Here is a 534,394-nt window from a genome sequence, read left to right as displayed (position 1 = left end):
ACTGCTAGTGAGGAGATTATCAACCTGGACACGTATCAACAAGGTTAACTCCAGCCTGTATGGATGGGACGAATAAACATGAACTAAACCTTGTTTACACTCTAAACTTCTTCCTGCTCTCAACTGTTTCCTTAACTAACTTTCAACAAAGCAGCTAAGGCCTCTGAATAAAAAGTCAGAGCTTCAGAGCAAAAGATACAGGAAGTAGCTGGTTGAAATATCCACAAGTCGAACTTTAGCTAGCTTAAGTTAGGCTAATTAGCTTCGATTAACTTCGCTGTTGCGGTCATTGCTTACCTTTGGACAAACCGCGGATTAACAGTCTCAGACAGTCTGCAGTCTTTAGGACAAAACAGTCACCTGCCTGTTGTGTTGGCTGACTTTCGTATTTATTCATTTATTTGAGTTTCGCCGCCATTAACGCTATCTTTAATAAGCCACTACATATTCTGTCCGCGTGCGTTGCTCTGTGTCAGGGGCACGGAGTTGAATCAAATCATGTGACCTCAGAATGTCTTAATTGACCAATAGGTGACATTGTTTCTTGCTAGTGTTGATGATGTTTTGTTTTACTCTATATTTCCAACACTGCATCACTGTGTATTTATAAGGCAATGCCAGTTTGAAATCGCATATTCCTCACAGTAATCCTGCCCTTAGGTGAATGTGGTTTTAATGTATTTTATTCTCCTATGGTTGACATTGTTCGGGGACTGGTTACGGTTTGGCTGTTCTGATCTTGATCTCACACTAAAAAGGAGGAATTAGAGAAAAAAAAATGTAGAGGACGGACAAATAGGCTCCTGTCTAAAACCGAAACATGATTCTGTCTATTATTGTCTATAATCAAATCGGCCAACAGATGCTGAGAGTCTGAGGGATTGATTACAAACCGGAGAACAGTGTACTGCTGTCAGTAGCAGCACACTCTGCTCCACCTAGGAAGCAAAATGTCAATAAATGTATTCAGAGCAGTTCTTTCATGGAGGACAGCTGACCTGGGTATGCAAAGGACAAGCAAATCTGAGAAATAATCATTGTACTGTACTTTGGCAAAAATGACACCATCTAGTTTAAATTTATGAAACTAAGAAAGGGCTTAAGACTCTGAAGTGCAAATTATCATAACCCCTCATCCCGGAGTGCAATCAAACCTCATCCTGCACAGATTTGTGCTCATAAACAGCTTTGTCCTATCCTAAACCACTCGTCTATGGGCATGGAATGATGGGTTCCACCCATCTGTCCATGCAGGTGTCGGCAATGTGTTTCCAGATGTAAACACACATGTCGTCTGTGGCCTGAGTATCAGTGAGAATCATTGAGCTTGTGGTGAGAACACATACTGACTGCCAAACACCTGGACAACAAGCAGCTGGCTTAAAGTCCCGTTTTCACTTGATACTGAGGCCACTGCAGGAAGTTTGTATTTCTGTTTACAAAGGATGATGTTTTTCAGCCAGTAGCAGGATAAATCCATTCTCTACTGAAACAAGTTCCTCAGTGTTACACAATCTGTCTCTCTACATAGTGTTTCAGCTCCTGACCACTGAGATCCAGCTGTTCGTAAACCACTGTGGTCTTTCCACTGAGGAATTTGACAGAATGTTTCCAGCATCTCAATAAAAGGGGTCGAGGGCTTGATGAAGAGGTTATCCAACCCCTGTAGCTGACATCATCATCCTGCTCTCCACCCTTTCTCTCGCATGTGGCCAAAAATCAGAAAACTTGTTTTTGTTTGGTCTCCATCATGGCTAAGCAACGCGACACAGAGTCGGTTGCTCTGGTGAGAGGGCCTCAGAGCGAGCAGAAAGCTGCATTTTTTTATTAGCTAGACTGACTGAGCAGAGGAGAAAATGCAGAGTGAGGGCAACATCTGGCACAGATCAAATGAAGAAAACGAAGGACAGAGTTTTGATTTTCTGGAATGAAAGTTCGCAAAACAACCCCGCTTGAAATGATATTGCAAAATCATTTGCTCTGAGAGTTTTGGGAGAGTGGATTGCAAAACATTACCTCACTTAGGGAAAGTACACCCAGATGAGCAACACGAATTCCTGGCCAGCTTGGGAACTTTACATAACATACCTACAACAGCTGCCACATTCTTAAGAAAACAGTATATGGTGGCTTCCACGTCCTGCATCGCCAGCTGCTATTTTTTAAGAGCCCTCCCTTTTGTATCTCCAGCTGATTGATTATGTAAATTGCAAAGGTACATGCTGTATGGCAATGTAGAGGAAACCTCGGTCTGTAATTATTCATCTTAGCTAACGGTGGACCACAAACAGCACAGGGCCTTGCAGCCTTCCAGCACAGGCGTAACCATGAATCATGAGTGAACTGGAGAGTCCTTAGTGGCAGCAGAGTCTTGCTTAGGGAAACAAACCACTCAGGTTTGTCCTGTCAATACTTTCGATCTTAGTCATAATCTGCAAATTCTTGTAGTTCCAAATCAAGTTCGAATCCAACTTATTCATGTATTATCATTCATGTTGGCCTTTCTCACATCTGTTGTAATTTTAGGGCATGCATATGTCACAGCTGAAGGAATTTCCCTTAAAGAAAATACTGTGGTTTTCCACCATACCACCATACATACATACATAAATTAATGCACATTGCTTTTGTTATTCCCAAAGGAGCAAGTCCCACAGCACCACCCTCCCATAACCACACTAGATCTTGAGTTTGGAAAAAGAAAAAACAAGAAACTTTTTTTGCATTAATGTCATGCTGCATCACATTTCACATCTTTTAGGTTTGTCACACTAACTGGGATGATAGCGATGTTCTGCTTAGGACATCTGTTTTTCCTAAACCCAGAGTTTGATGTACAGATATATAAGTCTTATCCTATACTTTGTATCAGAAAAGCATTTCATTTCTTACAAAGTGTCCGTACTGCCAGCTTCTGTCACTCCCAACAAGTTTTCATGAAAAGTTCCACAAACACTTAAAACAAATAGAGATCTTAATGTCATCTGAACACAGTCAAAAACTGTTGCCTCTCTCACATTAGCAACACCTGTGATTATTATCATGAGCTTAAATATCCTGGGGCAGGCTTTGGCCTTCAAAAACTGATTTCATTCAAATCAATTCTTCTTCACAGCATCCACATTTTTAGACATACTATATAGTAAGTACAGTAGTATTGTGTGCTCTTGTGGGTTGTATGCATTGGAAACTGAGCTGTACTGACCATCCTCTACCATAAGTAAATTCCAGTCGTGGCTGTGTGGTCATTAAACTTGGACTTGACTTCTTTCCACATAACTGACCAATAACTGGGTTGACCGTCTGAGCGCTCCTCAGGTTGATCATACCACTTGTTCCTGTCTGGTGCACTCGAGAAGCAACTCAAATAAAGCAGCAATGCTCGAAAAACCTCCAATATGATCCTGTTCGGTTAAATGAAAATGAACAGATGTAAACCTGAAAATAGTTATGTTGACAGTCTGATAAGATGAATTTAGGGGACTCTTGAAGAACATCAAGAGGTAAGAGAACTGTCTTCTCTTGCGGTTTAATTTCATCTGAGAGGTCTCTCACTGGCAGATTCAAGCGTTGTCTGTGTCTGGCCTCAGTACGTTGGCTAAGTTACAATTAAGTTACCATAACAACCGTGACCTCCAGTCTCCGGCTTCTCAGCCAGAGAAACAGACCAGCCACAAGATTGTAATTTTTCCCAAACCCCAAAACCTTTCCTTTACCTAAAATAATTTTTCTTTTTTCAGCTGCCCCATACATGAATTCTAGCTCTATTGCATGTAAGATCTAACACACCCAAATGAATGAATGAAGTACAATACACTGTATTATATCTATTTCCTTTGTATGTAATATGAGATTCAGACATAATTCAATGAAAAACATATGTTAAATGTCAATTAGTAAAGAGAGAAAACTAAATAAAAGCCCTTTTAATGTGTCTTTTTAATTTTATTATGACAGTGAATCCATACATACAACAATGTGTCTTACATTTCACTTTATTTATGCATTTAAAATCTTCCATATGCTTGTACAGTAATACTGACAACAAATGAGATGTTCAACAGTGGCAGCAGTTAGATGGCACTACAAGTCTACGGAACTAGAGGCATATCTCAACGTTTTGTCTTGTTATTCTCACATTACATTCCTGGACTGTTGCAGTGTGTCTGCTGAGGAAAGAAGCATCTCCTGCATACAATATGTTTGACATTTATTGCAGGCAGAGAGAAAACATTATCTCTTTGTGAAGAGCCAGCTGCTCAGACATTAGTGGAAAGGGCATTTCCACGGCTGGCGTAAGTGGCAACAGAGAGATGAGAAGAGGAGAGCGAGGAGAGGATGGATGGTTGGACTGAGGAGGAGGGAAGGAGTGAGGTAGTGCTCCTAAATCTGCATAATCCCCCTGACAACAAGGGCGGACAGGGCGGGATGAGTGCGGTGGTACGGACCACCCTGGATCTGGCAACAAACAGAAAGCAAGTGACCAGACAGGCCAAGCTGCTGCTGTGCTGCTGACAAGATCTGACAGTGACAGAGAAGCTATGGAGCCAAAGTGGTTGGGTTTGTGTGGACTGCTGTCTGTTTGACAAACACACACAGTCACACACACACACACACACATACAGACGCCAAAAGTCGCTCAAAATACATCCATATAAACGTCCACATACTGAGAAAAGGAGACATTAGTGCAAATGAATGTCACGAACACACACACATGCACGCACGCACGCACGCACATGCACATGCGCACACACACACACACACACCTGAGCCAATCAGAGGCTTGATGCAGCTTTACAGGTGCTTCCAAATTGGCTTACAGGAAGGATGCTAGTCACGCACTGTACCTCCACATTCTATGAGTATAGGCGTAGTCCTCTACGAGCTGTCGCTATTGGGTTTATCCCTGCAAGTATGCACAGTCATGAAGACTTTCTTTCCCACCACAGTACACTGTACAGTTGCCTCTCTCAGGTACTCATGTATAATATATATAACACTGGCAGGCCCTGGGCTCTGCTCTCAAAGTTTTTAGAGGGCTACGCCGGTACTCATAGAACCTGGAGGTACAGTGCATAACTAACACTCTATTTTGTATAGGCTTTGCCCTCTAAGAGCTGTCTCTAATGGATCAGGGGTGAAGCTGGTGTAATCAATACCCACTGTCAAAACAACTTCACAAGCAGATAACATACACTGGTTCACAACCCTGCAAGAGCGAAGTGTCATAAGACAAGGAGGGATCAGCCTTAGTAAATCGACATACATGGAGGCTAATAATCAACAAGATATTGCAGTAAAGAAATGCCACAGATACATTTGAGTAAACATTGTTTTTGGAAACAGTAAAACAATGAGACAATCCACGCTGACATATTATGGTAAACATGTTAACAAACAGCTGACTGAGCGATATCAGCATACATTTGGAGTTGTGTCTCAAGCCACCTGATGATTGCAGTCCAATATTCACTCTCCTTTAAGCTCTGTTTTGGTCCCCACTAACAGATGATGGAAAGTTTGACTCTTTAGCTGCTACATGATCACCTATATTGACTATGACAGTAGTGTATAATGCGTACAGTGCTGGGCAGGTAGTGTAGTATTTATAGCTATTTTGCTCAATGGAAATGGGATTGATGAGAGCCGTGAGACTGTAAGAAAATAGTAAAGTCTGTAAAACAAAACAATTAGATGAAAGATGCTAAAACACTGTAGCGCTGAAGGTTATTGCAGAGTTCAGTAATAATTCATCACTATGAGCAACACCTTACACGTTTGAAATAAACTATTTTTTTTCTACTATTAAGACAAAAAAATGGATTAGTGCAGCTTTAATTTCCCTGCCTCTTCCACGCTGTCACTGCAATGACTGAAAATGATGTCAGCATCAGGAAGACACGCTGATGATTTGATTAAAGCAAAATAGCACCCTTCCCCGACAGAAAGCGGCTCAGATGAATGTTGGAATGTCAGACAGAATAGCGAAAACAGCAAGTCAGTGTGATTATTCAGTCTATTACACACCCACTTGCAGGGGAGCATTGCTGTATTTGTGAGGAGTTTTTCTTTGACAGTCATAGTTAACCCTACGCACTGTAACATTAACCCTCACTAATACTGCACAAGCCCAAACTCCACCTTTACCCTTTGAAAAGGTTAGAAGAGAGCAAAAAGGCCTCACGTTTAATCTGTGTAATCTCAGGTTTGGTCCTCCCAATTGTAGAAATAACAGTAAACACACACACACACACACACAGTTTTTGATCGTCAGCTCACACAGCCACCTCTCACTTGTGTCTTCTCCCCACTTCTCCTGTTTTCATCTTGTTATCCCCCCGATTCTTTCATGTTTTCTCTTGTCGTGTCTCTCTCGCGTGCAAAGCCTTCCATCAACTCAAGTCTGACATGTGAGCAACAAGCAGATTGTTTTCTGTTTCTCTGTAATCTGCACAGCCTGCTGAGCCGATGCATTATTTATGTTTGTCATTATCCTTCCTTTGAACCGCAGAGGCACATGCTTTCCCAAATATTGTTCACTTTTCCATGTGACTTTACTTTTGCTTGGGAGGAACACGAGGTGTGGTCAGATAGACATTGATGCACCATGGCATGTCTGCAGGGTCTGAAAGGCTGAAAAGGTTGAGAATGATGCAGAAATGGCACAGTTAATTAATGCCATACTGTCATTTGCATTAGATCAGATGGAAAGTATATCCAGCTGCGTCACATTAAAGACAAAAAGCAGCTCAGTTTTTTTTCCTGTAACTTCTGATGGAGCCAAAGTTTATCGTTTTCCTCCACCCTGCTTTATTTGTGAATATGCTTAATATTAAACTGTATTAACAGTTGAAAGGTATGAGTAGGTTTTCTGCCATAATCACTGCTCAAAAGTCTATGATTATCCACGAACCATGACCTTATTAAAAATTACTGTGTGTTATATCACTCGCGCTGGCCTGCAGCCAAGCCGTCTCATAGAATTTGTTGTTACTTCACAATAATCACTTGCAGATGTGAATATCTCATTGGTTGGCCTAGGTAATCTTAGAAAAACAGAGCCTAGAAAAAAAAAAAATCTCTCTGACATACAGCTTCCCTAATTCAATAACACACAGTTTTTACACCTGTTTTTCATTTCTACTTCCACTCAAGGATGACTGTACAACAAAACCACGTCACATGGTGAGGTCGCGTGGTGCTGCTCGTGACATTGCTGTCAAACTTCAAGTATTTCTCAAGTCACAATATGAACAGAATATGAATGAAATGCACTGATGGCTTTCAGTATAGCCAAAAAACATGTATACTCCACGTCCACATCTAAAAACATTAGTATATTGATACCACATGTCTTTTTACAGTCTACATTAAATAGCTTACTGAAAACACATCAAAGATAAACACTGCTGAAGTGCAGCATTGAGTTTGAACTTATTCTCTGTATTTGCTAATATTTGATATATTATGACATAAATTGCCTCTCCAGTTTAATTTTATTATTCAGTGTTATATGACTCAAAAGAAAACAGTGATGAGTACCATGGAAACAAGTCAAATAATCCTGCTTGTTAACTGCCATGCCTGCTTCCCATTGGATACACATTGGATATATTGTATGTGTATATGTTGTGAGTATATGTTTATTATTAGAATTATTGTTCTGACTGGAAATACAGTTTATGGCCTTTATTCAGATGTCTCTGTTGAATTAAACTAGCTCGCACTATCTGTGTTTTCACTGTGGACTGAACGTCTGAAAGAGCTAGCTCTGTTTCTGTTAATTTGGTGTACACCCTCTACTGATGATCCACTACACTTGTTTTGAGTCGTGTAACATTGCGAGTGACACTAGCCTCTTAAGAGCTTTGCATGTTTTGTTAAGTCATTTTGATGCTTCACTTCAGCCCGTGTCTGGCGAGCTTGGTTTCAGCAGGTGCAGTCACACTACAAGAATCGGCTACTGCCGACTACAAGCCACCGACCGCAGCAGAGACAAGTGCAGCCGCCACCGTGCCATCTCTTCTCCACCACTGCCGGGGCCTGGGTTGCCTTGTCCACCACCAGCAGCTACCTCAGAACCAGAGGGCAGACTCATAACCCTCATCTTGGAGAATCAAGCAGGGTAATTCCACGTGTCCACAGGGTGCAGAAAGTCAAACAGGTACTCTCTAAGAAGAAGAGCTTTTGCCATGAATGGTGCCCAAATCACATTAGCCATATCATTTTTGTTTAAGTTGTCCTGAATTGTCTTCTGGCTTTTAGGTACTTAAATATATTGAATCTTTTTCAATGTAGACCATGTGCCAATATTGAGTAATAGATATAAATAGTACAGAATAAAATGTCCCCTGAGCTACACTCTGTCATAGTCTTGCTTGTTTGATGTGTCGTGCTTTCCATGGTGCTGATGCAACTGTCATCTTGCTGCTGTTTTATAGACTTTATTTTGCCTTAATAACAGACTTAGGCCTTGGACTAAATTTCAAGTTTAATAATGAAATGAGACTGCAAGACTTTAGCATACATTGCAATTCCCATAAATAACAGGCTGCACTATCAGGTCACAATTCATTCATATCGACTGAACTGAATTTCAAAGCGTCATCAAAATATACAGTAAATTATCACATCATTTCATAGCAGTCGTTTAACATACACATAATATTGAACTATTCAACATGAACCTGTTGTTGCATCAAAAAGCCTGAAAAAAGTGCCTTTGATTGTCCGGGCCAGCCCATAAAAACCAAGTGCCCGGCCAGTGACTCTGCTCTGGCAGCTGGACTGGGCCGTTTCCACAGGCCACTTCAAGCATGCACATGTAATTAGCAAGGATTTAATATGTAGAGGAAATTTATGGGGTCAGACAGGAATTAAATTGAACCATCCACGATCACATCCATCCTGGAATAGGTCATCCCCCACCCTGACATGCACACACACACACACACACACACACACACACACACACACACACACACACACAGATTGTTATACTGTTGGCCTGTTTCTATCTTTTTCCTCCGGTTAGCATTCCAAGACATGGCCATTAAAAGCATCACAGTGAAGGATACGCATTTGCAGAATACAGCAGATTGGCAATATGTATGTTTGTTTTCTTACAGAGCATTAGATGAGAAGATTGATGATGATACAGAGTACTGAGCTTGAGCTAGGAGCCGATTAGCGTAGCTACACATAAAGACTTAAAGTCTGCTGCCTGTGTCCAAAGTTCAGAAAATGTGCAATGTCGACCAGCACCTCCAAAGTTTATCACCCTGTTCCAGTTTTTTTGCTTAATCCAAAAAAATCCAAAATAAAACACAAACCGAAATGTAAAAATAAAAATTTGTGTTTTACTGAGATTTTTCTTCTGTAAAAATTTCTTGGAAAACTGAAGCCAGGCCCCAAATTCTGATGTTTGCGTTTCCATTTGTGTTCAATGTAAGCAAATGACTTACATGTTAATCAGTAAGCTTTACAGCTGTTGGTAGGTTTCTTCTTTATCACTGGACTGAGTCTGGCTAGCTGTTTCCAGTCTTTATGGTAAACTAAGATAGCTGCCTACTCCCTCAAGCTGAATACTTATCGGTCTTTTCATCCAATTCTTGCCAAGAAACAAGCATATTTCCCAAAATGTGAAAAAATACCTTTGAATAATCGATCTTTCATTCTTTTTACAGGGGGGCAAATTTGAGCTACTAGTAGTCAGGGGGATATTTGTACTGTATCTGACAGCAGCTTAGAACTGCTAAAACAGGAGTTCTTTACAAACCTTTACACACATTTAACTCAAACTATGATTTCAACTCCCTTCACTGAAACAAAACTCACACCACACACACACACACACACACACACACACACACACACACACACACACAAACGATGACCTGACACTTCAAGTTTTCATGTCTAAATACGTGCGTGGTAAGATGCCTTTGGAACATGTTTTTATACTTTAAAACCCTTTTTAACTGCTCGTGGTATGAATCAAAGTGAGGCAAAGGTCTCCTGGCTGAGTGTTTGTCCAGGGTTACAGGACACTGCTCACATCCAGCAGCTTCTCTCAGAGGTGTGCGAGCCCTGGTGAGAGAATGCTATATGATTGCTGTGGGAAACCAACCTCTTGAAAAGGGAGCTTTCTACCTCTTCTTAAACATAAAGATCCTCAGCTGGCCTTCACCACAGCGAGGAGGACGTTCAAATCCGGGCAATGTGCTGTAAAATCGAAGCCTTTCTGGCGTCCAGAATTATACCAATTAGAGCACCTTGTTGGCCTTGGATAACATCTCATTTAGCTCTCTTGGGCACCCACTGTAATTAAAATTCAAGATATAGATTGCAGTGGGTGAGGATTCTCTCACAGTTCAATGGAGCATCGTTGACAACTCTGTAATTTCCAGCAGGCGAGTTTGTCTCGCAGGTCATTTCCTGCTCCGAGGTTGATGGACTCCATCACCATCATTAGGCGCGCAGATGATGAAGAATGTTTTTCCACAGCCTTCTTCTCCTGTCTGTTTCTCTCACATGGTCATTATGAGCAGTTGCTGGCATGCACTGCGTCTTTCTCGTGAACTCAAACAAAAGACAGTGGTACTCATAATCAATACTGGTAACACAAAACGCAATTAAAAGTAATGACAGGGAGAGATCTGAAATATCAGCTCTGCAGAGGCAAACATGGTTACAAGGAAAACAGCCTCAGAGTCCAGTTCAGTCTTTGCAGAGATATAAAGAACAATGGAATAAAAGAGGGCTTGTTAGTGTTTCCAGAGCTGCCAGAGTACACTGCAAGTTTGACCTCATTACTGGGCTTATGCTAGTCACAGAGTTGACGAGGGGCGGAGCGGCACAGTTAAATTCCCTCTGCAGACAAGACAACCCCGGTCCAAGAATGCACACTCATTTGCCATGCAGCAATGAGACAGACCCACACAAACTCAGCTCGCCGATTGCTCTGAATCCTCGCAAACATTGGCATGTTCATGAAAGAAATGAAATCTTGCTGAATATTTTGCAAGACTGGAACCAAAGTAGTAACCAGGGCATGCAGGGGGAGTATTTGCATGTCAAATATGTACAACTTCCTTGCAATAACCTTTTGCTTAACAATATTCTTTGCCCTCTTTGATTTGTACATGTGAAATAGAGCCATTCCGAAAACCAAAAACAGAGCATCAGGGAGACACAGAGGTTGCTGAAACCTCTGCAACAGGTGATAATAGTTTCTGGGTAACAAAATAATTGTCCAGAAAAAAAGTGGTAAAAAGTGATGTCATAGCTTTATGTAAAAGTTATGAAATTATTGCTATTTCTCTCCAGCATTTTTGTGAAATGTCAAATGAGCTTGATAGAAAAACAACCCGCTTAGAGTGAGAGATGTTGGATGATGTTGGATGGAAAAAAGAAACTTTGTAACTAAGACTCACTGTGAATTTTTTATATGCCAGCGAACGGCCTGGATGTTGACAGCATGTTTCTTGGAAGACATTCAGTCCACCTTATATAAGTGCTCGGTGAATAAAATGGCTCATGTAACTAAAATGATCTATGATGAAGTTCCACCTTCTAGCTTACAACTGCATCTCTTGGTCTACATTCAGCAAAGAGTGTTGGCTCCGCTGTCACTGTGTGACCTCAGTGTGGACCACTGGTCACATAATAACAGGAAATCAGAAAAATATGCATGAATTAACTCCATAATGGACAATGACATGAACTCACCTTACACTGTATGTCCAGTGCTAATGCTCAGTGCCAGTGCAGGAAGTAGTGAGGCATTAAGTACGGGTGTAGACTGCTGAGGTTGGCATGCTGCATGGGCATGTAGTATGTCTGTCTTTTATGCAGGATTTAATCAACGTGGACCATGATCTGTCACCCTACTCAAGTGTTTTAATTGCCTAACCATATCTTAACTGCAGTTTACTTCCATAACCATAAACCTAATCTTAACTATACCACGTTCCCATTGGCAGATACTTCAGTGAGCAAGGATTTTTAAAATGTTGGCTTTGATTGTAATCTGGAATCTTTCAGAACTGCCCTTTGAGCTTAAATTGTTGTGTTTATATATACAGTTCCCAAAGCACACTGACATACTTTGTTGATCAAATAAAATCATTTGTCATTGAATGAAAAATAGAACATTGAGCAATTAATCAGTAGTAATGGTTACATAAAGTGGCGGATGGATAAAATTAAAGTATTGCAGTTATAAGTCTGTGGGTGGAGTGCCATTATTACACGTGATGGATGGACCATCTGATAAAACTGTAATGTAGGCTACTTCCCCTGCTAGCTGTGGGGACTGAGCATGGGTCTGTCCAACTATTGCATGGATTGCTATGACATTTGGTCAAGATATCGATGGTGCCCAGAGGATGAATCTTTTTTTTCTTGTCCAGTAAACTAATTCAACTGTTTGAGGGGGTTGCCATAAAATGTTACATAGAAATTTAATTACTCCAGAGGGTAGAACCTAATGACTTTGGTGATCCCTACACTTTTCATCTAGTGTAGCCATCATCAGGTCAATATTTCCCTTTGGTTTATGACTAAATATACACTGATGAAACTTAAATAAAACTGACATTTCCATCAGCTTTTGCTATTCCTGTTTTTAGGGGTAATTAGCACATGTTAGCACGCTAAACATAACCACATTGATGCTGTAAGCATGCTAGCATGTGAACATGTGTACTATGCCAAAGTACATATCCGGTTCTAGCGTAGCTGGATGCTCTTCGTCTTGTTTTCACCTTTTTACCTAAAGGCCACAATTTCCACTTACACGTGAGAAATATCAAAATATATTGTAGGTTGCCAAGAAATGTAGTGAATATGTCTTTGGAAAATGAACCTTGTCTGTTTTGGACTCTCCGTGTGCGTTTCTCTTGTGCCACCTTCAGGCCACAACAACACACAGTATGATCACATAATAGCATTGCTAGGTTGCCTTGAAATCTGCTGAGCAGATTCATGCTGTAAGGTTGACAAATCCTTTTGACATTTATGACCCAATGGTATTTCCTCTAGAGACACCCTCAGGAAAAATGTTATATTTTTAGCCACGCTGCTGATAAAGTATGTAAAAATCATTGTTCACTGCATCCGTTCATAACCCCGCATCCCATTGTCCCATTGTGGGGTGTAATAAAACGGCAGCCTGTAGGGGCCACTAGATGGGCTTTAGATTTTCAGTATATTTGAATATTTATCAGCCCCCTAACTAATTGGCTAATAACCCTGAATAATAAAGGTTAAACTGATATGTCATATGGAAATCTTCAGTGGAGACATTAGCACCCCAGACGGACTCATAATTCTTATACTTTGACACGACTGCGCACTTCGATGATGATGTTTTTCAGATGGCTTTCGCTCAGCCTGTCTCTGTTCTCTGTGATGTTTGAAAACCTCATCCCTGCCGTTGCTGTTCAGTATATGCCAAACCCATGTGTGCAACGTCACAACCTCAAAGGCCTGCCGGAGCCACATGTGTTTCTCGTGCATCGAGTGTCTAATGGAATTGCCATCAAACCGCTCCTGAAGTGCTGGAGGACCTGGTCCTGTTTAGAGAGCATAACACGCTGTATTTCTGTCAGCAACAACGTGGATCTTCTCATACACATGATCCCACAGTCAAGAAAGTGAAATTACTATTACTGGCCTTCATCGTACTCCAAGAAACCATTATGGGATATCTGAACAAATGCTGACCTTGGAGTCATGCAAGCGTAAAATGTGTTGGATTGAAATGTGCCACAAGGGGAATGTGAAATGAACCCCATACGACCTTCTGTGATAATATTTTGTTAAAACTGCTTCCTGTTGTAAACCTACTGGTAAAGTTAGTTTTGCTCATACAGGTCAATATTACAAATCACAAATTTGTTTCAGAAGGCATTACAAGCTATACGACACACAACATGCTCCATCTATAGACGCGTTTAAAAGAAAGAATGAGAAACTTAAAGCTGCTAAAATGAATATTTTTATATTAATAATGGTTCAAATGACTACATGTGGAGGTGTGACGTATCCACTGCATTGTCGCTAACTATCAGATTCACTTCACAGGAGCTGGAAACCAACTGGCACAAAGCTCTGTGTAAAGGAAGGGGAAAAAGGGAGAGAGGTGAACAGAGAGGAAAAAGAAGCAGACAGATTCCAGAATGGTTGATGGACCTCAGAACGGGAATCTGGTTGGACACAAGCTGGTCGACTCACTCAGGATTTCCAGGGACAGAGATGAAGTCAGCTTGCGGCTTCAGGAGGATGTGGTTCCTCACTGTGGTTTTTGTCCGAGTGCTCAATGCTCTGTGGACGGAAGACCTAATACAAATTTGTTGTTTTAAAAACTGCATGTTTCTGTAATTATTTTCGAATCAGACATTTATATGAAATTCTCCTGTAAGAGAATGCAGCTCCTCTTCCTCCTCCTATTCTGACTGGGGAGCATTCATGCAAGTAGCCATCCCCTCTGCCAACCTTACAGTCACATCAGATATATTCTCTAAATTAGATCTTTTTGTTGCGTTAAATATTTGTTGTGATTCATTAACAAGTGTCTGATTTACTACTTTCATATAGTAGCTGATGGCTTATGGAATTATTTATGGAATGCACTATTCAACAACATCACTGTCATCCTTTTCAGCATTGTTAAAGGTATTTGGTAGCAGCTCAGCAGCAACAAAGCATTGTGTATGAGATTCCTCTTTGTGAACAAAGAGTCCTTTATCTTTCATGGTTAACACATGATTGCGATACCAGGATAAGGAATACATTTGCAACCACAATGCTGCATAACTTAAAATATCATCACACTGGAGAATGAGTAGACTGAGATGTGTGGGCCTTGTTACCAACCTACAGGTCCAGCCCCTTCTCCTCCCAATTAACTACTCCTCTTTGTTTTCCATATGGCTGCTGGTGAGTTTCATGTTCACTACAGGCTCATCAGCTATTCTGACTGCGGTCGGGGATCATTTGTTTGCCATTGGCTTGTTTCCCTTGGCAACATGTCTTGAAAGTCACCACCGTGAAGACTACTCAAAGGAGGTGAAGTGAACAAAGAGCAGAGGTGACAAGTCAGTCCGGCAAAGTCACATGGTTACACGTCCTCCTCAGTGGCTCACATGTGATAGAAGACTCGGCCCTAAACCTCCAAATGATGCATCCACTCTTTTCACAGGGGTTGGCAGCGACAGTGCGATCTATTCACCTCCAGCATTTTGCATTTTACAAGCGCTGCAGTCACAGAGATAGGAGCAGCTCGAGCTGTGGTCAAATTGAATGTTTATCCGGGCTTGTTTTTAATGGACAGGAAATGTGGACTGTTAACTCTGCCATTAGAGCAGACTGAGAATTGATTGTCTATTGCACTGAGGATGACCCCATAAGTCACAGCAGGAAAAACACTTTGTGTTTGTGTGTGCGCATGTGTATAAGGGAGATGACTGTCAGGTTCGAGAATGTTTTACAGACAGAAAGTGAAAACGCTGTGCTGATGAAAGCACGTTCGAATATACACCTGTAGCAGAGGACCTGCAGTACACATGGCTGACTTATTGTAAAGAGACAAGTACAAATTGAAGAGAGATATGACTCAGGTTTGTCTGACCACAGGTGAACACAACGTGGCTGAAAAGAGACGATTCAGTTTCTTTAACAGGAAAGAGCTGAGTCAAGCCAGACCAGAGGGCAACCAGAGTATCGAGATCAATACTAATGGGATCATGCCTTCAAAATAAAAGCCTGGATTGAATTACTGAAAATAGAGGCAACCTTTGTATACAGAATTGGAATCAGTAAGTAGGTAAGTAAGTAACTGAGACTGAAAGTAAAAGATTGTAACTTTGATGAGGGAAGTTTCAGTGCTATGACATGCATGGAAACATGATTAAGAGTTTTTTTTTTTGTTGGATAAAAACTGTAATTTAGAAATGGGCAATCTAAGATTTCCCCAGGTCGCGGCTGGATTTTTTTTTTTAATAAGGATGGGTACACTACTGCATGCTTGAGGCGTGTGTGAACACAGCCAGTGGACAGAGAGCTGTTCACAATAGATAAGATCATGAGACCAAGAGTGTCAAAAACCGCCTTCACAAATCTGACAGGCATCACATCTAAAGGACTCGATGAAAGCTTTATATTGGCAGTTCTGTCCCTTACAGTGCACAGTGAAAGGGCTTCGATAGGACTGAGGAAGGCAAAGGGGTCACAGCGTGGAAAATGGCTACCAGTAACATGACCAATCTGGAGTTTGATTTCATGTATTATGTTTGAAGAGAAGGACAAATTGCATTGTATTTAATACATATTTTTCAATGCTTTGTCTGTTTTTGTTTACACGTGCGAGATAAGGCAGTGTGTAGCTTCTATTGCATACACTGTATAAGCTATGCCTTCAGGCTACACCTCCGTTGCTCTGATCTCGTTAGACATTGATTATTTTTTGGTTGTGGAAGCACTTGGTAGCATCTCTGTTTTCAGTTTTTGTTCTATTTGTGAACTTCAAGACTGCAATAATGATCAATCGATCAATCAATCAATAAGATAAGATGAAATGGGATGCTGGGAGTTAACGGGAAAAAGAAGAAATATATAGATAAAAGAACTGGTATAGTATTACATATGAATCAGCATATAATCTACACTGTGCTAAAACACAAAAAGTCTGTTTCAGTCAGGGTTCAGATGTTCATGAAGGAAGTCTGTGCTCCGCCTAATTCAAGTAAGCTTTTATTTTGAAAATTCTAGCCGGCAGCTCCTTGTGTTCTTCTAGTCGAGCTTGACAGAAGTGAAGAAGTTTACAGCGGTCGGCGGATCTCTGTGAATGACAGAGGAGCGTACGAGCTCGTGTGTGTCCGCGGGCTATTACAAGAGTTTGTGTTCGGTGGTGGGTTCACAGCTATCAGAGGTTGTTTCCTGCAGGACAGCGGTGGTGAGTTTATTTGCCTGCCTGTTTGTGCATGAAAATTCAGGTTCCACGTTGTTTTCTAACGTGAGGAAGGACCTAAAACATTTAGTCAACTTAGTGGGTTTTCTCACACGGACAGAAAAAGAGGAGAAAAGTGTGAATAACCTGCAGCAAAACATGTTGGTAGTGTTTCACCTCACTGTACAGCGTTAGAGTGGTGCTTTTAAGGACGGGTTGTGTTGTATGTAATTCTTAAAATATTAAGAAGTAGAACGCTGTCACGTGAACATGGAGTTCAGCAGTGTCCATCCAGGTGAGCCCAGCCTCCCGACAGGTGGACACGATTCATATTAGGCAACAGCATGCACACCCGCTGACATCACCTCAACCAGAAAAGTAAAAGGTGGAGTAATGGGTCCGCGTTTAGACAAGCTGGGAAACAGGAGACGCAGGCCGAAGGCCACAATGCACTGTTTATTGTCTCTGAACGCAGGCCACAGCGCAAGATATATATTATGTTACACTGTACATGACATCCAATACTACAGTAGAGAGGAGAGGACATTGGTCTGCATCGGTGCGTGCGTAGTTGAGGAGAGAACGCTCCGCCAAACTGCATTGAAAAATCTGTTAATTGAAAGTTACCATGCTCCTCGGCAAAAGTACATTGCAAATAGTATACGACTGACAGTTCTTGTTAAACTCAATACAATTTGTCTTCATTTCGGCATGTATTTTACACACAATGCAACGTCCATTGAAGAGAAATTTAGACTTTTTGAATTGGCACGCAGGTTTCCCCACAGTGTTTTGTCTACTAAGCAACTCAGGGATGGGCTCTCATCAGCGGCTCTCCAAATGCTAAAACTGTGAATATTCTGAAGTGAAATGTTTGAGGAGGATTATCTGACCACTGAACCTACCATAGGATTCTAGTGATGCCTTAAAGGTCTTAAGTCATCTGTCATTACCACCAGATAGTGATGATGAGCAAAGCAGCTTAAAAGTGCCGTTGTTCAAATGGTGTTTGGCACTTTATACCCTGTCACAACGTGTGGATGTTTTACTGTTACTTTTTTCTTTATATTTAATGCAAACTGCACATTGCCATAATTTGCAGTGTGTATGGCAAACACATCATTACACTGCAAGTGCGTACAGTAAATCAATGTATCTATTACAGCTAGCGTAGAATATGCCTGCAGCTGAAAAGTTAAGTAAATGCACATTTTGTGAAATTATATCACACACTTTATACAAACACAGCCACATGCATATACAGAGCACTGTCCAAGTGTTTTTCCTATCCTTCTTATTTGGCAGGTAGTCTGCTGCTTAGAATCTGCCAAAATAAATAACCTGTGGATAAATAAGAAGGCTGCTTCTGTGTTTTCCTCCACACTTGGAAATGCATAAGGAAGCTAATTAGCAGCCAGTCCCCTCCAACCAAACCTTCAAGATGTGAGGTCAGTGAACCCAGACGGACTGTGACGCCACTGGAGTACCTTGTGTTTGATCATTCTCTGGCTTAGAGAGTGAAATGACTTTATATTGATCAAGCCTTTTCTCTTGCTTGCTTCTCTTACTATGTATTTGCTTTCCCATGGTGGATCTGGTACAACTCTCAGACGTTCTCACAGGGACCAACAAGAAACTTTTCCCTGTGTTCATGCTCCTCTTCTTTGAGGCCGTTGCCTTAGTCAAGTTATATCCACATCCAATCAGAACTTGGCGCAATTTTTGACACTTGCTTGGAATTTGTAATCTCATGAGTTGTGCATTCAGCTTTTGTCCTTTCTTACATGTAACATGGCTGCTCATTCTGATTGAAAACACACATTTCCTTTTCCAAGTTGAAGGTTGACTTATCAGCCTGACCTTTAGGCCAACATAGCCTGCAGAAGAAGGAATAACATTCTGTTTTCAACATTTTTCAGTGCAGGACAAAGGACAAAACATTAACAGAACAACGCAAGGAAGGCTGGAACAGTTAATACAAGCCAGTTAATGGAATTTTGTCAGGGGATAATGAACCTTGGTTGATAGTTTGTGTGTGTGTGTGTGTGTGTGTGTGTGTGTTTGTGTGTGGGCTACCCCCAGACCCCTTTAGAAAGAGATGGGATCACTGTGGTCTTTATCCCTTAAAAAAAAAAAAAAAACTGCTCCCAGACCCTGAGGAGGGACTGTGTTTGTTAGCAATGGACAGTCAGTTGAGTCGATGTGGTGTTGGCTGAAAAGGGGAAGAAGCTGACCCAGTCTTCCTTCCTCATGATTCCCGTTCCAGACAGAACCGTCAGAGTGCTCTGAATGAGCCACCAGGGACAGAGTGGAGCATAGCTCCAGCAGTTCTTATATACACCTTCATAATGTGGTGGTGGAACAGTAGACCAGCATTCTAAAACATTCCTCTTAGAGGAAAGATACTATCCATTGTCCTTTTGATTGCAGTATCCGGTGATATGCTGATGGAGGTGGTGATTAGTGTCTGCACATTTTTGGACAATGAAATAATAATGGATGATCCCAGCAGAGAGATGATTAAATCCTCAGCCTTTCTGCTTCTTTCAAAATTGTCTGTGGCGATTCGCTGTGTAGTGATGGCGTTAAGCTGTGGCGACACATTATATCCACTCCAGCAAACTGCCTGTGTATGAAGCTTGTCTCGCAATAAGGCGTCCCATCTTCACTGTAGGAGCCTTATTATAGTGTGTGTGCATACATGCATGTGTGATGGTGGTGGTGTTACACTCAAAATGTTGGTCAGCTGCTCTTTATTAAATACGCTTTCAGCTGAGAAATGTTCAAAGGTGACATGCCATGTTTGTAGCTCCACCAGCAACACATTAAGTGTCCCTTCCAAAGGCATGAACCATATCAGCCAAACAGTTAAATTATTATGAAGAGTTAGACGTTACCTTGTAAAAATCCCCATTAAGGACTGGAACATCCACTGTGCCAGAGCCAAGATGCTTGTTTATCAGTTTAGAGCAGGGGTGCTCCAACTTTTCCCCTCGGAGGGCCAGAACTGAAGCTTAATGGTGGGCCTTTGGCCAAAAGCAAAGCATTTATTGTATTGTATCATTAAATGCAAAAGTGTCCTTGGGCTCAGTGATTAAATTATAATTTTTTAGAATTACTTTTTCATTTTCTTCTTATTTTTTTTCACTAGTAAAACCACTTTGGCCCGCGGGCCCCACTCTGGGCAGCCCTGGTTTAGTGTAACAATAGCGGCTCTGTGCAGCTCTTTGTTTTGAAGAAATTTACACTTAAGCAACCTCTACCATAGTATAATACTGTGGCGAACTTGCTCTATCTGCACTACAAGAACAATGCTGTTGTTGTTTTCAGCATTACCTTACTAGCACACAAGTAAGCTACTACACTAGCTAGCTACAGCTGATGGAGGAAACAACAGACACGTCCATTCTGAATGAATGGAGCCCCGCCTCCAACGCTGTACCCGCTTCTACTAATACATCCATGACCTCCTCTCAAACACTGTGTAATGTTTGCCGTTGACAGTCTTTAGAGAAACACTGTGAAATGTTTGCTTGTCAATCCTAAATGATGGTCTTTGATGGCACAGTGAGCTTTTGGTGACATCTACAAACCAATCAATCAGTATACGTCAGAATAAACTGTTTAGTTTTCCATAGCTATCGGCACACAGATAACATTGGCCTGTATACAGGTTATCTAGTGTTAGTTGGAAAAACCACAAACATGTCTTTTTTGATAATATAAAATTCCCTTAGAGTCATATTGTACAATCTATAGTCTGCATAGGTGTTAAGTGGAAAATGACATTTTATAATCAGTTTGTATCAACTCTTAGACATGATCCAACCACTGTGTCACTCTACGTGTGTGCAAGTGCAGTCTAAGTGCATGTTTGCACACTCTGAATCACAGTCCAGTGTAGTTTTTTTGTTGTGTGTTCCCAGGGTCTCCACCTTCTTTGTTTCATGGTGAGAAACTGCCAGCAGAGGTTAGTTACATAAGCCTGTTGGGTGTTACATCATTGTTTTGGGGGTCCCGGTCCAGAGCGCTGTGGGTCCGATGGGTCCGCTGCCTCCCACAGACCCCCTCTGAGGAGGAGGAGGAGTGTGGAGGCAGGGAAGCTATTGGAAGCAGATGCTCAGAGAGTCTCTCCTGCTGGGAGTCGTGGCTCAGCACCGGTGATGAGACTAGGTCCCACCTGTAACACAGTCTGTGCATGCGTTGTGTGGTTTTTGTCTGTTAGTGTTTACTGATCAGCTGACGTACGTTGGAGGTATGGTTTGGGTGGGCTTGGTTGCCATGACATCAAAGGGAAAACATGCAAAACAGGAATGATTTATAGGTCTGAAGTCCTCAAAACAACCCCACCTCTTAGCTCTAGCCTCAAGAAAAGTCATGAATATTCCTAAAAGCACTGTGTGAAAGAGCTGATTTGTATTAAAGGCAGAATTGTTTACACAGAAAAACAAAAGCAGATTCTCCTAAATGTCACATTGAAAGAATTCTGTAGATTTTGTTTTGCACTTTGGTTCTTCTGTGGTCTGGGTCAACAGAGAGACCGTGATGATATAAAGCCCATCAGCCTGGAACAGCATGCTTTTTAGTGGCTGTGTGGCCGTGTAGATCTGACTGCACTCATATCGAGTTCCACATCACTAGATTGTGAAAACAAGCTCTTGCGTTGCCCTCGAGTTCCCCTCTCTACCCATAAAGGTCCCCCAAATTGCTATTTTAAGAGCGTATGTGAGGTTCAGTGGTCTAAGGTGTGTACCATGTAAAATCAACAGTCTGGGCCTGAATCTGATGCAGGATCTGTCTTAGAGGGCCTCTAATTTAGCTCTCAGTCTTGTTGGATTCTTTTCTTTGAACTGTGTAATAATAAAGGCAAAAGGCATTTTTGAGTTTAAAACCTATTATCAGCCTCTATTGGCAGATAGAAGGAACTGCACCATTTTCAAGTTCAGTGTTTGAATAAGTGAAAATGTGAAGGATTTGAGGATGAAGATGCTCATTTTGTGTCACCAACACAGGGGTGGAGCCCCCTTACCACAGTTTCAAGGTCGTTAGTTGTCTAATTTGCGTTTTTGGTGGGATTACTGAACAGGCCTACTGGGTAAAAGACATGAAATGCCTACAAAGAGAGGCGTAAAGAAATAGTTTAGTGTCTCTTTCAGTCTGGGTCTTGTTCCTTTTACATGTCTTTGTCCAGGGGCTCGATGTCTCATAATCTGTCCTTGGCTGTTAAGAATAAGAAATAGAGTTTGACATTTTTAATTTTAGAATATTCAATGTTGTATATTTGGCCTTCATTTCAAACCAGGGCTTTAATGTCAAAACACTGTCATAGTCATGATGGGCTGATAAACCCTTTATAGTAAGTATAGTAACACTTAATAGTAAGTGTATCATAGATTGTACTTAAGAGTACTTTTTAAACGTGTACTTATTTTTTTTAATAGTAATAAATTGTGTTCAAAGTCTACTTATTTTTAAGTCCTTTGTAATACATTATTAACATGCTTGATTAAAGTGCACTTTAATTTCACTTCACTTGAAATTAAAGTGTATTTCCAATGCATTGGTGATATAATATAATTGTACTGCAAGTGTGTTTTGAATGCTCAGGAATGCTGATTTTCACCGGTGTACTGGTATTTACACTTCAAGTTAAGTATTACCCAAGAGGTACTCAAGGTCTACTTGAGTACACTTAAGTATACTTGAAGGGGACAAAAATGGCTTGTATTTGCTAATTTAACCTGGAGCCGATAAGCTCAAGCAGAGCTGAGGTGTGGGCTACAGACCCCCAGATTATTTACATTTGTTAAATTGCAGCCTTCAGCTCCAACTGACGCTGACTCAGCTGACATCACTTGACGACCTTTATCAGATTTTGAGCAGCTCCATCTGGAGCGGAAAAACCAAAACAGACCTACTGTCATATTTCCCACCTGTAATTCCTGAGGTGACTTCACTGCAACAGGGCCACGGGGCCCCTGGGTTCGTGGACCTTACATAGTCTGTCATCTGTCATGTGTATGGTGACTGTAGGCTCATATAGGTCACAGAGACAATGCTGTCTCTGTGTTGCCCGGTAATTGACAGGCATTTTGCATGTGACTAGCATTTGTGAAGGTTCGGCTCACTCGTTCATATTCAGTTTTTTGATGTGAAGATAATTTGTAGTAGTTGTTGACCTAATTGGAATGTAACGACCATCCATTTATTTGTTAATGAACAGTTAACGGAGGTATGCAGACTGTTGTCCAACACCTTTTCACCTGTCTGCACGCAGTCAAACGTTCCGATGGTTTTGTTGGTTTATTCCTTTAAGAAACTATCCCAGGGGACTGGTCTACATGTTGGATTTCTCTGCATGATATGCTCACTTTCCAAGGTGTTGTTCTATCTTATGGGAAAAGGAGAATCTGTCACAGCTTTAATATTAAGTTGAAATCTCCAACACACTGTGGTGACTTAGTGCAGTGTTTCTCAATTCCGGTCCAGGGGCCCCCCTGCCCTGCATGTTTTAGATGTTTCCCTCCTCCACCACAGCCGATTCAAATGATCGGCTCGTCATCAAGCTCTGCAGTGGCTTGATAACGAGCCACTCATTTGAATTGGAGCAGGAAATATCTAAAACATGCAGGGCAGGGGGGCCCGAGGACCGGAATTGAGAAACACTGACTTAGTGAATTTGTTGTCAGGAACGACCAGGTGGCGTTCAAGGACCCGGACACTGGAGGAAGACAGCTGAACTGTTCTGTCTCAGTGGCCATGTTGTAAGTCAGTCCATTTGTTCCCCTAATAAAAGCAGATTATTCTGTCATTGTTTCTGAATGTTTCACGGGACACATCGCCTGCAGCCAGGAGGACTTAGTGTGCATTGACGTGCGGCGCGGCCCATTGGTCACAGTAGGAAGGTGGATGTGAGCGTTTCCTTTTCCCGGGGTCCGCTGGGCATGAGCTGACCTTTACAAGGCCTCTCTCCATCCTGCTGGTTCACGTACAGAGGCAACCATTTGTCAGTGACATCATCTGTAGCTCTGATGAGGTGAATCAACAACAGACCTCAGCTGTGCAGACAGTGTCTGTCTTTCCCTCATCGCCATGGTAACAGCTTCTTGTTTAGTTTGCGTGTTGGTGTCTTTTGTGTTTATAGTTATGACAGTTTTTGCATTAGTTGTTATTTTTAAGTACTTTTGGTCTCTCCTCTTGGTGTTTTATGTCCAGTGTGGTTTTGCAAGCATTACTTTCACAATTGTTTATTTAAAGTAATGACTCCATTCTAGTTTTAGTGTTTTTTGTAGGGGTCATATATTTTTATGATTATAATGAAAGAACCCCAGATCATTAAGTGTTTTAAAAATACTTTTATCCACACAAATTCCACATTCATCCCTATATCCAGACATCGTTTTCTAGTTTTGTCCCACTCACGCAAAAAGTAAAAAAAAAAAAAAAATCGACATTTTTATTTTACAGTTAGTCTACAAGGTGTTTTTTTTCCTGCATCTTATTTGTTTGGAACAGCTTTTGAAACTGTCCAGGTTTATTTACTCCTTCAGCATGCCAGTTTGTGCATTTAATAACAAAGCCAGCTGCGGTCCTAACGAGCTCCAGTATGGTTGGCAAAGAGTTAATTTATCTATTTCAAAGCACTTTGGGCCAAATTGGGGAAGTAAGATGCTCAAAATACCATTTAGTGCTGTCTTCAAAGGAACAGTCTGACATGTTTTAATATAGACTTACAGTCAAGAGTTACGTAAGATTTAGATGAGAAGATTAATGCCATTCTCATATCTGTGTGTTAGGTGGTAAAGAAAGTACTCAAATCCTTTCAGTGAAAGCATCAGTACATCAATGTTTCTGCAGGAAAAAATGTGCCAGTGCCTGATTTGACAGCATACAGTATATTACAGTGTTAATGCTGATGCATCAGTGTGGTTCTGAAGGGACACAAGTTAAATTTAAGAGGTCTTCAAATGATTAATGGGACGAAAAAGATGGAAAAATAAAAATTTCACATTCATTTTCTTGATTCTTGGTTTTTTGTAAAATGTTGGATTTGTTTATGTCTTTGACCTTAAATATAGCCATAGAAGAAACATGTCAGGGTGACATACTGACAAAAGACAAAACGGTTGGAAACCACCGGTTTTATCTTTAACTGTGTGTTTTTTAAACATAGGGGGTTTTTTTTATATGAAATCTTTATCTGAAAGGTAACAAGTAACTGTAGTTGTCAGATAAATGTACACAATAAACAGTACAATATTTCTGATTATAAACTTTAAAGTATCATAAAATGGGAAAAACTCAAGTAGAAGTACCTCAAAATTGTACTTAAGCACAGTACTTTAGTATGTGTACTTTTCCACCACTAGTCCACAAGAGAGCAACAGCTGAGAGTTGATTGGCATAGCTTAGCTTAGCATAAAGACTTCAAACAGGGGCAAACAGCTAGCATGGCTTTTTGTATAAAATACACCTATGCATCTCCAGTGTTTATCCAAAAAACAAAAAGTTGTCCTTCCAGTATTTAACTTTCAGTAAAACCACAAAGCTTTCAACAGAGCCAGGCTAGTTTCCTCCTCCTTCCAGTCTTTATGCTAAGCTAAGCTAAGCTAATCGACTCTAGCTCCCCAGTTAAAGCTTCAATATGAGAGTGGTATTAATGTTCTCATCTAACTATCAACAAGAAAGGGAATAAGTCCATCTCCAAAAGGCCAAGCGTGTGGTCGTATATCAGTATTTCCTCGTAAGGTCCCTGTCAGTTGTTTTTACTGTAGTTCCTTCGCCTGTTTGCTAAAGGTCTGGTAGTCTTTAACAGTCAGGGGTAACTGGAACCAGCAGCCTGTTTGTTTTCTATTGTTGGCCATTGGCCGGTCTACTCCGTCAGTTTGTTCTGAGGACAGCTTGGCATACACACACACACAAACACAGAGAACCCCTCCCACCGCAGAGCTGGCATTCTTTCTTGTCTACATGGATACCTGGGTCATGCAAACCACATCAGCCAGTTAACATTTATTGCGCATTACCTCACACAGCTGCTAGCACTGTGGATGGTAGTGTGTCAGGTTTGCCGTGGCTATATTGAGCGTCTGTGCAACTATATGAGCGATTTGTGATCGTATCTGCTGCTCCAACACAGAAATGAAGTCGGCAGTTCACACTGATAACATGGTCTTCTAATATTAATACACCAACACCCTCACAGGCACTGATGGACACACTTTCCGCTGTTTCTAGATGCTACAAAGATTAGACCTCAGCTGCTGTTGTGTTGACACAATAGGCAGTGTGTTGCCAAGCACACACACACACACACACGCACACACACACACACACACACACACACACACACACACAGGATTGAGTGGCCTAATTGTGTCAGTGAGTGCTTTAGCGGAGGCCCTGATGGACTTTGAACCGCTCACCAACATATTTATTTCTACTTCACTAACTCTGATATTCTCACACCAAGAAGCTTTACCAGATTCTGTCAGATCTGTGCTTCTCATAGATTTTGCGCTCAGCTGAGTATCCACAGGTCAAGCAGGTCTGCCAGTGTTTTTTCAGTGTTTATACTCAAAACGAGAAGAATACTGACATTAATGAAATGAAGAGGTGGTGGGTGAAAGGCCCTGGACGCACATGGTAAATCCACACAGGTTATTTCACTTATTTTGACTGATTAGTGCTCTTCTGTGGATTGTGTGTGCTTGCGTCCAGCTGCCCCTTGTAGTTTTGGTCGTCCTTCCTATCTGCAATAATAACACTGTACTCTCACTCTGGTAACGTCACTAAAGAGAATTCAGAAGGGCCAAAAAACACAAGCGGTCAGATGATCAGTTTGAAACCGTCCCGTTATCTCTGTGTTGGATGGTTCTAGAGCCAGGCAACCAGGTTAGCCAAACTTGTTTGGGAGAAAAGACAAAGGAGATGTTATTTCTTCAACTACTGTATTTCCTGTAATTGTGTGCACGCAGTTTTTTAAAAATGAGCCATTATTACTGTTATTTCTGATGTGCTCATTTTATGTTTTATCTCCAAATAAAATAGTTAACAGTTAAATCTGTGACCTCTTAAACCAAAGTTATGTCTCATGGACATGAGTGTCGAGCAGTTCCACCAAAGAGTGATTTTTTTTTTTTTTTTTTTCTCCCTTTCTTGGATTCTTTCATGTGACACATTTTATAAGGCCACAGAAATGTTTCCTGTGTTTCACAAGAACCAAAACTTGGAGATTAGTCAGAAAAACAGTTTTGTGTACCAGAAATTAAGGCTTTTCACTTCCCTTCAATCGTCTTGTGACCACTTGTGGGGTCCTGACCCCCAAGTTGGGAACCACTGCTTTAGTCTAGCTAAACTGATTTACAACCTGGCTGATCGTTTCTTCCTCATGGACTCCTTTTTTTTTTTTTTTTTGGTTCCCAGATCTCAGCAAGGGTGTCATTTCAGCTGGCAAGCCTATTTTTGTGCCCACCACTTTTACAGTTGCAGTTGGATTTCTGCAGTAAAATGTCTGTAAACAGTACCCTTATACTGTCTAACCACCACAAAAGCTTGAGTTTATGAAGAAAATGTTAGCAATAAGCTTTATGAGCAACATGCACCATTTAATCTATATATTGATTTACTGCAAACGTTCCCATCAGAAATTGCTTGAGATCAGTCAAATATAAAGGACAATGCCCTTTTTAGTATAGATACAAAAACATAATCTAACAATTAAATTTGATTTGGTTTTAAGTACAGCAGGGATAGTAAATCGAAATTCAGTCATTTAACCAATTTCATACTTATTATGCTTGATTTGTGTACATTTACATCATTATAAGAAAATCCAGTCCCATATTTTTTCTTATTTTTGTCTACTTCACAGTGTGCAGTCCTCCTCCTCACATCTGAAATGAAACTCAATAGGTTCTGAGTGAGCGAGTACAATTTTATCAGAGCCGACAGGAATGATGACCAAAAGTCCAAAAATAAGTCTAACTCGATGCACATTTGAGCAGAGTAACATCTGCTGACGAGTTTCTTACAGCATCCTGCTGTTTGCCCAAACTGTAATTAATCGTCATCCCTCTGAGCTCCACACGACACTCTGTACATACTCTGACACACCTCCAACACAAATAAACACTCCATCACCAAATCCACCCGCTTTCTTCCCTCTATAAATTAGGATCATGTGTGTGCTGTGTTTCTGCTCTACATTCTTGTAACCTAGCAATTTCTGGCATTTACCCATCAATCTTACACTGAACTGTGTTTTTCCTTCATCTTGTCTTGTACATGTCGGTGAAGGCTTCATCTTTGACTCCTGGTGAAGCTCGTTGCACCCAGAACGAGATAGACGTGACTCATGCTGAAACAGGATATGTCCAATGACAGCAGGACTCAATCAAATCCGGGGCTGCATATCGGTTGTGCCTGTTGTTTCAGTCCAGTTATTTGAAATTCACTTTACTGAGTCACGTCTGATTGACAGCCTGCTGCTATTAGTCCTGTGCTGGGAAGGGAAACCCCACCCTTCTGGTACTCCACATGGGTTTACTCATCCAATAAAAAAGTAACAGCAACATACTGTTGAACCCATGTCTAATTCAAGTAACACACCCTGATGCAGCCGAGTGTGTGAGGTCACAGTGTTGGATGTTATCAGGTGGTTCCAGGTGCTGTTAATCCCCCCTCATGTCTAGCCAGTTAGTACTTATCAGAGGTGGGACGATGACTTAAAGGGGAGTCATCGTGAAGTCTGACTGGGTTTCAACTGTTTCGAGTTGACAGACATGCATGAACACACACCTACACCTGGTGCTGCTCATCATTGCCCCTGGGCTGATGCCATGCGCGAGCTAAGAGCTTGCCTTTTATAGGAAAGTATTCGCACAGAATGCCAGGGATGGTCGGAGTGTGTGGCTGTGGGTGTTTATACGTACGTGTACATGATGTACACACCTCCAGCCCTGCACTCCTATGTGCAGTAACCTTGATGCACACTCACATAGTTGCTGGATACTTCTCAATACATCATCAATGCCAATGTATCTATTCTTAACCTGATTAGCTAAAAGCATATCCTGCGGCAGGGACTCATGTCAAAGCCTGATTAGGCTGCAACGTCTATAAACGTGACAGTATAACTCAACCAAAGTGCTGAGAAAGCTCAATATTGTATGTAATTATATAGTTTTTTTTTTAAATACTTACTAACCAGTCTTTGGCCCTTTTTTTTGGCTGCCACTCACTCTACTCTTGAATGGTTAACCTGAGGCCTCTCTCCACCTGAGGCCGTTGGTCGTCTTAATTTGACTGAGATGATAAAGTGCTCTGCTTCCATGTTTTCCACCTCAGTCGTCACTCGTGCTCTTAAAAGTGTTGGACTCATTTTGGTTCTCTGCTGCTGCATCTGATCGATATTTCTCATTTAAGCATCAGATATCACCTGGGCACTGCTCTCCAATTCCTCTACATTGGAGGCTCCTTCCTGACCACAGCTATTGACATTTCAGCTAAAAGGAAGTGCTCAGATTTATTTTGTCTGTTAACCTCATGTCTACGCCGGTGGGATATGTTGCATTGTTTCGGTTGACATCTGCTGCTTGTGATCACCTTTACCTGTATTTTAGCAAATATCGGAGTCCCTTTTTAGCTCATAGTTTTGTTTGTTTTCAGTAGCTTGCAGCTCCTGTAAACCTACTTTACACCACCTGAGAGTTTTGTGTCAATATTTGCCTTTGCACATCAACTGTATATTACTTGCAGGTATTTCAAAACAAATAGTCTTCAGTTGCCTTTAGTCAGCCTTCCAGTCTGATTTACATCACTGCACCAGCTCAGTCTAGTTAACCTCTGACCTGGGGCAAACTGTCAGAGGCAGTGATGCAGCACACTCGCGTATCTCTTGCAGGAACTGAAATACGGTTCGTGTCTGTGTTTGTCAGTTATGGCCGTTGCTCTTCAGCCATGTGGGAAAGTTGTTCCCTCTGCCTCGAAGTTGTTGCTTTTTCTGGTTTACTGTCCCTCTGTTTGACTCATCAGGGCCGCTGGAAGGAATAAAAAGGAATTCCTCTCCTTCCTATCTCTGCTGGCTGACTCGCTCCAACCCCCTCCCATCTCTTCGCCCTCATTCCTCGTTGAAGCTCATTAGGACAAGTTCCCATGTCTGTTCATTGCTGTCATAATGTCCGTTAGTGCTGTTAAACACACTCCAGGTCTCTCAGAGATAAATTGTTGCCTGGGTTCCTGGTGACCCACTCCCAGATGCCAACTTGATTCCCTGACTGCGCCTGTCGCTGCCTAAACGGGCCAACGCTCTTGTCACCGCCAAACCCACCCTGTGGTTTTGTGGGCCGTGGTTAGTGTTGAGCCGCCAGTCGCTTCCATGTGACTCCTAGTCCCTGCAGTCCTACCCTCGGGCGGTCTCACTCTTCCTCTGTCCTGTTCTTCTCTGCTTTGTCCTTGCTATCTCTTTCTGCCTTCTTGCTGATTCTCATGTGTTCTGACTGTGGAGACTGACTTTTTGGAGAGAATCTATTCTACAAATAACAACAGCAGAAGCAGAGGAGCTATGAAAGGTACAGTCCCTTGTTCATCCATCATCTAGTCTCCACCTCTGTTTTTCTCGTTTTGCCTGCGTGTTCGCTCTCATGGCTCTCCGAGGTGGATGTATCCGCTCATTGATGTGCTTTGAAAGCCTATTTATCTGCTGGGAGTCTGGCTGGCAGGCTTTGGTAGGAAAGGAGGTCTGGTTTGTGTAACCGCAATTTTGCTGCTGTTGAGTACACATGTAGGTCATGGCAGTGTAGGATGAAGACTGGAAAGGCTGGATAGCTCCAGCCCCTACGCTCCCTCCAACCATCCCCTGGTGCTGTCATCGATGAGTGCTGTCAAGATAATGTGCTCAGAACATGAACAGAGCCTCCATGTCCGAAAAGAAAACCCTTTTATTGTCTTCTCTTTCTCTCTCTTCACTCTCTTGATTTCTGGCGCTGTGCTTTTATGACACTAATGTGACCTCTTCTACTCCCTGTTTCTTTTTTTCCTCTCTGCTTCACCCATTAACCTCTCCATCTGCCATCTCTGAAGCTCTTATCTGCTCTCGTGCTCTCTATTTGTGGCTGCAGAATGACACCTTGAAATCTCGCGCTGATGGGAAAACTTTCCCCTGAGGCCTTGTCTTGTGTGTCGGCCTGGTGTGTGCTGCATCAGAGGTGGAAAGAGCAGTTTGCAGAATGTTTAGTAAGAGGAAGATGCTTTGATCAAAACCACTGCAATACATCTTGAAGCTTACGATGCAGTCTGGAAGAGCACAGCTTAGTTGAATTGACTTTGTTGGGGTACTAATGGGAGGGAAAGAGCTGCAGGTTTTTACCTTTGGCTGTCAATCGCTGCTCAAGATGTGATTAACAGAACAAACTTGCTTATTTCATGTTTATAGAGAGGCTTTTACACTTGGACACTTGGAGCCACTCAAAAATTTAACTGACTATAAAAACTACAAAGTTTTGAAATGAATTTAAACTTGAGGATTATTATATCTGATACTAGGGCTGCCACAAACATTTATCGATTCATTTGTCATTTATTTTCTCAGTAAATCGTCGCATCTGCACAGAAACCTTCAGACATCAGAAAACAGTGAAAATGTCACAATTTCCCGTAGCCATAAGTGACGTCTTCAAATGTTTTCTTTAGATAGATAAGATTTTAAATGGACAGTGAGGTAAGACAAGGAAAGGAAGCATGAAACCAACCAGGAAGTGAAATGCACGAGTTTCTATTGGTTCTTGCCAACCAATGCTATGGCAACAACATTTGGATTGTTGTTTCATCTAAAATGAGCATTTGCTGCACATACAGCTTGGGCCACGGTACTGAGTTTAGACTGGTAGCTGGAGAGATACTAGTTCACCTCCTGGGCATGACGAGGTGCCCTTGAGCAAGGCACTGAACCTCTAAGTACTTGGAGCGCTGACTATTTGGCAGCTGCATTAGTCTGACATCTTTGCACTGTTGCATGTCTATAGGTCTTGTTTTCATTGGTGTGTATTTCCAGCCAGTGTGTGCATGATGAAAAAAATTATTTAAGAATTCAATTTCCACAAGAGACATTAATAAAGTATGCCTTCTTCATTTCTGTATGAAATGACAATTGGAAACAATATGACTGTGTGAAAGGGGTGACTCAAAGTGATGAACCTACAGACAAACATCACCTGAATCTGTAGCTCCCCTTGACTTAATTGAGCTTTAAAGTGAGTTTTAGCTCACTGTTTAGCTGTCCACTTGCTATTTTTACTCTCTTGGTTCGCTCTCATCGATCTCAAAGTGTTGTTTTCTGTTGAAACAGGAATCTGTTGACAGAGAAGAAAGCTCTAAAAACCACTGCACACTACCCGTTCAGCAGCAAACAGACCGGCTGGTGAACATACTGAAGCATTTAGCAGCTAAAGAGACAGATATGCCCCTCAGAAGTTGGTGGAGACTAAAAACGGAGATAAAAGAGTGAACAGAGTGTGTACGAGTTTTAGCCTGAAATGTTGCTATAGTGTAAAACTGTGTAAAAATCAACAGAAAATTTGTCTGCAGCTAAATTGCTAAGTGATCCCTCGTTTGATTTTTTTTTTTTTTTTAAGGAAAGGATTCACTTGATCATCCAGCCTGTCAAATGTCAGAATTTGCTGCTTTTTCTTGTCTTACATTATCGTAAATTGAACACTGAATGTGTTGTCTGACGTTTCCTAGACCAAATGATTCATCAATAAATCAAGAAAATAATCATTTGATGAATCAGTATGAAAATATTAGTTGCGGCCTTTGTATTAGTAGTAGTATTTTTGGATGACATCATCACCACAAACAGTGAACAGCTGTTGAAAAAAGGCGTTATGAATAAACCATGTAACTAATAAAGACCTTTTATTACAAATTCAACACTGCTGCTGCTTTATATGGATGAATGCCATGAAGTTTGCTTCTGTGTAGGTATGACGAGAGTGTTTTTACATTCAAGATGTGCATTCTAAAGTCTCCCCAGCATTTGAACATAAATCTACTACTGATCCTGAATATACAGTAGTTATATAATGTAAAACGTAATGTTAATGATGACATGGATTTGTTTTAGGTAACCAAATCGTTTTCTTTTGACTTTCTCTCTCTAACCTGTTATTGTGTCGTTGTTCTCTTTCCCCATCTGTTGTTTCTTTCCACAACACTTTAACCACTCTTTTATTGTGTGTGTTTAATTGGCGCTGGTGTTTCATGCTCAGTGCTCAGTGTGAATGGTGTCTCATGCTGCTGGATGGTTTCAGGGCTGAACAATCCCAGTCTTGTCTGTTCTGTTCAGTTCTGTCTCAGGGGTCGTCCATCATTCCCACGTTCATGGGTGTCAGGGCTCTGCATGTGCTACAGAATATTCTTTTTAACCAAAGCTGCTGAGTGTGAGTTTGCCTGCATGGCTGACCCTCTTCAAAGACAACTGAAGGAGGGGAGAGGGTTTAATGGTACACATATTTCCAGTTTTTCTGCATCCCAGGACATTGTTGTGGTCTATCTGCAACTGTTTATGGAAAAACAGGAGGCAAGTTCTTTTGCCCTCAGTTTTCTGTGTTGTGCTGACAGTTCAGTGTGGTCTGGGCATGTTAGCAATCAACATTCAGCTCTGGCCTAACAAGGGGCTAAATTGAAATCACATTTGCTCCGACATTTCTCTGCTGGCTTTGGAAGAACTAATGTTTCTGCCCTGCTAATTAGCTCTGGAGTGGCTGAACCCCGTTGCTTTCAAAGCTTATTCAAAGTACAAAGGCGCTGCTGAGGAACCTCAAAGCTTGGCGCCGTGCCCAGCCCTGCTTTCTCTACCAGATGAAAAATCGTGAATCAGTTTTAGGGTTTACCTTTTCACACAGCCATAAACAAATCAGTTGGTGTGATATCTTGAAGAAAGAAGTGGTGTTAAGCCTTAACAAAGCCAACAATGCAGACCAGAAGCCACTGAGGCCTGAGTGAACGTTGTGGTTGTACCTTGTTGTCAACACTAGATGGTGCTCTCTGCTGTGAAGCTCCAAACCAAAGTGGAAGTCAGTGTTTGTCCCGAATAATTGCAAGTACATGCCAGTTCAAGGGATTCTGTAGCCTATTTGTTTAATAGACTACTCTCCACAAAAAAACACATGTAATGAAAAATCTCTCCCTCGCCCTTTCATGTTTTATGCTTTCCCTTTTCCCTCAGACTGGCAGTGTCCCAGTGTCCTCTCCTTGGCCCGGTGTGTCCTTTGTTCGGTGGCCAGCTGAAACAGAGCCCTGTCCTTATCATTGGGTCTTTGTGTGTGTTCGATTCCCTTCCTTCCTCTCCATCTGTCCGGTGTTGTCCTTCATTGTGCTTTTGAACCTCAAATGTGTAATCAGCATGATGAATGAGGCGTTTGTCTGCCTGTTGAAATGACTGTTCAAGTATTTTATGTGACTTTTTAGCATTTGTGAACTTTGATGTCTTTGTATGATGCCCACTGTAAGAAAGGATTATACCCCGCATGCCACAAATCAGACTGAGCTAGTGTTTTGTTTTTTACAAGGACGTGCTAGTGTCTATGCTAATCTTTGGTACTACTTCCTGTTGGTAGACCGTGGCCCATGAGATATGTGTCATGGTGGAATAAAAGACCTGATATATCTGTTAATGCCAACCTGTGATGGGAGCAAAGTAAACTGTTAATAATGTCTTGGGGGTCCATTAAGATGACCTGAGCTTTCTGGATGGCTGTGACTTCATACAAGTGGCAAAGATCACTTTCATTTACACCAGTGACTTCATGTTTTATAGACTGATGTTTCCAAACCAGTAGATGAGAGCAAATATTAGACCTGACTCAATGAAAGAAATGTAGAACATTACCTAGTACTGATGGTTTTTACCGACTGGGGAACCATACCATTATTGGTACTGCTGGACTGCAGTCACGTGATAGTAGGAACAAGATAAGGAAACCTCCTACAAATGTCAGTGAGCATCTCTCGTCTTAGACACATTCAGTTGTAAAAACGCCTGGTAACACAAACCCATTCTTCTACCACTGGATCATGACTGTTTCCTATCATGCGAAAGGAACACAGTCACAGTCATCCTCATTATTGTGCTGTATATCAAGCATCAATTACAGCTTTCTGTCTGTAATTGGCACACAGCTTGTTAGTGTGTGTCCAGGTTGTGTGTATTTTGGAGAGATTGAGTGCTATCAAACTTTAATGTCTAAGTCCTTGAAAGGACTTTGGCAATTTGGATTCAATTTGGGACACCTTTCATGAGAAGCAAGTTAATTTCAGGACCCCAGGTACACCTTAAGCATACAAGTGGCCCTCCACCTATTTTACATAATATACTCATCATGGGGAGTTCTGTACAGCCTGTGACAAGAGTTATATAATTTCTCTGTTGCTCAGGGGGAACTTTCTTAACAAAGGGCTTTCTGAAGTCTGATAAAAGAACCCCTGTGATGTCATCAGGGTTATTTCAGTTTGGGTTTGAGTACTGCTACAAACTTGGCTTGGCCCATACTAGGGACTAAGAGTAAGAATCTTGGCCTTAGCTGAAAGGATTTTGGCCATTTGTTTTTAATCTGAAGTATTGCAATATTACAGTGCTGTAGTGCCTCTTACTGTTTTGGGTAAATTTACAGTGCATTAAATACACTTATTATAGCATATAATTAGGGCTAATGTATTGTAGCTAATGTGGACTTCCACTCATTGTTGCTGTTTATTTGAGGATTTGCTCCGTAGTCTTGATTTTTAACCAAAACTTCAAATAAAGTATTAATTTCATTCTGCTATATAGATAATCAAATTTATTGAGACATATGAGAAGCTGTAATGAACAAATAACTGTCGTAATAGGATGGAAAACAGTAATCAATTATCACATTTTTAATTGACTACATTTGGATGATAGACTTATCGTTTCAGCGCTTATCTAAAGTGTGTTGTGACTGCAGCACTCTAAATTGGATAGATTAATAAGATATCCATGGTTCTCTGTGCATAAATGCCAAAATACTCAGGAGCATTAAAGTAGCTTTTTATGGATAGACTGCTGTCATTTAGAGCTTTTGAATGTAACTGAATTTTGAGGCCATCTTCCTTCATCTTGGCTTCCCACTGCCCCCGGCTTGATTGACCTCATGACTGCCACTTGTCACATTCGTCATTGGATTGATCTGGCCCGGCGCTCAGAGTGGGAAAGCACCGTTCTAAATTTATCACTCAACTGCCCACCCCTCTGGTTCATGCTCGCCGTGGATCTTGCCACAACACATGCGCCTCTAAAGGAAGGTTGTAGATAGAAAGTGGGTGGGGGGTGGCGTGTGTTGGTTGGCAGGGCCTGAGGACCTGTCAGTCTGTCTTTACGTCCCAGTAGTCCTGTCCCACAAGCCTCCAGAGCTCTGACCTTCTCAGGGAAGGTGGAACCAGTAAACTGAACAAAACTGGAAAGTCTTTCAGCTCACTTCTTCCAGTAACCACCTGAAACACTTCAGTTCTAAGACTCAGTGGCTCTATGAGAAGATACCCTACATTAAGAAGGTATGTGGATTTCATTTGGTGACTGTCTGTGAAGAGTTGTTGGATGACTTTGGTGGTTAAACATTGTTGCTTCAATTGACCTTTTTTATGATTTTATCTATTAGATTACAAGTTTGATGGTTTTTGGATTGATGCCAATACAGGTCGTAAAAGTGTGTGAATTGACTTTTTAATGATGTGTTTTCAGGAGATTCCACTCTGGATCATGTTAATGATTTATGTAATTACAGTCTGGTTCATTTAACTGTTTCTGATCAGACTTTCTGATCCATGCTGGATTCTGCATTGACCCAGAAGCAGCTCAGCAGCAACTTACAGCAAACTCTTCTTGTATCAGTGGCTCATTACACCTTCAGATATTTATGTTAAAATCTGGAGTATGTTCCAATCTCTCGCCTGGAAGTGATTCACTGGATATCTGTACCTCCGTAAGTGCATTTATCTGTGTGTATGTGAGTTGAGGAAATGAAGAGTCTAAGTGAGATTTGGATTTTGGGGCTGCTGAGCTCCACCATCTGTGATTCATTCAACAGTGAGTGACTGGCTGGGGAGACTACAGTTGTTCATTGTGCTGCACCTGCTCCCACTCTGTCAGGACACACAGACATAAATAGAGTGCTGCCTAACAGGGCAACACACACACACACACACACACCCCAAACACAAATTTTTCCACTGATGCAAGCCCTGTCTTTAATCATTACTCATATAAACTTAAGTTTTAACACCATACTTGACACATGACAATCTAAATACATGTTAGAATTACTCCACTTAATGTGCAACAACTTTTTATTTGTAATTTAAGGACCTGTAATTGATTGTTAACAGGAAACAAACACTAAAACATGTGGTGCTGCTGTTGAAGTGTCTATAATACATCAAGATTTATTCACATGCTCTAGTATGCATCATTTAATCATGATGCCCTGAGCGATAGGTTTATTTTTACCATCTGCTCCGAATATAAATGAGCCCTAGTTCACAGTTACTTAATTGGCTGAGGTCTGATCTGATTTCCGGCTCTGGAGGAGTGGAAGCAGAGCGGTGATGTTGTGACTGTCTTCTGTTACACATCGGCGGTGGTTGACTTGACTCTCTGACTGTGTGACTGTCACTTTTCTTAGCTGCTTGTCATGGTGACAGACTGTTGTGGGGGGAATTGCTGTTATTTGACTGGCTCAGATCCAGAGGAACCGATCACTTACTGGGGCTGAGAGAAAGTGCACTGTGTTCACGTGTCATGTGTATTGATGCGTCTGTGTTGTGTCTGGGGTCCAGGTAATCATTTGGAGAGCTACAGTTAGTGCTTTATGTTCCTCTCAGGGGCTGAGCTCAGCCTCTGATGGCTTATTCACCTGTCAAGGTGGAGAGTTAGTCCTTGTTAGTTTACCGGGAGCTGCTCCATCAAAGGACACATTACTATGATGAAGGCCTGCAGCTGTGTCTTTGCAGCGTCCACAGAACACAGACAACAGAGAGAAGTGGTTGAGCCTATGTGTGGATTAATGTCCCACTGTTAGAAGCACCATGACTGAACATGTCTCATACTGCTGTTCAAAGCCTTATTTTAGCCTGAACGCCCTCTTCTCTTGACCAAACACAGGGTGGACAAGTTAAATAGGGCTTAGACTGACCTAAGGCTTTGTTTTGTTTACTGTTCTGTCGCCATAGCTGGACATGCACAGCGTGTCTCTGCTCTGTAGTAGACCTCACATCCTGTTCATGGAATCCTTTTTGTCAGACTTTTGTTTGTACCAGCTGGCTGCATTTCATGTGAACTGAAGGAGCTCAACTAAGAAATACTTTCATTATTGGTCAATCTGTCGATGAATTTTTTTTATTCATTTGGATGACCAAATGCCCATCACACCTTCACAGAAACAGAGGGGACCTCTTCAGATTCCATCAATTGAATTCCACATTTCATTCCAGATTATAGAATGAGTAAAATAAATTAATAAATACATAAGCTGTCGTGTGTAGGATGCAGTGTTACAAAGTTAAAACATTACTGGAATTCTGTCTGTAACATCTTAACTTCCCCAGTGTGGGATCAATAAAGTTATAGCTTATCATCTAATAAAATGTTTTAGAAGCCTCTGTAGCAAAGCTTGGTTAACATGTACATCTAGCACCATGTGGTTTTTCTTCTACCAAATCCTACTGTCTAACCAAGACAATGCAAGAGAGCTTACAGGTTGCTGCCCTCTGGCTGGGGGCATTAAGAAGTCCTATCACTAACATGGATACTGTATAAAACAGAAAGTGTTCGCTTTTTTTTGTTTAGTGAATGACAGAAACAGTTAATTGATTATCACAATTATACCGCGTTGGTGGAGTGACTAAACAAGCATAGAACAGTAATGACTTGTCTGTCTACTGGAAATGTGTCCTTGTCCATCAGTCTGTTTGAAAGACAGATGAGGCCAAAGTGTACCCGTCTACAGACCCACATGGACCCGCTCCCGGCTTTATGCAGGGGCTTAGCCCTGGTGGGCTCACGTGGTAGGTCTTAAGAGCATATTTGCTCCTCCATGACAGCTTTTCTTTATTTTAAACCCACCCGCCTCGGTTTAAAGTCTAATGAGGGGTGATTTATAATGAACTGCTAATAGCAAGTAGTACTTTGAGCTGGGGTCTGTGCCCTTGGCGTTGACCTCAGGCTTCAGCTCTGACACAAGCTGCTGTGACTGAGATGCATCACAGACTGTGGATGGGCATTCATGATTTTGTTACCCCCAAAAATACAAAGAAATTGAGAGACATGAGTGACGCAAGTACACTATAAGCAAAGCCACAAGCCTTTTTCAAACTAAGCTCTGGTATTGGAAACAGCCACAGCAAAGTGACATGTTTTATGTTGGCTGTTGTTTGGGCCTTCTTGTAGAATTGTCTGTATTTGGCCTGGACTGTCCTGTCATTTTCTGTTCAGATGTTGGATTTTATCTGCAGCACTGAGCTTCAGCATTGGTTTCAGTAGATGAAAAGTAGCTGGAACGAAAGGACAAAAATGAGAGAGACCAGACCAGCTCATGTGATGCTGTGGGACCATAGAGCCAGCTGTGTGTTGACAGTCTGTTAACAAGTTTTTGTAGACTCTAGAGCAATTTATACACCCTCTGATAGGATGTACAGTAACTTCAGAAAGGAGGAATCAGCCTGGTTTGTATTGTTCTGTGAAAAAATATCTCAGGAAATTGTGTACATTTGAGGAGAAAAAAGTGCCATAGATGATTTTATGTACCATAGTTTTTGGAACAGTGGGATCTTGATTTGAGGTAGACAAAAGCAGCTTCTCAATTCTGGCAACAGCCATCGATTTCATGGCTGAAATTACGACAACCGTTGCAGGGAAACTTATTAAATTAATTAAGCTATCGTTAGCTCAGCAGTATTCGGCCCAAAAGGTTTGGGGACTGAAGGCTGGCTTTTTTTTTTTAATCTCTCCACATCAACTGAATGCTGTCTCGTCTGACTTTTTATTGCTTCAAGCTGACTTGAACAACAATCCTGTAAATTGGAAGGATAGAGCTAGTTAGTCCTATGAGTATGACGAAAGAAAACATAATCCTGTTTGGCTGCTCTGTTTACATACTTTTAATGTTAACGTTACAAGAGAGAAGGCTTCGAGGGTGTGGAGTAAAGAGCATGTGTTGGTCGTGATTCAGGCTTTTTCAATGTAACCTGTAGCCTCACAAACTAATGTAGTTTGTTTATGACACACCCTTTGGCTTTGGAGGTAATGCTCGTTTACTTGCAGGTAGTAAGCTAGTTAGTAGGATATGCTAAAGATTGCAGCTTAAGTAAATACATTATCAATGGCATTGGCATTCATCCATGGTTGATCAGTTAAGAATATATTATTAGCCTTATATATAAATTTCACTCAACCTCTCCCCTGAACAGCGATTGTCAGAGCAACAGTAACTAGGCACAACAGGCAAATTGCTTAAGAGTGATACTATGCATTTAAAGAGTATGGATGATCGTGTATCCTTTCAACACTGAAAACACAGGCAACAGTGTTTGTTTGCTCTAACATCATAGCAGACCTGTACTGCGGAGCTCATAGTTCACTGAGTTCCCGACTCTTACTCTGGAAATAGGTGCATCCTGCCAGGCACCGATCACTGCAGCTACATTTGGTACAGCTTACCAATGGCGGCCTGTGCTCTGCTGGCTCACCTCACGCTCTATCGACTCTGGAGGGAAATGAGAGACACAAGCTTTCCACCACTGTCTCTCCAACCTGTTAAGCGTTCCCGTCCTCCAGCATGACAGTTCTTGGGAAGGTGTCCGCGGCGCCCGGGGATGGAAACAAATTCCCTGGCAAGTGGGATTGATGAAGAATTCTGATGCTGCAGCTCTCTCTCCTGACCAGATGTGCAGTGTGTATCACGCTGAAGCATGCACACGTGTGTTTATTTAATAGCTGAAGACTCTCTATGTGTGTGCGCCGTCTTGGGTGTATATCTTTCCCCAGGGCTCCGTTTGCATCAAGTATTGTAGACGAGTGTTTCAGGACTTCAAGGTGCATCACATGCCTCAGGGGTCGCATCATCATTGAGCAGCAGATGGTGCTGTATTGGTTTATACAATTACAAATTAGTCATGATTGTTATTATGGGTATGGCAAGTGTGCAGTCCACCCACTGTTGGTATTTTGTTACTTGTTCAGTGGCAGGAAAAGGAAGAGTCTTTAAAAATCAGAGTGAAAAATGTTTTTGGCATTCTTAAATCTTTTGGTCTGCTTTTATTGTTTGGTGTATTTTTATTCCCGTAAAGAATTGGCCTGATGTAGACAACGTGACTTCAAATGATCTTACCACAGTAACTGTGGTGAAGTTTAAAGGACCAGTGTGTAAGATTTGGGTCAATCTATTGGCAGAGTAATGCAGATATTGATTATTATAATTAGGTTTTCATTAAAATCTCAGTAGAATCTCCTGGAAATAAGAATCAGCCTTATCACCTACACTCTTGGAAAGTGGGATACAGCAAGGGGAATTGAGTTTGTTGCAGTCTGCAACCTCACCACTAGACACCACTTAATCCTACATGCTGGTCCTTGAATAGCAGAAAGAAAACGGTAATGGCAAATTTTTGGAGTCACCATGGGATCACAAAGATTCTTCCTAGAGTTTGAAAGGTGCTGTAAGAAATTCATGGTAGGATTAAACATCAGACTGGTGATGCTTAACTGACACTACAGTTTAGGAATATATGTAGGTGGAACTTTTCATGAATTTCCTTTGTAAAGACACAAAATTAAGTTTTTGGACAAGCGAGCTCGATCAAACCTTCCATTGGGCAAACTGAGGTAGAGCTAATGTCCAGGACCAAACTTGAGGCACACAACACTGTACCTCGAGGAGTTTTCCACTTGGAGTCATTGAGTCACCTACTTAAGACCTCTTATCTGTTATATTTTGGGAAAGTCATGCTTAGGTGTGTGAGTGTTTCTGGGTGTTAATACACTGTACAGTGGCCAGAGAAGGTCAGTTGTTCCAGTGTAGCTATTTGCAGTACGACTGTAAAGTTTCAAAGACTGGAGGCAGTTGTGAAAGGAAGTCGATTACGAGGTTTGAAGCTGTTGTCCAGGAGAATCTCTTGAAGTTTAAGGTGTGTCATGTCTGACCCTAGAGGCCCTGCAGGGTTTCCGGGTGCCACTGAAGGCACATATGTGCAATAGCATTTAAGCTTGCTAGCCAACATTTACAATTTACGATTGGCAGATGTACCGGCTCACAGATCGTTCGGATCAACAGTTCTATTTTGAATGTGGTTGCAAGTTTGTAAAATATCTGGATTTGCTGTATCAAATCACAGATTGGATTTTTCAAATGATCACTGTTATACATATTTTTCACAATTTGATACAACAAATCCAGATATTTCATTAACTTGGAACTGTTCCAAAATGGAACTGTTTTGAACTAAACTTACATTTAACTGAAATAAAACCTTGAATTTTAGATCTTTCACTTTCACACCTGGAGTTCACTTCATTTGATTCAGACCCGTGGCCATGAAGTCATATAGACTCAGTGGCAACTCATTCAGTTTTGATTACCGTTATCCTGCATCATCAATACTACATGGACCCATGTGGGGAAATCAAATATCTGACTGATAGCGGGTCATACAGCACTTCACTGTGCCTCTTGTATTAATTTATCCTCTGTGGTGGTCAGCATTCATAGTCAGTGGGGAGAGTAGGACACACTCTCAATTGCTTTCATCTGTATCTCTTAAAATGACAGTTCAGCTGCTTTCATACTTCGTCAGTTCCTCACTTTTTAATGAGGAACCACCAAAATACATGGAGCAGAGCACAAACTCAGCCTTCTTTTGTTTTAACCACTTGGCAAATAAACATTAAACTGCTCACATACCAAAGTCTAAATGAAACTTACCCAAACACGCCACAGTTCTTTTAACTTTTACTACCCAAAATAGTCAAAAGTTGGACCTAAATAGATTCGATAAGGAATCCTAAAGACCTTCCGTTCAGTAAGTGATACTGGATTCAAACTCAATGCTCAAGTTTGACATCAAACCTCAGCCATAGCAGGAACTCCACATGCATATCCACAGTTGTCACTGACATGTTGTAAAGAACTTTTTTTTTCTTAACACTTCATTTTTATTCCTTGAAGGTCAAAGGGCACATTGAAGAATCTGTTTGCTTCATACTGAAATCCCATCATGTCTAGTAAGAGACATCAAACAACATTGCAAATGGAGTTTTAGCCTCAGTTTTCCTCCCTCTGACTCCCTTTATGTGTGCATATGAATATCTTTACCTTTCATTCTCTACCCCCCCATCTGGATTTATGGCCATGGTGCAGAGGCTCAGACTCTGTTATGTGTCTGCAGAGACGGCACGGCCGTGTGCACTGGATCCCTCCGCCACTTTCTCGCCAGACAAGACGGATATCTTTCCTAGGGGACGCCATAAATCTGGGCTTTATTTCTAAGATGGCTGTGAAAGAGCCCAGAGCCGGAGACGAGCCCTGCAAATGCTTATTTCTCTCTCTCTTTCTCAATGCTCTCTCTTCTGAAAGATTTTCCGACCGTGAAGGTGATGCGGCCATTAAGCACTTCTCTCCTAGCAGAGCTGTCGCGATGCCTCTGCGTGCTAGAGGTCATTTTAAGTGCAAACATGGACTGTCTGGAAGTGTTTATCTAATAATGACCCACTGACTGGCTGCACATGTGAGCTTGTCCAGGCTGAAATAGCATCCCCCCTGCATGTGTAGCTAACTGAACATCTGGGGGGATGATTAGTGGAGAGGTGTGGCTCCGTTGTCATGATATTAAACATAACCTGCCTTGCTGTTGGCGCTGTTTAATTTCAAGAACCTGAAGTGCCTTTATTGTAGTGTTTTACATGCTAGCTTACCAATGCTGTATATCAACCCAATACTGACTTTGTTACTGTAATTAACATTCATTGAACAAGTTGAAATTTCAACTGATGTGACTGCTTACGACTTTAATAGCTTTGTCATTTTCAGTTCAACTGCTTGGAATTCTTTAAATGACAATTCTGCTTTCATCTGTCACACATATCCTTGGTTTTGTTTTTGGGTTTTTCGTGTCACATGGGACTGTATGTGTCATTAAATGGTATTTCAGAGGCTGACAAGAACAAAAGCTTGGGGCTAACCCTAAATGCTTGTATGTTTTGGCATGAAAATGTCACCACTAAAGCCTTTGAACATCAGCAGGAATTATTGTCAGTTGTCAACTTTAATCCAAAAATACTGGCACTGTAATGGTCTTGTTAACCTGTATGTATCTCAGTGTAGTTTCCTGGAATGCTCCCCTCAAATGGCTGTAGATTTCCTGGGACATATCCCTTTCACCACTTTGTCAAGTTTTGCAGTGTGGCGGCAGAGATGGCTTCAATTTTCATTCTTATTGACCTTTGATCCAGTTTCTGGTCTCCCTGCTGTCATTCCTCTAACCATTTTAGGCTGGTTTATGGTCAGTGTGTAAGCGTTTACAGAAGCAAACTTAAATCAGTTCCCACAGAGTTTCAGAACAAAGTCGATGGTCCCCTTGCAGGAAGGTTTGTCTGCGTCTAATAAGATTTATCGGATTTAAAGGATTATGAGTGGTTAAGAATTGGAGTTGGAAAACTCTTCTTCACAGCCAAATTAGATGTAAACTTACAGCATTTAAGGACTTAACTGCATAATTAATATCAGGCCTAACTCTTAAAGTAAACGCTCAGCTTGTTTTCCTCAGTTTGTTTGAAGTGCGGCTTCCCATTCAGCGCTGTGATGTGTAGCAAAAGTAATCCCTCTTAATGCAGCACTACACATGCTCACATTCCTCATACCTGCTGCAGCATACTCACTAATTATCACTCAATATGTGAGCACAGGACTGAACACCAAGTAAGTACCATTTCTTTTAAGTCTATCTGTGCATTTTTTGTTTCTGCACATGCTATTTACATGCCTCTTCTCAGTGGCCTGCACTACTGTTTGAATGAATCCTACAATCCACCACAAAGATTAAAGAACAAGAGCAGTGTTGCATCACTGCAGCGACCTGTAAGGTCTTGCCCATCCTTGGCAGTTAAGACTCCTCATTGCTAATAACAGGGTAGATACCGTCGGGTGGTTTTGTTGGTCTGATGTCATCCCTGTAGCAGATGAGTCAAAGAAACAAACACTACATACAATCAGACAGCCAGATGGTAGATGGTAGGTGGAACAGGCAGAGGTGATGATGACAGCTTGGATAGTCTGACCTGTTTTGCTTGACGTTTGATTAACATACGCAGTGATCGTATTTTATGCCATTAAAGGTGCTTCACAGAGCATTTTGGCATTGGTAAACAGTTACCACACTCATTTAGAAATACTGCTTGTGTATTTAGAAGAGATGTCAGATGTTGAAAGATGGGCTGAAATGAGCTCTGCTTTCTTTTGCAAAACCACAAAATGACAGCTGCTGGAAAGGCAGACAATTAAAAAAGCTCATTACATGATGTATGTGCCAAAAATAATAACTGGAATTACTGTACTGTCTCCAAACTGTCGGAACAAAGGCAGAGTTCCTGTTAGCTTTTGCAAAGCCAACATCAGAACACTGAGAACTAAACAGTGCTCAGACTACCCTGTTATGCCTTCATATCCACGTTACATGGCGGCTTCTTGAGTCTCACACAGCTCAGTCTTCACCTTGGCACTACAGAGACACACGTGAATGTCAAGTGATCAAGAGAGCACTTTAAGTTTAGCACTTTCATTTTGTCATTCCCACCCAAGGGATCTGAGATGAGATTAAGACGCGATGAAATAATAATAGAAGACGAAATAACACTGTAGAAGTGTTACGTGCAGGTAGCGCTCTTTCCGTCCACTCACCCCTCGTGTGAATTGACAGGTTTGTGATGTGTGCGTGTGTGTATGTGTGCAGTTCACATGCTGAGCCAGATGAGCTCATCTCCGTGAAGGATCCAAACATACAGCTTCTGAAGTTTAACACACCCCTGTCAGTCAGTCAGGCAGGCAGTTGACACACCTGTGTAGCTCTTGATGGTGAGACTGGACAGATTTATGTGATTTGAGAAATGCTATAATGTGACTCCTGCTCCATATTAGTGTTTTTGAAACTGTGCATCAGCCTGGCTTACATTTACACGAGGATTGGAAGAAGTGCACTGAGAACTGTGTATCCTGAAACTCACAGCAAGAAAATAGCCTTGTCAGACTTCTTTTAGTTGCTGTTCTTGCCATTCTGAACTAAGAAACTGATGCTTGCGACCATTTCTGTCCACTAGATCTGCTTTATGTTGAAGCCAGGGTGTTCGGCGGTGACAGCTTTTGCTCTGTATGCTGCAGGAAGATAAGATACCGCTCACTGTTTTCCCAACAGAGTCTGAAAAGCAGCGTTGGGCTCCGTGCCAGCCTCTCCTGCATTGCCCTCTCAGTACAATGATAAGCGTGTCACCGTCACGTTGATGCATAGGTGAGGTGTGTGTATGTGTGCAGTTGCTTTTGTGCAGTTCTTGGCGCCCACTTAGAGCATAATCATACTAGGAAATAGGTTTATACGCACCATGACTCACAGGGAATATGGCTTTATGTGTGCTTTGGGACACACAAACACGTTTGATGAGTGTGTTAAAAGGAGAATTGTGGGGCAGTCAATAAATCAACCTGTTTTTCTGCCATTTGTGCCTCTTAGCTATTCTAGGAAAGTGTAAGCATAATGTAACCATTACTCGCAAGTAATTCTCCAGTTTTCTGTCTGCCTCATTACCATTTGCACGTCCTGCCTGTCTTTCTCTTCCTCACTTTGTTTCACTATGCTCTCTCTCTTTGTCCCCCCCCCCCACCTCTGCATGCTGTTCCTTTTATTTTGTCCCTGCTGAGAGATGACTGGAATTTCTCATCTGGCTGAGAGGGTCATTGTAACTTTCTCCTCTTCCCCTGCTCACTTGATTTCCACTCCCATCCACCCTGCCTGTGCACTCTCTCTCCCCTCCTTTTCTGACGCTACGCACCGGTTTCTTTGGCATCCTGCTCCAGTGTGTGAGCCAAGGGAAGGCAGCACTCTCCTGGGACACTCCTAACTATCTCTGCCTCTCGCTCACACACACACACACACACTCCGCTTTTCTCTTCTCTGCCGATCAGGCTCATTCTGTACTGTGGCACGCAGGATACTTTTCTCACATCGGTAGTAAGGATGGGGCCTAATTTCCTTGCCTTGGATAATGAGCTTAGCCCGTGCTGAGCAGCTTTTAGCCCTGCAGGTTGTTGTAGTGGGCAGTGTTTAGCCCTTAGCTGTTCGCGAGAGGAACCAGAATAGAGAAGAGCTGCAGCCACAGCTTCAGCTCTCCTCTGTTTGCCTACCAGGACCACCTCTACTTGTACCGGCACTGCGGCTGGGACGACTCTCTGCTCTCTCTCCTCCCTCCCTCCCTCCTCTGCCTCTCTCTAACGCTACCTGACTCCCTCTGTGCCTGTCCCGGAGCACTGACAAACTGCTTTTTCTAGCTGCATCACCTCTTAGGCAGCTGCCCCTCTCTTTACCCCATCTTTTCCATCTCTTTCACCCTTTTTCTGTCTGACCCTCTCCCCTGACTTTGTTGCCAAAATGTATCGGAACCCGTGGATCTCCAATTACCTGACTCACGTCAAGTTTTGCAGCCAAGGTAAGAGCAGAGACTTGGGGCTGTGCGGCTTGAGGCAGAGCTGAGATTTGAAGCTCAGGCTGAGAGCTTTGGAACAGGTTACTCTGGTTGAGGAGTTTGGAATCGGAGATCTTAGAAGTTGGCAGGCAACGAACTGCAGGCTCCCTTCCTCAATGCTCACTGTCCTGCTTTCTAGCCAGCTGTCCTTGCACTGCAGCTGTAGCCTCCAAGGACACTACGCAGTAGAGATAAGAGACTTTTAACAGTGCAGGAGGCTGTTTTAGGGAAGAAGCTATTTCTAGGCTAGCTACTTAGACTCAGATTTAGGAAATTGTAGTTGCATGTATGGATGTGCTCTTAGACTTCAGAGTTGTCCCACTGACATGGTATGTGTGTGTGCACTGGGGCTGGATAACACGGCAAAATCAGTTTGTTTAAGTGGCATTGTCTCAATCAGTGCAGTCCATTGTGAGGCCAAAGTAAATCTGCACAATTGTTTTATTTTTATTTTCATTTTTGCATTAATACTGCATATTGCACATTTGCTCTGTTGACCAATAACAAACCATCTTGACAGTGCTAACCTTTGAGGGATGAGAATGACGGACAGTCCAAAATAGACAAAGTTATTGTAGTTTATAAGGTGCGCTACTCCGTCCACTTTTAACTGCTCTACAAAAGAGCTGTTGGCTAACTGACAGTTAGCAGGCTAGCTAGATCATAGAGTGTGCCCCCCCACCATATTCCTGGATTGCTAGTTTGCAGTTTGCTGCATCACTGTGTGGAGTCGCTACGTCACCAAGCTTCTAGAACCACATATGCTCGTTAATTTTGCCGTGACCTGTCATACTGTAATTAATGAGAAGAAGCATGAGTCAGCATGAGAGACAAAATGCTATAAAAGACATTTACACATATTTATATTTTATCATGGCGAAGGTTATGGATCATATCCGCCTGTTGTGAACGACCTTTGTGTTTAATAGATGCTGATGCACCGCCGCTTGGCCACAGGTCTATGTCTGCGACTCAGCATGCTTCTCATTCCCATCCTTCTCTGTAATATTTCCTGAGTGAGAGCAGAGTGTTGAGATCTGGGCTCTTCATGCTAAACTGGCTGGGAATCCACAACAGGTGGCCCACGGTTTCAGGGTTTTACACGAGCAGTTTTGGAAAAAGGAGGGTGTGCATTGACATTTGTCTGAGGTCAAGATATGTTGCTGTAGCTGTCCTTTGCACTCTGTTTTCTTCCCAGAATTTGGGACTGTGCTGCTTGGCTGCTTGAATACACATATATAATTGGCTTATTGTCACACAAGTCGACTGTTTGTAGCCTTGGTCTCACCTAACTTCTGATTCCCCATCTGTTTTTTAATGCTTTAGGTTCTTAAGCCTCTCTGAATGAGGTTTTAGTCTAACTCCAGTCTCCCAGCATGCAGGGTGAAGGCAGAGTAGGTGGGCAACTGTTGGGGGGGGGGGTAAGACTTACACACACACGCACATGAAGCGTGATGTAATGCAGACAGTTAAAGAGTGACACATTTCCTTTTGGGCCTGCTGTAATCCCAGGAATTGAAGTTAATCCTGTATCTCAACTCGGACATATGCTCAGCCCCTGACGCCTCTTTGGTTACCACACTGGGTGTTTTGGTGTGTTAAGACATGGAGGAAGTATTGCGGTTTGATTGACATCCACTTCAGTCTGCTTGTGGATGGTCTCCCATTTATTTGTCATGTCTTATAACTGTGGGGTTTGACCTTAGCCTCAGGTTAAACTCGGATTTGTCAGAGCAGAGCATTCCCATTGACAACTTAGCTTCTTTGTGTAGACAGTGTTATACAGTCTTTGTGCTTCACACCTTTGATTCCTTCACATAAAAGGCTTTCCTCACTTCAGAGCCTGAATGATACTCCACTGAATCATGAAATCATTTTATCCTCATGTTTTATCAGTGTCAAGCTTTTAAAGCCTCGTCAACACACACGGGGCACGGTGCTGAGGAATTCCTGCTGCATTCCCTCCCGGCTATAGCAACCATAGTGTGTCTGTAGATTACAGCCAGCATCAAAGGCTCTGCCACATCTGTGATCATTGTGGAGGTTTTTATGCCTGTGTCTGGAATGACGAATGTATTGAGGCACTTGGGCTTTCCAATGGGGTCACCCCTGATGGCCCACATGCCACTACATATAGGTTGTATGAGGTGTAAAAGGAATACAGATCTGGGTTGTGGAGAACTCTATATGTTAGACTTGACAATAGCCTCGGAGGGCTGCCCCGAAGGAGTGATGCTTTTGTTATTTTCACACTAGCAGCTAATTAACCTGTACTGTCGCATCTGGTTTTGTTTCACACTCTGTCTTAAAGGGACATTCTGGTATTTGTCAACTTGGGTGTTATTCTGAAGTGTTTGACCTTTATGAGTTTTGGTCACGATAACATTTTGCTTGCCACCTACATCGGAGGGATCAGGGAAACACAGGCTTAAAAAAAAAAAAAAAAAAAAAGAGTGCGAACCTCTTACAGCTTTCCAAAGATCATCAGTTTCTCCTGTAACTGCTATAGCAAACTGCATAACAATTGTAGTGCTGATGCTGTAGCTACCGGATTCTTCATTTATCATATAGTGGCATTGAATAAAAACTGCACCTTGTGTGCTTTTTATTTTTGCAAGTTGTAAAACAAGAACCATCTCAATAATTCAAAGGTGAACTACAGCCTCACAGTAGTATGAACAAACCATTGTACACACATGAATACAGCAGGTAAACCAGCTGGCAAGAAGACAAAGAAGTGAATCCACATGCTGTGTAGTTAGCTGAAGCATATTTGGGGCCTTTGTACCTATGGGAGCCTGCATTTGCAAATTTCTACAATGGAGAGAATGAGGAAAATGTCATCAGAATTAATGGTCATACTGGCCTAAAATCTGAGAATTAGAAATAAATTGACCCATTGCTCATGCAGGTCTGGTTTTGGTCCTTGTTAAAATTTTGCACCATTTCCTCACAGGCATCATAAATGCACCGCCAGAATCAGGATGACTTACTCTCTCCAGTGGTAGTTTCTAATATGTCAGTTTTGGGGTAGATGCTACTTGTAACTTCAGATCTTGCTTAGTCATCATCTGATTGACCTCTGATCACCTTTTTGATTGCGGACTGTACATCCATCGTTAGTGCAAAAAAAGAACTTGAAAGAACTAGAAAGAGCTAATATAACATGTTTTTTAATGATGTTGATCTGCCTTCTTGAGACATGTAGTGACTATACCGAACGACAAATAAAAAGGCAGTGAAAAGGAGCAAAAAAGGAAAGGGTTCAAAAGGTTAGATGTGAAATTTAAATGGTAATTTGTGTATTGAGTAAGTTCTGTTAGCCCAGAGCTCATGAGGCTCACTCGGTTTTCTAGTTCTAGAAACTGTATGTGTAGATGTTAGTGGGAGAACCAGCTGCTTTTCTTCAGTCCTTAGAGAGAGTCTTCACAGAGCTTCACCTCAGATTTTCATGTGCTCTGGACACATGGTTAGTTATTAGAGATCCCTGCATAATAATATGTTGCTGTTTCAGTTAGTCGAGGGTATGTGTGCGCAGGATTTATCTAACCATTGTTTTATAGTTTGGAATATCTGCTAGAATGGTGTCAACCTAATCTTTGGATCGTTGTCAAACGAAAACACAATCTGCTCAGATAAACAGGATTATCGGTCAGGGCTCTCAAGGAATGAGCCGTGTTTTCAACAACCGTATTCCACCCAGCTGAAACAATACACGACTATCCCCAAACACATCCAGGCAAGCCGCCCTCTCCAAATAAGCCGTCTTTCTTCTCAAATGATGTTTTGCTTAAGTAGGAGGGATTTAAAGCATCAACCCAAACATCCTTAATAAGGACTAACAGATCTGGAATGGGTGGTTAGGGGTGGGCGACCTCCGGGGAGAGGTTAGGGGTTTGGGTGGAGCGGTGGGGGAGTCAGGGGTGTCACGCGGCCCTGAGGTGAACTCGGAGAGGATGGAAGTGGGACCACATGTTTGTCCCAAAATTGCAAGGCTCTGGCCACTCTGAGGTCCGAGGGCAGCCAAAACTGCACGTTTGAGGTTTGGAGTCAATAACTGGGGCAGACGCAGACATTCTTTAAAGGGATGTTCCACAGAACGTGCATTCCTCACAAGACTGTTTATGATGCTTAATGACCACTTAATGCCCCTTTTCTTGGTAATGAGGCTGTATTTCTCTCTGGGCAGGTGTTTATGTCACGTTTTGCCCTCGTTTACTGACTTTGGCCATTCTCCTAATAGACACCAGATTTTATTAGGTTAGATTGTTAACTCTTGATTGAGTTTAATCACAGCTGCATAACAGTGTGTTTGCGAGGTTGGGGGAATTTGACAGTATGGTTTCTCCGTCTCTTCATGCTGTCGCCTATCTGTATTCATGGCGGTGCTGCGCAGCGACAGCGACGCGCTTGGCTGGCAGCGTCCCAGCTGCACTGCACTGCAACCTTGACTCACATGCAGTCAGTCCTCTGTCAAACCTTTTAAGAAATGACCTCATGCACGGCACATAGACATGATGCTTAACACATGACACTTAAGATGGAGACAGTCACCGTCTCTGGATGTGAGGGCAGCAATGATTTGTGTGCTGGTGTTTGTGGGGCTGGGTTTTAACTGTACAGATCACTTATTATTTGATGTGATTCAGCCGGGCAGGCAGATTATTGTTTTCCACATCATTTGTTTTCTCTGTGGAAGTCCACTTAATTAATGTGGGTCTGTGCCAAGGACCTGCACACAGACTGGTTCATCGTAAGGTGCCTGGCCGCAGTGTGTGTCTGTGTGTCATAAATGCTAAAATGGAGGGTTAGGCTGTTCACATTGAAATTGGTGAATGAGCATTGTAATGTGACTAAATGTTACATTCTTTTTTTCTGTTCACAGGACTTGCGAGTGAGACCCCCATTAAACTAAGTAACCCAAGATTGCTACAGAAGAGAGCTTTGAGGTAAGATATGCTGAGCATCTAGGTATATTAACCAGGTTCAGCAGGGTTTTATTTCTATTGTTTCTGGTGAATTTATCAAATCCTGGGTCCCAATTAAAGATCATTTAAATATAAATGATCCCATGTGTAAATTTTGACCTCAATGAATCATCACATTAAAGCCCCCATGTGCAGCATTTGAAAATGTCTCTGGTCACTCCTTGTGATAGTGCTGGGAAAAGAGACTGCAGTTGGCAATGCATAGACTGCAGCAGTTTCCAGTGGGCTTGGCTTATTTTTCTTTAAACAAAGACTGTCGCAATGAGAACGAAATAAAGATTAAAGATGCTAAAATCACAGAAATATTCTGCACATGTAGTCTTTAATTTTGAGACATTAATGAAAGTAAAATGAACAAATGAGATCATCATTTAGACAGATTTTGCTACCTTCTCTGTATTGAGCATCAGGAATTATGTGGGAGTAGCTAGGCTGCTATTTGGAAGTTCTGCAGTCTGTCATGCCTCTTTAATGGTCAATGCTTTAACATAATATGAGAACAGCATGAGTAAAGAAGTCCGCAAAGGTCAGGAAGCTGGCTGAGTAATGTCAGTTCCTCACCAAAATCTGTAATATCTAGTTTGCTAACATTAGCTAACATTAGCCACCATAAGCTATTGGTCATCGCAGCTCACAGACTGTATAAAACATGGACGTCGTCTCTGTGATGTCACCCATATGTTTCTGAAGAGCCATTGTGAAGCTCAGTGACGGTGACATCTTGCCAAACTCTCAGTGTGAGAATGAAACCTGGTTGCTGAAGCCTAGCTCAGAGTGGCCATGCCCACAATAATGCATGACTTTAAGCCCTCATATGATTAAAGTAATGAGTTATATAAAAAGGAATCCTCTGTATGTTTGTCATAAAGGAGGAAATTAACAAAAGAGACTCAAACAGTTTTTTGCACTAGGCTTTAAACATGTTAATGCTGTAAAGTTCTGCATTTGAATATGGAGGTCTATGGGGATTGACTCGCTTTTGCAGCCAGCCTCAAGTGGCCATCCGAGGAACTGCATATTTTGTCATTTCCACGTCGGCTTCATTTTTCAGCCCCAGACCTTAACCTAGACCCAAATGGAGATATCCACTGAACACATCCTCATTGTTTGTGCATACTTTGATTGTGGAAACAAACAGCAGGGTATCGGATAAAGCTGGTGTGCTTTGACAGGGCTAGTGTCCAAACTCAGTGAGAAACTGAAAGATAAGCTCACTTCGCTGCTTGGTAGTGTCAGATCTCTCTGCTGCAGCATTAGTAGGATTGCTCAGCATCGTGTTGTTGGCCGGTTGACAAATACACCAACAGCTCTACATATCAGCCTCCATATAGAAAATGTCCATTACAGCAGTGAGGACGTTGGACACAGTGACACCAACTTGGTTCCAAAGAGTGTGTGGGTGTGGTTTTGACTTTACAACATTGTGCAAGTAGGAATTAGATGTTGGAGGCTTTCAGTCATGAAAACAGATGCTGCTATGATAGAAAACGATCCACAATGTCTATGTATATCAGTGTGTTCACAACTCTGTGGTTGCTGGAATGGGCTGAACCGCAAAGTCATGTTTTCCCAATTCTTGACTGTTTCCCCACATGAATAATAATCTGGCAGTTCTTTTATAGCTGTATTGTAACTCTGTGGTTTTGAGTCAAATCCAGAAATGACTTCAGTATGTTTCTGAGAGACATTCGCTGTGTATATGTGTGAGGCAGAGGGTGTGACGAGGGCAAAACCATCTCATAATTTCTACATAAATATTTGGGAATTCAAGACTTGATGAAATTTACAGGTTGAAATCTAAATGTATTTGTTTAGATGATTAATTGCTTGTTTTTTTGGAGCCACATCCCCAATCCATTGGCTGATTGACCAGATTTTTGTACATCTTTCAAACCGATGCTGCTCCCAGCAACATTTTTTAATGATTCGGACAACTTTTTTGATCAAATCACATTCATTCACCGAGCCCCTTACAACTGCTTACACTGTCGGTCTATAAACAATCTGTGTTTCCCACAGCTCAGCCCTGTTTCAATAACAGTTGGTATTTTTCCTGCACCCCTCAGCTTCCAGAAAGAATTCTCCTTTGACGAAAAAGACGACTCAGCCAAAAGCACCAAGGATATAGATGTTAGTCTTTTGGCCAGTCTTCCCAAAGGTGAGTAAGGGGTTTTTTTTTCTGCCTGCTTGCAAATGGCCCTCCAATGTCAACTTTCTCAGGGTTTTTGAAAGTCACTGTTGTGCAACAGCAGTCTCTGTGCCAGGTGGATTCATGTCAAAATTTCTCTAAAACCAGTTTTTCGACTAGCACAGTCCTCAAATATTGTTTGCCGCTGCACCCTCTATGTTCTTGACAGGCTCCATTTCCTCCAAAATGTTGGTCCAATAAAGAGACATGGCCCTATAGAGGTTTGTGGGTCTGTCAAGTCCCACTGGATGGAGAATATAATAGTTTTATGAGCTTGTCCATAACTTTGTCTGCTGTTTGTTGCTGGGCAGTTCATGTGCAGTAGGTTTTTAGAGCTTTTTTGCTGGAAACAGCTTCCTGACACAGCGGAAAGCCATGCTATTAGAGCACTGAAAGTGAATCAGAACAGTAAAGTTGTGAGCTTGAAAACCAAACAATGAGTAAAAAGATGCAACACAACTATGGAGCCAGATGATAATTCTCTGTGGGTTCATCACTACAAGTAACACCTTTCACAACATGTCTTCAAAAATTTTGTCAAATGCATTTCATTTAAAAACATTTAGAGCAAAACCTAATGCGATTTGAAGATGTATTCAAAAGAATTCAATTAATTCATAAGCAATACTCAGTAAAATGCAACTGAACCCCATAAATAATTGCCAATACAGTCTTGATTAAGAACATTGCAAACAATAACTCTGCCGTCCATGTCAAACCAAAATAGATGTCTGTGACTGGTTTGGTTGAAATGCACTGCTGAGACAGGTGGTTTCCTTTCACTGAGCTTTAATGGTATTCTGTTTTTTATTCTTACTTTAGTATCTGAATTAAGGAAACGATTTGAGGGCATTACCACAAGCGCAAGTGACTGGGAAATGAACAGGTGAGAGGGTGATGATATGTGGAAAAAGCTGCAAGCGTTTTTGATAATGATAATGTTGGGGCGAGTAATAACATGTCTGAGGTTGACTACTTCTTTTTCCCTGGTTGTGTGTAGAAAGGAACGAATCGCTCGGCGGTTGGAGGGCATAGAGGGTGAGGTGCATCCATCTCTGCTGCCTAGCTTGGTGGCTAACCGGCTTCTGGAGGAGGACACGCCACGATACACCAGGGCCTCTGATCCCTGTGAGCCCTGCGGTGGTGAGACAGATACATGACCAAGACAAATGTTTGGCTCTTCCTTTGTGTGTGCTTCAATGAGAATGACTGACTTGTGTCCTCTCTGTGGCCTCTAGTTACAGTCCAGCGGTATGGCACGGAGGGATTTGAAAGCCCAGAAATGCAGCTTACAGCTCCAGAGCGCCCGTCCAGAGCACGATGCAGACCTGACCCTCAGTCCTCCATCCACACAGAGCCTGTCTACGGTTCATCCTCCACCACCGGTGCCCCAGAAGGGGAGTCCAAGGCCGAACGCATCGCCCGCTACAAGGCAGAGCGGCGCAGGCAGCTGGCTGAGCGCTACGGCATCTCTTTGGATCAGGAGCCGGACTTGGACTGTCCCTCCCGCTACAATCGCACCCGGAAAGAGTCAGAAGGCTCAGAGAGGCGAAACAGAGCGGAGTCAGTAGGGGAGGAAGGGAGGGATATCACCCTGACTTCTTACAGCAGTACCTCTGTCACTAGCCCAAGAGCAGGACGCACAGCCCCGCAGCACAGCCACCCCGACTCTGGTTATGAGATGGGTCGAAGCAGAGTGGACTCGTTCTCAGAGAGGGAGAGGCTGATGAACCTGGAGAATCAACGCCGAGCTGCTCCTCCTGAGCCACCATCCTCTTCTTCATACATGGATGTGACATCATTGTCCTCAGTTGCCAGGGTGCCTGCCAAGGACCACTCAGTCACAAGCATGCCGCCCAGTTCCCCCAAGCTGAGCAGGCACCCGTCCCTCTCATCACCCAAACATGGGGTGTCTCCTGGGGACCTATTCATTGAGCAGCAGGCCCACAACATCCTCAGCAGACAGGGGTGAGCTGTCTTGATCACTCTTCCTCTTTGCCTTCATCTTTTTGATCCCTGTTTATCCCCCACATAGTTTCTTTCCATTGTTTTACAAAATGTAAGAAATAGAGTATATATGAAGCCTCCTCTGCTCTGTATTTGATACCTCATTGGCAGAGCATTCCCTGTCTAAGGTCCAGACTCCAACTTCAAATCCATACACACAAGTTTTGAGCAGGGTTTCCATGTGGCCAGAACACTGCTGCATCACTCTTTAATAGATGGACTTGCTGTAACAGCGTTATTCGTCAGATTGGCTCTGCTCTTCTATCTCTGTTCCTCATATCCACACATGTCCAGGCCTGTCCTGTTGGCAGGAGTGTGGTTTCATACCAGGTCAGGTATCCTGAGCTTTGAGCGCAGACCAAGCCCCACTGAGAGCTGCAGTTGGACTACAGTACGTGTGTGTGTGTGTGTGTGTGTGTGTGTGTGTGTGTGTGTGTGTGTGTGTGTTGTTTCTATTCCTGGGATCTCAGGTGCATCTGTTGAGAATAGCACATTGCTGTACTTTTAAATTCCCAGAGGAACTCTTACTGGCCAAGCTGTTGCTGTTTTGTTAGTAGGCACTATAAACAAGCCTATTTGGATGCTGCAAACCTCTGGCTTCTACATTAGAGGAACACACAGTTCAGTTTTTTGGTTCTAGGCTACATGAATTGTGGGAACATGTCAGGGGCATGGTGCCCTGTGGCACTCAACACCTGCCACTCACTGTACAAAGAGAGATTAAGTACAAATTATACTTTCCACATCTGCATGGCCACCTGTATTAAGGTGCCCATTGTCTGCTTGCAGCCCAAAAGTTTTGATTGTATGAACAGCACATGTGGACTTTACACACTGAACTGTGCGAACATGCTTATGTGTCTAGACACCAATTGCAGTACATTGTTAGCTGAGTACGTCCCTCTGTTCATTACCTCCATTCATTCCTTTGTTGTGGTGATGTTGTTCTGCTCCCAGATCTCAGCTATTACTTTGGTTTTTGTAATGTTATCATAACTTAAAAGAAAGACAAAACTACACAAATGAGATCCAGGTTGTAATAAACTAGGATTTTACTTTAATTAGGTCAACCAATAGCCTGATTAGCTGTTCCATTGTTCACTACATTCGGAATTCGTTAAATTCTTCTGAGCATGAAGTGTGTTTATTCTTATGGTCAGCATTTCCCAAACGCTTTGCACTCAGATAGCCATAAGTATTGTTTCAAAAACTTACCTTTTGTGTTTTTATCATCTGATTTTGCTCTCTTTATAGTGCTTTTTGTGAACCAGCAGTCATTTCTGCTGCACATGCTAAGTTCTAAGGAGTGCACAGTACAGACTGTAACAGCTCGCACACTTCTATATATCTATCTTCCTCAATTCTGATGTAACAAACAGCTGGTCCTGTTCAGGTCCTGATCAGGCTTCAGCTCTGAAGTCCATGTTTCTACTGAACAGATGAGGATGATTCTACGACCATGCTGTCATTCTCTATCCTATGTTCTTGCCTGCAGCCTCCACTCTCACTGCTCCTCAATCCCTCTCAGGTTGCAAAACTTGGCCGGTGTGTGTGTCTGTGGTGCAGGGAGGGTGTTGTGTTACTGGGCAGCTCAGTGTGACTCCACGGTCAGATCTCTGACCCACAGCTGGGCTTGATCAAGACCAGAAAGGCCTGATGGGAAAGAAGCACACAGGAGAGTGTCTCCTCACTCTCCTCTCAGGCTGTCTGTGGGCCCCTCCAAATTCTTTGACAGGCCTGACACGAATAGCTACATTTTAGGACTTAGTCATAAAATGTCATGAACAAAGGCCGTCCTTTTTTAACCATTTAATGACCTTGGCTTCATTATTGACCTTGGAAACTGTCTGTTTCAATAGGCATAGTTTCACATAATGTTTGTTAAAATGATTTTTGAAGATGCTGTCATCAATGTTGGCCATCCTCTTTACATTGCTGCTGATGGTGTCTGTACAGTGTAATTACAGATCCTTCCTTGTAGCATTGAAAAATATTATTATGACATTATCTCTTTTTTTATTGGGAGTCATTTTGTTAGACAGCAGTTGAGTTGAAGTGAAATTGGTTGTTGCCATGAACCCATTTAAAAGCAAAAACACATTTTATGCCTTTATTAGAGAGGTAGACCAGAAAAAGGTGTGAAGCGCTACATGGGTCCATAGCTGGGATTGAAACAGGAACATTGCAGAATGTAGAATGCATCCTGTTTACTTGCCACTAGGACGCCCTGTCCTGTAGTGATAATGACTTGTCATGTGATCAGATCTGATGCTGAATGTGCTCGAATCCATGCCGTTCCACTAAAGTGTTAGACATATTGACACATCTGTGGCAGTTAAACCCCTACCTGACCTGATTAGGCTGAGTATAATTTGGAACTGGTCCAACTTGGATCCGCTCTTTCTGTATTCATGACTGCAGGACGTTCTCCCTGATTTTGTTGGACTCAGGCTTCTGCTTAATTAAAGTAATTTGTCTTCATGTAGCATCAGAGGGCCAGCAGGGCTCATCTGCCTTTTGGCTGTGGTGGAGTGAGATGGCACTTCCTCTGAATATCTGCTTCAGTCGACAAGACCTCAGACAGGTCTGACTTTACCGAGTCCTCTCTCTTGATACAGGAAAGCACTGATAACATGTTTTATTCCACATAATGTAGTTTCTCTGTGGCCAGATCTGATATAAGTCAGAAGACACATTCTGTTTTTCTAGTTGCTCTTAATCTAACAAACAATAAAAAAGAAACATATAGTTCATATTTTATTGAGTGTGATGTCAGAAACCACAGTAACAATGAAATGTCTCACTGGGGAGTCGAACTTGTGTTCTTAGCAGGATCCTGCTGGTGGCCAAGCCCATTCTCATTCTGGTCAAGCTCAATGTGAAGTCAGTGATGTGTGTAATGTAGAGCTGTGTGCTCCAAAAAAAAAAGGCTGAGTGCTGAATCTAGGCTTTGACCCACCCACCCACTCACATGTCTCCCATTGGGTTTCCATTGGTACAGTGCAAGGGGGACCCTGAGCAATGATTGGTTCCTCCAGACTGATGCTGAGGGCGACACCCATTCCCTCATCAACTGGCCCTCGAGGTACACCCAGGCTGGTTGTGGCTCACCCCTGTATCACCCGCCATGTTTCATTCAGCTGGACTTACCAAAGCCCATCAAGCCTCATGAGCAGTGCTTCATTGGTCAGAACAGAACCCAATACTTCCCTACATTAGTATCATGTCTTTTCTCATCTCATAGGGTTAAATCTTATTTACAATTTGGGTCCTGGGCTGATTAGAAGACACAAATGTTGCCTGAGGGTCAGCTGACATCACATCATGATCATCCTCATTGCCACAAGCTGTTCCCTTTGCTTTGGTCCATAACTTCATTTCCCATGCACATGTTGCTGTGTTCAGTTTAACCCCAATGTGAAAATAAATGTTTGAAAGAGCATATTATGTTGAACATACTGAGGTAAAATATTGGGTGCTGATGTTGCCATATTGCTTCTTTTCCACAAGTTATGCTGATTTTTATCAGTGACTTGAGGTTTGGGGACAATTAGCACCTTCTACTCCGATTTTACCTCACTGTTGGTCCTTTTTTTATTTGTCACGGTCTACTTGTCTGTCAAAAACTAGGTTAGGTAGGTGCTATATCAAATAAGGCTAGATATCATTTAGGGTTTTTCAGTTGCCTCCTAATCAGCAGGTTTGGAAGTTTTCTTCAGTATCAGAGTAACCCAGTGTTGGTTGTCTGTTCATCCATGGGTTCAGTGCAAATAGAAATAGCTAATAGCTATTCCGGCATGACTATTCATAGTATAAATGTGCCCATTACAAGCTCACTCAGTCCATGGCGACATTATATTTCCTGCTTGCACCCCCCTATGGGAAACTGAGAACATGATTATCCTAAATAGAAGCAAGAAAAAGGGGGCCCATAGACCACATGCAGATATTTCCCCTGTGTTCACAACCTGTGGACGTACTGGCCAAAAACTGTCCCAGAACATGCAAAGTACAACTCACATACAAATATATGGCATTTCTAAGTAGGCCAGCCTACTCTGAAAATATCAATATATGGCATGACTAATGTCATGTAGTGGCTCCTCTTAAAGCCTGTAAGGAAATAAAGGGAATAAAAACTTAGCCAAACGTCAAAGGGTTGATTGACAAGTAAGATAGGTAGCTGTAGCCATAGTTTTAATACCTTACTTTGAGAAACACAAACATGTTTTTCTTCTAATCCACACAAACATGCCAACTTTCTCAGTGGATCAGGATTTAATGTCTTAACACCAGTAGCCAGAACAAAGGAAAGTTGATAGAAGAACAAGGAAAAAAAAAAAAAATAGGATTTAGGAAATGTTTGATCAAACAAGATCAAGTTCAACTTTCAACATTTGACAAGAATCATCAGAGTTCAAGTTGAGTGCTGCGTGTGTTTGCTCCTTTAATCAAACCAAGTACAACATTCATCTTTATGAGTGTGAGAGACATGTGCTTTGTCTATTCATGTAGCACAAATGCTAACCAGCCCTTTGTTTCCCTGAAGAATCCGAGTTAGGGAGAGGCTTGCCAAGGAGGAGGGCCGCCAGCGAAGCCCAGAGCTGGGAAATGTTGCAGAAACGCCGGCGTACCGCAGACAATTTCAACACCAGCCCCAAACGTCTACACACTACCACACAGACCTACCAGGCCCACAGCAGGCTTACTCCCATCCCCACCATCACCCCCAGGCTCAGCTATCTCGACATGGACCATTGGGAGGACAAGAGGTTGGCGGGTACCCCAGTTACCTGTCCATGGCATCTGGTCCCACATCCAGAGCCGGGCAGCAGCAGCAACCCCAGGAGGAAGAGACTGACGAGTCAGAGGACGTGAAGACAGCGGGCCTTTTGAGGAGTAGGAAAGCAGTGTTGCCCTCTGAGATCCGCCGCAGGGAGAGGAGCACTGAGGACCCATGGAGAGGAAGAGGGGAAGAGGAGCTAGGGATGTCCAGGGTGCTGAGTCTCAGCCAGGCAAGGGAGGCTGAGGCAGTGCACCCTGCAAGAGGAGGACATAAAGGCAGAGCCAGATGGGACGAAACAGAGCACACACTGCAAGCATCAGATAGCAGGCCCAGAGAGTGTGAAAACGCCATTTATATCCACAAAGGGTTGGCTGCCACCCACATCCAGCCCAGAGTGGCACATGCAGGCCCAGGAAACTCCACCACCAACACAGCCGTGAGGCGCTCAATGTCAGATACAGGAGATCCACAAGTGCCCAGTCAGAGGAACCTGCAGCACCAGGCCCACGATCCCCGAGAGGTCAGGGAGGGTGAGGCTTTCAGTAACCGAGAGAGTCAGCATGACTCCCGGGTGTCTGTGGCCCAGCTCAGACATTCCTACATGGAGAGCACCACCACCCCACCAACCAGCCGCAGGAATGAGCTGTAGGTGCAAAGTGAAATGCTACTCACTAGCTGGCTTCTCAGGAACTCATACTGGTGCTTGTTACCTCACATCCGCTGGCTTGTGAATGACTAACAAGCAACTAAGCCTGGAGTGAAGCTAACGCCAAAGCATAGTTCTGTTGCAGAGTTTCTAATCTGTAGAGATGGCATTCATGCGTTAATCACCCTAGCTTCCTATGATTTCCTATGATCTGGTTTTTGGCGCTGTGACTTGCTTAGTTACTACCTGGAGCCTGTGAATGTGTGCATGCTTTAACCGCTAATAAATCTGCATGGTCTTCCTCATGTAATTCAAAACCAGGGGTGTGACTGAGTATTCAAACCTCCACCTCTGCTTTTAAATGTCTACATTTTTGCTACCAGCCCCTCTCTGTCTCTCCCTCACCATGCTGTATTTTCTCTTTCCTTTGGGTATTCTATCTGTTGGACCCTCTCCTTGGGTGGCCCCTCCAGTGAGCTTGAGGAGGACAGGGCACTCATGGGCTATAAGGCCCCATGGAGAGGGGAGAGGGACAGGGGGCGCAGGCCCCGGCAGTATATCTGTCCCGGGGAGAGTAGAAAGACCTCAGAGAGGTTTAGGACGCAGCCCATCACGTCTGCTGAGCGCCAGGAGACTGATAGGTACTGCTTTGGACTCAAGAATGCATGGCTGAGAGTGAAGAATGCTGGGAAATATCCATATGATCGTGCATGCCAAAGAAATCATAACATGATGTTTGTTTTGTAATATTTGATGCACAAAATTGTTGATCCCAATCAGGTTTCGATGCACTATACTGATTAATCATGAAGCATAATGTGTTTAGTGTACAGTAAATAATCCTGCAGTATATAGCAAATCCATAATCAGATTAATGTCATGAGCTGGATCATGTACACACACACAAACATGTACACTTTCTCCTTGATTTAGCCCCTCACTCTAACAACGTTAGCGAACAGGGAAGCTTAAAGGCCAAAGGTCTCTCTGATTTGGCCTTGGCAATGGTCATCACATGTGACCATACCAGAGAGGAATGAATTGCTCTTTGTTGGTAATCACTCCCTGAGACCCTGGAGCTGAACAGACTTCTGTAATGCTGTCTAATTCTCGAGCTTAGTCTGCTTTACTAGACCGTGTTTCCCCCTTTTCATTTCTTCTCCTAACACTGGCTGTCACATTTCCAGCGTAACAGAAACAACAGCATCTCGTCACCTCCTCTGATGAGCTTTCTCTCTCCTGTCTCTAACGACTCACCACCCCTTGATATTACTGAATTTATGCATTGTTGCATGGATACTTGTAGCTCTTGGTAATTTTCTTTTTCTTTTTTCTCTGTGAAGGTCCTGTGTGAGTTCAGAGTTTGCTTCCACTGAAGGTAAGTCATTTTTCACCTTAGAAGTAATGAATACACCGATTTTGTCGTAAATGGTCAGAATGCGAGTGTATTTGTTGCTAAACATAGAATCATTTGGATGAATTGCACTCAACTTTTTTTTTATTTCTTTACAAATGTGTGCTGTATGAGCACATAAAGTAAACATAAAGTTCATGAACTATTGTAACCCCTGTACACAACTGCTGGTGGAGTAATTGAATTACGCATGGCCAGCTTTAGTGGAATTATCGACATGTCTGTAGTATGTGTTTGACCAATGAGATTGCTTTTCAAGCGCTTCCTGTTGCATAATATGTGATGGCACATTTACAGCAGTAAAAGTGGTGCAGTTTTGTTTGTGGCTGATGCGTCATGTGGGGACTATGTTTTAAGTTTCATGGTGTCATTTTGACTTATGAGTTAATGCTACCAAAAGCAGACATTCACACTATATTTAGGTTCTTTTAAACAGTAAGAATGTTAACAAAAGCTGACTGGGGGACAGATAGCAGCACAGTTCTGAGTGAAATTAAATTTCATCAGTCTTGTCTTTGGAGGGGCTGAGTTGATGTCAAAAGCAGAGTTTCAGTGTGGGGCACACATTGTTATCTGAAGCTAGTCAACACTTCACCACTGAAGTGCTAAATACCTAGCTGCTACAAAAACAACATCTGGTCCAGTTGCCAATGAAAACAACATGATTGACATGATTATCTGGAGCTTTGCAGCTGCAGCCAGCCTCAAATGAATAAAATGTGGCTTTCTATCAGAGCGTCGAGAATAGACACGAGGGTGGAGGCGAAATGACTCAAATCTGCCTTCTTAATGTCTTGTGTTTTTAACAGGAAAGCACAACATTTTGAAATGGAGTTTATAGAGTCGTTACTTGCGCTCACAGTAGCATAGCAGCACAGCAGCTGAGGGCAGAACAGGCTCATCTGCTTCTTATGAGCGCACGCACTCTGCCGGGACGCTTTTTCTACAGACAGAATTAGAGGGAGCAGAGCTCTGCACAGCGGCGTCAGTCAAAGTGAATAGCTGTTTGGTGATGTCATGTCATATGCCTTGCAGAGAGTGTGTGAGTGTGTATGCAGCCATGCCTCTCACACCTGTCTGGCGCTACATAGTCTCCCCTGTGACGCCATTCGCAGGTTTTGTGGTTTATCTTTGCTCCCAGCTATAAAGCCAGATGGTTCCGGTGGTGTGTAATGATGAACATAAACATCATGATAGTGATGAATGGATTTGAAATACATTACAAATTTGTTGCTTAGAAAAAACTCCTTTTATCACAGTAGAGGGGTATTTCCGAGACGTGACAAATGTAAATCAGTTGAATCTCTGAAGAGTTGTGAATGTGCTGTCGTATATATTCCTAAAAAGTTACTGCATAGCACGATTATGCAGTGAAAAGTAAAGTAAAAACTAAAGTAAGGGTAACTGGAAGGCTGATGTTCCACCATTTAGAGTGTTTTGAAAATCAGGATTTCCCATAAAATGTTTTTTGTGGCGCGAGGATCAATAATGGGCAGCTCACAAAGACCCACCCCCCTTATTTACTGATGCTACACCTGGTTTAGGAATTGGATAAAATAAATTCTTTTAAGTTGGAACAACGTGTAAGTCGGTCAGGTCAGCACTAGTTGGACACTTGTTAATGGAGGTTGTTCTGACCATCACGTGTCTAAAGTCTTCAGTCTTCTTCCCTCTCTGCCTCGCTCTCCACAGCTGACGAAGAGAAGCTAGATGAACGAGCCAAGCTGAGCGTAGCGGCCAAACGCTCTCTCTTCAGGGTGAGCTTCAACTCTCGCCTGTTTGCCCTCTCCTTTCTGCACAGTGCATGCTGCTTTCAGACACCAAGCGTGGAGAAATGTGCTTCCAATCAAGGACACAAACATTGACACGGCCTGCTTTTTTTTTTTTTTCCTTTCTGTCTTCTCATTCCTGTGAGGATTTAGAGATGAAAACTTGGAAATACTCGTAATTTGGTTTCAGTGCAGGCATTCCAGTGGAACAAGCATTTTAATGGAGCACATTTCACTCCACATCTGTGAAAGTGACCTCAAACATGTCCTGTTGTCTCAGTTGCTTAAGCTCACTTCAGTAAATACTTTAATTTCCAAACAGCTGTGACAATTGATCTTAATGTAATCAAACCATCTGCCTTTAATAACTGTTATGCTAATGTCTTCAGCCATATGGTCATCTGCTCCAGCGGCCAATTCACTCATCAAACCCACTGTCACTCAATGCAGATATTAGCTGGTTAAAGCCTGTGCAGCCCATGTTTCATCAGTCTTTCACTTGTAACCCAGCCTCACATCAACTGAGGGAATTTATCCCAGTGGAGTTAAAGTGAGGTGAAATATTGATTTAGAATGGTTTTCCATGTTTGTCCCAATGTTTCCATTCAGGAACTAGAGAGGAGCATTGACGGCGCAGCCCCTAAAGTCCGGTCCAGGAATGCAGCGGTGGACAGGAGACTAAGACGGACACAAGACCGGTCCAGAACTCAGCCGGTCACCACTGAGGAAGTAGTCATCGCTGCCAGGTAAATCTTTGCAAGTTCCTTTGTTTTTTTCTTTTTACTTACAAATTAAATAACGATACAGTGTGTGATCTTTTATAGATGTATTTATGAGCGTCAGAGAGAACCAGGCGAGCTGTTTCCTCTTGCTTTCAGGCTTCATGCTAAGCTAAGGCGGTGTAAAGACTGCAGGCACATGTGGCCCAAAACAAAATTTTTTTGCTCATATGTGACTCAGATCTGTTTTTTTTATGACAGTGTGAACAGCACAAATCTCATGGGATCTGATCTTTTCCATCCTGATTTGATCCACTTCCATATGTGGTCCCAAATCAGATCCAGGTCTGATGCTTTCAGTCTGAACAGTCATATTGGAGCTCGTGCGACATGAACGTCACGCTCATGCCTGGACTCGTCTCTTTCTGTCTTGCTGCAAGACCGTTGGAGAATCACTGACAGATGTAGTTAAAAGTAGACCTTGACATCCTGAAATTTTGGATGAAATCTGTTGCTGTTAAGGCTTCCATGTCACGATCCCACCATCCCAGACTTCACATCCACATACATTTCTGTATATTATTATCTGTCGTTCATTGTGTTCACAGTATTGAAAATCACAGAAAATTTAGAAAATTCAACAGCAGCAACTCTTTGAGGAGACAGTATACCCAATGCTCTCTCTCTATTTATAGATATACAGTATACATATATATATATATATGTATAATCTTGTGCTTTTTGTCATTTGGGTGAATTTACCCTTTCAGTATTTGAAACTTCTACCCTTAAGCGTTATGATGCAACAACATTTTCTTATGTTGTCAACCTGACAGCTAACCCATTACATTTTCTCTCACTCTGGACGTGATTCAAAATTTCACTGTCTGTGAAAGTCTCCATGAATTCTGAAATGTTACTTTAAGCCTGCGAACATCTCTCTGAACACCTTTCTGAGCCTCCTCTTGGTTTATATTCCTCTCCCTTAGGCTGAGTTGACTGTTTTCTTCCTGGAAATCATGTGGTTTATTTCCTTCTGTCACCTGTGTGTCTTCTCTGTCACCTCTGTCTCTCTTTGTGGGACTTTGTCCCCCGTCCTTGGCTACTGTAGCGTCCCCACTCACGTTCCACGAACAGTGACCGTTCACACTGCTGTAGCACGCGTCCCCAGCCCCACCCTAGTTTGCAGCACTGTCCCGCCACACAGGTACATGGCACGGATAAGAATGCTCACGCCGAGCTGCAGTGTGTGACTAACATGATTGACATTATTGGCATAGAGTTCTTTTTCAGACTGATATTCTCACAAGTGAGTTTTTCTCTACAGGATGTGAATGGATGTCAGTTCTTAGTAGTGTGATGTCCTCATGCACAATGCCTTTTTGAGTTTTGGTGCCCTCCTGTGTGACTGCAGGAAACTACATGAATGAATTATTAAAGGCCTAAAAAGACTAGAGGGATTTTACTTAATGGCGTAGTTTGGTTTTTGATAGGCATGACTCCCTGTGAGTGTGTGTGTCTGTGTGTGTAACAACCTGTTTTTAGCGCTATATTAAACCTCGTATCGGATGTCACTGCCACATGCAGCACCACAATACTGCCTGCCATGTAGCATGCCACTTGCTAGCTTGCATGAGCTCCTCCCCTGCTCACCAGAGGTCTCCTTTTCTTCTACCTCTTTTTCTCTTGGGTGTTGTTCCCCCAGCCTGCAGGTATCCTCGCAGCACAGCGCCACCACCCAGGAGCCGGCGTGGGAGGCCAGGCAGGTGCAGGATATCCAGGAGAGCCCAGGCGTTAAGCCGGTGTCCACAATGGAGGGAAAACGCCAGAGCCAGAGCCAGAGCCAGGGCCAGGGCCAAGGACAAGGCCAGAGCCAGGGTCAGTGTCAGGGCCAGGAGGAACCTGACCTCTGCACCCTCAGCTTGGCAGAGAAGATGGCGCTGTTCAACAGACTGGCTCAGCCTCCCACCAGGGTTACCCGCACCAGAGGGGACACTCGCCATCGCAGGGCCAACGCTCGCTACCAGACACAGCCCATAACACTGGGAGATTTGGAACAGGTAGGGAAGGAGCAGGAGAATGTGCAGTTTATCCTGTAGAATAACTCAATCTTGCTGCTCGAATTTCACTAAAAGCCTGTATGTAAACTAAAATGATTCCAACCCTTTACCTTTTATTCTAATGAGAACATATTCTTGTGTCCCGAGTTTGTAAGGTTTTGGAAAGCAGAGGGATTGAACAAAGCTGTAAAGTGTCACACATATATCATTTTAAAGGAATAGCTAAATGATGCGCTCACGTGTATCATGGCCATCATGATATCTGTCTGGAGTTTTGTGACTGTGAGAATGCCAAGCAAACAGCAGACCTCAGGACCTAACTGCACCCTAAAAGCAAAGACCATGGCATATAACATTAAGAAAATATTAAGTGTATAAGAGTTTTGGGCAGGTACAGTATGAACCAATCCTGCTTTCAAAATAGACTACATGAACCATGCATTGTAGCATGTGCGTGTCTCTGCTCCAGGAGTCTTCAGACATAGACTTCAGTGATGACCAGGAGCTGTGTGACAGCCCAGTAGAGCGCCTGCAAGTAAGGTTCCTCTAAACTATCACCATGCATTTGCCTGAGACATGGAGGCTGACACACTCTTCTCAGAAATGAGCACACATTTCTGTGAACAGCACGTGCTGTATGGCATCTCGTTTCGGGCCTGTGTCCATGTTGTGTGATTTCATTCTGAATGCACAGCGCATGGCCCGGCTTCTGAGTAAGCTCTGACTCAGTTCTCATCATTCCGTTGTGTCAATAAGGAGGCTGTGGTGTGTGGATGGGTGATGCTGCAGGCCATATTTCAGCGAGGCTGTGGGCTTGAAAGATGCCTCTGGGGTGAACGAGAGGAGAACAAAAGCACTTCAGCTCCCGTTCACCACCACATGGACTGAAAGCGGCTATTTGTAATCTGCTCGTTTGAAACTGGCAACTGTTTGAGGGAGGGGAGGCATGAGAAAGAAGAGTGAGGCTGGAAGAAAAAGGAGTTGAAGGACTCTGTTTACAGAAAAGATTTTTCTCAGCACTTTTGTGGTTTCCATGGATGTTTACTGTTGCTGCTCATTTGTTACTCAGCAGAAACTCCAGGTTAGTTCCCACGCTTTTGATGTGAAGTAATGGTTATAAATTTGAAAAGTGTCTTCTGGCTACAGCTGGATGCATTGTGCGTAGGGGGGGGTTCGCTGGCATGGCTTTGTGATGTGGGCTGCAACGGACCGGCGAGATAGGCTGCCCTTTGATGCTCAGGAAGTGCAGTGAGTCAGGCAGGCAGTGATTAGTCAGCGTGATTCTCTTCATTTTGTGTGTGCGTGCGGTTTGCCCGTTCTGTTTCTCAGCCTCTTTGGCAAACTGACCCACTTCTTTCTTTGTCCGTGACTCTTTCTGCCTCCTTGTTACACAGCTTCAGAACGGCACGGGCTCTCGGTTCGAACACCTCCCGGCTTCATCCTCCTCCTCTGCTCTGAGAGCAGGAGGCACAGTCTCCACTGACCATGCCGGAGACATCCACATAACCAGAGCAGCGCCGCGGCTTGAACCCCTCCCTCCCCCCAGCTCTGACATGTCTCTGCCCCCTCGCCATCCAGACGGTCCAGCCTGCAGGTCCCAGGACTCTGTGGACCACCAGAGGCACCGAATCTTTCCCGAGGAAGAAGACAGAGCTGATCTGGGAGGAGGGAAGAGGAAACTGCCCTCTCCTCAGGGAGCGGTCAGACAGGCCGCTCTGCCCCAGCCACAGACTGGAAGAGAGAGGAGGGGGGAGGACGAGGAGGATGAGGAGGAGCAACAGTGGCTGACCAGACAGGGGGGGGCCGTGCAGAGCTCAAAGAGCCACATGCTCCAGGAGTGGCAGGAGGCGTTTCTGAGGGAGGAAGTACAGTACCCAGACCGTCAGAGGAGCAAGGCCACCAGTGGAGGTAAGACAGAAAAGAAAAGGACCTGTTTGAACCTTTATATTGGAGAACTGCTTCTTTGTTGCTCTGGATGTGAACTTTGAACATCTCTTTGACAATTTTAACAAATGACATCACTTAGAAGTGATATTCTGCTCGTTCATTCCACAGTTTGTACAATATCAAGCTTTGAGCAGATGTAAAACAACACTGGTCGCATTTTTTTTTTTCATGTAGGCTATATGAATGCACTGACAAGATCTTGTGATAAGAGAGTGTTGGATGTTAGTTTTCTTAAAGACAAAAAATGGATAGAGCTGACTAATACTGAAATGAACACCACTGTCAATTTCAGGCTGTGTGCTATTTAGCAAATTTTAGAACATTCACATACAAAATTAAGATGGTAAACATTACCATTACCTTAATGTTACCATGTTATGATGGTCATAATGTTATCATGTTAGCATTTTGCATCACATTTTCCATGTATATTATCCACAAAGAGTACAAAGCTTCTTTTTTGTGCAGTGTGCAAATTAGCAAATGCTAGCATGCTAAAAAAAATTACACCTGGTAAGTTTCACCATGTTAGCATTGTCATTACGAGCATGTGAGCGTGCTGATATTAGCATTTAGCATTTAAAGCTCTGTGTTTTGTATGTACTTTATACTCGATAGGGAGCATGGTTTTTTGGGTGGTTCTGGGTTAAACAGAAGGTCTAAATTTCAGTAAAGTGGGCTTTAAATATTTAAAGAGCAAACTGCAAGACTGACTAAACACCAGAATCAGTTCCAGTTCACAGTCAACAAGCGTTTCTCATTGAACCACACTTCCTGCGTCTGTCACAGTGTTACATACAGATTGTGGTTTCAGGCTTCCTTTATGTCTGAGCAGCAGTAACACTGATTGGCTCTGTATCAGCGTAAAGCCTGTCAGAGAGCACAGACACCAGCCAGACGATTGTTGTCGATTAGAGGGGACAGAGCAGAGCAGCTCGGACGCACAGACGCAGACAGGCAGCGGTGCCTGGACGAGCGAGCTTCAGCGTGGGTGATTTGATTACAGCTGTGGCAGGGAGGTTTGAAGCTGTGAGAGGCATCTGCGCTGCTTCTCACTGGCAGATCAGAGCCTCTTGGTGAGCATGAAAGATGTTTGCTCCCACGCCGTTTTCTTTTGCACCGTGAGAGTGATGACTGTGCTTAAATATAAAACCCTGTAGTCGCTGAATTATTGGAATATTGTGTTATTTAGAGGGGTGTATCCTAAACAGGGAATATCAGGGAGTTTCATAAATGGATCCATTCGTGCAATGTGTTTGAAATCCTTTTTCACACCTCTTTTTATTCACATAAGCCCTTCCCAAGCAGAAAAATGGTGCCATCTTAATCGTAATCCACCGTGGGAACCATGTTAACATTTCTCTAGTTGCTGTCATGCTATTGATTTTTACTCACTCCTTTGTGTGTGTTTGTCTGCTCATGCTCACAGAGCTGCCGGAGTCCACTGTGCAGGCGTCCAGAGCAGCATCTGGTTTGCCCAGGAGTGTGTGTCAGCCTCCAGCGGCAGACACACACACAGACGGCAGCGGACACACACCAGGCCCGGTTCAGCTCGAGCAGGGAGATGAGCTGAGCGATATGATGACGGCCAGACACATGTCCATCAAAGAGAGGTGAGCCCAGTGGCGTGGTCAACTCTTCATTTTAAGCTATATCAGGGCTTCATTTAATCTGAAGGACAGTTATATCAGCTTGACTTAAAATATCCTCCTTTTGCATCAGTTGGTCAGTTAGTAAAGCCAGCAGAGTTAAAGAGGAGGTAAGATGAAATTCCAGTTCATTCTTGCTTGAGTTTTAGGTTAAAGGGAGACAAGAATTGAGATAATGAGGACAAAACAGAGCAAGTTAGTGGGTTGTTAGAGTTTTTTAGCCACTGCATGGATAAGATAAAGATGGAATATTAACAGCAGAAACAGAGTAGATAGAGTGGACATTGTCCTTCATCCTGGAGTCTGAATGGTACTAAACTTAATACACGAGGCTACAAAAGTTAATTTGTTGGGCTATAGATAATAAATGTCTTTTATAATCAGAATTTCGTCAGCAATCCAGTTCTCCTGGAGGTCTCTCCCATGCTTCTGGAGTCTGGCTGGGCCTCTCCCAAAGCCACTCCTGTGATTTCTTGGCAGCGTGGTTTGGGTCGTTGTTGAAATGTAAAGCTCGAGCCCAGCCTGAGACCTGGAGCAGTCCGGAAAAGGTTTTCTCTCAGGATTACTCCTTGTTCCTTGTAGTGAGGAATGGCTTCCGTCTGGTCACTCTATCATAAAGGCCTGATTGGTGGAGTGCTGCACTGATGGTTGTGCTCCTGTGAGGTTCATCCATCTCCACAAAGTTACCTGTCTGACCGAGGCCCTTCACTCCTGATTGCTCAGTTTGGCTGGGTGACCAGATTTAGGACAGTGATCCCAAACTTCTTCCATTTGAGATCGATGGATGCTATCGTGCTGTTGTGCACTTTTTCTTGTACCCTTCCCACATCTGCATTGACGCTCTCAGATCTACAGACAGTTCTCTTGACCTCATGGCTTTTCACTCTGACATACACCATCAGCTGTGAGACCTGATATAAACAGGCCTGTACCTTTCCTAATTCAGCACAGGTGGACTCCAGTCAAGTTCTAGAAGCATCTCAGATGGATCCCTGAAAGAAATACATCTTTTTTTCATTTGCTCACATACTGTCGGTTAAGCACACTCCGTGCTTACATGTTGTCCATTATGTTTATGGTATAAAATCAGTGCAGTGCATTTTAAAAGTTAGCTTAGCTTAGCTTTAACTTCACCTTTAATTGAAGCTCAGCGTAGGATTCCCCGACAAATGAAATGATTACATAAGTGTAGTTATGTCACATTGTGTCAACAAGCTCAGTCTGCTGGTAGATTGATTGATGACATAATGGAAGTGCATGTTAACTAGGGTTAAACGGCGTACGTTGCCTGTTCTAGTCCGCTTGTACTTTCCATCACATGTCATTCTTTCACCGTGTCTGCGCGTCTGTGAGTCTTTTCAAAGGATTTTCCTGCAGGCAGGATCTGCATCCCAGCTGCAGCTGGTGACATCTATTCAGTGTTACTTTCATCCTGTTATTTGGAGCCCCCGGGGCAAAACAGGGCTTCCCCTCACTGGGTCACAGAGGGCTGGTTGTGAGAGGGGCGGAGGGCACTGCCAACACCCTGACCCCTCTATTATGGGTTTTGCTGCTCCCTACTCACACATGAGAGCTCAATAATTGAATCTCTGTTCTTGTCACACTACACTTCAGTTTGTGATGTTATCATCCTCCATGTGCTTCATGTGTCATCCTAGCTTCTCTCATTTAAAAGCTGCTACATCCAACCAGTGATTTAAAGATAGTATTTGTCACATAGACCACTTCCCTCAGTGTTGGGCCGACGTTTGCTGTAGCCAAATGGTACCGTTTTTTATTGCTGTGTGTCAAATACTCCCTCAGCCTGGTTACACTGACTGACATCTCTAAGTGATCTTTATGTCTAATTGTACTTCAGCTGTCAGCAGCCTGTTTATCCATGAACCAGAGCTTCACAGTATTTCTGACTGCGGCTGCTAAGCGGCACGCTGTCTGCCTCTGCTTAGTGTCCGCTGCCTTCAGTGTAAACAGTCCCGTAGATGAAACTAAAGACAGATGTAGATGAGACAGGGAAGACGGTGTCTGCTATCGTCACTGTAAACAGTCCTGTAGATGAGACGTGGCAACGTCCCTGTTTCTTGTTGGCCTCAGTGTTGTGACAAGTTGAGTTAAATTTATTTTAACAAGTGCTAACCTTGCGGTAACCTCGTGCAAAAGGGCTGTCTGTCATCTTTCATGTGCTCTTGTATGTGTCCCCTGTTTCTCAGTGACACTATGTAATTGGAAAATAAATGAATGAATAAATAACAAGTCAACACGTTTGTTTTTCAGACATCTTTTTGGTTTTGAGCCATGACAGTTAACGTTTGAGTCAGATCCAGCGTTATCTGAGCTGTGTTTTCTCATTTAACGCCTCAGTCTTTCCCTCCCTCTTGCTCTGTCTCACCCCTTAGGGTTGCTTTGTTAAAGAAGAGCGGCGAGCAGGACTGGAGGAACAGGATCAATAGGAAGCAGGATGTGGTGAAGGCTGTCGCGGCTGAACAGCAGGCTCAGCTCTGGGAGGTGGAGCAGAGCCTCATGACGAAGGTAACAACCTGACCTGCACACTCACTGCTCAGGCGGTCTGTGGCTGCTCTGTCTATCATGTGTGTTACATTATGCTTTTCACGCCGCTCTGACTGTATGCTCCGTTCATGTCATGTTTCAAAGATGTGTCCCGTTTGATGTACTTCCTACAAAACTTCAAAACAAGTTCAAACACACAAACACCTTCAGGGAACTGCTTTTAACCGTCACTCCGTCGCTTTGTGCCCTTGAGCCTTGAAGGCAGCGCTCATGCAGTGCTGTGACATGCCACCGAGGCTCCAGTCATTCCATTCTTTTTATCCACATTTTGACAGCAGGCATTTCCTGTATCAGCCGCCGAAGTCGGGCTGTTTAGTAAACAGATTCTGGAGATGTTTTTGATCATTTGCTGATATGTAATTCTAGAGTCAGGAATGTCAGAGGGATGACAGCCAGTGAATCAGTTTTGCAGCAGAAACCTGCACATGGTAACAGTTTTGGATATCTCTAAACAGAGAGGTTGTATTTTGTCCATGTGTGTGTCTTTTGATCTCTTTGTCTCTGTCCTCTGTTCTGTCTCATAAACAGCTGTTGTGTGTTTTTGTGCTTGGACTGTAAGAGTTAATCTGTTTTTATTTGATTGATGGCAGTAAAATAGATACCATTGTGTCTGGATCAGTTGCACATTATTGCATGGTGAATGTTCTCACTCCATGGATAAAGAAGTGTATCGCTGCTGATATGAAAATGAAATCATTTCATTCAATTAAAAAGTCATTTTTAACTTTTGCAGGACATCATCTGTATACAAATGGAAAATGAAATTTCAATTTGATGGAATGATTTCATTTTGAACATTTTCAGCCATTCATAGTTTCATTTCAATCTAGAATATCTGTTGCATATTTGTTCCAGTCGTTTTGGTTAGAGATCAGAGCACATTAAGATGAATTTGAAAGCCTGATTTTGTGTAAAGTACACACACATTGAGATGTAAAGTTTTCTCCTCAGTGAAATGTGAATTAGTTTGGCAGAGTCAGTGACAGGAATGACTAACTGTCCTCTGTAATGTAGCCTCTGTGTTTCGTCTTGCCTGGCTCCAGCTTTTCTCTCCTCTGACATGCATGTTAATGTAACCTTTCATTCTTCTCTTTGCCTTTGTCTCTGTCTGCATGTCCTTTACCTTTAACATAAAATAAACCTCATTTCATCCTCTGCATGTGGACTGGGTTTCTGTGTTGGCATCCTCTGTTTGTTTTTGAAGGGAGGGTAAGGGCGGGACTGTACCTCTCTGTTTAGACATATTCACAAAAGCTACCATCCTCATCAGCTGAGGCTGTTTGTGTTTCCAGCTGCTTATCAGGGTTTGTTCAGCTCGGCTCGACAGCTCTGCCCGTGCATATTCTCACTTCAGGTTTTTAGTTTATTTCATGTCAGGAAGAGTTTTGTTTTTAATGATCTGATGCTGTCGGGAATAATCTGCCATGCTGTGTTGAACTGCCTTTTCTCAGCGTTTTCCACAAAAAGCATGATATTTTAATCATGTCAGGAGAAAAGACTTTTGAATCAAGTTCAAGTGATAGCTAAGTAGCAGTCAAGAGGAAGGGCAGTTGATGTTGTTCATCTTGTTTTCACCCTCCTATTCACCAGTCAGTGAACACAACTCAGCCAATTTCCTATCTTAGATCAAAGAAGAGCAGCACTTAAGATCAGGCAGATAGAAAACTCAGAGCAGAGCAAACAAAGACTCCCACTGTGTTCCAACCCTGGATGAAAGTTTTTATTGCACCATATGCATACACACTGTAGTCCTGACATTTCCACAGAAGTACATAGGTAGCTACTCAAAGTTCCTTAAAAGAGCAGGGCTTCAGAAAATGTTGCATCACACAAGTCCCTTCAGGATTTATGGATGATCATGTGATTTGGCCATGATCTGGATTTCGGGACAACAGACCTTTCAGAAAACATGTCCCTTCTCTCCTGCGGCCGCATGTCTGTAGGACGATGAAGCACTGATGATGATCGATGAGTTTGCTGTGTCCGACCAGCTGTGGGTAAGGCCAGCGTTCAGGGCCAAAATCACACACACACACACACACTGCAGGGGTATTTATCAAGTGTACTTAAATTGGATTGGATTAATGATCTAAATTCTACGCCCTTATCTGCATTTCCTGGCTGCTAACACACTCTCTTGGTAAATACATCCTGGGTGTAAGACATCCACACTTCTGTGTGTGTGTCTGTGTGTGTATTTGGTGGTGGTACTCTCTGTGAGTGTTTCCCTTTGCAGTCATGGTGATGGTGTTGTACTCACGGTGTGTGCTTCTCTAATTCATCCCACGTCTGGCTTCAGAATTTTGGAATTCTCTTCCAGTCTCTCTCACTGTGGATGTGTTTTCTGCGTGTCCGCTGTGTGTTTAAAGTTTGACATTTGGTCTTTATTTGTCTCAACAAAGCTTTTCTACATATATTTATTGGTAACATGAGGTATGTATGAAAGCTGGAGTAGGGCTCTCGTCCTTGCTCCATCCTGCTCCAAAAGACCGAAACTGTTGTTGACATTAAATTGAAACAGTTTGGCTTCTCCTCTGCTTTACCTCCTGTTTCCTCTGCATTCCAGCTGCTCAGGACTGTATTCACCACTTAGGTCATGTCCTTGGCAATAGTAATGTGAAGAAGAGTTTACATTCTAATAACATAAATATTATGCATGTTTTTTTTTAAGGCTGATTGAAATCCAAACTAAAAATCCTAAAATTTGAATTTTTAGGCAAAAAAAACTATTGAATTAAAGCTGCGCTAATTAATATTTTTCTATTAAAAATTGATCAAATGACTATGTATCATGTGATTGGGGTCACTCGCACTGACAAACACAGAGAAAATTTTCAACCAACAATTTTCAACAGCATTAAACAACAGGCAAAGTTAGCAACTAGCTGGTGATCATAGAGAAGAAGCTAAAGAGCGACGTACAGTGATTTCACTCAGGAGTTACAGAAGAGTGAATACTGGACTCCAAACAGATACTAATGTTTCTGGATATTCAATAGACATTGCTTGCTTTGTTACCATAACCACTAAATAAACTGGTAGTATGTCAACGTTGTGTTTGCTGCTTGTTCACTGCATACCGGACATGACAATTTAATTAATACTGGGGTTAAGTAAAAGGGATTTTTTACTTTCCAGCCAGATTACACACCTGGCAGGATAAAGAACGCTTTAAAGCAACATAAGGACCATAATAAAAACCCTAATGTAGGGTAATAATGTTTGAAGTAAATGTAATGAAAAGGCTGAATTGTGATTTTTGAAGGTCAGTGATTTGGTATTTCACCCTCATAAAATCGGGGGATTTGCAAAAGAGAGGTTAAAAACAGAAAATTCAAAGTTGCAGCATCAGAGAGTGAGACACCTGACTTTTGGTTCCTAGCAAGGGTAAAGCTCCAAAAACACTGGATCCTACACTGCCCAGAATGCATTGCCCCCCCCCCCCCCCCCCCCCCCCCCCCGTCTGTTGCACAGGCTTTCTGTTGTATATTTTTAATCTCCAAACCCAAGCTGAGGTACCCTGATGATCACTATCACATCATCAGGGTTACTGACAGTTTTCACAGGCTGCCCAGTGTTATCTTTTCTAATAAAGTGATCTTCTTGAGTGTATCTCATGCCCCTTTAATACTAGCACAGTTTTTTGAGTAAGTGGGGTTCTGCAGGGAATTCAGACCCCATGAGCTCAGTATTTCTAAAAACCTGGCTAAGGTCCTGCAGCTGCTGCATACTTGATGATGCCGTGTGTGTGTCTCTATAGGAGCCGGTCTTTGCCTCTACTCTCTCTCTTCCTCCTGAGCCTCCTTTCTTTACTTCTTCCCCTGATGAGTCAGCCGGCCAGGTAGGAGGTTGCATCTCCCCTTGCTGCATGCATTGCTTGCCCTTTTTATTTGCTTCCCTGCCTACTTCACTGAGCTCTGTAATCCATACCAAATCACACACCCCATAGTTTTAACATGCAACTTAACATGCAAATCAATGATGGAGCAGATCTGTGAAATACCCTGTGCAGGGAGTGAAGCTTTTCAGAATGCTTGTCGGCCATACCCGTGTGGTTATTTGGCACTGCATTGTGTGACATTACAAGTCCTTTCATCCTAAACCTGCATCACAGCAATCGTCCATAATGATCAGTGGTGCTCTGCAGTCCTTCACAGCCACCCTGCTCCTGCTTCATGCCACCCAGTGTTCATGGCCGTCCCAAAGCTTTGTCACTTTACCAAGGAAGTCAGCATGGCAGTCCCTGTAGCTTCGAATGCCTGTGCAGAGCTTGGGAGATTTTCAATCATCTTTTCATCCTTATCTCTAAATCCTCATCCTTTCTTACCTTCCTCATCCATCCCTCTGGTTGTGAAGGCCACCAGATCCCCCAGACCCATGCAGGTGGATGAGAGACACCCCTGGAGACGGAAGGTGACCTTGTCAATACTGTATGCCGTGCTCTGGCAAATCCCCAAAATCCCTAGTTGGCCGCCTTTGCGTGTACACACACATAAAATAGAAGTAACATTGCTGGAGTTATGTTATAGTCAGTCGTGTTCTTTGTCTTCACTTTGTTAATGGACATTTCTTTCATTTTAACTTTGTCAGTGATGTTGAAACTTCTTTAAAGGCGTGTGCATCCAGCAGATAAGAAAGAAAATCGACCATTTTCCTTGGTCCTTTGTTGGTGAACAGCTTGTTTTCACTGTGAGGCAGAGATTCATGTATGTCTTGTACATTAGTTACCCCCCTTTGGTGTACTTGCTTTGCTCTGCTACTTTGTCTGTTTGATGTTATCCTTGCTGTTTAATAAAAAAAAGCACGTGGCAGTGTAAGATGCAGTCTTTTTGGTGGTGTAGGTTTCCTTTTGCTGTAGTGTGACCACATACTTCCAAAGAAGCTATAATGAAGCCTGATAGCTATAAAGTTTTTTTTTTTGTTCCTTCTGTCCAAGTCCAAGTGCCCAAGTCATTCCAGGAAAATTCTAACAAAAGTTTTATTAAAACTGGTTCCTGGAATGCATCGAACATCACAACCTGGTGATATATTACAGTGCACAAGTACCCTGAAGTGGGTTATTCTGTTAACTTTCAGTCCATCAGCAGTGTTCATTCGAACTGACAGTAACTTCTCTCTCTTTTCTTAGAGAATAGCTGAGGCTGAGATGGAGTGTCAGAGCATCGATGCTCACATGTCCATTCAGGAGAGGAAACAGCTGATCGTGGCCCAAGAGGAGGCCTGGAAGACCAAAGGCCATGGAGCCGCCAATGACTCCACCCAGTTCACTGTGGCTGCACGCATGGTGAAGAAAGGTCAGAGGGCATCATTGTGATGAGAAACTGAACACAAACACTTTCTCTACAATCCTCTTTCTCTCTCAGAAGTTTTGCACACATGCTGAATAGTATTGAGTCATTAAACCACAGAGAGCTACATCCTCAGCTCAGTCTCAGCTCTCTGCCCTGAGTCCTCCAAAGCCCTCGTCTCAGTGAGTAATTGGAGGGAAAATTACTCTGCTTTTCCTTCCGTCAGGTCCAGACTCACCAGGCCAGAGTAGCTGCTGAGAGGCTCAGGCAGAAAGTGATTTTAAGGTTGGAGATATTCCCCGTTAGCTCCAGACTCCCACTGCCAGTGGGGGCAGCTTCTGGAAGGTTTCGTTTGGGTTTTGGCCAAATTGTAGCTAATGGAGATTGGCATAAAAAAGATTAGCATCAGAAATTTTTTCCCTCAACCAGCTCTGAAGGCATTTGAGACAGTTCCTCTGTAGCTTTGGCCACCTTTGAGACGAGTGATTGTTTAATACGTCAAGACTGCATCGCTCCAACAGAAGGGGATCTTTACTACTGCTACACATCATTCCTCAGTCGCATTTTGTTTTGACGGACACAATGCTAGCCTATTTCCCAGCACTCATACACTGGAAAAGGTCATGATGCAGCAAAAATGAATAAAACTCTCTATAGCAAAGGGGGAAACAAGGTACCTCTTGTTAGTCAACCTGCTGTGTGTCATTGTTCTTTCACCTCTATTCAGTTTTGACAAATTGTGATTCAAACAAAGAACGTTTTCCCATGTGAAGATGAGAGAAACAAACTTAGCTAGCGAGACAGCTTCCCTCCAAAATATGACATTATGTCATTGACGAATATTCATGAAAACATAACTTATATTTAATCCGATTATTAAATGGCAGAGTAGAAGATGAGCTAATCTCCAAAAGTCATGAAGTTAAAGCTGAAACATTCTTTTCAAAACTTCTGAGTGAATAAAGGGGAAGGAGGACCACAGAAAAGTTTGGGCACCCCAAGAGATTTGAGCTCTCAGATAAGTTTTACCAACATCTTTGACCTTAATTAACTTATTAGGTTTATTCACAGTCATCATGGAAAGGCCAAGTGATACAAAATTCAAAGCTTTGTAAATACTGTGACTCTTCAAACCTTGTTCCAAGAAGCCGCAGCCATGAGCTCTTCTAAGCACGCTAGCAGTCTGAAAATTAAATACTGATGCCCAGAAAGCAGTAGCAGGCTATAAGAAGTAAGCAAAGTTTTTTTTCAAGTAGCTGTTTCTTCAGTTAGTAATTTAATTAAGGAATGGCAGTTAACAGGAACAGTGGAAGTCAAGTTCGAGGTCTGGAGAACTGCTCAAAGGATCTCTAGAAAGGCAAATCAAATCCTCCTGTTTCACTGCAAGAGACTTGCATGAAGCTTTAGTTGACTCTGGAGTGGTGGTGCACTGTTCTACTGTCAGGCGACACCTGCACAAATATAACCTTCATGGAAGAGTCATCAGAAGAAAGCCTGTCCTGTGTCCTCACCTCCAAATTCAGTGTCAAAGGTTTGCACAGGAACATTTATCAAGTCTGGTGCATTTTGGAAATAAGTCCTGTTCACTGATGAAGTGAGAATAGAACTTTTTGGCTGCAATGAGAAAAGACATGTTTAGGGGGAAAAAAAGGGTGCAGAATTTCACCTCTTCAGCTGTTAAGTGTTGGATGGCATCGATCATGGTTTGGGCTTTTGTTGGAGCCAGTGGACAAAGAACATTTAACAGACAGTAGGAAGAATGGATTCAATTAAATACTAGCAAATTTTGGAAGCAAACATCACACCGTCTGTAAAAGATCTGAAGATGAAAAGAGTATGGCCTCTATAGCAGGATAATGATCCTAAACACACCTCAAAATCCACAATGGACTGCCTCAGCAAGGTGCAAGATAAAGGTTTTGCCACGGCCCTCACAGTCCCCTGACGTAAACATCACCGAAAATGTGTGGACAGACCTCACAACAGCAGTGCATGCAAGACAGCCCAAGAATCTCAAAGAACTAGAAACATTTTTCTGGAGGAATCTCCCAAATAAGAACTGAAAGACCCTTAGCTGACGACAAAAAGCCTTTACCAGCTGTGATCCTTGCCAAAGGGGGTGTTACTGACTGACGGCTACTGACTGACTGTAGTACTGACAATGAAGGGTGCCCAAACTGTGATTCTGAAACCATAAAAGAGGGAACTAAAAAAGAAACCAGTCTAAAATATGAGAAAAGTGTGGCATCTTTAACTTGATGCCTTTTGGAAATCATGTCATATTTTGCTCATTTTAACTGTTCACAGTGCTTCATGATACATAGTATATGGAAACGCCTACATTTTGATTATATCTCACTGTATATGCTCCTCAACATTAGCTGGCAGTGAGCAAAGTGTTTTCAAGTATGCCTTTTAACAGTAAATGACCCGGTCTGTGGTGTAAAGTGAACCAGTGTTCTGGTAAATTCATATGGTTTTTCACAAATTGTACTGTACATGCCATACCAGGTGTAGAGCACAATAAACATGTGATGTTTTGTGGGTCATAGAAGCTCATGCCTGTCTGTGTTCGTACAACAGGGCTGGCCACCCCCTCAGCTCTCCAATCTCAAGCGTCATCCAAACCCAAGAGCAGCAGCCCTGCCATCTCCAAACCACTGGAAGGTCAGTTTTACCTTTGTGTTCCTCTCTGTCCACATTTCATGCTTCTTCTCTGCGTCCTACACTGTGGTATCCTCTGGTCAGCTGTTACGTCACACTCCTGTCATGTGGAGTCAGTTTAATTCATTTAGAAAGGTTAATGAAGACTGGAGGCCTCAGCTGCTACTCCAATCTGATTTAGGCTTAATGACAGGACCTACATCCTGATCTGTCACCTGACACACATTTTCCAAGACGGTTTCATGCATACAGTTAATGAACTGAAATGTCTTTAACTTAAATGGGTGGATACCTGTATAATATGATGATCTGAGCTTGTCCACTCGTGCTAAATGTAGACATTTTGAAATGACTCTGGGTCTGATCTCATTTGAACACAGTGTGATTCATTGTCTTTGCTTCTTTTTCAAAAGACATGGAGGAGATGTCTGATAACGAAGGTGTATTCTCTTTATTTTTGATGTTGTACTGAATGCAATGCCCATCATCATCACCAAAACCACAAATGTCATCGATACAAATGTGGCTGGTGTTGCCGTGAGACTTCTATTATGCTTTGAAAGCCTAATAGAAAATGCTGTTTCCATTTGTGCATGAGTCTGACATGCAGAAGAATTCATATTAAGTGGCTGTTGAAGATGGGGTGAGTCATGCTGGAGGAAGATGTCTCCTCATGGTCCGCTGGCTGTCTGCTCTGTGTGTACTCTGCAAAAATAAAAATCAGTTTTTTGAACTGAGCTCTGGTTCTGTAAATTAGAAAGAAAGTAGGCCGGACCAAGCTACACAGCATTATTCTAGCCAATCAGCAACAGGTGGCACAAGATGAGACATGGGGAGCGGGGGGGTAAATCTGGCATGCTAACATGTAAATGTGAAGAAGGAGAGATGGAAACATCAGTCTTTCTACAGAACGACTCGTCCCACCTTCAACTGTTGGTAAAATGCTTGTGACTGACATCTGTGGCAGTGAATAAACATGTTCAGATGAACTTCATTGAGTCTGTATGCAACTGTTCATACTCAGTCATTGCTCAGAGTCAACAGTAAGCATCAATGGTGACGAATGTGACTGAACAACAGAACCTCAGACTGCCTGCCTCTTCAGAGATGGATCTTTGCTTAGATCATACACAGTAAATTTAAGGCTCTAACAGCTGTGTGTGTGTGTGTGTGTGTGTGTGTGTGTGTGTGTGTGTGTGTGTGTGTGTGTGTGTGTGTGTGTGCGCGCAGAGATCAAGGCCGTCCCAGACCTGAACCTGGAGTCGGACATGAAGCTGGATAAACTGGAGTCATTCCTTGGCAAGCTGAACAGCAAAGGTCAGTCTTGTTCGGCACTGGGTGTAGAGTCAGGCCTGTCACACTGTTGGAAAAATACAGTCAATTATCCATTCACAAAAAGTTCTTCATCTCATTCCTCATCTCATATGATGTAGAACTGAGGCCAAACTTCATGCATAAAATGCAGCATTCTCTGTCTGTTTCTCTGTAAGTCATCTGGGGTGAGAGAATCTATTAGTGTTTTTTCCAGATACATATTACATTAATTTCATAGCTAAATTAATGTTTAATGTTATTCAACGTGAGACCAACATTTTAAATTGCAAGTGTCAGAGTCACTAAAAAGTCACAACAGCAGTCTTACCAGGACAGACATTGAATTAAAGGCACTCGCATTAATGTAAAGTCTGCCACAGCACAAGGTTAAATATGCACAGAGAGATTAAATGTCTTGTTCAGCCTTCTTTAGAGCACTGTCATGAAAAGATTAATTATCATCTCTTATGCACAAAGAAAGTAAATCAGCTTAATAAACCATGAAACACTGTGAATGAACCAGATTTAAGTTGTTGAGGAGATTGCTTTCATCTCACTAAAATAGTTTTCCCCTTGTGCTGTGAGGCAAAAAAGATGTTTTTTTAAAATCCCAACAACCTTCTGACAACTTTTCCATACACTTTGTGAGCACACAGGGATGAAACTAGAGTCCCAACTTAATATTTTGAAGTTTAATGATGGAATATCAACTCTCAGATTCCAAAAATCATGCAGTCATCGCAGCACTTTCTTTAATAGTCTTCTCAGGTCTGAATAAAGCCTGTATAGAACATTTATGGAAAAGACTCCTCTGTCTGAATGACTAGAAGGGATGGCAATAAGTCCAGTCATGTGTAATGATTGCTGGGCATAGTAAACATGCATTGAGTGGCTTTCCTGTCAGAAATTGCACCACAAGTGGGGCGTCATGGTGAAGCTGGTTAGCAAACACTATGATCACAACATGCCCGGTTCAGTCTCTCTTTCTCTCGCTCTCTCTCTCCATAGTCACATCTCTACTGTCCACTTTTTAAAAAGGCATATAATGCTCCCCCCAAAAAATGTACATAAATAAATAGAAAAGTAGGCCAAACACACTGAAAAGAAGAACTACAACAAACTATCAACTCATGTATGTGTTTACAGCGCAGCCAAACAAAATGTGGACCGAGAGGATTCATCATGTCACTTTGTTTAGTAACAACAGTCAATGAACGGCGAAGCTTCCACAAGTCCAGTGCGTGCATATGTCATTTCCCGGGACTCCTTTGTGCATTTGTAGGCAATTTCAGTTGTGTGCAAGAGAAGATGCAGCTTGCCATTAACACAGAAATCTCCCATTTAGAGAGGCCAGAAATGCTACTAGATAGTATCAAAAATGGTGTTCGATATCATGAAAGTCTGCGTGATTGTAATGTAAAAGAGCCTTAATGCGCGCATAGAAGTGTGTCTTTTGATAGATTTATGTAATGTTTTCTTCATGAAAAAAAGCTGCTATGTAAATTTGATGTTTATTTCTAAATATATAAATAAAAAAAGCACATCATACAGCATTCATTAGCAAAACATGAGCACAGCAATGCATGCACAGGCTCTTGTCTCAAGCAGAATAAATGAATTCTGGATGTTGTATGACTCAGCCTTTTTTTGTCCCTCATCAGTGTCTGGACTGCCAGAAGCCACCATCACAGTTACAGAGAAGAAAGTAAAGGAAGTGATGACCCTTGAAGATGAAACATTTTCCAAGTTCTACCGCCAAGTGGAGGAGCTCCCCGCCCTTACTAACAAGGTGGAGATAGACGACGACTTTGATGCCATCTTCGGCCCCCAGGTGCCAAAGTAAGTGCTTACTGCCAGAGATCATTTTGAAGGAACAACCCAAACTAAATCATCACTGTCAGACCTCATTTTTCCCTGCTGACCTCTGACCTCTCCTCAGGCTGACCTCGGAGATGGTGCAGCACAAGCGAGCGGTGCGCCCCGCTCGTAACGTCCGGGCGTCTAGGAACCCTCTGAAGATGCTGGCTGCCAGGGAGGACATCAGACACGAGTACACAGAGCAGAGACTGAACATCGGCCTGCTGGAGAGCAAGAGGATGAAGGCTGAGAAGAGTGAGTGAGGATGGATGAGGAGCTGGAAAGATGCATGAGACCAAAACACTCAGGGATACAACATGTGACAGCTTTAAATTTGCACAATAAAGCCAAATATAATACTTAAATACATTTAATGAATCTTGTTTTCAAGAGAAATCTGTACACTATTGAATTTGGTCCAGTTTGTATAGTAGTAGGCATCAAATTGTTCTCAGTAATGAGTGTCCAGTCTTGGACAGTCACATAGGAATGTCATATTCTAAATAAAATGCAGTGCATGCTCGTGTGTGATCTTGTCCTCCCCCTCATGTCAGACTGTGCTGTGTTGTGAAAAGTCGCTGCATGAGCTTTTATAGATACGTCCCTGCTGAAATGCAGTGTCAAAACACATCTTGTAATTGTTGTAATCAGCATGTGCAATAAATGTCTGCTTCTGTCATGTCTCTATAATATTGGCAAAAAGATGCATTCACCTAATCACAATCAGTGTTTGAAACAAAGGCTCCCGCTTCCAATGCAACATTAGACAGAGCAACACGTCTCAATGTCAGATAGAAAACCAATCATCACTGTGTTATAGTGTGGAAATGATCTCTCCATACTGTGAGTTAACCCAGTCAAGCTATGGGACACATGCTGACCTATATCTGGGACTGGGGTCAGTTTCCTGTCATTGTACAGGTCAGTCCTGAAAAGCTCAGTGTTGTTTTGGAGCTGGATGCAAAGCTGATGTCATGTTCCTCCCATAACTCCCTGCTTCATCTTCTCCGCCAGCAATAAAAACACTTAAACTGTCTGGAGTGCTTTATGTTTGTTGCGGTCATGTAAAGACCTTTGGTGTCAGGCATGAAAGGTCACGTTGTCTCATCTCTGTGTGTATAGGGGCTGAACGTAACGACTGCTGTGTGTTATGTCTGTTTCTTTCCGCCTCATGTCTCCTCTGCTCTGTTCTGTTCACTGCAGTGAATAAGAACTCTGGTTTTTCTGATGTGGCTCTTGCCGGTCTGGCCAGCAAGGAGAACTTCAGTAATGTCAACCTGCGCAGTGTCAACATCTCCGAGCAGATGTCCAACAACAGTGCTGTGCCTTACAAGAAACTCATGCTGTTACAGGTCAAAGGTCAGTTGAGTGAACAGGAACACCTGCACTCACAAGAGGGTCGTTTTTTATTTTTGTCTTTTTAGTTTAACTGCACCATAATTCCATCATCTATCTTATACTGTCAGTTGTCATCTTGCCCATATTTCTGCTGGTTTTTACACTGTTTTCAGAAATGTATTATCAGTAGTACTTAGTAAAACAGTCAACACGTCTAGATCTGATTCCATGTTTTAAGTGAACACCCATGATGCATTCTGTCACAGGGGATTTAAACCCTGGCCCTTCTTGCTGTTAACTTAAGTTTTAACCCCCCTGCTGTCTCTTCAACATTAAAGAAATTAGAGGAATTACAAGTAGAGAGTGAAATCAGAACAAAACATAAGGCTGTTAAAAAGAAGATCATGTGCTGTTTTCTAACTAAAAACCAGGCTAGCTTTTATTTTCTGTGTTCATTGTAGGTCATGCTGTGTATAATGGTGTCTTACGTATCAGCCTGTTGTATTCTGCCAGCAGTCTACAGGCATGGTAGCAGCTCTGTGAGGCTATAATTAGGCACGGTAGTGCTATGAGCTAAATGCTAACATCAGCATGCTAACATGCTTATGTTAACAGGTATGTTTCCTATGTTCATCATCTCGGTTATTCTTGTGAGCAGAAAGCTGTGTTAGTTTTGCAGGTATTTAATAATAAACCAAAGTGTTGGACCAGTGTAAAGGTGAACCTGATGATGAAGAGTGTCATCAAGTGCATTGTCATCACTGGAGTTCCAGTCTTTGGGAATAAAAATACACATGCTGTTCAGAATTCAGAGTTCAAAATTCACCACACCTCAAAATAAATTACTTTTTCTTTTTTGTTTTTTAACTCACAGTTTGGTCAGAACTCATCCTACTCAACTTTCTGAACCAGAACCCACCATCTGGGAACCTGGGAAGGCTTACAGCAGGGACTGTAGCCATATGTCAGACAGCCCCTCTAATAGAGGGATGAGGGCTGTGTGCTGGGCAACTGTAGCTGTAGTACAGATTTGTCCTGAGAGGGTGCAGAGGCCATCATGTCATATCAAGGTGCTCTGTGAAAGCACAGTCCTTACAAAAGTAAAACTGAGGGCAGCCTCCTTGAATGGGATGTCGTGTGTGTACTATGCAAACAGTCCAAAAATATCTATGTGCGTATTCCTAATCATTTAAATTTGTTTGTTTGTTTTGTGGAGACATATCTGTAGAGCCTGTGGGGCATCGTCTTTACCAGCATTTACATTCAGCTGTTTAAGAGGATAGGAAAATAAATAGCGACTGTTTGAGACAAAGCTTTGGAGGATACTGCTTCAAGGGTGTCCTTTCCAGAGGATATCTAAAATGGGAGATGAGAGTTGGTCTATTTCGGTGTCTTTGCACCTCCTCCACTCGTCTGCCGGTGACAGCTGTGGCTCTAAATCATTCTCCCCAGGTCACCTCACACTATCCTGGGCTGATCCTCTCCCCCAAACCTTACTGTCTGTAATCCAGAGCAAATCCACCACGTCGGGGGGTACCGTGGTGTTAGGAGGTTAGCTGTCCTAACCCTGACCGTGTTGAGAGTGGTGCTTTAGAATAACCTCTGCTGGTTTCTGCTTGGATCACCTGAAGGGCCAATAGGATCGCAAGTCACTGAGGCCCCCTATGACTTATACATATCTATGGTTTGATGGAGAGTACATTCTGTCATGGCTGCTTTAATTGGCTGGAAAGAGAGGTTTTTAATAGGAGGGGGGAGGGGAGTTGACAAGGCTGCAAGCATATACATGTGCATACATGAACAGGGTCATATAGTGGCACAGTGTTGCCCCACAACCAGAGTGTGATAATCTAGGCAGGCTAACAATGATAATTGGAGCTGTCACTGATAAGCCACCTGTCTGCGTGTGTGTTTTTTGTTTTTTTCCTGTCTGTGTATCTCCAGGCCGACGGCACGTCCAGACCAGGCTAGTGGAGCCCAGAGCGTCCTCCCTGAACAGTGGGGACTGTTTCCTGCTCATCACACCACATCACTGCTTCGTCTGGACAGGAGAGTTCGCCAACGTCATCGAGAAGAACAAGGTCTGCCGTCCGAGCGCTGCAAAATAACCTAAAAGATGAGAAAACAAGCTAGATTTGGTGGACTTTCAGCCTTATCAACACAAGTGGAGTCAGGGTGCTGTTATGTAGGGCAGACTTCACATGCAGGATGTAAACACGGCCGTGGGAGGAAGCAACAGTGGCACAGACAGCACAGGAAGAAGTGTGTGTGTGGTGACAGAAAGGAAAGGGGTGTGTGTGTCTGTGTGTGTGTGTATGGGTGAGTGAGAGACTGGGGGTTGTTGCAGGAAATGGACACAGAACAAGGTTATTGTTTAAAGCCTAGACTGGTCTGCTGACCTTTGATTGGCTGAACAAAACACTGACCTCAACTGGACAAAAAGGAAGGCTCTGAGTCGTGGCCCAGTTTATTTATGAGGGGCTATTCGAATTCAGTTCATCGAATTTCAGACATTTTGACGAATTGACTTGAAACTTCTCCCCCCAAAATGACAAAGTTTTATAAAATGAACCTAAAAAATGTGTGTATTTGTTCCTCATTGTGTTAAATTTGTCTGATATTTTCTTGACAGAACTCATCAGTATAACGTAATAAAAGTTTTTCTCCTGTCATTCAGGCTTCAGAGCTAGCAAACTTCATCCAGAGCAAGAGAGATTTGGGTTGCCGTGCTAACCATGTGCAGGTCATCGAGGAGGGCGTCAGCACGCACAGCCATGCCGCAAAGGATTTTTGGAAGATTCTGGGAGGGCAGTCGAGTTTTCAGTGTAAGCATTCATATCTGACAGAAACCCTTAAAACCCTGAGGCCTTGACGTGCAAGCTGATGTCTTTGTTCCTGTAGCTGCAGGGACACCAGACGAAGACGAGCTGTATGAGGGAGCCATTGTGGAGACAAACTGTATTTACCGCCTGATGGATGACAAACTGGTTCCAGATGATGATTTTTGGGCCAAGATGCCCCGATGTTCCCTGCTCAACCCCAAGGAGGTCAGACACCCTGGCATGTCTGAACATGCTGGAAACGTTTATCTTGAATGTATCAAGCTGCAGCCACATCTTCTGCATGTTTTTAACACAGGGATTTAAAGCCACTGTGTGTAGGAGACAGCAAAATAAACCCTGTTTGTGTTTCTGTGCAGGTTTTGGTGTTTGACTTTGGCAGTGAGATGTACATATGGCATGGAAAGGAAGTGACGCTGGCACAGAGGAAGGTGGCTTTCCAGCTGGCCAAGCACCTGTGGAACGGCACCTTCGATTACACCAACTGTGACATCAACCCGCTCGACCCGGGAGAGTGCAACCCACTCATACCCAAGTATGGAAGCACAGACTACAGCACACATGCATGATTAGATAAGAAACCTGAACCTGAGCTGAGCCCAACAGCTAATGTAGGCTGAAGCACTGAGCTGTTACCCTGTCATGCAATTGTTGTTACCATAGTCAAAGTTTGCCTTTTTACCCTGATTACACATGCTGTTATGATGGATGTTTGTCAGTTACCACAATAACTTGATCGAATCTGTAAAACCTGCAGTGAAGTTTGTTGTAAACGTTGTGTTTTAAATTCAGTTGTGTGTGCAATAGTTCATTGTACTATTGAATTCGGTGGTAAAGAAGCAGCTAAAGCATAAATAATGTTGTTATTGTAGTCTTCAATCTCACTTGATGGTCTAAATGCTGCTAATATTTGTCCTTCCTGAACGCCACAGATGACTGCTGCTACTACAACAGTGTCTTGAGAACACGTCCAGGTGTTGTGTCACTGACTGACTGTTTTCTCACCTGCAGGAAAGGCCAGGGCCGGCCTGACTGGGCAGTGTTCGGCAGACTGACTCAACACAATGAAACCACCCTGTTCAAAGAGAAGTTCCTGGACTGGAGTGACTCCAGGAAAACGCCCAGTCCCACAAAAAACACCAATGACCACATCGCTGATCAGAAGGTATGAGGAAGTACTTCAGTATCTCAGAAGTCTTTCTGCTGTAGTCAGTGTGACACAAAGGATCTGATTCTGTCCCTCTCTGCCATCATTCTGCACGCCAGGAGCAGTCCACCTCTGATCAGCCCCACGCATATGACGCCTCCCTGATGCTGCCCCTCCATCAAGGACCCGTCTCCACCAGACTGGACGGGTTCAACGTGGGCCGGGGCTACGGCCTGGTGGAGGCAGAGGATTGGCGGAGCTACGAGATCAGCACATTGGCGGTGGAGGTGTGGCACATCCTGGAGTTCGACTACAGCCGTCTGCCGTGCCAGAGCATCGGCCAGTTTCACGAGGGCGACACGTACGTGATGAAGTGGAAGTACATGGTCAGCACTGCAGGTTGGTGCCATCTATTTTCACACAAACAACAGTTTCTTGTAATACCATGTGGAGCATTTTGTAGTTTTCCAGAGCTGTAGTCAGGTCTTGGATAAACACATCATTGTCTCTCTCTAACAATCTCTTGTCATCAGTTGGGAGGAGGCAGAACCCAGAGCAGGTGAAGACGGCGGGGCCCGGGAAGGAGAAGTGCTGCTACTTCTTCTGGCAGGGCCGCAACGCCACCGTCAGCGAGAAGGGAACATCAGCACTGATGACGGTGGAGCTGGACGAGGAGCGGGGAGCACAGGTTTGTGAAAGAGAGAGAGCGTGTGTGTGTATATGTGTGTGTCATATGCATTAAGAAAACATAATGCTGGAGCCGCTGAGGGTCTACAGCCAGACACAGGCAAGTCCTCGTTGATGTTGAGTTTGTTGCTCAGGAGCCCTCTTGTCTGAAATCACGTGCGCCTGTTTAGCATGTCGCACAGGACCACCCCCAGCTGCCACACTGTAGTGGGAGCGGGCCAATAGATCCAGCACTGGTACCACTCTGGTGGGATGTGGGCTGAGGTATGATAGAAGATCCTTTGTGAAGCAGCTGAGGCTGAAGTCAGTCATCCTCAAGCACAGCACATCAGCACTAGTCTCAGTCAAGATGTTTTCCACCTTGACGTCCCAGTAGTAAAGGTTTCCTGATCAAAGGTTCCAGCCTGCTTCTACCAGCTGTTTCAGAATGACTCTGGCCTTCTCCTCCTGCAGGGACCCTCCTTTGACCTCAGCGTATTTAAGGGGGTCAGTGGAGGGGACTGGATGTTCCAGGACCACAGCAAAAAGATCTATTCTCCTCTAACCAGCATCGACCGATTCATGGCCTCCCTCACCCAGCGGCCTCAGTTGCTGGTATTTCGCCTCAAACTCCCATTGACTGGTTTCCTCTGAGGTGGTTGTGGTGGTGTTGTCCCTCTTCTTCTTTGGTGTTCCAGCCTCCACAGAAGATGAGGCAGCTTCCTTATGTCTCTGGTCCAGTTCAGAGACCCTCTTTCTCTTTCTTGGTCCATCTCCATTTTTGGTGACTTTCCTCTTTCCTGGCAAGGTCCCCCGAGGGTTCAGGCTCCAAGGTCCTCTTCCTCTTTGTGGTCCCTTCTTTGTTTCTGGAGGCATTTATTTTTCTGGGCCCTGGAACTCAGAGAACCTTTTCTTCTTCTGTGGTGTATCTCTGTCAGCACCAGTCTTTCTCTTTCCATTCCTGGTCCTGACAGAGACATCACTGGGCTCTGTGCTGTTGTTACTTTCTATGAATGAGAAAATAAGTGTTGTGCATCTTAGATCATCATCTTAAATATTGTGTTGTAGAAATATTACTATTACTACAGCAATATTGTCTACTGTCTACATAAGATGAAGTGTTTTGGTATGAAAACTTGCATCTTTAATTCATGTGTCATGAGACATTATGTTTCCAATAAAGTAATGCCCTCATGAAAATAATCATATGTTATAGTCTCCACAGTCACCAGATCTCCACCCAGCAGGGCACCTATGGGAGATGCTGGAGCAACATGTTAGACAGCGTTCCATCGTCGCCAGTCTGAAAGAGAATATCTTTTATGATTGAAGACTGTGCGCACTGAAGCTGTTGTGAAGGCTCGTGGTGGAACAACACCTAATTATTCATCAAACACGTCGGTTTGATGAATAATTCTGTCAGACGGCTGAAATCATCAGCATGCAAACTGGATTTTACTGTTGCCCAAGCAGCATGGAGTCATACAGACTGTTACCTCTTTAGTGGATTGTTTCCATTTGTTGATGAGCCGACCGACTCCTTTCATGGCCACCATCAAAATATGAATTAAAAGTTCATTGTCATTCTATTTTTACAAAACGCTGACACGATGAGGCCTTTTATCTGCAGCACATTACTGGCTGTGAGCAGGTCTTAGTGATTTAGGAGTCCTCTGGATCACCTCTAACTTCTCTCAGACTAAGGACCTACTTTTAGCACTAAAAGGCTTTGTGAATCACTCTTAGACCAAAAACCAAAGACTACTTAAGTTTCTCCTTTTAGCCTGAGGATGTTTGGTGAATAAACCCCAGATTTCCACACAGTCGAGGAATCAAATAATCATTGGCTGCATTTTTACCTCACTAATGTTAAAATATTTTAGTTACAGTCCTCCACCCAAATGAATTTGGGCTTGTTTTTCTGGAGAGCTACTTGAAAGTAAAGTAGTCTGATTGCAGGTTGGGCTCGTTTTTAACTATCCATACTGTGTGTGTGCGTGGGCGTGTGAATGTGAATCATCAGTTTTTGTACATAGGGGTTGTGTAGGCTTCACTCCTGTTTGATCTCCCTCCAGGTTCAGGTCCAGCAGGGTAAGGAGCCTCCGTGTTTCCTGCAGTGCTTCAAAGGAGGGATGGTCGTCCACTCGGGGAAGAGAGAAGAGGAGGAGGAGAACTCACAGAGTAAGCCCACGTTACTGCTTTAAGATCCATATTTTCTGAGTTCTACTTGATCTATGGCAGTTCTGAATGAACGAGACTCACAATGGCTTCTTAGACTTTCATTTACAGCCATGGCTTCTGCAGCAGTCATATAAATTCATCATCTGCCCATAATGAGTGACTCATATATATGAGAACTGTGTTGTAGCTTAGAGAACAATTGGATTGTAAGAATAGAAACCATCCTGAGGGATCAACACTCCCACTGAAGCTTTCAGGAGCTCTGTGTTTTCCCACACCTCAAACAACTGAGCTTTTCCTCTTGAGGCTACAAGTTATATTTAAGTTAATTTTCACTTTTTTTGCTCATGTGTCCATCTCCCTGGCCTCTGACTCTGCCCCTCTTCCCCCTCAGATGACTGGCGTCTGTACTGTGTAAGGGGGGAGGTGGAGGTGGAGGGCCACCTGCTGGAGGTCGCCTGTCACTGCAGCAGCCTGCGCTCCAGGGTCTCCATGGTGCTGCTGAGCGTTAGCCAGGCCCTCATCTACCTGTGGCATGGCTGCAAGTCTCAGACACACACGCGGGAGGTGGCACGCACCGCTGCCAACAAAATCAAAGAGCAGTGAGTGGAAAGCTGATTTTCAGTCGGCACAAGTCAAAGTGACATTTCATTTAACTTCTGCCAACAATTAACCAACACAGTGCTTGAAACCTCTATTGATTATCTTGCAGTATGTATTGAGATGCAGACGCTACCATCAGTCAGTGTGACACCTGTTGTCTTTGTGCAGTTGTCCTCTGGAAACTGGCCTCCACAGCAGCAGCAAGATGACCATCCGGGAATGTGACGAGGGAGCAGAGCCCACAGGATTCTGGGAACCCCTCGGCAGGAGGGACAGGAAGGCGTATGACTGCATGCTGCAAGGTGGGGCACCAAAGAGTGTGAAATCATTTTTATTTCTTTACTGTAATCAGAGCTGTGGATGGTGTCAGTAAATAATGTCCTTGGTTATGTGTTGCTTGACCTTTGACCCTCAGACCCAGGGAGGTTTAACTTCACACCACGTCTGTACCAGTTGAGCAGCAGCTCAGGGGAATTTACAGCTGTGGAGTTTCTGTACCCTGCCAGAGACCCAAAGCTCGTCAACTCTATGCCTTTCCTGCAGGAGGACCTTTATGCAGCTTCCCAGCCAGGTACGCACATGCATTTGTCTGACTGTACATGTAAAGATAATAATAATACATTTTATTTATAGGGTGTTTTTGACCCACGCGCATTTCTTCACTTCTTCACTTCAGTGGATATTATTTTTTTATGCATAACACATAACCAAAATGACTCGTTATTGTTTTATTGGTTAAGAACTGTGACCAAAAGTGTACTGAGAGGGACATTTTACAATTAAAATAAACTAAATAAATAAAATAAACTTCCAGCAGCTCTAAAGCTACGTTTTCAGGAATTTGAAAGTGTATTTAGTGTAGCATAAATAGTGTAAATAGGTTTTCTATCTTTTTCCTGCCGTGTTCTCGCAAAACCTATTTTGAAAATCTAAAAAGTTTCTGGAACTCCTCGGGAGGTGAAGGTGATGGCTTAAAATGTGTGCAGAGAGGGATCAGTGTTATGTCAGGAGGATCACTCCATGATCACTTTGGTATGTGCTAAAGAGTTACCATGTGTTTGCATTAAACTTGTAAACCTAAGACCAACTCCTACCCATGAACTAGCTACCTGAAAGAAACAATGAGGAACCACTTAAACCACTCTGAGGGTCTGAAATGGTGTTTTCTTTCTCTGATGTTCAGGCCTGTTCCTGGTGGACAACCATCATGAGGTGTATCTGTGGCAGGGCTGGTGGCCTCAGGATAGCGAAAGCACCGGCTCAGCCCGAATCCGCTGGGACTCAGACAGGAAGTGTGCCATGGAGACTGTGCTGCAGTACTGTAGAAGTATTCTCCTCCATTCTTCTTATAATGAGACACATGCAACACTTCACCATTCTCTTTTGCTGCAACATTTGCTGGAGCATTTTAGCTACTTGTTTCAGAGCTAGTTGTTAGGTTGAAAACCGCAGTAGCCACAGAGTTGAGTGCAGTGCAAAACACTGAAACAATGACAGCTTCACACTGAGATAAATAAAAAGGAAACCCATGTTATGCTGTTTTGTTTCCACAGAAAAGAATGAGAAGAAGCCTCCTAAAGCTTATCTGATCCACGCTGGTCTGGAGCCCCTCACCTTCACCAACATGTTCCCCAGCTGGGAGCACAGAGAGGACATCGCTGAGATCACTGAGAGGGTGTGTGGATCAAATCATCTCATCCGATTACTCACAGCCACATCGTCTGACATGAAGCAGTGCTGCTCACAGTGTCTGCCTGTAGCCATTAGTGTATATGCTGTACTGAAACACCAGTACCCAGAGTGTTTCATAGCCACAGCTCAGTCCAGGTGTAGGCAATTATCATCTGCTATCCAACTCTATTTTATATATACTGTGTGTATGCGTGTGCTCTCAGGAGGCAGAGGTGTGTAACCAGATTATTCTGGTGGAGGACGTGTTGGCCAGGCTCTGTAAGACCACATACCCCCTGGCGGATCTTCTGGCCCGGCCGCTGCCCGAAGGCGTTGACCCTCTTCGCCTGGAGGTCTACCTGTCCGATGAGGACTTTGAGGTGAGAACAGACGGTCTCTGGTGATACTTTACAGGAGATACATGGTTCTTCTCGACACTAATAAATCACAACCACATGCATAGTTTTCCTGTTAACTTGATGTCAGTGAATGAGTAAAATAACATGAATATAGTGGAGCATTTAGCAGGTAAAGAGTCTTTCTTGAAAGACAGGAGCTTTCAAAACAGGTGATTGGATGTCGATCGCCATCAATCACAGGCTGAATATCATAATATCATAATGTGCACAAGTCAGACTACTTTCTGGAAATGTTTTATCTATGGTTATGTATCAGTCACTCAGCCTTTTCCGATTTCCCTTCTGTTCATTGCTCTCTTCTTCTTTCTTTTCATGGTCTTTTCCTTCATCATGTCCCACCATCTTCTCTCCATCTTCTTGACCTTTTTGTGAACTTACCTGTTTCACTCACTTAACCCCCCAGGGTGTAGGGGCTTATGGGAAGGTGAGTCGTCTGTCTTGAGCATGGATGACCTGGACTGGTGCTCCTGTTGCACAGCATCCTCACTCAACTTGACCATTGTCCATTTGTGTCCAACTCTACCTCATCACAGCTTCTTATTTTCTCTCTGATAAAACATTTAACATTTGTTTAGCATGCTGTTCACTCACAAGCTGGTGTGGACACCGTATCCTGGAGATATGAGCTCTTTGTCATCTTTGAAACAGACCATGTTTTACTGAGGACGTGAATTGATGAGTGATGTCTGTGCTGTTACTCTCACAATGCATGAGTGTGTTGTCACTCTTCACCACGCAAACAGCAGGATTTGTTGGTTTGAAATTCTGTACGGTCATCTATCATGTGACTGCGACTGCCTCATGCTGATGGTGTGCACGACTGCTCCCACAGAAAGCCCTGGAGATGACCAGAGAGGAGTACAGCGGTTTGCCTGGCTGGAAGCAGGTGAACTTGAAGAAAGCCAAAGGACTTTTCTAAATGCTTGAGCTGACCTGAAGACATCAGAAAAAAGCCACCAGGAGGTTGTTTTGTCTCCTCTTTTGTTTACGTCTGGACACAACAGAGGCTCACTTCTGCTGAGCCAGCCTTCTAATGGTGGTCTGAGGGGAGGCGAGGGGAGTAATGAAGGTGTGGAAGTGGCGAGCAGTGAATGAGAGGTGTGCCAGCTTCTTGTGCTGCAGATTTCCTTCCCGTCTGTGTTGGTGTTTTGCTCGTGTAAGTAGGAGACAAAATGTAGGCGGCTGCACCTCTGAGTGGATGTGTTAATAGTTCTTTAAAGTCACACTCTGTTAATGTTTGTACATATGTACCATACACAGAACAGCCAGTGCCGTTACGCTGTCAGCCATGCAGCCATCTGTTAGAGTGGGAGCAGGCCTGTCAGCCTGCTCAACACACCCCACATCAGACTCTCTGTATGCCTGTGCATTATGAATAATTTATATTTATATCAAATCCATATAGGAATAAAAAAAAAAAAAAGCTCCATAAATATTCACTGAGCTAAAATGATTGAATAAACTGTATAATGAACGTTGATGAGGTCTGTGTCATGTTAATAAATAGTGGGTATTACAGAGGCTCTCTCCTGCTGTACAGTTCAGCATTCGCCATTACAAATCAAATGATGCAGCTTCGTTTGGACGTGTTTTAATATGGTTTCAGATAGAAAAGAGGTCAGAGGCTAAGGCAGAGCGATGATTAAATGTATTTGATTTTTGAAGCCCACAGTGTATAGTGCCTTGCTTTGTGTACAGTTTGTATACAGATCCTAGTCTGCATTTTGAAGACTTTTTGTGATATAAAGAAATATTAGAGAAATAAACCCTGAAAGTTGGATATCAGAACATCGTGTTGCCTTTTATTGTTCTTAACTAACATGCTGTGTAAAGTTCACTGCATGGTGGCACAAAACGAACTTCACTCATTCATATGATGTATTATACTGTTATCATCCAATAGAGGGCAGTATAATACTAATTTTTGTGGACTGTGTACTGGTGCAGAAACTCAGATGATCATATGGACTCATGGTGAGTGTCATTTAAACATGCTAGTCTGTTACTATGAGTTACATTGAACACTGTATGCTCCAGGCAAACAGCTGAATGTTGCCTAAACAGAACTTACTGTACCCAGAAAGACCAGACACACAGAAGCTGAGTGGTTCCCAGATGATTACAGGTACAGGAAAGCAGAAAAAAAAAAATACACTCACGCAATGTTTGTTGCTGTTGTTTTCTTATGAAGTACTGGGGAATTTATCTTGAGTCTGTATTACTGTCAGACAATAAAAATAGGGAAGCAAACCACAGAAGTGGCTCATTGATGCCATTTGGCATGATTCCCAGCATCAATCCCTGACACTGCCACTGGTGTCAGGTCGGTCAGTGGATTCCCAAACTGGGGGGGGGGGGGCAATCAGCTTTTAGAAGGGTTATGCACATGACCAGTCATGACAAACATGGACAAAAGCATAAGCTGAATGAATCTGATTCATCAGGAGGAAAATCAACCACAGGTGATAGTTATAACGTTAATAATGACTCAGCTCTATTCAAGTGTCCCAGGAATTCATGACAGTGTGACAGTGAGCCAGCACGCACGACGTCAGGACCCTGAAACCGAAGCAGCTAAATGAAATTTTTATTTTATTGTTTACACCTGAGATTTTCCGACTGTGACACATCAAAATGCCTTCGCTGAAAAAAATCCTGTTTGAGAATAATAAAGAAACAGAAGACAGAAGTGCTCTGATGTTGGTTAGACTGTCACGGTTGACGTCAAAGGTTTATTCATGATTCATTCAATGATGGTCATTGACCAGACGTGTCAGTCAAATCCACAATCTGAAGTCCGTCTTACTGGGTTTACTGTCAGTGTAGTGAGAGAACCTTGCCTTCAGTATCTAAAAACCAACATAAACATCAGTACATTTACTCAGTAACTGTATTTAATTACAATTTCGAGGTACTTCTTCTCCCCTACAAATATTTCTTTTTATTCTACAATACTTTTTACTCCACTTCATTTATATAACAGCTGATATAACTTTAAGGATTTCTTTTAACTAAACAGGAAGAAAATATGGATGTTAAAGGTTAAACTAGCAGACATTATTAAAATTGACTCCATTTCAACCAGCAACAACAGTAAAATGCTGCTTATGTACCTATTAGTCCATCGGCAGTAGTAATCTGATAATTAAAGCTGCCATTTTTCTGTTTTGTGGTGCTGTGTTGCTACTTTTTCCCCCACATAAAAGGATCAGAAAATTTCCTCCACCACTGCTCAAAACTCCTGGGCAAAGTTTAACTTCTATGTTTACATTTGCACAACAGAAACTCATGAGAAACTTGTAGGGAAAATATGCAGTTCGTGTTTTTAATAATGTTATTTCAATTGGATTCATCCTGGTTTTTGTGGCTAGTTTCCCCTTAAAATGCAGAGAGCGTATAATGGTGCAGGTCCTTCAGTTTTTTATGTTTGTTTCCAAAGGGTGGCATGGCAGAAAATGTTTGGGAACCACTGATCCGGGCAGACAACCCCTAACAAAGCCAAAGGAGGTGCTCAGTCATGAAAAACACACAAGAGTGACTGAATGTAAATTCCCAGTGACTTTGAAACATGAGGGCAGATCAGTCTCTATAAGTAAGATCAATGCATCAATACTGGCAACCATCCTGAGGAAGTCACTATGTTTTTATGTTAGTCTCTTATCAACACGTCTGATCGTGACTGCTGCTCTGGGTTTTTATATGCAGTAACAAGCTACCATTAGGTCTGCATGGCCCATACATGGCAGCTTTATGGATTCTGTTAAAGCTCAATTACCTCGCTATGTGAAGTCACATACACGCAGGTGAAAGCTACAATCAGCCGTCCAACCTGTCAAACCACACAGCCTTATTTTCCAGGCTGTCCTCCAGCTCTGCGCACACACACACACTGAAAGCTCTCAGATGTTCTCAATATCAGCCGTTGGCCTGTGTTGAGGAACAAGAGCAATTATAGGGGAATTTCATGCAATCACAGTAGAACAATATACACAGCAGGTTTCTGTTCATCCAACTGTTGCTTGAGTGTTGCTCAATATTTTAACAGCCTTACTGACAGCCTGCCCCGAAACAGCAACAAGAGAAAGAAGAAGCTGCTGCCTGTTCCAAAAAGCTTGGCACGGCTCTGCATGGTTCTCGCTGCTTTTTCATCTGCTCGCCCTCTCTTGCATGCTAAGTTGCTGGATTCTGAGTCTGTACTGGATTATTCTGTTACACATGCCTCCTCTGAACTCCTCTGGCCTGCGAGAAGTTTGATGTGCAACACGGCACGTATCCGCCCACCCGCTCCTATACACCTACTCAGTGCAACATGTTCCAACACCCCCCCCCCAACCCTTACCATCCCTCCGTTCTCTGTCTCCAGGAAGACAGTAGGATGTACAGTACGTTGCTGTGCACACACTGTCAGGTGTGCGTAGTATCTCTGAGCCCGTTTTGACTCTGAGCCCAGTTTCTGTGCTGAGCTCCAACCAGCTTTTCTTCTGATGCAATCCCTTTACAGGATGCAAAGACATGAATGCAAAACATGACACACACACACACACACCTGTACAGTACAGTGTGTAGATACAGACGCAGACAGAAGCTTCCAGTTATATTCTTATGTATAGTAAATGTACTGAAAGCACGACCAGAATAGAACGCAAAGTAGAGGCCAGTGAGCAAATCAAAAACGGAGATGGTTTAATGGCTCCTTCAGTGGTGGAAATCAAGTACATATATTTATCTGCTTAAGGGTTCAGTTCACCCGAATTACCAATAAAAAAAAAATCATGCGGTTTTGCTTGTATTTGCCCAGATTTGGAGATTTCTGCCTCCACCTCAACACAGTTTAGTTAGTGCTGAAAAGTACATTTAAACGTGCTGTCCAAAGTTTTCAAAGGGACCGTTTCTTAAATATTTCCATTTTCCCATCAATTTCCTGTGAGATGTGAAATTTTATTACTCGGGTCAAATAATGTCGAAATCCCCTTGTAAACTTTTATGTGTCACATAAAGCACTGTAAAACATTCCTGCAGTTAATTACACGGCTTACAAGCCCATTTAGTAAAATTGGTAGAGCAGGGAAATCACCAGGACGTACACTCAATTGAAAACAGTACAAAGACAATGTATTTAATGTTTGACCTTATCGTCTTACCTTGATTTCTGTAAAAATATATGCTTGTAATGAATGCAGCAACACGTTTCAAACAAGTTGAGACAGGAGCAACAAAAGACTGGCAAAGTTCTCCAAAAACACCTGTTTGGAACATTCCACAGGTAAATGTGCGTCCTCGTGCACAAAAAATAAACAAGACTGGATCTCACTCATAAGAGCTATTGCTCCATAGTGCTACAAATGGTTAAAAACTCAGCGGGGAACCTTTAAAGGGACGCTCCAGAGATCAAGCACTGCCCCTCGATAAAGATGTGGGACTTGATGGAGACTGATTTAAGAGATAATGGTCAAAACGGAGGGGACGGAGGCTAAGACACCCTGACTTTTAGGCCCGAATAGAGGTATTTATTTAGTATAGTATAGTAGAGCCTATGTAATTTAACCAATACCATCATTATTTCAACCCTCCCTCCCTGGTAAATGGCCATCTCTTTTGGCTCTGTCATTGTTATAAGCTTTTAGTCTCCAAGCTCAGGATGAGATGACCCTGGCTAAGTAGCACTTCTCATGACAAGTGGCCTACATGTATAAAATATATACTTAAAGTAGTTCTACCTCAGCCAGGGGCAACATGAAAATAACAATGAAATAACACATATAACACCATGAAAGGGGGCATTTTGCATCATGAGCACTAATCCAGGGCCTCATTCATAATGCCCCATGTTTATACTGTTGTATCGCTCCTGTAGTGGAAGTAAAGAATCTGAATACTTCAGCTGTGCCATTAGAAATAAATGGAAGCCGGACAAAAGCATCCCGTCCTCGATCAGCATGTGACAGCACGTCACACTGTGTCTGCACTGCGAGGGATTTTGACGCTCTGCACCTCTGAAGGAGCGGGAAAGGTGAAACTGTAATGTTTGTGATTAATTATTAGATTATGCAAAGGGTAATTAAAATATCAGTCAATATTTACTGGGCCATATGCCACGGGCGCTTTTGCAGCCATGGCTCGCCAGTGAATTTTAATATCCCAAACAGGGGGTGAAAGGCACCCTTTGGCAGGTATCTCCCTAATGCTCTTAACCATCTGCCGACGCTCAGCCCACTTCCACACTAACATAATGTTTTGTTTATGATAACAGTGTTAATTCAACACAGGCTTAGGTGCAAAGTGGCACAGTTGAGCTTTAGCACCATTTATTCCACAATATTTGCATTTGGCGGCGTGCCTGCCCAGCAGCACTCCTCCCCTCTCCTCCTCTCCTCAATCCACAGAAGATGACAAGCAGCGAACAATGAGAGTCCAACGAAGGCTTAGCACATATTCTTCTGCATGCTGTGTCTCCTTTTTGTTCGGAGTTTCTATTTATGTGTGGATTATCACTTGCTCACAGCATCACAATGGATCTATGGGTTCTCCTCTCCTCTCCTCTCCTCTCTCCTCTCCGTTCCTCTCCTCTCCTCCTGATTCCTCTCCTGATTCATTTCCTGATTCCTCTCCTCTCTCCTTTCCTCTCCTCTCTCACCTCCTTTCATTTCCTTTCCTCTCCTCTTCTCTCCTGATTCCTCTCCTCTCTGCTTTCCTCTCCTCTCTCCTCTTCTCTCCTCTCTCACTTCCTTTCATTTTATTTCCTCTCCCCTCCTTTTCTTTCCTCTCCTGATTCCTCTCCTGACTCATTTCCTGATTCCTCTCCTCTCTCCTTTCCTTTCCTCTCCTCTCCTCCATCCTCTCCTCTCTCCTCTCCTCTCTCACCTCCTTTTCTTTCCTTTCGTCTACTCTCCTGAATCCTCTTGTCTCTCCTGTTCTCTTCGTTCCTGATTCCTCTCCTCTCCTCTCTCCTCCTCTCTCCTCCTCTCCCTCTTTGGATTGGAAAAAAGCTCTAAGCCCCACACTTCCTGTCCAAAGTCTAGGAAAGCCACTTCAAAGACTCGGGCCCGGAATGATTTATGGGAAATGAATTTCAGAAAGAAGACTTTTTTTCTCTTTTCTGGTGCCCTGGGCTCTTAGTGGTAAGCTCTGCTTGTTAACCCAGATTTAGATCTCTAGCCCGATGGAGCCCATAAAAGTGGTGTGGATTTATAAAATGTGGAGTGCCGCCACGTGCCTCAGGTCCCTTCGCTCACTGTGTCTCTCTGCTGTCTCCTGTCCAATTTAGACAGTCACCTTTAAAGCTGGATGGAGGCTCCGCACCACCTGGGGCACATCAGCCCGAGAGGACCACACACTCTACAGAGCGAGCGCTGCGGAGATCCAGATTTAATTCTACAGATTTATGATGGAATTAACCTCTCGATGGAAAATAATAAGAAAGTTAAAACTCAGTTGTGGGCATGGCTGCAACCGAGGATTATTTTTTGACAAAATAATCTTAAACTCAAGGTCGATTTAGTCACTTTTTCCAGAGCTATTAACAGACCATGATGATCCTGCCTTCCACTTTGCCAGTTTCTGACAAATACACAGATTATTTTTGCACAAAATCTTCTAAACTTGAGGCTTCTGTATGCATATGTAAAACTTTTCAAGGTAATTGCTTCAACAGAGCAGAACAAATGAGGAGTGTCACTGCCACTTGAAATACTGTGTTGACTGATGAAACTTAGGAAGCAGAATTCTTCCAAAACTAGATACACTGCAGACAGAGAGACAGCCTGCTGTATTTTACGGGTCTGTAATGTCCTAACAGTTTCCGACTTATTTCCTAGGAAGTTTCCAAGAAGGAATTATGTAAACTGGTACTAATTATAGGGAAAATTCCTGGAAAGAACCACCTCATTGAAACCCAAGTAAATATTAATTCACAATTCAACTATTATTGGGAATTTTTATTCTTCTTGTAGCACTTTTTTCACTCCTTTGGACAAATTTAGAATTTTTGCATGTGAGCTGTGCTGGACAGCCTCAGCATTGGGGAGTGGAGAGGCGGTGATGCGTTGGGCAGATTTCGCTACCCTCTGCGATGCTTTCTGGTCTGAGACGGAGCAGTTTCCAGAGCATAGTGAGATGCAGCTGATATGGATGCTCTTGATGGTGAAGCGGTCGAAGTTGACCAGTGTCTGAGGAGATTGAAAAGTAGTCGATTCTCTGACAATTGTTGTGTGATAATTTCTAAAATGAACTTTTTTTTCTTTCAATGCTGAACAAGGTTTAGCTTTTACTCTTCCACAGTCGATACTATAAAAACATTTTAGAAGACTGCACATTATTTACTGCATTCTGCATGAGCACACTCCATCTAATCATGGTTTAAAAAGAATATTTGTTATGAACTGAGGATGGAAGTTGAAAGCAGAAGTCACATTACTCCCTCCATCCTGGATGAAGATGGTACCTGCTGTACTTGAAAATTCTGCCAATCACTGAATCACTCAACAGTATCTTAGTAGACTTTGAGAGGAGCTCCCCTACTACGCACTTCACGATTAGGTGTTCAGTCAGTGTGTGTGTGCATGTGCGTGTGTGCGCGCACTTCAAGTGTGCAGCACACCTCCAAATCGAGGCCTTTGGACCGGAGTCAAGAGACTGCCCTCCCACCGCCACCTGGCATCATTAGAGGCTCTGATCCTCTAATCAACACCAACAAACACACTCCCCTCCCTCCTTCTGTTCCTCCATCCATCCCCGCCTCCACCTCTCCATCCTGCAGCCCAGCCCCGGGTCTGGCAGCCTGCTGTGGAGAGCAGAGTAGTGGATGTTTTTTGGGGGGTGGGGGGAGGGTGCTGCTAACCAGGTGGGTGATGATGAGGGCAGAGCCGGCAGACAGCCGGCTGGGTGGTGGTGGGGGTGGAGGGATTTAGAGACGAAATGCAGTTCCGCTCACGTATATGATGCTCGTGGTTGTTTTCCATCCACCAGCTCACTGTTGAAGTTATTTTCTGCTAGACTTGTTTTTGGCTTTTTGGATTCGTAAAGCAGGAAGAGGTTGCTTGTATCATCTAGAAAACATGAACCGCTCAGAACTTAAATGAGCTCGACATCAAACGTTTTTGGTGTGTGTTTGCAGGGAAAAGAGGAGGGTCAGGTGTATAATTTGAGACGCACAGCGATCCAAACAAAAACACAAAAAGCCGTAACCAAGAGGAGAGAGTGACTCAGCCTCGGGACTCGCTGTTGTGCTCTCCAAAACCCAGAGCCAGGGAAACAAAAACACTGGGCTTCTCTCTTTAGTTCAACTCCAATCCTGCTCCAACTGCTCTGTGCTGCATGTAGAGAGTGATGAGGAGACTCTGGGGCCCCTAACAACACATTCCCATTGCTGTTGTGGCACAGTTCACCCTCAGGTGACAAACAGGCTCATTTAATGCCCCCCCCTCCCCACTGCCCCACATACAACACAACACACCCGGACGCTAACTGGAGGGAAAGCTGCAGTGTGTAAACAGCTGGCTGCTGTCTGAAGCATAATTAGTGGTTAATAAAGGAGGCTAATAAGGACTTACCTTCAATAGTCAATAGCTAAATGAAATGAGTCAGGGAGGAGAAGAGGATCAACAGAGTCAGCTGAGTGGACCGATGCAATGAGTGACCTACACCTGTCCTCCAAAGCTGTTTTAACAGGCGGAGCAAACTTCTCTGTGTCAACAGAAGTTGCAGCCCAGTCTCACGGACAGAAAGGCAAAGAGATTGAAAAATACAGTTTCTGTGCAGCATTACACTGTTCAAACGGGCCCTGTGCTGCTGTAATATAAGACAAAGCTGAGTTCATTCTCACTTTCTAGCACGCTGTGGCTCTAAAGATGGCAGCGTCAGGCCCAGCACTTTGGTTCAGATTGAAATATCTGAACAACTGCTGGATGGATTGCCATCAGTTTCTGTGCAGACATTAATGGACCCCAGAGGATGAATCTCAATGACTTTGTTGATCCCCTTTGTTGACTTTGTTCGAGTATCACCATGAGGTTGACATTTGTGGCTGGGCGAAAGAACAGCAAACAGAACAACAACAAAATGACATTCCCATCAGCCTCAGCTGTACTTTGCATTAGTGTTAAATAGCAACCGCGCTAAAATAAGAAGGGGGACATGGTCAACATCATGTTAGCATGCTGACATTAGCATTCAGTCTGTATCTCTGTCCCTCCTCTCCTGTCATGTTCCTGTTCCTCAGGCTCTTACTTTGCAATTTCCATCCACCCACCAGATGCCTTTAGACTTTCCGTCCTTTCCACATTACCTGACTGTCCCCCCCATCTACACACCTGTTCCCACTTCCCTCATCTGCTGTTCAGTTGCATGACTTTCCCCGCCCACCTCCTCACCTGCATCTCATTTCCTCGTCAGCCCTGCAGACACCTAACCAGACCATTCCCACTCACACTCAGTTCTTCCTAGTTGCAGTTGCTGTCCTGTTGTCTGTCTTTGCTTTTGAGCTTCTGCCACCCAACCCTTAGCTGAAACCTGCATACCAGCCTGCCTGTATCAATACCTGCCTGCCAACCAGGGGCTGTTAAGATCAGTTGTGTCTGGCATGTTTTTATTTTCAGTTAGTCTGAACGAAAGCCTCCACTATGAACGAATGAGCTGCTCTGCAGTGAGCCATACAAGCTTCTTCATCCTTGGGTCTGTTTAACTTATAGCAGTATTTCCCAACTTTTTGAGCCGTGGCTCATATTTTACATTAGAAAAATCACAAGGCACACCACCAAACAAAAATGTCACAAAAAGTACATTTATTGAAATACAATGAAAATCTATCTCAATTTACTCAATTTATTCACTCAGTGTGAAACCTGGGCCTGTTTAGTTGAACACAAAGCTGATATTCTTGCAGGAATTGAAGAAAGACACATAGGAAGATTTCACCTGATTGGTGCTCTAAGCCTTAAAGTACCAATCAGGTGAAATTGACTAGTCTTCCACGGCACACCTTACGATTTCTCACGGCACACTTATGTTCCACAGCACAAACTGACTAATAGTATCAATGAAACAGCATTCCCTGCAACCTGCATACAATTGGAGCAAACTTACATACCTCCAATCTCCTGATTGATCCATGATCCTGTAAGACACCCAGATTTCTAACAAAACTCAGAGAAATATTTTAGCTGAATAAAATGAATGAATTAGTGTCATATGGTTCCAGGCATCTAAAGATCAAAGGGGTGTATTTAAGGGTCAAATAAACATATATATAAGTAATCTCAGTTGCAAGACTGAAATGGTGACAATGCCACAATGTGAGCATGCAGCATTTAAAACTGATTAAATCTACACAGGCTTTCATCTAAGCTTCTTTTTTGTAACAATGCTTTTATACCAATGTTTTTGCAGATATTTTCACACTACTTTAAGATGAATCTCACCTGTGCTTCAGTATAGCACACTGTTGCAGTATGCTACTATTTCCTGCAAGCATATGGCCACAGTCCCAGCTTCACAAACACTTCATCAAAGCAGCCTTTTGTCAGGTCTATATAGTACATAACTGGGAGGTCTGAAAGAAAAACACAATGTTATTCTCTGCATGTACATAAAACAGCTGTTACAAGCTGAAATATTACTTCAGAAGCATGACATTAAAATTTTAATTCACTGACTGCACAGTTGCCAAATGAAGTCTTCACATCCAGTGCTTTCCAGAGTTTATTACATCATGTTCTAATGAGAGTAACAATCATGGACTACTTTATGTTACCATAATGATGGCCTATAAACACTCTATCCACATTATTGACTTGAGATATCAAATGACACCTCATCTTTCAGTTCATCCACCCACTGCAGTTCCCTGAAAGATATACAGTATCTCCAACTTGAACCTGATCCCGTCCACTCTCATGCTGTCCTCGCTGACCTCATGTCCACCACACCTCATATCTACTCTGTGTGTCCAGCTCTGCATGCTACCTGGCCTGTTGTGCTCGCTGTAGCTGTTGCTCTCTCACAGCCTGATCACTACTGTGATTTATCCTCAGTACCCAAGGGCCAGAACACATAAATATATATTTAAAACCGGTAAACTCCTACCATCCATAAAAATGATTAAAGTCCATGTTTTGGTTAACTCTGTGCCCTCCCACCACAACTGCGTTTGATTTGTCAGTGTAAACCAGATGCAGGTGATGTTCCGTGCTCTCTTCCAGAGATGCAGTAAATCAAAACCAGGACAAGTCTGAATCTGATGAGCTCTGCGACAAACCTGATACCCACTCAGGTCTTGGCCAGGACCTGTAGACATACCTATGGGCTTAGGATTATAGATTCCTCAGGGGTCTGTAGTGTGCTGTCTTCACCCTGAACTCAACGTTACAGCTCACAGCTTTATTACCACCTAGTAAGCACTAATTCAGCCAGGGACGCAAAATGATGCAAGCCAAAGCAATCCGCTGAGTGTGGGTAGCTTTCATTGCATTTCCATTTACCAGATAGCTGTGATCCTGCTCTGTCAGCTTTAAAAAGCTCATCAGCCAGGGAGCCACAGAGCAGTGTTGAGCTCGAGACAAAAAATTAAGATGTTTTTCATTTTAACAGTACTAAAAGTTCTCCCTGGGAGCAGTTAACTTGCTCCCTGAAATTGAGTATATCCCAAATTCAGGGAGTTGATATTCTTGTCATTTGGTTTACCTTCAAATCAAAATAGCTGGATGGGCCAGCCTGTTGTTATACTATTGTTTTACTGCCTGGTCACTTACAGGTGGAACAATACTTAAATAGAATATTTTTTTAAGAAAACCTGAAAAGGTTTAGATAGAAAAAGGAGGGCTGACAGTGATATTAGCACCAGCACCAGCACTAGAGGGGACTGACGTGCCACACTGGCACACCAAATTTGGGAAAACTATGTTGTCAGTAAAGTGAAATAAATATTGGAATGGCGAGTTCTCTTTTGCAATGATGCCCTGATTATAACACATATTAAATACAATACATCTAAATATTACAATCCATATAGAACAAAAACATATCAAGCAACAAACCAAGGACAACAACATGAGAGAAAACATCAGATAAAACACCTACATTCAAACCAGTATGCCTGTCAAAAGAGATTTAAATTGATTATAAGGGATCAGTTTGACTAGTTTAAAGAGTTTCTGCAGGTTGTTCCATTTGTGTGGTGCACAGTATTTTACAGCCAGTTTCCCAATCTCAGCGCTGACATGGTGATCCTCGAGGACTGAATAGTCTTGGGACCCAGTGCAGTGCAGCCTTGATTTATAGTCAGGAGACAACATGACAGATACTCAGGTTGTTTGCCAAGAAGTACTTAAACAAAGAGAATGCAGTGCCTTTCTCCCCTGACTGCTAATGACTGCCACCCAACTTTCTCATACAGTAAAGACTGCTCTAAAACAATCCTCAGTGATTAACCTAAGGGCAGAATGATGGACTGCATCTACGGCTTTAAGAGTGGAGGAGAATGCATAAAAATGATATCACCATAGTTTGACTGGACAGTCAGTTCTGTGCAGTTTTGACTAATTTAAGTCTTGTTTCTATAAAGAAAATGACAATTTTCTTTTTCAAGAATTAGTCAGTTTATTATCTTTTAAAGCACAGCTTGTCTTGTAGACAGAAACCAAGTTATTTATAATGGAACAGCATAGTCTTAATTGGAGTCCTATTAAGATTGGTAATATTCATTTTTTTAGTTGTTGGTTTTCTCAAGAGCAGCAATCATTTTATTTTATCTGGGTTTAACAGTGATTTAAGATCAATCAAAGTTTGTTCTACTGTACAGAAATCAACCAGCACTCTCTGCTGTATATAGAATGCCATCGTCCACGTACAGATGAATTATACTGTTTCGAACTCTTTCACCTAACTCATCTATGAAAATTGTTAAAACTGTCAGAACAGAATCCTGAGACACTCCCTGTGTTCTACCACTGAGACAGCTTGTAAACAATACATGATTTCAGGGATGCTTTCTGTGTTTCAGTCAGATTAAACATATACGATATCTACAAATGAAACTGCTAACAAAAGCAGCCTGTGCTTTAATTGATCCCTGTGGACTTTTAAAGATCAAGATCATTAAGATCACACTTCACAATTCATAAAATGCTTCAATGAAAATATCTGAGGGCGAAGTTTGTTTGATAAACCTTATAACTAGAACTTTCCCAGTATTATTTATCCCCAGACAAACACTTAGAGCAAAGAACTCAAAAAATCAAAAGACACTAATCATCATTTTTAACTTTGTTCGACAACCATGTTTCAGAGAATACAAAAACGTCAGAGTTTGTTCTCCCCATTTTGGATATAATACTATGAAAGTTCATGCGGACAATTCCCAAATTCATGCAATAAAAGAATCTGCTCGTGCTGAAATCAACATTATGACTTTCATCCAAATTTATGTCACAACCTCTGTGACCATAGGTGGCAGTACCGACTATAACAGTCAGACTTAGGACAGCTAGAGTTTTCAGCAGTGGGACCAACACCGGTAGAATTGGATGTGGTAGTTGGAGACACAAAGGTTTGGATCGAGTTTTACTGTGGTCCATATCCGAAGGAGTTATAAACTGAGTAAAATTCATAATCAATAGCTGTGTTGCCTTTCTCCACCATCTGCTCTGTACAGACTTGAATTAGTCCAAAAATAATCAAAGTTTGAAATGAATGAATGATTCCTACCACCAACAGAAGTCTGTTAAGAGGTGGAGGCTGAAGAATCCACTAAACATTCAGAACTTTTGGAGAGAGTTGGAGTGGGACCAGACATTAGATGTCTTCCCAGCCTCTCAAGTGAGCATACTTGGAGATATACCATCAGTTTCTCTGAGAATCCAGTGCATATATCAAAGGATAGTGACAGGTAAAAGAAGAAAAGTCCATAAAAACCCTAAAAGCTTAAAAGAATTGATAAAAGCAAATGGCTAGCCAAGCCACCAAACCACAAACAAGCTAGCAAAGCTAGCAGCAGCAGTCAAGCCAGTCCAGTAAGATGTTAACAGCTGACTGCCAACTTAAAATCCTGCGTAAGATCCAGATGTCTGATGTGTGAAACCTTTACCTTGTTAAAACATAAAGGTAAAACAATCTCTATAAATCTAAAAACGTGGCTTAAAAAGTGCATTAAAATGGTGAACAAAATGCAGACTTCAGCCACAGGAGGACAAGTTTGCCTTCGTGACTTTCTCCCAGAAAGTCTTTCTAATGTGTACTTAACATTGTGAAGGTTCTATTTTAACCCAAACCATGATCTTTTTGTAAACTTTACTTTGCCTAAACCTAACCAAGTTGTTTTGTTGCCTAAACCTAACCAAAGTGTGTAAGTCAGCTGAGTCTAAAAATAAGTGAATACTGACTTCTGGTTTCGCATAGGACACGAAACCTCGTGGTCCTGTGTTTGACCCATTCATCCACCATTACCTTCCTCTGAATGTGTACCTTTATACTATATCACCTGTCTTCTGCCAGAAAGAGCTTTCTGAAAGATATCACTAGAGGCATTTCTCCTGTATGTGGTGTGCTTCAGCCTCTTGTGTCTGAAATGAACTACAACAACAAATACTACAAAAACTATCCTGGAAAAAAAAGGTTTCACTTGCCAAAACTTTTTTTCACCTGTTTTTACAGATTAAAAAAAAAAAGTAACTAAGAAAATGAACCTGGCAAAACTTTTTTTCAACCTATTTCACAGATGACAAAAACAGTTAAGGAACTTAGAAAGATTATTTTGGCAAAACCTTTTTTTTTTTTTTTTTTTTTTTTTTTTAGACTTTTAAACCTTTTTTCTTGGGGCATAAGAGAAGACATTTTAGATCAAACTTAGAAAATGGATCACCAGAAAATTCTTTCTCACTTGCCTCTCAGGGCTTCTGTACATAACCAACACCATATCAGACAAATTAGAATTCAAAGCAGACTATTTTTACATGTCTAAGAACATGTCTGCAGGGCATCTTTAATGTGTTCTGCTCACCTTGTATTTTGAGTCAGCCTAAATAGAGACATCCTGTTTCACAGGAAGGTGTCACTCGCAAATCATGCTGCTCACAGGAACCAGGAATCTGGCTAGTATCAACATTTCCATACTGAAATTTCTTATCTATATTTATTTAAAAATCTTTTGTGAAGGAACAGTTTGTGTGCTCTTTAGCACATTGTCTGAATTCATGTATTTGTTATTATAACTGTCTGTCAGAGTGTAATTCGATGTTTGCCCCTGAGAAATGGTTTGATGACACATCTGATACTGTAAATACTAAGCTGTCATGTTACGAAGGGAAAAAGTCACAGGGATACATTTCCACAAGTGTCAGTCAGTAGAAAAACTGTTTAATGAAAGATGACAAAGAGAACTCTTCAGGCAATAGAGGCAATAACATACCCAAATTAACATGAGCATCATTCCAATTGTCAAGCCTGTTCTTTACTTTATTGGTATTTTTAAGTCAGGATAAACCTGAGGAATGGAACAACCATTAAAACAAAACAATGATGCTGTTTTCTCTGGCAGAGAGTTTCTTTTCAGGGGGAAAGAGAAGAAAAAGAGAAGAAAAAAAGAGGGGAAAGAAAACAACCACGGCTGCTTTTCTGGCAGGGGCGTGAGATGCGGTGGTAGGGAGCTGAGAGTGGTGCTCGTGCCAGCACATCCACATGTCATCTCTGTTTAGACACACCTTGGAGAATGTGACCTCTTTCCAAGCCTGGCCTGGCAAGGGGTCCACGGTGGAGGGAGGAAAAGCCCCGGATTGTGGCTAACCTGCGCCAGAGAGCTGCCTCCCACTGAGTGCACGCACGCATATGTGCGCTCATGACTCACTTCATGGATGGTACGTGTGCAGGTTTGCAGATTAATGACGTGGGCTCTGGCACGTCAAGCACTCACTGGCATCGTTACTTTATTGTGAACCACTGCTGGGCCTTGTCACAGAGTCGCCGCCACATCGTAGCTCAAAAATACTCCCTTATGCCAACTTGTTTTGGCAATTGTGACGCTTGTTTGGGAGCAGAGATGGCATGAGTGAACACACCCTGCCGATGGTAAAATTCTTGAGGGGAAACCATGTCAAAAATTACCCGTCACAATAGTGGATTTGAGATGGCAGCTTAGCAGCGAGGGGGCACCCACGGTGTCCTGGGGTTGTGGGAAAACAGTGGGGGATGAGGTGTAGAGTAGACAGGCAGGCAAAAAGGCATTCACCTGTGTACGAGAGGGATAAGCATGCTGCCAGCCAAACAAAGTACAGACACAGCAGAATCCTACTCCCTGCCCGCCATTTGGCCTCCGGCAGCGAGGGATAACTGAATTACAGTAGCAGCAAAAAGCTAATCTCACTTCCTCTGTGGGGGTCGCATGTGTGTGCACTTGTATGCCTGTCTGTGGGGTGTTGTGAGTGTTCGTTTGTGAGGCCATGTGCATTCGTTCAGGCTCAGCATGGATTTTGGAAAGCATGTTATCCTGACAGTGAGAGTGTATGTTTACTAGATGAAGATGAAGGCTCACATCCAACTGTCCTGCAGAGAGCAGAAGGTGAGGAGTAATAGAGGTGAGGAGCGTGCTATTGCGTGTGTGTGTGAGTGTATCTGCAGCTTGTTTACATTATTCTGTGCATGTATCCACCTGTTAAAGCACACTCACTGCTGTCACTCAGCCTGACGAGCTGTCATCTAACATGAGGCTGAATCAACCAGCATTTGTAAATCCTCCATAGAGTTCTTAGAAACAGATGGAAGACACAGAAAAAAAAGAAAATTCTGACGTTCACTGTGACTTGAAACAGGTTTTGTTTGCATCAGTCTTATTCTACTTGTGTTTCTATTATTGATCTAATTTTCATACTCTGTTGACCAGCCACATGCTCAACGCTGGCTGTGGCCACGGTGAAGAGTATGCAACAAAATGTCAGAGTTCAGCTAGTTCAGTGGCATATTCAAAGTCTCTAAAGCTTGGAACAAACCTGTAGATGAGCTGAAACTTACACAGGCTACACGTCCATCCGTCCAATTGGGCATACAAAGAGCAGGTATTCAACACCTGGACATGGGGTTTGCATCCTGCAACACATATGTTGTAAGTTTTAGGTGACTAAGGGTTCTTTCACCCCTAACCTGAACTCATTTGCCTTTTGCTGTTGATTGACTAAACAGCAGGACTGCCTGGAAAGGTTGGCCTCAGTCCGGTTCCAGTTGTCGCTGGTGGTGTGAAAGCATATGTGCGTGAACACATGAGTGCCGGGATGTTTCCTGATCACTCAGAACGTGGAAAGGAGTTAAAACAGATGTGTGTTGTGCTTTTCTGAAGCACTTCCTCAGCGACTAGGAGGTGAAATGAAACTATCCCCCCGTAATATTACGGTAAGACGCCTTTTTTCCCCTCCTGATTCTGTCTGGTCATCGTTATTCAACACATGAGGCCCAGCTGCATTCTCGACTAACAACGCTCATAATCAGCTTTTTCTTTGTGAGCTTTTTGTATCATGAGAGAACATAAATAAACACATATGGTTTAGTTAAGTCCAGCTTGAGGCTCATAAAATAAATGCAGCCAAAGAATGAGTTACCTGTCAGTCTATGTGTATCCATGTTTACTCCTCTTGGTGTGTTTGTAATAACTCAGTGTTTTTGTCCTTGGTCTGGACCAACTGAACCAAACTACAAATACTACTGTGACAAGGCATCTCGTTTTGTTTTTCCAATCTGCGTCCACTTGTTCGGTATTTAATCACGACCATGATCTCTCACTGACAAGTGCTATGAGCTGCCTAAACAGAGCCATGACAATTTTAATCATGTGTTTGGTGCCAGGAGTAGATGTTTTTAAGGAAAGGAAATGAAATTCATTCCCTTTTTGCAGAAAGTAGATTAATGTATATGACTAATCTGTAAAACTTCAGAGCTTTTTGTGCGTTGATCCAGCAGAGGTGTCGGATCACATCGGGGCTTCTAGTGTCTCATTAGGTCAGAGGTAAATCCTGGCTGCACTCACATCGTGCCACTGTTACAGCGGATGATCTGGAAAAGCTGCATTTTGGAGCTGTAAGAAACGAGCGTACCTGTCATCACCCGTCCTGGACATCCAGCCTCACCTTGGAGCCTGAGCAGCAGAGTGTTGCCGTTTCCCCTCTGCTCCAGCAGCGTGGTCGGAACCGGCTGACCGGGTTAGGCTGGAGCTCAGGTTCTCGTCCACTCCTCTGAGAAGTACACTGCGAGTGTGTGCAGTTCCAGCAAAGTCTCGCTGTAGTTTTATCACGGGTTCAAGCATGCGATGTGGCTGTGATACAACGGTAGGACACGTCAACGCTCTGCCACACAGAGAACTCGACTGTGTGATTTTTGAGTGTTTGTCTACGTGTGAATGCTCTCGTGTGTGTTTACATTTGTGTTAACATTGTAAGCTGTGATGTTTGCCGCTAAATGTCAGCAGCTGGCAGATAAATGGAGGTGAGTGAACGGCAGCAAGCATCTCCTGCATTCCAAACCATTTGGTTGGCGAAGATACAGTTGGCCACTGATTCGACCATCAGACTTCTGGAATGTTCAGGTATGATGAGATGAGGGTGAAACGATGGAAATTACACTATTGTAGTAGAAATTTGACCATAGCTGCAAGGAGACCTAGAAACACTTCATCTGCACTGGCTGCGTTCTGGGCAGCATGCACTGACCAGTACACTATCACTTAAGTAAACAGGTACAATTTGTGTTTTTTGAGGAACCCCCAACTTTTTCAAAATGCAATGCTTAATTGTTGGAGTGCTGCCTGAGGAGTACACGTTGAGCAGTAGCAGCGACAGATGACTTACACGTGTTTTTGAATCATCAGTTAGCTTCAGTAAAATGAGAGATGTACTGTGAAGTGTCTCTGGTGGCCAGCTGGTTACGTCACATACCGTGAACTGTGACCACAACATACATGGTTTGATCTGCATGTCACCCCCTCCCTCTCCCCATGTATACACATATGAATCATGGTGTACATAAAGCTGATGTTACTTAAATCTGTGAGCCATCAGATGCTGCGAACTGGAGGGTCAGCAACAGGAAGAAAGTATAAAAGTTGAGAGGAGAAATGCTAACATGGTGTCAGCACCGAGAGCCTCCGATGGGATCCAGAGGAGCCGTGGTCACGTAATGCAGACATGACGCTCCCCGTCCCTGTGTGTCCTGTCCTCACACAGCTTCTCAAGCTTAGAGACACACATGTACAGAATTTGACCTCCACTTTCCTCACCAGTGCGATCAGACTGTTTATCATACGGTCCTATCTGAGTCACTCTTGTTTGCACTGCTGGTCATGTTGGCCGGAGCAACAGAGCTCCAATCTGTTCAGCCTGTTCTCAAGCCAGGAGGTGAAAAATGTCCCCAGGTCAACATTTCTTGCTCTAAAGGTGCAACTTTATGCTATGCAAGAAGCTAACCTGGGGCTGACAGAATGCAAGCAGAAAATACGGCATTTGAGGCAAATACACTGAAATTTCTAATATTTCTAAATTCACCTGTGGTGAATGGAAGTTGCTGCAGCTGTAATGTCTCCATTCATTTCAATAATAACACTAACTACAAACTCAAGGCAGATAGGCTCCCTTTCATTCACATCATACAGAAAAATTGGATGCAGAAATAGTGAGAGAGTTCTTTATTTTCCTTTGATTTTTATGCTACATCTTTTTAATCTAATTTTATTCATTTATTTCTTTTTAGATGAAACACTTTTTACATTCACAGCCCCCCCACCCCCTCCTCACAGGTTGATAGCGGGCCAAGAGAGCAGCTCAGAAAAGGCTTCTGTGTATTTCAAACGGCCAGATTGAAGGCAGAGAAATCACCAGAGGAAGAGAGAGCTAAACCCCGCGCGATAAAAACGTCCTCTTAATCTTACCATGAAAGCCACGACAGAGGGGAGCCTCCCCTCGGAAAGAGAAACAGGCGGATTATTTCCATTTGAAAGAACATGCCAAATTACACAAACGTGTTTTCAGCCGCTCTTTTCAAAAGTGGCAACAGATGGAGGCCGGTCAGCGTTGTGAGCAGGTTGGAGTTGACGGTCCGCCGCCGCTGTGTTTCCTGTGTCTGCTGGTGTTTATCAGCACACACAGGTAGCCCAAGAATCCATTATACAGAGTGCAGATCTTATTCAGCCGTACTCAAAGAGAGATGCCTGCCCAGGTGTGTGCTGTCTTTCACTGATTTTTTTTTTTCCCATTTCCCTGTTTTGAATACAGACTATGGGCTTAAAATGTAGCAGCTGCTGCATAACTTATCTCTACAGGAGTTTGGAACAAAGTGCAGAGAGTGATTAGACAACTGAGAAAGGAAGCTGGGAGTTAGGTGAGTGCTGGTGGAGATAAATGAAAGCTGGAGGTTTATTTTCGCTGCTGTCAGGTGGCCAAAAACCATGAATCCCCACCAACTTTTATCACACACGTACACACCAGTGCTCATTTTGATACCTGATTTTGATTTAGTGATGTGAATGCATACTTCAGTCACATTGTAGTCTTTTGATTATTGTTTGTTTAATTGTTATGAAATTTTAATCTTTTTAAAAATCTGTTATGCTTTGTTTCATCGAGGCTTTTTGTGCCTGCAGCTGCTGTCATCTTTACATCTTTCCTTTGTAATGCAGCACAGTCGTCAAACTGGTCGTTTAATACCTTTAGCGTAAATGCTAACAATATGCCTGCGGTTGTGGTTTGTCCAAAGTGGGATATTGTAGCTTTTTGTTCATTTTTCAGTAGGAATGTATATTAATTTAGGCCTTGAATGTGTTGCTTTTTCTTCTGGTGATGTTAGCTAACATTAGTAAAATGCAACTCGCTGCCGATTAGTTCAACACGTCAAACAGGAAATCGGACAGTTTGTCGTTTTACTGCGCTGAACTCAACTGCATTAAAACAGCGTTGAGTATTTGTAGAATTTTTTTGTTGATGAAAATGACTTAAAAACAACTTTTGTTGCAGTTCTGTTAAAATGTCATTTTTTAAATGTAGTGTCATTTTGACATGGCTCACTTTATTCGCTAGATTTCCATGTAAACATATCACAAATTTTAACTGAATTTCGAGAAAATAAGAAAAACAAAATCTGAATTATACAGTAGCGTTACGTGATCATTAGGAGTCGGCTCGTCAAGATGAGCAGCAGGTGGCGCCAATTCTTCAGTCGGGTGCACAGAAGACGTGCACAAAATTAAAAGAGAGAACATGATGATGATGAATATGACACTTTGTGTATTTCATGTATTCATTTGAGGAATGTAACATCGCTCCACACAGATCCGATCATTTAGTGTGCTGCTATTTTTCATCTCTTCAGTGGAGCAGAAGCCTCAGTGGATGGTTTCGAAACATGCTTCACGTACATCATTCGCTGTTCACTGAGTCCCCTTCCATAGCACATCGCCCTTTGCTGAGTTTTTAACATCAGCCAAACTTATTTGTGGTAATCTTTTCAAATTTTTGGCATTTCCACTCAGTGTCAGTAATACACAATCTCAAAGGGCACATTAAACGGGTGGATGGAGATAGACTTATTACCTAAAGTAACACTGATACATGTAGTGTGTTCTCCCAGCTCAGGGAGGCCACTCTTAAGGTCAGAGTGTTTGCAACAGACGGCTCTCTACACCTCCTGGTTTTAATTATTCCAGACACACACACACACACACACACACACACACACACACACACACACACACACACAGACTTCCCTTTTCTTTGCCCTCCATCCATTCTCTTCACCAGCTTGGATGAAGAGTAGTAATCAAGAGTTGGCAGCAGACAAGAGGCCATTTACTCAGGTGAGGAGCAGGGAGATGGGGCCACTTCAGGAGATGCAAAGCTTAGCCTAAGGGTGCCACTCAATCATCTCCAATCAAGAAAACCCCCAAGAGGCCTCAGAGCAACATATCGCATCCCTGCGTTCGTCTGATACGACTTTCCAAGGTGAAACATGCCTTTTTGATTACAAGAATCTTATTCACAAAACTTCCTTTTAATATTTTCTGGTCTCACATGGAGAGAGCGGCCTGATAAGAGGAAACGCGGTGAGGGCTTTCCAGCAGAGCTGCCCCGGGCCGCGGCAGCACCACCAGGCCCAGCTGATGAAGATACAATCCAGAGGAGGCTCCTCTCCTCTTCGCCCTCCTCCTCCTTCTACTTCTCTCCCCTCTTCTCCTCTCATTGTGGCATTTGCCAAGAGAGGAAAGAAGAAGAAGAAGGGGAAGGGGGGAAAAAAAAAAAAGACAGGCATTGAAGTCGATCCCTCTGTGAATAAAGCAGCCTCTGAATCCAATTTCGGTGAAAAGAGACAGAGTCAGCATGAGGGTGGTGCCGTAAAGAGGCAGGTACAGGCAGATGAATCAGGAACAGGAGAAGCCTTGGGTTGGAGAGATCAAAGATAGTGTGGAAAAGAGAAGAAGAAGAAGAAGAAGGAGAGGCTGTTGAATTATTTTGGAGGTGTTTGAGGGGTATTTTCCGTCTAGCGTGTCTAACCTCAGAGGGGCATGTTCTGCCAGCTCTCAGTGCATGCAAGCCGCACTCACACACGTAACCAGAGAAACACGCACACACACATACACACAAGGGCTTTCGCTTCTGAGTCTTATGTGCATCGCTCTTCTGGGAGACTTTACCTTTCGCTTTGCAGCAAGTCAAATTTCCTGGATGACGGGAACGGCAGCTTTTCGAGCCTTTTCGAAAAGCCCCTTTGACATGCAGTCCTCCACGCTGAAGTCGCTGACTGTTACAGGAAAGAGTCAAATCAAATCAAAGCAGGCTGTATACTGAAGGTGGGATGGGACTAGGGTCGGGGTAGGCTGTGTCTGCTTCAATCCAGTTAAATGTGTCTAATCTAATGTCAATGAGAGATGAGGTACCTCTGAACCCAGAGTAGAGGTGGTGACCCAGAACAACCATATGGCTCCATATCACTTATGGCCCTGGAGAGCATCTGACCAGCCGTCATGACTTCTTCTGTGTGTGTGTGTGTGTGTGTGTGTGTGTGTGTGTGTGTGTGTGTGTGTGTGGACAGACTAGCTGTAACAGCTGTCTCCTGCAGAGCTCTCTGGGGAATGGCTGACCTTATGCTTCTCAGGTGATCTCAGTTTTTTTTTTTTTTTACTCCCTTTTTCAAAGTCGATGAATGCAACTTTGTCATCAGACTCCGCTGAGATATGAAAGATTACTACTTGATTCATATTATTTCACTCTCACTTTTTTTTTTTCAGAAGACAATATCCCAAAGTTGAAGTGCTTTCTGAGGCTACAAGATAAAAGCTCTACTGTAATGTTTATGCACATGATAAACTCTCTTTATAAAACACCTTTCAAAAGAATGTTACAAAGATAATTTCAACAACACCACACTGAGTAGAATAGAATAGAATAGAATAGAATAGAATAGAAAACACAATATAATAAGATAAAAAAAATAGACAATACATACATATTAGGACAGAAAAAATACCTAACATAAATAAATGGCTTCTGAGGGGCTTGCACTATGAAAAGCTTGGACCCCTTCTAGCGTAACTGTGTGTACACATACTGTATTCTACAAACTGCAACATTTCAGTCATTGTTTCATTTGCCATATTTGGTTGACAAGTGAAGTAAGCAGTAGTGGGACAGGCAATAACAGAGGAAGTGATATTGTGTTTGATTTTCCTTCATGTGACGACAGTATTCAACACACTGCTGGGGTCAGCACGAGCTAGCTGTTGGCCCAAAAACAGTGTCCAGTGTTGTTAGAACTCTTTTCACCACTCTGCTTCGCTGTGTGTTGTATCTACATTTTTGCCCAGTGGTGAGAAATGTTCTGGTGCACCTTCTGGCTTCAAACTGCCGACTGCAGCTCTCTCTGAACGGCCTGCTCTGCCCAGACTCTAATGAGGGGCTGGACACCTTCATTTTTCTGACAAGTGTCCTCCACTGTTCTTCTTTTTTAAAGGATTGGTATTCACCTCCTGGACAGCGTTTCCAGAAACTCAGAAGAACTGTAGAAAGAAAAGCAGCAGCACCTGCAACAATGGCTACGTGTTGCACTCCATTAAGCTCCTGCAGAGAAAAACAACTCACACAGAGTGATACAAGGACTTAATTCCACAAGTGGAACTTTTCATTTTTATGCCAAGTCTGAACAAATGTCAACATTCAATATTTTCTGCCTTCACTGCTGTTTTTCTGAATAAATTACTTCCAACTATGAGAGTCACCACCGTCTTCTACATAACATATGAGGACCCGTCAAAATAGCAAGCAGCTGCTGTCAGACATGCACGCTTCATTAAGACCACAGTAAATTCATCATTTAGAAGTAGGCTGGTAGGGAAATAAGGAATGTTCTTTCCTGAAATATTTGATGAAACTCAGTTTACCACTTTCTAAAGTTTTAGGAGGGGAGAGGAGGAGAGTTTTAAATTTCCACTATAAGAAGTTACAAATGAAATTGGTGCAATACAGTGCAGGATGAAGAGAAAAGCCCTCCTATTAGCGACTGTATAGTGCTTGATGTTCCTTCTGGGATCTGGTTTGTGATCTGCCACCACATGGTGTCTCTGTGGTGCAGCCCAGAAAGGTGTGAAGCAAGTCTGAGAGAGCTGCAACTGTAACCTCCTTCATCACCATTCAGAGGCCGTCCATCAAACGGAACGCAAGGGGTTAACTGGGTGAAAACTTTTCTGCTTATCTTCAGCTGTGACAAAAGAAAAGGCAGGGGATAGTGGCGCTTTGTTTTTGACTCTCGAGTGTCATTTGGGAATGGGATCCAGTTTCCCAGCCTGGTAGAAAACAGGTGCTCTCGCCAGTTGTTCTTTTGTCCCATTACGCCTCTTGCGGATTGAAAGTGGAGCCAGCACCTGTTAACATTCCTCAGTGGTTGTGACAGAAACAGAAATGCAGGAGAAAGAAGAAGAAACACTGTAGTGAAATACAAATGTTCCACGCAGGAGCAGAAAAGAAATAACTGACATTCCGCAAAGTCAATTGAAAGAAAATGATTATAAGAATTCAGTTTTTCCTTTTATAGGCTGCATACTCATCACCTGTTCACTGGAACTGAGGTTATAATGTGAGGTTACTGCCTCAGTGCATCATTGCAATCCTTCTAGTTAGCACAATCTTCTGCATTTTCACAGAAAAGCATTGACTGACTGTGAAAAATAAGAACCAGAGTTTAAATGTCTCTGTTTTTTGAGGATGTCTAAGGTGGGGTGGTTCCTGGGTGTTGCTCAGCTCTGCTCTGGCCACAGCTGTCGAGAGGCTCTGATGTCATGTATAATGGGAGCCCGCAGGGATGGAGGGATGAGGGAAGAGTGAGGGGCCGAAACCAGATCCCTGCCCTGCGCTTTGCTGTACTGCTCAGACTGTGGGCGAAGGTTAATGTGGAGCCACCTGCTGCATGCACACTGCACATGTGATACTGTCGCACAAGCAGTAGGAGAATAAATCGAGACCAGATAGGGTTCCCGTCTTGATTCCTTTACATGTTGCATAAAGTGAATGTCAGTTAAACTGAAACAAATTCACTGCGCGTGATTGTGTGTTAGTACTTGCATGTGTGGAGCAGGAGGAAGCATGAGGAAGTAAGGAGGCTGACAGTTATGGTGACTTAATACCACTTGATATTTCATGGCTGGGGGAATGTGGCGGCACTCCCTGCTTTATGGAGCTGGCCTGGATTATTTAGCTGGATGGAGTCCTGCCCAGAGGAACAGCTGAATGATGTCATGCACACACACACACACACACACACACACACACACACACACACACACACACACACACACACACATGTACACAGAGTTTGTCCACGCAATCAAGCTGTGGACGTGCTGTGGAAGTGTTGTTCTGGTTTGCTGTGCAGTTTTTGAGTTGTTTGAGGGTTTTTACAGCGTGGGATGCTGGGTAATTGGGAAGGTGAGCAGAGAGAAGGTGGGTGGGGTATACTAATAAGGGCCTGGGTTGATTTCACAGAGGGAGGTGGTGGCGGGGGGGGGGACGCTGGGGAGCAGATGTGTTTGGAGAGCGAGATGAGAGATGGAGGTGGGTGTTTTCAGGGGGCTCCGGGTTTGCCGGTAAGCTGACCTCACGGGGCATATGGTTGTGCAGATGTGTGTGTTGGGTGCTCACATGCATGTTTGTTTGTGCATGCGTGTTCCGTCTGCGCAAATCAATGTCTGGCTTCACTCTTAATGGATAGAATCAGGTTCTCCCCTCCTCCCCGCTGCTCAGAGACGAGCATGTTAGCATGCAAGGCCCTCTCCTCTCTCCTCCATATAAGAACCTAAATATGGAAACAGTGATTGGAAATTGTTTAGACAACCTGAAATGGTTTATCCCGGGGCTGTGCACAGCTCGCAGATCAAAGCAGAGGAAACATGAATCATAGAGAGTTTCTGTACGGAAACAAACCCTTCGCCTTTCTTCCTTTTGACATACACACTGGCACAAATAAGAATGTTAAGGAAAACAAAGAGAAAGAGGCAAAGACGTGAGAGGAGTTGGCCTCCCTGAGTTCAGCGGTGCTGACTTCTTTGTTTGATCATACTCTATGTAACATCACATTGCCTGCGACTAAATAGTCTCACATTAAAGAGCCACCCACTTCTGACTTAACCAGCGGAGGAAAGTCTCAAGAGACGAAGCCCCTTGGAGATCACCTTTCTTTTCAACTCTTCACCTTCTTTCCCTCCTCTCCATAAAGATCAGCAGCAGCGATCACAGGTGCTGCCTGCTCGGCTCAGCGATAACTGATCCACTGTCTAAAGAGCATCACTCTCCTCCAGCCATGTCCGCTTACTCTCTCCCGGGACGGGCCAGGAGAAATAGTGCACAGCGCAGACTGAAAACTGCCGAATGATGGCATCGAGCCCCTGCAGACAATCCAAACTGGCTGAACTTTCTTGTTCTGTCTAAAAAAAAAAAATACCTTTCCTTCCCTTTCTGCTCAGTGCAGCAGTTTAAGGCTTTGATTCTAAACCTTTTTTTTTCCCCCTCTTATGTCTCACCTTCACCTCTCTCACAGTAGTGGTGTGGTCCCATGCAGAGCCCCCCAGGCCTGTGTTCAGTCCGTCTGATCTCCTGCATCAGCTATCAGTTTGACATTCATTGAGAATTAGTAGCAGGAGGGATTAATGAAATAAAGAGAAAATCTTATTCCTGCTTGAATTAAAAATGAAATTCTGCACATCAGGCTGTGATAAACACATTTACCTCTGTCCACTGACTGCTCTCACACTCCACCTCCTCCTGTTTCTAAGCCTGCCGGATGGGCCCTCCACGTTGCTTCCATTCCTCCCCTCTTGTCAAACGGACAGAAGCGGCTGACTCACTCATTTCAGGGAAGTGAAGCTGCGTTGATGTCATCTTGACAGACAGAGCAGTCCAGTAAACACAGCAGGGATGGCGTCAGACATCGGACGCATCACTCTCGGCTGACAGAGGTGCGAGGTGATGTCAGCGTGTGATGAAATCATTATGTGGGCACATCTTCCAGCCTGTGATGTCAGCACGGCCCTGGCATGACTGAGCACGGTGTAGCTATTTCCTCTCTATTACTGAAAATGGGGTGAAACCTGGAAATACATGATGTAAATACCTTGCTTGCATTTTTCTCCATTACACATGGTGCCTTCTCACCATCAATTTGCTTTGCTCACATATTTTAATTTCATCAGGGAGGGAAACACCATGGAAACGTTGTATTTTGGCCTTTTATTAACTTCAAATTATGATGATGACAGTCTTTTTCAGTTTATTTCTCATGACCACAGTCTTTTCCCAAACAGAGCCACAGTCCTGGTGTACATGAACGGCCTGGCAGAACTCAGTTTTGAGGTTGAATTGTGCAAAAAATACATCTGGAAACCCATTTTGAATTAATAGCAGTTGAGTAAACTGTCAGACTTAAAGCTGCATCTATCAATTTTCATATGAACAGTGGGTCACATGATTACAGGTAATGTAAAAGGTGACAAACACAAGAGAATTTTCACCCAACTCTGTATTTGCCCACAGCTCTACAAAGCGTTTTAGCAGCTTTTAGCTCCTTGTTTTGGTTTTATTTTTTTTGCCTTCAACCGTTCACATCATCGTCTTTGTTTAAACACAGCAGGTGGCTGTTTTCAGCATGAACCCAGTGCACAAGTAATGTAAGTCTGACAGCAAACAGCTGACAGAACAAGCAAGATATTACAAAACCAAAATAGGCGACTTGTCAGTGTTTACCGCTTGTTGTGCTGCCCCCAAGTGGCTAAAAATTCCAATTAATGAAGATTTAGTGTAATTAGTCTGAAATTAAACAGGGGCTGCATCCAAAACATTTATCAGCAAGTCACAGGCTTCAGTTGCCTCTATGTATTGGAACTGAAGTATAGAAGCACAAATGCACTTTGTTGAAAAAGAGAAATGAGCACAGCGGTCCATCTATAATTTCAATACATTTTAACAGCCCTCAAGAGAGAACTCAAGAACTTCCTTAAGTGATACACACAGCGCAGAGAGAAAGAAGGAGGTAGGCAGCCAACAAAAAAATAAAAGGAAAAAAAAAGGGCTTAATTGGTGGCTTCAATGCGAAGTTCACACTCACCACTGCAGAGATTTAGGGTTTACTTCCTGGTACTTTCAGCTGGTAAAACACTGCAAGAGAAGTGGGCATTCCCGGGGAAAACACACTGAATACAAAGTTACTGTTATCCAGCTACAAATCAATCAATTACAACTATAGCACTTTTTTTTTTCTAGTATCAAATGCATGAAGCAGCCTCTTCCAAGGAAGGTGAAATAAATCAAACATGGCGTCTGTGTGAATAAGGCGAGCAGGTGAACAGTGCACCCTCTCTTCATATTTACTACCGAAATCAGGTTGCACCTCTCAGACAAGCCCTCTCTGTGATCTGCACCTCAGACCATATCATGTGTCGTCTTAAATATACCTCTGCGGATGGTTCATTTCATGGTCACTTGAACATACAAGGCAAGCAGGATTTAGCGCCTGATTGTGTCACTTCCCGTGTTGCTCAAGTGAAGCAGTTTGAGCTCTAACCGGCTTAGCGTGGGGAAGAATTTCTCCTTTGTGTCCTCACGGCGGTGGCTTGATGTGGCTGAGCCTCACGAAGTCTTGGCCCTGACCCTGGGCAGGTGTGCGGACCACCCCCGCCCCTTTCCCCCCCACACTCACACACACCTACACACATACTGTACATACTCATAGAGGTTCTCAGGTTCCCCTGAAATGAGAGACTGGCAACGGATCTATCAACAGAAAAATCACGAGGTAATGACATACTTAACCCCTTGGTGTGTGTGCATATGTGTTCTCGTACGTGTGTGATGGCACATTTGCGTGTGTGCTCGCTCATGTTCGCATGTGCACAAAATGCGGGCAGGGCAGCCCCCTCCCTCACAGCTCTCCTCAGCCACTCGGCAACTTTTACCTCGCCTCATTTGCTTCATGGTGAAGGGGCTGATTAAATATTTAAAGTATGGAGTAGTTTCCTTTGGCATCAGGTGTAACTCACTCCTGTAATCTCAGATAGCCTGGTGCATGGCGCAGTAATTATAGTCGAGTTAACCGTGTGAGGCAGAGAGGGTCCACGACAGGCGAGGCTTTGTTGTTTATGTCTGCTTACAAGTTTATAGGCCTGTTTTCGCTTTCACTCGCTCCCGTATGCAGGCAAGTGGCCTTTTTGCATCCATTGTTGTAAGAATTATGATATTGTTCTGCTTCCAGATGCAAGAGTGAGAATAATAGTGGCGTGAGCATTATGAAAACATTGGATTCGGTGTATTTTTCACTTCACCGCAACTGTTAATATGTGAAGTTTCTAAGGAGGCACTCTTTATTAATGGTTTACAAGTTCTGACTATGGCTTTATTGGTGGTTAATAAATCATTAAGTAATGCCTTATACATCAATTATAAGCTATTAACAGGCCTCGCCTTGTGGGAGCATTAATGACATGCACTGCCTGTCTGACTCATTGGTTTGCATGATATTCTATCAAGCCTGCAGTTGTAAATTTTGTCCATAGAAACGTTGTTAATACTTGTGATGGCTTTTGGCCTCAGTGCTCTGCAACCTTTTCCATGAGGTTGGACGGTGAGCCACTGAAGTAGTCTTCCTAGCTAAAGAGCTAGCTAAAAGACAGAACAAGTGTCATGGTGAGGGAGGATGAAGACCAACTTAGAAGAACACCAACTTAAAAAACTTATAAAAGGTGTCTAGTTAGAAGGTGGCACTTATGAAACCTTTTCCAAACCCAGTGGGTGAAAAACGCATCATTATGGATGCTCAAAATAAAGCTGCTTTTCTAGAAAAGCTACATTAGGGAGGTAAGAGGTTGTAAAAAAAAAAGTAAAGAGTAATTGATAAAATCCTATAATCCAACAAAAAAAGGCGTGAAAAAAGTTAAGGCCCAGGTGAGATGCACTGTTACATAAAAGTACTTTTCCCTAAACTTCTACCCTGTGCTGTGAAGCCTCGTGGACAGCCTCCTTTAATCTTCGAAAACAATACACTTCCAACTGTGAAGCACGACCGAAAAGCCTTTAGAAGAAGAACAATAGATGGCAGTGTTATGCACCTCCAAACGTCTGAGCCAAAGCTCTGCTGAACAGACAATTCAGGAGCTGTAAGAAAGTCACAGTGGGCGGCTGGTTGAACATCAAAGCGTACAGTCACAAAGACACAGTGAAGAGGATATATGCCTAAATGTCTGTTTTGTACGTGGAGTGAATTGTGACTTTAATCCATTTAGGTGCGTACCTCCTCCAAAAAAGATCCCTTGAATGTAAGATGAGTAATAAAGCAAAAGGAGCCACATCCGTGCTTTACCTTAATCCCACACACTCTCATTTTTGTCACTAATCTGACAGATTTACACACTTTTATTACCTGAATGTGCCGCCCTCTACATATTTCACCTCATGGAGAATCCTGTTGGAAAATGTTTAAATTGTAGGAGCGTTTCTTCAAGGTTTTTGAGAACGCGTTATCTCAGACAACAGCTGAATAGGCTGTGCGGGAAAAGGTGAAACGCTACCTCATGTAAAAGCAAAAGGCCTTTTAACTTTTAGCTGCTGCCAGCTGTTCAGCTGCAATCCTAAATAAAGTTTCTTGGATACATTTATTATTCCATCAGGACTTGAAATACAAGGCCCATAATTACCCTTCAGAGGAGCTAATGTTGTAAGTTTAGGTAAGATGACAGTAATAACCTGCTAATGCATGAGCCTTACAGACTTTATACTCATGAGGAGCAGAAAAAGGGAGAGTGACAAATTGCAGTTACTCATGTCGTGTTCATAAACCTACTCCTGCAGGCATTTAGGTTTTAAATATTGCTCTTTTTCCATTACAAAGCGTAGAAGGTCTCTCTCTCTCTCGCTCTCCGCTCTTCTTGTACTGCAAACTGCTTTGTTAATCTGTACTGTTGCCAGGGATATTTATGAGTTTTTGGCTAGTGATTCAGTCAAATAAACAAACTTCTTCACTGTTTCCACAGCAGGGAGAGTGCGGCTCCGCAGTGACTGTTAAGATCAATGAGAGTTTCAACTTCTGACTGAATGCAGGGCCTCGTCCTGTTGAGATGTGCTGCGGGGCCCCTCCGAAACACGGCTCGTGTGGTCGCATTTGGAAACAGCCTAATTTCTTACATGTGTCTGCGAGGGTGTGAATTCACAAACTGTGATTCTCGTTGGCGTGTCTGCTGCAGCTTTTATCATGTGGATTGATGAACTGATTTTAAGGGAATGAATCTGTCGAGCTTAGGCGCTTCGGTGATGTAAGTGTTTGACTCCAGTTCTTTCCAGCGGGAACAATGAAGAAGCTCTCCTTCAGCGTCTTAGTTGCACCCTCACTTTCTGCATCGCCTCGAATGCACTCCGAGTTGTATTTTCACAAGTGCTCCAAAAGATGATAGAAAATCTCCCAGGTTGTATTGAGTGGGTGGAGGTGAGTTTTTGTGAAACGGCGGTGTGAGAGGTGCTTGTTTTCCCACAAGTCTTCAGGGGATTCCCCTCTCCTCTCTGTGCTGTAAACCAGCATCACCGAACCACTGATGGACGTCTCTGTTTGGCAGGTGCTCATATACTTGGCGCCTACTGTTGCCCACAGCGATGAGGCTGTCAGGGCAGAATGCTTCCAAGAGTGCAGGGGAACATTATATTTCACATTATCTCAGAACAATAGGCCATTTCCTGCTCGCTGCAGGCCAGAGAGGCTGATCAGGGCCTGCCAAGCTCCAGGAAGGGAGCACAGACTGCAGGAGAGGTTGGCGTCTAAAGGGGGGAACTGTATGAAGTTGATGAATTGTTAGGTAGGTGGTTCCAGAGTGGGTGCGAGCTGAACTAACCTGCCAGTTAGTGTGAGCAAGAACAGTCACAGAGTGTATTTCAGGTATGATTTGAACAGAAACACGTGTCTTCAACTTTACAGCCAGTATGACTTTTTAGTTTTGTTTTTTTTTTTAGCCCTGCTGGCAACATGGCTCTGTGGATTGAAGTGTCAGCCTATCAGTAGATCCGTCTGTCAGTCCACCACTCCATAACAACTCATTTAACGACTGAATAAATTGCCATTACATTTGGTGCAAACATCCTTGGGACCCAGAGGACAAACCCTAGTGATCCCCTGATGTCTCCCTCTCGTGCCGCCACTGAAACATCTCAGCGCTCTGCATGGACTGGCAGACAGTTCGTACAGACATTCACGGCTCTCAGTCGATGAATCCTAATGCCTTCAGTGATCCCCTGACATTTGTAGTGTTGAGTGAAATATCTCTACAACTATTGGATGGATTGCCATGAAATTTATTCATTCATGTTCCTCTGCGGGTGAATTTTAGTAAGTTTGGCGAGCCCATAACTTTTCATCCAGTGCCATCATCTGGTCAAAGTTTTGATTTCTTATGTTCTTTGGTTCACCGAATACCGAAGTCAGCCTCAGCTGACCTTTAGCATTGATTGTTAGCATATTATAAACTCAGATGTTATGCTAACATCACCACTGTGGGCATGTTAGCACGCTTCACATTTAGCTCAAAGCCCCACGTTACCTGACTGCAGCCTAACAGAGCCAATAGTTTGCCAGCAGACTGTATAACAAAGTCATTTTAGGAGCTGCTGGGCTAGTGGGTAAATTTCACACATTTCAACTCGCTGTAGTCACACGGAAAACAATTGGCAGGTCAGTCGAGGTCACTGGCTCACCCTCTACTCCACCCAGATCCATCCAACCATTTAGCGCAGGCGCCAAATGCTTCGCAACCTCTGGAAATACCTTTTCACTGAGTGCTCTTTTTCTCTCTCTCACCCCTTTCTTTGCGTTGCGTAACTGCTCTTGTGTTGTATTATTGAAACGTTTGGCTCTGATTAGTGCAGCAGATGAAACGGCTAAATGCTAATGTGTGATTTCCCAGGGGGCCGCCCGGCTTCATGGGCTGCAGGTGTTTGCAGGGGAGGAGGAGGAGGGCTTTTAAAGTGCATCAATGCCAATTACGCCCTGCATTGTTTGTATTTTCTGTTACTCATCGGGGCAGGTAAACACTCCAGGTTTGCTTCCTAAGTATTTTCGTGGTGCCTGTGGAAGCCCGGTACAGTTGGTACTGTATCCAATCCCTCCTCCCCCTGCCCATGGTGTATGAGCTGTTAAAATCACTCAGGCAATAAATATGAGAAACGCTGGGAGCTCCAGAACCTCTCCTTGGCTGTACTCTAGCGAATAACATGGTATTGATTATCTTGATGGGCACGAACCCTCCCACATATCAGCCCTAGGTCATAGATCTATTGTTTTCTTCTCAATAAGATCTGTGATACCTGAGCATTTATTTCAACAGCTGAGCATTGCAGGTCTAAGGTGATTCTGCTTTGCATTTATGTTGAAAGATGTTTTTATAGCTCTGGCTCAGGAGGAGAGTTGAAGGCTTCCAGCTGTCTGATATCCTGTGAGCAAACTCAGCTGCCTTCAAGATCATGCATTCAGAGCCCAAGGTGAGTAACTCTCTTTTACTGTCCCGTTTCACCCCACCACTCCTCTTTTCAATCCCTCCATCTTCATCCTTTTGGGATGGACTGTTCTTTTTTTCTGCTGTGCTGAGCAGACAGGCAGCAGCGCTCAGCCTCCCGGCTTTCCTTCTCTTCTCCTCCATTTAATTTTTTTCTACAGTACATCGCCACAGATTTATCACCTCGTGCCGTTTTCCTCCCGAAAACGTCGGAAAAGGAGAGGAATTATTCCTGGGTTCTGACAGGGGGGCCTCAGGGTGGTGGGGAAAGATGGGGAGGTGTGTTGTGAAGCAAGAAGGGAAGGAACGAAGGAAAGTGGAGGCTTGAGACGGGGTCTGAAAAATGTGACTCATGTAAACGCTGCCGAGGAGAAAAGGGGATGAGTATAATTGATTCTGACGACCCGAGTCGGATGGCGGTCTTCCCCAGGGGGGAGACGGTGAGCGGATCCCAGCCAGAGTCACTGCTGTGGGGGAAGGGACAGGGGATGAGACAGGGATGGAGGTGGAGGTGTGGAGCATATCTCTCTCTCTCTCTCTCTCTCTCTCACACACACACACACACACACACACACACACACATGCACGCACTCATACTCAACTCACTTACCATGTAATCCAACACATCCCCTTCCCATCAGGCTTTGGACAAAATGTACTGAATCCGGGCCGCCCCCGTTGATCTAGTCAATCTGTAGTTAACTGCATATGACATTACATATGCATGAGCTAATTAACCTATCAAATCAGTGACAAGAATTTCCCCACTTGTCTCTTTCTTGTCTTAATTGCAGGTGGGGGTGACAAGAAACAATGGGTGGATGAGGCTCCGGCTTTTAAATCAAAACCTCTCTTTCTCTTTCTCTTGCACACACAGACACACTTGCACACAATCCTGTGCAGAAGAACCCTCATCCTCTTATTAGCCCACGCCCACGGCTCCCTGGAGCCAGACTAAATAAATAAATTACAGATTCAGATGCCTGCTTACTTGCTAACCTTGTTAGCTTTTGCACTACAGCAAACAGAAACCTTGTTTGTTTGTGTGTGTGTGTGTGCGTGTGTGTGAGCAGTATGATTGTATTGATGACTATTATATCTGTGCCTGTATACTCATATTCAGGGTCCATTCGTCCTCCAGCAGGCCTGATTCATTAACCTTATGTGTAAGACTGCTCAGTAAATGTAGGTTACTGCTCAGGCAGACATAATTCCCCAAAGGCGAAGAGCGGCATTAGCATCCGGTTATCTCGCCACATTCCCTGGAGCTAAGATGACTCCAGAAAGATGCTCTCTGTCTCGTTTGAATTCTGCCGGACACCCACACACACACTCATACAGTATGCTACCACACACACCGGTAGCAGAAATAGAAGCTGATGTGAGAGCAAAGAATGAGGACAAGATAGGGGTAAAATAGGCCCATCATGACAGCATGCAGACAACTTTTTCTGCTCATTTTCATCAGCTCCTGGTACGCTTGTGCCGATGTTTCGATCTGAAGGTGAGTTGTTCTTGATTTTATTTACTCATCAGTCAAGGAGAAACGCGGGATGGGGCAGATTCAGGCCTTTATCCTGGCAGATCCGAGCCCTTACATTGAGCGGATGGAGGCTCAGGGAGTTATATGAGAAGAGAGGAGAGGATTGGAACAGATGGCAGGAGTCCCCCTGGGCGAACGGCGCCTTCCCCGCTGAACACTGGGAGCTCTTGACCATCTGGACCAAAAGGCAATGAGCAGCACCCCGTAGCGGATTCCCCATTGAAGCAACGTGGTAGAGGAGAGACAGGCTCACTCGGAGCAATGTCACCAACATACTGTCCATCAGCTCCATGTTGTTAGAATAAAGTGTCCCACATACACACGGAGTGATCAGATCTGTTGCTCTCCCTGTACAGGAATGAATGAAGTGCATGCTGGGCTGGAGGCTGAAATAAAACGCATTTGTCAACAATTTCGACCCTTCGACTGCTTACTTTTCCCAACACATAGGAAGCTTGTCTTGAAGTCCACATAGTCTCAGTATTTACGTGGCCAGTCTTGGAGTGAAAAATCTTCTATTTCTAAAGCAGGAGAGATGGAAGGAGGGTGGAGACCTCTTCGATACTCTTTGAGCTGTCCATCATTCCATGTCAGGTCTTGCTGGAATGTATGAAGTTAAAGCAGTTGGTTAAACTTGCTCCTTTGGCAAAAATAATGTCTCCTACAAATCCAAAGCATATTTTTTGATTTGGCTTGGGTAACTGTGCAGTCGTCTCTCATGCTGAAGAGCATGGGACTATTGGATCCAGACTGGGAATGGAGCAGGAGAGAAAGATTCAGTATGTATTTAGTTAAGGTACTTGATGTGAACCAGCGAGTTGTTCAAAGTCTGACCTTCATTTTTAGTCTTAAGGGGGCTCAGTTTACCATCCAACTATCCCTGCCACTCACTGACATACACTGACATTTAACATAACGACAAATTGTTGGTGGTGTAGTGTCAAAATGTCAAAATGTCAAATGTCAAATGTTTGACCCAACCTGTCCCTGAGTGGATTTACTTTTGAATCAGCACTTAGACTGTCTTCAGTCTCTGTAATGTGACGTACAGTACTTCTGAGCTAAATGGAATATATGAGTACAGGGTAATTACCAGAGTTATTTAAAACAATTTGTTTAGATTTCATTGGATGACTCAAAAGTGGGCGAGGTCTAGCAAATACAGAGCAATCACACACCACTGGCTGCCACTCGGAAGTTCGTCCAATCAGGAGGAAGACAGGGAAGAGGGAGGAATTAAAAAATGGGACTTCAAGCACATTCTCTGTAAATGTCAACAAGTTTTTGCTAGCTGACATCCAAGCACATATCACCTACCCACAAGCTATCAGTTGCGGTTTTACATGATGGGTGGGATAAGTCCCCCCCCCAAATCGCATCTCACTGGATACATCTAAGCATATGCCCCCAAGTCCAGGATGAGCCATCAAAAATATGAGAAAAGAGAGCTTGTCTATGCATATGTTAAGTATATTCTCAGACTTTGGTCCCTTGGAAGATTATGGATTTATTAAATTATTATCGCCAAACTGCATCTAAACCTATTTCAACATTTGACTGACATTATTGGATAATGTGGTGAAGCAAAGCTCCATCATCTGGGGATCTTGATGCTTGTTTTTGAGACAAATCGAAGAGGCCCACATCCTCCAGCAGTGGCTCTTTATCCTTTTCCTCTTCATGAAACTGACACAGGCACTGAATCTGAATCCCAATCAGCCCATCCAGCACAGAGTGTTGCAGTGATGTACCTGCGCCTGCTTATCCTCCTGAGGTGTCTCCTTCCCTGCTCCATTTAGAGCCACAGCCCTGCTCGGATCGATGCCTTTCTCCAGCCGCCCGTCATCAATTATTCACCTGATCAGCCCTGCTGCTCATTAGATGACTAATCTGGGAGGGTGAGGAGAGATGGGACGCTTTGAAACCTGAGACCGAGAGGCAGCAGGGAAGGGAAGGGCGGATCACATCTCCAGATCGAGAGAGCGATGGAGGGAGAGTTCATAGATGTGGGATTACCGATTTGTACATCTAAGTCCCGACATCCAGGAGGGTTTATAAATCTTTGATGAAACCATAGAATCACTTTGATGAATGTGCACACGTATCACCAACATGTTGCACGTGCCGACAGCGGCTTCACAGATGTTAGCGTATTAAGACAGACTGGCAACAGAGCATCAACAGTGAGATGTGAGAAGGTGGGAGTGGAGCTTCCGTCAGCCCAAAGATTGCATGTTGCGCTCACATTACACCCCACCTAAGTTGTTCTCGAGAACATCTGTGGTCAGTGTGGGTCACATTTTTACTGTCCTATAAATCTCCCCCGGCATTCTTCCAGTGACGCCAGTTTTGTTATTCCACGTCTCCCTGCATGTTGTTTAGCGGTCTTGTTTCCTCCCTGCTGGGTCTGTGCATCAGGGTCAAATGAAAGAGAGACAACACGCTCAGAAGCCAAACGGGTATACACACTGAGCGAGTACATTTTCATCTGGCATAGATCAACAAGTCCGACATCTCTCTCTGAACGAGAATAAGAAAAAAGCAGCGCAACTGTTTGTCCCTCACTTTTCTTACCCAATCTCAACACTTCCAGGGCCACGGATGTGTTGAAGAGGGTGCAGCTCAGAGACCCAAAGAAAGAAAGAACAAGAGGAAAAAGAAAGAGAGCAGCCCCCAGTTCTCCTTCTTTCCCACTGATCATGTACAAGCGGGGGGGTGGCTTTGATCTCCCCTGTCCCCCTGAGAGCCACAGTGAGGTAGGAGTGCAGTGTGACGGCTGTGGTACATGTTAGCTCTGATTAAAGGGAAATATGCATCACCGTATAGCGCTTTCCTTTTTATCTGCGCCTGCGATGTGGTGCGATGGCGACGCTAGATTGGGCCCCGATATGTACTGATGTCGCAGCTTTATCTGTGTTCCACCGGAGCTGAAAGCCACCTGAAGTTGAGTCAGTCTCATTTGAAACCTTTGAGTCCTCATAAAGAGTTTGAAGAACTTGAGGAGTTGTCGTAAACGTAGCTGAGGTTGCTCTGTGTCAGGGAGTTGTTCTCTCGCCGTTTGGCTGTTTGAGTAGCAGCAGAAATCACACCAGCAGTGCCCTTTGACCTTTGATACAGGGTCATGTGCCTCCAAATCAATTAGAGCTGTGGACCTGCATTCCACACTGGCGTGGCAATGACTACCAGGGCTGGGCCTGCGGCAGAGGAGAGAGCATTTGGCTGTGACATCAACTACTAAAAGAAAAAGCATTCTCTAACATGGTCCTTCAAATGTTTGTCCCTGTTGTCGGTGAATTTGATAAGAGTGGTTTAGTGTGTTTTTTCCAAATGCATTTTGCAAAGCAGAAAAAAGACAAGCAGAGGGAAAAATGGAGACCAGCACCACTGTCATCCCCCTTCATTAAATATGAAGCCGTCACAAGCAGACAGCTATTGTTTTAATGTTCCTCTCAGAACATGCAAACCTTACCTTTCTCTGTCTCCAACCAACGATCATGTTGCATTTTAAGGCCAGTTTTTGTAGAGTGGATCATGTGTGTTCTATTTAAAACATTGTAAAGGAGACATATTGATGTGCATTAAAACCAAAGGGTGGAACGTTTGTACACGTATCTGTAGGTTTGATTATGCTGAGGCAGACAGATGGGAGGTCTGTTGGTGGGGGAGCACAGAGGTAAGGCATATATAGGCTCTTAAAGCCTTTGGGCTAACCCACTTTGCTTGACCCTTATATGCTGCACACTTGCACACCTTTCCGGAGTGAAACATCAATTAATCCCATTCATTCAGTCTCATCTGATAAATACACAGTGACGCTGCCTTCCTGTCTGCCTCAGCGCTGCGCTCAGTGTGCTGTGTTTGCTACAGTGGGTGTAGCAGTCACATCTGCAGGGTATTAAGTGTGTACGTGGACGGCTTTATTCTTTATTTCTGCTTCTTACTCGAACTGAAAAGATTCATAGGCTGCTATTTGTTCTAGTAATTTATTTATCAAACATTTTCTAGTTCCAGCTTTTGAAATGTGAGGGTTTCTTGCAGCTTTCCCTTTTTAGTGCCATCATTTGTCCAATATTTCATGACCAAATACCGGGAAAAATGACATTCCCATCAGCCTCAGCTGGACTCACTGTCAACGCTAATTAGCAGATGTTAGCATGCTAATATGCTAAACTAAGATGGTGAACATGGTGGACATCATACATGCTTTACATCCTGTTAGCATGCCTTAAATATCCACCTTTTCCTGGACCCATAACGCTGTGGAAACATGCTTAATGGCCTTCTAAGACTGATATTTGAGTGTCTCTGTTCTAAGACAGCACAGCAGTCACAAAGTCCTCAACAAAGCATATCTTTATTTTCATAAACATCAGATTCTTCAGGTACACAAACAGTCACAAGCACAAACAGTTTCAGTCTTTTTTTTTCTTTACTTTTTTTTTTTTTTTTGGACACAGTTAACATATTAAGTGAGCCAAACACATTATATCACCAACTGTGGGATTTTTTTTCACTTTCTGACTTGTGCTGACAGTCATGTTTGTTTCTCATCTGAGGAAAGAAGAGTCTGACCCTTAATTCTGTCACTTCCTGGTTTGTGTTGAGGGCTTGAAAACAAAGGACAGTTCACTGATGAACACCTGAACATGGCAGTCAATGAACTGTAGTCCGGTATAATTTACCCGCTCGGTGCACATCAGTGCTTTGCCCTTCATGCAAAGCCCTATGTTTTGTGTCAGAAACTTAAGGACAGCTCTACATGGCTTTTGTTGGTTTGTTTGTTTGTTTGTTTGCCAGTTTTGGCAACGATATATTCATCTTGTTTCCTTCCTCCACTGTGACAGGATGAAGCAGCTGATTCACTAGTTACTCTATGTAAATATATATATATTTTCTCAATATATCTATATATTCTATCTATAGAATTAGTCTATATAGCATACATATACTTTTGGTAGGGTTTTTAAAACATTCAGGTACATTCACTTGACCCTGTGATGTTTTTTTTTTTTCTCCATATGAAAGATAACCACAGACAAATGTTAGCAGAGCTACCCGCCATGTAGTAATGTAGCCTCCCCATCAAGAAACAAGACATTAGGCATCGCCCAAATTAGAAGAAGCAAACATAACAAGTGTCTCAGTGCTGGTTCCTCGAGGACCAACAATGAGCGTAAATACTAAAAGACCTCTGTATTAATCTAGAGTATAAAATAGCATATTTTTCTGGACTTGACAACAGTTTATATTAACTCTAATAATAGAGTCTGGGTGCACACAATTCCACAGGTGCGTACATGAGCTGGCAACAACAGGTAGGCAATTTGATGGTTTCCTTCGCGTATTTACTAAGTCAACAAAAGGTATTCTGTCAGTGGTTAAACTGCTTAAATGCAAAACTCACTTCTACAATCACTAGTGTGAAAAGACCCTTGGCATATCACAGAATACACATATAGGCATTAATCAACAAGTCAAAGAGATAGAACTTGGCCTACAGAGGACCACACTGACGATAAGCCACATTACGCATGAACACCGATTTTCTCAGAAGGCCACAAGGATGTCACTTGGGTGCTGGTTAGGAAAGTGTTCCTTCACGGGTCCAGGTTTCACAGAGGACCCTAATACTGCCCTTAATCAGACTTTCAAAGTTCAAGTCATGAAAATCTGAAAATATTAATATTCTATTACAGGAGCAATATTTCATCACATATTTGTGTTCACATACTGATTTCTTGTAACATGTAATAATCCAAGGCTATTAGATAAATTGTCAGCCAGTGTGATAGTAGACAGTGTGCCCTTGTTATGAGATTTACATTTCTCAGTACTGGAAAGGGTCAGTCCACACAAATTGAAGAACATATTTTCTCACTTTCCCATGGTAAATAGTGGTATATAGCCATGCAGATTTGGTCATTTCAGTCAAGATTTCATCATTGAGATTTCTACCTTTACCACTATGAAATGGAGCTGAAAGGAATTTTGCTTGTGGTGCGCACAATATTAAACAAGAACAGTGTGCTCCGTAAAGTGCAGATCAATGGCATTTGTTTTTCAAGAAAAAAAGTTGTGGAGCCTCTGTGCTTAAGAGTAGGGGTAAAAGAAATAAATTTGCAACATTCAACCTACTACTCATTTCACTGCCTTTAAAAGAGGCTTTACATTCACGCAGTTCTCACTTCATATTAAATACGGCAACAATGCTTCAGCGTGTGGGTCTACAATAGATGCTACTAGCCACATTAGCTGCAAAATGTGCCAATGTCAAATTCAACAGGCCAACCAGCAAAGAAAACAGTAAAGCAACATAAACATGGCAAAACTGCCGGGTTCTAAGTTTGAAGATGGGGACGATTCATCCTTGAGCTTCAGCTCTGAAGTGAATCTTACTTTGTATTGGCCCTCAAGGTAGTGTTAAGTAAAATAATGAGTGCATACATATAGCCTAAGAGTTTTTCAGTTGTTGTTAATCACTTCCTCGGTTGATGGGAGTAGATGAAGACTTTTGTGTTGGTTCTTGCAACCAACAACAGAGAAACTGCTGTGGTTGCTCGTAATGTTACCTTCCACATCTTCATGTTAAAAGAGTTGCTGTTAAAGCACACAATAACGCTCATTATATTTAATATGGCAAAACTTTTATCACAGTAATGACGGTATTGCAAAATCTATGAACATGACACTGGTGACAGTGATGAAACCAGTATAGCGCCCACCCCTTCTCAGGGGTTAAGACAGCGGCCATGAACTGGAATGTTTCCGGGTTGAAATTTGGCTCATCACTCCCTCCCTTATGACCTGTCCTCTGGATAATCCATAGAATAACAGGGGCACTGCTAGATGTTGTTAAACTTTTAAAACGTAATTTTTCATTGGGGTGGGGGCAGAAATCTCAGCGCAGATATTTCAAAAACTGACCACATAAACCCAAAACGATCTGCATGGCTAGATATCACAAGAGGTAAGTGTTTGAGTGAAATGACCTTTTAACAGTTTTACTGTGTCAGCTGGGTTATAAATTACCCTTTTAATAACATTTAAATAAGATGTAGAAAAAAATCCAACAGGATATTAAATACATACCTCCAAACAAAATGAAGTCCAAAAACAGAACAGTGCAATGAAAGTAACAACATGAAAAATAATATTTTCTATAAAACTGGATTCTCTGACCATGAGAGAATATACCTTATGAATTGTAACACAAAGATCAATTTTCACCATTGGCTTGATGTTCTTTTTCCTTGTTTTTTCTTTTGGACCACATCAAATGCTTCAACTGGTGAAAGATGAAACTAGTGCTAGAGAACATAAGAGAAACTCTCCATCCCTGTGCTGCTGATTATTAGGACTGAGTGTGTATGAGGAGGAGCCACAGTGAAGGGCTCCACGCCCATGTAAGGGCTAGGCTGGATAGTGTGGGCTTGGAGCAGGTGTGTCCAAATCCTCATCCGCCTCACCCTCTTCCTGGCCAGAGTACGAGCTCAGGGCGTCCCACAACAGGTTGGGCTGCTCACAGTGGTGGCGACTCCTCCAGTGCTCCATAACTCTCTCTTTAGTGTCCAACACCTCGCTGCAAAGCACACAGTTAAAGGCTGCACCTGCTGCAAGGACCCCAAGACCTCCACCGCTATCTGGTGATGAGAGGTTCCCGCTGTCCTCCCCCTCCCTTTCACGGTGGTGGGACATGATGTGCCTCTTAAGCTTGGAGAAGGAGAGGAACTCCTCATCGCAGCTACCGCACTTGACCAGGTTACGCTTCTCATTGAGCTGCCACCAATAGTGGGCAGCATGTTTTACCAGCTCATTCTCAGCCTCGCGGCCACCCCGGGGATTTTGGCCATCATGAAGTCGTACCTGGACCTCCTCCCCATGCACATACAGCAAGTGCATCTTCATGTCGGCAAAAGTTGGAGTGATGGCCTGGCAGCGGCCGCATTTAATCTGCAGCTCCACAGGGTCTTCACGATCCTGCTCATCTGACAGCTCTGAGGAGTTGGCCCTGGTGAGGAAAAGAAAGAGTAATGCTTATTTATAACTTTGTTTTTACTGTTTGGAAAAAGCTACCTAGTCAGGCAATTGATTAGTGGCTTAAACCACTTAATCTATACTGTATGATGACATGTGAGCATAAAACCTACAAAAAGAGTATGGTCACAATGAAGTAGGTGGACATGTATTCGTGAGTTATCTCAATTGGTAATAACCTCACCCCTCTACAGACACATTGTCCTCATGATGGCTGATGGATGGCTCCACGGTCAGCACCACTTTGTGGACCTCTCTCAGATGACTGAAGTAAACCCCCACATATCCAAAGGCCTTCTTGCAGAACTCACAGCCTAGAGAGCGACGTGGGCGTACCTCAGAGTGGTGAAGCTTCATGTGAGTGCTCAGGCTGCCAGAGTGAGCATACGCTTTACGGCAGACTGGGCAGACGTAGGGCCGACTGTTGGTGTGACTGTTCATGTGGCTCTGGAGGTGATGCTTGAACTGGAAACAGCGGCTGCAGGTGGGGCAACGGTGAAGTGGACGGCTGCCTATGAACACTCTTTGATGGGAAGCACCTCTCAGGTGAAGGGTTACTGGGGCTGGCTGGGAAGGGCAGTCCAGGGCCTTGGTTGTGGCCGTGGTGGGGACCTGATGACCAAGTACAAGCTCTTGTTCTTGGCCATCTGGGGTAATGGCAGGCAAACTAACCAGTTGAGGAACTGTCTCCATAACCAACATAGGTTTGGGTCGGATGCTGCGGTACTTCTTTGAAATGTCAACTTCCTTTTGCTTGGAGCCTGGAATACCTGCTGGCTGTTTCTCAGGGACCCTTCTACGGAAGAAAGACAAGGACCTCTTCTTTCTGGCCTCAAATGCCAAGATGTCTTCCATTGTTTTTCTCTTCCTTCCCCTCTTCTTGCCAGGTGGTTTCTGGAGGGTTCCCAACACAGGCATGAGTGTGGTCTTGGCCTGGGGCTGTAGAGTGGAGTTTGGCACCTGGCTGTGACCCAAGGCTTCAGTTGTCTCAAGGGTTTTGGATGAAGAATCTAAGGGGCTGGTGAGTCCTGTCTGACAAGAGAAACCCTTCTTTTCAGGGGACAAATTGCTGAGCTTAGCGGCTGGGATGAGGGTGCTCTTGATTTTAGAGTAGGGCAGGATGGGCAGTTTACCCTTAGGTGGGGATGGGATAATCTGAACTGCTTTGCTGAAGATGGCTGGGGACAGGACAGTGATACTGCTCTGGGGCTGGGCTGCAGCAGGCTTAGACTGGCACAGCCTCACTGTAGTCTTACTTTCGTCTGGAGATTTGCCAGGGGAGCTTTTGACAGCAGCAGGGGGGTACTGGAGTTTCTGAATAAGGCCAGTTGTTGCAGGTCGTTCAGAGCCATCTGGTGCTCGCTCTAACTGAGATCCTGGGTACAGGACAGCATTGTCTGGGAGTAGAGCAGTGACAGAGATGTCAGAGGAGGCCGGATCAATCAGAATTACCTGCTCAGAAGGCTCCTCTTTGGGCACTAGGGTGTCCTTTGTGTGCTTGGACTCCTGTTGTTTTTTCTTCATCACTGTTGGTGCCCCACATTCCATTGACTTGGTCTGTGCTGTCACAGCAACCTTGGAGACTGTTTTCGCCCTGGTAGCTAGTGGTGGTGATTTGACCTTATCTGTCATTCCCTTGCTCCTCACTGGTTGATATCGGGGAATGGGCAGCTTGAGGTTCTTTGGAATTGACTGGGATTGTTGCTGTTGTTGCTGTGGTGTCTGAGAGGAGACAGATGGGGGCAGTGCCACCAGAGAGAAAGTGCCATCCTGACCAGCTATCTGCATCAGTGCATAGTTTTGGGTGGGCACAATAATGGACTTGGGGCTGGAGGCAGTGTTAGCCTCAGGGAGGGCAGAGGGAGGCTGGCAGGACAGGACCGCAGGGGAGGGGGAGGGCACCACAGCTGGGGCCTTAGGGGCGATGCTCCGGAACTGAAGGCTCTTCATCTGAAGGGCTGGACTCACTGGCTACCAACTGAAACAGAATCACAAGAGAAACAGTTTGATTACTTAATGCTGTGCGACTGGCTATCCTTTATAACCTGAACTTGCCCTTTCACTTCTCTAACCTCAAATTTCCAAATCAACAATAACTCTCAAAATTGCAACACCACGCATGACTGCAGTCTTAAATCCCTTTGATCAAACATACTTTATAGGAATAATTCAGATGACTACATTACTTGCTGTGGTCTCTTCTGAAAGCTGCCAAGATCATAAGTATAAAATTTGCCTTGTGTATATTGCCTTGTGTAGTGAGGTCACATTAAATGTGACCTCACTACACAAGGCATTGGTTTTTTATGGTGCCATTGCTGTGCAACCGAAGTAGGAGAGAAGCAAACATACACCGTCAAAAACACAGGTATCTGCACAAGTGTGACAAGCTGTCCTATTACCCTTGTCTCTCTGGTCACACACAGCAGACTCACGCTCCCCCAGGCTAAGGACAGACTGCCCCCTTTGATTTGGGCTCAGCATGCAGCCATAGTACATGCTGGGGCTCTGCGGGGGGGTTCCTTATACCACCCCCGACACACACCCCCACCACAACCCACTTCCTGGAAGGATCAGCCAGTAGAGCATGAAAGCTGCCCAACGGCAGGATCTTTACCAGATGAAGAGGGACTCCCTTCTCATCTCCCCCTCCACTGACCAGCACTGCAACCTGGCCAAAGGCAAAGAGGATGCCCCTGAAAAAAGCCCCTGGATTTACTTTATCATCCCCTGTTCGCAAACAACGTTTCATGGTTATCCAGTGGGGATAAGGTTGTTCCAGTCTGTGGATCACCATTCTGACTGTGCTGATACAAAATACTGCTGAAGTTTATGGGGGAAACTACAACCTCAGAGTGAGGTTTTAAACAAGTCTATATTATCTAAATCTACCAGACAGTTTCCATCCATCAATCAAAACCCACAGGTATGGCTTTAAAAACAAAGGCAAAATTCCCTTCATTTATATCGATACTGTATCTTTATATCAAAAGGAGGGAGAGATTACAGTGGAATGCTTCAAAGGGCCTAATTGTAAACAGACTCTGAAGTTTGAATTTCACATTATGACCTGACTTTCAAAAGCAGCATCTTATACAGGTAGTAGAGTTCCAACTCCACTCTGTAATACTAATCAGCGTAAAGTGCAACAATCTGGTGTCACAAAAGGCAAATATTCAACAACATAATTTCTCAATACAAAAAAAAAAACCTAAGTATTCATTTTCAAAGCAGTCTGGGCAAGAAGCTTTATATACTCAAAAAGAAAGAGAAGAAAAGAAAAACTGCAAAGGGCATATTGTTTAACAGCTGGAAGTGTTTCTGTGTGGAGAGATTATTTATACAGTACCCCTACCGCATTACGACTCCATAAAACTGGAGATATTCCTTCTCTGTGTGGATAGTTGACTCCAGTTTGACTGTGACTTTGGCTGAACACCGAGTGGAATAAAACCGTGGGATGTGTGTTCCTCTGGGCATTTTATGTGGCTATAGAAAGTGGGAGAGCGGGATAGAAGCTATGCTTGGCGAGTCTACCATGTGAAAGTTTACAGATGGACATGAGGGAGAAGAAAAGGTGTGTATCAACAGCTGGAGAAGCAGCCAGCAGGCCTATAATCCTTTTGTCACAGATGATTCAGCAGACATCACCTGACACCAAGTGACTCCACGCAAAAACAAGTTCAGCTTTACTTTATCTGTTTGTCTCATTCCACCTGGAAAAGTATGAATAGCACTGGATCAGCACAGTCATTCATGTCTTTAAGCCATCTGAACTTTTAAGAAAATCAGTGTGTTTGATGTTAGACAATAGGAGCACACTGGATTCATCATCATCATCATCCTGAGGCGATCTGGACAGTTTTGCTAATTCATATGCAAATGTGTTCAGCAAGGTGAACCAACATATAATATCTGATCATGTACACCAGAGGTCCTCAACTACACTTTGGAGGCTGGACTTTCAAATAAAACAAAATTAACTGTATCTAGTCATAATTAGCCTATTACTGTTTAATATCTTCTCTTTCTAACAAAATTAATTATTTTTACTGGCCCATATCAGTGTGATCAGACTCCTAAAAAACATGGAAAATCCATAATGATAACAACATACTTAATGAGAAAATGTTCTCAGACCTCCACCAAGGAGGCAGTGAGGCTCAATATAAAACCCACAGTTCAACTACCAATGAATGAGTCCTTATCTCAAGAAGATCCCAGGAAGCAAACAAAAATACTCAGTTTGAAACTCAATACAACAGTTGGACAACGAAAATAAACCCAAGTGATGCCTCTTGCATAAAATAGATAGAATAATAGAAATTTTGCGTCATGAATGTGTCCTTGTATCCTTATATATGCACATGGCACTGCACACAAAAAGCAAGGAGGGCCATCAATTAACCCGTGTAGGGTAGTGAAAATAATTTGAAAGCTTCACTGAAACATGTAAACAAGACAAAAAGTCTACAGGAGGTTGCTGTGCCGGTGAAACTAGTGTCGTCAAAAACATACATTTTTCAATACATACAGCTCTAACGTAAACATCAGTGAAGCGTTGAACTGGATGGCCCAGTAAACTGTTGTTGATAAGTATGTCGTCTTGTTGTTGGCTCAACAGACATTTGCAGTTCTCAAAGCTAAACTAATCCTCCTCAGAGCTGTCAGGCCTGAGGAATCTCTGACAGATGAGTATTAGTCAGTAAGAAAATACTTTGACTATGGTGAGAAGTTAATTAACGTAGATGTTGTTGTGCTTAAGTCTAGTGATAATATTCAGATCCTTTACTTAAGTAAAGGTAAGAAAGAGGTGGGCCATTCCTTAAGCGCCCCACTTGGAAGGATAAAAATAAGAAGACACTGACCAGTCCTCTACCTTCTACATCAATAGGACAGTCCAAAACAGGCCTTATAATGGAGCATTCAAACCTTTTCAGGACCATGGCAATGCCATTCTGTTCATTTACTACAAAATAGTGCTTTCAAATTGGTAAAGGGGAGGGTTGGACAATGGTAAGAAAAGCTGCTAAGACCAAACACATCTATAACTGACCCTACGGCAGCTGGTATTTTTGTAGTACAGCTTTGCATTGATCTCGAGTAGTTCAACACACGCTCATACTCTCTGGGCTCTACTACAGGAAGTACACTGATACAACAGGTGAGTGTCTGTGATGATGATACAGCCGAAGGCCATATCTATTTATTTACTATACAGAAGCAATGGCGAGGTCTCTTTTACTGGTATAGGCTGACCAATTTTACTATTTGAAAAAGCACTCAAGGCCACTCATTTCTTTCTATTATTCCACTCTACAGTATGAATCATGGACACTCCTCTCAGTGTGCGCTTCCATCTGCATAATCAGCATGTTAACAACTCTCTCCTGCAGGTCTGCCACATGGGAAAAGGTAGAGAAAACAGGAAGACAACAGAGGATGGAGGAAAAGAAGAGAAGGGGAGGGTTTATTCACTTGTTGATGTACCAAATGTACCAAGTGTCAGTCAACTTGCCCGGTCGTCATCGTTCTCCATTCTCCTGAGGTGGTTCTTGTGGCGTTTAAGGACAGTCAGAGACAAAGGACAGAGAGAAACTGGCTTGAACAAAGGCCAGAGAGCTACAGATGCTTAAGAGCCTGACCCGTAAAGCTGCATGTGATCATGATGAGCTTGACTCTGCTGTGAGAACAGCAGAGACACTGCGGTCAAAGGCAGAAACAATACAAAGGCTAGAACTGTCAAGTCAGTGCTATCACTCCATTAATTAACTCAAATTGTTTTTCAAATCCATTTTCATTGCAGGGACAGTTGTTTCATTCAAAGAAAACAGGCTGCAGTAGTTGAAGAAATTAGAATTTCCCTCAAGTTAAAGAAACAAAAGAGATGTTTATGCCATTTTCTGTATTTGTCAAAGCTACACAAAGTCTGCTCCCCAAGTCCTTTAAATGCCAACTCCAGGCATGCTGTTATACGTCCTCGGCCAGGTTTCTCCCATCTTTGTGGAGGACTTCTGAAACTCGTTGTTCTTTGTCAATTCTGTCATCAAGGCCCGTCATGCCTGATTATGCCCACACTTGTAGTATGTGTTCCAAGGCACATTCAAAGCTTTAGTATTGGTTTCATACCTATGCCACGATAAATGGCATCAACACAATTTAACAGTACAGGTTTATGGAGAGTTCTTTGGACTTCATGGTTTTTGGTCCAACAAGCACTCTGCATTTACCAAATCACATCCAAACAACTGAATTTGCCTCCAATCAAGTTTCGCGTGCATTAGCCTATTAACCGAGGTATTGTCTCAGTGCCTGAAAATGCCCCAAACTGCAAACCTGTGTCTCACTTATTGTTCATCAAATCTGACTGGCCTTGTCACAATTCTAAGGGGCATTACACAGCAGAGCAAGGGGAGAAATGCACAGAGAGGTCACAGACGCTACTCAATCTGCTGCTGGATTTGAAACGCCAACCGCTCTAATCTAACTGGAGTCAGAGGTCAGGGTTAGGGTGACACAAAAACCTGGTTTCTGGAGAGAATCTGAGAGACTGAGGGAGGAAAAGAAGAAAAAAGGGGTGGGGGTGATCCACAGAGACAGATTATCAGGTAAAGCCAGAAGGGTGAGAGGTGAGAATCTGCTGTTTATGCTGGAAACAGGTCAGGGTTGAGCAGGAGGGCAGCGTGGGGACGGGCCAGGCATCCACCTGGAATGGAATGAAATGGTATGACGTGGACTGCACAAGCTACACACACTCAAACCTCAGCTTGCAGCCTCAAACCTGGACCTGGGTCACATGTAGAGGTGGGCCAGCCAAGACCGATTGGCTACCCGGCCAAAACAACCTGCCTATTGTTAGCCAGTAATGCAGTTTAGTGCGAGGTTAAAGCACTGCTCTGTGAAATGTCAAAACAAGGAGAGTGCTGTGTTTTGGTAGCATCCCCGATGCATTCTCTGATTCTGTTTTGTCTCACTTTTGGCCAGCTACTGTTTAAACTGCAGAGTACAGCATTTGACTCCCAGTCTACGAAGACTGTGTCCAGGATCCAAACACAAGACAACCTAGACAGATTTTAAAGAAGTGAAGCTACTGAAAGACATTCACACATGAAAATGTCAGTGTGTGGACAGTGTTTGTTAGTGGGATACAACAGGGAAAGAGAGGAAGCTTCTTTTTCCTCTTGTGGTGAGTTTTAAAATATCAAATCTGGGGTGTTTTGAGGAAAGCAGAGCAGGGAGCAGAGTAGTGTGAGGTTTGTTATCTCCCTCGTAGGTGAGAGCAATGCTCATCTGGGACTCACAGATAGAGCCTGTAGATGGAGGGGGTCTGGAATGAAGTGTGTGTGCGTGTGTGTGTGTGTGTGTGTGTGTGTGTGTGTGTGTGTGAGGGAGGGGGGGGGGGATAAAAACCCAGCAGAGGCCAAGCTCCCCCAGGTTTTAGCCCAGATGAAAGGCCAGGATCTAGCTAGATAAGAGGGCAGATCATGGGGGGTCGGGGCCAGCCGGCTGTGAGAAGCCATGTCCAGCGGCCATCTTTCACCAACCTCCTACCTCCATCTCTCTCTCTCTCTCTCTCACTCACACACACATACACAAACACATGTACACAGCATGTGGGATTTGTGAACCCGAGAGAAGTAGTTAAAAAAAATGTAAATTCACTCTCTCCTTTTTCGGGCCATTGTTAAAACACAATAAAAGGACCATTCCCTCAATCCTACAGTCAAAGAGGAAATTAGATCATTCCATTTGTTTCTTTCTCCTGAGTGACCATAAGCGTCATCTGTGCTCGATTGCTTCTTCCTGCATGCATGCTAACTGTTCATCTTTGCTCTCCAGGCTAAGGTGTGTGTGTGTGTGTGTGCGCGCGCGCAGGGGAGCTAGGGTCTGGAGCGAAGGCAGTCATGGGGAAAATGAAATCAGTGTTTGCAGAGGTCCTTGTTTCATCTCAGAGCTTCGCTGAATGAGAGGGCCAAGGAGTGGGAGAGAAGATGCACACACACACACACACACACACACACACACACACACACACACACGCACACACACACGCACACACACGCACACACACACACACACACACACACACACACACACACACACACACACACACACACACACACACACACACACACACACCCCCCCAGCTGCTTCTTTTATCTTTTCACTGGACAACAAGCGGTGAAAGGTGTTGCAGGAGAGAACATTACAGCGCCATATGGTATTCATGCCATGCGCACAAACACACAACCGTATGTCATCCACTGTCACCTGAGCAATCAATGCAAGGGAGAAATCCATTCCAATTAGGATCCCGCTGCTCCGCCCTGCATGTGGATGTAGATGAATCAATATAGAAATCCCACTGCTAACCCAGCGTTCCTCTTAGAGAACAGGCTGAGCTGAGAACTCCGGATGTTTTACTTTGATTGACTTACATCTCAGAAATAGGAACAATCTCTGATCACTTTCATTTCTATCTGAACTGTTTTCTAGGTATAACTCTTTCAGGGTAGGGCCCTCCACGGTGTAAGGATTTCAGAATTGGTGGTCTCTACAGACAAGCTGGACCCTCATTAAAAACCCGGCACTGCCCTTTGAAGGCAGGATGCTGTAAACCCCTGACAACCAATGACCTTTGACCCGACGTCCAACAAGGCCATGTGTCATCCCTGGGAAGCTGCAACGTCTTCAATCATCCATGCTCGCAGATGAACCAAATGAGCATAAGAGGGCACACACAAACACACCCTCGCAGATGACATGGCTGCTGGCTCAGAGCTGAGTGGCATCGACGCGGAGTGGAGGTGACAGCAATGTGTCCGGGTGCATGTGTGCGCGTGGAGGTGTGTGTTCAAGGGCTCAAGTGTTAACGCGCTCCCCCCTCAGGCAGCCAGCACTGTGCTGGCCATCCAGACTTTGCTCAACACTAAACCTTTACCTGACCTTTCCCTCTGCCGTGACATTTGGACCCTTGTGAATAGGTCAAACAGCACTAAAGAGTGGTGGAAAAATGGAAGGGAGATGGAGGAGAAAAGAACTAAGAGAGGGGTAAGGGCTGTCAGTGCAGGCAGGCGACAACCGATGTGTGTTTGGGACCGTGGAAGGGAGCATTTGAGTTAAGATTTTACTCTCCTAGACCACATGAAGTCATGGTGGGTTAGTCCTTTGGTTGTGAACAGCAGAGGGCCATCATTCAGCGTGACAGCACGAGGACGCTCAATTTAATATGCTACTCTGCTGAATTCAAGTCTGTGAAAATGCACAGGCGGTGTCAGATACTGTGATTCAGGAAGTACATTTTGCTGAGTGACCAACAGGAAAAGGGAGGAAATGACGACATGCTGGGAAGGCTGCGACAGAAGAAGATAGCATACATGAAAAAGCAGATAACAGTGAATGCAGGACATAGGAGGACATAGAAGGTGTCCTTGTGTACTGTACCGGTGCAGATACAAACATGGTGAACTCAAAAAGGAGGACAGTCAATGCAACAGGAGACAAACAAACTGTTCCAGAGTGAAAGTACAAAAGTAAATAGTGCACATATCATGACATGGTATTGGTCGGAATAATGAGACATATTTCAACCAGCAGACTTCCACAGTGTGGAGAGGCATAACCCTAATGTCAAGACCGCGTTCAATTCCAGATGGACAGGAAAATACAGAATACAAATTCTGTGTGCGCGCTGGCTGAGTCTAACTGTCAATCATCAAAACAAAGCCAGAAGCAAGGAGCTTCATCAGACTGTAGACCAGCGTGTTCCAAATGCGGAGAGGCATGCACAGGTCTATGGAAAGCCACAATTATGTAATTGTGGAGGTTTGCAGTGGTGTGCACGAGAACGCATGGAGTAGGCATGTGATAATGAGCCATTCGCAGTTTCACCGTACTGGCCGTGTATACTTAGAGCTCGGCCTCGCTGCGCTTCAGACAGATTACTTTCCGTTTGGAAAGTGGGGGTGTCATCCGAGATGTTTTGTAACTTTCCATAGGAGACAATCCAACACTCACACAGAGGTACAGGGGTATGGAAATGGACATGAGACTTAAGACGTATCAGGTAGAATGAGATTTGTTCAATCTGACATGCGGAAGTTTGATTTAATCAGGTGATCTCTGATGAACACAAAAATGTTGAAACCTCCACTGCCTGCAGAAGCAAACCCCCAGGTCCATTTCAATCCAGCTCCGTCCTCCTGTCCTCTCCCTCTGTCCTTCATTTATCAATCTGCTCCTCCATCCCTGCTGACAGACGTTCAGTGCACAAACAAGTACAAAACCTGTTCAGACAGGCACAAATACTCTCACAGGTGACGACTGCGAAGATTCTTTTGCTCGCGGTGGCCCTTGCAAGGAAAAGTGATGCTGCTGCAACCTCGACTGGGACACTAAGAAAACACCTGCGTTCCCAGTCCCACCTTAATGATCACTCATCGCAATGGGAGAACTTTAATGGGGGCCCTGGAAGGAAGGAAGCTGCCAGCTTGCTAATTTTAGGCACTCTGCATCTGAGATGAAACGCTGGAAAAGGCAGCGAGGAGGCGTGGAGAGGCGGGAAAGTTCTCTGTCTCTGACTTTCTCGACTTTCTGCATCATGTCTTTTTCTAACTATCATTACCCCCTGCATCCGCTATAAGAGAGAGTCTCATAGCTCTTTGATTCTGTGAATCATTTCTCCCTCTCTTCCTGTTCCCAGCCCTCCCTCCCTCTCTTCCTCTTCCTGGCTTTCTCCGTCTCTTTCTCCCTTTTTCCGACTCTCTCTTTCATTCTCACCTCCCTCCCCTTTCTGTCGGTACCTGAGTAAATAAACAGTGTTGTGTGGGATGCTAATTAGAGCAAGTTCAGGGACGTGACGAGCCCAGAGACAGATAAACAGCAAGGTGGGGAGGAGAAGAGATGAGACGGAGGGGGTGGGGGTGGAGGTAACCCACCCCAAGGGCAACACAACACAGACACAAACATGTCAGCTTAGCGGTGAAGGACAGACAAGACCGGTTTTGGCTTTCAACCCAACTTAGGGTGGCTTTGAAGCGAAGGGCGGTAGCAGGGTAGAGGACTTTGAAGGAGCTGCCATGGAGTGAAGGGCACTCACAGAGAAAGGGGCACGTGATGGAGCTTCAGCCATGATGAGACGAAGAGGGAACATCATGCAAACTTCCTTAATGACGCGCTCCTAGAGACCTGGTGTGAGATCAAAAGAATATGCAGATGATTCCAACCGTTCTTCTCGTGTTGAGGTGAGCTCGGGCTTCTGAAAGCAGGTCAATGTGAGAACGGCTTGTTTTCGTAAGGTGGCCTTTCTGCGGGGAATACGCTGCTGGATGCGCAGGTGAAAAGGTGATGCTACAAAGGCGAGGTGAACACAAACAAACACGCTTGGTTGTAGCTTGTGTCTCTGTACTGTCAAAGCAAAAACATAATTTCATTGGACAGGCAGCAGGCTGACTTTGAAATTTAATTGTATTATCTTCTGCTGGGGGCGGGAACAAGCCGCTCTGCGGTTAAACATGGCTTCCAACACATCTCACCACTTTGTAACTTTTCAGTGTGCTGCAGTCAGTGTGGTCCACTATTCTATTAAGACAACACAATGTGCAACTCTGCTAACAGCATCACCTACTGAGCATTGCCGAAATTCAGTTCCAGGAGCTCGTCCCAGAGTGGGTGGAGAGGAGTGGGGACAAAAGCAGAATTTGTGAGTGATAACAGTTCAGGCAGTGAAGAAGGGATACTAGCTGTTTTCAGACTTGTTTTCTCTAAATGAATGAATGAATTGAAATTTAATGGCGTGACTTTAAACTTGACTTGAACTTGCTCCAAAAGGAGCCCTCAGGGTGAAATCAGCCCGGCGTTGAAGCAATGCAAGCTGCTCTGTCGCTTCAGGTACCATTGAGACGTGAAATAAAATCCAGGAAGTCCAGTTTAACTTTTTCTGTGAACTGAGGGCTACTGCACAGCGGTATATAATAGAATTTTACAACTCTGGACAAACACCAAAGCGCCAATTATTTCATCTTTTGTCATGACGATCATGAAGAACACAGTATAAATATGCCATTCACGTTAAAACGTAATGCACTTGGAATGTGCACCATAGCAGTGCCTTGCCAGATGCAGTAATGTATGTTGAGCCTGGTTCAACTTCTGTGCTCCAGTCTTCTGCATATACCTCCAAATCAACCTTTTCAACTCAGTGAACTATGAATACAGTCACTCTATTACACTACCAACTGGTGCTGGTTATTTGTTATTAGTAGTACTTATTCGCCTTTTTACTTCTGTCCTCTTGAACAAATGAATCCATGCCGCCCAAATTAGGAACCAATGCCAGCCTCCCCCAGCCACCTAATTACTGCGGGTGCACACTTTAAACGATTTTTGAAAACTGTTTATTGTTATATCTTATCATTTCCATTCTTCTTATCATTTGTGCAGATCTTCAGTGCCCTGAGCGGCTCCAGTGGCGAGGCTCGGTGGCCAACAGTGCTGCACTTGTTTAAGCAGCTCCCAGGGGTGACTGTGTTTAACAGTGAATGGAAAACAGGGCTTTACTGAAAAAAAAAAAAAAAAAAACAGCATGAATGCTTTTTTTTCCCAGCCTAAATAAAGTCTTCAGAAAAGAGCTTTTGTTTATCTATCAAAGCTTTTCTCATTCCTGAAGATTTGGGGGATCCTTCATGTCTGTCCGTCTTTGTCTAGTCTATAAATTGAGCATCTGCTAAGGTGTCTTTGTTGGTTTATTAAAACCGTAGGAAACAGTGTCTGGCAGGATCAAAGCCAGCCTTGGACTGTAATGATCACTGATGCTGCTGTTAAATTAACCAGATGTGAGTGCTGCTCACTCTAATGGGGGGATTTCGCTCCACGAGCAGAGGAGGTGAAGAGAGGCAGCGGACCAGGTACAAGAGAGGAGGGGCGCCCGTGGAGCGGCTACCATCGCAAGAGATAATGTTAACACATCATGTGAACACTGTCTTTAATGTTACTCAGAGATGTTTCACGATTAAAAGACATCTTATGATCCCAGATTACGGCCAGATTGGTAATGACAGGTGCAGGGGAAACCTTGCTGTTGCAAGGACTTGCGTAAGCTTTTAATCTGACGTTAAGTCCGGCGCAAACACTGATGATGAGACGGTGAGGGGAGAGTGGAAGGTAGAGAGGATCACAATATATCTGTGAGATTGCGGAGGAGAGGGGAAATGAAGGGAAATGTAATGGCTGGATAGATGAGCTATTTTTATAATGAGGTCAGTGTGAGCTGTGGGATTTCATTCTCCTGGGAGACACACACACACACAGCGCGCGCACACATACACACTCACACACATACACACAGACACAAGGGAACTGTGGCGATGTATCGCTCCTGCTGAGTGGGGCTGCCTCTGTCCACAGGAAGGAGAAGAAAAGGAGGAGGAGGAGGAGGCGGAGGAGGACACAGAGGGCAGAAACAGACAAACCCAGATGTCAGAGAGAGAATCTTGAGGATTTTGGCCGTAACCTGATTGGTCAGAGCGGTCTCGTCCCCCCCCCCCTCCAGTGCTGGAGCACAATGACTGATGCTTAATTATTGAACGGGACTGACATTCACTCGTCTTGCCTTTGTTTCCCAACAAACAAACATGTTCCCCCCCTCCTATGACTCCCACTGTTTCTAAGTCAGTACGTTTTGCAAACATAATGACAGGAAACACTGCGACACACAGACACTTCACCCTCTCCCAGTTTCCTCCCTTCAAGTTCAATTTCTGATTCAAGTGCAATTTTTTTTCTAAAAATGAAAAAGAAATATTTTTTCCTCCTCGCTTTTTGCGACTATCTGTCTCAGTGCACTTTTTAGTTACTATTTAAGACGGTACATAGAGTATGTGGTACCTTTAATTCATTTTGTTCATGCTTCACTTGTATGTAGTGGCTCTTCATTATGTACAGTATGTAGGACTATAGTTTAAAAAAAGTTAGCAGCTTTTGTACTTCTGCTGCTGTGGCACTTTAATTTCCCTGCATAGGACTTTTAATAAGGTTTATCTTATTTTGAAAAATACTTATACAACCAAAAAGTGTTTACCGATTGGATGATCCTTCCTCCTCAGCTCCTCCCTCGCTCCTCCTCTTCCGAGGTGGTGCCCGCGATTTGGTCCTGCCCCCCCCTCTCCACACTCCCCCTGCAAAGACATCAAACATTAACCCTTCAAATAAATTGCAAAAAACAGAGAAAAACCATCACAAGGCGAATAACAGATTTGTTATGCAATTAATATGGAGCCCGAGAGAGTTAAATAAATAAACGAGACATTATGAATAATCAGCTGAATAAACTAAATAAAATTTAAAAAAAAAAATCTTTAAACTCTGGTATAATTCAATTAATGTTTAAACTCAAATCATTACTACAAAAGCTGAAGTCCTTGGTGTAAAATGATTTAGGCCAAATGGATCTCAGTAGCTTGCTGGCAGTTAGTTAGTCTGCTGGGACGCTGAGGGTAGATGTGATTGGCTGAAAGGTGAGAGGGCGGGCACTGGTGGCAACTCCACGGTCATGAAACGTAACATTATGGCAAGAATATCACTGTGAAAATGAGTTTTTGTTAAAGGGCAGAAGACACTGTTATTGGCTATTTATTATTTTTTCAATATATAAAACTTTTTAAATAAAAAATGTGATTATTTCTTAGTGTTTTATTTATCTATTTAATATGAACCAATTTGGGACTCCATAGAAAAGGACCAAAAAGATGGCATCTGTAGTACTCTTCCATCAAGAGGATGAGCACTATTCCATAAATTCCTGGAAGCATTAAGAAGCAGGCGAAGGGTCTCTCAAATGATCTGTCTATAGGGTTTAAAGTGTAACACGGTGCAGCGACAGAGTACATTCAACAGCGACAAGATTTGCACACTAAACACGGCTCTGCACGGCCCGTTTCACAAGCGCGCACACACACACAAGCCATCTACAAACTCTCTCTTGTGCACCCCCTGCTCTCTCTAAATGCCTGTCGCTTTGGCCCTCCATTAAGCCAAGCGAGCGCTCGTTTAGCCAGTGTCTCGGCAGTTGGGAACGCAGGCTGCCCACTCAGTCAGATCCAGCCGTATTAAATAAATAAGGAGCGCTCTTCTGTGTAAATTATTCATTTAACACGCCTTATCCTCTTCCAACAACCTTGTTAGAGCAACTCAGGAGTGGAGAGGGGGTGAGGGTGGGTGGTGGTGGGGGGGGGGGGCAAACGGAGGGGAAGCAGAGGGGAAGAGGCAGACACCGCGGCTCATGTGCGACTCAGCAGAACCTGTGGTGCATCTCTAAGCTCTCTGGGCGTTCAGTCGTGGGGGGGCTAATTCGCCCTGACACCTCCTTTGTTTCAGGGGGGGGAAAGAGCCACACACACACATGCGTTTGCTCACATGCACACACACTTGAGCACACACTGACATGCACAAACTTAGAGAGAAAGAGCATAAGAAAGGAATTTTTAGTGCATATTCATAGAATAATCATTCTACTTGTCTGGATAAATTATTGAGAAATGTGAGTCCAGGGCACGCGATGCTGGAATGCCGGAGCTGTTTTTTTTTTTTTTTTTTTTTTTTTTGCGCTGCCTGAACTTCAGTCAGACAACACAGCAAGTCATCCACTGTGAACGAGCTGATTCTAATGAAGCGGGATGTGGACGGATGGAAAAATGCTTATTGCGGAGAAAACAACTGTGCTGGATATTAACCTGGAGAACAACCGCACGGAGCACCTAACGCTTGGAGAATCTAACTGTATTCATGGCACGACTTAGGAAAAAAACACATGAATTAGGCTGCAGAATAGAGCTGATTGGCTTGACAAAAATATCACGCTGCGGATATTTTGACAGATACTGTGATTTGAAACATGAGCTATGATTTCAGTGGGAATATTTTGCATTTTATTTTCATTATGAAAAACATAAAAATGATGAGAATATAATTCCTGTCATGCTGCAAAGCTTCATTTATAATGTCATTGTGACAGCCTGCAGCTCTTATGAATTGACCATGTTGTGATTTTGATAATATTTCAATTAACTGATCAGCCCTAGTGCACAATTAAAATTATTCTACAGTAATATACACACAACTTTTTTTTAAATATTGAAGAGGGCCAAGATACATGTCAGAAACCAGACTGCTTTCAAAAAAAACTTGAAAACTCCCGTGATGCTCAAGTATTAAGCTCCAAAGCGCAGTGCAATTCAAGGTCAGCGCAAGTCTGAGTTAACCTGATTTACCTGGAACTGCAACCTCGACTGTGACCACGTGTCAGTGTGTAGAAAGCAGTTTGTAGAGAGCAGCAAAGAGAAATAGAGTTCCCTTTTCTCTAATACCACATATTAGACGCACAAAGCAAGCAAATGGGCAAAACACGGCTGAATTTAACTGGGAATTTCAAGGGTTCAGTCGCACATAGTCCCAGGATCAACGCGGCACAGACCGAACCTGCGCTCTCTCTCTCCCTCTCTCTCTCTGTCTCTCTCTCTCTCTCTCTCTCTCTCTGTCTGACTCCAGTGTTCAGCCCCAGAGCGGGAGGTTGTTATGTCAACTCTGACAGTGCTCATTACCAGCCTCTACGCTCTGAATTGGAGTTAACAGGCTTTGGCCCAGGCAGAGGCCAGCTAGACCCGACTGCTACAATGGGATCAGTGTGTGTGTGTGTGTGTGACTGTGTGTGTGTGTGTGTGTGTGCATGTGCTCAGAGTTAATCACAAAATGCTCTTTCATTTCTAAATCACACCCCGAGGCCACTGTACATTACAGAGGGACTGATACACAATGTACAGTGACATCTACTGCTTATTTTCATTTTCACTCACAAACTCCTCTGATCACGGCATCTTGCACCCAAAAAGCTTCCGTCGGAGTCTGTGCGTGAGCCGCCGCCGCCGCTCGCATCTCTCACTGAACCGTTATTCCGTTAGGATTGGCTGGAGGAGATCACACGCTGGGCAGTTCGACGCTAAACACAAATACTTCTATGATCAGCAACGTGTGCTTCAAAGTGACGCGCGTTCTTCTCATAATGTCATGTGATTTTGAAGTCTTCACTTGATCATCTCGTGGAACTTGCATGTAGCCTGTTCGCAAGCTGACAATCTCACAGCTTCATCGCAAGGGGATTTCATTTGAAAGTCACCTATAGGAAAGTAATAGCAGCAGTCAAGACCTGAAAAACATGATAAAACAAGCAATCTACACCACTGCAGTAAAAAAACAAAACAAAACAAGAAAAAAGCACAAGGGGCCGAGTTTGGAGGCTTACCAGAAACCAAAAGACAGAACAGCCTTTTATAATACTTTAAGACAGGATTTCACTCCTCTCTTCAGTTACCACAGCACCACTAGATCTACCCTCTGTCGGGTCATGAACTTAACACCGCTGAAGTTAAAAAGCTACGGAAGCTACAGAGGCGGTTTACAGCTGCTTCTGACCTCTGTCGCGATGTCATTGTCCTCTGAACATGATGTCCTGCGCGAGCCGTCCAGCACACCTCCTGACGAGGTCTTCACCTTGTTTTTCCAAGTCGACCACGTGGCTGAATTGAATGAACTGCACTCTTTATGTTTGCGTTTTCCTGCTTTGCATTGACACTGCAGCACAACAACGTCCCCACGGCTGAGTAAAGTTCCCGCTTATCTTATCTTCTTGAGAAATACACACGAAGAAAACAACTTTGTTTTTGCTTACCGATTCAACTACGTCATTTACACTGCTCTCCACAGTGATATATAACAGTAAATCTGGGGGGGCCTTGATCAAACACTAAATACAGCATTAATAAGTTGTAGACATTTGTGTAACGACTGCTTACACGGGCTGACATGTGATGTGCATGTCTTGCAGGAGGTGTGAATTTCTACATCTGTTGAAAAGGCGGCATGTGTTCGCCGAGACAGACGTATGACGGATATCAAGTGGACTTCTGTGAACTGTTTGTTAGTCACTATATATCTGACAGTTTCTTAACAGCTTAATTATAAAACTGAGAAAATGTGCGTGAGAGCGGTTTCGGCATTAGCAGCTATTTGATCCTGTAGTATTGCTGTCAGAAGTAAAAAAAAAATAAATAAATAAATAGCGAAATTAAACGGCCTCTAGTTTCTCTCCAGAGACAGAATGGAAGTGTCATCTTGTCTCCTGCTGCTATCGGGTGTCTCCACAGGCCTTCTGCCCCTCCTCTCCTCGGGTCCAGCAGCTATGCAGCGCTGTCAATGATGACGCTTGTGATTAAGGCTTTCCACTTCAAACAGGCCTGATGTTTACACAGGCCCTGATATGGCGGATGGGATAAAGAGCAGGTAGAGCTCGGTGTTTGTGTCGGTGCGCACGCATTTGTGTGTGCCTGAATGGGAGGGTGAATGTCATTACGCCCAGGCTGTGTGGACATACAATCATAATGACACGCTGAATGCCATCCTGCATATTACAGCTGCTTCTTCCTCACGCGCTTACTCCTCCACCGCCTACGCGGGCCTAAAGAAACCACGTTGTGTTGCGCCGACATACGGTGCCTTACATTCAGGGGTTCGGTCTTTAGGCAGGAGGCGGTGGGAGGATGGATTTTATTTCTTCAAGGCTTACTTAACTTTGGTGGTTTTGCAACAGGCGCTGGAAACAATATCACCAAAACCTTTTTAAAAAGCCCAATTTCCATTCTATCTGTTCCACGGTCAGCGTGGACCAGGCCAAGCCCTTCGCGTTAACTTTGCAAACAGGCTGCTTTTCTCATATTTTTTAATCTCTCGGCAGAATGAGAAGGACAAAAGTGTGAGGTGTCCCACAGCTGCAGCACTGCAACCTAAATTAGCCCAGACCACATGAAAAGCTGTCGTCTCTATTCCCGGCCGGGGCGGGAAAATTACAGCCCTGCTCTCTCTACTCTAGCATTAAACCTCAATTAGTGCACAAGTACACCAATGATGTCATCAGCGAGGGACCCAAGAGCCCTGAAAATAAGGGGTGCTTTGCTTTACAGAGACAGACACTCCACCTCAAACTTTCAGGTCCTCCCTGAGTAGCTGAGCAGCTGAGGAAAGTTGTTTATTCCATCTAACTGGCAAGAAGTAAGGTGTTCTTTTGATAGGGCCTGAAAAAACAAAAGCACAAGAAACCTGTGGCCTGGTTTGGCTAAATTTACCAGGAATTTTAATCCGCAGTCGTGACTGGAGTTTTCCCAAGAGAACGGAGGTCAGTAAGGTAGGACAAGAAAAACTCCTGTTTGACCTCCAGTGACCTGGCAGGAGAGAGAGGAGGAAGATGAGGAGGTGGAGGGTGACGGGGCCTGGCTCTTATCCAAACACTGAGAGTGCTTCTACTGCCCATACGGCAGAAAAGCACTTATATCATACAACAAACTCACATAATCATATGCTAATGAAATTTCCCTCGTTGCTGCAGATATCGAGCTAAACCTGTAAAGTCTCATTTTATTCCCATTTGTTTTCATGAATTTGGCCACCATTCTTTACAGGATACGGGATAAGCACTGAAAAAGCATAAAAAAAAATGTATTTCATACTTTGCGAGATTGCCTCGTCTGTATAGGAATACTAAAAGGAGACCATTTCTAAATGAGCAAAAACCAGTATTTTGAGGTCATCTGTCTATACTGCGGAAACCGAGGAGTGAGATAAGCATTGCAATAAACATGGTTTGGTGTCAATTCTGGTCTTCCGCCCCACACACAGTGGGCAGTAAAGCAGAAGCATGACAAAAATGGTTTAAAGTGTGGTTACGTTTTTGCAACATAAATTTGCAGCTATAAGACGTGTTTGACTGCTCTGCCCACAGACAACTCCGAGTGCCAAATTCATCTGCAGCTGGTAGGTTTTGCATTGCCATACGGAGCTTGTTAGGCTAACAAAGCATTGTTATGACCAAGAAAAAAAACAGAAGTTAACAGAATGCTCCAAACTTTTTCTGTGGCGACACAGATTCTGTTACCGTGACTGCCGATACAGAGCACAGATCCGATAGCCGTGCACTCTTTTCCTGGATGTATCGATGACAAATGATAAGCTTTCCTCAGTACAATGTCAGCGTAACCAATAAGAATAATGGCCTTACACACTAATATAAGGCTCAAGTTGCAATAAACCAGAATTATCCTTTAACAGTGCCCTAGGTTTCCAACAAAAACACAAAAAACCCTGGACACAGCGCTCCCTGGTCGGTTATTCTGTCTAATGTAGTCCCTCTAGCTGCAGGGTCACTGTTCCTTCATGTCGTACAAAGGAGGGAGCACCTTCAACACAGCTCAGCATGGGAACGCTCCCAGGCACCACCTCGTACCTTTCTCCTCTTTGTAACAGAGAGAGCCGTTCCCCACGCTGTGTGAATTATGCATCGAACCTTCCAGCAACTTCTCACCAGTTGTTCAAGCAAGCTGCCCGAGGACCACGAGTCCTCTTCAGTGCACCTCCACCTGAAGAGGCGGATTGCTCTCACATCTTCAAAGAGAAGTCAATCACGCCATAGATTGTTAGTACCACCCAGTGGGTTTACAAAACTTTTACTTGGTCTCTCACAGGTGCAGTGAAAGGGGATGGGGCCCACATTTCTCAGAAAGTGGAACACATTTTTTTTTTTTTTTTTTAGAGCCAAGCTCCGACAAAAACTTTGAGCAGGGGTGGGTGGGGGAGGTGAGGGAGGGGGTGGTTGAGATCAAAAGCCTGCAAGTTCCTGGCGAGCGGACCCAATCAGCCAAGAGGGCCAAGGAGAGGAGGAGAGACAAGCGCTTCCTTTTTAAATTGATCCCACTGAGACCCTCAAGGTTCCCCTCGCAGGACTCGCAGAAAAGCGATAAAAATCTGGCCCTGTGGATCTGACGAGGAACTGGGAGGGGAGAAGGAGAAGAAGAAAGATGGTTTCGGGGGGGAGAGAAACAGAAAGAACAGAGGGGAACTGTGGGGGGAGAGGAGCCGGTCGAGGCAGATCAAGGGGAGACAAGGGAGACAAGAGGGGTGGGCTCATTCTCCGTGGGTGCATCCAGGCAGCGCTACGTGCCAGCAAAGAGCCAGAGCAGGGAGGACTGGTGCTATCAGCTATCAAACCCATGTTACACGTCTGATGATGTGCTCAACCAATCAACCATGGCTGTATCTTTATCCTGCCCAGGTCCTGGCAGCTGAAATGCTGGATCGTTTGGTGCTGGCCTGAGATCAGACTCTGGATGAGGCTGGTGTCGTTATCCACAGCATGTTGGGGCCTCAAAGGAACAAGCACTATCAGAGCAACCCAGAGACCCCGCAGCCTGCCAGACACACCGCAGACCTGCCCAGTCGACTCCAGTAGCACACCAACACACAGTGAGCTGGTGTGTGTGTGTGTGTGTGTGTGTGTGTGTGTGTCCTCTCCAATCCCATGGATGTATTTTACAGTATAATATGAAGCCACTATCACCAGGGCTCCACAGTCATCAAAGAGGAAAATTCAACAATGCATTCACTCTTGTGCTGTCAAATGTCACGACTGAAGCCAGATGAAAAAATAAAGATCTGCATATGGTATTTATTCGTTGAGTGACATCTGAAAGTGCATTTTCTCTTTTCAGTCACTTTCAACGGGGATCCAACGGTAGTCTCAATATTACAAATTCCCAAATGTTCATGAAGTCTTTTTGATTTTTCAAAACAGGTTTGAACAACTTCCACGGCCTCGCCTCGTCGATTGGTGTTCTCAGAACACACTAAAGGGGTAAACAACACTTTTCTGCAAAGGGAGCTGTGTGTGGTAATAATCCCTGATATCAATAACAATTACAATGCACCGATACGCTTTCGATATGACACATTACATTACAGAAATTCAATTATAAAAAAACCACCACATTTTACACTTATATGAAAGAACAACATCCAGTATTCACACTTTTCACAGGGCGGTCTTAGAAGGTCAGAGGTGCAATGCCACGGTTTGTCCTCAGCCTGTCATGGTAGTCCTTGACAGGTATGTCACTGCAAGGCCTTGCTGATAAAACCATGTGAGGGCTCTTCACAGGTTAGGGCAGTATATCTCGTTAAGCTGGATCTCTTCACTGGGCATGCAGACTGAAAGCAGCACACTGTTTCTGGTACTTGAGAGACAAAGAAAAAAGATTCAGGTTTGAGTAATAGAGCCATGATGGTTTATCAGATGCTAATGCACATATTTGATTGGCCACAACAGTGCATCGTTAATGAGTTAACATCGTGTTGAGGTCATTTTTTTCTGTGTACAATTAACTCGCAAACAACAGAGCTTGGGTAACTTCATGCAGCCTGCATGGCAAGGTACTTGTACCACATTCATCTTTGGACAGCTATACACACTTCACATGGTCAAACACATGTTACAAACTAGATCGTTTCAAGCATGCCGAACCGGCAAGAGGGAGCAAGAGGAGGAGGCAGGTGGGAGGTGAAACGAGAGGGAACTGCTACATCAAGAACAGCAGGCAGTATTCCTCCACACCTCTGGTAGTGAAGTGAGTGAAGAAAGACTGAAAAAAACAAACATTTGTTTTGCATTGCAGCACTTGGTCAAGAGGAGGACTGGCAGGCAGCAGCATTGTAATCCTGCACTATGATCTGAATGACTACATATTAACTTAATGCATGAACAAAGTATTTGATTATTTGATACTCTGGTAGCAACACGACTTAGCTCTGTGACCGCTGCAGACTACAATAAACCAACTTAACTGTGACAGAGAGCCAGTGCTGAGCATGAATAACTTAGAGCCTCATAAATAAGCAGATCTCTACTAATATCATTAAAGTGGCCCTGGGGCTGACACGCCCCCATATCCCTGTGCAACACCTCCACCAACCACCACCCTCCTCTCCCAATGACAAATGCCCTGAAATCACCTAACTATTCAACATCAATATTTTGACATTTCATTCAGCTGACTCTCCAGATGGAGACATTTATTTAACTAGCTGAATAAAAATTGGCAGGAGGGGCGAATTTACGTGACCGGGGCTCAGTTGCCACAGGTAACCTTTTTGGAGGGACTTACTGTGGCAAATTGATTGCTGAGAGCGCAGACTCATCATGAGTGCTAATTTTCAGCAGCAGCGCACAGCGGAGCGGGGAAATAAGAGGCTCTATTTATAACAGAAGGAAACGGGAGAGGGGGATTAGCTTGTCATTAGAATAAAGAGCACAGAAGAAGAATCAATTTCAGGGTTTAAAAAGCTGACAAACACAGTTCGCTTATTCTTTCTCTCACTCCCTCTCTGCCTCTGGCTCTCAGCTCACCTTTCCACTGAACAGCCTACGACCCACAAGATATGGAGGTGACTTTTTCAAAGAGGCAACCAACCATCATCTGCACCACTAAATCTTTGTGACATGATCCACATTGTTTGCAAATTTGAGAGACTCAATGCTGCACCAAGCAGAGTCATTATCAGAGGCACCAATTCATTCATTCATGTAGAGAAGATGAAGCCCTGAACCTGTCAGGATGAGAAACTTTAAAATGCTAAAGACAGCAACGCTGACTGGCTTTACTGACAGTTCACACAGGCGGGAACAGCAGCAACTACTCCTCAAACAAATTCTTTAGAAGAAATGGCATTTAATAAAAAGCCTGCAAGCATGACTCCTCAGAACTGATATGGCAGGAAGTGAAAGAAAAGCAGTGAACCACTCATACTGAATGTGATAATCTCACTTATTTAGAGGTGTGGGTGGCACACGTGTATCAAAACTATAGACACAACTGAATTGACTTGAAAACAATTAACCACCATTAGATGTAAAATTAGATATTGTGTTTCAAGTGAAAGATTTCCTGTGAACACTATGTTATGTTGTATGTGCATCTATGTCTTTTGAAGTTATGTTGTTTGTCTCTGTCTCATTGTGAGAGATCAAGGCAAAGGCAATTGTGCACTTTGTGGACAACAATGTTCTAACTAACTTGCCTGTGGGTGTTGCAAGGATGGGTGAAACTTCTCTAAAAGAAGATTTTACACTGAGTTGGGGCTCTATGAGTCTATTCCAGTCTCTGAACTCCACCTGTGGGATGGACAAAAAAAAAAAATCATTCATTTGGTTTTAATGGTGGTGGTGGAGAGAGCTGTCTACATGTCGCTCCAACAGCTCACACAGGTGTTCGGTTGGGTTGAGACATGCTGACTGTGCACGCCACAGCATATGATTCACATCATTTTTATGCTCATCAAAGCATTTAGAAAGCCCCTGTGTGGGCTGTGGATGGGGGAAATGTCATCCGGGATGAGTCCACTTCAATCAGGTTTTTCCTTTAGTTTGTCACTCGTCTGTATGCTGCAAATGGGCTCTTTTTCAGTAATAGCCGAGTGTGAGCCAAGTGTTTGATATTCTAATTTTCATCATAGGCAGTCCACCAGGTCTCATTCCAGGTGTGCATAATGGAAAGGTCCCTGGAAAAAATCAGGTTTCCCAGCATGCCTTTGGGAACTAGACCAGGAAGGAAGCTTGGAGCTGATGATCAGGCAGACAGGCAACCCAACCTGTTCATCCTACCAACCCTCACCCCGTGACCCGGCCCATCATGTGCCCGCTGTCTAACCTGGACAAATCACGGGGACAGGAACCACACAGGAAACGGTGTAACTCGACACGAACAGGAACTCATGCAGGGGGGGGTGGTGAAAACAAAATACCACAAAGTAAACTTTTCCACCAACGCCATATTACAGCTAAGGCGAGCTTAGCAGGGCGGAGGCACTAGCACATTTCTCTTTTCAGCCCAGGTTAGGCCCACATAGAGGAGCTAAGCTGGCTGTAGGAGGCAGCAGTGGAGGGATTTATCATTCACAAGGGATTGCTCAAAGCAGGCATCAAAAGCAGGGATGAACTGAAGACAACCTCCCAATGTCGCCTGTAGAGGATGCTGCCAAGACTCTTCATATTACTGATACAGTAGCAGGAAAACATATTCAATTAATACACTAGAGCAGACAGCAATACTGGACTCTCCAATCCAATCCGCTTATGGAGCATCTAATAGCATATGAGGAGGAAGGATATTGTGCTAATTTGTCTTGTCTGTGGAGCACTCTGACAGGCCCATTGATGCTGACATCTCTTTAACATGAGGTTAGTGGGTGTTTGGCCTCCCCTCCAGTCGTTTGTGAGCTGCAGAGCCTGGAAATGATTAGGCCTGGGAGGGCAATTAGCCTGAGCATCGCTGGGCTAAATATAGTCCGGCTTGGCCCAGCTCTGCTCCTGGGTCATATCCACACCGCAGCCTCCACGCAGGCATGTTAGTTCAATCTGGATGCCGTTTGTTTTATGACTGATGCGAAGGCTCCGCTGACTCAGACGAGATAACATAACTCAGCCGTCGATCAGGTGTCTCGAGGGGGGAAGGAAGTGAGTGGGAAGGAGTCGTGGAAGAAAAACTAAAGGGATGACGTTTGAAAGGGAAGCACATGTTAACCTCAATATCCAGAAAATATGAGCTGGAGAAGCATGTTCCTAAAGTTGACTGACTCATATTTATTTATTCCATCACGCTTTATATGTGTCTACCCGCTGTGGCCTGCTCTTTCACGATCAAACCTTCAGCTTGAATACAGCCTTCTTTCACAAGAAACACGGTCTCAAACAAGCCGTGGTTGGGAAAACATGCTTTCCCACAGCCTTACACAAACTAAACGGAATGCAAAGAAAGAATGCTTTCCCATCGCACGGCTCCCTGCCCCTCCAGTCCCCATATCTCCCACCCCCTGTGAGAGATTTTATCCTTAAAAACAGGAGGTTCGCCCACTCGTTCACCTGGGACAGCTCTTGGATGGCGGAGGCAAGCTAGAAGGTTATAGGAGCCTGGGAATGTTTAACATCAAGAAAGCAATCAGAACATAGACGGCGCTCTGGGAATTAGACAGGAAACATGGAGAGTAACCCCTTCCTGCCTGAGAGGAAAGAAAAGAGGAAGTGATTTGGGTTATGTGACGAACTTCTACTGTAACCTGAAAGCAAGCGTGTTGGCATTTACAGGAATACTAGGTTTTCAGAGAAGCTAAATTTAGCCAATTCACATCAAGACTTTTTAAGAACTTGAAAAGAACCAGTTTCACTTCTCCTGCAAGTAACACTTTTCGGCTGATCTCTACCGACATCAGTGTTAAGGAAGGTGACGTGTGAGAGACCCAAAAGTGATACAAGAAAAGCACTGAAAGAAAAGGCAGTGGCCTCAAACTCAACATAGCCCCAGCTTGAATTTCCCCATCAATGGCTTGACCCGGTGTGTCTTTCGGCAGAGTAGATAGACGGAGGTGAAACACAAGTGGAAATGCTCTGGCTCTACACTGAGCTCAGCACAAATTGCACAAGACAGCTCAGGAAACAGGGGTTGGCTTTGTACCCGAAGCAGAGAACACTTATCAACCAGTAAGTCGCACCGTAAGAGGCCTATTCCTATGCCGTCCTGTGACCGAGCTGAGCAAAAAGAGTCACACACACAAAGACATGTACACAAGAGTTTACAGCCACATCAGGGGACCATGTGATGCTATGCTCTTTGTAAAGGAAACCACACTGCAAGATAGATAAAAGTTGAGGTCCAGAGTTCGAGCAGTCGCTGTTGTTTACATGCACTTACATAAGTAGCCAGGTATATGCATACTTAAGAAAGCCAATTAGGTTTTAAGTATGCATGGACATAACAAAAGCCAGAGTAAAAAAATGCTGTGACAGCAGAGTGGCTGGATGAGATCAGAGATGATTACAAACAGGAAAGCATCAAGCATTCAAAACAATTCCAACAAATAATTCTGATACATGAAAAACTAGAACTCAGGCTCACACAAAGCAGCCTCTACAAGGTGAAATAGTGTGTTCCAATAAAGTGTTCCAAGTAGTACTTGTAGAGTAAATATAACCAAATCATGGTTCCAGTAAGGAGTGGGCCAGAAATCTGATTATTGACATGGTGAATGCACACATATTTGGAAGACCCAGGTTACTACAGAACGCCTAAACACCAATTTCCACCATGATTTTGGTGAAGTGGTGCATGGTTTCCCACAGCAAAGCCCCTCCCCCCCACTTCCCCTGAAATACAGACCTCATCCAATGTCAGAAGTCTTACATTTTTAGGAAATATAAGGCTCATTAAGCTTCTGGGAAAACTCAATCATACAGCAAATGCTGCATATTTAATGAGGCAATTGCTTAAATTGTCATCTTGTAACCACCAGTCTAGTAACGAGATGAGCTGCATCAGAATCTGCCTGATTCGGCTCAGCAGGTGACTGACCAATTGATCGCGTCATACATTGTCTTCGCAATAACTAATCAAAGCAGCACATCCAAATGCCAGGAAAAAGAAAAGCCTTTTACAAGATGAGAAAAGTAGGGCTGAAGTTCAGTTCCACCTCTGCAAACCATTTTCTTAAAAATGTAATGAATATCAATGAATTTGACGTAACACAACTCTATTCCTCATATTGGGATTATTTTGACAGATATTGCAATTGCAACATGATTCACAATTTTGGTGGGAATGGTAATTTTTGCATTTAATTTCACTGAAAAATACAACAATGATCACAATGTCATTTTTGCAGGTGTCGGGTGTATTGATATATTTCAATTAACTGCTCAGACCTACACCAAAGTTATAATTAATCATGTGGGGACCACGAGTGCTGGTACCAAACACTATGGCACTCATCCCATTATAGTCATATTGTCCATCCAAAAATAGACCCACTGGAAACGTCACCAAGGTTTAACTGTGGAGACCATGAATGTATGTGAAACATTTCATACTATTCCCTCCAGCCACACTGCGGAATTTAAGCCAAAGGGCTGAAATTCTGCGTACCACAGACTGTTTACATGACCTGAGAGAGCACTGCAGCACTTCCTCAGTTTCATTAACAACTATACGGACGAAGCAGCTCAAAGAAAAGATACAGCATTTAAAACATCAACACTGTAGATGACAACACCACCTAAACACTGCCTACCAGAAAAAGCCCACTGGACTTAATCCAGGCCATAAATCACATCCACTGTGCGCCCACTATATGAAATTCCCTGTAAGCCCTAACATTACGGCCATGCTCATGGATATCCTTGCATCTCGTCGCAGCAGAATAAAATACATCCATCATGAAGAGAGGTTATTTTGGCAGTGTGCAGTGATGATAAAACTGTGGACATGCACAGTGCCCTGTACATAAACTGTTTGTTAATCTATCATTTGCCACAAGAGGAATGAGATAACAATATGGTGTGGCTTACAGTCGCTGTGGAAAGATCGAAGTGTGTCCTTGGAGTGACATTATTTATTGAAATAAATTCACTCAAGCTGAAATATGTATAGCGAATGCATTATGAACAGTGCTTCTGATGGAGCAGAGAGGGCTTTAACTCACCATAACATTGGCTTGCTCCTTTCAACAGATGTCCCTTGTGTGACACACGTCGGGGATAATAGAGAGGAAAGGGTCTGAATGCTTTAATTTACCCCTTTCATGAATGGAAGGGATTTCCTTTTGATGGCCTATTTGAATGTATAGACAATTTAGAGTCCTTCTCCGAGCAGCGATTCTGATCTTAATTACTTTGTTAATTAGCTGTGATTCACAGGGAGAAGCCTTGCCCTATCCAAAGTCCCTCTGCATTGCTGAGGGGGCTCCTCAAAAGCCCTCACATCCTCGCTCCCGTTTTAGAGCACCACTCCTGCACTTGTGACACTGATTTGCAAGTCTGCCTTTGCTGAAGGTGGGCTTTTTTCCTTAAATGTCAGCAAACCCCATAGAGCTCCAGTTCTCGAATTCTACTGCCAGAGGAAAGCAGACCAGATCGCCCCCCCCCCCCCCATCCACGTCGACTTACATCACACGGATGCATTCCACAGATTTATGTCTATCGTTTTCCAATGAAAGAGGGACAGCCGCTGCAACATCCTGCATGCTCCTCTCGCCGTGTGATAAATATGGCTCCCTCGCTCTGGGTGCCTCAACTTGGCCGATCGATGGAGCATTTAGCTAATCGCAAAAGAAAGCCACAGGAGGAAGAGTAAAAAGGATTGTCATAAGCAGCAGGCGTTGAGTGAACTCGCTGGACAAACAATGATGCTTTTCATTTGCTTGTAATGCTTACTTACTGCACTGCCTCACAGGAAGTTATCACTCATGAAGGTGGATCGAGCTCTTTTCTTGTGCTTCATCCTGATTACACGCCACCTACAGCAGTTGGTATCTTGAACAAGCAGTGCAGAACTTGAGCACAAGTAGGTGTTTTGGCATGCAGGCTAGCCTGAGAGAACAGCAGGCCAACAGAAAGGAAAGGTAAGGTCCAGCTGAGGCAGCTGCTTGCTATTACTCCATCTTACTGCAACCCCCCCCACCCCCACCCCCACCAGCAGGAAATAAGCAATCATTTAGTACTGACAGGTACATGCTGAACCACTGCTATCTCTGCTCTCAAACCAACCAAATCATGGATTACAGCAGTTTAGAATTAACCTTAAGCCTCTCGAGCATCTTTGCCAAGGTTAGTCAGTTTCATACCATTCACACACGTGGGTATATGTGAGGGAGATTTTACTTTCAACAGCAAAGAGAGTATCAGCTCACACGAGCAAAAATATCAGATGTACAAACCATTCCTCTGCGTGGAGCTCCCTCTGAGACAGAAAAAACAGAGCAGCAAACAAAGAAAAGACTCTCCTTAAACCCTCCTCAAACATTTGAGGTGCTTTTCTGCTCGTGAAAAGCAGCAATTTAGAGGTCTCTGGTGAGCTGTAGAGGGCTTAGCGTGTCCAACTGGATCTGGAGTGTAGCAGCGGACCTGCCTTAACGCACTGCCAGGTCACCTTTACTGTGTGAAAAAGGCAATACGAGGCCAATACGGCTTCTCGTAGCTTGTAGCACACAAACAAGGTGGCAGTGCGAGCTTAACGGCGAAGAATGTCCAATATACAGTTAGTGCCACTTCCCTCCGTGTTTTTACTGCTCAAGCACTGTGCTCAGCTTGTTGCGACATCTATCTATACCTGAGTGCTGCAACTATATCCCACTGTAAATAATACAACATTATTTGATAGTGGTTCAGTAGCTAACGGCCAACAAGCCACGCAGACAAACTTAACTTCAATCTCCAAGAGAACTGAAGCCAGCTGATCATCTACGGAAGACACAGTGGTGAGATCGCCTTTGAATAAAGATACTGTATAATTCATTCAGTCTGCCATCAAGACAAATGCTGCTCTGGTACCATACAAAACTGTGGAAGTGTGCAGCAAGCACGTACTGAAGGACGGTGGCTGCCACGATTCAGGGGTAGCATAAGGGCCTTGTGATTAATGCAATGATGCCACAGTCCAGACAGCAAACAGAGCCCATATCTGTCAAAGTGTTACCACGCAACATACTTTGTAACTGCTCCAGAGATATGGAATAAAGTAGGAATTAAGAGCAAGGCTGCATAAAATTACAGAGGAAGCACTGCATTAAGGATTGTTGCTAGTTTCATGAAAACACTGTCTTCAGTCATTTAGAATTGTACATAGCAAAGTGCTCTCTAATTTAGTTCATTAATCTACTAAATTAGAGGGGCGCTAAACACATTGAAATGTGTTTTCCTCTCATCTCACCAAGCTTCAAACATATCCAGATACATCACTTTGATGTCACTTACTGAGGTTTGAAGATACAAACTGCAGCTCATTCCAGCACAATTGCACTCATGAGCAAATGTGTTTGCGTGCTGAAGTCACTGAAAGAAATGCATCTGAAATCTGGTCGTTTCAGGCACCACAATCCACACGCGTCTGAGAAGTGACTGTGTCAAATCATACCTAAACTATGCACTCTGGGTAAGAAGAAGAAGAATACCATCTGACTATATCAGCTCACAAAGACAGCTGCCATGAGACTGTGCTGTTCAATAGCCTGGAATTATAACATGACACCCAAACTGCCTGGTCTATGACAGCACACAGTGTTTACAGGGCATTTGTTTTGTTCTCAGTGTGCTTCGGTGCTCTTCTAATAAATGTGCCAAAATTAACTAGAAATATATTAGTAGGGCCCTTTGATTTCTGTGATGCAGAGAGAGAGAGAGAGAGGCAGCACACGAGCAAGAACTCATCACTTCAACAAATTCTCAGAAGCACAGCCACATCAGCAGATGCCAGACACGAGCTCATCGATTAAGAAAAACAGCGCGATGTTGTGTTACACCAAATTCGTTCATACTGATTATATTTTCCTATTCTTATGTCTTATTATTATCTTTCTTATAAAAGGGAATCTGGAAGAATTGTTTGGTTTTCATGTTAACAAACCACAACCGACGCACTCCTCATATTGACAGACCAATTGCGACTAAATCACAGTTAAACCGATCCATTGTGAAAACTTCTATTTGTAGCTCTAATAATAACAAACAGCCTATAGTCTCGCTATACTTGCAGCGACAGCATTTGTGGTTACATCCACAAAAGAACACTCCAGACGGGAGATGAGGGCCTGATAATAGCAGACTCCCTCCTCTGGGCGAAGATATCATACGTCCTCCCTTGCCCTTAAATAGCCCTACCCTTGTCCTAAATATCCCCAAAATATTATTCTTTCCAATGAAATAAATCTAATCTAACATTAGTATGGCAAATGAGACTGTGCCAAGGCAGTGTTGGGGCCAAATAAAATGCCCACATAGAGACAGGAGTAAACATGCAGTCAGCTCTGTTTTGTCTGTGACAGCCCTACAGGCCCTCAGGCTCAGGAGCCGTTTCTCCCTCTACAAACAGCTCTGTTCTCCAGCCCCAGATGTCTCATTACTGTAAAACAAGCAGAGAGATGAGCGACATACAAGCCACTGGCCCACAACGCTGCCTCCCTTTCAATTAGAAAGGATTAGCCTAGCCTGAGCGGGCCTTCCTGTGTGATATGTTACCTTGCATCACACAGGACAGCCATATGTCAGACCTAAATAAATTACTGAGGAGCTGAAAGCTTGGCGATGGCCAAAAGGGAGTTATGGCTCCACTAGAGTGCACAACAGGCTTAATAGGAGGAGGATGCTGTAGCCTCTATAAAATTTTACACTCTTTGAGAGGGCATGGGCAAAGGCACAGGTATACACCTTCCCTCACTGACTCTCGTAAATTAGACCTATAGGATCCCACAATTCGTCAGTAGATTTAGTAGTTTTACTCAGCATGCATTAATCAAGCGATAAGGCCAAGCCAGGGAAAAAAATTCTGCAGTGTCATGCTCTGGCTAAGCCAACTGGACAGATCCCATCCAATCCCATGACACATACTATAGGAAGGGAGACCAACCTTAACAGGGTAGCAAGGGCTCATACCACCGCCTGCATCACTCACTTTTATGGGAATAGGGCGGCGGGGGGTTTAACAAGAGGGTTTACTTGTCAAGGGAACCGACATTACATAACCATAAAACGATGAGGTCCACAAATCACCACAGTTGACTTGTGACGTATGGTAGGACCGGGCGTGTTGTACAGCTGGCAACGCCGCTAGTAAACTCTTGTGTTTGTGGGTGTAAGGCTCAGGGTAAAAACAGCAAAGACATTTCTAATATAAGCCGTCTGTCCTAGAGTCAGACGAAGGCAGCACTTATGCTGGAGTTTCCTTAACCCCACAAGAAATTGAAAATACAGCTCTGAAACTGCAGCTAACCCGGCCGCTTGCTTGTCTGCATCATTTTCCAGCGAGGCTGTGCCATTGCTGGAGCGACTCCAGTGACCAGGGGCGTCTGTGGTTGAACCGTGCTAGTCCGCAGGTCCGGAGAGGCAGGCAGCGAGCAGGCAGGCAGGCTCCGCTATGCCTGACATGGAGCACCCTCGCAGGGGGAACGACTGAGTAATGGCAGGGTAACTTGATCCAGGGTTGGGAGGGAGTGGGAGCAAACCTGACGCCTAAATCATAGCTGTGGGATGGAGAGAGGGAGACACACAAATGTGTTTGCAAGAAAGATACGCAGAGGGATGAGAGGCTGAGGAGACGGTGGGTGGGACGAGCAGAGAAACGAGCAGCGGTTAGACAAGATATTTGGGAAGCGGCCAAATGACAGGGGATGAAAGTAGACGCCTCTCTGCTGCCTTTTATGCACGTGCCATCGCTGGGATAGGAGGGACCACAGAGGAATGACAAGGCGTGGGTTTGGGTTTCAAATTCATAAGTCTGTCTCAGACAGAATAAACACGCGTAGGCCCAAAATGACTTAGATTTTCCCTTGTGTCTGAAGCTAACTGACAAATTTAGGCTGGTAGACATAAATAAATGTATACGTCTTTATATAGGCTGAAACTTTTAACCAGACCTCAACCTGTCCTACAGCTCCATCGTTGAATAGGGGATGACTTTATTACATCTAGAGCCTCAGTGTAATGAACACCACAGCTGAGTTTTACACAGTTGTTATTTCAAAACAGAGAACTTATGGAGGACCTTGGCACTGTGAGGCTCCGGGAACTCCAGGGACCCAACATGTTTGTGCTACTTTAATCAAAAATGTGTTAATATGCACCAATAGATAACAACATTACTGACATGACAGGGGCCTTTAATTTGGGTCCAGGCTAATGATTTCACAATTACTTTCTTAATTTAATCATTTGTTTAAAAAAGCAGAAAAACATCTTCAATTTTGCTTATTTTGCCTGACAAACAATCCAAAACTCAAAGACATTCAGTTTACTATCATTTAATTCATAGAGACGTGGCAAATCCTCACAGTGGAGAAGTAAATGTTGGGTATTTTTGCTTTCAACATGTCAATTGACAAATTTTTTTTAGTTCTTGTAAAAACAGGAAATTCTAGGCAAAACAATGTTGCTTATTTAAATGGATGCTAAATTGAAAAACATGCATTACACAAAGTAAGTATCGAGACGTATATTCCCTGTAGAGAAAAACAGACCATTAAAGAAATACCCTACAAGAAAATACAAAAATACCTATACAAAAATAGCAAATGATAAAAACCCCCTGATTGCAATAACTGTCATTGCAGAGCGAAGCCTCTTTTTCACGATGGTGGAAGAACACAACTTCCTTTTTTAAGCTTTTATTCACTGAGCACGAGCGGTGTTTAACAGGAACACCCTGCACCACACTCTGACTTCCTTAAAACTGGCCTGTGCAACCACAGTCTCATCTGTTTTTGGCCGCTGGAACAGTTCACGGTTGAGGGCCTTGCTCAAGGGCACTTCTGCAGGACTAATAATGGAGGGGCAGATTGACCCTCCCCCAAAACCGGCCTTCACCGAACTCATATTTAAGTGACTTCATTCCTTTTATAAGCGACTTGTAATGTATCATAAATATAACATTACACAACGAAAAATGGCTGATTTGAAAACTACCAGGCAGTTGCCATGCCAATGACCATACAGGTCTGATGCTGCAGTGCACTCTCATTCCCTCTCATGATGTCACCTCGCGACGACAATTTTTTTTTCTAACCACGCGCACAGCGAAGAAAATGGTTTGCTGGAAGTGGAACATAGCCAGGAACTATGCTAATGCTCAAAGGAGCAGCCTAATATAATAATATGCCTTAGCTGCCTGCAGCCTACAAATCCTGTAAAAGTCAGTCATTAAGCTTCACATGTAATTTTCATTAACTTTTCTTGGAAACAAGACTCGAGCAAGACCAACAATTTAGCAGAGAAAGAAATGTTCACCAGGCTATTACTGAACCACATCCTCCCTTTTCCATCCACAATATGGTCTCCATTCATTATTCAGACTGGAGATGCACTTTCCTTGTTCTTCAGCTCTCCACTCATGACATCTTTGGGCAGCACTTAACGGACGGGATACATATCTGCTACTTATAATTCAGGTATAACTATAGAAGACAACTTCAACGGTTTTATTCAATTTGGCTTAATAGGCTGATGGACTTTCTAATTTTTCATCAGAACTTGAGGTTTTCCTCCAATGCCTATACAAAAGGAGTCCGTCTTTGAATGCATCACTGAAGTAGCCTGCTTCTCAATGTTTTTAGAGGAGCGCTGCATTTTAATTCACTCTTGTGGTGCCTATATTCCTCCCGTAATGCAGAGATGCCATAATCGAAAAAGTAGGCCAAGCCTTGAAGCAAAACTCAACTCGGAAAAACACAATCAGCTACCAGCTCCGCGGCGTCCAATCTGCAAGCCACCGCTGAATGCAGAGCGGCCGGCTGAATGTTTGCCTGTATTATCATACCTCTTGTGCACAATGTCAACAAGATTTGGGAAGGTTCTCGACTTCTTTGTTATTACCCACAACTTAGACTGTTACTTCAAAACCTGCCTATGAGCGGTGCCTGAGTAAAAAAAAAAAAAAAAAAAAAAAAAAAACCTTGTATGTTATGGTAACGTGATCTTGGTTATGATTGAGCGGAAATGTTAGACAAGCATCTAAGTTTCCTCTGCCTGCTTCCACCATCCTCATCTAGCCACATGTGAAACCACACTGGAACTGCTCGCCCGGCCAAAGTAAACGCTCCAGTCGTTTGCTTGGCCTGTGTTTACACTGGATGCCAGGTTTGCATGCCAACCCCTTACTCATTTTCTGGTGATAAATGATATCACACAGTGTAACTCTTCTTTCATAATCATTGTATGCGATGAACCTTAAAGTGTGAGACATTTCCCACAGTGAGCTGCGAGATAAAGGAGGCAGTCGCAGTCAAACTCTGCTCTGTCTGAGAGTGTGTGTGTGTGTATGTGTGTGTGTGTGTGTGTGTGTGTAGGAAGGGAGGGTGTTCCTCACACTGACTCATCTATAGGCCTCAGAGCTGCTCTGAGTCTGCAGAAAATATTCACACACACAAAAAATGTGTAGGCTAACCAATTTTCTAAGTGAGCAGTGAGTTGCTCTGAAATGAGCAATGAATGGAAAGGCAATGTAATTTACCAGATGAACTGGAGCCAGAATTAAAGTTGATTTATGAGCATATGATTAGCCGTAGAACTGGCTGTGTCGCATATTCTGGCTTGATTACTGAACCTTGAATGAACTGTATGGCCTGTTTACCCGAATCTGCAAAACCGGAGTGACCTGCTCTTATGTAACATGAGACGTACAGAGTTCGGACAAGGCAAACAGAAAGCAGCCAGTTAAGGTGGACAGCATTAAAGGGTCAGCTCACCAAGTTGTGAAAAAAAGATGTTGCTTCTCTTTAGTGGTGTATACAGAGCCATGCAAATATTTTTGGTTTCGTTTGCTCAGATTTTAAAATACCCCCCTCTGAGGTTTCCACCACGGCCACAGCTTACTTCTTTTGGAAATCCACAGGAGGCTGTCCCTCAAACAGTCCCTTCCACTCTCAGAAAAGTCTGTCCACACATTAGAGCCTCACTTATATTAGATTTTTAGACTGATACTGATATCTATATCTGGGAGCTCACTAATTCTAAAACAATATATCATCTTATAGTAAGTTTTTAAGATAAACAGACAATCTTGATATGGATTTCTTGCCTCTTTTAAAGAAATGTGACAACAAAAAACACTAAGTGGCACCTTTAACAATGGATTTTTTTTTTCTTTTCAGTGCTCTCTGGTGATGAGTCATTTTTTTGTTGTAGAATGTACACTTCCCACACGCTATAAACAAAACATACACAGAGTAAATGACTAGGGATGCAACTAAGCACCATCTTCTCTATAAACGGATTGCTTATGTTGTCTATAGAATGGCTGAAATGCAGAATCAGCAAAACGATTCAGCTGATCTATAAAAAAAAACATCTATTGCTCTTTACATTTCTCACTCTACTGTAAAGTTAGTGATATGTCCATGTTGGGATCCTGTAGGAATTGTAACTGGCTGGTCAGTAGGCAGGTTATGATGTGATCCTCATGGTGATGTACCCTGGTTGAAAACGAGTCAGCTTCTTGATTCAAAAACCTGAATTGAGTCAAAGACAGTTGGCTGGACCACTAATCTCACTTACAAGCCCCTGGACACTGTCTCTAGAAAGAGATTTTCCTGTTAATTTTTTTAATATTGTGAGTACCACAAACAATTTACTGTTTAATCATTATTTAATTCACATCTCAAAACCTGGACCAATAAAACTGGGTGAGCGGACCCTTTAAAGTTTTGGAGGAGTTTACATCATGACAACAACCACAGTCAAACTGGAGAGTATGGTGGTAGGAAAGTTTTTTTTTGTAAGTGCTATTTGTATAATAATCAAGAGTCAGTGTGGAATCTGCGTTGGCTGTGTCGTAGGAGTTTCTGTTATGAGTGTGAAAGTTCTACCAAATGTAAAAAGAACAAAATACTGCTGAGCCAGCAATTTTTCTACAAAAAAAAAAAAAGGTGTTTCCATTGAAAGCATTTTTCTCTAAAGATCCGATTTTTCCTTATCATGAGTCAGACCTTTGTTTAACTCATCTGATACTGTCAGAGTCTGACACATACAAAACTGAGTTACATCAGAGTGACGCTAAACCCCTGCAGCAAAGCACTGAAGGCCCAAGTGCTCAAAAAAGTAGAAAATCGTGTTTGTACTGGGACCATCCCAGCTCTGAAATGTTAACTGTAGAAGTGAAGCCATAGCTGAAAAGAAAACACTGTTTTCAGTCAACTTTCCCGGCATAAAGAGTTAAGACGTGTAGGGTTTGCTGACCTCTACGGCGTCTTTTATGTGACAAAAACTGGGCTGCTGCTGATAGGGAAAATTAAATAAAATGTTGTATCTGGAAAAGAAAACCAAGAACACCCTCTGGAACATACTGTATACCACAGTGAGAGATTTCCAGTTCCAAAAAGATGGATCTGACAGAGGGGAATTTTCTTCTTCACTGAAAATCCATCTTCATGTCACCAAAGCAGACCATACGCATCTTTTTTTAACATTTTCGAGTTTTATAATCTAAATCTTCACACACCTCAAGGACCACGAACCTGTATCAAACAGACACCAGCCACACAAGCTGCTAACTGACACTAGATCAGCACTCCACATAAAAGCCACGTGAAATCATGGTCTCACAGCTTTCTAACAGTATGGAACAGGAGGCCTGAAAGCTGACTCTGACCTTTGACCTCCCTGAGCAGAAGTCCAAGAAATCTACTGGAAAATAGAGAAATATGGATAATTTTCCTAAATGCTTCTCAAACTATAGTCTGTTTCCAAACAAAGTCCTCCTTTGCTTCATCACTGGAATGCACTCATTTTGTTATGGCATTAGCTGACACTGAGTATTGATTTTTCTTTTCAGTTTACAGTCTGTATATCGGTTGGAATAATTTTTTGCTTTGTGAAACTGTAACATTACAATTTGAGATTGACAGTGACTTAAACTGACAACTATTAAAGTGGTAAGGGCCCTTTAGTAGTGGATGATATTAATAAAATCTTGTCCGTGTGTCATTTTGTATCATAAAGCAGTAACTATTCAACTCTTGGCTAATACAGGGAATTAAATACTTGAAAGATCAAGGCACTTCATCAGACTGAGCTGACTGACAATCAGAGCTATTAAACACACCGCAGTCTACGCAACTCTCAAAGCTGACACATTTCCATCATCTTACTCTATGTGTCAGCAAATTGCCAAAACCATGGGCCCATCTACATCAACTTAATGGTGAATTCACTGTAATAATGCAGTTATATAAGAGTCAATCAATACTGGCTGGACTTTTTACTCTGTGGTAAGAGTCTCATGCGTTTATTCATCCCAAAATCTTTCTTTCTACAGTAACTGGGCACCAGTTTCTTCACTGCAGGTGGCATGTGTTGATATATCCACAGCATAACAAACTTCCTGCTCTGAGGTTTTACCATCGCACACTTGCAAAGGTGGACAACCAGCACTGCTGACACACAGGAGGCGAGTTGAGGTCAGAAGTAAGGCTGTTCACAAGACAGTAACAGTCAGTCCACTGTCTGTTGGCACATCTGTCTGTGTTCACCTCACTGCGGGGAATCCTGGCCTGATGACGTATGTCCGCGACGCACAGCTGCAGGGTTAGCCACAGGCCTGCTCTGCATTAGCAACACACACACTGTGTGACATCTGCGAGACGTTCATCTATCCGCTGATTGTTGTATGTGCACTTTTGCGTAAAACCAACACTTTGGGAACACTGGTGTTTGAGTTTGGAGCTGTTACTCATAATGTAAATAACAGAGCAGAGCCTGAGCTCCTTACTGCTGCATGTACAGGCTACCGTGATAACATTGCAAACGAGCCCGGTTGGGCTTCATTTTCTCTCCCGAAAAGCAGCGGGCTGGGTGAAAATGTTGGAATTACTATAAACATGTCTCACCTGGATCCCCAGTTATGTGGAGGAGGCGCCTTCAAACTACTGACGGGCTCATTTTTCGTAAATACCTGGTAAAACCGTCGATCCTCATAAGTGTTTCTCTCCAGCCATTTTGAGCCAAACCGTTCTCTTGATCCCGCGGGTGGAACTAATATGACCGAGTTATGAATCAGTCAATTTCTCGGCTTATGGCTACCAAAATGTTAAATTACAGTCGTGCGCAAGCCAAATCTGTGTGTCAGTGAGCACTTTGTCTTTAAGGCGGTTGAGGAAGCGATGTCTTGCAGTCATTAATTTACTCCAAAATCCCCGTATAGGCAGAAATGGTACGGCCCGAAAGGGACCTACTTTGCTGTGCTCGGTCAATGCAGCCAATCAGCGGCTGTGTAGTAACCTGTAGCTGTACAGCACAGTGCTGTCACTGCTACAGCTGAGCGCGTGAGAAACATCAGAGCGTTGTGCTAAATGTCACTGTAGACACTGTTACAACTATGTCACGTTGTCGTGATATCGCGGGAGCACATACATACATAACCACCCAGAACGAAATGAACAGTGATGTTGGCTGGACAACAGCAGGATAATACGAACATGCAATTACGGGAGGTATTTAGTTGCTTTATTTCATAGTAATACCACAGTGTAAAATTAAAGGGGCATCCTATGGACGTGCAGTATTAAATTGATGGAATATTCCTTTAAGAAAGTATCAGAAAATGTCATAAGTAAACTCATTATGAGTCATCATGCAGACTAAATGGCTACTATTAGTGTAAAATTCATTCTATGTTATGTTGTAAAATTTATTCTATGTTATGTTCTTATTGTTTTTTAATACTGATGCATCACTATAAATCAGCTTTTAATGGTTGTAGTTAAATCCTTCCCGTCCTGATACTAATTCTGATACTGACTACCAGTCCAATACAAGTGGCTCTCTTTTTCACGCTTTCTTTTTCTGCGTCTCACTGTATTGAAATCACTGGTATCATTTTTAATGTAATGACTGCTGTGGCACTAAAAACTGAAGCAAACTGCAAACCAGAGATTCGTAATGACACAGACTGAAAAAACTGTATTGTATGCAGTGTGAGTTATGTCACAGCTCTCCCTAACAAGGTCACATCAGTGTTGACACCAAATTGCGTGCACTGGATTTGTGCATCTGTAATTTTAAGTATTTTATTTACTGCTGGTCATTTTAATTTCCTGTACAACAATCAAGGCCCCAGACCTGAACGGGCACCAAAAGTCCACATCAGATTATTGTATTGCTATTGCATGGATTTGTATCATTATGTGGAATAAATTGATAGACAGACACACCTGTTTACCATTACTTTTAATTCATTTTCTTTTAAATCAAATGTATTAGTTTATTTAATTTTTTTGATTGTTTTTTAATTTTCAATTTATTTCTTTATATATCTGCGTATTTTTGCTTTCGCTCCGTGTGCGTTGCTTGTTTTCTCTTATTGTTTTATCGTTTGTTTCTTATGCTTTTGCATGTGCACTCTGTAAAGCACTTTGGTTTGCCTTTGGGTATGAAATGTGCTACATAAATAAATTTGCCTTGAGTGCCTTCCCTATTATGTAGATAGATGGCCTTACTTGTCCCAGGAGGGAAAGTTGTTTTCAAAGCCTACACATGTTCATGTCTCACATGAAAAGCACACAGATGCACAAGACTTACTGGATGTTGGATATGTGGTCATGTACACCCTTATATTGTACATTCATGTTCCTACATGTATCCTTTTACATATATAGGTGCTTATGCCAACACACGAACTTCATTCCTTCATTTATGCACACATAGCATGTTAGTATTAGTACAGTAGGGTACAGACAAACTACAAAGAGGGTGTTGGTGAAGGTCAGACGGCCCAGCAGCTAATGCCAGTGGTAAAGTCCAATATTTCCCTCAGAAATGCAGTTAAGCAAAATTATAAAGTAGCATGAAACTGAAATACTAAAGTTAAGTCAAGTACAAGTCGTTACTGCTGCCACCGCATCAGTTCCTGCTAAGACTGTGCCATGTTTCCACTCATATTTCCTTCTTACTGCAATAACAAAAGAAAGGAGAATAAGGTCATTTTGAGTCCTAATGATAACAATTTGTCCTCCTTGTTTGTTTTTGTTCATGCCTCAGTCAGCTTTTAGAATCCTAATGAAGTTCACATTAGTTATTAGTAATGCATTACAGGATGAATCCGTTATGACACAAATGCATGCTCATAAACACACACATTTAGACATACATGTGAACTGACACACACATACACACACGCCCTTTCTACTGGTATTTCACACCACGTTCTTGGTGCAATGAAGCATGGTGTTGTTAGTTTTGCAATTTGAGTCACCTGGGGCTACACATGTCCTGTTCTGTTAACCACTGTCACAGGCCTCCATGTATAGTCTGTGGCAGGTGGCAATGTTTTCTGCCTGTTTGTGTGTGTGTGTGTGCGTGTGTGTGGATGACAGACAGACAGAAACAGAAAAAGACGTATTCAGTTTCATTCTGCTTAGGATTTCTGTGTGTCTTTTTCTGTCTCTCAGTTAGTCTCTTTCACACTCACACACACACACACACACACACACACACACACAGTGAGAGGCAGCAGTGACAGAAGCTCCGAGAACAAAGACGTGTAATCAGGAACTTCAGTACAGGTGTTATGACTGCTGCTTTTCTGAAAGGCTCTGTTTCATGCTGATAGAGCTCAGCGAGCGATATCAATATTTCTCATCTCACAAAACAGGATATGAAAGAACGTTGCCTTTTTCTGTTACCCTTGATGAAACGCCGAGGTACCACTCACGAGCATGTGCGCCTTATGACTGTAACACTTGAATAAATCCTCAGGTATCGCTCTGAAACGTGTTTAAACATTCAGAATCCTACCCTTCTTCAGTAATGCGTGGCTGTGGATGGAGCTCTGGACAATTTGAGCTAAGAGCTTTTATTTAACAACACATAGAGGTCTTAACTATAGAAAAAAGTAGTTGTGGCATCCCGACTTTGTGATCAATAGAAGGATCTTTAGCTCAGGCCCAAATAGAATTAAGAATTGCTTTAGGATAATGACAGTATCGACCAGCGCTCAGCAAAGCGTTTCAAGCTGTGGCTAGGTTAATTCCCATCCATGAAGGTGTACAGGGAGTCAGTCTGAGTCAGGTTTGATGGTCAAAGTAATTCTCACTCGTGTGGTGCTGCTGTAGCACCATGCAGCACCTACTTTCTTCCTGTATCACACAGCCATTTTAAGCCACTGTGCTGCCATATAATTTACAACCCATTCTTTGGAAACTCAGACATTTGAGAGCCTCTATGCCATCACAGGCATGGAGAAGATTTGGCAAAAGCTACGCTTACACAGACCACACGAGTGAAATTCAGCTACTGCAAGGTTATGGAATAATTTATACTCTCCATTGGCATGTGCCTACATATCTGTAAAGCCAAAAGTCCTCGGGCGACTCATGGATGACATGTCATGAATTACAGGTCGGTATGAGTTATAGCCAGATCAGGCTACAAAGCATTAAGGCTGACACTGTAATATAACATAATAACACAATTACAGCTTAGAAAAACGGTTAGGCAAACAATCATAGGAAAGAATTAGCTCTTTTTGCATGTTAAAAAAAAAAACAGTTCCTCCAAGGATACAAAGAATTCTGGCAAAATGAAAAAATAAGTAGTATAAGTTCTCCCTCGTCTTTTCGAGCTGATATATCTTTTAAAGAAGGTCCTTTGAGCGAGCATTCCTTGTTGCGTATTCCCTCTGTGAATAAAAGTAATTTACCTTGCTCATTATGTGAGACATTGAGGTGTTTTGATGTTTGGAGATGAAAATGCTTTGAGATGAAATATTCATTTTTTTAGTTGGCTTAATTATGTATGTGTCCACTGTCAAGTTGGAAACTGCTGCTCCTGTGAGGGATGTTTCAAGCGTACCTTTTTGCCATTGGCACAGAATACATTACCTCCTTATTACAGGGATTGCCTGGCGTACACGCGTATGCAACCTTATGGAAATATTAAATGAAGAGGCTGCACACCTCAGTGGACACACTGAATAAGCATGAGCGTCTCTTGTTCGTGACTCATAATGTGAAGGTTGGGCTGATTGTTTTTGACTCATTTACTGCGTCATGCGTTGTTTTACTTAAGACTTTGTTCTTGTCATATAGACAAAGAATATACCTGTACACTTTGTTCTTTGATTTAAAATAACCTTTTTCCAACAGTTATATAACGAGTCAGTGCTCTGGATTATGAGCAGATGGTAGGGGTGCCTTAGGTGTAATTTGTCTGGCATCAGGAAAGTCACATTCCTGTGTGTGTGTGGCTTTATGGTCATGTGAAGAATCAGCATGTCAAGCTGGGTTATGTTCAAAGGGGCAAAGGAATAGGTCGACATTTAAGGAAATTCTTAAGATGAGAGTCAGATGAGGCGATCAATACCACGTTCATATCTGTACAGTCCATATGAAGCTACAGCTAAAAGACAGTTAGCTTAGCTTAGCATGTGGGGAAAAAAGGCAAACCACATATCTGTACATATCTGTACAGTCCATATGAAGCTACAGCTAAAAGACAGTTAGCTTAGCTTAGCATGTGTGGAAAAAAGGCAAACCACAATTACATTCCAATATTTGTACAGATTAAACAAATTTACATGTTAATTGGTGAATTCATAGGTGAGTTGTGTTACCTTCGGACAGAGATAACTATAAACTATAACTAACTATTAAAACACAGGTGTAGCTAGCTGTTTCCCCTGATCCAGTACTTATGCTAAGCTAAGATAAGCATGTCCTGACTTCAGCTCCGTACTTAAAGGAATAATTTGACATTTCGGGGAATACAATTTGCTTTCTTGTTTAGAGTCAGATGTCAGTTAAATATGAAGCACAGCCAGTCATCAATTAGCTTAGCACAAAGACTAGAATCGGGGGAAACACCTAGCTTGGCTCTGTCCCAAAGTAAATAAAATCTACCAGTCGCTCAAAAGCTTGGCAATTCAAACATAGTATGTGTGAAATGAACTGTTTGTGGTTTTTCTAGGGATAACAAGCCGGGCACAGCGACTTACTGAGACCTCTGCAGCTTGTCTGGCAACCTCACAATGATGATAGACAAGAAGTAGTCCAGCACATAACCCCCTTTAATACTATGTTAACCACCTCCTGGCTATAGTTTCATATTTACAGTGCTGACATGAAAATCATATAAATCTTCTATCAAGCTCACACCAAGAAGAGAATACTCATATTTCCTAACATGCCAAACTATTCATTAAACGCTCGAACATGAGATTTATATAAATCTTCTTGTCTCACTCTGAGAAAGAAAAGAGATCCCTTTAAGTAGCTAATCTCAGGGCACACGGGGCAGAGAAAGAGAATTATGGAAAAAGAGAGTCATCTGCAAAAGGAAGGAAGGACTATATTTAACATTTTCTTTCTCCTTGTTGGATAATCTGGTTGTTTTCAGCGTGTGTGTCCCAACGTCATGCACTCGTATTTGTATGTTAGGGTTCCAACAGCTTGGCTTTGTTACTCTTTGGACCTCTGCTCCCTTCCAAGGCATGAAGTCCTCTCGCTCTTTCCAGAGTTGTAAAACATGAAAATGAAACACTAGTCTATCTCACTTTCAGTTTTGTCCAGATGTCACATTGATGTGTGATTCTCCCCACATGTTTCTAATAGGGACTTTTGCTGCACGCTTGGCTTGCACCTTTGGGGTTGAATACTCAAGAGGTGATCAGGCCTGAACGGCTGAAATACACGTGTACAAATCTGCACACATGCATGCCCAAGTGAGACAAGAAAATGCCCTCACACAAGCGTCTCTTATAGCTGATGAGTTAGATCACACTGAAGGATTTGGTTCAGTTCCTAGTGAACATCTTTCTAATCATCTGTATTTTCTTCATTTCCATTTTCTTCAGCTAAGATGCACAGGTTTTTAGGCCTACGGTATAAGCTTTACGCCATATTTCAAACATAATACTGTCCTTTTAAATACAGCCAGGAAAAGCTTCAAAAGAATTCAGTGTTTAAACCAAATCTTGCAATGCATCACTGATAATTTCCATAATATTCCTGCAAGAATCCCACTTGATGTCTTTAAACCTTCCTGCATCAGATTACTGAACATACCCACTGCTGAGTGAGTCTCCCGTTCCTGAACACTTCATTACAAACACTAAATGAGGACTATCTCTGTACATGTTTATTTCCAAAGCCTTACTGGCTGTTATGTTATTATTGCAGTCATTTCCTGTGCTGGAATTTCATTTTGGGGCTCCCTTTTCGCTCCTAAAACTTACTAGCAACCTGTCACCCTTTCAGCACCTCTCGCTGGCTCTTGTAAAGGTGTGGGTGGCCATGGTTGGACCCTGAAGTGGCCGCACGGACGCTGAGCTGTGAAATTACATTAAGCCGCCAACCTAAGGCCCATGGCAATCCTCCCTTAATGAAAACTGTTTCACAGCGCAGGCTGCTCGGAGCACCGGAGACAATCTGTTTGACAACCGGGGCTTAATATGGAGAGGTTGAGTAAAGGGACACCATAGTAATTGGCTGGCATTTTGGATGTTCATTTATAGTGCTCCGTCGCTATTCATGTACAGAGAAAAATGTTCTGATGTGCTATGAGTGCGTGTGGGAAAAGAGTAGGTGTGTGGTATTCATATTCATCCAGTGAAAATCGCAGTGGCCTATCACAGATCGAAACATAAGCACCCATACACAAACCACCCACACACGATTCACTCATAGAGCCCCACCATTGTACCTATATGCACCACACAGTCTCAGATGTGTTTCCCTGTAATGGAAAGGTGATGTACGCACAAATACACTCACAGGCAAGCTAGTGTTCATTATAAGGTCACATCCGTCATCAGCCATCTCAAAGTGAGCTCCGTCATATTTCTTGAGCTGCCACAAGTAATTGTTACGACATGAAGAAGAAGAGTAAGTCAAAACCTCGAGTGGTATCTATCCATGCAGATAGTTTTGGTTTAATTTGCTCAGCGTCTGCTGATGTAATCTCTGAGATTATTGGTTGCACTCTAGCACAGTGGAGGTGAAGGAAATGATGTTTGTGGTGCTCATAGCATTGAACAAAAGCACTTAAAGCTGCACTAATCATTTGCTTGTTTTAACAATAGCAAAATAAAGAAATGGAATGTAGAAGTGGCAGCGTGAAGTGACGCACCCATGTAGAATGATTACCCAGTTCTACTGAGCTTTCTTGCTTCTTTTAGCTCATTGTTTTGGTTTTATGGCCCACAACTTTAGTGGTCTAGTTCAACCTCATTGCTCTCATCAACCTTGATTACAGCCTGAGCAGGAAGTTGTTTTCAGCAAAGAAGCTCTGATCAACCCACTGCACACTACCTCTCCAGCACCAAACAGCCAACAAACAATGTTTGCAATTAGCTAATGGACATGGTGGAGCATGAAGCCAATAAACAGACAGATATTTCCCTCAGGAGTTGGTAGAGACCAAAAATAGAGCTAAAAGGAGAGTGTATATTGGACTTAGATTCACCGGGCAATGAGAAAGACCACTCCAAATAGATGCTAATGCTCCGTGTCGGACGGATGTGTAAATATGCAATTGCATATTGCATTTTGCATTTAGCATAACAACTTTAAAGGATCAGTGTGGCGGAATAAGTAGCATCTGACACCCTACCAGCACTCCTCATATCACTCACCTCCTCCCTTCCCTTCCAAGCATGTGGGAGAGCCAAAGGTGAGCGCAAGACTTGCAAAAAACATGAAAGGTGCTCTCTGGAGCCAGAGTTTGGCTTGTCTGTTCTGGGCTACTGTAGAAATATGTTGTTGCAACATGACGTACTCTGTTGAAGAGGACACGCTCCCTCTGTAGATATAAAGAGCTCATTCTTAAGTTGTGAATGACTTGGCCAAAAGATCAATTAATGCATCTTTAAAAAAAAGTCAACAGCAACAAGTCTTTACAGAAACAGTGGCCCCATAATGTGAACGTGTTGATTCCTTTGATAGACAGTAGTTCTAATGAGTAGTTTCACAGTGAAGTCTCAGGACCACAGAGACAGATATCACTAAACTTGCATGCAAAACAAAAACCACCGTGCAAGTGGTTTTTGTTTGGTTAGACCTCACTAGTTGAAAATGTGCTTTTTTTTTAAATTTGGGAGACAGCAAACCTTATATAGAAATATACAAAATGACCCCCACAGTGTATTTAAACTCCTTACAGGTAGGAATTGGGCAAACCATTAAAGATAGAAACGCAAAAGAGTCTGCACGAGGCTGCATCACCTGATTAATAGCATCACCGAGCCATTGCAGTACACCTCAGTTCACACATATTATTTCAGCGTACACTGGTTTTAACTGTGAGAGAAGATGCTTCCAAAAATAACGCCTTGATAGACTGAGTTTGACATCTTTGCAGGGCGCACAAATGCTGTTCCAGCCACAAGGACAAATGAACAGTAAAATGCAACAGGCGCTCCAATAAATACAGTATAAATTTACTCTGGGCTTTCCAGAGGATGGCTGTCTCCTTTTGACAGTCACAAGAGGAGGGAGAAGACTAGGGCAAGCCTGTCTGGAGCACTGAGGTTGTGTGTGTGGACTCATGTGTATGTGCATGCATGTGTTAGGATAACTTCACACACACGTCCAGCTAAGCCAAAACAAGTATATATCTTGGCCTGCCGTTGAGACAGGCAGCGTTACGTTCACCCGCAGGTCAGGAGCTCTCAGCCCTGTGGCCACCCACCCCCGTGGAATCATGGGAGTGGGGGAGTTTGAGTTTGTTTATGTAACTCTGAGCGTCAGAGGGGGTTTCTTCACCCCCGGTGTATGCCAGTCCTCCCCAAGAGTTATTATCTAATCTTGATTTTTGACTCATAAAGTGAAGAAAGAAAGCGAGAGAGGTTTCAGTTGTGCCTCAGATTAAAAGTGATCAACGCCAATCATGCAAATGAAAATCAGTTTATTTGTAATGGGGAGTCCTGTTCGGAAAATAACCCTGATGATGTCACCAGGGTTGTCTTGGGTTGGGCTTTTGACATCAGCACACAATGGTCGCAGTGGTCATACCATCATGATGTAACAAGAAGCCTTGCAGCATTTTAAACTCAAGTTAAAGTAAAAGCCTTACACTGAAAATGTCACTAAACTGAAAGTACATATTATCAGCAAAATGTACTTTAAGTATCAAAATTAAAAGTACTCAATGCAGAAAAATGGACCCTGTGAGTGGATTATTGTCACTGATGGAGTTATGTGTCAGCAGCATTTTACTGTTGAGTGTAGCTTAATGTGTAGTTGCTTTGCATCACACCATATGAGCTCATTACGGGTTTTGTGTGTGAAGTCTTAATATGTAAAGTGACAATCGACTGCAGCTTCTAAATCAATGTAGAGGAGTGTATGCGCAAAGTTGTAAGAAATGGAAATACTCAAGTACAAGTACTGTACCTCAAAATTGTACTGAAGTTCAGTAACTGAGTATATGAATCACACTGCACAACCACATTCCTCCATGCTTTCCGTGTGAAATGCACGATTTCTGTTAAAAATAATTAGTCTCTAGGTTCAAGCCCAACAACATCAACAGTCATTTTTTCAGAATTTGGAGTGCTCCCTCCAGAGCCACAAAAGATATTATTCAGCCGCTCTAATCTGCTGATTAGTACTCCTCATAACAAGTAAATGCAACTGTGTGTGGAGTGCCCCTTTAGTAGAGGAGTAGTATTAGCAAGCCACTCCTGATGTCTGAGTGAGTGTTTTGGCTCTGTCCTATTCACCTTTCCCCCTAACTAAGATGTTTGGGGTGTGGCAAGCGTGTCAGCTACTTCCTGTCTTGAGAAAAATCCATAGAAGAAGACGGAAGAGCGTTGTGAATACTTTGGCTTGGCGGAGGAAAACCAAGAGATTGACATCTAGTCTTCAAAACATTGTATTGTTGGGACTCTGACTCTGACAGCATGCATTCAACTACTGCTGAATACCTCAGCTGATATTTGTTTCAGGAGTTTCCCTACGGGGGCTGACCTGACCTCTCAATGGAGACATGAGAAAATTCTCAGGCTTGCAATAAGAGCTGTTTATTTGCTGTGAGCCAGATTGTTAAAAGCAGCAGAATTTATAAATCAAAAGCTGGTTTTCCCTTCAAACCCTGTTTCCACTCTCACAGCTCTTTTTAGTGCAGCGTGGCGCTTCACTTTCAGGCTGAAATTGAGCTTTTCTCTTCTCCAAAGTATCAGTTGCAATGAAGGCTCCACTTGAGCACTTTTGAGTACTTTTTATGTGTGTGTGTGTGTGTGTGTGTGTGTATGTGTGTGTGTGTGTGTGTGTGTGTGTGTGTAGGTGTCTGTGTGTCTTTTAGCTGGATAACTGCCTTGACTGCAGCTGAGCAGAGTGCCATGGCGGTGATAGTGTAGTGCTGTGTGGGGGTAGCTGGTCTGTGGAACGGGGAAGAGGAGGAGGAGGACCTCACATTTAGCTGCCATCTCTTGGGAGAGATTAAGCAGTTTAGTCTTTGCTGTGTCTCTCTCTATCACTGCCACTGCCTCCTGCTTCTCCTCTCTATTTGGAGCAGGGCAGGGTGTACCTTTTCCCCTCATCCTCCTTTTGCACTTTCTGTTCCTCTCTTCTACTCTCGTTTCCTCTGTTCCTGCGCTTGCTCTCTCTCTTTCCATCCATCCAGCCTGCTTCTGACACTCTGAGCTCTTTTGCTTTCCCCTACTGTTTCTATTTTACACTCTCTTGCCTTCTCCCTTTTATCTTACCCACCCTTCTGACAACTAGACATCCAGCTGATTCTCTTAGCTGACAGCCCAGATGGCGCAGAGCTAGTGGGGTTGTGGCTGGATGTACGGGACAAAGCTGCCCCCCACCCCTCCCACCCCCTGCCCCCCTTTCAGCCATCCCACTGAGCTGATCCCCTGGTCCTGCGTGGAGCACCATGGAGCTCAACCACTACTCACATTAATCTCCTAAACGATCCTGGACCTAAGAGGATCAATACTCATTTTCAGGGAGCAGCATGATCCCTTAATGTAGTGGAGGATGGCTGCTTATCCCTCACTCTCTCCCCCCTCCTCACCTCAGTTTCAACTCCCCATAGGAAGAGCAGGAGTCAGCCTTTGATTGTATTTCATGGCCCATTTTAGTTAAGACAAGATCTCGATTTTATTGCCGATGTCATTATTCAGGTGGATAACACCTGTGTGTCGTCTTTGGGGGATATTTGCAGTGGAATAAGCTGCCTCTCTCTTTATTAGCTGAGGTATTCATTTTAGTGTGAGGTGGCAGTTGTTATGAAATTAGATCAATGTCTTGTAATTGACTTATCTGACCCCGCATTCATCCAAATCATAGAGGGGCCATCAGGAAGACGGCGCGTACGCAAGCAGCTCCGTGTAGTTCTCATTCGCCGGTGTGTGAAGTGCTCCAGTACAAAATACAGTGACATGCCAGAGAAAATAAATCACCCTGTTTTACTCCAGTTCCTCTGAAACACATCAGAGATGTCCTCGGGCTATTTTGTATTAGTAGTGGTCGTATAATTGTTATTCTTTGTTTTCCACAGACGCTGAAAAATGACTTCATGCTAATAGCAGCGCAATCCAAGGAAAATGGGAAAGATCGGACTTTCCATTGGATAACAAGCATCCTATTTTTCCAGGCTCACTGTGCAGGGAACACCGCTACGGCTGCACGGCTAGCGTAGCGTCTCATCATTGATCTTTGCTGATGTAGACTGTTTCTGGGGCCTTTTTCATCAGGGAAGGCAGAGAGAGAGCATGGGCACCCTCCCCTCATTGTGTCCCTCACAGGCAGGCTGTCTATTGGTGGAAGAGGCCACCTGGAACAAGTTTGGAGGTGTTGTTTATGCTAAAGCTATTATTCTCTGTCTGGGAAGCCTGCCCTGGGAGCTGGACTGCTCTGCTGCTACTGAATTATTCAGCCCAGAGATCTGCCATCCTATGTATACAAGCTGTCACACATAACTGAATGATATGCTGATTGTCAAGCAATGGGGAGTTTGTTAAGGCTATACGCCGGTGACATACACTCATATTTTGTATATGGGTATATGATGACATCTTGGGATTGCAATTTTGTAATTACAAACTGCCATGGCCTCATTAAACAGCCTGTCTTGACAATACAGGACACCCAACTTGAGGCAAAACTGGGTTACACAGTCTGCCACAACGGACTGAATGATGACATCTCACATACCAGAGGTCCAAGCACCACAAACCCGACAGTCATCTGCTTCAAGAATAGCCATAGCCTCGCAGCATCTGCCGCACCTCTGACCTGTAATTGCATGTCATGGGACCTCAAACATCATTTCATTCTGTGCTGAGTTTATAAACTTCATCTTTCCTGTCACTACAAGTCTCCAGAAGAATTCACCTCAAACATGTGATCCTGGATTTTTCTTTTCTATTTACACAGAGCCTTGTGTGATAAGTGGTGTGTGTGTGTGTGTGTGTGTGTGTGTGTGTGTGTGTGTGTGTGTTGCACAGTAGGACAGCAATGCACCAGACAGAGCGTGTGTGTGTTCGGGAGAGGAAGAGGTCATGAGACTGTCATCACTGATTCAATCCTCCACCTAAAGAAAGACCCCGCTGTTCTCCAGAGCCAAGCTCACTGCAGCGGTGATGAAGAGGACACAGGCAAACCTCCACACACACACACACACACACACACACACACACACACACGTTTGATACATTGGTCAGTAGGTCAAAGCTGGGTGGCAAAATGTCACATAGAAGGTGGTTCTCATAACATAATATGTGCTGATTATGGCACAAAGTAATGAATCTTCTACCAATTCCTGACATGTATGTGTGTGCATAAAAGCAAGAAAGTGACAGATTGCCAAATAAAAAAATATTTCTCTCAAAATAATAATACAATTTTCAACCTGCATTGTGATCAGGTAGAATGCATGAAGCACAGGATGTAGTTTGGGATGTTATAAACAATGCAAACTAACATAATCCTCAGACTATCACCTTGCCTTACACCTTTCTACTAAAGACAGAAAGAAATGGCTGCATGATCACACCAGCACTCATTCTGAAGGCTGGCCAGGTACAGCGTGCATGCTCTCATCTCTCACTTCCAGTACTTACTATGAATGGTCGCCTCCTGGCAGCGTGGGTCGGGGAGGTGCGGGAAGGTGATGTCGTAAAGCTGAGTGTCGTAAACCAGGTGCGGAGAAGGGGAGGTGAAAAGGAGGGAGAAGGAGGAGGAGGGGGAGAGGGGGTGAGAGAGGAGGTGACTCTCCGGCAGCATTTAGACACAACGAAAGGATCATGGCGGATGGCCCCAGGTGTAAGCGCAGAAAGCAGGCGAACCCGAGGAGGAACAACGGTGAGTAAAAGTACTTCCGACGCGGAGCTTTTCTTTCGGGGAAGCGGTCTAGAGGCTGTTCTGTCTCCTGGTAATTTCAGCTAAAAGTTTGGCAGCCCATAAGTCCGGCTTTTAGTAACTCAAAGTGCTGGGAAGTAGCAAGTGAGCGCTGTATTGCAGCCCTATGTGGTGTACCGTTATACCTGCGTCGCGTCTCTCCCTCCGCCTAGCGGTCCGCTGCACCGGAGACCGTTATACGCACCTCACCCTGTAATGAGTGGACCCGCTTTTGTCTCCACTTTAAACCTCTTTCTTCATTTTAAAACACTTTCACCCTCTCTTCACACTCTACATTCATTGATTTACTCTTATTCTGTCGAGTTTGAGCCGACCACCAAACTCGGACCTGCCTCTGTGGGAAGCAGGCTACCTGATTGTTATTGCGGACCTCGACAGACTGTTTGTCTCTAACGATTTCGATTGGGGGAAAAAAAAATTTAACTGTTGTTTTGTTCAAAAGCTTGTTGACGTGAGTTGTGTCTCTGAAACACAGAACTGCTTATTCTTTATTTTTTCTTCTTCTTCTTTTGCTCACTCGGAGCAGGTAGCGATAGGACACTGTTGCTGCACTACATGAGCTGATTCAGTTCTGCCTGCTGTGAGCTTCAGATTAGCTTTATGTTATCGACCACATCGTTACAGTGTTTTATGGCAAAAATAAAAGAAAAAAAAAATGCGTCTTGTTGTGTTGAAGCACGTTCTGACCAGTCCTCTTTTCTTCAGCTTTCAACTTATTACAGTGTTTTACTTCAGTGCCGCTCATATCGCTCACGTAAAAATGTTTTAACAAGGGTGTTTGACAGTCAAGTAACAACAGAAAGCTTGAAAGAAACATGGATGGGCTAACGGAGGTTCCGGAGAACGAGGAATATCTCACGCGCTGCTTGTGTGAGCAGAGCGAGCGCAGCCCATATAAGGACAGCGGATCCTCTCCAGTCGCGCGCTGGGAATCCTGATTTCTTGTACGACCGAGGACGCGAGCGAACCTCTAAACACACTTCTTGTCTTTTGCGTTATTGCTTATTTTAATACATTTATATTAATGGTACAAGTGGATACATAATCTGCGTGTGGGTATGCGAAGCGCTACGGGTTTTTAGCCACCTTACTGTGGTGTGAACATTGTTTATACGGTTAAAAAGTAGCGTAAAGGGCTCTCATCGGGGTGCGATCTTACTCGATTTATGTCCTGTTTGTATTAGATACGTAAATGTGATTTTGGCTTAATTTTAATGTAAATCTAAAGGACTTTGGTGACTTGTTAACGGCTGTTCGTCTGCTACATCTTTCTATGTATTTCCGTCATGGATTAATGTGAATCAGTTGACCGATACAAATTGTTTTATTGTAAAAGCAAGCCTTTTTAAAAATTCTTATTTTGTTTTTTTTTTTTTTGTCGCGAGTCTGACAACATGTGTTGTCGATCAAGTCATGCTCATGTGTTGTGCCACCCAGTGTAGCTTAAAGGAACTGGGTTAATGCAGGAAATGCAGTGTTGTTTCGTCAAAACAAACCAGTATAATCAGATATGGGATGGGCGAACTCGCTTAGAGAGAGCCGCTTCTTTCTGTCGGGCTGAAAGCAGTAATTCGTGGGGGCATGAAAGCAGCGGGGTTTTCTTGTGCGAGTTTGCTGTGGTGTGGATACCTGATGGAAAGATTGGCTTTTTTTTTTTTTTTTTTTTTTTTTAATTGATGGGTGCTGTCGATGTTTGCCACTGTCATGTCGGTTTGTCATGGGGTGTGATCAGCTATTCATTCCGTCCCTGGAGCGTGTGTGCCCGTTCAAAGTGTGGACACACCTCAGATAACGGTCCTGCTGTCAAGGTGTGGATGTCTCTCTGTCTTGGGAGAGAAAGGGAGTTTGCTCTGCAGAGGCTTCAGGATGTCTACCTGCCATTTGTTGCTTTTTTCCTTAAACTTAACAGGGTTTTATGAAGCATTTCTCAATAAGGGCACAGCCCTCTTGGCATCTAAAGTCACATCCTTAACCAAACAGATGTGATCCCTGTTACTTTGCCTCATTTGCATTTGCTTCAAAGAGTCATCAAGGTCTGCTTTTAAGTCCTCACTTCCACCTTCTGACAAGGCTGCTGATCTGTCTTGTAAATCACCATCTCTGCCATCTGAAGGGAATTCCTCAGTAAACCCAAATTGAAAGCTTGTGTTGTTAGATTTTTACAACAAGTTGCCAATTTAATGCGCTGTCTTTGCAGGAACCAGCTCCAGCCAAGTGGCTACTTTTTATGGTTAAAAAAAAAAAAAAGAAAAAAGTTTCAATAACTATTGTGTGGGTTCTTATAATTAAGCAAGCCCTCAAGTTGTGCCCAGCTTGTTATGGTCCGTGGCTTTGCCAGGTCCCTGGCAAACAGGGGCAGCTGAGATCAAGGTGAGCTCCATTCCCCGCTGTAAACAGAGAGGTGTTAACAGCCTGCAGGACGACAGGTGTTTGCAATCGGCGGGATACTACGGCTTCCTTTGTCGCTTCTCCCCAGTCAGCTCCCCTCAGGAATAGCAGCCGTTCCCTGCAACGGTAATTTAACACAGCAATTTGGGAATAGAGGAATGCGCCCGGTGTTAACATTCTTTGCAAAAATAAACAGGGCCGTGCTTTGACAGCTTTGTGCCCATGCTCAAGAGCTCTCCAGAACAGTGTTTCAGATACACCTTACAATGAGTGTACATACAGGTAGCTAGGATTTCTATTTACTTGACACTATCACATGGGTCATTTATCTCATCCCCTAATCTGTTTTTCTCTCTCCTGTCTCCCTTCATTCCCCCCTTTCCTCCCCTCCCTCTCTCTGAGACATACTCACACACTCACACACACACGCTTGCACCTTGATGAATCATCCATCACATAAGGAAAATGAGGTTGTGGGCTTGGCACTTGGCAACAAGTCATGTAATGTTGAGGAGCATGTTTATTGGCCTGGTAAAACTATACTTAAACTATACTTAGTGCCCTGGACTCGCTCACCCTGTCTAGAAACTATTGAATACAACCACATGCTGTAAGTTTTGGGGGAGAACAATAATGAAAACAATGGTTTAGCTACAGCGACAGTTTGCTTGGTGAAACATGCAATGTTTTGGGCTATCGCGGAGGCTCGGGAGGAGGTGGGGATTGGCTCTGCAGCTCCGCATGCCACTTCAGTGTTTTAAAAGACATCTGTTTACATTTTAAAGGTCCTCCCCTGTTGTGTGAAGAGTTTAGCAGAGGAGGAAATTTTTCATTTATCTCACTGCTTTTCACCAACTTCCTCAGCAGCTTCATTTGAAAGTGCCAAGTAAGAAGAAAATCCCCCCCGCCTCTGCTCTCTCTTTCTCTGTCCCCTCTTCCTCCTCCCTCCAGAGCTTGTCCTTTATTTCGGGGGGCTGAGACACAGTAGCCAGGGGTGCTGTTGATTGCCCCCTGACCTAGGCACCCATGCGTGCGTAGAGTATGACTTCACTTTCCCCCCCTGTGCCATTGTGTGGCTTCCAGCATGTCCAATTGTGTTTGTGTTTAAGTCTGTTCAATAAAAGGAGAAAAGAGGAGGAGGAGGAGGTGGGGGAGTGTTGGAGCTGCAGCTTTTTCTCCGCTCCATCCATTCCTCTCTGACCCCTTAAACTGTGGGCTCCGTGTCCCCTGTGGAGTCGAAAGGGGGGATGGAGAGAATTGGTGAGAAGTGGCTGAGGTGACTAAAGAAGTTTACAACAGGTGGCAACTGAGGGGCTGGTGCTGGCAGATGAAAAGCACGACTCACATGACACCTATCTCCCAGACCTGTATGTGTTATGCTCGGAACATTCATCAGCATTTAACATCCAGGCACTTCTTTGCTTCATTTGTCCATCTGGGGAAAAAAAAGTTTTTCTCCCATCCCTCGATGTGTCCGTCAGGGTGGGAAAAGGCCTGTCCTCATCTGACCATTCAGTGGAATTAAAATTATGTGATGTACGACCACACTCCCACCTCTGTTAAGGCAGCTTAATGATTAGCTGCTCCCATGGAGGCTGAGAGCATTAGCCTATAAAAAGGTGCTCTCTCTTCATAAAGAATGAGTTTTAAACCCAGAGTCAGTTTCAGTAACCCCCTTAACTGTGCTTGGATGTGCTTTATTGGGGTTTGTGTGGCTGAATGCTTAAATGAACCATTGTGTGTTCAGGCTTTAGTGAGAAAGCCTGAGGAGAAAGAGCCTAGTTACCTTTGCAGTTTGCCTGCTCTACCTCATACACTTTCAGTGGCAAAAGAAAAGGCCCATTCAGCGGGCCCGGCATGGGGAGGGAGAGCCCTTTTCACACTCGGCTTGTGGGAAACTTCTCCTCCATACTGTGCATGCCATTTGCATATGACCCATTCTTTTCCCAAAGGTCCCCGTGAGGGAGGAATCCATGGAACGTTCACAGAATTCATCAAATCCCTCTCTCACGCAGCCCTCGGGCCCTCAAGGGCCTGCTTTGCAGCTCTCTGTTTGACATTTTTGTCTTGGAAATGTAGCTTACGTCTGCATCACGCTTGCTCGCCTTAACGTTAACGCCGACGCATCCCCGTGGCATTTCTGTCCCGTGTATTTTAAAGTGGCAATGTGTGCCACCCAGTGTGCTGTTTTTAATGTCAGGGTAAGGGCTTAATTTGGCACAGCAGGCAGGAGCTTCCCCAAATCCCCAGCGTGGGCCATGAGGGGTCCATCTGCATGACAGGACAATGTGATGGGGGCCGTGTGCCTTGGAGGCTCCCGAACTGATGATGACGCAGCCATCGCCAAATACTCTGCCTGAAAGGACAAAAATATTGTGGATAGGGGGTAACACAAGGGTGAGGCGGTGGGAGCTTGTAGCGCTGCGTCAGCTCACTGAACTGAACAAAAACACAACCGTTGCTCCGGAGCAAAATGTGGCCTCCCAGAATAGCAGCCCGGGCTGCTTCTCACCAGCGTGAAGCATCATTTAGACGCTGTAGTAACCAGAACTGCTGCCTTGATGCGACAACATGTGGAACAGCATCCATACTGGCCTGCTTGTTGTCGTTGAGTCTCTTGTGCTGGTTTGCAGCTCTGACAGCCTTGACCCTAAACAATGACACTGTCACAGAGAGTGGTGCAGGCGAGCATTTGTTGCAGTGCAGTGTAGGGAGGAGAGCTCAGTTAAGTGTATCATGTAAGCTAACTGAGCAGAAAAGCCTCCTCTCCTGACTCCAGAGCAGTGAGTCATGGGCAGACAGGTGTGTTTGCAAAATGCCTTCAAAGTCTCCAACTATGTTTCTCTTTTCTTTTCTTTTCTTTTCTTTTCTTTTCTTTTCTTTTCTTTTCTTTTCTTTTCTTGTCTTCCACCTTTACTGTTCCCTCTTGGTCTCTCTCCTTCTCAGCCCCTCCCTACAAGTGTGGGGGTGAGAGGTAATATTCTCTAGTAGTGTGTATACTTGGGGGAGAGATTACGTCTAAATTGCCATCCTGGTGGAGGTAAATATTGTGTACGGTGTGCCCAGCGCTCTCTGTTGATGTGTGTTTTTAATCATGTATTTGGTGGCTGCTCTTCAGGTCTACAGTGAGTCCCTTTGGGTCTGTCTGCAGATCCCTCCTTGCCCCCCCTCCATCATCACCACCACCTCTTTCTTTCCCTTCCCGCCCATCTATCCCCTCCCCTCCTTGTGGTCCTCAGTGGAGCGGTTAATGAAAAAGACTGGACTGACACAATAGGCAGAAGGCGGGCCCGGTCAGGGGCTCTTACGCCAGCTTGTGTTTGTGGCAAAAACTCATCAGGGCAAACCTCTGCTGTAGCTTCATTTCAGACCACCTGACTGTTAGTTTGGACGTCTTTTGTCTTTTTTATTACCTTGTCTTTTTTGACATAAATGTTTGGTGTCTAGTCTCTTTTAAATGTGCTTGACCTTATTATAGTCCCACAGTGTCTCTGTCTACAGGGATGAAATTAGATGACATCAGATGAGGAGTAATCCGCTGCCATGTACTGTGCTTTGAACACAGCCCAGTGGCTGGCTTCTTGCCAGCCCGTTATGATGACCGTATTGATTTTCCTCTCCGTAGCACACAGAACTGATAATGACCCCCCCGAGGGGTTAGGCATTCATATTCACATACTGTTTCCAGTTGCACAGCCTGGCTGTGATGTGACTAACAAATTGAGTGTCCCTCTGTCCCCCAAGCCTCTGCATTGAGCTAGCTAGGCTAGGCTAGCCCTGTGACAACTCCAGCGGAAAAAAAAAAAAAAAACCTTAGTCACCCTGTTTGTTAGTCAGAGAGAAGGCCGGCTGCTATGTTGAATGTCAACATGGATAAACATCCACACAGGATTAATGAGAGGAGAATGGCCAGCCTGAAAACAGAGGGGAGGGCAGAAGAGAGGGAGGCATGGAGCATCCACATCGCCCCATTTAACTTATGAGTGTTTTGTTGAGCTCCCCATGACCCCACTAGTGTGACCTGACCGAAGGAGGCAGCCAGGCCTAGACGCACTCATCAACTGTTACAAGAAAGGAGCTACAGTATGTCTTTGTGAAAGAAAAATACGAAACAGTGCATGTGAAGAAAAGGCGAAAGACATCAGAATAGCGTTATATGCAGCTGGGACTGCACTGATACTGTGTCCTCAGAGCAGATCAGAACGAAGGCAGATAAAACTATCCCAACCTTAGAAATGTACTGTATTTCTTAATCATGTTCTGTTTTCATACTTTTATGTCTTTCTTTTTTTGTATACACTTTCATTGAGTTCCTCCATGTAGAGACTCAACAGAGCTGGCACCGGATGAGAAATACCCGTCCCTCAGTGGTGAATTCATCCACATCAGTGCTTCATAAGCTGTTTATTCCCTTCATACATCCCTCATATCTTCCCACTTCTACCACCCGAGTGTCATCATTCTTTCCGAGGTATTGCTTAAACACATCGTGTTGCATTTAACCTTCTGGACCTGATGTTCAGTACAGTAGGGTTAGAGCTGGATTGTGCTCTGTCTCTTGTTGACCAAACTGTAAATTCAGGCTGTCTACCCCGCGAGCACCTGTCATACACGATCGACAGCCCTCTAGAGCAAAGTACATAGTGCAGTTTTTTTCCTCTATGGCTCTGGGAACTGGAATTAAGCCAGTGACCTTTGACCTGTCTCAGCCCACCTGTCCTGGTCCAGCTCACCGCTACCAGCGTTCAGGTGTTTACAGTCAAAACATGCGGGGGCCTCCCGAGCACGTTCCTTAAATACATGTGTGGGTGGACGGTTATGTGTGTGTAGCGCGTAGTGAAGGGAAGGCAGCAGATACCCTCGGATCTCCATAGTCAGGCGATCTGTCCTCTTACTCATGCTGACAGGGCCCTCCCCTCTCTAGTTACACTGGCGCCGGCGCTTTTGCCTGCAAGTCATTGAAGCATGGCCTTTAATTGATCAGGTTTGGAGTTGTACGACACTATTAATTAGTGCTTGCTCATCGCTTGTTTGTTTGTTTTGTCCTATTGTTCCTATCATGCACTCATCATTAGTCGTATGATCTGTCCGCTGCATGCCAGTGCGCTTACAGCAACAACAAAGCGGCACGCTATCGCCCCACCATCAGGTCCTCGCCTCCACTTTCCGTCTATTAGCCTCTAATGCTCTTTTTCTCATAAGGTGTCACACTCTCGGACTCCTTCTTCAGCCCTATGTATTCTTTCCTTTTTTGCTCTCTCTCTGTCTCCCATTCCCCCTCTCTGGCAGCTGCCTTGGCTCTGATTCTACAACACCAGCAGGTGCTGTAGGCATGCAGCAACTCAGCTATACGGCACTCATAAATAACACCTGACAAAAGTACGAGAGAGCCAGAGCTACAGCCAGAGTGAGGGAGAGAGGCAGAGATTGAAAGTTTCCTCTGGCAGGAGAACAGGGTGTGGCTCACAGTCAAACGCTGGCCTTCTGAAGAAGGACATGTTCAGAATAGAGAGAGAAAACGTGAGAGCCGCAGAGAAAGGAGGAGGAATGTGAGCTTTTATCATTATGAATGTGTGAAGTTTGTGCTTCTCCTCAATGCAAACTTTTCAATAAATCCCTTTCATGCAAATTTATAGTAAATGCATCTTTTTATACACAAGGCCACCGCTAAGTGACTGGTTAAGGAGGAACTTGAATTTGAAGGAAGGGAGCATTATCTTTTCTGTAATTAGGATGTTAGAGCTTGGAACAATGTTAATTGTGCTCTAAAAGCAAATGAAGAGGTCAGGAAAGAAATTATATGCACACTTTTCTAATCATCATCAGTAATGAACCAGCACTCGGAATAAATGAACCCATAAATCAGCCCTGATCAAGGACTATTAATGAACACGGCTCAAAATCAAATCCGGGCTGTCTCTTTGTCATTTTATGCTCTTCAAAACCACCAACGCCAGACACACATCCTGTCTCATCAGAAGCTATCGATCAGCTTCTTAGGGCGAAGGTTAGCTTGTCATTTTCTCTTGCCTCACCGCGAACAAAACCAGGAAGTGTGTGAGAGATTACGGCCCAGGATGCAACCTGAAAGCCCTTTATCTCTGTGAAAACAAGAGGCTTCCTGTGGCCCTGCTCCCATCCAGGCCACCCCCTCCACCCCCCGCGCCTTCACCTCCCCGGCCCCCAGCACCTGTGGCAGCCTATTTAAGGCTCATCATCAGGGGCTGTGGAGACCACAAGCCAGGGCAGAAAACATGAAAGCCTGGAAAAAGAATCAACACTATTGCTGGGCTGTAGACCCGTCTGTTTCCCACCACACAGAGGGCAAAGAAAACAGCATCTCTTTTCAGACACATTTAAAAGATTTGACTCTGTAAATTGAAGGCTGAGCCTGGAACGAAAGGTCTTTTTATTCCTCTAAAGCACCTTGCTGTCTTGTGAGACTTGGAAATAGGGCTGAAGAAGACTGCGGCTGTGTCAGCCCAATGACTCCCACTGCTTCCAGTCACTTCTGACTTGCCCATAAAGAGCAAGGAGTGCGTGGACACGGTGTGACACATAGGCCTGAAGAGAAAATAGTCCTCTTCTGCGCCTGTCATGTCAGTGTCATCCTTTTGAAGAAGTTCATGACTTGAATTAGCCACATTTGTGTGTCTCTTCTGTTCAGTGGTAGTGAAAGATCCCTCCTTCAACATAAGATACCACCTCTCATCTGGTGTTTTTGATGAGTAAGCAATAGCGCGTCAAATCTTGTTGGTCACCTAATGTTGTGTTGTTAACCCAAAACCTCAGCCATAGAAAGCACTCCCTTGCTCCTTTGAGTTGCTGCCACAGCTGGCAAGGGTGGTTTGTCTTGACAGTAGCCTGCGTTGAATTTCAATGACCCCCGTCCTCCCCCTGGTCTTATTATGCCATCGCTGCTAACTGGCTCCTATTCACTGCAGTGTCCTGACTTCCCAGAGGGGCCTAGATAAACAAGGGCTATTCAGTCACTGAAAAGCCCACCCCCTGCCAGCCTTGGTCTTTCCTTGTTTCAGTGCCAGGCTGCAACGCGTCTCACTCGCCACCGACGCCAGCAGCAGCGGGCACCGTGCCATCGATTCTTCTGCACCACACAGCACACTTTTAGAGGGATTAAACTTAGACTTAACTGCGATGACTGATAAATGGCTGCCGCTAATGTAACGTATGAATGATGAGGACGGCTGCAGCGGCGCAGGGACGGGGTGTCTGTGTGCCTCTCTGGGTGGGTGTGAATGTTTCTGTGTTAATGCGTGCTGTGTGTGAAAGAGGCAGCAGTTATCTGTAGGTGTGGTGTGGTGTGATGTTGCAGGCCAAGCGAACTTCCTGTTGTTATAGTCCATCAGGGAGATCAGGGGTGGGGGATGCTCCCATGAGACTACCCCGTGAGAGTCACATGGCCTGGCTGCAATGCATTTAAAGGCCATGTTTTTTGTGTCCTTCTGTGTGTGTGTGTGTGTGTGTGGCTCATGTGTTTTTTGTAAGTGCATTCCTGACCTCCACCTGAATTCTGACCTGAGTGTGAACTGTCTCGGAGGGTCTTCTCTCCTTTTTTTGTTTCATTTTATGCCCTTGCCTCAATCCTTCCTCCCAATCAACACATCTCAGAGGAAAGCCTCACATCTCCCTGGGGTGCCCCTCTCCGTCTCCCTCTATCTCCTCTCACCAGATGTTTAAAAGCTGTTTGTTTGCTTACCTGATGGGAGTCACTTTGATTGATGCCCACCATAAAACTGGGCCTCTGCTCTGATGCTACATACCTCTGTATTAGAGGGAGAAATTTTAAAGAGAAATCATAAGACTAGGCAAGTTTAATTGCATCAGCAGTTGTCTACAGCCCTTAGAGGGGAAATGATTACAGACGTCATCGTGATCGCTGGCGACTGTATGCCATTGGTAAGCAAGAGGGACGGTGTCCCTTAGGCTGTAATGGCCATCCTGTCCAGCCCACTTCCATCATTCCCCGACTCACCAGCTAATTTAAAGCAGTGCCCTTCTAATCGAATGGCTGTCTGATAAATCTATTGAATCAGGACAGATGTCCGGTGGGGTGTGGCAGTGACACAGCGTCTAGACGGGCTGAGAGGTAAGCAGACGACTCCAACGTGATTCAGATCCAAAGGAATCTCACCCATGTGCTCTCCTTTTACTCTGACGGTCACATCTGCTGATGTGGAGCTGCACTTTAACCAGAGTATGTGGGGGTCAACTCCTCAGGAGGACAGGGAGGCATTTTCAGGCCAATGTGAATTATTATGGACACACGTAATGATTCTAAAGTACAGCATCAGAAATAACATTAGAGTTGATTGAAGTGTGCATTATGGTAACAAGGTAGCAGGCTTATATTTGGGTCAGGCTTTATCTGGCCCGCTTCTTAGGAATGGACTGAGGCCCACGGCTGAATTCCACCTGATAATTATATTGCCCCGTGACAGATAACATTAATGTAAAGCTGTTTATTGTTGATGATGAGTCTATTGAACCCAGGCACGCTCTTTCACTTGTCCTTGGGGAGCTTATCCCTCAGGCAGGGCTGGCCGTGTTTTTATTAAAACCCAGGTTTAAATGGACCAGGTCCTCTGATCGACAAGCAGATTAACCAACTAATAAAACATACATCATGATATATAGAGGCCCCCTCTGAGACTCTGGCTATTAATATACAAATATGGAGGATTACTGTCTGCTTGTCTCCATGGCCGTGGAGAGGGGATTAGGGTCCTGGTCCAGACAGATTGGATTTAATATGTGTGTAAGACTAAACGATTGGTGTACTACAAAGCCCTCATGCATGCACAGACTGATCTCTGCTCCCTGGCTGAGATGTCATCCTGCTGTTTTTGTGGATCAGTTACATCCATTACATCTGTGGGTCAGTTCTGACTTTCCAAGAAGCATCTTATCATTTTAATCTTTCTGGTCGTAGGCTACCGTACCACCTAGTTAGTCATCTGCAATTTAACATTTCTGCGCTTCACTGCCTGCACTAACCTTATTTCTAGTATTATATAACGCTTGTTTGCTTGGCCAAACATGCAGGTATGCAAGAACAAATTTGATGACCTCTTTCTAGCATTTTTGTGCTTTCCTGGCATTTTTGCTGTTGTGATGACTTGACAAAATGGGCAATTCTGGATGCTTGAAAAACCAAATAGTATCACAATGGATATTCATCATAAACTGCCAGTAACCCAGAAGTATGGTCACCTGTCACATGTTGAGGATGGATGAAGCGCTCATAAATGTCCATGTATTGCAGATTTTCATGTGCAAGAACAGGTATTGTTCACACCTGCTCTCGCACTCTGCAACATTCAGGCAAGTTTGACCCAAAACAAGGCACCAAAATGATGCACAGCCTTTAAAAAAAAAAAAAAAAGGCTTCTGATTTGCCTGGCGCCTTATGTACCTTTACTGCTGAGAGTACCATCGACCCTCAGTCTGAAACTGTTTATGAACGTCTCAGTGACATTGAAGTCTGAAACAGATCGATGTAGCCCAAACAAAACAGGAGAATGCAGGCAAACATGCACACAAACACACAGACAAAGCACAGACAGAGAAACATAGTGCTCTCTTAACTCACCATCAACAATTTCATAGTCTATAGCATGTGTGACATTAGGAAATTACTCCCAGCCTGGCATACATATTGTTCACTCTAGCAGCTAATGTGACTGCATCTCAGCCTGATGCACTACTGAATTGACAAATTACTAGATAATGCACAAAAATAACGCTTCAAAAGCACAGACTTTGATTAAAACAGTAATCAGTCAATATGTGTCTTGCAGCAGTAAGTCCTTCCTTTAAGACGTCCCTCTCTCAATTCCTAGTTATGAGAGAGAGAGTCTGAGCTGGGAAGCCCAGGAGTCATCATCCTCACATGCTCCAAAAGAAAGAAAGAAAAAAAAAAAACTCCAGAGATGTGTTTGAGGCCCCCCTTTCCTCTCTCTGAATCCCATCTCCCTCAGCCTTGTCGCCTTATGGGAATCCCGATAAAGACAAACTTAGATCTTTCAGGAAAGATGGATGAAACGGAAGCACAGGCATAGCTAACAACTGTAAAAATCTCAGTGGCATACAAGTGATTAAATTGACTCTATAATCACTAAAAAGTGAAAACATGTGTAGTAGCCTTTCCCACAGATGTCCTACTGATAGCACCGGGTGTGTGTCCTTTACCTGTTTTAACATGCGGCCCACACAGAAACACACACACACACACACACACCCTAGGTTGTTTATCCCCAAGGGCGCCCAGCTAAAGGAGAGAGAGCCCCTTAATCATGTCCCTGTCCCACATCCTCGTTATCAGCCACGATTAATGAGCTCTCCATTAATGAATAAAAAAAAAACAAAACAAAAAAAAAAACAGGAGGTGCCAACCCCTCCTGTAGGAAAGAGACGCAAGGGGGAGTGTGTGTGTGTGTGTGTGTGTGTGTGTGTGTGTGTGTGTGTGTGTGTGTGTGTGTGTGTGTGTGTTCGTGTGAGGGGGGCTGATAGTAAACGCTCCCCAGGTACAATGACATCACCCTCCAAGGTAGATATGATAGCTGTCACAGCTCACCTTTTTTCAGGGATGACAGGGTGCATGCTGTGTGTGTGTGTGTGTGTGTGTGTGTGTGTGTGTGTGTGTGTGTGTGTATTTACATGTGGCCTCACACTCAATACTGTGTTTTGATTGATCAAACCCAACCTCATGGGTCTAATCTGTTTTGCCTTTGTATAGCTGTCTCCCTCTTTTGTCTATGGTCGCTATATGGCGTCAGGAGGGCGAGAGGGAGGGAGGCGAGGGGTAAGGAGCGCTTGATGAGACAGTGGAGGAGGAGGAGGAGGAGGAGGAGGAGGAGAGGGCGGCAGGTGCAACGGACACCCAGCGCAATCACCGGCACTCGGCAAAAGCGGCGACAGGAAATCAAGGTTGTCTTGGCAACCTGGCACTATCGATTAAGCGCGGCCGTCTCCGAGCTCACATCAGAGTCCCGATGGAAATGGTGCTGCGTTGGGTTTCAGGAGAGGAGAAGGAGGAGGAGGAGGAGGAGGAGGAGGAGGAGGGGCAGGAGTTGATGATGGGCTAAGAACAGGAGGAAAAGGAGTAGCAGGTGAGGAGAGGAGGGACGGACAGTGATGAGTATAGGTGATTGCATCTCACTCAGAAGTGTCTCACACTCCATCGCTCTGTCCTCTTTAACTGGACATCCAGCTCAGCTCCATGTTCCTCCGAAGCTCCTCTAAATTTATGAACGCAGAATATTTCTCATCATGAAGTCATTTCCATGGTTGAGGCCTTCTCAGAAGCCTGCAAACATTTAGCACGCCTGTGTCCCTCCGTCTCCTCCTCTCCTCCTTTGTCCTCCCTCCCTGCGTCTGTCTCTATATATGGGTCTATGCGAGCACAGTTCTCTCAGTTTTTCCAGGCCATTAGTTCACATTGTGCCGTTTGATTTAAAGGCCCTGTGGCACACACGAAGAGTTTGCTTTTCCGTCTCTACAGGGCGAGCAGGTTGCTGTGCAAACCCCTGCCTGCACACAGTGATTTCACCATAATTGTACACTGAGGTGGTGATGTTGCATAAGCCCTGCGCAGAAGTAATCGATTGGCAGTATTGACTTGTTAGGAGGAGTATTTTTGGCTGATACTGCACTCAGTTGGTGTATCTTAGACAGACCATGTCTCTTTCACACATGCCCTCCCTCTTCGTTCTTTCTTTCTCTCTTCCGACAGAAGGTGAAAGAGCCCCGTCCCAAATCCTGAGCAGATGTGTCCCCTCTGTCTCTCTCCGTCTCTCTCTCTCATGCACGCACATTCAGAAACAGGTGGACATTGAGAGAAATGGAAACAAGTGTCTTTCCTCCGTTGTTTTCAATTGTGTTTTTTATTTTAATAGAGTTTTTCTGTCAGGTCTTGTCCTGCCCATCATTTAAGGTACAAGGTATTTTCCCTCTCAGATTATGAACTAAGCGTTTGTTAAATCAGGAAGCTGTGCTGCTTGAGAAGCTTTACTGCTATCTCCATATTGGAAGGACAACAGAACAAAACTCTCCCTGTCTCCATCCCTCGCTCTCACTTGCTTCCTCCTACCCCCCATGGTCAGTTGAACACAGAGCAGTCCTCTGTCCTGCCATCATGTGGGTTTTACAGCCTGGTTAACCCGTAGCTATCTGCTGAGCCAGGCTCCACTTTGTTTCACACAGTGTTTCATTCTGGAAATCATTTTTGCTCAGGCACTTAAAGGCATAGTTCGGTATTTTGGGGAAATACTGTTTTCTCCCTTGCTGAGTTAGATGAGAATGAGGCTATTCTTGTGTCTGTAAGCTAAATAATGCTGCAGCTTGCAGCAAGTTGGCGTAGCTTAGCATAAAGACTGGAAGCATGGTGAAACAGCTAGCCTGCACTGTTTATCATAAGTCACTGAGGCTTGCCCATGAAGTGTTCATTAGTGATCTTAAGAGGGGCACATTTTGTTGCCTTTAGACAGACCTTGCTCTTCTATGCTAAGCTAAGCTAAGCGGCTGCTGGTTGTAACTCCATATTTGCTTTACAGATCTAAGAGTGGTGTCAATATTCTCAAATTCTTGGCAAGAAATTAAATATATGCACTTTCCAAGATGTCAAACTATTGCTGTTACAATGGTTGTTATTTAGTCTCATATAACCACCCAGAAATGTGGCTCCTTCTCAACAGTGGAGACATGTTTCACAGCTTGCCCGTCTGCTCCGTCAGCACAAACAGCTCTGACAGTCTGACCAGTACCGCCCACTGTATCATGGCTAGATTAAAATGATGTCCAAGCCCATCAGAGTTAATTCCTACTCTTGATAATTTAGTGCAGGGAATCCAGAGATATATCAGCTTGGTAAACAACTCTCTTGTCAGCACTTCCTGACTCTGAATAATTGCCACTCAAAAATCAACACTTAGTCATATTGAAAAAATTAGCTTAGTCCTTGTCACAGTTCACTGACACACTTTGAGTGTTTGAAAGTTTTTAAAATCAGTCTGTCTAAACTCGATGACTTGTCAAGAAAACTTTAAGACATGCCAACCTTGAACTCCCAATACAAATATGTAAGAAAAATCCTCTTGAGGTGGACACTTAAATATTTTTTCCTACATTAATCAGGTGTGTGCACTATCACTTATAAGTGCTAACAGTTCAACACATGCAGGACTTGGTGGGGTTACCAACTAGGTTATTAGAACAGTGACCAAGTTTATACAGACTAAATCCAATCAGACTTGAATTGAACACATTAAAAAGGTGAGAATAGAATAAAACCAAACACAACAAAATGCTTTGTGGCCCAGAGTAATGTCTTAAAAGACTGTAGGGGCGCCTAACATCCCAACTCCCCTCTCATCTCTCTTTATTTGGGGCTATTCTGGGCTGAACTAATGTGGCGGCGGTGCTGCGTGCTGAGTGAGTCAGCGGTCATTAGGGCGTGCAGACAGCACTCTGCCGGAGGCCACAGGAGCCAGTCAGTCTAATGATGAGGCAAGTGAAGTGCCAGGGACCTGAGAGCTCAGGACGTCCTATAGCTCCATCCAATTAGCCTCCCCCGGCCCTGCCCATAGTCACCGTTACTTGTACCATGCAGGACAGCTGAGAGACATCCCATTTATGTTTCCTTGTTGCTTCCGTCTCCGAGTGATAGGTCCCTTATTGATGCTGTGCCGTTCCTCATGTGTTTGCCTTTCTGTCTGATTATTTCCTATCTGTATGCGCATATTCCTTTGTTAGCCAGAGCAAGATAGCACCAACTCATGCTTGTATGTGTCTGCCTCTGCTATCTGTTGTAACTATCATGTAACTGACTTGAGCCACAAGAGAGAGAGGCTCAGCCACAGCGCTCGGATCCAGTCATCCTCCCCTGGGAGAGGCTGACTGAACAGGAATGTAAACATGGCAGCTAAATAAACTGCTGTGTGGGGCAGGGAGAAAGACAGGGAGAGAGAGGGAGAAGAAGGCAACGACGGAGGAGAGAGAGAAAGAGAGAGCACGAGCAGAGGTCGGAATCACTCAGAGAAAAAGGACAGACTATTACAGGGGAGATCTTTGAGTGGTTGTAATCAAAGAATTTAACCTGGGAGGGGAGATGACATCCACCGTGCATCAAGGCTTACAAGGACAGCTCAGCATTCCTCTCCTTTTAACACCTTATCTCAACCTCTCACTCTAAAATAAGATGCACTCACACCATGTCACATGGCAGCAGCCATCACCCACAGCTCCTCAAATACTCCCCAGACCTTGAAAGCTTGAAAGTGCAGGAAGCTGCGTTCACACTGGTCTGGTTCTTTTTTTCCTTTTTTTGTGGGAAAAGTGCTATACAGTTGGGGTTAGCTGTCATTGTCAGCAAACAGTACTTAACACTTTGTTCCTCCTCTGTGTGATCTGAGTGACTCTACTGTTGTACAGCTACAATGCTACAAAGCCAATGATGTTTTTCATATTTCTGAAATGGTTTATGGTTTGGCCATCACAGCAGCTGCAGTGCTCTTTCCACTGGTCCCAGTTCAGGGAGCAAAGCATCTTGAAAATGTCTCTCTGTCTGTGGCTTCTGCAGGCTCCCTTCGACTCCACCCCCAGTAGTCGTCTAATCCTTCAGACTTGTTTTGATGTGGTGACCTGACTGTTGAGCACAGGTGCTGCCAGCTGCTGCCGTGAGGTCTTTCTACTAGCTGTAACCCAGGGCAGGTGGCAGCCATTATGACTCTGTCTGAGGTATCAGACTGGCAGGTTTAGCCATCACCATCCAACAGCCTGTTCTGCTCTCTCAGCCCACCGATGGATGACTGTTGACATAGCCGATTAAGCTGCGCTGCCATGTCCCACTACCACCTGTCCCTTCCTACCTTCTCCCCAAAACTACCGGCTTTTTCTTAAAGGCACTGCTTTAGATCCCTCTTTCCAGGTCCCTGTTCTTCCCTGTGTTGCTTTTTCCCTCTTTCAATGCCTTTCATTTTCTCCCAAGGTGGATCAAAGAGAAGAGGTCTGTGGAGGCGTATGGAACCAGACTCAGTGTCAACAAGGAGCTTTCTCTGCTGTCTCTGCCTCCCTGCTTAGTTAGAGTTCACTGTGGAAAAAATCTCCTTACAATTTCTGAATGCTGCATGCAGCATTTAGTTACAGCAGTCACTAAAAAGTTGTGCATCTCTTTGCCAAAATGTGCTCTCAGTATATCTAATCTATCATTCACCTGGTTCGTGATGCATCCTGATGGTCTATCTGATGTGTTCCCGCTCTTTGTCCTCTCATTTGTCCTCTCATTATCTCTCCATCCTTCCATCCTTGCCTCCAACACCGGGCTCTGGGCCAGAGGTGCTAAACAGCGTCTTAACCTGGTGTCTGAGCCTCGACTCATCCTTTATTCATTCCCATTAAAGGAGCATGAGAGTTGTTCTCTGCCTGTAGTTGCTGCTGTTCCCCCTCCATTAGAAAGACAAACGGCCGCTGTGCGAGTGTACCTGCCTAGTCTTCCGTACATAACTAATAGGTGGGTGTGAATGAAATATGCATGCTGGGTTTCTCTTGATACCTGTGAGTCCAGGTTGTGACAAAGACAGACCATCGAGGCTGGAGGAAAGCACAAATACAGTACAGGTGTACGTGTTAGGGTTACAGTTGCATTTAAAAGTCTGACTCTAGTCTCTAGTAGCCTTTTTCTGATGTCTGAACATTTTCTCAATTGATTTTTTAGCTCTTAAAAATGTTTCTGGATAGACCAGTGAGAATTCAGCCCACTCTGTATTCAGTTCAGATTCGTGTTCCAATAGTTCTACATTTGTAATTGTTTTCTGGTTTATTAAATTTGGTCTCATGTTACTTTCAAAGTGGCATAAAAAGGTTTTAAAAACCTTGAAAACATCATTTGAGGAAGCTTGCAATCACGTTTACACAGTAAAACAGAGGCATAAAGGCACAAAAACAATACCATGACACTCCATAGAGAACTCATATGCCTCCACCAGTGCCATTTAGCTGGCAGTGTGCCAAAATCCTCCCCAGGATATAAGCCCTGAGGCTCTCTTATATAGTTCTTCATGCAGAGTGCACGCGCATGCATGCACACACAGACCTAACAATATCAGCATCTCCCACCTTTACAACCTTGTTTCCCTGTGAAGAGTCCGTTTGAAAAAAAAAAGGGAGAGATAAAGAGAGGAGGACAGCAGACGATGGGAGGAGAGGAGCAAGATAAAGGTTAAGAATGGCGATGAAAATGGAGAAAAGTGCTACGCCAGCGACTCTGGCAGGGAGACAGACAGGAGTGAGCATTTCTGCCCCGCTGGTGGAATTTTGAGGGTGTAGGGAGGGGTGTGTGTGTGTGTGTGTGTGTGTGTGTGTGTGTGTGTGTGTGTGTGTGTGTGTGTGTGTGTGTGTGTGTGTGTGTGTGCGGGGCAGGTAAATTGAATATCAGCATATCCTGTGGACTGTAAGCCTCACCCTCACTCTGTCTCCCTTAGCCCTCGCTGGGCTGCACTTGCTGCATCTTAATCAGTTTACATAAATGGTACCATTGGTTGAAGACATGTGGAAACAAAGATCATTGATGCCTTTAAGAAACTGGGAATCTTTTGTTTGTTTGTGCGTCTTTGCATGTGTGTGCAGTTGTGCTTGGGTTGGAGTGTAAGGAATGTGTGTCATGGGTGCAGTAGTGTGTGTGTGTGTGTGTGTGTGTGTGTGTGCACAAAATGTGAAGTTTTGTTACATTCAGCAGAAGTAGGCGGGGGATTGGGTGCGCACCTGAGCAGTAATCCAGCCAGTTAGTTTTGCAGGAGCCATTTATAATGAGCGGAGGCATTAAAGAGAGGTGGATGAGGAGGTCAGGATTTTCCTTTAATCCTCACAGTGCTGCTGGCACAGGCGAGTGACGGGGGCAGAGAGGCAGCAAGCTGCACCACTGTGACGGTATGTTTTGGGAAGGTTGAGGCTGGCATAGTATGCATGTTATAAAAAAAAAAGCTAGACGGTCATCACAGTCAGTTAACACGGCAGTGGGGTTACATGGCATACATTCTGTAGCTGCACAAATATAAACGTATGCATTTAGAAGCAGAGACCAGATGTATAGTAACCCTCAGAGTGTGAAACAAGCTGGCATCTGCAGAAACATGTTGGCACACACCCAGGCATCTTAAAAAAGAAAAAAAAAAAACAGTCCAGCTTGTCCAGATATCACCCAGCATCCCATCATCTCACGGAGACCTCTCTAATTCATGAAAAGCTATTGTGTATAAAGGTCCAGATCAGCCCCCTGTGCACATGCTCGGTGCCCCAATCACCAGCCCCATGGAAAAGGAACATTACAGTAAAGTAGCAGGTGCCTGTCCATGGCAGCGGCGCATGGGCTGATTTGATGGTAATCTGTAATCTGTAAAGCTTTGATGCCACCGCCGCGTTTATCAGCCAGGTTTTGTTTGGCCAGAGTCGGAACGTCGGTCTTAGCAGGATGGAAATGTTGCAAGATTAACCTTTGTTGGTCTTTCAGCGCCGCTCTCTGTATCATCGCTGCTGATTTTATTCACATGTGAGCAGGTTGATGCTTCTGCGGGCTGTGTGTCTGTGCACAGGCATGTCAGCATGTGAGTTTCAGTTGACAGATAAAAAGTTGTCACACTATGAAAAAAGTTGTATTGTAATGACTCATTTAGACTGGACTGACTGACTTTTCATGTGCTATTTATCTATAGTACAGGATGCCCAGTCTGTGCTGTAATATAGAGTTAAACACTATGGCAGGCTGCCTTCTATACATTATACATGAGAATACATTGTTGATTTAATTTAGGGATCCATTCAGGTATTCTTCCACCCCCCCATCTCTCTTAATCTGTCACTGTAATCCACTCTGTGCTGGTGGTTTGTGTATTCACTCTAGCGGTGTTATTAATCCAAATTTGTTGGTGGATCCACCGTGTTACTGTGTGTAGGCTGGAAATGCCGCAGACAGTGGAGCTCTTGGCGGTGACATGTGCAGCTCACATGGCGCCAACTGCTTTTATTGGACAATAATGGGAGGCTGCTGTGGATGACTTACAGGGACGCACCCGCAATCTTCCATATGGAGGGATTTTATTTGAACGCAACACGCTTGGTGCACAACCCTGGAAGCTTTTGCTGTAATGCATGTGAACCACTGTATGATGTATTTTCTGGGCTCAGACAGCAACACCTATAACTGTGAGTGGGTGCGCCTGTTGGGTGTATGATTGATTGTGTTTGTGCCTCACAGTGGAAGATTTTTAAAACATGCATCAGAGGTGAAGCACTGTGGAACATTAGTGGTAATGCATTTGTTGGTAACTTTTTATGCCTGTGTGCTTGTAAGTCACACCCTGTAAGCCTTCATGATGCTTTAAAAGTCCCAGTTCTTGCATTAGATCAGGTCTCATGTCGTGGCGAGCTGTTGGTTCCACCATATCGGGACAGAAATCCGGGTTATTGGTGTGTCCTGCATGCATGTCACTTGGACATTAAGACGTTCGTTGAAGAAGTTAAGACTCATCAGCTCATTACCTGGTCTTGGGATGAAGTGAGCCAGCTAATGAGTTAACAGTGTTAGGTTATAAGATTAACTTAGACACGTACCTCCATGGCATAACTGCACTGTGGAATTACGTATACATTCACACTGTACCTATGTTACACTGTGTGTCAATGTACATTTATACATCTAACTAACTTGGCTAAATGAACATAAAAAGACTAAATGACTAACATAATGTGTATACCAGGGTGCCAGAGACCAAAAGCAGCTGCTTGTTTGGCCTGACGACTATGCGAGCGAGTCACATGCTGTCTGGCATAATTCACAGCCAGGCTAGCTTCCTCTGACAGTAGTCACCATCCTGTCTCCTCTGTCAGGTACTGGAAGTGTTGTGTCAGCTCTGTGATAGCCCCTTCAACTTCCTTCTACTCCTAAGATAAAACTTCCCCTTGCCTGCAAGTGCTCACTAGGAGAAGATGTGTGGAAATACCCTGCAGTCTGTCTGCGACGGACAACAGGGAGGTATTACAATGCGGTTAAGGTTAGTTATGCACTGATAAGAGGCAATTGCGGCTAGTTATAAACAAGAGCAACAGCAGTACCTCTACTACATGAGTATTTCTTGTTCCTTTGGAGAGCCAGCCACTCTCTCTGTTCACCCTTCTCTACTTTCTTCCTCCCTCTCTCTGTTGATGGCCAGTTAGAGCACCTGGGAGGAAGCAGCTGTATGTGGTGATTACAGTTCAGAGACTCCAAAATAACCTTTCCTCCTCCCTGCCTGCTCCCTCACTGCATTCTCTCCTTCTCGGCCGCCCTCTCCCAGCCTTCTTTTCTGTGAATCACCCCATCATCCGAATAGCAAATGTAAGAAGGTCAGCATATAAGAAACAAAAGAGCCAAAATGCTCTAAGTTGCCTCCATTCTTTAATGTGTGTGTGTGTGTAACCATGTAAATAAAGTGACTGATACACAGCGCCCGGCTCATCAATATGGGGAATGGTGGGCTCAGCTCACACAGATGAACACAGGATGAATAATGTTAGCTGAGAATTGCTGCATATGACCACCCCTCTCTCCACCCACCTCCAGTGTGTGTGTGTGTGCATGTGTTTACTGTGCTAAAGCTCCCATCAATCACACGCCCAGGACCTTTCAGCAAGCTACACACACACGAAGACACTAAAGCATACACACTCCTGCTGAGTTTATTAAAAGCCAGAGTGTTATCACTGATCTGGCTGACAACAGCTGCACACCGGTACACACAAACACACACACACACACACATACAGTCAGCTATAACACAACCATCAACACAAGTCACACTCGTGTTGGTGGTGTGGTGTGACAAGAAGAGCTAGTCCTCGCACAGAACTGTCTTTCTTTCCTCTTCCCCTCGGCTACAGAGCACATCACCACAGTCGAACAGGAAGGCCAGTGTTCAGGGTCACACACTGCCCAGTGGAATTCCCCCTGAACCACAGGGAGCTCACACAGGCAAAACACGGCTCGGTTTGACCCGCTTCAGCCACCGTAGTGTCAGGAAAACAAAGAGCGAGCCCTGTCCACGCTGGTTTTACCCCAGCTGTCTTAGCTGCCCTTACAACTGTATAGCTGTGATGAGTCATTATGTGGATGCAGGTCAGGAAACGCGCCAAGAACTGACAACAACAGTGATGTGACTGATTGCAACAACACTGATGTTTAGGGCTACAGGGTGTCCTTGGTGAGACATTGTTACAGTATATAACATTAGAATGGTAGAACACAAAGGGAAAGGTTTTTCTAATCAAACGTTCCACTTTCTCCACAGCTATCAAGTGCAGAGATACACAACCATAAGCTTTATAGATGTTGTTTTGCTCCAAGGACAGAACTGTTATCAGATAGGCATCTTAAGTGTTTCTACTCAGGGATGCTTGACATGAAAGAGAGGAGGATCTATCCCAGAAAACATCTGGCTGTTCCCTGTTGAATGACTTCACATTGCGGGTGACATCACATGGGATAGTCCCGAGAGTTCTGTCCAATGATTGCAGTGTGCTTGGGTAATCGAGGTCCCACCCTGTTGGCCGTAACATGCTAGAAACCCTGGACTGGCCTCCATCTCTCAGCCTCAGGGAGCAGCAACCAGCATCTGACCAGAACAGAAGAGAACATGACTAAGCTGAATGAAGGACAAGACAGCTGTATGTAGCTCGCATGCAGTCAGAAAAAAGTATCATCGTTACTTGGTTGGCAGTTGAACTGGTCCAACTATTCTCACATAATCAATCAATTCAGCGTCAGAGTCTGGCTGACTCACTTGTGTTCCCCTTCCACGCTCAAAAGCAACAGTTCGTTTTTCTCCTGTTTACAACGCTGGAATACACTAAGCGAGGTGATATAACACAAGAGTCCCACAACAGCAGTGTTTGACTCACTGTAGGTCCATTACCATAGATGGCAGAGGGGAGTGAGAGATCTGCGCCTATCGATTGCCCCAGCTGGACTGTCAATACTCCCCTTCGAATTCTGACACAGCAAACTAATGGTCTCCCGGGCTGGTGGCAACCAGACGAACGCCCACGCACCATCCCACCACCTCTGGGTGTAATGGACAAAAAAAAGGCCCCATCAATACATCAATACACGACGACCTGCATTTACCTGCTGCCTCAGCCATTTCACCAATCAGCACCGCATTGAGAGGGTGCATTAACAACGGCGCTGCTCACTCAGCCTGTGATTTTTCATCTGTCCGCCCCTGTTCTGCAAATCATAGTTTATGTGTTAGTCATAACAAGTACAGTCACGATGAAAGGAGAAGGTGTTGAGCTCAGAGACGGCCATGCTGGATTCATTTGACCCCCTTATACACACTTTAGGTGAGCTCTTGCAACATGTATACACACATGTACCCATTCTTTCTCGCCTGGTTTAACAAGACAGATTTTTGTAGCTGTCCATCCGACAGGCCGCCTGTAGTCCACCCTCATGGTCATTTAACAGCAGGGTAATGGTGTGAGCAGTACTGGTTGACTGCTCTTCAGCTGTAGTCGCCCTGGAGGCTTATGTTGTGGGGAGAGGGGGCTAACCCTTCCTGATCACACGGGGAAAAGCCACTTTGCCTGGGGAGAGGGGAAAGGACGTGGGGAGGGGGCATGTTGGTGGAGGACTGAGGTGACAAAAGAGCTTTTGTGGATGTAAGTTTACGGCATTAACCCCTTTCTCTCCCTGCCTCACATGAATAACAAGAAACCACTGTGACAAGTGAGCGATAGCCCCGGGCAGTGTGTTTGATTATGTGTTGTGTGCGTGTCAGGGGTTGTCCAGGACGTTTGGCCTCGGGTGTCTTGTGACAGAGTTGACATTCTGGAGAAATGAGAGAGCGGTCAGCTGTTGTCAAAATGCCACAAAGAGGAGGATTTTGTACAAAAAGGAAGAGCTCTCGCTGCACTTTTGCGTGTTAGTGTCAGAATTAGTGAAGCCACAGTAGGTTGTCAGCATGGATCTCGGCCGGGGCTTCACTGAGGTGTGCTGACCTGCTGATTGCTATAAATGGGGGACTTGCAACGGTTGTATAATTAGATGTAACCAATAAACAAAAAGGCACTTCTAGGTTATTTCTGCACTTCCACCTGTCCATGAATGTGTGTACAAGCGTGTGCAAATGTGTGTGTGTTGCCCTACGGCCTGTCCCTTCACTGAGACGTCTGTCAGGCAGAGACACAGCGTCAACGCCTGACCTTTACTGAGGCGCAGGCGACCAGAGAATGCCCACACACCAGCGTACAGTAAATGCTGCCTGTTGACCTCACTCCTTTACTTTCTGCCTCTCTTTCCTCCTGTCACTTGCTTGTTGTCGCTTACCGTCATTTTATTATTCACTCGATTTTCCTCTCTGAACAGCTACCCTCGTTTCAACCTTTTCTGTCTCCTTCTCCCGGCCTCCACCTCTCCTGTGTTCTCTCCATCTTTCTTTCTCTCTGACATTGTGTGACACTCCCTCCCTGGGGCAGTCATCAGTTCAGATGAGCATTGTATGTGACAGGCCAGCTTTGTCTTTTTAAGCCATTAGCAGTTCCTCTCCTCCCACCTTGCCATCATTCCCCTCTGTTTACCTTTTCTGCTCTCTTTTGTGTTTGTGTGCACATCTCTCGCCGCCGACTGGCAATCTTTGCATTAATCTACATAACAAACACAGTCTCAACTCGAGTGAAGAATTGACAAGAGTAAATATGTGACAGCGCTGATGACGGTGATGTTCAGTCTCCTTAATGAACTGAGGGGCTGGGTTGAATTTATTGATGCCAGTGATAATTCTGTGCAGTGAGGTGTATTTACAGGTAAGATTTAATGAGGTTTTCCATTTGGAGAATTGTTTTGGCAGTGTACCTCCCTCTGTCCTCATAGGCTAGAGTAATTCTCCCAACTCTGCACTCCCCCACAGTAAACTGTCAAGCCTAATACAGGCAGGAATGTCCAGTCACCTGCTCCTAAAATGCAACGGCCCTGTGCTACACTAACCTAATATAGACCTGCACGACACAAGCAGGTTGGATAACACTGTTGTTGCTCATTGCATATATTTAAACACACACCTCAATGCGTCCCGGGTCAGCTGTTAGGCCTGGTAGCATCTAGCGTGTTAGCCGTCTGACCTGCACGTATGTATGACAGAGCTCAGATCAAGATGTGAAATTGCGTTCTGTTGTCTGACAACACACAACAGGCTCAGCAGTTTGGCCTGCCACTTGTTGACGACAAATGATTATCACACCTCTGGATACATTTGCTCATTGCCCAGCCTTAATGCATGAGTGGATGGTTTTCACACGTGTGGGCTCAAACAGTAGCTGCTGACCCAGTCACTTTGCTGTCATTAGTGCTGAAGTGGTTGGAGTAAAAGGAAACAAGCTATGTAATGAAGTTTGATGCTACTGATGTAACTGACTACATTTAAATAGGCTGAATACCTTTAGGCAGTTGCTCTAATAATACCCTCACAGAGCCTCCACTCAAAATGTCAACGCTAGACACAAACTGGCAAAATCAAAGGGGAAGAAGACCATTATACCACTGCGCAGCTTTCAAATCCTATCAGTGTGTAACTGCAGCCTGAATGGAGTCTGACAGCAGAGGTGACAGGGACATTTCATTTTGCCTGTGACACCCCAATGAGGTTTGACGGAGGCTGACGCAACATTAGCCAGGTTTGTGTTTGTTGCCTGCCTGGTATTACAGAGGTTTTGCACTTAACTTGACACAGCCGCTAACAGAAGAGAAACAACTGTTTACCCAGGTGTGCGCTGATAGTTTCCTGGTGCTAGCTAAATATTTGCATTGCTGTTTTGGTGTTGTTTCTGTGAGGTGATTTCCAGTGCAGTCATCAGTGAATAAAATCGAGCTAAATATGCGGTCGAGCTCAGGTAGCGTAGTTTGTTGTTACTTGGCATATAGCCTGATGGCTGGGAGCACTGACTGAGACAAAGGAGGAAATCAGTGACAGATCAAGTGTAAAAAACATTTAAATAGGAGCAGAGAGGTTAAAAAGAGAGCAGAAGTAAGGTAGTTGTCGGAAGCGTGACTGCAGGTTTTCTGGGCTTACCAGAATCTACAGCAGATGTTTCCTCTCTTCATCTCTCTTTTTTCCTCCCCCATGCTCACCCACCTCTTATCCACCTTCTACATCACTGCTTTTTCAGTCACCTGTCTACAGTGTGTGTAGCTGGACTGCTTGACTGGGTGGACATTCTCTCACCACAGACCTGCTGAGTGTTGGAGAACTGCAGCAGGCCATGGATGGGGGGGCGGGGGGGGGGGTATTGAGATATTGTAAGTGGGTAGCACAGAGTTTAGGTGTGTGGATGTGTTTGTGGGAGTTGTTAGGTTGGCATCCGTTTTTTGGACTTTTTGTGTTTGGTGAATTTGGACATTGGCTAATAGCTCAACATGGCCTTCTCTGAAGGATATGCAGCCAAGTGGTCATGCGACCATCGAGAATGATTGAAAGCCCTCTACATGCCAAGCATGCCTTTAAACGGCTTAACGTACAGAACACACACACACACTCTCTTTACTCTCACTTAGGTGTACCACTGTTATTACCGTGGATGGGGCTGTCTCACCTCCAACATAAACATAGGTTGGGAGACAAGTGTAAACTTGGTGGCCGGGGCATTGCTGTGGATTGTGTGTGTGTGTGAGAGAGCGTGTGTGGTGTGATCGCACCCTCGGGTCCATAGCAGCCCACCTGGCCTTATTTAGAAGAGCTGAGAGGAGCCAGAAGCAACTCTCAGAGGACGCCCAGTGTAACAGAATGTGTGGCTCATCACCGTGCTCATTAGCCCCAGAGACAAATACCATAGCCTGTGACTTACCCTCAGTCTGTTATGTGGCTGTCATTTAGGTACTATTAGGACTAACCCTGAGTAATAAAGGCACGTGGAAAGCAATATTAGGCAAGCTTTAATAATTTTCTTTTTTGAAAAGCATTGCACACTCTCTGCGGCGCAGTTAAGTCCTTTTCGCTTTTCCTAACACTCATTAACACCCACTGACTTCCTTTACACTTCGAAGTGTCATCATGCAGATTAAGAGAACAATAGCTTCCATTAGCATTAGTGTTATCATGGAAAGTGCTCATCAGATGGGAGATGAGTGACCCGCAGAGGCCCATTAGCTCACATGCTAAAACCTTGATCAGCGTCATTAGGAAGTCAAGAGCCCATTGTCTTCTAGTTCACATTTCAAACGATTCCTATAATCTACAGGTTGCTGAAGTGCTTTGACTTTGATGGGATAATCTTAACATATTATCACCGTTAGCCATGTATTGTATTGTTATTTGCCTAGTTGAATTTTTTTACCTGAGTCTATCAATGGAACGTTTGACATCTAAAGTAGCTGCGGCACAAGTAAATACAGAAGTGCATGAAGAGTGACTAATTCTCAGGATGGTTTGGCCTATTTTTGCCTCAAGTCCATACTAATAGTTCTGCTTTTTGCCGCCCCAGCCTTACTTAGAATAGTGAGCAAGAGTCATTTGATGTTGTTTGGGGAGTTTTTGGTGCTGAATGTTGTGCTGCGTGTCTATGGAGAAATGGTTCAGGATATGATTGGTCCTTGATGTGACTGGCCTCCTCTGGTACGGTTGGCAGACATGTGTGGTGGGGAGACTTGGCATTAGCTGCAAGGCAAGGCTAAACTTGCTGGGAAACAGTCTCTTAGGACCCCTAGTGCCCTGTACAGCTAATTGACTGTGTAAAGGGATACTGTTATGTGTCTACAGTTATATCTCTCAACTACGGGAACCAAACAGCCTTTGCCTGACCTAAACGGCCAAGAAAGTATGAGGCAGCCTGCGAACAAGCTAACCATGAAAAATCCCCAATTCTTTTGTTTTGTTATCGGCACTTGAGTTGACCTTCCTGACTCTGTGGGAGGAAGGCTGTTGTTTTAACAAAACCAGCAGCGTTTACCTCAGCGCTGAATGAGGCGCCTCACCTTGAGACAGCATACTTGAGGTTTTGAATGGCACGGCTTTGTTTTACTTTGGTTTGAGCTGGGTTTTTTTGTAGTGGTTGGCTTCCCTGAGAAAATGGCATTGCAGAGCCGCAAGGGCAGACTCTGTGACGGCAGGGTCTGCTCTCTTTGAGGATGCCTGTGGTAGTTCCACTGCTGCCTGACTGGCCCTGAGCTCCAAATTAGATAAGTGGCGTACCTCAATGAGGGAGCCTGTACCGAGGCTAAATATAGGGACAGAAGAGAGGTAGAGGGCCAGACAAATAGTTGCTGCTGTTCATGATGAGTCAATCTGTCTAATCACAAGCAGAACAACAGCGGACCTCAGAATATGTGTCAGTCAGTTGACTGAAATTTGTAGCAGGGAGAGAGCAACCCTTTGATCTGTCTCTTTAAGAGCCAAACTCAGAGAAAAGTGTTTTGGTTGGACATTCCAGACATAACTCCTACACATTCTGGTATGGGGCTGTCGGCCTGCACATACGACATATGGGTTTGGGGGTCTTTACAGATGTATAGGTAATGAATCAAGATGAAAGCTGCTTCAGACAGTAATGTGTTTGTTCACAGGCTGTATATGTTTCTCTGCGTCCTCATCTAAAGCTCAGCTAATAAGCCAATCACTCACACCTTGAGGGCCTCAAAGCACAGAGATAGCTCACTCCCACAGAGGTTGAGATATCGCCATTCCTCTCTCACACACCTCAGTTTGCAAAAGCTCAAATCAAACTATCTGCTGTAGTACAAGTATGACTCTAGACTGTATGACAGTGATTTAAAGAACCTGAAAAGTGTGCTGTTCATTGACCAGCCAGGATCAGATATCATGACCCTAAAATAAGTGCCAGCAGGTTTGCTCAATTACAGGACAGAATCTGCTAAATGAACCCGTGTCACTGGGCACGCTGAGCTTCATGTACTGTGCTGACAGATCAGTGACGACTCATCTGCCAAGGTGATAGCCTCCGATGAGATAACGTTGGGCCTGTTTTGGGAGTAACCCACCCAGTCACCCATTCCTTTGTCAGTAATTGATACAGCCTGGCAGGTGTCATAACAACACAGCTTTCTCTCCAGCAGGCATATTTAAGTGAGGCTGACATGGACTGTCTGGCACTGTCCTTCAATAGACTCTGGGAACTTTGCAAGGGGGAAAGAAGGTGACGAGTGATGGTGAGGGGGAAGAAACTCATGCGTATTTGGCTTCAGTCATCTGCTGAGGTGTTACTGGGGAATTCCGGCCATCGACAGCTACAGCACATATCTTTTGCATGTTTCAAAGATGTGTAGGTGAAGAGTTAATAACACAGTGAGAGGCTTTCATTCCACATCAGCTTGTCTGCTAGCATCAATAACAGTTGGACTTGGGACCATGATGCATTAGGTTTTTTCTGGTAAAGGCCTGACTTATCATGTCATGCAGATACATGTAATCAAGGCATGTTATGTCGAGGCTATGTTGAGCTTGGATTGCTTGTGTCCTATTACCCAGAGCCATAGAATGTTTCTGTGTGGGTGGGTATAGTAAAGGTGTGATCTACGTAGCCAAGGGTTACAGACTAACTTAAAGCCAAAGCCATAGTCACAGGCTATTATTTTCTCAGGTGTTCAACGCACCGCAACCTATGGAGGAAAGTAAACTTTCAGAAGTAAGCTCTTCACCTCCTCCACCTACCAATGCTTTCTCTCTCAGCTGCGTAGGAGTCTTCCTCCTGTTGTGTGCTAGCATGCTAGCGCTAATGAGGCCAGCTGTCCAAACGCTCAGCCGGTCAGCCAGAAGGGACTGCAGCCTTTGTTGATGCTAGGTGTTACATCTCCTGTTGGAACACACATTTTTGTTTCAACACCGCCAACCATTTGGCACAGGAAGACCGTCTCTGTTCACCCCCCACACCACCATCACCACCAATCCTTTACTCTTTCTCTCACCAACCTTTGCTGTACTTCGCAGCTCCAACTTTTATTGTCCTGCTGGCCGTTGCCTTCTCCCATCTGCACACACACAGCACATTGATTTTCTCTCTACAGCTTTATATTTGATCATTTTCTCTTGACACTGCTGGCGGAGAGTGTTGCCTTTGTAATCGCTGACCTCAGCTCCACACCTGAGTGGCTATGGCCCTAAACAGCCTCTCAGACTCGTCCTAAAGCACCTTCTGTTTCAGAATGAAGTGTTGCACCCTGTTTGGGCTGCTGAATGGACAATACATCACCTGGCAGAGTCGCTCTGACAGAAAAGAGAGGTAGGAATGAAGGAAGGGAGGTGATGTAAGGCAGACAACAGAGAGAGGAACACGTTTATACAGCCTACATAAATCCAATTAATAATCAGTTGATTTGAATGGGATCCCAGCTTTATGGCTCCCAATTGTTCTATTGGCTTGCCTGTTTTGAACCTTAAATAGTCTATAGCACCGAGCCTGGATAGCGACCTGTGTACAAGGGATGTGTGTCGCCCCTAACTGAGCTGAATGTACCTCTTGAGAAGTACAATATAGAAGCGGTCAAGTCATGATAAAGAAAAAAAAAAGCTAATATAGTGTAGTGAGGAACAGTGTGAAGAGAGGAAAGAGGTTGAGAATGAAATAGCTCTCCTGATGAACCCCGATAGGATTTCGCAGCTGCGGCACAGCAGTGTTGACCCTGCGAACAACTCGCCAAATAACAGTGCTTCTCCCTCCTCCTCCACCACCTTTCATCCATCCGCCCCCACACCTCCTTCCTCCCGCCTCCCCCTCAGCCTGAACCCTGCACGTCTCTATGAGTTTGTGTGAATACCAACTGGTTGTAATGACCTGCACAATGCAGAGAGAAAGGGAGAGACCTCACCAAAACAATTCTCATTGATTGAAACAGACAAAAAACATAAGCAGCCACTTCAGAAAGAGGTGGGCGAGTGGGGTGGGGGTGAGTGAAGATGGAGAGGAAAAAAATGTTCAGGTGCTTTGTACTGGCAGTGCATATTCAGAGAGTGAATGCAGGTGGTGTGTGTACGTGCATGCACTGTGCACAGTGTGTATGATGTGAGATAAAGTAGCTGGAGAGGGAGTTTCAGTGCTGCAGCGCAGGCCCTCTGCTGACTGGGCTGCTCTCACTGGAGAATTGATTTGGCCTCCGAGAGGATCTGTAGCTCTCTCAGTGGAACAGAGGGATGGAGGGGGGGGGTGGGGGGGGTGGAAGGAGAGTGGGTGGAAGTAACACAGGTGGAATTGAGAGATGGAGGAACTGGTTGGAAATGAAAAGAAGACACAGGAACACACACACTCATGCACTTACACACATCTGAAGCAGACAGTCGGTCAGGAAAATTTACTCCCCGTAATAACCCTCTCTGTAGGCTGGCTGTCTCTGTGTCTCCTGGCTCCTTCAGCCCATAACACAACCGACCAGGTCACACCGACTCCCACACAGCACACACACCACTTCAGCCTGCAATCTAATGATCTCACACACTGGGACTGAATGTGTGTCTGCAAGTGTCTTAGTGTGAATTTTCTCTGTTTCTCTGGAGTCTGTTGTTCCAGAGTTTGTTTTCACTGTGGATTCATATATTTCTCCGAATTTCATTTGCATATACTTTTACTACACGGAGGCATCAAAATCTTCAGTTGCAGTGTTTTAATAGCCCTCAGTTCACTGTTGTTAGTGCCCTACCTGTTTTATTCTCTCCTGCCTTAACAGCTCATTTTCCCCACAGGGATCGTTTAAAGTTTCAACTCATCCACTGAAGTTAGGCCATGGTCTATTTAATTGGTGTTTCCAGCTCCCTAACCCCATCTCCTTCACCCATTCGCTTTAATAGTTTTGACATTTAAATGACATAGTACATATACTTAACCTGTCCAACTCATGGCCTTTCACATTCAGTGCTCATAATGAAGAAGCACATACAGTACACCTCCCATTATCTTTATCAAGGAGAAAAATACTTAATATGTGTAACCCATTCACTCTCCTTTAAAGACTCTTTTGAAAAATAGACACAATCTGATCAGCCATTCTAACCTCTGTCCCCAATGTCTCCTTGTGCAGTGACTAACTACAGTAATGTGGTGGAGGCTGGCTCAGACTCAGATGACGAGGACAAGCTGCACATCGTGGAGGAGGAAGGCAGCCTGGCAGACGGGGCCGACTGCGACAGCACCCTGCCAGACGACGAGCACCCCAGAGAGCGCTGCTGGGACGGAGGTGAGACCAGGCGCACACTCATAGTGCACGTTATTACACACATCCGTACTGAATCATGCAAATACACACCTCACATTCCTTCCCACCATTTCCGCAATGTTCTGTGACTTCTGTTCCACTTTTCTGCGTTGCATAAAAGTTCAGCACAAGTGCTCATTTAATCTTATTTTCTGCTTTAAAATCTTTTCCTAGAATATGAAAAAATACGCCAGTGGGGGAAAAGAGCGCTTGATTCACCAATTGCCAGAACTGTCTTTAGACATTTGCCAGTTTATTAAGGCAAGGCAAAGTAAGGTCTTTCATGCCACTAGTATCATCCAAATTACACTGGCAAATGAAGCACTTAATTTCAAGTATGAGAACAAATGACTTCTTAAGATGTATATTTTTATAGCAAGTGTCTCCTTTCACTGTCAGTCCTGCCATGGTTAGGCTGGAAAAGTGTCTTTGATATTTATTCCTATCTGCTCAGGATAAGAGCATTACTTCCTAATGCTTTTTACACATACAATGCCAATGTGTCTTCATGCTTTGTTACGACATCAGTCATTTGACTGCTGCTGTCTCATTTTGACCTCAGCTGACGCGATGCGGGCTAAGTTAAGAAATGTCTCGCTGACATCTGTGCACAGTTAAGTACCAGGCTTTGTCTCATTGTGAAACACGGAGTGTAAGGAAACAGGTACTACACGTGGTGGCTTTCCAACTAAGGCAGGAAGCACGATATTAAACAAAGACAATGCCAACAGAGGGAGAGACCTTCAAGCACAGAAAATAACCTCACAGCCAGAGAGCCAGTGGAGAGCTTTATGGCACTGGTGGGCATTGGAGGGGCCGCTGTGAACTTCTTTTTACCTCGAACCGCGTGGAAGTGACATCAGAGGCAGCCCACTGCCACAGGAAGGGCTGACGTCACACACCCCCCCCCCTCCAAAACAATTGCAGGTGCTGAAGGATGTTGGTGTTCCAACCTGGGCCCAAGGCCTCTGTGTTGCTCCCCTGACCTCATGCTGCATGCGCATATAAATCTGTGTGTCTGACAATGTTAGTTTTCAGCCCCATGCCAAATACAGTATGTACAACACTGTGACAAGCCCATATGAAATGTAATTAGATATTCAGCCACAAGAATATTTATTTTAGGGTGTTGCTCCTAGCAGCTTTTGGCTGGATGTTTCATGGGTGAGAGATGTGTGAGAGTGAGGTGGACTTTGATTTAGCAAGAGGTCAAGTGAGCACAAGCGAAAATGTCCAGCGACCTATCACTTTCAGTTTAGGGAGGGATTTTTAGAAATTCCTCTCCAGTGAGTTGACTTCAGTTTCGACTCAGCCAGTTTCAGTTGCGGGGTTTCAGTTTGCACGTACATGTGCATACTTAAAACACAGACCTGTGCGCAGTGTGGCCACCTATTCCCCAGACTATGCTGTCATTTTCATCACTGCTCTCCAGCTGTACCTCCTCGCATAAAGGGAAAGTTGGAGGAAGAATAATGTCATTGGTTTTGGCCAGGCCTCGCGAACATTAAACACTTCAAAAGCATGAGTTACACTGAAACAGCTCAGCGAGCTGGCTGCGCTCCACAGTTATGCCTGATCAGGCAAATTTTCTTTTGCCTTCACTCATGTGTGCACACACACACACACACACACACACACACACACACACACACACACACACACACACCTCTCTCTCTTTCTTGCTCTCTTACTGTCTCTCGCCCTCATCTCATACATCATACATACTTTGCTGTCACTCTGGATCGGACTGATGAAACACGGAGAAAGCCACAGTTCTTTAAACAAACACACTTCTCTCGTCTCTCATTCCTTCATCCCTCCCTCTGTTGGTTCCACCCCTAAGAACAGGTGGTGCAGCCTTGAAAAGTGACCACCACCCACTAATCTTCTTCTCAGCGTAGTCCAGTTTTCTTCAAATTAAAACCTTGACACCCCTTCTCCTGAGACTGCCGTGCTCCAAAACCAAAGGGCGGTTTTTCACTGCTTTGCCATCTCTCCTCTCCTTTTCTTTTTTTGTGCGCTCGCTCCCTCTCACTGTTTCTCTTGTTCTGAATCATTCCTCTTGATTATATGGTATCACGGGCCCCCTGCTCGCTGTCATTACTCATTCACTGCTAAATGATTATGTGGTGGTGGAAAAGCCTGGTGTTGGTGCAGTAAACTGCAGCCTGCTCCCCTCTAAGAACAGGCTGGCTAACTCCAGGGGAGGAAAAGGCAGTGAGTGTTGACCTGGGAGGGCTTCTCCTTTATATTTGATGAGTTGAGGAGCGTGATTACATCTCAGAGAATGGGCAGGGTGGAGCTGGAGGGCTTTGATATCATGAGGCTGCAGTGGCACTTAATGAGAGTGAACGGCTGCATGGAAATATAGCATAAGGCCACTAGAAGATGAGCTGGTTGTTTGTTGAGTGTGTTTGATGGGCACTTGTGCTGCACTGTATTATTCCAACCAGCAGTAAAGTTGCAAGGCTCTCACACACAATGACTGTTTCTTCACTGTTGGCCTGTGATGGCAGTGATGATATTTGACGTTCCTTATAATTGCTCTCGAATCCATTTCGTTCGTTTTGGCAGCAGAGACTCTGTGGACACACAGGAACACATACATTCCTGCGCGCCTTATGTCACGATGTGATGTTAAAACCGAGCCACCCCTCTGGACAGGAAAGGAAGAATCTCCAGAGAGCTGGGAAGATTGTCCAGTGGAGACACACAGCACAAATGCTTGATAGCACTAAGCCAAGGATAAGCAAATCATCCTCAACTTGGAAATATCTCACATCTCTCCTCTGACTTACCTTCTGTTGATGGGAGATAAGGCATAACATCGTAACTAATGATTGTGGAATATTTGAGCTGTTTGTGCGAATCCTTATCGCTGACATGTCTCTCCCATCCAAGATAGAATCTACAAACGGGTCTGGATGCACGACCACAGGAAGCAGTGGGGACAAAGGTTGGCCAGGGCAGGAAATGCATCATGGGATACTGTTGTATCATGTTGCAGAGATGTAGGCAGAGAGGGATGAGAACGAAACGAGGGAAAGAGGAGTGGAGAGAGTGGGTGGTCTGGTGATTTTGTTCTAAGATGTACCAAAGTTAGGTTACGCTGTAAAATAAATAAAGAACAAGCTACTTTTTTTAGATCCGAACTGCAACAGAATGTCCTGCCACAACCTCACGGGGGCTTCGTTCTGGGGCTTTTGAACTGATTTTCCACTTGTGCAGTGGTGCATTCACATCCCTGCGTCAGCACATAAATGGCCTGTGTGATGTTTCATGTCAGGGGAGCAGCCTGATAACACGGGGCCGCCTCAGCGAGGCTGTGAACCCTTCTGGCCTCGCTCTGTACTTAACAAAGAGCCGAGAGAGGCAAACAGACGCACGCACACGCACTCACACACAAGGAGGGAAAACAACAGCTTGTCATACCTTTGCACCGCAGACCCCCAACCGGGACTGTACTTCACACACATGCTCAACATTTAGTAGCCTAGAGGTGTGTTTGGGTGTTTGGATGCTGCCTTTGAGCAGGGGATGGAAGCACAGTCAGATCAGCACTTTCCCACATGTTTTACAAGTTTTTAAAGCATGAAATGTATAAGACAATTAATTGGAAACATGTAGATGAGTATGGAAAAGCACTTATGTGCTTTCTTCTCCAATACAACTCTCATATCTGTCTGTTAAATGTAAGGTGAGGAAACAGGGGGAAGCAGCGAGCTGGTAGGGGTCTTTTTTACCCTTACAGAGCCTGGCTAGTTGTTTCCCCTTGTTACACTAAGCTAAGCAAACCAGCTGTTTGCTTTAGCTTCATATTAAGTATACAGATGTGAGGGTGGTATTGATTTTCTCAACTCTTGAAAAGGAAGTGAATAAGCTGTTCATCTATGATCCTAAGGAAATGTGGCAAACATCTCAAGGGGGGGTGTTGCTGCGGTTGAGGTCATGGGAGAAAAGCTGTGTGATATGTGGGGGTTAGCAGCCCCTAATGTGTTCCTGACCCACCGCTGTATGATGAGAATTCCACAATTCAGCGTTCTCAGCACCTGCTGCTGGCTTCTGCTTTACACACATGCACAAGTTCACCAGCACACAGCCTCTCTCTCTCCGTATTATCTCTCACTGGTCTTTTACAGAGTGGGAGGTTCCTTCAAACGGTCTTCAATAACCATAGCAACAAATGACTGCACTCATATTGTTTCATGGCTTTTTGAGGTGCACCAGAGGAAACCAGAGCCGGGCTGTATCTAAGAGTACTGGTATTCAGTGTGCGTCGGTGAGTCATGGAGCGCTACACCTGTTCCCATCTCCGAGGAGAACACAGCTGGGCTCGTCTTTCAGCACACACACAATTCACAAAACACAATCCTCAAATCTCTTAAGCAGGGGGAGTTCTTAAATCAAGCTGTAAAACATCTGCCCAGTAAACACAAGCACAGTATCCACAGTAGCCTAACTTTGCTTTTAGCTGATAGCTCACCCTTGTAATTATTCCTTGTAATGATACACACAGGCACACTAACATATCCATTGAGGAATAATGCTCAGTTTAATCGCCGACACACTATACTTGGTTCCGGTATCCACTTCAGGAAGCTCTGGGAGAGCAGAGACGGAAACAGGGAAGGAAGCTTTCGTGCATCCTAAACTCCATCCTCAGGTTACACTTCCTATAAGCCACAGCTTGGTAATTAGTGCTCGTTAGACCAGCTAGCCGGGCTCATGTGATGTGGAGTTAAAAATGCGCTCGGCTCCCACATGCAGGCTCTCGTTTGCTGGGATATTAAACACAGTCTGAAGGCCAAGCCTCTCCAGAGAGCAGAGAGCAGAGCGTGGTGTGTGTGTGTGTGTGTGCAAGCATGTGTGCATGCATCCGTTCCTGCGTGATATCTATCTGCCGCAATACACCAGAACAAGATTCATCACCTAATTACTAGTCCCAGTCTCAACAAGTACCTTACCTAACATTGTGAATAGAGGCTTACCATTCAGTTCTTACAAAGAGCTTGATGCTCATACCGTAGCCTGTGGCCTTTGATGCTAATTAGTTTTCTCATCCTATTGTGAACAACAGTATTCAGGGTGTTTGTGTTTTTTTCATAGCGCCGTATGGATCATTCCAGGCTGGTGAACTTGTCACGATCAAGGGCTTGGACTGTCAGATCCGGTTCAGCCATAGTGACACTGCTACATTATTGGTTTATCGCATTTCATACACAAAGGTTAAGGTTTCAGATGTACAGTCTGCATTGATAGGAAAACAAGCAAGCCTCGAAGTAACGAGGTAATCGATAATTTCTTTTGACTCTAATCAGTGTGTGTTTGTCGCTTCACAGTGAAGGAGGATTGTGTGTCAGACGGCGAGGATGACATGAGCACAGACGCCCTAGTGGAGGAGATGCTCCAGCAAGGAGACACGGCCGTCATCTACCCAGAGGCCCCAGAGGACGAGCCTCAGCGTCAGGGCACCCCTGATGCCAGCGTCCATGATGAGAACGGTACGGCGCATCACCACTAGGCATTCACAGCCCATTCATGTCACACAAAAAAAATAAATAAATAAATAAAAACTCTCTTATTAAGATCATTTCTGTGCGTAAATCCCTTCCCAGTAAAATGATTATGTGCTTTGTGTATTCATTGCTTTGAGTGGCATTCATATCTTTATTAGTAGCACACACAAGCAAAGTGTAGTGTCCCTAAATCACACACGCACTGAAACACACACCACTATTTCCATCCAAGAGCTCACAGTCACTGAGCTCGCACACTATTACTGCACCTACCCAGTAATTACTCGCCCCCTGGGGACGGCTCTACCTGCTCCCTGTCTCACCTCAGGTGTTAACTCCACCCCATTAACGCCACTCTCCGACATCATTACACACACTGCTATTTGTTAAGTGCAGCACACTGGGGCCTTTATTGCTCCCGGGCTTTTGGCTTTTACCTGCTACCACGGAGGGGAAAAAAGAGAGGAGGGAGGGGAGGAAGAGAAACGGCAACACCTGAGTAAATTTGTCACGTATGTACGAGCTCTGACTCACAGTTACCTGGGCGATAATGTGTGTGTGCATTCCCATCCCAAGGCCCTCACCTGTCCCGCAGGGGAACTTAATACATCACCTGTTAACGAAGTAATGCTTTACCTGTGTGGGAGCTGGGCAATTGAGACCCTCTGTTAACCAGTTTGGATCTCGGCAGGCGGCTTTTGTTTACCGAGCGCACTTTTCCTTACATGTGTGGGTGTTTTTGAAAGGCTTCGAAAGCACAATAGGCAATCAAATGATGGAATTTCAAGCGCGTGAAAGCTGTAATCGCTGGGCTTTGTGTCAGCAAGAAGCACAAAAGCAAAAATAAAACCGAGTCGTGCCTTGGCAACACAGCGAGCTATTTTCATAATGACAGGAAGGCATTACGGTGGTTCGCGAATCAGCTTTTATCCATTTGGTTACCTGGGTGCTGTTTACCTGTGGGGGAGGATCTCTCAGACATTGGTGAGATAGCAGGGGAGTGTTACTGTGGCAGGCCTTGTGCAACATCAAAGAGCCCTCTCTGTGAACCATGTGTTTAACCCCCCCCCTTCACTCTAACATATGTCATTACAACTCTCCTTGTGTGTTTTTTTCACCCAGGAACTCCTGATTCGTTCTCTCAGCTGCTCACCTGCCCGTACTGCGCACGTGGCTACAAGCGTTACAGCTCTCTAAAGGAGCACATTAAGTACCGGCACGAGAAGACCGAAGAGAGCTTCAGCTGCCCGGAGTGCAGCTACAGCTTTGCATACCGCGCTCAACTGGAGAGGCATATGACAGTCCACAAGGGCGGACGGGATCAGGTAAGAACTGACTGACGAACTAGTCAGGACTGGACACTGACAAAACATTCTGCTGAGAGAGTAAAATCTCCCATTCCACTATCTTCTAATGTTCAAGACTTTCAATTATTTTTTTCTTTCTTCTGTCTTTTTTTTTATTTTTTTATCCTCTTAGTGCTATAAGTTGTAAGTAAAAATCCAGTTTTAACAAACTTCCCTTTATTGGATTCAAATGTTTAATGCAGCCAGCTGATTTGTGAATCCTTGAATTCTCTTTGAAGAGCATACCACTGCTCTGGTATTATAATGAATAAGTATACTCATTAACATGAACAATTTGCAATATTGAAACCTTGTAGGTAAAAACTAAGTCTAAAATCACAATTGTGCATATTTTTAAAAACGATTTCTTTATTTATATTCTCTGCTTCAGTGTAATATTCTAATATTGGCATGCATCAGTCTACATTTTCTTCAGTGTGACTGGATTAATCATAATTGGTTTCAGTAGCATACTACCTCTGTAGTGCTGTAGTAATTCTTAATTATGCAGACATAGAAGGTTAGCCCTGTTTCTTCAGCTGCTCGCTTCCAAACATGATAAATAAACATGAGCTTTTGCCCCCGATTGATTAATGACATTGTGACATGAATTAGTAGCAGTTCAAAGGTTGTGTTTTCATTGTGTATCTCACTCCATGTCCCCTCTCCCCTCATCTGACAGAGACACATCACACAGTCGGGAGGCAATCGTAAATTCAAGTGCACTGAATGTGGCAAAGCATTTAAATACAAGCATCATCTGAAGGAGCACCTACGCATCCACAGCGGTGAGTGGACAACCCCTGTCACCATGGCAGCGCTGTGTGTGTGTGTGCGTGCGCGTGAGACGCTGTAGTGTGTACATCATTGCCGTGATTATCTGCTGGCCACAGATGTTTCAGTGTCCACTGAACTACTATTTATGTTTTATTTATGTTTGAGCCAATTGCCTGTATTTAGATATCCTTCATCGTGTTTCAGTCTATTGTGTGCTCTTCCTTAATGTGCTATAATTGTGTTTCTTTTGGCATTATGGGACAGCAATTAGAGAAGGGCATTTCCCAATGGTGCCATTACATCAGCGTTTAAGCATCATTGAAATGCATTAGAGCTTTTTCCTGCCATACTGCTCATAGCCTAGCATGCTCATTTAGCTTGATTCACTAATGGAAATCTGTCCCCCCCCCACCCCACCCTCCTTTCTATCTGTCTCTCTGTCATACATGTTGTGGTTTTATTCAGGAGAGAAACCTTATGAGTGCTCCAACTGCAAGAAGCGGTTCTCCCACTCAGGCTCATACAGCTCCCACATCAGCAGTAAGAAATGCATCAGCGTCATCTCAGTTAACGGCAGACCACGCTTAGGGAACGCCAAAAGCCAGACCCAGGGTCCATCACCGGTGCTGCCCACGTCGCCCTCAGTCCTCCGCACCCAGATTAGAGAGAAGCTGGAGCACAGCAAGCCCCTGCAGGAGCAGCTGCCCCTCAACCAGATCAAGACTGAGCCTGTGGACTACGAGTACAAGCCGACGGTGATAACATCCCCAACTGTGACCGGCATGAACGGTGGGATTTTCAATGGTGCTGCGGCTCCTCTGCAGGGCACAGTACAGGCCGTGGTCCTGCCCACCGTGGGGCTGGTGTCGCCCATTAGCATCAACCTGGCAGACCTGCAGAATGCTCTGAAAGTGGCAGTGGACGGTAACGTCATTCGCCAGGTACTGGAAAGCAATGCCAAAGGCCAGGGACAGGTGAACTCGGGTTTAACCACTGGAACTCTCCATGCCCCGCAGCAGCAACTCATCTCAGCCATCAGTCTGCCTATTGTAGGCCAGGATGGAAATGCAAAAATCATTATAAACTACAGTTTGGACCCCAACCAGGGCCAGCTGACAGCGCAAAACCTGAAGAAAGAGTCTGAGCCTAACTCACCAGCTCAGACCACCACTGACACGTTCAAGTCCCAGAAACTCCCAGAAGATCTGACCATCAAAGGCACCAGGCCCAAAGAGACTGAAGAAAAAGAGGAAAAGACCACTAAAACTTGTCTCCTGTGTGATAACTGTCCCGGTGGGCTGGAAGCGCTCCATGCCCTCAAGCACTGCAAGACAGATGGTCTCAGGCTGAACGGAGCAGGCCTAGATAAGTCTGAGTCTGCTGTTGCTGCCCTGCTGTCAGAGGGAGGACTCTGCCACCAGCCCAAAAACCTCTTGTCCCTGCTCAAGGCCTACTTTGCCTTAAATGCAGAGCCCACCAAGGACGAGCTGGCCAAGATATCTGACTCGGTCAGCCTGCCGATCCATGTGGTTAAGAAGTGGTTTGACAAAATGCAGGAGGGCCAGATATCACTGGGTGCCCCAACACCTCCCTCAGAGGAAGAGGACACCTGTGAAGCTAACAGTGTAGTGTCTCTGGTCCCAGGGAAGGACACGGCCAATATGAGCCCATCTGTGACCCAAGATAGCCCAACAGAAGCCACCCCAGCAGAGGTCAACGGCACTGACAGGTCACCAGCCTCCCCCTCGCCACTAAACCTGACAGCTGGGGGTCCCGTCCCAGCCCAGCCTCCCCAGAGCACTGAGGGACCCCTAGACCTGTCGCTGCCAAAGCCAGCCAGAGAGGAAGTGGAGAGAGTGGTGGCTAAAGGCCGCGTTTACCCCTCCCCTTCCTCTGGCTCTACCAATGTGGATGAACCCCTAAACTTAACTTGCACAAAGAAAGAGGCATCGCCACTCTCAGCCATGGGCGCCAGCCCCATCGCAATGTACGCCAGCCAGACAAGTGCCAAACCCCTCGACATTGTGACCACAATGCAATGCCTAAGGGCACTTGCCACTAACAACAAACAGACTATCCTGATCCCCCAGCTGGCTTACACCTATACCACTACAGCAAACAGCCCTGCCGGGACTGAGACGCAGGAAACCATCCACCTCAACGGACTGAAGGTACGTCACCCAATTTTTCTGAAATACACTTATTTCTTAAGGAGAAGATAAAAACCATTCTTGTATCTGCATGCTACAGATCAGCCTAGACTTCTTTGTTCAATTCATACACGTACTAAAGCGTAAAAACATGTTGTGGTTTTATGGGTGGTTGTGAGCTGGACTTTGTCACCATGATAGTTTTCTCATCACTGTTAGTTTACCTGGCAACTAGTGGCTAATCCAAACAAGATGTAATGTGTTGATTAGTCACATTTAGAGGGGCTGGTAGGCAGATTTTGTTACCTTCAGACAGAGCCAAGCTAGCTGTTTCCAGTCTTTGTGCTGAGCTGAGTGACGGCTGATAGCTCTATAGTAAATGCTCAGATATGAGAGTGGTGACTCATGCCAAGATAGCTTAGAAGCATATTTTCCATTTTAAACTATTGCTTTAATCCATTCTCTCAGTACTCCTCAGTTACCGTGTGGCCAGCTGTATACAAGTGAGGAAAGTTATTTTTAAATTTTCACGGCTTTTTTAGCTTCCTGAGCATTTCAGAGTTAGTTTTTCTTCCTCTGGTTTCACTGGAGGTCAGCCACAGCAAACAGGTTTGACTCTAAAACTCTTAACATGCATTTGGAGAGGCGAGTGGATTGGAATCAAGTTGGCTTTTCGCTTTTTGGAGTGATCAGTCAAACCCTTCAGTCCAGATCATTACTTCTTATTGTTAAAAACTATGAGAACATGATAGATAGTGTGAAACCATCCAAAGTCTAATCAATAAGTCATATATAGAAATGTCAGAATTCACTGCTTTGTAAAAATGATAGCCCTTAATAGTTCTTCATTGTGCAGACACGTAATGGGCCTGTAATGATGGATGTAGATCTCACTGGGTGTGTGAGTGATCTTCCAGGGCTGTCACCAAGAGGACTGTGCTGCACTTTACTGCAGAGCCCCTATTGATCTGCGGGAATCTGTTTAAACGGCACACCTCTGCCTGCCTCATTGATTTATTGTTGTTGTATTATACTTTCGTGTTAAGTGGATTGGCATAGACCTGCCTTGTAAAAAAGAGCCCCGTGTATATATCTTTAATATTGCCTCACAACATCTTTCAGTGCATCAGTGGATGAGTTTTAGCAGCCCAGGGACAGGAAACAACTGTAGGTGTGCTCATGAGAACACTGTGGTTGTGCTTTGGGCCAAGGCAAAGATTGGTTGGACGGTTTTTTTGCTCTCTCATAACCTGAAAAGTCAGAGTGATGTTAACTTCACCTCCAGAGACAGCTATGAGTAGGATATGACACAGTGTCATTTCCTGTAGTGCACACACACAAGTTGTTAACTTGTTCTGAGTAATTGTCTCTTTGCTGTAGAACACACAGGAAAAACCACACTTTGAAATTCCCACCGACACGTCTGTGATTTGTCATATTCTCCAGGAGGAGAAGCAGGACACGGGCTCAGAGGGCGTGTCCACCGTGGAGGAGCAGAACGACTCCGACTCGGGCCCTCAGAGGAAGAAGATGAAGAAGACGGACAGCGGCATGTACGCCTGCGACCTGTGCGACAAGATCTTCCAGAAGAGCAGCTCGCTGCTGAGACACAAATACGAACACACAGGTAAATACAAAGTTCCCAGGCCTACACACAAACACAGCCAACAAAAAACAAAACTACCGGAACTTGTCTCACCACCACTCACTGTTGGGTCCTGGGAAAGATGAGTCAGAGTGCGAGCGAACGGGGATTTTGAGCTACAGCGTAAAGAAGGGTGGACACCCCCATTCCAGCAGGTATTACTCAACACGCACAGAAGAGGTCTGAGAATTTCTTTCCGCCAACTCCCCACCTCTGCACTGCCAGCTTCTCATGTGAAGCACCAAATGTTGCAAGAAGCGAGCTCTGGTAGTGATTTGGATCGCTCCGAGATGATGATTCTGTGGCCAAGTGCAGGTCAGCGCTCTCAGAGACGGGTTTTTTTTTTGTTTTTTTTTTTTCTTTATTGCTCTGATACCTGGCTTTCAACCACAGTTTTCAGCTCCAAATGACCTCATCCTAGGTGAAACTCGCCGTTCCCTGCCTGGATAAAGTTTCCTTGAAGGTTTTTCGAGCACGATTGTTGTGATTTTGTTGTATTGTTTTGAAATGTTCTCCTTGGATACATTGATGACAGATACTGTTATGGGCCTCTCAACCTTGTGGGGGGATTCACTGCGATTGCACCGCGGTGTTTATTGTTTTCCCCCCCGTGTCTGTGCTTTTTTTACTCAACAGCATTTTCATTTTTCTTAAACAGAGATGTTGATGCATACTTATTTTCTCTTTCTCTGCAGGGAAGCGACCTCACGAGTGCGGCATCTGCAGCAAGGCCTTCAAACACAAACACCACTTGATCGAACACATGAGGCTCCACTCGGGGGAGAAGCCGTACCAGTGCGACAAGTGCGGCAAGCGCTTCTCCCACTCGGGCTCCTACTCGCAGCACATGAACCACCGCTACTCCTACTGCAAGAAGGAGACGCAGAGCCAAGGCGGAGGCCGGGAGAGCCCCGAGGAGGACGGCGAGGCCCAGGCCGAGATGGAGGCCCTGGCCCGGGTGCAGGGGCGGCACCTGGCCCCCTCCCAGCTAGACTCGGACGAGCGAGGGAGCAGCACCAGAGAGGATGAGGAGAGTGAGGAGGAGGAGGAGGAGGAGGAAGGTGTAGTGGACATGGATGACATCCAGGTGGTGCAGATAGGTGATGAAGGAGGGGATGAGGAGGAGGAGGAGGAAGAGAGGAATGAGGAGGAGATAGAGCGAGTACTGGTGGAGGGAGGAGAAGAGGAGAAGACAGAGATAGACATGAAGGAGGAAGAAGAGGAAGCTGACACAAGGCAGGAGGAGGAGCTCAGGAGCATTCAGGAAGAGGAGGACGTCAAGATGGAGGAAGAGGAGGCGATGGATACAGAAGAAGGGGTGACGGAAGAGGGGAAAGCAGAGGGGGAGGCCACAGAAGAGAGCGGAGGCGAAACAAACAGGAACGCTGTTTCTGAAGACTAGAACCAGACGCCGCAGGAGAAAGGAGATATTGACTAAAAGAGGAATCAGACTCCTCCATGAGACACAATCAGATTCCTCCTCTCGCCCGGCAGAGGAAGAACACAGGAGGTGATGTCTGGTCACTCTGACAGTTCGTTTCAGTTCACTACTGTGTAGAAATCCAGGTGTGCCTGAAAAAAAATACTCGTGACTTTTCCACAGGAGAACGATTTCTCACTGTTAGAAAAACCCATTTGTAAAGAAAACGATGAAGACAAACACAAATTTTAACAAACGAAGGAAATGCATTATACAGACTTTGGAAGCTAGAGCCGACACGTTTTAGATAATGTTTTATTACTAAAACACCTTGGGTCATTTCTTTTTATCAGTGTTACTAATTTTATCACTCATATTTTAACCTTTAAAAGCTGTACAGTTGGGAGATATTTCTATACCTTTTTATTGCCAATGAACAAAAAAAAAGTCAGTATTTTATTAAGTTGGAAGGAAAATAAGAAAAATCCTGTGCACTACAAGTGGCTTGGTTTACCTATGGATTGAACAGTTGAGTTGTGTTGTCTACCCTTCAGTATTACCGCACTAGATGTACCACGCCATCACGCTAGCAGATGTTAGCATAACATGTCTTTTTGGTGTTCTTTTGATTGGATTGTGAGCCTTAAGAAGAAGAAGAACAACGGAGAGCAGACGGGTCTCTTCGGTCATTATTTGCTTTTAGACACATCAGTGTCCAAGTTTCTTTACAAATCAGTGTTTCATAAGAATAGTTTGACATTCTGGGAAATTTCATTTCTTTTATTGGTGAGAGTCAGATGAGAGGGTTGGTACCACTCCCATATGTTAGATGTACAGCCAGCAGCTGCTCAGCTTAGCTTAGCATAGCATGAATGAAGGACAGACAGGGGGAAACAGCTGTTGAATCCAAAGCTGCTAAAGCTAACAGTTATTTCCTGCTCACCTGCTGCTCCACACTGCAGTGCAGAAGGTGGCAGTAATGCATGCCAGACTATTTCTGACTTCCACACCGTGCCAGGCTAGCCGTTTCCTCCTGTAGTATTTATGCTAAACTCAGCTAACCACCTCCTGGCTGCAGCTTCACATTCACCGGACAGGTGTGAGAGCGGTATCAACCTTCCGTCTAACTCCCAGCGAGAAAGCAAATAAAGTGCATTTTCCCGAAATGTTGAACTGTTGCTTTAAATGTTCAGAGCGAGCAGAAAGGGGATGTAGAAAACTGTCTGACCCTCCCTATACCTACCCCCCACTCCGAGCCATATGCAAAAAAAAAAAAAAAAAAATCCAACTAAAACAATAGAAACATGCATATCAAAAGTGCCATTGAATATTGCTGGTGAAGCTTAGCAGCTATGATCAGGTATTGCCGGGTCCCAGATAAACCAATTAAGCCGGAATACTGTTGACTTTGGCTCGCCACCACACCTGAGAGAGCAGAGTTAGCCTACCACGTAATCATGTATCATAGATTTTAGATAAATTGCTTTTATTTCTAATCTGAGCGGCTAAAAGAACTACAATGCACATGTTTTCTAATGGATGATGATGAAGTATGATTTCTAATTGTTAACTGTGTCCTGCCTTTTCAAAGCTTATTCAGTGCACTTGTTTAACACACCATGAAACGCTCAGATGTCTCTTCAGGTAACAAAATGTAGGCAAATATGAATCCCAGGAGTTTAATTCAATGATGTTTTTACCTGTCAGTATTATTATTATTTTTTTTTGTCTCTTATGTTGGTTGTATGTTCTGTTTCAGTGTGTGTACTGTATGTTTTCAGTAATGGCAGTATTATCCCCACCCCCAAGGAGATGGGTATGTCTGTTTAGTCATAGAGAACTTTTATATTTATGTGTCTTATTTTTTATATTTCTTTATGGTTATTTATTACACTATGTAGTGTACAATACTGTAGTTTGTATTAATACGATAATATATTTTAGTATGGAAAAAAAAGATTCAAAGGCAAATAACTACAAGCCTGGAAAAATGAGACTCCAGCATACTGAAGTATGTTTTTCGAACAAACAAAATGAGGTTTTTCCTTGGGAAAAAAAAAGAAACTCGCACCCTGCAAGCCTGAAAATTGGAACCTGTGACCTCTCTGCATCCATTCTCATGTTAGTTTAGTTTTCTTTCCCCTCTCTAATATGAAGCTACTGAACTTTTGAAAACTAATAGTATGTCTAATAGCATGAGTGTGTGCCGTTTTGTTGAAGGATTGTCCTTAACCACACAACCTGTCCTTTTTGCCAAGCCAAAATAATATTGACGTATGTTCTTATGTTTTTATTTGTGCCAATTTGTTACTTTATATGTCAGTGTCAAGACCATGCCTACTTTTATATGCCCCTCCCCTTTAACACCCTCATCTTTTTTATAGTGATTGTTTTTTGTTTGTTCTCTCTCTTTTTTTTTTTTTTTTTTTTGTTCATTTTTTTATGACTCCCCATCTCACAATAAACTACATCAATTACAAGCTGCTGGGTTTGTCATGATATTGTTATTGAGAGTTTTAAAATCACACAATAATATGCTTCGCTCACACCGTAATGTTCAAGTAAATATTATCCCGTGAGGAGCTGCCTCAAAAGCGTCAAAGGAGAGGAAAAAAGATTCAGAACGGAACTGAAATATTTAACCTGAATGTGCTGTGTCCCACACATCGTTTCACCAGCCTCATTTCAGGAGTTTTTCTCCAGCTGTAAAAGATGGGTAAATACAATGAACACTCATATGGAGTCTAACAGGTAGTTAGACCTCTGCAGGCTCTACAACTTCATCATAATGTCACTATGCAAGATAGTGTAGATGTCTTTGTGAATGATTTTTTGATGACCTGAATATATATTTGTTCATGCATATCTCTTATAACATATCAAACATACAAACAGTATGTTTGGTCTAATAACTGCTGTATGCTCATTTCTGTATGACTGTCACCAAATTTGCAACCCCACTTTATGGGAAAGATGAGAGAGAATCATTTTCTAAACTTGGCTTCGTTTAAAAAATAAAAAAAAAGTAAAAAAGTAAAATAAGGTCAAAGTTAAAAAAAATAAAGAAGGCTTTGTTTGATTTCGCAGAGGTTTATGCAGTAATGCAGTCTGTGAGGCCCCAAACACTGATGAAATATAGAAGGCTTAAAGAAATCGTTTGACATTTTGGGAAAAGTGCTTTTTTTTTTTGCTCATAGATCAATAGTATGTTAAATATGAAGCTACAGCCAGCAGCCAGTTAGCTTAGCATAAAGACTGGAGGGCCTCCAGCAAGTGACTGCGCCTGGCCAAGAAACTGGTCTGGCCTGGTCTGGTGCATAAACCTCCCCATGATCAGAGCCAGGCAGCTGGTTAACTAAACTAGTGGTCAAGCATTTCCTGGTAAGCTCAGCCAATCAGCTGCCAGCTTCTTATTTAGCAGGAGAGGTGCATCAATCTTGTCATCTAACACTCATTAAGAAAGCAAATACTGTCAAGTTTCTCTTTTAAACTAAACTCCAGTATTTGAATATATGAATAAAGGAGGTGAACACACCCCTCAGTGATCAGTCAGACCCCCCCCCCCCCCCCCAAACCACCCACCTCTGCCTAGCAGCCCAGCCCAAGGTCAACCCTATTGATCCAGATTGGGTTTCCAGGAGGGTCGACTGCCCCCCCTCACCCCCAGCCCCTCCACCAGCATGAATTAGTAATGGAATGGACTAAAAATCCATAGTCTGTTGAGGAGCTGAAAATGATACAAAAGCTGCTGAACATATTTGATAGTTCTCTCCCTCTGTCTCTCTCATGGTTTGTGTCTTCCCAGAAGCACAGACTCATTCTGCTTCCAAAGGAGGGTTTTTAGGGGGGGGCAGTTTCAGGAAAGTCCTTAAGTCTCAAGAAGGTGCTGCTGATATGGTGTCTTTGTTTTAAGGGAAAAGCAATAATTCAGCCTGCGTCTGCCTCTCTTAGTCTGCGGATGGAGCAGGAGCAGTCTATCGTACAACTGTAACTACCTGAGGTTGCAGGGGAGTGTGTTTATACGTGTGTGATGGGGGACTGTGTGACAGAGAAGGTTTGACCCTGCCATCATGCTGAGAGGGCCCCCAGAGACACTTGGAAGAGGGGGGTTGGTGGTGGAATAATGCTTTATAGGACAGCTCGCGCCATAACATTACTGTGTCAAACTGCTCCAACAGCATCTTGTAATTGTCCCTATTATAAATGTCTTTAGCAGTGGTCACAGCAGCGACGAGGCACCGCTCTGAAACTCCAGAAAGGTCAAAGAGTGTGTAGCCTGTGGCTGCATGTTGAGGATGCCGGCCTGTTTTACAGGCTTTCAGCGCAATCCAGGACTTAAAGCCAAGATATTGCCATATGTTCTGCTGGGCTCAGCATTTCAAAGGAAAATTGAAAAGCTATAACTGCTAAGAGGATATGGAGTGCTCTTGCCAATAATGGTGCAAAACCCTGATGAAGTATCATGGCTGCCGGGACTCTGACACCGAGCCAAACCCAGGGGGCTGAAGCTCCCCGGGGAAATTTAGAGAAAAGCCAGGAGGAGGAGGAGGAAAGAAAAGCCTGCGCTCAGGAAATAGCAGTCACTTAAATATCATGTTCATTTACTCAACCACTAAATAGTAGAATGTACATAGATACATTATGTGTCTGTGCGTGTGTGTGTAGCTGTGTGTATATGTGTAAAGGGGCAGGTTAATATGCCACCTCACGTGACAAATTGCCGTTTCAGAGCTCCATTTTTAACACAGCGGTCAGCGCAGGCTCATACATAACTGAAAATCAATTTATTTACCTACAGTATATAACCATAGAGGAAAGCATCTGAAGCATAGTGCCGGTCTCTACGGTGCCAAGAGAACAATTACAGTCACAATCAAAAAAGAAACTCCACACACATTTTATAACTAAATCATCATGCAGCGAAATCTGTTTTACGGGTGTTTGAATATTAGAATATTAGAGTGGATGGCATGACTTATATATAATAAGAAATGCAGCTTATCAGTGGTTTTTAATCAAGGCTGGAATGAAGCGGTTATTCTCAACAATCAGTGGCTTTCTTATTGATTTGATTTCTTATTGATTCGATTATTGATCAATGAAGCGTCCGCAGCTCTAGCACACAGCATATGCACGAGTTCCTTTGATATGTGGGCATGAATATAATGCATAGCATGAGATAACAAAGCATAGAGCCTAAGATCATAAAACATAATGTACCACCACATAACAGGAAACATAAGAATGCATGGCATAACATATTATATTATGTTTATGTTCTATTCAACAAAGAATAACTTTAAAAAGCATTACATAATGCAGCATGTGTGCATATTATGCAATAAAAGCCTAACATAATATTTAAAAGCATGGCATGATTTAACAAAAGAAGTTATATTAAGTTTGATGTTATTTTATGCTTTTTTATGTCATGAAACAAAGTCTGATCTAACAAAACAAGCTTAACATCACATTGTTAGGCAATCCTCAAAAGAGATGTTGAGCAAAAAAAGGATTTTTTATAAACTCTGAAAGTTTTGAAAGGCGACTCTTTGCCCTTAGTCTTCCTGCTTCCTTTGATTTTAAGAATTGATCTGCAACAGATGCACGCATGTACAAAACACAAGTGTGTGTCCAACTGCAGTGGTCAAAGGACTCCAGGGTCAGCAGCGGAGGAGGTCAGTGAGAACATCCTTGTCTGTGTGTTTTTAGTGTGTGTGTGCACCAAAGGGTTGATTGGATTGTCATTGCGCTGTATTTAGCTCGTACCTTAAACATCTCCCCGGAGAATTACCCTTCAGCCACAGTAATATGAAACCAATCGTTAACCATGTTGAGATCCACTAAGGTTTTAGGTGTCCTTGTTTTGCAGGGAGTCATTATCCTGAATCCTGGTCACCTTTTACCAATCACTTCAATCACACATGAAGCTTCACTTCTCCCAAGCACATATACACACAGAGAGAGAGAGACACACACACACACACAAAGCCCTGTGCACACATCTTTCTTCTCTTGCCTTGCAGCTGAATCCTATTACAGTGTTTCTCAGAGATAAGCCCTGGTGAAATCTATCTATAAATGAAATTTATGCATCATCGTTTAAGCTTGTAATTGCTTAGAGACTCTATTCATTTTATTAGACAGCGTATCTTCTCCATTGCTGAAGTGAATGTGTTAGTAACTGTGTTATTTTGTCCCCCTTTGTGCAGTTTGGTTTTGCTTTGTAATAAGGACAATGACTTGATGCCTTTACGTGCAAACTCTCTCTCACTTTCTCCCTCCATCACACACAAACACACGCACACACACACACACACACACACACACACACACACACACACACACACACACTCGCGTATATTTAGCATTAATGCTCAGGCACTTTCATGCTTTCTTTTCAGGGTGAGGTTCAGGGCTGACTTTCACCACTTCCCCTCCTCGTTACCACATCGGGACTCGAGTTGCGCTAGAAAAACACCAGCGCAACCACAATCACCTCACAACCTCTGCTTCCACACAAACACACACACACACACACACACACACACACAGCGCAAACCAGCCAGTGTTTGCAGGTACGGCCGGCCCTCCCACACTGCTGGGACAACATGGAGCAGTTCTCAGTCATGACTAGAATAACAAGGAGCTGCAGAGAATTCAATTAAATGGTCTGCTCTTTGAAAAGCTACCACCCACCTGCCTGCACACAAACATACACACACTGCACTATGCTGTAAGTAACACACCTCCACCCAACTACCCACTCTTGAATGCTTTGGTCCTCCCACACACACAGGAAAGCATGCATGAACACACACACACACACAAATATCCATTACTCCTCTGTCCTGTGTCCTGCATGTGTGTGTGTGTGTGTGCACGCGCTGTGTAATCCCATTGTCCCGGCCTCCTTAGAGAAGCCTGGACCTTCAAGTGCTGCCTCCAAAGTTGCCACCTGATTGGCTGCTGGAGGTCAGTGGATAAGCTCATAAAAAGGTGTGACATCTCTTTACACTCCCCTAAATGTTCACCTTTTTGTCCTCACAGGGCCCGTGTGCTACAAGGACTACATCTGAGCGCCGGCGTGTCGCTCGCTTAGCGACGTCTGTTGAAGCGAACGAGACAAACGTCCTCTCTGCTGTGACCAAACTACATATTCTGCTTCTCTCCTCCTGGCTGCTCTCATTCCCGCTCACTACAGAGGAGATGATGCCGCTGCTGCTCGTGACGTTGAGCTCAGTCCTCATCTGAGACTTTCTCATGTGTTTCTGATGAAGAAAAGAGAAGAAGAAAACAGCTTCACTTCTTCTTTTCATTATCGCCATTCTATCTAACAGACATCCTCTTCCTCCTCCTCCTCCTGCTCAGCTGTTGGCTCGGAGGATAACTCTCTGTTCATGTTTTGAAAAATGGATATTGAAACACTGAGATTCAGGAAGGCCTATCTTAAAAAATATGCTCCAGCACACTGGAAATCCAGCAGCAGCCTTTTGTTTGGAAGTGAAGAACTGAACGACCTCAACAGCTGAAGACAGCAACAATTGCCCAGCATCAAGGACGTCACTGAAATAATCTCTCCCATGAAGAGTCCCCTCTAAGTCAACACCATCAGACTCGACTCACAGTGTGAGCGTGCAGAGGTGTTGTTCTGGGGTGACTGTGCGGCTGTTTGCATTTCTATTTATAGGACTTCAGGTATGACAGCAAATGTGATCTGAACAATCTGCTGAACTGAAAACGGATAAACCAATCAGCTTGATGCACGGGGCCACAAACGGCACAGTGAGGAGTGCACATTGGCTCCTTTGCAAGTTTCTATGGTCAACCACAGAGACATATACACCACCGAAATTCTCATAAACCAGAGAGACATTCTGAAGCTCCGGTAAGACGTGTGGTCTTCTGTATATACATTCAGCTGGTTGGTCGAAAACCTTGACAAATAATGAATGAATCGCCATGAAATTCATGACATTCATGGTCCCCTGAGCACTAAACAAATGCCAGTGACCATGCAGCTGAATTTCCGATTTTTGGTTTGGAGAAAGTTGGTCAGACAAAGCTCGTCTGAAATCAGAAAGTGAACCCTCAATAAATCAGCTGCTTTTTAATTTATTTAAAGAGGCAGTTCAAGCCTGTTTTGCACAGCTGTGTGCCCGTGCTAATCACGATGGTCTCACCATATTTCTGGCTATGTGTTTGTCTTGCAGCACATAATCACACTCAGTCCCAGTATTGCGTCCTCGTTGCTATGAAGCTTTGCTGGAAGCAGCGTATTCAGGGATTAAGTTATTGGTAAAGGGATAATTGTTTGGGAAATAGCATGAGATTTGACAGTGAATAAAGGTAGATTGTGCAGCAGCTCCAGCCCTGAAGTGAACCCTGTAGGAGGCAGCTTTGTTCTCTTTTTTGTTAACCTCTCTGCCTTAATTACACAACAGTTCCAGAACATCACCACTCACTTTTATTTTTTCACCATTTTTAGGGATTTTTTTTCTTTTCTTTTTGCAAAAAAGCTAAAATTCACCTAGAGTTACAGCAAGCTTTGACAAGGCCTAAGTGAAAGAAATTACCAATAGGAAGTGAATTATGGTGATATTAAATAAACACATACAGTCTTTAGATGATGGTGCAGAAACTCAACATGTAGCCGGTTTTAAATAAAAAACTATTAAACTACAATAGAACAGCTGAGTGAATTTTCCTGTCTCCTTAAAGTGTCGGGTGGTTTCTGACCTCAGTTTTTCCAAAACCGCTGCTGCGGCCCTGCGTCTGTAGACAGAAGTGTTCTGCTGACCAGTAGGAGCTGAGAAAAGCCGTGGAGCAAACATCCAGATGTGGAGGAGGGCTGTGAGTCACTCAGCACCCAACAGCTGAACTCAGATAAACCAGCTCTCAGCCCTCTCACGTTCAGGTCGCCTCACCACTCAGAGCTTTTCTGTCTGCACGTCTTTGCTATGTATTTTTTTTTTTTAATTTTTTTTTTTTTTTTTGCAGCCCCCCTCGTCATCCATATTAGGAATGTGTCCACTGCCTCCGTCCCCCTGTGCTGAAACCTTTGGTTCCTCCCCAGGTGTACGCTCCTCCATAGAGATGACCTTTAACCTTGGCCTTTGTCTGACTCCTCTGGGAGACGTCGGTGTGTGTGTGCGCGTTTCACGTGAGCAGAGATTAAAAGAGGGGATGGACCGCGCTTTGGCAACCTTGGTCATCCACCACTTTCCACCATGAGCTGAGCTTTTGTCCTGCATTTACCTCTCTGTACTTTCTCGCTCCCCTCCTCCTCCTCCTCCTCCTCACACTCATTTCACCCTCAAATATGTGGCTTTCCTGCCTCTCCTCCAGCTAATCGGGCCGAGAGGCTTGGACGGCACCTGTTGTTTCAAATCCAGCGATTATCAACAGTTTTGGTCTTCCTCCCCTCTGTTAACAGCAGAAACTCACAGCTCTGGCTGAGCTGCTGTTGTGTCTAAAACACCAGCTCCGGAGGCTCCAGAGCTTTATACATAACAGTGTAAAAAAAAAACAAAAACATGCAAATAATGAAAGCAGTCTCTGTTTGCTAATTAGAGACAGAAACAAAGAATGTTTGTGATCATTTCGTATCATCGCTTTTGCGTGAATACCTTGCAACACACACACAAAAAAAGAAGTCAGAAACTAAGAGCCACAGTGGGATTTTGGCTTGATGATGATGTATTTTTAAGCGTTTTCTCAGTCCCGCTAAAAGATGGGAGAATTTTCTCATACAATAGATGAACCACATAGAGAAAAGTGGTGATTTGAGCCACCTCTTGTAAACAATAGTTGTTTGTTTGTCCTTCACTGTATTCCCACGGTGACACAGAGGAGCACAAGTTATGAGGGGTAATTTAAGCAAGCTGTTTTTTCGCTCCACATTTTCTTAATTTCAAGGGCGTCGTGTATTTCGTGTTGTGTTTTGTGTTTGTGTTGTGTTTCAGCATGAACAGATGCAGAATGAGAGAAAGCTGTTCGAATGAATTTTGCATTGAATTGCTGGATGGTCTTATTAAACATGGTACGAGGCCTGGAGCAGCTCACCCCTATGAGTGATAATGATGATTGTTTTTATGATTCTACTTTATAGGAGCAGTAAGCGTTACAGTTGATTGAAACTGACTACTTTATTTTGTTGCTGGTCCACATTTTTATCCTGCAAAGACTCTCATATACATGCTAACTCGCTGACTCGCTGTCTTACAGTATGCCGGCACAACAATCTGGAAATGAATTTGGGAATAACAGTGCCATTTATTATGATGGTGGGTCAGTTCAATAGCAAAGTAACAGACAGCTGTAAGAGGATACCTCATGAGATAAACCAATTTAAGTTCACATGTTTAATAAATTGTCATGATAAGTTACTTAGCCACATGGTGGCAGTGCTGCATAACAAGCTAAAAAAGTTGATTTGCCAAGCTGATGTTGCTAACAGGTTATAAAATCATATTGCCTGTGTACACGTCCAGTAAATACAGATCAACGGTAGCATTCATTTGGAGACATGTTTCTAACTACCTGATGAATCTAAGCCTAACATTCACTCTCCTTCCTTCTCGCTTTGCGTTGGTCTCCGCCTCATCTTGATAGAAATAGCTCTTTAGCTGCTCCACTGTGTTCACCAGCTAGTTGCTAACTGTGTGTCTGCTGGCTGGTGCTGCTTTCTGGCTGAAAATAGCTGCCTACAGCCTGTACGTGAGGTTGATGAGAGCGATGAGTCTGACCGAACCTCTGCTCCGTAGAGCTGGGGTTGCCTGCAGAGTTGGTGGGTAATAGCGTTCAGTGGGCTCATTGCTACGACACACACCTTTCACATTACACACTCATTTGAGGCATTGTTCATATCAAAATATTGATCAGTGCAGCTTTAAAGAACCACCAACTTCAGAAAGGAGAGAAGAAGCCCCTTTGGCAGGTGGTCTATGAGGACGCATTAAAGAATGAAATAGTCAGACTGTGTATTTCCAACGTAGCACATCAAGCTGAGGTGCCACTACCCTTTCAGTTTGAAGTTGTATGTCAGTGTTTTCAAGGCAATTTCTGCTTCAGCTACACTCCCCCTCATCCTGGGCAACTTGAAAGTGTTTATTTTAGAAATAATCTGAAGATTTCCGGTGATGCGCGACATCCTGAAATACATGTACAAATCTTACTTGGAGACATCGTCACCTTGCCCCGGGGATGCCAAAGTGGCTCATCTCACCCCCCCGTTCCTTCAAATGAAGCCAAAAGTGCCAACATTTCATTTAGGAGGTTTTCACATATCAGTGGAGATATGTTCCGTCTGTGTCACTGACAGCAGCTTACACTGATTCTGACAGTGATGTCTGCGTTGAAAATACACTGAAATGACAGAAATGAAAGCTAATTCCTCTCATTCGCCAAAGTATCGATCATGGAGACGCACCCATTTGCTATTCTTATCATAACCTCTAAAATGACCCGAGAAATGAGGCTCCGAGTCAGAGGAAGGGCGATAGGGGGAAATGAAGGGAAAAGGAGGGTGGGTGGGTGGGTGAGGCGGGATGATGGGGAGGGATCCTAATCAGTGCAGGCAGCATCCATTCTCTCCGTCTGTCTCTGTCTGTCCCCATTTCCTCAAGCTCTTTTCATTAAGACACCAGAGGCCACGCTTCTGCGCCAGCGTCCATCAGCAACCCCGACCTTTTGATCCCCACCCGGGCCCCTGCGTGAGGGCTAAGAGATGTGTCTGTTTCCTTTTTAGCTGGGGGCCCACCCCTCGGGGCACCGTCATGCCTTCTGTCCCCGTCATCATTCACTGGGTGTGTGCTGGGGGGCACCGTGGGCAAAGGAGGACACAACCAGTACACTGGATTAGTGTAGATGATCTAGAAAAAGACACAGAGGAAGACACACTTTGTCCTCAGCGAAGGTGAGTGAGTGAGTGAGTGAGAAAAACAGGAGATGATATTAAATCCCAAAGTGTGTGTGTGTCATTTGTGTAATCCAACCCGCCTCTCCTGATGCCCCCACCTCCCACCTCAGGAAGGAGAACAGGTTGGAGCCCCATCTCTCTGTGCCAGATGGCTCCACATTGACAAATCAATTAGGCTCCACCTCATCACCAGGGGGACCGAGGCTACAAACCTGCCCGCCTCCACCCCCACCACCCTGGGGTCCTCGGTCGACCACTCCTCCATCTCTCCTCGCCTTAATCACCCCCCTGATCCCCAGAAAGCTTTGCCTGGGTAAAGAGGGCAAGGAGGCAGGAAAAAAAAAGATAAAACAAAGAGGCTGGCAGCACATGAATCACCTAGCATCAATATGGATGACTTCCATGCTAATGCAGAGGGGGCCGGAGAGGAACAGTGGCAAAAGCTTGATTTTGTGAGTCTGTGTGTGTGTGTGTCTGTGTGTGTGTGCTTGTGTGTTTGTGTGTTTACAAGCTCAGTCAGAGCAGATTTGCCATGTGCTGAAGAGCCAAGTGTCTCTAGTTGTTTTTCCTTCCCTGTGTGGAGGTGGGAGAGGAGGAGGAAGATGAGGAGGAGGAGGAGGGTGGACGTTTGGGGAAGTTAATCCAAGGAGAATAAACAGCGCAGCCTGGAGCAGGTATGCATCTGGGTCGCGGAGAAGAGGAGGATGAATCCGTGTTCTTCACTACACCCTAGTGGGAGAGGAGAGGCACAGCAGGGAGAAAGATGGACGGAGACGGAGCTGCAGACCAGACTGCATGTACAGAATGTTACGAGCTCGTCTTTGCTGAACTTCCTGATGTGTTTCATCGCCGTTGAGTGCAGATAAAAATGCATGATCTGAAACAAAATAATCATCCAAATGTCGAAGATTTCTACAAGTGCAAACAAAACCAAAAGTTCAGAAAAGTCAATGACCATCCTTGAACAGAGACAGGAGTTAGCATTCACCACAATGTCCCACAAAAAGCTCTGCATAAAAGCAAATAATGATAAACATTTATTATATGACAAGGAAAAGTACTAGAAAATAGGATCAAGTTCAAATAAAAGACAATATTAAATATTTGTAGGCAAAGCACATCTTTTTTTTTTTTTAAGTGTGTCTTAAGATTTATTTTTTAAGTGTCAACAGATGTAGAGTTCTGAAAGGCTCAGTCTGAACTCAGGTGCACTCCAGGATGTCAGCATGCAGGCTAAGCTTGCTTGGTATTTTAATGTGCTGTTGATGGACTGTGTTGTTCCACAGCATAATGCACAAAGGAAGTAAAGCAAATGCTCACAGCTGGAAAAAAAATGTAAACTGTGGGAAGCGATGACTTTGCTCCAGGGATGTCTCAGAAAACAAAAATTAACTGTTGAAACTTGCTGTCTCTCTGTTTACTGCCCGGAATGTACATCAGCTGCAGCACGCACATGTGCATTAAAGCACATTCAGAGTGTGGATTTGGGACACTAAATCTTCAATTGGAAGGAGCAGACTTCACTTTATGTACATCCAAGCATTCCAGCCAAGAGCCTCTAATGGCCTTTTGCAGCAGTTGTTAACCTGCATTGATTATTTTGACTACTCAGGGGCAGCATGACAAGTTGTAAACACGACTTTGATATACCATCACCCTATCAGGTCGAACCTGTTAGCAAACAGTTTCCTGTTTACACATTCAGCAGACTCAGAGCAGTATGATCACTCATGTGGAGTCGCGTTTGTGTCCACCTGATGGGTCTATGTCCTATATTCACTCCACGTTTAGCTCTGCTTTGGTCTCCTCCAACTACTCAGAAAAATGTTTGGTTCTTTAGCTGCTAAATGTTGGACTATGGTCACCAGCTAGTTAGTTTTGTCTGCTGTGAGTATACATGCATTCATATGTTTACTGAAAGTAAGTCATTGTGCACAATGGAGATATTTATCACTGCATTATGATTATTATTATTGATGCATTAACATGTAATTAGCATTTATAAACTGTTCAGTAATGCATCATATTATATAAATGGATCACATGTTTTGCATGTAAAATGTTCATCTGCAAAGTAAGTTGAGTAGATGCATAAAGCTGAAGAAAATGGAAATGTTTAAGTACTTCGAATTTGTACAGTACTTGAGTAAATGTACTCTGACTGTTGCCATCAGCCTCTGCAGTTTGGTGCAGAGCAGTAATGTACAGTAGATTTTCAGGGGTTTTTTAGTGAAAAAAGCTGCTGCTGGAAACAGGGTCTGTGAGAGTGTAGACAGTGGACCAAAACATTACAGTTACAGGACGAAAGGTGCTAAGATGCTCTGTAACACAGAGAGGAACTGCAGCATTGTGTGATGATTCTCTGTGGTCTTGTGTTAACTGAGTTAAGAGTTAAGTGAGTTAATCCATTGTCTATAGAAAAATAGTGCAATATGTAGCAGCCTTAAAGTTTCTAAAATGTTGAGCCTGTGAGTGTGGGATCTTAAACATGACAGGTTTAAAAGCACTGAGAGAGAGAGATCTGATTCTGACGGTGCTGGCAAATTTTTCCAAATGTGTCATGTGCATCACAAATGCTCCAAGTTGCGGCCCTGAGCTCTGTGATGAAGCAGCGAGGGGAAGGTGGGAGGCAGGTTTACGCGCTGGGAGGGGCAGTGGGGTGATGGAGAGATGTGTGGGTGCCCTCCTGGCTCGCCTCAATTTACTCATCCGATCTGGGGGCAGCGACGAGAGAGAAAGAGAGAGCTGATGCTGAGACCCCTGGGGAGAGATTAGCGCTGACAGCACAACAAAGAAGAATTATTCCACGGGCCCTCAGCTCTTCGACAAATTCAAATGTAATGTATGGCTTTAACTGCGCCAAGGAGGATCAACATAATATATGATCGACCCACTTTGCGGTGCGCTCCGTTGGCAGTGATGTAAAAGCGATTTATGCCCGTAAAAATGTGCAGGCTAATTAAGTAAGACGTTGGCACAGGAGCAAATCCAATGAGCTTATGAGAGAGCTGGCAAAGCGGTCCGGCCCTCCCTCTGAAAGGTCTACCTGCAGCGAGAGAAAGAAAACTTCTGCTCCACTTCAAATCACAAACGTGCACGATCCAGCGTCCACGTGTGAGGCTGTTGATCCTTTAATTCAATTCGTGTTTGTGATTTGCTTAGGGTCCCCCCCACACCTGGCAGCGTCAGGGGCCCAGGGCCCCAGTAATTACGCAGGGCCTTTCCTCCAATCAGACAGCTGTGTTGAAAAGGCTGTGGATGAAATGTCCTAATTACAGCCTCAGTGGAGAAAAGCTCCACCGGGGGAATACATACGCTGTTAGCTAACAGATTCTGGAGCCAACAGTGTTAATGAGACAGAGAGGAGAAAAAAAAACAGAGCCACCCCCTTTTTCACATTAATCAGAGCACCTAGTTCTTCCTGTCTCACTGTCAGCTCTTATCACGGCCAAGCCCAACCTCACATCTCCATCCCGGATGGAAGATCACTTCACTGCTGCTCTTATTTCCCAAAACAAAAAAACCTCTGCTTTTGCAGCCGCCTGCACCCGGTCCCATCCATCAGTCTTAATCAAAAGAAACACACAGAGCACTTTCTGAGAGTAATCATCACTTAATGGCCCCAAAAGCCCCTACACGCCACCAACACATAATCCCCGGGTCTCCAGGGGAAGAGCGTGCGTGCAGAGGAAGGAGGGGCAGCGAGCCAGCTCAGCCCATTTCTCTAATGAGCTGCTGAATAGGCCGTGTCAGAGACCTACAGAGGCTAACTACCACCTAAGGCCCGTGGTACTCCACTTCATGGAAAAGGCTGGCTTGATGTTAATATTCCAGCCTGGGGGAAGATGTTATAACCACCAGTTGACAAAGCCAAAGGAAAGAAACTGCTTTTTTCTCAGTAACAGTGGGACTGGTGGGTTGACTGAAGTCCCCCTACACCTCCGCATACATCCAGCATGGCACTATTGTCTCTGTGTTCTCACTCTCTATCTACAGTTAATTTCCCCAGACCCCCATAGCAGCTGCTGCAGGTACACCTCAGAGAGGTGTAACGCGGGGCCTCATCTCAATTCTCCTACACGTCCCCCTTTTTCTAACAGCCAACCTGTTTCAATCCTCAGTCACAGCAGGGAGAAATAGCATGTAGGACTGAGGCTGTCAAATCATCTCCAGCAGGTGAAGAGGAAAAGGACGTTAACTCAGGCTATAGAGGAGCGTGTGTCTACCAGAACAGCAGCTGTAACTGTCCAAGGGTAAATAAATAGATATTGTGGAGAGGGGCCATTATCTGTCATGGAGCGCTCATACAGTCTTGCTTGTATTTATTGCGTACTTAATGGACTTGATTGTATTACTGAAGGTAAGGAGGGGGAAAAAAATCCATTGCCAGCAAGAAGGTACTTTCAGCATCCTGCAATTACCTTATGTAAATCCTGTCCTGGAATGTTGAGCCACTGCTATTTAAAATGCATTGAATTTCCATGGAAAATGATCCACTCCTGCCGCCTGAAGCTCATTAATAACAACGATGAGCCGGGCTGACATTTGGAATACTTACACGCTTACTTAGCATTGCCATGCATGCGAGAACACAGCCTCGTCTGCCATGCGCTGCAGCTATGACAGCACATTTGGAAAAAGGATGGCTTTGAATTAAAGGGCGCCAGCAAATGAGTTATTTCTGCAACTGGAACCAGTTCTTCTTCTTCTTCTTCTTCTTCTTCTTCTTGCACATGATGTTTTCCTTGTGAGCGCTCATGCAATCTTTGATCATGCAGAAAGAGGAGTGCAGGAAGTGTGCAGGCTTTGCTGGAATAGCCTCGTTCTGCTGAGCTCTCCCATTATATTAACACGACCACTGTACACTGCACTGGATTTGACACTGGATTATAACAAGACTTGACTCCTGCATCTGTTCCCTAAAGGTTGACGGCACATCAGCCCTTCAAAGCGAATGGGGGGCCCAGGTGGGGCCCAGTCGCCATCAGAGACCAACAACAGAAGGTCAGTGCCGCGCTACTGCCGCAACATCACTCTAGCAGCGGTGCAGCAAAGGGCCTGAGAACGGTGAGGTGGATGCACAGGAGCCAGCGGAACATTCATCCTGTCAGACGGGTTGTTTGGATTGGAGGCAGGCAGAGGCCCTGGGTGCTGAAGCTGTGCATTAGGCTGTAAAAGCACTTCATGTGTCTAATGAAATATGACGTGAAGCCTCTCCCATATAAATGCATCAAGACAAATGCCACATACAAGCCTGATTCCAGAGAAGCTGCGACGCCGCGTAAAGCATGAATAAAACACAATGTCATTACTTGCTAATCCTTTTTGATACACTCAATTGCAAACAGTGCAAAGACAGTATATTTAATGTTTGATCATCAGCTGCATTGGTTTTTGTAAATACATGCTTATTCTGAATTTGATGCCAGCGACACGTTTCAAACAAGTTGGGACAGGAGCGACAGAGGACTGGGACTGTGCTCAGCACCAAACGGCAGCCAGAAAACGTTAACGCAGGATTTGAATCCGGATATTTCAAGTCCTCTAAAATGCTGTTTCTGCAACTGTTTCATAATCACAATCTAACAGCAGCATCCCCGGGATAAGCAGCCCTTTGCTCGCTGAGCTGTGAGTAAGAAGCAGTGGGTAACGTACAGGGGTCTTCACCACAGAGTGGCAAAAACTCCCAACCATTTTGTTCCTCATGCAGCCACTTTGCCGACAGCCCACCTGCAAATGAAGCGGGGGGGTGGGGGGCGCTGAAGACCCATAAATCTTTTATGCTCCATAATGGCTTGTTCACATTACCTGCCCACACCTCAGCCTCCACGGAGCAGGCCGGGCCAGCACTGAGCAGATCAGGCCTGAAAACCACCGCGAGCATATGGAGCACTTCAAACACTCAGAGCCTCCCCGGGCCTGAGCTGTGGTCGCACCCATGAATTATAGAAATGATCTAATTGTTTTCTCATTTGGAAATACTGGGGGCCCTCCCCTCTGCGTCTCTGTTTTAACGGCCTGTGGTTTCCAACGGGGAACATGATTCAGTGCTACCTACCTCCAACACGTTTGTCGAATCCAAGGTGGTCCGTCCTGTCAAAACAGAGCCGGAGCCGAGGTGTAAGTCAAACCTGTTGCAGTAAATGAACACGTAGGCAAGAGTGGGAAGGGGGTTTGATTTGACTTCAAAGAGGAATAGTTGTGATCAGAGGAAGGAGGAGGGAACGCGTGGTGATAAAAACACATAAACAAACCTGGGGATTAGACGACTCCGGGTCCTCTGAGAATCTGTAGAAGCCCATTACTGTCAGATAAGGAAAAAATTGGAAAGTTAGCACACCTGTAGAATTCATTTTATTGTATGTATATATATCTATAGATAGATCTATAGAACTTCACAAAGACATTTTCATTCATATCAAATGTATTGGGAAGATAACTTTGACAAATATGAAAACTTAGGAATAAGACATGTTCATAACTCAGTAAAATTAAAGATACTAAGTGAAACATTTGATTTTTGTGTGTTTAGTTATTTCAGTTTCAAGTTCTTGCAAAGTTTTATTGGCCGGTTTGCAGAATGAAAAGCTCTTAACAGCAGAGACGAAGAATCTCAGACGCTTGTACCCCTTTCACAGTGCTCAGACTTCCTTCTTTTGACTGTTGGCTTAATCGCTTTGCCTTAGAAGGTCAAACATTCCACATATAATAGTTTACCTCATAACAAAGGAACTGGTTTTTAATAAATTGAAGTCAGAAATTTCACTTCTCCTAATTTTGACCTCATGTGAGCATTTTTAGATTCATCGTTCGTAACCAGAAATGAGCTTCCACACATGTGAAATGAGCTATCCCAACACAGAAGCACGCACACACACAAGCAGCAGTCAAAATAAAGGGAATACTAAACGGAGGCTTTTGCTCTGTGCTGCCCTCAGCAAGCAGCTTTGCTCAGCACCCGCTCCGCCTCGTGCTTCTTAATCAAAACTGGCACTGTGGCAATTACCTAATTAGACATCAATTAATCCACACCCTTCAGGTCCGCAGCCAAGTTTGACCTGAGGAGTAATGACGAAAATGCCTTCGAAGAACGCAGAAATCAGATTAATGGAAGCCGAGCGGCAGAGGTTGTGCAGCATTTGAGAAATCTCCAGAAATATACTGCAGTTCATTTCATAATTAACAGGTAGAAATATAATTGATTGAGACATGAAAGCTTAATCACTCAATTCAATAAGCAGGATATCAGTTGAGTAGATTAATTCAATTCTGTAATTAAAGCCGAGGGAAAGGTGAAGCATTAGAGTTGATTGAAGGTTAAACAGCAGACTCACCTTTCTGTCTCCGCCGCCTCCGTCCGCTGTGACCATGAAACCCTCGCGCAAAGAACACACGCTTCACGCCCTCGACGTTTAGTTCGTCTTTTTTATTAGACATAGCAATTTCACAAACAGCAGTTAGCCTGAAAATTACATTCAAAATGTGCAGCTGACCATGCGCAAACACTCCAGATACACCTTCAAACAAAAGTAACAGTCGATCATGTGTTTGTTTGTTTTTTTCTTCTTCCACAATCTGTGTATTGTCACGTTTTGAATTCAAATTTACAAAATGAAAATCATCTTTCACTAGTTCACCATCAAAGCATACATACCTGTCACTATAACACATTGGAACAACTACTTTCTGTCACTGTACATATGCTCTGAAAGGTTTTTAAAGGCTCTTCTTTGCATTCTAGCACCCATATGCTCCCATACGTCGACCTTTGAAATGTTCTCGGTACCGTTTCCCTTCTCTGCGTCCTCTTTAATGCTAGCTTCGGTGAGGAGAAGGGGCGTCAAGCCGACAGTGACGATTCATGTAAAAAAAATCGGTAACATTGCAGTTCTCGGAAATCCACTTTGTTGTTTTCCAGTAACACCAGGAGCTCGGTGACGTTTCCCGCCACTGAAGAAACCAACACTGAAGTCCACAGACGATGACCCCCGGCAGCTTAACGGAAACTTTACCAAAGCACGTAAGACTACACGACACACAGTTTGTACAAAGTGGCGAGACGAGGATGCTTCTGCTCAGGTTTTATTCCATTTAGGGTTAATTCACTCACACACACGGGGGGGGGGGGGGGGGTTTGTCCTCCACCGTTCAAGTCACAGGGCGCTCGTGTCACAGGGTTAATGCTTAACACTGGTTGAAAGGGGGAGTTGGGGTGAGGGAGGTGGTGTAGCTGGTTGGTGGGGTTGTGGGAAGTTGGGGACACGATCTGTAACTCCAGTTCATCCAAGTGCCAAAAGACAGTCTGTTAACATAACACTGATTATTTTTTTCCACCTGATCCAAAAGCACACAGGGCTGATACATCACAGACAAAGCTCCACGACGCAGAAAACCAGTTCAGTTCAGCTCATTCCTCCAGCGGGGCGGCGAGGTCGCCGGGGCGCCCCCCCCTCCCGCCGCGATCCGCCAAGGTCCTCCACCGGCTCCGCTTTTAAGTTCAAATTACTGGCCGCAGGGATCCAGTGTATGTGAAAACACCTGAATACTCAAATCCATCAAACCACACGGACGTCCACGCGTCGTCACGGCATCACTCTCAAACACTGTCGGCGTCCGGCCCGCTACTGGCAGCAGGAATGGCAACTGAAAAAGCGGGTGAAATCTGTACACCTTTTTTTTTAAATTCATCTCCAAAACTTCTGTAAGTGCAACGCTTTCATAAACTGTCCTGTCAATGAATGTAAAGTCTTTTTTTTTATTCTCCCAACTGCTTGGTCCACAGCAATGTTCAGCTTTCAAAGAAAAGGGGGGAAAAAGGGGGAGAAGCCCGCGCCTGAAAGCCCTGCATCCTCCTCTACCTGCCGAAGATGCTCTCGTACTCGAGCAGTATGAGCTCCACTATCTGGTTCTGGTAGACCATGTGGACGGCGATGTTGCCCGTCTCGGTCTCGGGCCGCAGCAGCGTGGGCCCGAACACGATGGCCACGCTCTGGGTGGTCATGCGGTTGGCCTCTCCGTGCTCGATCACCCTGGGGGAGACAGAGAGGTAGAGCGTGAGAGTCAAAGATGGAACGTGTCATAAATGGCTTTCGGTGAGCGTGAATTTGTTTGACAACCTTTGGTTTTAGCGCAGCTTCGGGGTTTCGTGGAGGAAAAACAACATTACGGCCTTCGCACACATCTTCGGGGCTCGAGATGGAGCGCTGAGGCAAGCCTCGCGACACACGCTCCGTAACACTACTGAACGCTCCAGGCTAGAGCATAATAGCCTTTTTAAATAGAATCTACATCCTTGCATGCAGATGCACAAAACAATAACATATTCATGGAAGGGAGAGAAAAAAAAAGAAGATTAAATCCGCCCGCTGATATACGTAGACCTCCATACACTGAATGTCACGCTATAAATTTCCTAAAGAAACACCGCTTCATAGGTACTGAATTACAGCAAACACAACGCCATATAAATGCAAATTGGAAACCTCGGCAAATGTCATTGTGAACATATGATACTGCCCCTGGCTCCAGTGGGCTAAGAATACACGTCGAAGCGGCTGTAGTGTGTGTTTGCCCGCAGGCTGATCAGTCTGAGGAAAGGTAAACACGCAGAGTCAAACAGCACTTCATGTAAATACAGAGACGGATGCTCTGAGCCTGACGCTCACTTATGTCTCCAGTTGACCCGATCAGAGTCACGCTGTCCAGTGAAGAGCAGAATTCTAGAACAATGTCACGTGTGTGTCTCTCTCTGCTGTTGTCTTACCTGCGCAGGTGTTTAAAAAGGCCTTGCATTGTGTCGTGGTTGGGTTTTGGCAACTTCTTGATTAAGTCTTTGATTGAATTCACTCTCTGCTTGTAGTCGGAGCATTCTGCAGCAGAGAAACAGACAGCCGGTCAGACATGTGCAGAGCACCATCTTGTGGCTAAATTAGGGACGAAAAACAGTGTCGTCCAAATGCCTCGTCACGGCGTATCTGAACAGCGGACGCGGTTACTCACTGATGGCGTTCACAAAGTCATTGAAGGATCCGTATGTGAAGAGGGGCTCGGGGAGCTCTCTGAAGAACATCTTGAGAGCTCCAGTGGTGACGTGGATATCCTCCCACTTGCTGTCATTCAGATCCACCTTCTCATCTGATGGAGGGAGGGAAGCCAAGAGAGCGACGGAGAGAAGTGTTACTACAGCAGAACCTCACGCATCAACAAATCTGTGTGTTCTGCGTGCCGAGAGCTCGGAGCACGTATCATCCCACATCAAGCAGCCGGTGTTTCAGGCATGTTAGGGGTCGGCCAGGAGACCGGAGTCCTACCGTGATTTACAGCAAAGCGCAGCTTCTGGATCACCGCCAGGTTGCCGCTCACTCTGTATAAGCCGTCAATATTGAGACCTGCAGGAGAAGGATGAGAGGAGTGAACGCTGAACTCAAACAAACAGCCCCCCAAAAAAAAGGTCACCTGATCAAACGCTTGGCATTTCCTTGCATCACCTCATGGCTTCGGTTTAAAAGACGCAGCTGAACACGCTGCAAACACTGCAGCTGTTTTTGGGGGTTTTTTATGCTGTGTGCTATGTTTAATGTATGTTGGCTGTATGCTTCATTGATTCAGGTACTGTGTTTTACTCATGCTGACATCCTTAGATTTCGTGTCAACACACAGTCTGAGGCACTGTTTTTGTACCTTTGATATGAACTGATGTCAGACCTGACCGAGCTGAATGGATTCACCTGTGGCTTACATAAGATAGAACAGAGGTCCGAATGAATCAGCCTCCACAGAGCTGAAGGGCTTGTGCTGAACCGTCAGTGTCACTGAGCGAATCAGCAGTTTTTAGCACTGGAGCTCTCCTCTCTGACTACAAGTGGCACTGTCAGCTCAGCTTTGTTCCGCAGCGTGTTACTCAGTGGCTCAAAGCCTACTGAGAGAACAAGAAGTCCACAGGAAACAGAATGGTGATGTGATGACTGCTGCACACAGGTGGCTGCTTAGAGAGCTGTTTCCAGGTCTGGATACGCACTGGAATGAACAAATAGCTGCAGACTGGACTCACTCCTGAACTGAAGGCAGGGGTGTGAATGGGAATGCCATAGCTTACTGACGACTGAAGGATTCAGATCAGTCAGAGGGGTGCTGTTCATACCTGTGTTCTCCACATGCTCGATGCACATTTTGACGAAGTTGGGCACCGATGTGTTCTCCCGCTGGCACAGGCTGGTCAGACTGCAGCCAAACACCTGATCTGAGGGACCAAACACACACACATTGGTCTCTATATGCTGTTGCATTTCAAACCCACGTGGGTCGGCGCATGTGCTGCACTCTGTCTGAATACCTTTGATGTAGCCTTTGTCTCGGACAGCCTGATAGGTGGGCCGACGGATCAGGAACTTCTTGAGCTTCATCCTGGTTTTCTTCTGGTCTGATGAGTCCATACTCACGGAGGTCTTCATCGCTGAGGGAGACGAGCAGGGTGTGAGTGTGTTTCTGTAAGACGCTCATCATGAACACGCATACAGCGCGTTGTCTCAGCCTGTCTCACCTCGGTTCTTCTTGGAGTCCCGGTGGTCTTTCTCCTTGTCCTGTTTCTCAGCCCCTGGAGACTCGGGCATGTCCTCCTCAATGGCCTCGTCTGACTCCCAGGCCTGGGGAGGAGGACACACACACACTATTAGACACAGTCCACTCAGACTTATTTTACTATTGAGGTCCATTCGCTCCAACCATTCGCAGCCTGTTTCACTGTGTTAACATTCTGATTTCAGCTCTATTGACAAGTTTTCACTCCGGTTTGGACAGAGGGAATGTAAGTGAGGGAGTGCAGATACAAGAAATCTACTCAAAGATAAAACTGCTGACATCTCATAATTTTTGCTAACGACAGCTGTCTCCTCACGTGTGTGTTGATGGTCTCTGTGAGGGCCCGGTACCAGTCGTTGATGACGCTGTCGATCTCTGACTGGATCAGCAGCTCCGTCCCTTGACGAGTCTTCAGCTGATGGAGGAAAAGTCAACATTACTTCTGACCAAAACCACCGCATTAAATCATCTGCAGTCCAAGTGTTGATCCACTGCACATCCACAGCGTCCGATACCTCGATGACATGCTTCTTGCTGGACTTGTCCTTGGAGGCCCACTCCACCGACCCCCCTCTCAGATCAACGGTGAACTCGGGCTTCGACTGGTTGCTGCCAAACTTCTGGGATCAAGGAAACGGTATGAGAGTCTGACACACAGCTGATATCACATGTTCATGTTAAAACAAGAAATGGAAAGAAGAGTTACATTTCAAAACATCCCATAACTACATGTGATGTGAATTTCTGCCTGTTGTTCTCCGGGTTGTCAAAAGCACAGACACTAGAGCTTCTAGAGAAGTTGCTTGTTAGAGCAGGTGTCACATCCTTCATTACTGTTTGGAACTCCTCACACACACACACACACCTCTTTAGTATTGTGAATCACTGTGAGTTGTTATTTATATCAGGTGCACATTAATGAACAGTCAGTGCTTCTGGTTAGACTCCTTTAAGACTGTCGGACATAAAACTGACTTTCAAGGTTACTTAGTGTTTCCAGGCACACAGAACATTATGCATATGCACGCTGACACTTGTGTTTCAACTCCACCATGATGGTCTGTCGTCGTCGAACGTGCGTTCTTCCAGGTTATCACAGAGAGCTTTAAAAACATCTAATTTGCTGAACATGAACATGAACATCTCTGGTTTGTGTCCAGCTGGGGATCGTAATAAAGACAATAAATCTAAACTTTCAAAGGCTTTTGAGGCTTAGGTTGATCTTTCCATCCAACTTAAACCTGCGTTAACTGATTTATTTGCCACTTGAGGGAAGTAAATCTGCTGTAAAAGCATCACTGACATATATCATCACCTTATAAAGTTATTATGACAAACAGCAACACAAACGTTTATTCAGTCGTGTTTGTGTCCACCTGATGAGTGTACTCTACCTTTAGCTGTTTAATTCTCTACCAGCTCCTGAGAAAAATATCTGGCTCCTTAGCTGCCAAATGCTCCACTATGCTCATCAGCTGTTTGCTACCTTTGTCTGCCTACTGAAAACAGCTGATGCTAAAACACATGGAGCTGAGAAGGTACAGAAGTCAGGCGATAATTCTCTGTGACAAGCATTTTCACATCACACACACCAGAATTTGTTAAATTAGGATAAGGTAAATCAAGCTCCACACACGCACAGTCAGCTAAAGCAGGAGTGAACGAAAGACTGAAAGATGGGGAGAAGACATGCAGAGAGAGGGGACATACAGCGGCAGCCTGCACAGGCCTACAGTTCACATAGGAGACAGCAGGACGGGGCTTGACTGAGCGCTTCCAGTTGCTAAGGAGAGTGAGGAGCAGCTCAGGGATGGAGCCGCTGCGGTAGTAAGACTTCAGGAAGGAAGAGAGGAGAGGAGAGGAGAGGAGAGGAGAGGAGAGGAGAGGAGAGGAGCAATAAACAGAGGATGACACATTTCACAGCACAGGAGGCAATGAAGACAGATGACTATGCAGAAACAAGGAAGAGAGAAATAACACAGAGATGAATGGAAAGCTAAAAAAGCTCAGAAACCTGACAGGAACACGAGTCTCTTGGGGCTGATGGGATACATACCCAGCTGGTGCTGCCCCCTTGACCCTTGGCAAAGAGGAGGGAGGACCCCTGCAGCACCGTCCACGAAGAGGTCCAGTTCTTCCTGTAAGGCACCATAACACAGAGACAACTCTCTTAAAAGCTCATCAGGATTTTAAAAAACGAAGCTTTGTGTGAACTGGTCAGTTCCTACCTGACTTTCTTTCCATTCTCTGTGATTTTGGTGACATTGAGGACTCCACACTTCTCTGAGGGCTGAGGAGGAAGACACAGACGCAGATAAGGACCTGCTAGAACACATGCATGAAAATACACACATCCAGACACACACACAGCGCTGAGGCTTGAGAAGCGAATGGGACAATGGAAGTGGCTGGGCTGCTTGATGTTATGTGCAAAATATCACCAGCAGAGGGCGCCCTAACGCTGCTGCAGAGGGTCAAAATTGCTGCATTCCTGGTTGGGAAATGTTTTGTCATGTTAGATGTGATGCAGTTAGACGTGGGATGTGGCATGCAGCTGGTGAGAAGAGCCAAATGCGATGCAGAGATGAAGAGTTTGGAGGATGAGAAGATGTTTGTGTTCGGATGCAGGCGAAAGAGGGATGGCGGTCAGTGTGGTGCGATGCGGTGTAAGCTGGGATACTAACTGTCGAGGGGTGCTTAGGAGATGAGGGGCAGGAGTCAGAGTCTGGAGAGCTCTGCTTGGGCGCCGGAGCACACTCCTACCAACAAGAGGCACAACATGATGAGTCGCTAACAACTACCAGCTAACTACGAGACACATGAAGACAGTCAGTCTGAGGTCAGTGAGGAGAGGAAAATGGATCAGCAACCTGCAGAGGAATCACAAGATTGTGTTGTAATGTTAGTAAAGGTCACCAAAAGGTAAGGATGAAGTTAGGATTGAGGTTGTAAACAACATGCTTTTATTCTGGGCCTCTGAGGAAAGTGTGTTAATTCAGCGAGAGGTTCCAAACTGCAGCTTCTTTCCTGTTCATCCAATCCACCTTAAGAACAAATCAGCCATCTTTGATTGACACGGCTTTGATTTCATCACAGCTTTCTAAACAAGTCTACAGGACACACTGACAGCGAATCAGAGCGGATCGTCTGTTGATTAGACGGGGGGGCCGGAGAGGAGCGGTACCAACTTTATCACGGCAAAGAGAGAGACGAAACCTCCTCGAGTCAGAAGTGAAGCGCCAGAGTCTGAGAGAAAACTGCAATGAAACCACCAGAGTTAGCCTCCCACACGCTCTCCTCACACTGAAACCTTCCACAGTTTGTTATCGAAAGCTGCTGGTGTCCAGTTTAACCTTGCTCATTAACATTTACCTGCCTAGAATGATAAAAATAAGCCTGAAACTATAAACTAAACTATAGTTTTCTTGTATTTGTCTCTCGTCAGTCCCATAATTTTACAGGAGTGTAATACTAACTGTCTACAGCACTCTTTTAAAGGCATAGTGTTTGCTGTAATGGATTACCGTGCTCCATGGAGGTCAGCTTACAACCTGACTCTGCACAGAAACTAGCTGGAGTGAATACAAACCAGAAACTTCCCTGTCTGATAACAACATCACAACACATTCACCTCTAACCACAGGTAGTAAACCTGCTGTCCACTTGAGCAACACACCCCTCTTTGCCCAGATCCCCAAATAAAAGAGCCAGATTAAGCCATTGTAAGCCTGTTTCTCCGCTGAGCTGAGAGCGTCATCAGTCCGCTGGGATTAAACTCACTGCCGATGAGACAGGTAACACAAAGACCACATGAAAAGACAGGGCCCACGTCCACACCGATCAGACCCAACAGTCTGTCACGAGCTCTCTGCTTTTTGAATCCCGCCGCCTTCACCGTGTCTTACCTTATCGTTGAGGTCTAGGACGTAGGTGCTGTGTCTCCACTTGGTGAGGACGATGGGGTCCTGCTGCTTCCTCTCCAGACTGCGACTCTTGGGAACCTCTCCGGACTGAGGGGAGATATTGTACTGCGGGGGCAGAGAGGACAGCTGAAGTTTAGACGCCACAGAGTTATTCCAGCTCACCTTTCAGTGTAGTCCCTCCGTCCTACCTCTCCTGATACTCTCCACAGCACCATTGGACAGAGGGAGTTCTCTTACAGCTCAGGCATTGTCTTCAACAGTCCCCAGTAAAGTCCACTGATAATACCCATGTCCGCACTACAGCCCACTCGCTCTGAGAATGGACTGCTGGTTTGTGATCAGCTCTCTGGATTAGCAGGTACACAGCCAGTAATAGTCTGTCACCCAAACCTGGCTCCTGTGTGAGCTCATCAGACTCTCATCCACTTACACTGACAGGAGAGGGCTTAGGAATACACACCATGGGGAGGAGGAGCCACGCAAAAGTGTGTTACCGGGTAGTGGTGTGAGGTGATGTAATCGAAGAAGATTTTCCACTTTCAAGAGGAGGGGGTGACTTTAAATGAGGTGCGAGTGAGGCAGCAGACGGACAGATGATGTTCATAGGATAATCTTACCTTGGGTAGTTCCCATTCTGACCTGGATCCATCAGCGCTGTAGTAGTAGGGCCGGCCTTGCTCGTCCACGTGTTTTATCCACTGCGAATACAAACAGCGTTCAGCAATCAAAGATAAGGAAAACAACCAGATTTGACACCATTTGCAGAGAGTGAATCTATAACGACATGCAGAAGGTGCCCCCCCCCCCCCCCCGATCCCTGCACAACAGGGATCAGTCCATATAAGGTGCACGGTTGATCAGTGGACTGCACCTTCTCCTGTGTGTACTCAGAGACGTAGAGTGTGTGTCCGTGTTCATCCAGCTCCTCGGACCAGCCTCTAGGGGGCGACCCGTACTGGCTGTCAGACTGACTGGAGTGGGTGCTGTGACAGTTTTCCTCTGAGGACAGCGGCTGAAGAAGAGACACAGAGAGACGCTTCATGAGACATGGTGGTTCAGTGTTCTCAACAAATATGTCCATGAGGACATTACAACCCTTTTACTTTTGTATGTCTGTTTTCTGCTACTTTGAATTTCTCTAGCTACAAAAGCTGCTTAGCTTGGCTAGCTTAACAGTAATGATACAAAGACTGGAAACCATTAACCTGGCTCTGTCAAACTGCTGCTTTTACAGTTCAGTTTAGGGCAAAAATAACAAAGAAAGTGCAGTATAATGTGTGAACAGAGCTTTAGAGGTGCTGGTAGGCACATTATTTTACCTTTGGACAGAGCCAGGCTGGCTGTTTCTGCCTGTTTATAGTCTTGCTAAGCTAAGCTAACCAGCTGCTGGCTGTAGCTTCATATTTACCATAAGTACATGTCAGTGATATCAATCATTTCATCTACCACATGCCACCAAAAAAAGTAAATAAGTGTATTTCCCTTGAGAACAGTTCCACCTCACCCCCACCACAACATCAAAACACTGCTCATACAAATGACACATTTGTCGTAACTATAGCTGCTGCTCATCCTTGTTGCCATTTATTACTAATTAACTTGTATATTTCATCCATCAATGAGTCAGCTGGTCTATAAAATGTAAAAAAAAATCCTCACATGAGAAGTTGTGACCAGCTTTAACTACAAATGAAACAATTCAAATGTATGTTGATTCATTTTCTTTTGGTTCACCCATCATCTCATTCATAATTAGACCACTGTAATTATTAGCTGTTACTCTTCCCTAGATGCTCCTGCAATAAACCAAACCACCACACGAGGGCAGTGTCAGACAGTGAGTCAGGAAGCTGCAACCTGACAGGAAATCTCCACTTCCCCCCTTCAAAGGCACTCATGTTTCCCTACCATCAGAGACCACAACAGCATTTTAAAAGTCCTTTGAGGTCCACCACACCGTCACCGCAGCCTGTTTGTTTAAGGCTTCATCTACACACTGTTTGTGTCCTCCGCCACTGTGGTTTCAGCTTCTCACATACAAACTGAATAGCTGAACCCTGTGCTTCAACATGGGATCACACCTACTGTTTGTCTGCCGAGTGGAGAAGTTGATTTGTTGCAGTCTTGTGTGCGTTTCATTTCACAGTTAGATGTTTTTTTACAGATTATCCGCTACGCAAAACATGACAAAATGGCTTCGGTTGGTTTAAGCGACCCTCACCTCACTCTCCACTGTGCCCTGGCTGTCTCCTCGGATGCTACTGGTGCTGCCGCTCGTGTCCCTGGTGCGCGGCGGCTTCCAGGTGCGCTCTCCGGTGGCGCGGTTGTAGTAGAAATGCCTGCCACTCAGGTCTTTGTGGGTCTCCCAGTCGCCCAGGATGTGAAGAGGGGAGCTGGACGGGACGGGGGGCAGGCTGGACTGAGAGATCTTCAGCTCCTGGAGGTTGGTGTAGACCGGCGAGTCGGACCGGCCCTGACCCGTAGGTGATGTTGTCTGGTGGAAGAAAAAAAGGACAGCGGAGAGGAGGTCAGATCATGCACACTTCTTCAAGATCTCATTTAAGATCTGAACACTTTTTCCTGTTTTCAGCTGATATTCCCTCATGTCTACAGTGACTCTAAATGTCCTGGTTGTCCTCTGAAAATGTCATGATATTCCAGGAATTCCCCAACCAGAAGGAGCCCTGAAACGACTTCAGAGAGTGCTGAGATCTAAGGATCTGTAGGAATGTTGGGCCTGCGCAGCACAGAAACCAGCAGCTATCACATCCTGGAAAGAGACTGAGGAATGTAACAAGCTGAGCTGTTAAAAGTCAAAATCACAAACATGCGCCTTTAGCAGCAAAATCCCAACTTTTCTTTCTAAGAGCATGAAGGTGAGGCGATGAGCTACGAGTCTCTCTGACGGTCTGCACGACAGGATGCAGCTGCTGATCACATCGGATGCCACATGTGGCTTGCAGATACTTTAAAACCATATCAGTCCGATTCCAATCAGGTCCTCAAACCAGATGGACTCAGCACGCTTACATAATCTTTTATCTGTCTATTCAGAGAGCAGAGACAAATGCTATGAACATAAAGAGCTACTGGTGTTAGCATGCAAGCTTTACTTACATAAGACCTTTCAAAACAGAAGTTACTCAGTGGTTTACAGGAAGAGAAAGAGAAAGAGAAGACAAAATATGAAGAGAAGTACAATTAAGTGCAGAGCTCAGAATGACAAGGCATAAAATGAAGAGAAAGTGAGAGAAAACGAGGATTTTAAGATGCTTTTTAAAGATGGTCACTGATGAGTCTGTTTGTGACCACCTTTAGTTTTCTACCTCGACCTTTGAACAGACAGAAATTGCTGCTTTTATGAAATTGTATGTAAAAATTAAGCTTTAAAATCAATCCTGTAAGTGACAAGGAACCGATGGAGAGAAGCTAAAATTGTACCGACGTGTGATTTATGCTAGCTTTTGTTAACAAGATTCTTGTAGAGTTCTGGACCAGCTTGAGCTGAGCTAGAGAACATTTACAGAGGCAGGTGATCAAGGTGTTAGCCGGGAATCAGACGGAGAACAGCCCAGAGTGACACGGCGCAGGAGGCTGAGCTGAGCTGCGATGAAATACAACGAGGAAAGGAAGTGCAGTGGCAGGAGGGTCAGACGACGTGTTAAAAGGCTTATCAGATGCCAAAACACTGCACGACACTTCATCATAAACACACAAGATTTTACAAGTCAAGCTTATCTTTCATCACAGCCATGGCGAGATAAACGAGACAATCGACCAGAGATGTGAGCCTGCGTGTATTTGATTAGCTGACGCGGTGCTTTGCTGGATGACGCTGCATCGCCAGCCTCATCAAAGCGCGCGTGACCTCCTACAGATCTGAAGCTAAGAGCCCACATGGAGCTCACCGCACTGCATCAACACATCACTAACTAACAGATAAGAAGATCATTCTGATTAAATGAATCCCTGCAACAAACGAGCAGATGAAACAAAAATCATCATGCATTTTGACAGGATACACGTTGCAGCATGTTGTCACTTTTCTGTGACACAACCATCAACAATGCTTCGAATTGCACAAAAAGGGTCGGTTAAAATGAGGATGGCAAGAGTGAGGAAACAAGCCGAGGAGGAAGGGGAAGTAGACGGGGAGATAAGACAGAGCCTGCATCTGAGCAGAGGGCCGGTGTTGGTGAGGTCTATGAGGAAAACTCAATGAGTGTGAGGGTGCTGTTTCACTGCTAAAGCTAGTTTCTAAATGACTTCACAGCTAAGAAGAGTCAACACAATAAACTGACACACAAACGCGGCGCTGCAGCATCAGCGCTGACACACTTCAAAGACAGTCCTAACAGCCATCTTTGAAAACTTGGCAGCACGCGAAGGTCACACCACAAAAGCCACGAAGCGACGTTTCCGTGGCGACCGCTCAGATCATTCAACAGCGGCGCGGATGCTTCTGAAAAACATTTCAGAGCAGAGCTGAGTCTGTGAGAGCGACGCCAGCCTCGCGTCTCTAGAGGAGATCCAGCACCGAACATAGTGTAAAACACAGAGCAGGTAAAGACCCGCGCAGACGCAGGTGTGCTGCAGGTGAGGAATGTGGGGGGGTGGGGGTGGGGGTGGGGGACGCACTTCAGTCAGAGGATTTGAACCGCGTTCAGGACACAGATGGGACTTCCTGCCGGTCTTGGAATAACAGGAATATTTTTCACATAAATTATTATTTAATATCCTGCACACAGGCGGGAGCAGAGGAAGGGTTTCAGCAGCGTCCTGCTGCTTTCAGTTAGGTTTACCCGCTGCTTCCCCGCTTCAGTCCAACACACAGCAAGTGCTCCAGCATGGAGGCCAACCGCTGAGAGATGACGGTTTGGCTGAACTCGGGTTCAGACTCATCCGTCACAACCGGAATGGAGCCGGGGAGCCGCGGCTTTAATTGGGTTTTTAGGGAATAATGTGGTAATGATCAGGTCTAAATGCAGATGATTGAGTGTGGCCTGAGCAGCGAGGCTGGGGTCAAATCTATTTAGATTCCACTCAGGCCAGACAAACCCAACTGCATCCGCTGGAGAAGCAATTAACAAGACATAACGTCCATTTTGACAGCAGTTAAAACAAAACATTTTGCTGCAGCCTCCACTTTCATTCAGACGGCAATCGTTTCGGACAGAGCGGAGGGTCCACAGGCGGGCATCATTTAACCTCATATTATTCATGCTGCCTTTCCAGGTAGTATGTCTTCACCTGTACTTAAAGAGGTAGTTTAGCTATTAAGTATCACAGCAACATAAAGTGAAGAGACAGAAGAAGAACGGTTAAAACTGACTGAAGATTCTCAGTCATCCACATCACGACTTATTATTAGCCACGCCATTAACACTCCCATCAGCCTCAGCTGAATTACTAAATGTTAGCATATCTGTGATAAATACAAACCAGCCGAAAACACTGACCCAGTCAATAGCTGTCAGTCGGGCTCTGGCACTATACCTTTAACAACCTTTTTACAAAGAAAAGTGGATGACTAACTGCTCCCTTGAAACTGAGCAACAAACTCAAAATAGAACTGATGTCAAGAGACAATGGGTGCCCTCTTTTGCGAAAACGGACTGTTCTGCATGAGACAGAAAAGCCTTATGCAACGTGCACCATATGCTCAGAGAGAGGTCCAACGCATGCTTGGAATAGCAGAGGACTGAACTCAACATCAAGTGCTTCACTGGCAGCCTGCAGTCACATAGTATCTGCAGGATTCAGACCGACTAACTTTTGTTAGGATGTTATTAATGCTACCTGGAATTCAATTTAACAATGCTGGCGGTGCCTGCCGGCATCTGATGAAAAGTCCTCCAACTATAAATGGACAGTTTGAGGAAAAGGACGCCAGGAAATGAACTGTTACGGACATGAAATCCATCTTTTGGCAAAAGATGCACTGCAAAGATACCTGCCAGGATACAAACAATAGACCCTCTAGACTATTTTTAGATGAAGAAAAGCCACATATTTCCATGTCCATCATGTCTCATTTCAGGCCCCTGTCTGTTGTTTCACCTTGTATCCAGAGCTGCACACAAACACGTCGTCATCATCCTCGCTGGCTCTCCTGTAACCTCTGAATATACTGAATGCGCGACGCATGGCGACCTCACGGCGGCCATCAACACAGTGACAGGACGCACGCCGACCCCTGTGGCTTCACCTGCCTCCAACACACACACACACACACAAATTCCCTTTTTTCTGTCAGCCCTTCTGGCTGTCTAGCAGTCCGGTTGAAGGTAGGAGGGAATTTGAGACGGACTGTGACGGAGGGAAAGGGGAACAGGATCCGTCCGCCCAGCAAACATACTCCTCTAACACAACAGGAAATTACAGCGAAAAACTCAGAGCTTCCTCCATCAGAGCGTGCTTCTGTGCGTTTGAGTCAAACTGGGCACTGACAGACGTGTTGACAGACACACTGGCAGTTCGGACTGTTTCACCACAGGCCGGCCTCTATATTTAAACCAGGCCACTACGCTCCACACCGCCGAGCAGAGAGGAAAGATAACACCGCCCATCACTCCTGTGCGCGGCCTTCGTCCTGCTCTCATCTTTCACGTGAACGAATGAGTGCCGAGGACATGATCGACTGAGCGAGCTGTTGCATAGTTTGAGGGGCCGGGAAAAAAAGAAAGCCTTGACACAGTTGAACAATCTTCACCTGCAGAGAAATGATAACTCACCTGTTCAGGCTGGGATCAAGAAGTGATGAGGTACACTTGTAAATAATACTACGAGAACAAGTATTCTATTGTCAGTTAGTCCTACTTCAACAGCCCTCTAAGCATTATGCAATGCATGTTGTAATGTCACGAAGATCTTTCATTCCATTTCTTCTTCTAAAACCACAAACAGGAAGTTTACGAGGCTTTTAACTGATGATACACAATATATCAGCCAATATTCCCTTTTTCACATAAAGAGCTTCTTATATAGAACACTCAATGTGTCCAAATGACTGAATCTGAGATTTGAGTGTGTATTTTCTCTACCTGAGAGGGATTACCTGAACCACCTGTGCAATCCCTTAAACCTTCAATCTTAAAAACTTAAAGATGCACTAATCAATATTTCATGTGGGATGTGAGAAGTATTGCTTGTAATGTCAACCCTCCGCGTTGGCCTCAGCTCTACAGAACTTTTAAGCATCTTTTCAGCTCATTCAACTTCACTGTTTTGGCTCAGAGCCACTTATCTCCCCCCTCAGGAGCTGGAGGAGACCAAAACATAATAACAGAAGGGTGAATATTGGACTTTGGTTTGTCAGGAGGCCAGAAACACACCTTCAAATGAAAGCTAACGCTGCTCCTTTCTGCTGCATGCGTTAATAAGACGTTATGAGGTAATAATACATACGTGTTGTGTTTACTGCCTGTTGTGCTTCCCCCAGGTGGACAAAAAACACAAGTAATGCAACTTTAAAGAAAAAAAATCTGGACTATACTGAAACGTGATGAGGGCAGCATGTATTACACAGTGTAAAGTCTTATTGTATTAACTTATTCGCTTCTTTACATGTGATCTAAGTTACACAAACTCCTGGAACACTGACCAGCACATAGAGGCACAGTTTATCTGCGATGAGCCACAACAGATATCATCAGCTCAATAACTCTCATGACAACAATCTTTCACACATTCATATCCGTGGTCAGCGGTGATGAATCCTTCCCACAATGCACTGGCAGTCCTCTCAATGACTGCCTGATCGGAAACCTCTCCTCGCTGTCGTCTCACGGGCGGATCCCTGGCTAGTTTGAAGTGAATGAGACGAGACAGAGGGCTGGGAGGCTGGGGATCGAGACCCGGGGTCTCTGACAGGTAATTAAAAATAGAGAAGACCTGAGGGGGCGGGAGGGATCGCTCATACAGCTCGGGGGAGAGAGGAGCGTATGAGGGATGGATGGAGTGAGAGATACAGGCAGGAGTGAGGAGAGAGAGAGAGAGAGAGAGAGAGAGAGAGAGAGAGAGAGAGAGAGAGAGAGATGTGTTGAATGCAGAACAGTCTCCACAGCAGCAGCAGTCTGTCTGCACGGCCATGATAAATGAGTTTCAGACTACAGGCCAGTACAGTATAGAATCCCTGCAAACTGCATTTGAATGCATTGCGCAGCCTGCAGAGTGTGTAGGCACACGCAGCATGGAAATGTGTGATTAATTCAACTCAGAGAGGTCTAATGTGGAGGCAGAGGAGAAGAGACGCACGCAGCGAGAGCAAAAGACCTGATGAGAATTGGCTTGTTAATGGCGCCCGGTGAGATTGCGCTCTGCCGCGTGGAACACAGCTTACTGTAGCCCTTGTATTTATCACCAGGTTGGGAATACTACTCTGTGTCCTCCCCCTTCCTCCCCCCACCTCTGGTCTATCCACCTGCCCCACTGTGCTTGTACAATCACTAGAAACTGCCTGCGCCTCGCACCATAAATTATTCTGCTGGTAAAGAAGTGCAGGTCAGGGTGAGGGCAGGGCTGTAGGTGCACCCAGAGTCCACTAGGTGTCTCTCTCGGGTCGGCAGGGAGGACGGGAAGCGGGGCGCTGGTGAGTGGGTGGGAGTCTCCATCAAATGCATGTGGCCATGAGGAGAGTAGCGTGAGGGGGAGGGCTTTCTCTGGATGCACACATGGCAGCCCACTCTGCAGCATCTCCATGCTGCACTCTGAGACATCATTTGTATCCGTGCAGCAGCAACGCACGCTCACGCTCCATACATCCCACGCAGAAACAGCGCTAGCGCTTCATTCTTTCGGTTGTCTTGGACAGAGACTGTGATGTGATTCCGTCATGTTGCTGCAGCTGATTCAGAATGTGCTGAATGTACTGACAACGTTGCTGCTGCTGCTGCTGCCAGGATCCACGCAGAGACAAAGACAGTGGAACACATTCGATCAGCTCTTCAGACCCAACACTGGCTTCTAATTGAAAATTGTAATGCTTGTACTGCACATAAATGGCTAATTGACACAGCACCAGCATGTATCACTGACCTGCTGGTACAATATTAAAGTGCACAACCTCGTAAGGTTAAGAATGCTGTGATACAACGTGTCATCTAGACAACGACATTAGACTAACAGTGTCCAAATTGGCAGAACGGAAGGTTAAAAAGCCTGCTGTCCTGGCTGCATCCTCCTGGACACAACTGAAGGTTATGATGTTCAGTTTTTGTGCTGCTTCATCTGTACGGTCGCTGTGGAGGCTGCGATTATTGGTGCTGCTAAATTGTATATCAATGAGGGAGGTTTGTCTATATGTCTGCACATCTTTTCTTTTGAAATCTCTTTCAAATTATTTGCCTTACAGGACGTGGACATGTCTTTACAAATCTTGCCACAACAGCTTGTCAAATCACTGCGGACCCGAGCACACACAGATCAAGTCTAAAGGTGGCCATGTTTCATGTTAAAGGCTGTGGACACTATCACAGCAGTGAGGCTAAAATAATTAGCCTGCGTTTTGTTTAAAAGCTCTTTCCATCTTGTGTCACAGATGGCGCCTGCATCAGTGTCGCACCTCGGAGCGTGTGTGCATTGCCCCTAACTACGTTACATAACGTGATTGTGTAATTGAATTAGATGGAAGCAGGTTAAAGGAGCTGTGGTGGGGTGGTGGGGAGAGGTGGCACGGTGACTGACGGAGCTGCATCCGTGACCATGGCGACACCTGGCCAATCAGGCAGTCCCGCAGAGGAGCGTTTGAAGATGGACCGCGGGGGCTGGGGGTGGGGGTGGGGGGGGGGGCACGCCACCTCCGAGCCAATGCATCAATCCACGCCGCTCCCTCTGTTCTTTTGTCCTCAGTCCTCTCATCTTTCTCTGTTGACCTCTTCCCACCTCCTTCATCTTTCACTCCTTTTTCCCCTCTCTAACACAGAAACACACACACACACACACACACACACACACACACACACACACACACAGCAAACCCTCCCTGCCCTTTTCCCCCCACAGCATCCTCCAGTAATCATGCACCAAACCTCTTGGCCATTCTCTCCCTTTCTCTCTGCCCTCTCCCAGGCTCAGCCAACGCCCACCCCCCACCCCCCCCCCTCTCCCTCTGCTCCAGGAGGTATGATGCTGATCATGATGGCTGTGTCCATATGAGCAGATTAACCTACATTTCCACCTCACTGGGTGTCAGACCACATTCGCTCACTCCCCCATCATCACATTTGTGGCATTTCACAAGCCAAACCACCCCCCCCGCCATCAAGAGCTCTCTTCACAAGCAGAGACTGACACACACATCAACGTGAACACAAGAGCAAGAGCAGATGCTTACGATCACACACGCCGCTCCTCGCTTTCCTTTGCAACCAGCTCCAGCCCTGCACTGTAGCTCAGCGAGGCATCGTGCTTAAAAACACCTAATACTCATCTTGGGTGAAAAAGATTCAAAAGGGAGTGTGGGTAGAAGAAAATGTTAATGGCATTCGAATATTGACTTACAAATGCAACTCACACACACATGCAGGTCAGCAAGACTCGACCGGGGTTCGTGAGTGAAAGCACAGAAAATCCGGAGAAACCCTGAGATGAAAGTGAGTCAGCATCTTTTCACTCGTCAGGATGACGACAGCTACTTTCATTTCATGGATCAGAGGATTCGGCGCGGCCCACAGCCTGACAGAGACGAGAGCAATTAACCTTTTTGGTCCTGAGCTGATAGCGCTCAGCTAAAATGTCACTTTGTGTCTGTGGAAATACACCCTGCTCCTGATAAACCTCTAGTAGCTCCATGGATGCGGTGTCTGCAACTGGTCTAATAGACCCTGCTGCTGCTGCTGCTGCTGCTGCTTGGATACTGCAGACAAAGAAGCTTCAAGGCTGCAGAAAAGGCCACTTTACCAGATTAGAGCACAGAATGGTATAATCATGTAGAAAACAAGCTGCGATTGACAGCTCGAGTTTTGGTGTCGAGCTGATCTGGTTTACATAATTTCGGCTACTTTACAGACTGAGGGCTGTGCGAGCAGCATCTCTGTTGTCTTCATGTCTTCTGTGTGAGTAACAGAAGGGGTTTGCTGTGCCGCACGCTGCCTCTCCAATCACATTTTCCTCTTGAAATGTTAATGAGCTAGGGAGGGAGAATTTTGAGGACGGGGGAAGCCTGCAGCTCCCCTCCCTCTTGCGCACTCTCATGTGCATATGGGGAGACGCTGTCATTGGCCAAGAACCAGTCTGCCGTCCTGGGCCGCGGATTCTGCAGTACGAGTGTGCCAGTAAGTGAGCTTAACTAGAGCGAGGGAATCAAACAATTCATATCTGGGACAACACGTCCATGGTTATTTTATAGGCACCCAATGGATCACAGGGTTTGGCTTCCATTTGGGGCTCCGACTTGAGTCTGAGCGTGAAAGCAAACACAGACGAGCCAGAATCAGCCAGACATCTCCTTTTTAGTCCAGTTCCTCTCTTTAAAGCATATGGAGACATTCCTGGAGTGTTTAAGAATGTGTGTGTATGTCTCAAATATCGCCAGGTCTGTGCAGCAGGAGCATACAGCTGCTGGAGTTTGTGTGTGTGAGGATGCACAGTTGTGAGACACGGAATCTGAGATCATGTTTTTGCATTGGTGCTTACTGTCAGCGTGCATGATATGATTTGTGTAACAAGCCGTTTGGGGTGGCAGCACCTGCGTCCCTGCAGCACCTGGGCATGCCTTGTCTCAGCGTCTCCTGGGGTGTGTTGCTTTCCTCTCTCGCTATAGTCATCAGATCTGTGCAGCCTAGGCACACACAGCTTCCACCGGCCTGCCCACACCGCAAAGCAACGCGCACCTCTGAGAAACACTCAGAGAAAGTGATTGTGTGGTTGAAACAGAGACAAAGAGACTGCATGTGCACGCTATGCAGCGACTCCTACGGTCCTCTCCTCTAGGGGGTCACAGGCCGTGGAGCCACACAGCAGGCGTGACTCCCAATTCCCCAGCAGTCTGCCCGGTGCGTGTGCTGCGCTCCCACCCCTCCTCCTCTTTCTCCTCATCTTCTGCCAAACCTGGACTCAGCGACACCGCTCCTCTGAAAGCTGCACACCAGTCACGAGCCAGCGTCTGTGCTCTCCGATCAAAGTGTGAGACGGACAGATTTGTGGGACGGGATGACAGAGCAGCGCTGCAATCTGTTACCCACACAAGCATCCAATAAAAAGGAGGAACGGGATGTGATGGATTCTGCGTGCGCTCCTGAGAGAGAAGGCTGAACGGGAAGGGGCCCGGTAAATGAATTCTGGCTACAGAAGTCAAACGACCTGCCAGCGCCCTGACAGCATCAATTTGTTGTGTTTAGTCGCGGACAGGTTTTGGGGGGGAAACATATCGACGACGAGCCGAAGGAAAATTCAATTTCTTTAATGGAACCGGCGTTGCCAAATCTCTCTCTTATTACTCATTTCGAGTGGTCTTTGCCGTACAAAGACTCTCTGTGTTCTTACTCGCTGCCATCAGGTTTTTTGCTGCTGCAGGGCCAAGACAAACAGAGGGTCTGTTCTGCGCTGACACCACTAAACATTACACATTAGATTCTCACACTTGGCACTATGAAAACCTGGTTAATTAGTGCCACTGCAGGCTGTTTCCAGGTCAGTGTTTTTACAGACATACCTAGAGCAATATCATCATCGGGACGTGAAAAGAGCAGCACCCAGGCTGCACATGCGACAGAAACTTTTCTAGCTGGTGCCTGATCCATCCACCCGTGGCTCTGGCTATTAACAGCAGACCGCACCACTGTACTTTCTGATCTATTTTGCTTCCAGAATGATTGTTTCTCTCGCAGCACAGGGCTGACGCACAGACTTAGCAACATTCCTCTGTAGCTGACAGCTGACAGCTAAGCCCGCAGTTAATAACTAATCCTGCCCTCATGCCTTCAGCGCGATTGGCTCAAGCTAATTACACCGCCGCCCTTCGCTGGGTGAATGGCCGGTTGGACGGGGGTGGGCCCGTACAGCGGAGGCCTTTAGGTGCAGCTTAAATGATGAGAATTAATTAGCAAATATTGTGATAATCAGTTAGATTGAAGAAGAAAGGCCAAACGTTTGACAGTTTTTCCGTCTTCCATGGTGAAAAACTGATTCATTTGGGGATTCTTGGTTGGTCAGACAGAAGCAATCTGAAGACATCACACTGGACATGATGGGAATCTTCACTGATTCCTGATATTTTCTACACTGATTGATTAATCAAAGAAATAATCATGATTAATAGATTCATTGATTATAAAAATGATCTGCTTGCTGCAGCCTTACTTCATGGGTTCACTCAGTTCTTACAATCTGACAAGGTTTAGGTCCTGAGGTGGACTGGGTCCAAATTATATGCAGTGTTATTTAGTGGTGTAGCTCTACTGGTGCTGGCTCAGAGCACCACTCTCTCTCTATATATACATATACATACATACACACACACACACACACACACACACACACACACAGTGAATTGTCACATGACACAGCTGCTCGTTTATTAGAAGAGCATTGTGCTGTGGTCAGTGTTGGTGTTCTCTCTCATCTTGGGTCTACTTCAGAAGTGCATCTGATTGGCTTTTATTATCCTCAGGTCTATTTGAGACTGCCTCTGGCTGTCCTTAGTTTCCGCGCTTCACTGCAACATCCCCACATTTTTTTGAAAGTAGTACAGCCCTAGTGTGTTTCAGATGTATGGATCCGTGAAGACCTCTTACGGCTAAGGCATGCAGGAAGGAGCAGCACCAAAGGTACCTTAAATAAAGTCAACAAAAGCAGATGTGTTGTCCACTTGTTGTTTCCAATGGTAAACCACATCACGGTCTGATATGGAGAGAAAAATTCAGCTTTCGCATCGTCTCAGGATCTTTCTCAGAAGCATGCATGGGTCAGCCCACATGCAGAGCATCACTGGAGTAGCGCTGCTGGAGACAGGTCTCCATACACACAGAAAACTAGAGGCAGACCTGCCAGCTGACACTTTAAATACATGTTTGTTTTTGGCTCAAGACGTTTTTAATATAGCATTACTTCACACTGGACAATACATCTTTGTACCTTACTGAATACATGAGCAGCAGCACAAACTACATCATAAAAGCATATAATCACTTTGCAACAGCTCATTACACTGTGGAACAAGCTCCTATTAGACAAACCTCCAGTCGCTGTCCCTCTCTGTCTTTAGCAGTCGTCTGGAAGGCAGCTGGCGGTTTATAGTGGGTTATTAATATTCCCTCATATCTTCCTGCTAATCTGCTCTGTTTATATGGAAACAGATAGAGATACTCGACGGAGGCCAGGAGAGAGAGAAGGTGGAGCCCTGATTTCCCTCCGCTCCACAGCAGAAACTATTAATCTCCTTTTTAAATGAGTTGATAACATCTGGAATAATCATTAAAGCGAAAATTCAAAACAAGGAAGTGAACAGAACATTAAAACCATCTTTGAATGGAGCAAAGTTCCATCTTTGAGGTGAAATTATCTATAAGCTATAAAGGAAGGACTGGGGTGGGAAACTACATGGCCAGAATTAAATGGACACCTGAACATTACACACAAGCATCTCGTCCAACCAGTTCAGTATTTCAATAATTCCAACTGATGGATGGTATTTCTTTCCATATTCCACTTAATTGTGTTAATATCAGCAGGTCTAAGAGTCCACGTGCATCACCAAGCATGTTTCCATTTCTAGTGAACCTGACTGGCACATGAAAGCGACGTTCTTCCTGCTGGAACATGCACTTTGCACATATTCTCCTCAAGCTGGCCAGGAAGCTGTCTCTGCCGTCTGAAAACATCAGCGGGACTTCCATGAGACTTTGTGCTTTTGGGGGGAATGAGGAGGAGAATTTATGCATGTGCACACATTCCTTTTGATACATGTGCAAAACTCACGCACACGCATATCCTCCAGGGGCCTAATAAAACCACGAAAAGCACATAAGCCTCATCATGTAAAGGAAAAATATCACTCATACAGGGAACAAAGAGGCCTCAGTACTTCCTGTGTTGGTGGATTAGGTTTCAGAAGAAGCAGATTACATGTACCAGTGAAGTTTCTGTGTTGGACTGATGAATTAATGACTGCTGTAAACATGCTGCTGATGTTATTCTACATCTCTCGCAGCACGAGGATTCCAGGCCGGGCCCTTTGCTGCATGTCACCCTCTTTCCTGTCCCTGTCTGATAAAGGCATAAAAAATACTAAAATAAAGAAATCCATCCATACATTGAATGCATGTAAGGATAAAAAGACACATCAATGACAGAGATGAAACGAGGGCTGTCAGTTGACGCCAGGTACGCTTCCTTCCTCCGCCCTCATCCACCAACATCCCTACTGCACACACACCAGCACATCGAGCTGGGACGGTGACAAAAACAGATCAAGTTATCGTCTCCACGGCGCAGACAGCAAATAAATCAAGAGTCATCTGCAACAGAGCCGAGACATCAGCATGTTAGATAACTGGGACGCCCCAGGAACATTTCTTCTCCGCTGATAACCACTGCACAGATTACTGAGCACAAGGAACACACGCAATCAGCGAGGCACCAGCAGATATCTGCTGATACCTCGCTGATTACACGTGTTCCCTTTGCAGAACAACACAGACCATGTCAATCATTTGGGAGACAATGAGGGATTAATGCACTTGCATTGAGCCGCACCAGAGAAGGGCCTCGCTACCTATGCCTGTGACTCCTTTTATCTGGATTATTAGAGGGGCCTTCTCCAATATAGACAGCCTACAGCAGTCTGGGTTGTGTACGTCTAAATATAAGTGAGGTCTAGAGCAGGGGTCGAAAAACAGTCAGGATGGTAAAGTCGGATGGTAAAGTCGCCGTTGTGTGGCTGCTGGGAAAGGATACACTGTACTTGGAAAGTCTTAAGCACTTGTTGTGAAGAAGGATTTGCGACAGTGACCCCCTATAGATAATCATGCGTGGGCCGAAAAGCTTATGCTTAGGACACTGTGGTGAAAGGCATCAAAAATAAACATGAAATCAGATCTGCACATCTAACACAAATCTGTCAAAGTAAGCACATTCTGCACATGTTAAGGGCAATTAGACATGAGAGGAATAATAAAATCCCATTCAGAATTCATACTGATGTCTGCCTGCTTCACTTTAATTGCCCAGATGATTTCCAGGTGTTGCCTGTGGTCTCAGGTGGTCAGTGCTCAATCGACTCAATGACAATTTACATGTTTACAACAGTCAGGGTTTGCTGCAGCAGTGGGAATCACAGGCAACCTCATACTACTGCTATCACAACACACTGAGCGCAGTAATTAAGTAATTGCCGTCCTCCCGGGACAAATTTTGACTTGTTTGTATAAGTGCAACTCATTATATTAACAACCGCTGCCTTACACTTAAATGTGACAGTTCCAGTGCGCTGGTATGGGCATGAGTGTTGTATGAGTGTTACTAACAACACTAATGATGGCTCTGTGTTCTAAAAGTGTCCCAGGAAGCCATGACAGCGTGACAGTGAGCCAGCATGCAAAACAGAGCTTTTTCCCAGCAGACATTTTCACATGTCATAGCATGAAAGGCGTGTTCAGTCACATTAATAATGGCTGCACTGTACACAGACGGGGTTCTGCTATTGTGCGTGCTGGCTCACCGGAATGGCTTAACTGGGACACTTAATGGAACTGAGCCATCTTTAAGGTTATCAATTCCACCTGTGCTTTCGATCCTGTGACAAGTCATAGCATCTAATGCAAGAGGGCCTGTGATGCATGCTAACACTGTAACTGAAGGGAAGTCATGCCTGTGGGGATTAGAGTCATGCACTGATGTGGAGTTTGTCATAATGTTTTGATAATGATATGATGATACATTATCATGCACATAAAAGTCTGTAAAACAAGGATGTGATGCACCAGTATCACAAGAAAACAAACAATTACTCAAACAAAAAGTCAATAAATCAATTAGTGGACTGACAGAAAACTAATTGGTAACGATTTAAATGATTTCAACAAACTTGGCAAACATGCTCTGGTTCTAACCTCTTTAATGTGAGGATTTGCTTCTATTCTATGAAAATGAACATAATATTTGAGGTTGTGGACTGTTTCTTTCAGATAAAACAAGGAATGAGGTGACACTATAACACCTAAAAAAAAAAACAGGTCCTTAACACTATTTTATAGAAACAATTAACTACCTGACAGAGAGTAATTGGCACATTAGTGAAGAACGAAAATCCCTTTCAGTTACAGGCTTAATACCACGTATGTGTCGTGTCATGTTGCTACATTGGTTGGAAAAGTCATGACATGACTTCCATATCCATCCAGTTAAGGACATGTTTAATTGTATTTTGGGTGAAATGACCCTTTAAACTAGGCCCTGATTTATCTGCATCCAGCTTGGCCAACAGAACGGGGGTGTTGATGTGCGTGACGGAGCAGACTCAGGGGGCCTGGTGGCAGTAGGCCTGGGGTCCATTGATGCTGTGCCACATGAAGTGCAGAGACAGCGCGGGACACAAGGGCTCTTGGTACAGAGGAAAACAAAGGCCAGCCAGCCTTCAGTCACTACAGCTGAGCAGCTGACAATGACAGGAGAGGAGAGGTGGGGCTAAAGAAAGAAACAAAGTGGGGGGGGGGGGGGGGTTAAAGAGAGGTGTAAAGAGTCACACGGGTTACTTGGCTCCTCTAGGAGGGAGGGAACACTGTGACACAGAAAGAAAGCCAGAAAGGACTGGAGCAACAAAGACTAAAGAAGTCACAGTAGGTAGACCTGACAGCTGTGGTTACTGTGGTGAGTGGGGGGGGTAAAGCCAACATGGCTTAACCCCCTCAGTCTTTTCTCAGTCTTTCCTGTCCTCTGAGGAGGGCAGGCGTGTCAGAGCGGAGGAGGAGAGGGCCTTTAACCTTTTCTATGTCGAAGAAAAGCTTCAATCATGAATACAATCACCTGCACGCACAGACACGAGCGCACGTATGCAACCTCCAGGCGCTGTCACATCCCACAATATCAGCTCTGTTCACTGACAGTCTCTGTTCCCATCAGCCGGCCATTGGAGTTGAACTGCATTTGCCCTGCAGTTAAGTGAAGGTCAGATCCTCATTATACTCTCTCTGTGAATCAGTTATGGACTCCTTTTGATGCTGAAAGAGGACACTGAACACAGCCGTCAACCTCCTCTCTCTTATGTAACACAAAACTTTACCAACAGACAGCTGGAGTTTACTGCTACTCCTGAGGGAAATCTACTCCGAGCCTTTCAAAAACACACTGCATTCATTGGGCATCCATTAATATTAACGGAAAATCAACAGAATTCCCCTCAGAGCTTAAACAAGAAACTGAAACAGCAAATATGTAACTAGTAGGAATTAAGGAGGTAAGTTAAAATGTTGCAACCAGCCACCTTCAGCCCACGTCCATTTATTAGTCTAATAAATAAACAAAATCAACTCATACAATGTCAAGAAAGGAGATATTCTTACACCTATTTTCTAGTTTCTCTCTTTCACCAAACTAAGACAAGTTGAATTGCCTTGTTAATACACTTCATTCAAACTGTTCATCCAGGCTGCCTCCAACCACCAAACACTGATAAGACTACCTGTTAAATAAAGGCAGTGGAGTATGGGTGCAATGCAGTATTTGCCTGTGAGATACAGCAAAGAAGTAGAAAGCAGCATTACATAATCTTAAAACTTCCTGAACACAGTGCAAGAATCTCTACATTGTAAGATAACCAAATAGAGATCACCAGAATTCACAGTTAGATCATACACGCAGTTTGTCAGAGCAGCTCCCCACTCAGACCATGACAAGAACCAAGACCCACTAACACCTGCTCCACTTTTCCCCCAGCCAAGTAGCCTAAGCCTCGACGCCGCCAGTCGCATTCACTCTGCCTGCGTTCAGACAGTGCAGAACGACTGCTACTCACAATATAGTGTGGGGTCCTCAGGTATGAAAACATGGTCCAAAAAGGGGTGACGGGTCCAGTCGGGGCAGTGGGTGCCCAGCAGGTATGTGGATGTGGCAGGTGGTGGCTACTGTGACAGCCTCGCTGCATCCACGCTGTCGTCACACACAGCAGAAGAGGCCTCAGCGGCCGATTAAAGGATCTTAAGAGATCTATTTAGGGCCGTGGTGCTTGCCTTAAATAGGAGCGCTCATTAGCTGAATGACCTGAGCCTCTCAGAGACACAGAGAGAGAGGGAGAGAGAGAGAGGGGGAGAGAGAGAGAGAGAGATGGAGGGAGGATGAGTGACAGAAAATACAGAGCAGATGAAGGAGAGAAAGAGTGGATTGCTTGACGGGTGGCCATGCTCAAAGTTAGGCCATTAAAGGTCACAGGTCGTGATCTCGGGGTCATAAAGTCTGTGGTTCACACGCTCCAGTTACACAGACAGACGCTGCGGGGAGAGCTGCCCTTTAAACTGCACCGCATGGACCCGAGAAATGAGGCAAAAACAACTGAGGGCCTAATCTCAGCAGTGTCTGAGCAGCACAAACACAGCTCGACAAAAGCCGTCCGAAAGGCAGTTTTCCACCGCAAATAACATCCAGCAGGCTGCAATCATCAAACTGCCAGTATCTGCGGCGTTCTCTCTCCTCGGTCCAACGCTGGGAGGAGATTATCGAGATTAGATTTTGGAGTTGTGGTAAGTCTGCCACCAGCTGTGTGTGAAAACAAAGTGATCACAGCTGATCCCGACGCCCCTTTCAATGCTTCCTCCCCGTCAGTCAATGGAAAGGTCAGCCAAAATAGATGAGGATGATGACAGATTAGTGCCATTATCTACGTCGTTAGCGGAGCGGCAGGCTGGTGGGAGGAGCTGCTTGTCATGGGAACGTCACGATGTTGTGGTGATGAGCCAGGTGAGAGGGAGACTCATGGAGAGTGTCCGTGCCTGCTGCGTTTAATGCGAGTAAAATCCTTGAGAGGTGTGAAACTGACAGCTACAACAGCTGCATGCACAGATGTGTCATAGGAAAAGGCTTATTTCCGTCAATGACTTGCTGTTTGTCCATATTAATAAATATAATTATTATAAAAGTGGGCAGAAAGGAAACTTATAGGACGGAAAAATTTAAGTTACATCAAAATTGGAGCTGAAAAAGTCCAATAATCCATCACTTGATTGATCCAATCCCAAACCGTTCTCTGTTTCCAGCTTCTTAACTGTAAAGATCTGCTGCCTTTCTACATTTTATATGATTGTAAACGGAGTATGTTTGAGCTTTGGACATCCATATGAGTCACATATTGGCGGAGGGGATGTAGGACTGAAACAGGCTTACCCCAGCGTGCTGATGCATCACTGCACCTCGGCCTCAAATCAATAATGAATCCCTGATTAGAGCTTCGGGCTGCTTACAAGAGCTGGCAAATAATGAAGCAACACAGTACGACAATTATGGATGAGTCACCCTGTAAACTTTGGAGCCCCAAAAGTATAATTTCTACTGCTCACTTGTGCCTTGCCTGCATGGGAACATACTGGTAATCATCATCTTGCCTGGACTGAGAACTATCATACAGTACCAGAACATCAAACCTGATGGAAAAGCTCCACTTTGAGTTTAAAATCAAGGCCAAGTCTTTATTATCTTCATGTCTGTGCATTAGTTTCTGCTTATTTCTTCACAGAACGCCCCATGGCGGAGACAAAGACGAGTGTGTCTGTGTGTGCTCAAACAGATGATGACTCATTACTGGTAAGAACGGAGAGGGAACATCTCGGAGCCGCCGAGCACTCTGGCTGCGGCGCATCAGGGTATTAACCCCGGTGAATCAGGTTAATTGAAAATCAAACATGCAGCGAGGAGCGCTTTTATCTCACAATGCCGCTCCAGCTTTAGGTGCAACTGCAAAATAGAGAAACGGATGGTACGCCGAGGTGTGAGTCAGCGTAGCTTACACTTTGTGTCACTGTGTGATTGTGTTTGAAGCATGCATATGCATTAGTGTGTGTGTGTGTGTGTGTGTGTGTGCTCTGGAGCTGATTTCTAATGCTCCAAATTTAATGATCCCCCCCTCTGCAGAATGTGACCCAGATAAGCGCCACCCTGCCACCCTGGAGGTTCAAGTGGCATAATTCCACACATCTCTCCCTCTTTCCTCCACTGCTGCCACACTCCCACATAACCCTTTGTGGAGTGCTATAGGGTGCATTTGCAAAGGGTATGCGGGGCGTGTGTGTGTGCAGACGTGCATGTGACCATAGGCTGAATTGTTCAAGCCATTCATCAGTACCACACTCCCGACAACACTGATTGAACCTGTGGTGGAACTGCACGCTGAGGGGCCGCATGCGCCATTTCAACAGGAGATAGCCACCCACAAGGGAAATGGAAACTTCCTCCCAAAAGAAATCCTCAAACCAGCAGTCTGTTGTGAACACACACACATGGCATACAAACACAGACAGACACAGGAAGTGCTTCAGCTTGAGGTGTAAGACAAGCTTCTTAGAACACAGGCCGGAAGGTGTCGTATTTTTAACAAGTGAGCCACGTAGGTTGAACTATATTCAAGCAAACATCAGCAGAATGAAAATGCCTAGTTGCTATGTGTTTTTTTTTTTTTGTGGTTGCTAAGTAAGTAAGGCAATGCAGGATCTGCAGGGTACCCTGGTTTAACCGATCACAATGCTCCAAGAGAGGAAACAACCGACGTCTGTGTTAACATTAGGCGGGATTATGACAGATAAAGAGTCACAGCAGTGGTGGCATTTACACAGCAGTGCAAAAAGAGTAGGCATGCAAGGAAAGGATGGCGGGAATGAGGGCAAAATGCAGAGAGAGGAAGGAGAGAGGTGATGGAGGCGGATTGTTTGGGGAGCCGGCAGACAGCAACAGCACATCTGGGCTGAGAGAGACTGACAGCGGGGACCTCCTGCAGAGGGGACGGCACATCTACATGGAGGAAATGGAATTACCTGAGCAGAGAGAGAAAAGCGAAAGCGCAGCGGGCGGTTTGGACAACTCATTCTATTCTTCCGCCTCAGGCGCAGCACGGGAGGAGACTTCAAGGAACAACAAAAGTGAATATTTACAACAACACTGATTTCTATTCCGGTAGTCCTTGTAAAAAAAAAATAAAATAAAATAAAATAACACTGAAACGTATGGAGTATTTACAAATTATTGCTGGCTGAGGCCTGGCAGAACAAATTGTGTGGATGGGATGCAGTCAGTGTTGCTACAGGGTATGCGATAATTAAATTAGGAATACAGTGGAAACAGACAATGGGATCAAGGCTGTTTTTTAAAATGAAAGTGTCTGATTACATTCTAATACTGTGTATAAATCTGGCTGATTACTTCAGCCACAGCAACAACATCGTTATGCTGGTGCTCTAAGCATCTTCATGATCCCCCTTCATGCTGTGTATAGAGGAAGTGTCCTCAGCAATTAACAAAATAAAAGCAGCCATGGCAAGAGGGGAAGTCACAGAATGGAGACATGGAAACTAAAGCACACCAGGAAAGACGATCCACACTAAAGCGATGCACCAAAAGCTTTCACTGTGAACTGATATTGACCAATTCAAAGTGCTGTGTTCAAATGCCAGAGAGACATGAAGAGCTTTAGGTGATGGACAGGGATCTGACGATGTCCCCATTTAAAATCAAATCATTATTTTTTTCATTATCCATTAATGCTAGTTATACACTTGTATGCTCAAGGTAATGTGATGCACATTCCCGTCGCAAGTAACACACTCTTCCATTATTCCAGAAAATGCTAAATCTTTCATCTAATTTATCTGAAAAAATAAACATTTTGCAATTATTGCCACTCGGATGCATGGTTGTCATTGGACAGCAACAAAATATGTGCCAGCTTGGCAGTTTTGCTTAAAAATTCATAACCAAAATACTTTTTTGTCAGTAAACTTATTGACTAATCAACAGTTTCCAATTCCATTTCAGCTCCACAATGATGAACGTTAACCTCTAAGCACTTAATATTCTGAATAGATAGCCGCATGGTGACAGGGCCAAAGAACATGGGAAAGTGGGTTACCGGGCTACAGAAAATTAAAAGGGCAAATTTAAATCTCCGGCCCATCTACCCATTGGCCCACATACCATGACTCAGGGTGTTTGAGTGTGTATGTGTGTGTGTGCGTGTTGGGGGTGGACATGCAGTGACAGAAAGATCCATTGTGTCCTGTTGGGTGTGGGTCATGGGTCACTCAGCCCACTACCCAGAGGCTGCCAATCCTCCCTTCTCTATACCCATCCAGAGAAAAGTTCCAGTAGCGGAGCAGCCACTGTAAAGCCATTGTTATGGACGGTCCCTGCCAGAGAGAGGGCTGCCTTGTCATCTATACTGCCCAGTCACATGCTTGGGGTCTTTAGAAAAATGAACTGCATCATCAGCTGGCTACTGGTCTGCATGTCACACTGAAAACATGACCACATACTGAACTCTGGACTGCCTGCCACCTCCTCGTGTACACGTCGACATATTCTTGGCGATCAGACACCCACCTGCTGCTGTGTGCTACCTTCATCTCAACAGATCCCAGTGCCCTACATTTGGGGAAAGAAATAGTAACTGACTGGCTTTAGAAATATGCTTTCCCAGGCTCTGATATCTCCAAGCGGACAGCCTTGTTTCCCTTCGTCCTCTGAGTGACCCATAAAAGGGTCTTGGTAGGGTAATTGATCGTCACAGAGCTGCTTGTGTAGAAAGCAATTCAATTTCCACTAGGCATGTCTTGCCACATCAGTGAGAATGGTGCTATTGTTTTGTCGAACCGGCAATGGCACGTAAAGGCAACTCTGTGCGCCAAATCGTCCGCGGTCCATTGACAGAATGGGCACCGGGCAGGGCAGGAACTGGGGCACTTGGTAACCCTGAGCCAGGAGGTGGTCCTCTCCTGCTGAGTGGTGCTGACAGGGTTCTGGAGCAATGGTGTCACTGCTCTGGATAGCAGCAGCAGACAGGGTCAGTGGGTTTGTTTCGGGGTAACAAAGGGACACTGGATCAGGGTCCAAACGGGCACAGAGATGGTTGAGGAGCCGGGATGCAATCTGTTCCTGTTCAGGACAGGGACCTGGAGTGCATCCGGTTTATGAGTTTAGGATTTTAACATGTAAGTTTGACACTGATAGACTTAAGAGTTGAAGAGTAGAAGAGTAGTAGAGTAGTTTTAGGTATTCAGGGAACTGTCACATTCATTTTAAACAATATAAGATGACTGACAGGCGGCCTCTTTCAAGGTTTGGATGAGAAGAAACTCTCAGTTAATTCAGCAGACAAACAATGACCAAATAAATGAGACAATGTCTGCTTCTTTGACAATTAGTCAAAGGTCCAAAACAGCATGCATAAAACACAGAGGGTGCTGTATGTTGTGCATATTTTGAAGGTCTTTAAAGCAAATTTGTGATTTTGGGCTGTAAAAGTAAAATGAACCTAATGGAACTGAATGAATATACTTTTTAGAGAACCAACAAAATGATCTGCAGCTTCCGTCAATTCACTTCCAGGTTCAAATACTGCATGTGTGCTGCTAAGGATATATTGAAAGCCGTATTAACAGTGGGAAAAAATTATTTAGGAAACAGCGGAAACATCTGCACTCAAAGTCAATAAAATAAATAGCAAATTACAGCTTTTACCTACATCTGCTCTCTCCCTTATTCATGAAGCAAATGTCCCTTATATTGTGTAATATATATATAATAGATCTTATATTTGGCACATATGCAAATTGTAGATCTTCCCTGATTGTTTCTACTTCAATGAGAAATATAATGGTTCCTCTGTTCCTTCCTTTTAATCACTCCTTAATTTGAGCATCTTTCTGTGTAGTGGTTTTTTCTCTTTGACATCCTCCTCAAACATCATCTCAAACAGAGCATGCTCAACATCTCCAAAGCACCGCAGCCCTACAGGCGCTGGAGTGGCTTCCGTCTCATTTCAATACGTCGCCATGGTTGCAAATACCCACTCATTTCAGATCAATAGGGGCTCAAGAGCCTAGGGATTGGCTGCCAGATCAACAACAACCCTCTCTACTGGCCACCCGGAGGGGGTCCCGGCCCAGGCCACAGAGCAGCCGCATAACCCCCAACCCTAAGAAAGACAGATTACTCGCATTTCAATTACCATCAACAAGGGGCTCGAGTGAGAGACACAAGTAAGGAGAATGAATCTGTGAGTTAGGCAACAACGAAGACATGGAACAAAGTAGTGAATACCTTCACAATCTCCCTAACTGTCTTCAGCCCTTTTTAAAAAGAGATAAAGAAGAAGACGCACCATCATAACACTGACCCAGTGCCTGATTTTAGGAAGCATGCCGCCGTTCTGGAGGCAAAAGACACATGATGTGTCGCACAACAGAGCCAGCATTTTGTGTGATGTATAGCATAGGTGGCTCCTGGATTATCAGTTGCTGTAGGTTGGTTGTTAACCTCTCTGTCTTCTTTGATTTGGCTGCTAACTGCTGTTAGCTGCTTTTTAAATCCCCCATAACACGTCACCCCCGTCCAGTCCAGCCGGCTCCCGTATTTTACGCAGACACCAATAAGGCTCTGTCATGACCTCCGCTGTCGGCTTAACAGCAGAACGGAGAGGCGGAGTAACAGCGCAACATTCAAACACGTAAAAAGGGCTGTAAGGGAATCAACAGTATGGCACACTTGGTGCTGGACAGGACGTTTTGTTTTTACCCCCACCACAATCAGGGTCAAGACCAATAATCACAGACCAAATAAGCACACTGTTCAACAACAAGATGAGATAGGTTGGAACATGTTGGTGTGCGATGAACCAGAGTTTGGGGAAGGGGGGGTTTAACCCAGGAATGTACTGTACACAACCTCTTAATCCAGATATGTAAGAAGATTGCATTCTAGTATGTGCATGTGTGTATGTGTGCAGAGGTGGGGGTAGTCTGTCCAGGCTCGGGCTGACCTGTAAGCCCCTCTGTCCCTCAGTTGCATGAAGCTTACGCTGACGCCTACAACACTTTTTAGATGATTATGGCACTCTGGCCTGGTCTGTTCTTGTGGTTTAATCCCAACAAAACAATGTTGTAGATGTAGTCATTCCACCACAGGAAAGCACACACACACACTTGTTATTGCATCTTACATTCGCTCAGGCTTATTCGCTGATGCACCCAATCAACAGACTCTCATAGAGAAAGTACAACAGAGGGAAGTAAAATACAGCGTTCAGATGACTGACCTTTGTCATCAATAAGGCAGTGACGAATGAGTTCAATGGCCATCAAGACAGTCAAACTACACACGCTGATAATAATAAAAAGGATGCACTCATGACAAGGAAAAGGTGTAAACAAGCATTAATGAGGTGTGCCTGTCTGAGCAGATGGTTAGCAGGACTGTGATCAGGAGCTATCTGGTGACCCTTCACTGTCGACAGAATGGATTTAGTCTGTGTCACCTCCATCAGTGGTAAACAATCACTGGCTGGTCCCATACGGAGACAAAACAGAAAGAAACGCTGTATTAGTACATAAAATCTGTTTGAATTCCCATGTGTGTCTTTCTGTAAGCAGGTTATGTAAAAGTTGGTATATCCAGTATTAGCTGTGTTAATCTGAAGCCAGCCACACGCTTAAATGACACAATATCAAGGATTTTCTCATTAATAAAATCCTGTGAAACTGAGACAATTTACTGCATGTCAAAACATGAGTGTCACCTATGTGAATGCGTATTGGAAAAGGGAACTAAAGCATTAAGTCAACAGAAAGAGGTGCACGAGGCTGGACGGCAGCACTGGCACCCACACTCGCAAACACACATTTGTTTTTGCTTCTGTTCACTTTAGATAATGCTAACCTGACCAAGGTCCATCACAAATGAAAGGGAAAAAAGATAACATGCCTTGAAAGGCATAGGGGGAGACAGAAACATGAAACATGAAACCAAGAAGGCTCCAGGAGAACCGTTCCCTAAGCACAGCTTCACATCACATTTTATTTAATAGTGGGAGGTTTTAGAGCATTACTGTTCCCTGAATTGGATACAAGCTATTCTATAAGTTTCGGACTAAAACTTTGTAATCCCTCCCCGACGGAATAATCAACAAGCTGTCAATCAGCTATACAAAGAGGTGATCAAACCAGCCAATGGTGTTGCAGAGCCAGCAGAGCATGAAGGGAACACTGAGACGTCCGTTACTGCCGGCATATCCATTTCATTAATGGACACTGGGAGTGACTCTCTGCCAATCAAACGCAAGGGCACTGAAAGGCCGCCGGCCTTGGAAGTCGCTTCCATGAACACTGATCAGCCTCCTCTTGCCTCTGTCTTATCTATGAGCTCTATGGGCTATTTCTGACTGGCTCTGAGGAAATGTACAGAGACATGTACTGTATCCCCAAAAGGCAGAGCTTGGTTGGCAGACTTCCTGCTGTGCTCAAACCCCATCTGAGTGCAATTATAGGATGTGTGCTAATGCTGTTTTAAAATTGGATTTGCTGTTTGAGATGGCTGTCTGGGTACAGAGCTTTAAAGCTGGCAGAGGGATCCAGACGGATCCACAGTAGTGTAGTGTGCACTCTGTGTGTATCCCCTTTGTTTTTCACTGTGGTACCTCTGTTCAGTGACAGCTGCTCGTGGAAAGTTCTGAGGACAAAAAAAAAAAAACACAGAGTTTCTAGAAAGTCGATTCAGCGGTAAAAATCGCGAGGCTGCTACAGGACTGTAGCAGCCGCACATCCTCAACTACCAGCCCGCGAGTGACCTACAAAAGCAGAACTGATGATCAAACAATAACGCATCCAACAAACTCCACTGATAGAAGATCAATAAAGTGAACAGAGCAGCATCATCAACAGAACGCAGAGGTTAAACTCAAATCACAGCACAGCTCAGTGACTCCTCCACACTTTTCCACCCCTGCACACAGACACCAACTGCTGCTGCTGCTGCTGCTGCTGCATGATGACAGACCAATTCTAATCTCCCTTTCGCAGTAAATGACCTCTGGCAAGACAGACGCTGGCGGAAATATTTCGGCGCTGATCGATTCACAGCTCATCCTTTGTCTCTTTGGCAGCCACGCCAAGTAATTAGCGATAGCGATGGCATATGACAGAGACAATACGTGCCCCTTGATGCTCAAAGATGCCTACGCGCTGATGCTTCCACCGGCCCTCGCACACGCCTGCACCAGCTGCACCTCTCCGGAGGAAAGCAGTGAGAGCAGAGAAATAACCGGATGGGCCACAGATGATCTTTGATCTGCAGTAATGGGCCGTATTGTTGCGCTAAATTACTGAGAGATACAAGCTATTAAGTAAAAAGCGCAACAAGTCAAAGAGCAGCCGAAGCACAAGAATAAAGCGTGTGACAAGAAGGTGAAAGAATGGGAAAAGATACCCTTTCATTACACAGAAGATCAAATTTGAGGCCATCCTGAACTCAGTTAGTTTAATTTCTAACATAAGGAGACTCATTTTATAGCGAAGCAGCTGCACAGGATCTCCTCCAATGGTACATCCCATAATCACATTACTTTGTTTTCAGTCCTGTATTTTGAAGAGAAAAGATGTGAAAGTAAAGACTAATGTTCAAATAACGTGAAGCATTTCGACAGAAATTTTCATCTTTCAAAGCATGATTTGTTAGAACTTTCAAATTTCACTCAGTCTCCATGCAGGCGAAACACCAGTGTGGGCGAAAACAAGGAGAGGGAAATAAACACAAAGCCAAGCACTGTGGAGAGTGACGGCGCTCTACTTTAGCGCTCTGCTGACTCCGATCCCCCGTGGTGGATTCAGAGGTAATAGGAGAAATCGGAAAACAAGGCACACCACACAGAAAGCACTACATGCAGGCCAAAAACGCTTTTATAGCCAGAAAGAGATATCTAAATGCTTCACAGTCACTGTGCTAATAGCCACATACTGTACATCGAACACAGAGAGCTTTGTAAGAGATACTATGGGAAATAGTTCCCCAGACCATGATCGCTGTCCTCAGAGGGCTGAACGTAAGCATGGCTTGACCTGTCCGCTCATCCAAAGCAGGAGGCCGCTGGGGGGAAAATGACTAGCAGCTGTTCAAAAGACTCCGGACACAGCCAGCATCAGTTATGTAAGCATGCACTGAGAGCCCGGTGCCCCGAGCATCATCACTTGTATGCAAACACAGACCTCTGTGGATAACACAGAGAAGGGCGGTCAAGTTACTAGCTAAATAAATCCCACACAAAAACACCCACACGTGTCCAACACCATATCAAACACATAACAGTGCACACAACAGTTGGTGCTGTCAGTCTGAATGTTCAGTCAAAGTCAAAATGTCACGGGCAGAAAGGGGCTCTGGTGGTGAGAAAGAAATCACGCTGGGATCCAAAAATCTCCAGGGAGGGTTGCTGGCTAAGAGACAAAGAAGGAGAGGGAGGAAGCGTGAGGTAAATAAATCACGGGGCTACCAAAAGCAGGCCAGCTCGCTTACCTTCTCTGGGTACATGCTGTCCCAGTCCACCGAGCTACAGTGGTGAGCCGGGCCCAGAGAGAGGGACGCTGAGCGACGGGAGGGGGGACTGAATGAGCCGCAGTGAGCAATGGGGTGAGGAGGAGAAGAGGGAAAGAGCGGGAGTGAGCAAATTAAATAGGTGATGTATCCCCGTCATCCGCCCTGTGAATAAACGCCACGCTGCATCACAGGCTGACAGGCAGAGCGGCTTCACGGACGCTGGAGCGGAGAGAACTACGACCGACAGAGAGAGAGAGAGAGAGAGAGAGAGAGAGGGAGGAAGCCTTGACTCACTAACTCTAAACTGTTGGCTGTGTCTTTAGTTCCATGAACACTCCTGCAGTGCTGTAGATCAGTTGGTAAGTTTACATGTATTACCTCACCTTGGTAGAGCTGCAAAGAAGTCAGGTGACAGGCTTAATTGCATGTTGGTGATGGACTGACGACTCGCAGGTCTTTCCTCGCCTGATCACCAAACTGAACCGCCCTTTGGTTTCATTTCTACCACTTCCTCTGATATCATGCTCGGCTTAAACATTTGGTTTGTGAGGGGGATGTTTGGTTTTGCTCTAAATGATCCGTCATAAATGATGTGCCCGCCCTGCTTACATCATTCTCCGGTTAACCAGAAACTGTAACAGCGGTTGCTAGGAACAGTGAACCACTTCACCACACTCAAACATTACGACCAAACCAATCACATCCATCACGGTCGCCATTTGTCTTCGCCACTTTTCTCTGCCTATTTTTCACGGATGGAAGTATTGTTTGGGCTCTTGCACAGCGTAACTGATGCTCCCATTCCCACCTACATCTCCCTCCAAATGGGGAGAAACACCCACAAATGAGTGCAACATACCTCTATGAATCAATGAACAAGCGGGAGACGTAGGCAGTGATTCAGAGCATAAATCCATCTATCTCATCACATAAAACTGGATTGGTCTGATCAACAGGTGGTGTTAACGTCCCAAGATATGCTGGAATGTGCCAACAAAGACGGGGAGAAGACTGCAAGCCAGTAAACGTGGAGAACACCACAGGGTCTCTTTAATCTCCAGGAGTTGATCCACTCATCACAGCGATTCCATTGATTTTCTTTCAAAAATTCCTGCATAAATGCTGCAGTAAACAAGCCCTTATCGAAAGTTCAGACGATCGTGTCATCCACAGCTGATGTCTTTCGTTTCAGATGATATGGGGGAATCACTGCCGGTTAGAGTGGGAGCTGATACGCGATTTAATTAGCAATGACAATGTACGATGTGACTTGCCTGGCGCAGCATCAAAGACGCAATGTGTAAGATATGGTCAGAATTTCAGTTTTAAACAATAAAAAAATGAAGTAGCGTCATCAACAGAATGCGAAGAAGTGACAGCTCTGATGTAACGTCACGTGCGCATTGTGCAGCAGAGAAGTTAGCATGCTAACCAGCTAGCTCTGGCCCAGCCTGCCTCATAACAGCCCTGAGCTAACTAGCAAACGGATGCTTGCAGCTATGGCTAAAGAGAGTTACGGTATCTTTACTTTACACACTGAGCAGCAGTTAGCAGTTACTCTGGTGATGTGCTGCCCCCTGTTTGTTTGGAGTGAGCAATTCTTACACATTGCACCTTTAATTAGCTGCTACCACAACTCAAACAATCTGATTGCCATGAAAGTATCAAATAATGATCTGTTTCAAAGGGGGTTTCCACAGTATGCTAAGAACAAAATATAGAAGTAAACACTGCTGCAACAATCGCTGCTCTTACACCTTAAACCTTAACAAAGAGAAACAGAGAATGTAAGTAAACCATTCTATCCGTCTCACCTTTAGCCCACACTTCATGGAAAGAATTAAAAAAGGTTAAATCCTGCACCTTACACAACAGACATGATTCTCCTTAACCCCAGGCCTGATTTGTCAAGGCCGGCTCTCGCGGCCGTCTTGAAGGCTCAGCCGCGGGGGGCTTGAGGGTTTAATCCTCTTGTTATATCACAGAGGCCTGGATGGATGTGGGGAATTTGAAAAAAAAAAAAAAAAAAGGTGGTCACAGGTTGGAAGTGCAGACCAGGAGCTCCTCATTGTTGTCCTGCCCTTCACTGAGACCACATCTGACAACATCACTCAGTAAGACTGAAGGGACAGACAGGTGAGCAAAGGGGGATACGAGGCTCACAGTAGAAAAGGAAGCAACAGAGACAGGGTGAGCGAGAAAAGCAGAAGAGAAACTAAAAGGTCCAGACAGAGGAAACGGGAGAGAATTAGAAAGAATGCAGGCGGGCGGATGAGCAGACAGAGAGCTGCAGACTCTCACATGAACACAGCGGACGCACTATTTGCTCAAGTTTAATATTAGATTACCGAAAAGTCCAGGGCTTCACTTTTGAGGGGAAAGCAGACCTTCATTGACTTAGCTTGCCTATTGCCTCACTGTATGGGAGTGTGTGTGTGTGCGTGTGTGTGTAGGCACTGAGGCAGGAATGTCAAGTATGCACTGGAAAACAAGCAGGGGCCTCCTTTTCAGCCGGTCCACGAGTAAGACTCTCGGCAGAGGTCCAGATTATGGGGTGCAACAGACAGGAGATGGTTACACTTTACAGCGCTGCTTTGCACTCATATTTGTTGCTATTTACAAGATCATTATGCAATAAAGCACGTACTTTCTTGTACCTACTTCAAAAGATTTGAGCTTATTTGGAAATTGGCTGTAAAGAGGGCTCTGGAGCAAATTTAGGACTCTGCGGGCAAAGAATCCATTTGGCACAACATGTAATTAGCAGGTTATTGTGGTGCTGGAATGTTTAGGAACAGGTCCTTTCTGTACAGTAAGCCGAGGAGCTTCCCAGGACCCTCAAGTGTGAGAGAAAGTCTCTGCCGCCAGCCGCCACGCTGTCCTCCACACGAGCAATACACACATTCTGCTTCACGCGGGAGAAAACTCACATCACTGGACAATAATGATCCATTTCAGCGCTCCAAAACAGCAGCGGTAAATTGATCAAACCTTTCTGTGAGTGAAAACATTTTCAAAGTGCACTCAGGAGTCCCGGCCGCCCCCACACAGCAGTCTATTTCAATGCACCGCTCAGTCCCTGACACACATTCTCAGCCTTTGCTCTGTTGCACAAGTCGGCAAACATACAGCTGAGCAGAACCGAGCGCGTGTTGGAAGAAACAACAGTACGCAATGAGCAATCCATCCACGTTCAAGAACAGCTCGACAGACAATCATGACATCCAGTTTTAATGCTCTCCTCCATCTTTAATGGTGGCCTTGTAATGTTGTCATTCATCTCACCGTGGCGGCTATTCAGAGGTTTACGGCTCACGGGCTACAACTAATCTCCAGATTCACCCAAACATGAAAACATATCTGTCTGGCCTCCTGTCCCCGGGTCTCTGCCATCTCACGGGGGCTCTGTCAAGGCCCAGGGCCCTCGCGCTTTGTCCCTGTCTCGCTACGCCCACGACCGCCTCCCTCCCTCCCCCTCCTCCTCCTCTTTCAGCTAGCGAGACCACACAGCAGGCTGAAGGCAGACAGACGCTGGCCTCGACTCAGCTGTTTCCTTTTGTTTTAAACCCTTTGGGGATCCTGTCCGGATGCACTTACAAGCTTGTTATGTCATTGTGGCTGCATGCATCCTTAAAGCTGACCGTCGAGGAGATTCCGGTGAAACAAGACATGCTAGTGCCTGATCCAGCTTGTAATCTCAGGGAATTACTGGTTTTATTATAACATGACGCAGCGCACATCACAGACCATGAGGACTTCTGAACAGATACATGTGCTGTGTTTGGAAGAAAGAGAGGGCCCGTCAGTGCTTCTTGTCTTATGTGGGGTGTGATTGTGTGAATCAGAATAAAGGCGGGGGTGCAGGGGGGGGGGGGCTCTCAAGGTCTTTCTCATCAGACAGTGAGTGAGCGGCAGGGCAGCCTGCTGGCTCCACGGCGCAAAGCCACAGACACAAACACATCCAGGGCCGCAACATCTTCCCCTCGGTGACACATCTCCCAGGAAGAAAACAACAATCTGGCCTCTCACACAATCCCGCAGAGCAGCCTTCATCCGCTCATTAAGTCACTGCGCTTTGGAAAGAAAACGAGCTTCCCACCAAAAGGACAAGTTCTTAAGAAGATATGAGTAAAAGTGTTCCGAAATAATCCAACTGAAAATAACTTTGCCGAGACTCGTGTTGCTCATGTTTTTCTGTTGAGTTTTAAAATTAGCAAAACCAAAGAGTCTTAAAAGCTGAATAGCCGTAGCGAAACCCAATATGTTTATGTGAAAAAGCAGGCTTTTAAAATCAAACGGCCTGCCACATTCTTTTAAGAAAATAAACACTATCCCACGTCCAGGTTCTTGAGCAGTGAGGAAAAGAGGTTTATTTTGCCAATCCCTTAAGAGCATAGGGGCTGTGCTTTTAGAGGAGAGGGGAGGACTCGGGGACTAAATAGGATTCAGGAGGATGGCCGTGTTGCCCCACCGGCCCCTCGCGGTGGGGGCGAGGAGGCGGGGAGTGGACTATCGCGCTCTGCTGCTGCCAGAGCCCCAGAGATAAGCAAATTACATATGGAAAGCATGGAGAGACACAGAGGCGTTAATCGTCACCCGGAGATCAAATCTAATCAATTAGGGGTGGCCAGCTGGCACTCGAGCGGAGGCATGTCAGCGACAAATCCCTCCAAAAGATCCAGCCGTCCAGCAGCCTCTTCGACAGAGACGGAATATCTTGTGATTGTGGACAAAACGAGATATTTCACCTCATCATCTTGGGCTTCAGAAAATACTGATGGACAGTTTTCACTGTTTTCTGACATCCATAGTTGGAAGACCTGCTGATTCATTTGATAGTTGACAACTAATCGATTCGTCGTTGCAGCTCTAGAATCCACTGTTTTTGGATCTGTTTACCTTTTGCATGGGTCTGACCATGAACCAGGGTCCCTCTGCTGCACTCGTTTTTGAATATTTTAATCTGCCTCTTGCAAGATCCCCAACTTATTCCTGAAACTTTAGATGTGCACACAGTCAGAGCCATAAACAGAGAGCATCCAAATCAGGACACTGGAGTGCCTCTCCTGCAGAGTTCCTGTGCTGTGTTGATCAAACTGGGCTCTATGAGAGGACGTGAGGTCTGGTCTGGCTGAGAATGACTTCAGTCCACTTTGTATTCAACATTGTTAAGAGTTGCGAGCATTATAGTGGCGAGCAGAGAGGGTGCAGCTGTGCATCATGCAGTTCTGTGTTGTTTCGCTCTGCCTTCCTTTACCACCACTGTCTCTCCACATTTCCCTTCCAACTAGGTTTCCACGTGTTTCTGTTATCCATGTTAAAAAGACAAATATCAGCCAATAAATCAGCTTTATCAGTCAGGCTCTAGTGAGCACCAACAACTTCTCCAAAATCAATTTGTACAATTCAGCATTGTCACAAAATGATCCTCTCTTTTATCTCTCGCTCTCTCTCGGGCCCAGTTTGTCTGCACCCAAAGCAATGACAGGAAGCAGTGGAAGTAGGGGAGTTGAAAGAATTGGGTTTTTTGCATGGTCATTCACTTGCCTGGCAACCGGCCAAACAGGACAAACTAACACAACACCACAAAAGGCACAAAGAGCGAGGGAGTGGGTTCCACCTGCCCCGGCGACCACAGACAGCGCTGAGCTTCACAGGGAGTTCTTGGCTGAATCCTGTCTGCTGTCTGTTTCTTATCCGCCCCTCCAGCACGACTGTAGCCTGACAAAAAAAAAAAAAAAAAAAACACCCAAAAGAGCTGCCCATGCAAATGTAAATGGCTAAGAGTGAAATGTGTGTTTATTTTGGCCTGTGTGATTTGACAAGCGTGAAATGAATTCAAAAAGGTTGGTGCAGGCAGGCAGCAACACAGAAAACAACCCTTTTCTTGCCTTGATGGAGGCTTTTGAGGTATGTCAATTCCAACCCACCAACCATTTAGCTGTCCTGCATGTGGGGCTCTGAGCTCTTAAACTGTGTTAGTGGGCTTCCATTCGCACTTCCCTTTCCTTCACATGGCGCATCACACATGGCACTCACACTCGCACAGTGGCCCCCACGGCGGGGCGACTGGGGGCAACAGACTGATCCTCCGCAGATATGACCTAGTTTCTATTCAAGCCCATCTCTCTTTGTTCACTCCACGGTGGAGGAGGCTTCTGCAGCCTGCCGAACAAAGAACACAAGCAGCACTTGGAGCCTTCAAACAAGCTGACCCTGCCTGGATACAGCCACCCCAAAAATGGCTCGCGAAGAGCAATGTCGCTCGGACTCCCACTGTCTTGAAATCTCCTTTTTCCACTTTGATCTACCTCCGCTGCAGACGAGGGAGGATAAGCCTCGGTTCCTGCAGCCTTCCACCCATTCTCTCATTCTCCTGGCTCAGAGGGATGGGGCAGATATCATGGAAGTGGTGGTGGGGGGAGCATCAGGAAGTTTGGATCCCTACATAGAGGCTTACTTTATCAAAGCCCTTGAGGAGATCATCTGCTTCAAAGCACACGTTTTGGGTGTAATACCTTTACAGACATTCCTGTAGTGCAAGGACATCAGCAAGCTTAAAAAACAGAAGAAACAGCAGTGCTACATAACAACACAACCAGGCCGCTGTGTTTGACATTTTCTTGGATTAAATGTACCTGAAGACTCTCAATTACAAAACCCTCCATTTAACAGTGAAGCTGTTAACAGACCATTTAGCCCTTAATGACCCGACTGCTACGGCCGCCTCCCCAAAAAAATGCACATCTGCACGAGCCAGACAAATTATGCTTCAAGGGCAACAGTAGAAGATTTTAATAAGCACCTGCAACTGTTGCCGCTTTTGTCAAATCTGGCAAATGGGGCACAAAATTGTTTGAGGTTGTGTTTTAGGGGCTGATGAATGAATGCGGCTCTGCAAGAGACAGCGAGCGGAGAACATGCAATCTCTGAACACCCAATATCACAGAATCTGATGGGGACAAGGGCGGTTATCTGCAGCAGCCCAAGAGAACAAAATGAGCACAGGGTGGGAAGGAAATCAGGGAGAGAGGAAGACGAGGAAGGGAACGGAAGGCACAATTGAGATCGCAAAGAAGGACAAAACCAATAGTACAACTGAGAGTCAGCAGTCCAGATTTCCTGTTTGGAAGGCAGCAGAGACAGAGCTCAACAGCTACCTTGTATTGTCTGCAGTGTCCCTACAAACTTCAAACTACAACAAAAATGCACAAAAGCAAAACTCATAAGTGGAGCAAATGAAGCAGATCCTGGAAGGACATTTCTAGAACAGTTAAGTCGACACTTACCTGCGTGTGTTCTGTCGAGCTGCTGCTCAGCTCGTCCCCAGACTCGGAGTCGTTGTGGAGCTTGTTCAGCCCCTCTCCTGGCAGGTCGCTCGGTGGGGAGGTCTTGTCGCTATCTGGACTCTTGTTGTGGTTGTTCCCCACTTTGAGCGGAGGCGAGTCTGCCCGTGTCCTTGGCAAAGTTGAATTGTTGGCGTGGTGATGGTTGTTGTTGTTGTGAAGAAGCACCAGTTCAGCGACCACCTTGCAGTGATGGGGACTCCCCACATTCTGGTTTGCATCCTTGGGCAGAACTGGTGGTGTGACACGATCAGAGGACGGCGACGGGGTGGAGGAAGGAGACGGACGGCCAAAGCTGGACATTTCCGGCTGGGGTCTGTTGAGGTTTTCATTGGATGCCCGGCAGATATCCAAAACAGTGGGCTTGGCCCTCAAGGATGGCTTCTGGGGGGGCATAAGTGCCCGACGCACCTCCCTGACATACTGCGCCGGCACATAAAAGGCCTTGGTGCCCTCCTCCTTCCTCACCTGCCACCAGTCCTCATTGGTCTTCTTCACCAGCATGTACCACTCTCCCTGGCGGATAGTCACCATCTTGTCTTTGGCCTTGTACTCATAGTCGTACTCCACCTCGATGTAGACCTGGCCCGGGGCGATGGGCAGCCCCTCTCTGTCAGCCATGACTGCCGGAACAAGCACTTGAACTCTGACCTCAGCTGCTCAGCAACCCAGGCCTGGAGGACTCCTCATGTCTGGCTGGGGACACTGCTGGAGATAAGACAGACAGGGGAAGGCTTTTTTTTCCAGTTATATGTCACAAGCTATATTTTTAAGGCACAAGACCTTCAGCAAGCTCAGACACATGAACATAAACCCACCAAACCACACAAACATGCTCCCATTTCACCGTACAGATGTCCAAGCCTGTCACACCCAGCCTTATTACTCACCTGATTACCACCAACCACAAAGTGCTACCACTACTACACTAACATTATGACATGATCTACTACCAAACACAGGCTCTACTGGTGAGTCAAGTAAAGAACACCACGTCTCCTCCCTCTGATCATCAAAAACCACAACAGACAGTCAACACTGATTGCTCTGGTAACCGATACCACTGCTAAGGATATCCAGCCTGGTAACCAGATCACCCTCTGCGGCGCTAAAGGTGATGACAACATGACCCCACACGCTGATCCTGCATGCGATCCAGTGACTACAATGACTCCCTGGAGCTTACATTCCCTCAGAGACTGCATCCAAAAATAAAGCGTGTGCCGTCTGAGAGAGTCCCGCTCTGCAGTTTGGCATCATTAATGCTGTTACAAGACAGTCAGAGACCTTTAAAAAGCTCCTATCACACACAGCTTGTGAGTCAGAGGACAGCTGGGCCCTCGCCGCTGTTTGACGGTTTGTTTTGGGATGAGGCCTGTCATTGATCCGTCTGTCAGAGAGTCTCCTTCTTCGGTGAACTTAAATAAATACCTGGGCGCCCCCAATGCTACCGAGCCGCGACTCCCCTCATATCAGATTCTTCCTCCCTGAAATAGCAGCCGCCATGGACTGACATCCTGGAAGTGCAGGCGGCAAAAGCAGGTGCTTTTAGTGAGGCGTGAGAACATGCCGCTGAATCTATAAAGGGGCTATCCTTATGTAAAGGAATATGTACACACACTCTGAGGCTCACACTGACAGCTACACACCCAGAATAGACTTACGGTGGTGAGAGCTGTCTGGGCCATAGTGCAAGCCCACGAGATATGAGCCGCATGTTCATAATGGGCTTAAATTGTTCCCGTTTTATCTGTTTCAACACCAGGAAGCACACATACACAATGTTATGTCACGCCAGGGCTTTTACTGCGTGTGTGGCTGACAGCAGCCCAGTCCAGGCCTATCTCAATACAAACTTCAGCCATGATGTCACACACATGCCCAAACCTTTATGAATGACTGTCTCTCAATGAACAGTCAGTATTTATGAGGCAATTCCCAAACAGTTGGGACGCTGTGTGAAACATTAAAAAAAATTAGGATGTAGTAATTGGCAAATCCTTTTTGACATGTACTCACAAAAGTACATGACTACAAATGAGAATATATAAAAGGAGAAACAAAAGACTGGGAAAGTTGTGGAATGCTCCAAAAACACCAGTTTGGATCAGGTAAACAGGTTCATTGGTAACAGGTGATAGGATCATGATTGGGTATGAAAGGCTCAGTCGTTCACAAGCAAGGATGGAGAGAGGCTCACCACTTTGTGAACACATGATTGTGTCAAAGATATATTACTACATGGACTCAGGAACACTTGTTGTCAGTCAACAGTTTGTTTGACAATGACTGCATTCTGTTTTTATTCACATTTCACTCAGCGTCCCGACTTTTTAGAAACCAGGGTTGTAAATTAGTGCTGCAGTCCCAAATCCCTCGTAACTGCACCTCTTAACACCACACAGATGCAATCTCCAGTTCACACCATCGACAGAGGTGCTAGAGATGCAGTCAGGAGTCTGTCAGAGCTGCAAGTCACGCACATGATAACAACACTATCAACGATGCTGCACGACAGCCAGCCACCATCCTAACCTCCTCACAGTGAGTTCACAGCACTGCTGCACGGATATAAACACCGGCCGCGCTCGTGGTGTGACTTCCAGCTGTGTTTACTCTGCATTCGAAGATAAAGGATAACACCTGTAATAAGTGACATGCCGGAGCAGGAGTATGAGCATGTCATGCTGATAGTTTGCCCCAAAGATAACTTAATCTGCAGATTACCAACAACTGTCCTCTTCATACCATTAGCATCTGAAGTTGGAGACACTTATCAAAAGATTAAAGGTCCCAAATGCACACCAGTATAACCCTAACTGTTCCCCAGGCAGTGATTACAAAGCTTAAACTGTCTCTCTGGAGGCAAATCAAAACCCTGGGAAACCTCAAAAACCAGACAGAAGCTGGCAGGAGCTCAAGCATGACATCACTCACCTTTGCAGGGGCCCAAAATTGAGTCACTACGACAAAAACTTACTGTAAATCTGACTCCTCAGACACAATACCGCAGAAATTTACAACTCCGCTGTCACCCCCGCTCTCTTTCAAGCGCTGCGGTGTCTCGGGGCTCTGGCAGAGGACCCGAGAGAGTAAATTTCTCTGCAGTTGAATCCTCGTCACCGCGTGGTGTCAGGGTAAAGTGAAGTCCCAGAGGAGAGCGCCAGCCAACTTGTTGCTCTGTGGAGACCCAGGGGACGGCGCTCATATTTGGAAACAGGCCGTGGCTGAACGACTACTGTCCACCAGTCTCTGTGGACCAAAGCCCCACTGGTTTTTTGCCTATTTGGGAATCAATCAGTGGTTTTACACAGTGGGGCCAAAGGTGTCATGGTGTACGTCTTATTATAAGTAGTGGTTTTCTGCATCCACTCAAATCCCTCCATGTTGTTACAGCCAGACATCATCCCCCAAAAAATAACTATTAGATGGCCTTAAATTAATTATCCTACTTTGAAAAATGGCAAAACTTCACCTGATCTTTCCCTGACGTGACATCATGCAGAGTGAACCTGCAGACAGATTCTATAGAAACCCTCCACAGATACCACCAATCCTCAGACAGAAAAAAAAATCTTAATCGTGAGCCTATATGGCTCTGCACTGAAATGCTACAATTCAGTGGCGTTTAGTTAAAAATCCCTGCACATGTAAGTGGGATAATGGCAAATGACTGCTCCAGAGCACTCAGTCAGGGTGGCAGACACTCAATGTATGCATCAACACAGAGATCACGACCTGTGCTTTTGTCTGCATACATCTGCAGACCAGCCACTGGAGCAGCAAAACACCCTGAGACTCGGACTGCCTTTGTCCCTGTGCTTCATTCAAAACAGATGTGGCCGAGCAGCATCCACTCCAACATGTGCTGCTGCTGCTGCTGCTGCTGCATTTCACTCCATCTATGCGGCTTTTTCCTGCATATTTGGATATGCGCGGCACGCAAACAGTGTGCTTTTGTAATTACGCACTGTAAAAGCCCTGCAAGCAAGCAGCTTTACTCTATAAATTGTGGGAGCTGAGCGGCCAAAGCATGCCTGGGGCGGGTGGAGGTGGTGTGGTGGGGGGGCATAGGTGGGGGCAGGGTCCCTTCCAGCCCCGCACGGACTGCAGAAATACAACACAAAGGAGTTTAATCCATGTGCATTCACAACAAAGGACTCTCACTCGATATCACCAAGGATCCCCAAGAGCGAGGGAAGGGCAGGGACGTGCCTGCCGGAGGAAGCCCCCCCTGAGCGGGGACAAACAGCCGAACACACCGCGAGAAAATAAGCTCAGTATCTCTGTAGGTGCGTCTCACGCAGGCTGATGCTATCGCGTGGACGTATTGATTACACAGCTAAAACAAACACGAGACGAAAAACAATGTTCGAATGTCGGTTATTTTGAGGTGGGAGACATTTTGGTGACATTTCCAGAGGCTGCGTGCTCGGACAAAAGCACTGCAGGTTCACTCGGAGACGAACCCTCCGATCTGCAACAGCGTGCATAGCAACAAAGTAACTCCGACAGAAACCAATGGCCTGTCGCTGACCAGGCGACGGAAAAGCCCCCAGCAAAACTCAAACACACTGACCTTCAGAAGTCCAGGGGTGTCTCTCTGCTCTGCGTCGGCTGTGGAGGTAGTTAGGAGGAACTTTTCCCACCTATTTCAGTGTCGGCTGCTCCGACTGAGTCCGCAGCAGACCTCCAATCAGTCGGTCTCTTCGCAATCCCCCGCCTCTCCGCGCGCTGTCAAGGTAGCGGCGGCAACACAATGTACATCCGGTCACAACCTTCAAAGTAAAAGCTTGAGGCTACTTGACCAACATGCTTTGCATTGTTTTGTTATTTGGAGTTCAAAATTAAAGCAGCGTAGCTGTAAATAATCGATGAAAAATAGCTGCGTAGTGAATTAAAATCTGTTTCTTTTCAATCATATTCTCTTTTTGGTGAGACTGCTGTCACGTTTTCACTGTATTTTATTAAAGTCTGATTATGGGAAAACGGAAAACTTTGGTTAATGTGTGTGCTGGATACTGTTGCTACCAATCGTTATAATTTTTGCAATTGATAAAAACACAAAAAAGTCTAACAACCCATATCCAAACGATTATAACCAAATATAAGTTGCATGTATCTTATGTTTGTGTTAATTTACACGCTGAAATCTCCCCGAAACTGTCCCTTCATGCATGCTGGGTGAGCTTGTTGAAATTATCAAATTCAATACAAATGCATAGTCCTACATACATGTAAACTCAAATCATACATGCATTGCCATTTAACAGGTGTTTGCAACTTCATTCATAAGAAATTTTAAAGCGGTAATGTGGGAAATTGTTACAAGACTAAGACAATTCTAAAGCCTTTTGACATCCAGTATAATACGTTCTGTTCTAATACCTTGCTAAATGTAAATGTTGCGACGGTTTAATACAATTTCCCATGCTTCCTTAAGTTATCTTATTTTGGGAATAATGTTTTATTTTGAAGGGATATTTGACCAAAATCTGTTGCCAGTCAGTGTGTTTCCGTTCAGCTTGACATAGTTGTGGTCCTTAACGCTGGTCTGTCGCTCCCACCCCACCCGTCTGTCACCGCTGATAGACGGCGTCGAGACCCCCGCGGCAGGCCTGTTCCCTCCGGGTTCAGCACCTCACTGTCCGGTCCTCCCACCCAGGGGTCTTTTTTAAGTCCCAGGTAACCCCTGTTAAATCTGCAGTACTTTCAATTTCCCTTTTTGTTGAGCCTCTGTAATCATTACAATTATGAAAATGAGTATTTCAAAACATAGTTCTTTCATTTTTCTACTCTTAAAGCTTTAAACATAATAAAAATGTATAAGATAAACATGTAAAGATGCCCCCCTCCCACTCCTCAGCCGAGCTGTATGAGGCAATCACAGCAGGGAGTCTCACCAAGCAGGATCATGAATGATTTAGTGATCCAGGATGATCCAGGAACACTGGAGAGCCCTCAGACTGGAGGACTGAAATTAGCCTCAGGCATAAAACCCCAAGTTTACATTATTTCAGAATAATGTATGAACGTCTTCGCAGTAATGTCATCACATCACTCTTTTTCATTGGGAATTTGCATATTTGTGTGAAAGCACACCCTGTTGGTGTGAGGAGGGAAGTGGCACACATGAGCACTGCTGATTCCACTGAGGAGCAGACCTGTTTGGTGAGGTCTGAGGTTTGATCATGGGCATGTTTTGGGATATGAAAATCATCTGAATTGAACACCACACAGAGCTCAGTATCGACAGAATATCACAGGGAATTCCTTCATTTCCTCTCGTGGTACGCAAATAAACAAACTACAACAAGGTTTCCAACTGAAATTTATTATCTGTTGAGTAAAAACTTGCCTCGAGGTCCAGGTCTACAGAAAACTCTGTTTTTGGTGCTGCTGGAACCTGGACGCTCTGCACAGGCACTTCTGTTTCAATGACTTTTCAACATGAAGCCATCAGTAATACCTCGAGCAGTCTGTTCATTTTATCAAAGTGAATGCAGCATTATGAGCATTTGAAAAAAACCAAAACATTTCAATTGGCCTTTAGCTGAAGTGACAAATGCAGCTGATCCATTCCGTTTTGCGTTTAGTCGACGTTCCTTTAGAAGCTTTAACTTAATATTCTGCATAATAATAGGATGTGTGCTAATGAGGCAAAGCTGACAGACTTACAGGGTAAGCATCAATCTCTTTTCTGCTGTAGATTCAAGCATTTCCAGCTAATGAACGTCGTCCCGAACAAAGTAAACATGAGCGAACTGTAGCCTGCAGCTATCAGGCATGAATAGCATTTGTATCTACCTACTCCCACTGACTTTCTCACCCTGAGCCAAAGATAAGAGTGCAGTTCCGGTGTCAAATAATCTCTGGGAAGCCGAGGATTTAATGTCTCTCTCTGTGACCCAGCATCAGTTTGAACCACTGCGATGTGGTTACAGACACTTTGGAATGGCTAAAACGGATCCATACGATCATCTCTACGAGATCTCTGTGATCCTCCTCTGCTGTCTGCAACAAACGCAGCAAGGCAGGGCCGGTGTAACACTTCAGCTTTGCAAATTTCATAAATATTTAAAGACTTTCTATGTGTAATCAGCTCAGTTACACACAATTTAAAAAAAAAAAGCATAATGTGTGCTACACTCAAAGGGCCAGGGCTCTCTGCACCGCACGGCATGACAGGAGTCTTCTTCTCCTCCATCAAGCTCTGACATGCATTCATGTTCTAATATCAAAGTAAGACACTGTCAACAAAGCAACATGTCGCATTATGTGCTAATTTGCAAGGAAGTAAAGTGTTCTGGTTTCTTTTAGAGGCTTGAAGGACTTCACAGTCCAGCCCATACTTATATACATTATATACACTTGATGTTGGAAGATAAAAGTTCAATAATTTGCAACACAATTGTCTGGTGGTCTGCAGCCTTGGCGTCATGTTTGGGTGACTGCTCCATCCTCAGGAGCTGAAAGGGGAAACAGAAGAGACGAGGAATCAAACTGAGCCTTCCTTTAATTTACATGTTATCTGTTTCAGCAGTCCCTGAACGCAGCACAGACTCTGCAGATTGTGTCTTCTTCTCTCACCTGTTGTTGCCTCCCCCCTTGATGCCGACAGACTGGTTGTTCTGGATGAAGTTGGACCTGTTGGAGTTGATGAGAGGGGCTCCCGGCAGCTGGCCTGGTCTGATGGGCTTGGCTGGTGTGGACACAGAGGGATAACATGTGAAGTTTGATGATATGCCCAGGGGACAGTTAGCTTAGCTTAGCATAAAGACTGGAAACAGGGGCAAGCAGTTCAAAGTCCAAAAATGCACCTAAAGTTCACTCACTTGAAAAAAACCCCAGAGACTAAATTATTTTGTATTTTTATCAGAATATTGACTTGCATATTACTGATTATTCTGCACATGCAAGATATAGTTCCATGTATGTTTGTATGTGTGTCACCTACCTATCTGTGCAGAGGCTCTCCTGCCCATGTTTTTGGGCTTGACGGCGTCCTTAATGCGCTCCATCTCCTGCTCATAGCGGTTACGGTCACGAGCCGCGTTCTCTTTGGCCTCCTTCAGAGCGGTCTCCAGGGCTTTGACCCGCTCCGCAGTGGCCCGCAGGCGCTTCTCCATTTTAGGGATCTCGCCACGAAGGTCGGCGTTGTCCCGCAGCAGCTACAGATGGAAAAAGAGAAAACTCAAAGAGTGAGAGGACACACACAGCGTGCCGCCTTTAGACACAAAATCTGACAGAAGTCACTTCTGTGATTCATTCAGGGAGGAAGCACTGAAGCAACTGTGTGTTTCTACATGCTTTTACCTGCTTGTGCACTTTGCTGAGCTCCGTGAGGTTGTTCTCCAGGAAGCAGATCTTCTGTTTCTGTGCAGTGCTGCCTTCACTGTCCTCTGAGTCCATCTGAGCATTCTGCTCAAGCACAACACACAGTGATCTCAATCCAGGTTTTACCATTCATTCATCAGCTTACCTGTAAAAAACTGCTTTGTTGCACTGACTTCTTTCAACCCAGCATCTGCAACCAAAACCCCTGAATCCAAAGCATCCCATGTGTGGCTAAATGAGATGATAAGCAGCAGATTTCAGATGGGTATAGCCCCATGGCTCATTCCGCGTCTCCTCAGCCTGAGGGCTGGAGACGAGCGCCACGCTGAGGGCCTGGGTCCCTAATTTACAGCTGCTACCTTTGAAGAATCACATGACCTACTTATCGCAGACGCTTTCTGTTGTGCTACCCAGATTCATTAATATTTCATCATGGTGCAAATTAAACGGAGTGCAGCCGCCGCATGAGCGAAATATGGATCTGTTTGTCTCACTGCAGGTAGACGCCGTGGTCGGGACGCCAAGAGTTCATGCGAAATCTCACTAGATAGATTCAATCACACATAAAACCAGATCCCCGGATGATGAATACAGTGAGAATGTACCATGAGCTACTTAAACACTGTCAGGACCGTTACCTTTTTGAGTCTGGTGGACAGGTCTTGGACAAAAAGCCTCCTGAGGTTGTGGAGTGTCTGCAGTTCTCTGGCCTGTGTGAAGCCAAAGAATCCAAACTCAGAGAAAAAAAAACAGACATTACAGGGTTGGATCCCCCCAGTTAGAAACCCCCCAGGTTTTGAGGTACCTTCCCTGATACAAGCATAGTCCTTCCTCTATTGCTGATCATTTTAGAGAAAGCAACCATTCAGGTACCTGTCCTGCATACAGGTATACACAAAGGGATCTAGTCACATAGAGTGGATACTCTAGAAAGACTGCTTTAGAATTTCCCATCACACTCACTAACATCAGTTAATATCTATAATATGTCTGCTTGCCTAACCTCTATCGAATAAAGGCAAAAGGCCAAAGAAATCCTTGAAAACAATAAAGAATTTAAAGAATTAGTGTGTTGTATGGATTTGGGTCAAAGCTTCAATTCTGAAGTTGACTACAGATTTAAATGGAGTAACTGACCACAGTCTCCTCCAGCCCCTTCAGGTCCTGTCTGGCCTGCTCCCGTCTGTCCTGCTGCACCCTGCACAACATAAGCTGGATGTTACTCAGTGCATATGGTATAATGGGACAGGCTGCAGCGGACTGTACGCAGGGGCATTACGTGAGCTCCTGCAGCTGGCGGTTCTTCTCCTGGTCGGCAGCCTTGAGCTTCTCGTGCTCCACCCTCAGCCTCTCCTGCTCCAGCATGATCTTCTGGTTCAGACTGCACAGACGTCAGTATCAGTATCAGCGCTGAACCATCAGTCACATTTAGAGAGAGAAGCGTGTGGTGGTGTTGCGTCTTACTCCTGCAGCTCTGTGATGAGCTTCTCCTTGGTGTCCAGCTCATCTCTCAGGCTGCTGATCTGCTTCTGATGGATCTCTCTGTGAGACTGGATCTGCTTCTCCACAGCATCCTGCAGACACACGAGCAAACAGCTGTAGTCACAACTTCTATCAGGACCAGGGACCGCTTACTGGTACAGTACCTTGACTTCAGCGGCAGATTGGACCTCATTCTGCTTCTCCATGGTGCTAACTTTGTCTGGAAGGAGACAAAAAATTGTTTTACAGCATACATTTTTTGGGGGGTGTATTCTTTTACATCATTCTGTCAGCAAGCCCTCAACAATCCAACGAAACAAAAACTGTGGTCTGGTTAAAATGTGCTCTGGAGGAGGACATGGAAGGGTTAAGTCAGCTGCGCTCACCCTGGGCTTTGATCCTGACTATTTCCTCGTTGAGAGAGTCCACATTTTCCTCCAGCTGTCTTTTCTTCTGCTCCACATTCTGGAGGGAGTCTGTCAGGGACTTGATCTTCGCTTCATACTGGAAATGAAAAAGACATGAGAACGATTAGAAACTGTCACAAGTGACTAAAACTCGCGGCGGTTCTTTTTGAACCCAGAACAAACAGCACCGGACATGAAAAAAAAAAAACCTTATTAAACTGCTGTTTGATGGATAAACACACGATCTGCCGCTCCAATTAACTGCCACATTTGTCACTATGGTGACAGTATCCATGACAGCGGAGGCAGCAGTGGCGAGCAGCAGTTACCTGGGAGATGCGGAGCTGGCAGGCGGTCAGCTCCACCTCCATCTCCTCCATCTTCTGGAGGCGCTCGGCCTGGGTGCTCTCCAGCTGTTTGCTGCGCTTCACCATCGTCTTCACCTCTGACTTCATCTTGCTGATGTAGAGACGGGCCACAGTGAACTCCTCATCGATGAGACCGCTGCTCTCTTGTTGCTGGGAGGAAAAGACAATCGAGAGGCGTCAGGAGGCGCGCTTCATGATTTGTCTTTGTTGAGTAGTGGCAATTAGAGCTACAGCTAACAATACTTTTCATTATTCTGTAAACTATGAGAAAATAGTGAAAATGCTCTTGCTCAGTGGTTCCCAACCCTTTTCTCCTTGAAGCCCCCCTTTCCTTTGTTCAAGACAAGCCAGGCCAAACTTTTATTTGCAAAAATAAACAGCATTTGTAGGTTTTGATTCTTATCCAATTGGGTGTGTTATTGGGATTTTATAAATTTAATGTGCACAAATATAATTTTGGTAACCTCACAACCTCAGTGCAGATAAAATTGTGTGCACCCCCTGTGATCTCTGGCGCCCCCCAGTGGGCGGTGCGGACCCCAGGTTGGGAACCACTGCTCTGGATGACATCTTCAAATTGTTTTGTTTGACCAACAGGTGAAAATTTTTAATAAAACAATAATTAAAACAGAGTAAAGCAAATAATCCTTCCACCGGAGAACTGGAACCATGAAACTTTTGGCAATTAATTAGCAGCATTGTTTTCGATTTCCTGTTGATGTCGATGGACCAAGTCATTAACGGAATGATTCAACCAGTGTCGCTCAGCGTTACTGGCAGCACAGTTTGTGTGACAGCTGATCTCTGGGATGTGCAGTGCACAAAACAGCAACGCAAAGTATAAGAGACAGTGGAGGACTTCCACTCTCATGGGTGAGTGTAGCTCCAGCAAGGGGTGAGGTTAACTTCCCACTTGGAACTTCAGTGGTATTGTACAATGTTTCCACAAGAGATACTCGACCTATCCCTTCTGCTGAGGCACGCAGTTTAAAATAGGCATGATTTTAACCCACCAGCTGCGAATCGACTAGAACTGAAACCTGTGCAGAATGAAACTGTTGTCAAACTGCTGTTGAACGCAGCTCTGTAAACACGCCAGTGCACTCACTTGAACTTGAAGCGCGTTCATAATAACACTCTACAGCAGATGGCTTTGCTATTGGATAAAATGATGCACTCACTCCATACTGGCATGATCCTATTTCTCCATAAAACTAGAACACTGATCCACTGGTAGATAGACGGACACTGATGGAGCACAAATGCTGCACATTTGAGTGCGAAAACACATTTTTCACATTTCACTGACGTTTAACAATCAGCAAGCAGGCAAAATGATTAATCATGGAGCTGAAATCAATTCATTGATTCATCAGTCAACAGAAAAATGCAATGCAAAAAAAACCACCTGCTTTAAACGTCTTCATTCTGAGGATTTACTGCCTTTGTTGGTTAATTATGCTAAAAATATGACCGTATTTTGGGCTTTTGAACTGTTGGTTGGACAAAACAAGCAATTTAATGAAGATGCCTCGGACAAAAGATCGTAAAGGGGCATTTCCAACTATTTCTGACACTTTGTAAAGGGAACTAAATGAAGTTAAGGTACTAAATGAACTCAATGACAAATTAAGTGACAACAGAAACAATTGTTTGCTAAGGACACATGTACTATGCTGCTGAAATCATCATTTTTGTTGCCACAGAAAAAGTCAATTTATCCTTTATTTCTAGTATATTTCTGAGTTTGAAACAGTACGCCATCGCCACGACGGGTAACCTTAATATCGTTGCTTCCCACGGCAATGCCTATCTCAGCCAGGTCTTTGAGCAACGATGACATCATCTCAGTGACCCTCTTCTTCTGGTGATTGGTCATCTCCTTCAGCTTCTGGAGTTCAGAGTCAATGGATGCCAAGGAGCTCTGTTGGTGGAAGAAAACATCAATAAATACACACCATGCTAGGTGATCACGTGTACTCTGCGTCATCACCTCCAGTGGCTTCAGATAAAAGTACCGATTTCTCATTCAGCTCCTCACTGAGAGCCTCGAACTCTCTTGCTTTGTCCTCAACTTCCTGACTCTTCTGGTCGTAGTTGACAGCCAGTTCCTCCAGGGCCTGCAGCACCTCCTTCACCTCCTCCTTGGAGGCTTCGTTCTCCGCCAGCAGCCGGTTTAGTTCTGTTTGCAGGATGTCGTGATCACGGCGGGAGGAGGATAAGAGCTACGGGTGAGGGTGGGGAGTGAAGATAAGACAGTGATGCTGAGTATACGGAGGGGGTGAAAAGGTAGTGAAGCCTGAAATTCATAACGTGATCTAATAAATAGATTTCTGTCCAGCTAAAAACCCTCATGTGTTCAATCTGTAAGGATCCAGTGCCGCCTGCTGAGGGCGAGTTACAGTCTGACCTCTCCTGCAGGGCTACTAATGGTCTGCTATCAGCTGTCAGACTGGGTTTGTGCTAACAGGAACGGCTGGAGGGCTGAGACGCGATGGGGGGGGAGTAGGGAAGGGAGGGCGGGGGAGAGGGCAGGGGAAGTTGTGTCACCTCCTCCTGTTCCAACATCTGTTGCTTCAGCTCCTCCACCAACTGAGACTGCTGGTTGATCTCATCGTCCTGGAGGAAGGGAAGAGAAGAGAGGAAAAGAGACATATTAAAATGTCACTCATTTATTTCCACTTCAACCAGAAGGAGTACTGAAGAGCAGCCAATCACGCCATCTGCTGGCCAACAGAAGTACTGCACAGAAGACAGACTGGGCTGTGGAAGCGTCACATTAGGTGAGAGAATGGACAGTATAGAGCCAAACTGAGTTAATGCTAGCAATATTAATTATGTATGATTGTATAATGTATAATTTTATTATTTATATGATCTTAAGAGTAATTATTTACATTATTAATAATTCAGTGATAAATCTCTGACCATGTGGCTTTGATGGCGACATTTTTCGTGGACGTCCCTCGACTATTTTGTATGATTCATTTTTAGTTTTTAACCCAGGTTCGTGTAATATTCATGACGCTCACTGCAAAATGTTCAAGCAATTGTGTCACTAAATACAGCAACATGTAAGACTGTATGTGAAACAAATGGTGAAAATCTCTGGTGCACTACAATTAGCTATTGAAACGAGCAGGTTTAATGGTCTCCCTGCACATGAATCATGCGCTGGGCTGCAAGTTCAAAATGCAAATAACCACCACCAAAACATCTGATACATCCAATAAGAAACATAAATATACACAGTAAAATGATTTATATTATTACTACAGTAGCACAAGATAATTAAACACTATTAGCACATCTTGTCAAAGTTGCAGTTAAGTGTATTCATAATCCTTTAATACCATTACCATCCCATTGAGAATCATTTATTTGTGATGCATTTATATCTGTATGTACTGGTCTCTACCATATAGCATACAGTCATATGTCACTTGAGAAATCAGTGCATATCCAGTGGATAAATGCACGTCATATGCAGCATATTAACACATTACAACCATAATATATGAATGTTAAAGGTGCCCTGGGGAGTTTTCTTGCCAGTTTTCTGAGCCTACATCCAGGCTCATTAGTTGTCTCTGCCTTTGCTGGCACACTGCTGCATAGCTTAGCTTCTTACTGCCACCTGCAGGTCAGCAGAAGAGTGTGAAACCATTAAGAGGAATGTGTAAAATGTCATCAAAAAAACTGCTGCAAAGCACCACTAGAGGCCAACAACTCCACAGGGAACCATTAACATCGTTTTATTTTATAAATGTGATATTGTTGTGCCTGATCTATTCATGGACACAGTCATACATCATTGTCATATTTAACATTTTAGGGGCTCTGTTGTGTATTAATGCATTACAGCGCTTGACATTTATGTCTAATTCAGACAGTTTCAAGTGGAATTTGTTGTCCCCTGAGATAATTCTGATCTGACCAACTGGAAAAACCTGTGGGTCAATACACTGCAACAACCATGCTTGGTGTGTGCACACCATAAACAAGTAGACTTCATCAAAGGTGTCAGTAAACCACGTGGCGTGTAGTGGATCCTTCCTCACCTTGTCATCCATCTCTTTGTACAGCCTGGCCATCTCAGCCTCACACTTCTCTTTCTCTGCATCTGTGAGTTTGGCTCCGGGGAGGGCACTGAGGGCAGGTTTGGCTGGTGTCTTATCATTGTTGAGCGCAGTGTCCAGGGCCTGGACCTCTGCCTTGGCCTTCTCTTTATCAAACTGTTCCTCTGCTGGCACACTCTCTCCTGCAGGGGGCAGCAAGGAGAGACATCAGTTCAGTCTCTGTGGGGGTTTGTGACATGTCCCCTCCCTCCTGCGTCGCTCCCTCAAGCAAGGCTTTGTTTTCAGAAGCAGACCTGTGACAATTCTAGATTTCTCGTGTCTATAGTTAAGTGTAAGGCAGACATGATCATGCACATTTTATGACTTCACTAATATGAACACAAAGGATTCCTTCTTCAGGCGCGTCCTTTTCAAGCCCAAAATAGCACCAGTATGTGATTCAGCTCAAACTAAGACAAGGAGTTTTTCATCTCACCCAAACCATTACAAATCAATGGACTGATCATCCTTCATTTGCATGAACATATGGAAGATTGCTACACTATCAAATATCTATATGTCAGGACATAATTTGCTGCTTGTCAGTTCTTTAAAAATGCAGCAGAGAAATAAGCTTGGCCAGGACATGAGCTGACAAATATCTAATCTATGCACTGAACAAGCCAAATTATGCTCCAGTGAAGCATATGGTCCCTTCAAGCCACACCAAGCCCTACTGTAGCACAGAGGAGGGGTGTTATGGGACAGCGTAGTCCTCACCGCTCCTCCAGCGGTTGAGCTCGGTCTCCAGCCAGGTGACAGTGTTCTTCAGCGTCTTGTTCTTCTCCCTCTCTTTCTCCCACTTGCTCTTCCACTGCTCTGCGGTCAGCTCCACGTTCAGACACACTGTGTTCTTGACGGTTTTTGCCCTGGTGAGACAGCGAGGTGAGGAAATGGCAGCGTGTCACCAGTCGCGCCACTTCTAGACTGTTTTCACCGCAAGGCTGACTGACTTTAACTGTTACCGCTGCGATGGAAATGTCAAGCCTGACGTGCATTATAGGCAGCGTCTGTACTTTTAGAGTGCGGAGTCATTTTTATGGGTGATAACAGGCTGTGAAAACACAAATGGCCTGTTAGATATGCTGGACTGTTATCAGGGCAGATACAAACCTTATGAAGTGGACTGTGATGGGATGCATTTACATTAACTGCAGTGTCTTTGTCAGAGCTATTATGAAAGTCTGTGTTTCCACTATTAGTCACATTTGTTTATGGCTTCTGTTGACTCAGTTTTTAGCACCACAGTGATCCAGAGCCTTGTTGTGTTAGCTTACATAAAAATGATTCCCATATCAGCTTCTGTGTGTGTGTGTGTGTGTGTGTGTGTGTGTGTGTGTGTGTGTGTGTGTGTGTACCTCTGTCCAAACTGCAGTGTGGTCCTCGTCTCAGCGTCATTGAAAGAGGAGGGTGAGCAGCAGATGACCATGGTGGTCCGACAGTTCCCTCCCAGGGAGTCCTGCAGGATCCTGGTCATCTTACTGTCTCTGTATGGTACGTAGGTCTGACAGAGGACACAGATTAGAATCCACATGGAGCTCCTACAGCCTTGAATATTTCCACACTTCATTTTAGGTGTGCTGTGTTTGTTTCAGTCAGTGTTTCTCCTCAGTTGGAATCCTAATCCTCAACTTTGAATCTCACTCTCTCTCTTAAACACACTAATTAACAGCAGTCATGAAAGGAGCACAGAACCAATCCCTGACAGCCTCACCGAGCCCTCTGCCAGAGCCGCAATGACAATTCCCAGCGAGGACAGGGATTTGTTGATCATCTTGGCTTCATCCAGCACTGTGCCCTCCGCTCCAGTTTTACCCACCTTTGAAACACACGAACACAGGAGAGCTCTCACAATGACACTGGAACCAGACTGTGTGATTAGAGACACTGATTGCTCTGCACAACTAACATGCTAATGATTACTCCTGACAGTCAGAAGGTAACAAAGATGATGGCGAGGTGTAATGATCATTGAATAACAACAGGACACAAAAGGAGATTATAAAGAGAAGGATGACAGCGTTGTGCTATCCTTGGCTTGTTAACGCCCTGTACTGATTACTGCTCCCTGCTGAGGGAGGCAGCCGCTTGTCGTTAAAGTTTCATTACATAAATCGAGTCAATACAGGCAAGTAAACTGTGCCTTCAGGAGCAGCAACATGAGAGCAAAGGGCTGTCCACATCTGGACTCATTCCAACGTCTGGTCCCCAACTGCTCTCTAATCATTTCACTTGTTCAGGTCTGAGCTTTGCACATGCAGAAACTGGGAAGCAAAGAAAGGAAGGCAAAGAGAGAGAGACAGACATACTTTCTCACTCCCGGCCAGATCGACGAGGTAGAGCTTTCCAGTCAGTTTATGTCCAGTCTGACTGTTTTCCTGCTTGATGTTGATGAGGAAGATGCTGTGACTCCTGGAACTGTGCTCATTCATGTCTGACACACAAATTCACACACACACACACGCACACACGCACATGCACAATGAGCATTACTGTGCATAACTTAGACTTAAAAACTTTATCTTTTTACAACATGTGGAGAATTCTTTTCTGTCTCTCACAAGTCTGACACATCAGTGGAGGTGAAACAGTGAACAGACTTATTGGTAATTAGCCGACTTGAGAGTGTCTTCTTTTGAGTTACTGATTTCCTGGTTCCTGGTTTCCTTTTACTATGTTTATGTTGAAGGGGGGCAAAATAATCAAGATCTGGACTTGAGCAGGGGATTCGCAGAGCAAAGACATTGTCTAGTGCCTCCAGGAGAGTATTTTCTGGTGCGGGAATACATAGTTCCCAGAACCCAGTTAGCTGGGTCATTTAATTTATTGTTGAAAGAACAAACATGTTTGTTGTTTGATAAATGTCTGCACCAAGAACTGTAAGCTTGTGTTCTTTTATAACACAGACATGGCTGACTGATGTTTAATGACTAGTTCAATGATGATTGTCGTTAGAAAAAGGATTAGAAATACTTAGTGTGTATTATGAGACATGCCTATTTTCACTCCACTGTTCTTTCTCATTTGGTTGTGTGGGGAGCACAGACACAGTGTCTTTCGCCGATGGGAGTCCTGCTGCAGTCAGGAGACCCAGTGAGGTTGAACCCATGAGCGGCAGCCACACTGAAGGCATTCAGTGTGTGAACTCACTTGTGACAGCCACGCTTCGGTTGTTTTTGCCTTCCTCTATGGTGTCCATGACCTCGGTGGGACTGCACACGAAACGCTCGGTACACCCCTGGGGAGTACACATGCAATCACAAGGAAACGCTGTGTTCGACAGGCCCGCAGCAGGTTGGCTTTACAGAGGGACAGTTATTAGCTGAGGAGACCATGACACACTCTTTTCCATCTGATTACTTCATTTTCTCAGTTTTTAATATCTCACAGAACAAGATGAAAGCGAAAACAATCTCATTCCACTAAACACAATGATTGTCAAAGTCTGTATTGAACACGCTATGTCACGTCCAACATCATCTCCTCCACAGTTGTGCCATTTTTTAAATTATATTCTCCAGCTGTAGCTCATGCATTACATCGGGCCGGGACAAACTGGGACTGGTTGTTGACTTAATTAGAAAAACAATCAAATGCTTCACTAAAATAAGATTTCTGAAGATGAAAGCAAAGCCCTGTGTGTCTCACCTTGACGTACGGCACTCTGTTTTTGTCCTCGTGCACAGAGAGGTTGGTCTTTGTTACTGTGGAGGAGAAAGACAGTCAATGTCATGTCTGAATGAGTCATCACGAATGATGAAAGATAACGATAAGAGACAGACATACCATCCAACAAGTCCCTGATTTTGTCCAAATAGACTTCAAAATATGAAACCTGCAAAGCCAAAGCTTCCAGTGAGACCTCACCAAAGCTACAACGCGTGCAGAACTTTCTGACATTTAAAAGCACCTGAGCAGCCGGCTGTGACGTTAACATACTTTGATATGAAACTCCAGGTTCTGATCCATGGAATAAATGTAGTTGAAGATGTCTTGAACAATTCTGGGAATGACTCCCATCATATTTGGGTCATGGAGTTTCCCCTTTAGGAGATAATAAAAGAAAGAGTATAAATAAGACAGGATTTTTAGCATTTCTGTCCAGTGGAAAAATGGCTAATATTCTACTTTACCTCCATAGTGTGTGTTTTGCCAGATGATGTCTGCCCATAGGCAAATATTGTGCCATTGTAGCCCTCCAGAACATCTGTACGCGTCGAGACAAAGAAAAACCAGGGTTTTAGAGCGTCAGACACTGGCAGCCATCTTTACTCCCATGTCATCTTACCTCTGACAATCTTCTGAGCCACAGCATTGTAGAATTGCTCCTGAGTTGTATTGGACTGGAACACGCGGTCAAAGTAGTACGGTTTCCCCTGTGGAGAAGAGGTGGCCGTGTGTGTGAATGAGTGATGAATGTATATGTGTATATACATTGTGCAAGTCCTATTTGATTGTTAATACACATCTCACTGTGAGGATGAAGTGCAGGCCAGGTGGTGCACTTTGAGCTTTAACTTGTATTTTATCATTCAAAGACTCACTGACACGCTACAACCTGCTGATTCTCCTTCATAAAACAAATCAAACAGATATTTCAGCTCGCTACAATCAAACACTAGCTAACGTGCTTTTAGATTCTCGGTCAGTGTTACTGTATCTCAGCTTCAAAGCAAAGGGTGGCTACTTTGAACAATCTAATCATATTTTATGTTTTCAGTGGTGGAAGAAGTGTTCAGATCCTGTACTTCAGTACTAAATACCACGCCATGAAAATACTCCACTAAAAATAAAAGGCCTGCATTCAAAACCTTACTTAAGTAAATGTATATAAGTAGTATTAGCATAATTTACTTAAAGTATCTTCAAACTGTGCCATTTTAATGAATCTTTTCGAAAGCAATACTTCAAAATGAACAAAAAAATGTGCTGGTGGAATCATGTCTGCTGACTCAGAAGCAGCTGGTGACTCAATGTTTGAACATCAATAGAAGGAATCTAGTGTAACACCTTGAGATGGAGCGGCTCCACCAGGATGGCCATGCTGTTCAGCCCCCTGAGGGGCTGCCCAGGACACAGGAGATACTGTACATGAGGACAGACTCCAACCAGCTGATACAGCTCTACAAGCCATGACAGCTGAAGCTACCGCAGTGCCAGTGAGAATCATGGCCAGACTAAAGACAAGCAATCCATCAGCTCAGGGACAAAGTACAATACAGCCTGCTTGTGGATGTGAATACAGTCTTCCACAATAGTGGACGCCTGGAAACTGCCAACAAAGGCTCACAGCTCTGGCCACCAGGCTGAAGAGAGATAGAAAAGCAGAAGCCAATATAGTAACTGGCCTGTTCCTCAAAGAAGCACCCAAAGTGTACTCCAAGCTGCAGATTAACAAAGAAACATCAGGCCCACCCAGAGCAGAGACCAAGCAATACTGGAAGGATAAATGTGAGATGGAGGTATCACACAATGTCATTCACCAGTGGCTGGGCATAGGAGCAGACTGCAGCAATATCCCAGAACAAGAAGCAGTTACCATCACAATGGCAATCCAATAATGAGTCTCAAGCATGAACTGCACCTCACTCTGACATGATTCACACCTACACAGATGAATCAGCTGCTAACATCAGGGTCTCTGACTGGCAAACAGACGGGAGAACAGTACTGATCACAGGGTAACACACCCTCCAACTCCAGGCCGAATGCCTGACTCTCCACACCATGGAAGACCCTGTCAGGCATCATGGCAGAGCTGTCAGTGCTGTCTAAGATACAGTGCTACAGTACAGCCACTTGTCCACAAGAAGCAATAAATTACCAGTTGGCCTATGACTGAGATATGGTGACTGAGAAAGCCAAAACCTCACTTGCTGGCTTTTTCAATCTTTCATTCATTCAGTCTTCCAGTCACAAGGCTGTGCAGCGGCCATTTTGGAACATATCCGGTTCACTGTGAGATTCAACTTCCAAACTTCTAAACTCCAGCCTAAACTGTTTTTTTGTAAGCTTCACCTATGCTTACTGCAAACACAACATGCTACATGTTAGCATGCTAGCATTACTATGACTGTTCAAATACATTAGCATGCAAAGGTTAGCATTAAGGAGCACTGGTAAGGCTGCTGAAGTGCAGGTGAGGCTGAAACAGTAGATGAAACGGATGGAATTAAGTTAAAACGGCCGGTTTAAGCTTGACTGACTGAAGTCAAGACTGATCCAAGTTGAGAAAAGTCTAACAAAGGACAGCTGACACTGACAAAGTGACGTATATTGTCTTCTTCTTTCGAGAGAAGTCTGTGCGTAAAAGCGCAAAAATCATCCAGATGAGCTTGGTTACGCACGGCTTGATAAACCCCCTGGAAAACCTGGTACATATGAGCCATACCTCACTGGATTCACAAACCTACTGAAGGACAATACCATTCGAACAAAACGTTGTAGCAAGCGAGAAAAAGACAAGAAAGGAGCCGCTTGTGCCAAAAAGTTCTTTTTACAGCTCAGGTGACTCTAACTGATTCAGAAGATGTGTTGAACCTTACTTTAAAATATGTCTGGTTTTTGTGATTCCAAAGAGTCACTAAAAACCAGAACTGAGAGCATAATCTATCATAAGCATAACAGTTAAGAACACTTAACCATATATTTTTGTATTGATAACGTTGTGACTTTCACTGACTGGAGAGTGTTTGCTGAGTTCAGCTTATCCTCTGATCCCAGAGCTGTCCGGAGCGACACACTCACCGCAATCTGCACACAGTCATCTCCCTGAAACTTCGGGATGTACTTGTCTCCGCGGGCCACCTCCGAGCTGTTCAGCGGCCTGAAACGGCACACCACCTTGATACAGGTCTCCGCCGCGTCCGTCATCTCCGCCGCTGTGGATGGATGGAGCGCTCCGTCCTCCCGTTACAGTGTGACAGCTGCAGAACCTGAACCAGCAGGTGGGCTCACACAGAGCTGAGCAGGAGGCTGTGTCAAGGTAGTCCCCAAATATTCCCACTGGAATATTAACGGAGGCGCACCTGAAGCTGCATCAAGACGTTCAGCTGCTTAAAGTAAGGCAGAATCAACAAGATGAGGTAGAACTTGAGGAGATAGAAAGTTGCAAGGCGTTCACTTTGATGCCCAGAATGAATAAAAATCCAGCGGTGTCAGGGCGGGACTAGAGGGTGGTCATATGAACAGAGCAGGCACACAGGCCTTCAGGATCTGAGAAACAACAGTTTATTGAACACTGAGTGTCTCTTTGCTTGTGGTGTTCATGGCCATCTGGAGCAGCTGGAGATTTAAGAGCTGGTTTAATAGGAACTGATTTTAGTTTTCCTGGCCTCTCGTGGTTGCTCTTTTTCATGGACAGGGTCAAGTGTTCCTCAGTGCACTGCTCTATCAGCTGGTAAATCAGATAGTTGTAGTGCTTCTCCATGGCATCTCATTATATCCACTTGTTCTTGCAAAATGCTTCACTGTGAATCAATGTACCTGTAAGTTTTATCTGAGGTTTGTGACCTGCACACTCTGTATTTCAGTACTCACCTTACTTACCAGTACACTCACTTAGTGTCACTGTCTGTCTGTATGTCTGTGCATCTTTTCAAACAACCAGCAGAAGCTGTTGGGTCATGAAATCAGGACACACACTTCATCAGAGAATGAAGGTGTTGAATACAGGCTCGGGGTGTTGTCGAGGTTGGGCTGTGGTGTGTGTATTGGCCCTGCTGAGCATGACTGGACAGCTGTGCAATCAGATGCTTTGAAAGGATAATTACACATTTGGCCAAATTGCATGAAACTGATGAAAAAAGTCAAAGCTAAAAATGTCCACAGCTGCACTTCAAAGAATGAGCTGAGAGGAAGCTAATGAGGCACTTCTCATCACTGAGGAGGGAGCCAAGAAGCCTCTTGTTCTGTCTGGGGCGCCACCGTGTGGATAACTGCAAAGAGCAAACTATGCATTAAGGATCGGTAGCATTTATTAAACCTCTGCACTAGAATGGTCTACTCCACATTTCAGACATTCCAGATTCTCACAAATGAACACATGCATTAGTGTTGTGGCTGGTTGAAGTGGAGCCACATTTAATACAGCATAATGCACTGTTATATACTTCAGTGGTTCAGTGGATCAGTGGTTTCCATCCTATAGGGGTCGAGCCCTTCCAAAGGGGCATGATATAAATCTGAAATGATTAAAGGGTGCAGTCATTTGGAACTGCTGGTTCAATCTTTGACAATGTACTACTGTATTTAGTTTCTTACTGAACTATACTTAGTGACTTTCCACCACTGGTGATACGGTTAAAAGCTCCAGAAGCTCCAGCACAGCCACTGAAATTGGCCGTGAGGCAACATTGTTTTGTCAACTGCTTTTTCCGACAGCATGAGTCAGCTTCTTGAAAGTCAGTTAAAGGCACCATGATGAGATGAATCAACACCAAGTCTGCTCTCCAGGTGAAGCTCAGAGCAATCACAGTAGCTTGCACAGTAGTAGTAGATGTGTCATATTTTAGTAGATGTGTCATGCACCAATTTCACCAGAAAAAATTCCTCGTATGTGTAAAAGCATTCTTGGCAATAAAGCTTTTTCTGATTCTGATTCTGATTCTGATTCAGAGGAGGTGGGAAGTTAGAAAAGTCACTGTATTCTTAAGCTGCCCGCTTGGTGTCTCTCAATGGTAACAACCAGATATCTCAGATTTATATAGCTATAAAAACACAAAGAGCAATTATTAGATAAAGGCAAGGTCGCCTTAATGTACCTGTATGTTATTTTCTTGTATTCTGTACTAATATCATACACGTCATGCAATGGCAAACATGGATCATTCTTGGTTTAAGAAATACCTGATTCTACAATGACAGAGAATGTGTGGTTTCTTTGTGTTGGCTACAGAATAATGAACACTCAACACTGACTGGAGGATCCATTCTTCCTCGCTGTCACGTCCCTTACAATCACTGTCCCATCCGAACCACTTGATCAAGTTCTTTTCACTCCTTTAGACCATAAAATATCTGTCTATTGTTGAGAGTAAGTGTTACAGCAAAGACACAATGATGTAAATATATTTGAAATTATGTTTCCACCAGAAAATACAACATTATACTTAATTAATGAATATCTCTCTGTTTTTAATCAGGAACATCATCAAGTAATACAATGTGAAAAAATGGAAATATTCCTAAAGGGGTGTGAGTGTGAAGAAGATTTTTATCATCAGCTGCCAGCAGGGGTCAGCAGAAGCTTTCAGTATATTGTGTGTGGCCAAGGAGGAGCTGAAAGACTCCCATAGACCCCCCCATCCAAAATAAAGCCTATATTTCTGTAATATGCAGAGAGGATGAGACGCTTACAGGGTTTCAGCTGTGATATCTATTCTGTAGCTTTTCACCAGAAGATATTAATCAAAAAATGCAATTAGAGTCAGTCTGAATGTACAGATTTTTATTACATAGAAACTGCAGCATTAGACAAGTGCTGAAGCCATGAACCAGGTTGCAGAAACACACACGCAGGCGCACACACACACACACACACACACACACACACACACACACACACACACACACACACTTTTTTTCCCCACTTTCACACACGCTCAATCAATGCCAAGCACTGGTGCAGGGAGATAAGACAGCAAAACACTGAGTCGGGAGTAACACAGTCAATGAAGAAAGAAAAAGCGATGGAGGGGTCATTTAACAGAAGTGCACCATCACACTTTACAGCACGCAGAGAACTCAGAGGGGCTTTTATTTCTGAGGCACCGACTGACCTCCGAAAAATGGCAAATTGTTCTTAACGGATAGAAAATATAAATTACAGTAAGTACATTCTCTAGATTAAGACCCATAAATATGCGTTTGAGAGCTCAAATTACAGTATGTACAGAGGTCCATGCGTCCACAATATACAGTACATACATAATAAATATTGGATATAGTCACAATACAGCAATCAAGATGGATATTTGTTTTTTCTTTGCACAAGTTAAGGGAACAGCAAGACATGGCAGGAGTCAGCATTCATAAACCGGCTGAGGAGAGGCCTTCACAACCTGGATCTGTCTGTTATTAGGTTTTATTAAAGGGGTTGCAGTGGTTACTGCTGTCCTGGCTCCAAAAGCAGGTGATGAGGAGAGGAGAGGAGGAGAGAAGGAAAGAAAAAAGGAAAGAAATGTTTTTGGGGAAGAAGCACCAGTGAGCTTGTACTCCAGGCTTCAACCTGACTCACAGTAAAAAGAGAAAGAGCGAGATAGAGGGGAAAAAAAAGGAGAAAGCAATCTCAAGAGTTACCCTGTGACAGATGTGGAACGACAGATGAATGAATAGCGGATAAAAAACGGTTATCTTTCTCAACACTGATCGTAAAAACCCCCGTTAAGAGTTCATCCTTTGACCAGTCAGTCAGAGAACGAGGGGGCGAGATGGAGGAGGGCTGTGTGAAAGAAAGAGGTGAGCAGACATACGGAGGAGCGAGGGCTGGGTGTTACTGTGTGAGTGAAATGAAAAAGAGACGGGGAAGAAAAAAACAAGACAGGACCTCGTTTTGGCAACGTGGCTTCAGGTTGCTAAGTAACGAACCCCATCCCTCCACCTCCACCTCCACCCTTCTCTCCCTCAGTACAGGAAAGCCTTTCCTGAACAGTTTGTGAATGCTGGCGCGGCAAGAACGAGCAATTCATAGTCACAACTGTCGGCAAACAAGGCAGTCAAAGTGCAGCGGTGGAAGTGGTTTCCTCCTGTGTTATCTGAAGCAAGGAGCCCGTTTGTCCTCAACAGGCCACAAGCAGCAAGATAGATGAGAAAACTGCCCCCCGCTGCTGCAAACAGCATAACATCGCCTCAACACCGATCTGATGTTTTCAACAAGCAACAAAAAGTCAAATATTCAGTGATTCAACAGAACATAAGAGAATCAGTCCAGTGAAGATTTGACGCTGCGGATTGATTTTTGTATGAAATGTATGAAATCACCGTGCTGCATCAGCTCAGTTTAAATTCCACTCATGAAATATTCAGTGCTTCAGAGCCCGGAGAGACTGCTGCCCACTGCGACTCCAGCAGAGATGAGCCTGAATCTATGCATAGCTGAGGTCGATGCCACTGAGGAGCCTTTGCAGGCGCGTCACTAATAAGCGGTAAAGGGCTGTAAGTGTTGAGGTGGTGATGTGAAGATATCGCCCTGCATCACCATCACAGCATCACAATGAGATACAAGCAAGGGTAAATTAAACTCCTACACGTCTGTGTTTCAGTGTTTCGCAGTTTCTGCACTGGCTGGAATGAAAAGGCTTCTGGTCTTGTGATGCTCTTAATTTGAAGCAGATGCTAATGACACATTTAGCACAGAGCATGGGCAGCTGGCTGAGGATGTGTCTGCTGAGCTGTTTAACTGTGTCTCCACAGAGGAGGACGAGTCTGTATGGACATGAATAAACCTCCAGCAAGTGCAAACTGAGGGTTAATCTGCATTTCAGACACTTGAAAAGAACTCAAGATGTCTAAAGAGTCACTGTCAGTACAGCCTTTCACCTCTGGGGCACTGAATAGAGTTAATTCAATCTTAACACGAGACCCGAGCTGATTTAAACACACTGGGTCTACTGTGATGCAAAAACCTGTGCAGTGCTGGGTAATGAAACACTGGAAGTTGCCATGATCCAAAAACAGATGATGAGACAAAAGGGAAGAAATAACTAAAGCCACTTTTCCTTCTTCTGTGTTTACATACTTGTGTTTCTTTGGGGGCTTGATGAATTTCTGCAGCTTAATGAGCAAGAACAGACTGGAAAAACGTTTCAGGTCATCCTAAATATTCTTCTGCATTAAGCCTGCAGATGTTTCCAGGGGTTTAATTCCTTGTGGAGCAGGATAGTAGCACTAGTGTGACGAGTATGCAGAGCAGGGACTTGTGTCATGGCTGCATCTCTATTTAGCTATATTTCCAAATATAATAAAGAGGGTGACATTATTTTCTACATGTCCTAATAAATTCATAAGTTCTGCAAAGACGCCTGCAATTTGGTACTAATTATAGGGAAAAGCGATCAGCTTCTGACCATGACTGATCAAGCAAACATACACTTCAGCATACAGGAAGAAAACATTTTCCAAGCGAATGAATGATTGATAGCATGTTTACTTAGGTTGAAATGGAGCAGCTCATTCAAGGATATTTATCTGTAAATCAATACTAAACTCGACCCAACTCATTGAAGTTGACTGAAAACGGTCTCACAATTCGGTAATTAGTATTAAATCACATTGTGCTTTCCAGGAACCCTTCAAGAAATGATTACCTGTATATTATATGTCACTAATCCCTGGCATGAAATAGATCCTAGTGGTGAAGCTACTGGAAACAAATGATACCCTTCAATTTGCTTTGTGTGACCCTGTAAACCAAAACACTATGGCCCTTCTTCTGTGGAAGGCGAGGTATTGGACTGAACCTCAGGGTTCTCAGGGTTTAAGGGAGATTATCTTCTTGTCAAGCATTTCCACTTAGCCCTGCTTGCTATCGTCACTGGTATCCATTCACCTTCAGTTCAACAAACAGAGCAATCCACTCACAAACTACCTTAGAGTCCCCGTACACGTCTATCAGTTAACGAGTGCGAGATAATTTACATTCAGACTCAACGGGACTCAACAGCTGAGACTATGCCAGCACAGAGCCACAAATCAGAGGGAAAGAACACCTTGAGACGGGTAAATGTAGGAGCTGTGATTTGGATCCTGGATCGCTTCTTTCTTTCCTCTCTCATACACAGTACCTGCCTATCCTGTGTCTGCTTAGTGCCCTCTGACTGAGGTGGCTTAGACTTTTATTCAAGTTTAAATCACGACATTAATTCGGGCCTCCTTGCTCACAAATCTTCGGGCGCTTTGGAGTAAACAAGAAAAGGGAATTTCAATGAGGCATGCATATTTTGAATAAGACATTACAGAGTGATGGCTTATCAGTGTTGGACTAAAATGTGTAACTTCAGTAAGTGTTACAAAGGTAGCTGATCTGACCACAGCATGGGCCGTAATGTGTCCTGACCCCAGCAAACCACACTGTGACTCATTCCATCAAAACACTGAACAACAAAAGGGTCGAACATCTCTGTTACTGATACTATGAGCTGTGAGCTGTTACAGCTGATGATCAGAGTGGATGCTGGATTGGGACTGTGATGATTTATGATGCCTCTTAAGAGCAAACATAAAGCTTTTTCATAACAGTGTTAAAAGAGGAGCATTTTGGTCAATAATTCACTGATAGGGAACTATAAGAAGCTGAACGCTCCAAGGCCTCAGTCTGCTGTTAATCTCCCAAATATGCTGCAGTTCAGTCCACAAAACGTCAACAGCAAAAACAAAGAATAAATACCTTAACACTCATCCAAACATGTTCCAGTTCCTTGGTTTTTACAAATAAAATACGTACAGTACTTGTTTATTTCTTTAAACAAACGCGTATTGTTGCTTTATAATATTTTCATATGTACATTTTCAGTAGTCGTTACATAGATAGTATTTCAGCACAGTTTGAGAAGTTGAAACCGCACAGGGGAACAGAGGTGCATCAAAAAAAAATCAATCTTTTGGCTTGTAGGTCAGTTCTTTCACCTGCATTGAGTGACACCAAACCTGGAGTCGAACTGTATTTGTAAAGTTTGCAAATACTTTCTGTAGGTTCGTTTTAGCTTTCTTATATGATTGACGGATCGTTAAGCTAAACGAGCAGTTGGAGTCATGTTGCACTGAAGTTCTTAAGGCCAGCTGTGAGCATAATGCATGTAAATTGTGTCTTAAGGGTGGTGATATTCTATATTTTGTCCACTAGAGCACCATGTGTGTTAGTCAACCGCTGAAAATAGTCCCCAGTAAATGCTCTATTCACTCCTGTTAATTTAAGCTAAATATTACGATGCCCAGCTGTTTTAAAAAATTAAAGCTATATATTTATTACCTGTATTTAAAGCTAACATGTTAGCAAAAATTTGCCAATTTTCACATCCAGCAGACATGGAGCAACAGACGTGTAAGTCCAATATTCATTCTCTTTTAGCTCTGTAATATCTGCCTCTTTAGCTGCTAAATACTCCAGAATGATCGCTAATTTTGTCCTTCTGTCTGTCTTTGGTGCTGTAACATAGCATACTGTGGGTGTATCAGACCTTTTTCGCTGACACAGCTGCTTGATGTGGCTGCAATAGAGCTGGATGAGAGCAGTGAGACTGAACCAAAACAGCAAAGTCGTGGGCCATGAAACCAAAACTATGAGCTGCAACATGTTAAAATGCTAAACAGGATTTAGAGAAACTGCAGAGTCAGGTAACGGTTTTTTGTGGGGTCATCGCTACGAGCAGCACCTTTCACATTTACTATTGTCAGCTGAGCTGTTGTTAATAAAAAAACATTCTGACTGGTGCAGGTTTAAAATTCACATCTTCCATAAGAGTCAGTGGGCTTGGGACTGAGTGCCACAGACAGAGTAGGGTTGTCAAAAAGACTGGAGAGATGGATTAACGCGTTGTTGGTTTTGGTCTTTTTGTGACATTTACTGACATGAAAAAAACATAGAATAACACCAGCCTTACCCTTTATCGCCTCTAGCAGAAACAGAAAGAATTGCTGATCTATTCCACTATCTCCCACACTGTGCTGCACAGTTAACTGGCTGCAAGCGTCCAGTCTTACTGCAGGTGTGGGTCTAAGCTGAACGAGCATGTGGAGCATGCTGACAAACCTGCATTTCACAGTGCATGCTAAAGAAGCTTTATAAAACAGGCTTTAGTGCCACATCATGGTAGCCTGATGCAAGTCTGACCCATGGGATTGCAATATCAGGATAAAACCCCCGCATTGCTCAGCATACTTTATTACTATCCACACTTCAGGCTCAGTACAGATCCACACACACCACACGGAAATCTATGTATTTCATAACCATGCTTCATGACAGTAGAAAAGCATGAAATAAATAAGGAGAATAACAAAGCATCACTGTACTGGCCACTCATACAGAGCTTGCAAACTGGTGCACAGAGCTACTGTAACTGCATAAAGGCATATTGCATACACAAACCAGAGGGTAAACCCCTCTGAGAAACCCACCAGCCAAACTATTGATTTCTTTTTTTCTCTTGTTTCACACATATAGAGGAAGCCTAGAGAGCAGACAGAGACTGAAGCTATCAAGCACATAGATTTTTTTTTTTTTTTTTAACATTCACCTGGTAAAACGAACAAGTACTTCAGATCATAGCGACAATACAGCGACACAGTTTTAACGTTCTTCCTTGGCTGTCCTCGTTTGGACCCACAGTGTATTCCAGACCCAGTCATACAGAAGAGAAGCTGAGATGAGGGGCTCGATTCAACAGCATTATGGACAAGCAGAACGCGGTAGCTTTACTTTCACTCCCTGATCTGCCTCCACTGTAGGACTATATCTTTCTGTTTTATGAATCAGTTTGATTTACAGGTGCAGTGCCCTGGAAGGACTCAAAGTCTTCTGTCAAAAGGGGAAAAAGCAGGAAAGGCTTCCTTATAAATAAAGGTTGGATTATTGATCACATTGCTTTTCCTTTAACGCTGAGGCACGGCATCAGGAAACAATAACTCTCTGTATCATAGTGGTGTAACCTCTCTGTCTGTAACAGTAACAATACAGATTGACAGTATTAAAATGAACCGGTGACGACTTTTAAGAACTGAGCCTGGTAGCTGTATGAATAAAGGTCCAACAATAACAAGGCCTTTGCAGTGCCACCTCCAGTTCTTAAGGTAACACTGGCGTTTAGCCATTTTAAAGGGGTCAGCACATCAGCTGGATGTTAACAGTAGAGTGACATCCTACTCCGCCGCATGGCTTCGCTAATCAAATAGGCTGGGCTGATCTCCGGTTCCTCCGTCATCACCACAATGTTCTGCCACTCTCCACACTGGTTGGATTTCTTGATGGTATCCACCACACAAAGAGCGTAAAGACAGTCCTCAAAAGTAGCAGCCATTGTCAGAGGCCTGCCGTCCCACGTCCTCCTGTCGTCTTGATCCTGAAAGGCCTGCCGCACAGCCTGGATCATGCGGATCGTTCCGATGAGGTACGGGGACGGTATGTCACTGAAGGCCTTCTCCGGTAAGGAGGCCTTCTCCAGAGGCGTGGTGTCTTTGAGCAAGAGTTCGGGACCTCCCCCGCTTGCTCCGCCCCCGCTGTTCTTCTGTCCGTACAGGTCCGTCCCCATGACCGTTAACCTGCCAACCGTACCCACGACGATCACCTCCTGCCGAAACTCTCCAGGCACGTTGAAGTTGAGCGTGACAGTGCAGCAGGCGCCTCCCTCCAGTACCATCTGGAACGTGCAGAAGTCATCACTGGTGATCTGGCGGATGCCCCGGATGTGATCTGTTTGTTTGACGAAGGTCTTGAGGAAGCCGTGGACTTTTGCTGCACGCTGACCAGTCAGAAACGTAAGCAGGTCGATGATGTAACTGCCCACAGAATGCAAGCCACCACCTCCCATTAGGTCATCGCAGCTCCAGTTGTATTTCTTCCCCAGGAGACTACCGCTGTGGACCTTTAGGGCAAAGAGGACAAATTGTGGCAAGATTTTTCTGATACTGCATTAGCTCAGGACAGCTAAGAACAAAATGAAATAGTGCTGCTAATGTGCCTTCAAGCCAGACACTGACTCCTTGCCAGCTGTGTGGGTGCAGCTCTACCTCTAACATCAAAAAAACTATTACATTACTGTCATTATTATAAATAGCATTCATAGTTTTTGTCATACCTGGGCCTCACACACCAGAAGCTCCCCAATGTACCCTTCTTCTAACAACTCCTTCATCCGAACGAAGGCCGGCAAGAACCGTAGCACATTTCCCATAATGCTCAGCAACTTGGGGTAGTACTGGGCTGCTGACATCATTCGGAAGGCATCCAGAGGCGTTGCTGTCCGGTCACAGATGACGTTCTTTCCAATACCTTGTGAAAGAGAGGAGAGACCGTTGGGAATGAGTCAAGCACACTTCACTGTTTTGCTGTAGAATGTGTTTTGACAGTCCTGCTTCCTTCTTTAATGTCAATGTAAAGATGATGAGAGGAGGTGGAAAAAACAAGAGAGGGTGAGAGAGTGTTCAGTCTTAGCAACACTTGCAGACATAATATCCTCTTGAGCACGAAAACATCCCCTGAAGAAACAATGCAGAGCTGCAAAATATGGCAACTGTGAGAGTAGCTGACTTAAGAGTTCCTAAAGTATCTGAGTCACGAGAACTTAGAAAGGGGGTTCCTACAAAAAGAACACACACACACACACACACACACACACACACAAAAGCATAAAACATTTATGTACTGGATAATGTCTACAGGCTAATGCAAAGAACATGCTCTCTACAAATCCTTTTTAGATAGTCATACAATATGAGGGAGCCTCCTTACTGATGCTGCTACCCTGTAGATCAGTGCTAACATTCAAATCTATTTCCACAATCCAAACACAGAACCATAAAACAATAACAGGAATGCTAAATCTGGCAAGGACAAAATCTGGACCCCTGAATCTAATTTAGAAGGGCTTTAACGGTGTCGGGCGAACAAGATGTCGCAGTACATACACTTCACAAATGAGAGGAGGCCTGATGGAAGGCTGATAAAAGGACGAGCACAGACGGTGCAGGAGAGATGGAGAAGGAGCCTGTAGACACAGTGTGAAACCTAATTAAAATCACTTCCAGCACGTTAAACGGTCCGCTGGTGCCAGCAACACCCAAACACAACAGCAAGAAGACGGACAATAATGTGAAGAGAGGCAGACAGAAACACTATTCTGGTTTGGCATTTCCTTTTTACTGGACAGTCAACTGGAGGGAGCCAGACGGGAGCCAGCGAATGGCATCCAAAACAGATCATTAACTGGATTTGAACCCAACCCTCCTATGTCACGTAACATTGTTTGTTCCTTTGGATTAGATTTTTTTCATTATTGATTTATCTGTTGCTTATTTTGAATCATTCAAGCTCTGGATTGTCAGAAAATACTGAAAATGCCAATCACAATTTCCAAAATTCAGCAATTTTTATAATCTTCAAAAGGAAGGAGTATAATGTGCAATATGCAAAAATGTGTTAATATCGCATAGACAGGTTCATTACTGCTTCCACAACTGTGGAGCATGAGCACACTCTGAATCACTGCCAGTGCTGACGGAGACGTGCTACTATCCATCCAAGCTGTGCGTAATGGTGGATTTTCTCCAAAACAACATGTTTCTGAGTGATGCCTGAAGTGAGTGGCCACAAGTGACATTTACAGAACAGGTAAATGCTAAAATACAATATAATGGTAGCACAAGAAGAGAACAGTCAGCAAACTGACTAAATATCTACACTGAGTTTGAATGCTTGGGACTATAGTCACCCAAATTCACACAATTTAGGCTTCACCTGAACTGCTGTCAACATGTTTGCTTTGTGAGGAAGAAGGCTTTGCCACCATGAGCGACTGGTCATACCAAATCAATAAGGCTGAAGCAGAGAAATGACTGAAGTAAACAAGGGTGCATTTTATAGCTTTTAAATTCATCTTTTCATTTGTAAAATGAAGAATGCGTTATTTATTCTTTCACACATTTCATAGTCCTGTAATTCAAGTCTGAAAGCACAGGACTGAAGAGGAAGATATTGGTCCGCTACATCTCTCGCAGTGTAATGTTATTACTAACGAAGAATTTATTTTATTCCATCTACATGTTCTTTCGGCCACTTTGGCCGCTGTTAGCTCACAATGGCCTCTGATTGCTTTGGTCACACATGGTCAGCAGGGAATCAGGCATTAAGTACATTTATTTGCAGTATAGCAGCATCACTCTACACACACATTCCTCCAGGCCCTGGAGTGTGAAAAGCAGCATGCCGCTTCACTTCCAGTCCTGGCTGAGGGTGGAGGGGCTGTTTTGGAAGTGAAACTTCCCATGCTAATCTGCCATTACCTTCCATTGGCCAGGCCAGGAAATTAATCCCTCTGACCCAGTTCTGAGCAGCGCCATGGGAGTCCCCACCCACACTCAACCCCTGCAGACACACAAAGCCAAGCAACAACAGTGCACCCCCAGCCCCTTCTTTTTGGCAGGAACATACCCAAACAGACAGTGGAAAGATGCACTGACCAGAGTAAGACCCTTCTGGGTAAATGCTAAATGCTTTCGACTGATTTTTTTTGGCACTCATACTGAGCTCAATGTCTTTACAGAACAATAGCTTGGCTACTTACTAAAAATGCCTGGAGGCAGATTTCACTTGATTTCACCCACAGCTATTCTCTTCATGATCCAGCCAAAACACACACACACGCAAGTCTCTTCAGCAAGGTTCAAAATGATCGAAGCTAAACGACACTAAAGCCAGAGATGATGGAACTCAAGGCTTTACTGCGCTGACCCGTCACCTCTGGGTGTCACCTTTACAGAGATATAAACAGCTCCTCTTCAGATCAACAATGACCTTCTGCTTGTCGCTTACAAAGCCCTGAAAGGTCGAGGCTGGCTTAGATGGGTCAGCCTGTTGAGTCATGACAGCTTCTCAGCCGCAGCCTCCCCTCAGACAGTGAGACGATGCATTGTGTGTGCGTGAGTCCAATAGATTATGGATGCATGAGGTAAAGACACAGCTACTGCAGTGGGAGACAAATGCACACTGGACCAGAGTAACTTTGGACATTTGGGAAAGCACAAGAGAGAGGAGAAGGAGAGAGTTAAGAGTAGAACAAAAAAAGGGGGGGGGGAGACAAGGGTGGAAAAAAATGAGAAAGATTGAATGCTCTCATAACCTTTCCGTCCCTACACACACACACACACACACACACACACACACACACACACACACACAGGTCTTCCCATAAGACAACGCTTGACACAAATGAGGAACCAATTGTCTCAAAGCTACAAAAAGACAAATAATTGTTGCACATTAGGAGGCAAAGTGATCTGACAGCATGTCTACTCTCTATGTCATCATCACTAGAGTGTGAACCTCCAAGTTTGAAGCCTCTGGGAGTGTGTTGGGAATGAGGTGCTCACTTGGATCTGGTTAAGGATTGAGGGTAAGATAAAATAGTAGATCGACGGGTTGATTGCTGCAGCATCAGCAATAACGTGGATCACATACCAGACTGTGAAAAGGGAAGCCGAAGATCTCAATTTACGAGTCGATCTATCGTGAAGTTTGGGGAATGGCTGAAAGAACGAGACTGTGTGTACGAGCTGCCGAAATGAGGTGTGCGGAGGTGAGAAAGTGCAGTACACAGGGCGACTTCTGTCACTTTTCCAACGGCAAAAAGGTTTACTGAAAGAGTACACCTTTATCCACCCAAATAACCACCATCACGTCTCACCCTCTCTATGATGGCAGGCTCTTCATCCTGCTTTCGAGCATGGGTGTTCAGATCAGCTGTAAATGACACAGTGTAAGGACTTCAGATGGTTCAGACACATTCAGTGGAATCCCAGGGGCAGACCCAGAATCAGCTGTAGGAGTGGACGTCTGAGGCTACCTTACTTAGCCTGCAGCAACCGTGACCCAGATAAGCAGCGGAAAACAGATGGATGCTGGAAATTTAGTGGACAGTTCTACTAATTCTGCACAAATTTTTAACATTCTTGCCATAATGTGGTCCAACAACTGGAATTATGGATGCACTTCATGGATCCTTGTAGGAAACTTCTCTTTTTGCTCTTTCTCATGTGACAGTGACAGTACCCTGTCTTCCTACAGTCGGTCAACCTGCTTTATGTGCATAATATGATATACGTATAGCAAACTTACAATATATATAGGACTTAGACCAGTTGTATGTAGCAATTAAACAGCATGATTTGCCATTTTCTTTGCCTTTATCAAGATTGGCAGCCTGATTTTCCTGCATTAAGAGCTGCATGACAGAGTAACGTTGACTGTAAGGCTAGTAAGGCTCATGTTATTTAAACCAGGGCTAACAGATAGAGCTATGCAGTCAGAGCCTGACAACTGGGGGCCGGGGTAAGAGAAATGGATACAGGAATTCTTTGATAGCCAGGGCAAAGTGGAGCTCAACTCACAGGTAAAGCTCCGGGCCCAGTGGGAGATCAGTAATGGAGCAGAAAAAACTCCAGCACAGCAGCTCAGTCCCCTGGCATCAATAATTCATGCACAGGACATATCTAACCAAGAGACTTTAAAGATGGAGGAGGGCAGAGAGAGAGAGAGATCCTGCAGAAGTATTATGGCAGAATTACTGTCTAGTTAACAAGGGGAAAATTGATTAAAAATACAGTGCAGTTTGGCACAGTGGGCAGTCAGGAAGGAAAACAGCGTGCATGGGGTATCTTGTGTAGCATGAAGGACCACAGTTCATATAAACACTCCCTGCTTTCTAAGATTAGAAGAAGCGCTCCCCTCAGCATCAGTCAATGGTGGCTGCCTGCTTGTCTTTAGCTGCCTTCGATATGCAGACTGTCAGAGGGAATCAGCTGACCTCACAGGCTGAAATCACATCCTGCCGTCTCACAGACTCGTGGCCTGACACTCTTAAAACAAATCCAAGACGCAGCTTAACAGAGCTGTGTGCTGTCGTGAACAGCCAGGAAGTTTTCTTAGACAGCGAAGCACAAACACACACTCGGCAGGGGAACATCACCAACATCTCACTTCTCAAGACTTCATAATTTGCTAGCGCGTGAGCAGGTGACTCACTGGCTCATTAAATGTGCCGTGTGCAGCATTTTAACATCATTACTGCATTAAGGATCAGCTCTTGTACAGGAACTTTAAAACAAATGATGAGCAGCCTGTTATAGTGGAACTGAATGGCTTCCAGCACAGAACATGCAGAGGGCGCTGTTCATCCAGTGAAAACAGATGGCAGACTATGACAGACACAAAATCTGAGCAAATAATACAAAGATCAGATGTATTGACGCCACATCCCACACGTAAACTATCATTTATATGATAACGTGTCCATGTATACTGCAGAGATGGCGCACATTTGGTTTTCTAGCTGACCTGAGGGTGATATGATAAGGTGGAAATTAAAAATACGACACCTCGTATTAATAACATAGCTTGTGTTTCGGTTGATTGTCAGTTTTTCCAATTTGTAAAATGACCACAAAGGCAGATTCATGCTGCACACATTTATTTACTTCAATCATCTTGTCGCTGGGGACCGAGACAGCACTGCCGATGATGGTTTCCAGGTATGAATTAGTGGTAATTTGGGCACAATAAACAGCCGCAGTGTGGTCAAACAATGCATATTTTCTTCAAGTGTATACATTTGAGTCGTAACTCAACACAAAGATCTTTGCATCTGGCCCCATGGATAATGATTTGTCTCCACCATGCTTTCTCACTCGGCACATGTTGTATGACAAAGATGTCTCGCACACTACCTGTGAACTGAACCAAAGAAAACAACCTCTCCATAAGCTCACACTCCAGGGCCTTTAGGAGCCACGTGCGTCTATTTTTAACATTTTTAACCATCTTGCTCTTGACAGTAGCAGGAAGAACAGGTTACACTTCTTCTTGAAAACACACAGTCGCAGAGAAAGGAGCTGAGACAGACAGAGAGAGACACGCAGAGACAAAGAAAGGCCCAGAGAGAGAGAGAGAGAGAGAGAGAGAGAGCAGCTGCATCATTACGAGCGAAGGCCAACTCTCCCCAGTCGGCTCGCTGCCACTCGCATCATCTGGGCCTCGCTGCATGGCTCCAGTTTATTCTGCTGAACACCGATATTCACTGCAAACACACACACGCACAGGGAGCGAGACAACGCTTTGAGCGTGTCTGCGTGGCAGAGGGAACACCGTCGCTGCAGGAGATTTTGTGCGTTCACGCCTGCAGCGATTGCTCAGGAGCGGTAATGCTGAGGAAGGAAAAGCTGGAAGTGGCGGCTGTGCAGGAAGGTCAGGTTGGGTGTAAGTGAGGGCGAGGCTGACAGCAGAGCTCACACGTGAAGCATGTAATTACTCATTGTTTATTGTTACAGATTTCATCACGGCAGGATGGGAACACGCCACTGCAACTGCGATACAATACACTTGACCTGAAACTGTAGCTCTGACCATTTCTCTCTCCTTCTGTTTTCTTTGGGAAACAAATCACCAATGTTCATGCGTCTCTGTGCTACAATTAACTGAACTCCCTCTTTAATGCGGCCCTGTAGCAACAGCTGGAAATCGCCGTGGAGGAAAAACCAGGTGGATGAAGAAGGATGTTCATTGCGACAGCCTACACAATAGGCCCTCCACACGTAAGGATGCCGCAAATAGAAAAGCCGGGGGAACTGGTCGGTACAAACAGCCATCTGCCACGCCGTGCCGTGCGCGTGCTCCTGCAGGGCGAGGGTCAGGAGCAGGAGACCGGTCCGGGAGGAGCCTTTCACATTCCTACATGCTGATGAAAATGATTTGAAGGCACACTGTCAACACATTATCAAGCTGTGTTTAAACAGTTTTTTTTTTCCCCCTCATGCAATTGCAGCACATGAAATAGTTGCCAGTTGTAGCTGCCTCCACTCTGGAGTTGCAGCGCGCTGAGCTCTCTTAGTCGCCAGAGATGACTGCACATTCACAACAAATCTGTACAGACATTTCCACACAGGTTCAAAGAAGCCCAGTGGATACAAGGGGAGAGCCTAACGGTGCATTCAGTCGCGCAACTGTTTGCCTGTCTGCTTTGGAAAACAGTCTGTGGCTCTCTAGTGAGTCTCTGTGTGTGTGTGTGTGTGTGTGTGTGTGTGTGTGTGTGTGTGTGTGTGTGTGTGTGTATGGCGGGGCATGGTGTGCATGATTACACAAGTGTATAATACTGTGTGTGGCAGCACTGTGATCAGACAAAGGGAAGCGAGCGGGCCTGAAATATCACAAAGCATCCTCCACCGCCGAAGCACTGGAAAAGTAATTAGCTTGGTGTATTAAGCCTGTGGAGGTGGAAAAGCTCAGCAAATCACACACACACACACACACACACACACACACACACACACACACACAAATACACGCAGTAAAGGTGTAATCAGGTGAGGCACTCACAAAGACATACCACTTACTCATCCTTGCAACATAGGCCTGCTTTGTGTGGGCTGCTTAATAACAAAAACCAGAGGTGACGTTCAAACATCCTCAAGACCTGACCGACACACACACACACACACACACACAGGCTGGAACGGCTGATGCTATTATGGTTACGGTATTGCATGGTCTTGCTTACGGTTTAATCAGTTTTATGATGTCTTGTACGTGTCAGAGTAGAAAATAGCACGGGGGTAGACATGTGGAGAGACAGGCCGGGCTCATCTTTCTGCTGATTATCGCAAATTAAATTTAGCTTAAAGCAATTACAAAGAGAGGAGGGGGTGGAAACGAGAGGCAGACATGGAGCGCTATACATTCTCGTCAGCGTATAGCTCCCTGGTTGGATGTAAATCAGAAAAAACAAGCTCCCTGCTCACTAATTTGCCCTTATTGTGCTACCGGCATGCGTTCCCAGTCTGAAATTAGCATCTGAATAGCAACCTTGATAGCGGTGATGGATGAACACAGATGAACACAGTGATGTTTGCCTTTCTCCTGCGGCTGAAGCAAAAGCAAAGGCGCAAACCTCTGCTGCTATGCAGGGGACACGCAGTCAGTGCAGAAGCTGGACTTCATCATCTGCTGCCAGGTTTGATGCTATTTTTCTGCGTTTTCATTTTGCGTTTCAACAGTCTTCAGCCACGAAAAGCAACCAAATGGACGACATCTAACACACTGACAGGAATGATGAAGCAGCAGCAGGTCGGGGTCTGTACTGTCTGTGTTGCAGCCTCAGGTCCATTAGCGCGCAGCAGAACTATGAATGATGACGAGCATTAGTCTCACTCAGCCGGCTTTCCCATCCAGCTAATGCCCTTGAGTTGCAGGGAGTTTAGCATTCCTAAATGTGTTTAAGTGCTGCCATTAACCCCTGCACCAGAGCGGCTCGCTGACTGCCATGGAGATGAGTAGTAACCAGAAGAATGGCTCCCGGCCACATGCTTCTTAATGCGTGCACTATAAGCACATGTTAATGATGGGCGTGCACTCGGAGGGTTGCGACGTCAGCACAGGCGCACGGCAAGTAGCAGTTAGCTGCATTCAAAACATTCATGTATGACTTTCCCCAGATCCACTTTCCCCACAGTTAGATTTTAGTACTAGACCATTACGGGCTGATGGTAGTGAAAATAGGGCATTTTTAAACATATTTAAAGGGTCAAAAACCCTCTCACCTCTAGTATCTGACACTATAGGTGGCCAAAGTTTCCCTCAGCAAACCATGTAGAATCACGGATCATGGCGCAAAGCGCTGACAAATTCAATCGCTTCCATACTGGAGCAACAACAACATTTGGTATCGTAAAAATTGACCTGCTGCCATTTACACATGCAAACGCGTGTCAGCGTGTGATCAGGCCTCCACCTGCACCCCCTTTTATTCTCCAGGGTCTCATTAACTGCTGAGCTGAAGCGCTGCCCCTGCTTTATAATCACTCTGACACACCCACAGCACCCTAATCAGCACGCTTACCCTCGCAGCTCTCATGGAAACACAACTGAGACAAATAATAAAAAAAAAAAACATGGCTGCCAAAGAGAGAGCTGTCTGCCTCCTCACAAAGACTCAGGCCCTCTCTCTCTGCCATTTGCATTTTACTATCAGAGCAGCCTTTATTTGCTTTTGTCAGGTAAAGGTCACACAGAATAGACTGTCCAGACACATCTCTTGTTCTTGCTCCTGTACCTGCGTAATTAAGGCGATTCAAAGAGCAGTTCAGCTCGTTTACACACTAATGATTGGCTGGGATGGGCTCTTCTCGCTTTGCAGAAATTACCCATGCTCACTCCTGTGTATGTGTCCAAACTCATTAATTAGCAGCACAGAATGAATGTCAGACCACTACAAGCTGCCGTGATGAGGGAAAGACGAATGGAGCTTTGCAATGTTTGAGCAGTTTGCAACAAAACTGATCAGACGTCTGAAGGAAGCTGCTGTGAACAACACCCTCTGAGACTGCCAGCGCTCATCAATAATAGAAAGGTAAGTGATTCTAACAGTGCCGTGACTGCTGCTAATGTTCTGGTGGCAGAGTTTGGCCACAGCACCTTATATTAAACACTGTAAATAATAGATGATTGAATATTGCACCAATAAGGAGGAAGAGGATCAATATCTTATCAATATATTTAAAGAAGAGTCCGTACAGCCGCTGCACTGTAGGAAGCTTTGCATGTGTGAAGCTCCAGAACTCACCTGGCAGGTATGAGACGCCGGAGGTTACAAAAGAGACAAGGGAGATAAGATCTGTGTCATCTCACCGATGTGTAAAACAAGTTTTTTTATTGATTTTCTTTTACCAGGAGCCACACAGTCCTTGTTCTGTAAAATAATTATGGATTTTTTTTAAAATATGGACGATGCAAGGAGTTGCCACTTAAAGTCTGCCAGCAAAAAGCACCCACATGTGACTTCTTTCTTTCTTCTTCTGTGATTCAGGAAGCAATTTGCTTCAGAATATATATGGGAAAAATTGGAACCGACACCCATAAATCCATAAGCAATAAAACAACTTTAATTTTCTAAGGTGAATAAGGCAAATCTGAGTCTTAATTAATGTGGATTATGGATTTTTTTTCTCCCACATTTGGAGCTCTTGTGTATTGTTAGGGCGGACAAGATTCAGAGAATCACACTGAGACTTCATGCCCACAACCAAACTATCTCTCCTGCACCTTTGTACTCCATGATTCTGAACTCGGAAGCATGAAAGGAAACGAGGGCGCTCTTTGGGTTTTGGGACATTTGAGAAAAATCAGGCTTGAACAAACATGAGGTGAGCTCGACCCCGCTCCGCTGGTGGCTTGTGGCAGGGCCATGAAGGGCATCTTTGTGTCAGGCGAGGCTGCCGAGGAGTGAAAGAAGGAGAAGAATCTCTGAATGCTAATGAGCAGCAGAGAGCTAATAGTCACCGGCCACTTAAAAGTAACGCAGTTTTCCCTGCACACAGCTGGGAACACGACCACACATCGACACCCTGCTCTCGTAAGGAGCACATGACTCACCACACGTGATGGTTATGCTGTTGACTCCTAAGCTTATTAAACCTTCATATGTGCTGCACAAGAAGTAGAATAAAGTGGAATTCCACCTTCTGAACTTCATTAAACAAGTTTCAGGAGCCAGTAGATTTAGCATGTTGACAAGACCCTCAAGAATCAACACTGACAGGAACAAAGGGGGGATAAACACTTGCACCATGAGCTGACAGCTTAATAAAAGATGGCAAGTGCTCATTAATAACCATTAATGTCCTGAGGCGCGCGGGCAGCCAGCTGACTTCAGGCATAGACTAAAGGATAGAGACATCGCCGCTGAATGACAGTGACCACAGGCGAGGACGCTCCCTACGGACAGCTGTGTGCCAGTGAGGCTCCCCTATTATCCACCTCACCGCCAGGGACAGAGACAGATGAACTTCCCTCTTTAATTCAGTGAAAAGAGAGGAGGAGGAGGAGGAGGAGGGGAGAAGATGGAGGGATTGAGGGAACAGTATTTTGTGATTTGACTCAGTGAACACCTGCCGGTCCAAGTAGCACTGTCATTTCACAAAAAACTCAATTTCACACACATCATTCTGACAGAAATGTCGTAAAATAAAATCTTTGGGGTCGCTGATATCACAGCCGAGGGGAAACAGCGCTTCCTGTCTCTATAAACAACCTTCGCTGGAAACGCGGTCCATTCACAATGTGACTGCTGAGACGTGACACATAACAGTCCCGCAGTCCGAGGCCGTGAATCACTAACATGAGACTGAGATCAACAATGCTGTTACATAAATCAACTGACATGACCTCCACCGACTATTGACACATTCCTGCCCTTTGAGACAGCGTGACAAGCTGAAATGCTGCCTTTCATACCTTTTTTTTTTTTTTTTGGGCCATTTTGTTGCTGCCACAATTGGATTAGGCTGGCTGTCTCCTGGCTGCTTTGGAGCATATAACTCACTTTGGCTGAGCTAACAGCAAACAGGGCACCGGCACAATGATTCATTCATGCGCGGCTCGTCTGGGGTGCGAGATAAACAAGGTGAAAAATGCAAAGCACTTCTGCAACGACTGCAGCAAAGAAACAGCCAATACACCAGAAAACACATCCACACTGCTGACAGTCCACCGAGCAGGGGTTTCTCTGGAGAGCTGGAACAAACATGCCCTTGCTGGTAAAAATAACGTGAGGTGGAGTGTCACCTGCTTCCCCGTGAGCTCATCATGGCCTCTTCGGATCCAGATGTGCTGTAGCTGTCACCGAAGCATGCAAATGAGACATCTGTCCTTCTAAGAACTCCACTAGAGTGCAGCATGTGTGGATTTCAATAACTGACTCGATACAGTAAACCTGGTCTTCTACTGTATGCAAAATCCCTTATTTGCATCTGTCCGTGTGGATCTAATCCCAGCGCTCATTATCATTCTGTGACAGCTGATCCCTGTTGTATGAACTGACCTCAGCTTCACTTCTAGGCCTCTCATGATAATATCTGCACGGTTCATTTATGAGGAGGCGTGTTCGATTCACTGTGCTGTCCTCAGGTACATGTTTGCATGCTCTCACTTCATTCCAAACACATTTGTTATTAAAATGCAAGTTCCTGCTCGCTGCAGCATTGTATTGAGACTGAAGAGGCTTTACTGACCTACTGTCTCTAGTAATAATTCAACATTTTGGGAAACATGCTCAGACAGTGTCTGCAGGTGGTTCCCTGTCTGCACAGGCACGATGGTAACACACCTTGCTGACATGACTTTGGGAAGCTGTGCACACTCACTGCAGCAGTTCATGGTCACCCTGCACCAACCCCAGCACATACCCCCCCCCAAAAAAAAAAACAAAACAAAACACAAATTCTACTTTATTTCCATCTGCATTTCTATATGTGTTGATCGAACCTGATACAACATGTTAGCGAACGTCTGCAGCATTGCTAAGTGTTTTTCCTCCTGCCTCCAGTCTTTATGCTAAGCTAACCAAGTGTAGAGGCTGAGCTGGCTGCTTCCTCTTCATCATCCATTTCTATGGGGAGATGCACCTGTTTCCCTGCTGTTGGTCTTCCTGATTATATCCCTGTGGCTGACTGACTGCCAGGCCAGTTGAGTCAGTGGATGCTGCAAGAACAAACTCAGCCCGGCGCTGCAGTGTGAATGAGTCATGCACGAGAACAAGCAGGAAAAATAAGAAGGATGGAAAGAGGAACAGCCCATTCAGTCAGATCAACCTGGAAGCGAGATGATATTCAAGAAATGGAGGCATACAGGAGAGAACAGGGGTGTCTCTAACTCTCTTGAACGTGAGCTCAGAGAGAAAGACAAGAATGAAACTTTACATTTCTGCCTGTCGTTAGCAGGAAGTGACTGAGAAGCTGTCACACTAATTCACTGTTTCCACCTACCGCACGCACAACAGGAAGCGAGACACACTTCACCACTGCGGTATACCAAAATATCACTTCCTGCTGCAGCTGTTTGACTCTAAAGCTGTACATCTATCTAATCTGCACCTTAACACTGAGTCTATGAATTCATCCCTATATCAAATCATTCAGTTTCTCATCATTCACACCCGAGGCAAAGTGAAATGAGTGTGAAACCAAAGGCCTCAAACACACTGCGGTAACAGTGTCAGCGCCAGAGGACGAACAGGGCCACTCGATGAGAGGCCCTAACTGACAGTAGCGTCGCCTCCCTGCTCTCAGATCTGCAGCTGCCTCTTGTCCTCAGTCCCCAACGGCCAATTAAGAAACACAGGCAGGCCTATTCCCGAACACTGGCACACAAAGGACGTCTGAGCGAGCCTATAATGGGACGGCTTCACCTTGGGAATACACAGGATGAGCTGAGAGGAGAAAGTAAAGAGGCAGATAAAGTTCACGACACAGCGAGCACCAGTCTGTAACGCACTGCAGGAAATGATCAGAAGTCTTTGGCGGTGGAGGGAAACACACACACCACCTCGTGTGTTTGTGCAAGATGAAATTATTTCTCAAGTGATTTCCCAATAGCACAGCTGATTACGCAGGTATCTTTGTTATGGCATGCCAAAGTTAGCCCAGTCAGCTTCACACTCACACACACACACACACACACACACACACACACAGGCACAGTAAGTGGGTGTGCTCTAACAGTCTCATCAGTAAAGTATTTTAAGGTGGAAAAGCATTAAGCATATAAGTTAATGCAGCTGCAGGTCAGAACCTGATGTAACAGCTACAGTGACGAATAACAGCGGCAACACAGCTGAAAACTGCCAATACTACTACCACCCAGAGTATGTGAATGATGTGAATCCTGTGCTTCCAGATCTCAGCCTATGCTGGCAGCCGAAGGCAACCACAGAGTCATAACTTCTTGCCTCGACTTGGGTGAGAGACATGCTGCGTATCACACCCCGATCGATCACAGCTCGACGCACGTAGGTCATCAGGAAGTAGCCAGGACTGTCTGACTGTGAATGAAAGTGAGGCTGGAATGTTTCAGTATCACTCAGAGGAGCTTTGTCTTTGTCCTTCCCACTCAGGACAGAGACATTGAGCATGTGGGTGAGCATTAACTCACTATAATGGTTTTCACCCATCTGTATGTCCATATCAGATATGACATTCACATCTTAGCCCAGAGGTTTAAAACACCGGCCATGTAATTGCAGCGTCCCCACATCAAGTCTAGCTGGAGACATGTCGCCCTTTCTACCCTCATTTCCTGTCACCTCTGTGCGTCTACCATCAAAATAAAGGCAAAAAGGCACCGAACAAAGTCCTCCACAGAGCAGCCATCCCTCCGCTTCCAGTCCATTATATCTAATGGAAATAATTCCGCTCGCCCTCTCTCTTGTCCCTGGATTTAACAACACAATGCGATTCCTCATCCAAAGCCTGCGCCCCGAGTTCACCGCCACACAACATGTTCCTCATGGGTCCATGCAGGAGAAAGGCATCACTTTGAGGGGGCGGGGATGGGGAGGTCGTCTCCTCTCCCTGCTTCCTTCAGGAATGCTCACTTGTCAGCGCAGCGTGTCGGCGGGCTGAAAGAGCCTCCCCCATCCAGCCATTCATCCGACACACAAAGGCAACTTCACAGGAAGACGAGCGCTCTCCCCGCCATTCTTCCTCACTGCTCCTCGTCGTCTCCCCGGCCCTTCCACGCTCATTCACACACACACACATACTCCCAGGCCGTCATTAGCATGCTAATGGACATGCAGGAGAACATGAATGTGGGCAAGTGGGAGACTCACAGGGAAAAAAAACCAAGCGTTGACACTGAGAAAGGAGGCCTGGGAATGGCAGCGTACCTCTCTAATCGTGGCATTCTCCTGGCTGACTCAGTCTGTGTGGACCAAACCTGCTCGGAGCTTCAGCCACAGGCCCTAATCCATCACACCGATGAACACAAGGGAAGTCACACCGAAGAAAATGGGCTTGACTTGAGCCTTTCTGTCTGGTCTGAGCTGAGTAACTCACAGCTGAATTGTAGTCTGTGCTTGATAAGAGGACAAAAATGTTCTATTATCACACGGTCGATACATTTTGGGTGTACTACCCCTTTAAAAAAGTTGAGTAGGCTGCCAAAGAGCTCATCACCGGTCATTGCATAAGAGCCTCGGTGGGAACATGTATTTATGATGATGCCTGCCTGCCCTTTGCAGCCACAGTATAAATAGCTCTTTGGCTTTGGGAGGGTGGGGGGGCCTTCAGAGCAGGTGCCAGAGAGCTCATCATGGTGATGATGAACCATTGCTGTGATTCAGTGTGTGTGAATACAAAAAAAAAACAGTACAGGCGTCATATGCTGTTTGTGCCAGGGATGCTCCGCCTGATGTGGACATGTGACACTTTATCACAGGAGGCTGCAGTTAGGGTGGAGGTAAAGCACCGGGTGTCATAACCTAATTCAAAGTTTCCATGACGGCTGAGCTGTGAGGATAAAGTCACAGTGAGAAACCATCGAATTCACACTGGCACCACTTTGATATTATCTTTGGTGTGAAATGACCAAGTTAGTGGGCGAGTAAGCTGGGAAATAACCTATTGTGTGACTGTGTTAAGGCTGACGGGGGCTGCGGAGTCAGGTGATACTCCCCTGACACAGTACCTTCATCTGACCCATTATTCCTCTAAGAATATCAATAAGCGCAGCTTTAAGGGTGCATGTGATGGAGCAATGGTGGATGGGTCGGCCATCTACTTTGCTTCAAGACATTATTGGAGTGTGATGAGTATTAGATGCTATTCTTAGACAGCACAGTCTGGACCCGTCGGCGGGGGGGTGAGCAAGCGTCTGAGTGTGCAGCCCAGCAGCCGCGATGATACCTGATAGCTTCTATCACTGACATGACGGAGAGAGTCCATTCATTCTGGACACAGTTTAAAAAGGTTTGAGGAAGAGGGAGCGTGTGTGTGCATGTGTGTCTGGTCTACTGACCATGAAACAAATCGTTTGTGCCACATTTGAACTTTACGTAAGAACAGAATTTGTTTCATTTCACAATCTCATAAAATCATGGAAGCGAGTGATGAAGGGGATTTACACAAATGTCATGAAGTGACGTTAACTGCTATAAAAAGATCTGCTTCCAGGCCTGTTGCTCATCACCGTTGAACTCTCCGAGCTGAGCTGAGCTGAGCTGAGCTGAGGGGCTCCCCTCGTGCAACTTCCTGTTCCCACCGTCAAAACAAAACTGCACAAAGGGACAGAAAGCGCACCTGAAACTGCTGCTCGTGTTACATTTCAGTTCAGCTCTCCGATTCCCTCTCAGCATCTGGCCCACATACACACATGCATACACACACACACACACACACACACACACACACACACACACACACACAGTGGATGAAAACTTGCCAAAATAAGAGCCTTCAAGCGCAAAAACAGCTAATTAAATCAATTTTCAGACAAAAACCCTCCCTATTAGACAAGTTTGAGGGGGTTTAGATCTGTTTAGATATTTCACAGATCAAATATTTGACAACGTGATGAAACACTGAAACTCCACCTACTGACTATAAGGTGTGGCTGAAAGCTATATAACAGGTGAGAGAGTGGACCTTGAGTTAGAATTTAATGTTATTCTCAAGCATGAAAGCTGGATTTATTCTTATATTGTGACACCTGAGAGCCTTTTCACACCTTCTGAATGATGCCTATAAACAGAAACTATACTGTAAACCTTCCAGAGGAGAAACTGGGCCAGCAGCCTTCTTATTGTCCACATTTAATATGTTTCTACTGCAACACTTCATGAGAGACAATCTACCATACTGACATTTATCTTATATAAGTCTCTGACACACACACACACAAACACACACACACACACACAGCCGGTTTGAACTCCCCAGGCTGCACTATATTGGAAATGCTAATGTATTCCAACAGAAGCCTCAATCTCCTCTGGTTTAAGAAATCACTCTTTCACAAGCCGGTGGCCAAGAAATGCTGCAGGCTCACACGAGTCTGGCTTTGAAAGCAGAACGCTGTGAATGTGTGTGTGTGTGTGTGTGTGTGTGTGTGTGTGTGTGTGTGTGTGTGTGTGTGTGTGTGTGTGTGTGCGCAGGAGCAGACAGTGTGAGCTTCCCTCTGCTGCCACCGCCTTCCCAACACACGGAGAAAGCCTGAGTGACATCAGACGCCTCAGGAATGCCGTCGTAGTAAGAAAGAGAAAGGAGACAAAAACGGTGGAAGGAGAGATGCGGCTCAACAAGACCGACTGGTTTGCTGCGCTCACACTGAGTCTGCTGGACTGAGGGGATGTGGTGACTTGTGCCAGTGTTTTTCCATGTTCCTCTGCATCCCTATGGTTAATGTCAGCATTATGTCATCCCTTCTTTAGTCATTTGACATCTCTAGTCAGGCTAACCCTGCAGGAAGCTTCACGCCGAGCGAACGTCTCCGACAGCAGAGTTCACATTCCTGTGTCGACGGAGTCCGATCACACTTATCAACTGAGCTCATGAGCTCAGCAGTGAGGCCGCCACAGGCAGATCACTATCAGCTCACACACCCACCACACAAGAGGAAGTGACTTTTCGTTCTCACACAGCTGGCCAATCTGCACAATGACCAATCACCGGTTGCGTAAGAGTTTATTGGCGATGTCATGCACAGCAGTGATGCAACGTCGTGACAGATTGGCCGACGTCAAACGGGGAAAACTTCAGCAGTGGCATCAGCTGACACTGATAAAGCAGATGTTTCACGTCGCCTTGTGTCTACCGGACTTTATTTTATTACACGCTAACTGAGAGCAGCAGACATCTGTGTTCTCCTCAAAGGTCGACGCAGAAAACATCAACTATTCTGTCTGACACTGCAGGTGATACAGCTTCATATTAGGTTTAGTCATATTTGCATTCGCACTGGCATTTAGAGTAGCAAACCTGGACACGTCAACCACTTATCCAGATAATAGCTGCATCCACAGGCATATGTGCATGCTCCGGCTTGGTCTGATCATCAGACCCAGGTTCAACAGAATTTGCAAACACTTAGACGGTCATCCAACAGAGAGGCGGGCAGGGCCGGGCCCAGACTTGGCTGGGTGGTTGAGGAAGAGGGGTGAGTGGGAAGGAAGGGACGGTGCTCGCACAATGAAGCGGTGAGGAAACAAGCGGAGAGGAAAGAGAGGAAGAATGGCCATTGACAAGCTCGCAGCGGCTGCTGTGCAGGCTGAGTCAAGCGCGCTGGGATATGATTAGCGATTCTGGCTCAGGATCAGCTGGCTTGTGCAACTTTGATACAGACATTTGAACTTCACAGACATTACCACATGCATGATGAAGGATGAAGATTTATTTCCCAATCAACTAGCATGTAGCCTGTGATTTAGTGTGTCCATGTATTGACATTAGTGCAGTCAGGGTAGAAACAAACAGTGTCTGCTGTGCAGGCCTGTCCCTCTCGTCCGCTCATGCTGCCGCTGCACAGAATTTACTGAAGCCAGCGGGCAAACAAGGCAGCAGTGTGAGAGTGAATGGAGCCACAGAGGCCTTATCTGCATGCTGGGATGCCGAGGCAGAGGTTACACCTTCGCACTGGGACGCACAGGCTGCTTTCTGCACACCTCTCCAGCCATGCCAACATGTGGAACACACCCAGTTCAGATTCAGATTACGGCCTACAGACGCGTATGACCTTTTTAATTCAAACTTAACAAACTGGTCATGAGGAAAAGTTGTCATTTATGACCATCACAATCATGTTATATGTCACACGGTCGGCTGACACTCCATGACATTCAGCTCTGCAGCTCACACTCACACAGATCTTCCCTCCATCTCTCACACACACTTTGCCGGAAAGGTCGTGCTGCTTCCAAGCACTGTGGCGAGTGACATGAACTGTTGGGATCACACACTCTCTACTACTGCACATGACAGGGTATATGGCACGAATGTAATAACCCTCAGTGGGCTGTCTGTTTTAGAAATGCATAACTTTATCAATCATAAAAATTCTCACATTAATCAGCAATTCTGCGGCTTTCCAGGTAGGATCCGGTTCCCCCACCGAGGCTAAGCATCTTTTGTTTTTCAGTCCCAAACCTGACCTATTAGAGCTTCCTGCCAGCTGAGCTCCGCTGCCAAACTGTGGGGTAAATAAAGCCTGTGTGGAGCACAGCTCAGTGGTCCCTGCCACCATTCTTTCACAGCAGCTCCCGAATGCGATCTCCAAAATAAGCCGCACTGCTCCAGATTTAAACTAGAACAACCTCTCTTTGTGCGTCTGTCTCTTCCTGCATTCAGGCCTCTTCCCTTGGGCTTCAGATTCACTAACGCAGGTCAAGTCTAGCGTTTGACCACGGGCTTTGTTTTAGGGGGAGTCCAAAAACACTGATTTAACTCAGTTTTGCTGTATGTTTGTCTCTTCAGTGGCAGTGCTGAGGACAATCAGGCCTCTTGTAACACAATCCAGCACCATCACCACAGGGAGGATGTGTCAGCAGAGAGAAACTACAGCCTAGATATGAACTCCTGTAGCTCGTGCACTATGTGTGAGGCTCATACTGATGCATGAGCAGTGTCACATCCCTGCTACAAGAGCACTTCCACCGAAAGGCCAACAGCAGCCTCCCAGAAGTCAGCCAAGAAAGGCAGCCTCATCAATAAAAGGTGGATGCTGAAAAGATGGTGCTGCTCGGCATCAACGTGCCCTCAGCCACACCTATTCACTCAGCCTGACTGGACTTTAAGTCTGCTCCGCTGCGGGACAGTAGAGTTCATATGTGAAGGTGTAAGTGGCCCAGTGCCCTGTCTGTCAGCTCGGCCCCCACCCCCCCAGGCCCGCAGCATCCATCCACCCAGCAGCTGCAGCTGCAGCAGCAGCAGCAGCAGGACTCACCCAGTGTTTTGACTGCGATCTGCCGCGTCAGAGGCGGCGGCAGGTTGATGCAAACCAAATCCACGTCCTGATGCAGCAGCACGTCGTCGATCCGGTTGGTGTAAAACGGTACGTTCATCTCCTTGGCCAGCTCCTCCGCCTCCTCCTGCGTCCGGCCCCACAGCGCTTTGACGGCGAAGCCCTCATTCTTCAGCAGCGGGATGATCACCCTGGCGGTCAGGCTGGTGCCGAACACGCCGACCCCTGGAAGCATGGCTCGGTTTTATTTGTCTGATGCGGTTCTCTCTGTTCTCACTTTGTTTTCACAGCTCCGGCTGAAGCCAGACCTGCTGCCGCTGCAGCGGCGGCGGCTGAACGGGAGGGAAGCGGCGACGGGGACCGTCAGGTTGGCCATCCACCTGCAGTCAAATACCCGCTGTGCTGCATTTTCCCGTCGCTCCGGCTCCGCGATCGGGCGTGTAATGTCGGTATCCTCCTCGGAAAATAATCCAGAAGCAGATGAAAAACCGAGCCGGGCTTCCTCGGCGCTAAAAAGAGCGATTTAAATGCACCATTCTGGTCTTTACCTCGTCCGAGTCTGACAGCGATCAGCGCACTGACTGCGCCAAGCAGTGAAGGGCATGTCACCTCCTTCTGAAGCTTGCTCTTCCTTTTCCAGCAGGACCCTCCCTTCAGATAGAGCGAGAAGAAATAAAAGAGAGCCGGGAAGGTGCTTCATCTGACGGCATGCTGGCAGAAACACCGCCGTCGCCTTGTGTCTGCTCCCCGTAGGATCCCGCAGCAGCAGCAGCAGCAGCGTTATTATGCTGAAGGCAGCTATTGATGTTGCGGCTCAGACCTGCGCTGTCAAGGTAGAGACAGTGACCGGAAGCGCTATTGGTAGAGAGTTTTCAAAATAAAAGCGTTATTGGCGAGCCTATAATAAAGAGACTAAAATCATGCAAAACTCAAAGAATAACGGTGAAAATTCAGCGACACACGAGACGCAGTTTTAATTAAATTTGCATTTATTTTGTTTTCATCACATCCCTTAAAAGCACAGGTAAATGTAAAGCAAACTGGATTTGCGTGGCCAACCATCTCCGGTTCTTTTCTGTCTCTCTTTGTTTGACTTGACGTAGCTCACGCCGCCCTCTCCTCCCCAGTTTAACCCTTCGGCTCCTGGACAGAATCAGGCACCCTGGTCCACTGAAGTGAGAAACTGCGCTGTATGGAGCATTTAATCTAAAAATAAATAAATAAATAAAAATAAATAAATAAATAAATCCAAGCTCATGTCACGGTGCAAGTCTGTCAGTACTTATTATACAAGTTTCATTCGATGTCATTAGAATATTCCTGTGATGTGCAAAGAGAGGTTTAAGTGGAGTTGCTGTAGTTTCTATCATCTTAATCTCATCATTTATGAGCTGTAGTATTCACAGCTGCAGGAAGATATTTGGTGGAGAACTGTATATACTTCATGCCCTCTTTCTTTGTATTGAGCGTTGCCTGTATGACACATAAGAATCCTTATCTCTGATAGGCTTTCACTTCAGCCTACAAACCCTGCACCAGGCTCTGCTGTCCAGCTTAACTCACTCAGCTGCATGGGGAGCTGAAGCTCTAACCCTGCACCCTTTACGCACCATAGAAGCGTGTAACACAGCCTGACAGGATGCAACAAGACAGAAACTGTCAGCGGCAAAGGCATCATTGTCTTAAGGTTTAAGATGTGATGGAGCTGAGTTACTTTGCATTCTGCAGCAGGAATCAGAAGGCTTTGAAGTGAGGAAGGGATTTGAATCTCATCATGGCTGAGTCCACTGTGTGCTGCAGTCCTCCGCACATCCTCCTCCTCTTGGTTTAAGGGAGCAGACACCTCACACACTGCAGCCACACTCAGTGTTTCACAGTATTTAATTTAGTGCAGAATGACCTGAAATAAATCTTTCAGCTCTATGAATATGTGCAATAAGAAATGCAAAATGCATTTGGCAGTTGAAGTGACTCTGTTTCTGCTTTTGACTCTAACTGATGAGTGTGTGTTTTGGGGACCTTAACCTGAGCTGCAGCCCTCGTTTAAGCTGCAGTGTATTGCAAGATGCGATGGCCGCACCCTCAGCCACACCAGCAGGCTGAAAACACTGATAACATCAACTTCACACACCCTCATGTCTTACATTCAGTTAGCCTTTTCTCTCATTAATGTTCATGTTCAGTTCCAGGAAACCTTCATATTAAACCGCTAAACCACACAAAGAAGTGCAAACATTTAGTTTTTGAATAGTCTACATTATTTTTCTTATCTTTAAGTTCTATTGATCTGTGTTGGGGGCCAGTTTGGTTAATATTCCCTTTTTTCGCTTTGTATTTTCTTTCTCCCCCTCTCACAAAACATCCAAATGACCCGGCAGGACCTCTGCCGACCTGCAGCTGATAGGATGAATCAACATTTCAATAGCTGGAAAACGTCATAGCTTGAATCAATATGGGAATGCAAGTAGACGATATTACACCAAAGTGCTCAGTCCATACTGGTAGCTCTGCTGCTGCTGCGAGTCAGCGAAAATATTTCTTTGGTCCTTTCAATTCAAGGCCCACACACACATTTGTACAGTTTCGACACGCGTCAGGTTGTGATCGTGCTGCAGCCTTCCTATCGATTTGGTCAACAATGCACAGATCAAACAGAGGAGAGAGACAGAACTCTGGACTGACAGATTGTGCGAAGAAAGGCAAATGCAGGCTGCAGGAGGTCAAAGGTCAGTCAAGGCTAAAGCTCAAGGGTGTGCTTGTCAGAAAAATGTTGGCAGAATGTGCTTGTGTGTGCATTTCCTGGCTGAAATCAAAGAAACCAGCAGCTGAAGCCTTTTTGAACACTAGATTATTTGGTAACAGGATTCAGGCTCAGTGCTTTGTTGCAATCTGCAATACATAACTTCCTCCTTAAGTTACAGTAAGTTATAGCTATGCAGCTTATGCTAAGACCAGGAGCGACTATTAGCTTTTAAAAGGAGTCAGAGCTTTTATCTGCAGCACACACAATGAGTTCATATGCACGAACGCTGATAATGACGGTGACGTGTGCAGGCCAACAGAACTGAACTATGAATCCTGTCAACATGAAACGCATCATGTGCTAACACAGCCTCTGCTTTGCTCTCCCTCTTTTTCTCTTTCATGGTCACGCTCTAATTGAATCAGATGTTGGTATGGCTGTTTGTGTGAGACAGAGCATGTGACCAGTTGGGGTCAGGCCTGCTGGTGCTGGATAGCAGATTGTCCAGTTAGATAGAAGGGGAGGTGCAGATGGGGCAGGAGTAGGCGAACACCTCCCGCAGCAGAGGGGCTGAATGATGCTCTGACAGCCTGCTGAAGAGACAGACAGCGTGGGTGGACCAGTACAGGCCAGTGAACTGTGTTGACAAGCATTTACAGCTAGATGTATCTGATACAAAAATGTGGCTGTGCTTGATTTGGCTCAGAGATAAATCTCTCTGAGCGGCTGCCATCAAGCTGCAGCACGAAGCAAGGGAAGGCAAGGCTGCCCTCTAGGGGACAGATGGAGCAGCATCACACCTTCACTCCCTGTTTCTTAAAGATTCTCAGCTGGTTTTTTTCAACAGGAGTTGAAGTCTGCAAAGCAGTCAAACTCTAATGAGGGTCTACAGCTTTTTGCTTGTGACCCCTTAATATTAAGCTACATCTCCTTGTGACCTCTCCTCACAGGCTGCATGTCATGTCTCAGATTGTTTCATATCAGTCATTTCAGATTCAGCAGAGGGGTAAAACTGCAGTGTTTCACGAGAAAGAAGCAGAGAAAATTAAATGCATATAATTCTGTGTATTAGAATTGAGTTGTTTTTTTTTTAAATGATCCTTTGCAGGGACCCTGATGCTCAGAGTGGGCACCTGGACTTGCAGAGTCCACCACTTTGTCTCAAACTAAAATATCTTGACAGCAATGGTTACACTGCAAAGAATGTTTATTACAAAAATTCATAGTGATGGTTATTAGGATGAATAATTTTGGTGAGCCTTTTCCCCTCGATTTTAATTGTAATTTCTTCAGTTCTTGGTTTATGACCAACTAACTGCAAAACTAGTCATCAACCTCGGCTGCACAGTGTCTTTAGCGCTAATTAGCAAACATGTTAGCATGCTAACATGCTGAACTAAGATGGTGAATATGGTAAACATTACACTTGCTAACCACCAGCATGTTAACATCACAATGCAAACATGTTAGCGTTTAGCTCAAAAAGGTGCTGGGTCTTTGTACAAACTCAGAGTTGCTATCTTTCTTACAAGTGGACCTTCCACTGTGGCTGCTGTGTGACTAGAATCAGGACACAGTCAAGTTCAGGTTTATTTCAGCACTTTTAATAATTACTCAGAGAGGCACAAATACAATTTACAGGGCTACCTTCCTCTATATGTGTGCCCACAAGTGACTTCCTGTTCCAGCCTGTGAGGCCTCCCAGCCGGCCAGACAACAGCAGAAACACAAACAGCTTCATCTCACAGCGGTATGCACAGGAACACACACTCACACACGCACGCACGCACGCACGCACACACACACACACACACACACACACATACGCATGCCCACAATTCTGCTGGTCCTCTCACATAACAGAGTCTTTTTTCCTTTCATGAGTCCGTGCGTAACATCAGTTGTGAAAGAGAGATGCGATGGAACACGTTTTCTTTTCTTCAGCCGAGCCTCAGCGACACCTTGAGGTAGATAACGTTCTCCAGCCACCTCAAACACGAGCGCTGTGAAACACACACTGCTGACAATCCTGTTTACCTCCAGGAGCTTCTTTTCATTCAGCATCTTCTGCTTAAGGTTTCATGTTTTCTCTCTGCACACCTACTGCTATTCAGCTCAGTAACCAAATTAAAAACAAAGGAAACGTCTTTAATAATTTATCTTTACAAGTTTCGATGTTTCAAACTTCTTAAAACTAGACAATTTTAAGTGTATTTATACAGAGTTAAGTTTCATCTTTGGTGGCTAAACTGAACAAGGAAACTGAAAGGTGAACTTCAGATAGTGACAGAGTCATTTAAACCATACATTTGTACCCTGGTGGCTTCATCCAGCTTCTTCACACTTTCAGTCCAGGGTGCCACTGTATCCTGAGGGGGTTTCAGTTCTGTGTGTCCTGCATGTTGTGTTTCTGATGGGTTGGTACAAAACACACAAAAAGCTGACAAGCGCTGCCGTCTTCACACACACACATACCACCTCTGTCTGCCTCCTTCCATTAAAAAAAAACCCAAAACACTGAAAATTAACACTTAGAAGATCAATTATAATGTAACAAACACTACAGAGACCATAACTATGTAGTTGCACAAGCATACATCAACTGAACAAAACACAGAGAGAAAAAAAAAAAAAACATGGATGTTTCATAACTGACAAGCAGAAGTTCTCATTCCCCTGCAAAGAGCAGCAGGAAAACACGACTTTCGGCTTTACAAAATACTGCGCAGCTAATTTAAAAAAGAAACTGTGGAGGTACAACGTGAGAAAGGGTTGGATGGGTTCTTCTTCTCTGACAAAAGTCCTTCTTTTCGCAGCACGTTGGCTTGAAATTCCCAAGAAATTGCATTTACACTCGCTCATTTATTGAAAAGCAGAACATGAATTCTAGCAGGGATGAAATGCTCTATCATAAAGAGTTATTTTTTTTAGGGTTTCCAAAGATCAAAGATTGTCTGTGTAGAAAGCAGCGGCTCCTAAGACGCATTCTGAATACTTCCACAGTTTCTTTTGTAGTCATTTTGGCACTTTTTCTCCTACACATGCTCATAAGACGTCATCTACTCAGTCTGGGACTCAAAGCCTAAAGATTTTATGCTCAGTAAAACATTATAAAAACAACATTGAAACATGAGTATTACATAGTGTGGAATTACTTGGTGTCTGCATCCTTCTTCATGAGCTCATTTATCAGTATCTCACTCCACCTGTGAGGAGAGTGCAGAGGCCGATTGACCAACGTCGCTGTAGGTGATATAACCAGGTGAGAGTGCGCAATGAATGAAGTGCTGAAAGATCGGTAGTGCAAAGTCAACAGGGGTGTAATTACGTCGTTATGGGTGGAATTACACTGATTTGCGTGTCAGTTTCACATTTTGAAAAGTATATTTGTTAAATGCCAATACTTCTGAAGGCAAATTAAAGATTTAATGTGCGACCCGATTAGTCAATCTGATACTTCATCAGCCTACTGCACACTGTCAAACAGGCCTCGGATTAAAAAAAATCTACAGTTGTTACCAACTGACTTCAGACACCATAAATATGTATACATGTGCATTTAATATGTTACAAAGGGTGCTACAATACTATCTATGGCTATTTTCCCTATTAAAACAATAGCGTTCTTCGAGGGTCGGAAATGTTGACCAATGATCGTGTCAGTACCTGATATCTGAAACGCCCCCACCCACCTAAATTAAGGTGATTCAACATCTGGTGCACGCTCAACATCCTCCTGGCCAGTCCTTCACTAAATCACTGACAAGGCCAACAACCAATCACAGAACACTACAACTAGAAATGCTGCTTTAGGGAGGAGCTTTCAACTAGAGACGGGCCCTCCAGCCTGACCTTCTTAAAAGGATGAACATGATTAGTACACATGGTGATGCAGATCATACAGATCACCAAAATGAAGTATTTTTTACGAGTGACCTCTCTACACTGAGTTCAAAGCCTCTCTGTGCATGTTTTTCTCAGGTCCAGCGAACGTCTCTGCGCCTCCCAGAGTCGAGCACATCGGACAACACCAAAGACTATGAGGTTCAAATCAACAGCCCACATTCACTTCCTTGCATATCTTTACACAGTGAGCGCCAGTAACTTAACAACATCAACACAACAGGGAAAGAATATGAAAATGTAAGAGGACATAACAACGTTTCCAGAGTTAAATGAACAATATAAAGTGTCTCTATGCTCTATCTTCCATGTGCAGGGGTACAGTGGCCCAGCGTGGACACACACTGCGCTCGTACTCTCAGCCAGTCATCTGATTCAACCCAACTGTTTCCTTCATCCTGAGGTCCTTCGGACATCTGTCAATCACAAGTGGTCCCGCCTTCCAACAACCCCCGCCCCTTCATAAAAACCAAATTAGGCTTCTTCCCCCGAAAATGCCCGGTGACCAATATCCATGGCAAGAGCCCATGTGTGCAGGGTGGGGCACGAGAGTTTTTCTTAAGAGTAGATGGTGATGACTTCACGGCCGCCGCCTCGCACCAGGAGGACCCGGTTCAAACCCTCGAGGAGAACCTCCAGGAACTCCATGTCTGAGAAGAGAGCAGTCAAGGTCGAAAAGCTTTTCGATCTGTTTTGGTCTCCACCAACTGCTCCACTGTGTTCACCAGCTAGTCGCAAACTGCTCCACTGCTTCCTGTTGAACATGTAACGCACGATGGGTTGACGAAATTTTTCAACTGTAAACAGCTGCTAAACCAGCTAAACAAAGAGCTGAACCTCACTATGAAGCTCAATAAACTCTCAGTAGCTACACGCGACCCCTTTCACATTGCTTTCACTGTCAATTGACAGGTTGTTATACTAACGATAGTGACCACAGCTGCTTTAAGGATACAGTTCTCGTCTCCTCCTCTGTTCTTCGGTGGTCCGGGCATGTTGAGCAGAACCAGGTGAGCTCCCTGCGACTTGTTGACCACCACCTCGTTCAGCTTGACAGCTGTGTGCATCCGACGAACATTCGACTGGTTCCTGGTTTGATTAGAAGGCCACAGTGAGAAAAGGCAGCACTGAAGAAAGCATTAATAACCAGACTAAACTAAACTAAACCCTACATTTCCTTGTGTTTTGTACTGTCACATATCAGAATATCTTCTGTGAAAAGGCCTATTGTGGCAATATGGCAGCACTCCCTGAGTAAAACAGGAGCTGCACACTGGAAAATCCTTTACTTACGCCCTGCTCTTTAAATAAATAACCTTCATTTCTAATAAAGCCAAAAAAAACTCACTGAGAACAAGCTCTCTTTTTCAGGAGCCTCTTGTTTACAACGTTATACAACGGAAAAACTAATGCAACAGGTTGTTTTCCTGACATAACTAACACACTGTGTACTTCCAGAGAAAACAGTTCACCAGTACGGCACATTATATCAATGACATTTTGTCAATAAAAAAAGTTGCATTTTAGTAAAAGCATTCTGTATGTTAGCCTCAAACACAAGTGAGAAAACATGGTGAAGGGACTGAAGCACATTCCAAAAAAAGAGACAGCATTTTCAGACAAAAAGGGACATGCAGTAGGACACCCTGGAGTCCACCATGATGTCATGTTATTATTGTTTAGTTTGTCATCGCCAATTGTGCATGCTGTAGTCTGTCCTGTTTATGGATAGTCATCATTGTCAAAAAGAAGTCAAATGTTGCCTCTTTATCGTCACCTTCACAATGTTAGATCACAAAGCAATCAAGCACATGACGTCCACTGCCAGAAGCCAGATTACTTTAAGGAGAAGAACAAGACGATTTTGCAAAATTCTGCTTTCCATTCTCTTTCATAAGAAAAACATTTATATTCTAATAATCACCAAATGCAATATTTATCATTATATACTAATTTTGGATTTGCTAATCACCAAAAAGCAAATGGAAAGCACAAATTTGCTCATGCGTACAAAGAATGTCTTTGGATATTACATGCAAATCAAATGAATAGAGGCTTTTCCACTAAAGTCCTGTCTGATGCTGGAACAGGAAGTCCATGCACATGAGCAGACGCAAACACGGACACAGGCACGCATACAAAGAGGTACGAGCACACGAGCTGGAGGACACTGAACGCAGCTACAGTCACCACAGCAGCAGTACACACATACAGCCCAGGGCAAAGAGAATGCGACTTACAGACTCTCCCACTCTCTAGAAGGAGAAAAATGGGATAGAACAACAGAAATAGGCTTAGATGCTTTCTACATCGGCTCTCCAGCTCTCTCCACCACACTTGCATGCTCTCAACTGTCCCCAACGGCTTGCCGTGACACCCGAAGGTGACCCTGTTAAACCCCAAAAAGACACGGGGCCGCTTGATGTGTATAGTGAGGCTTTGTGAAGGGGCGGCCTCCATCTCTTCCTGACCTGTGACACTTTACTCGTCTGAATCACAAACTTCATAAGCCAATAAAAGTGGACTGGTCTGGGACACACCTGTTGACGTCCACACACTGATCGTATGGACAGTATGGGATGAGAGGGTGTTAGTCTAGGTGTGCATATGGTCTGCGTGGTCTGGCCATGCACTAAGACTGAAATGGCTGAAGTGTACACACATGCGCACACACACCAAATGCAGCCTGAATGCACACGCCATGCAGACAGTCCCATTTCACCCTGTCAGCCTCTTCACTACTGCTACCACATCTACACATGCTGTCCTCCCACACTGAGGCTTTGGCACCATCCTGAAGTATTGTCTCTGCTGTATGTGCTCTTTACTCTTCAGATACTTTCAAACTTCAAAGTGTTTCAAAATGGTGCAAATGTCTCTCACAAGGCACATGCAACAACGACAGTATTTTTCAGTAACGTGTACATTAGAGTGGACACTTGTCTAATTTGGGAATGGACCTTAAATTCACAGATCTACAGGACAAAACTTCCTTCTTTTAGCTCTGATGCCACAAATGTAAAAACATTGTTTTTTTAATCAGACAAACGGATACTTACGGTTTCATGTTGAACAGGTCACGCACAGCTACGTTGGCGTTGCACTCGCGGTTGCGATTACGCTCTGTGAACAGCTTGTCCTTAGTCCAGGTCATGTGGACCCGCTCGGGCCCACTTTCGGTCTTGTCGTTTATGGTGGCGTGAGACGCTGTGTTCCTGTCATGGATGAGCTGGGCCTGGAGAGGAGGGAGACAGGTATTTCAGGGGAAAGAAGAGATGAAACACAGCGAACACAAGAGATCTAAACAAGGAAAGGTGACGTCCAACATAATGTCACAAAGAGAAAAGAGAGGCAAAAACGGCAAAAAAAATTGGGGAAGGTGGACAATTACAAACTGGGAAGAAGGGAAACTTTCTTTGTACAAGCTGATGAAAGTTGGGTGAAACCATGCTGAAGAAGAATGGGAACAATACAAACCTGTTCAACTGTTCAACACACACATGGATCATAAAAGAACACATATACACGGGGCATCACAAGACCATATTTCTCTGGGTGGGCTGAACGTCCCAGCAAAGACTGAAACACAACATTTATGGGTGACTGACAATAAAAGAGCAGTGGTGGTGGAAATGACCCAGGCTAGGAGGGTATATGATGTCAACCAAGTGTTCAAATTGGATGCAGGGCCTCCAAAGATGATGACACCTGCTCAAAATATGCCACTTCAATAAACATTAAGCAAGTCTCTAAGCCTATGTTGCAGGGACAGTGCAGTGCAGTATAGCTTAGCAGAGCAGGATGAACACATATCATCAGAATATAATATCATTTGACAACAGCTTTCCTCACTTCTGAGCTACAGAGTAGACTGTCAACAGTTACATAACCACAGCCAATGACAGAGGATAACAATGCATCATGGGTATCATCTGTCATCATACAGATATGGATGATGACCTGTGTTCATTGGGACCAGCTGGTATTTGATAAATGCATCATGTATCTTCATAAAACAGCAGGATGACATGCTACACATTCAGGGCTTCTTGATTAAAATATTCTAATGTCGTAAATTGTTTTTAAATACATGTAGCTTGGAGGCTTTGTGGTCTTTTTCGAAGGATGGGTGTTCACTTTCCGAAAGACATTCCTCCGCTCGTTGACGTCTAGCTGTGAGAGTGAAGTATGAACACTGGTTCCAGGTGTGAGTGAGGAAAGAGAGCACAGTATTGTCAAGTCAGAATGGGGAGTATAAACCACTTTTGGGTCTGTAGCCTGGATAGAAGCCCCATGAGGTTGTAGCAGTACCTCCATCTGATGAATTTATCCTCTGTTCAGTGGCCATTTGTGAAATATGTCAGTCTCGGGCTCAGCTTTTATCTGGTTGTACAGTCTAGCTGTGCTGACTCTGTGTTAGCATGCTAACATTAGCATTCAGCTCAAAGAACAAAGACGCAGATCTGAGCCTGCGTGCAAGTGAAGCTGACAAAAATGTTTCAAAGCTGTTAAGATCTCAGGATATCAGGATAAAGGAAGGGGGATTTTTTTTTCTGGGCAAAAGTCAAACACAATTTTCTTGTTTCTGTGACAACACTGTCCACTCTTTCCGCTCTTGTTTTGGGGAGGTGGGGATGAGGTGGGATCATGGAGGTAATGGGATGTTAGGCAGCAGTTCTAGGGTGCAACTGGCTGATATTCACAAAGCAGCTCTTGATGACAAAATAAGCAGCACTACTGTTGTCTGTACTAGGAGTTAAATCGTCAGATTGTACAAGATGGATGCTATCTGTAATCAGGAACCAGCTTCTCTTTCTGAGCTATTCACAAGCTTGTTTTGCCAGTGACCTTCCCCAGAAGGGCTAATGGCACTTATCAGATTTTACAGTGCTACAATAACTGCCTTGTAGTCCTGGGCTGACTATGACATCACACTGGTGCATTCTATGGAGACCAGCTGGTTTTGGCCAGCTGGAGCTGCTCCGGTGCAGCTTTAGCTCTGATGTAACATCATCTAAAGACCCTGACCAAGTACGACATAGTATGAACGTGGTAAGTCAGCCATGAGCTGATGGTGTGGGTAAGCCCACAGTGAGTGGGTTGAAAAGCACAATGGATTATCAAAGAATAAAACACTTCAGGCACAGGCCTAACCTACAGTGCCTACAGTCACTCCAACTCTTTTTTTTTTCAATTAACAACAAACAAGAGCTAGATCTTTCCCTACATGATCATAAAGTACAACCGATTCTTGATTAGCACCCCTACTCTACATCAAAGATCTTTTTTTCCAGTCTGAATATGCATTTCCTACAACAAATTTCGATCCCATGCAGTATTACTACTCCATCCTTCATTCTCATTTATGTACTGATTATACTGCATAGACATCAGCTGGTAAATGTCAGAGGAAAAGTCCAGATTTGAAACCATGATGATAAAAGTCATTCAAACAGACAGCTGCAGCCAAAGATCCAGCTTTGTGAAGACAGGCCTGTGAGTCTAACAGTGAGGGACAGTGGGTTGACAAAATGTGCTACCTCATCCTCTTGAGTGTCCTCCATCATTGAGGACTGCTGGGTGAGGTTCGTGCTCTGGGCAGCGCCCTGGTTCTTCCTCCGGATTGAGCTACGCGATTCATCAGTGATACTCTGAATCTGAGCGGCGTGGCCCAGAGAGGCGATGGCAGATGAACAAGGAAAGTGGCCAATTGTCATACAACGCAGCGGCAGGCCAGACTGTTAAGACTACTGTTAAGACTGAACTATGAAACAACCCAAAGAGTTTCTTTTACATTCTGTATAATCTGACCTGTACGATATTAATGGGTTGCAATGATAGCACTAACACACTAATGGGGAGAAAAGTGATTATTAGTATCTAATCTAAGACACACTTGAAAGATATTGCATTCTCTTTTGCTGAACTGGAATGCAACTACAGAGACAAAGCATCTGTGAGTGCAGGATTGCATTCAGGTAGATGAAGTGTACATTACCTCTCTCTCCCTCTCGGTCCTGGAAAGCTGCATCTGTTTCAGCATCTGAGACCTCTGCTCCATCATCAGAGTCTTCTCATAGGTGAAGGCAGAGATGTCGTTATCATGCTGCACAGGAGAAGACAGAAACAACACCGTCATCAGTACGAGACATGGAGCAACAGAATACTTCCTGTTTTGCTTTTGGGTTCTGAATAAACAACATCCTCAACATATGAAGGCACCGTATTAGTGGACTATCAACCTGATTCCAGCATAGTGCGGTGCTCTGTTATCAAACAAACACTCACCATCTCCACCACTTCCACCTCTGCATCCAGTCGCAGGTGGTAAAGGAACATCTGGAGATCTTTCTTCATTTGGATACTGTTGTCATCCATCTGGGCCACAGTGAAGATACGCATCTTACACTTCCTCCACACCTTTAGGAGGGAAGACAGTTGTTATGGAAGGAGGTCAAATGGAAAAATAAGTCAGAGCGTCAGTCAGAGGTAGATGGATTAGTGAGGTAAAGCAGGACCGAGGGGAGGGGAGGAGGGATGAAAGTGATGTCAGCGTCAAAGAGGGAGAATTCACGGATAGATGGAGCCCGAAAGAGGGGGTGTGAATATAAAGAGAGGAATGAAAAATTTGGATGTAACAGAAAGACACACCAACCTTGTGCTGTCGCAGCAGGAAGGGCAGCAGCATCAGCATGCCTCCATCGTGGACCACCCACCACACATCGATGGTGCCCTCCCCCAGGCGGTCCTGGTTAGTGGGGAAGCTGTCCACATTCTTAGCCACAAGCAAGGCATGATGGGCTGCTGTGGTCTCCCGCACCGTCTCTGCATGGATAGAGGAGGAGAGTGAGGCCTATTAATGGGCATGAGTTGTCTAAGAGACATTAAGTCATTGCATCTCAGTGGAAGGATGGCACAAGCAGATGTGCAAATATCAACGTAAGATTATCAGAGATATAGATTATCATTGTGCATTTTGAAGAATGCATCCTACGCATTTGGATGTAACTTTCTGATTTCAGTCTACTTTGAACTGTCTCTCACTCTGTACCTATGAAATTCTTCCATGACTGTGGGTCATTGGACTGCCTCCAGGTCCCGGGCCAGGCCATTAGGACCGTGTTGTGCTTCATGCCCCCCAGCCCAGCAGACTGGATGAGGTGGGAGAAGCCATCTCTGAGGTTTGAGGACACCACAACATGGCAAAAGCCTTTTGTTCTCTCTGTTGACATGGACGACTTAATGTTCTGGACAGAGGAAGACAGAAGAACAACAAAAATAGAGCATGAAAGAGGTATCGTCTTTTTGAAAGATGCCATGGCTACTGGAGCTTAACCTCCACCTTAGAATTAACATTCAGCACTCCCATTAGCATCCATCCAGGACATGCCCATGAATGGGTCTAAACAATGCCTACGAATACAGCAGCCCATGTAATCTAGCATTCAGCCTCTGCACATGATTGTTTTGGACAAAACGTAATCCACCGATTAAAAATGCTTTTGAGGACACAGTCAAATCAGGCTGCAGAGAATAATTCAATGATTTCTTCAGTTTGGCCAGTAGATGGCAGAGTTCATCTGCAGTTCAGGTGTAAAACTGTCTAACTGTAAATCCTGTTTGAAAGAGATTTGTTTGTGGGTCCAGCCCAAAAAGGACGATGCAATAAATGAGGCAGTATAAACATAAGACATTTGGTATTTTATCAGCAGCTGTGCCCACTTTTGGTAGAACAGGGTTGTATGAGGAGTGAGAGATGTGGCAACATCAGTATAAATGGCAAAATAATTGTGCCTGCATTTGTCATTTGCATGTGTCTGTCAATGTATGCATTTCCACTATACCTGCTCAGCCCTCTTGGCCTCTGCCTCTTTAGTGAGATATGTTCCCTCTAGGACATTTCCCACTATCGTCAAGCCTTTCCCTGCTTTCAGCTGAGTGGTGAGGGACAGCAGACGAGGGTGTTTGACTCCTTGATCTGAGTCCAGATTCAGGAGCACCAACAATTGAGGCCTTGATACATCAAGAGAAAAAGGAGAGGGGAGACAAAGTCAAACTGCGTTATTATGCAAGGTGGAGCGGTGCAGAGACCTTCACTGGTGCAGAATAGGGACCTTATAGTCTTACAGTACATGGGTTTAACAGAGGAGAGCCAGAAAGCGGTTACCTTCAATGAGAACCATGTGTATAATTGGAAACATCACATCCCTAAGAAGAGAATCCACAACTTCGCATGCCAAGAAAGTAAATGAACCTTGTTTGGTTTTTGGACAGGCGGCCTGTGAGGTCAGCCAGTGCAGGCCTTGGTACATTATGGAGGCTCATCAGCCTTTTCTGTCAGATTAGGTAGGACCAGGAGATTAATCAAATGCAGCCTCTGTGTCTATTTCTGTCTCTCTTTTCACCACCACAGCAGTGACAGGTGGCACTATGTCAGCTGGAATCACGTCCATGTGAAACACACACACACACACACACACACACACACACACACACACACACACACACACACACACTACATATATATATATATATATATATGTATTTTGTACCTCCAGTTCTTAGTGTGTGGTGGAGCTTCCTCAAGGCGAATGAGGGCATAGCGTGCTGCATTGAGAGACAGGCCACGGATGCCGTCTCCCCACTCCTTCTCCGCCCTGAAGCCAACAAATGAAACAGCAAGAAGCAGCAAAAATATGAGAAGACGCACAGAATGATTAAAAACTAATAGGAGTGGATGGATCTCAACAGTCTTACACTGTTTCCACACCCGTCTGGTGTGATTTAAAGGATTTCTTGTGTGTTTTGCTGATTCAGTCCAGTTCCTTTGACTCTGTGAGAACATATATCAAGAAAAATCTACCTACTAACACTCTTTTGTTAAAAGGCTCAGCAGGCCTGGAAGTCACGGTTGGATATGGTACAACTCAACAGGGCTTCTGGTAAGTGAGATGATCACTATACATCTTCATTTTTGAGATTTGAAACAGATTATAATTTACTATTTTAAGGGATTACACTGTCTTCACTGGCTGAGAAGAGCTGTACAACACTGAGCTCCTTTTGAACAGAACTGGATGATCCTGAAATGAATGCTTGCAAAAAATGAAGGGGGTTTCTCGAATCAGTGTTTTTTTTGCACACTCTGCATTTAAAGCTGTATTTCTCGACGGTCGGATTTTTTTGATACAGCAATAAACGTCAAGACGTCTGATCACATGCGAGTATCTTTAAGTATATATTCTGTATACAACCTATCAGTTTTGTACATTTACTTTCGCTCCCATTTAATTCAGTCTCTTCTATCAGCACAGATTATCTGTCTTTGTCAGAGATCTGTTGGAAACCTATGAACAACATTGCTTACATTACAAACTATACAAAGTCATTCTCACCCTCTGTATTCGATGTATTTGTAGATACAGCTTGCAATGGCCATGGCCACAATAGCATAATACCAGGAGGAGATGAACATGAGAGCAAGGCACAAGCTCATTCCCAGGAAGGACAGAGCCCTGGAGGAGAAAACACACACTTTACCGCTCGAGTCCATTAACAAAATACCCATTCATTTACAGAACAGCTGTTAAAGCTGTGCACATTCATGGAAATGTAGACTGGACCGGACAGCGCAGAACTCAAGAAAAATGATGAAATCCGCTGTGAACAATAGTGCTGTCCTGTATTGTCCTCAACCTCTGTGGTGGAAGTAATCTCAGTAAAGGCCATCATCCCACAAAGCACACTGAACAGGTGTGTCTGTGGTTGTGAAGGTGTTTGAGTGTGTTAGCATGTTCATAAGGACGGCCTCGCACACAGACAGAAACAATGCACTTGATCACTCACCAGTGGTAGTATTTGAAGCGTGGTCTCCAGTTGGGCGTCCGCAGCAGGGTCTGAACCGCACAGGCCAGGTTGACAAACAGGTAGCACATGAGGAAAAACCTGTTGAAGGAATATAATAAGTCATACTATAATACCCGCTTATCATCTAAGTCTCCACTTTATGACCAACTGTAAGTGGTTTTAAGAAGCCAAATACTTGAGGGATTACAGACTTTATCTGGTGATCTGATTTTATGGAAAGAAAATAAAGCGATATGACTACACAAACAGATACTGACATGGAGAGAATAGGAGCCACAGCGTCGAGGGAAGCGATGAGGATGCCGATCTCACAGATCCCAGCAGTCAACAGCAGAGCCCAGGTAGGTTCTCCGTTAGCTTTCCCATGACCGAACACCTAACACACACAGCCAGGCGTGAAAATTGAAGATAAACACATGATCATGAAGGCGGCTTTGACTATTGTGCTGTGAGTGTCTAACCTGTAAGAAAGGAACAATGCCGTCTCGTGCGATGGCCTGCAGCAGGCGTGGGGCACCGGTCAAACTCTGGAGCCCAGCCCCACAGCAGGAGAAGAATGAGCCAATCACAATAACCCAGGGCGAGGGCCAGGATAGTGTACCAATGACAAGGTTCCCTTTCACTGAATCACCAAACCTGCAATACAGAAACACAATATCATATACGACAATCGGACCATATAACATGTAGGTATATCAACACAATATCAACAAGTTTTGTGTGCGCATATAAAGTGTGATGAATCTTTTCCACAGTGCCATGGAGCTCCATTGTTGTCCAAATACTGTTAAAATCACATGAGTCACACTGGCAGCAGTGTTTCTTTCAGAAGCATGAACACACACAGTTTGTTTTTAGCTGATGCTGTCCAGTGATACTATCTCGCCAAAAGTAGTCCCTAACAAATGCACTATTTCCTTGTCTACAGTGCCCAGGTATTTTAAGAAATGATTCAGCTTCTTTTTTTAAAAAACATTAAAGCACATACTTATGACCGTTTTTTAAAGACAGGCCTCAGGCAGGGGCTGAGAACCACAGAGAGGCTGGAGAGATGTGAAAGTATTGAGAGATGAACTAAAGCACTGTTGGTTTTGGTCTTTTCATGGGATTAGTTGCCCCTAGCTAAATAAAAAAATAACAGCAGCCTCATCCTTTGAGGACAGAAATATGCTAAATACAAGTTTCATAACTCTCAGTGAAACAAGAGATGTGTTTATCCCTAATTGAAGCCTTTTTTTATTGATTTGTACAGTAAACACATGTTGATCTGTCTTGGATTTAAAATACATGGTGGGTCCACATGTTTGAACAGAAACCACTTTTTGAGATGAAATGTACTTTTGATGTGTTATAAAATATAAAAGTTAGTACACTTTTTAATGAGAGATGAGTTCTGGGGGCCCTCGTGAGGTGACACTTAAAGAGAAAAGAAAAAGGGAACAAAACCTAACCTTTCTTTTGATACCGTTTATAAACATATATCCATTTAGTGTACACGTGTACAGCATTTTACAGGATATCCTTGTGGTAATCTCTTACTTGTCTCGAAGCAGAACTCCCTCAATGCAGGCACCAAATAGCACCACACAGGTGATATCTGGGAAGCACTGTTCAGGAAAGTCACTGAGAGTATTCAAGAAGAACTTTATAAATAAGCATAAACTAGTGTACGTTACAAAGAGTATGCAGAGAGGGCCATCACACCAGAGAATACAGAAGGCATTTGTATTAAATTGGATAACAGAGTGATAAAATTGTGTCAAGCTTTTTAAGTGTTCCTTTGCAAGCCAATCTAAAAATTGAATCCCCTTAATCAAACAAGGGAAGTATGGTCATTTGAACAATCATGTGAGAGAGGAAGGATTTCTATGAAGAAAACCAAGTTTTGTGTTGACCTTCGACTACAACATGATGACATGGTGAGAGAAAGACAATTCAGTATCTAGCCAGATTGCTCATCTCTTGTGCAAATGCCCAAGGTGGAAGGTAGCATAGCGCCCGTCTGACTGAACCACATAACTTTAGCCTCGACAGCATTTAAGGAAATGAATGACTCTGGTTGAGAAAAGCCTGCTGTAATTCCAGGAAACTATATTGAAGTGATTTTATCACAGCAGTGGGAGATGGACCAGTGACATACAAGATTGTATCATCAGTATATAAATGAATGTGGGGGTTATTAACAGTATACAGAATATCTTCCTGCCAACAACCTTTAAATCTGGCAACTGTGGCCGGAGCAATGGCGAGAGAGATAACCTTGCATCAATGCAAAACCTTGCTGTTGAAGCTAGAAAAACATTTTTAAATCTTCAGTTGTAGCCATGTGACTGCATTTTTGGTATCAGTGTCAGGAAGAAGTTTTAAGGATACAGATGATGGAGGTGGTAACGATAGCCAGGATGGTTCCAATGGGTATGGACTTCTGGGCATCCCTCAAGTCACCTGAGCGGTTTGAACCAGCCATGATACCTGCAAGGATGGGGAGTGCAACAGAAATTGAAATGTGAAACAAAAGTCTATTCCCTGCAATTTCAACCATAACGGAAGTTAAAAACCCTAACGCTGGGTATCACTAAAAACTGTTCTACACTGGTACTGATACCAATCAAGACTGATTCCTGAATGATTTATATTAGATCTTGGTACAATCATGTTGCATGCTTGCTGTTTCACTGATGAGATTTACCGAATGACAAGTAATAAGGTCACTGCCATAGAAGTTCAGTACCCAGCCCTATGTGCTGCACAAATATTTCCTACATTTTAATGTGCTTGGGTGTGTCGCTTTTATCATAGTCTCACCAGTGACAGAGGGGAAGTAGATGCCGACTAGCAGAGTGAAGAAGGTGGTGATATCATTGACCACATAGGGCATGTAGATGTCCTGGGCGGGGTCACTTCCCCCAACAGATGACAATTTCTTGCTTTCTACCAACATACCCAGAGGGCCATAGTCTGACCACATATTTTCTACAAGAGAAAAAAAAAACAGAGTAATTAGACTCCAAACAACAAAGAGCATGCACTGCACAAAGCACTATGTCAAGCAGTATATCATTCACCCAAAATGTGCCTTCTGTTCAGAGACTGACAGGTTAAATGGAAAAATAAAAACTGCCTGGAAATGACGATGCACTGTGAGACAAAGCCACAGAAATAAAACACTGCCTGCAGCCAGAGACTGAAGCGTGTTTTAAAGAAGCCAATTAAGTTTCATGGACCTGAAACAATAACGGACACTTGACCAATGAGACGTGAGACAGTAGTTAGGCCACTGGTTGCAGAGACAAAGTAGACTATGGATTTGGAAACACTCGTTGTTGGCAGTCAAAAGCATTTTTTGTGCCAGCTGACCCAACCAGAGAAATAAAGAGAAATCCAACAAGTCACAAACACTGCAGCAAAACTTACACATAATTAAAGGAGCATGACTAAGATTGAGGCAGATCTATTGGCAGAATATGGAGTACAATATTCTTAAGTACATTTTCATTAACATATCAGCATATGGAGATGGACAGAACATACGAACTCACTCCTGCACATACTTTCCCCAGATGCTTCACAAGAAATATGACAGGAATGCATTTGTGCCCAAGGTTTGGAGTAATACTAGTCTGTCAAGGCCAGCAGTTATATAATGTGAGGAATGTTCTGAGTTTGCTCTGTATTTAATAAAACCTTGCAGTCTATGCGTAAATTCCTACTGACACGTTAGTATTTAGCATTGGCCTTGCCTTTCCATTTATCTTTTAGAATACCACTAAAACCTCCAGAAGAAACTCTGTGTTAGAACCTGAAATGACTCCGCTGGTCAGTCCGGGGATGCCCTGCAAGCTGGTCACATTGTTGTTGACAAAATAGTCATTGCAGGTGGCGTTGAGCTCAGGTCCATCACAGAACAGCTTCCACAGCTTGGTAGGGACCGTCACGTTATCTATAACCTCCGTCTTAAGACAGCGGTCAAAGTTGTGGTTCTGCAGAGTGCGATTCCCTAACATGCAAACACTGTGTGGAGGCAGAGAGGACAAGATTTTAAAATGACACAAAACTGCTAGAAAATAATACCACCGCACATTGAAATGCAATCTTCATTAGCCAATACAGCTGGCTGATAAATCTACTTTAATGTTTTTTGCATCATATGGTTCAATTCAACTTCGGAGGTTATTGTTTACTGGACTCACGGAAAGTCTGGTGGCTCAAAGATCGTCTTGATGACTCCAGCATAGATGGCGAGGATGGAGAGAATGACACAGGCCAGGAAGACCAGCGCCAGCTTGTTGACATATTTCACCCCTACAAAGACGACCACGGCCATCAGCGCTAGGCAGCACGTGCCATAAACACGCATGTTATTTAGCAGGGCACCCGGCTCATCCTCCTTTTTCTCCGCCACAAAGATGGCCGCTTTAGGCACAATGTAGGTCTACACGGGGAGGGACAAGATAGAAAAATAAAGACTATGCAAGTAAAATGTACACATGGTGGACAGACAGTAGAAAGTAGCCACTTCATAGAAGTAGTGCACACATCCTGTTCACTCACCAGCAGAATCTCTATAGTACCTAGGATGTACATGGAGCCAGCAAAGGTTGTGCCCAGGTAGAAGCAGAGTCCTACAGCTCCACCAAACTCTGGGCCAAGAGATCTGGAAATCATATAGTAGGAACCTCCAGCTGGGAGAAAAAGGGAGAAGCATAGTGGGAGAGAGTTTTATGAGAAAAGGGAAACTAACTTCTCTGAAGTCAGCTTTCCAGGAACTAAGGAGAGCTTGCACATTTTCTAATACAGCCATGGATTAACAAGGAAAATTGCTGTCAAGGTTAGTTCCAGCCTGGGACCTCAATCGTTTCTATGTGCCCGATAGTCTCAGACAACAATATCTGCTATCAATTACCATAAAATCAACAAACAAGGAAGGAAAAGGTGCAACACTCCAGCTGCAGCTAGAACACATCAGCCTGTGAATTGCTTTTACTCCATTCCATCCACACATAAAAAGAGAAATACTCATCTCTCAATAATTTCTTAAAAATAAACCCCTTGTTGAAATTTGCCTATGCTTGAGCACCAAACTATCTTACCAGGCACAACGCCATTAGTAGCGATTGCACTCATGGATATGGCCGTCAGCATGGTCTGTGGAGAGAGAACAGTAAGAAACAACATCAGAACAAGACTAAGAAAAGACATCAGTTACTTTTCAATGTTGTATCTTAACAAGGCACTCTGTGATGTAGGACAGTTTACACAGATTTCCTTGATCAAACAATTCTTTGCTCCATGAATTTTCTGAACAATAAGACACTTGAAGAGGCTAATCTAGCATTTAGCCTGTTAAAATACTTCTAAGGGGCTTATGCTCTAAACCTTGTGGATTGGTAATGGATACAAGCTTTTCCGTGAAATCAGTCATTGTGGCGGAGGATATTCACGTCATCCTGTTACCTAATAGTGCTTCCGGACAAGAGAGAGGACAGAGCAGAGAGAAGGGCAGGGGGACAAGATAAGAGGAACAAAGAAAAGAGAGAAGGACAGGAAAGTTAAAACTTAAAGGGTGAAAGAAGAGGAGAGGAGAAATCCCGAAGGTGAGAGGATAGAGGACAAAAGCAGGAGGAGGGGAGCAGGGACAAGGACGTGACCACGATAAACCCTGTGATCTTTGCTGGACTTCTGGTTTTAAAGTGGCAGACAAGCTGGAGTAAAGCCAATTAGCTGACAATTTTACCTCACGCTTCTACTGAAACCCTAAGCAGCTATACACCAGCTTGTCTTGACCGCAAACTAACCAAACGATTGACTGCCAAACAAAGTGACTGGGAAGAACATCTTCAGTGTTGAAACCTAAGAAATGACCACACAGCTCTCATATGTTATGTGTGGAGCCGTGATACAGTACAGCCACCAGCCTTTTGGAAACTCAGTGGGCTTCTGGAAGAAATTCAAGCAGAGCCAGAGGTCCATTCAGGCCCAAACAGGGACCAACATTTGCAGCAAATCCTCATGAACCAAAAATAATTCCCCTCCATGGACCTCAAAGTTAACCAATACATCACTGACACTGCAAGTCATTACCAAAAAAGCTATGTCTATGTTTTACTTAACAAGAAGTGGTTTTTCACTGGTATTTCAAAGTAAATACCTCAGATCTGGGTATTTTCATTCAATAATTACTCAGGTGTGAGGGTGATGTGGTTCGTATATTCGTTAGTAATGAGGTTAAGTTCACTATCTTCAGAAAACTGTATCACTCAAAAAATAATACAGATATTAAGACTTTGACTCCATTTACTTAAATCACACATGGTATCTCATTCTGTATCCCATTACAGACATTACAGTACACTGCTAAAATAGAAAATACAGTGGCTAATAGTAAGGTAACTGCAGTAATGTCAAATATATAACTGGCAGTCTTCTGCTATGATGTAAACAAGGCAAAAAACCCCCCAAATTACTCAAGAGTCAGTTGTCAATTTGTTTATCAAAAACAAATCATTCCCATTTCGGTTCATTTAAAGTGAATATAATGTTTTTCTTTTCAGAAAACCAGGTGCTGGTAATGACCTACAAACACACAGCACCCACTGTATGTTGTGCAATACTGAGCACAAACAACAGACTAATCATGTTGTGATGAAAAATATCGCTGTATTCTGGGCGAATGAGTGTTTGTACTCTGGATTTGTTAGCGTGACACTTGGTCTCACTGAGCCTCGCTGTTTTCATCGTTAAAAACTAATTCTTAGGCTGCAATAAAGCAGAAACTGTTGGCAGCAGCTTTCATTTAACAGTCAAAGAAGGCAAATGAATTCTGCTGAGGCTATTTTTAGGCACTGGTGTTGAGTCTAGAGCACACAAAATATGACCTATAAACAGGTGGCTGACGTGGAACCATCAGTGCAAAGTCAGATGTGGTCGAAGCAGTGAAAACGAACATTAATCTGTTTGACTAAGCTTGTCTGTCATATTATGTAACAGCAGCGACGCAGTGGAGGGTAAACCCTCCGAACGCACTAAGCTAGATTGTAATATATGAAATGGTGTCCCCGTCTTTCTAGGCATACAGTTTTATAGCTGCAAAATCTGATGTTAATTCATAGCAACACAGATGCAGTGTGCTGGGTTACATTTTTTTTCCTGATCGTTTGCAATACATACGTAAAATCTGGTCATTCCAAGAAAAAATATAAATAGATGTCTGAGTTTTGTGGCTTTGTGGCTTTTGTCTCTTTCAGTTAGAAGGGACTGGAATACATTTCAGGTTCGATTCCTGACGTGGCATCGTCTGGAGTGTCGTCACTTTGCCAGTCTTGGTCATATTCTAGGTGAAAATGATCATTAGAGCATTCCATTATGAGGCAAAAAGCACTCAACTGAGACAGTTTTTGTTTGTACTTTCCCTGATTAAGCTGAAGTAATCCATTGTCTGCCGTGGGATTGGCAAATATAGCCACTGTGTGGGTGTGCATGTCGCTATGTTTCTGACACTTTGCAGATGGACGGATTACACGTCAAGCTGCCAGGTACCATTAGAAGCTGGAAGTGTATGGGAAATGGAGAGTCACAGTGGCTAAATATAGGAGGGATCAGTGGCCACTAAGTCGACTTGCCGGTCATTCATTTCTGCTGTCAATCCAACATTTGCACCAGTCTGCCATTAAAAGTTGAAGCGGCATCTGCCCCCAGTATCACCACAACACTCAAGCAGCACATGGACACATATTTACTGGCATGTGCTAATGTATTCATAATGCATCTAAGAGCTGGATGTCTACATTAAGTTCACTCTTACATAATCTTGCATGTCATTGCTCTTAATGGCTTCAACTCTAAAACACTGCTGAAGGACAGATGATATACACGTCAAAAGTCTTTTCTATCATTTACCAAAACATAAACACTGAATAGAAAAGTGGAGGTACAGATGTTTAAACCTTCCTTTCATTTCCATTGTGAAGGTTGAGATGGACAAAGCATAATCGAGTCATGTGGGCCACGAGGGTCGAGCACTCACACAAGAGCAGCACAAGCCGACAATAGCCAGGGACTCCAAGATGCCGGCAGTGCCCACAATCCAGGTGAGCCTCAGAAACAGGATGACCCCCAGAATATTCTGGAGGCAGGGGAGGTAGACACCCATGAAGGTCCCCATCTGAGGGCTCTGCAGAGGGAGACAGACAGAGTAGAAAAGAGATTAACGTGTGCATGTGGGGGGTGATCAGGGATAGAAAGGGGTAGGAGGAGATGGGAGATGAACATGAGTTGAGGATTACAGCAATGCTGGCAAATATGAGCAGCGAAAAGACAGGATAGAAGAAGATGAGAGAAGGAATAAAAAAGGCATATTTAAAGGGGAAGTCAAAGGGGAACAATAAACTCCATACGTGGTATGAGTCAATTCAGCTAGTTTCACAAAAACACAATCTTGAAAATCTCTTTTCCTAGTTGCAACACAATGTACAAAGTATGACCATACGAACTACTGAAGTGTGGTTATTTAAGATGACATGAAAAACACGCAGTGCAGCCAGTAACAATAACACTGCACCCAATCGACATATGTACATACACAGTGTTTCTATGTGAGACTAGTGAAGGTCCCGATTCGTTTTCCCCATTCTCAATAATAAAATTACAAGCTGCGTTTTCTCAAAATCTCTTGACAGGGTAGCATCTAAAATGCAAAGCAACAGCTGCCACGGTTAGCAATATCACAATGACACAACATGAACGTCTGCTAAAGATGTTCGATATGGTTTAAGACTTACATTTCAGTGACACAGGCATCATATATAAACCACTCTATACTATCCTGTAACCAGTCACAAAATGTATCGAAGATCCTTCACAGCTTCCACCCCAAGAGATAGCATTCCTTGCAAAAACACTGCAGTTTCGCAACAGCATGTAAAAAGGCACAGGCAGCAGGAATATATTAAACTTTTCGGACAAAAAAACACTGAATGTCGAATCGATCACCTCCGACTTACAAGCAGCTACCTTTTTAGCCATCTATCTCCAAATGGACAGCACGAGTCCCACTGGTCCAGACAAAGAGGGACGGCAACGGTGTCAGCTTAATTCTTTACCGAGATGTCCCTGCAAGCCAATGGGAGGTGCCCGAGGCCTTTTTTCATGCAGGGGACAAGATGGAGCAACTGGCATGGGACTGAAGCTGTGGTCACAGAAGCATGTATCTGCTGCATGGCAGCACTGTGGCTACATTTCATTTTTCTCTTCTAGGAAACCAAAACATGAGCATCGAATGTTTGTAGAGGACAGACAGCACAAATGGACTGCGGAACAAGGCCAACGTACGAGCTTGTGCTGACTCATAAACAGGAAACAGTAGGTGCAGGACTGCCTAATGGACTTTTATCACTGTTCTCTCAACCAACTCAAAAATGACTGTACTATATAAACTACAGCCTTCAAAATAAAACTGCTGCTTCAAAGGAAGCTTGTTTTATAACTACAGATTCCACTACTCCACCGGTAAGATTTGAGAGAGTGGTTTCTAGATAAAATTCACCATCAAGGGTGCAATTATTCAGCTTTTACTGAAGCAACACAAGCTTACTGACTGGATTTGTATTACCTAAAGATGCTCAGGTTTGCATACACTTCCCATGAAAGATCTGAGGATAAAACAAATGGCAAGGGCTTCATCTGTCCAAGACCCTGTCATGTAATGAAGTTCAGTGGGCGAACTGTTAATATGCAACTGTACAGTACACAGCTGTACTGTATGTAGACAACCTCACAGCTCCGATACAGACATTGTATGAAACAAGGCTCTCTGCTGTACCTTAACAGCTTTCTTCTTGGGCCCCTCATCATCCTCAGCCTCCTCATGCTCCTGGGCCCCCTGAGTGAGATTGGTGTAGTTTGCCAGTTTATTGAGGAGAGATGACACCATGGGGTTGCTGTCCATCTCCTCCTGCAAGAGAGTGAAGATTTTTTTCAACATGCTGAACAAATTTATTAATTGGTTTAAACTTTAAACTATAAAATAATGTTAGATTTTGCAAAACACTTGAATTTGCCCTTTGTGTGGTCAGTTAGCATATTCTCCAACAGGAAGAGAGAAAAACTCTTCCAGGATCAAAATGAACAGTGCAATATTGAGTGAACTGTTCAAAGCATCTTAGAATAGCATGGCTGGGTCAACTTCAGAAGCCGCAGTGCCTAATTGATCCCATACAAGGGCCAGTGACCACAGAGCGGCAAGGTCTGCCAAATGGCAGAACAAAGCACCTGGCAAAGGTTCAGCTGAATCAACTTGAAGGAATGCACCAGATTTAATTGCAAATAAACTTCATGATTGACGCATTGTTGAGCACAGACCAGATTGGTACTTTCACCGCCTTATGCACTATTTATTTCGTTCACCGCAGCGTACCCTGATGCTTGAGCGTACTGTGCATTAATGAATGGTTTGAGCTTCGTAGGCTAGGTCAAATTTAAAGCTGCAGGAATAGTTCTGCCAGTGAATATTTACTTAAAAAGGATATTTATGTATTTATAGCTTCTACCCCACACTTTGGGGTTTCTCCTTCACGGCCTATGACCTCTTGCCAAAACAAATCACAGTTACCTCGAAAAGGGCCATGTTGGTGCCATCGTAGCTGTTGCCTTTGTCATTGTCTGTGTTGTTGATAAACGGACTGTTTTCCTTTGGGACGCCATCACCTGTGGAAACACAACACAAAAGTAGCGTAGGTTTAAAGAGCCATGCAACCAAATCAAAATATGGGTGGTGGCTGGCAAAGAAATCCACTGTTTTCACTGTCAGCGTATTAGCAAGTGTGCGCTTCTTCAAAGGACAAGCTCCCTCTGTGTTACACGGCTGATGAAGCAAAGGCTGTCAGGGTTTGTATTAGGGATGTCACAATCACAGTTTTGCACCATAATGCTAACCCTTTTCCAGCCCGAGCTGTCTCTCTCCATTAGTCACTATCACAAATAAAACAGAAATGCCCAAAAACAAATCGTAAAAGAAAAAAAAAGAAAGAAAGTGGAAGTCCTCTGAAAAAGAACTCTTTATCCTCCAAAGCTGAGGACATTTCTTTGAAAACAGTGAAGTTATATTTTTCTATGCATTTTTAATGATTCAGATCATTTCTCATAATATCCATCAATAATTCACACCTAAGCTTTAAAAGGTAAATGGACTCTTGTTTTATGGAAGTGAGCTAAGGAAAAAAAAAAAAGAAACACACTCTGAAAGCACCAATTATTAGAGAATTTCTGGCAAATGATAAAGCTTTTTTAAAAAACTGTCTTATATATGTCTTAGATACAGTACCGTACAGTGGAAGATAATAATTAATAATTATTGTTTATATCATTAATGTAAAACCCCTAAAAATACACATAGCCTGCTGACAGAACAGCAAGCCACGAGGTGAGTTATGTCAAACAAATAAAAACAAAGACAAAAATAAAGCAAATGAGAAGACAAACTTTGAGAAAACACAGCACCAACAGTACACATTCAAGAGGATTTGGGTTTACCAAATCACAATCTGAGCCCCACAAATGATCATCATTGTTGTGATGTCTGGCCGCCATATTCCTAGTATTTCATGTAAAGGATGTCCTCAACCTGTGATGCTGAGACAACTTGAACAGATTCTTGTCTCTTTCCATTTAAAAAACCAAAAACTTGATTTAATGGCACAAATTTGAAGTTCTGATGTAGAAACCAAACTCCTCTTTTCTGCGTCTCCACTTCACCAATTGTAACACATACAGCCAGTCTACGTCCCACACAGCAGCCGAGCCATCTTCAGAGACAACATTCTAGCACCACACTGTGAACCACACACATGTGTCTGTGCTACTGGGGTCTACACTGTAACACACTGAGCAAACGTTTTGAATGAACACACAGCTTAGCACGTTGGGGCTAAGACACCTGACGTGCTGCAGTCCAGAGCATGTGTGCTTCCCCTTCCTCCATCATATGAAAGACAGAAAAGCCTCTCTTGGCTTCATTCACATGTAACTGTGTTCATTTGCCTCCAAATGAAGCAGGAGGATCAATTCATTTATTTCCCATAATCGGATTTGTTTCATTTTCCCTATTCCCTCTTGGGGTTCAAAAGAAGCCAAAATAAAACAACCTTCAGGCTGCTGCTGATGATAGTGAGCAGGAGAAAGTGTCAGCAGCTGAAGTGGTTCCCAGTTCTGCTATGCAACACGGGTAATAATATAACTCTGCTGGCATAAGCCTCAGCAAAACAAACACACAGACAAAAATGGTGCATTGTGCTTTATAGGCAATAAACACTATAAATAAAAGCCAAACAATAAAACAATAAACATAAGGTTCAAAAGGAATGGAAGAGGAAAATACAGCAGAGGTGGTGAGTGTAAACCTCCTAAACTGAGGAGCAAAGAAGTCCATACCAGAGCGCCCACAAAGACAGCAGAGGACAGAGGACAGACAGCAGCCATTCCTACAACCATGTTTTACAGTCAGTCACCAACAAATGAAAAATCCACTACTTTTAATGACATTCAGATGAGAAGCCTCTTTGCCATCCCATACTGAACACTGTATTGTACTCTGCTGATTAGTCGATTCTGCCTGGAAGTCCACGCTTGTATTTGAAAGTTAATTTTTACTTTTATCAAGAGTCAGTGAAGAGTATGTCTTTATACCTACTGGGCAAAATATTACTCTACGCATGATTACTCTATGATTACTTTAATGAATGATCCATTTACCTATAAACTGAAACAAACCTCCCAGATTGACTAACTGACCCATTCAAAGTGCTTTGTCTGATGAACAATTCAAAATGTAATGATGTTCACTTGACAAGAACAACGAAACCAGAGAACATTTTGGATTTAATAAAATCTGAAGATCGATATTCTCTGCTGGGTCTTCCTCATTCAGCCTACTGTGGGGATTTCATGGGTAACTTTTCCTGCCTGATCCAGCTGCAGGGGGAATAAGAGGCTTGCAGCGTGGCTTAGCCCAGCGGTAATCATAGGGAAAGTCACCATGTCCTTGTACTGTATAGCTCTTTAAAACGGAGTCTGAGTGGGACAGCAGAACATATTAGATGAGAGCACAGTGCTTCAATAAGATGGGATAACGTGGAATGAATTTAACATCATGACCACTGTACTGCGAGGATGCAGCCAAGGGTGAACCAACCTATCAGTTATCGCTTAGCTCGGTATGATGCTACACACTGCAGGTAATCATTGTCTTAAATGACACTGGCTAAATCCTCTTTGAGGCCCGGTGGCAGGCTAAAACTGGCAGTACGGTTTCCAAATCAGGTGCGGTTTCAGCTTTTAGATTGTACCCATGTATATAAGGGTGTTTAGAGGTCAGGCAGGAAGTGAACAGAATTATTGAAATCACCACCAGGTCACAGTAAGTCTGACGGGACACCGAAGAAAATACTTTGTGGCAAAGTGATCAAATTATTTGTTTCAATTTGAATTTCATTTGCATATCTCTGTCATTTTTTGTCAAATGTGCGATGAAAATGTCATCACCCATGGTAACACGGCCAGTGAAAGCTGGGCTCTTATGACCCTTCAAGCTACAAATACCTAAAATGGCTGATGTGTGTCACCAAATTTTGTCTCACCCCCATGTCATTAAATCCTCCATTGACCTCAAGCTGCACTTGCACATCGCCATCCCACACCAGGAAAAGGTGCCAGCAGCCACAAATCCTCCCAATAGATGTCAAGGACTACTTATTGTGGTCATTGTTGAAGATTATGGACTGAAGAAAAAGCACAGGGACAAAGAACAACAATTCTAGGAAAGGTGACGACGACCGATGTCTGCGTGTGTCTGTCAGTCTGTCTACATATCATCCCAACTGTTGTTCTGTAAATGTCAACATGAATACGTGTGTGTGTGTGTGTGTGTGTGTGTGTGTGTGTGTGTGTGTGTGTGTGTGTTTTGATGTGCTGTAGCGAACAGTCCTGGGGGACATGGTCCACATTCATTTACAGTAGCAGTGACAAGACTCCGGCCTAGTTAACAGATGTTAGCCTCTGTGCACATTACACATATTGCTATTTATCTTGGTCTAATTCACTCTGCTTCCTGGAAATTCACCTTAATGTCCTCCCACTCAATGTGACTTACAAATATCTGGATGTGATCAATAAATAACTGAATGATCAGTGATGTGGTTTGGATTCTGTTCGGGTTGGAATATGGGGGAGAAAAGGTTGAGATCGTGCAGAGCTAAAATAACTCCTTCAGCTCCATCCAGCTCTGCCTCCCCTGAGAAAACCAGCTCCTTTATGATGACTGACCAGGTACGTACTGTAAAAGATGGCAGCCTGCTCTTTGACAGCATAACCCATCCTGCATTGCCTAAACCCCTAACATCAGCTGTTCTCATGTCAGTCCAGGAATGCTGAAAGTGCACTGCGCTTACAAACTCGTTCATAAGGAGCAAATGATGTGAATGCACCTGGTGTACAGGAGAGAATGAGAGGGGGTGAGTAACACTGAAGATGGGGACAGTGTGTGTGTGTGTGTTTTTATAATGAATGCAAAAAATGTCTAATGCTTAAAGCCCAACAGTGTCTCCAGCTAAAAGGATCTTTACTGCGTCAGACTAATCCTGTGATTCTGCTGCATGTGCACTAAAATGTACATATGCTGATATGGAATCTATCTGTTCTATTTTGGACACTTAGACATAAATGAGTGGACCTGTACTCTAGAGAATCCCCCATTGCTTCTCAAACAACTGCAACTGTTGAATAACATCAAACCTAAAACTACACTGAAGCAGTGAACCTATATTTAGAGGAAACAGTGAGTTAAAAGTCTTTGTGTAGACACTGTGTACTGTTTGGCAGTAAAAGAGAGCATGCAGGGTTACACTGCATCTCCTTTATGGAGTTTGCCCTGTAGTCAACACATGCATTGAAGCATAGTGGTGACCCAAACACAAAACCCCACGGCCGCTCTAGACATCACAGTCAGTGGTCAGTGAAGGTAATCCAACTCTGAATAATAAAATCTGGTACCGAAGTTACACATTTTGAAAGGTGATGCTGTGCCTTCATTCTTAATGTAGTATTGACAGGAGTTAGGAATGGACACATCCTAATGCATTCAAGGCAACATACCAACTAAAGCAAGTGCTCCAAGTTAACTATATCCTATAAAATCAAATGGGAAACAAACCTACATTACAAGTCCTCTGATTTATTAGGAATATTCATATTCTGACAGTTTACTTTAAATGACTAGGAACAGACAAGATCTTGATCTTTTAGCGAGTCACTCCAAGTGTGCAACAAACTGATGAACATCTAGAAGATAAAGAGCCAGATATTTTGCTGGGAATTGGTAGAGACCAAACAAGAGCTAAAAGGTGCCAGGTGGCAAAAACACGACTCCAAATGCAGGCTACAGTAGTTCCTGTTCTTCAACGACTGCTGCCAATAGTGTGCATGCACTGTAAACAGGAACTTATCTTAAAGATGGCCTGAACGCTATTATTTGACCTACATAAGAAGTGCTCCAATAACTCTACGAGTCAACTTTGAACTCCAAACAACCTACTGGTCTGTCTGTAACAAAGGGGGAGAGGGGTGAAACCTCTTGTGTAATTGCTGATGAATGAATGCAGGTGTATTTGATGGTGAGAGCTCTGTGTTTGTGTGTGTGCACATGTTCTACTTCTGCAGGTGGCGAGGGGAGTCTCCCTGCGCTATAGCGCATTAGGTGACCCCTAAAAATGTGACATTGCTGGAGGGAATACAGTGTGTAAGTGGCACTGACCAGACCAAACTAAGCCAGATTCAATCAACCCCTCTTCAGTAAAAACATGAATATCGACTTCTCCCAAAGACGCCTAAATACGATGAAAAATATGGCAGCTATGCAAACTGCCTAAACTGCATGGAGGTTCAGCTGGAGACAATTCAGTTAAATTTCTGTAGCTGACATTTATTGAATTACTTTCGTTTTATATATCACAGAGATGTCAAGGGAAGCTATGTCCTGTATTCATTTAATTAAAAATGTGTTCTGTACCAGATACAGCATGTTTCATGTGGCCCAAACACAAAAGCATAATTCTACAGAGAAAAGTGAGAAATGACAAGCAGTTTGAGCATTCTACCTCTAATTGATTGCACACTTAATAACTAATAATTCAATGACAAGTTTTTGGCCAAGACAATGATATATGGTTAGAGCTGTCACGCCATCAAAAAGCATACTAGTCTACTAAGGAAAGATAAACATGGAAGTACCAGAGTGAACAGCTCCCCTCCATTATCATTTTTTAGTCAAAGTCAGGGCTTGCATTGCAGGATAAAGTGCAGATGGTTTTGAAAATCCTCACTGCCGCTGCATGACAGACGGCCCCCAACATCTGATACTTAAAGAGCATTCTTTTACATCACAGTCAGGGATGTTACATAAGGGAGTGGGATTCCCTCACCATGTCACAGTACAGTAGAAAGTAGTTATCTGTCAGGACAGCAAAAGCCTGAATATCACATTGTTAACTGCCCTGCATCTGCGTCTGTTTGTGTCTGTGATCACATCCCTGGCTAAAGAAGCTGTGCAGAAGCTCGGGTTAAAGTCAGATTTCATCAGCACTCTACTTCCTGATTGGTACAGATTCACCAGCAGGTATATTGAGGATGTGCTAATGGTTAGGCTCAGCCACTCTGGTCACTGTGGTAATAAATGACCATGCATCCTATTTATAACCACTAAGCTGCACACTGTGACGACGCTGTAAGCTGCCTAACACTGCCAGAGTTAGCCCATGGCTCATTGTACCAAGAAAAAAGAAAGGGAGGGGAAAAAGAGCTGTAGGAGACAGTGGGAGTCCAGAAAGTACAGGTCAAAATCCAGTTCCTTTTGTTCAAGGTTAAAATGAAAAGAAAGGCACATTTACATCACACAGCGATGGCGGTATAGTGGTCAGCACAGCTGCCCTCCAAGCTGATGACCAGGTTCGATTCCTGGCCATCGCATATTGTCTGCCACTAATTTCTCCTAAGGGGGCTTAATACAGCGATATCTCAGCAGCAGGAACAAAAAAGCGAACTGACTTCATTGATATACACTTTGGCATACACTTCGTCTCACTGCTGGACAGCATCATACTCGGGGTCAATTCCTCAACTCTAATTGGCAGAGTTAGTGCCATGCCTTGCACAGTGATCCATACAAGACCACAGTTCATCCCAACATCATGACTTTTGAGTCAGTGCTTCCCTAACAGCAGAAGTGTTGCAAAGCCATTTGCAGTTCATACATCACCTAAACAATTTACACTAAATCTAGGACATACCACAGCACAACACGCTAAAGCCTCCCTTGCAAGATTTCTCTTTAGTGGAACAATTTATCTTGAGTAGGAGAATCATTACACAAGACAAAAAAAGTACTTCTAATGCAGGTGCACTACAGAAAACCCATCAATAAAACAGCCATCCTTATGAGCCACTACTATTAAAGAAAAGCTGTAGAGAACAAAAACAATGCACACATATCCACATCAACATAACCACAACTTCAGAAAATCTTACCCTTCCGTCGAGAGCCTCCCCTCTGCTCCATTCTGAGGAGCTGGGCTAAAAAAGGGGGTGGAAGGGAGGGGGTCCTTGTGGTGGTCCCTGGGGAACTCCAGTAACGGGGGTCCAAAGATTAGAGATACGAGTGAGGTGCAGAAGTCAGGAATGCTGCCTGTGCTGTGTGGATAATGTGAGGATCAGCTATTTCTGTGACAGTGTTTGTGTGTGTGTGTGTGTGTGTGTGTGTGTGTGTGTGTGTGTGTGTGCGTGTAAAAAGTGGCCTGTGACGACGGTGTCAGCGACATCATCCATGCATCACAAAGCACTCTCACCCTCCCACCGACAGTCCCACACGCACGCACACACACACACCTCCCTTCCCTCAACCTCCCTGAGCTTCTGATCCCTGCCAAACACACTAACTCGCATGCGTGTGCGTGTTTGAACACACACACACACACACAAAGGGGGCGGAGCAAAGAAAGGGAGGGAAGCAGAAATCAGTCTGCAAACAGACAGACAGCTTTAGGGCAGAGAGTGACAGTGGCAGGAGAGGGAAGGATGGATGGATGGTTACACACACACACACACACACACACACACACACACACACACACACACACACACACACACACACCGGACAAACAAGAAGGATGACACAGCAAGTTGAAAAAAAGTCAAAAGTCAATGCAAAAACTGACTCCTTCACAGAAAGCACATTTGTGAGCTCGTGGTGTTGAGAGAACACGCAGCAGTTGTGCAGTTTATCCTATTTCAAACTGCAGGAGCTGCCTGAGTGAGCAGTTTCATTTACAGTCTGACCTCCTCACTGTCCTCCAGGGTGCCAAAGGTGCACACGGTCAATCGATCAGCAAAGCACAGGGAGCACAAAGGACAACACAGCTAGAGGCTATAACAACATACTGTGTTTTAGAGGATATGGAGCCATGCAATCACTCGCTTCTTTACAGGAGTTTTCATTTTAACACTATAATAACACCATTACAGGAAACCTAGACTGAAGAGACTGGGTACCCCAGTGGCACTGAAATAAAGGATCATTTTTATTGTCCAGTCATCTGTCAACTGTTTTCCGGATGAATCAATTAACAGTTTAGTCTACAAAATGTCCTTAAAATGACAACAAAAAGCTGTCACAATTCCCCAGAGGCCATGGTGAGGTCTTCAAACCCAGTGAGGGTTTGGCATTATTGTTTGACAAAATGCTATTATTCCACGGCTTCCCAACTGATCAGTGGGAGTGAAAATCTGGAGTGACATCAGCATATTTCAAGGTGAAATGATTTGATAATCCATTAGCTTCTGTTAGCGAAGAGGTTAAACGCAAATGCTAGCCTGTTAGCCAGCCTCTTGGCACACAGAACACTTACTGCTCATGTGCTGGGAACACTTTGTGTGGATTTATATGGCAACACTAAGCTTATGTATATGTAGTGTAAATATATGTGTGAGTGTGCGCGCGTGCGTGTGTGTATGTGTGTATATATAGTAGGGTTATCAAAAATGACGTCTGATTATTCCTTCTGAAAAAACAGAGTTTCCGACTGGGACTGGTCCACGTGTTCTGGAAGATTCAATGTCCCATATAAACGAGAGAAACTCCAGTCAAATGTCATCTGTGATTATGGACCCTGTTTTTCCATGTTTTCTTGTCAAAGTGACTACTGGAAACAACAATTTTTGAAGAGTTTTTTCAGTACTGAGCGAGGGTGCTGCAGCCATCAGCCACGGAGCAGGCTGCAAAGCTTGTGCACCCTCAGTGTACGTCCACTCAGTGTGTTCATTTTACCACTGACAGGCTCAGATTGTTATCCCAAGTGTCTGATTACATTACAGAAAGGATGCCCACAGAGATAGACCTGTTTGTCCGATCCGTGTTGTTTAACCAAAAACAGCCGCTGCGTCACTCTGGCCAAAGCCACCAGACTCCATTTACAGAAACAGTCATTTTATCATCATAAAACACACTTCATTCAAACCCAACAGAAACAAAATAAAACTCACCAAAACCTTCTTGGTTTGCCTTTCACTGTTCCAACAATCACCACCAACTCTGGTTAGGTCGAAATTAAAGCCTTAATTCACTGAATTGGGAGAGGAGTGTGAGCCAGGGCGGACATCAGAGAAGCAGTGGGGGAAAACAGCGTGTAGAACCACCGGAAATTTCACCGGAAATTCTGACTGGAGACATTTAAATATGTTGGACTTCAACAGATCTTCATGGCAAAAAAACAACAATAATTACCAGGTAACAGAAACTCCTTTTGTGAAATGCTTTTTTTTTCCACATTCAAATTCAAATCGAATCAAATCAAATTATATATTTGATTTCATTTTATTCAATTTGAGGATTAGGTTTAAGATTTGAATACTTATTTTTGACTCTTATCAACACTGCCTAGACAATGGCAGACCAAGTTCTGCCCCAGTCATCACCCATAGCTTTGGTGAACCTAGTATTCTGCCGTCTACCTTTGTCTTGGCTGCACACTAATCTGTCCGTCTAAGAGCATGTGAAGTGGGCACTAATCGCTTAACCAGATTAGGCTAATCCTGAACTTTTTATAAAACACAGTAGCTTAATTTCTGCTGCAGTCTTCTGGCCACTGGCTGCCTGTCCGTCAGGTGAGTGTCCTTCATCACCGAGACATAGTGGCTGTTGGACGTTCAGCAGAGACAGGCAAAGCATGGTTCTGGTTCTGGGGCCGCTTATGCAGCTGCACCGGCCATCATCAAGTTCTTTTTGACTTTATATTGTAGGATTTCCGACAGCAATTTATAATAAATGATTTAATTACTTGAGATTAACTACAGAATAAAACACTGTGAGTCCGCCCAGCTTTCACCCACCATATGAAGACAAGACTGAACATCAGCTGCCAGTGTCATTAAACTGACAGATGTGTCAAGGCAGAGCTTAAACAGGGGCTATCAAATCACACAGTAAGAAGGATTTAGTAGTATCAAGCTCCACTTGGTTTGATGTCAGATGGCTGCTGTTATAGTTTGTGTGTGTGAGTGTGTGTGCGCATAAGGGTCTGTATGCCGCACTTTATTATGTCCTAAGCCTTTAAACCCTTCAGGTAAACAACACTGTCTGTTACGCAACACACGGCATGGGCGGGAGAGGAAGGATGGACAAATCAGGGTTATCGACAGCATGTACTTGTGTCTATATAGCCCTGAGGCTTTACTGGATACTTTTAAACATCCATACTATGATTGGAGAAATGGTTGACAATTGATCTGACTGACACCAGTTAAATGGCCTGAGTGGAGAAGAGCCTATCAGGACTATGTTGGAGTAATGATGTGTCGACACAGCTTACAGGGCAAAAATTCAGTTTTTATCGTGGAGTCAAATCAGATTTTAATAATACTTTTGCATGTATATAAGACGAGGACATGAGTGCGGAAGTAGTTGAGAAAGTGTGGGAGTATGGCAGAAAGAAAAGGACAAAGAGGGGTCAGCCAAGGCTTGCGGGATCAATGTTACTTAGTGGCACTTAAACCTGGATCCTCACTGCCAAGTGTAAACACGAAGCATTAGACGAGTGAGAAAAAAGTACATTAGGAACAGATTAGGCGCTATTAAAAAAGTCATTCCACTGTCACCACTGATTACAAATGCAATATTCCTGTTTTTGAGCTGAGGCAGGAACTGAGCCTTAATGCTCTGCAATTTACTGGAAGAAGAATCACCTTCTAAAACAAATGCATTTTCTAAATAATTCAGGACTGGACAGGAGTGAATGAATGAAGGTCATGAACATTTGTAACTGTATATTTATCCAACTAAGATTTAATTGTTGCAGTTTTATCAGAGACTGACATTACAGTTTTGGAGATTCTCTGAGGTTGAATGATGGAATCCTTTTCTATCTTGACACATTTGGATTTACACACATTCAACATTTAGCATAATAATTAACACAATAATTTGTTCTGTTCCTAATATTGCACCTAAAACCTTTTCTTTTTTCATGTCTGCTTTTCTCTTGCATTTTTCTTCCCAATTGTTCTGACGAAAAGTACAAATGAATCATGGTCATATGAGAACAATGAAATCATGTGACTCACTGGCAAGCAAACCCTTTTCCCTAAAACTACAGAGTCAGCTTCCAAATAATGCTAAGTGGTCATTCATGACACACACACATAGAAAAGTAAGTCCACCCTTCTCCAGATGGTGTCACTATCTCACAATTTGAAGCAAACACTGTGCACACACACACATACAAAGCTCCCCTAATCACACTTTGACTCTGAACTGCAGCTGTAGTTGGCAAGCTAAACACTAGGATTTCATCCTAAATCACTACAGACCATCCTCTAACCCCTCTCTAATAACTCCCAGTGTCCACTGTCCAGCAAAGGCAATTTAGAGGGATACGACGGGCTCTGGGAACCAGATGCTGGTTGAACTACCAACATCTGGTTCTCAGAGTATGAATATGTTTAGTACAAGGACAGTGAAAAGTATAGGTGAATGCCTGCTCACTGTTTCATTACTCCCAAAAATTCTACTCATTTTGCAACAAATGTACAAATTCTTCTCTTTGGGAGGCTATACCAGAGGCCTGCCATGCAGTAAGACCAGCTGTAGAGCTATAGACCAGAGATCAGCTACAGCACAGCACCTCTAACGAAAGACACTTCAGCAGAGAAGATAATTTGCATCTGGCTACAACGAATCATGGTGACAGTATAACAACCTGCAATTCCCACATTGCACAATTCGCTCCTTGTCAGTGATGTGGCTGGTAAATAATTAGTAAAGAAACCATCTCCTCATTATTTGCTGGAGACTTAGCGTCTGTCTTACCGGAGATAGAGATGGTACTATAAAAGCCAAGGCTGCTCAGTGCACCTGTTTATATCCAAAACCACCAGCATGGGTGTGCTGTAATGCCTAAGTGTGTTGCCTCACAGCTGATAATGGAAATACAGGCACATCAATAGCATTGACCCAACACTTAGCTTTGGAGAGAAGGGCTGCTAACAGCTATTGTTATTGACCACATCCAAGGGTGGGGACATTTTATAGCTATTAAAATGCAGCTTGGTTCAAACCAGACTTTTACCAAAGAGCTTCTTTAATCGTGTTTACTGGTTTGCTTATGATTGGAACAACAAAGCATCATGTCCACTGACATCAATCAGCCACGTCACACCCATAATACTTTTGGTTGGACGTCACTATAACAGACAGCTGCACTGTCGGGCTTGTAAACATGGTCAAAAGACAGAGACCGTGGAGTCGACCGTGTTTGTACAATCAGTGAACCTATGCAAATAAAAACCATAAAAACCCTGACGGCCCCATGCAAGCCTACAGTGAAAAAACACATAGCGAGGAAAGAAAAAGGTGTGTGTGTTTATTGATGAGGGCTTATCAGAGACAGCACATTGAGAGCAGGGAAGCAGCGGGGAGGAGATCACTGAACAGGAAATAGGAAGCAGCAGCCAGAGAAAGGATGACTGTCTGACTAAAGCATCTAATCAGCAGGGATGGAAATTTTCACTTGGTTCAAGGATGCAAGGCTGTTAACTGCTTTTCAGCTTTTCTCTGTACTGTTACTGGTGAAGGTCTGACAGAGGTAACGGCTTTATGAGGCCTTACTGTGGGCTCCTCTATCTCCCATGTCTTACCAATTCTCAGTGCAGTTTACATTTCAGCTTCAGTGTTTAGCAAATGTTTGAGGTTTAACAGGGGATGGTTCTTATTGTCGTGACAGTCATTTTTCCTTTTTATTACACAACACACTAAGTATCAGGTAGAAATTTTCATTTTCAGAGCTGGCCTTGATAAAATATGCATTATATGGCGTTATAAATCATATTATTTTATGTCCCAGTCCTTCACTCACTCAGCTAAGAGACATGTATGTGGATGCTCAAGGTGATTTTTCTGCTGAACGATCTAATCAGTACTGATATCCTAAAGGTTTCCCAACGAGTTATTTGGAGAATCTATTTCATTAATGTTTTCGTGACCCACGTATGTGTTGAACTACTGACATTGAACAACAGGGTCTGATTATGCTGCTGTGTTGAAGATGGAACAAGCAGAACTGAATAATGTAGCCAACTCAAACACAGAGTTGAGCAACATTGTAGGGTCAGGCCAGACACACGCTGCAGTATAATTAACCCAAAGCAGAGGTTCTAAACAACTCTGAGAAGTCTGCAAGTGCCTGAAACTGAGACAGAACCAGGTTCATACATGCATCTTTATGTCCTGACTGTCATACTTCCAAATTATTAGATCTGACTTGACTGAAAGCAGTGTTCCATTGACAGTAGGAAGTAGACACAGGACACACAGGAGGGCTCCCCCACAATCCAGAACCATCTGAGAGGTGTAGTAATTCAAACAGGTTGATTGTATCTGCTACAAAGCTATTCCTCTTACATCTCACAATTCATTTCCTGAGCCTATGTCCAGTATTGATCAGATCAACCTGACTGGTAAATTGGGAGCTTCTTTCCCATTAAAACATTACAGTTCAAACAGTCAGAACACAGACTTACATAGAGGCGTGATCACAGGTCACTATGGTCCCACACTGAGGAAGCTCTCGCTGAATCATCGGAGATTCTGAGAATCTCCCCTCTGACAAACAGTTACTTTATTTTAACCATTACTAATGGATGCTTGGTAGGCAATGCACAGGAAGAGTATTTGTCCAAGAGTAGTACAAGTTTTGACAGAAAAAGACAAAAACTGTCTTGCAGGAAAAATACATAAATGAATGAGGGATGTCAACAGTCAACCCTTAATTGGTTAACCACCAAGAACTCACTTTTGACTGGTTATGCATGTCAGTCCATAGGTTAATATGCATATACACACACGGTGTGATGCACTTTGGTCCAAGGCCATCACCCAGTTGGTGTGCCGAATGATTAAGTCCCATATGTAGAGTGGCAGAGGGCGAGGGATTCAAAGGAGTAGTTTGGTATGGTAAGAGGCTGAGTACGTTATACCATCGAGAGGTACTGTGACTAAACATGCTGAAAAATACTTTGAGGGGAAGAGGAATGAGCTAAAAGACCAGCTATCCAAGGCAGACAAGCTAGCTCTGACCACCAACCATTGGACAGCTCTCACAAACAAAAGCTACATCACAACCACCTGTCACTTCATCAATGCTGACTGGGAGCAGAGTGTCTGTTATCTGGTAATCATCATTTTTTAGTCCAACACATTTAGGTCTAGTCTCCCGATTCTGTGACTTAAGGGTTCAAGGGTTGGATCGGCGGAAAGATGACCAAAGAAGGTTTTGGTGAATTTTTTATTTTGTTTCTGTCAAGTTTGAATAAAGTGTGTTTTACAATGAAAAAATTGCTGCTTCTGTAAATGGAGTCTGGTGGCTTTGGCAAGAGCGATAAAGTGGCTGTTTCTGGTTAAACAAAAAGGATCTTATGCTTTGACAAAAAGGTCCATCTCTGTTGGGATCCTTTCCGTAATGTAGTCAGACACTTAGAATAACAATATGAGCGTGTCAGTGGTAAAAACAAACACTTTCAGTGGACGTACACTGAGGGAGCACAAACGCAGAGAAGGATTACATTGCAGCCTGTTTTGCCTGCAGCACCGCTGTTCTTCACTTAGACACAAAAATACGGGAACATAAGAGAAATTCTGGTCAAATATTATGTGTTTATGGGCCCTATTTTATGAGTTAATGACTATCCCCAACATGAATAGTGATTAGATTAGAGACTAAATTATTAGTTGTGGACAAACTTATAAGTTTTGATATAACAGTCCAAGTGAAATATCATTATTGTGTGAACTGTTCACAGTCGACCATGTGTTACTCAGCTAAATCAAAAGAAACTACTTTAAAAAACAGAATTCTAACCCCAACCTCAGACTGCCATCATGCTCGTACGACCGCTTGCTGAAAGCATACTGCACGTGCTGCTTGTGGAGTACATCTAGTAATATGGGCAGCATGCAGAATGGCGTGCAGAGTTAACAACATAATAAGCAGAGAAAAAGAAACAAAATACAGACAGCCACATGCAGGCAACAGCTTTGAACGAAACCAGACCTGCCTGGGAAAAAAACAGGAAACACATGTCTGGGACAGTTGGGCAAACGGACCAACAGACAGAGGCAGCAATGCCCCAGGCGCTGATCACCTGCTCAGCTTCAGCTTAAACACTCAAACAAAGTTGCATTTTACCATAGCAGTTCTGCCCTCAGCTTTGAGCAGTTTCGTCTGAATAAGACTCCCTGTGTAGCACCATGAACAGAGTAAGGCTCCAGCATGGTCAAAATTTGGGCTTAGGCATATGTCCATACTTGTTTCCACAGCACTGTTGTTTTGATTCCCACAGCAGTCATCTCCCACAGAATTTTTGACCATTACACTTGCTCTCGCTCAGACACCCTCCCACTCCACCCACTCCCACAGAGATTAGAATCACTCCCCACTGCAACACTGTCTTCTGCCTCCTGTCTGGCCCATGCAGTACAGAAAAAGACACAAGGGGCCCTTATAAGTGTTTTTGATCTAAATAATTTCTAATGCAGTTGTTTAATGAGCCACGTTAGATGTCATGAACTAAAAAATAAGCCTTAATAAAAGCCTTTAAAAGTGAAAAGAAACAGCTTCAGTTGAAGGCCGTGTGATCTTGAAGTTATGGATTGAGTTCCCAAAATGAACAGATGGAATCCTTACTTTCAAAATAGAACCACTGATGTAAAAATGAGGGGTAAAATAATGTGAAGGAGGGATTTTTAAGGCAAACAATTCTCGGAACAATGCTTGATACTGATCCCCACGATGCTGGTATTTCCAGAGAAACTAACAGATTAGTTACAGTACTCAGCAGTACAGAGACTTTCAGCTCAGTTACACACAGTGTGCTGGCACTATCACACTGCTGCAACAACAATGAACTGGCTTTCGAATGCTTTAAAAAGTGCAGCTGAAGTCGAACACAATGTTTAATAAGTCGAGTTCCTCTAATGTGTTTCAATGCAGTTTAATCTGGATACACATAAAGAGCAAAAGCAAACACTTTTAGTGGATGTACACTGACAGAGCACAAACGCACAGAGGGATTACACTGCGGCCTGCGTTGCATCTGCCAGCTGCAGCGTTTTTAGTCGATACTGGAAAAACTGTTGTCTCTATTAGTCTCTGATTAGTCTCTAATCAGATAATAAGTGACCAGAATTTCTCCCATTTGTCCAGGACACTGAACTCTTTCAGGACATCACTTTCATTAATTGAAGATGTACTGGTTCGTTCTCTTATGGACATAATCCCCAAAAACTCAAATTATTTGATTGTTTGAACCTATGTGTATGTTTTTTTTTTAGAAAGAATAATCAGACATTAATCAGACAATAACCAGACATTATTTAAGAAATCAAACTGTGGGTGCATGAGATGCAGTTCGCTATGACGCCAACATCATTTTATGAAGGAAATGAGCGATGGAGATAGACACACAACCTAGAACCAGGAAAGGACGACAGGACAAAGAGGGAATTCACAGCGAATGAGACGAAATGGAGTACATTACATTATAGCAGGGGGGTGGGGTCTCACCTCCCCCCACTCAGCCAACAGGAAGCAAGCCAGCAGGATAATCAATAACAGTGACTGCGATTTGACTCAGGCCTTCCTACACAACATGCTCATGAGCCAACAACACTCCTGCTATCAACGACCCTCCCTAGTAAACCTTCAACCATTCTCCCTTCCCAGTCCACTCAGCCACTCAGGATCATTTGACCATATTGTAGACCCCAAAATGGACAAATATCATACAGTTTGAGTGCTCTGAACATAGGCTTGAATCCTGTTGATGACCTGTGGATTTATGTAGACAATAAAATATTGTGCTCCTTAAAATAGAGTCAGTGCAAACTAAAAAAAAGTGTGTGGTCCTGATGCTTCTACAAGGCAAGATAGACTACAGTTTAGAGGCTACGGATCCAGAGCATGTCCTTTGTGTGTTCTCTCACAGTTGATGTCACTACAGCCATTGTCAGAGGCAAGTGGTTGCATGTGCACAGACATGCACAAGGGAAACCAAAACATGCTGCAGTATGATACTCTGCAGAACCATCATAATAAAAATGCCATCCTCTCTCCCACAGTCTGTAAAATGTTACCCAGCATGCAGCGTAATTGCAGCTCCACAGCAGAAATTAAATACTGGGAACTGATTTGCCCAGCGCCATGTGAAGCGCTGTAAACTTCGCTAACAACAGTCTGACAAAACATGGAGTGTTAGAGAAGAGTTTGTTAAACATGCACTCCATGACTTCTGCTGATCTCATGCTGAATATTCAGAAAAAAAGCAGAGGCTTTAAACGTTGCACTGGTTTTATGCCTTCGGACAGGTTGATATCAGGTTGCTACGGTTGGCCGAAGCCAGAGAGAACGTTATGTTCCATCACCAAATCTCTGACATTACACTGATGTACACATCCAGATAGAATGACTATTGCAAGATGAATTCTGCGTGTGTGGAAAAAGGTACTCAGATCAGTGGGGCAAAGTTAAGTCAACCGTTATCAAGTCTACAAAGCTGGTCTTCTACTAATTGTCAGCTCAACAGACACAGGCTACGCTGTGCAGTCAGCTTCACAAAGTACAGTCCTGATTTTCTGATTTGCTGTACTTCACATATAACACACCACCCTGCAGGGCCACATAGAAATACGTGTCACGCCTGAGCCAAGGCGCTGTGTAAAAGTCCTGTTATCCTGTTGTTTGCTACACGCTAAAGTTCACTGCACGGTCTTCAGAGGGTGAGTCATGTCAGAGGTTGCATGCCAATGGTAATCCACACAGAGAGATGTTAGGAGATGAAATAGTCATAGGTGTCCCAATTAGAGCATCTGTGTTGGTCCTGTGTTTGTTACAACAACACTAGGAAACCTGGCAGTATGTGGGAACAATAGGAAATAGCAAACAAATAGAACAGAATTAGAATAAGGGATTTGATAAGAGTTGGATCGGTCGAAATTGTCAGAAAACAAGAAGAAATTTTAGAAAAGGCAGTGGTTTGGAGGGGCAGGGGGATGGGGTGGGGTTTAAAGACAGGGTATGAGATTCATGGGGAAGGGGAAACACTGGCATGAAGCAAAATTCATGTGAATTTCTCTCGAGTGGCGTGTGAGGGAAACCCTCATGTCACGCAGCTGCCGGAAAATGAACAAGCCTTACCTTAAATTCACTACCATCCCTACACATTATCCACCCACGCACAGCCCATAAACAGTTTCTCTGAAAAATATAGGCAACAGTGACCTGTGCAATGAAGCCAAATTATCAGCTTGCTCTGGATACTGTAAGCAAAGTCTGGAACTTTCCAGGATTGCTTCTCTATCTACTGTCTGAACTGAAAAGTGAAGATGTGATTCAAACTTTAACAGATTGGTTAAGTCTCACTGAAAAACAGCAATCTGCCAATCCGTTAAGCACAGAAAGTTCACTCTGAATTAGCGTTACGTATCTCATGACCAACCTGATGGAGCTAAAAAATATCTCACCTGTGGCGTCTTCCTCTTCCTCTTTCACCACATTGTTGTCATCCACATCCTCCTCCTCATCCCCCTCATTTGCCTTTCTTGTATTGTCCTTCACCGGGACCACAGTGAAGTTGGTGGGCATTTTTACACCATGTGCTTCCTCTTAACGTCTCCTGCTAGTCACACTCTTATCTCTTTCTCTTTTCTCCTCCCTCTTGGCTCTGCTGCTCCTCTCTCTCTCTCTCTCTGCTCCTCCGTCCAACAGCTGCCTCTTGTCCGTCTTGCGCTCCTGCTCAGTTGTTTGTTTCTTCCTTCAGTGCCCTGCTGCACTTTCCAGGGCAGACGTCGGGACTTACTTCTGAGTTTTTGTTCCTATCGCTAGGATTCTGCTGTACACCCATGTGACCCTGACCTCCCCCCCCCCCCCCCCCCCCCCAAAATCCGCACTAACTATCCAAATAAGGAACAGCACCAGCGCCCCGCCCAATGGGGGCAGTACACACAAAGACAGACACTTTCAGAAAACATGACATGCATTTGTGCTCACGAGTGTGTGAGAGAGTACATAAAGCTGTCTCTGAGCCTGAGGGCAGATCCTCTGGCCAGGAATGCTGTTCTCTGTCACACACAACAACAGACAGGAATGTCAGCCTTTGTTTAAAGAGAGGAGGAAATCCAGAGCTGCTCCACTGAGGACAGTTTGCGCACGCACAAATACACACATATACATTTCCCCTCTTTCTGTGCAGTGTTATTTGATCCTATGTGCACAGTCAGGAGTGGGCAGGGCTGGTTTAAAGACATATACTGGCTGTCACACACACCCGAGGACGGTTTGCACACGTGCATTCACATACTAACACACACGTTCAACCTACAGTACGTGCGTCTCATTCAGTGGATTGTATGTTACTGTGAATATAAGCTTAGAGATGGAGGATGGGGAACTGATGGAGGCATAATGTGAGAGGAGAGAGAATCAATTCAAGTGTCAACTTCATGCTCTTATCTCTTCAGAGCAGTAATATCACCTGAAACTTATGGGACTGTTGTTGTTGTTGTTGCTCATAATCAAATCCATCACCTGACTTAATGGCTAATCCAAAAACAATGAGTCATTTTCCCAATGCATTGCAAGTGATAAGATCTCATACCAAGCAGCCAACACCCCTGAGTGATGGGAAATGCTGGAAGCGGATGTACTTGAGGAAAAAGCCACAGCAGTGATGACCACTTCTTTCATACTGCTGCGACCCTGGAGCTTCATTTGGCTGCTTAACATCTGGAGAGTCACCCTCTCCCCCCTTCAGTTCCCCAACATGACGACATGAGAGATCAATACGGTCAGCGGAAGGGTGGGGGCCGTAGGAAAGAGGAAAGGGAGGAGGTGGAGCAGAAGGCAAGAGATTCAGAGACAGAGACGGGCAGGCAGAGCGACCAGTTTAGGAGAAAGCATCGCCTCTTTCTCACCATCGCAGCTCATTTCTGAAGACAGAGCCAAAGAAAAATTCCATCCGGTACTGATGTGGTTAAGAGAGTTTCTAAATGTTTTGACTTTTATTCACTCCAGAGGTATCCAGGCCTTGACTACAGTCATCTCGATGAAACCTTGACATATTTAGGCACTGGGTTGGTTAGATTACTATATTTCCCGTAAACAGGCTTTACCAAAAAAGATGATTTGTTTGAGGCAGTGATTATATAATCATTACATCATGTTTTCCGCCTCATAACAGTTTACATTTATACCTCTAGTGCAGGGTTTCAACTCTTCACTGCAATTACAATACAATACCATGACAGCCCACTGACATAAAAATACCAGCCTTTCAGTACATGTCCACAGAATTGAAATTTCAAGTTTACTGTCACCTCGATCTAAACATTTCACCCGTTCACCGTTTGGTCGCCAGTTTTGTTTTCCTCTATACTGCTTCTGTACTGTCAGGAACCATAGCGCTCCACACAGACTGTCAGATATCCAAGCCGGTATTTCACAAATACTTTGTCTAGACATCCTGCTATGGAATTGGCAGGTCAAGTTTCAATAAAACATAATTCCAGTAAGTGGGTGTGGTTGCAGATATGGGACTGGCTCCAGGCAGCATGCACATCAAGTGCTTAGTGAATAAGGCTGGTCGCTAATAGAACAGTTACCGTCCCTACAATCACAGAGAATTATCTTAGGTGAAGGGATGACATTAACAACAGTGATCTGACAACTCAATCTACACAGAGTATTTCAGTGCTACTAGGGTAACAAAGAGAGCACTTATCTACTCCCTGACCAGTATATGAACAGTGATGTAACTGACATCCGCTGATTAAGACACCAGACAGTCAGACTGCTTCTCAGGGACAGTCAGTGCATCCAGGCCAGGAGGACAATGCCCCTTTTATGAGAAGGTTTGCAACCCTGCACAGTGGAGAGTGAAAACTAGGTTAGAATGATGTGACATAAGCTGCTCTCAGCAGAAAAACTATTTTTCAGCATGTCACGTTTGATGGAATATCTCACAGCTGAAGCATGACAGAAAAACACAGGAACACAAGGGGAGTTATTACATAACCTCAGGCTATTACATAGACTCATCTGTTGCTCCAAAGGAACCATGGGAAGAGAAAATAATGATAAAATAGTAAAAAGACTAAAAACCAACGTCCCTCACTTTCTACTGTAATGTAGAACATTTGCTCACCCAGCAGTAACTTAGCTTACAGTCACTTGAGTCTGACAGTACTGGGGATTTCTCTCTGCTCCCTGTGAGGGGATATAACTCACTGAGGACTTATTCCTCATTGGAAACGGTAAAGACATATATATATCAACCTGGAATTTCCCCTCCATGCTAATGGAAAAACTGAAAAAACATATTTTCTTCAGTGCATATGAAGTCAGTTTTTCAAATGCTACTTCAGTGATTTCTTTCAACACATACTATATACATGTACTTAGATGCCGCACACTGTAATATTCAAACTGAGGCTCTTCACAAAGAATGAAAGAATGGTACTGCATGCTGTTTCAATGTAAGATTTATTCTGTGGCAGAAAAAATGACTGTGACTGCTGTCCCTGACTAATTAATGTATAAATTAACCACAAAAGATGAGATGCTGTGCATCATAATCTGTCAAACTGGAAATTCTGTATGGGGGGAAAAGACATACAGATTATAGTATGTGTATAGACTGCAAAGTCTATGGTTCGGTCCACAGGTCCACAGGCAGTGATGAATTTGTCAGCACTGAAAATAACAATAGTTCCACTGAACTGAACTTTTTCTCAACAGGCTCAGATTTCTAACCCCAAAGTAGATTTATTGATTGATTCTACAAGGGAAGATGGGAGGAGAATGGATTTGCCACAGATACACCAAGTACAAGCCAAGGACACAAATCAGGGCATGGAGAGGTGCCCAGCTTTCTGCTCATGGACACAAAATGGAGATCACTCCACCGCCTCGCAAGTCCCTCATTGTTATTCTCTTTAATGAGCTCACATCTAACTCTTCATTTCATTTATTGCTCTTTACACATGGTCAATATGTAAACAAAAAGGTTACTTATAATGTCATTTATTTTACTCCAGAATTGATTGACAGGTCCTTTAATATGAACATACAAGAAAACAACAATCTAAACCACTAATGTGTTTTGTTGCTGTTAAAGACTGTGTTACTTTATTAAACACATAAGTAAAATGGGCCCATATTATCATCTTTTATTGTCCATTATTGATATTCAATTAAAAATAAAAACTGGTTAAGTCTTCAAAAAGAAGTACACATTGTTCTGGAAGAGTAGGACAAAGCAAAAGTTAAAACTGTTTGACAGCAGCCAGGTAGCAACGCCAGGTAGATGGGTGATATCACCTATCACTACTCAAGAGCTTTAAGTGCTACAAAAAATCCACAGCAGCAACAGATATCGCCCTCTGGAGGGGGCAGGATGAAGTACAGCTTCCTGTGAGGATTAACAGAACATGCAATATACAGAATGACGCTGTGCAAACTGTTATACACTACAAAAAAAGCTTAAATCTAAAGGAAACCAGGGTGGTGAAAAAACTAGAGTATCATCTCTTTACCGTGTCATGGGAGTCTGGGTCATGGTCTTAGTCACATGGTATCTTCCCTTCTCTATGTTACTTCCTCTTGCTCTTAAAATTGCACTGCAAGAGGGCAGACAAAGGAAAACCCCTGATATACTATACAATACTACACTGTAAACTGCAGTAGTTCAGTAACATCACCTCTAAAATCCAGTGTAAACGCAGCAATACAGCATCTCACTGGAACCATGTTTCTTCTTGTGAGTTGATAAATGCAAAAGCAATATTCTGCAGTGTTTTAACTCAAGATTTCTGAGCCATCTGAGCCTCCCTTTTCCCCAGAGGCCTTTTTGGAGTTATTGTACCATTGGTCTGAGTGATGTTGTGCGTTTACACAAGCCATCTGAAAGTAACTCACAGAATGTGTACATTAACATTACACAGTTGTGGCCTTCATCACACAGTAGATAGCTGAAGACAGATGACGCTCTGTTGCCCCCACTTGCTCACATCAGGAAATGCACCAGTTACATCACCATCATGACAATATTTGGAGAAACTACTTGTTCTATAATTCATGCACATCTCGACCAACAGGCTGAGATAAAATCAGCCAAGCAGGACCAATCAAAAATGCAGAGCGGAATTAACAGTAATCGGTGTAATCAGGTGTAAACTGGCACATGGAAAGGTCATTTTTTTTACAAGCACTGACTCAAGTGAAACGAAGGGGAAACATCATATTCAGTCAGACTTTCCTAATGTCTGACTGTGAAACGGTGACTGAGCCTTTTAAAGTTCCCCTCTGAAACATTTCCATGACTTTTGTTTATTGGTCTGTAAAGGAGACCTTAGCGGGGTGTTGAACGTGAACCGAGACTCTACAGAAAAATCCCACCGGTCACAATCACCTATTCAAAGTCAAGGTAAGCCACTATAAGTGATCTGAGCAAAGGTAAACACCCTCTCTGCATGCTTTGAGGCAACATGGAGTCGTTAATGACTTCACTGCACACATGGACAGCCACACCTCAACCATCTCAGGTAACAGCACGCTTGCGTCGCAGGCATCCACTAAACACTGTATTTGACACAAGCAGCTCAGGTGACACATTCTTCTCTCTTGAAGATGAAGGCCTTTCCTCTTTATATTTCTTTTGAACTTTTTTTCAAGAAATGATGCATCTTCTGTAATCAGGGCTAATCTCAGGTCCAGTTTCCATTTCCAGTTTAGTGCTACTTTCAAACATCTTAGTGCTCACATTATGGATGGACTGTAGTACACAGTATGATCATCATCATAAATGAACTGTGGGAACATACATATGCATGTTCATACCTCTGCCCGTTCCACCACTGCAGAGGCCTGCCAATAACAAGAAGGGCAAAGAAGAGGCGCAATTTCACCAATTGTTTCACACGGGCGTCGTTCCAACAGTACCAGAGCAGCTGCCGTTATGGGCAACCATTACCCACAGCTGTGGCTATTTATAGCTCCTATACAAATAATTAATCACATGTACCTGTGAGCCACAATTGGTGGTCATGTCTCAATCATCATTATCAAAAGTCAAAAAGATGATCAATGATTAATTAGTACTGCTTATATTGGCGCAGGCCTTGCAAAGTGCTTCACAGTTGGTGATAAAGTGAAATGGGCATTAATGCGGGGAAATGATGGCTCGAATGGAAACAGAGAAAATTCAACCCTCATAAGTAACTGATTGAAATTAAGTCTATGTTTTTGGAGATTGCAAAGAATAAAAACTCAATCGGTGAAATGGGCAAATAATCTGAAGAGAGAATCTTTGATTATACACAAACAACTGCATGGACATCACAATCTAAACTAAATAATCAAGTGGGTCTTCATTTCCTAGTACGTCGATGAACATATGGAATTTTGTGGCGATACTTAAAGGAACATTGAACTCAGCTTGAGAATTAAGTCAGGTATACTATGGAAATCTGCTGCCAATTCTTGTCTTTTCTCTCTCTCGATAGTTGGACAATAACATCAGCCAGTGAGCAAGTTTAGCAAAAACAGAAGTTGAGAAGTTTTGTCAGCTCAGTTCCTTCTTGGGAAGACAGTGTAAGTCATGAGAGACGCTGGAATGATTGAAGCTCCCGCTGTATCGGTTTCCTCTCTGGCCTTTGACTGCGCTGCAGTCATTTAGGCTGCTGGTGACTGGGTGGGGTTCAGAAGGTTAGCCGTAGGTTCCTCATTCAGAACAAGCAGCAGAACATGATACTCAAATGTCTCCCTACACATTTCTGACATCTGATATCCACCCACGCCACTACCAAGCAGCTCTTACTGTACCTAGCTTTTTTCTCTCCAACAGGTGGACACAATAATCTGAACACTTAAACATTATAGTGCCGAAATTAAACACACAAGTAATGCTTATTTTTTGTTGAGACAGTAACAGATAAGGTGTTGATTAAACTCTGTGGTAATTTGTGGTTGTTGCCTGACAAAGTGGTGAACCTCACTCCATCCACCCATCATGAGACTATCACTGATTACCAATGAACCTGTTCCTAACAGGTGTCTCTGGAGCACTCCACAACTTCCCCAGTCTTTCGTTGCTCCTGTCCCAAAAATCAATGAAGCTGATGAGGTAAAATATTAAATATATTGTCTTTGTACTGTTTTCAATGGAGTATATGTCAAAAGATTTCTTTGCCAGCTCCTCATGTCATTTCAAAAGGTACATTTTGCTCTCCACGTGCCCCATTTGGCTTTATTTCGTCCCACAACAGTATTTACTGCAATAGCAAAGGCCAAAATGACTCACAGTAAATGCCTTACTTAGCCTCACACATTCTGCTGACCAAGAACTGGAAAACCCCATGACTACCAACACCAAATGAAGAGAACTTCCAGAGTCAAACATGTTCTGTGGTTTTTCCCACAACGTCTGCTCAATGTCTGGTTAGCAACAGCGGCTTTCAGCTGCTGGAAAACTGTTACCGTTATCAATCTGACCACATGCATTGTGTGTCTGCAATAAACACTAGCGGCACTCTTATGTGCAGAGCATAAGAAGAGATAAGAACCGGATTTCAGGTTGACTACAGTTGTGTTTCCATATCCAGTAAATCTGGTGCATTGATTAGCATTAGACATTGTGCGCAATTATAGTATTTAGGGATGTCCCAATGCAGTTTTTTTGCTCCGATCCCCATTCTAGCTCTTTAATATTGGTCACCTGCCAATACTGTGTCCCATCCAAAAAATATATTTACTTAAATGTTCAGTAACTATGTATCTGACGCACTGCAGTAACAGCTGCAGCCACTTAATCCAAACATTTACATACATTTACACTTAATCCGCCTTGGTTCAAAACTACTACATACTTTGAAACTATATACTATTTACTAGGAGCAATAACATATTTATGGGTGTTAGAGTTTAGCAAATGCATGTATTTTGCCAGCCTCTGTCTGAATTCACAGTCACTAACCAGTGCGCCCAGATCATCTGTCACACTGGCAATATATTATACTGTAAAATGACCCACTTAAGTATGTATCTTGGTTACAAATCTTGAAAAAAATTGAAGTTGTCTGTATCAAAATTGTTGCTTATGTTTCATATATACATACATACAATTTTCTTTGTAAATCGTCTCTTTTTTATTTTTTATTTAAAATTCCCACTCTTTTGTACATACTGCTGTTTTTACTTTGCATGCACTTGTTATATTACTTGCTTTACTGATGCTGCTGTAATTTGGAATTTCCCCTCGCGGGACTAATAAAGGAATATTGAACATTGAATACATATTATGTCAATATATCATTATCGGATTTTTTAAACTCCCAAACAATACCAGTCTGGTCCTTACAACTCCAGGTCGGACTGCATTTCAAGCTTGCCGCTGGCCATTTCCACATGGCTGCCACAGCATAAAACTTTGGACTGCGCATGCATGCCATCCATATCTTGTTGACAGCTGTAGCATTGTGTCAAACCCAGTTTCTGCCAGCAAAGTAACAAAGGAAGCAGAGGCGGGACAGTAAAGCTCTGAGTAAGACCACCCCCCCCCCAGATCTCAGATCATCATATTCTGTATTTACAAGCTGTATAATGTGTCATGACTTCACAAGGACAACGTGGGTTATTTTTAAAGGTACTGATAGCTACGCAAAACAGTCACTGAAGAGCCACAACAGGAGCTGGCAACATGGGCACAGTTTTGGAATTCTTTAAGTGATATGTGGAATGTGAATGTAATGTTCATATGCTTAAATTGTCAAAAGAAAAGAATAAGTAAATGAGTTAATGCAGGCGCACACAAAGGAGGACTTTCAACTGCTCGTGTGGATAAAGCAGGATTATGTTGTTGTGACTGAAGAATCATAAAACAAGAAAGATGTGTCCCTAATATGCCTTCAGGTCAGGATTGAGTAGAGGTGTATTTGCAGCTGAAATTAACGCTGACACTGAGCTGACTGTCACGTTTTTGCCCAAGGTCAGAGAGGTCAAACGTGTATTGTCATGATGTAAGTATACTGTTTAACTGGTATAACTCTTGGATGAAGGGTGTGACACCACTGCTGACCTTCCAAAACAAATGACAAACTAAAAGGCTAAACCATGTCTGTGTGCATTTCCCACAAGAAAACGCTTCAGTCTCTCCGGCGAGGGACACGCCCCTTCTCCTGAGTGTTGCGTGTAAATAAGGAGCAACTGGGACAAACATCCCACGCAGGACTGGCAGGGGAGGCGGCGGACTGGGAGGCCACACAGGAGCAGGAGCAGATATAGTGGACGCCAGGGCCCAGTTGGTGTCCATGTGCTGACTGCTGGGCTCCAAATAAAGCAGAGGGCAGCACATGATAGCCCAAGGTGCATGCCTCTTTAAAGATGAATGCACACGCATGCATGCAAACATAATGCTGTGCGGTGAGCTCATTCTGAAGACTCATACTCATTTACTAACCCTAACCCATTCATAATGGCCCCACAACAGTATCTGTACTGTGTTTATCATGTAACTTCATGCTCCACCTGAAAAATAGCCCCATTCTCTAAAGTGTCCTTTACATGCAACAGTTTTCTGTTTTTGAACTACATCCAGAGCCATTGTGTAGGAAAAACACAGCAAACATCACAGACATTCAAAAGGACACACACACACACACATACACACACACACACACACACTGTATAAACCTCAAGAGACCTTCAGACCTTGACGCAGCTTCTATTAAAAATCTCTAAACTCAGGCTAAAATAACCCCTCTGACATCATCAGGGTTGTCCTCTCAGCCACAGAGAACATTATTGAACAGTTGAGTTGTGCTGCACATGATGAGTGAACTGATTTTAACAGGTGCAAATCAATAAAAGGTTGTGGTATCCAAAGACAGATTTTAAACCGCCGCACGACTCTGCTCTTACATATATGCATCTCTATCTCTAAATCTCCACAAAGAGTCTCCCCACCCCAACAGAGAAAATCGCAACACCACTGCAATAGCACTGAACAGAGGAAGCATGTGTTACTGCGAAGAGCCTCAGTTGCAACAGGTAGCGTGAGAATGACGCCTACTGTTCAGCAACAAGCCTCGACAATGTTTCCCTCTGCCAAAGATCTGCCAATGTGTGACCTGTAAGAGTGGCTATGCGTACTGTCGCATCAAGCTTAAATCTGACACCTTTCGGAGACCCTCATCCCTTTAGAAACTCATCTGTCTTTCACCACCTGCTTAATCTCTCATAAATCCAAATGTAATCTTAGTCAGCCTACGTATCAGAGGCAAGCAGGAGGGTACATCTATGCTTCATGCGGACTGAACAAGGAACAGGCAAAAAGCACATTTCTAGAACGCCTGAAAGCCTTTAGGGCATGCCAGTGAAACAAACAGCTACTATCACCCAGCCAGCAATACCTTCTATAATTTCCACTTCCTCTTTACAATGTCTGTTACTTCATCTTCACTTATATATTTCTTTTGCAATCTCAGTGACAAAAAAAAAGCCAATTTCACAGTTCAGATCTCATTTGAAAAACATCAGTATTGTGTTTGATCACACAACACTGCATTCTAAAGTCCCGATGAAGCCCCAATCCAAACACCCCTGTAGCCACTACGAAAAACAAAAATCTGAACTCACAGTCGAAAAATAAACTGTTTATCAGTAACCTTCTTTCTGCATGTTTTAGAAAACTGGCAAAAAGCAGTCTGCTTTATCCAGACCCTTTACCGACTTGTCGTGATCAGAAAGTGAAAGAATGATGGCGAGCGTGCGGGTACACAGACGCTGCTCTGTGTTACTAAATACACTCATAGGTGGAGTCTCTGTAATGGAAAATGCCTGGCCATCCATTATCTAAAAATGGTCTAGACTCATTATCTGCTACGGTTATCAACTTCATCATCCTGGAATTTAATTTAGCAGGAGCATCCAGTAGCCTATCAATAAACAGATTACAGCAAAACAAGCAGGTATCCCCCGCTGTCAGCCATGTATTGATTGCATTACAAAGACTATAACAGAGGAAGGAAATGAGGAAATGGTTTTCGGAGTTACTTGTCCTGGATTTCAAAGGATCAATATTTAATTATAAGATTTGGTTTTCTATTAATTTATTGTTTAGTTTATAAAATGTCAAAAAAAAGAGTACTAAATACCAATTTTCAACAGTCAAAAATGCAAAGATATTCAATTTACGGAGAAATAAAACAAGCAAATTCTCATCCTTTGAGGGGGACATGCATGGACATCTCAATAATTAGGTTGGGTCAAACAGATTTCCCCCTGGGACTGAATGATTTAATAACTTTGTGTATCCTAACTGTGAATGAACCACCATAATTCTAATCATACAACAAAGCCGCATTCTTTCATTGTGCCACCACCCAGCTGAGCATGTGTCCACAGAGGGGGTCCAATCGTCTTCAGAATCATGTACAGAATGCTCGGGAGACAATATAATCTGTCCTTGTGTAGCTGAGAGTGAATGCAAGGCAAAGGCCGTGACTCTGCAAACACACACGAATGGATGCACGTGCACACCAATCTTCATAGTAGGAATTTAATCTGATTTAGAATGAAATTCAACTGACGCATTAAAACGGAGTATGCAGGTAGGAAGCTGTCCTTGTATCACAGAAGAGGAAATCATGTGGAGGGCATTTTCATGGCTCTGTAGCTCTAAATCAAGTACAGATGAAAATACACGGATTGCATTTTTATATATTTATATTTCTATACAGACAAGCAGTGTCTGAATTATTGAAATCCACAATCATAAGACATGGAGTTCTGAAATCAACGCACCTTTTTACACAATCAGAAGCAGCATTGACTTATAACCTTTATTTTATCTAATCTCATCAAATATTGTTCTGTGTCAACACAAAAGAAATGGAACACGTTACTACTCATAGCATTTCAGTCCTCTAATCACCATCAGTCGCTGCGTTTGGGCCAGAAGCGGACTTGGTACCTGCCTGGCAGCTCGTACTGGCCCGAGGCCAGCAGACATTTTTTGATGGACCTAACATAAGACCCTGCGTCAAAGCAACACTCTTCTCTTTGTCCCCCCCCGGTACCACAATAATCACCAGTGTAACCTTTCCAAATTTTCCATCCACATTTGATCAGTCAGTGGCAGAAGTGGAAAGTACTGACCCATGCTCATTCACAAGAAACCACAAATAGTGACCCATTTTAGCTGCCCTGCACAGTCTAACCATCAATACACACCACAGAGACGAAGACATTTAGCATGCTCCCTGGCCCGGTGTGCCAGCCGATCACTCCAGCAACCCTCACCTGTTGCTATAGAGGCACCTTGTTTGTGAGCTCGAGAATAAATACTGCAGCCAAATGATGGTTCAGCTGCAGGGACACAGTCAATATGAGAAATCACTCACATTAACCCTGCAGTGGATTTTCAGAGGAAACCCCGCAAGTATCAGGACATAAAATTCAATCTTCCTTTAGTCATAAAAGCCCATGGGGAGCTAATGAATGCGTTTTACCACAGACACACCTTACTGTCCTCAAGGATCACTGCAGTGCTTAGCGTTGAGCCTACCTCAAGGCTTATTTTGTGATCTCCATTGTTCAAGACTGAAACTGAGGTTCTCTCCTTTCTTTCAAAAGATACAAGTGCCAAATCCCAGTCACATCACCTGTACTTTAATGATAACAGAATAAACTGCAGTTCATTCAAGTCCGAGACGGGGAAACGTGCAGGAGGTCCAAGTACAGTTTGCACATTAAGGCGTCTTCAATGAGGTGGAGCGAAATATACACATTTGTCATTTTAATGGTCACTTTTATCGAAAGTTTAAGAGAGCAAAATCTTCCAGAGCAGTCTTCAAAATATGAGGTGTCAGTCTGCTGAGTGGACTGTTTGCTGACAAATGACAATGTCACATCACAATAACTTCACCAAAGAATGTTAAACAGCAGTGTAGAAAAGTTTTAATGACTCTTTTTTCACAGACTGTGTGTGTAACATTACTCTCCCGCAGCCCGGCTTCATTAGCCGAACATTACACACCGACAGGAGCGCAGACAAAGTGAAATGCGACGGCTAACGTTAACGTTAATCCTCCCATAGACAGATGAGATAAGAAGTGGGACAAGGAGTTTGGAGGGGGCAGCTGTCTCTTACCGTATTTGTTGGGCTCCCTGTTGTACTCCAGGATAGGCACCACGGCGTTGGGGTCCTGCGGCTCGAACACGGAGTCCTCCCCCGCCTCTTTTTCCTCCTCTGTTCCTCCGGCGCTGCTGCAGCTGCCGCCGGCGTCCGGGGTCGGGTCAGCGACAACCGCGTCCGGGTGCTCCCCTTCCCCGGCGACCCCAACACCTCCGCCAACCGGGACTACTACAAATCTTTCGCTCATGTCCCAGCTTCTTCTCGTCCACTTGTCGCACTTGTACTGGAGGAAAAAGACACCGTCCGGCTTACCTCTGCGGTTCACGCGCGAGGAGGGCGAACACACAGGACAGTGTACAGAGGGACGCACGCTCACGGGCTGATCAGAGGATTGATTACAGTACAGATGTGCCCGCCCTCGGCCTTCGCTCATTGGTTGACAGCGCCAATGAGCGCCGTCAACCACCCCATGAACAAATCAGAGTGGTTGAAATGTGCTAATTGTGGAATAAGCGAAAACTAAAATTTGCATCAATTTAATAATATCCTCCGCACAAGTCAACCTCTCTGTGACTTATGACAACGTAAAATAAGTTCGAATTGTGAAAATATATAATTTAAAGCATTAATACCAACAACATTATGAAGACTCTAAGCACATCATGTACCATAAGACAATTATATATAGTATTTCTATAAATAGGTTTCAGACTATACAAGATGGCCATACTGGGAAAGAAGGGAGGGGAGAATAACCTCACTTCCTCATGTGGTGTCAGCAAATTTTCCCCCAGTCATCAAGTATTGTTAAGTTCATGTCATACCTGCACAAAATGTTCTGTATGTTTTGGAGCATATCTGTAAACTCTGAATTATACGTGCAATATACTCATTGTTGTATGTCAAACTCATTACGAGCTTCTTTAATGGTCTCAAAATGACAAGGCAATTAACACTCACCCTTCACATCCTCCACTATCAATAGCCTGCCTCAATAAATCATTCTAATTTAACAAGCAGTGATGGTTTATTAATTTGCCAACACCTCGCCATAATAACTTGGTATGTTACAGCTCAGAATAAACGGTTTGTCAATACCCCAATATGGCATGACCTCTCATGTCCTGGTAGTTTTTGATCCATAGCCCACAGTTACTGATCTCAAAACTCCCAAATTTGAGCTTTTTCAGTTTGACACACTTTAAATCACAGTTTCCAAGAACACACAGAGCAACAGCACACAGTGTCTCCTGTATTCAAGCTTTTTCTGTCACCACAACATCTGCTTTGAAGTGTCTTTCTCTGTTGGTGTCATAGAAAACACATGATGATCTGGTGGTGGAAATCCCAGCTCAAGATAACTACACCAAATGAAAGAATTGTTCCTCGGGCATCTGTTCACCAAATTCAAGGGGAATCCATACAGATGTCACTGTGACAGACAAACAAAGAGGCTTGAAAACGTGGTCCTTTCACAGAGATTACACAAGCAGCAGCTTTTTAAAAAGCAACAGGTTGCTTCCTTGAACACACCATAAAAAATAGCTCATGATGCGTGGAAATCTCAGGTCAGAGGTCAGACTGAAGGCCTGTGGTTGTTGTGCTCCCTGTGAGACTCACCCTTACCATTGGATTCAAGGTAAAATACAAGCACAGTTTAGCGTAAAGCCTTCTGGTTCTTTAGACATCATGACAGTTTTTTTTTTTTTTTTTTTTTTTGAGATAAAACAACGTCCCAGGCAAATGTAACCCACACATTAGTGCCACCCAGCGATGGAGTCAGAAGGTGACCAACGAGGGGCCCATGATTTCGTAATCCGTGCGTGGATGTAGGTGACACATACCAGCTATCTAGTCATATAGTTTCATATTATATTCATTTCGTATTTAGCATTCATTCATTCAATACAGTGATTAAACAATGTAATTCTTAATCGTGTACAATTTATCATCGCCAAGGGCTTCAACACCCAGTTTCTAAAGCCATATGCTCTCACTAATAGACTCTGGCCCCTGTCATTTCCCATTCAAGCATCTCAGCTTGCACAGAAAGCTTGTCAAATAGTCTGCCATTTACTTTTCAGCCATACAAAACTCCTGAAGAGAGAATATTTTGGATGAACTCCAGGGGACCACTCAGACAGTAATTGCCTGGCATTGCGTGGACATCTAAAATAGACAGCTGGCGGGACAGTTGGATGACCAAAGGGTCAGGGGGGTGGGGGTGGGGGGGCTGGGGGGAGGTCGGGGGGTGGCTGTGTTAAAGTCAGTTCAGTTTAGCTGCTGATTAAAATGACAGACGAGCCACCAGAACGTGCCTTACAGCGCAAAGTTCACTTTCCAAGTGCCATTGCAGACGAAGGCATTTTGTTTATGCGTATCATGTGTCTTTACACGTCTTTGTGGAGATGCTCTTGTCTTTTCTTTTTTTTGTCTGACTGGATGAATGCATGAAGGGTGGATCCAGCACACCCAGGACGCGAGACCAAAATACAGAGCTGACAAAGTAACTTGTAATCCTCCATGTCCATGTTGTTTTACTCATCCGGAGCTCAACTCATCACCTCACTTCAGACAGACTGGACAAAATGAAGTGCAGATTACTTTTTAAGCTGGGTGTCAGACAGTCAGGCAGATGTGGCCTTTACAGCACAGCCGCAGTTGCAAGTGCTCAGGGGGACAAATGTCAGCGTTCGTCTTTGTGCCACCTTCGTCTTTGCCCAGCCAGACTGGATGGATGGAGATCCAGCTCTGTGGCAGACTTGTTCATTGGAGCACTGTGAGATTACACTGATTTCTTACAGGAAGAAAAGCGCCTGACCTGACGTGGTCAAAGCAGCCATTCATTTAAGAGTCTCTTATGTAGTCTGAATGAGCTAAGGGGAAAAGGAAGTTTGGAGATTAAACTAATGAAGACTATGGAAGCCCATTTCTGCGGGGAAAAAGGAAAAAATGATGAAAAGTTAGACGATACAAATGAAAGGATGCACTGATGCTTCTTTTTTTCAACCAAATACAAGCACTTACTTACTAAGGTTGACTGTTGCTTTCATACTCTGGTCCTCGTCTGTTCTTTGGTCACAGCAGGAATCCCATCCAATGCCAAAGCATCAGACATGCTCACTTTTCGGGTTGATTCCTCAAGCAGAGCCACAGCAGACCGTCAGACAGACAGTTTATTGCACAAGTTTCCACTGGTGAGCTGTAAGATTGTCGGGGAGCTCATATTCAAACCCGAACCTTATTTAAAGTTTGATTACAGATATTTCAATATACTTCCATATAAATACATAAAGTTTAAGAACTAAATATTCGCACAGTCTGCTTCTGCTCAACGAGAGACTGTTTGGAAATGCAGTTTCTGTGATTTCATCTCAAATTCTGACTTATAATGGGTGTTTACATTTCATCATATCTCACTTTCCATCTTTTTTTGTCTTTTCCAGGCACAAATGGGCTTCTATAGATTCTTGTACAGCAACAAAGGCAATCTTACTTTTTTCTGTTTCTAGAAATAATGGTTTTGTACATTTGTTTCATTGCATCAGATGAAAAAAAAAAATCACTGAACTCAGGCTTGATTATTATCAGGATGTGTGTCATTTCACTTTTCCCCGGGGTGACAGAAAAGAGCTGGTTTGTGCAGTTAACTGTAACACGCATGATTAGATTCAACTCACTCAAAATATGGATTAGCCGTCTACAAACAGTCTCCTCTCAACCTGCTCTGTTGTCACAGAGACTGTCCTCTCGGAGGGAGCTGAACCAACTGGCTGCTGTGGTGAAGTTGTTGTTGTCACAGTGCTTGAGTGAGATATATTTAACCCTCCTGACCCGGCCTTTTCTGTTCAATGTCAAGAGAGAAAAATCAGGATGGTGACATGGTTGAGCATGTAATCCCACATATTGTCATTGCCCTGGAATTCCTGCGTTTACTGTTAAATTTTATCTTAAAGAGCTCAGAAAATCTAAGATGGTTTATTCAGAAATAACTGTCATCCAACCTGCTCAGGTTCGTGACTACTTCACTGCTCTCCTCCAGATTTCTACATGTGCAGTTTGCAGGCAGCTAAACTCAACACTCTTGATTAAGTTTTCTCCACAACAGTCATTTACAGTAAGGCAGCCCCCTAAAGTCTGCTCCAGCTGTGTTGGAGAAATTACTGGAGCCACTGATGACTGGACTGCATATGGGTCAGCGCTATAGCATGAAAGGAAGCTTTTATTCTGAAATGGGTCCCCGCTGCTGTGCCATTGTGCTCCCCCTCTCGCAGCAGACAGCAGTGGGTAATCAGCAGCGCATCCTCAGCTCTGCAGTCTGAACAAGTGTCAGCGGGGAACGTGACGTAAGAGCGCACAGAGGTGATGCTGCGAGGAGCAGGGCCACAGCTGCCACACCTTCACCCAGCACTAGAACGGCTTCATACCCTTTAACAGGAATGTTACATTTCACAGCTTTGTTTTGTTGTGTGTAATAAAATAAAGAACAGATCACACTTTGTCTGCTGGGTAAAAACTCTAATTTAATGATTGTCATGTGTTCATTTAGAGAGTAACCTGCTGCTGTGCCTGATGAAGACATGGTACAACTCTTTCATCTATTAAACCTTTTCTAATCTTAAAAAAAAAAAACAGAAAATATAATAATATAATAAAAGTAACCATTAAGTCCAATTACTTAACAGTTATAAGCAGGATATAAATAATTAATAAATGCTTTGCAACACTGTAACGTAGTTATCAGCATATATAAGGACATTTTGAAGCTTTTTTTGATTCTGTTGATATTGTGAATAATTAAAACTCCTCTTGTGAGGCTTCTGTAACTAGTGGTTAACATGACTGTAACACAGCTGTAATCATATAAAATGTCATTTCTACCCATATGAGAGGAGCTGGACGTTTGGTCAAAGAAAATAAGACATTTGAAGACTTCACATTCAGATTTCTAAGGATGTGGTGGCCATTTTTCACTATTTTCTGATGTTTCATAGACTGAATAATTGATTGATAAATACAAAAAACCTGGCAGATGAATTAATAATGAAAACAATAATTAGTTGCAGCCCTCAAAATATTTCTAAGGAGTTAATAAATAATTTATTGCACACGATAAGGATTTCTTCATGTATGCAGTCATTTATTATTAAATGGGCATTGCATGTTAAAGCAGCTGAAGCCTGCAAAATGTATTTGCGTATAACAGCTATGACTGTGAACCAAAGGCAGTGTGGTGGAAAACATTGCCCGCAGGGGATAACAGACTGAGTAGCAGGGACTATAGAAGAGGTAGGAGACACTATTGTTTTTGTCTGCATGCAGATGGCACACTGTAATGAGATCCCAGGGGCTGCACTATCCACGAGGGACAGAGGTGTATGTGTGTGTCTTGTGCACAGACACACGGAGAATATGAGTGTGCTTTACATCTGGACTTGTGTCTAAAGTCACGTTGTGTGTGACGGTAATGTCTGCACGATGTGCAGCTGAGTCAGTGACAGCCAGGCAAGTTAAAATTATCCCAGATCACAGATCTGCCCTGATGCAGACGAAGTGGTAAAATAGATGTAGACAGTGACAAAGGCCAAATTTTTCAGGGTGGGTATGAGATTGTTCAAGCTCGATGTACAGAACAAATGACCCGGGTCAACCACAGGCGCTGTTGGAAAGACAAGCCCGTTTTTGTTTTGTTTTTGTAAATATTTTATGCAGGTACCTTAAATCAAGCTGCGCATCATAATACAGGCCAAGTCCAATTGTTTTCTCCACACATTTATTTTTTTTTACTTTGCCAGGTCACGACTGGGCTTTCCTTTATTTATAATGTTATCTTTAGAAAAAAAAAAACACGAATACAATTAAATTGAATTTGGTGGAAATACAACAAAAGCGGGTGTTATAAAATTAATTTTTTCACTCACTAATTAAATTCAAGTTTCTCCATATTTGTTAAGCACATCCACAATGGGCTCCAGATTCGGCACGTCAACTTTGATACAAATCAGCCGGAAGGTGTGGCAAGAACAGGAGAGTTCGGACTATGACAGGTCATTTATGGTGTTGTGACGCCCTCTAGTGGATTGTAGTGGGTCACTGCAGCACAACGTATACAGCTACACTATTCAGATACGCGTAGTGCGCTCTTAACCCCCAGCACCCACCACTAACCAGCACTGACCCTCACATGTAATGCGATGATTGTCTTTGTAGTACAATAATTATATTCATATTCGAGAAATAACTACATTTATTCTAGTGCATAATTACATTGTGTTTATTTATTTGACTTATTTCACCAACCTGTGCTGTCGGCCGTGGAGGTTTATTGCATTTCCTTGTGTCTTTTTATTGCACTGATTAGGAGGAGCGCTCCTAATTTCTCAGTACTCTGTGATGACAGTAAAGGCTTTCAATTTCTATTTATTTGCACTTCTAAAAAAAACAATTCAATATGCAGTGGGCCAGTATTTGAGTTGCAATTTAATGTTTTTATTACAAGTTCACTTTACATGTTCATACCAAAGAGTGAACAAAAAGGTCTTCAGTTATAAGGAGAAGAAAAGGGATGATAGGGGGGATGTCTCAGAGAAAATCCACAAGTCACATCATTCCCATATTCTCCTGCAAAAGGCTTCTAGTTGAGGGCCACGGCAAAACCTTTAGCTTGCACCTCTTGAGGTAGTCCATTGTGGCTTTCGAGGTCATCAACCTACAGTGGACCACAAGGGCAAACACACTGCAGTGGCCCAAAAAACTTCCTTTAGGAGAAACGTGCTGCAGCTTCAAAAACACATAGGAAAGTCCAAAAGACGCCCAAAACATGTTACAGGATGTCAAAACAAATGCAACAGAAAATGCTGCATATTCTGTCAAGATAAAGGAACTTCTCCAGGCCTCTAGGGCGAGTGCGATGTGGAACGGCTTGGATTTCGATCCACCTGTTGTAGAAGCCATCCTCTCCTGGGTTTCAGTCGAGCTGTGACATCCAGCTTCCCTGGATTATATGCACGTGTAATTGTCCTGCAAATCTCTTTGACAGGCAATCAGAATCCAGCATGGGAGTGGCAGACTCCACCACCATTCTGTGAGCTGGAAAAAGAATCTCCTTCACTCCTACACTCAGCCAAAGCTCTCTTCATCCACACCAACACAGCGATGCACCTTCAAGGATTTTGGCCAAGCAAATAATCTTTTACATCGAGAACACCAGTATGGTTTCTCCCCAGTGTGGCAGCGCAGGTGCTGATTGTAGCTACTTAAATGAGTGTACCTCTTCCCACACTGCTCACACTGATAGGGTTTATCACCAGTGTGGGTGCGCAGGTGTCTGTTGTGATCACTGGACTCAGTAAACTGTTTTCCACAGTGGTCACACTGGTATGGTTTCTCTCCCGTGTGAACAAGCAGGTGTCTCTTGTGGTGACTTGCGCAACTAAAGCTCTTCCCACATTGTTCACACCGGTATGGCTTCTCCCCCGTGTGGACTCGCAGATGTCTCTTGTAGTCACTTAAGAAACGGAAGCTCTTCCCGCACAGTTCACACCGGTGTGGCTTCTCTCCGGTGTGGACTCGCAGGTGTGTCTTGTAATTACTTAAGCGACTGAAATCCTTGTCACAGTGTTCGCACTGGTACGGCTTTTCTCCGGTGTGGACACGCTGGTGGTCCTTGTAACTACTCAACAAACTGAAACTGTTTCCACATTGGTCACACTGGTATGGTTTCTCTCCTGTGTGGACACGCAGGTGTCTCTTGTAATGACATAAGTAAGCGAAACTCCTTTCACAGTCATCACATTGGTACGGTCCATTACGGTTACACAGGTGTTTTCTGTATGAACTCTGGCTGCTGAAATGTCTCCCGCATTGGTTGCAGCCGTACGGTGTTTCTTCCGCGTGGGTAAGCAGGTGCAGCTTGTATGGATTGAGTTGGCTGAAACTGCTGCCACATTGTTCACACTGGTAGTTGCTCTGCAGCGTGAGTGAATCCATGCCGAATGAAAGACTCCAACACTTCTGACGGCGATCCTGTCTGTTTCACCTGAGAAAACCACGGAGACAGAGGGATTAAGATCAGTGTGGGGCTGGAAACTGCTGCTAGTCATTCAGATCAAATCAGTATTTATGATCACAAAGGTGTATGACAAAGTCACCATAAACACAGGTTAATAACAACTGTTACTCTGTGCTGTCCACCAAATCAATGTTTAAAATAAGCGATCACAGACAAGGTGAGAGGAGTTTTTCATAATCTTCACTAAAGAAATACTTTATGATATCAAGTTTCATAATCAGTATTTCGCAAACTGTTGGTTCATTTATACATGTTACACAGTTTATTTACGTGGTTATTTCTTTCACATTGTTTCAGGACTGAAGGTGCAGTGTTTCCATTAGCGCAGGGCTAACACACTATGTCAGCCTCACTTAGCATTAAACATCTGAGGTAACAATGAGGAATATGAAATCATCCTGTGCCTTCTCAGGTCATCGGACTGTTTGAAGGGAAAAGAGCGAATACTTTGGACACAGCTGAGTGAAAATCCAACTGCTAACACGCCGTCTAATGTCTACCGCTAGTAGCATCTTAGCGTCACACATCCAACATAAGACGAAACAAAGTTAACAGCAAGATGCTGGAAGGAAACTGCTGCGTTTACACCGTCAGCCTGTCAAGATTTAAAGTGTAAACTTAACGTAAACGTGCTATCATGAAGCACTAGCTAAAGCACAGACGAAAAGACAGCGACAGTTTACCTGTTTACTCTCCTGTCTCCACTTCCGCCCACTGCACGTCACGACGGTCACGTGACAAAGCGAACCGGCCCAAAGCTTTTTTTTTTTTTGTGAGCAGAATCCCACAGTAAATGTATGGGAAAGTAATTCAAACAACATCATAACCTTAACCAGACGGCACTTCAGAATAGGACTGACCTTGAGAATAAAAGTTGACACTGTAAAATTACTCAGGAAATGTGTACCAGTGGTAGGGACTGGGCACTGCCAATTATCAGTAACCTTGAATTCCAGCTCTCCCATTACATTCACAGTCTCCTTTCTTAAAAAAAATGATGCTATCGTGCCCAATGAGCCGACATTTTCTGTCCGCAGCTTTCTCCTTTTTCATCTTAGACACCTCAGACCAACTCTACATTCATGTGAGCCTCCTTCTATTCTAAACGTCCAGGTAGAAACACTGCACTGTTTCCAAGTCACTCTTCTTTCATAGACACAGTCAAGGCTTCCTCTCATATTCTTTAGATGGGGTTCATATATAATTCAGCAGTACAAGAATTTGGGCAGATTAAACAGTCTATTAAAGAATCTTTGCATCAGCTGGAGGAGCCCATGGGTCTGTGCATCAAACAGGAAAACATCATTACTTCTGCTTCTATTTACTGGAAAGCTTCACGTTCAGTAAAATTTGAGTTTGTCTGTGTCAGAGTGTACAGTGAATGTACACGTTAACATGTAACTTTACATAAATGAACCTCAAATGGCTTCACCCCACACCGACACGTCTTACCTTTTGTTTCCACAGCTCCGGCTGACAGCGTTTTATCTGAGGATCAGTGCTCACATGAATTAGTCAGTTACTTTGGCTGTGGAAGTCGAGCAGTATTTCAAGTGATCTCATCTGAAATAATGGATAATCTGCAAGTTCGCAGCGTGAATCAAATTCAAAGAGATGAAGTGATCAGCCTGTCAGGCAGCTTTAACATTTCTTTATTTCAACCTGAAGTGAAAAGACATTAATAAAAGGTGGTAATGATCGTGAACTTTGAACTGAATTGAACTGAAGTGCATCACATTGACTGACTTTTCTTTTTCCAGACCTTGATTTGTGGTTAAGTATGAGATAACATTGATCCTGCCACATAATCTGTCATAATACAATCCATGAGAATCATTTTACAGCTATGGAAGAGTTTAAAGTGATCTGTTGGACCTGTGATACGATTTGTATCCCATTTATTGTGAATGACTATTTAGAACTTTGCAAACTAAAGAATCAGACCCAAGGCTCCCAGCCCACCCAAACTCTGCCGAGCACGTTCGGGTCCATGGCTTGGTCGAGCAGACAGTCCACCTGCTTCTCCACCGACAGGCCTGCAGCTGGAAGCCTGGCCCGAATGTTGTGCTCCTTTGTCCCCAAGGCCACGGACTGCATCCCGGAGAAGGCGGCGTCCTTCTCAAAGCCCAGCTTCAGCTCATCACTGATGAAATAAAGCAACATCCAACCGCACACAAGTGAAATTCAGCGTTCAAATGATGTGTGACAATACACTGCAGGTCGTCGAATACTGTAAATTATAGAATTGAAGCAGTAATTCCGTCACAATGGATGTCGAGGATACAAGCGTAAACAGTATCTCCCTCAGTGTGGTCTGCTGCATCATGATTTGATGACATACCTGGTTATGGCAGCTGGATTTGCTCCTTCCAGTTTCCTCCTGGCAAAGTTCACCTTCTGTAAGGGATACCAGTTGATCTCTTTGGTGTTTACGTCCTCCGTCCACGTGCCTCCTTTCTTCAGCTGTTTCATCTCAAAGTTCTGTGGAATGGAAACAGGAAGCGTAACTGGCACTGCTGTTTATTTATGTTTACCGTATTAAGAAAAGCATTTCATCCTTCCATCCATCCTCTGATGTTTATCTGAGGCCCCAGTTCATTTGACTGGTTACCTTCCAGTCCAGGGAGGGCTCCTTGACAAACACGTCCATGGTGTTCAGCAGGAGGTCCGGCTCGGCGCTGTAAGCTCGGAGGGAGTGGACCATGACGCTCTGGATCAAACCCGACTCCTTCAAGGGTTGCATCAGATTCACAAACTGCTGGGTCAGCCGGAAAGGCATGAGCTCAGGCACAGGGAGGAACTGCGAGGACACACAGGAAGGTGCTGTTCACATTTATGCAGCTGGACACACTCACAAGGCCAAACCGGTTATCTCTCCTACCTCAGTAAGACCGTCTGACTAACCTGCGTGGCTGAGCCGAATGCGTGACCGAAGTCGATGCCGATCATGCCTCCTGTTTCCATGTTGATCATGAAGTTGGACAGATGGCGGTCTCCAATGCCTAGAATCCAGTGGCTCACGCACAGCAAGGCATGAGAGCTGACGAAGTGGGAGCGCAAGGAAAGAAAGGCCTCGGGACTGTTGCACATCTTCATAAAAGCTCGCCTAAAAATTGGAAAAAAACAAAAAAACAAAAAAAAAAGGTTTAGTCTAGTCCGAGTGCTGACCTTCATGAGCAGCTTCATCACAGATAAAACAGACTGGACTCACTTGAGCAGATCGCTGGGCACATGCTGCAACACTTTCAGAAAGTTGCTGACGGTCTCTGCACGTTTGGCTTTCCTGAAAAAAACCAAACAAATATGCTGTAGCTCATGGCTGCTTCCTGTTAAAAAAAGACTAAGAAACGGTTTCAGGTTTCAGAGTATAAGAGCAAATTACAATCAACAAAATTCAGCTGAGACAGTTGTCATACTGACGGGCAGCATCCAGGAAACTTACTTGTACGCCAGACCATAAAGAGGTACACCACCCACGTTTGAATTTGGAGCAAAGCTTGAGAGCCATTTATTGTAGACTTGAGCAGACCTGAAGAGAAAGAGTTCATATATATATCTAAAAAAAAACCACTTTCATGCTTCACCTAATGTCACTGTCCCCCACATGAATGACCATCAAATATAAATATCACTACTTAATAGTGAAGTATGGATGCTGATTACAGTGCTACAGAAAACTTCTCTTTCAATAAGCTCCTTTAAATTAAAGACGTTTTAGTCTGTAATACTGAGCTTTTCCTAAGTACTTAATTAGTTCAAGTACAGTGTTTGATTTTTCTTTGATAAACTTTGAAAACTTAAAGCTATCCAGTGCATACAGGATATACTGAAATCATTTCCCTTTGAAGCTTTGAATAGCTCTGAGGATGACATTTGCACTTCATCACTGGACATTCAAGCAGTTGGAGTGAGATGGAAACACTGTACCCTGCTGTCCTCTGCTGCTCCTCTTCAGTCATTGTGCTGTACAGGAACTCTTTCAGGGTACAGGTGTTCTCCATCCATTCAATGAGACCAATTCTGTAAAGGCAGCAAAATGATGAATGAAGTTTCTGAACAGTTTCTCAGTGATCAAAGCAAACGGAAACAAGTTTGATCTATGCTTCAACCCTATATCCATGTAATCAGTTAAAAAAAAAAAAAAAAAAAAATCAAGCCCAGTACCGTGTGTTTATGGGAATGACTTGATAGGTGCGCAGCTGCAAGCCTCTGTGTGTGCAGGCGGCATCATGACTCAGCAAAATGTTCATGACGGCAAAAAGCTGCTCGATGCGTTGGTCCTGGCGGAGGTCCTCCCCACCCTTCACCAGAAAGGGGTGGTCACGTTCATCGTCCCCACGGATGATGAGACGTTTGGGCCGGCGAATGGAGGACATCACCTTCACCTGCGGAGCATCGAGTCACAGGAACACACTGATCACTGGGGTTTCAGACGGACCCAGAGTGCTGCTAGAACATTTCAGTGACCACCGTAAAAGCGTACCCTTTCATCGAAGCCTGTTATTTTTGCATGATACTCAGGCAAAGGTTTAGATCTGCCGTCATATTGTCCTAAGAGATGAGGGGAAAACAGCGGCATCAGTCAGCAGAGTTCAGCAGAATACTTTATTTTTACAATTCTAACATGTATGTCCCCTGGTTCACTGCTCTGTCAGAGCTACCATTTCAACAATTCATCCATCACTAACCGTCACACGACTGCAAACTCACACACACACTGACTCAACGTGTAAGCACAGTATTCTGTGTTCCGCTGCACTGACCTGGGATCTCCAGCTCATTGTTGAACGCGTCTGCTTTAAATGCACTCAGCCAGGGCGAGTACTCCTTCAGGTTCCCTGGCTCCTTCTGAAATCCCCGCATGGAACCTGCCAGATCCTCCACCTGACGCAGAAAGCTTTTCTCTCTTCTCCTCTCAAACAGCTTGCTGCCTTTAGATCCCAGCAGTTTCTCCACATCTTTGGCAAATTTCTATCAAGCAAATAAAAGAAAATGGCTGCAGTGAACAGCGTAATAACAGGATTTTTCGTGATGAAGAGCCGCACCTGTGCTGTGTCAGCCTTGTGTGTCCTTATGCATATATGATAATGAGAGGGGTGTGTCCATGCATTGTCCAGAGCTGTGATTGGTCCAGAGTTTGTGTGCGTTTGCAAAGCAACTGAGAAGCAATGTGGCTGGCTAGCTTAACTAAATACACTGAGCAGCAGCCTCTTAGCGGCTACCCACTTAGCTAAAGCTAAGTCAAAGCTTAGCTAAAGCTAAGTGGGTACAGCATGCATGCTTTCGCTGTACAAAAGATAAAACAGATGGAAGCTAATGACAAACCTGGATGAATTTCTTGCGAAACATTCCGTGACCGGCTGTGTGACAGTCCCCGAGTGAGGAGCGCATCTCGTCGTACATGTCGCCCATCCTCTTCTTGTCAAAGCTTGCTTTTTCCAGTTCGGTTTTCACACAATCCCACCAATCCTGCGCGGAACAAATGACTCAATGCCAGGCCAAAAACCAGGAGGCGGCTGCTTCGTTCATTCCTGCTTGAACTTGCACTTCTTACCTTAAAAATCATGTCAGGGTTTGTGAGCTGCTGCAGAGCCTCCACAAACTTCTTCACAGCTCCTCCCTTGTCCAGCATGCTCCTGAGCCTGTTGACACACGAGCTCTCAGGAAAGAACTGGGAAAATTCACCTGGAATTTTTCTTTCTTCAGTAGTTTTTTACAGTAACAGTAGTTTACCTGTTGACAAACTCCTGCTGCTGGTGTCCTGTAGCTGAGTCTTCGAAACGGTAACTCTCACTGCTGATCATCAGAGCGTAAACCAGCGCCTGAGGGTAGCACTCTGCTATCTGCCCGATGCAGTGCTGCACTGCCACAGCCTCCGGCTTGTCCAACAGAGCCACCATTTGACTGATCCAGCCAATCAGCATCCAGCAGGGAACTGACATAATCTACACATGGAAAGACACCGTCCAATCAAAATACAAGCTCACTCCAAATTCACTCTTCCTCTACATCCCTGCTCTGAGCACACACACCTCTTTGGTCATGAGGTCCAGCGTCTCAGAGGGGTACGACTCGATGATCTGCAGCAGACGTGGGAACTTGAGGCGAGCCTCCTCCGAGTTCATCTTCAGGGCTTTCATCATGCTCTCCACGACATGAACGGGCAGCGCCATCAAGTCTGGAAACTGGCTCTCTGGAAGACGACACAAAAAATGCAGGAAATTACTGGCTGATGGAGGAAGCACAACTCTTAAATTCTTGAAGATACCCACACAAGAACACACACAAAACACTGGATGTGCATAATGTTTGCATTAGTGTGATGAAGTACCTTGATTTCTCAGGCATTTAATTGATCCCAAACCAGATATTCCATATTTTATCTATTAACGCTGACTGAATGTCCTCTACAGGCAGCATACCATTACTTCATGTAAGAAGTGGATGATTTAGAGCTGTCACAGAGGTCAGAGCCACACAAACGTTAGCCTTCTTTCTCACCAGCATCACGCTGCTCCTCCTCTCGCAGGCGTCTGTCACAGAAGTTTGCCAAAGCCATGTATGTCTCAGTGATGCTGCTGCTCTCCACACAGTCCTGAGCGTAAGACTGAAGCTCCTCCTCTGCCTTTCTGGTAGCATCACACAGCAGCTTCAAGGCTCGTAACTGCAGCCCCACTTCCACTTCCTGCAGGGTGAACAGTTTGTTGTGAATAACTGCGATGAACTCTTTCTCATTCACAGATTTGCAGCACTATCACCCACAGTCTTAAATAAGTTTGCAGATAAGTGAAAAATAGAATTAGAGTACCTTTGGATTGTCGTTTGGCCAAGCAGCTCCAGAAAGCTTTGCAACTCTCTCTGCTTTCTCAGCGTCAATGCTTCCCAGGACGGAGGGGCTTCTGCTCACAGCGGTGGCCAGGATGTGGAAGGACGTACCCTGGAGTATCTTTTGGTCTCTGAATACTTTAGCTGTGGCACTCTGACAGTCCGCCTGGAGGTCCTCTGCAGAGAGAAAAGAGCTGCCATGAAACTGCATGTCATCATTTGTTCTGTTTGTGCCATGGACCGACAGCATCGTGACAAATCCCTCAATGAACAGCACTGTGGTTCAGCACGCTGGCTGGCACTGGATCAAGCGTATCTTGTTGCACCTTAACTGCTTCTTCCCAGTGTCTGTCTGCCACGTGCGCGCTGCTTACCCAGCAATGGGATGGTCTTTAGCACGGTGCTGATTTGCTCCACTGGACCCTGGGTCTGGCTGCGTCTATGGTTGAAGCGGCTGAAACTGTGGACCCACTGCAGGAAGCAGCCTCTGTTCCTTTTGGCTTCCCTGTGAAGTTCCTTCAGCAGCTTGTTGGCCACAGGAAAGTTATTCTGGAAACGACATTGGCCTTTTAAGGTGAGCGTGCGGCAAAGAAGTGGCAGCACAATAGAAGTCACTTCAGCAGTTCTTTCCTCACCTGCTTCCATGCGCTATCAGCCATCCGTAGCTTCATGTTGAACTTGCAGTCATGTACTAATGTGTCAATGTTGCCAGCTGGGTCTTCTGAAGCGTCCACCTCCATGCTGTCACTGGGAGCGTGGCCTCTTAGCTTTTCCCTGATCTTATCCAAGAAGAAACACCTGAAAGGCAGAGATGAAATTTGACACTGTGTCACAATTTATCTGATGATTTAAAAGATCTGTGAGCAAAAAAAAAAAAATCTTCTTACCGAGACGTAATGATATCATCCCATAAGTTCACTGGATCCATTCTGGCATCAGGATACCGCTCAGTCCACAGCCTGATGAGCCACTTGAGGGAGCTCACAGACACTAATGAGTGAAATGCAATGCAGGTTTTGAGAGTGGGACCAAATAGTTTTATTCAAGCATTAAACAAAGACGGTTGCCGGGAAATTATTAATTAAAAAATATCTCCGCTCACCCTCTCCTTTGATAAACATCAGGAAGTCCTGGATTTCAGTCAAGGCCTGCACTGACTGCAGGGTGGTCAGCCGACTCTGAGTCAACAGCGTATCCACACTGGAGTAATTCTACAGGAGGCAAAGACATTGAGTGCACGATGAATTCATTTTCTCCTTCTAAAACTCTCAGGTGACAGACAGAACGGACGTGTAGCAGCAGACCTCCATGAAGAGCTGCATGGCGTAGTTGGTGTAGTATTTCGCGCGGTCGTAGTCCTCCTGCAGGATGTAGAGCAAGCTGAGTTCTTGGCTGTAATGGCTCTCCAGCAGCTTTTTGCGCTCCTCCACCCTCATGGCTTTGTCGATGAAGGTGAGAAGAGTTTGGTCCATCTCCCCCAGCTGCAGCTGCTTCAGCATGCTGCGGATCATGTGCTGCAGGTACATTTCCTGCCACAAACACAGAAACACTTACAAACCGACTCATTTTAAAAACACGGAGATTTCACTTTCACACCTCCTAGGCTGGATCAGTCTGATCCATTACCTGGTAGAGCGGCTCCGACCACATCTTCTCAAGGTTGGGCGGGGAGGTCTCATCTATGTTCAGAGTGGAGCAGAACTGAAGAGACTTCCACTCAGTCAGATGACTGTAGGCATCCATAGCAGCTATTTCCCAGAAGTCCTTCTCAGACACAGTGGGTTCGCCATCGCTCCAATGCTCGGTGTTCAGAGCCTGCCAGCACGGAAAAGAGCATGCACACACAGCAAGCAATCAGGTGAAACTGCACGCTCCGCTGACCTCAGCACTGTGCTAGACTCACTGTACGGGGAGAAACATTACCTCGTTGTAAAGCTTCACAGCTTCTGCAAAGTCACTGCTGGCTTCAGCTTGAAGCGCAGCACAGGTGATGGACTTGGTCCCGACTTTACCGCCAAAGATGCCGCGCACGACATCGTAGTCCTCCAGAGATCTGTAAAGCCTGGAGAACAGAGGAAACAGAGTCCTGCAAAGCCAATTTTCTCATAGTATCGTCTTCATAAAACAGATCACACAAACCCTTTCACCTTGCCGTATCTTGTTCATCACCTCACTGAGCCACCAGCCAGCACCAAAGGCAAACAACACTGTAATACCTGGCGAGGTGGATCCATTTCTTTGTGTCTGGGGGGATTTCTTTGAGGCCTCGCGACCGTTTGGCAGGAGGTTCATTCTGGCCACCAGCGTGCAACAGGCCCTCTTCCAGCAGCAGGATGCCGGACGGCTGCTGCAGACTCACCAGGCAAGTGGAGCTGATGGCTTCAGGCTCGAGCTGCAGCAGCTCTTTATCCTGGTAACACATGTCCTAACAACACAACCAGCAGAGTGTTCATTTTATTTATTTTTACTTTACCAGCAGAGTGAAGATATCCAAACGGGTCGTGAAGGTCATACCTGCACACATGCTATGAATGGAGGGAAGCAGAGGGTGCTCTTGCTCAGGAATGCGTTCATGTTGCACCGAAGCTCCTCTTTAATCTTCCTGCTCTCCCCTCTTGGTTTGTCTTTGTCCATTTCTTGAAGGATTCCAGCGAAAAGAGAGCTGAACAGCTGTTTGGCTAAAATTGGATCTCTCTAAAGGAATATACAGAGAAAAAAATATGGATGTATGTTTTGTTGGTATTCATTCATGTCCGATATATTTAAAGCCTGACTGCTTTGTGGGAGGATCAGTCTTACCTGGGCGAGTGCTTGAAGGGGGGTGATGAGGCAACTGTATGAGATCTGGATGTCTGGGAAGTCTCCCACTCTGTAGTTCCGATAGAGAGTCACCTGAGCCTCTTTCCGCAGCCTTTGATCAGCTTTGTCTTCCTGTGGGACCCCCAACAGAACCACCGATGGTTAGAGACACTGACGGTTTGGAGAAGTTAGTGACAGGATGCTGGACTCCAGTGGAGGGATAAAAACGTGAGTGTTTGATACCTTTTTCTGTCGTTGTTGTTGGATCTCTTTTTGTGCAAAAGTCAAGCTGACTTTCTCCTGATCCTTCAGAAATCTGCGTCTCAGTCTCAGGATGTTGTTCCGTTGCTCGTTTTGTGCTGTTGACATTTGGACACGAAACATATTCACGTTAATAGAATTTAAATCAGTTGGAAATGTTTGACTTTTAATTCACTTTCATTGTTAACAGAGCAGAGCAGAGTTTTCTTATGGCAAATCTGCCCTTATTCAGATAGTGACTAGTTATAGCCATCTAGAAACTGCAGAAAAACCCAACATCTCAAACACCTGGAAAGTGTTTCATGCTTAAACAGGCGGGGACTGACCTCTGGTGTGACTGTCCACGTCATCGGTCGGTGCAGTCAGGCGCCTCAGGCCAAAGCCTTCTCCCACTGGTCTCCTCGCTGTGGTTCTCTTCTCAGCTTTCTTATCGAACACCAACAGTGAAGACAGAGACTCAGAGCCGAGTGTGTACTCTGCTAGTGTGTCCACGCTGCTGCCTGTCAGCCAGTTATATGCTGTACGTCGACCTGGAGGGAAGAAATTAAAAAAAAAAAATCCATTCAAAGGTTAATATACCTGTTTTCACCTACCCATGAACATTCTCACATCTATATTTAGTAGTGCTTTAACAGCAGGTTATTGAATTTGAGTGGTACCTGCTGTTTGGGTTTGGGAGAACTCTAATGTAGTCTGAGTGGCTCGGAGCTTCCCCTTCATGGCTGCAGACTGGGATGCTGCTAAGCTCTCTGGGCCCTGAGAGCTTTGGGTTTCAACAAACATGGGGGTCATCACGGTGCTCCTGAAGCGCCAGTTGGAATCGATCACATAGTCCTAGAGAGCAGAAAACATGCCATTAGCACATCAGGCTCACCAGCAGGATACAAAGAGAATTAATGCTGCAGGCTTCAGCTCACCTGGAAGGTACACTCTGACAGAGGATACTCAAACATGTTCCGTTTGAAGTCAGGACTCTGGCTGGTCATTTCCAGCAGCAGGTTGGTGGCCAAGCTTAAGAAACACCTCTCTATCTGACAGGAGTACAGAGACCGAAGCACCGCCAACATTCGGTCCAGCGTCGCAGTGGGGAGGCGCTTCTCCTGACTCCAGAAGTTCTGAACGTAGAGCCTGAAAACACAAAAGGCAGGGATGAGCTTTTTCCTTCAGTGAAAACACTGAATTTATATATAAAGAGTATGAAATAAAACAAAAAGTAAAGAGGAGAGAGCAGGAGCGGGTACTGACTGAAGGCCTTGGTTTTCTTCAGACAGTCCCTGAAGTAGCGTTTCTTTAGCTGCATTCAAAACCTCCACTGAGGTGCTGTCTTCCATGCTCTCTGCATCACTGGAAGAATGTAAAAAAAATGGATCATTAAATTTACGGCAAGCAATGGCAAAGCAGCTTCTGCACATGCAGTCCAGCGGCCACAAAAAGCAACGGAATAACAAGTTATGAGCAGCTGTGAAGCCATTTTGCTGGAGAATTTGCGCCTTGTCCCAGTCTTCCTATATGGAATGTGTTTGGTCCCACATTGGTTTATCATTTACATTCTGCAACCACCTCTTGGGTCAAACCAGAAACCATTATTGAAGACAGTGACATAGTCTGAGGTTGGAACGGAAGCCCAAAAGGTTCACAGTACTTGTAGTTGTCCTGGATCCACATGAGGACGTCGTACATCCTCTCTCTGCACACTGGTGAAGGATGGGACACAAAAGCAGTCACAGCCCCCAGGAGCTCCTGAAGCTCAACCGGAGTCAGGAGGGCAATAATCTTGTGGATGATATCCAGACAAACTTGCTGCCTGGCATCATCCCTGCGGACACAGAAGACGTGCAGAAACATGATGGCAGCGTAAATAAACGTTCAGATGAGATCCTCATATACACTCATTACAGTGTAAGCTAAAGGAGGAAGGTCCTACATGTCAAATCTCTTCTGATTTCCTGTAGCTGAAGTGGACATACTGGACATACAAAAATTTCTGTAAAGATGCAGATCATGGGGCGGAAAATGGTCAGGACTGACCTGTGGCCTATCATCTGAATGAAGCCCGTGGTCTTCAGCTGCAGGAAGATGTCTGGGATGACATCAGCTCGGCTCAGCACGCACTCCAAACAATGAGTCTTCAGGATGCCGTGCAACTTAGGCAGGAGGAAGAACACGTAGTTGACGAAGCTGCAAAATTGGAAATAAAGTTGCAGTTACAATAAGACTTAGAAGAGTAAGGGATCAAAGAAAGCTGCACTACACGCTCACCGATCCATAAACGGAGGAAAGTGTTTTGACACTTTGTTCAAGCAAATGATGAACTTGTCATCCATGTTGTTTTTCTTCAGATTTGTGATCTTAGTTGCAGCGTGACTGAGAAGCTGTTGATGATGCTGAGACGAGAACAGAAAAAAACGACTTTCATGTAAAAAAATAACCATTTTAAAATGGAATAACAAGAGTACTGTGGCATCCGAAGAAGGTTTTATCACCAGGACCATCAGCATTAACTTCTACTGAGGTGCTTTGAGCTCTCCTCAGACATCAGCATGAACGGAGAATAACTGTAATTCAACCGAACTGAGGAAAGTCTCATACATCATTCATTTCAGTCATATTCTTCAGGATGAGGCCGATGATTTCAGCAGCAGCTACGTAGACCTCTTTATACCTTACAAAGGACAGGTTGTCGGTGAGGGACCGGATGTACCTGAAACAACACAATACACACACATTTCAAGCTGCTTTGACAAATGAATGTCCAAATATACTCCTCTGAACCTGCAGCTTAAAATAATAATAACAAGAATTATGGTTTCAAGCAGTGACGCTGTCAGGTGATTCAGTGTAAAGTATATTTCCATTTATCGACACTGTTATATTTCACCTCTCATATTCAATTCCACACGAGGCATCGTAAGCGGGGAGGTTGTTGGCCAGGATGATTCCCAGCAGCTGAAGTCCAACAGAGTTGTCTTTACTGTTTTGGTTGGTGCCAGAAAATCGGACATATATCAGACTGTGAGGGCAAGAAAAGAGACAAAGACCAGTTCAACTCCATTTAGTTTATAATATGCAGAATTCTTGCTAGTTTACCTGTGGAGCAGCAGAGTGTTCTCCAGACCAGTCCTTTACACAATTATAATACAGTACAAACCATAATTCATCATGAACCTTTGATTACTGATGTCAATTTTCTGTACGGCTTTGAAATATCACTTTTTTGGATTTATTTATCTATATTTTTAAAAAGGATGGCCACACTTCATATTTAGGGTCCCATACAGAGTTCCCAATTAACTAGTTGCTTATTAGCATGCACAGAAGTTGCACACTGGCGCTCTATTAGTCATTATAAAGCACTTATTAATACCTTATTCTTGGAGTTAGGGGTTTAGTTAGAGTTAGGGTTAGGTTATTAAGATCATAGTCATGTGCAACAACTTTCTTCCTATCAATAAGCGGTGCTCATGAGGTTATTGAAAACTCTTCGTTAATGGCCTAGTCGCTGTAGACTGTGGTCATGCTGAATAAGGCATCAGTAAGTGCTTTAAAATGACTAATAAAGAGTCAATATGATACTAATATACATGCTTGTAATCATCTAGTTAATGGTTAATGTGTGTGCCTTAATATAAACTGTTATCAAAAGGTTTTCTTACACTCGTTACAATCGAGAAGGCCTCATAACCCACAGTGAACCAGCGATGGGGTGAAGCAGCTATATGTAAGTTCAAATGTAGCCTAGTTTGAACATACTTCATAACTTAGGACAGAGTTTACGCGCTTCTAACATTTTCAGGGTTGCACCTGACTCCTGTCTTACACCGAGTCCTAAATAGGTGTAAAGTCTCTGTAAATGATCGGTTGGCATGGTGCATCATTTGAGGATGAGGAGGCTCTTTCATGTCTGCAACCTGTTCACCGTGATAATACACAAACTGAGGACAGCATAGCATATAGCATAGTGCTTTTCACTGACCGGCCACAAGAAGTGGAAAACATCATTTTCTGCAATAATATTTTGGTTAGTTTGGACTTTCCACCAGAGTGGTTAAGATGACCCTTACGTCTCTGTGGTGCAGCCAAACATGGACACATGTTAGTATTAAACTAACTAGCTCCAATGCATCATTTAGTGTGGACTTTGCTCCCTAGCCTAAAATGGAACTTACATATAGCTGGTCCAGTGGGCCGCAGTGGAGTGGAGGCAGGGTAGAGGGACGAGCTAACTGCAGAAAGCCTGATGGATATCTGCCTCAAAGCAAAGCTCCACATCTTTTTCCACAGGGCATTTCTCCTTTTAACTTTCATGCAGCATGGTGTGAAGCGTGTCTACACTGAGCTAATGGATTGTGTCAATTGCACATCAATTGTTCAGTGAGAGTGTGCAAGCGCTACCTGTACGGCACATGCAGACAGTCTTTCCAGCACTCGACCAGAGTGCGGATGATCTCCAGGTTGTGGCGGAAAACTGCCCTCTTGGAGTGGAAGCTGTGCTTCATCAGGAACTCCAGCAGCCGGTTGGCGAGGACTTCATCTCTGGGGTTATCCTGGGAAGAAGAAAAATTCTATTACTAATGATATTCTTTTTTTTTCTTTCCATTATTTCTATATTCTACAATTTGCCACAATTTTCTTGGAAATCCATATGTTGGAATGTTTAAGTATTGATATTACACACAGCCTCTAACAAAAATGTACTGATGATTTCTACTTGCTGTCTTTAAAATACAGGTATTAGTAACCTTTGGGCTGGCCAGGTTTGTCCAAGAGAGAACTGTGACCACAATGTCCACCACCATGAAATGGATCCCCTGTCCTCCGTTGTTTTCAGAGACGACAAGCTGCAGGAGCGGCCCCAAGAAGTGTCTGGCATATGGTCGAAAAACCTGGGAAGATTGACAACAAAGCCCAGAGTATGAGGTGTCACATATGTCATTTATTTTCAAAGACAGTTCAGATCTAAAACACACTCGTATCACAGGACATTTACCTCCTCCGTGTTGATGATCAGCTTTGAGATGAAGAGTCGAATGTTCAGAGGCGTTGCTGGATTCCCTAGTTTTGCATGTAGAAATCTCATCCATGGAGGAAGCTCCCCAGGCACGGCTCCCTGTTACATTCAAACAGCAGAGGGGATTTTGAATGAATGACGTTTGTGAAGCCATTTGTCTCTGTCTTCGGTGCCACTGACCTGCTCTATTCTGGGAGTCACGTTGTTCCTTTGCATGTGTCCAATGAGACCCGTCATGGCTGCCATGCATTCATGCTGATTTAACTCATCCATTTCTAGATCCACTGTTGCGTCCAGGGAAGGATTGGTCTCCTCTGTCTCCTAGATGTACAAACACACAAAAAAAACCTTCCTCATCACCACCAAAACCAGATTATAACGAGTGTGTTTTGAAACTCCAAATCACCTACCACAGAGCTAAATATGCATGCATTTAGTTACTCCTGAGGATTTTACCTTTGGTGTTACACATTACACAAAACACATTACAAGCAATGTTATTATAAGGGAAACAAAAAGTCACATGACTGACTCTTTTTACAGCGGAGCGTCTGTGTCCCTCCGGGTTTTGGGAGCTGAAGGAGAAGCTCTGGACCCCGGTGGAGAAATCAAACTGACTCATCTCCTCGCTCAGGCTGCTGTCGACCATGTAAGACTGGGAGGACAGATACACTGGTGCTTCTACGGAATCCACAAAATAAATCTTGTGAAGAAACATCAACATAACAAATAAAAGTAAAAATTTCAACCTTGTTATGAGCAGTAAATACCTCCATTCTCCTCGCTCACTTCTTTTCGAATCATGACGTACTTCTTCTTTCTCTCAAGTGGGACCTGCAAAATAAATGAATAAACCATGAGTGCAACTCAGGGTGTACTGTTAAACAAACGGGTATGTTAAGTTAAAACTTACATCAATTTCAATGGGAAAGCTGTAGGTCCTTTCAACGTCGATGATATTCTCCAGAATGAACTGATTCTGGACAGGGAAGGAAAACCGTTACCACCAGACAAAGCGACCGAAGCGACTTGGACATAACTCTAAGAGCCAGCGAGTACCTTCTCTGGTTTCTCACTGAAGAGGAAGCCGTGGTAGAATTTGGGCTCAGTGAAGCTGCAGCTGATGACGGCGATGGCGCAGTTATACGCGGCACAGTGATAGTGTCTCCGAAGTTCAAGGAGCTGAGTCTCACCCGCCATGTTCTCAGTGAACGCTTCAAAACACGACCTAAAGGAAACAACAGCAATATCCACCATTTATTCATGGAAAAATGAAGACATTTCACATATCTGTCATGTCACTTCCTGCCTCTTAAATGTGTCAGGATATCATACTTGATCAAGGTCTTGGACAGCTCATTCCCCTCTGTTTTGTCTGATTGACAGTAGGCTTGATTAATGCGGGATTCTTTGGAGTAAACCTCTTCTTTGGGAAGGCGAGAGTACAGCAGCTCCATCAGCTTGAAGCAGCCGTTCTTCTTCAGCAACTGGATCTCAAACTCTGCTTCATTTGACTGAAATTGAAAAATAAGTAGTAGCAGCAGCAGCAGCAGCAGCTTTGTGCAGCTCAAGTTAACTGAACTAAAATCACAAATAAAGCTTCAACAGCTATTAAAGTAGTTGATATGGAACCGTGTTAAGAGGCAAACCTTCGTGAAGCGGCTGAGCAGCAAAGCCGTCATGTCGGAGACGTTTGCCACAAAGAAGTCGTTCAGGGCCTTGGTGCTGCAGTTCGAGGCCAGAGGCAGCAGAACCCTCTCCGCCAAGGCCTGCAGCATGGAGTTCATCGGCACGTCGCCCTGCTGGATCACTCCATACACCGCGCACAGCAGCTGCAGCTGCCGCTCGCTGCTCGACCTGGTCAGACATTGACAAACACAGGGAGTGCAATGCAATTCTGGTAATAACATGAAGTGCCTGTTTGAAAGCTTTACTGACCGCTTTGCAATTCTCTGGAAACAGGTTTGGAAGTGCTCCTCCATGATGTGTTTTCGATCACGACACAGAATCCCTGCCATCAGTTTGAGCAGGAGTGGGCTCTGAGAAAGCTCGAGGGCATCCAGCAACTGAAAGACAGAAACAAATGGAGGGTTGGTGCAACTTTACTGCCTCCCGAGCACCAGCTGAGAGTAAAACTAAATAAGTTCACTTGCCACAAGAGTCAGTGTTTGGAGCCTGCTTGTCCCTTTATTCTGTGTTATCTCCCAAACGCTGACTTTACCTTTCGGATACAGTCCATGTAGTTGTTGCGGTGGAGTGAGCCCTTTGCAAACTCATCTGACTGCATGGGGAAGTGGGAAGCCACCAGGGCGTCCAGGGCTCTCTGCAGCTCAGCCAGTGGCTCCTCGGGGAGAATCGTGAAGAAGGGCAACACCAACAGGGCCTGACTCTGAAGAGTTGAGAGAATCCGACGAAAGAAAAGTACATTTCAGCTTTCTTTGCGACTCAAACAGAAAAATCGTCGTCACGTGGTCAAAACAGGTCATTTGAAGTCATCAGCTGTATATCCTCTCCTTTACCTTGAGATTCAGAGGCAGATTCATGTCAACCAGCAGCAAAGTGAAAGTAGAAAACACCGGTCTGAACGCTTCGTGGTTGATATCAGAGCAGACAGAGGAGTCAATCTGACGAGAGAGGGAAAATCGCTCATGAGCTAAATTAACATCGGGGGAAATGTGGCGGGGGGACGTGCAGCGGTCACTTCGGCGTCATACCTGCAAGAGCTTGGACAGCAGCACAAGAGTGGCAGTCTTGCTCTCTGGAGTTGAAGAGTGTCCTTCCCACCACGACTGCAGGCTTCTCCATCTTCTCAGCACCCCCTCGACCAGCTGTTTTCCCTGAGTCTTCCTCACAGAGCGCTCCCTGAAGCTGTGGTCCAGCATGCCATTCAGCAGCACGCTCACCTGATGGAGCATTCAGCAGAGCAACAGGGTTCCTTCACAGCTGCAAGTGTATTTGTGTTGAGATTTTCGGAAACTAATTTCAAAGAAAAGAGAAGGCAGACAGAGCTACCATGCCGGGGTTTTCGGAGGAGGCTTTCAGAAGGCGTGGCACTGTGGCGTCCAGGCTTCTCAGGAGCTCCGTGTTGATGGTCAGCTGGAAGAGGCTGTAGAAGTACTCGCCGTGCGAGAAGCTCAGGAAGTTATGGCTGTGACTTCCAGATATCGGCACAGAGAGCATGATGGTGTTCAGCAACAAGTCCACCAGCTGCTCACTCTGCAGAGGAACAGCAATATACAACAGGAGGCAGTCAAACACGCAGGAAACTAGTCAGCTGACTGCAGCTCAGCTTCTATTTCATCAACGAGAGGTAGCACTGACCTGCTGACTCAGAGAAAAGGCCAGCTGAAGCAGGCCGTCTGCTAGTCTTTTGGTATTTATGTCCAAGGAGGGAAGCGCCTTCCTGTCCTCGCCGGGTGCTATACCTTTATAGACTGTCATCAGAAGCCTGGACCCCAGGGATCTGGCATAGGCAGCATCCTGTAACCGACCAAGAAACGCAAAAACCCTCACGCTTAGATATGCATTAATCAAAATTTAAAAAAGATCTACACTCTCATCCCAAAAATCTGTCAGTAAAAAGCATTAGCTGTGTTCATTTTCAACATATTTGGTTGTTTAATGGTGCTGAAAACTGACTAGCATGGCACATTTGGATAACTGAAAGACGGTGCTGCACATATAAAGCTCATATGGCAGGGCCAAATACCTGGCTGTGCAGAATGGAGTCGAGGAAGCCGGCTTTGTGGATCTGCTTACAGGAAGACAGAACCATTTCCATCTGGTCATGGTGGCTCAGAGTGCTGGAGTGGTAGAAGTCTACATCACACAGCTCCTCCACACTGAAGCGATCAGTATAATGTCATTCCAATCAGACATGTTTACTGTACTCTTTCCAAACTCCAAACTTCCAAATTACATGCATTCAAAATCAGCACACTCAAAGATGATCAACAAACCTTTTTCGAGAGATTTTTGACCGCAAACTGCTTTCAATGTGAGTGCGGTAAGGAGAGGCCAGCAGGGCCTTTAGCAAAGGAACACACACTTCTGGCAGGTTCTTCACGACCTCCACATCTGCAATGTTGAAACCGACAGCGGACGGCTCACACACCACCAGCGCAGTCAGCTCAAAAAACGCTGAGACAAAAATGTCTTGTTCCAGAAGCTGTGAATAAATGAAGCACACAGTGAGCCAAAAAAACTCTCAAAGGAAGACCTTCTGAATGTCTTAAACTCTGTGATACCTTCCAAAACTCCTGCTCTCCTTTGACCAGAATCATGGTGGCAAACTCCAGCAGGCGGACAATGATGGTGCACTTGCTGAAGTTGTACTGGTCCACCTCTCTTGGGCTGAAGTGAGAAGTCTTCTGGCCAAGAGGAAAACAGCTCTCTGCTACTGCCAGTTCATGAGCAGCCAGCTCGGTCAAAAAGAAACTTAGAGCTTTCAGAAACCTCGATTTCTCTTTGGAGCCTTGACAATGAAGAAGTTAAAAACAAACAAACAAACAAAAAACAGTAGTTATTATATTGTATTGTAAATCGTAGAACTGTCAACCCTCGCACAAATCTGACTTACTCAGCATGTGATGAGGCTTGATTATATGCAAGTTGATGAAGGTGTTGTAGCAGTCCAGGGCAGCCAGCAGAAGGTCCATCCACTGCAGGGTGGCTCTGACACTGAAAGGACCCGTCAGCTCCCTGAGCGTGGGCTGGGAGAGGAGACCTCCACCCTCAAACCGCGAGACCAAGAAGCCGATGCCATGATCCTTCAGCATGCCGTCCAGCCACTGAGGTGGAGACGTCTTTCCTGCGTTCAGCCACGCACAACACAGAATTTATCCACTAATAAATTATCAATTTTTCTGTCTGTTGTGTTTGATGTTCATGTCGTTAACCTTGGAGGATGAAGCACTTGGTGGCCCTGCTCACCTGGAAGGAGAGGTATAAACTCATAGAAGAGCTCCATGCATTTGTGGCGACACTCCATCTGAGGTCGCCCGCATTGTTCCAGAAGCCACAAAACCACGTCGGACAGGCACAGCTTTCCCTCAGGTGGAAAGCCCCTGGAAGAAGATCATTGCATAAACACTGCTGCAAACATTGCCGGAGGCGTCGGAGCTTGCGAAAAAACCAACTGACACCCATGTACCGACCTTGGGACGCGTCTCTTGGCACTGTGCTGATTGAGGCTGGGGGCCTTATGTTTGATGATCCTTTTCAGATGGTCAATGGCGCTGCGACACTGCTGCAACGTACCTGAGGATGGAAGAGCGGCATGAACATGAAAAAATAAAAGCGAGGTGTCAATTACCACTGCTAGCTCCCATTCATACATTCCACACCAACCCCGACAAGAAGACATTGATAACGATATGAAAACGTGAGTGTCCGGTCTATAAAGTTACCCATAGACTGCTCGTCTGAGTGTGCAAGAGCCAGACTTTCCACAAATATGACGAGAACTTCAAAGACAAACTGCTCCACCAAGGAACTTTCCTCCCTGCAGAGACAGACAGATGATGGCACTGAGACAAAACAGAGCAAAGATCCAACATTTTGGCAATATGAAACCATCTCTGATCATTATTTTTGTCATTGTCAGGTGTATAATTCAGTAAGAAAACCTTGATGTGTATTTTGCTATGAAAATGTAAAATCGCTGTCAGCATTGGTTATTATTTATCAGTCAAACCTTACACATCACAAACAACATACAGACCTCGGGGCTCCACAGAGACGGAATAAAAGACTCATCGTACCTGAACAGTCTGTAGATGCTATTGAACGCTAACGCTGCGCCGAGTCTTTTGAAGCCGCTGGGGTGGAGCGCCAAGCTGTAGATCCGTTTGAACAAGGACTTCATGTTCGTGGGGCTGTTCTCTTGCTGCTTAGGGGTGGTTTGTTTGATGGACCATTTGACAAACTCTTCAATGCAGCGGCCGCTGAAGTCTCTGAGGGTGCTATCCAAGGGGTCAACCACGCCGTCCTGACGAGGAAAACGCACATGCAAAAGAAAATGAGGCGGCAAAAGGAGGCAGAAACTGAACAGCGTCTTGAGAAAGGGGTTGAGTACAGTTTATGTTTCGCCTCTGAAGCCCTTCGTAGAGTCCACTCACCATAATGGCCTCTAGAACAGCTATCGTATCCTGGCTCTCAAACTTCTTGTTGTTTGTGAACCAGTGAATCAGCTGCATGACCAGCGGTTCAAAGAGCTGCCTGGTCACCTGGTGAAGAAGATCAAATTCACAAAAAAGACTGTAGTCCTCATCACAGCCGTTCCACCCCAGCACCATGCTCTAACTCAGGCTGATAGCAGTGCATCAGGGCACCAGGAGTTACTGTGAAGCTAAAATAACTAGTGCACAAAGCATTTAGTTCATGTTTCAATACTTCAAGTTATTTAAGGTCTCACACGTCCCAAACATATTTAGCCCTTACCAAAAACCTAAAAGCACCACTACAAACACTATTGCACAATTATCGAAATACACCTCCCTGACCAAATTACAATCCTTTCAATTCCTTGATATTTACAGGCTTTTCATGACCAGTAGGAATTGGGTCTGGGGTATCTATCTTGGTGGAGTGCACACACCTGATCCACATCGCAGGCCAGACGCAGCAGCACAGGAAACAGCCTCTTGTGTAGCTTGTACATGGGGGGCAAACTACTCTCCCCTTCGACCATCTGAGCACTCTTTCCAACCATGTAGATCACCAAGCTGTGGAGCAGCTCGCAAGCTGCCACCTGCATCAGCCACAGGAGAAAGTGGATTAAAATACCCGTTTGTGTTTATGGGGTGACGTTTGCATCAAATTCATTTTGTGAGCTGCCACTGACGGTGCAAACTCTCTGATGTTTAATGACATACTTTGGTTTGCCTGTCACTCGTGGACAGGGCCAGTTCGCTGATGCGAGGCAGGAACGGGTCGAGGTAGATGACTGGCTTCATATCGGCGAAGGGCACTGCAAAGCTGAGCCTTTTCTCAGAATCCCAGGCGACGAACTTCTTCATCATCTCCTCTGATGAGACCGCTAAATGTGACAACGGAGGCCTATGGTCAACAACAACAGCAGCAAATATCTGCATTCACGGCCCTGTGTCAAGTGCTCTCAAAGCGGCCTCACCAGTGACAAGGTTCCTGTTCAGCTTCCCTCCCAGGTGACCGAGCAGCTTCACCACCCTGAGCCTCACCGCGACAAGAGGAGCGTCTTCCTGCATTCACACAGAAGTCATCAGTACACTCAAGAGTTCTCAGGAACAGGACGAAATTGCAATCATCAACGTCTGTACTGTACAATGATGAGTACTGTAATTCACCGGTACAAGGAGGTCAAACTGTACAGTGAACACTCTAGTCTGTGGACTGAACAGCACATTAACGTTAATCTGAGTTACGGGAGTTGATTAATGGTTCATCCAGTACCATGGTGAGCTGGTTGGACTTTTTCAGGAGCCTTGTCATCACTCGGCTGTACCCTCTGTCTCTTCCAGAAGACACGGATGACATCACCTCCCAGTTGCTGTCGTCTTTGTCTGAAACCAAAAAACATCTGGATTAGACTTTTTGTTCATTTTGTTCCAAACAGTCTATCACCTAACAAACAGATGTGCCTGACCCGTCACTATTATGGGCTTACTGTTGGTGGAGGAGGTTTTCAGGTATCCGTCCAGAAGAGGGAGGATGTTTGTGTAGCAGGGCTGCATGGTCTCCATGGGAATGTGAGAGGACCAGTCCTCAAGAGCATCTAGGGCCACGTTGGCCAAAGGAACGTGGCTCAGACCCAACTTCAGAGCCGCCTAGACGCATTTACACACACACTCCATCAGGCACATAGATACACCATCTTCATCCAGTTCACAAACACGCACCAAAACCAATAAAAGGATCCCACCTCCAGAGCAGGACAGTAGGCCTTGATGTCCAGAGCTATGATGTTGTGGGGCAGCGAGAGGACAAATGTCAAGCAGGACGCCAGCAGCTCATCTTTGTACTGCTTCATTCTCACACACACCTAGTGGGAAACCATATGTCACTCACACCTCCTCCATAACACGTTCCTCTGCACCAGCAAACAAGTTTCTTAACACTCGAGGAAATAGTGTAAAAAGCAGCTACCTCTTTTCCAAACTTAGAGAAGAGTGCAAACGTAGCACTTTTCACCGTGTCACTCTGGGGGGGTGAAGAGCTTCTCGGGCCAACTCCCTGTTCAGAAGCAGACGTTTAGTATTTGTATGATATATTCAGAGAGAGGAGGACTGCAGTGCATCACGTTGCTTTGTTTGGGCTTCTTACTGGTAGAAACATCACCTGGTAGTACTTGATTCTCCTGGCAATTTTCATGGTGACAGAGAGCAGCTTGTAGAAGCCGCTGACAAGTGGATTTCGGATGGAGTGGAGGATGAGTTCATGGCTTAAGGGATACACCCAGGACTGGAAGTACTCAACGTGTTTACTCAGCAGCAACTGGCTGCAAAAAAAAGAAAGCAGAGTTCAGAGACGGACATCTTTACAGCTTAAAATGAACTGTGAATGTGCTGGAATACACTTTTTGAGACCCTGATACCAATGTCCCAGGTTGAGATGTTGACTGCAGTGTCACAGATAAGAAGCGTCTTATGGTTTCGTTCTGAATCTGACACCTGTGCGCTGTCTCCTTTACCTGCAGAAGTCAACCAGGTTGATGAAGGCAGTGAAATCTTTGATTTTATTGGGCAGCAGATGAGCTGTGGGGTCGGAGGAGGGCAGGACGTGAGCCGCATCATCCGGAGCCTGACAGAGGAGGCAAGTGCAGTTTACATTTTACATCCTGTCCGTGAGGCAACCAGGCGGTGCACGCAGTGTTGTATTTGTCCTGTGCACCTGTCAACGACCTTTTTTATGAACGTCAGTGAACTATATTGGAGCAAGATCTGAGAGTGAGACCTCACCTCCTCTCCGGTGGTCACTTTCTGCACAGACAAGTCCAGTTTCTCCATGATTCGAAGCACCGATTTGACCAGCTCATTGTAAAGGAGGCGGCTCAAGGATACCAGAGCGGAGTTCTGACTTTCAAAAGCTCCGTCCAAAAATCCTGAATCCTGCAGAGGACAAATGTGAATAGGACATAAAAATGTAGTAGGGGACGCTTCAAAACTGTCCATGCAAAACTCTGAACGCAATATTAACTGCTATAATAATCTGAAAATAGGCTTATTGACAGCATTTAGAAAGCACCTAAATGCTGCCTTCAATGCTAAGTGGCTAAATGTTACATAATGTGTCATCAAACCTGCTGAAATTAGTTGAGCAAATGTTCCATCAAACTTAAAAAAAAAAGAACATAGCATTACCTTCAGCTGATCACAGTCTAGAAGGCTTTTATACAGAGTGAGATAGTTGTGACTGGATGGAACTTTCCACTTTCCAACGCGAACTTGGGATGACTCAGAGGGACCACTGTCTTTGTCCTGAGAGGACAAAAACACACATTTCTTCTATCGGCACAGCACGAAAACACAGTAAAGAAAATATATGCGTGTGTGAATTCAGTGATGACATCCAGCGATCTGAAAACATGAATCTGACCTCAGAAAGCACGATGGGTTTGGAACAGACGCGAATCAAACCCTGGTGCACTGAAAAATAGGTCAAAAATCAGCATGCTGTTCAAATCAGATCGTCTACTTGTACTGAATTTAAGATGGAGGTGTGTGCGTGTATACACATATACACACATTTGTCAGTGTGCTGATGGTGGACGTACCCACTGAGCTGATAAAACTCCACAGGACCGGGCCTTTAGAGGCCATGGCCACCAGCACCTTCAGGATGGACCTGCAACACGTCGTCTGCATCCTCTCACTGTACTGAGGAAAGCTGTCGATCTGCACCACCAGGAGGCGCTCCAGGAGAGGCGTATACACCTCTGGAATCTGAAGAACACAAAGAAGAAGCTCAATGAGACAATCGTCATTCTCGCCCCTGTATGTACGGATCAGGATGAAAACCTGTGAAGCTCGTCAGTTTGATTCCGGGTACTGTTGTTATTCATCATTCGGACGAAGTCAGTGACGGACTGTGAGTTTGTTACCTTGTCCAGGTGAATCAGGACACTTGCTATGGAGTCCAAGAAGCTGGGCAGCTGGTAGAAGCTGTCGTCTTCCCCGTCAGACTCAGTCAGGTACATCTGCTTACAGCGCTGAATCAGCTCTGTGTACATCAAGTCCACGTCTTGTGGGCAGACTTTCTTGCAAGGCTACAAAAAAAAAATTTCAAAAACAGACAGAAGATGAAAGATTAAGATCATCTATCTATTATCTATGACACAGGAAACCAAAGTGTACATAAAGCACACGAGGCAATAAACATACGGCCGCAAAGAATCCGTATCCCCGTATGGCGATGGACAGCTCTTTATGTGTCGAGTCCATGGTCTTAATGATGCCGCAGAACTTCTGCATGAAGAACTTCAACTTGTTTTTGTGCTCCTCGATATTCTCTGCCACCAGCATTGCAACCTTAAAAAGATCATCAAAGCGTTGCACAGCGGTGACGTTGGAATTATTTTGACTCGTAACCTCAGCTGGCATCGTGTCGGTCTGGGACGGTGCTTACCTGCTTGAGGAAGGCCTCGAGGGCATAGTAGCTTGTCTTCTTCATTTCGGGGTTGATGTGTCCGCAGAGCTTGGACATGACCTCGAACAAAGCTCTGTAGTGGTCCATAAGGCAGCTGCTGAACTGGGATGCGTGTCTGGCAAATAATCTAAGGCCGGCTGTTGAGGAGACAGTCAGAGGTGTTACCTTTTACGGAGGTTTACCTTCATTTAGCGATGGAAATGAAGACCTTACCACACGTGACGGCATAGCGACTCATTTCCATCTACAACAAAAAACAGGAAAACAAGCATTACAGGCAGCATGTTGCATAGCATCACGTTTGATTGGACGTTTCAGCGTGTCATGACACATAGCCGGGACGATGATTCACCTTTGGAGAGATTGCCTTCAGGGCGTACTGAAAAATGTCCTGACACGTTGTCGGATCTGAAAATCAGAGACACACACTCATTGTGCGACCTTAGACACAGAAATGAGAATGTTTTCTTGTAAACTTGACACACACACCCCACCTTCATCCATGGTTTTAGTGAAATTGACCATTAGAGCGGTGATTCCCGTCAAACATCCAGCAACGACGGTGAGCTTCGGTTCCTTCGTTAAAGAGGTCATCTGAAACCAAAACAAACACATTTAACCAGCTGTTTTAAACTGGCTGTCATTTACGGACGCCGCCCACGCAGCCCATCAGTCCCGTCTCTGTCAGCGTACCTGTTCTTTCAGCTCTCCTAGATAGGCTTTGTAGAGTTTCTCAGAGTTGCTGACCATCTCGCTGGGGTGAACCTCTGCAAGAACTCCCAGCAACTCGTAGATTTTGCCGAGGACTATAAACAAAAGTGAAAAAAAAAAAAGCAATCTCATTAGCGTGTTACACCAAACAGCAGTTTGGGGCATCAAAGGAAGACTCACCTGAATCTGCCAGTTTGGTCTTCTGACAAAGCTCGCCGTAAAATCTATCGAATATTTGACTGATCCGAAGGTCTGCGGTCACACTGGAAGCCTTCGTTGTTTGGAGAATCTGTGGAGAGCGTCTGCTTAAGTCCATGTTCACAAATATATGAATCAGACTCTCCCAAAATCACACGAATAAGGAAATCTGTGAGCAGCGGATCTCTTCTTGTGGTCTGAATGCAGTTTGTTTCTCAGCTTGCACACCAGGCTAATGTTAAAGAAACGACACCACATGCCAAGAGACACCGACCTTAATGAGGAGCTCCAGCGCTGGAGTTCTACATTTGGCTAGCTTCTCCTTCGTGTACACAGTCATGCATGTCTCCTGCATAAGATGGAAACGGAGGGAACAAACAATATAATTCATCGGTGGAATTCCGTGCATGTACGCAAAAGTGGATCTTTTTCAGCCATGCACTCACTGTGGAATGACACCTTTACATGTAGAACTGTAATAACCAGTCTGCCAACGCAGGAACTTACTCTTATGTCAATGGCGTACGTCTTCTCCCAACCTTTGACTCTTGGCGAGACTCGGTCCAAGAAGTTCTGCAAAAAACCCAAGATCTCAACTCGGGTGTCCCGGAGCTGGAAAAACAGATGTTTCTGTCAACATGAGAACCTAAAACTCTCTGAATTACTGTTCACTGGCCATTCCTTGATATGTACCTCTTCAGACCCCAGGGACTTTCTGAGGAAGATGAGCAGTCCATAGTCTTTTGAGAACAATAAGGATGTCTGTAAAGCTTCATTAAGACACAAAGACACAAATCAGAATACCGACAACAAAATCTACACGACAGCAGCATTGAATTTTAAACAAGAAAACATCTGTGCAATTTTAAAGCCTCTATTAACTTAACGCTTTGTCACATCCTCCAAAGACTACACACTGTGTTACTAACTGATCAGTTATATGAAACTAAAATGATTGCCCGGATATTGGGAAGAAGGTTCTAGCCAGATCGAGGTAAGGTGGAAGGCACAGATCGTGCTTGTAATGTGATAATATGACTGTGTGCCATGTGCTGCATGTGGTATATACAGTATAAGGTGCCATGGAGGGAACCTGTGGCCGGAACATCCTACAGACCTCCGAGCCCTCTGCTGCTAATCCCCTGTGGAGTGGTTTCATTCTGAAACACTTGATTCTTGCATTTGAACTGTTTTCCTTGTTTAATAACGCAGACGTCTAATAGAGTTATAGTAACTTATTGTAAACATGGCTCACTCATAATCACGTGGTTTCTATATTGTGCTCTGAGTGTTACCGCCCACCACAGCGAGTTTTGGCGGAAACTATATGATACAACCAAAGCTAAATAAAAGCACTTATCGACGTTATTCAAAGAATGTCTGCATGACGAACTGATGAGCAGCTTCTAAAAATCCAACGAACATCACATCCTACAACGTGCTTATCGCTCATCAACAATAAGACGCATTATTAGCATTACATTCCCACATTGTTAATGGAGTTTGGTGCGGACTCCATGCGTTCCTGTGAGGAGTAATTTGATGGACTTCCTCGTCTTACCAAGTTCACTCTCGGTCGCTGTTAGCATGCACGCATGGCCCAAGTCACCGACAGTGTCGTGACATTTCAAAGCTGCCGCTCGGGTGTCTTCGTCTGAAAGTGATTCGTGAAGTTTCAGAAGAAGCCCGTGAATCCCTCCCGCTGGGTTGCTGTCAGGAGAAGACATCACTGCAGCACTCATTTAAGCTAACATTAGCAGCAGGAACGACTCATCACTTTCTCAGGTGTACACTGGCAGCCAAACACAGCGTACTCTCAATTAGCTACACAACACACTGTCAAGCTAACGGGCGTATGTATTCAATCCCAGATCATCACGCACATCAGGAAGAATCAGACTAGGATACGCGCTGCGTGTTCTTCAAAATAAAAGCCCCGATGGTGATTCATTGGATTGATGTTTCTTATTATATTACTTATATTGTTTGAATACAAAGAGCAATTCTAAAGTGAATACACTATTATTACGCAGTATTTGTAACATGTAGTGGTAGTTGTACATTACTATCAACACCATAACTGATACTTCTGAGGAATATAAATAAATAATAACAGCATAATTGGTGAATATGTGCAATAAGTATATCTATATTATTTCTACTGAAGAATGTGCAGCTGTAATCTCTGACTGACTGACTGACTGGCTGACTACAAAACAATTAGCATAATTATCATTTCATTGCTCCAGTTTGGTAACTATATTTTGAAAATGTTCACCAGAAGTACGTCGATACTTACATGGTCGCTTGACAAATTGAATATCTTGCACTTCCTCACTCTCACCACTGGAGGGCAGTAAATATTCATGATTCTGGTGCCAGTGAGCCTTTCCACTATGTATAAAAACAACACTACAGAACAACTGATAAACTGCACAATTAACCCAAATAGTGAGCTCAGTAGCTGCAGGAATTTAGCATAAAAACAGCGATTTGGATGACTGTTAAGCAGATTATTTCCTGTCAATATTGCATCAGACATGACTTGTCCTCATATTTTGACCAACTTTTTCATGCTTCTATGTTTGTGTTACGTATTTTTTGTAACCATCACACGTAACCATGTTTTGGTTCTGCCACATGATGAAGACTTTCCTCAGTGAAGGTAGCTTTGGCTACGTTACCAAATGTGAAAACACCTGAACCAGAAAATCAGTGGCAGCTAAAATAAGTAAAAACCACCACAAAGTCCTCCGTCAGGTCCAGGAAGAGGTAACCGAGGTTGGATTAGGCTTGTGGGAATATTTTGGGCCTGGTCACATGAAATGATTTCAGTGCAGTGTGTCTTTCAGTTAACAGCTCAGGTTGGCTCCCATGTGGGCTTATTTTCAGTGTATTCAGAATGGACAGTCAAAATCTAACCTTTCATATCTCCCACAGCTGAAAATCCTGAGGAGCCTGCAGACTTTAGATGCAGGGATGGCACAGCTCCTTCCTCCATGAGGAGCGTCTTTGTTCTGAATTTGAACTCCTGGACCAAAGTCTCTCTGACCTCGTAGAGCAGGGATGTAACAAGCTGCTGCTCATTAATGAGCTCCGTCCTGTTCTTCACCAGGTTGGACATCTCCTCTTTGTTATCACAGAAGCGTACACTGCATACGTTCCACTTTTTACCTCATATTTGCTTAATGTAAAATGAATTCTTAATAAATGACTGTGTCCTGACAAATGTGTGTTTGTGTGTGTGTTTAGTTAAGCAAACTGCTAACTCATCTGGAGTCAGTCTGTATTATACATGCTGACAAAAAGCCAGAGAGAATAATGATCGAGGACAGGCGGCAGCAGCCCCTGAGGGTCTGGCTCTCGGCCAACCTTTGTATCCTGCTGAGCATGAATATGACCTGGTGAGTGTTTACAGACTTCCAAAAGCCTCCTGGTTGTGAAAATGAAACGGGAAACAATGCTTTCACACTGTGACATGTTGTCTGTGTGGTGTCCAGATGAAATTCCTCATTAAGACACACCGTCGCACACATCTGCAGTGTCTGTCTGTCTGTCTGTTTGTCTGTGAGCTAACTTGACCTCCCTGTCTTTGCAGACTCCTGATGTGTTTTCCACTGACACTGGGTAACACAGTGCAGACACCAGACACTTCGCGCTCAGCTCTTTGGATGACATTGAGCTCAGCTGATGTTGAGAGACTCAGAGCAGAGAAGAGATCTACACAATCTGACTGAAATGCTGAAGGAGATGCTGCACCTGGACCCTCATAAGGCCGGCTCTGTAATGAAGACCCTGACCGCTGAGAAGAATGAGCCTCAGATCAGCCACCTGTGACTCCTGCTGAAGAGCCTGCAGGGAGAGGACATTCCACCTTTCATCTCTCACGTTTTATTTTCATTATTCACACATAAATATGTCATTTAGTTTTTTCATTCTTTGGCTTTTAAGTGGTTTGAAATTGTTAGTAAGTCACATAAAACATGGATTAAACTGTAATTACGTACATTTGAAATGATATGAATGTACATAATAACCTTCAGTGTCAAATCAAACGCAGGATGCTCGTAGATCCTGCTTTGAGTGAATATATTCTGATGTGAAATGAGAGTCAGACCCTGACTGTGATTGTGATTGTGATACTGTGGCAGATAATGCTTTCTAAATCCCATTTTTCTCAGGAAACATAAAGAGCCATTCAGGTTTACGCTCGCTTATCTATATATCTTTACATATAAACCCTGTTTCGGACGCTCAGTTATGTCTTATTATTGTAAAACACATATAAGTCACAAATGACGATGAGCGTCTGCCTCATTTGACTGCAGTACAGACACGTCACCAGCAGATGTCAGTCATGCGCAATGTGTTACTTCACTCCTGCGTCGTTGAATTCATTTTCAGGGCAGCTGGTTGAAAAGCCTCAAAAGTTGAAGACCCAAATCTTTTTTAATTTTTTACTTTTTATTTTTACCGTATACAGTTGAGGCAAATTCACATACAAGAATGAAAAGCTTGTGTCATTGATGCAAAGTCAGTATTTTGCGTGTTAGAATAAAGTTAGGCTATAATTTGGCAAACAGTGTACATGTGTATTACTTACCTTTCAGAACCTGCTTGTTCTGGTCTTGACTCCCTGATGATATCATAAGTCAGTTGGTTATATAGGTGACCAGTGCGGTTTTCTCACTGTGAGATAGACTCCCATGTATTCTTTAAAAGGCTGGACAGCTGTGGGTCCTTATCAGGAGACTGTTCCCATGTCTCACAGAGACACAATGCAAACAGCAGAGCAGTACAAGCTGAGCCTACAACACACACTTTCTATTCGAGAAGGCCTTTATATAAACTGCAGGGATTTACAACCCGGACAAATTGGACAAAGTGTCTGCTGCCTGTGTGGGACCAATGCCATGAATCTCTTCCTCTATGCTTCTTGTGCACAGTATCATAAATGCTCATCACGCTACTTTATGCACGTTACCGGACTTTTATTGAGCCTGTTATCTTTAACAGAGAGATATTTCACAGATTTCAGGTTGGGCGAATAAGGTGAAGTCAGTCATAATGGTACCGGAAGTAAAGAGATTTTGTATTCAAAATAAAAGTTTAACGCTTGTTACTTGGGAAATCCTCCGTTCGCACGCATGGACTTTTTAGTTAGGATGGTATTTATAACCGATTTTAAATCTTGACTAACTGTGTCACCTGAGAGTGAAATTTTCAGCTAAAATTGACACGTTTAAAATTTCAGGCTACTTTGTCTGAAATGGGTTTTATGATAGTTTTTAAGTCTTCCGTGTTTTTTTTTCGATATAGGTATGATGGGAGGATATGTCAATACATATTGTATTCTCAGTTTTTAACTGATTCTACGTGTGTTTGGATTGTGGTAGCAAGGCTTTCAAGGTGTAAGTTGTTATGAACGCCTAGCCGTGGAATTTATTTTGAAAGGCACAACCGGAGGTTCAATATTTTAACGTGGGTTTCTTCATACTTTACAACGCCAGACACCTGTTGTTAAGGGAGGACTCCCTCCACACGAAATCCCCAACAAACACACACACAGGCGCGCGCGCACATACACACCAATCACAAGCTCGAGTCAACATCACATGGAGAGAGAGAGGCGCGTGAACAGAGAGGAGCCGAGCCGGACGGTGAGGGGCTTTGCTCACACGGCTGTGAAAGATAAGGAGGGCGCAGTGGTTGTGGATTAATTCGTCTGTCTCAGGATTGGACGTCGGTCACTACTCCGCTTCAGGACCCTTTTTCGGCTGAAATGTTTCAGGATTCAACTGCAGGTGAGTAATTTTGTCTGAGAATTTAACCTCGTTTGGGGGGTAACATTAGCTGCACAAACAAATTGCTGGCATAGTTGAAGTTGACTGCGTGGTTTTAACTTTGAAATTCACGCGAGCTCCTTTAAATGTAACTCGTACTTTAAAGCTGCGTCTCGCCGGTGATAACACCGATCGAACGGTGCTTGTTCTTGACGGGAAATTACTTTAAATCTTTTCTTTACTTAGCACAGCAATTCGGCATACCTTCAAAACACGAAGCATGTATGACCTCCATAAAATCCCAAAGTTCAGATTTTTCTTCGAGTCATAGTTCCGAGCTGACTAACATTAAACAAGCGGTGGCCGTGGTCGAGCAGTCAGAAGTGACTGCAATAGTTGAGATTTTAAGATGATAATCGTCACTTGGTTGATTTTATGAATGCCGAATTAACTAGTTGAACTTTAATACCCGACGGTCTTTACGAGGCTTAAACTCGTCTCGTTTTACTCAGTTACAATGAAGAAGTCGCCACACTGTGGGATTTTTGAGCGTCAGTGTCGTGTTGTTTAATTACCTGTGCACGGAAGGTGCGCCTAGACGGAGTGTCGATGGGAAAGGAATGACCGCCTGTATTTAACTCTTTTCTCTGTTTACTTTTCAAACTCCATCGACTAAAATTACATTTACATCGGCTGATACCGAGCAATCCGTCCGACGCTATACATTAATCCAGCAAGGGAGATTTATAAGCGTGAAGGCTGTCCTCACAAACTCAACATGTATAAACTGATTGCATGATGTGTTTTTAAGATTCATGTCCTGTGTGAGGTGTTGCAGCTAGTAAGTCACTGGTGTGACTGTTGGAGGATATCTCCATGTTTGATATGTCACAGTTAAAACTCCGCCAGATTATATTTTGGGTTGTAATTTGCATCATTACATTACCACAGACACTCCTCCATTGAATCACCTCATACACTGTTCAAGACAGAACACTGCATATAAAAGCACTGTTGAGGAACTGTCCAGCTTCACACATCATTTTCTTCTGATTGATCCATTCAACCTCCTGCACGTTCATTGCTGTCAAATTCAAGGGAAATATGGGGAATAAGGTGTTGAATATTGTCAGAAAATTTCAGCGACCACAAATTTCATGGTGTGCTGAACACCATGAAAAACACTTGTAGTAAAACTGAAGCAAGATGAGGAGCACCACAGTTTTACTTGTTGCTGTCGGGGTGTAGATTCTGCTGAAATCCATCTTGAAATGTGCCACACCTGTGAAACAGTCAGTAATATTGTGGTATTTCATAAGGTTCTTGTCTGGATTAAGAGTCTTCTCTCTCCTTGACAGCATCCTTCATTCCTGTTGTGGTGCAGCGCTGGGTCTGAGAACGGAGCTGAACTGCCGGATAGCAGCCACCAGGCCTGAGGGCCGCCGGACCAAGAAGACATGCTTGCTGCCATGCTGCGCCAGAGTACAGGCGGAGGATCCGGAGGAGGAGGAGGAGGAGGAGGTGGTGGAACCAAACTTCCTCTAAGCATTTCTCGACTCTCCAGCTCCAGCTTGGGTTCAGCGGGCCCTGCCAGCGTGAGCCCCGGAGTGCCGAGCAGGGTCTCCAAGAGTGGCTCGGTGAGCTCCGACAGCCCCGATGTCCCCGCCTCAGACCCACACTATATTATGCAGCTGGTCAGCGACGTGCGCAAGTTTGCTGATGTGCTTCTACAACTCAAAGAAGTTTTCAACTCCGAAGGTACGTTTAGAAAGAGTGAACACTGTTCATTAAGGGGCACGAGGCAAAGCACACCCAGTTTTTTGTAATTTCCTGCTCTCATAGTTGCTTTTTCAATAATTGCCCCTAACCAAACAATACTTTTTTGAGGAACTGATGTCAGACACCATAAATAGATTCAAACTCTAACTCAAGCTTAATCTGCTGCTGTTTTCAGCATCTTTGGAGGTAACCTGTTAATGATTTGTTGCCACAACTGTTGGCCATTGTGGATGAGGGTGTTACATAAAGTTACGCATGTGAGTGCTTCTACACGACCGCCACAACAAGTCATCTTGTTCCCTTTCCTGTGAAGACATGAACGCATCGTTGTGGTTAAAACGTCTTGGCTTTGTGATCATTAATTTTTCCTCACAAACAAGGCGTGTACATCCGTTAAAATCTGAACTCGTGGTGGTGTAGAGGGTGAAAAAAAGCGGAATGGTGCAAACGCAGCCAAAGGGATTTCTAACGGACCTTAGCTGCCTGTCAAATCTTGTGTACACACTGTTGCTTTCACCACAATGTACACAGTCCCAGGTCTGTGTACCTGTTTTGTCCCGCCGCTGCCTTGGCTGCACGGTCAGTCAACCAGCCTTATCTCACTTTGAATGTGGTCCTTGCCCTCTGTGTTTCTTTCTGTGAAGTAGAAAATACAAAGAACGTGTATTTTCTCACCTCTCTAAAAACTAAAGAAACCCTTCCTCAGCGATGAAATAGATAATATCCAAACCAGAGAGAAGTTTAGAGACAGGCGGGAGGATGAGGACGAGGACATGTGCTCATGTCTGTGTGATGGTGTATGTTTGTGTGGGTGGTTATTACATTCCTGACTTGGTATGTTTGGCTTTGGCTTTTGGCTCAGACCAAGAGTTCTCAATCCTCGGACCTGGTAAGGAAGGTATACTTAAATACAATGAGGTGAAGGTGCACGTTAGGGTGGTGGTGGTACCCCCCACCCCACATTACCACTGTGCCATGACACCCAGGCCCTGGAATGCTTTTGTTTTTTTCTGGAGAGGTCAGTAAAGGTGCTTGACCCGGCTGGGCATGCCAGCATTATAGAGTGTGTGACTTGAGCAGGCACTTTTTAAGCTTGAGAGAGCTTTCAGTGACCCATCAGCGTGCCGAGGATCAAAGCAGTAAGCGATCATGTGCAAGAGATCGATGCCTGTAGCTTTATGGTGCGGGAGAAGGCTTGATTTTTAAATATGAAATTCACCCTGATCTTTCCTGACTCCACGTTTTCTGTCTCTGACTAAGTCAAGCGCAATCAACCATAGTTACAGTTTTAATTTTGGTCTGTTTGAAGGTAATCAACACACCACATGTATGCACAGGTTCTTGCTCTGCAACAAGGTTGCATAGCTGTCATACCTACTGTTTGCCCTCGCCGCTTGTCATTAAGAAACCGGTTTATAATCTATGTTCTCTCCAAATAGCAACTGCATTGACTGTGACTAGAACGTCATACCTTAAATGGACTTAAGAACAAACTCGTGAAGAACGTAATTCAGCGACTGTTGGGCCGCTCTGCTACTAATGTAACTGCAGACAATTTACAGGTCCAGTAAGCACAAGCTCAATTATGCAAATGCAGTCACTGAGATGCCAACACGTGATTGTGAAGCAAAGCGTTCCCATTAGAGGGCTTATTTTGGCTAAATACAGGAAGGGGCAGGTTTGGGAAAATAGGCTAATTATGATGTAGAAAACAGGCCTCTCCGCTACTGAGCAGAGTAGCAAAGAGACCATTGTGTCTCAAACTACAGGCAAAAGTTCAGTTAAGGAGCATGTTTGACAAAGCGGTGATTTCACTTGACGTCCTGCAAACACAGACCTCATATTGAGGCCTTTGGATTTCATTTTGTTGTTCATATCAGGATGTTTTGTGCACGTCCCCAGCTTCAATACCTTCAAACTGTCATTGTTGAGGTTTAGCGCTCGAGGGCTTTAGCAGAGCTTGCTAACAGATTGATGGGAGTCACTGACTTGGGCTGTGATTGGATGTGATTTAAATCCCCCTCTAATTTATGGTCATATTGTCTCCACCAGCGCTTCACAATAGTTCAGACCTCTCATTACCCCGGCTTCTCACTGAAACCTAAATGAACCCCCCCACCCTTTTTTTTTTTATAACCACTCAGGGCCAATAGTCAAGAGCAATATTCAGCTTTCAAGCCTTGCAGCCCTCGCAACAGCGCCTGCATTCACAGTCAACGATGTGAGTCTGACACCCATTGTCCCAGGAGGCTTCTGCAGACTAGCATGCTGCTGCTAACTGGCAGCGTTTGCAGAAATGATACTTTCCCAAGTCAAGAATAGCTGCAGCCTGTGGGATTGGTCCCTGGGGGGTTTCTTCAGCCGATTCCATTGAGAATGTTTTATTTATGAAAAAGTTTGTTTTTCTTGCGATGCACATCAACCATAAATGGGAATTACGACATGGTTGCTGTTCAGTTGTGGTCGGAGCCAATGACGCATGACTGAATTTTGTTTTTTTGACTGGAGCCTGAGAAGAAAACGTTTCTGTGCCTTGGTTGTCAGGTCAGCGTTGAGTCACAGTGTGACTGATATAATTTACCTTCTTCGTGTGCAGTGGCCACTTGTGAATGACATGTGGGTAATTGGAGGGGATTATTATTTTGAAGGTGGGTCTTAAGTGGGGTCACAGAGGACGTTTGGAGACCGGATGATGCTGTGGAGGAGGTCCCTGCAGCCTTTGTGTGTGTGACGGTGAACGGGCCCCTCTGAAGCGCTCCATCAAAAGATTAGCGTAGCAAACATTTGGCCCCAGTCTGTCTTCATTCAACAAACAGCAGACTCCAAAACTGTTTTTCAGTTTGCTGTGTTTTGCAGGAGCTTTGCAGAGGACATCTCCTGACCTATTTTAGGAGTAATGGATTAATGCGTAATAAAAGTTTTGGCTGCCTGCCCGACTGGGACAGGTGTGTCATCAGTGTTTTTTCATGCTCCGATGCTGCCGAGCAGAATGATAGCCAATTTTGTGTGTCAGCTGCTTCGGAATGAAAACCGCACCACAAGCTGTTCCCTCATACTTCAGCAGAGGTGAACAAGCTTTACAGTATCACATGCTCAGTTTACAATCATCTGAATCTTATCTGAGCAGCATCTGGATCTGTCTCTGCTGTGGGTAGAGAAGCTTGATCTTTTGTTGAAAAAAGGAGGTCAGATATGTGGGATTCTGCTATTTAAGTGTAATACCTCGTTGCTGTTCTTTTTTCAGTAGGCCAACTTGTTCGCGTACAGTATCAGCTCCAGTCAGCTCATTGTTGATCTGCAGCTGTCACACACTATCTGTTTCTCTTGTGCGTTGATTGATTTTGCACAGACATGTCTTCACCACTCTAACTAACACCTTCCCTTGGGGTAACTTCAAATTAAGTACAATCTGCTTACACAGCCACACTCGTCTCATCTCCCCCTCACCCCTCCCGCTTCTTCCGTCTCATATACCCCGTGTACCTGCAGAACAAACAGCCACGCTCTGACAGTGTGACAGTTTGTTCTTAAATCATGTATTCAGTCACCCCATATCTTAGTGAATCCTTTTCAGTTTTCAGTGCAGCACATGCATGTCACTACTAAAACCTGGCTGCAGCTAACAGGCTCTCCTCAGTACCACTTGGCCATCCTGCCAATGAAGCTAAAGCTAAGAAGCTAATTATTGCATCTCAGGTTTTCTGTCCAGATAGGACAGCTGTGCATTAAGCCTGCATGATAGCAAATTTTCATCACAGATTCATCATCATTAGTCACAGTTTTGATTTGTCAGTGTTAGTGTATGACTCGTTCGCTCCACATGTCAGCTGTGTGTTTTGTTTTGGCTCATAAGCATTGAGTCATGTCAAGTGTCCTAAGTTAATCAGTAAGGGTTTTGGAGGCTCTGTCGTCACATTGAATGTGTAGTTCTGGGTTTTAATGATTAACAGGTCCCTACTAAAAATGTCCTGCAGGTGTTGAGTAATGTTCAGTGGTACACCTTAATGCATCTGACCACTCATTGAGTTACAGTTTTGTGGCAGAGAGCCAGAAATGTTTTTTAGAGCTACTATCTATTTTCTTCAAATCATTGGCAGTAAAGGAGATGATATGATGGTTGCGTTGATGTTAAACGAGTTTCATTTTGGCTTCATTTTTGTGCCTTCAGTTGAAATATTCTGTAAAGATGTGGGAAATAAGTGCTTTTTCTCTTTTTGGTAGCCTGTTGAGTATTCTGCTATGATGCGAAAACTTTGTGGGAAAGTGATTCTGATGTGGGTCCTCAGAGAAAGCCTAAATGCTATTTTCGTCATTTGTATTCTAAATCACCCCTTGTGAAATACCAGCCTAAAATTAGCCCTACTTGGGCTTTTCACTCACCATTCCAGACTTTGTTAATGGCTGTAGCTGTGCTCTGTTTGGACAGTCTATCCCACTGGGTCCGGGATCCACTGTAAAGCATTACAAGCTTCTTCTTGCCTTCAAAAAGTTCCTTTTATGGTTCTTTTACTGTGTCCATTTTTAAAGGCACTGTAAATCATCACAAGCCCTTCTATACTTTAAAGTCATCTCTTAAAGAAGTCAAGTTACATTCTCTAAATGAGATTTTCCACAGATCTCGATTTAATCATACTGTACACTTATCTTGCCAACTAAGCTGCCTAACAGGATTTATTACATTATCTTAATTGTTATGGGTGATCTTTGTTCAAAAGCACAGCTATTGTCTGAGCATTAGTTGATGCAGCACTAGGGTTAGATCTTTGGATTGTTACCCCCTGCAATTAAAGGTATTGTGACATATGGCAGTTCCATTTATCCCCTCTGCCTGAGGAAACAAAACATGAAATTATCCACTGTACAGAACACCATTAGCTTACAATGTATCATTGGCAATGCAGAATGCGTGCAATGGTGGCACGCTGTGCACAGGTGGCAAAACCATGCTGACTTGTCAAGTTTAATAGCCTAACTGCACTTGAAGATTTGTATGTTGTTTTCAAGTTGTAACCCAAAGGAGCTCCCTCTCTGTGTGTCTCTTGCCTTCCTTCCCCCTGGTGAGATTTATGGTTATGGGCACTGTTTTTGCTGGGGCGCCTTTGTTCCAGGAGGCTGTCGATGGCTGCCACACACTAAGATAGCGCTCCAGGATTCCCACACTATACATGAGAAGCCAAGGATTTTGGGCTGTTTGATGAGGGGCTGTATTCTAGAAACTCAGTCCTAAAGGCTTCTTATATACACAGTTGAAGTAATGTGGGTATTGGAGATGGCAGTGTACTTCAGTAATCTTACACGTAGAACTCTGAACAAAGATGGCAGGTATCACCTCACCAACACCCATTCGGTTGTGTGATCAGAAGACCTCCCCTCTCCCATCTCAGATTAAGGCTTTGAAACAAAGATGGCAAATTTATCCCCTGAATAAGCTTAAGTAGCCCTTGAATCTGTAGCCTCTACCCCTGCATTGGATTAAAGTCATCTAGAATTAGGCAAGGCAGCATTAATTTAACACCCTGCACAACATGTGTGGGGCAAAATATTGATCCACTAATAATGTCTTAACTGATTTTTAACCATGTTTATGATCAATAACTCATTCATCATTAAGAGTTTTTTTTGTAGTTGAAACCTTTTTATTTTATAAATAATAAATTGCAATGGGTGATTTGTGCAACACAAATTGATTAGATATAGTACTTGAATCATAAATTAAATATACTCAGCTAAATAAGTTTAATCATATATGAAACAAACAAGCAAAAATGCTCTGCCTGTTACTCAACAACTGGCCATTAGAGATTGAATGTAATGATTTTGTGGAAGATACAGGCTTTTCTGGACCTTAATTAGAGCACACTAGACATGCTTTGCACTTACAACACAGTTTAAACCATTCATAGATCAGCAAAAGCACTGTAGATTATAAATCCCTGTGTCAAGAAGCAAAACAACATGGACTGTCTCAAGTCCATGTGTTTTGTTGTGTAAGAGCATATCTGTGTTGTCAGAGATAAGCCCACCGTCTATCCACTGTATCTGTGCATTACAAAGATGTAGCAATGTCAGTTTTGCAAGGGAGAATTGTAAAGCAGATTCAGCCATAGTGAGCTGGTTAGATGCTGCCGGTGACAGATGCTAATCTCAGTTTCAGCATGTCATCAAGGTAAGTAATGGGTTTTAGCATGCTGGCCTTGTCATAAGGAAAATCACTTGGTCATTTCTAACAGCACAGGCAATAATTATGTTTACTCATGGCATGACACAGGTATCCCAGCCTCCCTGTACACCAGGCTTTGAGTGAGATTTTGGTAAACTATGTTCAGTCTTCACAGATTCAAAAGAAAAACAAAAATGAATCAACTTCTTGTCAACATCAGTTGTAGTTGTAATTCCCTTTGCAGCAAGAGCTGTACTGAGTATAATTGGCCTTGTTTTTCTGTTAGAGCTAACCTTAGGGCATGCTCGCCTGTGACTGGGTCAGCCCCATGCTGGGCACAGCTCATAACTTGTTAAAGGCCAATGGATCTGATGGGAGAGAGAGAATGATAACCAGCCACTGTCTTTGTCCACAACATTTTAGGTTTAGTCTCTGTGCTCAGTGAAAGGAACAGAGACCCTGTTTGATGTGGACGTAAACAGACCGAGCGTGAAGCATAGCCAGGACCAATTGGGGTCTGCCCTGTCTTGTGAGACTCAAATTAGGTCCCATTGGGGTGTGAAAAGGGCATGGGAGGAAAGTGGAGCTGTTGGGGTTTGATTGAACTTGCCAAAGCATACAGCACACAAGCAACAATACCCATGAGTGTGTCTTTTCATCTAAACATTTTTTAGGACAGAATTCAGGAGCATCTAAATCTGCATATTTGATAAGTAGCAATGAATGGACATGGGGCCCATATATGCAGGGGGCCCCTTGGAATTAAAATGTTTGGTACCCTTGACAAGACTGGCAGGTGTAGATCAGCATTGCCTCCACAGCCCTGAATACTTTCACCCACATGCAAGGCCTGTGTCTGCTCAAGCCGCAAATTGTTAACTACAGTAAGAAACAAAACAGCCTTGTGCCCACCCTTGTTTTTCTTGAACTCTTGAAATGTTTTACTCTATCCCCTGACCGAACATATTCTTAAAAATGCTAATTATATTTGACCCAGTTCCCTTTTTATGATCAACATTGTTTCAAATGTGTATATAAAACAAACTCATCGCCCTTAAACCCTTGATCTTGCCCAAGCTTGAGAGATAATTGGAATTAGAAAAAGTTCTTTTTATTAAGATTGCTAAATGACAGTTATCAGTAAGTTTTCTCGTGCAAGCTTTCCATCGCCCAAAGCCCATTCTTTCAGGATTAGGATGCTAGTAAAGCTAAACAGTGTCCTTTTGTTCTCAATGCAGTGTTTGCCCCCCAACCTCAGCCCCCTCACCTCCCAGTTCTGCCCCTTGACAGGTGTACTAAAGGGGGCCGTCTTTGTACTTGTTGGACAGCTCTCCCACTTCACTGGCCTGCTGATGTTCCATTTGCCTGCATAACACAGCTTGGGGAGCAACTGTAGTCACTTCAGCCTAATGCCTGATCAGTTTGGCTGCCAGCTAGAGGTTGCACGGTGGGGGGATTTGCAGTTTCTCTTAAAGAAAGCGTAGTTGGAATGCCAACCTTCAGGGCTTTGCATCAACAGTAGGCGGTAGTGGTGGTGGTGATGTGGGGGGATATCCACAGAGAAAGGTTGCCTGTCTTTCCTCACTCTGACAGACAGCTCCAAAGAGAAATGAAAGAGGGGGAAAAACAAATTCTTCACTCCACACTGGGTATCTCATTTATATGCAAAGGACTTAAGGGAAAAATATCCATGGGTAAACGTGTCTGTTGACTAGAAAGACCATTTTACCAGTTCACCCTTGAATTTTTGGATAATTGTCAATTCCTTATCGGACCTTTATTACTGGAGTTTGCAATATGTGTTTTATATCTTGTGTCCCTCCCTAGTAGTCAAACTCAATATCAAGCATTTCCTATCCTCGGCCTTCATTGAGCATAATTTTTCATTCACGTTTGGTTTCCTGAGCTAACAGCTATCCAGCCTGACAAAGGCAGTAGCCTGCAGAGTTTGAACATAAAAAGCCCCCCACCTAGGTGGAAGGTGCTGTGTGTCTAGCCTAGGGCTCTTTTTTAAACGCCAGCTCTTTGTGCAAGCAGTCATGGGAAAAAGAGCTTCAAAGGTGAAGCAACAGGGAATGCCTCGGTATGAGCATAGAAGTCTGAAGTCTGGGAAGGCAAAGTTCCCCTGCCTTTTACCAGCTGCATGTAATCTGCTAATCCATAGAGCGGGCCGCCGGTGGTCTGTCGACAGAGGTGGACCAGGGCCACTGACCACAGGAAGTACGGTGGGGAGGGGGATATCAAGGGATGTATGGGCCACCCATCGCAGTGACCCTGCCCAAGTGTTAAAGGTTAAGTGGACCCATTTTGTAAGACCCCTAAATAGTCCAAATTTGGATTCAAACAGTGGGGTCATTTTTAGCATTGTGCATAAATAGCATTAAAAATGTGGTACTGGCGAGAGGGTTATGTGAAAGAATGTGGCTTTTCACCCCAACCAATTAAAGAAGAATCCGTCTTAACAAAACAAAGGTTATTGAGTCACACAGTGATTGATTATTAGACCCACATTTCGTTGCTTGTCTTTTTGAAGATGAGGGCAAGTCTCAAAGGACCTCCTTGAAACCTAGCCTTACCATAGCTTTTGATGAATGCACAATTTCTTTGAAACAACCACCACTACAGAGTCCTAGTTGGTTATTTAGGGGTGAGTAGCTGGAATGTCCAGCTGGGGTCTGACTCAATAGGAGACAATGAGAGGTTTTGATTGACATTGGTCATGGCCAGCCTGTCCAGCATCCTATTTAGCCCCCTCTGCCATGAGCTGCTTCCATTTGATCGGACCTCTGCAGACCCAGTTGTGACATGTTTAGTGATTTCACACTTGCTTTGAGGCAATAAGCACCCCTCCGTTCCCTCAAATGTTTTGAAGCATAAATAATACATTGCTCCCATGATTTGCAATGCATGACTGAGCATACTTAGGGTCAGAGCGAAAGGAATGTTGCCAAGTCATATTGTGTCAGGCCCGAGTGGAAGTTTTGTGCTTCAAAGAGTCAAGCCATTGATACAAAGTCCCTGGAGTGACAGTTTCCTAAGAAACAGCATCAGCATCTTTTTTTTGCACTGACGACCTTGCGCAACAAAAAATATTTTGTTTCATAAATGGTATTCTGTACATTGCTGGCAGCAGTTGAGTCTTACAAACCATATCACATTAAACACTTGAGTCTAAAGTACTTTGACTTTCCACAAATACCTGTTTATTTGGTCTTCCCTGAATATCCTTCTTCTCTCACTTTTCTTTATGGCTGCAACCAAACTGTCACATCTATTAAACAAATCAGCTGCCTAAGGACTGTGCACATGTAAGTGTACAACACAGATGAGTGTAACTTCCTTTTGGCAAGGAGAGTATGTACAAGTAAGTATGTACATTCCAGTTGTGGCTTTATAACATTTGCCTTTCATGACTTTCACACAGAATGGATTGAGCTCTTTCCTGTTTCTGTTATAACAGAACGTGGAGCCGACTCTGTTGTACCGTGTCTTAAAAGTTATGAGTTAAAAGTTACGCAGATAAGCAAGCTTTATCCCGCAGGTTAATATTGAACCTGCATAAGGGCTTGTACTTTGTAGGGTACCAAAGAAATGATCTCACACAAAAAAACCAACGTAGTGGCGAAATGGCGCAACCAGAGAATATTGCTATGGCTACAGGTTTTATGCTCACCAATATTGCCTCCCCAGATCCTGTGTAAACTAAATCAATCAACATGCTGTTCTTTCTAGACCAGATCCTCCAACAAAATGTTATCAAATTGGAGTCTATGTCCTTATGTTTGTATGTATATGTATTGGTTCAGAATATGCAAATGTCAGAGAGGCTGCGCTCCAGAGGGCCATCAGTATGTTTTGGTATTGAGGTGTCATCGCGATGGTGAATGATGTGACAATGTTTTCATTATGGATCCCCCTCAACCCTTCGTTCCTGCAACTCCCATCCTCGCTCCCAAACAAGAGGCTGGAATGTTGGGTTTCCATGACGCTAATGAAGTAAAAACCTGGCAATGTGTTACTGGCAGCCTCAGAGCAGCTCCTGATCCGCGGCCTCCTTCTCATCAGGATCAGAGTCTGATCCCCCTGTAGCCTTCATTCACCAGGGCTTATTATGCCCAGGAATGTCTCTCACTCTCTCCTTCTCTCATAACCCCCACTGAAGCAGGGAAGTGGGGTGCAGGGGTAAATTTGGGACAAATCCCAAGGGAGAGTACTACCCCATATAACACACAACCCCCCCACCCCATAGCCACCAAAACTCCTCCCCTATCACTTCTTACAATCCTCCCACCGCTAACCATCACACATGGACAAAGACGCATACACACAACCTCCAATCCTTCTTTCCCGTGCAAAGTGAAAAGCTGCCATTGTGATTTATTGTTCCATAAATGCCTCATGAGGCAGGCCCATGAGTTGACCAGTCCCACTGTTTGCTAGTGGCCCCAGGGACAATAGTGAGTTTTCGGAACTTAAACAAGTCCTCAGTTTTCCCGTCATCCCTGGGGAAAGCGGAACAACCATCCCAGCAGCTTGAGCATTTTCAGATGGCTAATATTGTCATTTCACCTTTTGCCTTGGAATTTTCCTCTCCAAATCTTCATTCTCATCTTAAACATGGCAATACGACTGCTGTAACAAAGTGCACTACTCAGATGTCCCTTTAACTGGTCCTTCCTGGTGGGAACGAGTCTTTTTCCTCTTTGTGCGTCACCCAGAATGGCAGTTGAGGGGTTAAATAATCAGTCTCTGTACATTATCCTGTGTCCTGCTGGGCTGGTGGACGCAACCATAATGTCTTGCTAATTAGCCTCCATTTAGGATGGTCCAATAGGCCACACAACAGCCATTGAAGATTGAAGCCCATGGAGCTTTGCAAAGGAAGACCCTCTGTCTCGTGGGCATTCATGGTTTAGGCTCGTCCTTAATAAACCTCCAGCTTGCTCAGGCTTGATGCCTCCAGGACTCGGGATTCAGTTACTCAGTTGATGAATGGGGTGTATAGCCTATGTGGGGATGATTTAGGCCATTGTGTGTATTTTGTCATTGAAAGGATAATGTCCATAAATGGGATCTAAACTGACCAGGACCAATTAAGGACTTAGGGGTTGAAGCGTCTCATTGTAAACTTTGACCCTTATCAAATTATTGTGGGTTGGTGTCTCCATGTAAGGTTGTGAGAGATAAGGTCTTTGGGAAGGCTGAGTTCTGTTTCTGGTAAAGGATAAACAACGTGAGACATTTAGTTAAAGAAATATATATAACATTTTAGTCTTTTATTTTACATTAACACACCATGATGTATGTTTTCTTTGAATGCAGACTTTCTCTTAAGAACTTTAATCTAGATTTTGTTCAATTTGAGCCTGTGGGGTGGGGGGGGGGACACACACCATTCAAAAGGTTTGTGATGGGAACTGAATTCAAGAATACATGTCATGCCACTACAAAATCACTTGGCACAGTTTTTCTCCTTTGCTCATGATTCTGGAGATGTAGTCATTTTTCAAGTGACAGACTAATCCAGTCAACCAACATAGAGAATGAATGGCTATGTGAATTGACTATAGAGAAGTATTGAGTCTTACTTTGAGGTATGGTTGTGCCAGAAGCGCACTGCTGGCCCTTTTCCTGCCTCATGGGGAGTTGGGCAGCTGAAACAGAGGGATGAGAGGCTTTCGTCATCAAAAACCACTAGGTCCTTGGCACTAGAAGGAGTTGAGCATGACATCTGATGAAGATGGATGAAGATGGTCGCTATGGTGAAGGATAGGACTCTCCAGGTCCTGTGGAGAAGCTTTTGGCAAGCTAGAAGCAAAAGGGCATGTTGGCAAAGAGTAGTTCATGTGGTAATGGGATTTGTGCTTGTGTTATGTAATCATTTTGGTGTGTCTGGAGTTTAAAGTTGACTTGATTCGTTTGTGTGTGAATCTTTGGTAAGTGCTTGATGTACACCTGGAATTACCTCTTGACCTCCTCTCAGTGTTACATCCTGAAGTTGATGCACCTCACCTAATGCCATGTAGCACATTATGACAGCTTTGTTTCATTATTTGAGGTAAAAACTGTCAGAGTAAGTAAGGTTGAAACATATGTACAGAAAACATGTGTTGTCCACTTATTTGACAGTTAATGGGTGAGCTTTTGCCACTTTATTTGCTGTTGTATTTTTTTCCAGCACCTCATGCTGAATGTTTGATTATTGTTGTGATGTTGTGACCCACTGGTCAATGTGAACTTGTCACCTGCTGGTCAGTTGGCTGGATTTCCGGGTCAGGCCTCAGCTAGCATTGTCATGGCGGCCACACAGACCCAGCATTATTAGCCCCACTGGCGGCACTATTTGTCCCACTCCAAAAAAGAGGGCTAATGAATAAAAGAAAAAATGGGAGACAGCTAAAGTCTTTCTGATCCCCCTTTCCATGAAGGGGTAATCCAGGGGTGATCGTCAGCACAAAATGTGGCTTTGACTGCCTGTATCCATTCTTTGTGTGTATGTGTCTGTGTGTGCCTATGTATATGTCTGTTTGTGTGTGTGTGTGTGTGTGTGTGTGTGTGTGTGTGTTTTCTGTTATTCTGCCTTTATTTACTAGAAAGAGAGATCTGACCAAGAATTAACTCATTAATGCTCAAGACTATGATGAACACATTTAACAGATGAAATGATTACAACCTGCCAAACCGCCTACTACTGTATATATTTAGTGAGATTAAAGCCAAGGACCGGAACATATTGTAGTCAAAATAACAATTATGTTTGTCTGTGCGTGTTTGCATCAGAGAGGAGTAGATGCGTTTCCTTTTGCCTCGCCATTTCCTTCTTTTATGAGTCATCTTTACGACTGTGTCAGAACTCTGTCACATTACCCTATAGTACTCAGTATGTTTCTGATAAGTCGTAAAAAAAAACACATTAACTGTATTTAATGTGTTTTCTCACTTATGACCTCAGTCCTCAACCATGCCACAAGCACAGTATCAAGGTTACTTAAGACCAAAGTGCCTTTTGTCCCTTTGTGAATGGCCGTGACTCACTGTTAGTAAAGTCTCAACTAGTACACAGAACCGCATACCTGAGATACCCCTGTTTTCTTTGGTTAACTGACTAACTTAATTGCAGGAAGAGCACATTCGATCATGTTTATTTATGCACTCAGCTTTCAGGTCAGCACCATTTTACATCTCTGAGTAGGTTTGCCAAGTTCTGTGCAATCCCTCTGCCATCTCTGCTTTACGGTGTATTTGCCTAGATAAACCATGCATTGCCACAGTGTGGACCAGAACTGCTGTGAATGGGTGGCAGTAGTCTGACATGGCTGCCATGGTCACTCTTCCAACTAACAAAACTGGAATGTCATGTGGTAATCCTGTTTCCAATGAGGTCGCACCATTCATTTTAAAGCAGGAAAGTTTTTTACACGACTGAGCTCAGGGTCCAATCTGCTCAGGCTTTACAGCACATGATAAAGTCTTAAGCCTCTGTGTTGAAGTACAGTACAAGCCCCATAATAAAGGCATTTTTCAGACTGAAGACACAATTCATTTGCGACCATGTTACGTCTATCCATACATGTGGCAAGACACAATCCTTAAGTGCAACTCTAGTCCATAGCTGTCACATTTGCAGTGGCATCTGCAGTGAGGGCTTGGTTTAAGTAGTAAATGATAGAGTCCTCTACTCCACAATACAGCTACACTTATTACAAGGTAATAAGGTTGAATGTAACTTAAATGATAGCATGAAGGAATCAAAGTGTTGTGACTTAAGGAGGCTGGGTATACCTTAATTGTCAAAGTAAAGGTGTAACTTTGTAACTTTCCAGAGCACCAGGACTGCCTTCATCAGGCGGTCCATGAGCGTCTCGGGGAGCTGCTGCGAGTCCTGAAGGCCATTATCAGCAAACACCAGAGCCTCAACTCGGTGGACATCCTCAGTACAGCTGGAACCGTCATCGCCACGGTCAAAGGTGAGCTATGATGACCAGATCTCCCTTAAACACATACACAGACATAACTCACAGCTTTCCTGTAAAACATACCAGCTACTCCTCCACTCTTCCTTTGGTCTGTTTTCTGTCTCTGCTAATCTAATCCTCCTTTCTGCCTTGACAGTTTTATCTACTGGACATCCACTATTACTGTGTCCTCTCTCTCACACTGTCCTCCCAAGTTTTAAAAAGAACCTCCCAGGGAATGTCCCTGGGTAGTTTTCGTATCGCTTCAAAGCAGTGCAGCTCTTCAGAAGTCACTCCAGTGCTTAGAATGCAGCAGCATGTGTTTCAAACCCCATACAGAGAGTAAGAAAATAATATTTGGGAGTCAGATACCTGATTCAAGAGGCAGGGGGAAGCGGGTGTCCTTTGTGCTTTGTCTGCCAGTCCAAAGGGAACTACACTGAGGAATCCTATTCAATCTCTCATTCTCTGAGATTATGATCTGGCATGCAGGTCAATTCTTAACTTGGCTGCCACACAAGAATCCCCTGAGTATACCTCGTCTCAATTTGCATTGCAAAGAGGGGCATAGAGGGGCTGCATAGCTGTTTGAAAAGCTTTCACTTAATAAGAATGGTGACATGGTGAAGTGAACAAAGCCAGAGGAGGCTCTGCATATGAATGTAGCTTACCTTCACTGAAATATTTCCCCACACACATGGGTGTGTGCATGTGTGCTATAAACAGTGATTAGGTGCATGCAAGTCTCATCTTTCGCGCAGTAGCTTGATAATTGTGTGGCATTCAAACATGCTGATGCACAATAGAGGCAAAGATTAGGATCTTTTTTTAATAAGGAAGCCTTAGATTTGACACCTTGATGGTTGTTCTATAAAACACTTTGATTTAGTCTCTTAGTGTTAGATGTTGGATTAATGAATGGAAGGATTCTTAATAATGTAGATTAAAATCCAGCTGTTTTTCAAGACCTGTCTTATTAATAGCAATTGATTTAAGGACACCAGTGTTAGTGATATCTCTGAACAAGTATCTTTGATAAATAGCAAATAATTTTAATAGATTTATTGTTAACAGTGGCTGCAATGGTCCAGTCTTTTTGTGTAGTAAAGCATGCTATAACATCTTTTCTGCCACTAGGTGGCCAGAAATGCTCACTTCCTGACACTGAAACAGTGACATGGTGTTATCAGCTGTACATTTGTACAAATACTTTTCACTCTCAAATCTGAAATATGTAAAATCTTCTTATGCCATTATTTATTCTTTCTAGTGGAGGATGCATTGCATTTGTACTCCATTACACTCTCACATAGACCCCAACACCAGATCAAATAGGTGGTCATACAGAGTTTGTCACTTCCTCAATCCTAACATACTACATGTCCAGTTGCTACACCGGTCTTTATTGGAAGAAAAGTTTCTTAGACCTGTATTCTGCGTAGGACTTTGCAACTGATGAGTGTTTCGACAGTGTTGAGGTTTTCCACTGAAACAATACCATTTTTCCCCGATGATGTAACTTCCACGCTTGGACCACTGGTTGGGGCCTGAGCGAGTTCTGGCATTGTATTCCAGCAAGTCTCAGGATGTCCTGTTGGGGGTAGGGGGTTGGACAGAAGAGGAGATGTAACGGCATAAGAGAGTTGCGTGCTTTGAATGGTGGTGGCTACAGTAGCTGGGCTGGGGCTGAAAGAGGCTCCCAGGACCCCGTGGACTTTGAAACCTGTCAAAATAATTTTTTTTTCCACCTTTCTGACAGAGCCATAACACTTCCTGTGCCCGATTCAGAGAGAGGGGATTTTACGTTGTATTTATTTCTTCGTCATGTGCTCCTTTTGCTGGATGGAGGAACATACTGTTGGATCCCCTAAAGGACAGCAGCGTCTTCGGTGGCATATTTAATGTGTTTGGACAGAGAAATCGCAGTTTTTGTCACCCCAGAATAGTCGCTGCTAATTGAGACGGCTTATTTTGTTAAACAGGAGGAATGCTGAAGAAAGCTATGAGGTGGGTAATTGTTAGTTTTGTTATTGTAGTAGAGTATTACCTCTCTGACAGCTCTTTACGATCTGGATGCAATAATGCAGTAATAGCTACTGAGAAAGCATCTTTGTATTTGGTAGGCTTTGATAGGTGCGTGCTCTTCGGTTTTCATTATGTCCCACATATGTGGGACGGCCTGGTTAGAAAGTGAGTGAGGATACTGTTTGAAGCAGTCTGTCTGAGAAACATCAGACAAAGCTCGATAACCGAAAGCAGTAGGTTTTCTATTTAAAATGTCTGTTTGAACTCTAGAAATCTCCATTGTTCTAATGGAAAGGAAAGACTGAGGAAATCATGGAGGCAGCAAAGTGGTCAGTGACATCACTGATTTATTGCTTGGTGTTTGGTCTCATTTTCTGAGCATCTCTCTCCCAGTTTATTTTCTCTCTGCTCAGTCAGGACAGGAAGTTTATTGTGAAGACTGATTACAGCCGTATTTACACTGGTGTTTTTCCCCTATTCTGTCCTCAGTCATCACTGTGTTTAGACTTACAGCAGGAAACTACTGCCTTTCCAGATTACAGCCAGATATACACACTTGCTGTCCTTTCTGATCTTTTCTGATTTGAAGTAAAAAGTTGCTTTTGGACGCCTCTGAGGAACTTTTCAGTTTTGAAACAGCACAGCACAGCATAGCTCAAAAGAGATTTTCACTGACTCCATTCTTGACGTCATGCACAGGATGATGAATCATACCATGAAATTCATGCTTTAAACACAGCCATATCAATGGCGCCAATGGAGGATGTCTTCAGTATGCAGGATTTAGGTTTGCTACCAGGGCTTGACTCAATCCTACTTCATCACAATTTGACAGGGGTGAACTTTAAGGAGGTGAACGAAGAGAACAAACAGAAGCTTTTTGGAGAGATCTACACGGCTATCGACACATTGGCATTCACCTTTGGCAATGTGTAAGTATGATGTCATTACTGTGATTGGAATTCCCACACATCAAACTGCTGACGAGTTCACTCGATGTATTCTTGATCAGTGTATTTGTTCCCTGTCGACTCTGAGAGTGCATCATTATTGTGGGTCAGTTAGTATTTATACAGCACATTTTTAAATTCAAGGCAGAAAAAGATGAAGTAACATAAAAACAGGAATAAATGATTAATATCACAACAACAGGGAATAAGGGAAAAGATAAAACTGAGCCTTAAAACTGCAAATAAAAAAGAAGAATTGACTAGATGATAAATGAAGCATTTCTGTGTAAATACCAGGCTAACAAATATGTTATAGATTTTTTTCCTTTTAGCTTTTAAGGGGCACTCCACTGACTTTACACATGGTGGTTTCCAAAGTTAAAAAATAACCCTGATGATGTCAGTCGTGCATTATTACATCATTACATCATTAAAACATCAAATCTTCAAAAGCTGTAGGTGCTTAACTCATCCCAGAGATTAACAGTCAGGATATCCTGGCCTCTGCTACATCGATTTAGACTATTTTTAAACCAAAATACAAAGATGATTGGAGCCATGTTTTTAATTGATTCCTGCATATTCTTTCTCTGATCAGTTTCACCCTTTCTCAAGCCGTTCTGTTGATTTGTGTCTGTGTTTTCCCTCAGAGTGTCTGACTTCCTTATGGGAGATGTAGAGAATGGATCAGTGTTGGGGCTCCCCCTGACTAAGAGAAGCAGGGTAAGAAAAGTTCAATATTTGTATTGTGTACTTCAAATGGTCTAATTAATTCATCCCAAATGGCGTATCAAAAAGAACTTACCACCTTCCAGAACTGAAATTGCATCACATTAAATGCTGATATTAATGCAATCATATGGTCTTCATTCTTAAACATATGCTGATCATTAGTTTATTCAGTTTGCCAAGAATGGCACAATAAAGCCCTACTGCCTCTGAATTGTCAAGAAAAAGATATGCAAAAAGACCCAGCAGAATTCAGAGGCGAAGCGAGCACAGTTTGCAGGTTAACGCATGTACTGAAATGCCCTCAGCAAATGACAAATTGATGTTATGTACTGGTCTTTTCCTGCTGTAAGCTGTATACGCTGCTCTAAAGAGGAAGTGCGTCTCTGAAAGCCTTTCTTTTTTGAGCACAGTGTACCGTGTTTTGAGAAGGAAATTCATCCCCAATGTAGATTTTTCATCTTTTCATCTGTCTGGTTTTCAGTCTTTTGAGAACCTCTGCGTGGAATCTGGAGGATCCGGTCCCGAGAAAGATGATCCACCAGGTAAGATGGATCTCTGCAACACACAGCCGCTGTACTATGCTGTGCTTGTGTTGCTCGGTGAAAGTGTAGGGTGAAACTAATCCCAGCAAATTACTTGGAAAAAAATAAATCTTCTTCATAGATCAGTCCTAAGCTGACCCACTGTTGCTGCCATATGTGTGTTATATTGTTTGCACTGCATCACTGCCATTGGAGTGTTTGTGGAGTTTTCTGAGGTACGAGCACAACTAGTCTCGATGACCAGTGGCTTTAACCACTTATAAATACAGCCAGCAGCCAGTCTCCTGTCAGCTATACTTAGCTTCAAATGGTATTAGCTCATATTGCGCTCACCCAAGGTCAGTGTGGGCTTTTCTCGCTGACTCACAGTCACAGATGTTGCTAGCTTTACACCGATGTAGTGTGTCCAGCAGCAGTGGCGAGAGTCGTGTTTCATGGCGGTGGGTTGCTAGAAGTCATGTTTAAGCCCATCTTCTATAACCTCCCTTGTGCGGTTCCGGTGGTTTTCACAGGGCCGTCTCCACCGGTTCGGGCAGAAGAGGTGGACAGGACACTGCAGCGACAGGACACTGGGGTGGAGTCGGCGCTGCTCTACGCCAAGGCCTGGTCCAAGTACACCAAAGAGCTGCTGGCATGGGTGGAGAAGCGTCTCAGTATGGGTGAGTTAGTTAGGGAACAGGTGGAGGGATACGTGCCAGAGTATTTCTGACATGTAGGGAGGCAGCACCTATCGCACAGTCAGCTGTTATGTGTTAGTGTCATGGAGCACATACTTAACTTTAGGACTTCATATTATATTTAAGTATAGGTGGTCATGTCAGGAAATCTTTATGAGATGTTTTCATGTACACGTCTCATATATTTAGGGTCTCAATCATAGCCCAGGATTACAAATCACATTTTGCCTCAAAGCTGCACAGCATACGATACTCTCTGCCCTTCGAACAACGAGACACCCACAAAGTCTTATCGTGCTCGAGATTGAGTGTGCAGTGTGAGAGCTTTTGTTCGGCACATTGGTTAATGAATGGTTTCAGTCTAATAATTAGTCACTTGGCCAGTCAACACAGTGACACAATGCTCTCAGTCAAGCTGTACAGTACATTTGTTATCAGGCAAACATGCACGTTGTTTGTTTAACACCCCCCCGGTTAATGCTTTATTTACTGATTTAATTTTAGAGATTTGTCTCATGACCTAAGGACATTGTGTGATTTAATTCAAAAATGTTTACATGTTTTGGGGGGTATTTGCAGATATCGAGTGTGCGAAGAGTTACGCCAAAATGGCTGAATCTGCCAAGACGCTTGCAAGTCAGCAGGTGAGTAGATGCTGCAGCTGATTTGACTTGCACGTTATAGCTGCGCTGTCACCTTTTAGCTGCTGGGGATTGACGTTCACTATTCCTCCTCCTCGTTAAAGGAATTCATGCCTTTCCGTGAGACCTACATGACTGCTTTCAAAAATGACATTGAATACAGCCAGCTGGTACTTCACACCGCAGCCGTGCTCCAAAGCAACAAATTCATGCAGGTAATCCAACAAAGCAAAAGATGCATTTCAGAAGTTGTTTTGTAATGGAAACAAAAGGACTGACTGACTGTGTGTGGGTTTTTTTTTTTGTTTGTTTCTTTGCAGCCTCTCCTAGCCAGAAAGAATGAGCTGGACAAACTCAGAAAAGAGGTCAAGGAGCAGTGGCAGAGAGAGCAAAAGAAAATGGTGAGTTGATTGACATAAAGGTTGCATTTGTAGAGGGCCACACACACAAATGCATACAGAATCTTAAGTTGTTCCACTGACCTGGGGGCTCGGTTCAAGGGTGCTCTTGAAATGCCTCTGCCTGGTAATATGCATGCATACAAATGGTTTGTTTTGCCATGTAGTCCTGTCGGCTGCTAGGAGCATCATTCTGTTCCATCAGTGATGGAATAAGCATCATTATCTAAGCTAAAAACACTGCAATTGGTCATGATTAGTCACTTGTAAATGAAATGGTATTTAACATTCACTTCCTGTGTATACCACTGGAAATGTAGTTACTGAGGTTGTGGGTTCATTTAAGTGGACAGATCCAGTGGAAGATCAACCACTGGTAGACTGTTAATAGTGTTGCAACATTTGCACCTATCCTGTATGTGCCATATATCTGCACATACTGTGTGTGCAGTACCTGTGGTATTGTGTTTGTGTATGAACTATGTGTGTGCATCTCCAGCATGAGGCAGACAGCGCTCTGAGGAAGGCTCGGCTGCTGCAGGCACAGCGGCAGGAGGAGTATGAGAAGGCCAAGGTTTCCACCAGCCGCCTGGAGGAGGAGCAGATCGGAGGAGGAGGAGGAGCGGCTGCAGCCAAACAGCTAGAGAAGAGGCGCAGGCTGGAGGAGGAGGCCCTGCAGAAGGTACAGCACCTCCTCCGTTGGACCTGTGGTGTATTATGGATTTCTATGGGCCTGAACTCATCTGAGGGTTTTTTTTAATGTTCTACTGAATTAAATGTTTGTTTATTTGTTGATTTCAGCTCCTTTTTAAAGTAAGATTTAAGTTTTTTTAAGTCACTCGGCAGCATAGTTTTTACAAGACCATAGTGGAAAAGAATATCAGCCTCCACCGAGGCTTCATGGCCACATTTAGCAGCAAGCACACACACAAAACAGGAACCAGGAACAGGAACTCTGTGTTGCAGCACTTTGTTGACATTTACTGGACATTGAAAGCACAGAGAGACAGAAAAGACATGGAAAGGCATAACAAGGATTCTGGGCCGTACTCCACATTATGTCATCGCCACATAGCAGGCTCCCCAGAACTCAAACACAATGGCAGTTTCAAAGTGCGCACTGTCAATTAAACTGTAGCTAGCTGGGTCAGAGTGCGTGTAAGCTGTTACATTCATTGAGGTCTTATTATCAGCTTGCATTGTTTTCAAACAAGCAATGCAGGAGTTGGCGGAATGACAAATGACAACAATCTGTTTGTTGAACAGTCAATCAGGCTTAAGGAAATTGTTCTCCTGTGACACTAAAGATGGCGGCTCGTTCCCAAGATCATTAGCCTCTCCCATCATCGCCTCATTCTTGTAGCACCGGTCTGAGCTGATGCGTTCATCAGCTGCTCCCCACGTCATTTAGAAATAAACTTGCTCCTAAATCCTTTTTTTTTTTTTGTTAACTAATCAGAGAATTGAGATGAATTGTCTTTCATGTGTTGGCAGGCTGAGGAGGCCAGGGAGCACTGCAAAGCATGTCAGATTGATGTTGGGGTGAAGAGAGTCGATCTGGCCAACACCAAGAGTGAGATCATCACTCAGATCCGAGAGATGGTCTCCCAGTGTGACCTCACCCTCAAGGCTGTAAGTTCCGACTTTTGCTTTAAATATTTAGCAGACATTGAAAATGTCAGACCGACTCAAGTAACAGAAATGGTGCACTGCATCTTGGACAGGAGGCACTCAGAGCTGATACACAGTTAATGTTGTTCATTCCTTGTTTCAGGTGACGGTTAATTGGTTCCAGCTGCAGCAGGCCCAGGTCGTGTCCCTCCCTGTCAACCACCAGAGTCTGTGTGAAAATGCCAAACTGTACGAGCCGGGCCAACGCTATATCGACTTTGTCAAGAGTCTACCCACTGACGGGCCTCGCCTGGAGTCTCACTCGTTTGATTCAGCTGTCACACAAAACACAGGGTGAGACATCGACAGACTGCTGCTAAGAATGTGGCTTTGACAATTGATAGCATTGTTATCCTTATGTGCAATCTGCAAACAGCAATAATATCATCATAGTAAGGCAGTTGGTGCAAATCTAATCTCAGTCCATCATATTATAGAGAGTAGAGTGGGCTACAGGTTGTGAGCCGTGCTGGAGTATGAGCTTTGAATTAAACAAAGGTTTGATATTTACTATGGAGGGATTGTGCTTAAATTAAACTGTCAGCCCCCTTCGTCATTTCCTTGATTAAAATCTGAGAAAGCAAACACGAACACTGATAAGTGAGTTATTTTTGTAGGACAGATAAAGTGGTGGGACAGAGGGGTTCGCGGTCCCAGACAAAGTTGGTTTCATTTCATTATTATTTCATTCATGTGAAAATTCCAGTTAATTAGAAAAAAGTTTGTGCCTCCACATGAAGTGTTGACCGTTGTTTGTATATCAGCAGCTTAAAGCTTGCATCATAGCATTCTGTGGGAACATGAATATTTATCTACGGTGAACAGCGGTCGCAAATACAGTGAAATGGAGTGGTGTGTGTGTGTGTGTGTGTGTGTGTGTGTGTGTGTGCGTGCGTGTGTGTGGCACTGTAGACCTCATTGGTGAGAGGTGGAGTGATTGAGTGAGCAGGCTTGTTTTGGAAAGCGTAAAACAATTGGGTTGGCCAGAGCTTCCTGCGGAAATAGCTGTGGTCACGGGAGAGAGGAGCTGGGGCGGTGGGCTTACCATCAGTATCTCTAAACCTCCGTAGAGGTTTTCAGTAGCTCTGAAAACTATAAACACGTTATTTCTGATGAACGTGAAAAACATGGTGGCCATTTTACAGGTGGGGAATTTTTAAGCACCCAGTCCTTGTGAAGGCTTTGGTCAAATAAGTAAATAAGTTTTGTTTTGAGAGACTTTTGTTGACACAGGTTGGTGGTCACGCACACACACACACACACACACACACACACACACACACACAGATGGAAATAAGAGAGAGCTTTGTTCTTCCTTAGTTTTCTCCATCTACCCCCAAGCCCCCAACTCTGATCCCTCTGATCAAAAGAATTCAGCTTGGAAGAGAGGAAATGAAACTTAAGCACACACACACACACACACACACACACATACACACACATATGCTCACGTGCATCCACAGCATTGGTCTTCAAAAGGTTAAATATAGACCGCTGACCTACATACTGTATATTGTGAGATGCAGTGGGATACTTTTGCTAACAATGGCTGGCATGGTTTTTACTTCAATAAGCCTATCTGAGTCTCTGACCCTTAATTAAGTCTTTGATGCTAAGATGGGACTGATCTCCTGATATCATGATTATTCAGGGATCTTTTCAGCACTGATGGAATTAGTGAACATACTTGGCTACTTTGATACAGCAGTACAGAAATAACAGATACGGATCTTATTTAAAATGACCCCAAAGAGAAGAATGTTGTTACCTCTCCTTTGCCCTGTTGAAGGTTGTTAATGTGTGGAGTTTATCCATATTCAGATTTACGATTTATGGATAAAGGGTGATTTTCTGAGGTTATATTAAAAGATATTGAATGTAGAGACAAAATATTGGACCTCATGAGTCCAGAGGTTATAGTATCACATAATTCAAAAATGCATGTAGCTTAAATCTTGGTAACTTTGAACCACTTTGAGTTTACAATCAAAAATCTTATTTTCATTCCACCTTTCCCCACTCTAGGATGCCTTTCAACAAACGCTCGCTAAGTGGCAGCCACTCGTCCCACAGCAACCTGTCGCAGGCATCTGTGTCCTCTGACCTCCTCGGTGCAGATGACGTCGACAGTCCCATCAACGCTCAACACACCAAGATTGCGGAGAGGCGGTCCAACAGTAACACTGACATCCAAGGTACGCAGGTTGAAGTTCTAGAGGTATCATTTTGCACTACTTAGCAGTCGTAGAGTTCAAATTTTATTGTGCACAGACAGAGATAACAGTTTCCATGTTGCCTTTAGCCTCAGCTGAAGCCAAATGCAAGATAAGCTGCTTCATGAACAACATGCACAAATAGTATGATGTGAAAGGTGAAGGTAACAGAAGCTTTAAACTCTAAACTAAATGGGTTCACAACTTTAAGGTCCAGTTAAGTGAATTAGTAAACTTCATAGATGGTGCTAAAGATTGAGAAGGGCCACTTAGCTAGTAGCTACTCTGCAGGTTGATAGGACATTAAAGTTGTGTGTTGGTGTACGTATGTGCATGTGTTGTTTCATATATTTGACAGTTGGATCAGATGATTTCAGAGTTTCACTACTAAGACAAGGTACATGTGAGAGGGCTGTAATATCATGACTTTAAGTGCTGTAATTTGTTTTTTATGCAGCACTTCGGATTCAGGCCCCATTTCGGCCCTGGGCCTCGTCCAGCCAGGGTGGAGGGATGTGCAGCGACTCGGAGAGTGCTGGAGGGAGCAGCGAGTCCCGCTCCATGGACTCACCCACTGCAAGCCCAGGTGAGACCGCTTCAACTGTACTCTTGTGCATCAATCTTAACGTACGTTGACATTTGTGCGTCCAAGGAAATAAAACAAAACACATTTACTTCCTGCCAAGCTTTTATGTTTACCATCTAGAAAAGCGAATAAGCTGGTTCCCTCAGTTGCTACACGACTACGAGCTCTAAATATCAGGTGCATCAGTCTTATGTCATTGATAAAGAAATAAAATATTGCAGATGACAGACAGTGGGAACATTCCTCGGTGCTGACTGTCTTAAGTGCCCAGGCTGGGGCCTGCAAGCATTTGTTTCTTAAGAGCTTGGTGTTCACAGAACTCTGTTGCTGTGTTATCTCATAATCAAGTGGCTTAACAGCTGCTGACAGTGGTGCCTCTTTATTGAACATTATGCAACTCCTAATCTATGACACACACAAATACAAAAAAATGTGAGTTTGATGCAGATTGGGTCAATATCAATGATTCCTCTTTTGCTATACAACAGTACATATGTGCGACAGTGTAATGTCCCTGTACAGATCTTCTTCCTAAAAAGCAGCATGTGGCAGGTCCTCCAGTGTTTGCAAAGGACAATTTCATTCACATTAGTGTCAGTTAATGTATGTGCTCTCCTTATCAGGTGGGCTTCTAATTAAAATATGATACAGTGGATCTGTTGCAATCTAAAGACACCATATACACATACCATTGAATAATAGACTGATTGAAATTCTTGCCTAAGTTTCAATATAAAAATTTTCTATTTCACCAGTAATTTTACATTTAGTGGAATAGTAGGTATTTTTAGTGGAAACACACACACAAAATTGTCCTTCCAACCCCCACAGTATGAATGGTGTAGAAGTTTATCCCTGATGAGCCTCATTATAGGCTCATTAGAAAATCAACAGCATTGCTAAAAGGCCTATTGGAAATAATTCATCAGTCAGTGGAGGTGTGAATCACCAACAATCCCCTATTGGAATTTAATTATCACCAAGATGAAGTCGACCACACCCTTTCATTTGGTGCATTAAAGAAAGTTGCCTCAGTCCGGGACTCAGCTCTGCTCATTCCCACCACTCAGCTGCAGACCACAGGACACAAAACAAAGACAAATGATCAGAATTGACTTGACATGACTGTGGGCTTGTGGACTTACTGGTGTGTCCTGCCTTACTGTTCAGGAGACTTCAAGAGGAGATTACCCAGAACCCCTTCCACTGGCACCATGTCGTCTGCTGATGACCTGGATGAGAGGGAGCCTCCCTCTCCCTCTGATAATGGTGAGTCAAACTGATCAATTAGAATTTATATCTTCATACCTTTGTTTTTGTGGTATTCTTTTATTTGTGCTACATTATTTACACTAGTTAACTTTAGTTCTTCTGAGATTGTCAGTTACATTTTGTGTACTACCAGGGCTTCATTTTATCTCTTAATATGTATAATCTGTTATCTGTATGTCAGTGGGATTCAAATGTGATCCCACAGCACATACAAGACGAAAAGACCATGACCTGTAGTGACGTTCTGTGTCCTTTGTTTCTTCTTTCCCCCCCTCCGCTGTGCAGGTTTAAGTGAGATGGTGATTGAGACGGCCAGCTCCCCAGGTCCGTTTAGAAACACTCAGATGTCGAAGGCTGCTCAAACCCACAAGCTGAGGAAGCTGCGAGCGCCATCCAAGTGTCGTGAATGTGATGGCCTGGTGGTGTTTCATGGAGCAGAGTGTGAGGAGGTAACCTTGGTTTCTTTTCTTTTTTTCTTTTGTTTTAGAACTAACAGAACAAAGCGTGATCCAATCATGGTCCTCTATTTGGACTTTCATTAAATGAAGTGACATTCAGAGTATTACAAGCTCAAGATGAACATTGCCAAAGTTTCACAATGGTTTCTTTATCACTCATGGTGTGCACAAATCAAACAAAAACAAAAGGGAAAGACCACCTCTACCCTCATCAAAACCTGTGAATAAAGGGAAATGTTGAAACTGGCCACAAGCTCTCCTCAGAGACCAAATCCACCAGCTGGTCTCAGTCGGGGAACGGGCAGTGGAAACTGAAGACCTTTTGTTCGTCTCCTGAGGAGTTGTCTCCATCACCTCTGTACCCCCCACCCATTTATTTTAGATCCAGTTTCTTTCCATATTTATTAGATACACTTACGATACACACAGCAATAACAAAAACTTTTTGTCTTTTTTAAAAGATCGGTTCTGTAATGCTTGTAGACGCATTGACAAGAGGATAATGTAACTCTGCAGTGTACTGGAATCGTTCCATGGCATTGGTTCAGCGGGTTACCAGTCATGAAGCGTTCCTCTCTGGCTTTTTGGTCTAAATCCATCTCTTCTATTTTGATCTCTGCTTTTCCGCAGTGTGTTTAACTCTGTGCCTTTCATAACTGAGACCCGTGTTAATGTGTTTGCAGTGTTCGTTAGCCTGCCATAAGAAGTGTCTGGAAACGCTAGCCATCCAGTGTGGCCACAAAAAGCTCCAGGGAAGGCTTCACCTCTTCGGCATTGACTTCACACAAGCAGCCAAGAACAGTCAGGACGGCATCCCCTTCATCATTCGGAAGTGTACATCAGAGATCGAGAACAGAGCTCTCAACATTAAGGTACTTTGAGTCAAATGTGAGAGAACATTATTGTCAAATCAATAGTGGCTTTAATTGGTTTAATTAATCTAAAGAAATAACCATAATCAAGAAGATGATTGGTAGTGTAGGTGGCCTCTGTTTCACACCAGTTGTATTGTGTTAATGAAAACGTCAGTCACACTTCAGACTCTCTTGGCTCTGGTTGAAATGTGCCTGCTTCAAATGCCTTGTGTTTGCACTAATTCTCTTGAAGTCCATACACTGTATGATGTTTATGTGTCTTGTGTGTACCCTGTTAATTTTCTGCAGCTGTGGTGGTTTTGCTGTGGCTATCCTGAAAATTGCATGTCATGTTCCTGTGCTTAATGCATTTTGTTTTTGTGCCGTGAAGGGCATCTACCGCGTCAATGGTGCCAAGTCACGGGTCGAGAAGTTGTGCCAGGCATTTGAGAATGGCAAGCACCTGGTGGAGCTCTCCGAGCTTTATCCCCACGACATTAGCAACGTGCTCAAACTCTACCTGAGACAGGTGGGCTGCTTTTGAAACCTTAACCTTAGTATAACATATATTGAGGTGTTGTGAATTTGCTGACACCTGCAAAGAGAGTCATGCAAAAATCAGGACATGAGATGGTTAAAAGTGTGCTCCTCAGAACAAAGCGCACTGCTGGATTTATTTGTCTTTTTATTTTTGGTACATAACTCCCACCTCTCATCCCCTAATCTCATTTCTAATTCTGTTCCACTTGTCTATTTACTCACATATTTCAGTTGTCTCTGTTTATTATTAACTTCCTTTTTTCATTTATTTTTCTGGCTCTTTTTTTTCCCTGCGCGTTTTCCTCTGCAGCTTCCAGAGCCACTCATCCTGTTCCGCTACTACAACGACTTTATCGGTTTGGCCAAGGAAAGCCAGAGTATCATTGTGGAGGAACTGGAGGCTCTGCGGCTCAGTCCCACCCCAGTGGCTCCGGCCCAAGTCAGCGTGGAGCTCAACAGGGTCCTCTTCAAGATCAAGGACCTGCTGAGGCAGCTGCCACCAGCTCATTACAAGACACTACAGTTCCTCATCGAGCATCTGCACCGGTATGGCAGCCTCATTCAAATCACCCATAAAACACACTGAGTGCATTATCAAATTGGTTATGTTGCAAGCAGGGATGTGAATCTTGTACTTACAAATCTTACTAAGTTATTTGTCATCCAGCAGAGAAAAGATGGTTTTGAACAGGTCGGGAATGTTTTTGTTCTCCAGGGTGACAGAGCAGTCAGAGGAGAATAAGATGACAGCCAGCAACCTGGGTATCATCTTTGGCCCGACGCTGATCAAACCAAGGCAGGCGGATGCCGAAGTTTCCCTTTCCTCTCTGGTGGATTACCCGTATCAGGCCCTCATTGTTGAGCTCCTGATCAGACACTACGAGATGGTCTTTGACACCCCCCTCAGTCCACTGAGTAGCACCTCGCCCACAGAGACCGATGCCCAACCCCGCTCTGACACCCGCCTGGCCCACCGGGAGAAGGAGCAGCAGCTGAGCAGACACTCTAAGTCACTGGGAGACATTAAGGAGGTAATTAGTCATTAGTTTTCATGCTAAAAGTGAGATTTTTATTTTAGTGGCATAGCACGCAGCAAGATTTTACATCAATATCACATTCAGCACATTTGTTCATTTGTAATTAAACATTAAACGACAGACTGACACTGTATTTTCTGTCCTTATTGCTTGTCTGTATTACCTTTATAGCAGAGCTCTAAGGTGTATAAGAGGCATTCCTCCATAATTCCTTCTTCCCACCTGTTGGCGGAGGTTCAGGAGATGACGCCAAGCCTTGATGGAAGTGACTTTGAACCTGGTCAGTATTGTTACAAAGATAGGTAACCAGTAGAAAGCATTGTTATTAGGCCAATATCACAGAAATACATTTTTTCTACATGATGGATATTGTCAGTGAATTTCATAGTTTCTGAAGTCAACATCATTTTATTTGACATGTCAATGTTTAACCTCATGTTAATCTCTCATTTATAGCTGATGAAGTGGACTCAGAGACCTTCAATGGGGTGTTGTCAACAAGCATCCCCGAGGTCCTGAAGCCTGGCGAGAGAGGCCTCTGTCGTTCTCAGCATGTGACCGTCACCAGGGTCCAGCTTCGACACCCTCGCAGCAAACTCCGGCCAGCGAGCATGCCAGCTGAGCAGGTACGCAGCCGGGGCCAAGTAGACGAGAACAACACCCGGAACACCACTGACCAAGATGACAGAAGAGGCGGCAGCTGTGACCAGTCCATTGAAGAGGTGGACGAAACTGAGAATACAAAATTGCGAGTGGGCACACATTACCGGAGTACATTTATTGACACCCAGACGTTACGCAGAACTTGGGACAAACAGTACAAGCATGAAGTTGCTTCCAGAACTGTCAGGATTGTGGCCAGTTCGCCCACAGATGCAGCGGACGCCAGCAGCTTATCAGCTTCTGTGCCATTGTCCTCATCAACTTTCTCCCTTGGAACTACGGGGGGCACTAGTAGCGCCATCTACCCCAACAGACCTTACACCATCGCAGTGCGACCCAGCAGGACTTTAAAAAGGGAGGACAACGTAAACAAGTACAACCCCGCCACAACAGCTTTCAGGGCTCCCAGAACTCTCCTGCCTCCCCCAGGGACTTTCTACAAGCCCCCGTCAGGGAGCAAAGCGAAAGCGCTGCAGAACTGTGCATTAGCTAACAGCGCTGAGGAAGAAGATGAGGAGGAGGAGGACGAGGAGGACGAGGAGGAGGAAGATGAGGAGGAAGAGTTGGGGATTGAGATAGAGGTGTCTGTAGATGAGCCTCTTGAGGAAGACATTGAGGGTGAGCAGGAAGCCATGTCTCAGTCTCCGAGCTCTAGCCCTGAGGAACTGGGTCAAAACCAGTCCAAACCAGTGTACCAGAGACTACGGCCTAGACGCCTCCAAGAGGTGGAACATCGAGAGGCTCATTTTGTGTGAGATCTAAAAAACAGTGCTCGAACACGAACAGTCTGCCACATTCTTTTGGACAAAGAATAAGAAACATCTGCATGGACTCTGCCATGACAGTTTCCAGATGTACTATGATTGTGGGCACCGTGTGGACGATTATGCACCCTTCAGTCCTCAAAAGACAAACAAGATGCACTTAAAATGCTGTATATTTTTAACAAGATTCACCAATATTTCATTTACCAATCGCTCGCTCAGTACACTCTGGCACCTGGTCAGAATATTTATAATTCTTTTTGAAACTGTGCAATGACATTTTTATTTGAATATTTTGTACAAAGTTCAGGTTTAGGCTCACTATGTATGTTTATATACCAAAAAAATGATTTAAGTTGTTACAATAGTGCATGTAGCCACAATATTGAAAAAAGTTTGGTGCACTTACCTGACATCAATCACTCGTACACTCATTTTAACCGTGAGTCCGAATGTTTTAAACTGTTACATCTAGGTTATAATTAATCATTTTTGCTAATAGCTTGTGTATAAAGCAATATAATGACCTCTGTCACTCTATTTGGGTATCACCAGTTGCAAAGGGTATACATCCACTTGTTTTTATACTGTTGAACTTGTATGGTGTCAACTGAACTGATCTGAAAAGCTTTTAGAAATGCCGCTGGATGTATAATGGCATTATTGTATCTTTCTGATTTTAAGATAACATTTCTTAATAGCCAAAGCTGTTTTTTTTTCTTTTTACAACTGAAGTAGTTTATCAGTAACCTAAACCTTACAGGTTTTTTTTTTTTTGTAAGTAATCAGAAGTGCATCATTTATTTAAACGGTATCTGTTTTTCATGGTAATGTACAAGGTTGACAGAATGTTGAAAAGTTCAGTGTACAAAAAAACAGGTACATGAAAACAAACACCCTTTTGTAACTTATTAAAATATATCTGACAACTTCCTGCTTCCATGTTTTTTCCTCTTGCACCAACTTTTAACAAAGAATTATTGCCATGATTTCTACAAGTTATGCAACGTTATTCAGCAACAAAAGCTTTATCCTCTTAGTACAGTAAACCATCACCGAGCAGTGTGACAGCCCTTGAATGTGCAGAGACGGTAACTTTATTAAATTGTATCTGAAGTTAGCATCTTCAGTAGTGATAGGATTATAGCAGAGGGAGGATTATACAGTGTAACATAAGCCAGGTGGTTAGGTCATGTAGGCCTCTACGAATGGATGAGAGTGTTGGCAGTCTCCCAGCCCTGAGAAAGGAGATTAAATCAATCTGCTTAACTATTCACAAGGTCTGGATTCTGTGTTAGCTGTGTTAGCAACCCCTTAAGGAGCGCTCGGTAGAATATGTGGTGTTATGCTTTATTTACTGGCTATCGATCTACAGTGGAAGTGTTCTTCTGAGGTAAGTGATGTGTCACGCTAGACTACAACCGTGCTTTGAAATTTAGAATAGTTAGAATTAGTGATGTGGAAGCCATAAAATTGCATAATCATTGTAAGTGACCCAGATGAACGTTCATTTAGCTAAATGCAACGGGAATGTGTAATAATCTATGTTTTTAGGTTGTGACATTAACCATGAATAGTGGTTAGAGAATGTTTATAGACTATAGAAAGGTTTGTAATCTTTATGCTGACCATGCTGAATGTCTTGAGCTCTTGAACCGTATTACAGAGATATTACTTGCCTTCATCTAGAGCACTCACTGGATGAATGGATGGATACCTCTATGGAGTTCATCCACACGAATTAGCTTTCCAAGTATAAATTATCTTTAGAAGTTCTAGATGTTTTTGTACAACATGAGGTAGCTTTACTTAGAGACCGTACTGTGGACTGGTTGAAAACAGGTTTGCTGTTTGGTGCCAGCCCCTGCGGGGGTGAAAAGGAGGAGCCATGGGGGCAGGAAGACAGGTGAAACTCCTGCTATGGAAGAACTGGACCGTCCGCAGGAGGCAGAGGGTAAAATCCTCTCATCTCTCCATTACATACTGCATTAATCCCTGTGAGGGCTGCAGTGAGCTAAGATGCCTTCAGGTGCCATTCTTTGCAGATGATACACTCATTTTGTGAAGAAGCTTTTTTGATCTATGGTCTATATTATGGAACAATGCAAAAACACTATAATGAACTACAAAACGACATCACAACTATTATTTTTTGTTATCTAATCTTTTCTAATGCCCCTTTAATGCTTAGCCATTAGCAAAGTTGCTCACTTACAAAACTCATGGAAGTCCAAAGCCAGATTTCAGGGAAATATCTTGCAGTGTATCCACTGAATATTCTGTGAAGAGTGATCATGGAACTCTGTCACATTATTTTGAAAGCTGTCCTTTTCTCTTGTGACTTTTTTTTTATCCATAGGCCAACAAATTACATAAGCATTGGCTGAAAGTCCACTTTTTTGCACCTTTTTCATACAAAAAAAAAAAGATTCACTCACTGCCTCCAAACAACATATTCAAAAAAAAAAAAAAAAAAAATCTATTTGCAAAGTTTATTACATGAAGTTTATGCTGTGCTCTTATACCAGGTGCGTTTCTTCATGGAGATCATGTGGCCTATTTTGCTGTTTATGGGACTAGTGTGGCTCAGAAGAGTGAACCCACTCTACCGTCAACATGAATGTGAGCAAACCACTCTTTACCAGAGAACATCAGAAACACTTCAGTCCACAGAGAGAGAAACATGATGTCCTGTGTTGTCCATGGCATCCTAATTCATAAATATTCAGAAATGACTTGTGTCAAGCACTAAAGCCAAAGCCATCTTCTCTACCTCAGGCCACTTCCCCAACAAGGCCATGCCCTCCACAGGGGTCCTGCCTTGGATCCAGGGGATCTTCTGTAATGCCAACAACCCTTGTTTTCAATACCCCACCCGTGGTGAATCTCCCGGTCTGGTGTCCAACTACAACAACTCCATGTAAGCATCACCCTGGGTTGGCACAGGGAGGTTATTCGAGGCCAGAGGTGTCAAATTCCTATTAAAGTTTTGATCTGAGATGAAAGGGCAGAATTATATAATGGAGTCAAGGAGAATATTTTTTGGGTTCGTTCGAAGCCTCAGTGTGCACATACAATTATATATGACCGTATATGCTGTCAATCTGTTGTTAAACAAAACTTAATGTGTGTGATTTGTTATTGACCTCACTCCTCAGCTTGGCTCGGCTAAACTCGGATGCCCAGGAACTTCTTTTTAATGACCCAGAGTTTCTGCAGCTTGGTCGTCTCTGGAGGGAACTGACTGCCATGAGTAACTTCATGGACACCCTGCGCACCCATCCTGAACAGGTCTCAGGTCAGTGCTCCAGTCTTTCATCAACAATACTGTTGAACATAATTGTCTGTAGAGGCAAACTCAGGTCAATCATGTTATGTTTTATGGTAATATATAGGATTTTGGTGTGGTATCGTGGGGGATATGGACAATACGTGTCAAGATTTTTAAAAACTTCACCATCATCTGGTCAAAACTGCATCAGAGTCTGCATCAAATGTCACATATTTTCCCATCAGTCTGTCTGTGTATCTATACAGCATAACAGGATTACGTCACATGGGTTTAAGAAAGGCCCGTAATGTAATCTGCTTACTTTCACCACCAGCGTGTTGTTTATTTGGTGGGAAAGCAATTCACGTGTTCCCCATCCATGCTCCTCTCTCTACGAAAGAACGTAGAAACACTGATCCCATCTCGAGGGACACCATGCAAACAATTCTCCGCTCATGTCAACATATTCAGTATATGCACATTTTCACTATACTGTATATACAGCGTGTTTCCCTGCTGGCAAAATAAACCTTTATGATGGGAGTGGAATGAGGCTGAGTGCATTCCAGCCTGTGACTGATTACATCTGGTTGCTCTCTATGCTGCTACTCTCATGGAGAAATGTGCAGATGCACCAACAGATTTAACAGAGATATGGATTCACATTCCACACAAGTTCCCATGAGCCACAGGAAGGAAAATTGAATCATGTTGAGAACCAAGTTATGCAATTGTTGAAAGTGACTCATCATGTCATAGTCATATTAAACTCTCAAATAACTGACATTTTTAGAAAAGGTCAATTGTTTGAGTGGATGTTTACATTTCATGTGCATGGGCCTTGGTTATGTGTCGATGTGTGTGTGTGTGTGCAGGTCCCATTAATGTGTGCATGCACCTGACTACATGCCCCATACGGTATCCCCAAAGGCCTGCTGTCTGATGGCTACTGATGGCACCTCAAGTGTTCTTAAAGGATTCATTTGACATTTTAGAAATACAATTAATAACTTTCTGACAAACAGTTTGATGACGAGACCGACAACCACTCATATATTTCCATTAAATATGAAGCTATAGCCAGCAGCTGGTTAGCTGAGCTTAGCACAGAGACCGGAAGCGGCTGGAAACAGCTAGCCTGGTGTGCCAAAATCAGCACCTCTAAAGATCTTTAAGCAACACTATATCTTGTTTGTTGAATCCTTGAAACATCAAGGTGTGAAAATGGCAATTTAGCTTTTTAAGTGGGGCTATATGATGGACTATTTCTAGGCCAAAGGGGCGGTTGCCAGGCAGTTAGTGGAGACTTAGAGCCAGGCTAGCTGTTTTCTCCTGTTTCCAGTCTTTGTGCTTGGATGCCAGCTGTAGCCTTATGTTTAACGGACAGATGTGAGAGTGGTATCGATCTTCTTCTTCCACCTGAACAGGCAGAACAGAAATCTTGTATAGTAATGTGATCATCCAATCATTCATGTCCACAGGCTATTATATTCACCTAAGCAATCCACATTAATCTGGCTGGCTCTTATTGCTCATATGTTATTCATGCAACTTGTTTTTTTTAAGGGTGGATACCCAACTTGCACTTTCACGTGTGTATTAGAATCATGAAACAAACACTGGGGTGATGAGGTATTTATTTTGACTCTACCCAGCTGTTTCACAGCCCCAAGGATAATTGTGTCAGAGTTGTGCGTAACCTCACCATAAAAACAAGCAGTTACCATCAGCAGAGACGGTTTTGTCACTGATCATGTTGACTAACTGGTCTGTCAGATATGACACTTTTCTCTCACCCCCTCCTGCATGGAACCAAGACTTCTAAAAACATTTCTGTGGACCTTTCTTACATTCTTTGGGCTTCTGAAATCAATATTTCCTCTTTCCTGTCCAGTTCTTGCTTTTTGGTTTCTTTGTGGTTTTCAGCGGGTGCATGGGAACCTCATCACAAGGCAAGCCAGTCCCAGGCTGAACCTGGACGCAGGCCACAACAGCACTTTGCTTGGCAGAACAATCTTTATTCATGCACAGACAGGTCACAGGAAACAATGAGACAGTGCAGAGGTGGAGTGTCTTCATTCTATGTTCCTATCCTTTTAAACGCAACAGATTTGTCACAACTTGCCCAAAATATATGCCACTAAGAGCCCAGATTTTTACAGTTTATCCTGTATCCACTGCCCGACTCAAAAGGAGGTTTAAAAATGAGTGTTGGTAGAAATGGTAACCTTCCTCTGTCTGTGCAGGTCGAGGAGTAAAGGTGGAGACTATCCTGAAGGACGATGAGACACTGACATCATTCCTGCTGAGAGACATTCCTCTGACAGAGACTGTGGTGAATCATCTAGTCAATGCTCAAATCAGGCCTGAACAGGTACACGGGCACACAAATGCATGTACATGATAGGCTTGAATAACTAAGGGTACAATGTGTAGCTTCAACTCAACATTACTTTTGAGACATTTGTGTAGTGTCACAAACACAATCAATCCAGAGAAGATAGTCAGCGTATGCCAGTCTTTATCCAACATTTAAACTTTCACACCACATTAAAGACAATAAGGACTAGAGCATTATTCTGCAAGTGGGGACTTGTTCCCTCTGCAGTGTTTCTTGGAACATCTGCTTAATTTTTGTGTTTGGGGAATTCACTTAGGTAATGGTATCACTGGATGCCCTCCCTTGGGTTGGTGTGTCTGTTTGAGTTTCCGTCCGTGTAATGCTCGACAGTGCTGTAAAGCACAAATGAGTCATCGGCTTTGAAGGATCTTTTCCTTTCATAGTAGGTGTTCACATCTGTACTGATGGAGGTTTTACAACTGATGTAGCTTTCATGATCTCTCGTCCATTCGTCAGTGCCCTCTAGTTCTTCATTCTTCAGGGGGCTGCAGCCTATCCCAGCATGCATTGCACAAGCTGGACTGGTCATCATATTGACAGGCAAATGCGTTCACATCGATAGTTACGTATATAGGCTATTTGGAGTTTCCACTTAAAATAACTTCTTAATCCAACAGCCAGAAGTTGGCTTGCTTTGGAAATTTCCATTCAGTGTTTCACCCTTTGATTTTAGAAACCATGTTGATTCAGGAAATAGTCATCTGTGAAGTTCAATAAAAGACACCACAGTGCAATGATATCAGTATCTAGCTCGAGTCCTCGTTTGAGGCTAACCTGCTAACCTGCCTGCCTGTATTTTTCCCAGTTTGCCTTTGGGGTTCCAGCCTTGCATTTAAAAGACATTGCCTGCAGCCTGAACCTGCTGGAGCGGTTCCTCATCTTCCCCAGCCGCCGAGGACTCTACGCTGTCCGCAATGCCATGTGTATCCTTACCCCACAACGGCTGCAGATCATTGAGGACAAATTCTACGCCAACGTGGACTTTTTTAAGCTCCTCCGGCTGGTCAGTGTCGCTTGGGATTTAGAGAGCTGATAAGGATGTTAGTGTTATTGGATTTATAGGGTTCAAAATACTGATCTTGTCAAAGGTATACATAACAACAATTACAAACACAAAATATAGACATTAAAACCAGTTTGGATAAATAATACCACCAATTGTCACCCCAGTTAAATTCATAATCAACCTCCGTACAAACCAAAGTGCATTCTGCACTAATCAAACAGAGCCATCCATTGTGGTCTGACTGTGTGACGCTCATATCATATCACATCATTTTACATGAGTGAATGCTTTTGACATAATTTGGCACAGTTATCCATTTAGTTTCTGAATAGGAAATGCCAGTACAGCGCTGTGGTTGGAGGAGTCCCATCTGGGATGTCGCCATTAAGAGCTTATTTACAAAAATATTCCAATGCTATTCACAGAAGACCGAGCCAGCTGCTGGCTGAAAGAGCTGATGTTAGGATGGCATAAGGCAATATAGTATTTGGAAGGGTATGACATTTGCAATAAATTTATAGACTTTGTAGTAGTGTCTTGTGTTTAAAGCGTTAACTATTAGCATTAAGCACAGCATGTGTCTGATTATGCATTAATATGGCTGACAAGGTAATTCATTTATTTAGAGATTTCGTTAAAAGACCCAAAGAAAAACAATTCCCATCTCCATTTTGATAATTGAAAATAACAACATAATATTTTCCTAGTTTACATTTTACCTTTTTTATTATGCTCTGCCTGTAGAAAATATTGAAAAACATTCTATTATAGAGATACACCTACTATCTTGTAGTCAACATAATTTAATGATATCCTTATTGCAACATTGCACAGCTGCAGGACGTCATAGTTTGTACATTCAGTGTGCTACAGTGGATAAACAGCTGGTAGCATTTTTATTTATTCATATGACTCACAGGGTGGGAGCCACGTCCCCATTTTGGAAGTCGGCTTTGTATTTAAATGAAGTCTTAGTTTTACTTTACTTATTACATAATTCTCCCGGCGCTCTGTATTACAAGAAAGCAAATGCGTATAGTCCAGATCAGCATGAAATATACTTTTCATGTGAGAGTATTTATGAAATCACTCTGCTTGAAGATATTGTAGGGTGTTGTATAGATAGGATTACATGCAAAGTAGTTATAATTATATAAATACACAACCATAATGTGTTACTGCAAGTACACAATGCTAGTAGTAATCAATATTTAGAAACTACAGCTGAAAAACATCTATTAATAACCCCCGGTGTTTGATTAGAAACAGCCATTTCATACAAGATTAGATCAAATTTTAGACTTCTAATCTAGTTCCTGCTAATCTCCAGTTGTTTACCGAGGATTCACTGTCTGAATAATTTAATTCTTTCTAAATACAGAATTTCAAACTGTGAACATAGCGAAATGAGCTCCAAATATGAATGAACTAACATCTCAGAGATGAAGAAATTGCTTGAGAGACCTTATTACATTTAAGCAGGGCCTTATTTGTCTGCAAGGGCCTTAATTAAGAGCGTGCTGCAGCTCTGCCAGTGTGCTTCAAATAGGTACAGTACGGGTGATGCAGACGACTTGTGAAACAGCCATAAGCATTAGCTGAGCTGACATGTCTGTGATTAGCTTAGTGAAGAGACACTCCTCTCTTAAGTAATCACAGGGCACTGAGAGTAAACATGGGCCACAGCGAGCCAGACAGCAACAATGGCTGCCCTCTGCCTCATCCTCATCCGGACACAATCGCATGGGAGTGGGCCAAGTGTGTTTAGTGGTCTGTCTGTCTCTGTTTGTGCTACAGCAGCAGAAAGCTAAAATGCTTTGCGCCATCTTTTCTTGCGAGTGCCAGCCAGTTACACGTCTTACAATGCTACTATTTGACTTGAGTCAAATAGTGAATAATGATAGATCATAGAACATTCATGGAAAACAGGATGAATTTGTTTCCTCATTTAATCCATAGGGTTGAATTGTATTCAGCGTATAAATCCAGTGGCTTTTCTGCATAGCACTTTGTTTTCAGTGTTCCCCAGAGGATGAAGAAATCTTTTCAATACCCCAGACTTTCAGGATGGAGGCCAATCCATGATTTGAATTCACGTAATGGCGAGCCATTGCGTAAGCAAAATTCTTAGTGCGAACAGCAGTCTTCTGTTCTGCAATTCTCAGTTTTAGAGATGTTTTAGTCTGGCTGATATTCACCAGACTGGAGTCACATTTCTGTATATACTGTGGATAATGTGAGTGCTACTGTGGTTTGGAATAGATTTTGAATTTTTGCAACGTACGTGTGAGTTTCATTAACAAAGACCACGCCAATAAAATACAGATGTATAATGGCCTAGTGTGTATTATGGATGGAGGAGAGCAAAGATGGTGAAGGAGAATATATTAGGATGAGGGTGAGGGATGAAGGGAAGGAGGGATGAAGGGATGAGGGGAAGGAGAGATGCAGGTCGAGGGATGGAAGGATGAGGGTAGAGGGATGAAGGAGTGTGATGATGGTGCAGAGTGAGCTGGTCGTGTGGAGAAGGGATGGAACCAGGGGAGCTGAGACTCTGGGTGGGGAGCCACCTCGTTGGATGTTCTTGTATTTTCAGCTAAAGCTCCCTGTTGTTCCTGTATTCAAATGAGAGACAAGGAGAGAGAAAAAGAAAAAGGGTTTTGGGGGGAATGGTGCAAAGATGAGGGGAAATGAATGAATCAGGTGAGCTTAAATACTTTTGTGGGGAAATGGGATGTGGTCAGGGCATCGCTTTTGTTCCCGAACGTAATTATAAAACTTCATAAGAGCAGGGACCTCAGTCACCACACCAACAAAAGTCGGCAGAGTGAGATTATATATAAATATATAAATGGACAGTGGGGATTTGGAGAGATATGAATGGTTTGAATGGTCCGGTGTGTAGGATTTGTGCATGTCTGTTTTATCTGTACGGGTGGTGGATTGTGAACAGCTGAAAAGCAAACTCTTTCTGGGGATTGGGTTTTTTGTCCAATACGGAAAGTCTATCTGTGCTCGCTGCTCCCTGACGGGCTGGATCTATATATGTAATAGGGAAGGATGTCTCCTCTGTTGGTTCTGTGTCTTGGCCTCATGCTGTTTCCTGGACCTTTAGCCTATTGTGTTGTGAGCTGGCTGAAGGATCTCTGGACAAACCAGCACATCCTCAAGAGAAAGCACTCAAGAGAAAACATATGAAACGTGAACGACGTGACGATGGTTATGTCACATTTTATCACCTAAACAAGTGACGTTTGGCATCACTTAGATGATTTGGTCTCTGCATGACGTGTATTTTGGACAGGTGGAATGTGACTTTGAAGTGTTGAATAGCGTAAAGAAATTTTGTCCATCAACTACAAGAAAAAAGCAGATAGAACATTACTTTTGAGTCCATTGTATCTGAATACACACTGACAGTTTGTAGATGAAATGTTTGCACTAAGTAAAAGTGGAAAATGCGGTCAAGCACTGGTATTAAAGGAACGCATTTGTGTTTTCTCTCCAGCTTCCTCTTGTGCTGGACAATCACTCTGAAGGCATCGACATTCGCCTCTGGGTACGGGTCATCTCTGCCACCTCGGACAAGCTGCGAGAGGTAACGCACGGCTAGCGCAGCCCCAGCCTCGCTCCATTCAAAAGTTCACTGCCTGCTATTTTTAGCTGCCAGGAAACAGTTGCTTCCTCTTGCCTGAGTTTTTACGCAAACACAGACAGTAGGGGGATATCATTTAGTGCGTATGAGGAAGGCTAAATCCAGAGCAGGCCTCTTTAGCCTCAAAAACACATACATCATCATTATGGGACCATCCCAATGGAAAAAACACAGAGGCTGCAAGAGCAGGTGAAGCCTCCAGACGTGGAGAAGGTTAAACACCAGTGGGGATTGAATGATCTCTTTGTATGTGTGGATGTTGTTCTCTCACTGACATTAAGTCCACACGTATTGTTATTCTTTTGCTTGGATTACCGTCATCAGTGTAACCATGTTTTCACTTGTGCCAAGTGTCTCATTACTTGCATCAGTCGGTATTAGCTTGACTTAGGAGATGAGTTGTGTGCAATGGATCTGCTTCAGTGTCTATTCTGACTTACTGTGTGTTATTATTGTCTGAGGTAAGATTTTGCATTTGTGCAACTGTGTCCATGTAATTTGTGGCGTACCTGTATTTTAAACCTTCAGTGTGCGTGGGTGTGTGGAAATATTGCTCTGTTTGTTGTGGATGTTTCCATGGGATATGTAGTGCAGTCTGACATCCTGTTGGCAAGACACTTTTCTCTGTCGCTACGATAGACAGTCTGTTACGAGACGTGATGACTCACTCCTCGCCTTTGAAATCAGAGGTGGAAGATTCCGAAACGCGTCCTGAGATTCTTTGGAAAAGTGAAAAAACTGTGTGACCAAACGAAGCCAAGAAAAACAAACGTGTATTCCTGTAAAATGTCAACTTGAGAAGTGAGGTGTAGTTAGCATTGAGCTTAATAATTTTCTTCACTTGTAAACAAACGCTTCATCCTCCAGTTTATCTCAAAAATTCAAAAATTTGGAGATAGGTAGTTTTCTCTGGACAGTGACAATAGATAGTCTGTGAGTGTTTAAGTATGTGCTAGGTGCATTTTTCTACATTTAATAAATATTGTAGCACCTTGCACAGTAGTGCATTCCTCTATGGTTCCTTCATCTGGTCATACATATATTTAGGATTGTTCTGAGACCAGCCAGAGGTGCGAACCACAGCTGGAGCAAATTTACACCACTGCATTGGTGGAATCAGTTACCGCAACCAGGGGCAAAATGTTATACTATAGCTAATCGATGTGCCAGATTTTTCCATGCAGTTGCTTCTTGTCTGTACTGATCAGTTGACTGGGAGAGATTCATACCCAAACTTCATCAACTCATATAAAAGAACTGTTAAATACAGCGTTATATTTCATCTCAAAGCTCACATGCTCTGGTGTCCTTTCTTATGTCTCCTCAGCTGCATCAGAGGAACAGCTCCAGAGAGCTCCTCCAGGTCATAACTCCCCTCTTCCAGAAGAATCTGTCCTTCAGGCAGGTGATGACCGCTGCCTCCAGCCTGGTATGTGGCTACACCGAGGGCGCTTTCTCCCGGGTCACCTCCTTCAACTGGTACGAGGACAACAACTACAAAGCCTTCCTGGGCATCAGTGGTGGAAGAACGCAGGGCCACGACACTTACGACAACAGCACCAGTGAGTAGACCATATATTAGCATAACATGGCAGATGATAATAAAAAGCATCCCTGATTTTCTTTCGGCTGTTGCTGGAAACTTTCAGTAAAACAGCAGCAGATGACCACAGAGGGCAAACAGAAGAAGGGATTTGGCAACGTAGCTCGGTACTAACCCATTAAGGGCTTTGTATACGACGAGGAGGACGACCTTAAAATCAATTCTGCCTGTTCCGGGAAGCCAGTGCAAAGCAGCTAAAACTGGACTAATGTGCTCTCTCCTCTTGGTTCTTGGCTAATAGCTGAGCTGCAGACTTCTGAATGAGCTGAAGTGTCTCAGTCAAGCAGTGTGTTACAGTCCTGTTATGACTCATACATTTTGGAGCCCTCCTGAAATGTTTCATTTAGGAGCTTTTTCCTCTCTTTTCTGAATTGCTTTGCTTTTTCAAGAGAGATGGCTGTGGCAACAGGATCGATAGTCCATAACAGTTTTACAGAAATTTGATAGAATGTTTATTCTCCTTTTCACCTACATAGTGTATTTGAGTGAACACAGAAACAATTTATCCATTTGCCATATTCTCTTTCAATAGAATGTATTAAATATGTAACACACAACCTTTGCATGCAGCTCCTTTCTGCAATGATCTGATGAAGGAACTGGAGTCCAACCCTGCCACCAGGATTGTGTGGAACTCTGTCAAGCCCATGCTGATGGGACAGATCCTCTACGCCCCTGACTCGCCGGCTGTAAGGCAGATCATACGAAATGTAAGCAGCACTTGATGGATGTGTTTATCAAAAGCGTGGCCTAGTACTGTGGATTAATACACAATCGTGTGCTATAAAGCTTCTATTAGACGAGACACAATGCATTTGACTGCCTTCTGTTTCTGCATCACATCCATATCTTTGATTTTCTTTGGAGCAAGTAAGCCTACTCCAGTGAACAATGCATTTTCCCTAAGAAGGGGATCAACTTTCTCCATGTCATGTTCAGCCCTTTGTATCTAGATGTAGATACGCGTTGGTCAAAGCCCTTCGGGGGGGCAGCAGTCATGGATGGCTTGGTTGCAATGGAAGAACACAAGCTGATGGGCTGTGGTGACTACCACACAGTCTACTGGCGCCATGGCTTTTTCAGTGTTATGTAAGCAGTTAGAGTCTGTCCTTAAAGACGTGTGATCACACACAAAGAGACACGCACACACGCACACTTGGTTTCCTCTTTCCTGACCTTTAATGCCCTCTTTGTTTTCCTCTTCCCTCAGATTGGGATCTTAATTGCATTAAGAAAGTAATGACTAATGGGATAATCCATTACTTTACATGACCAAAAACATGGCCTCAACTGCCTCTTTTGTTTTCTTCCTCTTAACTCTGTCAGGCATCAGTTTATTTCATATGAAACTCCAAGAAAAGCACTCTGCATTCCAACATATGTTGTCACATTTTAAGTGGCTGCTTTTGTGTGATGGTGAGCCATGCAGCTCATAAACCTGCTCATTTACTTGAGGGGCAAAACCACCTTAAAGTCCACACAGGCATGTCATTCAGAATTGCATATGAGCATGAAGCTTGGTATTTCTCTCCCGTTCAATGTTGTACACTAAACATTTCAGAATTAAACCTGCAGTAAATTAAGCAGTCCAGTTGTGCAATGGCAAACTTTAAAGTGAAATACTTGTGAGCCCTTCTTACTTTGGTGTGTTGCACTCAGAAATGGCGGCAGCCCAACATGCTGTTATATTAAGAGACAAATTAAAAGGTGTGTCTTTAAACCCTTTTTGTACTGCTCAACAAACACAGCTGTATGAGTGCTGTCACAGAGCATTTTATCCAGGAAGTTGGACCCAGTAATCTGCATTCATGAATAGTTTTAATCACAGATTTTCCATTTCTAATACTGCATTGACCTTGCATTTATCACTGTATCACTGGCTTCACTGTATTGTTGGCTGCAGAAGCACTTCTTGGCTATGTGATATAGATGTAGGCATTCATTAAGTTGCCTTACAGATAACAGGAGTCAAGCATTGATGATAGGCAGCATATTTGTGGTGCCGTCTTTTTTTTTTTTTTGCTCACTTTGTTGCAACATATACAGGTACATGCTGATTTAGGCACAAAATACCCCACATGTTGTCTAGCTACAAGATCCCTCGACTGCCCCCTTGAAGAAATCACCTTAAGGAACCCCCTAGTGTTCCTCCTGCTTTCGCCTGCTGATTTAAACTGCCTCGGGCAATGAGGAAGCGCTCACTTGTGGGAACCTGACTGGGATTCACTGGGCAGGCTGAATGCATTCGGCCAGTTGTCACCAACGGCCTCCATTGTCACCCCGGCTCCATTGTCCCCATTGTCACCCAAAATCAGACACACACAAGAGGAAGGCGTTTAATTGGGTGTACTCTTGAGCGCTTTCATCCCCCACTGCACATGACTGAACTCTGAAATAGCCAGGCTTTGGTATTTGCCACACAAAGCACTGTACCCACACACATCCAGGGTTTCAACGATAAGCGTGCAGTAAATATTTGACGATTTGGCACAGAGTGCATTTGTTGCACAGTTGCTGGTTATCTGAACAGGCCCGCGGGAATTCTTTGTGTGAGAATGTGTGTGTTGTCTTTGCAAAGCCTGTTTTCACAGAGAGTTTAATGTGGGAATGGTATGTAGCAGGAGATTAGGAGACCTGTGACAATGTGTGCGTTTGAGTTTCTGAATGTTGTGTACACATATACACGCGTATGCCTGTGTGCATTTAAAGCTGAACCCATGTTAGTTTCTTCTACACGTGTGTGCAAAATGATTCTATTTGCATGTGTTCCTATACTTTTGAATGTTGTGCACCTGCAAACAGGCATTTGTGAGAATAGCTGTGTGTGCATGTTTATTTTTGATAATAATTTCCTGTCCTTCCAATCTTGCCACATACACATACACATACACATACACATACACACTTCCATATCTCCTATAGGCAAACACTACATTTGAGGAGCTGGAGAGACTGAGGACAATGGGGAAGGCCTGGGAGGAAGTGGCACCTCAGATCTGGGCTTTTTTCCAAGACGGAGTCCAAGTCAAGATGATCCGGGTAGGACAACAGCATTGTGTGACTAAATAATTAGGTTTAAATAGTATTGTACACCAGTACTCCATTAGGAATGAGGACACACATGAAGCAAATTCATCAGATCAAGTGTTTGTGGTAGAAACTGCATGGAAAAAAACAAAAACAAATTCAGCACTGCAAGCAGGATCACCGCATTTAAATTACATCAAACTCACAGCAGACTTCAACTGTGGTTTAAAGTTACATTCACATCCCAGCCCTACTGTGCCGAAAACAGCAGATATGATCAGGACTTACCTCCGCGTTGCCATTCAGCTGACATCCAACACTAAACAATTGTCCCTTTGAATGAGGTGATTAATGACGTTGTTATTTCATCCTCATCTTTTTCTCACTGACGCTTTTCGCTGAGGTCTCAGGAGTTCACAAAGTTTCCTGCTCCACTGTAGAACCTTACCAAAATATGCCATCTCTTTCCCTTCTCCATCTATCCTCCCTCCCCGTCTCTCTTTCTCTTTTCTGTCTCTCCTCAAACACCACATAGTTTAGATTTCCATTCTACTCTTCCTAATTATGTTGCATTTGCAATCAGTTTGTACATTATTAATGCTTTGATTGAGTTAATTTTTACTGCACATACGTCTTTTCTTTCCTTTTCCCTCTGGGTTTCTTCTGAGATGTCTATTGTGTGTGTGTACCATTGTCTTAGCAACATCTTCCTCAGAAGAAAAGGTCTTGCTCTTTAATTAAAAATAAAAAAAGGTAAATAAAGCTTATTCCCCTATTTCCTTTTGTTTCAGGACACCATCCGCAATCCATCGGTGATGGATTTCATTGACAGGAGTCTAGAGGAGGCGCCGTTCTCCTCCAAACACATCCTCAATTTCCTCCACAACGGCCCACCAGAGGACCGTCCAGCCGGCATGCCTGATTTCGACTGGCGAGATGTCTTCAACCTCACTGACCGGGTCATTCGGATGCTCAACCAGTACGGGGATGTGAGTGGGCACTGCTAAAACACATTTATCCTCTCAGCATTTCCTCCATCTTGCAGTACGCAAACGTACCTGCTTCTTAAATACCACTGACTGGAGTCTGAGAAATGTGTATCAGCGTGTGTAATTTTACTGACGTGTCAAAGGGGGCTCCACTTTTCCAGATGAAAATAAGGTGTCAGGATTGTTTTTGCTGACTTTTTCCTCCCATCAGACTCTGACAGCAAGAATGTGGACTGTTTTTCCACATTTCACTTCACCTGAGGGGTCCAGCTCAAGGACAGGCCTATTCATGAAGTAATCCAATTAAGCACAGGTCTTGACACTTGTTGATTTCACTACACTGGTTGCCTACCCACCATGTGCTCAATACTATTCTTGATGTGATGTGAGCATTTATATAAGCTGTCTTTGGGCTCTGCAATTTGCCCCCCCACCCCCGCCCCCAGAGACATGGCAATCTACCCAGGTGGGCGAGAGCCAGAGCAACAAACAAGCTGTCGAGTCTCTTTTGTTTGCTGCTGATGGAGTGGAGGGTTAAAAAAAAAAACACAACAACAACATCACAAACCTTCTCTTGTGAGGGCCCTCCACATTTAGTGGACCAATGCATTTGAAACAAAGTTCAAATCACGCCTTTCCCTGCGGAGGCTAATCGGGATGAGAGGCCTATCGCGCTGGGGGGTGACATGGGGGGCACCTGGGGGCATGGCTGGAAGGATGGTTGGTGCTCTTTGTTTTTGTCCGAGTTGAAGCTTACAGCACTTGAGTGTGACAGGGAGAGTGGGAACGATTGAGGCCGATTAGATACAGCTGTCACTCCATCCACCACCCTTTATAAAGCACCAACAATGACCGTGGGCTTGATGGCTGGTTGGCTGCACGTTGGTGGCATGCATGCGTATAAAACCACACAGTGGGGCTGCTGTTTGTAGGTGAATGTAAATTAAGGGACGGCTTTTGAGAGTTGAATCATTAGGTGGGCATGTTTAGTGTACATTGTGTCTGTAAATGCATACACTATATGTGTGTATTTTGGATGCATGTCTATGTTTGCACTGCAAATTGTGTGTATGTGTGTTTGCGGTTTGGGGGAGTATCTGTGTGCGGGATCTCAGGGGTAAATTGTTGTTTTGGAGTGTTTCCTTTTGGATGAAGGCCCTCCCTCTTTGCATTAGCCGACAGTGAATGGCTGAATCAGACATGCTTTGCTGGGAAGAGACAACCACGGCTGAGGTGTTACTGCAAATGTGGGTGTAGAGTGTGGATCATAGTGACTGCAGCCAATACTGGCAACTCTGATCTTTTCACCTTTTTAGCCGTGCTGGTGGCACAGCTTTAAGGAATGCAGTGTTATTCTGTTGGTCCACCACTTCTGTCCAGACTGAAATATCTCAACAATCATTGGAGGGATTTCCATGAAATTTTGCACGGACATCATGACCCCCAGAGGATCAATCTGTCACGATATTGGTGATTCTCTGACTTTTCCTCTAGCGCCACCATGAGGTTGATTAAATTTATTTATGGATCATCGATGACTCTTGATTCTCTGACTCTTTGATGTCTTTCAGTGAAACGTTTATGTTCAGGATGAATCGTCCCCTGATTTTTCCCTCTAGTGCCATCATCAGGTCAAAATTTAAATGTATCCAGTAATTGTTTGGTTGACTAATCACCTGCAAAACAAATGACATTCCCATCAGCCTGAGCTGTTTGTTGTGCTAAGTTGGAGGAAATGTTAGCATCCTAACAATAAACTATGATGTCAAATATGGCAAGCATTATACCTGCTTAACATCAGTATGTAACATCAGTATGCAGTTTAACTGGTACTTCACTTACACCCAGGGGTTACCCTGGTCCTTGGTTTAACACCTGCCCATTCATATGGCTGTCTCTCTTGTTTGCTCTCCCTCACCCAGTGTGTGACCCTGGACAAGTTTGTGGCTCTGCCTGATGAGGACACCATCACTCATCGGGCCATGGACCTGTTGGAGGACAGCAAGTTCTGGGCAGGCCTTGTCTTTGTAAATATGTACCCTTGGACCACCAACGTCCCACCTCATGTTAAGTTCAAGATCCGTATGGATATTGATGCAGTGGAGCGCACCAATAAGGTCAAAGACAGGTGAGAATCAAAGTCGAGTGGACACAATGGATTTAATGTAATGATGATAAACTTAGAGACTAAATATGTGTGTACTGCTTAGGTATTGGGACCCTGGCCCTAGAGCGGATCCTATGGATGACCTTCGCTATGTTTGGGGCGGCTTTGCTTACCTCCAGGACATAATCGAGCATGGGATCATCAAGACGCACACAGGAAAGGAGTGGCCACTGGGTGTTTACCTACAGCAGATGCCCTACCCTTGTTATGTGGATGATCTGTGAGTGGAAAGCAGGATAATTTGGTAACTTCAAACAAAGTTCAGTCACACTTAACAGCTCTTATTTCTCCCTCCCCCTCTCTCTCCAGCTTCATGCTGACATTGAACCGCTGCTTCCCCATCTTCATGGTACTGGCCTGGGTCTACTCTGTGTCCATGATAGTCAAGAGCATTGTCCTGGAAAAGGAACTCCGTCTGAAGGAGACCCTGAAGGCTATGGGTGTCACCAACGGCGTCATCTGGTCCACCTGGTTTATTGACAGCTTCATCATGATGGGCACCAGCACCGCTCTCCTCACTGCCATCATCATGGTGAGGAAGGATTTACAGAGAGCCTCGAAAGATCCTCATCCCTGTGCCATCTAATTTGTCTCAGACAAGCACTTTATGTTTGGGCAGAAGGCTGTTTGACCTGATTTCACAGCGGGTGGAAAACTGATAATCCAACGTATACAGTACTGTGTATGGGTGGAGTTCCTAGAGAGCTTTTAGACTTTCTTCATCTATGTTCCAGCACATTTATGATTACCTTGATTTTGACTTTTCATTTTAGCTGCTATTTTTCTTAAGTTTCATACAAGAATTGAGCTAGAGATCAAATCAAATCTACTCGTGAAGATAGTGATATAGTCCTTTTAAGGATTCATTCAGTGTGGCTCAGATGACCTTAATTTATGTAATCACCCAGTTTTACTGTGAATCATTTCCAGATCTTTTTACTTGAAATAAGTAATTGATAATAGTGACTCACAGGTTACAAACATATAAATCATTAATGAAAGGTGTGTGAATACCATGACATCATGGGAATTACATGAACACCTTTGCTGGAATGGGCTGGGTAATGATTAACTGTTTCATCTTGGAAAATTAACAAGTCACCTCTGGTGGACCACCAGTGTCTCTGATGTCATATTACAGAAAGATGAGCTGTTCTGACCTCTAGTGGATGATATGTATAAAACAATGGTTTATGCCAAGATAACCCAAATAATGGTCATATGGCATGTCACCAATGTGAGACTTATTATACCTTATTTCTCATGACAAGCTCACTAAAAGCTACTTCTATATTTCACTCAGGTTAAGCATGACATATAAGTAATATAGATACAAAATATACTGCATATGTTACATGGACATACATTGTGGAAAAATTTCATGCTATTTAAAGGGGGGGGGGGGGGGGGGGGGGGATTTAAGGAACCATGTTAAGCATGTGTTTCCATCACAACTTGCTCCAAAGCCATTGAATCAAGCATTCCCTACATCAATCACCATATTTCCTCCACACACAGTTTTAAGTTTTGTATTCCTATGCAGATTCAGTGCACTCCACCTGAAAACACCACCCTTTGTCTCTGGCCTTTAGGGAGGAAGGGTCCTGAACTACAGCAACCCCGTCATCCTCTTCCTCTTCTTGCTCACCTTCATGACGGCTACCATCATGCAGTGCTTCCTCCTCAGCGTCTTCTTCAACCAGGCCAACCTGGCGGCAGCCTGCTGCGGCATCGTTTACTTCACCCTTTACCTCCCGCACATCTTCTGCTTTACCTGGCAAGACCGCATCACCAAGGACATGAAGATCCTGGTGGTGGGTTTCACATCTCAGCATCTCCCTCTGACAAATTAGCATGCTTCAACTGAAAACATGCCACCATATATATAGTAATTATTCAATTTCAGCCACAGCGCAGGATGCACCTACTGCTTAACTCTTCCCATTTAATTGCATTACACACCTATTAGATCTGTTAAAAATGCTGAATAACTTAAGTTTACGCTGCTGACAGTTGAAGGATGAGCCCTAAATCTAGAACAAAGACAATGTTGCTATTGCCTCTTCTCACAGAGTCTGCTGTCCCAAGTGGCTTTTGGCTTTGGAACAGAATACCTGTCGCGGTATGAAGAACAGGGCCTGGGTCTGCAGTGGGACAACATCCAGACCAGCCCTCTGGAGGGGGATGAGTTCTCCTTTCTCACCTCCATCTGCATGATGGGTCTGGACACAGTACTCTATGCTGTGCTGGCCTGGTACCTGGACAATGTCTTCCCTGGTCAGTGCATTTTGCTGTAAAATCATATACTATTTATTGTAGCTCATGTATTATATATATCTAGAGATTTTTTTTCATCACAGGACAGTATGGCATTGGTCGGCCATTTTACTTCCCCTTCCTGCCTTGTTACTGGCTCAACAGTGTGGCTCCAGCCTCAGGTATGATTATTACATATCATTTTCCCTATTCACTTACTGTGCATAACAAAAGGTATATGGGTTTATGCTAAAACGCACGTCTTAGTTTATTATCCAGTGACATAATTTACCAATCTGTTTCTTTACCAGAGTTGGATAAAAAAGGCTTTGATAACCTGGCAAACAAAGAGCAAGGGGAGAAACAAGAGGACGAAAACCAAGACCAGCAGGAAGACCAGAAGAAACCCAAGATCCTGGAGGAGACGGCCTCATGTGAACACCAGGATCAGCGTGAGAGGCTGGAGAAGGAGAACCAGGCTGAGGCGGAGGAGAACCAGGAGAACGGTATAATAATTACAGATTGGCTCTCATGGTTTCATTTTGAAAAATCACAACTCCTTCATTTATTTTGTTGATGTCATATATCTTCGAACAAACATCTGATCTCCACTCAGGATCGAGACCATTTTTCTATTATTTGCTCTCACTTTCCCTCTCTGCCAATCACATTCATTGTGTGGGAACTCAGCGTCCTTGTGTGTGTTTGCACTTTGTTGACATATGTGAACACACATACTGCTAGCTTCTCAGTTCCAGGCTTAGTTAATAAGTGATGGAAATTGTTTTCTTTGCACCGTATGGCATTCCGATCCCCTGATCTCACATGTGCCTTGCCTCTTTTGTGCACATTTGGGAAATAAAATACCACTTCTGTTACTTTCTGAACAGTGATAGGGATGATATGATATGTTGATGTAATTCTCACTTTTTATAATTTGGTTGAAATATTTACTATGTATTCATTAGTGTGTTACTATTTATTATATAGTGTTGTTTACTTTCATTTTGCTTTTTAAATACTCAAACAGTCCAGAAGCACTATTCACTCATGGCGCAGACAGATTAGTAACATATACAGTCTGTGGTTGTCTTTATTCAGGTCAGGCATTCTTTGAAGCAGAGCCAGCTGACCTGGTGAAGGGTGTTTGCATCCAGGACCTGGTCAAGGTGTTCGGCAGTAGCATCAGACCGGCTGTGGATGGCCTCAGCATCAGCTTTTATGAGAGCCAGATTACTGCCTTTCTGGGACACAATGGGGCTGGGAAGACCACCACCATGTATGTTACACAGATGCCGAGCATGCTCACACACAACAATGATACATTCAACATGGAGAACGCCTTCTTTCATTCCGCTTATTTCTCTCTTGGCCTCTTTCTCCCAGGTCCATCTTGACCGGTATGTTCCCTCCCACCTCAGGGACAGCCACCATCTACGGCAAGGACATCCGCACAGACATGGACACCATCCGCCTGTCTCTGGGAATGTGCCCTCAGCACAACATCCTTTTTCAACAGTATGTAACTCTCCACACACTCCACACAGATTCAAGTCTTGATCATAAATAAATAACTTTGTTAAATTTAATTTTATATGTTACTGCAATAATACTCATCATATAGTGCAATAAAAGACAAACAAACACACAAAGAATGATTGAGTGTATATTTTATAGTTGCAAGTGGATTATTGCCTCCCCTCCTTTCTGTCGTTCTCCATCAGTATGACTGTAGCGGAGCATATCCTCTTCTACTCACTGTTGAAAGGCCGTCCAATAGCGGAGGCTGAGGAGGAGGTGGAGAACATGCTGCAGGATCTGGGTCTCCCTCACAAGAGAGATGAACTGACCCAGAACCTCTCAGGTCTGTCTGGATGCTTCATCAAAATGCATATGGATACACACACACACACAGATGCACACACACTGACATGTGCACCATCAGTACTTTATGATGTTCTAATCCAGGGGGCATGCAGAGGAAGTTATCAGTTGCTTTGGCGTTTGTTGGAGGAGCGAAGGTGGTGATCCTGGATGAGCCCACTTCAGGGGTGGACCCCTACTCCAGACGCTCCATTTGGGACCTGCTGCTCAAATATCGTGCAGGTAACACTGACCCCTGCTGGCTAAAAGAGAGCATAGAGCCCTGTAGTCATGTAATGAGGAGTTTTTCTGCTTCATCCCTTCAAATGGACAGATGCCATAACAAAAATATGTTTTGCACTATCAACAGACAAATAACGGCTTCATTTGTTTCTTAAAATAGGCATCCTTTACTTATATTATGTTCTAATTGTAATTGTATCCGTTGTAAACTGTACTTATATGTTTCTACTTTATTTGAATTTTTTAACTTACATTAAACAACCATTTTTCATAATGCTGTATTTGTAATAACTGCCAAACATGTGTAGTCAGTTAAAATTATTTCTCTAAGGGACCATAATTCTTGTGACCATAGTGTAAATATCATATCGATAGAATTCTATGAATTACGGTTCATTATCATCATGTTCTCATCATTATTACTGTCCTTGACAAATAGTGACGTCCCTTGAACCTCGCCAATGACACAACAAAGTAGCAGTGTAGTGCATCATGCTATATTACATAACAGCTGGAGGTTATGATTAATAAACCTGACATGTTTGTTTGGTCGGGCCACAAATAATTCAGCATAAGTCCTGCACAAGACATTGCATAATTGATGCCATTACTGACAACAGGTCTGACTGCTGTTCCACTAATCCTCAAAATAAACTTTCTGAACAAAAACTCTCCCTGTCTTAAATGTCAATGGACAGATGTTTCCATTGTAACTATCTCAAGTATGTCATATATTCTTGGGCCTACTGAATTTATTTTACTATACTGAGGCCAGCTGTATTGAAACCCTTATATTAAAAATGTTTCAGTTTTTCACAGCACAACAATTTGTTATTCTAAACCATTATTATCAAACAGCTATCCCTCTTTATGTCTCAGTTCATGTCATTGTCCGTCTCTGTTTGCACTTGCAGGGCGCACAGTGATCATGTCCACCCACCACATGGACGAGGCCGACCTGCTGAGCGACAGGGTGGCTATCATCTCTCAGGGCCGCCTCTACTGCTGCGGGTCCCCCATCTTCCTCAAGAACTGTTTTGGCGCTGGCTTCTACCTCACTGTTGTACGACGAATGAAACATGACACTCCAAAGGTAAATGAAAATGGGGTCTTGCGTGTGTTTGAGCACAGTAGGCTCTAAATGGAACAGAGTAGTAGCATTAAAAGTTAAAAATAATAAACAAAATAAAACAAGATGATGTATATGGAAGTGGATTTATTCAAGTGGTGGAGAAAACAGATGGGATAGCATCTCATTTTTGCACTGCAATGCTTTCACCGTCATAAGTCCCTCCGTGATTTGTATATGAATGAGTCTTTGTAAAGTAAATCATGTTATTCCCTAACATTGTGTCCTGCAGGCCAGCTGCGACTGCACTGAGGACTGCTCTTGTAAATGTTCAAAGTGTTCAAAGTTTAAAGTGAACCAGGAGGAGAGCCAGTCCGCAGGCAGACAGATGGATGGTAAGGTCACCGCCGGTTTCATTTTTGCATGGTGAATTTGCGATCGGTGCGATGCCAACTTCATTGTCAATCTCCGTGAAACCTGTTTTTAGTCTATTCAGCTTCTAAATTAATAACGCAAGGGAGGATAATCTCACTGTCATGTTGATGAATAGCACTTTTGTACTGGATTGTAGTCAGTCTACTTACACACCTAGAAACACCCTGCACATGCACTCAGTGAACTATCGTAGGCCCTCTGTAGACCTGTTAGAGGTCAATTGGATATGCAGTTTTGTCCAACCATGCTGTAATTTAATGGGTTTTTTAATGTTTTCCTTTATTCCACGCTGAGATTTTGCACACCTTCTTAATCTTCTCACAGTACATTTCTGCTTAACATGCCACCTGTCAGGTGCAGTATCTTTTTACTGTTACTGCTGGAGCTATTATTCTCCAGTGCCTCTTAAAGTATAAGAGAGGGAACAGGAATTCAATATAATATGAAACAAACAGCAGTGATGGAAGTTGAAATAAGGCAAAGTCATCCTCTACCACTCATCTCCAGGTAACATGGAGAGCATCACAGCCTTGGTTCATCATCACGTGCCGCAGGCTCGTCTCATTGAGGCCGTTGGCCAGGAGCTGACCTATCTGCTGCCGAACCGCAACTTCCAGCCCAGGGCCTACGCCAGCCTCTTCAGGGAGCTGGAGGAGACCCTGGTGGACATAGGCCTCAGCAGCTTTGGTGTGTCTGACACATCGCTGGAGGAGGTTCGTGGACTTAAAAAAATAAAAGGAAGTTGTGTAGTAATCATGGCTCTGCTTGTATTTAACACCTACATGCAGCTGTGATATATTAGGAGAATCAAAAAAGCAATTTATGTTTGCAAATTCAGATTGCAGTCCCTGGACCTGGAAAATGAGAAAATAGATCAAACTGACAATGACTGCTCCCCGAGTAACAAAGAGTCTTAGTTATAGAGGTACAAATGATATTTTCATTTTCAGTGCTAAACAGCAGTTTTTATGGCGTGTACAAAAGCAAACATGGAGAGCTTTATTGAGGCAATCTGTCATGCAGTCACGGCCTGATATTCACCTTCACAGTGATTAGGCTCTGTTTTATACGGCTTTGTAATCCAGAGCATCTGTTAATCTTGGATCCTGACAATAAAATAAGTTATTTCCTTGTAGATCTTCCTAAAGGTCACTGCTGATGGGAATGCAACCATAAGGAAATGCATCCAAGGTAAAAACAGCACGAAGTTTTGGTAGCACTTTTCTTTTCTTTTTTCTTTTCTTTTCTTTTCTTTTCTTTTCTTTTCTTTTCTTTTCTTTTCTTTTCTTTTCTTTTCTTTTTTCTGGTCCTGTTGATTCTTTGTGTCTCTGAATATGCAGTAGTATGTCTTCTAGCCCTCTTTTCTCCATCATGCCCCTCATCAAGTGAACCATATCCTTTGTATCCCATTCTCTGACGCTCTCAGGCAAGAAATCATTGCGACAGATCTGTCGAACTAGTCTCTGTGGACTCAACACAGTGGCAGTAGATATGGAACCACCAAAAGGTGACATTCAGCTCATGGCTCTGGACAAATGCGGCTGTTGTGGGAAAAATGCATCAATTTCTGTAGTTTGAGAGGATTTACGGTCTATATTACAAGTGAAGGTTGAAACCTATTCAACCTTGACTAAAAAGAATATGTGAAGGTCAACTGAAAAATTAACAGAATAGTTGACATTTTGGGAAATATCCTCACTTGACTGGAAACACTCATTATGCTGACATTACTCTCCTGTCAGGACCTGATGCTAACAGCTTGCCTGGGTCTGTCCAAAGCAAACAAAGTATCTACCAACACTTGTAAAGCTCACTAATTATATCTCAGCTCAGGGTGAGAATAAAACTCCTGGAAATACTGTTGCTGGCTAAAAACTGCACTTGGACAGAACCCTCAGATTACCCTCAGACAGAGCCATTTATTTTCCTGTTTCCAATATTTGTGCTCAGATAAGCTAAGCATCTGCTGGCAATAGCTTCATATTTACCATAATAATAATAATAATAAGAAGTGCATTTCCCAAAATATCAAAACTATTCTTTCAAGCATTCTTTAATCCACCCCTCAAAACATAGTTTGGCAAAAGTGTTTTTCCTGACAACAGTGTGATGCAGAGAGCTTCAGCTTGGGCATTTTGATTAGTGACATGCGATCAGCTGATTTCCATTGAGAGCTTTCACAGGTGCCAGTAACATGTTACAATGATGAAGTACAGCCCTTAAGCTAGTAGAGTGCTGCTGGTAAATGCTTTTTGAATGCTATTCACAGAGGATTGAACATGCTTGGCTTGCTTTCTTGCCTCTTTAAGTATGCCTTTACGCTGCATGTTCAAGTCAGACTGTGCAACTTGACTTGAGCTCTTTATTCCAGAGACAGATGGGGCTTTGCACACCAATGGCCAGGGCCCATGTGATGTCCCAGAAGGCAGTGCAGGCAGGGGATCCTACCAGGTCAGGGGCCTGTGTCTGACCATCAAACAGTTCTTTGCTCTGCTGATCAAGAGGTTGCATCACGCGACACGCTCCTACAAAGACTTCTTCGCCCAGGTAGCATTGCTGTAATCAATCAAAACATAATCCTGATCCAATGCAGCACTGCCAATGATCTTAGTAGCATTTTATGTTTGAAGTGCTGTGATATGCTGTAGATGATGTAAATTTGAAAACTAGGATGGTCGATCAGTAGAGTTTGTTTCTCAATTATAGTTGAATTAGAGTTGAATATCTGAGATGTACCATGGGTTTGATCCTCAACTGAGTGCTAGATATTTTCTCTGGTTTTTAAACTGCAGTTTTGTTTCTGTCTTTGGTAGATTGTGCTGCCAGCTAGTTTTGTTTTTCTGGCACTGATGTTCACTCTGATCGTTCCACCTTTTGGAGAGTATCCAAGTCTCACTCTCAGTCCCTGGCTATATGGGAGACAGTACACCTTCTTCAGGTGGGTGTAATGGACATTAGATCACTGAGTGCTCTTTATCTGTTATGAAGAGACAAGTTTAATGAGATTAGTACAAAACTTCTAATTAAATTTGGCTAAAATGTTTTCTGATTTTGGTGTAGCAATATGTGTTTTATTGTTTTGTCCATCGCAGTAATGAGCGTCCTATGGATGCTCAGATGAGATACTTTGGTGAAGTGTTGCTGGACAAGCCAGGCTTTGGGACTCGCTGCATGGCGGATGAACCTCTCGAGTGAGTCACCTTCACAGATTTAGATCACCTTTTCCCAGACGGTCCTCTGTGTTATTTTGTTTAACAACGTGGGTCTGTTTCTCCTCACTGGTAGAGATTTCCCATGCAACAACATCACCACGGAGTGGGAGATGCCTCTTGTTAACCCCGTCCTGATAGATATGCTTGCTGGCCCAGAATGGAACTCCCTCAGACCTTCTCCGGACTGTCAGTGCAGCACACCCAGGAAACTCACCATGCTCCCTGTGTGTCCTGAGGGAGCTGGAGGCCTTCCACCTCCACAGGTAGATGGTTGGGTTAATATATTCAAAATGACCACAGCACACACACGCACTCACACTTGTTGTCATCATTTTTGGGGACATTACATAGACTTAGATTCACCTTCCAGAGGCTTACCTGAACCACGACCATAACCATGACCATGACTTGCCTAACCCTAACCCTTACCCCAACCTTAACCTAACCCTAACCTTACCCTAATCTTAACCCAAGTCTTCATCCCACACACACACGCAATCTACCACTTCCAGTACACTACTAACTTCCTTCAGCACACACTATTGTGTATTGTGTGTTACGTATCACTTCCACCTATTCAACTCATACTGCAAGCACTAGAGGTCCACCACTGCTGAAGAGTGTCTCCTATTAATGTACACTGTGTGTGTGTTTTATGCATTAGAGGATCCAGTCAACAGGAGATGTTCTCATGGACCTAACAGGCAGGAACATCTCTGACTACCTGGTGAAGACCTACCCCAGCCTCATCAGAACCAGGTATAAGATCCTTCGCACCAATTCAAAAGGAAGGACTTACTAACTTGTCCAAAAAGTAAAAACGGAATGCAAATAGTTATGAAATCCATTAAGTTACTGTACCGTATAACACCATCATTAATTTTAAAAAGGTGTGAGCCTATTTGTGGTATTGGAGTATTTTTTTTTTTTGATTGAACTGTCAATCTCTTTGCAGCTTGAAGAGCAAATATTGGGTGAACGAACAAAGGTAATTTCACATTTGTATCCAGCTGCTTCATTGTCAGATTGCAGTTAAGTCCAATTATCTTCGTGTTTTGAAGTTTATTATATGGATTGATGTGTTATGTGTAGTGGTGCAGTTCTCCCTCTAGTGGCTGTAATGGTGTGGTACAGTTTTTGGGCCGCAGGAACTGGAGTCACAGTACAGATTTATAGATGTCAGCAGGGTTTTTTTCTCTGTGGTGTCCAGGTATGGAGGTATATCAGTGGGAGGACAGCTCCCTGTTTTGGTGCTTCAACCAAAGACTATCCAGGATGTAGCGGTACAGCTGGGACGACTGCTCAATGTTACTGGGGTATGGCTTTAAAACTCAGCATTATTTGTTTGCTCATATTTGTGCGCAATATTCTGTGTGCACATCATCCTGCTCTTGAGTTTTGTAATAGGACCTCAAATTTTTGGTTGCAGGGCAAATACTCCAAACAAACGCTGAGGGACATAGGGACGTTCCTCAGGTACATGGAGACTCAAAACAATGTCAAGGTCAGTCCCGTGAAGCCTCATCAGGCAAATGAAACCTTCCTCACTGTGATCAGCTTGCTCAAAGTACACCATTCACTTTGGCAGGTGTGGTACAACAATAAGGGCTGGCACGCCATGGTTGCTTTCATGAACGTGGCCAACAATGCCATCCTCCGCACAAACCTGCCCAAAGGAGCAAACCTGGACGAATACGGAATCACTGCCATCAACCATCCACTGAACCTCACCAAAGAACAGCTCTCTGAGATCACTGTGTGAGTGCCCTTTTCTGGTGGTTTGCAAGGAAATGTAAGGCGTTTTTAAGAAGTCTCAGGGTGTGATACTGTAAATGCATAGTTGGAGTTGGAGTGTTTTTTTTTTCTTTTAGACTAGTTAACATTTACTCTCGATTTTTGAACTGATCATTTACCTCTGTCCTTTCCCAGCCTGACCACCTCAGTGGACGCAGTGGTGGCCATCTGTGTCATCTTTGCCATGTCCTTCGTTCCAGCCAGCTTTGTCCTCTATTTGATCCAGGAGAGGGTCACCCAGGCCAAACACCTGCAGTTTGTCAGTGGAGTCAGTCCATTGGTCTACTGGATGGCCAACTTTCTCTGGGACATGGTATAGTTACTCTGCTACCATATGGGATGTGTACCAAAGCCTGGCAAATGTCAGTCAGAAGATTATATTGGTATCTAATGTGTCTGTGTTCTTCCTCCAGGTGAATTACTCCATCAGTGCAGCCATGGTGGTGGAAATTTTCATCTTTTTTGATAAGAAGTGCTACACCTCACCAACCAACCTCCAACCACTTATTGCCCTGCTCATGCTTTATGGGTGGGTTTTTGTCTTTTCCAGGCTATAGCAGTTTGACTGTTTGAAAATGTTCATTATTACATTTGACACTGCCAACAAGTTACATTTTGTGCCAGTATTCAACATTTTCATGTAGTAAACCAACACAATTAAATGCCGCCGTACAAGCTCTAGCGTTTTCCTCTTGCGGCTCTGTAATTTTGTGAAATATTGACAAAACCAAGAGCAAATTACCTCTCTATCATAAGCAATTTCAAAACCAATACCTGAATTGATTCCACAATGACTTGCTGATTTTTAACAACAGGGTAATACAAGATTTCTTCTTTCTTTCTGTTCCCAAAATGATCAGTTGTCTGGTTATCACGATGAGTTTTAACATTCTTGGACACATGGGTACATTTTAAGATGCCTCCTCTAGCAGACATAGCAGATTTTTCATTACCGAGCCTAAATGTGAGCTACTGTCATCATCAGATTGTTACACTCCTGTGGGTCATGTGTACTGCACAGCTCACGCTAGCTAATGACACACCCAGTAGTAGTAGTAAATATAATACAATATTTGTATCATATATTGTTTTTTACTGAAGTGATATATATTATTTTGCTAAATTAAGAAAATTTAACATAAACATTTGTTACATTTTATATTCAAGTTTTTGTATCTTGTCAGTAGTTCAATAGTCTGCCAATCTCCTATTATTTGTTATGCTAATTATACTTTATCCAAACTAAGGTGCAGGTGATTTACTGATGTTAATGTTTAGTACTTTTGATAGTCTATAAAATATAAAATTATTGTGCAAAATGACACCTATTCCTATGTCTCAGTTCTTTGAGCTGCTCTGCATAAAATTTACTTAAAAAGTTGATTAGCACGTAGCTACACAGCTAGTTTTCCTAACAGTATATCATTGGTGTCTGGCATTAGATTGTGGCCTTCACTGTGCTTAACTGGTGCTTTATTTCATCTCTCTCTGCCTATTGTAGCTGGTCTGTGACGCCCATGATGTACCCCATGTCCTTTATATTCAGTGTGCCCAGCACAGCCTACGTCTCTTTGTCGTGCATCAACCTCTTCATCGGCATCAACAGCAGTGCCATCACCTTCATCCTGGACCTTTTTGAGGGCACCACAGTAAGACCATGGGGATATGCAACTGCTAATTCCATGCACCTTTAGTATCACCCTAACGTGTGTGTGTTGGATTTCTAGGCTCTGTACAAGGTCAACCAGCTGTTGAAGACCCTGCTGCTCATCTTCCCTCATTACTGCCTGGGCCGAGGTCTCATAGACATGGCCATGAACCAGGCTGTGACTGATATCTATGCTCGCTTTGGTAATACAAACCACACGCATGCTCTTTAAACTCACAGTCCAGCAAGAAAATACTTGTAGCAACACAACTGTCAGCCAACACGACATATCAACACTCTGAGTGAATGATGGGTCATTGGTTGCATCAGAAACCTGATAACTTACATGCAAAGTTGTAGCACACTCTAGACAACAGATTCTGTAGCAGTGAAGAATATATACGGGAAGTTGAAAGTGCAAAATATGAAAAATTACAATAAAATTACAATCACTGATTTCACTACAAAATATATTAAAAATATATTCAAGACAAGCTAATCTTCTGTTATAACTGAAAAATGTCCTTATGCCGAGCATACCCAGCATTTTTAAAAAGTGTGAAAGCATGATTGACAGGTGTGCTACACTGATGTATTTCCTCAGGCGAGGACTACAGTCCAGACCCCTACAACTGGGACTTTATTGGGAAGAACCTATTCTGCATGGCTGTTGAGGGATTCGTCTACTTCATCCTTAATATTCTCTTCCAGTATCGCTTCTTCCTGCATCACTGGTAGGTGCAGCAGAGCTTGAATTAGGAAACCAAACTCACCAGATGTACTTTAGTAATTGCTCATTAAAAATTACAATGTGCGTAATCAAATGCAGGGATGTTTTTCTAGATAACACAGTGTGATGTGAGGAGTGCATTGATTGACTGGAGGCTGATTTGCTGAGTGGTTAATTTTTCCATCGACAGGATATTAGACTGCCCAAAGCCTCCTATTTTGGATGAAGATGTAGATGTAGCAGAGGAGAGAGAGCGAATCTACAAGAGTGAGAAAACGAATGACATTTTACGCATACAAGACTTGTCCAAGGTGAGACATTTTCCTATTCAAACTGTGATCACTAATAGAAAGGACAAAATGCTAAGATGGATGTTCAATAAAGATCTCAAACTTAAGAAATACTTCCATCTTTACCCTTATTTTGTTCTCACCTTGCTTTGCCAGACATACACAGGAACAATCATCCCCGCAGTGGACCGAATCTGTGTGGGCGTATCACCTGGAGAGGTGTGTGTGATGCAATTTACTCCACAGAGGAAACATTCAGGTCACTTCATTGTTAATCTATTGTGTTTTATCTCCTACAGTGTTTTGGTCTCCTGGGGGTTAATGGAGCTGGGAAGACCACGACATTTAAAATGTTGACTGGAGACATTGACGTCACCTCAGGGGAAGCCTCAGTCGCTGGTCACTGGTTAGTGACATATTATTTTTACAAATAGTAGGAAGTAACCAACATGGAATTTATACATTTTGAGGCTTGTAAACAGCATACTTATTGTTTACCTCAAGTGTTTTCCCCTAAATCTTCAGTATTTTGACCAACATCTTGGACGTCCACCAGAACATGGGATACTGCCCACAGTTTGATGCCATAGACGAGCTGTTGACAGGTAGAGAGCACCTACACCTCTACGCCCGCCTTCGTGGAGTTCCAGAGGCTGAGATCAGCAGGGTGAGTCAGGAAATGAAGAGGCGTAAGCAGCACTGTAAATGATAAATATGTCCCCCAAGCCTAACTTATCACCCCCCCATTCCCCTTCTTGTGGAGGTGGAAAAAAGACGAATGCAAAAGGTGATGTTTTTATTTTAATTGCGAGCAGAATAAAGTGGCACATCCTTTCATTATAAGCACTGAGGAAAAGAGGAGAAGAGGAGAAGGGTGTAGTGGACAATTAAAGCAGCAATTTGATTTCAAAAATAGAACCACAGTTGAAGACTTCAAGACAGTACACACAAATCTTTGGCAGACTTGTTCTTTTCATCGAGCAAACGTCAACTTTTTAGACAGAGAAGAAAAAAACAGAATATCACCTAGAAAATGAAGTGGGGACGATACCAGAAACAGTCATAATGTGCTACTGTGGTTTAAAGAATGAAAGAAGTTCTGTTAGAAGCCTCGCACATTTGGAAACTACAAAGTAAATGTAGAGTCATTTCAATCTATAAACCTGTCTGATTTTGATCCTGTATCAAATATACAGCTTTACTTTACAGACGTTTGACTGCTTTGTAACATGAGGCACTTCTCCTCCTCGTGCTCAGGTTGCAGAGTGGGCCATCCAGAAGCTGGGTCTGTCAGAGGATGCAGGCCGAAGTGCTGGGACCTACAGCGGAGGTAACAAGAGGAAACTCTCCACAGCCATCGCTATGATAGGCTGCCCTGCGCTGGTGCTGCTGGTGAGGCCCACACTGATGACAGTGCTTGGTTTGGATTAGCGTTTTAGGAATGGACGTGGTTTGGTGTTTGTGTGTTAATGTGTTTGTTGTCACCATTCATGTACATTAGGATGAGCCCACTACCGGTATGGACCCTCTCTCCAGACGCTTCCTGTGGAACTCCATCATGAGTGTTATTCAGGACAGACGAGCTGTGGTCCTCACCTCACACAGGTAAACGACGTGCTGTGGGTGTTTGACTGTGTATCTACATGAATGCATATTTATGAGCACAGATTTTGATTCTAATTTTGCCATCTGTCCTTACAGTATGGAGGAATGTGAGGCGCTGTGTACCCGCTTAGCAATAATGGTTAATGGATCGTTCAAGTGTTTGGGAACCATTCAGCATCTCAAATACAAGTTAGTCATTTTACTTCATCTCATCACGTCAAATTCTTAAAATAGATTCCTCTAAGAATTCAACAATGAATGCAAATTCCAAGTAGCTTAGCAAAATTGCTGATCTTTGATGCTTTACCGGACGTCAATGTGAACACAGGTATGGCGATGGCTACGTGGTGACCATGAAAATCAGGGCGGCTAAGCCCGGTTGTGCCCCAGACTTGAACCCTGCCGAAGCGTTTATGGAGAGCACCTTTCCTGGATGCATCCAGAGAGAGAAACACTACAATACTCTGCAGTACAAGATCTCGTCCTCCTCCCTGGCCAGGATCTTCCAAATGGTCCTGGCTAACAAAGACAAGCTTAAAATAGAGGACTACTCAGTGTCACAGACCACTCTTGATCAGGTAAATGAGCCCAGGAAAAGACAATGTAATGTATTATGAAATGAGAATTTAAACACATTTCCACACTTAAAATGAATTCCGATCATTTTGCTGATTCCTTCACTTCACCTAGCGCCATTAGCATTAGTTTCGTTTGTGACCAGACCTAATCTCATTCTCATCAGCCTCAGCTGTACCTTGTATTCGGACCTAATTAGTAAATGTTAACATGCTAACACAAAAACCAAGGGTGTAAACCTAGTAAATATTATACCTGCTAACAGCTACATGTGACTAATGTCACAAGCATGTTAGCATAGTAGTATTTCAAATATTTGCCTTTTGATTTGCCATTTGACTTGATATCTTGATAGATATTGAGATGCTCTTATATATTGTATGTCAAATCTTGCTACACTGGTTTTCATTCTATTTTTTCAATGTCAAAGCCATCGTTTTGGTTCAGAGGATGACATATTGATCCTAATGTTTCTATATCCCTGCAGGTTTTTGTGAATTTTGCCAAGCAACAGTCAAGAGAGGATGACGCTATCGTGTTGCATCCGAAAGCTGCTGGGGCACAGCGATACATTGACACCACACCCATGAAGTCTTTAAGGAAGTGAACTCAATTAGCTCAACTGGTGCTGCCGTGTTCAAAAAAAACGCGGCCTATGCATGTGTGTGCGCTTCGAATGACTGAAAGCTAGCTGGAAGAACTTGAACCTCCTCTTTAAATGAGTCTACAGAAGATACAATATAGTCATCATGGTGTCCCACCCGATAGCCTGATAGATACAAGTGACTGGTGCATAGTCAGTTTTGGGATACTACAAGTGTAAAATCACAGAAGATGAACTGGTTATGTTGTCCAAATTTGTGCAAAAGACGTCTTTTTGCAGTCCTTGATGATCCATGTGTGGTGTTAGGCCTTCAAATGCAGTCTGTGCTGCACAGGCTCTACTTTGCTTTTTCCGATGAACAGGGTTAGCGGGCTATGAATTTGGAAAGTGTGGAGCATTTATGTGCCTGCTACATGTTCCACGTCCTGCTCACCTTGTAGGCCTTGCCAACTAAATGAAACAGAGCTTTTAGATTTAAGACATGGACCGTGACTTTGATTGATGACATGTCAGACAAGTCCAATACTGCACTGCGACGGGAGCTCGGTGTGAAAGAAGCATAGGTCCATATTTTTTTTTGCTTCAGATGCCAAGAAAGATTTTTTTTTTGCCTTCTTTAGATATATGAAAGAAGCACTCAGAGAAGCATAGTCTTAGCACTTTATTGATGCAGCTTTGATTGAAGCATCGCAATTTTTACCAAGACGTTGAGCAATCTGCTTAAAAAAAAAATCTGCTAGTGCAATACAGTTAATCATTTTTACAAAATACTCTTGCTGCTATTAAATGTATTTCAATATCAGGTGATTTTTTTATGCCACCAATGTCTTGTTCAGTCTGTGGGGCTTAAACTGTCTACGTTCCACCAACACCCGGTGTCATTAGAGGAAGCTGACACAATGCCACAAGTGATGTTAGTGAAAGGACCATCATGTAAATAAATACATTTTCCTTAAGAGGTGGAATTTTCTTTTGCGCTACAATTTTCACCACATTCACATTTCTAGAAAACAGTTGAATAAAACCTGAGATTAGACAGCAAGGGCGAGTGCAGCAGTCATCACTGACTACCTGATAAGCCCTCTACACATTAATGCCAGAAGTTACACTTCTACAGTACAGTTTCCATTTCTCTGAAGAAAACAATCTGAGACATACAGTGGAGAAGCTTGATATTAGCATAATTGAATATCTGCTTTATCAGCATTCCCACTGAGAGCTCAAAAGTGATGCTGCGCCCTCAAATGGATGCCATTTTAATATTTAGTCTGTTTGTTTGCTTCCACAGGCACTTTATTATGAGCCATAGAAAATCTTTATCATTCCTTTTATTTAACCTGAAAACATTATTAGTGCTAATGTAAGCGTTCGGCACTGGAAAGAAGTGACACAACATGTGAGCTAATGAGACAGCTTGCAGTGAGAGCTACTGACTGGTCTGAGTTTGGGTTGCTAAAATGCTGAAGTGCCATTTTTCAACCTTTTGTCAAGTCCCGAAAGAACCAAATGCCAAAAAATCCAACAATTATGTGTAACTCAGGTTAATACATCACAGAGAATATGACAGCAATAAAGATTTATCTCATTACTAACTTCATATCACATATCAAATGACGAAGCAGTAACTAAACCTTTGCTGAAGCGAACACTTAGCATGTTGCAAGCTGTTTAAAAGGCTCCAGTGTATTGCCATGACATTATTGCTCTCATCCCCCCTCCTCTCAGTTCATTCATTGATATAAAAAACTTGCATAGTGCTGGACTGTGGAGCAACAAATGTCTTTGTTTCGAGAGGGTGAATATGCACGCCTTATACGACACAATGGTTCATGTCTTCACTCAGAGAATCAGGGGGATAATGGCCATCCGGAGGCTGGGATAGTCCTTGAATTCCCTGCTGTAGGCTCTGTGCTTTCCTTTGGCCCAGATGGTCATCTGAATGAACCCCAATAATGTGTACAATGCCACTGGAATACAAAACATGCGAATATTAGGATACACATTTTGGTGCAACTATTGTGAGTTGGTGCAGGAAGTGGATTTATGCTAATAAAACATAATCTGCTGTACATACCAGGGAGACACTGGGTCATGATGGAAAAGCTCACCCAAGCTCCAACCTACAGTGTGGGTCAAATATAGCCAAACAGGCTGGTAAATATACAAGCATAGCTGACATTAATTACCAAAACAAATCCCCATGAGTGCTCTCTGTTACCTCATATGTGTAATTTGGACAGGATACAAAGAAAAACAGCCATGTGAAGGGGTTCTTCGTTGGCATGGGAAACCTTCGGCCCCTGGATCCTGAGAAACGAGAGCGAGATTACGTTAAAATAACATTTAAATTTTATTTTAAATAGCGGTTCACTTAGTGATGAAAATACACTGTGGACACCCATATCATGCTTAGTGTTAGCATGGACTGTAAAGCAATGATTTACAGTGGTTTTAATATATGATTTCATACAAAATCTAAACAAATGGGTTGGACAATGTTTACAAAAGGTGGTGTACTATGGAAGAAAACAAAATACAGCTCGACAGCTTACCATCTCCTCTGAGGCTATTTAGAGTCAAGTGAATGGAGAAGTTGCCTAGTTCACACGTCTGAAGCAGAAACAAGCATTTTCAGTACACTTTCATTTCACATTTCCATGTACACTGAATTAATGTTGGTCCTGAGTGACCACCAGCATACATACCACAAACATGACTAATGCAGAGTTAACCTGTAGCTCTCCATATGCTGTGAAGAGAGATATGCTGGTGTTAATGCAGAAAATAGAGAACAGTCTGTGTGTGTGTCTGTGTGTGCATGGGCTGACTTACATGGAGGTGTATAAAGAGGGTGGTTGATATAGTAGGCCAACCAAGCTGAGAAACCCCAGTAATAGGCACAATTCTGAGAGAGGAGGCAAACAATACAGATGTTTGAACATGTGAATATGATTTTCTTTTAAGCATTGCATGGTGTGCAATGAACTGGGGCATTAAAATGAACATTTCTGGCTCACTTTGATCCAATTTCTAATTTTAACTGCTACAATACACACAGTAGAAGACCTATAATAACTACCCCTCCTCATGAAGACACTGTGCTCTGAGACTGTTTTAAGCAGCATTCTGTATCAGAAGGAGTCCTTAGGCTAAATCAGTACCACAACAGCTGGCATGGGACAGGGAAAAAGAGGCCACACGCTGTAAAAGAGGCGAGCATCTCGTCAGCAGCTCTTCTTTTCAAGGGTAGTCGTGTCCTCACCCTTACTATTATCCTGAGAGGCATGGTCCCATGGGAGAAACGATGCACAAAGATAGTCTCTATCAGCCTCTTCATATAGTGGAAGGTATGGCAGGCACAGGCTAGCCTGAGAGACGGGGGTGGGGGGGTGGGGGGGGGGGGATTGAGATTTCAGAGCAAACAGAAACAGATGGCATTAGATAAGACCTTCCTACTTTCAGCTACAACCCTAAAATGACAACCCATGAGGAAGAGAATGTGGATCAATAAGCAGATCAACATGAATAAAAGAGACAGTCCAAACCATCCTGTTAGAGCAGCGGGAAATATTGATTTCTTTCAACAACAGTTATGATATCTCATGTCAGAGTAAATGGTACACTGACATCAGGTAATGCAGTTAGTTTTCACATTCTGATTTAATTTCTCAGACTGACGTTTACTCCATTGTAGACATGATTCTATTTGTAGCAAAGCACAGAATAGCAGTAAAACATTAAAGTAACTAAAATTAAAAACAAAATCAGAAAAACATATTTCAACATTTTGGGAAAATGAAGTTCAGGAACAAAGACCACAGCCCGAACACATCCCACTTCCGCACAAGTATTTAAGCTCAACTGGTTCATTCATTTCCTCTTCGAATCCGAGAACATCCAATGAGGCGGCTCCCCCCACCCTGAGCATCAACTCCCCTGGTTCCATCCCCCCTCCAAGCTGGCAGCTCACACTGGTCCATCGTCACACTCCATCTCTCCCTTCATCCTCTCATCCCTCACCCTTCTTCCCCTACTCTGTCATCCCTCGACCCTCATCTCTCCATCCCTCACTTCTTCATCCCTCGCTCGTCATCCTTTCATCCCTCGAACCTCATCCCTTCATCCCCTCATCCCTGGACCCTACCTTCCCCTTCGTGCCTCGACCCTCATCCAAGTGAATATGCATATTATCCAAACATACAACTATTGTAAAAATGTCTTTCCTACACTTACGTGACAACAGGATAGGGACTGGAGGTAAAGGCATATCTGTGTGAGTAAATGTACGGGACTCGAAAATAGAAGAGGAGGTAGGTGAGAAGGGGCCCAATGCACTCTGCCAGAAACACCTGGAGACAAAAGAACAGGGAAAGTTTACACTTTATTCTCTCTACTGTGGAGCCCGGGAGGTGTCATGGAGAAAACTTATGTTACATTGTGAAACACAGTATCACAAAGGTGATAGACAGTGCAGGAGGAAACTTGTTACACAGTAATGTGATACTTTTTGTTGTGACGAGTAACGTAAAGGGTTAGTTTTGCACTTTAAGTAATCAGTTATTTAGATATGTTTCAAACAAGAAACATTTTTATTTGTTAGAGCCCACGTGTAGCTCGAGATGGAGGAGAAGACAGCCTTTATGTCGTGGAAGTATCCATGGCTGAAAGGGATTCGAGTACCACAGTGAAATGCAAATTATGCCTGAGTGGTGAGTGTCTGTCAATCTGCTCTGCTTCAAATCTGAAGAAGCACCTGCGAGTGTGGCCTTGTGCAAGCTAAGCACAGCTCCACAGCGCTCAGGTATCCTCAGTTTCTATTTACTTTCAAGTGCTTCAAATAATTCTACTTTTTTGTGTGAACTTTTATCTTTACTTGTAACCAAACATAATAGTTAATAAAGATCTGCAAAGGGGATTTTGCATCTGTTCTTCATTAACCTGCATAGAATATATGCTAATTTACTGTTAGTCCATCAGTAATCTTGGAGTGTGCCTCTCTTACCATAGTCCAGCCTAACTGTGGACCCAGATCTCTGAAGTACATGGTGGCAGTGGTCCCAACCGGTAGATTCTGTAAGATTTCATCATCTCTGAGTGATTTTTCCTCTAACAAACAAGAAGAACAAATATTTTATGTGCACAAATCCATCTGAAATTCTCCCATGAAGTAATTCTACCATGCAGTGGAAAACATAAACTCTAGATTATGAAGCTTTCTGGAGCTGAGAAATGAGCGCATTGAGAGAATTTGCAATTAGAGTCATGCGGATACATGTTAAGCAGTCGTGTGCACAGCGCTGTGGCCTAAACTGATGTTTCAGAGTGTTTTTAATGAAGGTCTGATCAGTTTTTCAGCACACGTTCTCTCCACCTGAAAGCTCATGGGGGCACAGCCACAGATAATATGCTGTACTAATTGGATGACATTTTTAGAATATCCTCAGGGGTAATTGGCCCACATTGCTTTTAACCAAAGTCTCTGCTCTGTGCTTTTTAGTAACAAGATAGCCTTCAACAAAAGCTGCAGTATCATACCTCATGGTAGGTCTTTTCCTGTCCTTCATATGTCTTTGCTATTTTAATTCAGGCTAAAATGAATGGAAAAAGGATGTACATTAACACTCTTGCTTTTATGGGGAACATGAAGGACGAACACACGGTGGTCTTCACAGCGATGGTGGCTCTGCAAAGATCTTTAGGGCTCTCATTCACCTCGAGAGCAAGGGGCCATTGCTGATGTTTCAGGATCACACTGGGTAATGGCAGTGATTTCCTTTCAAAATCCCCCTTTAAATTCACCCACATCTTGCAATATGTCATCAATATTAGCGGTGTGGAGACATTAGGCCCCACACAGAGATCATGCAATGCTTTATAATCATTTCAGTAGCTTTGATGGACACACGTCTCTTCTAAAGCATGTGCATTATGGACATGAACTCTGTGGGATGCTGCACATGATATTCTAAGATGAACACGTCTCCATGTAAGTCAGATGACAAAACTTTACTTTACAACTTTATGCTTGATATAGTTCACGTTACCTATCTAATGATGAGTACTGCTGCATTATATAACAGACATGTAATCACGTGTACACACAATAGATAGTCCTATTCCAGGGAGCTACGTCTGCAGACAAAACATAAACTGTCCTATAAATAGCAGCATAGCCGATTTCTTCACAGTATCAGACGCTGGATGACTGGATGGTAAATGCATCGCTTACTGCGGCTTTAATGCTGCGAAAGAAACTCTAATAAATACACATACATGAGTAATCGCAACATGGCTACTTACTGGGGTCCAGCTTCAGGGCCTGTCTTGCTGGGTACCAGTGAGGATCTGAGTGGCTCAACCACACACACACACACACACACACACACACACACACACACACACGCAGGGTTGGACAGAGCTAGCATTGCACACACAGATTTTGGCCTTAGGCCTGATAATAATTGATCACAATGGAATAATGTTGAGCTCTGCTGCTCTGATGGATGCTGATGGCCTCGGGCTTGGCAAACATTTGGTAACATTTCTGACCAGAGACACACACCACAAGAAATTGTTCGTAATGGGGCATCTCTCTGGGGAAGTGGTGTGACATGATATACTGTAGGATGATTCACTCAATGGCATAGCTATCTTATTAATCAGCATTTTTATTTTCCCTAAGACCCATGGATATTCAAGACTGAGTTCAAAGTAAATGTGCAATTAAAGATACGAAACAATAATACAACAGTATAATATCATTTCAAATTGATATCTTGGACTGCACAGTATATTATAGAACCAGCAAACAAGATGAATACTCAGACCCACTAAACTCATTGCTTTACAAAGTGAATAGAAACACTCACATGATTTGTGAAAAAGGCCCTTGATGTCTCCTATTGTTGAGTACGGCTCCACCTGGGTGGAATACAAACATAAGATATGTAACCTTGATGTATTATCAGTGAAGAGACTGACAGTGTTTCTTGCTAAAACCCCTAAAGCAAAGCTCACAGTCATTAAAAAGTCATGCAGGGCAGACAGAACATGTTGAAAGAACCAAAGCTTTATTTCAAAAGAAGTGTGTCTAAAATCATTGTCCAATTGGTGGGATGATACAGCCAAGAAACATGGAGTCTTGGGTTTGAATATTTCTCTCGATGTTAACATAGCAAGCTGATGCACAATACATAGAGTCAGACTGTGGAAGATTATCTTTCCAACCTTAAGACTACCAAAGGGGAAATAAAAGGGTAAAACTGTAGCAACATGGCAGCATACCTTATCTAAAAAACAAAGCTGCTCTTTGGTTTTGGCATCCAGGACCTTCACCTGAAGAAAACACAAGATGTACCACCTTTAAGCACAAGAACCAGCTAATAAGTTCCACACACAGTTCAGAGATTACGAGAGATTTTCATTCACACCTCATACTCAGCCACTGAATATTCACAGTGTGCTAAATGTGATGAGACTCGGCCTCTGGGTGCCACCTCAGCAACAAAACCACAGGCAGTGAAAGCTGGCCCAGCTTTCACATCATATCCATTACCAGAAGGCTGGAAGTACATCGTAGGTCGTAAATTTGAAGAGAAGTCAACTCTCTATCATATAATATTTCTATCCTTTGTTGATTTATGCAAGCACATTTTCCCATAAGCCACCCAGCACTTTATCTTCAATACAGCCTCAAAATATTCATGATATTGACACTAATGTTACACTGAAGATCTAGAATTTTTTCTACTTTAGAGCATGCATGGTTTGAACTACATGCACCTATACTGATTATTGACTATTCTTTAAACTATCCCTGGCTCTTATCCTTCTTCCAAGAACAACAATGGGGATTATAGGACATGCAGTCTCAATTTGAACTCAAATCACATAATAAATTTTGATGCCTGCATGAAAGACTAGCTCAACAAAAAGCACTCAAAGCAATATGATTTATCAGTATCATTCAATCAACCACAGAAATGCGAATCAAATATGAATGAAAATATCCCATTACGGGTAAGCACAGCTGAAACTCTTCTTAGTGGCCCTACTGTCAAGCAAGTCCAGTTTTCCTGATCAAGTGCAGGCATCTCAGCCTGAATAATGAGGCTGGTTGAGTCTGGTAAGGGTGAAAAAAGGGAATTGTGTTGTCCTGCTGCTCTCTTGCACACATCTTTTTCATCTTAATTAGACCATGTCAGTGGTGATGTACGGCATATGCAAGGAGGATGGTGGGTGGCGGCCCACAATTTGCCCTGAAAGCACTCCATACTGTGCGGCTCAGCAGAGCTGTCCTAGCTAAATTGGTTCCCTTACTGGACAGTGTAATAACCCGCTAATGGATACCGAAAGATTTGCTGAGTGCACAGTCAAGAAAGGGAGAAGGAGAATGGGGGGAGAGAGAGAGAGAGAGAGAGAGAGAGAGAGAGAGAGAGACAGACAGAGAGAGAGAGAGAGAGCTTATACCATCTGCTGTTTGCATTGCAAAAAAACAGAAGTTTGGTAAGTCATTTAATCTTGTGACCAAACTTATTTTACAGCATTCTAATCATGAATTCTTGGTTCGTGTCAGTCGCATTAAGTCTCAAACAAGAAATTGGGTTTAAGTTCCCTCTTTTTTCAAATTACACTCTCTTGGAGTTCTTGCAACCAGCAAAGCCTCCCAGTTCAGTGAAAAATACCCTGCGAGGCACTTCACAATTCTAGATATGAAACATGAGTGTTGCACCTTGTCCCTGTGTGCAGTGTTTGTGTGTGTGTTCAGTGTTCATGCTTGGCAGGATCTGAGCACAGGGCATGTTGACGTCTCAGTAAAGGGCATCCTGGGAGATGGGTTTGTTTTGCTTTCCATCTGCTAACCTTCCCAACTGCGTTCTAGGGGCACATGTTGAGGCATTTGCATGCTCACGAAGAGCATCAAGGGTGTCATTAGGGCAGTGTGTTGTAAAGCGGAGTGCACTCCGCTGTGCTGTGCCCTTGTAAATCTGATTATCAGACGTGCCTGTCCTCTCATGGGAATACAGGGCATTGCTGACAGCACAGGTCACACAGAACATGTGCGTGCGTGCTTCTGAGGGCTGGTGAGGGCTTTGTGGATGTGAGGGGAATTGAAGTGTTTTTCAAATGAACATTTCTTCTTTGCATGCAAAGTGTGTTTCTAAAAACTTTCAGTTTGACATCTGAGGTGATCTGGTTTGTTCATCTCACAATATCTGTCTTAGATAATCCAAGTAATGGATACCAACTTGAAGAAGTCTCTTAGCTGTAATAGCTCCTCTTAATGTGATGGCTGATGAATGTAACGGCTGATCTTGACCACAAGGATCATTACTTCACACACTGAGCATGATACTACTGAAGCTGATTAGCTGCATGTGGCTGCCGAGCGTACACCACTGTCTTTAGCTTCCACACGCACACAAACTGGACAGAATTTCTCTTTCAATCAAGGAAAGCAATCAACAAAGCACTCATCTGACTTTTCATGTGCTGCAAATTCAAAGGCTGCCTTTTGAATTTCCACAAGCACCTGTCTCAGAACACACTCAGAGAGAAAAGGGTGTACTTGTTTTCATCCTGCAGCTCCAAAACAGCACAACTCTTAACCTTAACTTTCAAATAACCACTAATAGTAATAGTGTGGATAAGATTGGACAAGATGCCATCATGCTGTGAAAGTGGAATGGCCGTGAGCTAAGATGAGGTTGCTAAAGTGCTAAGTAGCGAGGCTGAATTTCCTGTGGTGTTCCATTAAAAGCTTAAAAGGCAATTTGCCTTCAAAAGTTCTGTAAGTGAAGTTTGCTCACATCTGATGTCAAGTGCGGGCGTTAAGGCTTGAAAAGTCCACAAACCTTGAAAAGTATTAGTATAAATCTTGAGGCAGGGCAAAGGTTGTCCATTCAGTATCAAGCTAAACACAGCAGCTGGTTAGCTTTGACTGGAGAACAGGGGGAAAACAGCAGGGAACAGCTAGTCTGGCCCTGCATCCTCCACGCAACCCTCCCATTTTGACACTTTTGTTGTTGTACAGATTAAACAAACCAGATATAACTCGCTCATCAGCAACCTTTAGAGGTGCTCGTAGGCAGATTTTACCTTTGAACAGAGCAGGTTAGCTGTTTCCAGTCTTTATGCTTAGCTGAGCTCACCAGTTGCTGGCTGTAGCTTAACATTTGGTGTACAGACATGACAGTGGTGTCAAATCTAAACTTATGACTTCTATCTGTTTGATAACCTGATAAATCAAAAGTTTGGCTCATTCGGCTTGCAGCCTTTATGTCGGCCTGACAGTTAGCGAGAGCGTGGCACACATCCCAGAGCATGTTGTAAATTAGCTTGAGCTCATAGACCTGCTGAATTCCTTGTCTACTTCTTCATTAGTACCCATCAGGCGCTGTGAGACAAGACTCGAGCCAAGAAAAAATCATGACAGGGTCTCCAGCTCAGTTAAGTTTACTCTGACATGGAAATGTGGACTCCAGAAAGTCTGCCGAGCTTTAAACTTCTTAAGTGTTTTTGGTATTCAGCAAGAAGCGATTTGGTTTTTCTGTCTTATCATAAGGCTGCTGAGCACAATCATTCTGCTAACGTCAGACTGACATTCATTTTAAAAGTTTAGCTCCATGAGCCGTCCTCAACGTCTGATGAGTGTCAACAAGCAAGTCTGAGAAGATCCATCCTGTTTTTCACAGTAAATGGAGTTTATCTGACGGTACAGTATCTGTATCTGAGGATCAACTATCAGTCATTAAGAAACTGAAGAAGAACATTATTAATACAAACTTATTACAGATTCCCAAATTCAGCTTGACCTCTATTAAATATTGTACAGCGAGTCTGTTGCTGAAGTGAGGCCTTGTGAAGCACATCTAAAACTCTAAATCAGAAAGTGGTGATTAAAGATTTCAGCTCATTCAAAGGCATTGTGTGCCACTTAGCTTAATACTGTAATACTGTGCATCCACACTTACCTCAAAGAAGGTGGGCCGACTCATGGCGGTGGGTTATTATTGTGTCCTCTGTGTACAGGGTGAAAGAACGATGACCTTAAACATCAGTATAAGAAACCCCAACACACACACTCATTCCTTCCACACATGCAGAAGCAGTTCCTCTCCTTTCGAGGACAAACCCTGGACTGACCCCTTATTCTTCCCAGCTTCCTTCTCTCTCTCAATCTCACCCTCTCTCTCTCTCTCTCTCTCTCTCTCTCTCTCTCTCTCTCTCTCTCTCCCCTCTGAGATAGTGCTGGGACACAGAATCACTACAGGCACTCCAGAAACCCTGCACATGCTCTCCCTCCTGCTTTCCGTTCCTCCTTCCTTCACCTCTTTGGAGAACAGCACTTGGCAGAGACCAACTTGGCTCAAGTTAGCAGGTACCCACCTGAGACCGAGACTGCTGAACAGTACAAGAATGCCGGAGAATGCCAGAGACCATAAAATATATAAGATGACACAAAACTTTAATATCTCTTTAGGAACTAGGAATCTTTAGGAGCACTAAATCAAATAAACAAGTGGAGCAAATAGATTCTATAGTTAAATGCACCTCTGAAAATGCTGAAACATGAAAGATATTATGAAACATCGTTCTATTCATGTCACCAAATGTCAGCAAAAGACTTGGACGACCTTCATCTTTAGCAGCAGTGCTACAAGTATCGGCCAAATACCCAAGAATGAATTATACGCAAAGCTGCAATATGTGAAAATTGTTGAAATTGTGAGCTGTACTGTAAATGAAAAGGACGTAGTCATTGCCAGACAGTGCTGGTTCATGAATTTGCTCTGTAATTTAAAGGTAAGAGGATTAGAATTTATTAATCTCCATAGGGAGGGTCACGAAAAACCACTGCACATCTGATTGAAATGAGCCTTTTAGCTTTTCCTACATAGTTTAGGACCTAAGTGTCATGACCTCTTCGCTGTTCTTCAGTGCTCAGATGTCTCTTCAATGTATTTTTAAGAACCAGGTCTTTCTAGCACACACACACACGTATGCTGTATTCTGAGAGTTTCTAGTTTTCTTAAAATAAAATATGAGAGCAAGGGGAAAAAAGCCCTCTGGTGTTTATGTAACTCAGGGTGGATCACATCACACGCTTTCCCATTCCAGCGCTGTGCCTCAGTGTTGAGTTTATTCCTCCCGTATGCTCGTGTGCACAGCGTTGCTATTTTTACCTTGAAAGCCAGCATTTATTGATAGATTGTGTGGGTCTTGTTGTTTAACAGGTTTTACAGTATACTGGATGCCATAGCCGTGGGTGGTTTGTACCCAGAAGCTTGTTAGACTTGGTGATTGCTGAAATATTTATACCTCTTTCAGTTTTTCACTTGCACTGAATGAAAGGAAAGGTGGGAACTACAGCCAACAATTACACTCTGTTTGGTTACATAAGGGAAGCTGTTCAATATGAACACAAAACATTAAGTACAGAGCATCTTCAGTCTCTGTTTGTTGCTTTATTAGCCTAATGCACATCTGGAACTGACTTTAAGTGGTCCGCAGGCTGTCGGGCGACAGAATATTTATGGTCAAATGGTTTTATATTAGATGCATTCAGACCTAAGATGAGTTACGACAAACAAACAGCTGAATTAGGAATGACTGAAGCTGTTTTATCTAAGAGACAAAGCCCAATTTCCAGTCGTACACAATCTCCGAGAGAAATGTGTCCCTCCCGTCTTTCACGTGTGCTTGCTCACCTGTGTTTTTCTCCATTTGTCTCCTTCAAAAAATGGAATCAAACAAGAAAAATCAAGTTGAGCATGCGTTCACTTGCTGCCTGAGGGGATTCAGTCTGTGGTGCAGAGCTGGACCAGACCCTGAAAGCCTCAGGGAAATGTAAACCAGGCGGCATTTAGTGAAGAATGAGACAGAGAGACAAGCAGCAAGGAGACAAGTGTCGGTGAATGTAAAGGCTTCAGCATTTGTCTGTTATTTACAGAGTCTGGATATAGAAAAGAATTCTTTGGATAAGACCGTGTGACATACATGATTTATGTGAGAGAACGAAAGCAAAATATGCAGATATTTTAATCTCCTTGTGCAGGCCCGCTAAAAATATCACACTGACACGCAGCAACCAATACATTTTCAAACAACAGCTGTCAGTAGAGAAAATCAGATGTGAAACTTTCTTTCTGTGAATGAATAAACATTAGATATCAGGGGAGCTTGTAAATTATCCTTTTAAATGAGAATGTGTCAAAGTAGCATGGTAATTGGGACACCTAGAGGAGGTCAAAAGATTTTCTTCTACTTAACTGTGACTTTGTGGTGCTCTGATACATGGAAAATGCCTTTAATATGCTCTAAATGTAAGATAACTATTTGGATCCTGGGATAATACTGTGCATATGTACTTAATGTTGTTGCAATTCTTCATTTAAATTATTGTGAAGCTCTTATGAAAATGTGTAATCTAATAAAAGTGGAAGAAGGCAAGCATTTTTTAGCTTTTTTTTTCAGAAGAAGACAACACAGTCTGGCCAAAATGTTAACTTGCGCACAAAAAATGTCAAACTGTCATATCAGAAAAGATCTACTGAGCACATTCAGGCTTCCCAGAGGATGATCCTCTGTCAGTGAAATCTTTCATGGAAGTTAACTACACATTAAGTCTGGTTTAACTGGAGTTAGCTACACATTGTGATTGAGAAAAACAAAAATTGGGGGTTCTTTCACCTGTAAATTTTCCATTTTTTTAAGAGTAAATGCAATTAAGAAGTTGTTAATAATGCTGTTTTGACTGACTCATACAACACATATTGGATACACCACTACCTTCAGATGTCCTACGCAGGCCTCCTCCATACGGGATAACACTGTCCTCTGCTGGTCAGTGTGACCAGTACCTCTGATTATCTTCTGCTGTGTACCTCCAGCTGTCAGTCACAGCTTTATTTACGCCACACATTCAAGCTTCAGCCGCTGGACTTGATGAATAAGTAACAGCTCGACTGATTCTTGGGTTTCTTTTCAGGCAGCTGCATAATTTGTCTTTACAATAATGGATCATGTCTTTGCCTTTTTATGTCATGTTTTGGTCTATTTCTAGTTCTAAACATAAGATAATTCACTTAGGAGTGACTGTGGATCTTCACTGGAAGGAAGAACTTTATATTTTGAAAATGAGGAGATCATTTCTGGGAAGATTGTGTGGAACCCAGCCATACTGTTTCTTTATAGTTTGCGTCACCCGTCCACCTCTCAGGGTTTTAACATACATGATATGACAGTGTGGACTCCTTCAAGTGTTTTTCATTTACTCCTCAAGGGTTCCTGGAAACACTCCGCTAATTTCCAACCATGCAAGTGGTGCAACTGCGCCTGGGCTTGCTACCATGGAGACGTCCATTCAGGGACTGTATGAAAATGAATGGGGTGGTGAGTGGGGCTGAATATCCCGAGGGTTATTAATGTTTTCCTTGAGCCCTCCTCTTGACTTTAAAAAATTGCAATATCTTCTCCACAACATGTCAAAATGATGAAAACCACATACTCCAACTAAAACTGGCAATTGACTGTTGTCCTCTTCATATGGCTAAGTGCACCTTTAGGAGGACTGAAATAAAATCCAGGATGAGAGAAAAAATAGTGAAAGACCTCCCCCTGCTCTCCCCCCCCCCCAAAAAAAAAAAAAAAAAAAATCAGGCTGCACATTCTCACCCTCTCTCCTTTCCTAATCACTTCCAAACAGTCCCTCAGGACTAT

The 534,394-nt window shown here is 44.0% G+C and overlaps 12 protein-coding genes across 31 annotated transcripts; 4 read left to right on the top strand and 8 right to left on the bottom strand.

Annotated features, from left to right (window-relative positions):
- The first annotated feature begins 47,178 nt into the window (after positions 1-47,178).
- On the top strand, positions 47,179-97,898 carry svila (supervillin a). Of its 4 annotated transcripts, XM_076761354.1 has the most exons (42): positions 47,179-47,711; positions 52,633-52,696; positions 54,802-54,893; positions 55,746-55,809; positions 55,924-56,066; positions 56,162-56,891; positions 59,932-60,015; positions 61,480-62,361; positions 62,836-63,003; positions 63,706-63,740; positions 65,469-65,533; positions 66,155-66,291; positions 67,970-68,324; positions 69,719-70,232; positions 71,701-71,884; positions 74,314-74,446; positions 76,429-76,482; positions 78,246-78,326; positions 78,842-78,898; positions 79,614-79,779; positions 82,357-82,440; positions 82,851-82,877; positions 83,668-83,754; positions 85,413-85,590; positions 85,691-85,863; positions 86,812-86,967; positions 88,891-89,027; positions 89,624-89,771; positions 89,848-89,993; positions 90,146-90,321; positions 90,798-90,951; positions 91,053-91,332; positions 91,467-91,621; positions 93,675-93,780; positions 94,175-94,382; positions 94,552-94,685; positions 94,799-94,954; positions 95,567-95,710; positions 95,937-96,058; positions 96,279-96,434; positions 96,877-96,897; positions 97,306-97,898. In XM_076761354.1, exons 1-42 carry the CDS (start codon positions 47,654-47,656, stop codon positions 97,390-97,392), a joined length of 7,101 nt encoding a protein of 2,366 aa, XP_076617469.1. In that variant the 5' UTR covers positions 47,179-47,653; the 3' UTR covers positions 97,393-97,898. The 4 variants fall into 4 exon arrangements, with proteins under 4 accessions (XP_076617469.1, XP_076617470.1, XP_076617472.1 ...); XM_076761355.1 differs by lacking the exon at positions 78,842-78,898; XM_076761357.1 differs by lacking the exons at positions 76,429-76,482; positions 78,246-78,326; positions 78,842-78,898.
- Positions 97,899-137,368: 39,470 nt separating this feature from the next.
- Positions 137,369-193,683, bottom strand: znf438 (zinc finger protein 438). 2 transcript variants are annotated; one of them, XM_076761618.1, is made up of 4 exons: positions 193,525-193,683; positions 155,145-155,241; positions 141,252-143,045; positions 137,369-141,041 (listed from the first exon to the last, which is right to left on the bottom strand). In XM_076761618.1, exons 3-4 carry the CDS (start codon positions 143,015-143,017, stop codon positions 140,444-140,446), a joined length of 2,364 nt encoding a protein of 787 aa, XP_076617733.1. In that variant the 5' UTR covers positions 143,018-143,045; positions 155,145-155,241; positions 193,525-193,683; the 3' UTR covers positions 137,369-140,443. The 2 variants fall into 2 exon arrangements, with proteins under 2 accessions (XP_076617733.1, XP_076617732.1); XM_076761617.1 differs by lacking the exon at positions 193,525-193,683 and adding an exon at positions 180,347-180,486.
- Positions 193,645-240,560, top strand: zeb1b (zinc finger E-box binding homeobox 1b). The gene is made up of 8 exons (XM_076761616.1): positions 193,645-193,765; positions 226,269-226,424; positions 231,782-231,943; positions 233,081-233,283; positions 233,987-234,092; positions 234,547-236,252; positions 237,678-237,858; positions 238,572-240,560. Exons 1-8 carry the CDS (start codon positions 193,708-193,710, stop codon positions 239,276-239,278), a joined length of 3,279 nt encoding a protein of 1,092 aa, XP_076617731.1. The 5' UTR covers positions 193,645-193,707; the 3' UTR covers positions 239,279-240,560.
- An 18,063-nt stretch (positions 240,561-258,623) lies between these two features.
- LOC143339805 (rho GTPase-activating protein 12-like) lies at positions 258,624-308,313 on the bottom strand. 6 transcript variants are annotated; one of them, XM_076761264.1, is made up of 18 exons: positions 308,135-308,294; positions 303,499-304,263; positions 268,938-269,210; positions 267,588-267,728; positions 267,334-267,414; positions 266,699-266,821; positions 265,478-265,552; positions 265,022-265,083; positions 264,850-264,931; positions 263,309-263,413; positions 263,110-263,208; positions 262,756-262,858; positions 262,549-262,668; positions 262,357-262,455; positions 261,527-261,604; positions 261,216-261,350; positions 260,980-261,085; positions 258,624-260,245 (listed from the first exon to the last, which is right to left on the bottom strand). In XM_076761264.1, the coding sequence occupies exons 2-18, from the start codon at positions 304,174-304,176 to the stop codon at positions 260,071-260,073; spliced, it is 2,535 nt and encodes an 844-aa protein (XP_076617379.1). In that variant the 5' UTR covers positions 304,177-304,263; positions 308,135-308,294; the 3' UTR covers positions 258,624-260,070. The 6 variants fall into 6 exon arrangements, with proteins under 6 accessions (XP_076617379.1, XP_076617382.1, XP_076617380.1 ...); XM_076761267.1 differs by having other exon boundaries at positions 263,309-263,410; XM_076761265.1 differs by having other exon boundaries at positions 303,499-304,260; positions 308,135-308,228.
- A 2,354-nt stretch (positions 308,314-310,667) lies between these two features.
- LOC143339735 (kinesin-1 heavy chain-like) lies at positions 310,668-325,140 on the bottom strand. The gene is made up of 26 exons (XM_076761145.1): positions 325,015-325,140; positions 322,556-322,643; positions 322,401-322,474; positions 322,207-322,311; positions 322,054-322,102; positions 321,916-321,971; positions 321,418-321,505; positions 320,577-320,701; positions 319,982-320,086; positions 319,626-319,771; positions 318,988-319,136; positions 318,211-318,410; positions 316,700-316,768; positions 316,168-316,374; positions 315,930-316,073; positions 314,111-314,299; positions 313,761-313,878; positions 313,539-313,594; positions 313,357-313,466; positions 313,172-313,273; positions 313,030-313,090; positions 312,531-312,602; positions 311,872-311,976; positions 311,513-311,726; positions 311,146-311,257; positions 310,668-311,024 (listed from the first exon to the last, which is right to left on the bottom strand). The coding sequence occupies exons 1-26, from the start codon at positions 325,138-325,140 to the stop codon at positions 311,018-311,020; spliced, it is 2,877 nt and encodes a 958-aa protein (XP_076617260.1). The 3' UTR covers positions 310,668-311,017.
- An 8,276-nt stretch (positions 325,141-333,416) lies between these two features.
- On the bottom strand, positions 333,417-355,575 carry gfod1 (glucose-fructose oxidoreductase domain containing 1). The gene is made up of 3 exons (XM_076761231.1): positions 354,734-355,575; positions 335,058-335,251; positions 333,417-334,844 (listed from the first exon to the last, which is right to left on the bottom strand). The coding sequence occupies exons 1-3, from the start codon at positions 354,984-354,986 to the stop codon at positions 334,104-334,106; spliced, it is 1,188 nt and encodes a 395-aa protein (XP_076617346.1). The 5' UTR covers positions 354,987-355,575; the 3' UTR covers positions 333,417-334,103.
- A 3,507-nt stretch (positions 355,576-359,082) lies between these two features.
- On the bottom strand, positions 359,083-413,379 carry slc12a7b (solute carrier family 12 member 7b). Of its 7 annotated transcripts, none has more exons than XM_076761138.1 (26): positions 413,049-413,379; positions 381,871-381,965; positions 381,082-381,213; positions 379,288-379,434; positions 376,355-376,409; positions 375,816-375,946; positions 375,455-375,696; positions 375,064-375,275; positions 374,070-374,237; positions 373,638-373,736; positions 372,804-372,861; positions 371,726-371,900; positions 371,522-371,640; positions 371,244-371,342; positions 370,793-370,912; positions 369,950-370,054; positions 369,242-369,410; positions 368,449-368,644; positions 368,053-368,222; positions 367,686-367,817; positions 367,396-367,503; positions 366,938-367,054; positions 364,457-364,632; positions 363,638-363,652; positions 362,353-362,486; positions 359,083-362,047 (listed from the first exon to the last, which is right to left on the bottom strand). In XM_076761138.1, exons 1-26 carry the CDS (start codon positions 413,278-413,280, stop codon positions 361,956-361,958), a joined length of 3,498 nt encoding a protein of 1,165 aa, XP_076617253.1. In that variant the 5' UTR covers positions 413,281-413,379; the 3' UTR covers positions 359,083-361,955. The 7 variants fall into 7 exon arrangements, with proteins under 7 accessions (XP_076617253.1, XP_076617255.1, XP_076617258.1 ...); XM_076761140.1 differs by lacking the exon at positions 413,049-413,379 and adding an exon at positions 400,369-400,727; XM_076761143.1 differs by lacking the exon at positions 413,049-413,379 and adding an exon at positions 388,833-388,990.
- Positions 413,380-419,500: 6,121 nt separating this feature from the next.
- On the bottom strand, positions 419,501-421,068 carry LOC143339940 (uncharacterized). The gene has a single exon (XM_076761503.1). The coding sequence runs from the start codon at positions 421,020-421,022 to the stop codon at positions 420,153-420,155; it is 870 nt and encodes a 289-aa protein (XP_076617618.1). The 5' UTR covers positions 421,023-421,068; the 3' UTR covers positions 419,501-420,152.
- A 1,672-nt stretch (positions 421,069-422,740) lies between these two features.
- Positions 422,741-449,332, bottom strand: prkdc (protein kinase, DNA-activated, catalytic subunit). The gene is made up of 86 exons (XM_076761476.1): positions 449,091-449,332; positions 448,223-448,299; positions 448,037-448,141; positions 447,804-447,878; positions 447,512-447,620; positions 447,314-447,426; positions 447,115-447,214; positions 446,973-447,028; positions 446,834-446,864; positions 446,600-446,757; positions 446,356-446,502; positions 446,076-446,240; positions 445,749-445,917; positions 445,571-445,620; positions 445,336-445,452; positions 444,934-445,083; positions 444,666-444,775; positions 444,314-444,473; positions 444,122-444,208; positions 443,898-444,017; positions 443,643-443,802; positions 443,429-443,538; positions 443,130-443,217; positions 442,873-443,036; positions 442,596-442,748; positions 442,117-442,224; positions 441,760-441,986; positions 441,406-441,500; positions 441,154-441,256; positions 440,930-441,063; positions 440,577-440,807; positions 440,245-440,471; positions 439,957-440,165; positions 439,707-439,839; positions 439,319-439,477; positions 439,010-439,213; positions 438,712-438,900; positions 438,517-438,621; positions 438,219-438,386; positions 437,936-438,063; positions 437,647-437,854; positions 437,333-437,511; positions 437,057-437,225; positions 436,911-436,976; positions 436,768-436,831; positions 436,530-436,678; positions 436,178-436,318; positions 435,977-436,096; positions 435,729-435,872; positions 435,382-435,533; positions 433,868-433,999; positions 433,579-433,690; positions 433,249-433,373; positions 433,018-433,167; positions 432,632-432,805; positions 432,235-432,333; positions 431,907-432,117; positions 431,649-431,823; positions 431,316-431,519; positions 430,972-431,087; positions 430,729-430,860; positions 430,444-430,623; positions 430,146-430,354; positions 429,853-429,991; positions 429,556-429,744; positions 429,234-429,458; positions 429,032-429,140; positions 428,817-428,919; positions 428,565-428,727; positions 428,304-428,478; positions 427,913-428,106; positions 427,606-427,789; positions 427,137-427,297; positions 426,838-427,049; positions 426,659-426,746; positions 426,430-426,573; positions 425,868-426,075; positions 425,588-425,655; positions 425,269-425,489; positions 425,032-425,124; positions 424,547-424,633; positions 424,316-424,387; positions 424,009-424,210; positions 423,716-423,904; positions 423,446-423,585; positions 422,741-423,247 (listed from the first exon to the last, which is right to left on the bottom strand). The coding sequence occupies exons 1-86, from the start codon at positions 449,269-449,271 to the stop codon at positions 423,043-423,045; spliced, it is 12,357 nt and encodes a 4,118-aa protein (XP_076617591.1). The 5' UTR covers positions 449,272-449,332; the 3' UTR covers positions 422,741-423,042.
- Positions 449,333-453,205: 3,873 nt separating this feature from the next.
- arhgap29a (Rho GTPase activating protein 29a) lies at positions 453,206-486,160 on the top strand. 3 transcript variants are annotated; one of them, XM_076761675.1, is made up of 23 exons: positions 453,206-453,333; positions 454,671-455,070; positions 469,075-469,218; positions 472,067-472,163; positions 472,832-472,904; positions 473,395-473,455; positions 473,968-474,114; positions 474,712-474,776; positions 474,878-474,988; positions 475,094-475,174; positions 475,671-475,853; positions 476,666-476,803; positions 476,946-477,136; positions 478,868-479,037; positions 479,513-479,641; positions 480,812-480,910; positions 481,199-481,362; positions 482,055-482,243; positions 482,617-482,754; positions 483,076-483,311; positions 483,481-483,796; positions 483,974-484,082; positions 484,259-486,160. In XM_076761675.1, exons 2-23 carry the CDS (start codon positions 454,770-454,772, stop codon positions 485,218-485,220), a joined length of 4,104 nt encoding a protein of 1,367 aa, XP_076617790.1. In that variant the 5' UTR covers positions 453,206-453,333; positions 454,671-454,769; the 3' UTR covers positions 485,221-486,160. The 3 variants fall into 3 exon arrangements, with proteins under 3 accessions (XP_076617790.1, XP_076617791.1, XP_076617792.1); XM_076761676.1 differs by having other exon boundaries at positions 453,261-453,333; positions 483,977-484,082; XM_076761677.1 differs by lacking the exons at positions 453,206-453,333; positions 454,671-455,070; positions 469,075-469,218 and adding an exon at positions 471,091-471,213.
- Positions 486,161-486,511: 351 nt separating this feature from the next.
- On the top strand, positions 486,512-520,629 carry abca4a (ATP-binding cassette, sub-family A (ABC1), member 4a). 3 transcript variants are annotated; one of them, XM_076761258.1, is made up of 51 exons: positions 486,512-486,622; positions 487,072-487,183; positions 487,758-487,851; positions 488,008-488,149; positions 488,388-488,527; positions 490,747-490,874; positions 491,707-491,904; positions 495,416-495,505; positions 496,890-497,124; positions 497,736-497,875; positions 500,088-500,204; positions 500,984-501,181; positions 503,104-503,309; positions 503,392-503,568; positions 503,658-503,880; positions 504,941-505,162; positions 505,421-505,625; positions 505,709-505,786; positions 505,916-506,110; positions 506,706-506,883; positions 506,991-507,122; positions 507,329-507,468; positions 507,573-507,710; positions 508,625-508,803; positions 509,072-509,174; positions 509,722-509,927; positions 510,351-510,405; positions 510,641-510,721; positions 511,592-511,761; positions 512,028-512,152; positions 512,307-512,405; positions 512,500-512,689; positions 513,091-513,185; positions 513,382-513,414; positions 513,637-513,742; positions 513,856-513,930; positions 514,015-514,184; positions 514,356-514,533; positions 514,634-514,749; positions 515,722-515,869; positions 515,948-516,071; positions 516,473-516,602; positions 516,789-516,909; positions 517,045-517,107; positions 517,188-517,294; positions 517,414-517,555; positions 518,146-518,280; positions 518,390-518,493; positions 518,590-518,682; positions 518,822-519,071; positions 519,557-520,629. In XM_076761258.1, exons 2-51 carry the CDS (start codon positions 487,118-487,120, stop codon positions 519,674-519,676), a joined length of 6,960 nt encoding a protein of 2,319 aa, XP_076617373.1. In that variant the 5' UTR covers positions 486,512-486,622; positions 487,072-487,117; the 3' UTR covers positions 519,677-520,629. The 3 variants fall into 3 exon arrangements, with proteins under 3 accessions (XP_076617373.1, XP_076617372.1, XP_076617374.1); XM_076761257.1 differs by having other exon boundaries at positions 511,586-511,761; XM_076761259.1 differs by lacking the exon at positions 510,641-510,721 and having other exon boundaries at positions 511,586-511,761.
- A 17-nt stretch (positions 520,630-520,646) lies between these two features.
- tecrl2a (trans-2,3-enoyl-CoA reductase-like 2a) lies at positions 520,647-530,902 on the bottom strand. The gene is made up of 13 exons (XM_076761260.1): positions 530,647-530,902; positions 526,958-527,008; positions 526,543-526,594; positions 525,974-526,018; positions 524,676-524,779; positions 523,907-524,022; positions 522,936-523,041; positions 522,506-522,578; positions 522,379-522,422; positions 522,226-522,283; positions 521,892-521,980; positions 521,748-521,793; positions 520,647-521,640 (listed from the first exon to the last, which is right to left on the bottom strand). The coding sequence occupies exons 1-13, from the start codon at positions 530,668-530,670 to the stop codon at positions 521,513-521,515; spliced, it is 936 nt and encodes a 311-aa protein (XP_076617375.1). The 5' UTR covers positions 530,671-530,902; the 3' UTR covers positions 520,647-521,512.
- Positions 530,903-534,394: the final 3,492 nt, after the last annotated feature.

Source organism: Chaetodon auriga, chromosome 21, assembly GCF_051107435.1.
Source record: "Chaetodon auriga isolate fChaAug3 chromosome 21, fChaAug3.hap1, whole genome shotgun sequence".
NCBI lineage: Eukaryota > Metazoa > Chordata > Actinopteri > Chaetodontiformes > Chaetodontidae > Chaetodon > Chaetodon auriga.
The sequence above is the reverse complement of the archived record's forward strand: the minus strand, read 5'-3'. Positions and strand labels throughout refer to the sequence as shown.

Excerpts from the sequence above, each read along its gene's own strand:
- svila (XM_076761354.1), top strand. The coding sequence starts at position 47,654 with ATGTATCGGAACCCGTGGATCTCCAATTACCTGACTCACGTCAAGTTT. Across the intron at positions 78,327-78,841 it reads CTGATGAGTCAGCCGGCCAG|GCCACCAGATCCCCCAGACC; the intron begins GTAGGAGGTTGC and ends CTGGTTGTGAAG. Across the intron at positions 85,864-86,811 it reads GAGGATGAAGGCTGAGAAGA|TGAATAAGAACTCTGGTTTT; the intron begins GTGAGTGAGGAT and ends TGTTCACTGCAG.
- znf438 (XM_076761618.1), bottom strand. The coding sequence starts at position 143,017 with ATGAAGAGCCTTCAGTTCCGGAGCATCGCCCCTAAGGCCCCAGCTGTG. Across the intron at positions 141,042-141,251 it reads GACAATGTGTCTGTAGAGGG|GGCCAACTCCTCAGAGCTGT; the intron begins GTGAGGTTATTA and ends TTTCCTCACCAG.
- zeb1b (XM_076761616.1), top strand. The coding sequence starts at position 193,708 with ATGGCGGATGGCCCCAGGTGTAAGCGCAGAAAGCAGGCGAACCCGAGG. Across the intron at positions 233,284-233,986 it reads ACAAGGGCGGACGGGATCAG|AGACACATCACACAGTCGGG; the intron begins GTAAGAACTGAC and ends CTCATCTGACAG. Across the intron at positions 237,859-238,571 it reads ACACAAATACGAACACACAG|GGAAGCGACCTCACGAGTGC; the intron begins GTAAATACAAAG and ends CTTTCTCTGCAG.
- LOC143339805 (XM_076761264.1), bottom strand. The coding sequence starts at position 304,176 with ATGGCTGACAGAGAGGGGCTGCCCATCGCCCCGGGCCAGGTCTACATC. Across the intron at positions 264,932-265,021 it reads GAGAATGGAAAGAAAGTCAG|GAAGAACTGGACCTCTTCGT; the intron begins GTAGGAACTGAC and ends GGTGCCTTACAG. Across the intron at positions 262,456-262,548 it reads AGACAAAGGCTACATCAAAG|ATCAGGTGTTTGGCTGCAGT; the intron begins GTATTCAGACAG and ends TTGGTCCCTCAG.
- LOC143339735 (XM_076761145.1), bottom strand. The coding sequence starts at position 325,140 with ATGACGGACGCGGCGGAGACCTGTATCAAGGTGGTGTGCCGTTTCAGG. Across the intron at positions 322,475-322,555 it reads GGCTCAGAAGATTGTCAGAG|ATGTTCTGGAGGGCTACAAT; the intron begins GTAAGATGACAT and ends CGACGCGTACAG. Across the intron at positions 320,702-321,417 it reads CCGAAGCGTGGCTGTCACAA|ACATGAATGAGCACAGTTCC; the intron begins GTGAGTTCACAC and ends TTTGTGTGTCAG.
- gfod1 (XM_076761231.1), bottom strand. The coding sequence starts at position 354,986 with ATGCTTCCAGGGGTCGGCGTGTTCGGCACCAGCCTGACCGCCAGGGTG. Across the intron at positions 335,252-354,733 it reads GATCGCAGTCAAAACACTGG|GTATTGGAAAGAACGTCATC; the intron begins GTGAGTCCTGCT and ends CTCTTTCACAAG. Across the intron at positions 334,845-335,057 it reads TTCTGGTGTGTGAGGCCCAG|GTCCACAGCGGTAGTCTCCT; the intron begins GTATGACAAAAA and ends TTTGCCCTAAAG.
- slc12a7b (XM_076761138.1), bottom strand. The coding sequence starts at position 413,280 with ATGAGCGAAAGATTTGTAGTAGTCCCGGTTGGCGGAGGTGTTGGGGTC. Across the intron at positions 375,276-375,454 it reads TTTGAGCCACCAGACTTTCC|TGTTTGCATGTTAGGGAATC; the intron begins GTGAGTCCAGTA and ends GCCTCCACACAG. Across the intron at positions 370,913-371,243 it reads CGCTTCAAATACTACCACTG|GGCTCTGTCCTTCCTGGGAA; the intron begins GTGAGTGATCAA and ends TTTCTCCTCCAG.
- LOC143339940 (XM_076761503.1), bottom strand. The coding sequence starts at position 421,022 with ATGGATTCACTCACGCTGCAGAGCAACTACCAGTGTGAACAATGTGGC.
- prkdc (XM_076761476.1), bottom strand. The coding sequence starts at position 449,271 with ATGAGTGCTGCAGTGATGTCTTCTCCTGACAGCAACCCAGCGGGAGGG. Across the intron at positions 438,901-439,009 it reads CCTCCGAAAACCCCGGCATG|GTGAGCGTGCTGCTGAATGG; the intron begins GTAGCTCTGTCT and ends ATGCTCCATCAG. Across the intron at positions 428,920-429,031 it reads GATGTTTATCAAAGGAGAGG|TGTCTGTGAGCTCCCTCAAG; the intron begins GTGAGCGGAGAT and ends TTCACTCATTAG.
- arhgap29a (XM_076761675.1), top strand. The coding sequence starts at position 454,770 with ATGCTTGCTGCCATGCTGCGCCAGAGTACAGGCGGAGGATCCGGAGGA. Across the intron at positions 473,456-473,967 it reads CGAGAAAGATGATCCACCAG|GGCCGTCTCCACCGGTTCGG; the intron begins GTAAGATGGATC and ends TGGTTTTCACAG. Across the intron at positions 475,854-476,665 it reads AGGAGGAGGCCCTGCAGAAG|GCTGAGGAGGCCAGGGAGCA; the intron begins GTACAGCACCTC and ends ATGTGTTGGCAG.
- abca4a (XM_076761257.1), top strand. The coding sequence starts at position 487,118 with ATGGGGGCAGGAAGACAGGTGAAACTCCTGCTATGGAAGAACTGGACC. Across the intron at positions 497,876-500,087 it reads TAAGGCAGATCATACGAAAT|GCAAACACTACATTTGAGGA; the intron begins GTAAGCAGCACT and ends TATCTCCTATAG. Across the intron at positions 512,690-513,090 it reads GAGGCCTTCCACCTCCACAG|AGGATCCAGTCAACAGGAGA; the intron begins GTAGATGGTTGG and ends TTTATGCATTAG.
- tecrl2a (XM_076761260.1), bottom strand. The coding sequence starts at position 530,670 with ATGAGTCGGCCCACCTTCTTTGAG. Across the intron at positions 522,579-522,935 it reads CTCTCAGGATAATAGTAAGG|AATTGTGCCTATTACTGGGG; the intron begins GTGAGGACACGA and ends CTCCTCTCTCAG. Across the intron at positions 522,284-522,378 it reads CTGCATTAGTCATGTTTGTG|ACGTGTGAACTAGGCAACTT; the intron begins GTATGTATGCTG and ends TTTCTGCTTCAG.